The sequence below is a fragment of the Microcaecilia unicolor genome, chromosome 6 (assembly GCF_901765095.1).
Source record: "Microcaecilia unicolor chromosome 6, aMicUni1.1, whole genome shotgun sequence".
NCBI lineage: Eukaryota > Metazoa > Chordata > Amphibia > Gymnophiona > Siphonopidae > Microcaecilia > Microcaecilia unicolor.
The window spans coordinates 288,864,683-289,392,583 of NC_044036.1; the positions used below are offsets into that span (position 1 = coordinate 288,864,683).

The following is a 527,901-nucleotide window of genomic DNA, read 5'->3' on the forward strand; positions in this document are numbered from 1 at the left end:
CACAATCTAGGTGCAAATATTTACACCAGATCTAGGGCTGGTATAAGTGCTTGTGCCTAAGATACAGGCATGTATTTGATCCGTTATGCTTGTATTCTAGAAGCACTTAGACTTACAAAGTGATGTGGAGTGGCATTTTCGATATGACATCTAAGTCTGATTTTGGACATTTTGCACAAAACGTCCAAAATCTGAATAAGAAAGAAGGTCATATATGAAAAAGAAAAACCATTTTTTTTTAAATACTGTTTCAAACAAGGTTTTGTGCTTTGGACATTTTGGTTTTTGGTCCATTTTTGGAAAAAAAATTAAGTGCAAAATGTAGAGATTCATGCCATTGGGATGCAGAAGGAGCCAGCGATTTTAGTAGACTGGTCCCCCAGACATTCCAGGAGAGCAATGGAGAACCTTAGAGGGTACTTCTGTGCACTTCACAAAAATGCTCCCAGGTGCACATCTCACCTTTGTTTCCTTATCTTGTCCCCTGAGCCCTCCAAAACCCACCCAAAACACACTGTCCCCCAAAACAACTGTCCCCCACTGTACACTACAATAGCCCTTATGGGTGAAGGGGACACAAATTGATTGATTGATTAATTGATTGATTGGGATTTATTAGCCACCTTTATGAAGAGATTCACCCAAGGTGGGTACAGTTTATGTGGGTACAGTAGGGTTTTGGTGAGTTTGGGAGGGGTTACAGTTTCCACCACAAGTGTGATGGGTAGAGGGAGATAGAGACCTGGGTCCCCCACTGTGTACTACAACAACCACTACACTACTCCAGGGACCTGCTCTAATAGACCTGCCTTTAACATCTGAGGCTGTCATAGAGGCTGGTAAGTCATATTTGTATTTACATTTTTGGGGGAGGTGGGAGGGGGGTCAGTAACCACTGGGGGTATTTGGGGGTTAACCTTGATTCCCTCCAGTGGTTATCTGATCATTTAGGGCACCTTTAGTGCCTTAATTGTTCTGAAAACAGGTCTAGACCAAAACTTTTTAGTTTTAGTCCTGTTTTGTTCCATTATGGCTATAAAATATCCAAGTGTTAGGAATGCCCTAATCCTACCTCTGACATGCCCCCTTGTGATTTGGACGCACTGCAGACAAATTGCATAGATAAACATCTGCAAAAATAGTTTTGAAAATACCAATTTGGATGTTTTTAGAAGACAAACATTAAAATGGTGCTTTATGACACTTCTTGGATGTTTTTCTCTTTTGAAAATGAGCTTTGTAAATCTAAGTGTTTTGAAAATTAGCCCCACAGTCACCTAACTTTCTATTTAGAATATACTCCAAATAGATGCATTCTTCACACTTAATAATAGGTGCATTTTTATAGAATTACCACATCCTCCTCCAAAGGTCCACTAGGGAGGAAGAGACTAGATTTGAAGGCACACCGGGGAGGAAGAATGAAATTGGAAGTATGTGGGGGTGTTGAGGTAGTTTGGCATTGAAGATTTGCTGGGGAGGGAGACCAGAATAGAACTAGAGGTTCTCTGTAGAGGAATAAGGGTTAAGGAATGGAGTCTGGGGAGGAAATTGGCACCATAGCACATGCAGTGCCTGGGGACATCAAAATCCATCACTGAACCAAGTGTCCAAGAGAGGCTGGACTCTTTAAGCACCAGTATTCACTTGAATCTGTATCCCTCACGGCATAGCTCAGTGCTCAGCATGTGCAGGTGCACAGAGGAAGAGATATTCAGTAGCTAAAGAGAGAGGTAATTGCCTGTACATTGGTAAGAAAATGCTGTGTCAGCTCTCAAAGGCTGCACGGTACTCTCTGTCCCTTACATGGGGGCTCCTGCATCCTTCCTTATTCAGCTCTGCAGAAGTCTGCAGGTGTGCTGCTTTGACCTTATTATTATTATTATTATTATTATTATTATTATTATTATGAGCATCTAACTGGCTGAGGTTGGAAACATGCAATGTGAGCTGACTCCTAGGCAGTTAGTTGTCACTTAGAGAAGGGGCAGGATTCACCAGAGATCTGCCAGGAAACGGGTAAGAAAGCTGCTGACTGGGGAAAAAGTAAACAGCAGGGGGAAAAAAGCTAGAAAGGAAGACTGCTCCAGAAGTGCTAAGGTGTTTCTGCTACTCTAATGATAGCAAACTATTCAATGAGATAACAATGGATCAGCTCTCCGGTTTATTCGTTCTCAATGGATAAGACAGAAAAGCCACTCCAGGCATTACCTTACCCGTCAATAACCTTTTCCGGAGGGAAATTTGAAATTGCAAGATACCATTTTATTTATTTTAGTTTAGAGGGTTTTCAAAGCGTAGAAGCAATCAAATAAGGCATTCCCAGGGCAATAACTCTCCCTCCAGCACCACAGTTCCAGCTAAGCAGGAGGTCTGGAATTTCAACTCATTAACTTTAAACAGTTTGTTCAGCTCATAATAGATATTTAGTGCTCATACCTTACCAGTGTACTATCAATCTGCTATGTATGATATATATTGCAAATAGATGAGAAACAGACAATTAATGCTGCACTTGAGATAGAGGAATAAACAAGGCACACGTGTCTGGGTGTATGGCAGACAGATATTTATTCATTCATTTATATACTGCACACTGTAAGGCTTCCTTAGGAGTCAGATCAACAGCCTCACAGGCTGAGGAGACTTGTAAGCTGAGCCACAGAGGAAGAGCTCCCAGAAATGTGATAATGAGAGAACGAAGGAAATGTCCAAGCTCGGAGAGGCCATTGGACCAACAACAGAGTGGCTTATCTGGTTCAACAGTTTTTGGTGGGTTTGTCCTGAGTCTACTGCTAACCCAGATCCTTGCACTGCTTCAGTGCAAGCTCTTTCCTATTTGCTTCATGCTTGAATCCTTTGTCGTCTGATTCCTGCACCATGGTTGGTTCCTGCTATGCCTGTGATTTACTGTTTCTTGTCTAATTCATAGTCCATGTCTGGTTCCAGATCCTGCCTGGTTTTCCCTTTGTTCACCCTGCTCTAGGTGTAGCCTCTCCATCTGTTCTCTTGCCCAATGTAGATCCTCACACATACCATCCAATGACATCAAGGCAGTTTACATAAACTAAAAGAAAGAAACATTACAATTCCAGAGATATATTAAAGTCTCAAAAATAAATTACAAGTATACATTAAGAATTCAAAAAAATAAACCATATTAGGAAGGAAACATTATAATTTTATAAACAGCAGACACCTAAGGAAGGTTAAATGGTTTCTGCATTGGTTTTAATGTTCAGAGCGCCAATATTTTCCCACCTTCAAGTACACCTCATTAAAAAAAAACATATATTCAGTTCTTTTAAAAATATCTTTGCAAAGAACACTCTTTCCTTATACCAATGGGCAAACAATTCCAAAATCTAGGCACCATAAAGATAAAAGCAGATTGTCTTGTGCTCTCCAATCTTATTTTGGATGGTGTGGGAATTATCATTAAATTCCCATGAGAGGATTGCAGTGCCCTCAGTGGCACATATGGAACCACAAAGGAAGAAAGATAAAATGGTGTGTCTGTGTAATAAATATGTATGGAAAGCAGAATGTGATGATGAGGTGCATGAGTAGACAGAGATACAATAGAGAGTACATGGACAATATACACATAAACCTTAGTTTATGGCCACTTTTGAGAGGATTGAATTAACGCATCCAACAACATTTTGTACACATTCAAGGGAAGGAACAGATAGGTAGATGCGCTGTAGAAATGCACGTATATTAAACATATGTGGGGCAATTCTATAAGCTGATGCCTATAGGTACTGGCCACTTAGGCATGTCAAAGGTATCATTGATTGACAGGCACCTATGTGCAGTAGGCACTATTTTTTAAGGTAGTGCCTAAGTGCCATAGCACTTTCCTGCAAGGAGGGGGGCAAACACATGGGTGGAGCATGGGTGGGCTATGGCGTGTCTCTCATTTATGCTCATAGTTTATAAAATTCTTTTGTTGTCTTCTCAAGGCTCATCTAGTCTCTTCAGCATTTAATAAGCCCTTGTAAGCAGTTTCCCTCTTTTCTTTTCCTCTGGGCTTTGGTCTTAGTGGGCAGTTAGCTACTCTTACCTACCTTTCCCTAGTGCCCCTTTTTTGTCTTGCCTCCTTTTCATTTTTTCTCACCTTTCCACTGACTATTTGGTTTCGCAGTTCCTTTCTATTAGCTTTGTTAACATTGTACACTGCTTTGATGCTTGTCCAGAAAGGTGGTATATTAAGTGCCTCAATAAATATAAACATAAATACAGGCATCACTTGGCACACTTAGGCTTGCCTGCTTATTCCTGCCATTTGGCAAGTTATAAGAAAGAACAACTAAACATGGACGCGGCAATGCCGACATACACTAGTATTCTATAATGGAATCTTGGTGCCAAAATACTGTTATAGAATTGACGCTAAATCCACAGCATTGGGGGACATAAAATGAGGCGCCAATTTCTAGAATTTTCCTGATGAACTTTATGTGCGACTGTTTTCGTCAGAGGTTATATGTGAGGTGTCACATCTCAGGGATTAGACTCAGAATTAAGACAAGGAAATATTTCTTCACAGAGATGTTGGTAGATGTATAGATCAGTGGAAGCAGAAAGGGAAATGGGACTTGATATTCAGCCTTTCTGAGGTTTTTGCAACTACATTCAAAGCGGTTTACATATATTCAGGTACTTATTTTGTACCAGGGGCAATGGAGGGTTAAGTGACTTGCCCACAGTCACAGGGAGCTGCAGTGGGAATCCAACTCAGTTCCCCAGGATCAAAGTCCACTGCACTAACCACTAGGCTACTCCTCCGAAGAGTAACAGAATCTGACTTTCAGTTTCACCCATAACTGATAACCCTCTTTTTCCCACCAAGTTTTGAATTTAGGCAGTGGGGAAAATTGGGGTAACATGGGATCAATTATTTGATGATGATGATGATGGTGATGAAAGGTTATTGGCCTTTGAGGCTTTAATGAACATTTATCAAATTTCAACTCACTACTTTTTTGCTTACTGTCAGCTTGTTCATGTCTTGTCCTCTAGAGTATATTGAGACAGGTTGGTAAGGGACACTACCTTCTTGGAAGTTTTGTGTGAATGCTATGTAGGGACTAAAGGCTTGGATTTCAGTGATTTATAAATATCTTCATGGGAAGGGAACTTGGGAAGAGGTGTTGGGGGTTCATTACAAGAAGGGGAATTGGGCAAAAATTGAGGAGGCCTTGTCAAAGAAAACAGTAGTTTACAGGAAAATAACATTAAAATTCTGTATTGATGGTGTCTTAGTAAAAGCATTCTGACTTAGAAAAAGCATTCCAGACAAATTCAGGGCTAGCATCAATGAGGAGGCAGGGGCACAATGGGCCACATTTGGTGGTCCTGTCCCAAGACTAAACAATATTGGAAAGCTGTTCAATATAAACTTAAATTATGGACTGAGTGGAACACACCTAAAGATCAGGGCATTTTTCTATTCAATAGATTGGCCCCTGGCTTGACATCAACCTAAAATGCTCCTCTTAAACACTGCTTCAGCACTACTAAGTAGTACTGGCCAATGTCGTGTTTAAGAAGGCCTACCCCCCTGATCCAATTTAACTTCCTACTTCCTGCGACACAGCAAAATATGGACCGTACTAGACTTCTATCACTACCCCCTCTTTATTTCCTTGATGTTTTATAATGATATTTGTTACATGCTTACTACTGTACTATGTATTTGTATTATTGAACCAGAGCCTACCTCTACGGTATTGTGTAAGCCACATTGAGCCTGCAACTAAGTGGGATAATGTGGGCTATAAATGTGTTAAATAAATAAAAGGTGGAGGTCGCCCAATAGATTGTTAAACTATGCTCTATGTATGATATGGAGAGCATGACTGCTGAAAGTAAAGTGAATCTTCATAAGTGGACAAAAATTTGAGGTCCTTTAGTTACATCGTGTTCACCTGAAATGGTCATACAACCTTTCTTGTACCTTTGTGCTGAGAGTCACTTTGTTAAGCATTTCTTTTTCTTGCCTTTCTGGTTTGCTATGGTTATCAATTCCCTCAGTCCTGTAAAATGGGGGTCCCTCAGTCCTGTAAAATGGGGGTGGGGGAGATAGGGTGAGACTGTGGATTTAAAATCAAAAAGTGGGGAGTTACCTTGTAGTTTCTGTTGAGGTCTTCTGCATGTTTGTTGTCAAGTTTTGATTTTATATATGCAACAAGATTTTGTTTAGCAACAAAAAGCGGAGAGGAAAATCCTCACGCAAATCAAAGACAATGAAAACAAAAAAGTGAGGACTAATGTTGAGGAAATCCAAAAAACTTTATTAATAATCAGACGACGACCCAACACAGCCGTGTTTCGGCATCAAAGCCTGCATTAGGGGTCAAACTAATCTTTTTCGGTTGTCGTTCAATTATAGACAAACAGAAAATATGGTAATGGGACTTCCTTCAAACTCAAAAATTGAGCGATCAACTATGGAGTGCCTCAACGGCAATGCATAGAAATGACGTCAATTAGTTTGACCCCTGATGCAGGCTTTGATGCCGAAACATGGCCGTGTCGGGTCGTCATCTGATTATTAATAAAGTTTTTTGGATTTCCTCAACAATAGTCCTCACTTTTTTGTTTTCATTGTACAAGATTTTGTTTGCCATAACATTTTTGTGTTCTGCACAAATGTTGGAATTATGTTGTTTTTCTTTCTTGCATTTATGCAAATTGGTCAAATACATGACTTAAAAAAAAGAGTAATAGAAAGCCTAGGATAAGCCAAAGGATTCTTTGCTGGGTGGAAGTGAGAACAAAGGCTGCAATCAGGCAGGCTCTGTAGAACTGGTTCAGGACTGGGCAGACTAGATTTGGTCTGTGGTCCTTTTCTATATTTGTATATGAGTTTTGTTTGAGGTGACCACTGGGTACTTGCACATACTTGGAGGGGCATTTTCGATATGATGTTTAAGTCCAACTTTGGATGTTTTGCTCAAAATGTCCAGAATGCAAATAGCAAATATAGCCATTTTTGAAACAGCAAAACATCTATCTTTTTTTTTTCCGAAAATGGCCTCATGCTGTATAAGGGCCCTCTTCTTTTCTCACACAGTAAGAACATAGGAACATAGAAAATGGCAGAAGATAAAGACCATATGGCCTATCTAGTCTGACCATCCATACATCTACAAATCTCTACTATTCCCTCCTCTCCCTTAAAAATCCTGTGTCCTCACACAAGCTTCTAATACAGCATTGGATGTGTATTCTCTTTAGGATCAAATTTCATATTAATCCTAAATGAGCACACTTCAGTAGTTTTAGTCTAGCATAGTTAACCCCAGAGTAATTTCTACTCAAGAAATATTATGTGAATGAGATGTTGGAGTCAACTGCAGTACTGATTGTGAAAAGCCACAAGAAACTGAAATGATTTCCTACTACTACTACTACTATTTAGCATTTCTATAGCGCTACAAGGCGTACGCAGCGCTGCACAAACATAGAAAAAAGACAGTCCCTGCTCAAAGAGCTTAAAATCTAATAGACAAAAAAATAATAAAGTAAGCAAATCAAATCAATTAATGTGAACGGGAAGGAAGAGAGGAGGGTAGGTGGAGGCGAGTGGTTACATGTGGTTACGAGTCAAAAGCAATGTTAAAGAGGTGGGCTTTCAGTCTAGATTTAAAGGTGGCCAAGGATGGGGCAAGACGTAGGGGCTCAGGAAGTTTATTCCAGGCATAGGGTGCAGCGAGACAGAAGGCGCGAAGTCTGGAGTTGGCAGTAGTGGAGAAGGGAACAGATAAGAAGGATTTATCCATGGAGCGGAGTGCACGGGAAGGGGTGTAGGGAAGGACGAGTGTGGAGAGATACTGGGGAGCAGCAGAGTGAGTACATTTATAGGTTAGTAGAAGAAGTTTGAACAGGGTGCAAAAACGGATAGGGAGCCAGTGAAGTGACTTGAGGAGAGGGGTAGTATGAGTAAAGTGACCCTGGCAGAAGACGAGACGGGCAGCAGAGTTTTGAACCGACCGGAGAGGGGAGAGGTGACTAAGTGGGAGGCCAGCAAGAAGCAGATTGCAGTAGTCTAAACGAGAGGTGACAAGGGTGTGGATGAGGGTTTTGGTAGAGTGCTCGGAAAAAAAGGGGCGGATTTTACGGATGTTGTAAAGAAAGAAACGACAGGTCTTGGCAATCTGCTGGATATGAGCAGAGAAGGAGAGAGAAGAGTCAAAGATGACCCCAAGGTTTCGAGCTGAGGAGACAGGGAGAATGAGAGAGCCATCAACAGAAATAGAAAACGGGGGGAGCGGGGAGGTGGGTTTGGGGGGGAAAATGAGAAGCTCGGTTTTGGTCATATTTAATTTCAGGTGGCGTTGAGACATCCAGTGAGAACAGGATAAGAAGTGAAGCCAAATTAATGGTTTCAGAATTGAATCCATCCATTGCAAGCCAACTTTGAAAACCATTTCGATACATTAACCACAGGAATGGCATTTATTTTGTCTTTCTCATTTAAAATGACAAAGAATGGCACATAGCTCATGCCACAGTCCTACTGTGAGTTCAGCGTCTCTGTGCCCTGTGTGCTGTTGGACGCCACCTCCAGGATCGCTCACCAATGGTCCAACGCCTCGCCCCTAGGGCATGTGGACATTCCTTGGCGGCATGTGCGGGGGTATGGAGCAACCGTCAGGAGACAGTTTGGGCTGACGTCAAGGCCCCCAGTCATACTTAACACCTCCTCAAGGCCTGTCTCCTTGCCTTTGTGTCTAAAGCCTTGCTCCTGAGAGGCTGAAGTCTTGTTCCTGAGATGCTGAGTCTGAGCCTTGTTCCTGAGACACTGAGCCTGAGCCACACTTGCCTTGGTCCTGAGAATGTTTGCCTTCTTCAAAGACGCTCTGTGGCTGCTCCTGAATGACTTCTTCGAGCAAGCACCCTGTCCAAGTGGAGACTTATCAACCACAGTCTACCTTCCCACTGTGGTCCAAGGGCTTACAGCTCCAGATATAACAGTTCAACAGACAACTTTTGCATCTGCAGTCACAGTTAAATGGATAAGTTACCCAGAAAGTAGCTGAACATCTCCACTTCCTATATAACTTTAGGCCCCATCCCTGGATTGCCCCTAGTTTCACCTCAGTGTAAACACATAGGGGTCGATATTCAAAACAGTTAACCTCTCCTGCCTGGTTAAACCCTGCTGAGTTGGCCAGACATTGATATTCAGCACTTAACTAAGTACTGCCACGGAATATCTCCAGTAACCAGTCATTTCCTAACTGGTTAGGTTATGGATGGTCTGGTCACATTAAATGGATAAGTTACCCAGAAAGTAGCTGAACATCTCCACTTCCTATATAACTTTAGGCCCCATCCCTGGATTGCCCCTAGTTTCATCTCAGTGTAAACACATAGGGGTCGATATTCAAAACAGTTAACCTCTCCTGCCTGGTTAAACCCTGCTGAGTTGGCCAGACATTGATATTCAGCACTTAACTAAGTACTGCCACGGAATATCTCCAGTAACCAGTCATTTCCTAACTGGTTAGGTTATGGATGGTCTGGGGCAGAGCCAGCACAACTGGTTAGCAGCGATATTCAATCCATTAACTGAACATAAGAACATAAGCATTGCCATACTGGGACAGACCAAAAATCCATTAAGCCCAGTATCCTGTTTCCAACAGTGTCCAATCCAGGTCACAAGTACATGGCAAGATCCCAAAAGAGTAAAACAGATTTTATGCTGCCTATCCTAGAAAAAAAAAAGTAATGGATTTTCCCAAGTTCATCTTAATAATGGTTTATAGCAGTGGTTCCCAAACCTGGTCCTGGAGACACCCCAGCCAGTCAGGTTTTCAGGTTATCCACAATGAATATTCATGAGAAAGATTTGCATACACTGCCTCCACTGCATGCAAATTTGTCACATGAATATTCACTGTGGATAACCTGACAATCTGACTGGCTGGGGTGCCTCCAGGACCAGGTTTGGGAACTGGCTTACAGACTTTCCTTTTAGGAAATGATGCAAACCTTTTTTAAAACCTCCTACGCAAACTGCTTTTACCAAATTCTCCGGCAACGAATTCCAGAGTTTAATTACATATTGAGTGAAGAAATATTTTCTCTGATTTGTTCAAAATTTACTACTTAGTATCTTCATTGTGTGCCCCCTAGTTCTTGTATGTCTGGCAAGAGTAAACAAGTGATTCATATCTACCATTTCTACTCCACTCAGTATTTTATAGATTCCTATCATATCTCTCCTCAGCCATCTCTTCTGCAAGCAGAAGAGCCCTAGCTTCTTTAGCCTTTCCTCATAGGGAAGCTGCCCCATCTCATTATCATTTATTTCACCCTTCTCTATACCTTTTCTAGTTCTGCTATATCTTTCTTGAGATGCAGTGACCAAAATTGCACACAATAGTCGAGGTGTGGTCGCACCATGGAGCGATACAAAGGCATTGTAATATTCTCAGTTTTGTTCTCCATTCCTTTCCTAATAATTCCTAACATTCTATTTGCTTTCTTAGCCCTCATTGCTCACTGAGCAGAGGGTTTCAACATGTCATCAACAATGACACCTAGATCCCTTTCCTGGACAGTGACTCCTGCTTCCAACAGTGGCCAATCCAGATCACAGATACCTGGTAGAATCCCAAACAGTAGGAAGATTCCATTCTACTGACTTCAAGGATAAGTAGTGACTTTCTATATGTCTACCTTAAGAGCAGTTTATGAACTTTTCCTCCAGAAAACCTGTCCAAACCTTTTCTAAACCCAGATATGCTGCTTTATACCACATCCTCCGGCAATGAGTTCCAAACTTAAGTATTCGTTATGTGAAAAGTGTTTTCTACTATTTGTTTTATGGAGTGTCCCCTTGTCTTTGTACTTTTTCAAAGAATAAACAATTGATTCACTTTTACTGGTTCTAGTCCACTCAGGATTTTGTAGACCTCTATCATATCCCCCATCAGCCATATCTTTTTCAAGCTGAAGAGCCCTATTCTAGTCTCAAGAGGTGGGAATTTACACCAAGTGGATACATATAACCTAATCGTATATGTGACTCTCTGTACAAAAGACTGGATATCACCCCTCTCGCTGCTGTACTGCTGTCTATCAGTGGCATAATTGAAAGAGAAGGATGCCCATCTTCCGATACAAATCGGGAGATGGGCGTCCTTCTCTCAGGGTCGCCCAAATCGGTATAATCGAAAGTCAATTTTGGGCGTCTTCAACTGCTTTCCATTGCGGGGATGACCAAAGTTCACAGGGGCGTGTCAGCAGTGTACCGAAGGTGGGACAGGGGCGTGGTTAAGAGATGGGCATCCTCGGTCGATAATGGAAAAAAGAAGGGTGTTCCTGACGAGCATTTGGCTGACTTTACTTGGTCCAATTTTTTTCACGACCAAGCCTCGAAAAGGTGCCCAAACTGACCAGATGACCACCGGAGGGAATTGGGGATGACCTCCCCTTACTCCCCCAGTGGTCACCAACCCCCTCCCACCCAAAAAAAAATGTAAAAAAAAATTTCCAGCCTCTATGCCAGCCTCAAATGTCATACCCAGCTCCATGACAGCAGTATGCAGGTCCCTGGAGCAGTTTTTAGTGGGTACTGCAGTGCACTTCAGGCAGGCGGATCCAGGCCCCTCCCCCCTACCCATTACACTTGTGGTGGTTGTTGTTGTTATATTTGTACCCCGCGCTATCCCACTCATGACAGGCTCAATGCGGCTTACATGGGGCAATGGAGGCAGTGGCGTAGCCAGACTGCCAATTTTGGGTGGGCCTGAACCCAAAGTGGGTGGGCACAAAATTTTCTCTCTACCCCCCCCCCCCCCCCCCCCCCCCCCCCCCCCAGCAAAATGTAGTCACACTCAGATGCATTTGTCACACAGGGTAAAGTGCTGCTTTTCAGTGCATCAGATTTCAGACAATTTATTTAATAGCCTAATTCTTTTCAGTGAGCTTTCAGAGGCCAAAACCTCCTGCCTCAGGTCAGTATAATGCTGTTACGGTATCCTCTCCTGACCTAAGGAAGGAAGTATTGGTCTCTGAAACTTTATTAACACCATATTACTTTATCCTAAATTAAAAATAAAATTATTTTCTTTACCTTTGTTGTATGGCCATTTACTTTTTCTCATTGTGTTGCTCCCAGTCTCTAGATTCTGCTTTCCTTCGTTTTCGTTTAACTCTTCTGCCAGGGTTTCCTGGCCATTTGTCATTTTTCTCTCCTTTTTCTTTGCTTTCTTCAATATTTTTCTGCCTCTCTCTGTGTCCAGATTTAATTCATTCTTACTATCCATTCTTTAATTTCCTTCATCTACTTATGGCTTTTCATCTTTTTATCACCCTTGTTCTCCCCATGCCCCTTCCTCTTATTCTCCAGTCTTTCACTACTCCCCCTTTCCATGCAGCAGCTCTCCTCTTTCTCTCCCCATCCTCCCATCTGTTGTCCCTCTTTCTCTCCCCATCCTTCTGTTTTCCCTCTTTCTCTGCCATCCTCCCATGTGTTTTCCCTCTTTCTCTCCCCATCCTTCCGTTTTCCCTCTTTCTCTGCCATCCTGCCATCTGTTTTCCCTCTTTCTCTCCCCATCCTCCATTTTCCCTCTTTCTCTGCCATCCTCCCATCTGTTTTCCCTCTTTCTCTCCCCATCCTTCCATTATTCCTCTTTCTCCCCATCCTCCCATCTGTTGTCCCTCTTTCTCTCCCCATCCTTCTGTTTTCCCTCTTTCTCTGCCATCCTCCCATGTGTTTTCCCTCTTTCTCTCCCCATCCTTCCGTTTTCCCTCTTTCTCTGCCATCCTGCCATCTGTTTTCCCTCTTTCTCTCCCCATCCTCCATTTTCCCTCTTTCTCTGCCATCCTCCCATCTGTTTTCCCTCTTTCTCTCCCCATCCTTCCATTTTCCCTCTTTCTCCCCATCCTCCCATCTGTTGTCCCTCTTTCTCTCCCCATCCTTCTGTTTTCCCTCTTTCTCTGCCATCCTCCCATGTGTTTTCCCTCTTTCTCTCCCCATCCTTCCGTTTTCCCTCTTTCTCTGCCATCCTGCCATCTGTTTTCCCTCTTTCTCTCCCCATCCTCCATTTTCCCTCTTTCTCTGCCATCCTCCCATCTGTTTTCCCTCTTTCTCTCCCCATCCTTCCATTTTCCCTCTTTCTCCCCATCCTCCCATCTGTTGTCCCTCTTTCTCTCCCCATCCTTCTGTTTTCCCTCTTTCTCTGCCATCCTCCCATCTGTTTTCCCTCTTTCTCTCCCCATCCTTCCGTTTTCCCTCTCTCTGCCATCTGTTTTCCCTCTTTCTCTCCCTATCCTTCTATTTTCCCTCTTTCTCCCCATCCTGCTATCCATTTTCCCTCTCCCATTCAGGCCCACAAGCCCCAGCTCCCATTGCCGGCCACTGCTGCTTTTCCTGATGAGCAGCAGGGCCGGCGCTACAAAAAGAAGAAGCGCTCAGCTGACTGAGCTGAGCGCCGCCGCCAACGCTAACCCGCCGAGAAAAAATGTTTTTTAAAAAACGCAGCACTGCAGGCAGCCTCGAAGCATTGGCTGCTGGCTCTGCAGGCTCCTCCCGTCTCTTACATCACTGCCCCTGTAGCGAAGCAGGGGCAGTGACGTAAGAGACGGAAGGAGCCTGTAGAGCCAGCAGCCAATGCTTCGAGGCTGCCTGCAGTGCCGCGTTTTTTTTTAAACATTTTTTCTCGGCGGGTTAGAGTTGGCGGCGGCGCTCAGCTCAGTCAGCTGAGCGCTTCTTCTTTTTGTAGCGCCGGCCCTGCTGCTCATCAGGAAAAGCAGCAGTGGCCGGCAATGGGAGCTGGCGCTGGCGCTGGGCGGGCCTGGACTGAAATTGGGTGGGCCTGGGCCCACCCAGGCCCACCCGTAGCTACGCCCCTGAATGGAGGGTTAAGTGACTTGCCCAGAGTCACAAGGAGCTGCCTGTGCCTGAAGTGGGAATCAAACTCAGTTCCTCAGTTCCCCAGGACCAAAGTCCACCACCCTAACCACTAGCCCTCCAAAACCCAGCCGAAACCCACTGTACCCACATGTAGGTGCCCCCTTCACCCCTTAGGGCTATGGTAGTGGTGTACAGTTGTGGGGAGTGGGGTTGGGGGGCTCAGCACCAAAGGTAAGGGAGCTATGCACCTGGGAGCAATTTGTGAAGTCCACTGCAGTGCCCCCTAGGGTGCCCAGTTGGTGTCCTGGCATGTCAGGGGAACCAGTGCACTACGAATGCTGGCTCCTCCCACGACCAAAGGGCTTGCATTTGGTCATTTTTGAGATGGGCGTCCTTGGTTTCCATTATCGGTGAAAACCAAGGTTGCCCATCTCTAAGGTCAACCATCTCAACATTTAGGTTGACCATCTCTTAGGTCGACCTAAATGTTGAGATTTGGGCGTCCCTGACCATATTATCGAAATGAAAGATGGACGCCCATCTTGTTTCGATAATATGGGATGCCCTGCCCCTTCGCTGGGACGTCCTCAGAGATGGGCGCCCTTAGAGATGGGCATCCCAGTTCGAAAATGCCCCTCCAAGTCTTAGTATTGGTGAGTTAAGTTTTTAAAACTTGTTAAGGTAGTAGGGATAATAGACTAATATAAAAAGATTATATAGTATATTGTGTGATTTGTTAAGTGTTTGCTTTTCTGTGGGAAACTACAGACTGATAAGCCTCATTTCTGTAGTTGGAAAACTAATGGAGACCTAATCAGCACATGAGGTGGCAGTGCACACTCTGCTGACCTCAGGTTCTCAGTTTTCCCTTACTGGAGACTAGAACAGTAAGGTTGGGTGTCTCTTAACTTGCAAATCAGAAAATCATTTTGCTAGGAACTGGCCCTTTTTCTACTGCTCTGCGTGGCTTCCCGCATGCCAGCAGTAATGAGCATTTCCAGATACTAAAGGAAATGGTTCAGATGAACAGAAATCTAAGAAAACATCAAGCGCACATCTGAAATGAAGAGTTCTGGAAAGACTACATTTTTATCACTAGTCTCGGCAAGGAAGTGTTTTGTTTTTCTTTCTGATTTTTCCTCTGATTGGGGCTTTTTCAGCTTCTCATTATTTTCCTCTGTGATCATGGAACAGCTGTGCTGCCGGAAGCCATCAGCCATCTGCTGACCTGAAGATCAGTTTTTACTGTCAGGTCACTCTTCTATGGGTCTTTTCAAATAATTTTTAAAGATCATTTACATACACATATTTCAAAGCAAAGATGGTTATATCATTAAAAATACGCATCTGTGACTTTTCAGGACTACTATCCTCTGCTTCTTGTACTTTCACGTTCTGCAAGACTTGTGACATTTTTGCCATGACTTTTCAAAATCAGCAATGACAAAATGAGATCCTGCTCTGTGAGAGAGAGTATGTAAAAGAGGACACCCTGACCACCCTTGGCTAATGAATCCTCTGTACCAACAAAGTGGCAAACCCACTGCAAATGATTCAAATCCAGAATACAGAGCAATAGGAAGTCTGAACTAGCTGGAGCCTTGAAACTTTACTCACATAGAAATAACAGCACAATCAAACACCAATTAGGCAGATAACTGAAAAAGCCAAAATCTACCGCAGTTTGGTGGGCCCATGTGTAAAGGCTTCTTAATCTGAAGTATGCAACACAGTAAATGACAGCTGATGAAGACCTGCATGATCCATCCAGTCTGCCTGGAGGGCTAGCCTCAGAGTCACACAGCTGCCAATTTTCAGTTTCTTATCCACAATTAAGTTATAAATGCGTATGTACAGACCATAGAAGTCTCTGTTTGATGCCATCTTTTTGCTTAACCAAGACTGAATTAAAGCACTAGTCTGATAATGAGCCATTTACAAAGTCTTCAACTGTCCATACTTCCTGTTCTGTCCATGTCTGGCGGTCATCATATCCTTTTTCTTTTTTCCCTCAAACTCCGCCCTAAGTCCTCATCTGTAAATGTCAGACTTGTGAGTTCTTGTACCAAGTAGAGCGCTGTTGAGCCTGGTACTCGGACCAGGTTCTGCTTGGCAGCCGGACAATCCCGGGTTTCACCTGCGCTGACTGCCGTTCCCCAGAGGTTGAGCCCTTAGGTGCGGGCGGCCTGCAGGACTTATGAGACGGAGTGGGAAGTGGGGTGGTGAACGTAATGGCCAGACAGGCAGCAGGCAAGAGAGTGATCCAGGTATAGGCAATGTCAATAGGCGAACAACAGGCAAGAGAGTAATCCAGGCACAGGTAAAGTCAATAGGCAGGTAGCAGGTCAAGAAAGTAATCCAGGTACAGGCAAAGTCAGTAGGAAGGCAGCAGGCAAGAGAGTAATCCAGGCACAGGTAAAGTCAATAGGCAGGTAGCAGGTCAAGAAAGTAATCCAGGTACAGGCAAAGTCAGTAGGAAGGCAGCAGGCAAGAGAGTAATCCAGGTACAGGCAAAGTCAGTAGGCAGGCAGCAGGCAAGAGAGTAATCCAGGCACAGGCAAAGTCAGCAACGAGGGACAAAGTAGAGAAGAAGCACACTTCTGAGCAAGTAATACCTACCAAAGTAGAAGCCGAAGCATGGAGTCCAGGAAGAGCTCAGCTGATAAAGTGCTGGCATCTGACATCAGCAGGGACCAACAGGAAGAAGGAGCAGAGCCATAGGACAAGAGCAGGGGAAGGAGGAACCAGAAGACCAATAGGAGAGAAGCAAGGGAAGCCAGGCAGAGAGAGAGCAGACCCAGGTGCATGGAAGCAAAACAATCAAGGAGCCTGTAAGCCAGAATTGTAAGCTACATAGAGCAGCAGTTACATCTCACTATGCCCTGTTTAAAGTGTGAAGGTCATTTAATTTTGCTTTTGATTCCATGCTCTTCCTGTATAGGGATCCTTTGTGTTTATCCCACACATTTTAAAAATTCAGTTAGGGTTTTTTTTTTCTCCACCACCGCACCTGGGAGGAAATTCCAGGCATCCAGCACCATCTCTGTGAAAAAGTATTTCCTGATGTTACACCTAAGTCTACCACCCTCCAACCTCAATTCATGTCCTCTAGTTCTACTGCTGTCCCATCTTTGAAAAAGATCTGTTTGTATGTTAAAACATTTCATGTATTTAAATGTCTGTATCTTATCTCCCTTATCGTCCTCTACTCTAAGGTGTATATTCTTCTCATACATCTTTTGGTGCAAACCCCATAACCATTTTTGTCACCTTCCTCTGAAGAGCATCAAGTATTTTTATGTCCTTAACAATATATGGGCTCCAGAACTAAACACAGTATTCCAAGAGGGGCCTTACCAATGCCTGTATAATGGCATTAACACCTCCTTTTTTCTGCCGGTTATGCCTCTCTCTATGCAGCTGGCTTTGGCCACTGCCTTATCACATTATTTCACCATTTTGAGATTTTCAGACATTATCACCTCAAGGTTCCTCTCTTAATCTGTGCTTATCAGCCTCTCACCTCCTATCACATACATCTACTTTGGATTACTACGCCCCAAGTGCATCATTCTAAACTTCTGTGCATTAAATTTTAACTGCCAGACCTTAAACCATATTCTAATTGTTATACATAACTTCTCATTTTCTCCAATTCCTCTGGGGTGTCCATTCTGCTGCAAATCTTTGTGTCACCTGCAAAAAGGCAAACTTTTCCTTCTAACCCTTCAGCAATGTCACACACAAATACATTGAATAGAATCAGCCCCAGTACTGATCCCTGAGGTCCCCCACTACTCTTCTTTCCTCTGAGCGGATTACATTTACCACCACTCTCTGTCTGTCTTTCAACCAGTTTCCAATCCAGTTCACTACACTGGGTCCTAACTTCAACCTGCTTCACTTCTTCATGAACCTCTTGTGAGGAATCTTATCAAAGGCTTTGCTGAAATTCAAGTAGACTGCATCTAGTACATGTCCTCTACCCAGTGCTTTGGTCACCCAGTCAAAGAAATCAATCAGATTCATTTGGCAATATTTTTTTTAGATATTATGTTATCTTGGATCGTTTAACCTATTGGATTCTAGAAAGTTCACTATGCTTTCCTTTAGCAGCACCTCCATCAGTTTTCCAACCACCAAAATGAGGTTTACTGGCCTGTAGTTTTGCACTTCTTCTCTGTCACCATTTTTGTGAAGAGCATCTGCTCTTCTCAGATCCTGCAGAACCTCTCTTCTCTCCAAGGATCTATTAAATAAATCATTAAGAGGTCTGCCAGGATCTCTCTGAGCTCCCTCAATATCCTGGTATGCATCCCATGGCTTTGTCCACTTGTAGTTTTTTTTAAGTTGTTCATAAACAGTTTCTTCCATGAATGGTGTGATATTCACTTCAATTCCATATATACTTTGTCAATCAACTGTGGTCTTTCTCCACTATTGGTTTAGCATGTCTGGTTTTAACTTCTCACTCTCCACACTACGGTTCTCAGAATCTTTCATCTTACAATTCCATTTCTACCCTTCCTCCTTTTCCCAACATGTGAAAAAAGTCTTTTCACCTATCTTTCCATCTTTAGCCATTTTTTAAAATTCATTTTAAAATTATTTTCTTACCCCCAAATTCTGTAAATGACACCTTAAGTTATGCACACTAATTTGGCCACATGGCCAAATTGTGCGCACAACTTATTTGATTAACAAGCCAATCAGCACTGACAATTGGTACTTAAACAATTAGCGGCACTAAATGGCTTTAATTAGAATTTACACACACAACTTTCTAGGCATATTCTTTAATATGGTGGATGTAAATTCTAGAATGCACAGCTGAAAAGGGGGCATGGCCATATGAATGGAATAGGTGGGTCGTGGGCATTTCAAAAAATTATGTGCACTATTATAGAATATACCTGATCTGCACTTAAATTAGCTGCAGGCATTTAGGCCTGGTTTTAGGTGCCCTAAATGGGTGCCTAAATTTTAGTTGCAAGAACAGCCGCTAAGCATATTCTATAAACTTTGTCTAACTTTAGATATAGTTTATAGAATCACGCTAAGCGCATGGTTTTTTGGTGCCAATTTTTAAGGCACCATTTATAGAATTTGGCCCTTATTGAATTATACCAATATCAATCCAAGTAAATAAACTTGTACAGAAAAACATGCTGATCTTCGGCCATTTTTAATTCTACCTGTGCTTTTGCTAGCCGTATTTAAATTTTATCTGGTAATCTTTTCTGTGTTCCTCATCTTCAATGCTACTTTAGTTTTTCAGCTGCTTGTTTGGAAAACCATATTTATTTATTTTAAATTTGTATGTACCATCTGTAAGCTATCAAAGCATTGCACATTCAGGTACAGTAGATACTTTTCTGTCCCTGGAGAGCTCATAATCTGTCTGTAGCGATGGAGGGAGAAGTGACTTTGCCCAAAATCACAAACTGCTGCCCTGGTTCATAATCCACTGCTCTTACCATTAAGCTATTAGGGTTTTTTTTTTCTCTTGCTTTTGTTTACTTTTCTTACAAAAGGATCTGTTGCCAGCATGGGCCACTGTCCTTCCACTTCTCTTATGTCTACCCATTCCATCATCTCTTTTTTTTTTCAGGTACTCCCCCATTTTACTATTATGTCAGCATGTTTGAAATCCTGTACTTTGAGTTTTGTGTATCTGCACTCCACTATAGCTCATATCAAATCATACTGTGTGTTGATCACTACTGGGCATGCAGCCAGATGTTAGACACCTTTTATTTACACCTTGTTGTGAGCATTAGATCGCGCATCACCCCTTCTCTCATGGGTTCTGTCGCCATTTATCTGAGCAGACCACTTTGAAAGGCATCCACTATCTCTCTACTTCTTTCTGATACTGCATGCAGATGGGATGTTCCAATCCACATCTAGCAAGTTCAAATCTTTCAGCAATAGCACCTCTCCTTTTATTCTCGATTTTTAGATATCTATGATTAGATCATTGTCCAGCTTCTCCATTTGTGTTGACATCTGTGTGAAAAGAAGTTCCATCTTCTCTTTCAAGGATGAGCCATTTGCTTCCTCCTTTTCCCAACCCCCCCTGCATTTCAGCCACTTTGATATTCTTTTTCATATACAGCACTTCTCCTCCACACCTTCAGCCATTCCTATCCTTCTTAAAAAGATTACAGTCTGATATGGTTGTAGTGTGAGCCATCTATTCGTGGGTAGCACAATGCAGGTTATCTTCAGTTATCTAACAGCCACTGATGAAGGCGGACAAGCCGAAACACGTTGGGCTTAGAGTTACAAGATTGAACTTATGGGCTATTGTCTTTTTTTTATTTGATTATGCTGTTATTTCTATATGAATGAAGTTTCAAGGCTACAGCTTGTTCAGGCCGCCTACTGCTCTGTGTTCTGGTAATGCCTCATCTGCCTGTGATTAATCAACAATCCAAATATGGATTTCAAGCTGCAGCAGTATTGGCAACCTACCTCCAGGTCATGAGGAAATTTTATCCAGCTTTGAGGACCTGAATGTAAGAGGTCCAATCACCCAAAATGGAGCCAAAGCCGTAGAAATCATGACCCTGGTTTCCTAACTCTGAACCTGATATAGCCACATGCCAGCTGTCTTGCAGGGTGCATTGAGACAGGACTGAAATAAAATCTCACTCTGGCAAGGAGATAGGCTGACAGCACTTGGTACTTATAGACATCAAAAGCATTTTCATCCATATTTTACCCTCACCTGCCAGGGGATGATGATAGATGGGCACCTGAAGCTCATATACAGTGCAGGAGTGGTTTGGCCAAAAGCAATATCTCTTTCCAGCTCTTGACATTGAACAGCTCTATTGCAGAATTTTGCAAGATATTATTAAACATTCATGTGCCATCATTTGTGCTTCTGATGGTTGGGTGAGGATGGAAGGGGGTGAGGAGGACAGAGGTTTTGTTTCTCAGTTACGCATTCTGAAATTCCTTGTACAGCTGGAGAACCAATTGGCTTCACATTCTCAAGGGCATGTCATCTTTTGATAATGAATACATTTAAAAGGGGAAAAAAAGCCTGGTCAGGTCTAGTACAAAGAAGTCATACGCCTTCATATTTCAAAGGACATGAAGGTTCATTATTTATTCATAATGTGATGTGTGCTACCGGAACACCCTGTCTGGATTTCATTTTACTGAATGTTTTTGATAAAAATACCCCAAACTGCATTTTCCAGACCAAGGACCCTGATGGATTTTCATCCACCCCCTAGTTTTATAAAGTTCCATACCCACATTTCCGACTAGTGTGTAAATTTGCATGCACAACTTATAGAATAAGGTCATTTGTGCAAGTAACTTAATAGACTAATTAGTTGCTAATTGGCCTTAACCAATTATTAGCTATAATTGGTGTTAATTGGTGCTAATTAGCAGTTACATGTGTAATTGCCCTTAGTCAGTATTCTATCATTTCTGTGCTCAAATTCCAGAGCGTACAACTCCAAGGGGAGGGGGGGGGGGGTGGATCTGAGAGAGGAGTGGGCGGGGCAGGGATATGTCAGGTAGTTATGCGCATGGGTTCAAGAACATTTATTTTATATGCCTAACTGCCTACAGTTAGGTGTCAGCATTTACTTCAGCCATTTGGCTGGCATAGGTTCTCATGCCTAAGATTAGACGTACTCTAGTATTCTATAATGTAAGTTGCCTGCACACCTGCAGTTATAGAATTCTCACTTAGCGCATCCTCCCGGCACCTAACTTTAGGCGATCTACAGAGAATTACTCTCCCAGTGGGCGGTCCTTCTCCACTCTTTCTTTTGGATTATACCTCTAGCACTTTTATCATCTTATATTCAACTTCCTAACTTTCTGCTGCAAGACTAATATAGAAAACGATGAAAGTAATTAAGTGCAGGCTGAGCTCAGAGTCTCTGATGCTCCATGAGTCTCTCCCTTCATGCCCACTTCATATTCTGGAATGCCCTGGGCCTAATTTACATCTTGCTCTGCTTCAGGCTTGTCTGCAGTGGATTTGGCAGTATTAGCAATATTCTCTATTTATCCACCAGGCACATGATTTTTACATGAGTAATGTTTTCCTTACCCCAGCTCAGTCACCACATGGAGCAGCATGCCATGTTCCAAAGCAATTTTAGCAAAACACTTTTTTCTGTATTTTAACTAATACAATCTGCAATTAGAAGAGATGCTGAACTGTATTTCCTTCCAGTGGTAAAAAGAATAACATTCATTTCAATCTAACTGAAACAAAGGAAAGGATACTGCCATGATTCAGGGTATGGCCCTTGCTCCAGTTTCTGCTCTTTCTCCCTGGTAGCACTCAGATGCCCTGCTGAGACTATCACAGCAATATGCATTTCTGTTGCAGTGTTTGGACCCCTGCTGAATCTATCACAGAACTGCAGGCTCCCAGTGCAGCATGCCAACACCCTACCGAGCCTTTCACAGGGCTGTGGTTCCTGCTGAAGTGTTCTGACATCCTACTGACCCTGTCATAGAGTTGTGAGCACCTACTGAGCCTATTGCAGGGCTGTGTCCTCATACTGCAGCTCTCCAGTGTTGCAGAAGCCTTCCAAAATCATATTGAGTTTATCACAGGATCATGTGAGCCTGCTGAGTCTATCATAGGGCTATGTACTGTTGCAGCGCCTTCTCCTAGGACAAACAGGATGAGTCTGCACATGTGTCATTATCCAACTGTCCCATTGGGCCGAGTACTCTCCAGTAGCTCAGAATGACCTTTATTTTCCCAACGTCCCTCTGAGCATCTGTGTCTAGCACCCATCCAGGGCATCTCCATTTCCTACCTGTCTATTCCATCCACTCAGCCATGCAGACAGATTTCCTTCTCTACACAATTTCTTTTCTATCTTGTCTCCTTAAAGTATGTTGACTTTTCTCCTCTCCAGCCCTCCCAGATACCAAGACTACAGCAAGCAGGGGTCTTGGCTCTTTTCTTTCTCCTTCTGTAGTCCAGGATTCTAGTGGACAAGCCACATGGTTTGGGGATTCCAGCAGACTAGCCATATGGATTGGTTAGGATCAGCAGCAGGAATCTGGATCTCCCTCAGCTGTATCCACATTCATGGTGACCTAGTATGCCAGCCTTCCCATGTAGCCTATGCTACTCTGACCTCCGGTCATCTCAGTTGGTTGGTCCTGACTTCAGACTGCCTGTAAGTATGACAGCATGATTTGCTGACATGCTGCATGGGCTACACCCTCTTACCCCTGAGCTTGATCCTGGACAGGTAGAGTACCAATGCATCTCTCAGGGCGTACCTCACAACTGGACTGAAGAATAAACTTGTTATTGTCTACATCTGCAGGTGACTGGTGGCCTCTTCTGTAGTCAGCATGGTGGCCAGGTCTCACCATACCAATGGGACTGCCCTTCGGGAAACCCAGGAACCTCCAACTCTAGGTGCATTCCAATGAACCAGTGCAGATCATGACTGCCTCTGCCTTTGGGTGCATCCTACTGCCAGGCATCTTATGGTGCAGATCAGGACCTCACTCAACAGTTAGGCCACAGGTGGCTGGTCATTGCTGTATTGGACTAGGCATCACCCCAGAGGACACTTGCTGGAGGAATTCTGTATTTGCCAACAAGACTCTCTGGTAGACAGCTATATGGTGCACCTTGTGAACCAGCTACTGTGTGGTTATAGCAGTGGAACCAGAACCTGGGACAACAGAGTTCAAAATTCCCTGTTTCTCTGTGAGACTTTGGACAGGCTACCAGATGGTCACCATCATCCAGTTGCATACTTAGGAGCTTAGTTACAAGCATACCTTTTTGGTCCATATGCTTAGGCTCATCATTCTCTTCCTTAATCTGGTCCCCTCACCTGGAACCAATGTCCCATTGCCAGCCGCTACGCAGAATAGCCACACTCAGCCTCACTGTGGATTCCCCCCAGCCAAATCAAGAGCATGGCTACAAACATCAGCACTAAGACCATCGTCGACCATCAGGTTCTCAACAACACCCACTCCCTAACAGACCACCACAACAAGACATGACACCGGACCCACTATCTCCCCTCCTGCTTCAGGGGGCCTTCTTACAATCAGGTGTAGTGCATCCCATCCCCCCTACAGAGATCAACCACAGCTTTTACTCTCACTACCCAAGAAGAACAAGTGCTACTGACCCATCCTGGACTCAAGCATAACATGGGCATTCACAAAGAGACCTTTAGAATGCATTCCTTGATCATCATCCAGCCGCTCCTCCAGCCACAATGACTTGAATGGCTGCCCTAGACTTTTAGAACGCCATTCTCAGATAATACCTCCATCTTCTGATTCATGCATCAACACTACCATTATCAGGCGCTCCTCAGCTCCACATATGCTCACCAAATATATGTCTTCACCTCAGGACAACCAAGCTTCAGTTTACATTTTTATTTATTTATTTGGATTTTGCTCACACCTTTTCAATAGTAGCTCAAGGTGAGTTACACTCAGGTACACTGGCTATTTCTCTGTCCCAGGAGGACTCACAATCTAAGTTTGTACCTGAGGCAATGGAGGGTTAAGTGACTTGCCCAAGATCACAAGGAGCAGCAGTGGGATTTGAACCAGCCACCTCTGGATTTCAAGCCTGGAGCTCTAACCACTAGGCCACTCCTCCATACTCTTGATTTTCTCATAAACAACAAGAAATCACGCCTCTCTCTGACCCATGAGTTGGCGTTTATTAGAGCTAACATCCAGACTGCTGCAGACAAGACCTTCCCTCAGGTAATTACTATCTAGAAGCATCTGTCTATGCGTTCCATCAACCAAGTTGAACCATTAACTAAAACATCCCTACCAACATTTTCACCTTCAGGGCACTCACCTGGTGGATGGAACCAGGCAACCTTCCTCTCATAGGGGTCAGTGATTCAGATGTTTGGGGAGGCTAAAATGGGGTGAGGCTAGAGTTGGATAGATTGTGGTGCGGTGGGTGGTGACACCTGTGCCAGCAGTAAAGAGACAGTGGACACACTTTTGGACACACTAGGAAAGGACCCCTTCACTGTGTTGTTCTGGTGCATCTGCACCAGCTGCCCCCCTCCCTCTCCAGTGCCTCTGTTATTGATATAATGCATACACTGAACACACTCCAGGGACGTCAAAAAATCAAAATAATGCACCAAAATAGAACATATTAAAAAGAACAATATTTTCAGCATTCAGGAAGTATACGCAGATACTTTCACACTTGACTCCCAGTCAGCCCTAACTCCCCAATCCAGCATCTTCCTCTTGGTCATGTGAATAGCAATGTTCAACAATACTGTAATAGAAATCCTGTGGTTACTGGCAATGTGAAAATCATTTGCCCATTAATGGTTTTTACAGGTTGCCAAATGGCTACCAGGTTTCAGGTCTGCTATCCTTTAATTTGTTTTTGTGTTACCAAACATGTTTGGATTATGTATTAGCTGTACCTAATGGTTAGAGCAGCAGATGAGAATCAGAGAAGCCAGGGTTCAAAATCCAACTGCTGGTCCTTGAGAGTTTGGGCGAGTCACCTAACCCTCCATTGTGTCAGGTACAAACTTTAACTGTAAATCCTCCAGGAAGAAAAATAACTAGTGTACCTGAATGTAACTCACATCCAGCTACTAAACTAAAACTGGACCGAGGTTGGGAATGTTTTTAAAGTTTCTAAATGCTGATTTATGCATATCTAAAACCTGAATAAGCACCTATATCTGGGAATAACCCACTCAGGGAAACCCAGAAAAGAAATACATGCCTATTGTTACAAGCTGCAAAACACTTTCGTAATCAGATATGTTTTCAATGTTTCCAAAAGTCCCGTAAATCTGTCCGTGCATGTAATTCATGCATTCCGTAATGCAGGGGAATAGAGGAGAAAGCCCCAGACCTTCCAGCCTGATTCCTTCCAGTCGCTAATGATTGTAAATGCAGTCTGACTGGACAATCAGACATATATGATTGTAGCACAGTGCCTAAATACTCAGAGAAAGATGCACATGCAATCTTAAACACCAGGAATAACAGTTTATACAATATTCTACATTTCTACTGGTGGCCAGATAAGCTGTTTCAAGGCTGGTGTCACATGATCAGCCCTTACCTTCCTGAGCAACAACCAGGCCCCTGTGTTCTGCACTAACTGTAACACCTTTAGTAAGGATGTAGGGAGCCCCTTGTAAATAATATCACAATAGTCCAAGCATGAGCTGATAAGAGCCTGGAATACAGTCCAAAAGTCAGCCTCTGACAACGATGGCCTTATATGCTGCTCCACCCTCATTTATAAAAGGCTGAATGGACAACTTTATTAATCTGTGTGTGCAGTGTCAGCTGCTGATCCAAGGTAACACCTACCTAGATTGACTGTTAGAACTGAGATAGTCTATTCCTACTCCCCTAGGGGGAACAAAAAGGGGCCATGGGAGACAAATTGCACTTCTGTCTTTCTAGAATTAAATGATAACCATGTACAAATAACCACTGGGCCGATGCCTGAAAACATTCCTCTATAGCAGGAGAATACATTCCACCCCCAGTAGCAAAAGAGGCATATAGTCATAATAACATCTTCATAATGATGATTATTCACACCATGTGATCAAATTACATCACAGAGTAGCTGTAGGTAAATATTAAACAATAATTTGATCTTATGCCACATTGAAAAGCTTACACCAACCCTTACCCACTGTCCATACACTGAAATCAGTCCAGAACAACTGCCTCATTTCCAAGTGACTGTAGGAGTGAAAGCACAAAGCAGAACCCATTACAAACACAATCAAAAGAAAATCATAACAAAACCAGAAGGCTTCCAAGCCCCAAATCAATCTATCACACATAGACATCAAAGAGATCTCTACACCACTCTTCCTGAATCCATGCTGCTGAGAGTCCAAGGGGAGGTCCATGTCCAGTAGATGTTTAAGGACCACCTTCTATATCACCTTCTGCCAAGAAGTGCAGGCTAGATGTGGGGTGTGAACTGGGTTGCACATTATCCCATGAGGAGTTCTTTTAGGAGAGGCCATACATACGCTTCCCTAAGATGGGCAGGCTTCAATCCTGTAGCCAGTGATAATCTCACAATTCTTAATATGATGATCATAGTGGTAGAAATGTTACAGATGGCATCATATGACAGTGAACAAATAGTGAGTTGGTGGAACATACTTCTGCTTCCCCAAGGATAGATAAAAGAGTTTAACATGACTCTGTTACCCACAGAACTCTTAGCGAGCACATGAATGTTTGACTCTCCACCAGGGCTCAGTAGGTTAATAATCTATCACAACAGAACATAATTCTCCCTCACCCAGGGTGACAGGGGTACACTTGATGTGAATAAGGTTAACAAGAGCAAAAAGGAGCCCAAAAACTAATGATATCTTCTTAGGATGCCATGGCAACGGATGTAAGAAATAATTCCATAGACATAAGCTTCTGATAAGGCAGAAATATATCTGCAATAGACCTTTTTTGCAAGAATTGGATGAAATATCTTTTTTCTCCTTTCATTTCTCACAAATGTTAAAGCAAATGATATATGAAGTGTTTATATGTGCAAGCTTTTCCTCTCTCCACATCTCAGCCAATGCACTTCTACAACACCCCTTCTATTCTAGTAGGGGGACCCCCTTCTCCCCCACAGTTCTCTCAATCCACCTCATGCCTATCGTCAGCTCCCCCCTCCCCCCCACTATACTCCAGTTCTGAGACATTCACACCTAGCAGTACACCTCATTCCTGACCTGTTGCATCCTCTGTATTCCAATAAGGATCTTACCCATCTGCTGTGCCAATACATGTCAATCTTGCCCTGTAACACCTTCTGCTATTCCAGTAATGAGACCCTCACACACATAATTCTGTCTAGACACTGTAGGGCTGAGCACCTAATCGGGATGGTGATCTCTGATCAGGTACAACTTAATTTTAAGGAGCACTCTTTCAGATACCTTAGCACCAGGTCACTTTACTTGTATTGACAGAAACAGGGAGCAGAGCACAGCAGCTCTGATCAGTAATCCTAACTGACTCACTAACATTTCCATATATATCAGGGTGAGACAAAAAGTGCTGTGCTGTGCCAGCGATAGATTAGGGGCATGTCTTACTCATTAAGAGGGTGATTTTATAACAGGTTGCCTAGGCAGTAAGTCTTTGTCTTTGTAAAATACCTTCAGAAAACCTATGAAAATTGAAGCTAAAATGCACCCACATACATAAAAGAATAAGTATGTACATAGTTGAAGTGTGTGCATAGGTGAATATTTTATGACCTGTGTGCATGCTTTATGACTCCACCTGCATTCTACCCAAACTTATTATTTTTATTAGCATTTGTATAGCGCTACCAGATGCACGCAGCGCTGAACACCTGATACAAAGAGACAATCCCTGCTCAAAAGAGCTTACAATCTAAATAATACAGACAGACAAGACAGTTACGGGTGAGGGAAGTAATGGGTGAGAAGGAAGGAAGGAAGGGACAAGGGGAGGGCAATTGAGCAGTGGCTAGGAGCTAAAAAGCAGCAATGAAAAGGTGGGTTTTCAGCATAGATTTCAAAACAGGTAGAGATGGAGCTAGATGTATAGGTCCAGGAAGTCTATTCCAGGCATAAGGTGCCGTGAGAGAAAAGGAGCGAGAAGGGGTGCGAAAAGAGCGGAGTTCACCGGGAGGAATGTAGGGAGAAACTTCTCCCCTGAACACCTCTTTACACGGGTCATGTAAATGTACAGAGTTCAGGAGTAGCCTAGTAGTTAGAGCACCAGCCTGATGAACTGAGAATCCCATTTCAAATCCCACTGCAGCTCCTTGGGATCTTGGGCAAGTCTCTTAACCCTCCATTGCCTTAGGTACAGACACGAAGGGCAATTCTATAAGTTAGTGCATTCAGTTACCAGTGCAAAAAAAAAAAAAGATACTTATGGGCCCAATATTCAGACCGCTGGAGTTAGCCAGGCTGGCTCCAGTAGTTCATGCTGAGCCCAGATATTCAATGCCAGGCCATTTCCGGTGACTGGCATTGAATATCTGGGTGGTTTTTTAGCCGGTGGTTTCAACTTAACCGGCCAAGCCGATATTCAGCACTGGCCAGTTATGTTGAAACCGGCCAAAGACTGGCCTGCTATCTTGGTGTCTGAATTTGGTTGCCAAACTTAGTTGGCAATGTGCTAAATATTAGTGGATAGCTGGTTATATTGCATGATAGAACCGGTTATCCACTAAACGCTAACTGGCAATATTCAGCAGGAGATAATCAGCTAGCTCTCACTGAATATTCATGGATTGCCGATTAAGTGCCATTTAACTGGCCAGGAGCTGCTCCTGGCTGGTTAATGGTTTTAAATATTGGGCAGTTACGTGCATAAGTGTACTACATGCTATTCTATAAGACTGCTACAGAGTATAACTGCAAGAGGGGCATGTGCATGTCTCCAACTTATGCATGCAATTTTGACACTATTATAAGTTCTATGCTTTGTATGGTGTGCCAATGACCAGGACTAACTTTAGATGCAAAAACAAAAAAATCTCTCAAAAATACTCAAAAAAGTGTTCAAATTTATTAACACAATTCAAAAACAATTCCAAATATCCAGTCTTCAGACTTCAAAATCCTCAATCCGTGCTTCCTCATAACATGGATTCTTAAAGCACTTGTCATAATCTGCTTTTAGATCGCAGGGAGCACAGAAATACTTGCACTGGCCAAATGGGTGCTGGGCATATTCTATTAACTACACCTAGATTTAGGCATATTCAATAAACCGTGCCTAACTTTAGGTGTAATTTATAGAATATGCCTAGGTGTATTTTTTTCAGCACCAATTTTTGTAGTCATGATATATAGAGTCTATCCCTAAATGTTTTTTTTTACCATATGCACAGAACGAGAAAGTCCATTTCACATAAAGCTCTATGTTTGCTGGTAACAGATCTTCAACTTCTATTTCCTTTTATTATGACTTCTTATTGCCACAAGATTGGAGGAAAAAGACATTAAGATGCAGAAGACTAATCAATACTCAAACGAAGAAAGAAAGTCTTAGGAAGCTCGGAATGAAGACAGGCAAAAGGGTGTGCCTGCAAGCCCTGAGGAGTCTCTGTAAAGCTGGTGTGATGGAATGAGCTAGAAGGGAGGCCTGCCTCACAAGAAACAGAGAGGCACTTTTACAAAGCCGTTGGAGGGCTAACGCGTGAGAAGCTTGCACCAAATTGACACTACCGTCAGGGTAGCACATGCACCAGGTGGTAATTCTGAGTTTGGTGCATGCCAAATCCTGTGGTAGAAAATATTTTTCTATTTTCTACCACGGGGGGCGTTCCTGGCAGTAATCGGCAGTGCAGCCACATTGGCGCATGCTGCATGGTTAACATGCGGGTAGCTCGTAAGTACTTACCTCTAAGTCAATGGCTGGTGGTAAAGGCTCAGGCCATAAATAGGCACGCACTAGTTTTAATTTTTGCACACACCCATTTCCCAACCCTTTAAAAAATGGCCTTTTTCCCAGACACGGTAAAAAGTTGCCCAGTGCATGCCCAAAAGACGCACTCACGCTACCACAGACCACTTTTTACTGCAGCTTTGTAAAAGGACCCCAGTGTCTCAGGGCAATTTCTCCAAATGGGTTAGTTTTGAGCATACCATGACAGGAATGAACCTCACTCCTGTACTGGGAGAACAGACTTACGTCCTTGTCTCTTTTCTCCTTCCTGATTTCTTGTTATTTTAATCTCTCAGAAACTTGAAAACTGCCCAAGGCTGGTCAAATCTCCATTGAATGCTGAATTTCCAAATCTTTGAAATTTAAGGGAGAGAGATACGATTGGCTCTAAAGCCTTGGTCTTCACTCACAGTCCTCAATGGTCAGGTTTTTAGGATATCCTTAATCAATATGCATGAGAGAGAATTGCATGCTCATTACTTGTGTTATATACAAATTTCTCTTATGAATATTCATAGGAGTGAAGGAGTAGCCTAGTGGTTAGTGCAGTGGACTTTGATCCTGGGGAACTGAGTTTGATTCCCACTGCAGCTCCTTGTGACTCTGGGCAAGTCACTTAACCCTCCATTGTCCCAGGTACAAATAAGTACCTGTATATAATATGTAAACCGCTTTGAATGTAGTTGGAAAAACCACAAAAAGGCAGTTTATAAGTCCCATTCCCATTAGGTGTGGTGGAGTAGCTTAATGGTTAGTGTAGTGGCCTGAGAGCTGAGTTTGATTACCACTGCAGTTCCTTGTGACTCTAAAAGGGGCATTTTCGATATGACATCTAAATTCAACTTTGGATGTTTTGCTGAAAACATCCAAAAATCAAGAAGTGAAAATGACTATTTTCAAACCATAAAAATATCTTTTTTTTTCTTTGAAATTGGCCATTTCCTAGTTGCTGTTGTTGTTGTGCTTAGTATGTCAATCTTTTTGGACCATTAAAGAAAAAAATGTCCAAGTGAAAAACGCACATCAAATCATTGGGACATTGGAAGAGCCAGCTTTCCTAGTAGACTGGCCACACAGGCATCCTAGCAGAGCAGTGGGGCACCCTAGGAGGTATTGCATTGGTCTTCGCATAAAAGGTCCCAGGTACACATTTTACCATTACCCTCTTATATTGTATGGTGAGACCTTCAGAACCCATGAAAAACCTACTGTACCCAACTGTACACCACTACATATCCCTTATGGCTGCAGGTGTCAGCTATACAGTATGTGGGTACAGTAGGTTGGGGGGGCTCACACTTTCCACCACAAGTGTAATAGTTAGTGTGAATTATGGACCTGGGTCACCTTCTCTACAGTTCACTGCACCGACCACTAGGCTATTCCAGAAACCTTCTTGCTGCTGTAATAGGACTGGCCAAAACATCTGAAGCTGTCCTAAAGGCTGGTAAGTATTGTTTCATTTACATTGTGAGAAAAACGTCCAAATGCTGATTTATGCTACTTTTTGGACGTTCTTCTCTTTTGAAAGAGCCCCTAAGTCACTTAGCCCTCCATTGCCCCAGGTACAAAATAAGTATTTGCATATAATATGTAAACTGTTCTGATTGTAACTACAGAAAGGTAATATATCAAATCCCATCTCCTTTCATTATAATGTATATTACAATCCGATTTATTACTCAGGAACCTTCATGCTTTACCATAATGTATTTTTCCTTATGTATATACTGTATGCACATGATACATATTTATACCATGAACTGTTCCATGTATGTTATGATTCCATGTATGCTACCATATATGTATGCACCTTAATGCAATGCCACTTGTAATTCCATGACCCGGAAATGGCAACCGCCATTACGGCAAATGTAAGCCACATTGAGTCTGCAAATAGGTGGGGAAATGTGGGATACAAATGTTACAAATAAATAAAAATAAATAAAATTGTGGGGTATCCTAAGAACCTGATCTGTTGGTGGCCCTTAAGAACTGGAAGTGAAGACTGAAGCTCCAAAGCATCCCTTGAAGCGGACTAAACTGAACAAATATTTTTAAGTAACTTGAAGTTAGAATGTTTCTCTTACTGTTGGAACACTTTCTGGATTTTGATGAATGTAAGCTGTGATTGAATTGACTTCTGGGGTAATTCTGTGATATTATTTTTATGTTGTATGACCAGCTAAAAACCTTAGTGTGGCTGTAAGAGAAATCTTTATAAGGTGAAAATCAATTTGCAATGATTCTAACAGCAATAAGACATTCCATGCCCTGTTTACTAGTCTTAGTACAGTAGCTCATGTCACACTAGGCACCTGAGGTTAGACTCGTTCCTTCATGCTATACACCAGAATGAGAGCCCGTCTCTCACAAACAGGATTCCTTGCAGGTTCCATGTCAGTAGGGAGATGCCAACCCAGCCCTGGCTTTACTCTTAGTACACGCTGTTCTTCAGAAATACAAACTGCAAGTTCGTGGGCACAATGGGCAGAAAACCAGGCCTGGCTCAAGATGAAGGGGGAACTCATAAAGAGGCCCTTTTACTAAAGCTTAGCAAGCGCTAATGGACATTAGTGTGAGCTAAGTGCAGTGGTGTGCTGGAGCCGGCTCGCACCGGCTCGCAAGAGCCGGTTGTTAACTTTGCTCGGCTCTTGCGAGCCAGTTGTTGAATTGCGTGAGCCGGCTCTCTTCCTCCCTCCCAATCCGGTCCCTTACGTCAGCGACTTCACGAATTCTTCAGGGTCACTGCAAGCGCTGACTCTCCCATGCTGGTGCTGCAGGTTCGCATTTTTTAAATGGCCACCGAGACTTCCAGAGGCGGCCTTGCGAGACTTCTGTCGAAGTCTTGGAGGCCGCCCTTGTAAGTCTCGGGGGCCATTTTGAATCGCGAACCTGCAGCGCCAGCGGGGGAGAGTCAGCGCTTGCAGCGACCCCGAAAAATTCGTGAAGTCGCTGACGTAAGGGACCGGATCCGGAGGGAGGGAGGAGGGAGGGAGGGAGTTGAATTCGCCGAACTCGGGAGGGGGTGGCAGGGGAGAGAAGGGAGTCGCTGGGCATTTGTGAATGGAGGGGAGGGGAGAGAAGGGTCACTATAGGTGCATGCAGGGCAGGGCAGGGGAGAGGAGGGTCACTGCTGGACATAGGTGGATGGAGGGCAGGGGAGAGGAGGGTCACTGCTGGACATGGGTGCATGCAGGGCAGGGGACAGGAGGATCGCTGGGTATAGTGCATGCAGGGCAGGGCAGGGGACAGGAGGGTCACTGGACATGGGTGGATGGAGGGCAGGGCAGGGGACAGGAGGGTGACTGGACATGGGTGGATGGAGGGCAGGGGAGAGGAGGGTCACTGCTGGACATGGGTGCATGCAGGGCAGAGGACAGGAGGGTGACTGGACATGGGTGGATGGAGGGCAGGAGAGAGGAGGGTCACTGCTGGACATGGGTGCATGCAGGGCAGGGGACAGGAGGATCGCTGGGTATAGGTGCATGCAGGGCAGGGGACAGGAGGGTCACTGGACATGGGTGGATGGAGGGCAGGGGAGAGGAGGGGAGAGAGAAGAAATGCTGGACATGGATGGAGGGGAGAGAAGAGTGAGGAAGGAGATGAGATGAGGGAAAAGGAAGAGAGGAGAAAAACTGCACATGGATGAAGAAAATAGGCAGAAGCTGAGGACAAGAAATAAAGAAGAAAGGAAGAAAGAAATAAATGGAAAGGAAGCCTTGGAAACGGAGTTAAGAGGACAGATAGCAGCAGAATCGGATACTGGGCCAGCATGATCAGAAAAACAGTCACCAGACAACAAAGGTAGAAAAAAAAATCATTTTATTTTCATTATAGTGTTTGGAATATGTTCACTTTGAAAATCAGGTGCTCAACATTAAAAGTTTATATTTATTTACTTATTTATGGCATTTTATCCCACATTAAACATGAATTAGATTGGAACCTGGGATAATTTAATTTATTTTTCCTGGAGAGAGTAATGCATTGCGCCCCCCCCCCCCCCCCGGCTATAGCCAGCTCTGCAATTTTGGGGGGGCGCAGAGGTGGACGGGGGGGGGGGGGGGGCGCAGAGGTGTACCGGGGAGAGAGCCTGTTGTTAAAAATTTACCAGCACACCACTGGCTAAGTGCCATGTGGCCCACAGGTATAAAATAGTATGTGCAGCATTTAGCGTGTGCTAAACTTTAGTAAAAAATTCCCAAAGTTTGTGACATTACCAGTGGCTGGGGGTTGGAGTAAAACAAAACCCACTTTGGGAATATGTAGTGAATTTTTATCTTTCTAAGAAAAGGGCAGAGTGCTAGATGTCGTCATGGTGCAGAACAGATGGGTTATCTCTGCTGACTGTAATAAGGAAACCAAGAAGAAAATTGTAATGCAGGAAATTTTGTGACAACTGAAGAAGTTCCTCCTCTACATCACCTTTCCTTATGGTGCTAATTCCACCTCCTTACTCAATGCCAAATATTTCTCTTAATATACCAAGATTCTCTGAATTGCTTTACATTCACTCCCTTGCTGAAAAGAAATATAGCAGAACTAGTCTTGAAACTAGTTGTACATTTGATGAAACCCTCCCCTGTTTTAAGAAAGTTAATGATCCTTTTCTGGGAGGGAGAGAGCATGTAGCTTGGCATTCTCCGCCCCTTCATTTGAATGAAGAAGAGGATGTGTACAGCACTACCATGACCCTTTGTGGTCCTCTCTGGGGCGAGAGACACTTAACCACCTTGCATTCCCCACTCCCACCTTGTGTGTACCCTGACTGTATAGAATGTCTCAGTACTAGTTTTAGCTTTCTCTCCAGTACTTCTGCATACCATATGGTCTCACTTACATATTCATATAAAGATTCCCTGCCAGAAAACTTCTGCACTGAAATAGCTTAGAGTAAAAATAAAATGTGGGAAATAGTTTGTAATCATCTGTGCAAAGCTTGGTCCATGCTGGCAATAAAGTGTCTTGCCAGAGGTCACACAAGAAATGCCAGACTTTGAGCTGTGATACTAGCAAGCCCCTAACTAACATGGCAATAAGCGCCTAAGTTTCCAGTGGCACTCCCTTTGCCCCTCCTTCTCCTTCTCAGTATTCATCCAGTTTCAAACAAACCCATCAAAGAGTGTGCCACCCTTAAGGATCTCAGATGATTAATGAGATCAGGGTAAGGAAAGAGAGAGGAGATTTAAACTTTCAAACAGATGGTCCAGTCATTTTATTACCTTGCTAGTTGTCTAGCTGCATTTTGACCTACCTGCCACCTTTTCTCAAGACAGATACCTAAGTTGCAGATTCATATTATTTGTAAAGTATATAAGAAGCATTATTACATGGATCTGAATTGTCAGAACGTTGTTGTGAGTGATGCATCTGAGTCAGCAAAAGGAATAGAACACACCCAGCAAGGTGATGGCTTTGTGGGCAGATTGATTCAAATGGTGGCATTTAGTTAGATTTCATGACAGGTACTAACCTTGAGATGAGGAGCTGAAGTGGAGAGTGCAGAATGGGAGACCTAGCTCAGTATACAACTGTGACAGAGATAGGCCCTAGCTTGTGAAGGAGGAGGAAGCTGTACCTGGTGCCAAGGGATCTTTGTTGGTCTTCTGCTGCAGATTTACAGCTTAGGTGGCAGTGTGCATCGATCCACTGACATCATTGGGCAGGGCCAATGTTGGAAGAACTTAAGTGTGCCTGCTCTGTGGTTGAGTGAGAGAAGGAGGACGCTGTACCTGGTGCCAAGGGATCTTTGTTGGACTTGGCTGCTGCTGATTTACAGCTTTGGTGGCAGTGTGTATCAGCCTGTTGATGTCATCAGGTTGGGCAATGCCAGAAGAACTTAATCATGCCTGCTCTGTGGTGCATGGCCATAGGCATGTGGTCCCAAGTGGAGCCAAGTGGAGCCAGGAGACTCTGCCTAATTTAATTGTGAGTAATTTATGTTTGTCATTATGGGGATATGTAAAGGAACATTTAAAAGCAAAGCAGAGACTGGAAAGGTGATGTCAAGACCCATGGATAAGCATGTGGTTTTGAAGGAGAGTCAAACACTGGGAACATCATTTCAAAAATATCCCGAAGTTCAAGGGATAGACCAAATCCGTCAATGCCATCAAGTACTTTTTTGACATCCCCTGTCCCGGCAGTTTTCCAAGTTGGATCTTCTGGATTTTCTTCTCCTCATCATTAACAGTTAAATCTGTTGGTTTGCCCATGGCTGTTGTTTTCCAGGCTTTTGGGAGATTCCTGTGCAATTAGGAAGCCTGCATCAGAGGTTTCATTCTTGAATATATGTTAAGTATTTTGTAGGACGGGAGATATGCTTTGCGGCCAATCTTACAGCAGTGTGAATTCTCCTAGCAAACAGTTGTTAAGATGTAATATTTTGATAATAAAGTATCTAGATTAGTGTCCCATTTGGGGTCACTTGAATCCAGTACTTTGATTCTTCAGGCAGTGGGAACATCCCTTCATAACCATCTGGAAACTCTGGAGAATAGACTGAAGTATTTCAAAGAAGTACCATTGTTATCTGATACTAATAGTATAGTGATTTCTACTTGTGACTATTAGGACTTCTGTTTTGGAGAGAGAGGAAGGTGAGATCTATGATGTTCTGTCAGATCCAAAGAAAAACAGAACAATACTCCAAATTTCTCAACAGAACACAAAACAGTGGAGATTGCAAAACAACAAACTAATCAATGGTGCACATTGAAGATTTTATTAAAAATATTTGTGCATCATTGATTAGTTTGTTTTTTTTGTCATCTCCAGTGTTCTGTCAGATCCTCAATTTTTTAATTTTACTAATTTCCTGGAATCATCACAGGATGACATTGCATCTAGGGCTACATTCTTGGTTACCTTCTCAGGAACAGGATAAAATTAATGCGCTACGGTCTTTCTATAAGAAGAAGGATTCTTGTTTTGTGGATAAAGATTGTAAGTAATTTCTGATGTTGCAAAAAGTACGCAAATTAGAAAATTGTTCCTTAAATTAAAATCACAACCACTTTATATTAAGTGGAAGCTTCTTTTAAACATTTCCCTGCAAGTGTTTAATTAAGGGCCTTTTTTTACCAAACTATGCTAGCGATTCCCATGCAGCAATGCCAACAAAGCCCAATTGCTAGCATGGTTTGCTAACAGAAGCCCTAAGGGTCCTGTTTACAAAGGCATACTAGCATTTTTAGCGTGTGCTAAAAATTAGAATGCATTAATCATGTACACGCCCATAGAAATATTATGGGCATCTACATGTTAGCACATGCTAATGCTTAGTGCACCTCTAGCATGGCTTAGTAAACAGGGCCTCTGAAGAAACAGTGTGTTTTAAGCCTGTAAAATGTAATGGATATTTTCATGCATTGATTATGTTCTGAAGTGTATTTCTTCTATTTAGCCAGCAGATGGTTAATATTTATGCTTAAAGCTGTTACAGAAGACTGACTTCTCTTTCTTTTAGTTGGCACACAGAAAGGAAATGCCTGTAGTGATATAACCAGTTTTTATTTGAAACTTGACTGCTCTGGGCTCTGATTGGCGTGGAGTTTGAAATTACCCAGTAGATGCTGGCTGTTGCTTTAGTTTCAGCCTGGGAGAAGAGAGAGAGAGAGAGAGAGAGATCTCTTTGCTGAAGCTCTGTGAACAGATTTATGTCCTGATCTCCCCAGGTACTTTCTAGGAAGTATGCAAATATTTAATTAGTTTTCTAATTGACCCATTTTTCAGTTACTTGTTAGTTTGCACATTTTTTTGTCCACTGTTCCAAGTTCTGAGAATAAACACATTTGTTTGTTCATTCTGCTTGTCTGGACTGATAAAAAAAACCCCTGGTGGTTTGTGTGTTGGGTCTATGAGTGCTTTAAGGGAATTGTGGGACCACTGGGAGTGTGGATCCAGTAACCTAGAAATCACTGGGGATAACTTGAGAGTAGGAGACTTGCCCAGAGGCAGTTATGACCCAGTTGGTGGGAGGAGGGTGCTAGTGTAGAGCAGAAGCGGCAGGTGCAGTCTGACCAGAGCTGTGCTGGGGATAAATCCTCTAAGTGACCGCGAGATAATTCCAGGCAGGTGGTTAGGTGTTTTGTGACAGGGCCCTAAGTTTGTTAATGTGAATTATGTTTTTGTGACCCAGCACAATTAGAAAGATTGCTTGTTGAAAAAGAAATGTCTTAAGTGATTTCAGTTGATGGCATATTTTTATTTGTTGATGTTGATTAGAGATATTCTAGGTTTGAAAGAGAATATTATTTCTCTTGATTCTTCTCTGTTTTTCCTATTCTGTCTCTTTTTTCTCCCCTTAAATGTCAATGATTTAATTTCCTGATTGTTGGTCTTTTTGTACTGTACCCAATTTGAACATTTCAATAAACAAACAAACAAAAAAGAACCTAGCTTGTGATGCATGGCAAGCGGCCTATTTGAGGAAGATAGTTTATGACTTGAGCTGCAGAATACTAGTCATGGATGGTTCTTCCTGGTAATAAAGCTACAGCCTTTATCACCATCCAAATAACTGCCTCTAGCTTTTCTTTGACAGTAATTCATGCTTGTAATGGCTGTACATTTTATACTGTGACATCTGGGACAGGTTAGTCCCTTCACAGCAGAGCCAGGATTAGAAATTGGCAGTGGGAATTTCTTTTCTGCAAAGTTACTGACCTGGAGCGTTTCTGAACTCAAAAGTGTCCCGAATTAGAAACATACCCTATGTGACACGCCCCTTAGTGCTTCCACTCTGCCCATTGTGTTGCGACCAAGCAGGAGAGGCAATGAAAATCTACCTGCACATAGCTCACTACAGCCCTGTTTGAACTTGTTTCCTTTCTCCCCCTCCCCCTCCCCCCCCCCCCCCCCCCCCCCCCCCCCCCCCGACTGCAGCTGGAATGGAAGGAGGAAGTGATGACTTACTTACCACCAGTGCTGGCTATGCAGGCACAGTGGATGCTTGAACACCCTTAATGTTGAGCAACATTTTTCACTATGGCCAGTGCTGAATTTAACATCCCCAGTTGTTTTGAAAAGTTAATTCCTATGCTACTCCCACCATTTTTTTTAAAGAAAATTACTACTAGGGACAAGGTCTTTCAGTAATGGCACATCCAACTGTGTGGTCTTTCCTATTTAAACCCATATGTTTTTTCCCCAGTCTCATGCTCTCATGCTCCCTAAGATCAAAACGCTGGGTCAGCAGTGTTTCTGGATCCCAGACTGATCCATTCACTACTCAAAAAACATGAGAAGAGTATTTAGCAACACAGGAAAAATCCATTTAGCACTTCAGCGGAGGGCTGGAGTGTGACTTTTGCCAGAAGGGTAGAATACAGTAATTTGCACTTGAGTTGCTTTTATCGAACATTTTGTGCCTTGGTCTCTGTAATATAAGCCAGCAAGGTCATCAGTACAAAGCAGGAGAGGAAGGAACTCTTCCCAGGCTTCCAGAAATAGGCTCTTTGCAAGGAAGCTGATATCTATCTTGGGGAGGGGGGAGTGATTTTTTTTTAACTATTAGAACAAAGAAGTACAGCTGCTTTTCTTGAATGCAACCTCTTCATTTCAAGTCCTGAAGTAACCAGGAATTTACACGTTAGGATCAGGACAGGGAGACTAATTCTAGGCTTACAGCAGTTTGACCGTAGGACTGAGAGCCCAATAGAAACATAGCACTCTATTTTTGGTTATTTAATAACTTTGATTTCTATACTTTCAAGTAAACTAACACAGTAACAATGTCACTTTATCCAGGACATGCATCGGGATTCCTGGCTTACCCACTCATTTTAATACTTCAAGGCTTTGGTTGGTTCCACTATTCTGAAATGATACATATTAGTAATTACAGTGGGGTCGACATTCAGCTGGCTGCGCTCGGCATTTTTCTGACCGCCACCAGCGTTACACCTGGAAATTTAATGCTGGCCCATGTCCAGGCTTTGGCATTGAATTTATGGGTTTGAAGAGTCAACTAAACTGGTGTTTCCCAAGTCAGTCCTGGAGTACCCCTTTGCCAGTCAGGTTTTCAGGATATCTACAACAGTATTTCCCAAGTCCATCCTAGAATACCCCTTCCCAGTCAGGTTTTCAGGATATCCACAATGAATATGCATTAACTTGATTTTCAAACACTGCCTCCATTATATGAAAACTTTTTTTCATGCATATTCATTGTGGATATCCTGAAAACCTGACTGGAAAGGGGTACTCCAGGACCAGACTTGGGAAACACTGATCTACAATGAATACACATGAGATTAATTTGCATACACTGCCTCTTGAGTGAAGATAATTTTGTGCAAAATCACCATAGTTGCACCCAGAGGCAAATAACATGTACAGGGTAACACTTAGCCTAGATTGGGAGGCTGAGTAGACATCTCTTTTGAGACTTTTATAAAGCAGTGTTTCCCAAGACTGGTCCTGGAGGACTCCCTTGCCAGTCAGGTTTTCAGAATATCCACAATGAGTGGAGGAGTGGCCTAGTGGTTAGAGTGGTGGACTTTGGTCCTGAGGAACTGAGTTCAATTCCCACTTCAAGCACGGGCAGCTCCTTGTGACTCTGGGCAAGTCACTTAACCCTCCATTGCCCCATGTAAGCCGCATTGAGCCTGCCATGAGTGGGAAAGCGTGGGGTACAAATGTAACAAAAAAAAAATATGCATGCAAGAGATTTGCATATAATGGAGGCAGTGTATACAAATCAAGTTCATGCATATTCATTGTGGATATCCTGAAAACCTGACTGGCAAGGAGTACTCCAGGATTGGAGTTGGGAAACACTGGGCTAAACTGTAGCCAGTTAAGTGTGATATTCAGCTCTTAACCAGCTATGATGAACCACATAAAGATAGGAGTAACTTTTATGTGGTCTTATTTATGCAGTTACCTTGGCCAGTTCTGCTGAATATCAGCACTTAACCTGCCACGTGCTAACTCCACCCCCAGAATGCCCCAAAATAGCTGGTTTTGAAGTAGGTGCTAACCAGTTTCAACAACACTAACCAGTTAAGTGCCACTGAAAATGACTGGTTAGAAAAAAAGCACTACACCAGAGAACTGTGGCCACAGGAGCGAATTACATTTTGAAATTTCCTTGTATATGTAGAATTGTATATCAAACAAAAATGTTTCAGTTCTTTGATCCCAGTGGCGTTCCTAGCCTGGATGGCACCCGGGGCAGATCGCCGATGCGCCCCCCCCCCCCCCCCCCGGCGAAATGACACCCCCCCCGGTGCACGCCGCTGGGGGGGTGCCATGGCACGTGCCTGTCGGCTCCGAGTTCGCTAACTTCGCTTGTTCGCTGCAGCTCCCTCTACCCCAGAACAGGAAGTAACCTGTTCCAGGGCAGAGGGAGCTGCAGCGAACGAATGAAGTTAGCGAACTCGGAGCAGGCGCGCACTGCAGCACCCCCCAGCGGTGTGCACCCGGGGCAGACCGCCCCCACCGCCCCCCCCTTGGTACGCCACTGTTTGATCCTAAACAGTTAGTAGATTTCTTAGTTTCAAAAGAGGATGTTAATGTAACAGTTGGATTATCAGACGACACTGTTAGATAGGCTAAGAGGCAAGACATTTTTGGTAGCAGCAGCTATTGTATTTTATTTCCTGTAATTCTTGTAATGTTTTCACTTTTTCTTAAGTCTTGGATCAAATTATCCTTACTTTTGGTCGAAAGAATGAAAAGCAAGAAATGATCTGTTTATATATAGATATTGGATTATTATAATTTCCTTCATTTGTGGTACTCTAACGAGTTGTATAATAATAAAATTGAAAATAAAAAATGACTGGTTAGCCCCAAACAAGCAATTTCTGGCCAGTTAAATCACTTTGAATATCGACCCAAGTGGGGGTTTTTTTCTCCATCTGTGGGAGGGCCCTAAGGGGTCAGAACCAGTGGGTATGGCTGGACAGCACAGACATTGGTGCCAGCTTTGTGGGTGCACAGCACCCCCAATATTGACAATTTCCTTTATTGTGTCCAGTGAGGTATCATTTATGCTGTGTTTAGTACCCCCAATCATTTTGATAAGTTGGTGCCCCTGACCTCAGAAGTGCAGGAGGCATTCACTTTGTGCTATCTTCTGCCCCACTGCACTATTTTTCTTCCTAATGGTGTGAGAGACTGAGTAGGAGAAACTTTGAAAGACATGAAGGAGTATTTTGCTCTCTTTCTTGTAGTATGCGATGATCCTAATGGTTAAGTGCACAGGGAGGTATTGGGATTAAGTGTATAGATTGTCCCAGATCAATATCATTAATGAAGCAGTTCTGGAGCCGTGTGCTTTGAAGTCCTCCAGAAGCTTTTGTTTTTCCTGATCCTGTCTCTTCTTCTGCCAGGGCTTTAACAGCATTCTCCGTGTGAGCTCAAAAATTGGCCGAGGCCTCAGGCAATAAAAAGACCCAGGTCTGCAGTTTAACAATGCCTTGGGTGAATCTCTTCATAAAGGCGGTTAATAAATTCCAATAAATAAAGCGTTCCAAGGGTATTTTATCTACAAAATACCTTCCTACAATTTTGTTTATTTAAAGGGACACTGCCAAGACTGATACAATGGGCCTGAAATGTTTATGTTTATTTTTATTTCAGGCTTGATATACAGCCTTTCACCCTGTAATCAAAGCAGTTTACCATCAAAATAAAAAAAAATATAAAGAAAAATAAACAAATGAAAAAGAACTATAATTTAAATGATAGGACAGGTAGAAACAACAAGGAAAGTCAGAGAGATCCGACTGCTAACAAGAAGCTGTTTTTTAAAGCTCCTATGATTTTTTTTTGTTGTTGTTACATTTGTACCCCGCGCTTTCCCACTCATAGCAGGTTCAATGTGGCTTAGGTACTTATTTGTACCTGGGGCAATGGAGGGTTAAGTGACTTGCCAAGAGTCACAAGGAGCTGCTTGTGCCTGTAGTGGGAATTGAACCCAGTTCCCAGGACCAAAGTCCACCACGCTAACCACTAGGCCACTCCATGATGCTTGTTTGACTTTCTCTACTATTTTCTGGGGCATATATTCAAAGGTTCTGGAGTCTACTTGTAACATATTTGTTTGTCTGGGCTGCTAGAATTCCTAAATCACAAATTACATTCAGTTTTAATGGTAAAGCCAGGACTGATTTCTTGGTGGGGCCCAAGGTTAACATGGGTGGGCACTAGGCAGTGCGGATATTGACATAATTTCCACTATGTCTCTTATCACTCTATTCTGCTGCTGCTAAGTGAGCCCAGTTCCAAACTGGAGTGAACACAGTCAACCCCTCGCTATGTTTCTGTTCAGCTTTTCCGCAAGTTGTGAGAAGAAGTGGAAAAAGCAGGCAGAGCACAGCTCATGGAATTCCTTTTTTGTGTGAGTCTCTGATCTGAAGAGGAGAGGGGAAGGGCTGCTTGAATGTAGCGGTTCGCAAACATTCTGTTGGGTTTTGGGAAAAATAATAAAATCAAATATGTGATAATATATCAAAATATAATATTAAATGTCACTTTTAATAGGCTTCAAAGGATGGATTTTACAGTATAACCACAGGGTGACACTGTCCCACAGCAACAAGTATTGCCATGCCTTTCCACCACTAGTTGGCATTAAACATAGCAACCAATAGTAAACTACAGAGTTCTGTTAGTAGTGCTATGAAAGCTGTACAGTTTAGTTACTAGGTTCCAGTAGAATTTATCATGAAGAAAATTAAATTCACATCTGAATCATTAAGAGCCAGCCCAGCAAAAATAAGGTATGGAAACCACCTTTATGAAGAGATTCACCCAAGTTTGGAGGTAATGGTAGGGAAAGTGTGCAAAGCATGCCTTACTAAATTATTGTCAATTCTTTTGTATGCGTGTGCATATTTATTTATTTATTATTACATTTGTACCCTGCGCTTTCCCACTCAAAGCAGGTTCAATGCAGCTTACATAGTAATAGGGATTACAGAATATAGATAAAGAAAATAAAAGTTAAGTATAGCAGAATAACAAAAGAGATAGGTAGGTAGAGAAGGACAGGGGTGAAAGGAGTAGGAGAGGTATGAGCAAGGGTAGGTGAACATTGGAAGAGGGGTGGAGGAGGCGGGAGGGGGATGGGTTACAGGATAAGCATAGGGAATTTTGGTGGGAGAAGTAGTCTAGGTCATTGTCGTTGTCTCCTGGATATGTGTTGGGTAGTAGGGTTCATAGGATTAGTTTGGGTCATTAGGATAGGCTTGCTTGAACAGATGGGTTCTTAGTGATTTCCGGAAGGGTAGATTGTGTGTCTCTGTGTTTGTTTGTATGTATGTGTGTCTGCATGGTTGTGGGAAAGTATGTGTATGCAAGGCCAGCTAAAGGCATGGACTAAGTAAGGCACCGGCTCAGAATGCCAAGCCTCAAGGACTCCAAAAAGCATGCTTCACCTTCTCCTCTGTAACAGCTAAATCTTTTATCTCTGGGTCTGGCAATCCCCCTCTCGTTCAGGCCATTCTCCCCCTCCTTTGGTCTACCTTTAAATGCAGTTCTCCCCTCCCATGCACCAGCAGTGTTTCACCTAACACTACCCACACCAGCTATGACATCTTCTCTCTGCTGTGCCCTGTGGAAAAAGGAGGTTATGTCAAAGTGGGGTGGGTCATGGCAGAGGGAAGACACTGGAGCTGGTGTAGGTAGTGTTGGGCGAAATGCTGCCAGTGATTGGGAGGGGACAACTGCATTTTAAGATAGACTTGGAGAAAGGGTGGCCTGAGAGAGATGGGGGTCACCAAACTCAAAGTTGGCCCAGGGCACCACAGTCCCTTGAGCCGGTTTTATGTGTATGTGTGTTGGCTCTGTGTTTCTCTTGCCAGAAGAGTAGAAAAGAGAGAAGAGGCAGTTTGAAAGGTGCAATTCCTTAATGTCTATGTTTCAGTGTATGTGTTTCTAAGCTCAAGAAGCTGGAACTATGTTCTCCCATAGAAATGAACTGAGCTTTTTCTGGGGACTTAATTCTATAGAATCCCTAGTCCAATCTGGCCAATTTTCAAAACTCAATGTCTCTTTTCACTGGGTTTTCTCCATGCCAAATTTGGTCAAATTCTATTTGAGTTTTGCAGAGTAATTTTGCCCTGAGACAGATAGGCAGACAGATATTCTTGACCTCTTAAGCATATTTCTTTCCCAAATTTGATTGGACTGGAAAGAATTAGAAGGAATGCAGTACCAAGTGACTTGGCTTGAATTCTCTGACATTCTTTTAACTCCGTGCTGCAGGAGCAGAGATGTGTGAGCTGCAGCACAGCTGTCAGTCCAGCTTCCTGCATTTCTTCCAGCTGTGCTGCTGGTCCTGTTCTGCTACCACCATTTGCATCTTTGCTGCTGCGCCATGGTTTTAAATAAATATCTGTGTGTTCTTATTTCTTCACCACTGGCAGCATTCTCTTAATGCCTACAGTAGATAGGACCTGTAATCTTTTGCCACCATACCGTGTGGCAGATGTACACAAAATGATAAGGAATCCTGGTTTATTTTCAACCATGGTAAAACAAGAGTTTATTCCAGCACCCACATTATCAAATATTTTATATGTTACATAATGTATGTTACTTCCTTAGCAAAAATTTAAATAAAAATATAATGTAAGGAATAAGTAAGCAGTCTTTGAACAGATGCTTTCTTTATTTGTAATGTATTAAACCATATTTGTTGATTTAACTGTGAGCTATAAGTAGTACTCCTTTTCTTTACTAAAAATGTAGGATGCAAATCTAAAATGTAATATAATATAATATTTGTGTTGTTGCAAGAAGGAACTGGATAAAACACTAAGGGGCCCTTTTAATAAGCCGCGAAAGCGTCTACGTGCACCCAACGTGTGCCAAAATGGAGTTACCACATGGCTACCATGTATCGCTCCATGGTGCGACCGCACCTCAAGTATTGTGTCCAATTCTGGTCGCCGCATCTCAAAAAAGATATAAAGGAATTAGAGAAGGTGCAGAGAAGGGCGACAAATATGATAAAGGGAATGGAACGACTTCCCTATGAGGAAAGGCTGAGAAGGTTAGGGCTCTTCAGCTTGGAGAAAAGGCAGCTGAGGGGTGATATGATAGAAGCCTACAAGATAATGAGCGGAGTAGAGCGGACAGATGTGAAGCATTTGTTTACACTTTCAAACAACAACAAAACCAGGGGACACAAGATGAAGCTAGAATATGGTAGATTTAAAAGAAATAGGAGAAAGTTTTTCTTTACTCAGCGTGCAGTTAGACTCTGGAACTCGTTGCCGGAGAATGTAGTGACAGAGGCTGGCCTTATGGAATTTAAAGGGGGTTTGGACAGATTCCTGAGGGAAAAGTCCATTGAACATTATTGATTTTTTTTTTTTTTTGGTGGGGGGGGGGGAGGTTACTGGGTTCTTGAAGCCTGGATTGGCTGCTGTCGGAGACAGGATGCTGGGCTTGATGGACCCTTGGTCTTTCCCAGTATGGTGGTGCTTATGTGCTTATGTACCATGTGGCCATTGTAGTAACTTCATTTTTGGTGCACATCTGCTACACGCCCCCGAAAAATATTATTTATTTTCTATAGGTCATTACCACCCGGTTACTGTGTGAGACTTTACCGCTAGGTCAATGGCTGGCGGTAAGGTCTCAGACCCAAAATGGACGCATCACAATTTTCATTTTGCATTTTTTGCAGGTGCGCTGAAAAATGATTCTGTGCATGCCCAAAACATGCGTCTACATTACTGCAGGCCATTTTTCAGCACACCTTAGTAAAAGGACCCCTAAAGGGGCCTGACTCAGGGCATTTCCTGCTCATGGATTTTCATATTATTTTTATGGCAAGCGAGCCATAGGAGCAGATGATCTTTCCATTCTCAATGAATAGATAGGAAAAGGAAAACAGAAGACATGCCCTAGGCCTCAGGTCTTTGTAACTTTGTCCTGAATCTGTACTAAAACAAAATGAAATTGATGCATCTTAGCTGAGAAAGTGAAATCTCTTGCAATTTGATTACAGTATGGGCCTCTAACGCAGAAATCCAGGGACCTGAGTTCAAAACTCCTCTCCTCCTGTGTGACCCTAAGCACTCACTTTATCTCCCTGTAGCTTAGGTCTTATCTGGACTCTACCAAGGCTCACTGTAAGACCTTGGACAAGTCTTTTATCCTCTTGTGCCTCTGGGATCCAGCTGAAAACAAGGCATTTCAGTTAATCTGACATGCTGGCTCAGTAAAGTAAATGATTTCATTATTTAATTCTGTGTGTCCCTGATAAGGCAGAGAGCTGTGCAATCAACTTCCAGATTTATTTAATTTTGCCAAATTCACATAGTTGACTATATCATAATTCCTGTATTAGTGTTTCCTGTTGTCACCTCGATGCAGAAAGCCATGTGGTAGAGCAGTGTGCCAATGATCAAGCATGCAGCTTTTATCTTGAGATTAGCGAGAAACTATGCCATAGCATTGCAGTAAGCTAATGAAATGCAAATTCAGAGTGCACAGAACTTGTGCACTGATCAGGGAAAGCCTGGCAAATATATGCACACAAAGCTTCTGCACTAGGGCAGCTTCACTGTACACATGTACAGGGGCAAAGGCAGACCTCCCATTTTGGGTGGGCCCAAAGTTAACCTGGGTGGGCCCTTCCCACCCCCACCCCTGTACATACATGCAATATAGTTGTTATTTTTAATGACCCGATGTCTGCCCATTTCTCTCTGAACCCCCTCCTCCAGTTCTACCTCAGAGCCATTGCAATTCCTATAGTCAACCTGCGCCGGCCCTGTAGGCTTCTCTCTACCATGTCCCCCACCAAAGAAACAAGAAGTGACATCACTGAGGGCAGGACATGATAGAGAGATGCCTGCAGGGCCAGCACAGGATGCATATAGGAATTGCTGCCAGCAGTAGCTCTGAGGTAGACCAAGAGGGTGGGGGGTTACAGAGAGAGATGGGCAGATGCCAGTCCATGAGTGGAGAAGAGGGAGAGAGAGTAGTGAGGCGCCACCACTGAAGAGTTTTGGGGGCCTCATGGGCTGCTGACTGGGTGGACCTCAGGCAAGAATGGCTGGGCCTGTGCCCACCAAGGCCCACCCTTAGCTACGCCACTGATGTGCAATGAAAACGAAAGTACCAGAACACATCTGCGCATGAATTGGACTGTTGTTCTGCACAGAAATATTAGCTTCACAAAAATGTATTTCACATAAAATGTTTGTGAGGCTAATATTTATGCCCAGAACAACATTTGCACTTTTATTTTCTTTGGACACACGCACGGTCAAGCTGCCATTACCTCTGCCATGGCTGTTATTTCCATTCTCTCTTTTAAAGTTACAGGTATATATGGTCACTTCCAGTAAATCCCCCAAATCTAGCATTAAATTCTCTTGACCAACCCTTCTATGCTGCCATGGACCTGGCAGTAAATTTCTCACATTGTGTATGTGTTAAGATCCTCTGATTATTTCTGCACATTGCAAAGGAATTGCTACTGGCCTCATGACTATTCATTTTAATATACTATGAGCTCAGCGTACCGTGTGAGTTAATTACCACAGTGAACCCCTTTCTGCATTGAGTGGCCAGTAATGTGCACACAGAACGTTCATTAACTGCGTAGTTCTGCCTGTAGTAGATTTCTGCAATGGCCCCTCAGATCTTGAAGTGGTGGGGTGGGACATGATGACAACCTTCACTTCCCCTTCCAAGTTCAACTGCTTGGAGACGTGGAGGGGCATAATTGAACGGGGACGCCCATCTCTAAGGACGTCCCAGCGAAGGGGCAGGGAAACTCGTATTATCGAAACAAGATGGGCGTCCATCTTTCGTTTCGATAATACGGTCGGGGACACCCAAATCTCAACATTTAGGTCAACCTTACAGATGGTCGATGTAAATGTTGAGATGGTCGACCTTAGAGATGGTCGTCCCCGGTTTTCGGCCATAATGGAAACCAAGGATGCCCATCTCAAAAATGACCAAATCCAAGCCCTATGGTTGTGGGAGGAGCCAGCATTCGTAGTGCACTGGTCCCCCTCACATGTCAGGACACCAACCTGGCACCCTAGGGGGCACTGCAGTGGACTTCACAAATTGTTCCCAGGTGCATAGTTCCCTTACCTTGAGTGCTGAGCCCCCTAACCCCCCCCCCCCAAAAAAAAAACCACTCCCCACAACTGTACACCACTACCATAGCCCTTACGGGTGAAGGGGGGCACCTACATGTGGGTACAGTGGGTTTCAGGTGAGTTTTGAAGGGTTCACATTTACCACCACAAGTGTAACAGGTAGGGGGGGATGGGCCTGGGCCCACCTGCCTGAAGTGCACTGCACCCACTAAAAACTGCTCCAGGGACCTGCATACTGCTGTGATGGAGCTGGGTATGACATTTGAGGCTGGCAAAAAATGTTTTTACATTTTTTTTGGGTGGGAGGGGGTTGGTGACCACTGGGGGAGTAAGGGGAGGTTATCCCCGATTCCCTCCAGTAGTCATCTGGTCAGTTCGGGCACCTTTTCGAGGCTTGGTCGTGAAAAAAAATGGGCCAAGTAAAGTTGGACAAATGCTCGTCAGGGACGCCCTTCTTTTTTCCATTATCGGCCGAGGACGCCCATCTCTTAATCACGCCCCAGTCCCGCCTTCGGTACGGTGCCGACACACCCCCATGAACTTTGGTCGTCCCCGCGACGGAAAGCCGTTGAGGGCACCCAAAATCGGCTTTCGATTATGCCAATTCGGGCTACCCTGAGAGAAGGACGCCCATTTCCCGATTTGTGTCGGAAGATGGGCGCCTTTCTCTTTCGAAAATTCCCCTGATAGTGTCTTAGTAGCAAGACTTGTTTCTGTTTTTTGGTGTTTTTATTCAAATTCTCACCTCCCGGGCATCAGGGAAGAAATGACAGCATCACCAGCCACCTGGCTCCTTCTACTGTACTCCAGGACTGAGCAGTCAGGTACCTGCAAAGAGTGTGAGCGCACAATCAATAGCAGAAAAGATAAATCTGCAGCAATTGACTACAGCCTGTGCTGTCACTAAATGACAATGAAAAATGATCCCAGCCTGAATGCACTGCAGTTTTATCTTTAAATCTTTCAAGAGAATCCATGTCAATATCATAGCACTAAATAATCTCTGCAAGGCGACAAGATGGGAGCACATTTTTCACCCCAGAAGACAGATGAAACCTTTTTGGAGACCTTAAACAATGAAGGAGGGAATTAATGTTGCAAATCCCAGCTGCTATTGGCTCCCTGGCAATCTCTTGCCTATTAAACTGCTAACAAGGACAATGAAACATCTGAACTTTGCAGTATTAGGAAAGCGCTCAATGTATCTTTTAAGTGCTATAGTGAACTTTACATTTCAGTTCTATAGCCAGAAGAGAGGCAGTGGTGCTTGATCTGTGCATAGGACCAGGGTGAGTGCTGTAAGGAGGCTACAACTTATAATATTATTGACTATTCAAACTGTGTGAGGATTGCACAGCTGCTCTTTAACCAAGACATCTGATCAGCTCTTTCCATGTTCCCTCATGTGGGGGAGTGGAGGAGTAGTCTAAATAATAGTTGGTACACTGGGCTGAGAACTGGGTTCAATCCCTACTGTGGTTCTATGTGACCCTGGGCAACCTTCCACTGCCCCAGTATGAAACAGATTGTGAGTCCATTAGGGACAGATAAAGTACACGTTGGTACTTATATCACAGAAAGGCAGTATATCAAAAATCTATTAGTCATAAACATGTACTGTAGCATTTCAAGTATATGTCCCATTCAACTTAAGTGGTCTTTAAATGTGAAATTGCAAGTGGTTTTAAATGCTAGCCTAATAAAGCAATAAATATATTTGCATGGTATAAGGATCATCATAGCCAGATGCCCTAGATTTTTCCTGCAGAGTTCCTCTGAAGGCAATATGCATGAGGACAGAGGTCTCTTAGATGAAAAGAAGGCTATAACAATCCTTCTCGAACTAAGAATTACAGAAAAGGACATGTAATACTTCTATTGCTTGGCCAGCAGGGAGCAGGTCTCCCACAATTTCCTCTGTTGTAAGATTTGATCTCTGGTTCTACTGAAGGTTCTAGCTGGAACATTTCAGGGCAAGGAACAAAGAAGAATGAGAAGGAAAAAAAAAAAAAAAAGCAACAGCTGAAGTTGAGCTGCTGGATCTGAGCACTGTTTACATCTGATGAGGTGGACTCTGGTCCTTGAAATTGGTTAGCCTATAAGATGCCACCTGCCTCTGTCAATTTTGAATATAAAAATGCCCCCCCCCCCCAGGAGTAATTTAGAAAAATAGAGAAACAGCAAAGGGGTATGAAGAGAATGATATAGAGAAGGGGGTATGAATGTGTTCATTATATAGAGAGAGAAGCTATAGGGGAGGTAGAAGGTGGACATGATCAGGGAGATAAATGAGGATCTGAAATACAGTAAGAAAGAGACAAGTGTCTAAGTTAAATTTATTTATTTATTTATTTTATTTAGATTTTGCTCACACCTTTTTCAGTAGTAGCTCAAGGTGAATTACATTCAGGTACTCTGGATATTTCTCTGTCCCAGGAGGGCTCACAATCTAAGTTGTGATATCTCAAACCATATGCTTCCTCAGATCAGGCTCATTCTAAGTGTAAACTTAGGGCTCCTTTTACTAAGCGGCAGTAAGCCGGGCTACAGCAGCAGTACAGTACAGCAGTACTTCCCACCCCTAGCATGCCATCATTTCCAGCGATACAAAAATTTATTTTTGTATCACCAGAGTGTACCTTGCGGTAATCAGGCAGTGGTTACCGCCAGGTTAACACGGGAGCCCTTACCACCACCTCAAAATGGTCGCACAGCAAATGCTTTACTTGCTGCATGGCCATTTCCTGCAGGAAGGCAAGACTTTCCCTTTACCAGCTGCGGTAAAAGGGGGCCCTGGCACGCATGTAAAACATGCGCCGATGCAAGCACCAGCCCCCTTTTGCCACAGCTTGGTAAAAGGGGCCCTTAGTAACTCCAAAGGATGAAAAGAACCACTAACCACACAATTGTGAAACTATACACTAACAAGGTCGTGGATATTGCCCAATTCAAATTATCACCAATACATGGATTTTTAATATTTATTCTTAAATTTTTTACTGCTTTGAAACTAATTTAAAAAAAAATTTCAATAAAATAAAAACAAAACAACTAGGGGCCTCTTTTATCAAACAGAGCTAGTGGTCCCCGGTGCGGTAATGCCAACAAAGCCCATTCATTTTGAATAGGCGTCATCGGCATTGTCGTATAGGAACTGCTAGCATGGCTTGATAAGAAGATCCTAAAATTTGAACAATAAAATAAGCAATTTATTTCAATTAAATAAAACAAACAAAACATTCTACTTGTGAACAGATTCAATGCATTGTAATTACATCCTATATAATAATTTGCACCTCCGTCTGGATGCCTGGGTTTGTAACACAGTTCCCATTGGTCCGCCCTGGGGATGACATCACAGGGCGGACCAATGGGAAGTGAGAGAGGAGGGAAGCCAGCACCAGCCACCGGAGGTGAGTACAGAATTGGGCCCCCGAGTTCCATGACCCCCTACCTTCCTCCCTCCCTCCCTCCTTCCACTCCCGTCTGAGTTCCACAGCCCCCCTCTCCTGCGAGTTCCACCACCCTGAGTTCAATGCCCCTGATCTCCCTCCCTCCTTCAACTGCCATCAGAGTTCCACGCCCCGCACCTCCCTCCTTCTCTCTCTGTGGCCTCCGAGTGCAAGCAGGACGTGTGTGGCAGCCCCTCCCCGTCATAAGTGCTAAGTGCCGGCTGTTCTTTAAAACTTTTTACCTCCTGGTCTGCCGGCAACAGTGAAGTGGAGCAGGCATGGCACGGCGCTTCAGACTGCCTTCGCTTTCGCTTCTGTTTCAGCTGTACATTTGGTCCCGCCCTTCCGCAAACAAGAAATGAGGACGGGACCAGAGGCAGAGCTGAAACAGAAGCGAAAGCGAAGGCAGTCTGAAGCGCCGTGCCTGCTCGACTTCACTGTTGCCGGCGGACCACAAGGTAAAATGTTTTACAGAACAGCCGGCACTTACAAATGGGAGGGGCAGCCGCACATGTCCTGCTTCCACTGGGTGGCCACAGACAGAGAGGGAGGGAGGTGCGGGGTTGTGGAACTCGGACAACAGTGGGTGCATGGAACTCAGAAGGCAGGGGACGAGAGAGGGGGGAGGGGGATGAGATAGGCGAGGAGGGGGGAGAGACGGGGGATGGGGACCTGGAACTCGACTGGGAGGGGGGTCCTGGAGCTTGGAGGGGAGGGGCCTGGAAGGGGAGGGCCGGTCCTGGAACTCAAAGGGGAGGGGCCTATAACTCAAAGGGGAGGGGGTCCTGGAACTCGGAGGACAGGGAGGGGTGCCTGGAACTCAGAGGACAGGGAGGGAGGCAGGTTGGGGAGCATGGAACTTGGAGGGAGGGAGGCAGGTTGGGGGGCATGGAACTCGGAGGGAGGCAGGTAGGGGGGCATGGAGCTCAGAGGGGAGGAGGGCTGGGACTTGGAGGAGGGAGAGAGGGAGGTGGGGAGGGGGCTCTGGAACCTTGCTAGCACCCGTTTCATTTCTGTTGGAAACAGGCCTCTTTTACTAGTCACAAATAATTCATTTATCTCATTCATTTAGGACCTCTTTTACTAAATTGCATTAGCTATCCTGGTGCTGAAAATGAGAGGAAACTCATTCAACTCCTATTGTTTGGTTGCTATCTCTCTCTATTTATTTATTTAGATTTTGCTCACACCTTTTTCAGTAGTAGCTCAAGGTGAGTTACATTCAGGTACACTGGATATTTCTCTGTCCCAGGAGAACTCATAATCTAAATTTGTACCTGAGGCAATGGAGGGTTAAGTGGCTTGCCCAAGATCACAAGGGGCAGCAGCAGGATTTGAACTGGCCACCTCTGGATTGCAAGACTGGTGCTCTAACCACTAGGCCACTCCTCCACTCCATAGCAGAGCACTGTATAATCTTAAAAACAATTAGAAAAAGGAAAGAAATTCCATTAATGATAGGAAAGACATGTATTCAAAGCAGAAGAATGCAAGAGAGTAGGAAAAAAAGACAAAGGAGAAGATTTCAGAGGTCCTTACTGTATCCTGGGCTATCTGACAAAGTTTAGCCTCAAAAATCTTGTTTAAAGAGCCAGTTCTTCAAATTAGTGGTAAAAGACAAGTGAAAAGTCACTGTGAAGAGAAAGGTGCTATAGGCTTCCTATGATTTGCCACCCGGAAATTGTTAACGCAGTTTTGTAAAAGAAGCCCTTACCTGAGACTGCAGGCACTGAGAGATGATCAGATCTCATGGAGAAGGAAGATATTTTTTTTTAAGAATGTGAGGGGCACATCAGAAATTAATTTAGGTCTAGGCGTCATGCAATATAGGTGCATTTCTAAAAACTGGAAACCCTGAATGTGTTCATGCTGCTCTTTTATCTCCTAGTGTTGTGGTTTAGAACAGTGTTTCCCCAGCCTAGTCCTGGAGTACCCCTTGCCATTCAGGTTTTCAGGATATGCACAATAAATATGCATGAACTTGATTTGCATACAATCCCTCCATTATATGCAAATCTCTTTCATACATATTCATCGTGGATATCCTAAAAACCTGACTGGCAAAGGGTACTCTAGGGCCGCACTTGGGAAACACTGGTTTAAAGGTTTTGGTTTTCTCCTTTGTAAGCAGTCTTTTCCCTTTGGTTTCTTAAGGCCAGGTACAATGTGCCTCATTGATAGGCAACTTACAGCTAAGAGCAATGCGCAAGCTGCTAACCTCTCTAGAGCTAACTGGGTGCTATTTTAAAAGGCAGCTACAGCCCTCTGATATTTAGTTATTTATTCTCTAAGGGGGGGGGGGCTTATAATGTCTTATAATGTTTTCTTGTTATATCACTATTATGCTTTATCACTATCATGTAACTCCAAATCCTTCTGTAATACCAAATGTCTATTCTCTTCTTATTTCCACTATCCATGATGTATTGTAAGCCACATTGAGCCTGCAAAGAGGTGGGAAAATGTGGCATACAAATGCAACAAATAAATAAATAAATAAAGATTAGCTCGAGTTATCTGCAGCAGGGCCCATAGGAATAAAATGGGCCCAGCTTCAGATAATTTGAGCTAATCTTTAGTAAACGACCCCCTAAATACTTAGTAGGGTTACGGGCTTGAATACCAACTGGCCCCATAACAGAAAGGAAATTATGTTTTTTGTAACACAATTTTCAAAATCAAAAGTAAGTCAATCTATAGAAGCAGTCATTTCTTTCATCACTTTATCTTGTGTTCTGTCCTCAGTTATTGAAAAGTAACCTTAAGAGTAATGAGCTCTTCTGGTTTACAACTAAGTTATATGGATTTAACAGGAATTTGTTCATATGCCTCTTCTTAATTACTTTTATTGCACCATGTAATATGTGAGCCACGTGTTCAGAGGCTGCAGTAGCAAATGATTTAATTAAGTCCTGCAGAGCAGAGCTATAATAGAGAGCAAAAGAGACAGAAAAAAGCAGAGACCAGTGTGTGGCCACAACATCAAGACTTAGAAGCACAAATAAGGAATCTGAACAACACTGAGAGAATTGGAGCACTAGAGCTGCTAATCCTTCAGATCACAGGACCTTACCTGCTCTACTGCCATCCTATCTTCCTCCTTCCTTTCAGATCCAAACAACTCAGATGCACTCTTCACCTCTTATGTCTTGACTTTATTTCATCTCAAGCTCTAGTCTGGTTTTTGCCTACTGCATTCCACAGAAACTGCTCTAGCTAAAGTAGTTAAGATGGAACTTATCTTCCTGCTCATGCTTACTCCCCCTTCCCTCTTTTCCTGTCTTTAGGGATGGCACTCTCATTCTTTCAATCCCTTTGGACCATAACCTCAATGTTATCTTCTATGCCTTTCTCTCCTTCTCTATACATATTAAACCAAAACATTGCTAAATAATTATATAACGTCTTCTTCTTTAACAGGACTAAAATCTAGGGTTGCCAACTTTTTGAAGTAAAAAAAAACAAAACAACCACCACCTGCCCTTCACCATGCTCCTCTCCTGCCCCATCTCTAGCCCTGCTTCAGCCTCACCCCCTCAGTAAATTATTTATTTATTTATTGAGAACATTTATATCCCACATATTCCCACTATGGCAGGCTCTATGTGGCTTACAACATGTTATGAGAAGAACATCATAGTAAATCTAGTTCAAAACAGAGAGTAAGGTACATGAAGGGGAGGGAGGGAAACAACAGGAGAAACGGATGAGGGACGGCAAGAAGTTAAGCAGCAGAGGAGTAAGATCTATCACATAGATAAGTCTTTGCAGTGACAGCAAACATGCAAGCTTTGTTCTTGGCTGACCACATTGAAAAGGGGGAGGTAAAAGTGGTTGCTCTCTTCAGCCTTCATTAAGCTGCAGTCCCCCCCCCCCCACATCCTCCATAGATATATCATTTACACACAGTACCTTACCAATAGATTTTACCCACCACCCCATATGTTTCCATACAAGCAATACCCACAGCTCCCACCACCCCAACCAACAGGGTTGCTAACTCACCCTGGGTCAGACGTGCAGCCTGATCCACTTCTACGTTTTGCCACCCTGTATATCTGATTAAGAAACAGTTACAGTTACAACCCCTTATACACATCTGGGCAGCCCAGGAATAGTTTACCTGTTTGGCTGACCTAGGGTGAGTTGGTAATCCTATATCTCTCCTTTCTACATATTAGAATTCTTTTAGTAGTCCTCAAGCCTGCCACCACAATGGTCACTAATTCAGAATACCACCCCACCAGTAAAATAATTACAAGCCAGCTGTTCTTATTTTCCAGCAACTCTCCTCCTCCTAGACTGCTTGATCTGATTCCAGTTTCATAGGGAGAGAGGGAGGGTCATGAGCCTACTGGCTCTTCTCCTCCTGGGCTTGTTAATTAATTAGCTGGATGTCTCAATTTTTTTCGACCTGGCTAAATTGTCATATCCTGTCCTCTTCATCTCCTCATACATACCTCTTCTGGTTAAACTCGTTAAAAGATAGAAAACAGAGAGTAGGGCTAAATGGTCAGTAATCCCAATGGAGAAGGGTAGATAATGGGGTCTCGCATGGGGTCTGTGAAGGGACCGCTGCTTTTTAACATATTTATAAATGATCTAGATATGGGAATATCTAGTGAGGTAATTACATTTGCTGATGACACAAAGTTATTCAAAGCTGTTAAATCATAAGAGGATTGTGAAAAATTTCAAGAGGACCTTAGGAGACTGAGCGACTGGGCATCCAAATGGCAGATAACATTTAATGTGTGCAAGTGCAAAGTGATGCATGTGGGAAAGAGGAACCCAGACTATAGATACGTAATGCAAGGTTCCCCATTAGGAGTCACCGATCAGGAAAAGGATCTAGGTGTCATTGTTGATGATATGTTGAAGCCCTCTGCTCAGTGTGTAGCAGTGGCTAGGAAAGCAAATAGAATAGATATTATTAGGAAAGGAATTTAGAAAAATGAGGATTCTATAATGCCTTTATATCAGTCCATAGTGCGACCTGACCTCTAATACTTTGTGCAATTCTGGTCACCGCATCTTGAAAAAGATATAGTGGAGTAAGAAAAGGTACAGAGAAGGGCAACAAAAATGATAAAGGGGATAGGACAACTTCCCTATGAGGAAAGGCTAAAGCAACTAGGGCTCTTCAGCTTGGAGAACAGATGGCTAAGGGGAAATATGATAGAGGTCTCTGGTGTATAAAATAATGAGTGGAGTGGAATGAGTAGACAATCACTTATTTACTCTTTCTAAAAATCCTAGGACAAGGGGACATGCAATGAAGCTACAACGTAGTAAATTTTAAAACAAATCAGAGGAAATATTTCATCACACAATGTGTAATTAAACTCTGGTATTTGTTGCCAAAGTTGTAAAAGCAGTTAGCTTAGCAGGGTTTTAAAAAGGTTTGGCTACATAAAAGAAAAGTCCATAAGCCATTATTAACAAGGCCTTGGGGAAAATGCACTGTTTATTTCAAGTGAATCTTTACGATGCATGGTCATTGATCACATTATACCTAATGCCCGTGGAGGGAATATTGACAGATTACTTCTGCAGAAGGAGACCCAATGGATTTATACTCTTGACACGCTGGAACCGCATGGTTTAAATACATACCTCCAGTGGAATTGTTTCTTATGATTGGATTCAGCTGATTGCGACGCAGCCGTCAGTGGGCAGTTCTCTTAGACTTTAAAATCACGTTGGCGCCATCTTTGCTAGTTCTCTGCCGGTGCCGGTTGTTACTAAAGTGGGTCCAGACGCCAAATACTCTATCTTTTATTATGTCTGCAGGTATAACGATGATCTAAACTCTTTTTATATTTTAACAGGTATGTGTGAAGTTGTCCCTTGACAAAGCATGGAAGTGCGAAACAGGCTCCTGTCGGGACTTGGCATATACCGGACTTAAAACGTAAAACTACTACGGAGAACTGAAAACACAGGAAGTTTAAATCACAACAAGATTATAGAACATCTAATATTAAGATAAGTGTTTTCCTGCTGATATATATACCTTTCAAGCTTTATGTACACCGTTAGTGCTTATAAAAATAACAAAAATTTGTTTCACGGTTTTTGATTTGGACTAAGTTTTTGAGGACACTGATTAAGCAATTGTTTGCACTATCGGAGGTTGGAGGTTGTCTATGATTAGAAAATGTCACAAAAGCATATGCTTTGATTTAGCACACTATAATGGTGCTTCAGTGACTGTATGAGACACTTCCTTCTAATCTAATAATGATACATACAGCTGATTAAGCCCCATCCACCCTTTAGTTGTGTATATTTCTAGGATAAGCACCATAAAATGTATTCTACTGTTTTGGGATCTTGTCAGGTACTTGTGACCTGGGTTGGCCACTGTTGGAAACAGGATACTGGGCATGATGGACCTTTGGTTTGTCTCAGTATGGCAAACGCTTATGTTCTCCTTTCCAAGCTTACCTTTCTCTACCTGTGATATATAACTAAACTAAACTAAACTAAAAAGTATTTATATACCGCAATGACCCTGTGGGTTCTAAGTGGTTTACAAATAAGAGACCAGCATATCTGGAGAATTACAATTAATAAAAGCACAATTATTAATGTGAACTATCATACACTCTAGAAATGAATACAGAAACTTTTTAAGTAATCATGTTTTAAGGAACTTTCTAAAATGCATACAATTATCAGAAAGTCTAACAGATGCAAGGAGATCATTCCTTCTGCTCCTATCATATACATATGTCTCATCTCTTTTCCTCAAATTTCTTCTACACCACCCTTCCTTATCTCTTTCCTTATCACTCTCCGTCTCTCTTTATCTGCTCTCCCTGTCATCTCTCTTTCCATATCCTCTTGCTCATCCTGCTGCTCTCAAAAATGCAGCTGCAGCCTGGCAGGAGTAGAGAGGAGGAGGATGTAGATATGAATGGTGGTAGGTGGCAAGACTTGATGCAGTGGCTGGAAGTGTTGGCAAGGCATTTGGACAATTTGCAGGCAGCATTTGTCTGGGCACTTCTGCAGCTTGCAACCCTTCCTTACCCACTTTTGGGTTAGCTAGCTGGACTGGTGGCTGCCTTGGCTCATCTGGTAGTCACATGGTTTTAGTACATAAGTACATAAGTGTTTCCATACTGGGACAGACTTAAGGTTCATCAAGCACAGTATCCTGTTTCCAACAGTGGCCAATCCAGGTCACAAGTACCTGGCAAGATCCCAAAACAGTACACTACATTTTATGCTGCTTATCCCAGAAATAAGTAGTGGATTTTCCCAAGTCCACTAATGGCTTGTGGACTTTTCTTTAAGGAAGCTTGTAGTGCAGCACACACACTGTCAGCACCATATCAGAATGAATGGGTTGCTAACTCAATGATGAATGGCAATTTGGGTGGACCAGTGACCATATATAGGACTATGCTACTGCTCTTGGATCTTCCTGGGGCATGACATAGAAGAAATCCTCCACACATTGCACACACACCTCATGTGTGTACCAAAATTATGTGAGTCCATGACCTGTGATTGGAGTGACTTGTGTATATGGCTTCCACCTAGGCAGGAGGATGGATCACAGCAGCTAAATGCTGTTATTTCCCAGCTGTATTCATTCTATCAACCCCCCCACCCAAAAAAAATAAATAAAAAAGCATTTTGACATTGTTGCTGACCTAGCCATATAAAAAGGACCTAGCAGGAATCCTAATAAAATAATTTCTGAGTATGCAATCGAAAGAGTCCTATAACATGATTCTTAGAGGTCTCCATTGAAAATTCCACTGTGACTTATCTTCTTTCAATATTGCTAAGACCATGTAATCCCTTTTCTCAAGTCACCACATTAGATAATCATCTGTTTCCGCACACAGTTCAAGACTCTCCTACTCTCTTACAAATGCTTTCACTCTGTAGTTCCTCATTTTCTCACTTCTCTCTTCCTATAACCTTCTTCATAAACTCTCTGTTCAAGGGCCAAGTTTTATTAGCTTTCTCCTCCATTTCCATTTTGTTGTACTATCTGCCTAGGACAATTTTATGAAGTAAGCTCATTATGGTCTCTCTATGGCCATATCATATCTAGTGGAGCAAGAACCTACTGGTTAGAGCACAGGACTGGCAACCAGCAAAACTTGTTTAAAATCCCATACTACTGCTTCCATGTGAACTTGAGCAGGTCTTAGCCCTTAGACCCAGGTTCAAACTTAAAAGACTGAAGCACTTAGCGGACAATGAAATTCATAGTGTACCTCCTGAATGTAAAAAGGTGTAAGCTAAATCCTAATAAGTAACACATCTTAACCACGTCTTTGTAAACTCTTGTTTGTCATTACTAGATTGTATGGTTCACAGAGCAGAGACTGCCTGTATTAGTGTATCTGTAGGGCACACTGTACTGTATATCTAACAGTACTTTGTAAAAGATAAGTAGTAGTAATAGTTACAGATGGTACCTAATCATGGAAGTGTTTCCAGATACATTCCCAATTTATTTATTTAACCACACAAAATTGTTTTTAAAAGGAGCATGATTTCTTAGGTCTAGTAACGATCCTTGCTTTGGAAGCTTAACCTTACATGTTGAATACATAAGACCTTTTTCTGCTACTTTAACAAAAAAATAAACCAAAAGTTAACTTGTTCATCTTCTCCAGTGCTTTTTGCAGAAGTAAAGCCATGATTTTTCCTACGCAATGGGAAAGAGATGACTTCTGCCGCCTTTCAAGCAAAAACAAGCAGATTAACTAACCAACAGTAGTACTACATCACAGCAGTGTCTCGAGTTACTACAGCTCCCGGTGACAACCGGGAGGGGTGACGTCATAACCAGGCACCCACCTGGTGATACGTCCCTCTGTCGCGCCCGTTGCCAGGGAGGGGAGGATCGCACTGGGAGGAAGATGGCGGACGTGATGAACGTCGGGGTGAACTTAGAGGCTTTTTCCCAGGCCATTAACGCCATCCAGGCGCTGAGATCCAGTGTTACCCGCGTGTTTGACTGCTTGAAGGATGGGATGAAGAACAAGCGGACGCTGGAGTCCCGGGAGAAGGCCTTCATCGCAGAGTTCCAGGACAACTTGCACTCTGTCAACAGGGACTTGAAGTAAATGGCATCTTGTGTAGATCCTTAATTACTGATTTATTGCAAAGACAAAGTAACGAATAAATCATCTAGTACACACCCTGTAGATAGTCATAATGCTCACATTGGAATAAACGATACCATGCACACATTTATACATACATGTATGGATATGGAAATTTCTGTTATTAGTGCATAGACTGTTTGATTACTGCGAGAAGGACATACAAAGCACACTGTGTCGGTAGGGTTAAAGGATTCTGAAGTAATTTTCCTAGACCGAACTGTGGGTGGGGGATTCACTTCTAACTCCCGATTTTCTCTCCCCCTTCGCTTCTTTTAGATGCTTGAGGGCAAATCATGCGAAAGGACTCGACGAGGGCTAACAGGAATTATAGTGTACATTCTGCAGTTTTGTGTTTCTTGTTTACTTTTCTCATAGTATTGTGAGTTCAGACAATTGTTTTCGTTAGCTTCCAGTTATTCTGGTGAAGGTGTGCGGCCCCAGTTTACAATACAAATTATGCTATAACTTGTTGCTTCCGATTGTTCCCCTCGGCAGAAAATAAACACTTAACGGAAGTCTTGCGTAACACTTGTTTTTGCAGTAAAATGTTAACTTCATATAACTAACAACACTTTCTGAACTGAGCTGTGATGACGTAAATATGAAATGTGAGGTTTAATTCCATCTCCATTTTTTCCATTCATTTAGTTTTATATCCCATATTATCAAAATCGAGTTTGGCTCTATGTGGTTTATAGTGTAACAGAATCAGTGAACGTGGTTTACATTATAATCAGGAACTGCAGTCAACAGGTTTACAGCATCAGGAAGGGCTTACTAAGATGATGAATCGAATAGAGATTACAGAGTAGCAGAGAATCTATTGTGTAACATTTGTAAGAGAGAGGCTACAATCAACAGGTTAACAGCGAAGATTAAGAGCTTTATAGTCAAGAGGCCATGGTGTAAATAGAGCGCATACTGAATGATAGAGTAGCTGTGTGTTGTTATGGAAGGCTCAGTGTTGGTATTCAGGGAGGTGTCATTGTTGAGTCAGTCAAAGAGTGACTAGGGGCCCTTGTCAGGTTGTGTGCTTGGTCGTCGGAGGTTTATTCTGTGTTGGCAAAACATTTTGTGAAGAGGTATGCTTTTAGCATTTTGCAAAATGTAAGGTAATCACTTATTCTAATATTTGTAGGAAGGGTGTTCCAGGCCTGGGTTGTAAGGTAGGAGAACTTTGTGTCATAAAGAGATTGTGTATTACTCCTTTGCAGTTTGAGAAGTGGAGTAAAAGATAGTGTCAGGGCATTTCTGAGTGGGAGGTTGATCAGTGAGTTCATGTAGGTGGGGGTTAGTCCCTGGAGGGTTATGTAGACAAGCGTTAGGATCTTAAAGCTTATTCTGGCCTTTATGGGGAGCCAATGGAGTATTTGCAGTAGGGGAGAGGCTCTTTGATAGGGAGACCTGATGATCAAGCGGGCAGCCGTGTTTTTTTTTTTTTTGGATGGTTTCTATTTTTTTCAGACTCAGATCTTTGCAAACTATGTATTTTTTTTTGTTACATTTGTACCCCGCGCTTTCCCACTCATGGCAGGCTCAATGTGGCTTACATGGGGCAATAGAGGGTTAAGTGACTTGCCCAGAGTCACAAGGAGCTGCCTGTGCCTGAAGTGGGAATCGAACTCAGTTCCTCAGGACCAAAGTCCACCACCCTAACCACTAGGCCATGCATAATTGATATGTATAATTAGACTTTAGAATCAAAAAACTAAATTTAGGGCTGCCCAAATGAAACCCTGACCTTTATTTGGAACTAACAAAAAAACAACAAAAAACAAGCCATATAGTTAGGAATAATCTTAACGCAAAAGATAAATATTGTGCTGTCTTACTTAAATATATGAAATGCGCTCAGAACCAGGTGCTCCTGAAGAGCCACCTAGCATCCCATCATTGCACATCCCAATACCAAAAATGCTGTTCAATGTAGTAAAAATCTTGAATGATGATATATTTAATGTCTCTGTAAAAATATATTCAGTGTACTATATGCGTGAATGAAAGTCCATAAGTCAACTTATCTTTGTCATCAGATGTTCCCACAATGATTTTATTTATTGGTAAAAGTATTGTCTCTTTCAATGTTTAAAACCAAGTGCTCCACTCATAAAAACCAAAAGTGGACAATCCCCAACATGGCCTGTGTTTCACATATTGCTTCTTCAGGGGGTCATAAATACATATCTACAAAGACAAATTTCAATTATTACTAAAAAAACAGTTCTGAAAATGTCAGTATATGAATACTTGTTGCTAATAATTTAAAAACTGACTTCATTCAGATTATTCCTGACTATATGGTTTATTTTTTGTTAATTAGACTTTAGGGTGGATGCTGATAATTTTCTGTTTCATTAACATATATTGCACATAGTTCATTAATATTTTTGATTGAGATATTTTTGTAATGAACAAGGTTCTGTTGAGATGTATCACCTTCGGGTTACCTGTGAGGAGTGAGATCTGGTGTTAACTTCTTTGCAGATTTGCCTGTCAGAATGGCCTTGTCTTCATGCTGAGAAATCAGTTTAGAAATGGGTTTCTTCTATTTTATATTTATAGAAAAATCAATACTGTGCCCTCCAACACAATCAACATTTTATGTTTAAGTGCATGTGGGCTAAAATGAAAGTCTTATAAGAGAAGTCAACATTTAATAGAATTGTTTTATTACAGTCTGCTAGAGCAAATACCTGCCATATTTTAGGGAGTTGTCTCCATTCCCCGAGGAAGCAAAGTATCTTAACACATTTTCTTTCATAGTACCTTAATAAATGACGATCCATCTAGTCTGCCTAGAAATGTGGCTAGAGTTGTACCCACTGCTCTCTGTGGGTTACATTCCCCCCTGCTTTTTTTTGTAAATGTGAAAGCCATTTGTTTTGCTTTGATTACATCCTCTATATAAGTATAAATTGTGCTTATCCCACACCTTTAGCAATATATAAATTCAACTTCTTATCATACTAATTCAAGATGTTTCAGAGTCATGCATCTTTATAACTTTTATCTTAGTATCTTTAAACCAACTCACACTGGTTTCCTCAGAACCTCAGTGATGCTAATCGCTACAATTTCAATTGCAGCGATATATACAACATCTAAATCTTCTCTGGTTCTTTTACACCTAGCCTCCTCTTATAGTTATCAAAATTTTTCCAGGGGTCCGATAATAAAGCAAGACGAAATGTGTTCTGGTTTTGTGAAGTGCTGCCCCATAGGCGTGACATCCTTATTGGTACTAGCATTTTTCATGTGGTGTCTATGTAAATTAAATCTCTTCTTTAGCATCTGACTTGTTTCTCCAATGTAGCAGCTTTCGTTGCATTTTTTACATTAAATGATATATACCACATTGGAAGCTGAGCACGTGAAAGATTCCTTAATGTTGAATATTTTTCCTTTGTGAATGACCGTGGGGGTCCTGTGAAATGTTTTGGCTTAGTTTGCAGCTGGATATATTGCAAGGATGTGTGCCATTCTTTTCTTTTTGAGTCTGTGTTGGGAGCTTACTTCTAATTAGCTTGGTTTTAAGACTGATAAAATCTAAGCAGACCCAGCACATGCCCTCGGTCTAATTCTGGGGTCACCCGGTAAACGAAATCAGATTCATTTAGTAATATCTTCCTTTAGTAAAACCATATTGCCTTGGATCTTGCAGCCCATTGGATTCTAGAAAGTTTAAAATACTGAATGTAACTCACCTTGCGATATAACTGAAAAAACACGTGAGCTAAATCCGAAGTCCCTTATCTTCCCTACTATCCATTTGATCAGCATCATCTCCATTATATTTCCCATTGGTAGGGCTGCCAAGGGGGAGGTGGGAGGGGGGCAAGATTCCCCAGGCCTGGCCTCCAAGGGGTGCCTCACGCCAGCAAGGCTTTTGGAGGCAGGCAGAAGGTTCTGCTGCCTTGGGCTATCTCTTTCCTGCTCCTTTGTGTTGGAACCAGGGTTACTGCATTAACACAGTAACCCTGGTCCTGGCATACAGGAGCAGAAGAGTGACAAACTGAGGGAGGAGCAGATGCAGGAAGGTAAGGGGGTGGGGGCGGCAGCGGCCCGAGTGGAGGGGGGCAGCAGCTCAGTCTCTCGGCAGCCCTGCCCACAGGTCTGTATTTTCCTGCTTCTACTCTTGTACCATTTTTGTAAAGAGGGACCACATAAACCCTACTGAAATCCCATGGAACCTCCTCTGTCTGCCAGGATCTATTTTAGTGGTTCCCAAACCTGTCCTGGGGAGAGGACCCAGCCAGTTGGGTTTTCAGGATAACCACAATGAACATTGAGAGAGATTTGCATGCACTACCTCTACTGTATGCAAATTTATCTCATGCATATTCATGGTGGATATCCTGAACACCCTTCTGTCTGGGTTGGTTCCCCAGAACAGGTTTGGGAAGCACTGTATTAAATTATCCTTTAGAGGACCTGCCAGGACCGCTCAGAGCTCTCTCTCTATCCTGGGATGTATCTCATCCAGCCCCATAGCTTTTTTTTTTAATTTTGAAAGTTTAGGTTGACATTCGTTTTATTGCTTTTCATAGTTGGTTAGGATATAACATGGTAGTTTACAATACAGAAAAAAATTGATTAAAATATAAGAAAGGAAATTACAATCTTGAGGGAAAAAGAACAAATGAAGAGAAAACTAAAAGAAAATGAAATTAAAGTGAAAAGAAAAGTAAAAAAAAAAGTTGTTCCTATACACTTTCTTTGGTGACTGCTGGTGTATCTATTTCATTCCCATACAAACCTTTGTCTATCATCTATGGTCCTCCTCCTCCAATATTTTCTTTCGTGAACAGATGTATTTGTATAGCAGTTCCACTTTTTCCTTAAGCTCTCCATTCATTGATCCTAGCACCTTTGAGTTTTGCCATTCCACCTCTGGCCTGCCTCTTCTGCCCAGTATACCTAAAAAAGAGTCTTGTTACCTCACTTTACATCTTTAGCCATGTTTTCTTGTGCATGTGCTTTTGCCACACACACTTAGGATTTTATTTTGCTTGCTACATTAATTTGGGAGTGCAGCATTAGGACTAATCTTTAAACTGAACCAGGAAAGTCTTTGAAAAAAAAAAAGTACTTCTGTTTGGGGTCATGACTATTCTCTTGTAAATATACTTAGCGCTCCAAAATAGTTACTTTTGGGAGTGCAGCATTAAGACTAATCTTTAAACTGAACCAGGAAAGTCTTTGAGTGGCGGTGTAGCGTAGTGGTTAGTGCAGTGGACTTTGATCCTGTGGAACTGGGTTCGATTCCCACTGCAGCTCCTTGTGACTGTGGGCAACTCACTTAACCCTCCATTGCCCCAGGTACAAAATAAGTACCTGTATATATGTAAACCGCTTTGAATGTAGTTGCAAAGTACCACAGAAAGGCGGTATGTCAAGTCCCATTTCCCTTTGAAAAAAAATGTACTTCTGTTTGGGGTCATGACTATTCTCTTGTAAATGTACTTAGCTCTCCAAAATAGTTACTTTAGAAGTTCCAATCTAAAACACATATATAAATGAAAACATAGAAAATGATGACAGATAAAGACTATCCAGCCTATGTAGTCTGTTCATCCAATTAATTTTCATACAAGTCAGACCCATTTGCAGGCGTGGAGGCGTATTTTCAAAGCACTTAAACTTGCAAAGTTACATGAAGGGGCATTTTCAATATGACATCTAAGTCCAACTTTAGACATTTTGCACAAAATGTCCAAAATCCGAATAGGAAAGAAGGTCATTTTCGAAAAAGCAAAATGTCTGTCTGTTTTTTTTTTTGTGAAAATACCATTTCGAACAAGGTTTTGTGCTTTGCACTTTTTTTTTCACTTGAACATTTTTTTTAAATGGTGAAAAAAAAAGTTGAAAGTCAAGCCATTGGATGTATTAGGGCTCACATTTTTAGTAGACTAGTACCCCAGACATCCCTGGAGGCACCCTAGGGGGCACTGCAGTGGATTTCAAATAAATGCTCCCAGGTACACATATAAAACTGCTACTCCCTTATCTTGTCTGCTAAGCTCCCCCAAAATCCACCGTCCCCAGCTGTATACCACTACAGTAGCTCTTTATGGGAGAAGGGGGCACATATATGTGGGTATAGTGGGTTTCTGGTGAGTTTTGGAGGGCTCACAGTTTTCACCACAAGTGTAACAGGTAGGGGGAGGTATGGGCCTGGGTCTACTGTCTACAGTACACTGCACCCACTACTAACTACTCCTGGGACCTGCATGCTCCTCTAATGGACCCGAATATAGCATCTGAGGCTGGTATGTTTTTAATTACTTTTTTGTGGGCTGGAGGGGTCAGTGACCACTGGGGGAGTCTAACTTCTCCTACCTGAGTACACAGTTGTGGAATGCATTGCCGCGCAGCTTAAAAACTACTTATGAACTAACTAGCTTTCGCAAAGCCCTGAAGACCCACCTATTCAACAAGGCATACCAATAAGAGCGAAAACTAGAAATGTAATACATAGCATCCTTACCTATTACCAACAATGTTCTTGCTTATACCTACTTGTCTGAATTTTGATTCCTTGTCATCAAGCAGATGAAGCCATTACGTATGGGTTGTGTCCATCAACCAGCAGGGGGAGATAGAGAACACTCAACTTTTCACAGTGACTCATGGCCAGCTAGCTCCACTGCCTCTTCAGTATTCTCTATCTCCCTAAGCAGGGTGGCTGCAGCTTCTTCGAGCTCCATCAAAAATCTGCCTGTGGGTGGCTCCTAGCTTGCCAGTTGTTAGCCGGGGTTGTTAGAGGCTATAGCAGCTTCACTTTGAAGGCACATAGGTCAGCCCTTTCCCTGCCTTACCCATTCCCCCGTGGATGTGGACATATTAGCTTGCTTTTCCCTGTCCTTTCCCACTCAGTGGATGCAGGCACATTGGTTCACCTTTCCCTGCCTTTCCCACTTATCTGAGCCTCCGGAGTGATTTTATTTACCTCTTTTTGCCTCTGCTTTCCTCACATCGTTAAAAAAAAAAAGGAAAAGAGGTTTTTCTTGAGATTCTTCTGCAGGACTGGAGCTGTGATACTCGGTCTAGTGAGGTAAGAGTGTTTTCTGACTCCTCCGGGGTGGGCCTGCGATCGGGACGTTTTTGGCGCGAACTGCCATTTTGAATTTTACTGCCGTTTTCAGCGATGGCTGCGGAGACTATAAAGCGCTGTTCTAAATGTGGCAAACGCAAATCAGCAGCGGGGCTCTGTAAATCGTGCTTTACAGACGGTAGAGCCGGCCCGAGCATGGCGAGCGGCGATCTTTCGTGCTCTGAGCTGGCAGCGGACGCCATTTTGGATTTTCCACATGGCGCGGCCTCCGTTGCGACGGAGAGCCCTGAATCCGGGGGGGGGGGGGGGGGGTCCTCTGAGTGAGGCTAATAATAGAGCTGATAGCCCTGGGCAGGATCCGGGCGGTCAGGGAGCGGTTTTCTCCCCTGATTTTGTTTTAATGCTGCATAAGGCATACATGCTTAAAGGAGCTCTTCCACAGGGATCTTCATAACCTCTGCAACCCCCCCCCCCCCCCGGTGGATCCTGGCCTTTTGGAGTTGGCTTTGCCTGTTTCTTATCCTCCTGATAAACGCAGAAGGGCTAATTCCCCTTCTGAGTGTGGCGCACCCCCCTTCCCCCCCCCCCCCCCCTGTGGTCGAGCTATGAGGATTCTGAGGGGTCTGGCAGAACTTCTTGGTCTGAGGAGCCAGAGTCGGGTGCAGAATTGCCACAGGATCTGATCTGTCTGCGATGAGGATTTTCCACCGCGAGGAGCTGCCAGCGCTTATTTCAGATGCCTTACAAGCCCTCTCGATTGAAGATTCTGGGAGTGGCACAGCCTCCTCTGTTAATCCAAGGATGGGTAGTACCAGAAAGCCTGCTCGAGCCTTTCCTTTGCATGGCTCCATCCAAGAGCTTATTTTGGCTCAATGGGCTGACCCCGAGGGACCTTTGAAGGTTGCCAGGGCTATGGGGCAATTATACCCTCTGAGTGAGGAACATTTGGCTCGCTTTGCAATGCCTAAAGTGGATGCCCTGGTCACGGCTGTGACAAAGAGAACTACCCTCCCTGTTGAAGGAGGTGTTGCCCTGAATGATATTCAAGACCGCAGGCTTGATTCAGCTCTGAAGCGGTCCTTTGATTTGGCAGGTCTCACTGTTCGGGCGTCTGCATGCAGTTGTTATGCTGCTAGAGCCTGCCTGGCTTGGTTACAGCAGGCAGTGGAACAACCCGGTGATGGAGCGGAGACCTTATCTGAAGTGGCTCCACGGATGGAGTCGGCCTTGTCCTTTTTGCCTGACGCCCTTTATGATATGGTCAGAGCTTTGGCTAAACAAATGGCTGTAGCAGTGGCGGCTCTCCGCACTCTTTGCCTATGACATTGGGCGGCGGACATGGCCTCTAAGCAAAGGTTGGTGAAGTTGCCCTTTTCAAGGCCTTCTCCTGTTTGGTGAGGAGCTGGAAAACATTGTTAAAGGTCTGGGGGATTCCAAACCTCAGCGCTTGCCCGAAGATAGGCCGAAGCCTTCCTCCTAAGGGTCAGGTGGTCCGCTCCTCTTACAGACCTCGCTGGGTTCACTTCTCGTGCCCGCTTTCAGCAGAGAAACTCCTTTCGCTCGGAGAAACATTCCGCAGCTGCCGGTTCTAGGCCTGGAGTTCAGGGGCGACCCTCTCAATGATGGTGCGCCGGCCCCCTCCTCGTTTCCTGTCATCGGAGGAAGACTTTCCCTCTTTTTCGAGGAGTGGGCCAAAATCTCCGCAGATCAGTGGGTCTTGGACCCGATCAGAGACGGATTCCGAATAGAATTCGATGCCCCGGTGAGAGACGTGTTTGTGGAGTCCCGATGAGGTTCTGCCGCCAAACAGGCGGCGGTAGAGGAGACTTTGCACAGTCTGTGCCAGATAGGGGCTGTGACCCTGGTGCCTCCCGCCGAACAAGGTCTAGGCCGCTACTCCATTTACTTTGTGGTGCCACGAAAAGGCGGGTCTTTTCGCCCGATCCTGGACTTAAAAGAGCTGAACAAGTCCTTAAGAGTGCGGCATTTTCACATGGAAACCCTGCGCTACGTCATTGCGGCGGTACAGCCAGGAGAGTTTCTCACATCTCTGGACCTGAAAGAAGCTTACTTGCACTTACCAATTTGGCCCCCGCACCAGAAGTTTCTGCGGTTTGCGGTGTTGGGAAAACTTTTCCAGTTTCGGGCCTTGCCTTGTGGCCTCGCCACAGCTCCCCGAACCTTCTCCAAGGTAATGGTGGTAGTAGCTGCTTTTCTCAGGCGAGAGGGTATCCGGGTTCGCCCGTACCTAGACGACTGGCTCATCAGAGCAGACTCAGAAAAAGAGAGTCATCTAACTACAGCCAGAGTGGTATCAGTCCTTCAATCTCTGGGCTGGGTCGTCAATATGGCCAAAAGTTACCTGACCCCCTCGCAATCTCTAGAATATTTGGGGCCCAGGTTCGACACAGCCTCGGGCTATGTGTTTCTTCCCGAGCAAAGGCGGTGCAAGCTTCAGAATCAGGTCCTTCTGCTCCTGAGGATGCCCCGCCGCGAGCTTGGGACATTGTCCAGCTGTTGGGATCGATGACGGCCACCTTGGAAGTGGTGCCATGGGCGAGAGCGCACCTGAGACCTCTACAGTATTCTCTACTTCAACGATGGTCTCCAGTATCTCAGGATTATCAGTGCAGACTTTCTTAGCTCCCTGCGGCCCTCCTCAGTATGGAGTGGTGGCTCTCGGACAGCATGTTGCGGCGGGGAATGCCGCTGGTGCTCCCCGATTGGTGCTTAGTGGTGACAGATGCCAGCCTGAAGGGCTGGGGCGCGCATTGCCAGGGGAAGCATGCCCAGGGTCTGTGGACGCTCGACGAGTCGGGGTGGTCTATCAACCGCCTGGAATTGAAAGCGGTGTTTCTGGCTCTTCTGGCCTTTCAAGTAACCCTGGAAGGATTGGCGATCCGAGTGATGTCGGACAACACGACAGCAGTGGCCTACATAAATCGACAAGGCGGCACTCAGTGCAGAGCTCTAGCCGCGCAGGCCGAACAAATTTGCCACTGGGCCGAGCTGCATCTACAGTCCCTGTCAGCAGCTCACATTGCAGGTCAGAGCAACGAGCAAGCCGACTATCTAAGCAGGCACCAGATCGATCCAGCGGAGTGGGAAATAGCAGACGATGTATTCCTGCAGATATGTGCCAAATGGGGCAAGCCAGGGATGGATCTTATGGCGACCAGTTCCAATGCCAAAGCCCCGTGCTTCTTCGGCAGACGGAGGGATCCTCGCTCTGCCAGGTTGGATGCCTTGGCTCAACCCTGGCCCCTGGGCTTGCTGTATGTCTTCCCTCCGTGGCCCTTGATAGGGCGCGTGCTCCTGCGGATTCGGCTGCATCCAGGAGAAGTGGTGCTTATCGCCCCAGATTGGCCCAGGAGGCCTTGGTATGCGGACCTCCGACAGATGCTGTTGGAAGTTCCTTTTCCGTTACCTCTGGTTCCGCACCTGTTGTCACAGGGTCCAGTGGCCATGGAGGACGCCTGCCGTTTTGGTCTTATGGCTTGGCGATTGAGAGGGCGCAATTGAAAGACAAAGGCTACTCAAATAAGGTAATTTCCGCTCTCCTGCAGGCCCGTAAGCGCTCCACTTCCGTGGCTTATGCCAGGATTTGGCGCCAGTTTGAAGTCTGGTGTGTTTCAAGAGCGCTTTCTCCGTTGCAGGCTCCTGTCTCGCCGATTCTGGACTTTTTGCAGGATGGTGTACACAAAGGCTTGGCCTATAATTCCCTGCGGGTGCAAGTGGCAGCATTGGCCTCCCTGCGTGGCAAGGTTGAAGGCGTGTCCTTAGCTGCTCATCCAGATGTGGCACGGTTTCTTAGAGAAGTGCTTCGGCTCCGTCCTCCCGTGCGGGCACTTTGTCCAGCTTGGAACCTGGGGTTAGTATTGAAGGCCCTTCAGGGGGCTCCCTTTGAACCACTTCGGCATGCTTCAGAGAAAGATTTGACACTGATGGCCGTCTTTTTAGTGGCCATTACCTCGGCGAGGCGGGTGTCGGAGCTCCAGGCGCTGTCCTGTAGAGACCCTTTTCTGCAATTCTCAGAGTCAGGGGTCACGGTTCGGACCGTGCCTTCCTTCATGCCTAAGGTGGTTTCAGTGTTTCACCTAAACCAGCCTGTTTTTCTTTCCTCCTTTGTTGAGGAGGAGTTTCCAGATTCATTTGGGCAGTTGCACCTTTTGGATGTGCGCAGGACTCTTGCAGTATCTGCGAATTACAAATTCTTTCAGGACCTCTGATCATCTTTTTGTGCTGTTTGCAGGTCCTCGCAGAGGGTCTTCAGCGTCTAAAGCCACTATTGCCCGTTGGCTCAAAGAAGCTATCTTTTCAGCATATCTGCTGTCTGGCTGGGCTCCGCCTGCAGCCTTTAAGGCACACTCCACAAGAGCGATTTCCTCTTCCTGGGCGGAAACTGGAGCACTATCTCTTCAGGAGATTTGCAGTGCTGCAACATGGGCTTCTAAGCTCTCTTTCGCCCGACATTACAGGCTGGATGTGGCTGCCAGGAGGGATGCGCGTTTTGGAGCACAGGTGCTAGCGCGTGGTGTGGCTTGTTCCCACCCTATTTAGGGATTGTTACATCCCATACGTAATGGCTTCATCTGCTTGATGACAAGGAAGGGAAAATTAGGTTCTTACCTTGGTAATTTTCTTTCCTTTAGTCATAGCAGATGAAGCCATGAGCCCTCCCTGTATGATTGTCTGTATTGCAGTGATTCTGATTTCAGGTGCTGTTCTTGTTTCCTGAAGTTATATTCCTTCCTTGGGGAGTCGGAAAACAGTTTTCAGGATTCTTGTTACAGTTATAGGAGGATGAGTTCATTCCCTCCAGTTCATGTTTTGGGAGGATGAGTTTATTCCCTCCAGGAGGATGCAAGTATTCCCTCCGTTTATACAAAGTGGAGGATGAGTTCATTCCCTCCTTTTTTTGAGTTCATGCCCTTGTTAAGGGGCCATCGTTCGCTGTGAGGAAAGTTCATGTTATTCCCATTGCGGTTTGCCATACTGCTTTGGAAGCTTCAAATACTGAAGAGGCAGTGGAGCTAGCTGGCCATGAGGCACTGTGAAAAGTTGAGTGTTCTCTATCTCCCCCTGCTGGTTGATGGACACAACCCATACGTAATGGCTTCATCTGCTATGACTAAAGGAAAGAAAATTACCAAGGTAAGATCCTAATTTTCCCTTATGCTATTTTCTATGACATCTTCACCTTACCTATTATCAGTAATATTTTTATACTTATATTAACTTGTCTGAATCTCGATCATACTACTTTCCATGTAACACTAACTGTTATCTCCTAATCTACTATCTACTAATAACAACACATTGTAAGCCACATTGAGCCTGCAAAGAGGTGGGAAAATGTGGGATACAAATGCAATAAATAAATAAACAAATCCCTGATTCCCTCCAGTAGTCATCTGGTCATTTAGGGCACCTTTTTGTGTCTTATTCATTATAGCTGAAAAAGTCTTGGGAGTGTCCAGATCCCGCCCTTAACACGCCCCTGACATGCCCCTTTGAGGTTTGGATGCATTGCAGACGAACAGCATAGTTAAATGTCTGAAAAATAGGTTTCGAAAATACCAATTTGGACTTTTTTGTGAGAAAAACATCCAAGTGCTGCGTTATGCCACTTTTTAGACATTTTTCTCTTTTGAAAATGAGCCCTATAGTAACCTATGGAACTTTGTGTAAGTGATTTGAAAATGAGCTCCTCAGTCTCCTAGGCGTGACTCACAAGTGCTGGGTTAGAAATGGTGGATCCAAAAAGAGTCCTCTCACAGTTGGTGTCTTCCTAAACAAGGTCTTTATTTAAATCAATAAAAACAACCCATTGTCTGGAATCATGATTACTCTGAAAACGTGACCTAGACCTAGAGTAAGTATTCCTTGTATTCTTTTTAGGTCTAGACCATGGGTAAATTGATCCCCTCCTATAATCTTCAGTATCTCTATGCAATTTGTTGATCTTACTCCTTTTAATCTCATTTCTAAAAACATCCATCCTTCTATTAACATCTACAATGACTTCCTCAAATTTGGGATCAATACTTTTCAAAGTTTCTAATTTTTCATTGACAATTGGTCTTAAGGTATCGTTCATTTTCTTTGATGTTTCAATAATGAGAATCATTAAATCAAGAGAATACTTGTTCAGAATAGAGCACCACTGATTGAGGGAGTCCTCATCATCCGTGAAAAGGCGAGGCTCCTTCATGATTCTGAGACCCCTAGGGATCTTTTTATTCCTACAATACAAACAGTGGATCCAAAAAGAGTTCTCTCACAGTTGGTGTCTTCCTAAACAAGGTCTTTATTCAAATCTATAAAAACAACCCATTGTCTGGAATCATGATTACTCTGAAAATGTGACCTAGACCTAGAGTAAGTATACCTTGTATGTTTGTCTTTGCTTCTCCTGTGGAGAGATCACCTTCTGTGGGTGTTTGCTTCGTTGGATTTGGAGGTAGACCATGACTTTCAAGCCATGGAATGATGTCCTCAGCTTCAGTGGAGAGAGGCTGCAAAAGCTCATGCAGGACTTTACATGATTAGAGGCAGAAGAGGATTCTACTGAGTCTCTCATCGATATGTGGACTAATATGATTAAGATTAATAAATCCATGATACAAAATGAATTACACTATCCTGCTTATAATCGAAAGAGAAAAACGCCTGTATTGCGACCCAAATCGGGAGATGGGCGTCTTTCTCCCGTGTGCGCCCAAATTGGTATAATTGAAAGCCGATTTTTGGGCGTTTCCAACTGCAATCCGTCGTGGAAACGGGTAAAGTTGACCGGGGGTGTCGGAGGCGTGGTGAAGGCGGAACTGGGGCATGGTTATCGGCCAAGGTGAGATGGGCGTCTTTAGCTGATATTCGAAAAAAAAAAAAAAAAAAAGGCGTTTTTACCGTGATTTTGGGTCACTTTTTGTGGACCCTTTTTTTCACGAACAAGTCCTAAAAAAGTGCCCCAACTGACCAGATGACCACTGGAGGGAATCGGGGATGACCTCCCTGGATTCCTCCAGTGGTCATTAACCCCCTCCCACCAAAAAAACCCCACTTCAAAAACTTTTTTTCCAGCCTGAATGCCAGCCTCAAATGCCGTACCCACCTCCATGACAGCAGAATGTGTTCTATCCTGTGACAGCCTTTCCCTGGTTCTGATGTGGCTCTCGGGTGAGTGTGACACCTTTTCTGTTATGTGCACTGCAGAGTCACATCAGCAATGAATTGTGGTGGGTATAGGATATTGGGCTCCGTGATTCCAGTAGCTTGTGGCAATTGCTCACGATGTTGGTAGTTGGTAGGCTCTACTCCCATGGTGCTTTTCCTCCTGCTTACTGGGTCAGAGTGTGCCCTGTTTTGTTTCCAGTAGTCCATGAGGTAGTGGCCATTTTTGTAAGCCAGTTTTAGATCCCTTTCACGTGTTAGCCACATTACAGAACTTAGTTCTTACCTTGAATGTGGCTGAAAGAGGGCATTGTACAGCATTCTGCCAGCTCTGACCTACTGCTCAGTACCAGGGAGACTCGTTGCCAGTGGGGCACAACCTCAGATCTGCAGTTAACTGTGAGTAAGCGTGCTTATTCCAATAAAGGACGTTTTCGGAGAGATTAGTCTTCAGGTGTCAACTGGTGTGCCAATGTTATATAGCAGCAACAAGTCCTAGAGGCCTGCATGTATGCAGGTCCCTGGAGCACTTTTAGTGGGTACCGCAGTGCACTTCAGCCAGGTGGACCCAGACCCATCCCCCTCTACCTGTAACACTTGTGCTGGTAAATGGGAGGCCTCCAAAATCCACTGTACCCACATGTAGGTGCCCCCTTCACCCCTAAGAGCTATGTTAGTGTTGTACATTTGTGGGTAGTGGGTTTTGGGGGAGGGGGGTTGGGTGCTCAGCACCCGTGGTAAAGGAGCTATGCATGTGGGAGCGTTGTCTGAAGTCAACTGCACTGACCTTTAGGGTGCCCAGTTAGTGTCCTGGCATGTCAGGGGGGCGAATGTACTACGAAGCCTGGCCCCTCCCACGACCAAATGGCTCGGATTAGGACGTTGTTGAGCTGAAAAACGTCCATTTTTTTGAAAATACGGTCTGTCCCGCCTCTTCACGTACCCGTTTTCGGACATAGACGCCCATGGAGATAGGCGTTCGCGTTCGATTATGCCCCTCCACGCCACTTTATTGCAGTATTGTAGGAATAAAAAGATCCCTAGGGGTCTCAGAATCATGAAGGAGCCTCGCCTTTTCACGGATGATGAGGACTTCCTCAATCAGTGGTTCTCTATTCTGAGCAAGTGTTCTCTTGATTTAATGATTCTCATTATTGAAACATCAAAGAGAAGGAACTATACCTTAAGACCAATTGTCAATGAAAAATTAGAAACTTTGAAAAGTATTGATCCCAAATTTGAGGAAGCCATTGTAGATGTTAATAGAAGGATGGATGTTTTTAGAAATGAGATTAAAAGGAGTAAGATCAATAAATTGCATAGAGATACTGAAGATTATAGGAGGGGATCAATTTACCCATGGTCTAGACCTAAAAAGAATACAAGGAATACTTACTCTAGGTCTAGGTCACGTTTTCAGAGAAATCATGATTCCAGACAAATGGGGTTGTTTTTATTGATTTGAATAAAGACCTTGTTTAGGAAGACACCAACTGTGAGAGGACTCTTTTTGGATCCACTGTTTGTATGTTTGTCTTTGCTTCTCCTGTGAAGAGATCACCTTCTGTGGGTGTTTGCTTTGCTGGGTTAGAAATGAACGTGTTGATTTGTACTGTTGCAGCTGTTAGACTGTGTAGCTATGCACTCTCAGCCTGGAAGAGAAGTTAAAAGTAGGTAAAATTTCTGACTTTTTATAACCATGGTTTTCAAGAGTTTTTACCATGTGTCTGTATTGTGTCGTAGACATTGTGCCTTCTGTGTTGTACGTATGAAAGGTGAAACCTAAACTAGGCAACTGTTGGTTTACATATTGTAATTGTAAAGCTAAGTTGTGGTGATGGAAGGAATGACTGGTTAAGTGGCTTTGTTACTGAGTACTGCCTTCAGAATGTTGACCATTGATGGGACATCTAGTCTCTCTAACACGTTTTATTTCTTCTTTTTTTTTTTTTTTAGTGAACTTGAGCGTCTAAGTCATCTGGTTGGAAAACCTTCTGAGAACCATCCACTCCATAACAGTGGATTGTTGAGCCTGGATCCTGTGCAGGACAAAACTCCTCTTTATAGTCAGCTGCTTCAAGCCTACAAATGGTCAAACAAGGTAAGAGGTTTGTTAGCAAAACAGCAACTAATTACACCAAGAGGATTTTCTATATTTTATCTTCTACTACTACTATTTAGCATTTCTATGGCGCTACAAGGCGTACGCAGCGCTGCACAAACATAGAAGAAAGACAGTCCCTGCTCAAAGAGCTTACAATCTAATAGACAAAAAAAAAAAGTAATCAAATCAATTAATGTGTACAGAAAGGAGGAGAGGAGGGTAGGTGGAGGCGAGTGGTTACAAGTGGTTACGAGTCGAAAGCAATGTTAAATAGGTGGGCTTTCAGTCTAGATTTAAAGGTGGCCAAGGATGGGGCAAGACGTAGGGGCTCAGGAAGTTTATTCCAGGCGTAGGGTGCAGCGAGACAGAAGGCGTGAAGTCTGGAGTTGGCAGTAGTGGAGAAGGGAACAGATAAGAAGGATTTATCCATGGAGCGGAGTGCACGGGAAGGGGTGTAGGGAAGGACGAGTGTGGAGAGATACTGGGGAGCAGCAGAGTGAGTACATTTATAGGTTAGTTGAAGAAGTTTGAACAGGATGCGAAAACGGATAGGGAGCCAGTGAAGCGACTTGAGGAGAGGGGTAGTATGAGTAAAGTGACCCTGGCGGAAGACGAGATGGGCAGCAGAGTTTTGAACCGATTGGAGAGGAGAGAGGTGACTAAGTGGGAGGCCAGCAAGAAGCAGATTGCAGTAGTCTAAACGAGAGGTGACAAGGGTGTGGATGAGGGTTTTGGTAGAGTGCTCAGAGAGAAAGGGGCGGATTTTATGGAGGTTGTAAAGAAAGAAACGACAGGTCTTGGCGGTCTGCTGGATATGAGCAAAGAAGGAGAGCGAAGAGTCAAAGATAACCCCAAGGTTTCGAGCTGAGGAGACAGGGAGAATGAGAGAGCCATCAACATAAATAGAAAACGGGGGGAGTGGGGAGGTGGGTTTGGTGGGAAAAATGAGAAGCTCGGTTTTGGTCATGTTTAATTTCAGGTGGCGTTGAGACATCCAGACAGCAATGTCAGACAAGCACGCTGAAACTTTGGTTTGGATGCAAGGTGAGATATCAGGGGTAGAAAGGTAGATTTGGGAGTCATCAGCATAGAGATGGTAGGAAAAGCCATGGGATGAGATTAATGAACCAAGTGAAGAAGTGTAGATAGAAAAGAGGAGGGGACCAAGAACAGAATCCTGAGGTACGCCGACAGGCAGAGGGATAGAAGTAGAAGAGGACTCACCAGAGTGAACACTGAAGGTGTGGAGGGAGAGGTAGGAAGAGAACCAGGAAAGGACAGAGCCCTGGAATCCAAGTGAGGACAGGGTATAGAGGAGTATGCTGTGATTGACAGTGTCAAAAGCAGCGGAAAGATCAAGAAGAATGAGGATGGAATAGAGACCTCTGGATTTAGCCAGTAATAGGTCACTGGAGACTTTAGTAAGCGCAGTTTCGGTTGAGTGGAGAGGGCGAAAACCAGATTGTAGTGGGTCAAGAATAGCATGTGAGGAGAGAAAATCAAGGCAGCGGTGGTGAACAGCACGCTCAAGTAATTTGGAGAGAAAAGGAAGGAGGGAGATGGGTCGGTAATTAGAGGGACAAGTAGGGTTGCGTGGAGGCTTCTTAAGGAGAGGTGTGACCACAGCATGTTTAAAGGCAGTAGGGACAGTTGCAGTGGAAAGTGAGAGGTTGAGAATGTGACAGATAAAAGGAATAAGAGCAGGTGAGATGGCATTAAGAAGGTGGGTGGGAATGGGATCAGAGGAACAGGTGGTACATTTTGAGGAAGAAAGGAGAAGTGTAGTTTCCTCTAACAATTCTTTAAGTGCAAGTAATGGGTGTTTTTTATGTATTAACCTATAATGCTTGTCCTTGCTACCACCTGATTGAAACTAAACTAACTTGGATCCTGTCTTGACTTATATATAAAAAAAAAGGTTAGATTTTTTTGTGTAATGGACTTGGTTGTTGAACAGAAGATGAATTTGTAGTTTTGTTTCTTTGCATATTTAGAAAATTGAAGATTGCATCTAAATCTGTTTTTTTTTTGTGAGTTTTACAACTCTACCATCACTCTTTCTCACATCACCCCTTTTTTTTCCTCTGCTTTACCTCTTTGTTTAGCTGTAGGGCTTATGATCAGATATGCTGTTTCTTCTAAACTTGTCATTTTTCTTCAAGGTTTAGTTATTTTTTTGTCACCTCGCATGAGAATAACAGAGTTTTTGCATGACTCCCTTTTCATAACTAAATCTATGTACCTGTGATTGATGTTTATGTGGGAAAATTGTGTTTTTTTTTTAAACTACAAGTAAACTCTTTATTATATATTATGAACACGGTCAGTTGCCCCAGAATTGTGTTGTTTTTATTAGATTTACATGTTGTAAATGTTCGTAACATGATCTTCTCATTCATGTTATGTCTATTTATGTTGTTCATTAACAGTATTCTTTCCTGATCATTGTCTACTGACTTCTGTGTGAAAGCTCCGAAGATTCTCAGGGCAATGTCTGAAATGGCTTACTTTTGTGCATACTATGACAGCTATCTATGAGCTTTACTCTTAAGCCAGGTTATGTGGCACATGATCTCAGTTTGTGAAATGTATTGCTAAGGCTTGCCATAGTACATGCACTGTGCCAAAGAGAGTTTCTTTCTGGAGTTTCTAAGATGTTACTGTATAGATATCATGATATGCCTGAAAATTCCTTTTAATCAGACCTGTGTCGCCCAATTCAATAAGAAATATTTCTGTCACATTTTTGTGGTCTTCTCCTAATTCACAGAATTACGTAGAACTTGACCCCTCTATAGTCAGTGCCATTCTGGTGTTTTTCTCCTTTACCACTTTGTGCAGTTTTCTTGCATTAGGCTTTTTATTGGTTGGAATTGGAAACGCCCAGGTGAGCAGAACCTCTTCATTCTCCGTAATTTTCTTAAGAGTCATGATCCCAATGCTTTTCCAGTACAGTGATGTTGTGTTTACAAAGTTTCCAATAGATGAGATGTGCTACTTTGTGCCTTTCTGTATAGAAATTTTCTGCCATCAGCACTTTGCAGCCAGATTTGAGATGAATAATTGTTTCAAACTCTTTCTTACAAGTCTACATATGTCTGTTTTACAATTATTTTACTATAGGGCCCTTTTACTGAGCTGCATTAGACACTAACATGCACTTAAGACGAGACGTGCTAACGCGTTCACATTAGTTTTGGAATGTGCATGCGCTATTTTTTTTGAAGGGGCATACGGCGGGGAATGGCTGTTCCTGCGCTATCCAGTTACACAATTAAGGCAGGAGCTCTTATCACTAGTTTAATAGGCTGTGGCAGTGTCAAACGCTCCTGCAGTAATTTTTAAAAATGGCTGCATTCTAATGGTAACATTGGCCCATGGCCATAAATGAAAGAAATAAAAACCAGAAGTTTTTCTCAGCCGTGATAAAAAAGACCTCAGTGCATGGGAAGGACCCGTGTAAGGGCATGCCAAGGCCAATTCTTACTGCAATTTAATAAAAGGACCCCTATATTTGCTGTGAACCACCTCTTGTCTGTAATTCACTGTCCAGACTGCAACTATTAGTCTTTCATTCTTTGGGTTTCAGTCCATCTCTTTATAGGAATCCATGTGTCCAGGTTTGATTAACATTTGGCTTCTGAATTAACATTTTGTATGTCCTCCTGTATTTGTGCATTTGTCTCTTGTTTATTTTTTATTTATTTGTGGCATTTCCTTGTCTGCTGATCTAAATCTTAAGAGTTTTTTTCCTCTTATTGTGCAAATCCTGTATTGGTGCTTTCCTATGTACACCGGTGGTTTCTTACTCATCGCGGCTCATCAGAATGCTTGTCCAAGTTAATGATGGAGATGGACTCTGGATGTTTACTTTCATGTTTAATACTTTTTGTACATGTGAGACACCTGAGACTGTTGATGTATGTAAGTAGGAGGTCTGATGTTAGCTCTATATAACCTTTTTGAATGAGGCTCATTCCTCCAGTGCTAGAAAAGTGCAGTCATGGTATCTGCTGATTCTTATAAATGTAGTGGTTTTGCTGCATTCCTGGTTTGGATTATACAGTGTTAGCTCGCAAGTGGACTGCAGATCTGGGCATTTCTTTGATGGGACCTCAGTTGGAGAAAAACATTTGGACCGCACTTGCATAGATTAAGAATATGTCACTATGGGAGACCAATTATAAAATGTTCTCGAGATTATATATTACACCGAGAAGAGTTCACCACGTTGGTATGGCTGGCTCGTCCTGTTGTCCTAAATGTCTTATGGCCAATGCTTCTTTGGGACATATGTTCTGGCATTGCCCAAAAATCTGCATGTTTTGGAAACAATTATTTGCTCAGATTTCAAGAATGTGGAACTGTACGTGTTTGGTCAATGTTTGTCTCTTGTTTATAAAATTTCAGTTTTGTTCCTTAGCCCCGAAGAGTCTTTGGGGTTTTTTGTAAGAGGGCATTCCTATATGATTTCTATGCTTTTGATGGAACATCAATTTCTTTGCTTTTAATGGAGTATCCATTCGGGAACCTTTTTGGACATCGTTGCCACATGTGGTGTGCAGTCGCTTATTAAACTTACAATTTTCTTTTTTGTTAACTTGATGACAAAGACACTGTCTCAGTTTGATGTTCTGTTATTGTTTGGGGGGAGGGGTGGGAAGATAATTTGATGAAACTTGTTGGTCTTGTATTCATACTTTTTGTACTGTGTGTACTTTTTGCTTGATGACCTGTAAACATATTTAAACATTTAGGTGTACTTTATAGAATTTGCCTAGGCATATTGTTTATGCTGCCAATTTTTTAGGCGTGATATATAGAACCTAGCCTTTTTTGTGTTAGTAGCATGTATCAGCCAGAGTGATATCGTTAAGCTTAATTGTAGAAACCTGATAAATAATCTTGAGGCTGAATTTGAGGGTTTCTTGCTCATGTGTTCTTTTGTCTTTTATTTATTTGGATTTTGTTCCCACTTTTTTTAGTAATAGCTCAAAGTGAGTTACATTGGGGTACACTGGGTATTTCCCTGCCCCGGAAGGCTCACAACCTAACAGTCTTAGCATCCCAGTCTGTGAGTGCTCTGTTCAATGTTCTCTGCTAGCAGATTTCTCTATATAAAACGCACCTCCAACATTCTAATGAAGCCTCACTTTCCCAACGTTCTAAAGTGAGGCGGCTGAGACAACTTTTTGAACATCAGTGTTTGCCCCGCCCACGCGCTGCTGATTGGCTGTGCCTCAGGTGATGCACACAAAGTACGGTTCCACCTCCCAAACACTCACATGGACTTAGAAACCACCAAGCCTTTGAATGGGACCGGTGCTGCAGAGGAGCAGGAGTGGGACAGCGAAGAAAATGCAGCGGCGTTCAGGAAAAAAAAAACCAAACACACACGAGTCCCGCCCCTTCCTGAGGAGGGGGTAGCTACCAGCACGGGGACCAATCGCGAGGAAAGCGCGGACGAAGAACGCCACTAAACAACCACTACATCGCGGACCTTACTCTGCAAGCTGTTCATGCGGTGAGTCTCCAAGCCGGCATTCAGTGCCTACAACAGAGACTTCCAAACACATGCGCCCTCAGCCCCGCCCCCCCTACAGAACGCCACCCACATTCCACACTAAAACCAAACCAACCCCCCCCCCCAAAAAAAAACCCACCCAAACGGAAACCTCCGGCGCCCAACCCCCCCTAAAAAAAACGGATCACAGCCCACCTGAGTGCCCAGCTGAAATCAGTGCCTACAAGGAGACCTCCAGACACATGCGCCCTCAGCCCCGCCCCCCCCTACAGAACACCACCCACATTCCACACTCGAAAAAAACCCATATCTACTCCTACTGCCTGCCTGCAACGGATCCCTCTGGTTTCAACAAAAATACAAGTGCCTACAAATACCACATCAGAGTGCCCTGCTGAATTAAGATTACTGTATCACACTCACACGCAGAGAATCACCCCCTACCAGCCACAAAAAAACCCCACATCTAATATGGACAATCAGCATCACTCACTAACACACATACATACAACCAAACTGCCCACCACCCAAAATGCCACACACTGCCATGGACAGACATCATCTTGCTTTCACACTCATACACATACACTCCCTCCCCCAACCCCTTTAATACAAAAACTGAAACAGTAAAAACCTACATCTCTCTCTTACAAACACCCACAGAATCCCATAATCCCCCCCCCCAAAAAAAACACAAACACTCATACAGAACAACCCTACCCTACCCCACAAACACCCCTCCCCCCCCCAAAAAAATAGCATACACCCATAGACCCCCACAACCCCCCCTCAAAACCACAAACACTCATACAGACTTTACAACTTAAAAAAAAAAAACTTTTCCTTTTAAAAAAAAAATATATCCCTTAATATCAAACAGAAAAAGAAAAAAAAAAAAAAAAAAAACACATGCTAGCGCCCGTTTCATTTGTTTTGGAAACGGGCCTTTTTTACTAGTTTTCTAATAACAGCTGTTGCCCTAGAGAGATTAGCTGAGAGGACCACATCCAATTGAAAAGAATGAATTGCTAGAGAGGAAGGAGAGAGAAGAGCCACTACTTTACACTGAACTGAAGGTATCCTTGCTGCAGTAGCTGCCAGTGTTGTTTTCTTAGGTCTTAAGACCACATTTGACTCTTTAGGGCCTCAGGGTGACTCATACACCCCAGGATTAAATGGGATCAATAGGTCAAGACTTTTAAAAAACTTTTTAACTGTGGAACTTTAATAGAGGTGCCTGAATGACAAGGGGCGAGTGTGGTTGGTACAATATTGCTATTAATGACTACATGGAGTGAAAGTTAAAAATATTTCCAACTTATCCAAAAATAAGAGATGTCCCTGTTGACCTAGGATCAAACATAAACAGAATTGGTGTCATGTTTGTCTGCAGTGTGCTTGATTGTTTCCTGTTTGATGTGAACCCTTAGAATGAATTCTGCTGAGATCTCAGACTTGTTAGGTTACCTTCAATAACTTGGTATTGATCAACAGCAAATATTAGGTTTAAAGGTAATAAAATGTCATTAACTGTTAAATTGAACAATGGAGGAATGCTGTTTAGGTATTTCTTTGTCTTGATTGAAAAATGGAGCAGTCATTCCATAGAATATTACACTTTAATTGTGGGATGTGCTAAAATACTTTTCAGCAGTATTGGCTTCTGTAGGGGGGATTCTTACCACTTCTAGCAAAAACATCTGTTATGAAACTCACACTACAGTTGTAAAAGCTATTCCACAGCAGATGCGGATGTCTGTTGGAATAATGAAATCTCTGAAAAAAAAATGTAAACACATGCCTGACTAGCAAGGCTGCATTTTTACAGGCTAACCGTTGGCTGTTCTCAAGTCTCTCTTCACTTCTGGTTATCATACTGCTGTGATAGGAATGGTCCCTTCACTCCCACCACATAGTATATATAGGTAATCTTGTTAGCAAACAAATGCTGATATACAAATCCCTCAATATATTTTCAAATAATAATTTTTCAATTAATGATTTTTCAATGAAGTTGGTGACCTCAGCGGTGCATCTTCTTTATGTCCTATTACTATACTGTTTGGGTCTCCTGATAGTAAAAAGAATTTATTCCTGCCTTTTGTGGAGAGTACATCTGTGATAGGAATGTCATCTCGGTGTTTGCAGAGTCAGCAGATTGTTTCACTTCGGACACTTTCCAGATCTGGATGCTGGTTTTGTTATATGCGGGCTTTTATCCATGATACAAACCAAGCTTATAATTTTAGCAATACAATTCAATACTGCACAGGATTGAAACTACTGGGTGACTTTTTAGGATGCTTTTTTGGCTAACAAGTTGCATAAGAGCCAGTGCTAATGCTTTTAATTCCTCTCCTAAACACTGTTATCTACATCTATGATTTAACCCCCTTCTGGAAACGCAAATATGGATGGTCAGACAACGATAGGTAAACTTATACATATACAAGCAATATGTGCCTAAGTTTATTGCACATAGAGGAGCCAGTGTTTAGGGAGCCATATTATTGGGTAAAGCACTGCTTAATGTGGAAATGGCTTTAAACATTACATTCATAATTTACCACAGATATCAGTGATGCATGCAAGATCAGATATTTCTTTTTAGAAAGGGCGCAGGATGCGTAGAAGACTCCTAGAGGAGCTGGTGGAGACACAGACAAACAGAATCAAAAAAATTCCTGAGATAAGCACAGAGGGTTCTTAGGAGCAAACACGGAAACAGATAAAATGACGGCAGATAAAGACCATATGGCCCATCCAGTCTGCCCATGCATACGGTCTGCTATCCCTTCTTCTCCCTTAGGGATCCTGCATGCTTGTCTCAGGCTTTCTTGAGTTCAGATATAGTCTTTGTCTCTACCTCCCACTAGAAGGCTGTTCCACACATCCACCACCCTTTCAAAAAAGACATATTTCCTTAGATTACTCTTGAGTCCATCCATGGTCTCAAGGAAGAAAAGGCAGGAAAGACTGGATTGGAGGCCAGGCCTAAATGTGGCCTAGCGAAAGGAAAGGAAACTTAAAAATGGACAAAATAAACTAAAAAGATATGAGAAGGTAAGGGAAAACAAATGCCCAAAAAGGCATAGCAAAAAAAAAAAAATGGTGAAAAAAGGTCAAAAGGCACTAAAAAACGAAGCTCTTCAGACCGGGCGTGAAGAGAAGTCAGAGACGCAGTCCTTTTTTCACCACGGTAAAAAAACTGCAGTAGCTGCGCACGTGCAGTGGATGGGAAGCCATCTGCACAAGTGCGGTGGAGTGTGTCTTTTTATTTATTTATTTTTTGTTACATTTGTACCCTGCGCTTTCCCACTCATGGCAGGCTCAATGCGGCTTACATGGGGCAATGGAGGGTTAAGTGACTTGCCCAGAGTCACAAGGAGCTGCCTGTGCCTGAAGTGGGCATCGAACTCAGTTCCTCAGTTCCCCAGGACCAAAGTCCACCACCCTAACCACTAGGCCACTCCCCAAAAGCTCTTATGGCTTGTCATAAAGCCTAGACTGGGCAACGTGGCGCCGCATTACCCACTTGTGAGAAATAATGCCCTGCTTGTCCTCAGAGAATGGACTTTACCTCCAGGAATTTATCCAAACCTTTTTTAAACCCAGCTATGCTATCTGCTTTTACCACAACCCATTCCAGAGCTTTATTGTGTGTTGAGTGAAAAATATTTTCTCCTATTTGTTCTAAAAGTATTACTGTGTAACTTTATGGTGTGTCCCTTAGCCTTTGTACTTTTTGAAAGAGTAAACAATAGATTGGCTTTTAGCTGTTCCACTTCACTCAGTATTTTGTAGATGTCTTTCATATGTCCCCCTCAGCAATCTCTTATCCAAGCTGAAGAGCCCTAACCTCTTTAGCCTTGTTCCGGCCCCTTAATCATTTTTGTTACTCTTCTTTGAATCTTTTCTAGTCCATTATATCTTTTTTTCAGATGTGGTGACCAGAATTTCACATACAGTTACTACTCTAGGTGAGGTTGCACCATGGAGTGATACAGAGGCATTATAATAAGTTTTATTTTCTATTTCTTTCCTAATAATTCCTAGCATTCCGTTTGGTATTTTTATCTGCCGCCGCCACCACACACTGAGCAGATTTCAACGTATTATCCATGATGACACCTAGATCTTTTTCATGAGTGGTGATTCTTAATGTGGAACCTAGCATTATGTAGCTGTAAGTTGGGTTATTCTTCCCAGTATGCATCACTTTGCACTTGTCCATATTAAATTTCATCTGCTATTTGGATGTCTAGTCTTCCACCTCCCAGGGTCTTCCTGCATTTTCACACAATCCACATGCGTTTGAATAACTTTTGAGTAGTTTTGTGTCATCTGCAAATTTGATCACCTCACTCATCGTTCCATTTTCCAGATCATTTTTAAATATGTTGAAAAGCACTGGTCCCAGTACAGATCTTGTAGTACTCCACTATTCACTTTTCTTAATTCCTTAATGGAGAGAACTAGCCACTTAACCCTACTCTGTTTTCTGTCTTTTAACCAGTTCCTGGACTTCAACAGAATATTGCCTCCTATCCCATGGCTTTTTAGTTTTCTTGGGAGTTTCTCATGAGAGACTTTTGTCAGAAGCTTTATGAAAGTCTAGTTATGTCACGTCAGTGGGCTTACCTAAATGTACAAGCTTATTCATGCCTTCAAAAAATAGGAAATTGGTGAAGCAAGACTTCTCTTGGCCAAATCCGTATTGATTCTGACCCATTAAACCATGTTTTTCTGTGTGTTCAGTAATCTTGTTCTTTATAATAGTTTCTGTCGTTTTGCCCAGCAAGGATATGAGGCTTACTGTTCCATAGTTTCCTGGATCCCTTTGTAAATATTAGTGATATGTTGGCCGCCTTCCATCTTTAGTTTCTATAGATGATTTTAATAACAGTTAAATATAACCAGTAGTATGTCTGCAGGTTCCATTTTTGAGTCTTTTCAGTACCCTGTAGTGTATACCATAGAGACTAGATGATTTGCTGCTCTTTAATTTGTCCATTTGGCTTATTACATCTTCCAGGTTCACCGAAATGTCTTTCAGTTCTTCTGTAGCGTCATCCTTAAGTACCATTTCTGGCACAGGTAGCTTCCTTATATTTTCCTCAGTAAAATCCAAAAAAAAGAATTCACTTAGGGCCTCTTTTCTCAAACTGTGCTAGCAGTCCCCGGTGCAGCAATACCATAAAGCCCATTCGCTTTGAATGGGCTTCATCGGCATTGTTGCATAGGAACTGCTAGCGCAGCTTGATAAGAGTCCCTTTATCGCTGTGCTATGGCTTTGTCCCAGAGGGCTCCTTTTACTCCTTTATGATCTAACTAGCCATTGAGCCCGTTAAAACGGGCTGTTGGGTTGCCGCTGGCCCCTCCCCCCCCGAGTTCGCCGCTGCCGGTACCCCCCCCCCCCCCGTCGCTGCCGCCGCCACCCCTCCACCTGGCCCATCTCTTCGCTATTCAACTTACATCTCCACAGCAGGCAGATCAGCTGAGCTCCCGTCGGCCTTCCTTCTCTGCCTGTGTCCCGCCCTCGTGTGACGTAACGTCGGTGAGGGCGGGACACAGGCAGGGAAGGAAGGCCAACAGCAGCTCAGCTGATCTGCCTGCTCCGGAGATGTAAGTTGAATAGCGAAGATTTGGGCCAGGTGGAGGGGTGGCGGCGGCAGCGACTCCGGGGGGTACCAGTGGCGGCGACCTCGGGGGGGAGGGGGCGCGGTGGCGACCTTGGCGGTTCCCTCCCCTTTGCGCAGTGTCCCCTCTCTGTCCCGCCCCCCGTCATCACGTATTGACGCGGGGGCGGGACAGAGAGGGAAGTCTACTGCGCATTTGCGAGTGAGTACGGTCACTCGCCGTTTATGTTTGATGGTTTATCTGACTCTCTCTCATTCTTTCTGCTTCTAATGTACCTGAAAAAGATTTTTCTATGAGTTTTTGCCTCTAAGCAAACTTCTTCTCAGATTCTTTTTTACTGTTTTTTTTTTACTTGCCAGTTCTTATGCTGCTTCCTGTTTTCTTCATTTGGATCTTTTTTTTTTTTTTGAAAGATGTGCTTTTAGCTCTAATAGCCTCTTTTAACCACGACAGCTGTCATTTGGTCTTCCACACATCTCAACTGGATAGACTGGATGAGCTGGTGGATGTTTATCTGTTATCATTTGCTACAGTGCTATATTGTTACAGAGGAAATGAAAATTTTCACATTTCTTTTCTGCATTATAAATGACCTTTTTGATCATTTCTCTTTTAGGCTAAAATGTTGCCTATGATTTGATTAAAAGTTAACTAAGCATCATTGCCACCCTACTGAAAAGTGTTTATGTGAAAACTGGACTCCCCGCAGTCTTTGTGACCATCTGTTCTCTAAACATTCATTTCTGAGCTGTGTTGCTAGGTGAGCAGTGTATTTTAATATTATTGTGGCTACATCTAGTATTCTTAAGGGATTTCTACGCAACTGGGGTTTCACACATAGGATAGGATGCACTGTTTCTTCATTTATGTGAAAAGATTTCAGTACTTCAGACAAGAACTTGGGAAATATCCGAGGAACAACCTTGTGATGTTGGACTTAAGTTTAGGATTCGTATGTTACCAAAGCCTGGGCATCTGGACTCTTGAGATCACTGTATCATGTGGTTGGTCTTTCCATGCAAGATTCTGGAATGATATGTGCAGAGGTTGAAGTCTTCTGTACAAGGTTCTGCTGCTGCTTTCCAAGAATAGCCTTTTCTTGTCTTTGAAATACTCTTAAAGGTGATTCAGATGATCTCTTCATGCTCATGGTGACATTTAAGTACAATGTTTGCACTCTTTTTGACTGTGGTGAGGAGGACCCAAGCACAAGAGGCAGTTGGAATGAGTGTTAGAATTTTCCATCTTTCTGTTGCATTTTAGGCAAGGTCTAAAGTTCGACTTCAGTGACATACTAATGTCAACTTTATTTTTCTTAAGAAAATAATAAAGAAGAAATTATAGAGAAGCATTGTTTAAAATAAAAATTAAGTAGTATGAGAGAACTTCGTTTTGTATCCATTCGGCTGAATGGAAAAGGCAAAACTGAGGAGATCATTGTGCCAAATAAAATTTTGAGCTGTGAGAAAGCAGTTTGCTCCCTGTGCTGTCGATGACATTACCTAATTGTGTGCCTGACTCAGTCCTGCTTGTCAGTTAAAAATGTGTGTATGTTGCAAGTTTGTGTTACTGCCTTTGCTATATCTGTTAGTTTTTTTTTTTTTTTTAATGGGGCTTTATGTGTCAGTTTACACTGTTGCTGCCTTTGCTGTATTGTTTTTTTTTTTAATGGGGTTTTGAGTGTGTGTGTGAGAGAGATTTGCAATCTGTCCTTTGGTAAAGCTATGTTGGGGGAGGAGGGAGCGGGGATGAAGGCTGCATTACTGTTGTCTGTGCTGTAGCTGCCCTGTGTTGCAGGGAGAAGATTGTGTTGCTGCTGTCTGTGCTATTAGTAGGTTAAATTTTTGCTTTGTTTCTTAAGTAGAGGAGTGTGGTAGCCGTGTTAGTCCACTCTTAAGGTTATCAATAGAAATCAAACAAAATAAAACATCTTATTTGCTTTGTTTCTTAAGTAGAGGAGTGTGGTAGCCGTGTTAGTCCACTCTTAAGGTTATCAATAGAAATCAAACAAAATAAAACATCTTATTTGCTTTGTTTCTGAAAGTTGTTAGGGAAACCAGATTGGGGGAGGGGTAGCTGGTGTTTGGATATGCAGGGCACTCATTCACACAGTCATCTGAAATCTAGGAAATGAAAGCAGAATGATAGCAGTGTAAACCAGCATTCTTTTAAAGCATTTAAACATGTATTAAAATTCAGTTCTCATTAGACTGGCACACCTTAGATGCACTGTCAAAGGAGAAAATATTTTGACCGTTTTTCTACCACTTTGTATCCATAGGAAAAGTGCTTAGTACAGTAAATCCAAAATCACTTTTTTTGTAGTATTTTAAAACTGGGTGTAGTTTACTTGGCAGCTCATGCTTCCTGAACCAGGTTGCTTTTATTTCTGTTTTGAAATGAGGAAGAGTCAATAATTTTTACCTGCTCTTGACTCTTTGCCAGTTGTGGCCCTCTGACTGCAGTCTTGGTACGTAATATTAAATTGTAGATTAAACTTTGAAAGCTGTTTAGTGTGAAGTGTCATAGCATGGGAAAGGGGCACCCCATTTTTTCATGACTCATCTGTTCAAGAATTTGGGGAACACAACATTGTGAGAGGTGACATTTCTCCAGAAGTGCATAAGAATACTGTAGATTTATTTCTGAGAAGAAGGAGGGGACGTGGACAGTTATGAATCATTGGTGTCACACAAATGATAATTTCACCAGCTCAAGTTAATTTTACACGCATATAAACGCAGGTGGCAAATTAGTAACCATTATAGGAAATAGTTTATTAATATTGTGGTTTCCAAACTGATTTTGTTTAGGGCCTCCTTAAATGCTAAGTTGTTGAATGCACCCCAAGAGCTTTGTTCTGCCCCCATAGGGACCAACGAAATAATCATTAATCATCTTGCCAAACTAAGAGCAGCAGCTGGCAGAAGACCTGTTGGAAAGAATATAGCCCTGTCATGATATTTCAAAGCAAGCTTAGTAAGCAGAAGCTGGATCCTTCTGCAGGATAGTGAGAGCAGCACAAGTGATTATTTTTTAGAAAACAAAGAGTTGTCTCCATAAATAAGCCATAGAAATTGTGTCGTCTTTTTCCTGGTTCATTAAAGTATTGAAAATGTATTAGCACTGAGCAGGGAGCAGTACATCATTGCGTGAGTAGATTGCTTGCCCTTGCTTGCACTGATGAATCTTGTAGTTCTGATCGAATTTTTTGTTTTGGCTTTACATTATTATTTTTTATGCCCCTGTCAGGCTTCTTTTCGAAAGAGAAGGGCGCCATCTTTCGATACAAATTGCAAGATGGGCATCCTTCTCACAGGGTCGCCCAAATTGGCATAATCGAAAGCCGATTTTGGGCGTCCTCAACTGCTTTCCGTCGCGGGGATGACCAAAGTTCCCGGGGGCATGTCGGAAGCATAGCGAAGGTAGGACTGGGGTGTGCTTAACACATGGGCGTCCTCGGCCGAGAATGGAAAAAAGAAGGGCGTCCCTGATGAACACTTGGACGACTTTACTTGGTCCTTTTTTTTTTTTACGACCAAGCCACAAAAATGTGCCCTAAATGACCAGATGACCACCGGAGGGAATCGGGGATGACCTCCCCTTATTCCCCCAGTGGTCACTAACCCCTTCCCACCCTAAAACATTTTTTAAAATATTTTTTCCAGCCTCTATGCCAGCCTCAAATATACCCAGCTCCATGACAGCAGTATGCAGGTCCCTGGAGCAGTTTTAGTGGGTACTGCAGTGCACTTCAGGCAGGCGGACCCAGGCCCATCCCCCCTACCTGTTACACTTGTGGTGGTAAATGTGAGCCCTCCAAAACCCACTGTACCCACATCTAAGTGCCCCCCCTTCATCCCTAAGGGCTATGGTAGTGGTGTACGGTTGTGGGGAGGGGGTTGGGGGGGTTGGGGGGCTTAGCACCAAAGGTAAGGGAGCTATGCACCTGGGAGCAATTTGTGGTCCACTGCGGTGCTCGGTTGGTGTCCTGGCATGTGAGGGGGACCAGTGCATTATGAATGCTGGCTCCTCCCACGACCAAATGGCTTGGATTTGGTCGTTTCTGAGATGGGCGTCCTCGGTTTCCATTATTGCCAAAAATTGGGGTCCACCTAAATGTTGAGATTTGGGCATCCCCGACCATATTATTGAAACGAAAGGTGGACGCCCATCTTGTTTCAATATGGGTTTCCCCGCCCCTTCACGGGGATGTCCTGCGAGGACGTCCTCAGGAAAACTTGGGCGTCCCGTTCGATTATGCCCCTCCACGTCAATGTTTTAGTTCAGATATATATCTAGGTGTGTGTTTTCTGTTGTTTAAAAATATTAATACAATATCTGATGGCAGTGAATAGACTTTTTATCCACTTTTCCAGTTGAGCAACCATCCATATAAGACGTTCATTGTCTGAGAGAGAACAGAAGCTCTGAACATAAAGGAACACTTGTGCACGTATTCTGTAGTGGGAAGGAGCTATGTTTTCAGTTTCTTAAATTTTTTTTCCTGGGCATTTATCAATCGTTACAAGAGAACTAAAAAGGGAGAAAATTAGTATAAAAAGAGACATCATTTTTCTGGGTAAGTATTGGTTTTATTTTGGTGGACAAGTCGGAATGTTAAAATTAGAGCTTTACTGAATAGCATATTTTACTTTTGGCCAAATACGAATAATGAAAAATATTTTTTGGCCAAATACTGAATATGAATAATGGACATTGAGTTTTAACATAAATAATAAAAGAAGCAATGTGAAATCAGAGATCGTGTTTATTTCAGTAGGATTTAGCAAAGTAGAGCCCTGGATTATTCGTATTTGAATTTAAATCACTGTTCGGCTGAATACGAATAATGTATTTGGGGCCAAATCAAATATGAATATTAACTTTTATTATATACTGCTCAGAAGTGAATTAAAACTATCAGAGTGATGAGATAAAAATCATCCCCACCCCAATCCTTTAATATCAGCTAACTGTAGGCATTCACAAACTTTTTATGTGAAGGCCACACTAGTTTCAAAATCATTGACAGGGATAGATGAATTTCTCACTTTTTATTTATAGTACCACCTTTCCTAGTGAAGGCTACAAAGCAGTTTAGAACAAAATAGTAGCAAACATGTAATAAGCAGACATCACTAAAACTTGAATAAAACAATACAGTTTCAATCATAGATCATGTCAAATAGCCATGCCTTGCACAGTTTATGGAATTTTAATGTTATCCAATGCTTTTAATTCATATGGAAGTAAATTTATTAAAAGAGAACCTTTACGAGGAAAGGGACTGTTAATGTATTGAAACCAATCTAATTCCATCCGGAATTTGCAATACTTGTTGCTGGGGATGATTGTAGATTCCAACCTTGTACATAATGATGAATACCGGACCATAAATAATTGGTTATTCTGATTTTTTTTTAATCTTATAGATCATAAATAACAAACTCAATCCATTGAAAAACAGTGAGCCAGTGCAAAGATTTAAGTGCTGCTTTAACATACTCAGGCAATTTTGTGTGAATAAAGAGCCATGCTGTGGAATTTTGCACCATTTGAAACCTCTGAATTTTGTTTGGTAAACACCTGTAAAATGAGTTAGAATAATTTAAGCAATTCATAAGCAAAGCTTTAGTTACTGAGGTAGCTCTTCCTCGCCTAAGTAGGGACAGAAATAATGAACATCCCATAAATAGATATAAAGCCCTATTGTTTTACAATATTGTGAATCAGTTTCTGTGTTGTTAGCCCTGAATCTACCCACACCTCCATGAAATGTACTTCTTCAATGGGGATCAGAAATATATATCCTCATTTAACACAGAACTGCTTGTGCAATCTCCTAACTTTTACCTCATCTTGGTTTTATCCCTTTTCAGTTATTCTTGGCCAATCAGTTGTCAATCTTGTGTAAGCAGTGATGCAATTTGCATACAGTAATGCAGTGACCTCCCCCTCCCCCCCCCCCCCCCCAGGATTTCCTTTCTCCGCTGTCTTCTTTTCTTCCCTCTCCTTCCTTCCACCCTTCCTTCACCCAATCCTTCCCCATTCTGGCATCTCCTATAGTCTTTTCACCTTTCCCCTTTGTTACTATTGTCTCCCCTTTTCCTTTCCACTCCCTCAGTATCTCCCCTCTCTGGTTCCCCCTTACCCAGTGTCTCTTTCTTTCCCTCTCACCCCAGCATTTCTCTTCTCTCTCTCTCTCTCTCTCTCTCTCCCTCTCCTTCCTTCCTTCTTCCAAGCAGGACTCAGTTCTTCCCCTCACTCCCTCAGTGTTTGCTGTAGTGGCAGTTGTGGCCTAGGTCCTACTCAGAGGCACCCTGCGTTGGCTTGCTGTCCCATATATTTTTGCAACGTGGCCACGTTTTGCCTCCCAGAGGCTGAGGCTGTGTCAGGGGCTTAACTTTCCACTACAAGAATACTCATTAAAAACAAACGTAAATGAAAAATAAAACTTCTCCAAATGATAAGCAATATATATTAAATTACCATAAATTATTAATAAGTAGTATAATCTTATATTAATACAATAGTTACTTAAAAAGGAAAACAAATTCTGATAAATCTACTTACAAATACAGTCACATAGTAAAATTAGTGTATTAACCACAATTAGTTAATTATCTTCTAAAACATACATACATTTTAAAAATGATTAAACAGATATAAATATACAAAACCTTAAAACTTAAAAGTGAAACATACCTATCAAGGTCCCTAAAGGCACATATACCTGATAGCAGCTGAAAGCAGAAATCTATAGCAGCAAAGTCAATATTCCTTTAAAAAAAAAAAAAAAAAAATCAAAATTCCAATAATGAAAAGCCAGATCAACTAATAATAATAAAAAAAAGCAAAACGTTCTCAAAATAATTTAAAACCACAAGTCAAAGCATAGCAGGAAAAAACATTTAACAACCAGTGACAGCCACAGCTGAAACACATGGACAGTCTCCTCATATTTCAGAAAAAACTATTACACTTGCTCTATACAAGCTTAAATGCAGTGTGGCTGGGGTCAAAGGTCCTCCATTCAAAGAAGCTTTATTTAAAACTCCAAAACCTCAAGTCACTGAAACAGGAGTGCTCCTCAGATCAAATGAAAATGCTGCTGCTTGCTTATAAACATATTACGATAATACCAATTACTTTAAAAATTAAAAATATAGATCAAATTCCTCCTAAATATATAGGGATTGACATGCTTATATAAATATCCATTAGAGTTCATATCTGAGTCAATATCTGTAATTCATATAATAACCTAAAACTATATGACAGTATCTGATTGAGGATTTTTAACATGGTATGTTATGTTTAATAAAAAACAAAACATATTTCAAAAAAACAAATATAATGCATATGCATTTCATTCCCTTTGATAAAAGTGTCTCTTTTAATTTACAAAAAAACAAACAAACTCCCAGAGTAATCTAATTCCATATTTAACCCATTAGGTGTGACTGTATGTAAGAACATAAGAACACTCAGTAGGGGAACTACCGCTCAAAAAATCCAAAATATCAAACAAGAAAAAAGCGGGTTTATATGAATGGGAACCCTGTTCAAAAACAGTGATCAGGAAAAGTGGAAAGGACCTCAGATAAGTGACATACAGCAATAATGCTGAACAAGTTGTGATCTACATGAGCGTCACTACAAATCAATCACTGGTCACTTTCTCACCATCCTCCTATGTGCTCAAATTTTGTAACAAACAAATCAAATATTAAATATCAAAAGCTGCATTGCCCATAATGTTAAACATCACTTAGCTGCAAAGCGGTCGCCATCGGGCTTCCCTGCCCAACGGACCCGTTTCACCACCACAGGGCTTCAGGAGCAAACGGGGGGACCCTCAGCATGACCATACTTTGACAACTGGACAATCTTGCAAACTACCATCCAAAACACTGGCTTTCTGTAAGGAGGCAAAAGAACAGCCATACTGGGTCAGACCAATGGTCCATCTGGCCCAGTATCCTGCTTCCAGCAGTGTCCAATCCAGGTCACATTTACCTGGCAGAAACATAATTAGTAGCACCATTCCACGCTACCAATCCCAGAGCAAGCAGTGATTTCCCCCATGTCCATCTCAGTAACAGACTATGGACTTTTCCTCCCAGAACTTGTCCAAACCTTTTTTAATCGCTGTTACCACATCCTTCGACAATGAGTTCCAGAGCTTAACTATTCTTTGAGTGAAAAAATATTTCCTGCTATTTGTTTGAAAAGTGTTCCCATGCAATTTCATTGAGTGTCCCCTGGTCCTGTTGAATGAGAGAAAAAACAACCCATTCCACTCCACTCAGGGTTTTGTAGACCTCAGTCATATCCCCCCTCAGCTGTCTCTTTTCTAAACTGAAGAGCCCTAACTTCTTTAGCCTTTCCTCATATGGGAGCAGTTCTATGCCCTCTATCATTTTGGTTGCTCTTCTTTGAACCTTTTCTAATTTTGCTATATCTTTTTTGAGATACGGCGACTAGAATTGAACACAATACTCGAGGTGAGGTCGTTCCATGGAGTGATAACAGTGGTATTAAAATATTTTTGGTCTTATTCTGCATCCCTCTCCTAATAATTCCTAGCATCCTGTTTGATTTTTGGCTGTCGCCACACAGTGAGCAGAAGAGTTCAGCGTATTGTCTACAGTGACACCTAGACCTTTTTATTGAGTGCTGACTCATAAAGGTGTACCCTAGCATTAGATAACTCATTTGGATTATTCTTCCCAATGTGCATCAGTTCTTCATAATCCGCATGCGTGTTGACAACTTTGAATATTTTGTGTCACACACAAATTTAATCACCTCACTCTTCGTTCCGATTTCCAGATCATTTATAAATATGTTAAAGAGCACCGGTCCCAGTACAAATCCCTGTGGCATGCCATGATTCACCCTCCTCCATTGAGAAAAATAGCCATTTAACCCTACTCTTTTTTTTTTTTCTGTCCCATAACCAATTCCTAATCCACAACAGAACATTGCCTTCTATCCCATGACTCTTTAATTTTCTCAGGAGTCTCTCATGAGGAACTTCTGAAAATCTAGATACACTACATCAACCGGCTCACCTTTATCCACATGTTTATTCATGCCTTCAAAGAAATGAAACAAATTGGTGAGGCAAGACTTCCCTTGGCTGAACCCGTACTGACTCTGCCCCATTAAGCCATGTTTGTCTACGTGTTCTATAATTTTATTCTTTGTAATAGTTTTCACTATTTTGCCCAGCACTGACGTCGGGCTTACTGGTCTGTAATTTCCTGGATCACCCCTGGAAGCCCTTTAAAAAATCGGCGTCACATTGGCCACCTTCCAATCTTCAGGTACTACGGACGATTTTAACAATAGGTTACATATTACTAACAGCAGATCAGCAATTTCATATTTGAGTTCTTTCAATAACCTGGGGTGTATACCATCTGGTCTAGGTGATTTATCACTCTTTAATGTGCCAATTTGGCTCAGTACATCTTCCAAGTTCACCGAGATTTCTTTCAGTTCCTCTGCATCATCACCCCTGAAAACCATTTCCGGTACAGGCAGATCTCTTACATCTTCTTCTGTAAAGACCGAAACAAAGAATTTATTCAATCTCTCTGCTCTAGCCTTGTCCTTCCTGATCGCTCCTTTTACTACTTCCTGATCTAACGGTCCCACAGATTCCCTCGCAGGCTTCCTGATTCTGATATACCTGAAAAAAGGTGTTACTATGAGTTTTCATCTCTGCAGCAAGTTTCTCTTCATATTCTGTTATAGCCTTCTTTATCAGTGCTTATGTTGCTTCCTATTTTCTTCATTGAGATCCTTTTTCCATTTTTTTGAAGGATGTTTTTTTTGGCTCTAATAGACTCTTTTAACCATGCTGGCTGTCTTGCTCTTTTTTTCTACCTTTCTTAATACATGTAGTCTGGGCTTCCACAATGGTATTTTTAAACAATGTCCACGCCTGATTCAGAGTCCTAACCTTTGTGGCCAAATCGTTCAGCTTCTTTTTAACCATTTTCCTTATTTTGTCATTGTCACCCTTTCAAAAATTAAAAGCTGCTACAGTAGATTTCCTTAGTGACTTCATTCCAGATATCAGCTCAAACTTAATCATGTTATGATCACTGTTTCCCAGCAGATCCAACATTGTTACCTCTTGTACTATGCCTCGCATTCCACTAAAGATTAGATCCAAAATAGCTCCCCCTCTCATTGGTTCTTGAACCAGTTACTCCAAGAAGCAGTCATTTATTACATCTAGAAATTTTACCTCCCTAGCACTCCCTGATGTAAACTTTATCCAGTCAGTATTGGGGTAATTGAAATCACTCATTATTATAATGTTTCCCAATTTGCCAGCTTTCCTAATTTTTGTAAACATATTTTCATCTGTCCATTCTGTCCCGGCGGACGGTAATACAGCCCTACCAGTATATTCCTTTCCTTCACACCTGGAATTTCTATCCATAAAGATTCCACTCTGTTTCATGTAGAATGTTTCTTTTGTTTTACTCAATTCCCTATTTAACGTATAGCGCAACCTCCCACCATTCAATCCACTCTATTATTGCGATATAGTTTGTACCCTTCTATCACAGTGTCCCATTGATTGTCCTCCTTCCACCAGGTCTCTGAAATGCCTATTACATCTGTCTCTTCATTTAGTGCTATATACTCAATTTTCCTATCTTATTTTTAAGGCTTCTAGCATTGTATATTTTTTATTGTCTTTTTTCCTTGCATCTACAGGCTGCTTTGAAGTTAATTGGGATAATTTGCATCCTTTACTCTGTTTTCCCATTGAACACTCCTGGTTTTCTTTCACCATTATTGAAACCTCTCTGTTGGGATTCCCTAAAGATCCTGTTTCAGTAGTATCCTTCAAGGATACTCCACACCGAACCATGCACTCCTCTGTGACTGTCGGCTTCCCCCTCCCCCGTTTTAGTTTAAAAGCTGCTCTATCTTCTTTTTAAGTGTTGGCGCCTGCAGCTTGGTTCCATTCTGGTTAAGGTGGAGCCTATCCTTTTGGAACAGGCTCCCCCTCCCCCAGAATGTTGCCCAGTTTCTAACAAATCTAAATCCCTCATCCATGCACCATTGTCTCAACCACGCATTGAGACTTTGGAGCTCTCTTGGGCCCTCCATATGGAACGGGGAGTATATCTGAAAATGCTACCCTGGAGGTTCTGCATTTTAGCTTTCTACCTAGGAGCCTAAATTTGGCTAGCAGAACCTCTCTCTCACATTTTCTTATGTCGTTCGTACTGACATGTACCAGGACAGCTTACTCCTCCCCAGCCAGGGCCGGTCTTAGCAAGTGCGGGGCCCTGTGCAGACCAATTTGGTGGGGCCCCATCCTAGCCCCGCCCCCACCCTAGCTCCACCCCATTAGTAAGATTATTCCATTTTTAGAAATTTTTTTAAATTTATGAAATTTCAAATAAAGGCAAATGAAGCTAAACTTGTACAAAAAAACTGATTGAAATAATAAGCACAATGCTATCATCATGAAACCTCCCCTCCCCAGAAATTCAGTTCAAGTCAACTACAATTAGTAGTTCCAATTCTCATAACAAAGGAGAAAATAAGGAAAAATATTAAGAAAAGATCCAGCACAGTGCTACAGTGTACAAGGTATGCCAGGAATGCTTTATCTGCCTATGGCTGGAGAGAGGTTGAGTGACTCGATGTGGCCCCGGTCCGGGTCGGAACGGAGGCAAGAGGCAGAGTCGAGGCACACTGAGCGGGGCCCCCTTAGGCGCGGGGCCCTATGCGGCCGCCTTGGTCGCCTCTGCCTAAGACCGGCCCTGTCCCCAGCACTATCTAAAATCCTATCTAGGTGACGTGTGAGGTCTGCTACCTTCGGCACCAGGCAATCCTCACTTTCACCAGTCACCCAGTTATCTACATGCCTAATAATCGAATCATCAATTGCAACAGCCGTCCTAACCTGCCCCTCCTGGGCAGAAGCTCCTGGAGACCTGGCTACAGGATTATCTCCAACTTCACCAGGGTGACGCTCTCATAAGGTTTTATTTATTATTATTATTATTATTTTACTGTGCTTATATCCCACAATTTCCCACCTCTGGCAGGCTCAATGTTGCTTACAACAATTGAATAACAAACAGACAGGGTACAATAAACAGAAAGGGGTAAGCAGGACAGGAAGTTGGAGAAAAATAGATGGGTCATAAAGGACATAAAGGAGTTTGTAGATCACTCTTTCTGTTAGAAAATCACCTTAACTCATATCTTTCCCCAGTCTGTGGATGTTCAAAATATTTTGTCTTCAAATTAACAGAACAAACAGCAATTCCTTAGCATCCCTCCGGACTGGACCAGGATTGAACTGATGTATTTCTTTTCTGTTCTTTCTTTTACAGCCTCTGGGGTGTTACACTCGGGTGCCCCGAGTCCTCAGCAATTATGGCATGAAAAACGCCCCCAAACAACTTTCTTCTCTTTGTCCGTGCTTATTGGCAGTGCTGTAGGTGCTAGGAAATTTTTGAATTTTAGCTCCTTCTAAAAGCAACTAGCAAATCTTTATCTGCAACTTCTGATATGGCTTGTATTATATACCAGTGTTTTCTCAATATCTTCATGATGTCATTTGACATATAGTCATACATCAAGGTACAGACTACCTTATCGAAAGCTTCTCTTGATTTAGAACTTGTGTTTTTCTATCATATTGTTGTGCTTCACCTAACCACTATTAATGTCTTTTGCTGGATACCCCATGTCTCTGAGCCTTCTCTTCATTAACTCACTTTGCCTGTGGATATCTTGTTGAGAACCGATCCTGTTTATCATTAAGAAATGACAGTAGGTTAAATTTTTCTTCAGTGACATGCTAAGGCAACTGTCAAAATGTAAAAGTTTATTTGTGTCTTTGGGCTTTTGATATGAAGTGGTTTCTAATTTCCCATTTGGTCTGCTCTGTTGGTTGGAGGACTCTATGTGTGAGAATCTAAGCTCTATTGTCCGTGCCATACATTTTTGCTGCATGATGGTCCAGGTACAGTTCCTGTTCATGCTCTACTGTCAGTCTTCTGGAAGTGGAGATGCAGGAAAGAATCATATGTTTTTGAAATTAAAGTGAAAATCAGGTTAAAGTGATTTTCATCTTTGGATTAACACTGACTGGACTTTATTGACAGATATTTTTAAGCTGATAATGAAGGATCCCATTTATTAAACCTATCATGTGTGATAGATTCAGGCTCTTAGTATTCTTCTGAGTAGTTATTTGGTTATCACTAATCTTCTAAGTAAATCCCGATACACCCACTATTGATTACTAATTGTGATCTTCTTTTGGGGGAAAAAAGGTCTCAGTGGCTTTAATGGCCCAGTATTAGGCACATTAAAAAGCATCATTGGTCTAAAAATACCCCACATATATATAACACGACGCTCTTTACATTTTTTTCTTTTCAATTGCAAAATTCACTAATAGGCATATTTTCAAAGCATTTAGCCTTCCAAAGTTCCATAGGTTTCTATGGAACTTTGGAAGGCTAAGTGTTTTGAAAATATGCCTCTATGTCAACTGTTCATTTATAATACATTCTATCCATTCAAAGCAAAGATACACTTATCTTTTATAAGGCTCTCTAGGCTCTACAGAGCCATCTGTTTCACCATTTTCAGCTTCATCAGGAGCCAAATCTTTTTTACTGAGGTGCTATCGTCGTCTTTGCCCCATCTTTCTATGCCCTGCTGCTGCTTACAGCTTTGTGATCTTATTGTGAGGCTTGTTAATGTGCCTAATAACGATCCATTAACGCCACTGAGGATCACAGTTAATAATCAGTAGTGGGTGTATTGGGATTTAGTTAAAAGATTAGTGTCGAACACACAAGCTTTAAACTCCTAGGTCCATCATAGCAACGAACTAGTTATTGGGTTATACCAGTGATTCCCAAATCTGTTTTGGGGGAATCCAACCAGTCAGGATTTCAGGATATCAACAATGAATATTCATGAGATTGATTTGCATACACTGCCTCCTTAGGTATTCATATCCATCTAATGCATATTGTGGATATCCTGAAAACTTGACTGGCTAGGGTTCCCACAGGACGGGTTTGGGGACCCCTGGGTTATATAGTTTGGAATTTTAGATTTTGTATTTATTGCTATTCAAAAGTGCCTTTGAATATGCTGGAATAATAACAATCTAATTCACTGGAAAGGACTTAAAGGCTTATGTTAGATAATCAAGCAAGCAATGACAGTAGCATGGAAGCTCAAGGTAAACTAGGTAAACTGGAGAAAAATGTTGAAATAAACATTCTTTATGTCCTTAGCAGCTGAGTTAAAACAAATCGTCCAAGAACACTCTCTCATGGAGCAGTGTATGTTCAGAATGGGATTGAGTATCTGTCTCTACAGGAACTATTTCTTGACGTGAGATGAATGGTATCAAGGAAAAATCTAATTATGATTGACCTCCCTTCTCTGCCTCAGTAACTAGAACAGAAAGTTCTGTGTATTATTAGCATGCAAGAGGTAAAGCGTACTGTAGGGGAAAAGTATCTTGGGTGAAACTTTGCTTCCCTTACCAAAGAGTACGTTCCTTAGCGTCCCTCCGGACCGGTCCAGAATGATTAGCAACCAAACTGTAAAATGATTTTTCTAAGTAAGAAGAAGTACTTCCATGTTCCTTTCCATCATTTTTAGCCTTGTTTCAATAGAACAGGTAGTCAAATGTTTGTGTACTGTGGTTTCTGTTTATATTCCTACCTTGTAGCTTGGAAGTAGCTGCACTGAACATTATTTGGAGGTAGATCCTTGGTGAGTGCTGGGGGAGGGTGTAAGGGAGAGTGTAAACATGGCTATTTCCAAGGAGGTTTAATGACAGGAGACAGCATGAACCTATCTGACTCATCTGGGCTGAAGCCAGTGAGCAGAGCTTGCCACCTTATTGGTTTGTTGAAAACAATAGCAAATGCTATTGAATACAATTTCAAACTTGTGAGGTTTATATCGTTTTATTAAACCTCCTAGGTTTGCATTCTTACTGTTAGGAGGGGATCCGGGGGGGGGGGCGTAGGGGGATGTAAGGGGAGTTGGGGGGGGGGGGGGTTGGGGAGTTTTCGAGGGGTCTGTGAAGGGGGGGGGGAAAGGTTAATGTTATTGTCAGCGCTTCAGATCGGCCAAAGGTAAATGAAAGATACTGTAGGCTCCTTGGGATTCCCCTGGATCTTCTTAGTAAACTTTTAAAAGTTCAGTTTTTTGTTCCATAATTTTTCAGATGTGGACTTTTACATATATTCTCCTTTTAGTTTTTTTTTTTTTTGTGTGGCGCGCCCCCTTTCATATTTGCAGTGCTGTATTGTGGATTTCAATGCTGTGCTACCGGTATATGCCTTTATTTATTTATTTATTTATTTATTTATTTATTTATTTCATCTTCCTAAAACAGTGACAGCAGCAACCCATGGCCCAGGTGCCTCTGTCTATCCCAGGATTAGACTGCAAACGCCCGATGCGGCTCCTGCCCAGTTAAATCGCTTGTGGTGTGGGCTGAATATTGACTGATAAGTTTCTGTCTTCCTCTCTCTCCACGACTCTGCTCATTGTCTTACACACAGAACTCCCTTCCTCCTGGAAGCTTTTCACCTCTCTACGTGCTCTTTGACAGCTTTTTTTATTTATTTAAAAGCTTCCCATATGTAGTTGTTCTGTGTACATCCCTATGCTGCACAAGCTGGCATGTTTCTAAATATACTGAGATAAAATAATGCACAATGATAACATGGATGCAGCAGCAGATAATTTGTTTTAGACATACCAAGATGGTGGCTTCTGGGGGAACAGGCTTCAGCTTTTTGATGTCATGCTGTCTCCTGTTGTTAACCTCCTTTATTATTTCTCATGTTGAACTTTTAATCTTTTCCAACATTTTAAAACCGTGCATTTTCTAAGCTTCTGTTCCATTTTCTGTTTCCTTCTTTCCCTGCTAAATTCCCTTCTTCCTTAGTGTCCCTCCGGACCAGCCCAGAATGTGACTGATGGGTTGTGCATGCCTTCCAGAAGGTGGAGACAGAAAAAAACTGTAACTAGAGAAAGCCAATAAGAGCCCTTGGCAACAAGAGAAAGATCCAGTAATCTCAGTCTCCAGCAGGTGGAAGGTGGTGAGCCCTTCAGTCTCATTCTCTTTATTTTTTCTATTCTGTATTATTTCTATTTGTCTTTATTTAAAAGATTCTTTCTGCTGAGTTGCTTTGTTCTATGTATCTTGTTAAAAAAAAAAAAAAAAAGCCTGTCACAGAGAGGCAGAGGCCCGTGGGTCTCTCAGTGCCTCGAGGGGTGTTATACTCAGGAGACCAAGTCCCTCCCCCCATATCCTCCCTGATATTTTTTGGAGCTGGGCTCCTTTAATTTGCTGGAAAGCTCACTGTCTTTAAAACAAAAAACAGACAAGCAGTTTCCTCAAGCTCTTCAGGGGAAGAGCTTGAGAAGAAGGGAGAGGCAGCTATTTAAAAAAAAAAAAAAGGAAACCCGTGTTTGGCTTTCAGTGGAGCAGCTCCTATATTCTGTTTTCTTTTTGTTTGGTACCTTTGCGTTTTTCGTTGCGGTCTTTGGGGCAGCCGTCAGCGATGTCAGAGAAACTTCGCTGATGCTCCGTCTGTCAGAGGTGGGGCCTAGGCACGAGTGGTGTCTGTAAATTTTGCACCGCAGCAGAGATTTTGCTAGAGCAGGGTGCAGGGACCGTAAAGCCGTCGGCAGGGGGGGGGGGGGGGGGGGGGGGGGGTCTGATGCAGGCACTTCAGTTGCGGTCGGGTCAGCCTCGTTGCCGGTGCCAATTTCGGTGGGAAGCGCCGCCATTTTGTATTCCTCGAGTGCTGCGCCCCTGCCTGCTTCTCAGATGCCCGTGATTTCAGTGGGTGAAGGAGGATTCCCGCCTGAATTATGGTACAGATGTACCAAGCATTTCTGCTGCACAAGGCTGCTCCAGGAGACTCTCCAGGAAAGAGATCTCTGGAGGGTTCTTCTATGGCTGTAAATCGGGTCAGGCAGTCTTTGGAGGCAGAAGAGGATTTTTCTTTTGTCCCTGACCAGGAAATGCCATCTTTAGAAGAGACAGCATGGTTTCCTGAAGACCAGTTTTCTGAGGAGCTGGAGCAGCCGGAAGATGGAGAAGACTCTCTTCCTCTGGGGGAGGATACTTTGATGGTAAGGATTTTTCATAAGGATGACCTCCAGGACCTTATTTTGCAGGTTTATTCTACTCTGCGTTTTGAGGACCAAGATATGCAAGTGGTGGAACCCAGAAAGGTAGATTTGTTGGTAAAGGGTATTCGCAGGACACGTAGACCTTTTCCTATGCATCAAGATATTAGGGATATTATTCAGGGAGTGGAAGGTTCCTGATTCGGCTTTTATACTTGTTAGATCTATGGTCAGGCTGTATCCGGTTCCGGACTCGGAAAAAGAGCTCCTGCGCCCTTCGGTAGTGGATGCGGTGGTGTCAGCGGTCACCAAGCGGAACACGGTTCCCGTGGATGGCAGGACAGCTTTGCGGGATACCCAGGATTGTCATATAGAAACTTTACTGAAGAAGTCCTTTGATGTTTGTGCTCTGACATTACAGGCCGCAATTTGTGGGTCCTTAGTAGCGAGAGCTTGTTTTCGTTGGTCAGAAAGAGTTTTGGACCGTACTTCTGATGATTTTTCAGCTGTGGATGCTGAAGTGGCAAAGCTGGAAATGGATTCGGCTTTTTTAGCAGATGCTCTTTATGACTTGCTTTGCGCTTCTTCTAAGTCTATGGCTTTTGATGTTGCGGCCTGTTGGTCTCTTTGGCTGCGTGGCTAGTTGGCGGATGCTGCTTCTAAGTCCAAGCTTAGTAAATTTCCATTTAAGGGTTCTTTTCTGTTTGGTAAGGAATTGGACAAGCTGGTGCATAGCCTTGGTGAGGCTAAGGTTCCGAGGTTGCCTGAGGATCATCCCAGAAGGTCCGGTCTTGGTAGGGGCCGTGATTTTTGTCGCTATTGGCCGGGCAGAGTATTTCCTGTTGAACATTCTCGTTTTTTTTCAAAGGACACAGTCCTTTCGGGGAGGTCGTAGAGGTGGTCGTGAAGCAGGAAGTTCCTTTTCGGCCTCCTCCCATCCTCAGCAATGAAGGTTTGCGGGCCCAGCCTCTAGTCCAAATAGGTGCTCGGTTGGCACAATTTCAGGGGAGGTGGGCCCAGATTATTTCGGATCAGTGGGTACTAGAGGTTATTCGAGACGGGTACGCATTAGAGTTTGCTTGTCCTTTGTCAGACACCTTTCTACTATCTCCTTGCCATTCTCGCATCAAGATCGGAGCCGTCAGAGATACTCTTCGCAGGCTTCTAGACCTGCGTGCGATTTGTCCAGTTCCTTTGGCAGAGCAGCATCAAAGCCTTTACTCCATTTACTTTCTGGTACCCAAAAAAGAAGGTTCTTACAGGCCAAATTTGGATCTCAAGGCGGTCAATCGAGCTCTCAAGGTGCCCTCGTTTCATGGAGACTTTGCAGTCGGTCATTGTGGTGGTACGCTCCGGGGAGTTTCTGATTTTTCTCTATCTTACAGAAACCTATTTGCATATCCCTATTCGTCCTGCACATCAACGTTTTCAGTTTCGGGCTCTTCCATTCGGGCTTGCGACTGCTCCTCGTACATTCACCATGGTCATGGTCGTAGTAGCCGCAGCTCTCAGAATGCAGGGCATTTTAGTCCATCCTTACTTAGACGATTGGCTGATCAGGGCGAAGTCTTTCCAGGAGAGTGTCCAGGTGACAGCTCGGCTAGTAGAATTCTTAGAATCCCTAGGTTGGGTAGTCAACATGCAGAAGAGCCGTCTTCAGCCTTCTCAGTCGTTGGAGTATCTGGGAGTCCTGTTTGACACGATGCAGGGCCATGTGTTTCTTCCGCCAGCCCGTGTCCGCAAGTTGCAGTCTCAGATTCGTCAGTTCTTGCAGACTTCAAGGCCATCAGCAAGGGATTATCTAGAGCTTCTGGGATGCATGGCGGCAACGATCGAGGTGGTGCCCTGGGCCAGGGCGCACATGAGGACTTTGCAAAGGTCACTCCTGTCGAGATGGTCGTCGCAGACAGACTCTCTTCATCAGAGGTTAGCACTTTCGCTGCAGGTGAAGAGCAGTCTTCGATGGTGGCTCTGGGAGGCCAATCTGGCCAAAGGTATGCCTCTAGATCAGCCCAGCTGGAAAATTGTGAAGACAGATGCCAGTCTCCAGGGCTGGGGAGCTCACTGTCAGGGACAGTATGCTCAAGGCCTGTGGTCATCTAGAAATCTTGCTCAATCAATCTGTTAGAGACCAGAGCAATTCATCTAGCGCTTCAGGTTTTTCTTGATCTGGTGAGAGACGAGGCAGTCAGGGTGATGTCAGACAATGCCACCGCGGTAGCGTATATCAATTAGCAAGGAGGGACGAGAAGCCTACTGTTGGAGTGAGAGGCGTCGCTACTGTTTTAGTGGGCGGAGGTCCATCTGGTGGCGCTATCAGCGTCTCACGTGGCAGGGGTCCTAAATGTACAAGCAGAGTTTCTCAGTCGACACTTGCTGGATCCCGGAGAGTGGTGTTTCGTCAACTGGTCACTCCTTTGGGGGGATCTCAGGATGGACCTGTTTGCCTCCACCGTCAATGCAAAACTTCCTCGGTTCTTCAGTCGTTGCAAGGATCCCAAAGCGCAGGACGTGGACGCGCTTCATCAATCTTGGCATACGGTCTACTGTATGCCTTTCCTCCATGGCCATTGATGGGGCGTCTTCTTCAGAAGGTCGAGACTCACAGGGGGACGTCTGATCTTAGCACTGGATTGGACTCGCAGACCGTGGTACGCCGATCTGTGGCGGCTTCCGGTAGATGTTCCCTTCAGGCTTCCTGTCACACAAAATCTGTTGACGCAGGGACCGGTGGTTCATCCGGATCCGGGTCGATTCTGTCTTACGGCCTGGCTCTTGAGAGGGCTAAGCTGACTAAGAAAGGTTATTCCACTAAGGTCATCGCTACTATGCTTCGCTCGCGTCACCATTCTACCTCTTTGAATTATATTCGAACCTGGAGGGTTTTTGAGGCGTGGTGTGAGGAGTTTGATCTATCTCTTTTTCGTGCTTCTGTGCTGCAAATTTTGGATTTTTTGCAATGTGGTTATGACAAAGGTCTTGCTTTGGCTTCTCTTAAAGTGTAGATTGCTGCTCTGGTGTGTTTTTGTGGCCGGGTCCAAGGGAAGTCTATAGCTAGTCATCCGGATGTGCTACATTTTCTGAGGGGGATTAATCTTCGTCCCCCGTCTCAGTGTTCCTTTCCTCGTTGGGATCAAAATTTAGTGCTTTCTGTTCTTTCTAAGCCTCCCTTCGAGCCTTTGTCGTCTTGTTCTTTGAAAGACAGTGTTTTTGGTGGCCTTTGCTTCGGCTAGGTGAGTTTTGGAGTTGCAGGCGCTGTCGTGTAGAGCTCCGTTTTTGGAGTTCTGTTCCGATCAGGTAGTTTTGCGACCAGTTCCTTCTTTTCTTTCCAAGGTTGTAACTCAGTTTCATGTATCTCATCCGGTAGTATTGCCTGTGTTAGGTTCTTTCTCCAGGTCAGAGGAGCAGCGCCGTTGGATGTCAAACGTGTGTTCAAACAGTATATCAAGGCTACAGATGAGATGCGGCGGTCCGATCGTTTTGTTTATTCTGATCAGTGGTTCATGTAAAGGATTTATGGCTTCTAAGCCTCCTATTTCACGTTGGCTTAAAGAAATGATTGCCTCAGCTTACCATCTTTCCGGGAAGCCAGTTCCAGAACATGTTAATGCTCACTCTACAAGAGGTCAGGCAGCTTCTTGGGCAGAGTGTTGTCTGGTGCCCCCGGAGGACATTTGTATAGCTGCAACGTGGTCGTCTTTGCATTCTTTTTCTAAGCACTATTGCTTGGACGTTCTGAGTCGTCAGCAAGTTGTTTTCGGGGCACACGTTCTGACGGCAGGGCTACTAGGGTCCCTCCCGTAATTTAACTGCTTTGTTACTTCCCATCAGTCACATTCTGGGCCGGTCCGGAGGGACGATAAAGAAGGATAAATTAGACCTTACTTGCTAATTTGCTTTCCTTTAGTTCCTCCGGACCAGCCCAGATCCCTCCCTTCAGGTATTCTCTGTTTTTTTCCAGGGTTAGGAAATATTTCTTTATTAGGAGCCGTGTTGCTGGTTTTGTAGTTGAATTGTTTATTAAAAAAAATTGGGGGATCTTTAAGTATCCTGATATGTTCGGGCATATCTTGGACACGATATGTTTGCAGGCACTCACCCTATGTTGGCAATGTGCCGATAGCTGCTCAGGATTTCGGATGCACAGAACAATTGGTTCTTTGGTTTACTTCTGCTTTGGTACTTTATTACTGGATCTTTCTCTAGTTGGCAAGGACTCTTATTGGCTCTCTAGAGTCAGTTTTGTTTTCTCAGTCTCCACCTGCTGGAAGGCGTGCACAGCCCATCAGTCACATTCTGGGCCGGTCCGGAGGGATTAAAGGAAAGCAAATTAGCAGGAAAGGTCTAATTTATCCCTTGCCAACCTAAAGGTTTTGCCTTTAGTTGGAGGCTTGTTATATATATTCTTCTAGTGACTGAAGTCCTTTGGTGGCACGGTTAGAAACCTAAAAGGTAAAGAACATAAATCCTGTGAATGCCACAGCTTTATTTTACTATGCCTGACCATTTTCTGATCAACTTTCAGCCATGAGGAGTCATATGGGACTGGAGCTCCTATCCCCTTTGACTGCTCTAACAAGCCATTGACATAGCAGATTACTGGTGCAGATAAAAAGCAACTGAGAAACAGTGTTGTATTTGAAGTGGCTATGACAGCAATGACATCTTAGGAGTATGGAACAAGATCATCTGTTTCTTTTCAGTGTTTTAAAATTGTTCAAAAACTGCTGCGAGTCTCATCTGAGTTGCCAGCAAAGTACATGGGTGGGGGTGAGGAGGAGGTTGAAATGATAGGAAAACAAAACGTTTTTCTCTGATGTTGTTTTCAGCTACTAGAATAAAAAAAAGATTTATCTGACAGTAGCAGCATTCTACTCTTGTGAAGGGATTAGAACTTGAAAATCTTACATTTGTGCCTCTGTCTCTTTGAAAATATGGAAAGAGCCATCAAACTACTTAGTGTGCCACTTTTTATTATTTTGCCTATAAAATTTCAACATAAAATTTATCAAGAAGATATTGAAAGAGAATTGTAGATTGCAGTTTATACATTATCAAACATATAAAAGACAAGTGACTGACTCACCCGCAAATGCGCAGTAGAGACTTCCCTCTCTGTCCCGCCCTCGCGTCAAGGCGTAATGACATCAGAGGGCGGAACAGAGAGGGAAATGGACGCTGCCGGCCGGCCTGCCTCTGGAGAGCCTGGAGACGAAGGAAAGGAACATTGCCGGCGCACCAACCTCCACCCTCCCCCCCATCCCCGCCGTCTCCGCTGCTACCTCCCCCCTCCGTATTGGGCCCCCTTCACTGACATGACAGCGCCTCTCACCTCCATGAGGAAGCACTGCAGGCACCAGCAGAGCGATCTGCTGCTGCCTGCAGCGCTTTCACACGGAGGTGAGAGGCGCTCTCATGTTAGTGCAGGGGGCCCGGCACGGAGGGGGGAGGGAGTGGCGGCAAGGAGGGTAGCTGGACATGGGGGGAGGGCAGGGGGGAGAGAGGAGGGTTGCTGGACATGGGGAGAGAGCAGGGCAGAGAGGAGGGTTGCTGGACATGGGGGGAGGACAGGGGAGAGAACAGGGTGGGGGGGGGGAGGCCAAAGGAAAGAGGAGGGTTGCTGGATTTGGGGGGAGGGCAGGGGAGAGAGGAGGGTCGGTGGACGGGTGAGGCCAGGGGAGACAGGAGGGCTGCTGGACATGGGGGGGAGGGCAGGGGAGAGAGCAGGGTTGCTGGACATGGATCGATGGAGGGGAGAGGAGGGCAGGGGAGAGAGGAGGGTTGCTGGACATGGGGGGAGGGCAGGGGAGAGTGCAGGGTTGCTGGACATGGATCAATGGAGGGGAGGGCAGGGGAGAGAGGAGGGTTGCTGGACATAGGGGGAGGGCATGGGAGAGAGCAGGGTTGGTGGACGGGGGGGGGGGAGGCCAAGGGAAAGAGGAGGGTTGCTGGATATGGGGGGAGGGCAGGGGAGAGAGGATGGTTGGTGGACGGGGGGGAGGCCAGGGGATACAGGAGGGCTGCTGGACATGGGGGGGGGAGGGCAGGGGAGAGAGCAGGGTTGCTGGACATGGATCGGGGGAGGGGAGGACAGGGGAGAGAGGAGGTTTGCTGGACATGGAGGTGAGAATTACAAATCTCGCCCGTTTTAACGGGCTTAACGACTAGTCACAGTATAAATAACAAGGAAAACAGAAAAGAATAAAAATAAAGATTGCAATTTGATACTTTTCTAGTATCCCACATTGACACATGGGAATCTGAGTGAAACTGCAGGATCTTCCAATTTAATAGAAGTTAAGTGGAGGAGTAGTGTAATGGCTTGGGCAGTGGGCTAGGAACCAGGAAAGCCAGTGTTCAAATCCTTGGTCAAGTCATTTAACCCTTCATTGCCTCAGGTACAAACTTAGATTAGAGCCCGCTTGGGGCAGGAATATATCTACTGTATTTGAGCTACTACTGAAAAGCCATGAGCTAAAGCCAAATTTTAAACAAAAGGCCATTAGAACTGAAAACCAGGTCAAATGCCCTGGGCCCCTATGTGACAGGAAGACCCAAGCCTGCCTGAAGCTGAAGAAGATATAACCTATAACTAGACTTTGGGCTGCCCTAGGCCCCAGCATGTCTTTCACTGGCCCCGTTGGAATCTGTATCAACAAAAGGTGCCGCTGTGTGGTAACAGAATAAGGCCTAACAGCCAAACTGTGCACTAAGTCACCACTACTTGACTAGCAGAATCTATTCCATTGGTATTGGTTCTAAGTTGTTTTGGATGTAAAAATATATACCTAAAAACAGTAAACTTAATTAGGCATTTAGAAAGATGATGCATTATGAAAAGCTGCTGAAATCTGGTGCAGGAAAAGAAATTCTTTTTAACTTGAGTTACCTAACGGGCATCCGGATCTATCCAAATTAAAAAAAAAAAAAGAAAAGAAAAGACTTGTATGATTAAAAAAAATGCCTATAATACAATTCTGGTTCCAGATTTTGAGTGTGATTAAAACTCCCTAGGGCGAATTCACTACCTCCTCTTATTTCTGCCTGGGGAAAAAATGAGGTGGACAACTTTAGTAGAAGGTGGGATTGCCTCGTGACATGTTAAAAGATTTCAAGATAATGTTTCATGAACATCTTAGGAGAAGCAGTAGCTACTTGAGAAAAATACAGAAATTTTAAATTCAAACACCTTGTCTGATTTTCTCCAATGGGTTTCTATGATCATAGATAGCATCTTTAAGCAAAGCAACTTTTACCAGTCTGCTTGGAAATACTTTTCTCTCAGGCACATTGAGGGTTAGAAGGAAGGTTCTAAGATGGATCCATCTCTGTAGCTCAGATGTAGCTCTACATTGTAAGCTCTTTCAGCAGGGACTGTCTTCTACGTATGGTGTACAGTGCTGCGTATGCCTTGTAGCACTATAGAAATGATAAGTAGATAGATAGATGTGTCCTTATCAACCTACTAGACCAATCCAGATGAGTGGTTATGTCCTCCACTAGCAGATAACCTTACGAGACTGGGAGACTGGGCGGCTAAATGGCAGATGATGTTTAATGTGAGCAAGTGCAAGGTGATGCATGTGGGAAAAAAGAACCCGAATTATAGCTACGTCATGCAAGGTTCCACGTTAGGAGTTACGGACCAAGAAAGGGATCTGGGTGTCGTCGTCGATAACACACTGAAACCTTCTGCTCAGTGTGCTGCTGCGGCTAAGAAAGCGAATAGAATGTTGGGTATTATCAGGAAAGTTATGGAAAACAGGTGTGAGGATGTTATAATGCCGTTGTATCGCTCCATGGTGCGACCGCACCTTGAGTATTGTGTTCAATTCTGGTCGCCGCATCTCAAGAAAGATATAGTAGAATTGGAAAAGGTGCAGCGAAGGGCGACTAAAATGATAGCGGGGATGGGACGACTTCCCTATGAAGAAAGACTAAGGAGGTTAGGGCTATACAGCCTGGAGAAGAGACGGCTGAGGGGAGACATGATAGAGGTATATAAAATAATGAGTGGAGTGGAACAGGTGGACGTGAAGCGTCTGTTCACGCTTTCCAAAAATACTAGGACTAGGGGGCATGCGATGAAACTACAGTGTAATAAATTTAAAACAAATCGGAGAAAATGTTTCTTCACCCAACGTGTAATTAAACTCTGGAATTCGTTGCCGGAGAAAGTGGTAAAGGCGGTTAGCTTAGCAGAGTTTAAAAAGGGTTTGGACGGTTTCCTAAAGGACAAGTCCATAAACCGCTACTAAACGGACTTGGAAAACTCCAAAATTCCAGGAATAACATGTATAGAATGTTTGTACGTTTGGGAAGCTTGCCAGGTGCCCTTGGCCTGGATTGGCCGCTGTCGTGGACAGGATGCTGGGCTCGATGGACCCTTGGTCTTTTCCCAGTATGGCATTACTTATATACTTATATAACCACTTGTCTTGACTAGTCTAGCAGGTCTAAAGGAAGGAAATTATCAGATAAGAAACAAATTTCACTTTACAACAGATTTCAGCGGATAATATGATAGCCAGAACCAGGTCTTCACAACAGCTTTCCCATTTACCCCCTCAGGCGCATCACAAAGCCAATTTTTTTCCTTCTCCCTGTCCTTTTCTAATAGAACATTGGATAACATTGTGCCCTAAGTGACATTTGAAATGTGAGTAACTCATTTGCTTTTCAATAAAGAAGCACCAACAAGGTGTATGTGTGGTGGTGGGGGGGGGGGGGGGGGGGGGAACAGGGGGACTTTAGAACTGCTGTCTATAGCACTCATGGACGCTTATGTACGAAAATGAACATTTTTACTTGAGGGTTTGGTTTTTTTTTTTTAACAAATGCAAATGAGGCTGAATATAAAAAGTGTATACAAAATTTGCTATCATGTTTTTCACATGCACACGGAAATGTAGCTGTTTTTTTACAAAATCAGGCCCATGAACCACTTACATAAGTACATAAGTAATGCCATACTGGGAAAAGACCAAGGGTCCATCGAGCCCAGCATCCTGTCCACGACAGCGGCCAATCCAGGCCAAGGGCACCTGGCAAGCTTCCCAAACGTACTAACATTCTATACATGTTATTCCTGGAATTGTGGATTTTTCCAAGTCCGTTTAGTAGTGGTTTATGGACTTGTCCTTTAGGAAACCGTCCAACCCCTTTTTAAATTCTGCTAAGCTAACTGCCTTCACCACTTTCTCCGGCAACGAATTCCAGAGTTTAATTACATGTTGGGTGAAGAAAAATTTTCTCCGATTTGTTTTAAATTTACTACACTGTAGTTTCATCGCATGCTTCCTAGTCCTAGTATTTTAGGAAAGCGTGAACAGACGCTTCACATCCACCTGTTCCACACCACTCATTATTTTATATACCTCTATCATGTCTCCCCTCAGCCGTCTCTTCTCCAAGCTGAAAAGCCCTAGCCTCCTTAGTCTTTCTTCATAGGGAAGTCGTCCCATCCCCGCTGTCATTTTAGTCGCCCTTCGCTGCACCTTTTCCAATTCTGCTATATCTTTCTTGAGATGTGGTGACCAGAATTGAACACAATACTCAAGGTGCGGTCGCACTATGGAGCGATATAATGGCATTATAACATCCTCACACCTGTTTTCCATACCTTTCCTAATAATACCCAACATTCTATTTGCTTTCCTAGCTGCAGCAGCACACTGAGCAGAAGGTTTCAGTGTATTATCGACGACGACACCCAGATCCCTTTCTTGGTCCGTAACTCCTAATGTGGAACCTTGCATGACGTAGCTATAATTCGGGTTCTTTTTCCCACATGCATCACCTTGCACTTGCTCACATTAAATGTCATCTGCCATTTAGCCGCCCAGTCTCCCAGTCTTGTAAGGTCCTCTTGTAATTTTTCACAATCCTCTCGCTATTTAACGACTTTGTATAACTTTGTGTCATCAGCAAATTTAATTACCTCGCTAGTTACTCCCATCTCTAAATCATTTATAAATATATTAACTTCCTATAGTTTTGCTCTATGTAGGTAGTTTAATGAATTTCTTTACATGATTTTGCTTCACAGCAGGTCATGACATAGGTAGGCAACATGTTCATCATCCCTAATCACTACCATTCCCCCTTCTTCTGAATCCCACATGCATTTGACTGATTAATAGAAACTCGCCCAACAGACTAAATATGAAGAAGAAATTTGTTTGTAATATGTGGATTTTGATGATTACAGCATATGAATACAAAAATTCAAAACAATATAACAAAACAATTCTATTTCCTGTTAACTCACGACTGTAACACAGTTCCAGTCTTTTAATATGAAAGGGGTGTGGCCACACTGAAACATAGCTGTCTTATGGGATACATTTACTCACATGCATCACATTCAGCTATGTTATCAGCTGTCAAAACCTTACCCATTGCTTGACCTCATGTTTCATTGGCACTGCCATTAAAACTATGCTACTCTTATCAACCTCACACTCGACAGGCTTTCATCGGAGTCCAGATTCACATCTCTTACTGACAAATGCAGGTCAGTGCATATCTGGCCATCAAAGATAACAGCAACACATAGATCGGCACCTCACAGACTTTTTCTTTCAATAGTCCTCAGCTAGTGGATTGCCATCTTTTGAGTTATATTGACAGCTACCATTATGTATGACTTTTTATATTTTCTGTTAAAATATTTTTTTGCAAAAGCTTTGTTTTTATAACTTTTTGATGGGGAGGTGCTGTAATGAAATGAATGAGACTATGAGATCATAGAAGTCTCTGTATATTTTGAGCCCTCCCTTCTATTTTAGATGCTCTGTTTAGGTGAATTTAAATTTACATATGTATTTGCGCTGCTATATGTTTTGACTGATAAGTGCACAAAAATGCTTTTGTATCCTGTCTTTTTTTTATTTATTCATATCCAGTTTTTGCATGCAAAGTCAAGTTTGCAAAATTTACCCTAGCTTGATATATCACTGCATTGTAAGCCTCTGAGGAAAGCATAGTCTTTACAGTCCTTGTATTCTGTCTTTGAATGTGTAATGTGAGACAAATAAGATCCAGCAAATGCCCTGGAATACTGAAAGTTTTCCTTCATTTTTCCCACAGTCTAAAGACCTCACTTAGGACTCTTTCAGGATTATGGGAGATTAGCAGCTTCTTCTGTACCCTCTATGAATACATCCTAATAACTATTGATGGCGAGTTCATTCTGCGGGAAACAAAGACCTTTCCTGTTTGCTGAGTTTGCAGTTCTGGTGTGGTGTGTGCATGTTTTTTTCTTGCAAGGAAAATCAATTGAGATGTATCTTTGGTAACGTTTCCAGCACTGTAATGTGGTTTGGAACAGACTACCATTGAAGGTTGCCTTCCTTTACAGAGCCTGATCTTCTATCATATCTAAGGTTGTTTCAGCAGAATTGATTGGTTGACCTGGTAGATTTAAAGGTCAAGCTTAATCACATTTCAGGAAGATTGAGGAAAATGTAAAACTATTGTTAGTTGTGTTTGCACTTTCCTTTCATGCAGATTTTTCAGTCTGATACCTTTTCATTAGCAAGTTGAAGCCAGAAGTAGACATAATCCTGGGTGCCCAAAATTTAGCTCTTGATATCTGCCTCCAGGCTCCAAGTGGAGGAGCCAGCAACTCTGTCACTGTAACTTGAGGCCAGCAAGTAGAAGAGAAGGAGGGAGTGGGGTGGAGGAGGATTGCATAGGAAGGAAGGAAGGAACTGAAGAACAAGGAGAGCAAAGAAATATAACGCAGAAATCACAAAAAAATCAACCAAAATATAAAATAGCAAAGAGAGGAAATAGGGATAAACAACCCCTTTCACCTGGCTCCTAAAAAAGTTTGACTGGTGTTCAAGTTTTCTAAACGGTTTCCTCACCTGGCTGAGGCATTAATGTATATTTTATTTTCAGTGAACACAAATGAAGAATTTATATACCATTTTGGGGTACTGAAGTGTGGTTTCTGTTCAATGTTATTTTTGGTAACTGTGTATTTAGATAAGAAAGGGAAAAGGAATGAGGATGGGATTTGATGTACCACCTTTCTATGGTTAGAATCAAAGCAGTTTACATATTATATACAAGTACTTATTTTGTTCGTGGGGCAGTGGAGGGTTAAGTGAGTGATATTCCAGAGTCACAAGGAGCTATAGTGAGAATTGAACTCAGTTCCCCAGGTTCTCAGCCCACTGCACTTACTGTTAGGCTACTCCTCCACTCCACTGTAGTCCCATAAAAAGAGAGAGAATTTTGAAGCACCTTAGAGAGTCTCAAGTGGATATAGCGCTCCTACAGGAAACTAAACTGACCAGTGAGGAAGCAGCAAAACTAGTATCTGAAGGATGGGGTATGATTTTTTCCTCTGCTGGGTCGAAGAAGCAGGGTTTCGTGACATTGATAAAGAAATCTCTCCCCTTTGTAGTGTGCAATGAGGGCAGATTGGTTTGGGTCACCGGAAGAACTGATGATGTAGAAGTGTTCATCTTAAATATATATGCTCCTACTGGCCACAAGAATAACTTTGACCAGATATTTAAAAGATTGTTGCCCAATTTAGTAGGGACTCTTAGGAGGGAGGGGAACATGTATTGTTGTCTGGAGTCCCTGGATAGGTGTAGGATGGGGACTGACATGGGATCTTCTGACAGTAAGGATTTGAAAGAGGGGGTGCAGAAGTGCGGTTTAGTGTATTTATGGAGATGATATAATCCAGGAGTTACAGACAAAACATGTCACTCAGCACGTTTCAGTCTTACTCTAGGTTGGAATATCTGTTGGGGTTGAAGTGAGTCAGTGGGAGGACCTGCATATCACATCTATCCTTATCTCAGATCATGCTATGGTGACGTGGAGTTTCAGGAAGGGTGCGCAGTTGGAAGGCGAACACTGGTATGCATCTTAGACATACAGGGCTTTCTCCAAAGTATCTGGTCTGATTTTATGCCTGTGGAGATGGTATGGGGGGATGCTGGTAAGGCACTTCTCTGGGGTATACCGATTCGGAGAAGTGCTCAAGAAAAGAAACAGATGGAACTTAAGTGGAAAACTTTGTTGGCAGAAATCGAGTCCTTACAAACTTTGCATAAACAAAAAGGAGGCCTTTCCTTGCTATTGTGACTGAGACAAAAGGAGTGAGAACTGATTCTTCATGATACACAACATATGGAATATTTATTGCAATGTACTAAAGCCACTGTATGGAACAAGGTAATAAAAGGGCAGCTTTTGGCCTAGCAGCTTAAAAAGAAGCATAGCAAACGGTAGGTTAGCCATATAGAATGGGCTATAGGGGTTAAAGTGGTTACTAATTCTGGGATTGCGGCAGAGTTTAGAACTTTTTATGAGAAACTGTGTGCCACTGAATCTGTCTCATCTGAAGCAGAGATTGATGCCTATTTGGCATCTTTGCAGCTCCTGTGCTTACCAGTAGAGGAACAGAACTGGATCCATAGAGAAATCCAGGTGATAGAAGTAACGGCTGCTATTAAAGTCATGGCCACTGAAAAAGCTCTGAAGGAGGATAGATTTCCTCTGGAGCTATATAAAGTCCTGCAATCACAATACGCCCCTTGTGCTTTCTAGGGTCTTTAATGGGGTGCTGCAAGGCCAAGTCCTTCCAGACTCTGTGTTTAAAGCCCAGGTAATAGTTTTGCCTAAGCCTGTGTTCTAGCTATAGACCTACTGTGTTACTAAATGCAGACATAAAAATGTTTCACAAAAAAAAGGAAGACAAAGCAACCTTATGGATAAAAACGCAGCAAAAAAGAGCAGGGATGGATAAATATTTGCCTTCCATACAAGTCCAGATATCACACTTGGAAGGAAGCATCATATGAAGTTTAATGGTGGCATCAACTATGTTCAGGATTCTACAGACAGCAAAGAATGCAAGCGGATTCAACATGTATCCATGTTTGTGCGATACAGCACCTGCATTAGGAGTCGTGCAGTCTACACATGGATACACAAATAGAAGTCAATATCGCAAATTAAACAAAGCAGATATATCTCATTTCCACATTATAATACATAACAATGTGAATAATGTATTTTGCATATAAATCATAATCTACTATAATAAAACTCATCCTCAACGTTCTGAGGACACTGACGTCAGTGAAGCCAAGCTCTGACTTCCTTCAAAAAGGTTCGAAGGTTCATGGTGGTGAAGCCACCAAAATCGCTCCGGGCCCCGCCCTCGAGGGCGGAGCAATGGCAGAACAAAGAAGGGGTTGGCAGGCAGGGAGGCAGGGGTGGGTGGGAAATTGCTCCGGGCCCCGCCCTTGTGTCTAACGTCATGACGTGGGGGGCGGAGCAATGCCAGAACAACGAAGGGGTTGGCCAGGGAGGGAGGAGGGTGTTGGTGACGAAAACCTTGCTAACGCCCGTTTCATTTGCTCTGAAACGGGCTTCTTTTACTAGTTTACTAATATAATAAGAATATATGTAAACTAATAAATAAACCTTTATTGCGAATGTTAAATGAAATATAAACCGTGATCAATAATAAAAAGGAGGAGAGTGTTGATACGTTGCTTTGTTTCATATGTGATATTGATTTCTGTGTATCCTATAGATTGCACGACTCCTGACGCAGGTGCTGCAGTGCCGAAACATGGGTCTCTGTTGAGTCTGCTTTCATTCTTTGTTGTATGTAGAATCCTGACACGGTTGATACTACCATTAAACTTTACATGACGCTTACATCCAAGTGTGACGTCTGGACTTTTTTGAAGGCTATTTTGTGCTATGACCTAAAAATGTTTGCCAAGGTGTTAGCCTACATGGATTAGTTAAAGTAGATCAAACCGCTGTTGTTAGGTGATACTGTGCACCAGGGAATTCATATAATTGGTTTCTTGAAGTGCTCCAAAATTAAAGCTGTAAGTGTGGCGGTGGACGCTGAGTAGGCTTTTTACTGTGTTGAGTGGCCTTTTCTTTTTAAGGTACTAGAGAGGGTTCGATTGGAGGATCCTTTTGGGAAATGAGTTCAAGCTTTATATCTTAAGCCCTGCAGTAAGATTCTCGTTAACAGGGTCCAGTCAGCAGAATTTCATCTCCACTGAGGGGTGCGACAAGTATGTCCCTTTCCCTACTTTTGTTTGCCCTAGTCGTAGAGCCTCTTGACAAAATAATGCTGTTCACCATATAGTAGTGGAAGGGAAACGATCACAAGATTCTGCTTTATGCAGATGATACCTTCTGTTTATGGGCAATCCTAAAGACTCGTTGCCACCCCTATTATAGAAGAGTTAAACACTTTTGTTGTGCATTCTGTTTCAAAATCAATGCTAACAAAACAAGCTCTGTTATTTAGTACTACAGGTGCAGAGTTGGAGTTTCTGTTTCCCTTTCAACTAGCATCTCAGGGATTTAGATATTTGTGGATTTGATTGACGGGACAGGTTGCTGACCTTTATAATCATAATTATGTCCCCCTTTGGGATAATACACAAAGATGTGGATAACTAACGTAAGCTGTCTCTAACGTGGTGGGGAAGAGTAGTTACACTTAAAATGATGATTCTCCCTAAGTTTCTGTTTCTCTTTGTACAGTTGCCCATCTCTCTTCCTAGGCACTTTTTCTCTTGGTGGGAATGTATGGTGGTTTCCTTTTTATGGCAAGGAAAGAGTCAGAATTAGTAGGAAGTGGCTGATGTAGCCTCTGACACAGGAAGGGGGTGGGTCTACCTAATGTGAGACAATATTATAAGGTGGCATTGCTTAAGGCGCTGAAGGATTTTCATGATCAGTCGGACCATGCTCATTGTTTGTTTATTTTATTTAGATTTGTGTTCTCATTGAAAGGGAACTTAGGGCACCACATACTATTTTTGATGTTTCAACCCAAGGAGTTCCGCCACAGGGTGGAGAGGAATCTGAGGGAAGGATAGCTCACCATTTTTTTGGATCCTCTAGAAAGAATGTGGCAACTGTGTAAACAAGGCTTGGGCATCAAGGGCCTATTTAGTCTGTTAAAAGATTACAGTCCCCTGACCACTTCCTGTTTTCATTCCCTAATCCCAAAGTTGGAAAACAAGGGGCTGTCACATTGTGTTGATTATGTTGAGCAAGGCACCCTGCTGTCATTACAACAGCTGCAGGATCATACTTTCAGATGTGAGACTTGTTACTTAGGAGTGATGCCAAATGAAACCTGCACAGAAAACTGATGCAGTTGGAGATGATTTTGTTTTTTTGGGAGGAAGGGGGGTTAGGGGTTAGGACTAAATTGTTATCAAGAATCTATTTAGCTCTGGGAGAGGCCAGGAAACCACTCTTTAAATCGCTTTATAGCATGGGAGGCATGATTGGGAGGTCCTAGAGGGGAGGGGTATTGGAAGAGAGCCCACCTTTATGCACATAAATGTAATTCAGTTATAGTGTATAAGCAGATGCAGTATCAACTAGTGAATATGCTCTATTGGACACCGGTAAAGCAAACATGGGTTTCCTTGGGTGGTAGGCAAGGGGGGGCGGGGCGCATGTTGGAGAAGTTGTGGAGAGATAGGAGTATATGAGCACATGTGGACATGTTCAAAAATGCAGATTTTTTGGGAGGGTGTGTGGGATGAAATTTATAAATGGACTGCAGTGTTCTGGAGGGTTTCAATTATTAGGGGTGTTGGATTGGGATGGGTCACCCACAGGTCTGGCGTGGTTGGTATTGACTTTATTGCTAGCAGCAAAGATGGCTCTTGTGACCTTCTGGAAATCCATATGTGCTGACCTGAGACGTTATGATAAAATTACCAGCAATCCGCAGGATAAGAAGATGTAACATTAACAGATGTGGGTCTCAGTGTCTTTGTAGGCTGTTGCTCTCCTTTCCATCCTCATATTCTAACGAACTTAGTGTGTGTTTTTTCCAGATGATGCTTTCATTATGTACTGTGAACCTTGGCTTAGATTTCAAATATTCTAATGTTTGCTGTAATAGTCAGTCTGCGTATGTTGATATGTTGTAATTTTGATCTATTTTGCTTCACTCTACTAGCGCTGACCCATTTATTACTGGTTGGAAAGGGGGGTGGGGGGAAGGGGAGAAGATCTGGGGGGGGGGGGGAAGGATCTGGTAGGTATGAGTGTATGTTTGTGGTTCTGTTGGTATTTCTGTTGCACTTTGTTCGCTTGGGTTTAAATTTGAAACTGAATAAAAATTTATAGTAAAAAAAAAAAAAAGCTTTATTCTCCTGTGTTCTTTTGCCTCACTTTATCAGTCTGCTTCAGATTTTTTATCTTTTTCAGTATATTTGTATTTTTTTTGTTTCATCTGTTTTATGCCCCTCCCCTTTTTTCCCTTATAAACCTGCACACAGTGTTTAAAGCCCAGGTGGTAGTTTTGCCTAAGCCTGGCAAAAATTTGGCCCTGTGATATCCAGTTGCTGGAAACTTGCGCACAACTGAAACTGAATCACCTGCACTCACGTATTTCTAAAGCCCAGTCATAATGCCTCATTTCAGTGGCGTACCAAGGGGGGGTGGGGGCGGTCCGCCCCGGGTGCACGCCACTGGGGGGGTGCCACGCGCCTGTCGGCTCCGCTCGTTCCGTGCTCCCTCTGCCCCGGAACAGGTTACTTCCTGTTCCGGGGCAGAGGAAGCATGGAACGAGTGACGCCGACAGGCGTGTGGCCCCCCCCCCCCCCAAGCAGGTAAAAATGCACCCGGGGGTGTGTGTGTGTCTGTGTCCTTTCACTGGGGGGGGGGGGTCGCGCTGCACCCGGGGGGGGGGGGGGGCGCGATCTGCCCCGGGTGTCAGCAACCCTAGGAACATCACTGCCTCATTTGCAGGCACATTCCAATGTTTTTTTCTGATAGGGAGGCAGGGGATCCTGTACCAGCCCCATGGCACTTTCCTCTCTTCTGCTTTGTAATTTTCTGTACCTTAACATTCTCCTTGACCCAGCCTCTACTTGAGTCTGAGCATTGCATAGTGGTCCCAGGAATAATTATTCCTAGATCTTTGGCCGTGGTCTCCTGCAAGAAACCAAAGGTTCTACTAACAATTCTAATGGCATTTCAAGACCAATTAGCCAAGGTGACCTTCCACTCGTTGCAGCATTAAGCAGTAACCTTAATGAATTCAAGTTGCTGTGTGGTTTGTTTCATCCTGCTGCAGCTCTCTGTGAAGGAGCTGTCAAGTACTGCTCATCATGTCTGTTCAGAGTGAATTTTCCAAGCAAATCTCCAACTGTTAAGGATACTGTGGCTTTTCAAGAATAAATTAGAATACCATATAATTGTGGCATTTTTTAAAAACTCAGATTTACAGGGTCAAAAATTCAGCAGTAGGGAAGTGAGGACATCTTAAGTTGACATCTTGCTTTGAATCTAACATTTGGAAAAAATATCACACAGAGGTTGAGTAGGGAGAATGAGAAAGGATTTATATTTTTGCTTTCAGTAAGCACAAGTGAGCTATCCTTATGAGGGAGCTGCACTAGCTCATAATTAGGGCTTTTAGGTGTTCATAAAATATAGAAGCAGATGTTTGTTTTCCAGATAATTAGAGGTTGTTTGAGGGTACAAAAAATTGGTCTGGGTGTTTTTTGTGGCACAGGTACTATTGCAGGGTACTTCTGGTTGAAAATTTGTGCAGTTAGGAGGTTGTTAGCACAGGAATGGCACAACTACGGGATCCAAGTCAGACATGATTTTACTGTTTTTGCATTGGAGGTTGCTTTTTTTGTGTGATTTATTCGTTAAAGACTAAAATCAGAAGCCTTCCTATAGTACAAAAGCATAGCTGCACTACTTTAAGCAATGTCTCTCAATCAAAAAATGTTGAAATTTAGAGATCTACCCTTTTTATTGGGCTTTGAATGATTGTTTATACAGTATGGGGGTTATTTTAAAAGCCTTATTCACAGTTGCAATGTGGAAATTCTGGCATTTGGCATTTGCACATGGTTATCCATAATACCTAGAAATTGCAAGAGGATGTGTTGGCACATGCTTTGGGTGTGGCCTGGGTGGGGCAAAATTAATCACACGTATTCCCCATTTCATAAAGAGAGAATGCATGTGTAGGAACTAATATTACCATATAGCGCTGTACAGCTCTGCTCTCTGGCTTGCACAGGCTTTTAAAAAGTGCATATTTTGGCCAGCCCTGTATAGAAGGGTTAAGGGAGGTATCCTTCTTAATCCTCCATTTTATATTCCCCTTCCAAATTGAAAATAAAGATTGTGATCTCTGTACATAGTTAGCAGCATTCGATGTAGTTTGCAGAGTGACTGACATACATCTGTTGCACGATATTAACCAAACCAAAGATGGTTGTTGACTTGAAGTACACTATATTTATGGAGTGCAAGAGGCAAGCAGAGTGTGGATATCAGAACAAAAAATTAGTGTGCGAACACCAACAAAGAAAACTCTGACAAGCAGACAATTTTGTTGAGGATAGCCCTGAAGAAGTGTTCAGTAAAACAGATGGCCTCTGTCAGGTTAAAATAAGTACTTCACACTTTTGTGATTTTGAAATATGCTCTGGTTTGGTTTTCAGTTGAGTGATATTTTTTAAGAACAAATATGTAATAAAAATGGTAAACAATCATGCAAATAAAATTAAGATATGGAGGTTTTTTGGGGACCAATAAAATGACAATTTTGTTAAGCATAAGTAATAGTGCTATGTTGTATATTTAGGGATACCGAGGTTCTTTTTTCCCATTTAGAATTAAAATACATTTTTATTTTGTGAAATGCATTAATTGATTTGTTGACGGACATGTAGATACATGTGAGTTGTTAAGTTGCTGAGTTTCCTCCATTGAATATATATATATATTTTTTTATTTGTCAAATGGATGCTCCTGTACATGCTGGCAAATACATATGCGCTTCTGCAGGTATTTTAGCAAAGTCTGGACACTGGCAGAGCTTTTTCTAAAATATCACTGGAATTGAGCACATCCCAACCAGGATGCCTCAATTCCCATCTTTGTTTTATGTAAAATGGGGCTTCACATATATTCCTATATGAAACTCAAGTATTGAATGTTATCCTTCCACTCCAGATTCACATAAATATTGAATGTTATCCTTCCACTCCAAATTCACATAAATTTGCTACAAATAATGCATACATGCCTTGCCTTGCCTCTACATTGCCATCCTTTAGTTACTTATGGTGCTGTATTTGTATGTGGAATGTATTGTGTTGACATTAGATGCTAGTTTATGATGACTAATAGCCTGCTAGTACCTCCAATGCCATTTTTGAACTATCTTTAGGTCAGCAGTTCTCAATTAGTGTGTCACGGGGCCGACACCAAGCAACAGTTGGAAGGGGAGAGAAATAGCACAAAACCCAGCCAGTCACAAAAGACACAGCCATACCAGTGGCAGCGCCATGCTCTTTGCCTGGGTTTCAGGCAGCAAACCGTGCTTAGCTTCTGGTGATCCTGTGCACCAGAAGTGAAAACCTAGAAAAGGCAGTAACCCGGGGAAGGAGTGTGTCATTGGTATTAGTATAGCTACGTCTCCTGCACCGGGTTGGGTTTTGTGCTGCTGCTTTCCCTTCCCAGCCTCTGAACATTGAAACTGCACCTTTGGGATGAGAGAGAGGGGCAGGGAACAGGGAGATGATGGACCATAAGGGAGGAGGGAAAAGGAGAACAGGTGGGGGATAGGACAGAGACCATAAGGGGGAAAGGGAGAGTGAACAGGGAATTAGTGGACCATAAGGGGGAAGGGGACAGGGAGGTGCTGGACTGCAAAGGTGGAGGAAAAGGGAGAGCAGACAGGGAAATGCTGGACCATAAGGGTGGAGAGAGGGGGAGGGGACAAGGAAATGCTGGACCATGGGGATGGAGGTGAGAGAGTGGGATCAAGTAGCTCTTGGGCTACAGGTGTTGGGAACCAAATAGCTGTTGGGCTACAGGTGTGAGTGGAGAGAAGGGAGACAGACAGACATGCTGGGCTACAAGTGTGGGGGGAGAGAGAGAAGATGCTGGTCTATTAGTATATTGGGAGGGAAAGGGAGAAGAGATGCTGGCCGTGGTGGAATCGTGTGGGAGAGGCTTTGGGGATTGTCAAAGGGATGAGTGAAAGGAGATGGTGAGTACAGAGGATAGAAGTGTTGTAATGGGGAGTGGGTGATAGAAAGGAATTGGAGGCCAGTGAAGGAGTGCGGCAAGAAATTGGAGACCTAAGAACATAAGACTTAGGGGTTGAGAGGAGGAGATGAAAATTTCGATAGTTAAGTGAAATGTAGATGGAGGACTGAAGAGGGTGAAATTTGAGTGGGCAGACAGAAAAGAAAGAGAGGAAATAGGTCAGAGACAGATGTAGTAAGGGAATGGATGAAGATAGGAGAGAAGTGAGGAAAGAACAAATGGACAACTCAAACTGGAAAGAGAGCAAAAGACGGACAGGAAAGCAGAAAAGAGATACTGGGACCAACATGCTTGGAAAAATAAATTGCCCAGACATCAAAGGTACAAAAGTGTTTTATTTTGAATTTGAGTGGAACATGTTAGCTTTGGGGACATTTTTGTATTTTGTTCAGTTCAAAAGGAAACATGTTTTTGTTTTTATTTCTCCCATGTTGGGGTACATGTCTGGTTTGACTTCTTGGGGTTCCCAGTTGAATCTTTGTCTTCATATTTCTATTTTTATTTTGTGATCCCTTGTTCTGTGTTTGCTAAGGGGTTATCTGTGTTTTGCATGTGACTGAGTTGTGGTATTCTGTTAGCATGTAGTTGGTATGGAACTCTGAATCAGTCCCGGTTTATCTGTGTTTTGCATGTGACTGAGTTGTGGTATTCTGTTAGCATGTAGTTTGGTATGGAACTCTGAATCAGTCCCGGTTTATCTGTGTTTTGCATGTGACTGAGTTGTGGTATTCTGTTAGCATGTAGTTGGTATGGAACTCTGAATCAGTCCCACTTGATCTGTGTTACCAGTAGTAGGTGTATTGGTGTTCTAGGGTCCTGTGTAATGTTTGTACTGCTGCCTATTCTGTTTTGAATCATAGGAATTAGTGCTGCCGTTGTATGGTAGGGATTTTATATGTACGTTTGAGTTAGGAATTTTTTCAGGTTTTGTTTTCACAGTATGACTGGTAGTTAAGAGATTTATGTTGCTATTACTCAGATGATATGAGAATGAGAATTTGTCTTTTTTTTGGTATGGTAACTTCCATGGAGAAAATGTGCTAGTCCTGATCTACACCTTTTATTGAGGGAGAGGAGGGAGAGTTTTTTTTTAATGGATGCAGAGCGTGTTCACATTTAATTGATAAGAACTGCCATACTGTGTCAGACAAAAGGTCAATGAGGGTCATGTATGCAGTGTGTCACATCTGTCAGTGTGTCCCAACTGAAAAAAGGTTGAGAATCCACTGCTTTAGGGTGGCAGCATAGCAGCACATGTTTGGTGCCATTCAAAAATGGGAGCAAGAGAGAGTGAAATATATGGCGGCTTGATGATTCTCCAAGACATTTCTAAAATATCTTCAAATTTTATCGGTTCAGGTTTTGTCAGATATGAAACAGTTTTTTAAAAATTCTTGAGGAACATTTTTAACCAGGGATATACTGAAAAAGAATGATTTCCTCATTGATGCTCTCCTTCTGGATAGTTGTTTGATTTTTACAGAGAATAAGCACACACTCTGAGTCTTGGTATAACGGTGTGTGACACACATAAGGTCACTTTGGCAAGGGAACCTGCCTTCTGTCAGCCTGTACAAGGGATTCACACCATGTGTGAGAGAACTGATTTGTCAGTACTCAAAAAGGTTCCTTCTAAATGTAATTTGATGGTTAGTAGCTTCTGTCATATAAATGTAACTAGTTAGTCAAAACACAGATGGAACTGGTCCACTGGCAGACTTTCCTGAATTTCAAAATAGCTTTTCAAAAATCCAGTAGATAGAGCAGTATTTTCCATCTCCCAACTGGTTGCTTTTTCTGTAAAATGGAGCATGAGAAATTTTGTGTTGTCTGGAATAATAATTAAAAAAAATAATAAATTTCATGTTATGTTTTATGAACTGTTAGATTTGATTACCCAAGTATAATATTAATACTTTATTATCATTACATTAGATTCTCTGTGTTAGCATTATTAACTAAGGCACTGAAGCTCTCCCCCTTTAAATTATGCTGCATGTCTCATTTACTTCCTGGAATAGAATGGAGATGGATGTTACACTTTAAAAAAGTGCAATATTTGAAGGGGCTCTTTTGTATTGGTCCTGCTGTCAGTTTGGTTCAGTGAAAGGAACAATTAGCATTCGTTGGTTAATGCACTTTAACTGCTATAGTTGGACTGTGAATTTTCCTATATTTGGGGAAAATCATGGATAACAGTAAATATCTGAAATGGCAGACGGAATTTTTATTGAATCATATCATTTGAAATATTTTAATTTTATTTAAAAGTTTATGTATTGTTCAGGACAACAGCTGACTGGCTGTTCCCTGTAACAAAATGTTACTAAATTACAGGAAAATCCTAGAAAAGATTTTTTTTTTTTTTTAAATCCTCATACACAAGCCATAGATTTTGAATGTTTAAGAGTAGTATTCAGCTCTTGGAAATGACATTTCTTAGTGTTAGTTCCATTGTCCTACCAGCTTGTGGAGGTAGAGAAAACTGAATTTTGACAGTGATCTCATCAGCATAAGAAGGTGCTCCCTAGAACAATTCAGTATTTTTTTCTACCTTGTATAGGTTGTGCTGATGGTGCTCCTATCCCTGACCTAAGGACTGTACCTGGTTGAGCTTGGCTCTGAAGACCCCATTCGCACTTCTTAGTGCCACTACGTGAAGTCTTGGCTCGGTTCTGCGGGGCCTTGCCTGAGGGATGCAGGTCCCCATCCCCTCACCCCTCGCCTGTTCACTCTGGGTGTACTCCCCTCCTCCCCCCCCCCCAAACACATACACACACACTCCCCCTGCAGCTCCCAGGCTTTCCAAAAATGCTTGCTTTGGCAGCACATATACAAAAAAAAAAATCAATTGGCCTGGCTAGCTTTATGCCTTTTGTCAGGGGCTAATGCTAAGGTAAAGAATTAAGGGCCCTGTTTACTAAGCAGTGTTATAGGTGCGTTAACATTTTTCTCCGAGGACAAGCAGGATGCTTGTTCTCACATGTGGGTGACGTCCAACGGCAGCCCCAGGACCGGAGAATCTCCCTAGCAACAAAAGTTTGCTAGCCTCGCACTCCCGTGCGCACTGCACATGCGTGACCGTCTTCCTGCCTGCAGCGCGAGCGTGCTCCTCAGTCTTGTTTTTTTCCGCGGCTCGGGACGCTGCTTTGCTGCTGTTCTCTGCCCCAGAGACCTCCTTGCTGCAGTTCTACAAGTCTTTCGCGAAAGTTTTTTGCTGTATTTCGGCTCTTTGTTCGAGTTTTCTCGTTTTTCCCTCTTTAAAAAAAAAAAAAAAGTTCCTTTATTTTTCAGTAGGACTTTTGCTCCCGCTAAGTTTTCTTTTCTTTTTCGTTAGCGGCCATTTTGGGCCGCCTGCGCGGATCTCTTCCTTTTTGGTGCTACTTTCTCAGGCACCATCGCGTTCGACCTTGCCGACGTGATTTTTCCGCCCATGTCCGCGAAGCCAGCCAGCGGCTTCAAGAGGTGCATGCGGTACAGCCGGACCATTTCGCTCACTGACAGACACACTTCGGGAGCTGATCATCATCCCAACGCCTGTACCCTGTGCCTCCAGTTAAAGAAGAGGACTCAGGCGGTGAGAGTGGCTCGGTGGAACTGTTTGTTCGGAGCCAGGTCCGGTTTTTCGGTATCGGTGGAGCCAGCTGTACTGAGGTCATTGCAGGTATCGATGTCGGTATCGGAGGGTGCATCGACGTCCAGAGCGCAGGTGAGAGCTGTCCAGGAGTCCCATGCTGGTAGCAGTGAACCATCGAGCGGGTCTCCATCTGTCTCGAGGGCTCCTGTTCTGCAGGCCCCCCCGGATCAACCTTCTTCGGACCCAGCCCCAAGGAGACGTGTGGATTCCACGTACTCCTCTTCGGTACCGGAGGGTACCGCTGGCATGCTTCGAGCGAAGGCTAAGAAGCATCGTCATCGGTCACCTTCCCGTCATGGTACCGAGAGCTCAGGGACGCCAAAGGTTTCGGCACCAGAGAAGCGCCGACGCCGGGAGGATTGCTCGCCCTCCATTCAGGAGGTGTCGGTGCGCTCTACTCCGGACAGCCCAGTACCACCTCTGCGCTCCAGGCAGGTTCTGACATCGTCGCCTGTACCTGCTCCCTTGCCATTCTCCACAGCCACTCTGAACCATTCTACCAGAGATCCTGGGAGAGCTGTTGCGACCATCTCCGGTACCCTCGGTGCTTGCGCCGTCGGTACCGTCTGTTTCGGTACTGCCTGCTTGCGCCGTCGGTACCGTTGAGAGAGGCAGCGGTGGGCTCCTCGCCCGTGGTGAGGTCTCCGACGCCAGTACCGCTTGCGGTGCCGGTGTCGGCTGCCACCCAGGTTGACTCCCTGACGACGTCGTTGGGGGAAACTTCATCGCCTGCAGCACGGGAGTCTTCTTCTCGACAACATCACGAAGGACATCGTTCCTCCATGTCGAGGCGGGCCTGGCTTCGGACTGAAGTTCATGAACTCATGTCCGATACCGAGGGGGAGGACTCGTGGGAAGCAGAGGCAGACACCAGGTATTTCTCGGACGAGGAGTCCTGTGGTCTTCCCTCTAATCCTACTCCCTTACCTGAGAGGAAGCTTTCTCCCCTGGAGAGTCTTTCCTTCTCATTTATCCGGGAAATGTCTACGGCTATTCCCTTTCCTGTGGAGACTGTGGATGAGCCCAGGGATGAGATGTTTGAGGTCCTGGACTATCCATCACCTCCTAAGGAATCGTCCACTGTTCCTCTTCATAATGTCCTCAAACAGACATTGATGACGAACTGGGCAAAACCATTAACTACTCGCCACATTTCCCAAGAAGATTGAGTCCCAGTACTGAATCCACGGAGACCCAGAGTTGATGAAGACCCAACTGACTCATGACTCTGGTGTGGTGGATTTGGCCCTTAAGAAGGCCAAGAGTTCTAGGGATTACGCCTCGGCGCCCCCTAGGCTTGAGTCTAGAACTATGGATTGTTTTGGACGGAAGGCCTACCATTCTGCTATGCTTGTGTCCAAAATTCAGTCTTACCAGCTCTACACGAGCATCCACTTGCGGAACAATGTGCGGCAGTTGGCGGACTTGGTTGATAAGCTCCCGTCGGATCAGGCCAAGCCGTTTCAGGAGGTGGTCAGGCAGCTGAAGGCGTGTCGTAAATTCCTGTCCAAGGGTGCTTACGATACTTTTGATGTTGCATCCAGGGTCGCTGCTCAAGGTATAGTGATGCGCAGACTCTCATGGCTGTGTGCCACTGACCTGGACAGTAGAGGCCAGAAGCGTGTGGCGGATGCCCCTTGCCGGGGGGATAACATTTTTGGTGAGAAAGTCGAACAGGTAGTAGAACAGCTCCACCAGCGGGACACTGCTTTCGACAAACTCTCCCACCGGGCGCCTTCAGCATCTACCTTAACTGGTAGACGTTTTTATGGGGGAAGGAGGAATGCTCCATACGCTTTCAATAAGCGTAGGTACAATCCACCTTCCCGACAGTCTGCTCAGGCTAAGCCCCAGCGTGCTCGTTCTCGTCAACAGCGTGCGCCTCAACAGGCCCCTGCAGTTCCCCAGCAAAAGCAAGGGACGGGCTTTTGATTGGCTCCAGTGCAGCATAGCCGAGATCAAAGGGTCTGTGCTGGATGATCTGCCGGTTGGAGGGAGGCTAAAATATTTTCACCAAAGGTGGCCTCTCATAATCTCCGATCAGTGGGTTCTTCAAATAGTCCAGTTAGGATACTCCCTCAATTTGATATCAAAACCGCCAAATTGCCCACCGGGAGCTCAGTTCTTCAGCTCCCACCACCACAAGCAGGTACTTGCAGAGGAACTCTCCGCCCTTCTCAGCGCCAATGCGGTTGAGCCCGTGCCTCCGGGGCAGGAAGGGCAGGGATTCTATTCCAGGTACTTCCTTGTGGAAAAGAAAACAGGGGGAATGTGTCCCATCCTAGACCTAAGGGCCCTGAACAAATATTTGGTCTGAGAAAAGTTTAGGATGCTTTCCCTGGGCACCCTTCTTCCCCATGATTCAGGAAAACGATTGGCTATGCTCTCTGGACTTAAAGGATGCTTACACTCACATTCCGATACTGCCACTACTACTACTACTACTATTTAGCATTTCTATAGCGCTACAAGGCATACGCAGCGCTGCACAAACATAGAAGAAAGACAGTCCCTGCTCAAAGAGTTTACAATCTAATAGACAAAAAATAAATAAAGTAAGCCAATCAAATCAATTAATGTGAACGGGAAGGAAGAGAGGAGGGTAGGTGGCAGTATCCTCGATTCCGTCTGGGAACATGGCATTTTCAGTATTGTGTGCTACCCTTTGGTCTCGCCTCTGCGCCCAGAGTGTTCACAAAATGCCTAGCTGTAGTAGCGGCGTTTCTACACAGACTGGGAGTGCACGTGTTCCCTTATCTCGACGATTGGCTGGTGAAGAACACTTCAGAGGCAGGAGCTCTACAGTCAATGCAGATGACTATTCGACTCCTGGAGCTACTAGGGTTTGTGATAAATTATCCAAAGTCCCACCTTCTTCCAGTACAAAGACTAGAATTCATAGGAGCTCTGCTGGACTCCCGGACGGCTCGTGCTTACCTTCCCGTGCCGAGGGCCGACAATCTCCTGGCTCTCGTCTCTTGGGTACGGGCTTCTCAGCAGATCACAGCTCGGTAGATGTTGCGATTGCTGGGCCACATGGCCTCCACAGTTCTTGTGACTCCCATGACCCATCTTCATATGAGATCAGCTCAATGGACCCTAGCTTCCCAGTGGTACCAAGCAGCGGGGGGTCTAGAAGACGCAATCCGACTGTCCACGAGTTTTCTCAAATCTTCATTGGTGGACAATTCGATCCAATTTGACCCTGGGACGTCCCTTCCAAATTCCTCAGCCACAAAAAGTGCTGACTACGGATGCGTCTCTCCTGGGGTGGGGAGCTCATGTCAATGGGCTTCACACCCAAGGGAGTTGGTCCCTCCAAGAACAACGATTACAAATCAATCTTCTGGAGTTGTGGGCGGTCTGGAATGCTCTAAGGGCTTTCAGGGATCGGCTGTCCCATCAAATTATCCATGTTCAGACAGACAATCAGGTTGCCATGTATTACATCAACAAGCAGGGGGGCACCAGATCTCGCCCCCTGTGTCAGGAGGCCTTCAGCATGTGGCTTTGGGCTCGCCATGTATCTGCCAGGCGTAAACAACAGTCTGGCTGACAGACTGAGCAAGATAATGCAACTTCACGAGTGGTCACTCAATTCCAGAGTGGTGCACCAGATTTTCTAAGCGTGGGGTGCCCCCTTGGTGGATCTCTTTGCTACACGAGTCAACCACAAGGTCCCTCAGTTCTGTTCCAGGCTTCAGGCCCACGGCAGGCTAGCGTTACATGCCTTTCTCCTTCATTTGGGGGGAGGTCCTCCTGTATGCTTATCCTCCCATACCCTTGGTGGAGAAGACTTTACTGAAACTCAAGCAAGATCACGGAACCATGATTCTGATTGTGCCCTTTTGGCCCCGTCAGATCTATTTCCCTCTTCTTCTGGAGTTGTCCTTCGAAGAACTGTGGAGATTGGAGTGTTTTCCAACCCTCATCACTCAGAACGAGGGGGCGCTTCTGCATCCCAACCTCCAGTCTCTGGCTCTCACGGCCTGGATGTTGAGAGCGTAGACTTCGCCTCCTTGGGTCTTTCAGAGGGTGTCTCCTGTATCTTGCTTGCTTCCAGGAAAGATTCCACTAAGAGGAGTTACTTCTTTTTATGGAGGAGGTTTACCGTCTGGTGTGACAGCAAGGCCCTAGATCCTCGCTCTTCTCCTACACCAGTGATGGGCAACCTTTTGAGCTTGGTGTGTCAAAATTCGCCAAAAAACCGAGCATAACTCGGGTGGTGTGTCACTTCGAGAAAAAAACCATAATTTCGCGATATTTATAGTTTAAATAACAAAAATGTATAATTGTAATATAAAACTGTATTTAATAAACCAAAAACTAATTATTTAACTTACCTACTTAGTGACTTCTTTGTTCATCTGTCAGTCGGTTTCTTTTGTTGGTCTTGATATTATTTAACTTGTGTGGGGTGCCATGAACTAAGATAAGTGAGGGGGAGGGGGAATTCTTTAACTAATCTGCCTATTAGTGACTTTTTTGTTGCTGAATTTCATTGGCTAAATCTTCAATTGAAGGTTGGTATTTTGTACACTTCAAGCCCAAGCAAGCGCTACTAACTTCATCTGTCAATCTGTTTCTTTTGTTGGTTTTGATATTATTTAACGCTGAGAATAAGGTTTCACAAAAGTACGTAGAGGGAAAAATTGTGAGTAAAGCCATTGCTATATTTTTCAGGGTGCTAAAAGTGTCTGGTAATCGGATCCAGGCACTCCAAATTTCCTGGTAACTCAGATATTCTCTTAATAATTGCATCTTTATTCTGCATATCGTGAAATAGAACTGGTGCACATCTTAGGAGAGTTTCTTTAATAAATTCTCCCTCACTGAGTGCTTTTCCATGCTGAGCTATGGAGTGAGCAATGCTCAAACTTGCAGATGTTAAATTTGTAGAACCTTTTACAAATTTAAGGATGGACTTAGATTGGCTCTTATAAAAGTGTAGCTGCCTGGAAATGTATTCCTTCCGTTCATCCTCACTTTTTTTCAAGAGCTGGGAATGATTAGTTTCAAAATGTCTATTTATATTCCACGTTCTGCTTACTACCGTTTCAGTACATAGAACGCAAAATGATTTGCCATTTTTTTCTATAATGCCATACATCTCGGTCCATGTCTCTTGAAAGGGTCGGCTACTGCTACTACCACTTCCTTTACTTAACCTTGGTTTTTTATTTTTTGAGTTCTCCATCAGGGGGGCAGAGACAGAAGATAGAATTATAGATAGCCTGTTAGCCCTGCAGGCAATTAAGGGTTAACTAGCCTAACTGACCACCTTATGTAAATTAAGATGGCTGCCGCTATTTCTAATGGCGGGAAACGGCACCCATAGCACATGCCCTCGCCTCTCCCAGCCTCCCCCTCACCTATCTCAGTAATGGTGGTCAATTACAAATCCACGACACCCCAGAACAGTAGATTGGATGATGGTTGCTGGTAATGGTGATCACAGGGCCCTCAGAGATGCGTCCCCCACGGCATTCCGCTGCTCTCTGCTCCGCCGGCCGGACGTGAGGAGCCGGGGCAGAGGGAGCAGCAGGGAGGGAGCCAATAGGAGCGCACACGGCACACCCCCAGCGGGTAAACATGCACCGGGTGATTTCGCCGGGGGGGGGGGGAGGTCGCGCTGCACCGGGGGGGAGGGGGGCGCATCGGCGATCCGCCCCGGGTGTCAGCAAGGAACTCCGCTGTTTCTCTGTATGCGGCCACATGCGGCCGCGTGTCACTGAAAATGGCTACGCGTGTCAGTACTGACACGCATGTCATAGGTTCGCCATCAGGGTCCTACACAGACCCTGCTTGAATACCTTCTACACTTGTCTGAGTCTGGTCTCAAGACCAACTCTTTAAGGGTTCATCTTAGTGCAATTAGTGCCTATCATTACCGTGTAGAGAGTAAGCCGATCTCAGGACAGCCTTTAGTTGTTCACTTCATGATAGGTTTGCTTTTGTCAAAGCCCCCCATCAAACCTTCTACAGTGTCATGGGATCTCAATGTCGTTCTCACCCAGCTGATGAAACCTCCTTTTGAGCCACTGAATTCATGCCATCTGAAGTACTTGACCTGGAAGGTCATTTTCTTGATGGCAGTTACTTCAGCTCGTAGAGTCAGTGAGCTCCAAGCCTTGGTAGCCCATGCTCCATACACCAAATTTCATCATAACAGAGTAGTCCTCCGCACTCACCCTAAGTTCTTGCCAAAGGTGTTGTCAGAGTTCCATCTGAATCAGTCAATTGTCTTGCCAACATTCTTTCCCTGTCCTCATACCCGCCCTGCTGAGCGTCAACTGCACACATTGGACTGCAAGCGAGCATTGGCCTTCTATCTGGAGCGGACAAGCCCCCACAGACAGTCCGCCCAATTGTTTGTTTCTTTTGATCCCAACAAGAGGGGTGTGGCTGTTGGGAAACGCACCTTATCCAATTGGCTAGCAAATTGCATTTCCTTCACTTATGGCCAGGCTGGGCTGACTCTTGAGGGTCATGTCACGGCTCAGTCTGTTAGAGCCATGGCAGCGTCAGTGGCCCACTTGAAGTCAGCTACTATTGAAGAGATTTGCAAGGCTGCGACGTGGTCTTCCGTCCACACATTCACATCTCATTACTGCCTACAGCAGGATACCCGACGCTACAATTGGTTTGGGCAGTCGGTGCTGCAGAATCTGTTTGGGGTTTAGAATCCAACTCCTCCCCCCTAGGCCCATTTTTATTCTGTTCCAGGCTGCACTCTCAGTTAGTTGGTTAAGTTGTTAGGTCAATCTCAGTTATGTCCTCACCGTTGCGAGGCCCAATTGACCAATGTTTATTGTTTTGAGTGAGCCTGGGGGCTAGGGATACCCCACATGTGAGAACAAGCAGCCTGCTTGTCCTCGGAGAAAGCGAAAGCTACATACCTGTAGAAGGTATTCTCCGAGGACAGCAGGCTGATCCCTCTACAGGTATGTAGCTTTCGCTTTAACGCACGTTAACCATGTACATGCCTACAATATCCCTATAGGCACCTACATGGTTAGCACGCACACTAAGTGTAGGTGTGCTAAAATCACTAACGCATCTTAGTAAACAGGGCCCTAAATAAAAAATTTCCCTTTAGGTGGACTAAGAGAGAGCCAGTGATAGCAGACATGGTGGAGCTCCGGGCAGTCAGACAGGCCTGTGTGCGTCTAGCATGTGGTAGAGCATATTGGTAGCACACACTGCCCAGCGAGCAGCTGAGCAGGGATAATGGATTATTTTTGTATGTAAATGTAGACTCATTCAGTCTGTCTGTCTTTTCTCTCAGTGAGCATTTTATTGAGAGTGTGCTGCTGCTGTTCCCATCCCTCCTTCAGCTCAAAATGGATACATTTCTCTCTCACACAAGGCACATTGGCAGTTAGAATGCTTTCTTCTCTCTCAGTTCACTCAGACTGGGAGGACAAATCCCGGCTCAAGTGGTGGGCTTTCTCATTCTTGTCCACCCCCAGGTCCCTCTGCAGGGTGGAGTGGGGGGAGGGAATTCCCGTTTTTTTTAGCTCCAGAGCTTGATCCAGAAGGTTAAGCAGGCCCTGCCTAGGTCCCCTTTTGGCAGTAATCCTAGCCCTTATTCTAACCCTCATCCTCTTGGTGGGGGGCCCCGTTTTGGCATTTCAGCACTGAAGAATGTATCTGGTCGTTCCGGGGATCTGAGTTCTTCAGAGAGAGCAGAGGCAGTTCTTCTTGGGCTCCCAGTCATCCATGGACTCCAGTTTTGAGGACTCTTGTTGAGAGGCTGTGGAGGAGCAATCCTATGAATTCTGACTCTTTTGTAATGAGGCGCTGTCTCGTTTCTTAGATGAGGTCTTGGCTATGCTGGTCTCTTGCAGTGGACCCCTTGGAGCCCTGAAGTATTTTTATACTCCATAAGGCCCTCATCTGCTTGATGATGGCGGAGTGGGAGTCCCTGAATGGTCCCTTTGGGATCAATGGGGCTCTTGTTTGTCTCTGTGCCTTTTGCTGAGGAGGTGAATTGTTGGGTCTCCCCAAAGGTGGATGCCCTGGTTATGGTGGTCACGAAGGTGACCAATGTATCCGACCAAGGGGGCTTGGCCCTTAGGGAGCTCCATGAAAAGTATGTGGGGCAGTAGCTCCACCTGGCCTTTTCAGTGGTGGCCCCAGCATTCAGGCTGCTATTTATGGCAGTTATGTAGCTCCATGCTGTGTGTTGGTTCAAGCAGTTGCCAGTGTCCCTGAAGACTTCTTGCCTGGAGTCTGGACTGACCTTTTTGGGCAGATGTCCTATATAATCTGGTCCATCTGGCTTTCCACTCAGTGGCAGCACTGAGGGCTTCCGTTGGTTTTGGTTTCATCACTGGGTGCGGATGCAGCTTCCAAGAAGCTTTTTAGTCAGCTGCCCTTTAGGGAGTGCTTGCTCTTTGGTGATGACTTAGAGAAGTTGGTGAAGGATATGGGGGAGGCGTGTCTTTCTGTCTCCCTGAGCTGGTGCAAGGGGGCTGGCCACTTTAGGTCTGCTCAGCGCCCTTCAGCCCAGGTGGGGGGGGGGGGGGGCAGAGTAGATCCCTTGAGCAGGGGTCTTTTCAAGACACCAAGTGAGTTGGGCCCTTTGGTTCCTCCGGTGGAACTGCAGCTACTCTACCTGCCCAATGAGGTTGTGGCCCGGTCCCTTGTTGATTCCGGTGGGAGGCAGGCACTCATGTGCAATGAGTGGGTCCTTAGATCAGTAGGTTCTGGAGGTGGTTGAGGGAGGGTACTCCTTGGAGTTTGTACCTTTGTGATCTCTCCCTTTAGTTCGGTTCTGCTCTAGAGCACCAGGCTCTCATAAGAACATAAGAGTAGCCTTACTGAATCAGACCAATGGTCCATCTAGCCCAGTATCCTGTTTCAACAGTGGCCAAGTACCTGGCAGAAACTCAAATCATGGTAACACTCCATGCTACAAATTCCAGGGCAAGCAGTGGCTTCCCCATGTCTGTCTCCATAGCAGACTATGGACTTTTCCTCCAGGAACTTGTCCAAACCTTTTTTTAAACCCAGATATGCTAATCGCTGTTACCACATCTTTCAGCAAAGATTTCCAGAGCTTAACTGTTGAGTGAAAAAAATATTTTCTCCTATTTGTTTTAAAAGTATTTCCATGTAACTTCCTCGAGTGCCCCCTAGTCTTTGTACTTTTGGAACGAGTAAAAAATCAATTTACCTCTACTCATTCTACACCACTCAGGATTTTGTAGACCTCAATTATATCTCCCCTCATCTGTCTCTTTTCCAAGGTGAAGAGCCCTAACCTCTTTAGCCTTTCCTCATATGAGAGGAGTTCCATCCCCTTTATCATTTTGGTTGCTTTTCTTTGAACCTTTTCTAATTCTGCTGTATCTTTTTTTGAGATACGGTGACCAGAACTGAATGCAGTACTTGAGGTGCGGTCACACCATGGAGCGATACAGAGGCATTATAATATTTTCAGTCTTATTCACTATCCATTTCCTAATAATTCCTAGCATCCTGATTGCTTTTTTGGCCACTGCTGCACACTGAGCAGAAGATTTCAGCGTATTATCTACAACGACAGCTAGATCTTTTTCTTGCGTGCTGACCCCCAAGGTGGACCCTAGCATCAGGTACTTATGATTCAGGTTATTCTTCCCAATCTGCATCACCTCGCATTTGTCCACATTAAATTTCATCTGCTATTTGGATGCCCAGTCTTCCAATTTCCTAAGGTCATAAGCACACAACTATGGAACACACTCCCAAAAACTGTAAAAACAATCTGTGATCACCTAAACTTCAGGAAATCACTAAAAACCAACCTTTTCAAAAAGGCGTACCCCACCGACCCAATGTAAACCCCCACACCAGGCAACATAGCAATACCAATGATCATACTGGACAACTTACAATCCTCACTCCCTCCCATCTCATTAGACCACAACATAACCTTGTATTTGTTTCTCAACCGGACTTGGCGAACACCTTTACGGTAATATGTAAGCCACATTGAGCCTGCAAATAGGTGGGAAAATATGGGGTACAAATGTAACAAATAAATAAATATTTCACAATCCGATCATGTTTTAACAACCTCGAGTGTCATGTGCAAACTTAATCATCTCACTCGTCATTCCAATTTACATATCATTTATAAATATGTTGAATAGCACCAGTCCCAGTACTGATCCTTGCGGCATTCCACTGTTCATTCCACTGTTCATTCTCCTCCATCGAGAGAAATAACCATTTAACCCTACCCTCAGTTTTCTGTCCAGTAACCAATTCCTAATCCACACCAGAACTTTGCCTCCTATCCCATGACTTTAATTTTCTTAGGAGTCTCTCATGAGGAACTTTATCAAAAGCTTCCTTAAAATCTAGATACCCTACATCAGCTGGCTCACCTTATTCATGCTTTCAAAGAAATGAAGCAAATTGGTGAGACAAGACTTCCCGTGGTTGAACCCATGTTGACTCTATCCCATTAAACCATGTTTGTCTATGTGTTCCGTAACTTTGTTCTTTATAATAGTTTCCACTATTTTGCCCGGCACTGACGTCAGGCTTACCAGTCTGTAATTTCCCGGATCACCCCTGGAACCCTTTTTAAAAATCAGCGTCACGTTGGCCACCCTCCAATCTTCAGGTACTATGGACGATTTTAACGACAAGTTGCATATTACTAACAGCAGATCAGCAATTTCATTCTTAAGTTCTTTGAGTACCCTTAGATGTATGCCATCCAGTCTAGGTGATTTACTACTATTTGTCAGTTTGGCTCAGTACACTTTCAGGTTCACCGAGATTTCTTTCAGTTCCTCCGCATCCTTGAAAAACATTTCCAGTACAGGCAGTTCTCTTACGTCTTCTTTAGTAAAGACCGAAGCAAAGAATTCATTCAGTTTGTCAGCTATGGCCTTGTCCTCCCTGAGTGCCCCTTTTGCTCCTTCGTGATCTAACGGTCCCATGGATTCCCTCGCAGGCTTTTTGCTTCTGATGTACCTGAAAAAGTTTTTACTGTGAGCTTTTAGCATTTACGGCAAGATTCTCTTCATATTCTCTTATAGCCTTCTTTATTAGTGCTTTGCATATGACTTGCCAGTGCTTAAGTTGTTTCTTATTTTCTTCATTTGGGTCCTTTTTCTATTCTTTGAAGGATAATCTTTTGGCTGTAATATGTGATAAACACAGGTTTGCCCTACCCCAAGGAAGCTGCCAGAGGGTGCTCTTCTACAAGAAACTGGGAAAATGCCATGATAGAGCCTGTAGAGGGAGCTCTAAGGGAATATCTGGGTTATACCCTGAAGGGACAGCTAGAGGGCGCTCATGTCATAGGATCAGCTTTTCCCTATGGAGGCCACCAGGTGGAGCTATCTTAGTGGGGGAGGGAAAGGTAGAGAAGGAGAGTTCTAGACTGAGACCTGACTAGAACCAAGGGGGCAGGGCCTAAAGAGGTGGGGAGTATTATTGATCACCTCATAAATTCCTTTCTCCCAGTGGAGAGAGATGGGAGAGGGAAGCCAGATACCTAATGTTTGCTGCTTGATGGGGAAGCCAGATGCCTAATGTTTACTGCTTGATGGGGTATGCTTGGTGCCTGGGAGAGAAAGTCTCAAGGAAGGAGGGCCAGGAGGAGCCTCTCAAACCCAGGAAGGTACTAAATGCCCTGATGTTATAAGGTTGTTGGAGCTGATAATTGGCTAAGTGTCTTGATGTTATGCAGCTAATAATCCTGGCAGGTTGCTGAAGAGTTCAAGCAGGGTCTGTGATGAAATGCTCTGATGTTACAAAGCTTTTGCAACTGATAATTGGCTAAGTAGTGGGGGCAGTGTCCTAAGAGACTGTGAGCACACATTAAGGACCTCTTGAAGAGGTATCCTGGACTATGTTAAAGGGCCAAGTGCACAATGAATGTTAGGAATTGTGTGACTAAAGCTTAAGCCAAATAAAATTCTTAATTATAAGAAGCATTGGAGTTGCTGTGTGTTTGTCAATGAAACCTGTTAGGAGGAGAACAGAGGGTGATGATCATTGACAAAGAGGGCTGGAACCTGAGAGTGTTGAATGAGTGCCGGACCATGGAGTAAAGCTTTCCACCCACGTGATACTTGGAAGGAAGCTAAGCAGGGTCAGCCCCGGCCAGGTCTGGAAGGGTGACCCAGTTACAAATATCTTCTTTTAATTCACCTTTTAGCCATGCTGTCTATCGATTTCTCTTCTTTCCACCTTTGCAAATATGTGGAATGCATCTGGTCTGGGTTTCCAATATGGTAATTTTGAATAACGTCCACGCCTGATTTAGTGTCCTAACCTTAGCAGCCAATCCTTTTAGTTTCTTTTTAACCATTTTCCTCATTTTATTATAGAAATGTTATCTCCCTGGCACTCCCTGATGTAACATTTTTCCAGTCAATATTGGGGTAATTGAAATAACAATTCACTAATAATTCTCCACTCTATTATTCTGTATTTCACAAAGGGTCATACAGCCTATATCTATCACTCAAAAGTGGAGAAAAAAGAATTCAGACTCACTGAGATTCACATCCACTCGTAAGGCAAAACCTTCATATATGTGGGTGACTCTCCCCCAATCTAGTCATAAAAAAACTCCACTTAACTGTTGAAATTGACCACAAAGCTTTTTGAGATATAGAATACTATCTTTGGAAAGCCAATATTAGCTGTGATGTTATAAATTCAATATTGTCTAAGTTAGTTATTACTTATCTTGAGAACTCTTCTTAAATCTCGACAGGGGTTCCCTGTTTCACCAACTTCAGTTGCCTCAGGGGAATCGCAGTTCTCTCTAGATATCCACTTTCAAGATGATCGCCTCACCATCATAGCATCACAAATTTTCCAAAAAACAAACTTTCCACTCCAAGCATGCATTCAAAATTGCGACGGGGTTCCTCCAAAACGCCTTCCTTTTATCATGACGTGATGACGTCAGTTCCCATACTCAGCCTCACGTCACCTTCACAGAAAAGCCTTCCATTCTAATGATACATTTAAATCAAAGGCACCACCATACGTAACTCAAAAATCCACTTTTGTTCCCGTTGTCTCAATGTACGCTTGATGTTGCCTTTCTTTTTAGTGATTCGCAACTGATCTTCGTAATGCAGATTCTTTCCCCCCCCCCCCCCCCCCATTTCGTTCACTGATTTTCAAAAGCTGATAACAAAATTTGCTAAAGACTCCTGTTTGCCAGACCTGTGCCCAGGTCTTTTTATTAAAGAATTTACCCCTAAGCATTGTTTTATGGGTTGTGATGCTGGTGAGTAAACTTTTATTCATAGGTGTTTTTTCCATTAAAACTGGGCCAGATTGTCCTTTCTTAAAGCTGGGAAACTCTCTCAAATGTCCTAGCTATAGACCCAGTGCTAATATTCTTGTCCTGGCCAAAATACTAGAAACTATAGTTGCTGACCAACTGCAGTGCTGTTTTGACAAATATGATTTACTACATAATGCATAATCTGGGTTTTGTGCTCTATTTAGCACTAAAAAGCTGCTTACTACACTTCTTTACCATCTGTGGCTGATTTTAAAGGTCATCAGGTTATCCTGATGCAGCTGGATCCCTCTGTTGCATATGATTTAGTAGATCATGATCGGTTATTGCTAGGATTAATAATATAAGAATTGATGGCCCTGTATTTAATTGGTTTTCTGAATTTTTGAAAAGTCATATCTTGTAAGTTGAACATGGCAATTCACCATCTGACTTGTGATGATCAGGTTGGCTGGTCCCCAAAACTTTCCTTTTATCCTCTGTTTTATTTAATGTATTTTTAAAAGATCACTTAATAATGAATTATCTGATTTGGGCATTTTTTTTTATGCCAGTCATATTTTAGTATTAATTCCTTTTCTAGACACTTTGGCATCATCCCCATTAGATAAATTCTTTACTGTTGTTGAGAATTGAATTCAATTTCAATCAGTGTTTACACATCCATCTAAGATTAACCTTCTTTGAATTGGGAGATCAGGGCAGAATATTCCATCTGTCTGGCCACTTTTATTGGGGATATGTCTTTCCCTGTTCTGAACTTTGATGGTATTGGATATAGTCCTTGACTTGGTATTAACTATGGAGTCCCAAATAGGTGCTCTTACAAAATAGATCTTTGCTCATTTATGTTTATTTCATCAGCTGAAACCTTACTTATCCAATGATAATTTTGGAGGAAGTCCAAGCTGTTGTTTTACTAATTTTTGATTATTGCTGCTTATCTAGGATTGACTAAGAAACAGGTGATCAGGTATTACAGAACAGCATTGCAAAATAGATTTTTTTTTTTTAGTTCATTAACATTGGCTCGTTATTCATGCTAGGATTATGTTCAGAGTTTTATGTTAAGATTTTGCATGGACTGGTCCTGTGTATACAAGTCAGTTAATGGCTCTTGTGTTTTGCTACAAGATCCACTAGACGAGCAGACACTAGAAATGTAATGCTTCCTTTCCCTAAAGATTTTTGTTGTAATGAAACTGTTGATAAGATAATCATTTACACTGGTCCTCTTTACTGGAATGTGCTGTTGGCTGATATTAAATGTCTTGATTGCTGTATTCAATTCTGGAAAAAAATTCTGCTAGATATTTTTTTAAAAAAATAGTAGGATGACTGATTATTTTTTAGGGATTTTATATTATGTGGCATTTTTCTTTTTGGTAATGATACTGTTTTATGTATAAATAATGTATTATAACTGATGTACTATTATGCATTATTTATTTACTGTTTTTGTTTTTTTTGTAATCCACATTGAACTGAATGGTTACATGGAAAAGTAACCAAAATAAATTGCATTTGTGTTTTATTCAATTAAATATCAGAAGTCTGCCAATAAACAGCAAAGAAACCCACACACTTTATTAATGGTGCCCAATTAAGGTTGTGCCATTTCTCTAATTTGAATCTTTAATGTAAATTATATGTTGACTGTCTGGCTCAGTTTACTAGATGCTAAAGAATTAAGGATCTCTTTTAATAAAGTGTGGTAGAGCTTTGCACTTACTGCACATTAATAGCAATAATTAACACGGAGTAAGTGCAAAGCCTGTGTGGTAAGTGCAGGGGTTGTTTTACATGCCTGGACTGATAGCATGGGCCCTCTGCACTATTGGCCTTGGCTTATAATGTGGCCCCATCCCTGAATCTGCCAAAATGTAGACAGCTGTGGTGGTGCTACCTGACCTTCCCCCCCCCCCCCCCCCCCACGAAATCAATCCCTGCCCACATGTTCCAAAGGCAGCCTTCCACCACACCCCACCCCTGTCCTGCTCGGAGTGCAAATATGGGAGCAATGACCCCCTAGTGATATTATCACAGTACTACCACTAGGGGAGGGTCAGCTTTCCATATAAGGGCCTAGCAGTAGTACCGCAAGACTACTTCTAGCGGTCATCATTGCCATATTTGCACCCGGAAGCAGAAGGATCTATTCTTGTCCTGGCCCACCCCCAGGGGTCACCTCTGGGTAAGTCCCCAGGGTGGTGGGGGGTCTGGGGTGTGGTGGGGAAAGAGTTTCCTTTGGACTCAAGTGAGAAAGGCTTGATTTTTGGGAGGGGCTTGTTGGGAGAGGTCAGAAGTAGGGGGATGTTTGATAAAGGGATCAGCACAGGGGATTGAATTGGCAGTTGGGGGGGGATCAGATTTTGCTGTGATTGGGAAGGGGGGTACTGGGGGTATCTTGTGTATCAGAGGGTGGAGTGTGTCAGTGTTCAGTTTTGGAGGCCGTATCTTGCTAAAGATGTAAAAAGACTGGAAGCGGTGCAAAGAAAAGCTACAAAAATGGTTTGGGATTTGCGTTGCAAACCGTATGAGAAGAGACTTGCCGATCTGAACATGTATACCTTGGAGAACGCAGAAACAGGGGTGACATGATACAGACGTTCAAATATTTGAAAGGTATTAATCCGCAAACGAACCTTTTCCGGAGACTGGAAGCTGGTAGAACTAGAGGACATGAATTGAGGTGGGGGGGGGGGGGCAGACTCAGGACTAATGTGAGGAAGTATTTTTTCACGGAAAAGGGTGGTAGATACGTGGAATGCCCTCCCGCGGGAGGTGGTGGAGATGAAAACAGTAATGGAATTCAAACATGTGTGGGATAAACACAAAGGAATCCTGTGTAGAAGGAATGGATATACTTAATCTTAGCGGAGATTGGGTGGCGATGCCGGTAATTGGAGAGTAAAACCAAAGCTGGGCGGACTTCTACGGTCTGTGCCCTGATAGTGGCTGAATAGATATGGATGGGCTGGAGTGTAAATTTTAAGGGGCTTCGACATTAGCTTAAGAATTTTTAGTACAGGAACTGTGCTGGGCAGACTTTTACGGTCTGTGCCCTGAGAAAGGCAGGAACAAATCAAACTTGGGTATACATTTAAAGTAGCACATACCACGTAAAATGAGTTTATCTTGTTGGGCAGTCTGATGGACCATTCAGGTCTTTATCTGCTGTCATTTACTACGTTACTATGTTATGTTAGCAGCAGCTCAAATTGGATGTCCTTTCTGTCGGGGCCCTGGCCATGCTAGCAAACTGTTGGTGGTGCAGCTGCACTTAATGCTTCCATTTAAGGTAGTGGTAAACGCAGATGCACTATCAGCAGTTGTGACAGCTAGGGTGCAGTACTGACCCATCAGCTAGCTGTGACAGCTGGCCACTCCTCTGACCTGCCATGTTACACCTAACTGTAGATGTCTATCCATGTTAGGCATAAGTACATAAGTACCGCCATACTGGGAAAAGACCAAAGGTCCATCAAGCCCAGCATCCTGTCTCCGACAGCGGCCAATCCAGGCTTCAAAAACCCGGCAAACCCCCCCCCCCCCCCAAAAAAAAAAAAAAAAAATTAATAATGTTCAATGGACTTTTCCCTCAGGAATCTGTCCAAACCCCCTTTAAATTCTGTAAGGCCAGCTGCTGTCACTACATTCTCCGGCAGCTAGCATGATTTTTTTTGTACCACACTGCTGTTTTAATGTATGGTAGTCATTAGCACAGGCCAGCATTAATGTCTGCCATGTGGTAAAACAAGCAGTAAATCCTTACTACAGCTTAGTAAAAGATCCCTTAAGTGACCAAAAGGGCACTAGTGATGCTACCAAACATGCAAGGACTTATATGCCTGGGAGTCATGTTTTTTCAGATGGGTTGGTTTTGAACATACCAAGACAGGAATGAATCTCAATCCTATCCACTTTTATGTTGGAGATGATCTGAATCTCTCAGGTGTCATGCTAATACTCATCTCAGCACTTGAATTGTTCTAAAGAGCCTCCTGGATTTTATAAAGAGTAATATATGCAGGCAATATGCTTAGTTAGATAGAGGGTGACATAAAATGGAGAGCAGTGTGTCCCATCTGATCTTCCCAGTCAGGCTGGTAGTGTTGTAACTGCTGCACTGTGCAGGTTTCTTCCCCTGTGCCTTTGTTTTTAGGATTGTCACTTCTATGATGTGCAGGTTACTTCCCCTATGCCTTTGTTTTTAAGATTGCAATTGCTGCACTATACAGGTTACTTTCCTCATACCTTTATTTCTAAGGTTATAAATGATGACTTGTGTAGGTTACTTTCACCATGATTTTGTAGAAGTACAAAAGTCACTTCACAGCTGTTTTGAGTTGAAGTACTCAGTGTTTGTTTTCTTTCTGTTTTATGGATTCGCTGTGTATATCCCACAGCTTTCTGAGTTTCAGCACCTGTTTTTGATCAAGCCATTGATACCTGATACATTTGGGACAGTTTCTTTCTGCCATGTTTTCTTGGACACTGATTGTGTTTATTGTTATTTTTATTTTTTGTAATTAGAGATCTTAAATGTGCATCAATTATTTGTTAGTGTTAATTTTGGTGGAACTGCTCTTTCTTCCACTTTTTGATGGACTCTCTTTGTAAACTCTTAATTTATATGCAGTTTGTAGGATAAAAGTAGCATATGATTTATCCTGTTTATCTTCTTGAGGTTAGTCCTCTTATCTTTTTTTTTTAATTAATTTCTATGGTCTGTCTCTTGCTACAGTGGTTCTCCATAGCCTATTGCTGCAATAGGGGGCCTTATCTTTATCTGGTTGCTTAAGCTTAAAAGTGGGCACCGTTTTATCCTGGGCAGCATGCAGCTAGCATATATTTTTCTTTTGTTTTCCTTCCTATCACACTTCAATTGTTGTGGTGGCCTTGCTGTGATTTGGTATAGACCTTAAGCAAAATGGAATGGTCACTGTATGAAAATACGCATCAAGACTTGGAGAGAAATTTGTCCCCCCCCCCCCCCTTCAAACTCTGCTAAAGATAGTAAGGAGTCAAAATGCTTGTCCTTAACAAAAACATACCAACAGCAAGAGGGTCTGCACCTGACATAAACAGTGCAGTTATATTACAGTATTTGCGGGCTGTCACTTTGCACAGATAGAATTAAAGAGGCTGATGTATTAAGCTGCAAGAGTTTTGAAGAAAAATCACAGGTTTGAATGCATTATTTATTTTTACCAGGACATTCTTGCAAATAAACCTGATAGAAAACTTATGTGCAGCTTAGTTCATTGGCATCAAAGACTTGAAGACCATCTGTAGTGTCCTCCATTACCTACTTACCGCAACACTGGACCACCCTTAGTAATCTCTAGGTTTACCCTCACTTTCCTATTGGAAGAATGCATTGTTTGTCAACTGCCTTCTTGCATATAGATATTTTATTTGTTTTGATTTGTTGATCTGGAAAGTCAGGTTAAAGTGGGTCAACTTTTCCCTTTACCACTTGTATTAGGAAGCTATTCCATCTATCTTCCATGTTTTTGTCAAGAAAATCTTTTATTTCCGTTACGTTCTATCCTACTATTCCAGGACAAGTGGGTAGTTATGTCCATCGACCAGCAGGTGGAGATAGAAAATCCAGAACTGAGCGCTACTACCTAGCCACGTGCTAGCCGCCCAGTTCCTCAGTATCTTCTATCTCCAGCAGGTGGATGGACATACTTCATTTTTTTCTGTGTTCCAGTTGGTTTCTCCAACCTCCAGTTTCTTGATCTCATGGCCTGGATGTTGAGAGCTTAGAATTTGCCTCCTTGGGTCTTTCAGAGGGTGTCTCCCGAGTCTTGCTTGCTTCCATAAGATTCCATGAAGAGGTGTTACTCTTTCAAATGGAGGAGGTTTGCCATCTGGTGTGACAGCAAGGCCCTAGATCCTCTTTCTTGTCCTACACAGACCCTGCTTGATTACCTTCTACACTTGTCAGAGTCTGGTTTCAAGACCAACTCCGTAAGAGTTCACCTTAGTGCGATTAGTGCTTTTCATCGCCTTGTAGAGGGTAAGCCTACGCTTCATGAGAGGTTTGCTTTTGTCAAAGCCCCCTATCAAACCTCCACCAGTGTCATGGGATCTCAACGTCGTTCTCACTCAGCTGATGAAAGCTCCTTTTGAGTCACTGAATTCCTGCCATCTGAAGTACTTGACCTGGAAGGTCATTTTCTTGGTGGCTGTTACTTCAGCTCGTAGGGTCAGTGAGCTTCAGGCCTTGGTAGTACGTGCACCTTATATCAAATTTCATCACAACAGAGTAGTCCTCTGCACGCACCCTAAGTTCCTGCCAAAGGTGGTGTCGGAGTTCCATTTGAACCAGTCAGTTGTCTTGCCAACATTCTTTCCCTGTCCTCATACCCACCCTGGAGGAAGCAGTTTGCAGACTGCAAGAGAGCATTGGCCTTTTTTGTGGAGCGGACAAAGCCCTTCAGACAGTCCGCCCAGTTGTTTGTTTCTTTCAATCCCAACAGGAAGGGAGTCGCCATTGGAAAACGCACAATGTCCAATTGGCTGGCAGATTGCATTTTCTTCACTTATGCCCAAGCTGGGCTGACTCTAGAGGGCCATGTCATGGCTCATGATGTTAGAGCCATGGCTGCGTCAGTGTCTCACTTAAAGTCAGCCTCCATTGAAGAGATTTGCAAGGCTGCAACGTGGTCATGAATCCACACATTCACATCTCACTACTGCCTTCAGCAGGATACCCGACTCGACAGTTGTTTTGGGCAGTCGGTGCTGCAGAATCTGTTCGGGGTTTAGAATCCAACTCCACCCCCCCTAGATCCATTTTTGTTCTGTTCCAGGCTGCACTCCCAGTTAGTTGTTTATGATTTCAGGTCAATCTATGTTATGTCCTCGCCGTTGCGAGACCCAATTGACCAGTGTTCATTGTTTTGAGTGAGCCTGGTTGCTAGGAATACCCCACATGTGAAAACAAGCAGCCTGCTTGTTCTCAGAGAAAGCGAAGATACTTACCTATAGCAGATATTCTCCAAGGACAGCAGGCTGATTGTTCTCACAAACCCCCCCTCCTCCCCTTTGGAGTTATTTGCTTCTTTTTATGCTTTTTGATTTAACTAAGGGAACGCGCTCACGCGACCGGCGGGAAATCAGTCTGTGGATGCGCACTGCACGTGCGCCAGAAGACTCTGGCAAAACCTTTTTTAATATTTTGCTTGCAAAATGCTGATTCCTGTGCCGACGCGGACGTCGACCCACATGTGAGAACAATCAGCCAGCTGTCCTCGGAGAATACCTGCTACAGGTAAGTATCTTCACTGTGTGTCACACACAAGAAAAATTGTGAACAGCTGTGGTTAGAGTCCTGTACCTAGTTAAAATGGAAATGTTAACCAACAATTTAAGGTTTTTATTATGGTGTGGAGTGAGCCAGTTGGGTGCCTCTAATGTGTTCTACTGATGTTTGTGAAGTTGATGTCATGTTTTTATGTGTGTCATCATGTGATCCACCTAGATTTTGGCAGAATGCAAATAATATAAAAGCCCTGCAGCTTCACCAACTTGATCTTTCTTACATTTTTCTGCTGCTGCTGTGCTCACCCTGAAATCTAAAAGTGCCTCCACCTGTTGCAACTTTATTGGTTACTGGTTTTGAATGCCAGCAGTGCACATATGTTGCTTGGAAACAGAGTTGAAATGGGGGAAAGTGAGCAGTGGGGATAAGTGTTGATAGCTAGAAGCAGATAATGATGCTTCTGTGGACTGTAATGGGGAGTTATGGCCTGTGGTTCTTTAGAAAGCTGAGATTGTGACATAATAATCCAAGCTGAGAACTGCTTCTAAAACGTTTTTCCATCTCCCATGTACATCAGCACGATGCTCTTGAGAAAAAAACCATTGTTAACCCTACCAAAGTTGCAGCTGCAGCTTTTGCTTTCACAGCCACACGACTGTGGCCTCCTTGCGAATATCATTTCTCACGCATTCGCCTCCATATAGTATTACCATCTGCTCGCCACAACATCTAGGCACTCATAGCAGCACTGCTAATCACTTTCTGCTTTTCCATTGGCTCCTTTCTGCAGCATGCCAGAAGCGAGAATAGGATTTTGGTAATATTAGCTGCTGAAATATCCACGTCTCTGAAAAGAATGGGCAGTCAGTACTTTTAGGCTACCTAGTTGTCTTTGGAATTGTAGCATTGACTCTTCTTTCATTCCTGGCCTCAGCTTACTTACTACATCACAGCAGCTTTGAAAGAGCATTCTGTACATGCTAATTCTAAGGCAGCCTTCCTGAAATTCCCTGTGTAAATGGGAACAGAGGAGAAATGTTGCCTTTCTGTTGAGTGAAGAATAGTGAGCTTTGATCCTCCCTTTGCTACTTGAGCAAGTCACATTGTCTCCCATGGCTCAGTTTATGATTTTACATGAATAAAAATTATAATCCTGATCCTTGTTTTAGAACTTACAATTTTAAAATCCATATCCAAAATACTACTTCCAAGGATTATAAGGTGCTTTGGTTTTCTGTTTGGACATCATGTTCCACATAGAACTAAACTGAAATTGTTTGGTTCCCTGCAGTTTGTTTGCTTCTATCATTGTAAGTTTGTTGGCAAGTGGATCATAAATGACATTGCATGTAACAAAGGTGTGACTCCTTTCAAGTGAATCTGTGACAGCTATTGCATTAATGAAACCTGAAGTAAACGTTTGAGTCCGTTTCCACGATTAATATGAGAATAAACGGTGCAGATTTGGTCCTGTTCTTTGTAGCCCAAACTGAAGAGGGTGAGAGAGGTGCAGCTAAATTTCAACCCAAATCTGCTTGTTGATTTTTCTTGAAAGCTTGTGGGAAGAAGGACGTTGGATATCTGCTGGACATATTACCGGTTTGCTAAATATTCATACAGTCCCTTCTCTTCAGTTCTCCCATCCACAAGTATTAACGGTGCAGGGAGGATGACACCAGGTTTTCTCCGAGGAGAAGCAGGCTGCTTGTTCTCACATGTGGGACCGCGTCGGCCCAGGAACTGGCATTTTGCCAGCAAAATAAAAACAAAGTTTTGCTAGAGTCTTCTAGCGCGTGAATCGCACGCACCGCGCATGTGCAGACAACTTCCTACCTGTCGCGTGAGCGTGCTTCCTCAGTTTTTTCTTGTCCACGGCGGAGAGGCAGTGTTTCAACTCTTCTCTTTGTTTTTGGCCCAGGAAACAGAGTCTGACGGCTAGTTCGTTTTAGTTTTCTTTAATTTTTCGTCATTTAAAAAAAAAAAAAAAAAAAACTTCTTCCCGTATTTTTTTTTAATTTAGCCCCTTTTTATAAGTTTTCTTTCTTTTTCGACGCGGCCAAGTTCTTTCCTTTCTTTTGTGCCCCTTTTGCTTTTCAAAGGCACAATCACGTCATTTGATTTCGCTGAAGCTGTTTTTCCTTCCATGTCATCGAGGACACCCAGCGGCTTCAAGCGTTGTATGCGGTGCAACCGGACTATCTCAGGTACCGATACCCATGCCTGGTGTATCCAGTGCCTTGGGCCCGACCATAGCCCAGCCGCTTGTAGTCTGTGTCTTCATATTTATTTGTTTATTTATTTGTTACATTTGTGTCCCACATTTTCCCACCTATTTGTAGTGGCTTATATAGTACCAGAGAGGACTTTGCAGGTTCCGGTGTGAACAAATACAGGGTGATGTTGTGGTAAGATCAAGTTCATGTGGCACAGCCACATTAGGGAATTTGAGAACGCTCCCAAGTGTCTCGAGAAGCCCAATGAGAAGAACTTTTTGGAGCTCAGTTCGGTCCATCGATATCGGCGTCGACATCGACAGGAGCATCGACGTCGGGAAGAAATGTAATGGCTGATGAGAGACCAACTCGCGCTGGGAGCAGTGAGGCATCGAGTGGGTCTCCACTTGCCTCGGGGCCTCCTGTTATGCAGGCCCCCCAGGACCCGGCCCCGAGGAGATGTGAGGATTCTACGTCTTCCTCATTGGTACCGAGGAGTCTCGATGACGGGCATTGAGTGAAGGCGAAGAAGCACAGTCATCGTTCTCTTTCGACACACGGTACTGGGAGCTCCGGGGCGTCGAGAGAGTCGGCACCCGAGAAGCGTCAGCGCCGAGAGGATCGCTCCCCTTCTATACAGGAGGTGCCAATGCGTCGGTCTCCCAGTAGCCTGGTACCTGTTCCCGAGTCTCCACAGATTCTGACACCGTCTGTCCCATCGCATCCAGGCCTTGTTTCCAGAACTTCTGGAAGGGCTGCTATGACAGTCAGCTTCGGTGTCGTGGTTGCTTGCACCTTCTGTACTGTCTGCTGCAGCAGTGTCTGGCCCATCGCCTGCGGTGAGGTTCCTGACCGCAATGTCGCTTGCGGCATCCACATCGGCTGCCACCCAGATCGACTCCCCTTCGACGTCGGTGGAGGGAGCTTCGCCGCAGTCAGACCAGGCATCGGCCTCTCGACATCGCCATAGAGGACATCGTTCCTCGGCGTCGAGGCAGGTTCAGTGTCGAAGCACCTTAACTCAGGTTCTATCCGATAATGAGCAGGAGCGTTCGTGGGAGTCAGAAGAGGATCCCAGGTACTTCTGTTCTGATGAGTCCTTTGGGATTCCCTCTGATCCTTCCCCTCTGCCAGAAAGGAGACTATCTCCATAAGAAAGTCTGTCCTTTTCCTCTTTTGTCCGGGAAATGGCTACGGCTATTCCCTTCCCTGTGGAAGTTGAGGATGAGCCCAGGACTGAGATGCTCGAGGTCCTGGATTATTCTTCTCCACCTAAAGAGGCTGTGACTGTTCCTTTGCATAAGGTACTGAAGGAAGTCCTTATGTGAAACTGGTCAGCCCCTCTGTCTGGTCCCATGGTCCCGAAAAAAGCTGAATCCCAGTATTGCATCCACAGAGACCCTGGGTTGATGAGGTCTCAGTTACTCCGATTGGCTAGCAGATTGCATTTCCTTCACTTATACCCAAGCTGGGCTGTCTTTAGAGGGCTATGTCACGGCTCATAATGTTAGAGCCATGGCTGTGTCAGTATCTCACTTAAAATCAGCCTCCATTGAGGAGATTTGCAAGGCTGCAACGTGGTCATGAGTCCACACATTCACATCTCACTACTGCCTTCAGCAGGATACCCGACTCGACAGTTGTTTTGGGCAGTCAGTGTTGCAGAATCTGTTCGGGTTTTAGAATCCAACTCCACCCCCTTAGACCCATTTTTGTTCTGTTCCAGGCTGCACTCTCAGTTAGTTGTTTATGATTTCAGGTCAATCTATGTTATGTCCTCGCCGTTGCGAGGCCCAATTGACCAGTGTTCATTGTTTTGAGTGAGCCTGGTTGCTAGGGATACCTCACATGTGAGAACAAGCAGCCTGCTTGTCCTCGGAGAAAGCGAAGATACTTACCTATAGCAGGTATTCTCCGAGGACAGCAGGCTGATTGTTCTCACAAACCCGCCCTCCTCCCCTTTGGAGTTTTTCTTATTGTTTGTTGCTTCTATGCTTTTTGAATAAACTGAGGCAGCACGCTCATGCGATGGGTGGGAAGTCGTCCACGTATGTGCGGTGCGTGCTTTTCACGCACTAGAAGACTAGCAAAACTTTGTTTTTATTTTGCTGGCAAAATGCCGGTTCCTCGGCCGACGTGGACGTCGACCCACATGTGAGAACAATCAGCCTGCTGTCCTCGGAGAATACCTGCTACAGTTAAGTATCTTTGCTTTAACTTCCATCATTGGTACTTACCCGTTAAACAGTTTTTGTAATGACCTCGACATTCTCATTGCCATTACCCTCTAGTTTCCTGCCTTTTTTTCCCCTCAATGTACTTTAATTTGTGCATCATTCTGTGCATTTCCACCCTGGTGATACAGGCACACAGTATCAGTTTCTTCTGCTCTTGTGGTATTACTTCACTGATGTGTCTTAACTATACCAAAATGAACAAGCCTTGAACTATGAGATTTTGTACACTTCTCCAAGACACATTTCTTCCCCTTTATGCATAGTGTGGAAACCTGTGGCTTAAGTTAGAAGTATTTTTCTTCGTAGGCACAAAAGAAGCCTCTGTTTCTGTGCACCATTAACTAGTGCCTCTGTAGCTGTGCTGTCCAGAGATGTTCTGTGCTTGCTTGTGATAAGGCCAGCTTTTAATTCCTTGATTTACCTTTAGTTTGATTTGTTGTAGAAATCAGTGTGGGTAGCCACATTAGTTTAATTGAACCTTCTACCACTCCCTCCTGATGGTTACTGCGGATGCTTGGAACAGAAGATAAATGTTTATTATTTTTACTTCATTAATAATGAAGTATATTAGGCAAGTAGGAGACTCTTCTGGCTTGGTGTTTTATGCCTGTACAATGATGAATCTCTTTTTTCCTGCTGTCTAGTGTTGTCAGGATTTGCTTATGCTTAGTGCAGGTAAATAAGAGACTCACAGCCAAAGAAGGGTTCAGATGTCTAAGGCTGACAGAGAGCCATTTAAGAGGTAATTAGGCTGCTGAGAACTGCCTTGGTACTCTCTTACTGTACTGTAAGTTAGCTGATGCATGATATCCTGCAGGCATCCATCACTTGAAAATAGTAGTGCTCTTCAATTAATGTTTTGTTTCTCAAAAGAGAAAATAGAAGTTATTTTTGACATTCTGGGATGTTTATTCTGTATGACCCTTATGGTAATGTTGTCCTCAAACTTGATTTCTCAAGGCTCCCCCCCCCCCCCCCCCCCAAAAAAAAAACAAAAAACTCCAAAGAATGGGAGAAAAGCCTTAGTTGTTCAGGCTTGTCATTTACCCATGTGAAATCCTGTGTTTACCCTGGCAAGCATACTTTGCAAGCCCAACAGCAGATTGAAGCTATTTTACCTCGCCTTTTGCTGCTGCTTCTAGTTTCAGATTCAGACTTTTGGAGGGTGACAGCTGAATAACTGCTCTGGAGGTTTTGTGTGTTTTGTTGCAATACTATCCTTGGTCTCGGGGTTAGAGAGTGATTACAATTAGTGGTCTATAAATATGACACTTTTTACTTTGTAAAATAAAACAGAGTACAAAACTGGTTTCCTTATCTTCCTGCTAGACCAGGCCAGACAAGTGGGTTGTGCAGCCCAACGAGCAGATGGAGGCAGAGAACACTGACTCTCAGTGACATCATCACCAGTATAAGGCTTGGTGCAGTGTAGATTTGGTCAAGGGGCACACTTGCTCAAGGGTGGGCTTCTAGACAAAAAGGGCTGCCTCTTGTTGGCAGACTTCCCCTCTTTCTTCTTCTTTTTTTTTTTTTTTTTGAACTTGTAATTTTTATTGAAATCAGAGCAAGAACATGCAACCAAGTAAGAACATCTTTATCAAAACGGAATATAGCTCTGAAATAATGATACCCTCCCCCCCCACCCCAACTGCCTCTGACTGCCCCTCTTTCTGACATTCTTTTCTCCTTTTTTTAAATCAGAAGGGGGGAAGGCTGGCGAGAAGGGGTGACCCTTAAGTGCGTTGAGCAGACAGATGATGCATCCTTTTAAGGACTAGGACCTATAGACTATAGCTCTGGAACCAGTGCTCATCCTAGCTCAATAAGGGTAAAGGTCCACAGACTGATACCTAACAGCATCTGAAGGGCATTGGAGCTTGACCTTGAGGCCACAAACCAAAGGATCCAGTCTAGAAGAGAAAATGTGCTATACCAGTCCAAGCTGCAACCATCTTCTGAAGGTAGATAATACTGGCACCAATGTTGATGATGTAACTGACAGTGTTCTTTGCCTCCATCTCCTGGTTGGGAAACATAACCTACTCATCAGGAATCAAGGAAAAGAAATTAGCAGGTAAGAAGAAATTTCACAATAAAAGCAACTAGCTTCCTGCTGGTAGGAGTTACCTGGGGGCACACTTCAACACTGCCATCAGCAAAGTCTGTCTGATCAAGGGTAGGTTGGTCAGGCTACATGCGCCAGACATTTTGCACCCTGGAAACTGAGGACTCAGAATTACCTGTTTCTGTGATCTGTGATGGTGATTCTAGAGCTGGTGCCTTGAGCAAGAGCCCACATTGAGACCCTGTCTAGTGGTCTCTTCTGTCCAGGTTGACCTCTAAGTCACAGGAGTAGGATATTCATCCCCCCCCCCCCCCCACACACACACACAGCCTTTGTGGTACAGAGGGAGCTGGGAAGGTGGTGAGCCCCTTCTCACCTTCTCAGTGGAATAGACCTAGAGTCCACTAGTTGGGTGATAGGTATGGCCAATGCCAGTTTAACTGGTTGGAGGAGCACATTGTTGGTGTAGATGCATTGATCTTACTAGGAAGCCTCCTGGTCCAACAACAGCCTGGAAACTAAGGCGTTTTGCCTAGCATTGCTGAGTTTGTACTTGCTGGTGGCAGGGTCAATGATCAGGATTCTGTCAGACAGTGCTATGGTGTTGGCCTATGTCAACAAGCAGGGGAGAACTGAGAGTGTGACAGTGGCATTGGAGGTCACCTTGCTGTATATTGAGTTGGTAACTGTTCACAGGGTGCAGGGTGGAGAATGTTAAGGTGGATTTCCTCAGTCAGAACATTCTGGATCTGGGCAAATGAGAACTGGAGACCTAAGCATTCCAGATGCTGCTGGATCGCTAGGGAATGCTGGTATTCAGTTTGATACATCTACCAGGTACTCACTGTTTCTTAATTAAACACTCCAATTTACAAATAACTTTTATTTCTCTATTTCATAGATATGAACAATTCTACAATCTAACACAAAGTGCCCACAGTATTCCAAAAGACCCCCCCCTCTTTTTTTCACTCACACTCATGCACAACAGGTATTATTATTATTATTATATTACCATACAGTTCCTTAAGAAACCCTAACAACAAATACATATCATCTGATCTCAATTATATTGGGAGAACCACGGGATTCCCCCGTTTAAATGTTCATCACAATGTCCATGACCATATGCCGGATATTCTTAAAGGCACTTATCCCAAGTCCAGATTTGGAAGCTTCATAAACCAACGATGAAGCTTTTTTGTTGGTTATCAAGTTGTAGACCACTGCATGTGGTGAGCATCACGCGGGGTTAGGGCCTGGCTGCTGAAGGCACCATCAGCGCGTACTTGTACTCTGGTTTAAAAAAAATTCCCTTTATAGGTTAATGAGTTATATTCAGTTTGATACAACAACTGGGCACCATCTAATCTTCAGCAGACCCAAATGCCTGGACATTTGGGTCTGTTAAAGATTAAACGGTGCTCAGTTGTTGTATTGTGGGCACACCCAGTGGTCAAATTAGTTGTTGGCCATAGCTATACAGATTGATGGCATTATTCAGGAACACCAAGGCCAGCAGTTTTTCAGCCAAAGGAAAGAGGTCAGTGCACAAGACCTTGCCATGCTGTTACAACTGTAGTCTCAAGAGAGCCCTTTGTATGTTTTACCAACTTGGGCTACTCGTCAGCTGAGTTCTGTGCAGGATAGTCAGTTATTACTTTCTGGTAATCTTGGTGACTCTGGATTGGCATAAGTACATAAGTATTGTATAAAATGTTTTCTACTTTTTTGGGAACTTGCCAAATACCTGGCAAGTTCCCAAAAAAGTACAAAACATTTTGTACTGTTTATCCCAGAAATAGTGGATTTTCCCCAAGTCCATTTAGTAATGGTCTATGAACTTTTCCTTTAGGAAGCTGTCCAAACCTTTTTAAAACTCTCCTAAGTTAACCGCCTTTACCACATTCTCTGACAACGAATTCCAGAGTTTAATTACACTTTGAGTGAAGAAACATTTTCTCCAATTCGTTTTAAATTTACTACTTTGTAGCTTCATTGCATGCCCCCTAGTCCTAGTATTTTTGGAAAGCGTAAACAAGACACTTCTCGTCTACCCGTTCAACTCCACTCATTATTTTATAGACCTCTATCATATCTCCCCTTAGCCGCCTTTTCTCCAAGCTGAAGAGCCCTAGCCGCTTTAGCCTTTCCTCATAGGGAAGTCGTCCCATCCTCTTTATCATTTTCGTCGCCCTTCTCTGCACCTTTTCTAATTCCACTATATCTTTTTTGAGATGCGACGACCAGAATTGAACACAATATTCAAGATGCGGTCGCACCATGGCGCGATACAAAGACATTATAATGTCCTCATTTTTGTTTTCCATTCCTTTCCTAATAATACCTAACATTCTATTTGTTTTCTTAGCCACAGCAGCACACTGAGCAGAAGATTTCAACGTATCATCAACAACGACACCTAGATCTCTTTCTTGGTCAGTGACGCCTAACGTGGAACTTTGCATGACGTAGCTGTAATTCAGGTTCATTTTTCCCCACATGCATCACTTTGCACTTGCTCACATTAAACATCATCTGCCATTTAGACGCCCAGTCTCGTAAGGTCCTCTTGTAATTTTTCACAATCCTCCTGCGATTTAATGACTTTGAATAACTTTGTATCATCAGCAAATTTAATTACCTCATTAGTTACTCCCATCTCTAGGTCATTTATAAATATGTTAAAAAGCAGCGGTCCGAGCACAGACCCCTGGGAAGCCCCATTAACTGCCCTTCTCCATTGAGAATACTGACCATTTAACCCTGCTTTCTATCTTTTAACCTGTTTTTAATCCACAATAGGACAGTACCTCCTATCCCATGACTCTCCAATTTCCTCTGGAGTCTTTCATGAGGTACTTTGTCAAATGCCTTCTGAAAATCCAGATACACAATATCAGTTGGCTCACCTTTATCCACATGTTTGTTCACCCCTTCAAGGAAATGTAATAGATTGATGAGGCAAGATTTACCTTCACTAAATCCATGTTGGCTTTGTCTCATTAATCTATGCTTTTGAATATGCTGTGTAATTTTATTCTTTATAATAATCTCTACCGTTTTGCCCGGCATTGACGTCAGACTCACCGGACTATAATTTTCTGGATCTCCTCTGGAACCCGTTTTAAAAACCGGCATTACATTGGCCACTCTCCAGTCTTCCGGTACCACGCTCGATTTTAAGGATAAATTACATGTGAGCTCGTTTTGCCATGTTTGTAACTGTTGCTTGTTGAACTGTGGTGAGCTCTTGCTTCTATTGTATTATGTTGAAATCCAATAAAAGATATTAAACTAAATTACATCTTACTAACAATAGCTTCGCAAGTTCATTTTTCAATTCTATCGGTACTCTGGGATGAATACCATCCGGTCCAGGAGATTTGCTACTTTTCAGTTTGTAGAACTGCCCCATTACATCCTTCAGGTTTTTAGAGAATTCATTCAGTTTCAGCCGACGGGCTTCGAATACCATTTCTGGCACTGTGATCTCTCCCAAATCTTCCTCCGTGAAGACCGAAGCAAAGAATTCATTTAATCTCTCCGCTATGGCTTTGTCTTCCCTGATTGCCCCTTTTACCCCTCGGTCATCTAGCTGTCCAACTAATTCTTTTGCCAGCTTCCTGCTTTTAATATACCTAAAAAAATTTTTTACTATATGTTTATGCCTCCAACGCAGTGTTGAGATATGCTGATCTAGTGAGGTGGTTGGTGGGGGAGCTACTGCAATTCTCTCAGGGCCCAGGGACCTATTGTCATGGAGGAGTCAGGTCCCTTTTGGCTTTTCACCTGGCCCTTGAAAGTCCATAGGTTGATGTACAAAGATTATTCTGCAGAAGTGGTAGCCACATTATGAGAGCACACAGGTCATCTGTCTGTCTTCCTTGCCTGTGTGTGGGTCTAGCATATGTTTGAGGCCTAGTGTGCAATTCAGGGTGTCTTCGAGTGGACCTTCCAGTGATTCTGGCCTAGAGGCACACTGAATTTTGGGTTTCGATTCAGCACCAAAAAAGTGCCCCCCCTCCCCGAGCCACTCCTCCCCAAGAGAAAACATGTCTCTCCCCAGCTCCTCCTGCTCTCTCTTTCCTCAGGCCTACCATCTAAATGTCCTGGTGGTCTAGTGGCTTCTTCGAGGCAGCAACAACAACTGGTGGCTATGTGTTCAAAATGAATTGGGAATAGCATAAGCAGGAGCAAATCTCCTGCTCATGCCATTCCTTATTCCAAAATGGTGGCTGTGACCTCCCACTGCAGTCTTGGCTGCCATTTTGAACATGGAGCGACCGGGGGCAGGAGTAATGTTGGATGCTCCTGCCCTGAAGAAACCACTAGACCACCTTTAGAAGGTAGGCCTGGGGAGGGTCTAAAGGAAAGGGGAGACTGGTTTTCTCTGGGGTGGGGGGGGGGGGGGTGGGATGGCAGTGGCAGCAGCAGGGCCACGTTTTTTGTTCTGGTTCCAGCTGAAACCAAACTGCAGATTTGCTTTCGTCTGAAGCCTCTATTCTGGCCTTTCTACAAGGAGAGCGCAGTTGGGGTATTTTGCAGAATTCTCTTAAGGTGTAAGTGGCAGTGCTGTTCTGTTTCTCGGTACAGAAAGGTAGAGAGTGCTTCTGCAGTATACCTGTGTATTATACATTTTCTGAGGGATGTCAAGCTGATATTCCCTCCGCACTAGGTAGCGGTGCCACAGTGAAACCTTTCTTTGGTCCTGATTTCCTTTGCTAGACCACTGTTTGAGCCCCTGAAGCATGCTACGCTTAAGGATTTATCCTTGAAAGTTGCATTTTTTTGTGGTCATTTGTTCAACCAGAGGTGTCTCAGATTTGCAGGCTGTTTCCTACAGAAGTCCCTATGTAGCCTTTTCAGAGGACTGTACTTTTTTTTTTTTTTGACAAAGCTGGTCTTGTTGTTCCACTTCACTTTGCCATTTTTTTCCCTGTCTTCTCTAGGAGGGTCCATGGTAGTCACACAGTTTTTCATTTTCTGGATGTTTGTAGAGTCATAATGTGTAATTGAGGATGAGAAATCCTTTTTGCAAGTTGGATCATCATTTTGTTCTACACAGAAGTCTGTGAAAAGGAGAAGCAGCCTTCAAAATTTTCTTTTCTCACTGGATCAAGAAAACTATCGAGAGAGCTTACCTATTGAACCCTAAAAGACTCTGCCTGTCTTGCACGTGCATTCCGCAAGGTCACAAATGATGTCTTGGGAAGAAGCAAGAACTGTTTCCTCAGAGTTTGCAGGGTATTTATGTTTGTTGAGGTCCTTATTGTACTGCCTTTCATGCGGAGGTAAGCAAAGTGATTTACATTCTAAAATGAGAAAGCAAAAGAACTACTATAATTCAAAGGAAAGAAGGAACACGTTAGAAGATACACATAAATAGAGTGGTGAGATGGTTGTCACTACATTTGTTTATCTAACAATCTAACAATAAAGATTGAATGTCCTGGTATAGGAGAGCTGTACCCTTAGGGGAGGGTGTATGTTCCTCCCACCCAGAAAGTGGGTATTGTCTGAACTGGTCTAGCAGGATAAGGAAGGTGAAATTTGGACTTACCTGCAAATTTCTATTCTTTGAGTCTTCCCCAATCATTTCACGTGTGTGTCCTCCCCCCCCCCCCCCCCCCCCCCCCCCCCCCCCCGAAGACTATGACTACTAGGATGTTTACCTTACTGCTTTGATTTTAGGAAATCTAAATTAGTCTCTGGTTATCTAGGCAGAGGTTTTTAACTCTGGTTATGTAGGCAGAAGTGTTGAGCCCCTAAAGGGCTCTAGTTATTAGTTCATTGGATTGTCTATCTGTTTGGAGTATTGTCTTATTGTTTAAAGTTTAGTTTCTGCTTTATGAAAGCATAACGGCAAGTTCCAGGACTGCATCAATCCTTATACTAGTGGTAGTGTCACTAAAAGTCAGTGTTCTCTGCTTCCATCTGCTGGATGGAGAACACAACCCCCATGTTTGCCCCAAATTTCACCTTCATTCCTTCCTTTATTAGTAATTTATACAGTAAAACATATATTTAAAAAAATCACATAACAAAAACAACATACATCAAAACAGATTAAGGAGCATGCTGAAATGCCTCATATCATTATGTCAAAATGCTACTTCAAGCCACAGGATAAGCCAAAAGAAACAAATGAGTATTTAAAAGTTTCTTAAATGGTACTATATTCCTACAAAGAGGTATATATCGAGTGATTCCACGAGAGCAGACCTGTAATTGAAAGGACCGCTGCCCTTGTGTCAGCATAATGTATCTTCCCCAGAGGTACGACCTGTAAACGTTTCATGTCCACAGACTGCAATGAAGGTAATGGTTAGTACACTTTCAAAATCTGCAAAAGGTACCAAGGTGCTGTCTCATAAATGGCTTGATGAATAAGTGTCAGTACATTATATTGGATCCTGCTGGTCACTGGCAACCAATGCAGTTGCTTCAAGAACACAGCAGCCAGACTCATCTTCGGAAAACCAAAATATGAAAGGGCAACACCACTACTAAAGAAACTACACTGGCTTCCACTTAAGGAACGCGTCACCTTCAAGGTATGTACACTAGTCCACAAGATCATTCATGGTGAAGCCCCTGCCTATATGTCCGAGTTGATAGACCTTCCAACTAGAAATGCTAAAAGATCATCCAGAACATACCTCAGCCTCCACTTCCCTAACTGCAAGGGCGTGAAATACAAGACGCTACACGCGTCAACCTTTTCTCACATGAGCACGCAACTTTGGAATACACTGCCGCGCAACTTAAGAACGATTTACGAACAAGCCTCCTTCCGCAAATTACTGAAGACTCAATTTATGGCAAGAGCTAAAACACATAGAGTCCACACTTACTGAACATTAATGCTCCATACATCCACTCCTAACCCTCATCCCCCGTAATTCCACATCACTCATACACTTACTCACAGGAATATGTACACCATATATCTCTGTGTCTTAACACTGCCCTTTGAGCTTCCCATTGTCTCTTTCCAACGTTTCAATGTTGATGTCCCATTGTTATATTCTTAATGATACTTCGATGGTTTCACAAAACTTGTACAATGTAACCTATAACCAAGTTGTAAGAAATGTATTTCCATTATTCATATCTTATTGTAAGCCACACTGAGCCCGCAAAGAGGTGGGAAAATGTGGGATACAAATGCAATAAATAAATATGGGTGTCACATGCATATACCAACTTCCAACTGACCAACTTCCGTAAACTACTAAAGACCCATCTCTTCGATCAGATATACAACAAAGATCATAACATGTGAAACTCCCACATATATCCAGCAATGTTAATAATACCTTCTGTTATATTACTATCATGTATTCCATTACCATGCAACTCAAAATCCTTCTGTAACACCAAATGTCTATTCTCTTCTCATTTCCACTGTCCATGATGTATTGTAAGCCACATTGCGCCTGCAAAGAGGTGAGAAAATGTGGGATACAAATGCAATAAATAAATAAATAAAGTATACTTTGAGGCCCCGGTGATCAATAGTACTGCAGCATTTTGTATCACCTGCAGTGCCTTACAAAGAGAAACTGAAAGCCCCAAGTACAGTGCATTACAACAGTCCTGCTTATAGAGTAGATCTTGAGTTTAGTCCTCTACAGCAGGATCTGCCTCTGATCTGCTGGTGCTGTTTTGATATAAAACAATTGCTTTTAATTATTTTTTCTATTCAAATTTTGTAACTTTTTTTTCTCCTTATTTTATAATGATTTTAGTATTGTAAACCACTTAGATGTTACCCCTACTATGTGGTATAGTAAGATGTGAGTACACTTGAAAGTTACTTCAGGTATTTGTACAAGGAGAACTCAGTCAAAACCGCCCTTCCCTGCCTCCATTTCCCCAGTCTCCCCCCACCTTCCCTCAGTACCATGTACTAGGCAAGATGTAGCTACAAAATGACTTCTCCAGGAAGACTGTCCAGTATTTAAAAAAATAAGTTATATTGAAGCCCGTGGTGAAGATGTGCCATCGTAGTAGATAGGCAGTTTATCTATATCTAGGTATTTCCCTCATAAATCAACTTTTTAAAAATTTGGCACTATACACAAAAGTCTTGAAATTCTACATTTAAAAAACACAGCTAGAATACTCATTCCTGCACTATGCCAAATATATGCTGGGAAAGTGACTGCTGGATGTTAGGTAGCTTTCATCTGGCTTATCTTTCCATTGGCATCCAGATAGCAGCACATTTTAGCACCTCGCCTACAGCATCCACCTCCTGGTAGCAAAGACGCAGCAGCAGTGAAACGTTCAGCACTTCATTATTTCTCCAACCTCACTGCATTTGCAAATTAATTGATGTGTAGGAGGAAAGGCATCTGCTATTATAAAAACCTTTTAACTGTTGCAAACAAAAAATTACAAATAAAATTGAGTAAGTGTTACTATATGGGGGGTTTTGCCATGGTAAAGGGTAGAGGTCTCTACACTCCTGGTTGCTATTTGACTGGTATGTTGAGTAGTTTGGTGTAATCTTGGGCATTCTTCTCTTATGTCACAATCTTTTTTAAATTGCATGCACTTAAAATGGAGAGTGACTCTGAAAGCATATCGTCCAGTAAAGGTTACATGCCGTGCATCTGGATTTATTGAGTGATTCTCAGTCATATGGATTCAGCTGTCAGGTTTTTATGGTGGTCTGCATTACTATCATCTCTAGATAAGTTGTTAATACATTTTAGGGAAAGTTGTAAAATATATACCTTTTGGGAGGTTCTTCAAAAATATAGACCCCAGGTCCAAGATAAGGCTACTGCAATTGAACTACATTCAAAGTGGTTTACATACTATATACAGGTACTTATTTGTACCTGGGGCAATGGAAGGTTAAGTGACTTGCCCAGAGCCACAAGGAGCTGCAGTGGGAATCAAACCTAGTTCCCCAGGATCAAAGTCTGCTGCACTAACCACTAGAAACAGCTACTTGACATGCCTTCATTTCATCAGGTCTATTTGGAAGAATGTAGATCCTCTATTTTTCACAACACAAGCAAGGAAAATCTCCACGTCAGAAAGACCAACAGGAAAAAGTAGAGGCTGAACAAAGGACAAATCCACCACTGGAATTGTTATGGGGAAACACTTTATTGATGCAAATATTAAGGGACCCGACACGGTCCGTGTTTCGGCATATCGCCTACATCAGGGTTCACATGGATAATTCATTCAAAGGAACTTAAATCGGATAAATAAATATAGTAATGGTCAAAACGAAAGTCTGTGATATAGCCAGAGTGATTGGAGGTAAAACGCAAATAAACTGCCACTGACGCAGTCTGTGGGGTCTGCTCGTGTTTTACCTCCGATCAGTCCGGCTGTATCACAGACTTTGTAATTTTGGCCATTGCTATATGCGATGTAAGTTCCTTTGGATGACTAATCCATGTGACCCTTGATGTAGGCGATACGCCGAAAAAGGGACCATTTCGGGTCCCTTAATATTTGCATCAATAAAGTGTTTCTCTATAACATCTCCAGTGGTGGATTTGTCTTTTGTTCAGTCTCTACTTTTTCCTGTTGATCCTCTATTTTTTACTTCAAAGATCCAAAATTATGGAATTCATTGCCCATTGAACTTTGTTTAAAGTTTAAATCTCATTTATTTTTTCAGGCTTTTGGTTCCTTTGATGTATGATATTATTTTACTGTCAAAACATTTGAATTTAATCTGCAGTATGCTTTAGTTTAAGAGTAATGTAGCAAATTATTGTATAGTTTTGAGGAAAGAAATAATTTTTATTGTTACGTTCTATTGTATTTTGTATGTGGTTTGTTCCTCGCTTAGACTTTTATAGATATAGTGGGTTATAAGTAAAGTTTTATTATTATTATTATTAGGCTACTCCTCTACTTGCAGATTTACAGTAATGTGAATGATGAGTGATCATTCAGTGTGACATATATGTAAAATTCTCCGAGTACAAGCAGGACATTGTTTCTCACATATGGGTGACATCCTCTACCAACCTCCTTTCTTGCCCATCTTATCTATCCACATCTAAACGACCACCTCTTTACTTACTATATTACAGCTGCATCCACTCTGTTACTTTGTTAACCTGAATATACTATGTAAGCCGCACTAAACCTGCTAGTGAGTGGGAAAGTGGGGGGTATAAGGATTACAAATAAATAAATAATCATCTGATGGAGCCCGGTGTGGACACTGCCCAGCATAATATCTCTTTAAGAGGCATTTGACAACGTCTCACATCTCATGCACGGGTGCCTTCCCGCCTGTAGAGGAGAGAGGTCGTGTCTGTGATCTCTCTTCAGCGAGTCAAATGTTTTCTTTTTGTAGTGCCTTCCCTTCTGGGTTTTTGCGCTCCTTCCTCGCTTCTTTTTTTTTTAAATTGTCTCTACTTCAGTGTTTACCCTAGTAAGTTTTGTGCGTTTCTGACATTAAACATTTTTTTTTCAGCCCTAAGGCCTTAGGACCAGGATGAGCCAGGTTGCATCAACGTTTTTCACCATTGAGCCCTTTGATTTGGGCCATTTTTCACTACATTTCACCAGTGACACTGAACATATTACAGCATTGTGCTTGGTGCATCAGAATTATTTTGGACACTGACCTCTGTTTGTGCTATATCCACTGCTTGGGACCGAACCACAGGGGTCTTCTTTGTGCCGATCTTTCGATGTTGGCATTGGTGATATCAGGTCCAGTGGCTGTTGATTCTATTCCAGACAACTGTGGGCATCGGCATCGACATTAGCTGCTGAACCAGTGCCACAAAACCAGCTTGCATTGGGCTCAAAATCGTGGAGTTGTGCGCCTTCCACATCCTTGTTGGTACCGCATGTTTTTAAAGACTGGTACATTGGCAAAGAAGCAAAGGCATCACAGAGTGCTGGGAGCTCCAGAGCAACACCATTACTGGTCTCTGAGAGCAGTCGATGCTGAGAGGATAGATAGTCCTCTTTGCTGATGGTACTGAGCTGCCCAATGCCCACTGGCCATGACTTGGGCCCTTCTGTGACAAATCTGCAGGCTTTCTCCGCACTGACTCCCCAGTCTTTAATCATGCCTGCCCTTTATGAGGAGATCTGGGCTGTGCAAGGAGGAGCTTGGGGGCATCTCAGATGCAGAGTGCTTTGGCATCGAGGGTACTTGCACCAGCCACAGCACATCCCTACTTGCTCGAGAGGACTTCATCTGGAAAAAGGTTCCAGACACCAGAGAGTGCTCAGGCATCGAGGGCACTTGTGCCAGCCACAGCACAGTCCCAGGTGCCCGAGGAACCTCAGTCAAGCATCGGGGTCGGTGTACCTCTCTGGTGCAGCCCTCGATGTCGGGGAGAAATTTCTCTGGGATCTGAGGATAGACCTGTACCTCGACGCAGGGTTGTCAGTCTGGCATGAAAGTGCAGGTTTGTACTTCCCATAAGGAGTTCTTTACACATTCTGATTCAGGCCTTTCCTCAGCAGTGGAATGCTATGATATATTATATGGCCCCTCCCTGCCATGAGAAAGTTGTACATGTTCTCTTGAGGGCATATCTTTCACGTACTTTTTGCAGGAGCTGGCGGAGGCCATTCATTTCAATGAACACCGAGTGTCAACCGAGAGCTGCATTGCGCACTGTTTTGGGCTATGAACCTCATAAAATAGACTCTTTGTGCAAAAGCCAGAAAGGTCGCTTTACGATACTGATCCTTAGTGGTTGAGTCATCCCTTGAAGGAGTGCAAAGATTAATGTCTCATACCTCTGCTGTTCTGGGAGAGGTGATCCAAACCATAATCTTCATTGGGAGGCAGCTTTATCGGGGCTTGATGCTTGTCAACTGCATTTGGACATGTCAGCTCTACACTACCATTTTTTGAGGGGCAGAGTGTGCGCATGTTTACAAACTCTTTCCTCGTGAATAAGCTTGCAGGGTTCACAAGCTGAACCAGAAGCAGGGTTGTAGACAATATTTGACCAACAGCAGACTCTGCACTCTGGTGACAAAATGAGCACGTTTTACTTGATTATATGTCTTGGTTCTTGAAGTTCCCTGTTGAGGAATTAATCTTTTAATCACACCATAAAGTCTCTCTTTCAGCCATCTCCAGTTGTCCATCTACTGGGAGGTCTTTGGGCTAGCCTGGAATTAGTAGTTACTACCCTTTCTTCCCATGCTTCCCAGCAGGCCCAGTTCCAATATTCCCTCCTGTGTCAATAATGTCCCCAGGAGGCTCAGTCCCCAGTCGTAGCAGAGAGCGAACTTTTGAATGCCTCCTGGAGAGCATAACTGCCTTCAAAGTAGCACTTTTGGAACACCTGCAGAATGTTGGAATCTAAACATTTTCCAAGAAAGGTGGGCCTTTGAAACCTTTGACTGTTGAGTTATTTAGATAGACCAACTCAGCTATGCTCTGCCTTAGCAAAGGATACCACCAGTTTGCCCACCAAGACCTTCAGACCTCCATGGACTCCTTGCTGGAAGTGTGTATTGTTATTTTTTAAATGTATGTATTGTTTTTATTGATGTATGTTTTTTGTACCCCGCCCCAAGGGCAGGTTAGAAATAATAAATTTCAGTTTCAATTTTTCTACACAAATAAGTATTAGCAGAGCAGCTCTCTGCCTTTCTCCAGACTAATGCAGTAGAATACATCCCACCAGGGCAGGGAGGGGTGGAATTCTATCCCAACTTTTCGTTTGTGACAAGGAACACAGGGTGGAGGGGAGGATTTTCTCCAATCTTGAGCCTCAAGGCCATAAACAAATAACTAATCAAGGGGAACTCCTGGTGATTTCCCTAGGCACACTTCTTCTTATGATTCAGGTGATTTTTCTGCTATGCTCTCTGGATGTTAAGGACACATGCACTCACATTCAAATTCTTCTGAGCCTCAGGAAGTATCTCAGATGTCAGTTGGGATCAAGCACAATTTCAAGCTGGCTAGCAGATTGCATCTCCTTTACTAATACCCAGGCTAGAGGGACATGTCAAGGCTCATAATGTTGGAGCCATGGCTACGTTGGTAGCCCACTTGAGGTCAACCTCTATAAATGAGATTGCAAAGCTGCGATGTGGTCATCTGCCCACACATTCACATCTCATTACTAACTTCAGCAGGATATCTGACCTGTGTACCTGCTACCTGGGTGAGTGGCCAGTCAAGAACACATCGAGGACAGGTGTCTGTTGTGATAAACACAGTGCCAGCCCTTACTTGAGGAGGATGCCAGAGGGCGCTCTCCCACTGAAAACCGGGAAAATGCCCATTCTGGTCACTAGAGGGAGCTCCAGTGATCTAGCTGAGTATTGACTTGCATGGGCCAGTAGAGGGAGCTCCAGGGAGATAGCTGGGGGAGTGAGAAGAGACTTCTAGACCCAGATCTTTCTGGAACCAGAGGGGCGAGGTCTCAAGGGTTGGGGAGGTTTATTGGACACCTCATAAATAGCTTCCTCTCAGTAGAGGAGGGAGTTTTGCCCGAAGGAGAAGAAATGGAGACCTGAAGCAGAACCTAAGAGATGTCCTAGAGGGAGAAAAGCAGGCTGAAAACCCTGGCGTAAGAAGTCCCCAAAGTACGGATGGTAGAACTGTGTGTGAGAAGTATAAGCAGGCTGAAAGTCCTGGGGTGAGAGAAGTCCCTGAAGCATTGATGTTGAAACTGTGAATTGTTTAAGATGAACTAACAGCCGTGGGGTGGAGGATAGGACCTTAAGGTTAATGAGAGTAAAGAAGGTCCTATCCAGGGGTGGTGGCTGTTATACCCTGAGACCCAGGTGTCCCACAGTAAATGTGCTCAGGGAGTGAAGTTGCAGAAAACGAGTAATAGTTGGAAAGAAAGGTTCCCACAAGACTGAAGCATAGTTCTAATAAACTGAATTTACATTTACTCACCTAATTTGCATATTTCTGAAAGCAGAGGAATCCGTGCTATCTTCCAGAGAAGAGTGACCAGGGGGCCCCACCAGAAGAACTGGTAAGGGGTCGGTTACCAGGGGATACAGCGGGGAGGCCGGTCCAGGACCGGAGGTTAATGAAGAGGTCACCTTGAGGGAAAGAGGAGGCCCAAACATAGAGGCCCAAGTCACTGGAGTCCCAAGTCACTGGAGTCCCAGAGAAGTTTAGCTTCAAGGTTGTTCCCTGAAGTAAAGGGTTGGTTTGGCCAGGCAGGAGCCACTAGAAGGCCGCTGCACACCTGAGAGCACCCCTGTGGGCATACAAATGGCACCCCAGATGGGACCTTGTTATGAAATAACCACCTGAAGACAAGGACATCAGAGGATCCCTGCTACCCTTGGCAGTTGAATACCACTGTCTGAAAGCTGAAGCCAAGGGAAGAGCAGAGGGTTGGTTGGACCCAGGCGATAATTGTATCCCCAGGGAAGTGTGCTGGAAGGCCAGCAGACTACAGGCTGGTTCTGGGGGGACCAGAGAACTCAAGGTGAAGCCAAGTGGAAAAGGCGTCAGTCTCCAGAGGAGGTCTCCTGTGTGGGGATAGTGAGAGCAGTCAAGTTCCAGGGGCGAGTCGGTGGAGTTCCACAAGGTCTCCTGTGTGGAGATAGGGGGAGCAGTCGAGTTCCGGAGGCGAGTCGGCGGAGTTCCACGAGGTCTCCTGTGTGGGGATAGTGGGAGCGGTCGAGTTCCGGAGGCGAATCGGAGGAGTTCCAGAGTCCAGAGACCAGACGAGTGGCCAGAGTGTGGAGGTGGTGTCCGGGAGGTTCCTGAAGCCCGTCGAGGGGGCCAACGCTGACAAAAGCGCATTACTCGCCTACCCAGGTAAAGGGTACATAGGGGGGAGGTGAGGGAGGATCCAGTAAGCTGAGAAGAGCAGTTGTTGGAAAAGATAGAAAAGCTTGTTCTTGTGGAAATTCTGGTAAGAGTTTAAGAAGTAGAGAGCAAGTGTAGGACCAGGGAAACAGACAGTCCACACTTGGATTCTTCTCTTGTATTACAGGCTGCATCTCAACAGATGGTTGAGGAGGATGTCGGAACCATGGGAAGGCGGAGGCGGTTCAGACCGGAGAGAGAAGTCTGGAGGCCTGAGGAGCCGGAGCCCAAGTCACCAGCAGAAGGAATGGACATGGCAGAGATGGACACCATGATCCAGGTTCTGGGACTTGGAGGGGGACTGTGTTCAGAGACTGTTGGGACATTGTTTAAGCCTGAAGGGGTGTCTGGGGAGGACAGGACCCCGAGGAGAAGAGAAGTGATGGAGCCTGAGTGTTACCAATGTGGAGAAATGGGCCATGTTGGAGAGTGGTGTCTGGCAGTATGCAGTTCAGAGGATGAACTGGGAGACTTGGAGGAGATAGGGATTCCTACAGTCAATTGGTTGGGGTTAAGGGACATGGCAGGCAAGAGGAAGCCCAAAGGCCATGGGAGTCGGGAGGTGACCCATTCCTTGGGGGCAGACTGCATGGGTAGGCCGGGAACCCAAGGGGAAAGAGGTGTCTGCAGGGAAGAGGGTCAGGAGGAACCCGCTGCAGGGAAAGCACCCAATGTCCCAGGGAGAGGGGAGGCCACAAACCTAAAAAGTGCCAAGAGGGAGGATGGGTGCCTGGACAAGGAAGGAAAGCCCCAGTTGCAGGATAGTGAAAGTCCTGGTAAGAAGGGTAAACCCTCTAGGAAAGGGAAAGGGGGTGTAGGCCCAGGTGAGGACTTCCCAGGTGACAGGATAAAAAGTAGTCCTGATGGTGTAGGGGAAGTCCAGGTACACTGTGAGCAGGGGGATGAGACAGCTGAAGAAAGAGTAGGCTGCCCTTGCTACGGTGAAATACTGGCAGTATTTCCATGTGGTGGGGAACCAGGGAGCGTTGCCCCAAGGGAGAAATACTGGGAGGCCCGGGAAAAGAATGAGAACCCGCTGTTAAAATCCCTTACAGAGAGTGTCTGGCAGATAGAAGGGGAATTACAGGCCCTATGTAAACCAGGGGAACCCTATAGGCACCCAGAGCAATGTCTGAGGGAGGTCCTGGAACTAAACAAAGGACTGATGGTACCTTTAGTGGGCCATATACAGCAGCAGCAGGAGGTGTCCCAGAAGGCGATAGAGAATAGTCTGAGGGAGAATGAACAGAAATGGGTCCTATTCGAGTCAGCGTGTAAGGAAGAGATGGCTGCTTCAAGGCATGCCTTAGAGGCCAAACTGGCAGAGTCCCTTAGGCAGAAGGAAGGCTGTGAGGCACTGCTAGCCAAGGTTAGGGCTGAGTTGTGCACAGAAGTTAGGCTAAGGGAGGAAAGGGAAGCAGAAGTAGCCCATCTTACAGCTACCCTGAAAGAGACCCAAGCCTTAAATGAGACCCGATTAGCTAAGCTGCAGTCCCTACATGAGCAAGAGATAAGGGACCTCACAGACAAATTGCAACAAGACCAGGAGCAGAGGGTATCCCTAATTAAAGCTGAGTTCCAGAATGCTCGCCAGGAGTGGCATAAAGAACGGGAGGCCCTGAAGGATATTATTAAGGAGATGGGTAAACTACAGCAAACAGCTGTAGGAGAGCTGAGGGGGAGTTTAACCCAGGTAAAGGAGTGGCTGAGAGAATTAAAGGGCCAGCAAGAAAGTCAACTGAGGGAAGTACAGCAGGGATATGATAGAGCTGTGGTAGAGTTAACTGTGGCCTTGCAGCAGACCCAAGCTGAGTGGGCTGTAGAGAGACAGCAAGCCAGAGAGACCAGAGAAAGGGCAGAAAGATGCAGGGAGGCCATGGAAGAGAAGTGCAGAGTGCTGACCCTAGCAGTTGATGTTCTCTTCCAGGATGGGCAAGGGAGGTTAAGAGAGCTTCAGGAAGCCCACTCCTGCATTGTAGCCCTACAGGAAAAGCTCAAGGGGAAGGAGCAGCCAGGAGGGGTCAGTAAACTCCTGCCCAGGAGTAAGGGTCAGGATAGGGAGAGTCAGAAGGACTCTGTTAAAACCACAGGGAAAGGTGGTGTAAAGCTCAAGGAGTGTGAGAAACCCCAGAAGGACATGCAGAGGGGGGGGGGGGGGGGGGAGGCTGCCCAGGGGAGGGAAAGGCTCAGGCCCCAGAAGAAAGGGTTAATCCTAGGGCCCAGATACCGTACAGTAGAGGCGGGGGAGGAAAGAGCTCCTAGGCAGGGGACCCTGGCTCAGGAAGGGTGCCAGGGGAAGGCTAGATCACCCAGAGGCTGGGGGGAGTCAGGTGCTAAAAGTGGTTATCCTAGTCCAAAAGGGGGGGATAGGAAACACTTAAAAGTCTCAGGGAAAAGGAGACTTAGAACCTTACACAAAACCCACAGAGGTCAGTCAGGGCCTAGGGGTCGAAGAAGTACAGCCCAGGGTTGTAGAAAGGAAAAGGGTTTGATTAGAAGTTTCCCTGAAGTGCTAAGGGCACTAGGCCTGAGGAAAGTACATCCAAAACCTAGAGTGAAGAAGGAGGTGTACCCATGGGCTAGGAAAGTGGGTGAAGAGATTAGACGCCGAGGCCTAGGAAGGTGTAGAAAGAAAGGATTAGGGATCTTTGAGTTTCTAGGGGTTACAGAGGAAGGTCCCCTAGAGCAAAGCAGAGCCTTTGTGGTAAGGCGAACCACGGGATATAAAGCCTTCCTGAGAATCCCTCCTAAGTGATAGGGGAAAGAAGGAACCTGACCCCGAGATGAGTTAGGGGAGTCAGGAATTGCTGCTCCTCAAAGAAGATATTTGAGGGAGCAGCAATATTTTAAGGGTGGGGGTATGTGATAAACAGTGTCTGCCCTTACTTGAGGAGGACGCCAGAGGGCGCTCTCCCACTGAAAACCGGGAAAATGCCCATTCTGGTCACTAGAGGGAGCTCCAGTGATCTAGCCGAGTATTGACTTGCATGGGCCAGTAGAGGGAGCTCCAGGGAGATAGCTGGGGGAGTGAGAAGAGACTTCTAGACCCAGATCTTTCTGGAACCAGAAGGGCGAGGTCTCAAGGGTTGGGGAGGTTTATTGGACACCTCATAAATAGCTTCCTCTCAGTAGAGGAGGAAGTTTTGCCCGAAGGAGAAGAAATGGAGACCTGAAGCAGAACCTAGGAGATGTCCTAAAGGGAGAAAAGCAGGCTGAAAACCCTGGGGTAAGAAGTCCCCAAAGTACGGATGGTGGAACTATGTGTGAGAAGTATAAGCAGGCTGAAAGTCCTGGGGTGAGAGAAGTCCCTGAAGCATTGATGTTGAAACTGTGAATTGTTTAAGATGAACTAACAGCCGTGGGGTGGAGGATAGGACCGTAAGGTTAATGAGAGTAAAGAAGGTCCTATCCAGGGGTGGTGGCTGTTATACCCTGAGACCCAGGTGTCCCACAGTAAATCTGCTCAGGGAGTGAAGTTGCAGAAAACGAGTAATAGTTGGAAAGAAAGGTTCCCACAAGACTGAAGCATAGTTCTAATAAACTGAATTTACATTTACTCAGCTAATTTGCATATTTCTGAAAGCAGAGGAATCCGTGCTATCTTCCAGAGAAGGGTGACCAGGGGGCCCCACCAGAAGAACTGGTAAGGGGGTCAGTTACCAGGAGATACAGCGGGGAGGCCGGTCCAGGACCAGAGGTTAATGAAGAGGTCACCCTGAGGGAAAGAGGAGGCCCAAACATAGAGGCCCAAGTCACTGGAGTCCCAAGTCACTGGAGTCCCAGAGAAGTTTAGCTTCAAGGTTGTTCCCTGAAGTAAAGGGTTGGTTTGGCCAGGCAGGAGCCACTAGAAGGCTGCTGCACACCTGAGAGCACCCCTGTGGGCTTACACTGTGCACAGAATTATTTGAGTGCTGGAACTCCTGCAGTTTCTCATCAACTACTCCAAGTCCCACTTGTGCATTGCAGCCGTGCTGGATGCAGTGTAAGCTCAGGCCTTCCTTCTTAAGATAGGACAAATGCCTCATCACTAGTGAAACTTAGGTACGCAGTAGCTAGTGAGTTGCAGCTCGGCAAATGCTCAAGTTATTAGGCCACAAGGCCTCCACAGTACACGTTACATCCCTACTCTTCAGAGTCACCCAATGGACTCTAGCTTCCGAGTTGTCGTGAGTTAAGGAAGACCTAGCAGATATCCTTATCTCCCCAGGCTTGTCTCAGGAGCACATTCTGGACTACTTCAATCTTGGAATTACCTTCCAAATTTCCATGAGTGCATACATTCTGGACTTGCGGGCCCATGTATATGGGTATCACACTCGGGGGACTTCATCCATCTGAGTGACGGAGTACCAATTCACCCGCTTGGAATTCTGGATGTTTTGAAATGCTGTGATAGTTTTTAGAGATCAGCTGTCCAACCGAATTATGCTTACTCTACCAGGCAATCAGGTAGCTATGCACCATGTGGCAGGCAGAAAAATCCAGGATCTTACCCCTTGTGCCTGGAAGCAGTTGGAATGTGAGCCAGGGTCACCAGCCACAATATGGTGCTCCGGGTCACATTCCTGGCAGGGAAAAAGCAGGGTGTAGCCCGTCAGCTCCTCTAAAAGTGGGACTTTTCCTTGTTGACACACCACTCACTTCGCCCACGCAGTACCTCAGTTTTGCTGTAGGCTCGAGTCACATGACAGGCTGGCATCAGATGCCTTTCTCCTGCATTGGGGAATGAGACTTCTGTATACATTTTCTCCAATCCCTCTCATAGGGGAGACCTTGATCATCCTTGGACAAAGCTAGTGAACCATTATTCTCATTGCTCTGTGCTAGCCGATGCAGATCTGGTACCCTCTACTTCTTGAGCTTTCCTCCAAAGTGTGGTGGAGATTGGACTGTTTTGCAACCTCATCTCTCAGAATGAGGAGTCTCTTCTACATCTCATCTTCTACTCCCTGGCCCTTAAGGCCTGGATGATGGGAGCATACTTTTTGCCTCTCTGCATCTTCTTGAGGGTGTCTCCATGGTCTTGCTGGCTTCTAGCAAATGTTTCAGCAAGAGGAGTTATATTTTCAAATGGAGGAGGTTTGTCGTATAGTGTGGAGGCAGGGCCCTCCGGCTTGCCCTGCATAAGGACTGCTTGAAAACCTCCAGCACCTCTCTGATTCTGGTTTGAAGACCAATTCTGCAAGTGTTCACCTTAGTGCTAACAGTGCTTATCACTGTCATGGGAGTAGGCCCATCTCTGTACAGCCTTTAGTTGTTCTGTTCATGTGACGATTCCTGTTGACAACCCCCCCCCCCCCCCTCAAACCTCCAGCTGTGACATGGGGCCTCAACATCGTTCTCACCCAGCTGATGAAAGCACCTATTGAGCCACTAGATTGCTGTCATCTGGAGAACCTGACCTGGTACCTCTTGTTTTTTTTGTGGCACTTGCTTCAGCTCATGGAGTCGGTAAGCTTTAGGCCCTAGTTGCTGATCCGCCTTAGATAAAATTTCATCACAACGGGCTAATACTTCGTATGCACCCTAAATTTCTTCCTAGGCTGCTGTTGGATTTTCATCTTAATCAGTTATATATCCTATAACTAGGAGGAGTGGCCTAGTGGTTAGGGTGGTGGACTTTGGTCCTGGGGAACTGAGGAACTGAGTTCGATTCCCACTTCAGGCACAGGCAGCTCCTTGTGACTCTGGGCAAGTCACTTAACCCTCCATTGCCCCAGGTACAAATAAGTACCTGTATACAATATGTAAGCCGCATTGAGCCTGCCATGAGTGGGAAAGCGCGGGGTACAAATGTAACAAAAAAAAAAATCCATATGCCCATTCTGGTGAGAATGCACTCCATGCCATGGTTTCCTTGCGAGTCTTGACTTTTTTTCGTAGAACATACTAGAGCAGTCCACACAACTCTTGTTGTCATGGCTCATATTGTCAGGGCCATGATTGAGTCTCTACCCCTATTGAAGTCAATTCCCACTTCAGGCACAGGCAGCTCCTTGTGACTCTGAGCAAGTCACTTAACCCTCCATTGCCCCATGTAAGCCGCATTGAGCAAAATAAAAAGCACAGGAATCCACATTAACCCCTCATATTCTGTCTCCATCTGCCAATAACCAGTTTTGATACCAATGATTCACCTCTGTATAATTTTACTAAGACTTCCAAAGTCAGGGGAATTAATTCTGCTTTTGCACATTCTCCAAGACAAGTTTATTCTATAAACTTGGCCCTACAACTGAAAAGGCCCGGGTTCTTATTCTGATTTCTACCTAGCTCCTTAAAAGTGGGGACTTGAAGCAACTCTCCTTGACTAGATCTTAACTGACACATTAAAATAAATCATTCTAGTTTATCTTTCAAATAGTGGGGGGACAACCTGATAAATGTAATCAAATCTAAAACTGCACCTTCAATATGATTGGCAACCAGTGTAATGGGTGTAATAATAAATGTAGAACAGGCATTGAGTTTTGGGGTCACTCACCAGTATATTGCACCCATTCTGGAGAGGTATGATGAATGTATAGGTTTGCTGCTGTTATCTAGTTGAGGGGCAGCATTTATAATTTTGTCCTTAATATTCTCTTCAAAAGTAATAGCATATTTCTCAGCAAAATTATTCAGGCCCTATTAAATTATGATTCCATGGACGCTTTTAAGAGCTTGCTACTAGATAAATATGCAAGATCTGCTATCTGAGGAACAAACCAAATACTGATTCACCTTACAAGGAAAATTGTTGTTTTTTTCAAGCACTTATCGTCAGAATTTCTGTAGCTGATAATAAATTGGAAACAATGGGAAGTGACTTTTGTGACATCACACATAGTCAAAAGGTCCCAACTGGTCCTTTTATCACCACAGAAAATGGCCACTGGGAGGGAAACTGAAGCTTGAAAGCTCCTTTACCATGATCATGAAGGTGCTTCAATCCCTAAAGATACTAATGAGAGAGAATCACGGTGTTATTAAAGAAATCAAAATGGAGGAGGCTTCCTTATTGTATGGTTAACTTTTAATTCAAAAGAGAGTGAGTTGGAGGAAGAGATGTGCCATTTAGGTAGTACTGCCACATGTCTACAGATCAAAATTAATTTAATTAAATCATTGTTCCATATCATCAAGCTGATCAATCCATAGACTGGTGGGTTGTGTCCATCTACCAGCAGGTGGAGATGGAGAGCAAACTTTTGCCTCCCTATATGTGGTCATGTGCTGCCGGAAACTCCCCAGTATGTTCTCTATCTCAGCACGCCTCCTTGTCGGGCTGGGGAGCCCACTGCTTGGGAAGGGCGCAGGGGCTCTGGTCTCCTGCAGAGGCAAAGTGGTCTATCAACCTCCTGGAACTCAGAGCCATTCGGTTGGCGCTTTTGGAGTTCATCCCGGTACTGGTGTTGAAGCCTGTACGGGTACTGTCGGACAATGCCACGGCTGTGGCCTATGTCAACCGCCAGGGAGGTACCAAGAGCGCCCCTCTAGCCAAGGAGGCTATGAATCTTTGCCAGTGGGCGGAAGCGAACCTGGAACAGCTTTCAGCGGCCCACATTGCCGGAGTAATGAATGTCAAGGCGGACTTTCTCAGTCGCCATACCTTGGAGCCCGGAGAGTGGCAGCTATCGGCTCAGGCGTTCTTGGACATCACGAAGCGCTGGGGCCAGCCGAGCCTAGATCTAATGGCGTCATCGGCCAATTGCCAAGTGCCGCGCTTCTTCAGCAGAGGACGGGACCCTCGATCCCTGGGAGTAGATGCTCTTCTCCAACAGTGGCCGACACAAGAGCTCCTCTATGTGTTCCCGCCCTGGCCCTTGTTGGGCAGGGTGCTAGACCGGGTGGCAAAGCATCCCGGCAGGGTAATCCTGGTGGGTCCGGATTGGCCCAGACGTCCCTGGTATGCGGACTTGATCAGGCTCTCAGTCGACGATCCTCTGCGGCTGCCAGTGGAGCAGGGCCTGTTACATCAGGGTCCTGTGGTGATGGAGGATCCCTCCCCCTTTGGTCTTACGGCCTGGCTATTGAGCGGCAGCGTCTGAGGAAGAAGGGCTTCTCAGACAAGGTCATCGCCACTATGCTGAGAGCGAGGAAGCGCTCTACTTCTACTGCTTACGCCAGGGTTTGGCGTATCTTTGCAGCGTGGTGTGAAGCAGGCTCACTTTCTCCCTTCACTGCTCCAATTGCTTCAGTGTTGGCGTTCCTGCAAGAAGGTCTGGAGAAAGGCCTGTCGCTCAGTTCCCTTAAAGTCCAGGTAGCGGCTCTGGCTTGCTTCAGGGGCCGCCTGAAGGGTGCTTCCCTGGCTTCACAGCCAGATGTGGTGCGCTTTCTCAAGGGAGTTAATCACCTGCGCCCTCCTCTGCACTCAGTGGTGCCTGCGTGGAATCTCAACCTGGTGCTAAGAGCATTGCAGAAGCCGCCTTTTGAACCCTTGTCGAGGGCATCTCTGAAAGACCTGACGTTGAAAGCAGTCTTTTTGGTGGCTATCACTTCAGCCAGAAGAGTTTCCGAGCTCCAGGCGCTCTCATGTCGAGAGCCTTTTCTGTAGTTCACTGAGGCAGGAGTGACTATTCGCACAGTGCCTTCCTTCCTGCCCAAGATTGTTTCTCGCTTCCATGTGAATCAGCAGCTCTGTCTCCCTTCCTTTCGGAGGGAGGACTACCCAGAGGAGTACTCTGCTCTTAAATATCTGGATGTGAGACGAATCATCATCAGATACTTGGAAGTGACCAATGATTTCCGGAAATCGGATCATCTGTTTGTCCTGTTTGCAGGTCCTCGTAAGGGTCTGCAGGCTGCTAAGCCTACAGTGGCAAGATGGGTCAAGGAAGCCATTGCAGCGGCTTATGTGGCCGCGGGGAAGGTGCCGCCTATCCAGCTGAAGGCTCACTCCACGAGAGCTCAGGCGGCCTCGATGGCAGAGGCCGGATCCGTCTCCTTGGAAGAGATATGCAAGGCGGCAACTTGGGCTTCGGCTCATACATTCTCCAAGCATTACCGTTTGACTGTGGCTGCACGGGCGGAGGCCCGGTTTGGAGCTTCAGTGTTGAGGTCAGGGATTTCTATGTCCCGCCCTGGGTGAGTACTGCTTCGGTACATCCCACCAGTCTATGGATTGATCAGCTTGATGATATGGAAGGTAAAATTATGTATAATCATACCTGATAATTTTCTTTCCATTAATCATAGCTGATCAATCCATAGCCCCTCCCAGATATCTGTACTGTTTTTATTCTGGTTGCATTTCAGGTTCAAGTTTAGTCTTCAGTTACTTCAGAAAGACTTCGCGTTCAAGTTCTTCCTTCACTTGGATTCTTGAAGAGTTGAGACGAGTTTGTGTTACAGTGAGCTGCTGCATTCCTCTCCCCTCCGTTTTACGGGGCTGGATTGAGACCTAAATTCTGCCGGCACTCCCTCCCGCTTCGTGCGGCTGTAGGGCAGCTTTGTACCCCTCCCGCTTCGGCGGTGTTCGGGTCAGTCAGCTCCTCCCGCGGTTGCGGTTGCAGGATAAGCCAGATCCCCCCGCATCGGCGGGTGTGGTGTCCCTCCCCCGCTCCGCGGGGATGAGCTGGACGGATTCCCCTCCCCCACTTGTGTGGGGATGAGCTGGGTTACTTCCCCTCCCCCGTTTCGGCGGTGGTGAGCTGGGCAGAGTGTCCCTTTGTGGGTGTAATTCTCTAAGTGCTGAGTCCTGCGGATGGAGCTTTGATATCGACATACTGAGGAGTTTCCGGCAGCACATGACCACATATAGGGAGGCAAAAGTTTGCTCTCTATCTCCACCTGCTGGTAGATGGACACAACCCACCAGTCTATGGATTGATCAGCTATGATTAATGGAAAGAAAATTATCAGGTATGATTATACATAATTTTACCTTGAAATAGGTCTCTGGGTATGGGAGTAAACAAACCTCATGCGATGCCCCCTTGGTAGTGAAGCAACAGGATGTGGTCAGAGCTGGTGTTGGGACATGACATCTGTGAAGTGTGAGGAAGTGTAACTCTCTCTCTTCTGTTCTCTTTCTCATTCACTCCCAGGGAATGAGGGATGAGTGGTTTTGGATGGAGGTGCAGCTGAGCAACTGTTTTGCTTTCCCCTCTATGCCTGGCCCTTCTGCATTGGACACAGTGAACTGCTTTGCTAGACCTGCATTAATTAGAATTTATGAACACTATGCTCTAAGCGTATTCTGTAATTTAGTGCCTGTAAATTCTAAGTCGAATAGTTGAAAAGGGGGTGTGGGCATGGAATGGATGGGTCATGGGCGTTTCTAAAATCTATGCGCATTGTTATAGAATACACCTGGTCCGTGCCTAATTTAGGCATTGGCATTTACACCAGGTTTTACTTGGCATAACTGCCCGCAACTAAATTTAGTCGTGTTTTCTGGCGCTCAGTGTATTCTATAAACTGCTTGGGAATTTAGACTTATTCTATAAAGTATGCCTAAATTCATTTCAGCGCTGAATTTGTAGGCGTGATATATAGAATCTAGTCCTAAGTGTCCAATGATGTTAATCCCTTCACCTCCCATTGTTTAAAGGCTCACTTGTGTTACCGACTGGAAAATTAATGTTCCCTCTATGGTTTAATGTTTAATAGGCATGATATACCGTCTTTCTCAGTAAAATCCAATGCAGTGTATAGTTCTAATATAAAGAAACAGGAAAAGAACTACAATAACAATAGGAAAGGACAGAGGAAAAGAAGAGAAAAAAAGGCTAGCCCTTCTGCCAGGTTGAGTCCCAGGCCGGCTACCTTGCTACTAGGTGGGGAAACGAGGGAAAACAAATGTGTTTTCAAAGTAGAACGAAACTTTGGTTATGGTTGCTTATATGGGAGCAGTTCCATCTCCTCTAATATTTTGGTCACTCTTCTTTGAACCTTTTCTAATTCTTCTATATCTTTTTTAAGATACGTAAACCAGAATTGAACACTATACTCAAGGTGAGGTCGTACCATGGAGCAATACAGAGGCATTATAATATTTTTGGTCTTATTTTGCATCCCTCTCCTAATAATTCTTGACATCCTGTTTGCTTTTTTAGCCACCACCACACACCGGGGCAGAGGATTTCAACATATTGTCTACAATGACACCTAGGTCTTTTTCTTGAATGTTGACTCCTAAAGTGGACCCTAGCATCGGATAACTATGATTCGGATTATTTTTCCCAATGTGCATCACTTTGTATTTGTCTACATTAAATTTTATCTGCCGTTTAGATGCTCAGTTTTCCAGTTTCCTAAGGTCTTCCTGCAATTTTTCACAATCCGCATGCATTTTGACAACTACGAATAGTTTTGCGTCATCTGCAGATTTAATCACCTCACTCGTTCCCATTTCCAGGTCATTTATAAATATGTTAAATAGCACCGGTACCAGTACAGATCCCTGCGGCACTCCACTGTTCCTCCTCCACTGAGAAAAATGGCCTTTTAACCCTACCCTTTGTTTTGTGTCCAATAACCAATTCTTAATCCACAGAAGGACATTGCCTCCTATCCTTAATTTTCTCATGGGTCTCTCATGTGGTACTTTGTCAAAAGCTTTCTGAAAATCCAGATATACTACATAAATCGGCTCATCTTTATTGACATGCTTATTCACACCTTCATAGAAATGAAGCAAATTGTGAGGCAAGACCTTCCTTGGCTGAATCCATGCTGACTCTGGCCCATTAAATCATGTTTGTCTACATGTTCTGCAATTTTATTCTTTATAATAGTTTCCACTATTGCCTGGCGCTGAAGTCAGGCTTACTGATTCGTAATTTCACAGATCACCCCTGGAATTCTTTTTAAAAATCGGCATCACATTCGCCACCCTTCAGTGTTCAGGTACTATGGACGATTTTAATACTAACAGCAGATCAACAATTTCATGTTTGACTTCTTTCAATAACCTGAGATGCCTTTTGACATTCTTAAAATGATATTTTTATGTTTTAAGAGGTGTACATATGACTGCTAAGTTTGATGTGTTACATTTTATCAATTCAGTTTAGCAGTATGACGTGTAATTTAGTGCTTTACACACTGTTTATTTAAACATGGTATGTTTTATGAAATGTGATATTTTTAGTTGGAGGCTGAATCTTGCTAAGGATATAAAAAGACTTGAAGCGGTTCAGAGAAAAGCAGTGAAAATAGTATGGTATTTATGTTGCAAGACATATGAGGAGAGACTTGATGACCTGAACATATATACCCTGGAGGAAAGGAGAAACGGGTGATAAGATACAAATGTTCAAATATTTGAAAGGTATTAGTCTACAAACAAACCTTTTCCAGAGGTGGGAAGATGGTAGGATATGAATCGAAGTTGTAGGGGTCCGACTTAGGAATGATGTCAGGAGGTACTTTTTCATGGAGAGGGTGGTTGATACCAGGAACGCCCTCCCACAGGAGGTGGTGGAGATGAAAACAGTAACGGAGTTCAAAACTGCATGGGATAAAAACAAAGAAATCCTGTTTAGAAGGAATGGAGCCATAGAAGCTTAGTGGTGATTAGATGACAACACCAGTAATTGGGAAGCAAAGCTACTGCTGGGCAGATTTCTATTGTGGCTGGACAGTTTTGGATGAGCTGGAGTGGGACTTCAGCAACAACTTCAGAAGTTTTAGAACAATGACAGTGCCGGGTAGATTTCTATGGTCTATGTCCTGAAAATGGCAAGGACAAATCAAGATTGGATATACATATAAAGTATCACATCATACCTTATGCTGTGAGTTTATCTTGTTGGGCAGACTGGATGGAGCATCATCTACTGTGTTTCTATGTTATACACGTATACGTCTTTTACAGTGTTTTCACTTATTGCTTCTGTTGTGAAGGGTTCCACAGAACGTCTCATGTTGTACTAGGACTGGTATTTATATGTTTACTAGTATAAAAGGCCCGTTTCGGAAAGGAATGAAATGGGCGCTAGGCAGGTTTTCCTCGTAGTGTGTATGTTTGAGTCAGGGGCGTAGCTATGGGTGGGCCTGGATGGGCCCAGGCCCACCCAGTTTAGCCTCAGGCCCGCCCACCCAGAAGCAGATCCTTATCGTGACTGTCTCCTGCCCCTGCCGCAGCGCTTCATTTAATGTTGTCGGCACCTGCTGTTACAGTTTCCCACCCCCGCGGCGGCGCTTTACACTTTACCTAACAGCAACGCTACAGACGCAGTGCTGACGTCCGAGTCCGACGTTCTGCTCCGGGGCCTTCCACGCTGATGTAACTTCCTGTTATGGAGGCGGGACGCGGAAGGCCCCGGAGCAGGACGTCGGACTCGGACGTCAGCGCTGCATCTGTAGCGTTGTTGTTAGGTAAAGTGTAAAGCGCCGCCGCGGGGGTGGGAAACTGTAACAGCAGCGCCGACAACATTAAATGAAGCGCTGCGGAAGGGGTGGGAGAGGGTGAGGAAGTCAGTGGGGTGCTGCGTGCTGGCCCAGTAAGGGGAGGCAGGGAGGGGAGGGAACAGAAGGGTGCTGGACTTGCCAGGGGCAGAGGGTTGGAGGGAAGGGAGAGAGGTTTTGGGATTTGCAGAGGGGAGGTTGGAAGGAAGGGGATAGGTTTTGGAATTTGCAGAGGGGAGGTTGGAAGGAAAGGGAGAGGTTTTGGAATTTGCAGAGGGGAGGTTGGAAGGAAAGGGAGAGGTTTTGGATTTGCAGAGGGGAGGTTGGAGGGAAGGGAGAGGTTTTGGATATATAAGGGGGGTGGAAGGAAGGGAAGAAGTGCTGGATATGCAGGGGGGGTGGAGGGAAAGGGGAGAAGTGCTGGATATGCAGAGGGTTGAACATGTAGGGGGGCTGGATGAAAGGGAGAGAGATGCTGGACGTGTGTGGGGGGGGGGCTGAAGGAGAGGTGCTGGATATGCAGAGGGAAGGGAGAGAGATGCAGGGAGAAAGAGCCAGATGCATAAGGGGAAGGAAAGAGAGGAAGAGAAGCTGGTTGGGGGGGTGGGATCAGAGAGGAAAGGGACACATTGGTGTGGAGGAGGGAGAAAGGGGACATAGGGAAGTATATAGATACAGAAGGGAGATGATGGGCATTAGGTGGGAGCATGGGGACAGGGACACAAATGTGAGATGCTGTATGGGGATAGCACATGGGCACAGAGGGGTAATGCCTGACCAAAGGTGGGGGGGACGGGGATATGGAATAGAGATAAAATGCTGGACACTGGAGAGGGGGGTATATGGACACGGGGGGGGGGGGAGATACCAGACAAGGGAGAGAATAGGAACGCAGAAGGGATATGCTGGGCATGGGGTGCATAGGTGCACAGAGGAATGATGATGGATGAGGGGATATTTATTTATTTATTTATTTATTGCATTTGTATCCCACATTTTCCCACCTTTTTGCGGGCTCAGTGTGGCTTACAATAAGATATGAATAATGGAAATACATTTGTTACAACTTGGTTATGGATTACATTGTACAGAGTTGTGCGAGACATTCGAATATCATTAGGAATATAACAATGGGACATCAACATAGAAACATTGGAAGGAGACAATGGGAAACTAAAAGGGCAGTGTTATGAACACAGGGGAGATAATGAACAAGGAAATATAGGAAAACAGAGATGGGAGATGGATGATGGACATGAAGAAAGAAGAAATGTCAAATAGGAGACCCTGGCAAGTGAGTTAAGAGAAGACAGAGGGAAGCAGAAACCAGAGACTGGGACCAATATGATTTGAGAAAAAATGACCAGACAACAAAAAGGTATAAAAAAATATTTTATTTTCAATGTTGTGAATATAATATGTTGGATTTGGAATGTACATCTTGCCAAAGTTGATGGTAAACATGGCTGGGGTCCAGGAAAGAAATCTAGGAAAGGACCCCAAAGTCCATTACCAGGCTGCGCCTTCAGCTTCCAGCATGCAGGCTTTCTCTGGCCAAGGAACCAAGCACAATTGCCCTAGTTGCATCCCCTAACACCATCCCTGGCATGTGCCATCTTTATATTTTGCACAGGAGCAAATGCCTTTCTTTCTTGTTTCTCTGGTGTTGTACTACATGCAAGGTCTAGTTTCTTGGGGTTTCCATTTAATTTATATTTCTAGAGTTTGTGGTCACTTATTCTGTATTTGGCATTTGTGTCTTGTGTGTGTGACTGAGGTATTCTGTTAGCATGAAGTTTCCATGTAGCATTCTGTAGTAATTTGGCTTGTTCAGCTTTCCTGATAAATGTATTTGTATTTTAGGGCCCTACTATAATATTTAAGGCACTTCTTTTTCTTAGGTAGGATCTTTGTTTTTGGAAGTTAGTGTTGGCATGGTAGATTTGCTCAAGGTTCTGAGTGACTTTTGTTTTATAGATTTTTTTAAAGGTAATTTATAATATGTCTGTAATTGAGATTACACTAGAAAACAAAATTTCTTTATATGATGAGTTTTATGGAGAATTGTCCTTGCTGTGCTCTGTATCCATTGTTGGTGGAGGGCCAGGAGGTTCTCTGGATGCAGAATGTGTTTGGCTTCAATACCATATATGTGTTGGAGGACCATGGCTCAGTGGGGCTGAATAGTGCAGTCTATTGTACTTCCCTTAGCTCTAAATTGGCCTGCAGCCACTGAAGCCTGCACTGCAACCCTCATTGAAGTTATGGGGAGTGGGGTAGGGACAGAGCATGGGTGCATCAGGTTTGCTGTTTTTTTCTTTTTCAAAAAAGTTGGCAACTCTAGTGCCCACCCATCCAACCTGTTGGCCCACCCAAAAATTGCCTTCTGGCTACACCACTGGTTTGAGTGAGTGTGTGTGTGAGAGTGACTGTGAGAGATAGAGTGACATAGAGATTGAGACGGGGTGCTTGTGTATCTGTGAGTGAGTGTGTGTGTTTCAGAATGACTGTGTGCGAGTGAGTGAGTGAGAGAGACAGAATTTTCTCAGAGATACAGTTTGTTTGACAGGGAGTCTGGTTTTCCCCCTTCTCCCTTCCCTCCCCATCCTACCTTTCCCTTCCGTTGGCCTCCCCCCCTCCTTTTCCTCCCTCCCTCTACTGAGTGAGGGAGTGTGAGCCCCTCCCCTCTCGCAGGGTCCCTACCCCCATCTCTCTGGTGTGAGGACCCCCTCCCCGCCTCCTTTCCCCTCTGTTAAGCGTTTCTGTCTTCCTTCCCTGACTTCCTCCTTCATGCTTGCATTATTGCAAGAGATCGGGCAGGCTTTCCATTCCGAAATACCGAGGGGGGTTCCGGGATCTCCTCCAAGTCCTCTGTCGTCGCCGCTGTGTGTACCGCCCCGCCCTCGACGTCATCGTGTTGTGACGCAAGAGCGGAGCTACATTTCCCTTTCCTTTTTTTTTTTGTTGTTGTTGCCTCGCTGGTACTCCTCCGTCGGGAGTTTAGACCTCCGTTTGTTTCTGTTTTTTGAAGCGTGATTCTTTTATGGCGATTGTCCCGCCCTCGACGTCATGACGTTTAGACGTGCTGGACGTCATGACGTTTGGACGTGAGGGCGGAGCTTACAGAGATGGAGCCTGAGCTTCAGAGGTTACAAACTCTTCACTGAAGCCACAGAGTCAGCTTCAGAACGTTGAGGTTGGTTTTTATTATATAGGATCTACTATTTGTTTCAATGTGGGTTATACTGTTAGTTTTTAATTTTATATATATGGAATTTCTCTATGCTGATAGACACCTGATGCAGGCATTCGCTGAAACATGGGCTGTTTCGGGTCTCTGAATAAACTGCTTCCTCTGAATTCTAACTTCGCCTTGTTGTTCCACCTGTGGCCTAATACACTTTCTCTATGACATTTTGTGTTGTTGCTCCTTTTGATTTGCCTGCTAAGCTTTTATTATGTGACATCCCCTTACCTCTCCTGCCATATCTTCACCAATTACATATAATTCAATGTTATCTAAACTAAATATAACAAAAAAACTCCCCCTCTTAGCAACAATATACTTGATTCCATTCCTTGTAATATTATTGCCATGAAAGACATATCTTAATAGTAAACTCCTAAAAGCTAAAAAAGAAAGTCAAGCATATTCAATATATAGGCAGTTTCATAACAGTAACAACAATATAAGAAAGACTATAATGAATCATGCTAGACTAATAAATTTTAAGAGTCTGGGGCTGGTGGTTTTGAGGCGGGACTAGTGCTGGGCAGACTTATATGGTCTGTGCCGGGGCTGGTGGTTGGGCGGCGGGGATAGTGCTGGGCAGACTTATACGGTCTGTGCCAGAGCCGGTGGTGGGAGGCAGGGATAGTGCTGGGCAGACTTATACGGTCTGTGCCAGAGCTGGTAGTTGGGAGGCGGGGATAGTGCTGGGCAGACTTATAGGGTCTGTGCCAGAGCTGGTGGTTGGGAGGCGGGGTTGGTGGTTGGGAGGCGGGGATAGGGCTGGCCAGACTTATACGGTCTGTGCACTGAAGAGGACAGTACAAATAAAAAAAGTAGCACATATGAATTTATCTTCTTGGGCAGACTGGATGGACCGTGCAGGTCTTTTTCTGCCGTCATCTACTATGTTTACTATGGAAGAGTCCAGGGCAATTACCTTCATAAGGAAAGGGCCTTCTGAGCCACAGACAAGTCTCTCATCAACTCTGCAGGCTATTGTTAGAAAGTGTTATCTTGAATCGAGGAAACAGGACCAGTTCTGCATATGCAAAAAGAAGAAAAGGAAAAGTCCTAATAACAGATCCACATAATGAAAATTGACTATGACGCAGGAGCCTCCAGGACCAATGAAAGCTTCATTATTGTCACCTTTGCCATCTGAAACAGGTGTACGCCACCTTCAGGCATCACTTGAAGCCTGGCAGGATACCGCAAAGTAAATTGCACATTTTGCTCATGTAGATCCCTGCAAAGTGTTGCAAAATTATGGCGACAAGCCGCTATTCCAGCAGAATAATCTTGGAAGAGCAGGACTTTTCGATTCTGGTCAGTTCTTTCTTCCTGCTATTGTACATTAGAAGATCTTTCTAAGCAAAGTTCAGAATGCACTCAATTACTACACGAGGCTTTATCTCTCTGTCGGAAAGCCTTCCTAAATGATACGCTGTTTCTACTCTGAGTGAACCAAGGTGGAAATCTAGCAACAATTTCTGGTCAGCCAAGCTTCCAAGAAACCCAATAACTCCACATCTTTCAGACTTTCAAGAAGGTCCACCAAGCGGATGTTATTCCATTTTGCATGGTTCTCCAAGTCCTCCATCTTTTCCTCACTTGTTGAGAGCTGCTTTCACTTGTACCATATCTGCTGTTACAATGCCCATCTCATCTTCTGTGGAACTGACATGTTGCTCGAGCTCTGTCGGTGGCCGCTTGCTCAACTAACTGCTCAAATCCTGGAGTCCAGAGCTTCAGTTACCGCTTCTATAATTTGCTGGATAACCCATGGGTTCAGTGGTGCAGTGTTCTCCGTCACTTCTGCCATCTTGAGTCCTTGTGGTTCCACACCACGCTACTTATCCTTTTTCCCCAGCTTGTATTTGTATCTGCACCAAATTTAATAATAAAATTGCAAACTCTTTAAAATATAGCCACTCAGTTTCTGGGTGGGGTAATTGGTTTGACCACGTGACCCCTTTGTACTTGCAGTTTCATTGGTTACCTGTGATGTTCCAATATAAATTTAAGTTGATGGTTTTGGCCCACAGAGCATATTATGAAAAGACTAGTAAAAAAGGCCCGTTTCTGGAGCAAATTAAACGGGCGCTAGCAAGGTTTTCCTCCCCAACACCCCCCTTCCTCCCTCCCTACCCACCCGTTTGTCGTTCTGTTGCCACTGACGCCATTGCTCTGCACCTCGTGAACGCACCTTCATCACCTTCTTGTTTCTGAAGCCACCACTGACGCCATTGCTCCGCCCTCGATGTGTGACGCCATTGCTCCGCCCTCGATGTCATCACGTTTGACGCAAGGGCGGGGCCCAGAGACTTGGTGCTTTTGGTGGCTTCACCACCACGAACCCTTCATGAAGGAAGTGACGTCAGTGTCCTCAGAATGTTGAGGGTGAGTTTTATTATATAGGATACTACCTACCCTGACTGAACTGGTGAGTCCATATCTTCTGGAGGGGAGCTTTGAGATCAGAAATTGCTGCACAGTTTGCAGGTGCCCTTGTTATCTAGGGCACATTGGTTGGTCACATGGACGGGAGCTCTCTTTATTTGACCCCAAGTTTGTGGAATTCATTGTCTTTGGCAGTGAGGGCCGAAGGCTCTTTGAAGCGATTTAAGCAAATGCTAAAAGCGTATTATTTTTCTGTAGCATTCGGTGAGGTTTCTCCAGGGAGTCAGCAGTGATTGGAAATTGATGTGGTATATATAAATTGATGTGGTATATACTCAGCTTTCTTTTTTTTTGCTCCTTCCCTCTGGAACTGTCTCCCTAAAAACCTTAGATTAGAAGAGTCCTACATTCAATTTCGTAAATTTTTGAAAACGTATCTGTTTCAGAATACGTTCGAAAATAATCTGTGATAAAAGGCAGAATTAGGTAGAATGAATATGCAGCAAAATAATATAACAGTCTATGTACTTGTTATGAATGGTTGTCCAGTATGTGCTGGTGTTACCTTTTAGAATGGTTGTTTTAGTTTGCTGTGCTTTCCTATCATTTTGATGGAGTTTCTTTATGTTTGTTTTTATTATGATTTTTATATTGCTATGTAAACCGTTCTGTTTTGTGAATACAATTTGAAACAGTATAGTAAATGAATAAACGATAAACGATGTTTGATATTTTTTTTTATTTTGTATTGGGGTGTATTGAGAAAGTGTGCTTTACTATTTCATTTTTAGAGTTCCTTTCTTATTTCCTGTTTTATTTTTGCACACCATTGTCTTATTTTATTAAGCCAAGCGGGGTAGCAAATATAATGAACTGTAACTGTAGTATATCTGTCTATAAAGTAGGGAGATTTCTCTGTGTTTCAAATAAATAGGATGGCCAGATGGTGAATAATGGCGGGGATTCAATTAGGGATGGCCCTGGAGTTTTTTTAAATTACTGTTCTTCTGTCTAACACATTACGTGACCTCCCTTGAGTGCCTAAACTAAGTGGCTACCTTATATTGCATTCTTAATTCTGATAGAAAAAGAGATTCATACCCTTGCATTGAACTTTTTAATCAGATAAGGGAAATTAGCTGCTCTGGAGCAAGGATGGCAACTACATTTAAGTTGGTTATCCCTGCATCTAGGTTTGGCTGGTCTAGTTGGTTAGGTATTGCTCAAAATCAACACTAGCCACCTTCCTTCTACCGGCTTAACCCTGCTCCCAAACTATGTAATCCTCATGAGATATTTGCAACCTTTTTGTTGACTTATTAAATTATCTATATATATATAAAAGGCACCACAAACGTTCTAATGAAGCCTCACTTCCGGTTTGTATGGTGGTGTAGATATCCGGTTTTCCCCATGAGTGTCTGGCCCGCCTTCGAGGGCGGAGCCCTGACACTCATGGGGAAAACAACGAATGTCAACCACATCCACACTACAGGGGCAGGAGTACCTACTCCTCCCCCAGCCTACAAAGCAATCCTCACTGCCCCCCCAAACAAAACACCCCGAAACCAAGCCCCTACCCCCCTTCACCCTATCACACAACCCCCTACCCCCCCCTCGCATCATCACAGAAACCCCTCCCACTGCCACATCAACAAACTCCCTAGGAGCGGCTCCAGAGACGACAGTCCCCCCTACACTCCCTCTCCCAAGTCGCCGCCGCTCCCCCCTCTCCCTCCGACCAGCAACTTTCCCACCAGTCCCGCCCACGCACCCACCCAACAGACCTGCCGTGCCGCTCCGATCTCTGCCCGAAGCAGCAGTACCGGACCAACAAAAAAAACATCAGCTGTTTACACGAAGCAGGCATGGCACCGCTGGCAGCCCATCAGGATTGCCTGTTGGCTCTGCAGCTGCTCCTCTCACCTCTCACGTTGCTCCTACTCCAGGGGCAGTTACGTCGAGGCGCGAGGACCGGCTGCACAGCCAACTGCCAGTCCTGATGGCCTCCTGCATTTCCTCGCCTGCTTCGTAGAAACAGCTGATGCTGTTTTTGTACTGCCGCTACTGCTGCTTTGGCCACACATCAGACCTACTGCCGCCTCTGTGGATGGAGAGAGTTGCTGGCCGCACGGAGAGGGGGGGGAGCAGCGGTGGCAACTTGGTGAGGGGGAGGGGGACAGTGGCTACGCCGACATCGGGGGGGGGGGGGGGGGGGAGAGCGGTGCTAGCGCCCGTTTCATTGCTCTCTGAAACGGGCCTTTCACACTAGTGTTGTATAATATGGCAATAGTATTTTCTAAGATAAGTAGGTTTACTAAATTTCTGGAGAATTCCATAAGAATATATAAACACAGAGAATTATTTCCCTTTGTTATTTCTAGATATTTGTTGCTCAAATTCATGTTATTCATGTTCCAGGACTGCATTAGTTTCTGTTCTTTTTCTTTAACCCTAATGCGACATGACTATTCCTGCAAAATATCGTAATTAGTCCTATTTCCAAACTTAATTAACCCCTGTGTCTATACTAGAGCTACCCTTTCAGTTACGTTAGACTTCTCTGGTCAACCCTTTATCCATTCTGTTCTGTGTTGCTTATAGATTTTGTAAATAGTTTTGAAATGCCAGTTTGTGATATATGGTCCTCTTTAGCATGTGTTTGATTTATGTGCTGTACAGTGAAGAAAGGCAAAGAAAGCAAATTATTCCCAGTGAAAATGTTGCCAGTCATCAGTTTTTAGCTTTAGTTAGAATTCTGCACGTTTATCAATCAAACTGGTAGGGTTGGAGGATTTATTCTTGTATTTAAGATAGCCATTTGAAAGCAAGAGAAAAAAGTCATTGTGCAGTGAAAAATGTTTTAGACTAAAATTGTTAGCACTGTGTTATGCTATTGTTGCAAAGTAACCAGAGAAGATAAAACAGTATACACAAATAGCAAACAAAGAAAAAGCACAACTGGGCCTTCAAGACTGTATTCACTTTGGCGGTTTTACTGTCCAACGGCATTCTACAGGAGCTTCTGCAATTTCTTTTGTGGGGAGTTGTATATTAACTTAAGAATTTGCTTTTATTGAGCTCGCTACTTGTGTATCTCGATATTGAATTTGGACACCTGAGGCAGGCGTTGTTTACATCAAAACATGACCCGTGTCGGGTCTGATCTAAATAAAGGACTCCTGTTGTCTCAGTCTTGAAGGCCCAGTTGTGCGTTTTCTTTGTTTGCTATTTATGCTATTGTTGTACATCTACTAAAAAACAAAAAACATAGGGAACGCAATGTTACACAAAAATCTGACAAGAAACCCATTGTCTTATTTCCTTTTGAAATTGTGTGTACATTTGCTTTTACTTGTCTATATTTTAAATTTTGTATATACAAAATCAACTGAATTGTTTCCTGCAACATGCAGTTAATTCCCCATAGAATATACCAGACAAGAAATGTGTGTGTGCACATCTTATGTTCTTATATCTGTGTCATACTGAGTCAGACTACAGGACCATCAAGCTAAGTGTCCCGTCTCCAACAGTCTGTTTAGGTCACAAGTAACCAGCAGATTGGTTGCACCCAGCAGTGAACAGTAGTTTTCCCAAGAGTATGTAGCCAATACCGGATTATAGACTATTCATCCAGGAACTTGTATAAACCAGGAGATCTCAACCTAGTCCTTGGGACACACCTAACCATTTAGGTTTTCAGGATTTGAGAAATATCCAAGCCGTTTTCCTTCCTAGAAGAGCCATTCTGTCCCCTTTGTTATTTTGGTTGAGTTTCTCTGTACGTTTTGCAGTTGCACTATATCTCTTTTTTTTTTAGAAGAAGCAACCAAAACTGTGCACAGAATTCAAAATGCAGTTGCATTATGTACCAATACAGAAATATTATTTTATTATTTCCATCCCTTTCCAAATAATTCTTAACACAGCAGATCACCCTTATTCTCCACAATGACTCCAAGATAATTTTCCTGAGTGTTGAATCCAGCGTCATGTGCCGATAGTAGTTTTTCCTTTATGCATTGCATTTTACTTGTCCACATTAAATTTCATTTACCATTTTGAAATTCTAAGTACCCTAGTCTGGCAGTGTCCTCCTGCAACTCTTTAAGTCCATTCATGGTTAAATATTTTTGAATGATTGTGTTACCTGCCAGTTTAATCATCTAACTCATTTCCTTTTCCAGAGCATTTGTAAATATGTTTAAAAAAATACTGGTCCCAGTATTTTTTTTTTGTTGACTAGGATTTCATTTATAATTCCAAGAAAGGGATCAAGAAATTATACCATATCCATTTAAAACAAGCTAAGGAAATAAAATAAAACCCCTAAAACTAAGGGGGCCCTTTTACTAAGTTGCGCTAATAAATGGGCTTATGCACCCTAACGCAAGACTTACCCATATTCTACATCCATTTCTAGTGCAGTCATAAATTTAGCCTTTTTTAAATAATTTTATTTTCTGGCCATGCTTGACCACTTTTTAAACATATAAGGTGCTAAGTGTTCCTGTTCCCATGTTAAGTTAGTGTTATTCAGTTAGTTTGTACTTTCTCTCTCATTCTCTGCCCCAACACATTCCCTCCCCCAAAGTTGTTTAAAAATAAATACAGCACAGTTATCACACAAATTGCAAATCTAATGCAAAATGCTTTATCGCATTCTGTATTAGGCCATTTTTTTGTGTTAAATGCATGTTAGCACAATATAATTTAGTAAAAGGGTCCTAAAATAGTAATCAGGCAAGATATATTCAGGATCGCTCTCCTAGCTTCAGCTTCATAGATCTCAGCCATAAACTTAGGTAGATTTATCAAGAAGAAATCTTTCCATTAAAGACAGCGAGGGACACAGTTTGTTTTTGGAAGATTTATTTTGTTTAGGGGGGGGGGGGGGGGTCCAAGTTGTCAAACATTTCCACAAGAGCTATAAGGGTACCTCCCATTACCAAAATCCTGTAGAGAGTGGTGCTAACTGAAAGGATTATTCTATAAGGAGCTACCTAGTTCAATGTGGAGGAAGATGCATAAATGGCCTCTTGTGGAGTACCAGCTAGTAAAAATGTCATGATTTGATGGTGTGCACTTTGCCAGTGGGTGTTCGCTTGGACACAGTGTATGCGCATTCACGTGCATGCTAATGTCTAGTCATGGACATTTACAACTGGCTGTACATAGGTTTTTTTTTGGACATTTGCGCTAGTATTCTATAACAAAAAGTACACATCTACCAGTGCCTGTGGTAGGTGGTCTGTTACAGAATTACCCTCTTACTGTCTATGATATATTTCAAGAAGAAAAATTATAGAAGTGGAAGAGAAAGAATTATAGTAATCATGGTAGTGCTGAGCTCTTCAGAAATTTTTTTTTTTAATCTAGTTATGCTAGCTACCTTGATCATATCTGTTGGCAACAAATTTCACAGCTAGATTGTGCATTTTGTGAAAAAGCAAAAACTTCTTCTTCCAGTTGTTTTCTAGTCTGCTGCCTATTGGCTTATGGATTGTCCCGTAATTCAGATATTATTTTAGGGGCCCTTTTACTAAAATACACTAGAATATAGGTTTAATGTGTGATAATGTGGGATTTTACCATGTGCTAAGCCCAGATTTAACACAGCACTTTTGGGTTTTTTAAAGATATATTTTATTGCTGGTTATGTGCTAATGTCATTAGCATGCAGTATCTGCATAGATTTAACACTGGAACACTTACAGCCTCCTCGTTGGTGGGCGCTAAATGCATCTATGTTAATGCGCACTAACACAGAGTTAAGTATATAACACATTAGCTGTTTAACACTTCTGTGCCCACTCTGTGCCCTTAACATGCCCTCTCCCACAAATATTTTTGAAAAATCATTAGCACGTAGGTTGGCATGCGTAAATAGGTAAAATAACACATTCTTCGAGGACAAGCAGGCTGATATACTCACATATGGGTGATGTCACGTCGGCCCGGAGGATTTTCTAGTAAAATCTAAAAAGTCTCTTCAAACAGCGTTCCGCCACATGAGCGATTGCACCGCACATGCGCGCGCACGTCTTCCCGCTCGCCGCGCAGACACGCTCCTCAGTTCTTTTTTTTCCGCGTCTGAGGAGACACGGAGTTCGGTAGCGCTTCGCGTTTTCTTCAGGCCTTCGGAGTGAAGTCTCTTCCAGTTCGTGTTACCCTTTCGGGTATTGTTTAAAAACAGAAACAAAAACCCTTTATTTTCTAGTTTTTCTTTTCTAAGTTTCCTTTCTTTTTTCATGCGGCCGTTCTTAGGTCGCTCGGTCGGGTATTGTTTTTCCCCTTTTTTTGTGTGTCTCTTTTTTCTGACACAATCGCGTCTTTTGATTTTGCGGAGGCGATTTTTCCCGCAATGACATCGAAGACGCCCAGCGGCTTCAAGCCTTGCGCCCGCTGCAACCAGACCATCTCTGGCACTGATCCGCACTCCTGGTGCCTTCAGTGCCTTGGGCCCGACCATTGTCCGGAAAGTTGTAAGTTGTGCCTGAAAATGAAAAAGCACACTCAACTTTCTCGAGAGGCCCAGAGAGAAAAACTTTTCGGATTCGGGACGTCGGCGTCGACATCGGTACCGTCGACTTTGAGAGCAGTGTTGGCATCGGGAGACCGGGTACCTGCTGCCAAGAGACCGATGCACGCTGGAAGCAGTGATGCATCGAGTGGGTCTCCACCTGCCTCTGCGCCTCCTGCTTTGTAGGCCCCCCGGGACCGACCTTTATCGGACCCGGCCCAGAGGTAGCGTGTAGATTCCACGTCTTCCTCACCGGTAGCGAGGAGTCTCGATGACGGGCGTCGGGTGAAGACCAAGAAGCACCGTCATCGTTCTCCTTCTCGACACAGTAACGCGAGCTGCGGGTCATCGAGGCATTCGGTACCCGAGAAGCGTCGGTGCCGAGAGGATTGCTCTCCCTCTGTTATGGAGGTATCGACGCGCAGGTCGTCTGGCAGCTCGGTACTGGTTCCCCAGCCTCTGCAGATTCTGCCTCCGACGAGCGCACCGGCACCGCAGCCTTCCCCGACAGCTTCTCTGGATGAGATCATCAAGGCTATTTTTCCAGATTTCATGGAAGCGGTGCTGCAACATTTGCGTCCGGCATCGGAGGTACCGGTACCGACAGTGCCGGAGGCTCCTGCGGCACCGTGCATTTTGCCGGTGGTGAGGTCTCCTTCTTCGGTACCGCCTCCTGTATCGGGGTCGGTTGACTCTCCATTGCCTTCGGTGGAGGAAGCTTCACCGGAGTCTCCTGGGGACTCGACTTCTCGACACCGTCATTGAGGTCATCGTACCTCTATGTCGAGACGGGCTCGGATTCGGGCTGCTCTTTCTGAGTTGTTAGCCCCATCCGATGATGGCTCTGATGAAGATGGGGGTCATGGAGTCTTCTCTACTGAGGATTCTCTAGATCTTCCATCTGATTCGACCCCCTCCCCTGAAAGACAGCTTTCCCCTCCGGAGAGCTTGTCTTTTTCATCTTTTGTGCGGGAAATGTCTGAGGCCATTCCCTTCCCTGTGGAGACTGTGGATGAATGAGCCCAGGGCCAAGATGCTCGAGGTCCTGGATTATCCATCTCCACCTAAGTCTTCTACCACAGCTCCTTTTCATGATCCACTCAGGGAAGTGCTGATGAGGAACTGGGAGAAGCCTCTTTCTTGTCCAACTATTCCCAAGAAGGCTGAATCCTGGTATCGGATCCATGGGGAGCCCAGTTTCGTCCGGCCTCAGTTGCCTCATGATTCTGCGGTGGTGGATTCAGCTCTCAGAAGAGCTAAGAGTTCTAGGAACTTTGCCTCTGCGCCCCCGGGGCGAGAACATAGAACCTTGGACTCTTTTGGGAGAAAGGCGTATCAGGCTGGCATGCTCGCTTCCAAAATCCAGTCCTTCCAGCTCTTTACGAGCATTCATTTGTGGAACTCAGTGTGGCAGCTTGAGAGTTTGGTTGATGCACTCCCAGTGGAGCAGGCCGAGCCTTTTCGCCAAGTGGTCAGGCAGCAGAAGGCGTGTCGCAAGTTCCTGTCCGGGGCATTTACGACACTTGTGTTGTGACATCTAGAGTTTCTGCTATGGGTATAGTGATGCGCAGACTCTCATGGCTGCGTGCCTCTAACCTGGAGGAGAGAACTCAGCAGAAAATTGCAGATATTCCTTGCCAGGGGGATCATCTTTTTGGTGAGAAGGTCAAAGAGTTGATTGATCATCTCTTTCAGCGTGATAACGCTGTGGACTCTTTCTCCCGCAGGGCGCCTTCTGCATCCACTTGCTCTTCCAGGAAGTTTTTTAAAGGGAAGCGAAGTGTGCCTTACGCCTCTAGGGGCCGTAAGTACACTCCTGCTTCTCGACAGCCAGTTCAGGCTCTGCCACATGACGCTCGTTCTTGTCAACAGCGTGCGCCCAAGCAGGCTCCTGCAGCTCCCCAGCAAAAACTAGGGATGGGTTTTTGACTGGCTCCAGTTGAGCATAGCCACCATAAATGTGTCCGTGCCGGACGATCTGCCGGTCGGGGGGAGGTTAAATTTTTTTCACCAAAGGTGGCTTCTGATAACCTCCGACCGGTGGGTTCTTCAAATAGTCCGGTTAGGATACTCCCTCAATCTGGAAACCAAACCTCCAAATTGCCCACCGGGAGCTCAGTCTTTCAGCTCCCAACACAAGCAGGTACTTGCAGAGGAACTCTCCGCCCTTCTCAGCGCCAATGCGGTCAAGCCCGTACCACCAGGGCAAGAAGGGCTGGGATTCTATTCCAGGTACTTCCTTTTGGAAAAGAAAACAGGGGGGATGCGTCCCATCCTAGACCTAAGGGGCATGAACAAATATCTGGTTCGAGAAAAGTTCAGGATGCTTTCCCTGGGCACCCTTCTCCCCATGATTCATGAAAACGATTGGCTATGCTCTCTGGACTTAAAGGATGCTTATACCCACATTTTGATACTTCCAGCTTCCAGAAAGTATCTACGGTTTCGGTTGGGAACGCAGCATTTTCAGTACTGTGTGCTGCCCTTTGGCTTGGCGTCTGCGCCCAGAGTATTTACCAAGTTCCTGGCAGTCGTTGCAGCGGCGCTACGCAGGCTGGGAGTGCATGTATTCCCTTATCTCGACGATTGGCTGGTGAAGAGCACCTCCCAGGCAGGAGCTTTACAGTCCATGCGGATGACTATTCAGGTGCTGGAGCTTCTAGGGTTTGTCATCAATTGCCCAAAGTCCCATCTCAACCCAGTTCAAAAATTGGAATTCATTGGGGCTCTGTTGTGTACAAAGACAGCTTGTGCTTACCTTCCCGAGCCAAGAGCGGACAACCTTCTGTCTCTACCCTCCAGGGTTCAAGCGTCTCAGCAGATGTTGAGACTTCTGGGGCACATGGCTTCCATAGTTCATGTAACTCCCATGGCACGTCTTCACATGAGATCGGCTCAGTGGACCCTAGCTTCCCAGTGGTTTCAAGCTGCAGGGAATCTAGAAGATGTGATCCAGCTGTCCATCGACTTTCGGAATTCACTTCAGTGGTGGACAATTCGATCCAATCTGGTTTTGGGACGCCCATTCCAAATTCCTCACCCACAAAAAGTGCTGACGACGGATCCATCCCTCCTCGGGTGGGGAGCGCATGTAGATGGGCTTCACACTCAAGGAGCTTGGTCCCTTCAGGAAACGCGTCTTCAGATCAACCTCCTGGAGTTGCGAGCGATCTGGAACGCTCTAAAGGCTTTCAGAGATCGGTTATCCAACCAAATTATTCTGATTCAAACAGACAATCAGGTTGCAATGTACTACACAAACAAGCAAGGGGGCACCGAATCTCGCCCTTTGTGTCAGGAGGCTGTGCAGATGTGGCTTTGGGCTCGTCAACAAGGCATGTGTCTCCAAGCTGTATATCTGGCCAGCGTAAACAACAGTCTGGCCGACAGATTGAGCAGGATAATGCAACCTCACGAGTGGTTACTCAACATGGCTGTCGCCAGGAAGATCTTCTGAGCGTGGGGCACCCCCTCGGTGGATCTTTTTGCCACTCAATTCAATCACAAGGTCCCTCAGTTCTGTTCCAGACTACAGGCCCACGGCAGGCTAGCGTCGGATGCCTTTCTCCTTCATTGGGGGATAGGCCTTCTGTACGCGTATCCTCCCATACCTTTGGTGGGGAAGACTTTGCTGAAACTCAGGCAAGACCGTGGAACCATGATTCTGAATGTGCCTTTTTGGCCCCGTCAGATCTGGTTCCCTCCTCTTCTGGAGTTGTCCTCTGAAGAACCATGGAGATTGGAGTGTTTTCCAACCCTCATCACTCAGAATGAGGGGGCGCTTCTGCATTCCAACCTCCAGTCTCTGGCTCTCACGGCCTGGATGTTGAGGACGTAGAGTTCGCCTCCTTGGGTCTTTCTGAGGGTGTCTCCCGAGTCTTGCTTGCTTCCAGGAAAGATTCCACTAAAAGATGTTACTCTTTTAAATCAAAGAGGTTTGCCGTCTGGTGTGACAGCAGGGCCCTAGACCCCTTTTCATGTCCTACACAGACCTTGCTTGAATACCTTCTACATTTATCAGAGTCTGGTCTCAAGACCAACTCTGTAAGAGTTCACCTTAGTGCGATTAGTGCTTACCATAAATGTGTAGAAGGTCAGCCTATCTCTGGACAGCCTTTAGTTGTTCACTTCATGAGAAGTTTGCTTTTGTCAAAGCCCCCTGTCAAACCTCCTCCGGTGTCATGGGATCTCAATGTCGTTCTCACCCAGCTGATGAAACCCCCTTTAGAGCCACTGAATTCCTGCCATCTGAAGTACTTGACCTGGAATGTCATTTTCTTGGTGGCTGTTACTTCAGCTCGTGGGGTCAGTGAGCTTCAGGCTCTAGTGGTTCATGCTCCTTACCTTAAATTTCATCATAACAGAGTAGTCCTCTGCATGCACCCTAAGTTCTTGCCAAAGGTGGTGTCGGAGTTCCATGTGAACCAGTCAATTGTCTTGCCAACATTTTTTCCTCGCCCTCATACAAGTCCTGGCGAAAGCAAGCTGCACACTTTGGACTGCAAAAGAGCATTGGCCTTTTACGTGGAGCGGACAAGCCCCCACAGACAGTCCGCCCAGTTGTTTATTTCTTTTAATTCCAACAAGAGGAGAGTTGCTGTCGGGAAACGCACCATATCTAATTGGCTAGCAGATTGCATTTCCTTCACTTATGCCCAAGCTGGGCTGACTTTAGAGGGCCATGTCACGGCTCATAATGTTAGAGCCATGGCTGCGTCAGTGGTTCATCTGAGGTCAGCCACTATTGAAGAGATCTGCAAAGCTGCGACGTGGTCATCAGTCCACACATTCACATCTCACTACTGCCTTCAGCAGGATAGCCGACGCGACAGTCGTTTTGGGCAGTCGGTGCTGCAGAATCGGTTTGGGGTTTAGAATCCAACTCCAACCCTCCTAGGCCCATTTTTATTCTGTTCCAGGCTGCACTCTCAGTTAGAAATTTCTTGTTTCATGTCAATCCTTATTATGCCCTCACCGTTGCGAGGTCCAATTGACCATTGTTTGTTGTGTTGAGTGAGCCTGGGGGCTAGGGATACCCCACATGTGAGTATATCAGCCTGCTTGTTCTCGGAGAAAGCAAAGTTTCTTACCTGAAGCAGGTGTTCTCCGAGGACAGCAGGCTGTATATTCTCACAAACCTTCCCACCTCCCCTTTGGAGTTGCTTTCTTTCATCTTTTGGATTCAACTGAGGAGCGTGTCCGCGCGGTGTGATCGCTTGCGCGGCGGAACGCTGTTTGAAGAGACTTCTTAGATTTTACTAGAAAATCCTCCGGGCCGATGTGACGTCACCCACATGTGAGAATATACAGCCTGCTGTCCTCGGAGAACACCTGCTTCAGGTAAGAAACTTCGCTTTTCTGCACATTACATGCACTAACTGCACGTTAAGGGCTTAACACCCTTTAGTAAAAGGACCCCTTAAAGAGTAGGTATCTGTTCCCTATTGATCTTTTGCACGCTTAATGATCTCTGTTCCAGGTTGAAATCTCTAACCCTTATTTTGGATGCCCTTCTCGGTACCTTTTAAAACTCTTCTGTGTTATTTTTAATGCTGTATGTGTAAAATTTGTAATTGGACAGGTACCTGGATGAAAAATTTAGAGAAAATTATTAGCCAGAGAGACATGGAAAATATAATCCTTAGAGATAAAGGATTATATTTTCCATGTCTCTCTGGCTAATAATTTTCTGTGTGAGGAGCAAGGAATGTATTTACTCTTTGGGATCTGTGTGGAAATGATTTATAGTAGTAGTAGTAGCACTATAGGCGATGTGTCACATTTAACGGTCTACCATGTCCAGCATCACATTCTATTCGTACATTTTTTCCCCCTGTTTTAAACAGGACATTCTATCGTCTCATCTGATGCTTAAAATAATTGTGGCTAAGTATGGTATGGTTGTAGAATATTGTCTGCAACAGAGAAGAAGTCAAGTGATTTTGTCTTGTTAAACTACTAGAGATGTGTGTTGTGGGCTATTTGCAAACCTTCAGGTCTCATTTATTATGTTCGATTATGATTCACAGACGGTTTTTACAACCCTTGCTCTTCCCTACCCTGTCATGTCCCCTCATCAGCTTTTGCTGCTACTTTATCATCTCTATAGTGCTACTAGATGTATGCAGCGCTGTACACTAAACATGTATGAGACAGTCCCTGCTCGACAGAGCTTACAATCTAATGAAGACAGACAAACAGGATAAATAAGGGAATTAAGTATGGTGGTAATGTTAAAACCGACATGGATACTGAACAAGTGAATAGGAGTTAGGAGTTAAAAATAGCCTCAAAAAGGTGTGCTTTTAGCCTACTTTTAATAAGGCCTGAGATGGAACTTGATGTACTGACTCAGGACTCTTATTCCAGGCATATATGGTGCAGCAAGATAAAAGGAACGGAGTCTGGAGTTGGCAGTGGAGGAGCATGGTACACATAAGAGAGACTTACCCAATGAACAGAGTTCACGGGGAGGAGTATAGGGAGAGATAAGAGTAGAGAGATACTGAGGAGCTGCAGAGTGAATGCAATTGTAAATCATTAAGAGGAGTTTGAACTGTATGCAGAAATGGATAGGGAGCCAATGAAGTGACTTGAGGAGAGGGCTAATATGAGCACAATGACACTGGCTGAATATAAGTTGTGCAGCAGAATTTTGAACAGATTGAAGGGGAGAGAGATGGCTTAGTGGGAGACCTGTGAGAAGCAGGTTGCAGTAATCTAAGTGTGAGGTGATAAGAGTGTGGATAAGGGTTTTGGTAGTGTGCTTGGAAAGGAAGGGAAAACTTTTAATAGTCTGTTGGATTTGTGCAGAGAAAGAGAGAGAGAGGAGTCAAAGATGACCCCAAGGTTACGAGCTGATGAGACAAAGAAGATGAGTGTTATCCACAGAAATAGAGAATGGGAGAAGAGGAGTGATGGGTTTAGGGGGGAAGATAAGAAGCCCTGTCTTGGCCATGTTCAGTTTCAGATGGTGGTGAGACATCCAAGCATCAATGTCAGACAGACAGGCAGGCTGAGACTTGGCCTGGATTTCTGCTGAGATCTCTGGTGTGGAGAGGTAGATCTGGGAGTCGTCATCAGCGTAAAGATGATACTGAAAACAATGGGAGAAGATCAGAGCACCAAGGAAGTAAGTATAGATAGAGAAAAGAGGTCACAAAACAGAGCCCTGAGGTACACTGACTGATAGTGGGAAAGCAGTGGAGGAGGATCCACCAGAGCATACACTAAAAGTGCAGTGGGAGAGATAAAGTGAAGAACAGAGCCGCAAAATCCATGCGAGGACAGCATATCTAGGAGTGGGTGGCGATAAACAGCGTCAAAAGCAGCAAATAGATTAGGGATAGAATAGAGACCTTTGGATCTGGCCAGAAACAGGTCATTGGAGACTTTAGCAAGGGCTGTTTCAGTTGAATGTAGAGGGTGAAATCTGGATTGTAGTGGATCAAGAATATCTTCAATTGAAAGAAAGTCAAGACAACAGTGGTGAACAGCATGTTCAGATAGCTTGGATAAGAAAGGGAGGAGGGAGATGGGGTGAGTGAAGGTTTTTTTTTGAGGAGTGGTGTAACTATGGCATGTTTGAAGGCATCAGGAACAGTTGCAGTGGAAAGTGAAAAATTGAGGATATGATAGATAGAAGGGATGACAGTAGGAGAGAGAGGCTGAGTAGGATCCAAGGAACAGGTAGTGAGTTTGGAGGAGAAATGAAAATGAGCAGTTTCCTCTTCAGTGATTTCAGAAAAGGTGACAGGGGTGAAGGAAGGTTGAGAGAATGGAGTGGGAGAAGGAGAGGTGGAAGTGACTTGGTTAAGAACTCAAGATTAATCTTGGAAATTTTGTCATGGAAGTACTCAGCCATAGTCTGGTGGGTTGGATGTGAAGGCACTTTGAGGAGACTCTCCTCCCTACATATTTCACTGGTAAGCTGTAAGAAAGGGTAAAGTTGATAAACTCTAATTTACAATTAGGAGTTTCCTGAGTTTGTGTTTTTGTACAGAAAAAAAAAAACAGTGAGAGTGAGGACTTTGAGGCTGCAGTCTGACACTAATTAATCACTTAGAGCAGAAATATAGAAGCCTTAAAGATAGTAGCATTAAGGAGATAATGAAAGGAACAGATTTCTGAAATATATATATGAAATCTGCTTCTGTTGTCATATCTGAGGAGTCCTTGTCATTTTTGCCCTTCCTGAGCATGTTTTATGATGTTGTTGCTCGTTTATTTGTGTTGACAAATTTTCTCCATAATAAAATCTTTACTGCTAATTGTTTCCTTTTCTAACGAAGTTGCTGTTTGTCCTTGACTTAAAGCAATAAAACCATGCGCTTTTTCAGTAGTACACTTGATGCTGGTGAAGAGGATCAGCTGGATAGCCTGGAAAACTTTAGGTGTTTCCCTTTTTCCAGAATAGTTGTAGCATGAGAATTATCAGTACCAGGTTCTCCCACATAGTTGCCTGCACTAATGCACTTCATTGTGTACTATAGTTTATGCTTCTAGGAGTCAGTTATAAAACCAGCACTGAGATCTGGGGACTCAATAGGAATATGAGAAAAGTCATGCTGAGTCTCAGACTAAGGTCTCTGATGGTGGCTAGTCTGGGTCACAAGTACCTGGTAGATCCCAATAAATAGATCTAGTTGCTCTTAGTTCATTTAGGGACAAGTAAAAGCACTTTTGTCTGGTAATTTTTATGGGCTTTTCTCCAGGAACTTGTCCAAACCTCTCTTGAAGCCTGTGGTGTTAGTCCCCTTGACCAGATCCTCTGGCAATGGATTCCTTTGCTTAATTCACTCTTCACTCGACAGAAACAGCACTCTAAAGTCTGTAATGACCTGTTCCTTGCCAAATCCAGAGGCCATTACTCCATCCTCATCCTCCTCGATCTTTCCGCCGCTTTTGACACTGTCAATCATGACTTACTTCTTGCCACACTGTCCTCATTTGGGTTCCAGGGCTCTGTCCTCTCCTGGTTCTCCTCCTATCTCTCCCACCGCACCTTCAAAGTTCACTCTCATGGATCTTCCTCCACCCCCATCCCCTTATCTGTTGGTGTTCCCCAGGGATCTGTCCTTGGACCCCTTCTCTTCTCAATCTACACCTCTTCCCTGGGCTCCCTGATCTCATCTCATGGTTTCCAGTATCATCTCTATGCTGATGACACCCAACTGAATCTCTCCACTCCAGACATCACCGCGGAGACCCAGGCAAAGGTATCGGCCTGCTTATCCGACATTGCTGCCTGGATGTCCAACTGCCACCTGAAACTGAACATGTCCAAGACCGAGCTTATCGTCTTTCCACCAAAACCCACTTCTCCTCTTCCTTCACTTTCTATCTCAGTTGATAACACCCTCATCCTCCCCGTCTCATCTGCCCGCAACCTCGGAGTCATCTTTGACTCCTCTCTCTCCTTCTCTGTGCATATCCAGCAAATAGCCAAGACCTGTCACTTCTTCCTCTTTAACATCAGCAAAATTCGCCCTCTCCTCTCTGAACACACCACCCGGACTCTCGTCCACGCTCTCATTACCTCTCGCCTGGACTACTGGAACTTACTCCTCACTGGCCTCCCACTTAGCCATCTATACCCCCTTCAATCTGTTCAGAACTCTGCTGCATGTCTCATATTCCACCAGAACCGATATACTCATATCACCCCTCTCCTCAGGTCACTTCACTGGCTTCCGATCAGATACCGCATTCAATTCAAGCTTCTCCTTCTTACCTACAAATGCACTCAAGTCTGCTGCCCCTCACTATCTTTCTACCCTCATCTCCCCTTACGTTCCTGCCCGTAACCTCCGTTCACAGGATAAATCCCTCCTCTCAGTACCCTTCTCCACCACCACCAACTCCAGGCTGCGCTCATTCTGCCTCGCCTCACCCTATGCTTGGAACAACCTTCCTGAGCCCTTATGCCAAGCCCCCTCCCTGCCCGTCTTCAAGTCTTTGCTTAAAGCCCACCTCTTCAATGCTGCGTTCGGCACCTAACCCTTACCGTTCAGTGAATCCAGACTGCCTCAATTTGACTGCCCCTATCGGACCGACCGTTCACTTGTCTATTAGATTGTAAGCTCTTTGAGCAGGGACTGTCTCTCTTTGTTAAATTGTGCAGCGCTGCGTAACCCTAGTAGCGCTCTAGAAATGTTAAGTAGTAGTAGTAGTAGTAATTATGCGTTGTGAGAGGAAAACCCTTGTATGATTTAATTTCAGTGTGCCAGTCATTAGTTTAATACAGCCATTCCCAACACAGTCCTCAGGCACACATAGTCTCATCGGATTTTCAGGATATCTACAATGAATATGCCGGAGATAGATTTGCATGCACTGCCTCCATTGTATGCAAATCTAACTCATGAATATTCATTGTGGATATCCTGAAAACCTGATGGGACTAGGTGTGCCCCGAGGACTGGATTGGGAATGGCTGGTTTAATGGAATGTCCTTTTGTTTTGGTGGTGTTTGAAAGGTTAAACAACTGTTCCACCTTATTTGTGAATTTAGAAACTTTTATCATAGCCTTTCTGTCATTTCTTTTCCAAACTGAAGAACTCTATCCTTTTAGCCTTTATTCATAGGGAAGTCATTCCACCCCCCCTTATCTATTTTGTTACACTTCTCTGAACGTTTTTTAGTCCCTCTATATCTTTTCCCAGAATTTCACATCGTGCTTGAGGTGCAGACTGACACCTCAAGCACCTCTTGTTCTACATCTCTTTCTGATTAATTCTTAACATTCTATTTACAGTTTTTAGCAGCTGCGGCACACTGGCTGAAAATTTCAGTGTGTTATTCACTATCGATTGAGATCTTTTGCTTGGTGACTTCTAACTCAGGTGATCCAACTGATTCTTTTACCAGATTTTTGCACCCTTAATTGGGATTATTTTTCCTTATATATGTCACATCACGCAAAGAGAAAGAACATTAGAGAAAGACATACTTGGCTAACTCCAGGCTGCACTCCTTTTCTCTCGCGGCACCTTATGCCTGGAATAGACTTCTTGGACCTATACATCTAGCTCCATCTCTACCTGTTTTCAAATCTATGCTGAAAACCCACCTTTTCTCTGCTGCTTTTAGCTCCTAGCCACAATTGCTCTCCCCTTGTCCCTTCCTCCCTTCTCACCCATTACTTCCCTCACCTGTAACTGTCTTGTCTGTCTGTATTATTTAGATTGTAAGCTCTTTTGAGCAGGGACTATCTCTTTGTATCAGGTGTTCAGTGGTGCGTCTGGTAGCACTATACAAATGCTAATAATAATAATAGGTGGAGGGTCAGTGCAAAAGAGGAAGACCAGCAAATATGATGGATCGATAAAATAACAGTATGCCAATCTATCAATGATTAGCTGGCTTACTGAAGCGTGAACACAGCTCAGGGCAACTATCCAGAAGGTCACCATGAGTTGACACCAACTTGACGGCAGCACAGATAGATGTATTATTTTGCACTTGTTTGCATTAAATGTCACCTGTCATTTAGATGCCCCATTTCCTGGTCTCACAAGATCCTTCTGAAATTTTTCACAATCCTTTTCTGTTTTAACAATTTTGAATAATTTTGTATCATCAGCATATTTTGATTACTTTACTCATCATTCCTATCTCCAAGTCATGTGTGAATCAGTATATTAACTTGATTGTTTCTTGCTGCTATGAAAGGAAGATTGTGTTGGAGGCAAAAACATACATTAATATCTTTAAGTATTTCAGAAGCTGGTAAAAGAATCAGTTGGATCACTAGATGACTGAGGGGTAAAAGGGGAACTAAGGGAAGACAAGGCCATAGCGGAGAGACTAAATGAATTCTTTGCTTTGGTCTTCACCAAGGAAGATGTAGGGGAGATACGGTATTCAGTGGTGATCAGGCAGAGGAACTGAAGCAAATCTCCATAAACCTGGAAGATGTAATTGCTTAGTTTGGTAAATTAAAGAGTAGGAAATTGCCTCAATGAGATGATCTACATCCCAGATAGGACTAAAAAAATGAACTTGCAGAGCTATTGGTAGTAATATGTAATTTATCTTTAAAATCAAGCATGGTACTGGAAGATTGGAGGGTAGCAAATGCAATGCCAGTTTTAAAAAACAGTTCCAGAGGTGACCCAGGAAATTATAGACTGGTGAGCTTGACGTTGGTGCCGGGCAAAATGGTAGAGACTATTAAAAAGAACAAAATGACTGAATATATACATAGGCATAAATTAATCAAACAAAGCCAACATGGATTTAGTCAAGGGAAATCTTGCCTCACCAACCTTCTTCATTTATTTAAGGGAGTGAATAAACATGTGGATAAAGGTGAGTCATTTGATATTCTGTATCTGGATTTTCAAAAGGCATTTGACAAAGTACCTCATGAAAGACTCTTGAGGAAATTAGAAAGGAACAGGCTAGGAGGTAATGTCTTATTGTGGATTAAGCACTGGTTAAAAGATAGAAAACAGAGTAGGGTTAAATGGTCAGTATTCTTAGTGGAGAAGGTTAGATAGTGGGGTTCTGTAGGAGTCTGTGCTGGGACCACTGCTTTTTATCATATTTATAAATGATCTAGAGATGGGAATAACTAGTGAAGTAATTACATTTGCTGATGATACAAAGTTATTCAAAGTTGTTAAGTTGCAAGAGTAATGTGAAAAATTGTAAGAAGACCTTACGAGACGGGGGGCTGGACATCCAAATGGCAGATGGCATTTTAATGCAAACAAGTGCAGGGTGGTGCATGTTGGAAAGAGGAGCCCAAACTTATAGCTATGTGATGCAATGTTCTACATTAGGAATCACCGCCCAGGAAAAGGATCTGGGTGTCATCGTTGATGATACATTGAACCCTCTGCTCAGTGTGCAGCAGTGGCTAAGAATGCAAATAGAATGATGGGAATTATTAGGAATGGAGAACAAAACTGAGAATATTATAATGCCTTTGTATTGCTCCATGGTATGACCGCACCTTGAATATTGTGTGCAATTTTGTTCATTGTATCTGAAAAAAGATATAGCAGAATTGGAAAAGGTACAGGGATGGGTTGACTTCCCTATGAGGAAAGGCTAAAGGGGCCTAGGGCTCTTCAGCTTGGAGAAGAAATGGCTGAGAGAAGATATGATAGAAGTTTATAAAATACTGAGTGGAGCGGGCTTGTTTACTTTTTCCAAAAATACAAGGAAGGGGGGGGGGGGCATTCAGTGAAGCTACTAAGTAAATTTAGAACAAATTGGAGAAAATATTTCTTCTCTCAATGTGTAATTAAACTCTGGAATTCATTGCCATAGAATGTGATAAAAGCAGTTAGCTTAGCAGGGTTTAAAAATGGTTGGATAATTTCCTTAAAGAAAAGTCCATAAGCCATTATTAAGATGGACTTGGGAAAATCCACTATGTTTTTTTCTAGGATAAACAGCATAAAATCTATTTTACTGTTTTGGTATGCTGGCAGGTACTTGTGACCTGGATTGGCCACTGTTGGAAACAGGACACTGGGCTTTATGGACCTTTGGTCTGTCCCAATATGACAAAGCTTTTGTTCTTATGTTGGTCCCTTCGTCTGGGCCATTTTTCTGTTAACAAAGAACTCTTATCTCTGATATTTTGCCCTTTTTTATGAAATACAAGGTCACTAAGAGGTCAATTCTAGAACAGAACTGGGTATATATGCCAGCCGCTGGCATAAATTCTCACACCTAGTTGCCAGAGATGTGTGCATAACATGGCATTCACCCAAACTTTGCCCATGTGTATGCCCACCTGTAAAATATGTGCTGTGTAAGATATGAGCGTATTTATAGAAAGCTCTTACACTTGTATATGCTGTATTCTAGTCATACAAATCAGTGGCGTAGCTACGTGGGGCCTGAGGGGGCCTGGGACCCGATAGATTTTGGCCCTGGCCCCCCCTGCCGACGATCCCCTTGAACCCCCCCTCCCGCCACCAACCCTCCCCTGACGTCGCCGCACGCCCCTCCGCTGCTGCATCAGATACCTTGTTTGCTGGCAGGGGTCCCCGAACCCCGCCAGCCAAAGAAAGTCTTCTTCATCGCTGGAGTAGCACCTTTGTTCAACGAAGTTCCTGGTGCGATCAGCTGTTTCGCTGCCTTATGTCCTGCACCGTGCATGTAGCCCTGTGCAGGATGTAAGACGTCAAAACAGCTGATCGCACCAGGAATTTCGTTGAACGAAGGCGCTGAAGAAGACTCTCTTCGGCTGGCGGGGTTCGAGGACCCCTGCCAGCAAACAAGGTATCTGATGCGGCGGCAGGGCGGGCGGCGACGGCGGGGGAGGGTTGGTGGCGGGAGGGGATTCAAGGGGGTCGTCGGCAGGCTGGCAGGTGGGTGCAATGTGGCGGCAGCAGCGGCGGCTCGGGTGGGGCGGCGGTGGGGGGGGGCGACTAAACAGTGCCCCCCCCACCTCGGGCTGTGGCCCCCCCCTCCCGGCGAGGTCTGGCTACGCCCCTGATACAAATAATCGATGCATAAATGTTAGTCATTCCTTATAGTCCTGTCCAAAACTCTCGTTCTGTAAGGTCACACTAGATCCTGAAATGGGCAAAACTTTAATTAAAGGGCAGGTTTGCATGGACATATGCACCTCTAAAAATGTCAGCAAAAATACCTCTTTAAACATATAGGTATGTCTCATGTCTAAGTTTTTCTTGGTCTTATGGTATATCACTGGATGCATAAATAAACTCCATCAGACTCTGTCCCAGTGCCCAGTCCCTCACTTTGCACCTTGTTTTAATTACTGCTCTTGGATTTGTAAAGAGTTTTACTGGAATATTATTGCTCTGCCGAAAGAATGGTATTTGTTAGGGCAGTGCAAAAAGCAATATGTATGCAGTGTAAGGAATGTCTCATAAAAATGCAGTTCTGTCCTGGAGAGAGTGTTTAAGCCTCACAGGAAATTTTCTTAACAGCTTTTTTTTTTTTTTTTTGCTTTGGTTAACAGTGCCATTAGTCAAATGGGAATGTTCTTGTTGCATTTGATCACAGAAAAATCGACAATGTAAAACTTTTGTGCTTATTTTCTGTTTAGCTCTTTATTGATCCTTCTTATAGGGACTGTGATATTTGATGCACTTATCACTTGGAGCTTGTATTCAGCACAAATTAGAGACCAAATCATTCAATACAGTATAGTCTGTTAATGGTAAGGAAGGGGGCCAAGTGCACATGACAGCAGCATTAAGGATGAGTAAAAAAAAAAAAAAAATGTATAAGAGCACATAAAACAGAGAAAGTAAAAATGGGTCATCCTATCCTTTATTCTCATTTTGTGAGGCCCTCCTCTGATGAAAAATGTTGCTCACTTGCCTTATTGAAAGACAGAATGATCTAATGAATATGCCAGAGCTGATGGCCCATTCAGCTTGAAGTATGTATAACATTGTGGTGTTCTAGCCAGGGTTTATCATATTGAAATACTGTCCTTTGCAAGTAGGGGATTGTCAATTGAAAAATGTTTGTGGCTTCTTATAGATGAGGTAAAACAGATATTTATAGGTGGACATCAAAAGGTAATAATCGCTAATAATTCAGAAATTCAAAAGTAATGCCTGTTGTAGTAACATGGGTCAGAAATAGGGTTTGAAATTTTGCCACAATAGCACAGCTTGTGTTGATTTGATACCACAGCAGTCACAAAAAAAGTTGTAGGTTCCATGCAAGATGCAGAGAAAGGGAAGCCATAATGAGCACAAAACTTTTTAAAACAAGAGAAATCTGAATAAAAAGATGTCACCTCTGGGTTCATGTTGTTTAGGTTTCTTGTGTTTCAAGGTTTTTGTGCTTCTTATGGCTTGCATTGCTCTGGTCTGTGGGGCTGAATTGGAACCTTATTGGTTTGCTGTCTCCTTGCTTTTTACTGGTAGGGATAGGTTTGTGGCTTGAAGCGGTGTGGTATTTACATGCCTGCCTTGGGTATTCCTGGCATTGGATGTGTCACCTGTAGAACACTGAGCAGAAACAGATGGTTTCACTAGCAAATGCTAGACCATCTGTTCCCATCTCTGGAAGTCGCTGCTCAGTTTTTGGAATGAATAAGTTGATCGAAGCATATACCTAGCCATGGCTTATTGTTTTTATGTAGATTATAGATATCTTTCCAACAAAGTGTTTATACTGATAAAACTTATAGTAAATCATTCCCATTTATACAAATCCTTTCCCTATAAAAACTTTCTTTTCAAGGCTTATTGATCTCATTTGTTCTCTCATCAACAAAGCAATTTCAAATTGTAAGCTTAAAAGAAAACCTTTATATAAAGTTTGAGAGAAACTTAATGGCAAGCTGCAAGACATTTGAACAAGCAAGCACTGCTGGATAAACCAAATATGCAGTGTCCTGAATGGTCCATGCGTCTTTGATTCCCTTGATGACTTTTCTGTGTTTGGTTGCACCTGAGATATATGATGTGGTACATCCTTTTGGTGGGTATCAGGAGGACATATCAAATGTACCTGTAGCTCAAGGGTGAAAATGGAGTATCATTGCATTAGATTTGTAGAAAATCTCTTTAATTTGATATAAAAAGAAAAAGATGGAAGGACATGATACAGCAATCTTGGTGACCTCTGAAGCTTGTGGATTCCCGCTGAGTACTGATGCCTTTGAATGCGGTTTGTTGGCTTATAATATTTCAGATTTTACTTATCACCTGTGGGTTCTCTAATTGGAGTGGAAGCATTCTGCACTGTTAAATATCTATCATGGTTTTTTATTAATTACAAGACCTAAAGCCTAGTTATAGAATAGTCCAAACAATAAATTGGGGTGCTACTGTTTCTTCTGTGTTCACATTGCAAATTTACGTTCTACAAATGATCAAACGTTTGTGGGAATTCTCTCCCAAGAAAACAGTTTCTGGATCAGCCTTGTGATCTGAGCTGTTTTAATTGGTTAAAGTCAGATAATTTCTCTCTGCCCCTCTTTATGCAGGGGAGAGATGAAACTATGGAAATGTTTCATTTCGTTGTTCATCGTTATCTTCAAAAGAAGACCTAAAGCTTTAGTAGAACAAGAGAGTCTCCCTCATTAGCTGGAAAGGAGAAATAGTTTTAATGAGAGAGAACATTGTGCTCTTTTCTTTTTTTGTAAAAAAGTAATATAAATAACAGCACTTAAAGAGCAAAATGGACAAGCTAAAGTTTTTTCACTTAAAGTAAATACACACTCTTTCCTATATAGAACCTGATACTCTGTCCCCCTTTCCCTTCTCCCTCATCTACACTTTTAAAGTAGTACCCATTATCTTTTAGGTTATTTGCTGCCATGCAGGAGTAGTTTCTCATAAATGTAATAGTTTTAGCTTTGTAACTACCAGGCAGTGCAAGTTGCCCCTGGTATAACAGGCATATACATTGTAAACGTGTCTATGTTTAAGCATATGCGTGATTTTATTTTCATGGGAATGCATGTTGAAGCAGTACTATCTAAATAATTATTCAGAATGCAAGGTTCAGTTTTTACCCCCTTTAAAGTTTTGTGGCCTACGCATAGAAAAAGACCATCTAGAAAATGCTGGAAAATTATTTACTGGAGTACTACTTGCATCACAGGAGTTTTTTTTTTTTTTTTTTTTGGGGGGGGGGGGGGCTACAAATAGGTTTGTGAGAAGTATGTGAAAGTTCAGTGGGGGGGGGGGTTGGGTGTGTTAGGCAAGGGGAGGGCAGGTGGGAGAAAATGTTCTTCAAACTCAAAGGTATACTGTAATTGTACAGTATTTGAACCATATATTTTATTGTACTTTTGAAGTGTATAAGTACATAAGTATAGCCATACTGGGTCTGACCAATGGTCCATCTAGCCCAATATCCGGTTTCCAACAGTGGCCAATCCAGGTCACAAGTACCTGGCAGAAACCCAAATAGCACCACTCCATTCTACCAATCCCAGGGTAAGCAATGGCTTTCCCATGTTTATCTCAAAAGCAGACTATTGACTTTTCCTCCAGGAACTTGTCCAAACCTATGTGATGAACAGAGCGGACTGCCAGGAGAACAAAACAGCAGCCTTTCTACAAGATATGTGATCAACCACTATATAGACAGCCCTGCAGACTAAACAAAGCCATTCTTATTGGATCCTGGCTTTAATTGGCAGACGTTTGAGGCTTAACTTAGGGGTAAATATGGTCCAATCCTTACCCCTGCAGAAGCCTCGGTGTTGTGTTCTGCACAAAGTGTAACCAATTCAAACTAACTCCAATGCTGTTTGATAATTTTGTGTGCTCTTCATTGGTTCAATAAAATGACCTTTGTGTAAAAAAAAATAAAAAAAAGCTGGAAAATTGGGAAAATAGTGAAAATTAGTAATTACATTCGGCACTAAGTCTTATTGCTTATTTAGTTTAAACATAATCCTTTCCTATCAGATATGACTTGGAAAAATATCCAAACTACATTTAATTTAATTTATTTCAATTTATAGTCTGTTTTTGTCCAAAGTGGAGTACAAAATAACGTACATACATAAAACATAGTCCACAGCAAAATCAGACCATAGACAACAATAAAAACAAGGCAAAAGACAGTCAAACAGTGATTCTGCAGTTACTGCAATCATAATTAAGTAACCAGCCTCTGACAACAAATGCTATTTTAGCAGTGTTTTAAACACTGTCAAATTCTTTTTCCTAAGAGTAACCAGTAACTTATTCCATTCCATTGGACCAGCAATGGAATAAATCCACCTTCGCTTGAATTCAAGCCCAGAGAGCCAAGAATTTGGCCCCTCCAGCATACAGAAGTCCTCAGATCGGAGAGCTTGTTGTGGTCTATACCAGTGAAGACAATCAGATATTGAAATGACTCCTGGTATAAACTCTGATGAACCAGCACTAGCAGTTTAAATCTGATTTATCTGTCAAGGGTAACCAGTTTAGTTTCTTAAGAAAAGGAGTAATATGATCATATTTAGACAAACCATACAAAAGACGAACTGTAGAGTTTTGCACAACCTGCAATGAATGAATATACATTGCAGGCAATCGAACATACCCAATATTATATTAATGGTACAAGTTACTTCAATTTTATTTACAGCAAGGGAACTAAGGCAAAACTGTTTTAGATAATAGTTACAAATCTGTGTTAATAGCTGTGAATAGCATTCTGCAGAGCAGTGTATATCTGCAGGATTGTTCTAAATAGCCTGCTGCATTCTGGCCACTAGAAGAATGACTATGAACATTTAGGAGAATAGTTTTTAAAAAACTTGCATAATGGAAATAGCTATTTAACACATTAAGAGGCAAATATTGTGTGCTAAGTTGTGCATTATTTTACTGTAACATGTTAGTTTAGGTCAGAGTGGGCTACATAATAATGATATGAAAATGAATGCAAAACTCCTCATTATTATGCAAATCAAATAACGTAGCTTGCATTGAACTCGGCAAGCTGCATTATTCCTGGAAAAATGCCAGCTTTGAGCTGGTGTTATTTTTCCTGTCCTTGAGCCATCTTAAAGGGGGTGATACCTTTTTATAAAACCTCACAGACCGCCCCTCCTTCCCAATCAAGACTCTTCCAAACCTGCCCAAAGGCTACCCTCCAGACCCCTCCCCCCCCCCCCCCCCCCCCCCCTTGTCAGGCCTATCTCAAGAATTCACTGGTGATCTATGGTAATGGAGCCGAAGTGATCCCAAGTCATACCTGTTCCCTTCAGCACTGGATTCAAAAGGGTGCAGGTTAAACCCTAGCAGTAGTCCTATTGTACTACCACTAGGGGGCTTTTTGTCCTTCTGTACTGTTAATCATAATTTATTATCATCCACCAGACCGGTCCAGAATCAGTGGGTTAGCTCATCACCCAGCAGTTGGAGACAGAGAACAAAGACTTGTGATTTACTGCCCTATACAGGGCATGGCACAGCACCTGCTCTTCGGTATTTCCCTGTTTCCAGTAGATGGTGAAGGGTATACCATGCAGCTGACTCTGAATTGTTGTGGTGTAGCTCTTGGGCCTAGTTGGAAATTGGGTATCCGGTTGAACAAGATTAATTTGAAGTGAACTCCATGGTCCAGTGTTGAGCACCACAATTTGGGAATGCCTAGAGGAGTCTAAGTCCCTTTCCTTCTTCATTAACTAGTGGACCCAAGGGCTTGACCCCCCCCCCCCCCCTTCCTCTTGCCTTCCCTTCTGGTGTCAAGTAATATTTAATAAAAATACAAAATAAGAGTTTTCACTAGTGTAGTGAAGGAAATTGATTCTCTCAGGCTGATGATCAAATTTGCTGCACTATTCTGAACATCGCTGAAAAATTACTGCTGGAACAGTGTGGGGAATGAAAGCCCTGATGATGAAAACTAATAGCATGCAAATTTATGTGTGCTATTAATTTTGATCATGGGGGGACTTCTGCGGGAAGATTGGCACAATCCTACTGCAGAAGTTTGACAGTTCTGGGCTGTCAAAAAAAAAAATTTAAACCCCAAACCTGTCAAACAGACCAGGCAGGAGGCCCTGCCACCCCCGCACACACACAAAGGACTGTGCCACTACAGACTAGTGAGTGAACCCAAGAAATATCACGTTCTGTGACTACTGCACTAGAGGATCGCCTAAACAAGCTTCAGTCCACTATTGAAATAAATGAAAAGTTTGACTCTCAAGCACGTTGGATATCAGAAGTAGAGCATAAGGTGTTGGCCTAGGAAGATGAGGCTCAGGCTATGGCAAACCAGATTGCTACGCTGCAGAAGGAGGCAGGAGAACTCCAGGATAGACTCGAGGAGCAGGAGAACCGCAATAGGAGAAACAATTTGTGAGTTATTGGCTTACCTGAGGCAGTAGCAGATAGGGAACTTTATAATTTCTTTGATTCTTGGCTTCTGGAGCTCTTGGGCCTTGTGGGCAGCGGGAATGTTTTCTGCTGCAACCGTGCGCACCGCGTAAGGGTGAAGGGAGAGCGCAATACTAAGCCATGAATGGCCATCGCCCACTTCACTAATTGGACAGCGAAGGAGCAACTGCTGAAAGCATTTTGAGCTAAAGGTACACTGGAATATGAAGGCCATCACTTATTGTTATTTAATGATTATTCTGCGAGGGTTGCTTTGTTGCACAAGGCCATGGCGCCAGCGTGCATGGCACTGCATAGGAAGAGAGTTTGTTTTGCTTTACTTTATCCTGCAAAACTGCGCATCTAGCATGAGGGCAGACTGTTGTATTAACGGATACTTCAGCGGCAAAAGCTTTCCTGAAAACGCTCAACAAGGAGACCTCTCAGGGGACTGAAGATGCTCCGTGACCTGAGTCACTGTGTGGGAGAGCGATATCGATTCATATGGTTCTCTGAAACATATATGGTTGAGTCCCAACGGAAGCACTGTTATAAGCTGTGTCTGCTTTCATTCTATGTTTAAAGGTAGTTTGATGAAGTGGATTTTCAACCTGAAAGGGAATACTGCAAAATTCCCCCAGACTGAAATTTTCCAGAGTTCAGGGGGATACTTGGAAAGACTCATTTTTGGTACTTTGTTGTTGGACCGCAGACTGAACTTATCCACATGTGAGAAGGTCTAGTGACGTTTTTGTTGGAGATCAATCTTTTGTAAAGCTGGCAGGTTGGGGGGGTTGCCTTCCTGTTGGGGTATAGGTAGGAGAAGGATGGGAGTGTATTACCTGGGTGGAGAGGGAATGGGGAGATGGGGCAGGTGGATAGGAGGGGGGTGGAGGAATGCTTGGGGTATACGAGAGGATGTGCGTTTGCGGAGTGCTTGTGGGAGACTGTGTGATATGGTTAGGGTGGAGGGCACTGGGATCATTCTGTTTCTCTTGTAAGTGTTTCACTGAGCCATCTTCCATTGATGAGGAGAAGAGGGGATCCAACAGGCTTAGCTGAGAGGCCTGTGGGATTTTGTTATTACTTATATCTGCTGTTTTCCATATCTTATATGACTGCTATGGTTAATTTGAAGATTTGACTGGAGAGTGTATGCCATCAACATTGAGGGTCACAAAGGACCAAACATCTGTCCTAGCTGAGGATGAAGAGAGGACGGGTGGGAGAGGTGGCATATTCTTATTATACTAACAGGCAACGGGAGTGGCTATACTTTTACATAAACAACTACCCTTTCATATTCACAAAATTGTTTAGGACAGAGAGGGCAGATTTGTGCTTCTGCTTAGGGAATTTTGGGGACGCCACCTTCTCTTATGTGATGTCTTTGGCCCCAATCTTTATCATCACAAATGTTTTTCTGATTTGGTAGCTAATGTGCTGCCATATTCTGAGTACCAGCTTATTATGGGGGGTGATTTGAACACTCTTGCAGATCCGTCTGTTAACTGTAAACTGCCCAAATCTAAATTAAGGGATTTGGATAATAAGGGTATCTTTTTTTTGTCTCTTCAGCTGGGGACTGTAGATATTTGGAGGATCCTTCATCCCTATGATAGGGAATTTACCTTGTACTCATATTCCCATAATGTATACTGTAGATTAGATTATCTTCTTTTGACTCAATCCCTGTTCCCAATAGGTAGAGCTGTGTTCATTGTTGATACCATTTTCTATGACCATTCCGCAGTTTTGGTGTGCCTTTCCTTTGCTACAGAGCCGAAAGATAGGGTCTGGAAATTCTCCCCATCCTTGTTATAATAAGGCTTTTCATGCCTATTTGAGGGGAAAATGACTGGACTATCAACTCCATAATGATACACCTGATGTGGGCCTTGATACTTTCTGGGAAGCATCAAAGGCGGTATTACGAGGTCATACATACCCTGGCCTATACCTCTAGTCAGAAGAGAAAAAGGGAGGTTGATCTATTACGCCTTTCTCAGGAATACCAGCATACCTGCTGGCAGCATGTGCTCAAAATGAATGAAGTCACTAAGCAACATATGCTGTTGAATCGGCGGCAGATTGACATATTACGAGATCAGTGAGTGGAGAGGGACATTTACTTTCAACACTTTAAAACTGTTTAAGTGGGGAAGTAAGGTGGGTAAACTTTTAGCCAATTTGGTGTGGCCCCAGCATACGAAACAGGGTATTACTACTATTAAAGATGGGAAGAGGCAGGCATATATTGAGGGGTCCCAAATCATGGGCTAGTTCATACAGTATTATATAGCTCCTTATATCAGGCAAAGGGCATTAGATGAGGACGCCTGTGATGCCTTCTTTCAGAATATATCATTACCCACTCTTACATATGACCAGTTGAGTGCTTTAAATTCTCCTATCTCGGGACAGGAAATTCGATTCGGTATAGAATCTTTAAAAATGACTAAAGCCCCAGGGCCTGATGGCTCTGGTCCCGAATACTACCGCATCCTGTCTGACCTCTGGGAGCTTTGTTTAATAGGTTAGTTAGTACAAGAGGCAATGGGATTATTTCAGAATTTGGCCCATATTGTTTTATTACCTAAATTGGGTAAAGATCCAGCCCAAGTTGGTTCATACCGACCCATGTTGCTTTTAAACCAAGATGTTAAGCTTTTAACAGCTATACTTGCTCGACGATTGAATGTAGTTATTCCTACTATCATGCATGGGGATCAGGTGGGCTTTGTGTCCAGTCCATGAATCTCATGCGAGCCCTGGTGGCTATTCATAAACATTGGGGGAGGAAGGTTTGGAGGCTATAGCAGGCCTAGATATGAAGAGAGCTTTTGATAGCATATCTTGGCAGTATCTATTTTGGATATTGGAACAATTTGGATTGCGGGTGCCATTTGTCGATTGGGTTTCTGCTCTTTATACACTCCCAAGGACACAGTTGCTTATCAATGGTAAATTGACAGTTTTTCTTTGCAGTGGGGGATGAGACAGGGGTGCCCCCTATCCCCGTTGCTCTTTCTATTGGCTGTTGAATCGTTGGCCAATAAGATTCGTTGTATCGACCACATACGGGGTATACTTATTGGGGGTAGGGAAACGCGTATTAACCTTTTTGCAGATCATATCATGTTATATTTGGCACATGCTCAAAGACACCTGCCAGAGGCATTGGATATAGTTCAAGCCTTTGGAAATATTTCTGGCCTGCGGGTTAATTGTTCTAAATCAGAACTTCTCCCTCTTTCTGGGAGCCTTGGAAATCCGCAGTTTTCAACACTGTCCATTTTCCCTGTAAAAGGCCCTATGCGCTATTTGGGGATCTTTCTTAGCACCAATCTGGCTATATTTTACAAATGTAATGTTTTGAACCCTCTGGACAAAATCAAGCAGCTTTATGGGTGTCTGAAGGACCTACCGATTTCTTTGATGGGCAGGGTGGCCTTAGTGAAAGTATTACTTCCTAAGCTCTTGTATCCTTTACAAGCCATTCCCATTTGGATCCTGCGGAGAGACGAGTGCTTATGCCGTATTTTAATTTGTTTCTTTTATATGATATCAGAAGGGGGTTCGGATAGGATTTCAGAAGCTTGTTCTGGACAAGGAAATGGGAAGTCTGGGCCTTCCGGACCTTTTATTATATAATGTGGCAGCCCTTATGCAATTTATTTTTGAGGGGATTGTGAGAACTTCTTGCTTCTTTCCCCTGGGGTGGATAGAAGATTGGAGTTACCCGTTTTCCTTTATAAATCTCCTGCATATGTCCCCCAGCATGGGATCCTGTTGCTTCTAAATTGGGCTTCCTTAGACCGCTGAAGAGGGCTTGGTGTTGGTGGTGAAGATGCCAACAGCCATGTCCAGATGCCTTTCCTTTTTTGCACTTAATGGGTAATGCTGCGTTCCCGGCTGATCTGGGACCCTTAGTATTTCGAGTGGGGGGGGGGGGGGGGGCGGTCAGACTTGGCCAGTTGCTGAAGGAGGAAGAAGACTCCTTTATCACTTTTGCTCAGGCCAAGGAGCAGTGGAATTTCTCAAACCGCCATATGTTGCCTTATCTTCAGGCGAGGCATTATTGGTCTTCTTTGAAAGCTAAATTTGGTGTTGTTTGAACTTATGGAGACCTGGGCTCCATCTTCCTTCGCATACCTGAAACATTAAACAGATTGTGTACTTGGTATAAAATTCTGAAGATGACTCTTCTGCTTGGTGATATGGAGATTCAGGTACAACATTGGAACAGGGATTTAGGTCTAGAATATACTTGTTTCCAGTTCTGTGCACTATTTTCCACACTGTATGAAATGGTTAAATCGGCGGATCTGCAAGAGACACAATATAAACTCTTCCATAGAGCCTATATTTCTAAGGCAATAGGTGCTACTTTGGACTTGTGGGACACTGCATGCTGTCCTAGATGCCATGCGGGCTTGGATACCCTCGTCCATACCTCTCTCTCTCTCTCTCTCTCTCTCTCTCTCTCTCTCTCTCTCTCTCTCTCTCTCTCTCTCTCTCTCTCTCTCTCTCAAGTACAGCCTTTCACATGCTTAACAAGGTAGTTCAGTGGGAGGTGGAGTGGGATTATGCTACCCTACTTTTAGGAGCTCAAACTTTATTGCTCACACAATAGCTCACCCAGCCTCAATGACGTTTTCGCTACATTTTCTTATTACTGATTAGGAAAACCATTTTACAATTTTGTACTTCTCCTGAAGTGGTTCCTTACGATTGCTGGATTGTGAAAATGAGGGCAGATATGAATCTCAGCTTTTCTCAAAATCATTTAAACTGGATAACAGGTAGTATGCTCTACTCTGGACTCAGTGTCTGGAGTTCTTAGACTTTTAGGGCATTAGGATGTGTGTTTGTGGGGGGGGGGGGGGGAGGTGGGTTCGTTCTGGGGGAGAGTATGCTTGAGATTGTGATAGTGAATGCCTGGTATGATTTTTCGTATTGTTGAAAGGTTTGATTGTGTGGAATGTTTATAGTAGAAAAGTCAATGGGTAGATGTACTCTCTTTGTTATGCTTTTATGGAGCGTGTGGTCGTAATTTGTTGGACACCTTTATATGATTAAGCTGTTTTGTAGGTTACTACGACCATCTCTTTTCTCTATATTGACATTTGAAAACATAATTTAAAAAAAAAAAAGGAAGAAATGTTTTTTCACTTAAAGAACAGTTGAACTGTGGAACTTATCAGTTGATGTTGTAACGGCAGTTAGCATAACTGGGTTTAAAAAAGGTTTTGGACAAGTTCCTTGAGGAAGTCCATAGTCTGTTATTGAGATGGACATTGGGAAGCCACTGCTTGCCCTGGGATTGATAGCATGGAATAGTGCTACTAATTGGGTTTCTGCCAGGTATTTGTGACCTAGATTGGCCACTGCTGGAAGCAGGATACTGGGCTAGATGAACCATTGGTCTGACTCAGTATAGCTATTCTTAGGTTGGTTAAAATGAAATAATTTTTAATACCGTTGTTGTTTGGAGATTTTATTTTTCTAATCATCTCTAGTTCTGCTTCCCTTTTATCTGTGAGCTTAGCTCTGTTTTCAGGACCTCTTGCGCATTTGCTATTTTTTCTCTTCTCCTTTCTTCTTCATTTCCTGCCCTACATCCATCTTTCATATTCAGCTTTCTTCCATTTTCTGCTCCTTCTCAAATCTAGTTTTCCATCTCTTCCCTTCCATCCATGTGTATCCCCCCTCACTTCCTTGTTATCCATGTGTAGCATTTTTTCTTCTCCCTTCCCTTCTATCCATGTGCAGCATTTTCTCCTCTCCCTTCCCTTCCCTTCTATCCATGTGCAGCATTTTCTCCTCTCCTCTTCTCTTCTACATGTTTGTGCCCCTCCCCCCAGACATTTTCCTTCCATCCGTGTGCAGCATTTTCTCCTCTCCTTCTCCCTTCCATCCCATCCATGTGCATTTCCCCTTCTCCCTTCCATCCCATCCATGTGCATTTCCCCTTCTCCCTTCCATCCCATCTATGTGCATTTTCCCCTCTCCCTCCCATCCCATGTATGTGCATTTCCCCTCTCCCTTCACTTCCATCCCATCCATGTGCATTTCCCCCTCTCCCTTCACTTCCATTCAAGTGCATCCCCTCCTCTGTCTTCCATCTATGTTCAGCTTCTCACCCCCTGTTCCCCCCTCTGTGGTTTAGGCATACCTTCCTACCACCCACTGCTCTTCTCCCCACAGGCCTACAGATTTTCAGCATTGGCTGGCAGTTCCAGCAGTGATCATGCTTGGTTGACAACTCTGGCTGTGAAGAACTAAGATTGGTGCTAGGCCGACTTTGTAGATCTGTGTTCTGTATATGGCAATCCAGTTTAGGATGGGCTGGAAAGGGCTTCAACGGTAACTTCAGTAGCTGGAACTGAGGACAGAGTCGGGCGGATTTCTATGGTCTGTGTCCCAGAAACACCAAAGAAAACCACGATCAAGTATATAATATCATTTCTCCGAGGACAAGCAGGCTGCTTGTTCTCACATGTGGGTCGGCGTCCACGGTGGCCCAGGAAACGGCAAATTTTCCCACAGCAAAATTAAAAAAGTTTTGCCAGAGCCTTCTGGTGCGTGAACTGCGGACAACTTCCCACCCATCGCGTGAGTGTTCCCGCTCAGTTTTTCCTTGTCCTTGGTGAGGTGAACAGGTTTTTCCCTGTTCGCTTCGCTGGCCCAGGAAGAGAGTCTTGACAATTCTTTTGATATTTCTTCTTTTCTTTTATTGTTGTTTGTTCTTTTCTTTTCTTTTCTTTTTTTTCTTTTTTTTAAAACAAACTAAAAACCCGGTATTTTTTCGTAGTTTTTCCACTTTCTTTCTTTTCAACGCGGCCGGCTTTTCCCCCTTTTGTGCCTTTTACTTTTTTGGCACGATTGCAGCATTTCACCAAAACCGTTTTTCCTTCCATGTCATCGAAGACACCAAGTGGCTTCAAAAGTTGTACTCAGTGCAACCGGACCATCTCGGGTACCGATACCCACACTTGGTGTATCCAGTGCCTTAGCCCCAACCATAGCCCAGCCACTTGCAGGCTGTGTCTTCGCATGAAGAAACGAACCCAAGCATCTCGAGAAGCCCAACGAGAGAAGCTTTTTGGGGCTCGGTCCGGTCCTTCGACGTTGACTTCGGTACCAAGGTTGGCGGCATCGGCATCGAGGGACGTATCGATGTTGGGTTCGAAGGTAATGGCTGCGGAACGACCAATTTATGCTGACAGCAGTGAGGCATTGAGTGGGCCTCCACCTGTCTCAAGGCTTCCTGTTATGCAGGTCCCCCGGGACCGACCTTCGTCGGACCCGGCCCTAAGGAGATGTGAGGATTCCATGTTTTCCTCATGACGGGCGTCGAGCGAAGGCTAAGAAGCACTATCATCGTTCTCCTTCGACACACGGTGCCGGGAGCTCCGGGGCGTCGAGGGATTCGGCACCTGAGAAGTGTTGGCTCCGAGAGGATCGCTCTCCCTCTATTCAGGAGGTGCCGATGTGTCGGTCTAGCAGCCCGGTACCTGCTCCCGAGCCTCGACAGATTCTGCCACCGGCTCCTTTACCGACCCCGCAGCCTTGTCCGACAGCGGCTCTCGACCAACGCATCAGGGCCCTGCTTCCAGAGCTTCTGGAAGGGTTCCTGCACCAGTCTGCTTCGGTGTCGGGGGTGCTTGCGCCTTCCATACCGTCTGCTGTAGTGGCATCTGGCCCTTCGCCTGTGGTGAGGTCCCCGACCTCGGTGCCGCCTGCCACCCAAGTCGACTCCCCTTCGACGTCAGTGGAGGAAGCTTCACCGGAGTCCAGGTGGGCGTCGACTTCTCGGCACCGCCATTGAGGACGTCGTTCCTTGGCATCGAGGCAAGCTCAGTTTTGGACTGCTCTGAGGGATGTCTTGTCCGATACTGAAGAGGAGGATCCCAGGTACTTTTCTTCTGATGAGTCCTATCGGATTCCCTCTGAACCTTCCCCTCCATCAGAAAGGAGACTTTATCCACCGGAGAGTCTATCCTTTACCTCCTTTGTCCGGGAAATGGCTGCGGCTATTCCTTTCCCTATGGAGGTTGAGGATGAGCCCAGGGCTGAGATGCTCAAGGTCCTGGATTATCCTTCTCCGCCTAGAGAGACTGCAACGGCTCCTTTGCATAATGTACTCAAGGAAGTTCTTATGCGAAACTGGTCATTCCCTCTGTCTAATCCCGTGATCCCGAAAAAAAACTGAATCCCAATATCGGATCCTCGGGGAGCCTGGATTGATGAGGTCTCAGCTACCTCACAATTCCATGGTGGTGGACTCTGCTCTCAAAAGAGCCAAGAGTACTAGGGATTATGCCTTGGCACCCCAGGCAGAGAATCTAGAACCTTGGACTCTTTTGGGAGGAAGGAGTATCAGGCCGCTATGCTCGCTGCCAAAATCCAGACATACCAGCACGAGCATCCACTTGCGGAACTTGGTGAGGCAACTGTCTAGTTTGGTTGATGCACTCTGGAGCAGGCCGAGCCTTTTTCTAGGTGGTCAGGCAGCAGAAGGCATGTTGAAAATTCCTGGCCAGGGGTACGTTTAACACTTTTGATGTAGCTGCACAGGGTATAGTGATGCGCAGACTCTCATGGCTGCGTATCTCTGACCTGGATCATTCGGTCCAGCAGCGGATGGCGGATGTTCCTTGCCGGGAGGATAACCTTTTTGGTGAGAAAGTAGAGGATCTGGTTGACCAGCTCAAGAAGCACAATGATGCTATGGATTCTGTCTCCCGCCGGGCATCTGCTGCCACCTCCTCATCTAGGAGGTTTTTTGGAGGGAAGAAGAGTGCTCCCTATTCCTACTCTAGGCGTAGGTACACTTCTGCTTTTCGGCAGCCTGCCCAGGCTCAGTCCAAGAGCACTCGTTCTCATTAACAGCATTCGCCTAAGGCCACTGCGGCTCCCCAGCAAAAGCAAGGGATGGGCTTTTGACTGGCTCCAGTTCAGCATAGCCTCAGTAAATGTGTCCGTACCAGATGACTTGCAGGTTGGGGGGAGGTTAATGTTTTTTCACCAAAGGTGGCCTCTTATAACCTCCGACCGGTGGGTTCTTCAAATTGTCCATTTAGGATACACCGTCAATCTAGAATCCAAGCCTCCAAATTGCCCACCGGGAGCTCAGTCCTACAGCTCCCAGCACAAGCAGGTACTTGCAGAGAAACTCTTCGCCCTTCTACAAGCCCAAGCGTCTAACCCATTCCACCAGGGAAAGAAGGGCTGGGATTCTATTCCAGGTACTTCCTTGTGCAAAAGAAAACAGGGGGGATGCGTCCCATCCTAGACCTAAGGGCCCTGAACAGATTTCTTGTCCGAGAAAAGTTCAGGATGGTTTCCCTAGGCACCTTTCTTCCCATGATTCAGGAAAACGATTGGCTATGCTCTCTGGACTTAAAGGATGCTTACACACACATTTCGATACTTCCAGCTCACAGGAAGTATCTTCGATTTCGGCTGGGAACACAGCACTTTCAGTACTGTGTACTGCCTTTTGGCCTGGCGTCTGCGCCCAGAGTATTTACCAAATGCCTAGCTGTAGTTGCAGCGTCGCTACACAGACTGGGAGTGCATGTGTTTCCTTATCTCGCCAATTGACTGGTGAAGAGCACCTCGAAGGAGGGTGCTCTGGAGTCCATGCGAATGAGTATTCGGGTGCTAGAGCTACTGAGGTTCGTCATAAATTATCCCAAGTCCCATCTCACCCCAGTCCAAAAATTGGAATTCATTGGAGCCCTGTTGAACACTCAGACAGCTCAAGCTTATCTTCCCGAGACAAGAGCGGACAACCTTCTGTCCCTGATGTCCATGGTTCGAGCGTCTCAGCAGATCATGGCTCGGCAGATGTTGAGACTTCTGGGGCACATGGCCTCCACAGTTCATGTAAATCCCATGGCACGTCTACATATGAGATCAGCTCAATGGACCCTAGCTTTTCAGTGGTTTCAAGCTGTGGAGGATCTGGAGGATGTAATCCAACTGTCCACCGACTTTTGCAGTTCTCTTCAGTGGTAGACGATTCGATTCAATTTGACCATGGGGCGACCATTCCAAGTTCCTCAGCCACGAAAAGTGCTGACGACGGATGCATCTCTCCTGGGTTGGGGAGCTCGTGTAGATGGGCTCCACACTCAGGGAGCCTGGTCCTTTCAGGAAAAGGTCTGCAGATCAACCTCCTGGAATTAAGAGCGATCTGGAACGCTCTAAAGGCTTTCAGAGATCGGCTGTCCAACCAATTGATCTTAATTCAGGCGGACAGTCAGGTTGCCATGTTTTACACCAATAAGCAGGTGTCAGGTTCTCAGGTTCAGAGCCTGCGGGGCCGGGCTCTGGAGCAAATGTGAACCCTTGGGCTGCTGACGAGGAGCGACAGCAGCAGGCAAAACCCACCAACGCTGGGCAAGCACACCGGCACCGGCAGGGACTGCAGGCACCGCCCAGCGAGCCGGAACACATGGACTTGAATCCCCCGGACTGGAGGACACAGGACTGGAACACTGGACTGGAATCCCCCGGACTGGAGGACACCAGACTGGAACACACCGGATCGGAACACCCTGGACTGGAGCACACTGGACTGGTCCGTACAGCTTCACCTGCACTTAGCCACTGCCCCCCAAGGGTTGAGCCCCTGGGTTCGAGTGGCCGGCAGGACTTACCGGATACTGGATGACACAGGGACCAGGACTAGAACAAGTTGGAAACAGCAGTACTCCTCAATCCTAAACTGACATAAGTGCTCCCAAGCCCTAACCAACAGAAGAACTCCAAACAGAAGCCAACGAAAGTGTTCCTAACAATAAACCAACAAAAGGACTTCCTAAGCCCTATACTAACAGAAGTGCTACCAATAGCACCACTAGGAAAAGCAGGGGAGCCACAGGAAAAGAGCAGGGAACCTAAACACATAAACTAGCACAGGTGCTCCTAAGCACCAAGCACAACAGCTCTACAACCCTAAACTAACTACAGTGCTCCTAAGCACCAAACTACCAGCAGAGCTCCTAGCACTGAAAGGGAAGACAGGGGAGCCACAAGGGAAAAAACAGGGAAGCTAAACACAGAAGACAGCAGTGCTTCCAAAGCACTAAACATAACAGAGCTTCCAAAGCCCCAAACCCAGAAGTGCTTCTAAAGCACCAAACCCAGAAGTGCTTCTAAAGCACCAAACACAGAAGTGCTTCCAAAACCCAAAAGGAAAAGCAGGGGAGCAACAAGGGAAAAGCAGGGAAGCTAACACAGATCAAAAGTGCACACTGCACTACCACTAACCTGGACCTAAAGCAAACGACTAAGCAACCGTTGCAAATGCCCTGAAGAGAAGAACACCACTTCCTTATCAAGGCCCTGCCTGATGATGTCACCACTACCAGACATAGGCAGACAGCAACTGAAACACAGAGCAACTGAACCACAGAGAAGCTCAATACACCCAGGTGCAGTATAGCAGAGCAATTAGAGCCACGCTGGAAGCAACCAGCACACAGAGGCAGCTAGCTCAGGTAACACACTCAGCTGCAGTATAGTAAAGCAATTAGAGTCATGCTGCTGGAAGCAGCCAGCACAGAGAGACAGAGCTAGCTCAGAAAGGACAAACAGAAGAAACAGAAGCCAGCTAAGAAGCTGACCACCAGAAATAAGGTACGTTTGAGAGGGGTTCTGACCACAATCATGACAGCAGGAGGGCACCGGATCTCACCCTCTGTGTCAGGAAGCCGTCCATATGTGGCTTTGGGCTTGTCGTCACGGCATGTTTCTCCAAGCCACTTATCTGGCAGGCGTAAACAACAGTCCGGCCGACAGGTTGAGCAGGATTATGCAACCTCACGAGTGGTCACTAAACATGGGTGTAGTCCGCAAGATCTTCCGAGCGTGGGGTACCCCCTCGGTGGATCTTTTTTGCCACTCAGATCAATCACAAGGTCCCTCAGTTCTGTTCCAGACTTCAGGCCCACAATAGACTAGCGTCAGATGCCTTTCTTCTACATTGGGGGACAGGCCTTCTGTATGTGTATCGTCCCATACCTCTAGTAGGGAAAACTTTGCTGAAACTCAAGCAAGACTGCGTGGCCATGAGCCTGATTGCACCCTTCTGGCCGCGTCAGATCTGATTCCTTCTGGAGTTGTCCTCCAAAGAACTGTAGAGATTGGACTGTTTTCCAACCCTCATCACTCAGAATGAGGGGTCGCTTCTACATCTCAACCTCCAGTCTCTGGCTCTCACAGCCTGGATGTTGAGAGCTTAGAATTTGCCTCCTTGGGTCTTTCAGAGGGTGTCTCCCGAGTCTTGCTTGCTTCCAGAAAAGATTCCACGAAAAAGTGTTACTTTTTCAAATGGAGGAGGTTTGCCGTCTGGTGTGACAGCAAGGCCCTAGATCCTCTTTCTTGTCCTACACAGATCCTGCTTGAATACCTTCTACATTTGTCAGAGTCTGGTCTCAAGACCAACTCCGTAAGAGTTCACCTTAGTGTGATTAGTGCTTTTCATCGTCGTGTAGAGGGTAAGCCTATCTCTGGACAGCCTTTAGTTGTTCGCTTCATGAGAGATTTGCTTTTGTCAAAGCCCCTATCAAACCTCCACCAGTGTCATGGGATCTGAACGTCGTTCTTACCTAGCTGATGAAAGCTCCTTTTGAGCCACTGAATTCCTGCCATCTGAAGTACTTGACCTGGAAGGTCGTTTTCTTGGTGGCTGTTACTTCAGCTCTTAGAGTCAGTGAGCTTCAGGCCTTGGTAGTGCATGCACCTTATATCAAGTTCCGTCACAACAGAGTAGTCCTCCGCACTCACCCTACGTTCCTGCCAAAGGTGGTGTCGGAGTTCCATCTGATCCAGTCAATTGTCTTGCCAACATTCTTTCCCCGTCCTCATACCCACCCTGGCAAAAGCAGTTTGCACACTTTGGACTGCAAGAGAGCATTGGCCTTTTACGTGGAGCGGACAAAGTCCTTTAGACAGTCTGCCCAGTTTGTTTCTTTTGATCCCAACAGGAGGGGAGTCGCCATCGGAAAACGCACAATCTCCAATTGGCCAGCAGATTGCATATCCTTCACTTATGCCCAAGCTGGGCTGACTCTGGAGGGCCATGTCACGGCTCACAATGTTAGAGCCATGGCTGCGTCAGTGGCTCACTTAAAGTCAGCCTCCATTGAGGAGATTTGCAAGGCTGCAACGTGGTCATCAGTCCACACATTCACATCTCACTACTGCCTCCAGCAGGATACCCGACACGACAGTCGTTTTGGGCAGTCAGTGCTGCAGAATCTCTTCGGGGGTTTAGAATCCAACTCCACTCCCCTAGACCTCATTTTTGTTTTGTTGCAGGCTGCACTCTCAGTTAGTTGTTTATGGCTTCAGGTCAATCTATGTTATGTCCTCGCTGTTGCGAGGCCCAGTTGACCAATGTTTATTGTTTTGAGTGAGCCTGGTTGCTAGGGATACCCCACATGTGAGAACAAGCAGCCTGCTTGGCCTCGGAGAAAGCGAAGATACATACCTGTAGCAGGTATTCTCCGAGGACAGCAGGCTGATTGTTCTCACAAACCCGCCCACCTTCCCTTTGGAGTTGTTTGTTTATTATTTGCTTTTTGATTAAACTGAGTGGGAACGCATACGTGACGGGCGGGAAGTTGTCCGCACATGCGCGGTGCGCACGATCCGCGCACCAGAAGGCTCTGGCAAAACGTTTTTAATTTAGCTGTGGAAACATTTGCTGTTTCCTCAGCCGCCGTGGACGCCGACCCACATGTGAGAACAATCAGCCTGCTGTCCTAGGAGAATACCTGTCTCTCTTTGTTAAATTGTACAGCGCTGCGTAACCCTAGTAGCGCTCTAGAAATGTTAAGTAGTAGTAGTAGTAGTACCTGCTACAGGTATGTATCTTCGCTGTTCATTGTTGATTTAATCATAAGTTGATGGTGTGTGACTTTTGTGCAGACTGTATGGACTGTTAGGTCCGTCACTTATTATGTTACATCTAGCTCCCTCTGGTTGGCCTGAAGCTTTCCCTATGCCATGTCCTTCCCATGCGGCAACAGGAAGTTGCAACAGAGGGAAGGACCCCGGAGCTGATCAGAAAGAGAGCCTGCTGTGATCACTGCCTGCTGTGCTGGATAACGCTGCAAGTATGGAGGCCTGCAGGAGCAGAGGGAGGTAGGAAAATTCTGCTGGACCCTTAGAAGGCAACAGGGGGAAAGGGAGGTAAGGAGGTGATGCTGGACTGCCATGGGAATTTTGGGGTTTCAGTTGCCACCCCATAACGACGTCTATGCCCGCAGGATCCTCATGGACTCTTCAGCACACCATTTAAAAAACGCTGCGCTCGTATTTTAAATCTGAAGCTGCTAATGAATATGTTTTTATGGCATGGTAAGAAGGTTTGTATTTGTCTCCAGACACTTCAGTGGCGTAGCCACAGGTGGGCCTGGGTGGGCCGGGGCTCAGGCCCACCCAACATTAGCACACGTTTAGCGGTAGCCAGTGGGGATCCCAAGCTCCGCCAGCTGAAGACTTCCCCCTGATGGTAACAAAAACGCTACTGTCCACAATACCGGCACCTGCGCATGCTCAGCTTTTAGCGCATGCCTGCTATAGACTGCCATGGTGGAAAGGAGCGTTTTTTCACCAGCTGAGATAATTTTTTTTGTGGTGGGGGGGGGGGGGGGTGAAGGGAACACTTGGTGCCCACCCATTTCTTGCCTAGGCCCACCTAAAATCTGTTGTCTGGCTATGCCTCTGAGACACTTATGTAATCAAGAAAGGAGGGTAGATGAGTCTTACCAGATTTGGAACTTTGCAATAAAGCATGTCAACTGAGATGTTTGAAGAGATTGGCTCAAGGGTACACCCCTTTTGATTGAGAGGGCGTTTGTCCTCTACAGCCAGTGTTTCTTACATGCAGAAACACTGTTGCTATCTAAGAGACTGACACCAGTGTTATTATTCAACCCTTACATTGCTGCTGGTGTTGGGTCTGTAAGAAGAAAGGCATTAATCCAGAGATTATCCCATGGCTGCCCATCCGAGGAATGCTAATTTTCCAGTTGGGATGTCTACAAAGTTTTTCAGCAGTAGGCACTGTGGGGAGTACATTGGATTGTAGACTTTATCAATAAGGAAGGTATGCTAAATTCATTCCCAAACATATGTGTAAAAGGATTTGCTACAGAGTTAAGGCATTTTACCATTTCTTCAAATAAATAAAGCACTATATTAAAGGGTTAAAATGTGAGGCTTTACAGTTGGAAGCAAAAAACTGTAGAAGTACTGTTGCAGTGTCAAAGGGGAGAGACTTGTATATCGATCTAATACAAGATTTTAGCACAAGATAGAACTCTGCAAGACCACTCATTTCAGGCAGAAAAGTGGATATGAGACTTAGGGATGCATGTTAAAAGTGAGCTGCCAGCCATACTGCAGGTAACAGTTAATGTACAGTTAGAGGAGCAACAATTTCAATTTTCCCCAAGACAGGTAGTGTTAATGAGAATTTCAGATACTGGAAACTGAACCTGCCATAATAGCCCATTTATTTTGGCACTGTATGACAATTCAGAGCTATTGAGACCACTCCGCTATTTAGAACAGATTCTAGACATCACCTTCATAATTAGCCATTCTACTTCTGTTTAATATCCTTTACCTTGGATACTTTGACAGGTGGGGAGAAACGTTTGTTTCAGAAAGCTTTTTTTGTGGGAAGGAAGTGTATATTAATCAACTGGAGGAGCTCGGATCCACTTACTCTTACTCAGTAGCAGAACATTTTACTGTATTTGATTTACCAGTAACACCAGGTTAAGAGATCCAAACCAAGTTGTTGGAGAGTGTTTCAGAAGTTCTCCGAGGACAAGCAGACTATGATAGTCTTACATTTGTGTGACATCATCCAATGAAGCCTGTACTGGAATGCTGTCCAGTTTGTTTACGTAAACGTTTAGAACATGTACTGCACACGCATGTGTCTTCCTGCCTTCTGCTGTTGCATGAGACCTAGCCAGTCATCATTTTCCCATGGAACTAAACAATCGCAATGCCCTAATATTCCCCATCATCTTGCATCAAAAAATTTCTTTGCTACAAACATTTCTTTGCTACAGTTTTTGCTGGCTCTTTGCCTTTATAGTATGTAATTCATCTCACTTTTCATCTTAATCACCTTAGATTTTTTGGGTGTTTGAACTTCCTTTATTTTTTGCAGCTCACTCTAGTCTCTTTAGGCTTCAGGCACCAATTTTTTTTACCATCAAATCATTTGATTTCACTGTAGCTATTTTTCTGGACATGCCCCAGAAAAAAAGCTCCCACTGGCTTTAAAAAGTATTCAGGTGTAACAGGACAGTATCTATTACATATACTCATCATTGGTGCCTACAGTGCCTAAGACCCAATCATGATTACTCTTCTTGCCTCCTGTGTTTACAGTTGTCAAGGAGGGGAATCCGAGGTCAAGAGAAACTGTGCAAATGTATATTTGGTGCAGATAAATCCTGTCCAATTGATATCAGAAGCACCAGTCTCCATGAGTTCTGGAGCTGCATCGGACACTGGGGATGCATCAACTTCGAGAGTGTATTGATGTCATTAACTTTGAGCATCAATAGGAGTCATCATGGCTGGTCATCCTCCTCTCAAAGAAGAGGAAGAATTAGTCCTTGTCCTCTTCGGTGAAGAGGGACAAAAGTGCCAGATGTTGAGTGGAGGGACCAAGGTGCATCGACATTTGTCCCTTTCGAAATATGGCACCAAGAACATTGTGGCACCAAGGTCACCAGTGCCCTAGAAGCACCCCCAGCTTGAAGACAGCTTGTCCTCCTTGATATTGCCTCCAAGGAGCCAAGAACTAGTTTCCGATTCATCACAAGTGTTTCGGGAGACTTGACCATTCTGACTGTGATGCTCTAGACTTTGTTGATGGCAGCCTTCAAGAAGCAGCTCATACAAAAATGGTATCAAGAACCCATGAATGACACTAGAAACATAGAAATGTGATGGCAGATAAAGACCATATGGTCTTTCCAGTCTGTCCATCCACACCTAAGATCTACAGCTCCTTCTTCTTCAGAGATCTTCTGTGCTTGCCCCTTGTTTTCTGTCATTCAGATATACTTAGTCTTTACCACCTCCTGTATCGTGCATCCACCATATTGTCTATAAATAAGTATTCCTTAGATTACTCCTGATTTTAACCCTTTCCAGGTTCATCCTATGACCCCTCTTGTTCCAGAGCTTGCTTTCTATTGAAAGTGGTCAATCTGTGAATTTATATCTTAAAGGTACTTAAATGTCTTTATCAGTCACTTTTAAAATATACACATTTAGATCTTTGAGTCTTTCCCTTTATGTTTATGATGAAGACCACTGGCCATTGAAGGTCAAGTTATTTTTATTTTCCTCTTCAAATGCCTAAATGCAGAGCATGGCAGAGAGGTTATTCTCCTTGTTCTCAGCACCTGTTACTTTGGTTCTGATGGATTGCATCACTTGACCTATTCTCAGGCTTTGGTGATCATTAGTACTGCATGCCTAGTTGGAGAGATGCCGTTGTCAGCTGACTCGGCATCCTCCCTTGGGTTGGAGGATTCCTTAGGCTCTGACTTGCAGCAAATCTCCAGACATCTGCAGATGAAGGGTGTGGCTGAGCTCTGCAATATGCCCCTGCTGGAAGAGCCTTGTGCAGTGGGGGAGCTGGAAGGTAGAAATTAAGCTGTTGGCATGGCAGGAGGTGGAGAAATGCTGCAGGAAGGAGACCCAGCAAACTACTTGAGAAGAATTGAGTAAATCCAGAGGCCCCTCTTTGGATCTATTGGGCAACAAAACGATGGAAGAAGGTGATAAAATTACCCCTTCTCTACTCCAAATTACTTTTCCTTTACAAAAACTAGTGTTTTTCTCCTTGGAATCTATATGGGATGCTATTCAGACCCTGGGAGTATTTCTGTACAATCAAATAAGTGAGATTAAAATAACAATAAATAATCAGGAACAAAGAATTGTAAAACTGGAACAGGAAAATGTTAAGATTAATGAAGATTTGTTTCAATTAAAAGGAAAAGTTGATAATATTCAAAACTTAGCAAAAAACAGCACAAAGGGCCTTTAAAAACAAAAGGGAACACAGTTTTTTCATTAAAAAAATCCTTTAATAGTGAACTTTGATTGAAGAAAGATCCGACAGGGGCCGTGTTTCGGTGCTACTGCACCTGCGTCAGGGGTCACACCAATGACAGAGGAGGCTTCAATAGACTAATTTCAAAAGGCTGATGCTTTCCCAAATTTTGTGTGATATATTCCTCGCGAAGAAAGGTGTAGAATTCACTACCAGCAGCTACGAGATGGATAATTTCAATCAAAGTTCACTATTAAAGGATTTTTTTAATGAAAAAACTGTGTTCCCTTTTGTTTTTAAAGGCCCTTTGTGCAGTTTTTTTGCTTGGTCCTTTTTTTGTACTTGGTTCCCTCTCTTTGTTACAATATTCAAAACTTGCACATATCTATGATAAGGATCTACAAGTTTTAAGATAAAAAGAAAATTTGGAAAATATGGCACATTCTACAAATTTGAGAATTTTGAAACTTCCTCAAGCTCCTTTGGTTACTTTTGTTTAATAGAAATTTAATGGAAATCTTGAATCTTTACCACCAATTGCATACATTTACTATCTCCCTTTGGTGAAGAAACATGGAAGAAAGAGGACAAAAGATAGACGACTACTACTACTACTACTATTTAGCATTTCTATAGCGCTACAAGGCATACGCAACGCTGCACAAACATAGAAGAAAGACAGTCCCTGCTCAAAGAGCTTACAATCTAATAGACAAAAAAAAATAAAGTAATCAAATCAGTTAATGTGTACAGGAAGGAGGAGAGGAGGGTAGGTGGAGGCGAGTGGTTACAAGTGGTTACGAGTCAAAAGCAATGTTAAAGAGGTGGGCTTTCAGTCTAGATTTAAAGGTGGCCAAGGATGGGGCAAGATGTAGGGGCTCAGGAAGTTTATTCCAGGCGTAGGGTGCAGCGAGACAGAAGGCGCGAAGTCTGGAGTTGGCAGTAGTGGAGAAGGGAACAGATAAGAAGGATTTATCCATGGAGCGGAGTGCACGGGAAGGGGTGTAGGGAAGGACGAGTGTGGAGAGATACTGGGGAGCAGCAGAGTGAATACATTTATAGGTTAGTAGAAGAAGTTTGAACAGGATGCGAAAACGGATAGGGAGCCAGTGAAGGGTCTTGAGGAGAGGGGTAGTATGAGTAAAGCGACCCTGGCGGAAGATGAGACGGGCAGCAGAGTTTTGAACCGACTGGACAAAAGATAGACACTTTGGATGTCTCTGTACTTTTGGAAAGACCTGACTTTGAGGAATTAACTGCCAGTACTCTGTTTGTACAGTTATCTTTGGCAGTAGATATGGACTGGCTATGTCATCTATATTTTAGATATCGTGCTGTTCCATTTTTGAATTTTGCAGTTACGATTTAGCCAGATGTCTCCAGAGATACTCAGAAACAGAGGAAAGAAGTCCTTCTTTTTCACCCTACGCCTTTGCAAATGGATGCAGTTTTTTATCTGAAGTTTCCTTGTAAGTGTATGATCAAGTTCAGAGAAAAGAAATATATTTTCTTTGAGCCTTCTCATCTGTCTTCATTTATAACTTCTAATAGGCCGATAGGGACCTCAGTAGAGTGAGCTCCCTTGTTGTTCCATCATGACTGCTAGCTATATTAGTTATCTGGTTTAGGTAATGCTAATAATTTCTTATTTAGTTTTAATATTTTCTTTGTTGTTTTTTCATCCTTGGATCTCTCCCCATATTTATTTCTGTTCAAGTGTTTACTTGATTTATAATTGTAAACTTATTAAAAACAAATCAGGGATGGTCGGCAGTGGGTTGAGATCCTGGGGAACTAGGTTCAAGTTCCTGCAGCTCCATGTGACCCTGGCAACCCGCCATTGCCCTAGGTACAACAGTAGTGCAATGTACTGCCTAGACTGTGGGCCCAATAGAGGCAGACCCAGTACCTGTAAAGTGAAGCTGTAAACCGCTTAGGTCTAAGTGGTATATAAATAAATGAATGAATGAATGTTGCATAATAACTTGGTAACTCAGTGGAGAAAGCCTACTTTAAATTCAAAAGTGAAAATGATTGAAGATTCCAGGTTTACTTTTTTTCCTCAGAGTTGACAGAGTTTGAGAACTTTGGAGTTCTCTGATATCTCAATATCGAAGTGAGCATATTTGACCTTGGAAACTTGAAGGCAGTGCAAGTGTTCAATCGTTGGGTTCATAGCATATTGGAAAGACCAGGAGGGAACTTTAAACTTCTCTGATCATAACCATTGTAGTTGTCTTATACTGCAGCCAGTTTTCATTACGTCATGAGGAGAACGTATCCTTCTTGTGTTTTGTGAGATGATATATTTTTCTTTCTTTTCTTGTAATACTAAAATGTGAGCATCTTTCCCCTTGCTTCTGCTCTTCAGGCCAAGAGGCTAGGGAGATCTTTCTTTCAACCTTTTTGGATGAAAAATGTATTCTGTAGAATATAGTGTGCAGTTCTAAATAATGTAGAAATCAGGTTGGACAGGAGCTGCCTGTCAGTTGTATTAACTTTGACCTTTTCTCCGATTATAAAAATGGTTTAATAAATATTTAATAGACCCTTATAGATTTTGACAGTTGAGTCTATGTTCCTGGAAGCAAAGTAGGCTATACAGATATGTGTATATATAATTATCAAGAGTCATTAAATCACACAGTCATTTTCCAAGGGCTGAGTTTGATTTTGTAGTGAAACATGCACACATTTCAGGAAGGTGCAGGGTTACAGAAATGTTCATTTGAGCATAATCTGTTGAAATAGTGGACAGAATGGTTCCAGATAGGCTAAGTAGCCTTTGTGTCACTCTGCCTAGCCAGCAAAACTTCCCAAGTAGAGTGAGCAGCCACTAAAACAGCTGAGCTTGCACAGATCTTAATAAGATATCATGAAGGAAAGCCAAACAGAGGTAACAATCTCCCAGCCAAAAGGGATGTCTGCCAAGTTTTCTTTCCCTTTAATTCCAGATTGCATTCATTGCAAAATTCTGCAAGTGAAGATCGAAGCCTAAGCTGCTGACATTTTGAAACATTGTCTTTCAAACATGTTCTGTCCCTCTGCTCATATTGATCTTGTATTTAAGAAAATGTGTTATAGAGAAATAAATATGAAGAAAGTTTCTTGATGAGAGAGAATTTTAAGCTGATTTTGGGAGCAATTTCTTGTCTGCTGTTTGACTTGCCTTCAGGAAAATTCTTTCTCTTTGGTTTATTGCCTCAAACACTGGTTCTTGAAGGCCACTAACAAGTCATGCTTTCAGGATAACCCTAATGAATATATATTCTTTTATTCATATACTTTTATTTAAATGCCTTCAATAACTGTGTTTTAAAATTTGTCCCTAATCCTTACTCTCATTCACTCCATCATACACTCCTATCTATCAGGCTATGTCTGTCTGTGGCTCAGTTTTACAATAATATTCTCCAAGGAATTTATTATCCTTGGACTTACCTGAATGTCCACCACATTATTCTGTAGCATCAGTCCATATGTATCTATGTTAATGTACAGAGTCCTCTTTCCATTCTTCAGTCTTGTAAGGCGAAAGTTTTTTTCTTCACATCTTACACTTGATCACATGTCTGTGCCACAACGTTCAAAGCTTGTGATAAAGCTGAGTCACATCAGATTTCAACTACATATAAATACCTCTTATCTGTTCTTCCAATTCTTTTCCTCGAGTCTCCTCTCCTCTATTCACAGCCCTGTCCTCGCGCTGGAGATGTACTTCCAAATGACTGTCACACCCTACACAAATTTGTGTTCGCTATATTGCGTTTTCTGGAGTTATGACTTTAACCTTATTGGAAATTCTTAATCTCTTTGCCAGGCCCTGGAGGAACCTTCGCTGGTTATAGGAGAAAATGGCGTCGGGTACCAGCAGCCCATTCCCTTCCCTCCTGACCAGAAGCTCTGGAGACACATTTTCAGTGTGAGAGGATATTGCATCCCTTGGTTGGCTCGTCCTGGTTACAGTGTTACTTCCAGCTGCACCAGGGTGATGCGGTCCTTTTAAAAGACCTCACTCTTCCAAGGCAGCACAGGGGCTGCCAGCCTGGAGGATGGACTTCATTACAATGTCCCTGTAGTCCTCCTCTATATACCTCTCTGTCTCCCTCAGCTCCACCAAATCTGCCACTCTAGCCTCAAGAGAACAGACTCGTTCTCTGAGAGCTATGTGCTCTTTGCATTGAGCACATACATATAACCTCTTGCTAACTGGGAGATAATCATACATGTGGCACTTCTGTCTGCATCTTAGTATTATAGAGGTGTTTAATTAAAACTTCTTAAGGTACTAAGGATATCAGATGAATAGAAAGGGCCTTAAGATTATATGGTGTAATATGTAATTTATTTAGTGTTTGCTTCTCAGAAACTAATTAAATGTAATTAAAATTCTAATGAAAACTCTCCTCTTGTCTTAATTAGAATAATTGACTATAAACGAATAGTTGAGCTAGGAGTGGTAAGGAGCAGGGGAGGGTGGGTGGGAATAAGGACTAAACTAGGCCCTGTTGTTCTAGAGTCTATCTGTTAATGCTGTGGCAGAAAATTCAAGTTTTAAATTTATGGGGAAAAGGGTATGGAGACTAGCTAATAAAGTTTGCTTCTTATTTTAAATTCTAACTGTGTTTATCAATATCCTACAATTCCTCTTTTAAACCCAATCTTTAAGTTATCATGGACAGAGGAAAATACTTTCACTAGAGAAATGTCCTCTTCTCTTGGAACTTCTCAGAAAAACTCTCAGAAGTTATCCAGGCTAAAGTAAGTTATGTGTACAGACAGTGGCGTTCCTAGCTTGGATTGCACCCGGGGCGGATCGCCGATGCGCCCCCCCCCCCCCCGGGTGCAGCGCGACCCCCCCCCCAGGTGCACGCTGCTGAGGGGGGGTGCTGCGGCGCACGCCTGTGGGCTCCGACTTCGCTCGTTCGCTGCAGCTCCCTCTATCCCGGAACAGGAAGTAACCTGTTCCGGGGCAGAGGGAGCTGCAGCGAACGAGTGAAGTTAGCGAAGTCGGAGCCCACAGGCGTGCGCCGCAGCACCCCCCAGCGGTGTGCATCTGGGATGGACCGCCCCCCCCCCCCCCCTCCTTGGTACGCCACTGTGTACAGAACTACTGAATTCTGGCCATTTTCACACCAGTTCCTTCATCTTTTACACAGTTATTTCAATTGGCTCTACTCTGGACTAGTACATCTTCAGTTATCCACCATGCCGATCACTCATTTACTTTGTGTTTTTTTTCTGTTCGTTAAGATGTTCTCCCCTTGCAAGGATCCATGTCAGTGGAAACACATATTGGTAATGTGCAGACAAAATCATCATTGAAGTGTTTGTGCTGCTTGGCAGTCTCAAACTAGTGCAGTATGGACCTTCAATTTTTATTCTGTGGTACGAAGGCAGACTGGAGCCGGGTGCTGTTGTGCAACTGTTAGCACAAGTTTGTGTCTTTAGGTCAAAATTACAAGGGCACCTCAGTCTGTTTCACTGCAGCGGTTTTGTTACATAACAACAGAATTATAAACTGTATCTATTTTTAGAAAAATAAAGCTTTGGACAAAAAGAGTAACAGAATTCAGGAATAGGCACAAAAGATCCCAGTTTTTGGAAGAAGTACATTTGTTAAAGAAAATAAATTGGACAAGAGTAGGAGGGCCTTATGATTCTTACCTGCTGTTTTAGTGCATTTCACTATAAGGTAATTTTGTTTCCAGTTTTGAAAATTAAAGTTTGATTTTAAAGAGTCCCTACACTTTTCCCCTCATTTTGGTATCTACAGATCAAATTTTATGCTATGAATTGAGTACTACCATCTCTATGCTGATGACTCCCAAATCTACCTTTCTACCCCTGATATCTCACCTTGCATCCAAACCAAAGTTTCAGCGTGCTTGTCTGACACTGCTGTCTGGATGTCTCAACGCCACCTGAAATTAAATATGACCAAAACCGAGCTTCTCATTTCCCCCCCCCAAACCCACCTCCCCGCTCCCCCCATTTTCTATTTCTGTTGATGGCTCTCTCATTCTCCCTGTCTCCTCAGCTCGAAACCTTGGGGTCATCTTTGACTCTTCTCTCTCCTTCTCTGCTCATATCTAGCAGATTGCCAAGACCTGTCGTTTCTTTCTTTACAACATCCGTAAAATCCGCCCCTTTCTTTCCGAGCACTCTACCAAAACCCTCATCCACACCCTTGTCACCTCTCGTTTAGACTACTGCAATCTGCTTCTTGCTGGCCTCCCACTTAGTCACCTCTCCCCTCTCCAGTCGGTTCAAAACTCTGCTGCCCGTCTCATCTTCCGCCAGGGTCGCTTTACTCATACTACCCCTCTCCTCAAGACCCTTCACTGGCTCCCTATCCGTTTTCGCATCCTGTTCAAACTTCTTCTACTAACCTATAAATGTACTCACTCTGCTGCTCCCCAGTATCTCTCCACACTCGTCCTTCCCTACACCCCTTCCCGTGCACTCCGCTCCATGGATAAATCCTTTTTATCTGTTCCCTTCTCCACTACTGCCAACTCCAGACTTTGTGCCTTCTGTCTCGCTGCACCCAACGCCTGGAATAAACTTCCTGAGCCCCTACGTCTTGCCCCATTCTTGGTCACCTTTAAATCTAGACTGAAAGCCCACCTCTTTAACATTGCTTTTGACTCGTAACCACTCGCCTCCACCTACCCTCCTCTCTTCCTTCCCATTCACATTAATTGATTTGATTTGCTTACCTTATTTATTTTTTGTCTATTAGATTGTAAGCTCTTTAGCAGGGACTGTCTTTCTTCTATGTTTGTGCAGTGCTGCGTACGCCTTGTAGCGCTATAGAAATGCTAAATAGTAGTAGTAGTAGAGGTCATGAACATCTTACAGATCTGAGGTCATTACTAAATACATTGCTTTGAAAAATGGCATTTGAAGTAGATGTGATGGGTCGTTTGAGAAGACATGGCATTTACATGAGATCTCTTACTGCACACTGTCCAAACACCTGTTAACTGTCTAAATTATAGCCTTTCAGTGAACAGGTTGTATAAGTACAAGAATGTGCCATAAGAGAAATCTTACTGTACTTCAGAGATCAAAGAAAGGGTCAAGACATTTGTTTTTTGTTTCACAATACAGCTGTGGCATGTGGCAGTAATCATATTTCTGCTAGCATAATATGTGCTGTGGGTCCTACCAAGCATGTACCGTATCTGAAAGGAGGGGAACTGGAGAGAAGATAGATATATTGAACGAGGCAGATACTGCATTTGCTTACTGCTCTTTTTTTTTTCCATCTGTTTTTAGTTGCAGTACCATGCAGGTCTGGCATCTGGACTTTTGAATCAGCAGTCTTTAAAGCGTTCAGCCAATCAGATGGGTGTGTCAGCAAAACGTCGACCCAAAGCCCAACCCACAACCCTGGTTTTACCACCTCAGTAAGTACTGGAATTTAAGTAATCTTTTTTTTCTGGTTCTTTTGGTTACTTTACCTTTAAAGATCAATTTCTCTGATATTAATGCAAGTATGAACATCAAAGTACGTTAATAAACGTTTCTGTTAGTAATTAGAAATGGTATGTTTGTGGTATAATGTGATGTGGCCTGGTAATTTTGTGTAGGTGTTGTGTACACTTTCTGTATTCTTAGCCAGTTGTGTTGGCTATTAGGTTTTGTAGATGTGCTCACTTTTCATGCTTGAGTGTTGATTAGAGAATGAAATTTGAAAAACATAAATAAAAAGTTATGATCAGCCGCTGAATACACCTCAAGTAGTGGAAATCATAATGTGCCTTTATTAAGGCCCTCCTGCAGTAGGTACGATGAACTCGCTCTTCAGTAAATCCTAAGGCCTTTGAGACTCCAGAGCCAAAATGTCAGTTAGAATAGTATCCAATGCGGTTTTTAAACAGAAGAGTCCTCACAGGGTTACCGCATCTTTAAATAGCGATAGCCCAACTCAGCACAGATCTTTGCAGCCCTGCAAGTATGCCTCCGGCTGCTTCCTTTACTGTGCCCTCAATGGCATTATGGCTGATTTGTAGGAAAATAAAAAAAAAACATATTTTTGCTTGGTATCTCTGTAATAAATTTACTTCCTTTTGCTTCTGAAATATTGGAGATCCTGAAGAGGCTATGCAGGAGTCCAGTATACATTATGATGAGACATGCTTAGTAGTTTACAACTAGGCACAACTTATTTTTGAGCATAAATGGACTTCCTTCTGCCATTGCAGGACAGTACTGTGGTTAACCATCTTCTTCCAGGCCAAGTTTTACTAGCCTTCATAGGGTTTTAATGACAATTTAATATCCTTATTTCTATGTGTGGTTAATGTGAACAGGGACGGACCTGGAGCCCAGATAAACTGGGTTAAGGTGAATAAAAATAAGATTTATTAAAGGTGTCAGGTAGGGAGCCCTGCTTGGTTCACAGGTGAGGGGAAAAGTAAACACAAAACTAATCCTTAGATGCAAGAATGTCTTCCCATGGCCTGCTCCTGCAGGGTCACGGTGTGCACTATTGTCCCCAGAGTTATCAGTAAAATCTTTAGCATTTATCATAGGTCAGCCTGCACCCTGCCGGGTAAAAGATACGTCTGCAAGGTTCCAAGTTGAATTTGGCCTACCTAACTGCCATGTTTGCAGTTCACATATACAAGGTAGAGCATATGCAATCAGGTGTCACTGCATCCGTTAACTTAGCTAGGCCCTGAACTTTTATACTTCCTGGACAACGCCCCTCCTGGCTCCGCCCCTACTGTGTCACTTCCCTCCCTGAATGGGACTGTGAGGGAGTATCATTAAGGGGAAGCAGTAGCGTCCTATAGACTCCCTCCCACCACTTTTGTCCTCAACAGTAGGGAAAGCTGCTCCTCCAGCCAGCGATGATTAAAAAAAAAAAAAAAAAAGCAATGCACACTCGTTTCTGCTCCTGATTACAAGCCTTTTTCTCCTAGTTCCAGCTGTGGTTTGGCCTTAGGGACTTAGGCTTCCACAGCACTCCGCCCAAATTGAGTAATTAGAGTAATTAGAGCAACCAAAAAAGAAATCAAAAACTCTTAAATGAACTTGGTAGGTAGGCTGTTATCTTAAGAGGTACCTGGTTCATTGAGCACCATTCTGTCTGAATCCATGGCAGCCAGGTTTATATTCCTCTGCATGTCCATGAACAAGCAGGATGAGTTAGCCACATGTAGGTGATGTCATCCAGCAGTGCTGTGAACAGATAGTTGATCTCCCATAGCTCAGACAGACCTTTTGAAAAGGTCCCTCTGAGCAAGCGTGAGCAGTCCCCCACTCCCAAGATGAGTCACTTTCTGCCTCAGTCTGTTTTATCTTCTTGAAAGCCTGTCCTCTCTGTGCCTAGATATCACCCAGAACCTAGAAACACAGAACGAATATGCTGTGGGACTTCCTACAATGGTTGAAAGATTCTACCTTGATCCTTTGGAAGTTCTGACTCAGCCCTGCACTACTCCCAGTATGACCTCAATGTTGAGCACCTGCTTGACTCCACTCTCTGGTCTCTATGACACCAGTGCTGAAAGGCAGCTCTCAGCAGTAATGAACAGCAACTTCCCATCTCCCTCTGCCTACCCTGGAGAGGCAGCTGGGGTAGTGCTCTTTTCATATGCCCCACCGCTGCACTGACAGCATTTCCAAGCGCCGAGGATTCCATATACCCCCCACCCCCCAACGCTGCTCAAAGACTGCAGGGGACAAGGCACCAAAAACAGCCTTCACAGAAGGCACATACACACCAGAAGGACTTATTCTTCCAGTTCCTCTTCTCTTATCTCCCCATAGGAGCCAATCATACCACCTCAAAAGGCATAGACAAGAAATACCTATACCCCAGACTACTCAGGACCCTAGAGGTTTGCTTGCTTCACAGCAGCAGAATCTGGCTACCACACGGTACCTGATGGATCTCCTCAGTAAGGTTTTGGTGCAGCATATGGTTCCACCCTCTCCCAAGCAGCCTGACCCTCCCAGCACGCCTCTACCAACAGGGCACATCACATCGTGACCTCTACATCTTTGCCAGCACCACAGCAAAGCACATTGGAGTCAATTCTTCAATGCGAGGATGGAGAACTTAGTGACTCTGGGGGCTCATCCTAGGAAGAAAGCACATCAACCTCCCTTGGGAGCACACTACACAACTCACCCAGCATCCCATCTGATGCACCCGTGTCCCTACCCCTTCCTACCTCACCGCCAAATAACCTTATGTACCCCAAATTCCTTCAGAAACTCAACACCCAGATTTTGCACTCTCCCTGCAACACACTAGACCCTCAACAGAAGATGCTAGGCATCCTGAAATATTTGCACATAACTAGAGCCATGGTGGCAGTGCTAGTGCCAGTGCATCAGCTGCTCCTCAACTGCAGGTGTGGCAGACACCCTTGTCTGGAGCTCTGGCATCCAAAAGTCTTGAAGTTAAATACTGGGTCCAACCAGTCCCAATTCTTGACAAGATGCAGCTACCTCACTCATACACTAGCGCACCCCCCAGAAAGGGATCCGAAAACTTTAAATCTCATGGGCAGAAAAGTCTTTCAGGGTGCATCGCTCTGCTCCTGCATTGTAGCACACCAATTTTAACTGGTCCACTATCAGGACTCTTCTATAGAAGGTCAAGGACATAAGTACATACATAAGTAATGCCACACTGGGAAAAGACCAGGGGTCCATCGAGCCCAGCATCCTATCCACGACAGCGGCCAATCCAGGCAAAAGGCACCTGGCAAGCTTCCCAAACGTACAAAATTCTATACATGTTATTCCTGGATTTGTAGATTTTTCCCAAGTCCATTAGTAGCGGTTTATGGACTTGTCCTTTAGGAACCGTCTAACCCCTTTTTAAACTCTGCTAAGCTAACCGCCTTCACCACGTTCTCCGGCAACGAATTCCAGAGTTTAATTACGCGTTGAGTGAAGAAAACCTTTTTCTCCGATTTGTTTTAAATTTATTACACTGTAGTTTCATCGCATTCCCCCTAGTCCTAGTATTTTTGGAAAGCGTGAACAGACGCTCCACATCCACATGTTCCACTCCACTCATTATTTTATATACCTCTATCATGTCTCCCCTCATCCGTCTCTTCTCCAAGCTGAAAAGCCCTAGCCTCCTTAGTCTTTCTTCATAGGGAAGTCGTCCCATCCCCGCTATCATTTTAGTCACCCTTCGCTGCACCTTTTCCAGTTCCACTATATCTTTCTTGAGATGCGGCGACCAGAATTGAACACAATACTCAAGGTGCGGTTGCACCATGGAGCGATATAACGGCATTATAACATCCTCACACCTGTTTTCCATACCTTTCCTAATAATACCCAACATTCTGTTCGCTTTCCGAGCCGCAGCAGCACACTGAGCAGAAGGTTTCTGTGTATTATCAACGACGACACCCAGATCCCTTTCTTGGTCCGTAACTCCTAATGTGGAACCTTGCATGACATAGCTATAATTGGGGTTCTTTTTTCCCACATGCATCACCTTCACTTGCTCACATTAAATGTCATCTAACCACCCAGTCTCCCAGTCTTGTTAAGGTCCTTCTGTAATTTTTCACAATCCTGTCACGAGTTAACGACTTTGAATAACTTTGTGTTATCAGCAAATTTAATTACCACTTTCTCCGGCAACGAATTCCAGAGTTTAATTATAAGTTGGGTGAAGAAACATTTTCTCCGATTTGTTTTAAATTTACTACACTGTAGTTTCATCGCATGCCCCCTAGTCCTAGTATTTTTGGAAAGCGTGAACAGATGCTTCACATCCACCTGTTCCACTCCACTCATTATTTTATATACCTCTATCATGTCTCCCCTCAGCCATCTCTTCTCCAAGCTGAATAGCCCTAGCCTCCTTAATCTTTCTTCATAGGGAAGTCGTCCCATCCCCGCTATCATTTTAGTCGCCCTTCGCTGCACCTTTTCCAATTCTACTATATCTTTCTTGAGATGCGGCGACCAGAATTGAACACAATACTCAAGGTGCGGTCGCACCATGGAGCGATACAACGGCATTATAACATCCTCACACCTGTTTTCCATACCTTTCCTAATAATACCCAACATTCTATTCGCTTTCCTAGTCGCAGCAGCACACTGAGCAGAAGGTTTCAGCGTATTATCGACGACGACACCCAGATCCCTTTCTTGGTCCGTAATTCCTAACGTGGAACCTTGCATGACGTAGCTATAATTCGGGTTCTTTTTTCCCACATGCATCACCTTGCACTTGCTCACATTAAACGTCATCTGCCATTTAGCCGCCCAGTCTCCCAGTCTTGTAAGGTCCTTCTGTAATTTTTCACAATCCTGTCACGAGTTAACGACTTTGAATAACTTTGTGTCATCAGCAAATTTAATTACCTCGCTAGTTACTCCCATCTCTAAATCATTTATAAATATATTAAAAAGCAGCAGTCCTAGCACAGACCCCTGAGGAACCCCACTAACTACCCTTCTCCATTGTGAATACTGCCCATTTAACCCCACTCTCTGTTTCCTATCCTTCAACCAGTTTTTAATCCACAATAGGACTTTTCCTCCTATCCCATGACCCTCCAATTTCCTCTGTAGCCTTTCATGAGGTACCTTGTCAAACGCCTTTTGAAAATTCAGATACACAATATCAACCGGCTCCCCTTTGTCCACATGTTTGTTTACTCCTTCAAAGAATTGTAGTATATTGGTCAGGCAAGATTTCCCCACACAAAAGCCGTGCTGACTCGGTCTCAGTAATCCATGTCTTTGGATGTGCTCTGTAATTTTGTTTTTAATAATACCCTCTACCATTTTCTCCGGCACCGGCGTCAGACTCACCGGTCTATAATTTCCTGTTTGCATGATGCTTAGTACTGGACACTACTGATTTGCCATCTTTTGTCTGATCTTTAGTTGTATTTAAGGGCCACCATTCAGACCCTCTTTAAGGGCAGTCTTGACAGAACTCCTACCTCCTGATGCTAGGGCTCCCTGCATCATAAACCTTACGTCAGCTGTCAGAGGCAATCAGTGCACCAGAGCTGGCAGCCTCATCAGAGATCCTCAACATACCTCTTCCCAGCCACAAAAGACAGTGCCCTGACTTGCTGCCCCAACCTCCCATACCAGGCGGGGGGGGGGGGGGGGGGGATGCAGTTTGCGGGCACTTGGGCTTCAATCATTGCGGACCAGTGGATTGTGATCATCATGACCAGTTATCACATCAGATTTCAGTTCCCCCCCCCCCCCCCCCACACACACACACACAAGCAAGCCACCTGCATTCTCCAAGATTCAAGATCCACCATCCCCATTCCTATTTTAGGAGGTAGACTCCCTATTAGGGATGAAAGTGATAAGAGCGTATCCCTCCCAAGAAGTCAACCAAAGATTTTTTTTCCCGCTGTTTCATCATCCTCAAGAAGACACAAGGATTCTGCTTGACTCTGGACCTGCAAAGCCTCATAAATGCATCTGGAAGGAGAAATTAAAGATGTACTCATTTGGAACAATTCTACCACTCCTCCAGGTTGACCACTGGTTCACATCTCTCAATCAACAAAAAGCATACACCCATATCCCGATTCACTCATCTCATAGGTAGTATCTCAGAGTTTCTATCAGGAACCAGGGCTGCCGAGAAGGGGGGGTGAGGGGGCAAAATTCTCCGGGCCCAGGCCTCCAAGAGGGGCCCAGCACCGATCTCTCTCCCTCTCTCTCTCCTGACAGGAGCAGGAGAGCGAAAACTCCGGTGCCAGGCCATCGGAGGCTGGACTTTGGGCCAGGGCCTCTGGTTTGGCTCACGGGGGTCCCCGCCAGCAGAAGAGGTCTTCCTCCAGCACTTCACTCTGCTGCCTTGCCTGCCAAGTGGCAGCTTTTCCCCTCAGGCCACACATGCTCAGTTTTGAAACCGAGCGTGTGCAACGTGAGAGAGAAAGGGGCAGGCCATGCAGGAGATTGAAAAAGAGCAGTGCTGGAGGAAGACCTCTTCTACTGGCGGGGCCTTGGGATCCCCGCCAGCCAAGGTAGTGCAGTGGGCGACAGCGGCAGTGATCTTGGGGAGGGGGGCTGCAGTGGAGGTGGTGGCTCTGCCCGGGCCCATCTCAGTCTCGGCGGCCCTGTCAGGAACCATTGCCAGCAGTATTGGGTGCTACCCTTTGGCGTCAGTTTAGCCCCAAGGGTTTTCACCAAATGCATTGCAGCTGCAGCAGCTCACCTATGCAAGCAAGTGTCTGTGTCTTTAGGGGAAGTCCTAAAGACTTTAGGGGAAGTCCAGGTGTCCTACCTGGACACCTAGCTGATTGCAGGACCCTCATAGCAAGAAACACAAGCCTCAATTCAGATGACCATTCTGCTGCTACAGAACCTGGGATGCCTCATTAACTACAAGAAATCCCAGTTGTCTCTATCCAAGTCCTTGGAATTCATTGGAGCACATATAACACTTCTGTAGCCAAGGTCTTTACCCACCATGAGAGCAAACTCAGTTACCTCCCTAGCACAATCCATCTCATCCTCAAAGAACTCTATGGCCAGAACCATCCTTCGTTTCCTGGGACTCTTGGCAGTTGCAGTCTGTTCTGCTCGCAAAAGTTGACAAGTGCCCCCTCCAGTGGCACCTGCACAGACACTAAGACCAGTACTGGCAACTGCTGTCATATAGGATCCCCATCAGCACTCTCTATTGTGGAGATCCATCGCATAGTGGCTCAGCCAAGTGAACCTCTGCACTTCGAGGCATTCCAGCAGCCTCCTCCCCATCTGACCTTGACAGGTACATCCAAGAGTGACTGGAGGGTACATGTCCCCCCCCCCCCCCCTTTGAAGCCCATCAACACATCAGTCATCTGGAACTGAAAGCCAAAGGAAATGCTCTGGAAGACGTGGCCGAGAGGCCTACAAAATCTGTATTCTCCATCAAATCCCTCCTATATGTTGTGTACCTATCCAGGAGCTCAGCACATTCATGGACAGCCTGAGCCATCAGCTGGATCCTCACGAGTGGTCTCTTCACCACAACATTACAGAGATTCTCTTCCACCCTTTGCCTCACATGGACCTCTTTACCACTGAGACCCACCCTTCAGGCTCCCTGCTCATCCTGGACCTCATTATCCAGCATGGGGAAGCCATCCTGCCCCTTAGCCCTCACTGCCTGTATGTTGAAAGGCTGACCTTGGCGCCTCTTAACTTTCAGGTCCTCACTGTCAGGCACCACTAGGTTCATGAGAGAAAGAGACCATCAACCTTCAACCCCGAATTAGGCAGCCCCCACCAGCATGGGACTTCAGTTGGTTCTTCTCCAACTTAGTCTCCCACCATTTGAATCAATGGAAGTCCATTGTCCAGTCTGCGTTCCTGAACTGCATCCCAACCCAGAAGAGAAATGGTTATACTCAGTGGACTTCACTCGTGCCCTGCTGAACCCACCTGCTGGGCTTTGCAGCTGGACCCAGAAACCCAGTCAATAAAAGGATACTTGCATACTGGATATAGGACTGCATCACCTTCACCTACAATACAGCAGGACTAAATCCCTTCAGGGATGCAGTCCTTCAGGCTGCCTGTCCCCCCACCCCTTCGCTGGACACATACCAACCTCAGCATCCTGTTCCTTAGGCAAGGACCACGTACCTTTATGTATGCTCGCTATTGTTCGTTTTCTCAGGGGCCCTATGCTACTATTCAAGACATCTAAATGTTCCTTTTTCAGTATTCCTGATTAAGGCCACAGTTATTTCTGCTATTGTTAGTGGTCTAGGGGTGTAATTGGGACAGGAACGATTCCCAGTTACTCCTTCCCATTCCGGTTCTTCTATCAAAATGGCTGGCATGACTGGGGCTTCGCTCCTGCCCTGGCTACACCTCAAGACTACCAGGGATTGTAGAGTAATCCTGGATTGAGGAGCTACTTTTTATATTCTGGTTTTTTTTTGTTTTTTTTTTTGGTACTGTGATTGAAAGTAATGCAGATATCTTGCATGATAGTTTATATGGTAAGTAGAATTCTCAAAATAAATGCTTTGATAAAAAATTTTAGCAGGAATGTAAGTCTGTAAATTTGGGATGATAAGCTCCTTAAGGAATTAGCTACTCTGTGAAGTTATGACATCATCTGTCTCTCCTAATGTGGTGCAGTGTCAGCTACTGTAAAAGCACTATAGCTTTTGTTTTTATTAGCTGTAGTTCATGTGTGTGGAGGCTGTTTTGCTTGGAGGTAAAATACAGTCTTTTATTATTTAAATGAATATATTCTGGCTTGGATACTGTGAGTTTAGCAGAGGAATGCAGACTGCAAGCTCTGACAGTCCCCAATGGCCCTCTCTGGTTCATATTCACACAACCAAATTTTATTTTTCAGTTTTGGCTTTGGCTGAAACCAGGTGATGAGTTTTGGCTGCAGTTTTGGTTTCGACTGGAAGCTTTTAAACAATTTTGGTGGCAGTTTTGTTTTTAGCCTCTGCAGAGGATGTCAAGCCATGCATTCACGCCTGCTTCCCCCTTTCAGTTGAACCTGGTAAAGCTTAAGGACATGGCTTGACAGAGAGCAGGGACAGAAACTAGCTTAAACACATAGCAGGGGCAGAACCTGGCTCAAACACACAACAGGAATGGAACTTAGCAGAAACAGAGCTCAAGAGCCAGGAAGCTTGAGGAACACTGACAGGCAGATGATCAAAAGCCCCATGCTATTCCAAACAGCGCTCTAAAATAGCGCTGGAACAGCGCGGGGCACTATTAGACCTATGATCAGAGATAATGCATGCAAATTTAAGCAGCGCAATTATCTCTGATTATGGGGTAGAAGTGCGTGAGAATTGTGCCTGAGCATGCACAGGTCTGGGCTGGAGACCAATGAAAAGAGAAGGACGTCCATCTTTAAATCGGAAGATGGACGTCCTCAACTGCCCTGTTGCAGGGACAGCCAAATTTCCAGGGGGTGTTGGAGGTATAGCGACGGGGCAGTTGAGGACGTCCAAAATTTGGACGTTTCTGCGATGGGCAGTTAACGATGTCCAAAATTGGATGTTTCTATGAGAAAGACTTGTTTCTCATAGAAACATCCAATTTTGGACGTCCTTAACTGCCCATTGCCGAAACGTCCAATATTTGGACGTCCTCAACTGCCCCGTCACAGAAACGTCCAAATTTTGGACATCCTCAACTGCCCTCGCTGGCAGGTTTGCTGTAGGGGGGAATGGGGGCCTGCCAGCATGCTGGACAGGGCTCACCATTCCTCCCCAATGATCTGCAAACCCAAACGCCAGCTCAGAGCTGGCTTAGGGTTTGTCGCGGCCAGCGACCCAATCTTTGGCGAGCTAAATGCTGATCATTGGGGATGAATGCGTTAAGCGCTGATTAGCATGCATTTGCATGCTACTTGCGCTAAGAGCCCTCGAGCATGTTGTTTCACGCGCTCGAGGGCTCTGATCATAGGGTGGTAGCAAACGCCGGTGCTAGTATGGCGCTAACAGCCTCTAGCGCCGGCGTTTGCTTTTGATCATCTGCCTGTCAGGCAGGAAGTGACTCATCATAGGAGAGGAGGGTTGCTCTCACATATTCAGATGGCCCTTTTCAAAAGGTCTCTCTGATCTCCGTCCATGGTGCCATTGGATGATGTCACCTACATGTGGATGACTTATCCTGCTGTCCATGAAGAACCCCCATTATAGGTAAGTAACCCTGCTGTTTCCTTGTCCTGCTAAAATTCTTCTGTCTCTGTTGCCACAGCAGGTCCTCTACTGCAGGACACACCCCTCTCTTGTAGGATTCTAGGGAATAATTTATAGAACTCCTCCAGGGGAACTGCTCCTCCTCTGGGATTTTGCTGAGTTATTTCTCTGTAACTCCCTTATTTCTGTCTCTAGGGTTGTTGCAGTAAAGTGTGCAGTGCTTGGCAGAGAGCAAGTGCAGAGTGAGCATGGCTTTAACATGCAATTTCATGGGTGCACAGTTGCAGAAATGGTTTTTGTGCAGAAACTAACCCAGTGCAAAGCCTTGAGTTAGACACCAACTCACAGCATATTAAAATCAGTAGTAATGAAGCTATTAGCTATTCTTCTGCTGTAGCATCTATGAGGATTTCATGCCTGATTTTTTTTCTTTTTGCTGCAAGTGTATGGGACATAGTTTTTTTTGTTGTTTTAATGGCCTCCATGAAGAGTATGGATGAAGTGTGCTAAAAGAGCTTGTTCTGCACTTAGGGTAGCTAAAGCTGCGTACAAGTTGTGTGCCAATAGAATTTTTTTTCTGCACAACCTGCACATGTGCTGGAATATATCCTGCATATAAATCAGCAGTTCAAAAAATTTTATATGTAGAATAGCATTCCAGCAGATGCATGTTTTTCTCTTTGAATCCACTACGAAATCCAAAATGGGTGTAAAAACACAAAATATAATAATTGTAAAAAATGTCTCACAGTTCAAAATAACTTAGACAGTAAAGCACCCAGTCCACATTAAAAGGAAGGAAAAGCCTCAAAGAGCTCCAAGTTATCAAACTTTTAGAGCTAAACCAGTCAATTCATGTTTTTCTCCTTAGACATGCACGCATTAGCAGCTTGTAGCACAGAACCATAAATGCATGCATCCATTGTTCTTTCCCCGGTTAGCATATTCTATATGCATATAATTTGTTTACTGCACCTGCAGAAATTTGGCTCTATACTTGCATTAGGAAGCCGTCATTAAGCCATTGGTACCTGGCTGTAATGCAAGCTTACTGCATTGGTCTGTGCTAGCTCCTCAGGCTTGCCTTTCTCCTTCCTCTTAAAGGAATCTCCTATTGACAAGTCTAGGGATCTGTCCACAATTACCACAAATCTAATTCTGTCTTCTGGCAGGGGCAAGGACCGTCTCCCAATCACTTTGTGGTTTACTTCTGCTCCCCTCACTACCACAATAGCGGGCCTACATTTATTCCAAGAGCATTCATTAGTGTGTGTCAGTTAATCTCCATTACTGCACTATTATGGGTCGTGCAAAAGCCTGCAATTCCTCTGGTGGGCTTTATTACCTACCCCTTCATTGGGATAAGTGAAAGTAGTTTTAGCTAGGAAATGTTCATTTTGTTTTGCTAATTTAGCTAATTTCTTGGATTTGAGATCCTGCGTGCTAGATGTTGCTCCGTCTAGCTTGGGGGCATGGGCTAACTTATTGTTGCTTTTCTGTTTTATATATGTATATACAGTATATTTTTTTGCTTGTTTATTTGTTCGTTTCTTTAGAATTGTATTTTTATTGTCAATGGAACCTACTTTGTGCCTGAGAAATACAAAATATCAAGTGGTCTAAATTTTGTTGTGCATGATTTAAAACTTATTTTTAGGGCTGCATATTAATCGTGATTAACATCATGATTAATGCATTAATTATTAATCACAATTTAAAAAATTTATTGTGATCTACAATTAATGGTGTTACGCTGCATTTCCCTCCCTTCTCCCTCCTGCCCTCTGTGCACAGTCCAGCATTTCTCCCTTCTCTTCCTGGCCCTACATGTCACAACTGTCAGGAATGGTGAGCCCTTGGACCAAAGCCGGAGCTTTGGCAGACAAATCACCTGGGCTGGCACAGGCAGGAATCAGAACAGACTGGACTAAGATAAACTAACAGACTCAACAAGGCAGGACAGAGGTAACTAAACACAATAGACAAAACAAGTACCGGATCCAGACGAGGGAAGAAAAAGAAGGTAAAGGGTCAGAACTGGAACCCAGACTGAACAAGGCAAGACTCGGAACTGGATTAAAACTGGGACTGGGATCCAGAAAAGGGCAAGACAAGGACAAGGCAAGAACTGGATCCGGACAGGACTAGACTGAAAGAGACAAAACACAGCACAACTAGACAGGCAAGACAGGGCAGGAGCTTGGCAACAAAATAACAGAAGCAAGACAATACACAAGGCAGGAACAGGATTCAGGATTCTCAAACAGACTTGGCTGGAACAGGATTCAGGATTCTCAAACAGGCTTGGTTGGAACAGGATTCAGGATTCTCAAACAGGCTTGGCTAGAGCAGGATTTAGGATTCTCAAACAGGCTTGACTGGAACAGGATGCTGGAACAGGCTTGGCTTGGCTGGAACCGGATGCTGGAACGGGCGTGGCTTGGCTGGAACCAGATGCTGGAACGGGCGTGGCTTGGCTTGAGTGAACCCGGATGCTGGAACGGACTTGGCTTGGCTTGAGTGGACCCGGATGCTGGAACAGTGGAACCGGATTCTGGAACGGGCTTGGCTTGACTGGAACAGGAGTCTGAAAGGGACTTGGCTTGACAGGGAGCAGGATACTGAAAGGGACATGGCTTGACAGAGAGCAGGGACAGAAACTAGCTCAAACACATAACAGGAACAGAACTTAGCAGAAACAGAGCTCAAGAGCCAGGAAGCAAACATAGCAGGCAGAGTATTAAGCAGACTAAGTGAAGACAAACAAAGAAGCAATGTGCTTACCAGCATCCACAGCTGGAAAGGAAAGGCCAGGCAGATTGAGAGGCAGCAGACACACCTGCATAGCAGTGAGATAACTAGGGACAATGCTGGCTTCTACAGACTTTCAGAATTAACAGACAAGAACTACACACATAGGAAACAGAACAGGGAAAACAGGAACAGAACTTGGCTAAACACAGAGATTGGCTTAAACACAGAGCTTAACTATAGCAAGAGTCAAAAGCAGGGCTAAACTAAAAGCAGAAGCCAAGGGAAGTCAAACAGATACAGACACCAAGGGCAGGGTGTGGCTCTAAAGCCAGGCCTTCAGGATCAAGGTTCAAAAGCAAACTCACAGAAACAAAGCATTGAAACACAAGACTCAGGGAAACACAGAACCAGACCTTCAGGAGCAAGACTCAGGAACAAACCCTAGCAGGGATATTACCTCTACAGTGGCAAATTAAGAGACCCCTTGCAAAGGCAATGTAGGAAAGCTCCCTGGGTCCTTATAAAGGAGTAGGCTGCTGATGGCACAAGTAGGAAATGAAGCAAAAGCAGGGAGACCAAAGCGAGGCTTGGCTAACAGAAAGAACAACAGGAAATGAAGCAGAAGCAGGGAGACCAAAGTGAGGCTTGGCTTACAGGAAGAACAACAACAGGAAATGAAGCAGAAGCAGGGAGACCAAAGTGAGGCTTGGGTTACAGGAAGAACAACAATAGGGAAAAAGGCAGACTGGAGCGGTCACAAAGCTAGATACCGAGAAACAGTAGGTCTGAACATAAGGGCACAGCCACAACCGTGACACCACAAAGCTTCTGCAATTCCCTCCCTCTGCCCCGTCCCCCTGTTACCTTCTCATCCATACCTTAAAATCATCTCCAGTCTTCGCCTCGGCAGTGCCAGTGGCATTCATAGGCTGCCTGAGGCTTGTACTGGGGCTTTCTCTCTGAACCCTCTACCTCTTGTGACGCAACTTCCTGTTTTCTGAAGACCGGGATGGTTCAGAGAGAGAGCTCCGGTGCAGGCCACAGGTAGCCTATGACTGCTGCTGCCTGGGGAAAGACTGGAGGTAATTTTAAGGTACAGGAAGGGGGAGCGGGGGGAGAGAGGGAATTGCGAGAGCTTTGCGGGGCCAGGAAGGGAGAGGGGGGTTGGGGGAAAGAGGGAGAGATGCAGAACAGAGGAAGGAGGGAGGGACGAGAGGGAGATATAATCAGTGATGTAGCCACGAAGGGGGGGGTCGGCCTTGGGGATCTGGGCCCCCTTTTATGGGATGGGCTCAGGCCCTCTCCAAAGCTGCAGTACTTGTTCAGTGGCTGGGGCAGCTGAAGCCGTGCCCGCCGAAGAAATCCACTGCCTCAGTTGCCCCCTTTTCTCTACGTACTGCTTCAGGTGCCTCCATCCGCCAATGCTGGCACTCCCCAAACATGCTCAGTTCATGCATGAACTGAACATTATCGGGGAGTGCTAGTGTCGGCAGCTGGAGGCGCACCACTTATTTCCTCGCCCCTGAAGCAGTACAAGGAAGGAAGGGTGGGTTTGGCAGTGGGTTTCTTTGACTGGTTGGGCTTCAGGATCCTCACCAGTAAAGGTACAATATCTAATGTTGGGGAGGGAGAGGGAATGTGTGCCCCCCCTCCCAGTCCACCCTGTGCACCCGAGTGGACTGCTGACTGCTCCCCTACCTTTAACTGCACTTAAAAAAACTTAATCAAAATGCAGCCCTATTATTCTTACTAAGTGGAATCATGCTGTATTTTGTAAGTGCCAAGTTATAAAAGGATGAGAGGTTTAGGTCATCTTTGGTATGCTTGGGGAGATTTGCCTAATAATATTTATTTATTTATTACATTTGTATCCCATATATGAATTTGTATGTCACAGAAGTAAGATGACAATGTGCTTCTAATGTAGTATTTGGGGAAATATGACCACTCTATAGAAAAGCTTCTAAAGAAGATAAAGGAGAAGGAACAATATTACTATTACTTTTACTAACTAATTTACAGTACAGTAAATAAAAGCAGATGGAGATAAAATGATTTGCCTTGGGTTACATCAAGATCGGTTATAGAAGGGTTCCTGACTCATAATATAGTTCTTTAACCAATGTGCATGCAGACTCAACCCATACAAATAAATCATGTGCTGCAGCACTTCCTACTCTCTCTGAATACTGACACCTCCACACGCAGCTCTGCCAATGCACCTCACCTCTGCCTTGCAGCATCTCTATCTATTCTGCTACCAAACCCTCAGCTCTGCTCATTCACCTCAGTCCTGCCTGTTACAGCACCTATTTCAGTAAGGAGACCACACCCATACCACAGCTATGCTAGTGCACCCCAGTCGTGCCCTGCAGCATTTGTTATCCTATACTGAGATCCCCATACATAGCTCTGAGGATGCACCTCACTTTTGCCCTGCAGCAACACCTCCCACTGCTGTCCCTAGTATTAAGACTCCCATACACAGTTTAGCCAATTCACTTCACTCCTATTCTGCAGTAGCAACCCCTTGCCAATCCAGTACTGAGAGCCCCACACACAGCTGTGCTAATGCACTTCACTCCTGCCTGCAGTAGCAACCTCCTGCCATTCCAGTACTGAGACCCCCCCCCCCATACAAAGCACTGCCAATGCACTTCACTCCTGCCTTGCAGTAGCACCCCTTGCTATATCAGTACTAAGACCGCTTTCTATTATGTAGTATCCCACTATTCTAGAAATCTGTGGGATACTGCTGCAAGGAGGAATGAGATTCATCCACAGCAATGTATGGAGAAATTAGGTCTTGCCTGATCATTTTCTTTCTATTAGTCCTTCCCACTATTCCAGAACCTGTGGGATAGTTGTGTCTATCAACTAGCAGGTGGAGATAGAGAGCTGAAAACTGGGCTGAGACATCTCTCTTGGCATTCAGCCCAGCTCCTCAGTATTTTCTATCTCCAGCAGGTGGATGGACACACTTTTCAGCCTCTGGTTCTTGTGATTTGCTCCTGATCCAGTTGGTTAACTGGTCCCCAGTTGAGCTTTATGGGTGGCTTGAGTGTGAAGAGTCATATCTGGAGGTTTTTGGATCCCCTGTCTCTGGTTATTTCTTCCTTCATCCCTTCCTTGTTTCCTGTGGAGTTCTCCTTTTCCAGTACAGCAACCTTAAAAAAAAAAAAAAAAGGAAAGAGGTTTGTGGAGAGCATGGGAGAGAATAGCAATCCTGTGCCTTTCTTATCTGTGGTAAGACTTGTAGAGATTGTGAGCTTGGGGGTAGCAGCTGGCAGTGGTAAGTCCGTCTAAAATTTGACTCAGAACTGCTTGGAGGTCTACAAGCTCTATTTGGTGCAGGGGAAGGATCCTGACTCATTGCTTGAGACATGTCATGCTGTGCTGGTGACAGTTGGGGTGAATGGTGAATCTTGCAGAGGCAGTTAAATGGTGTTTCCACTGTGGGTCCCGCCAGCTGGCATTGGGGCATTGCAGTGTGTACAAGCCGGGAATCCCGTGGAATGCAGATGAAATGGTCGGCAGTAGCACATCTTTGGATTTGGCACAGCATCCAAATATGCCAGGGTCTTCAGGCTCACAGGCAGGGCCAGTGCACAGTTTCATGCAGGAGAGTGTAGGAATGGACGCCATTTTGTTGGGTCTGATTGGCAGTGAGGAACAGCCTATGGCTGATCATGTGCAGAGCACACCTGCCATTTTACAGCCTCAGGGCCAACAGAGCATTCAGCTGCATCAGGATTGTTTTTTGTGGAGTTTACTTACAGTGGGGGAAATAAGTATTTGATCCCTTGCTGATTTTGTAAGTTTGCCCACTGACAAAGACATGAGCAGCCCATAATTGAAGGGTAGGTTATTGGTAACAGTGAGAGATAGCACATCACAAATTAAATCCGGAAAATCACATTGTGGAAAGTATATGAATTTATTTGCATTCTGCAGAGGGAAATAAGTATTTGATCCCCCACCAACCAGTAAGAGATCTGGCCCCTACAGACCAGGTAGATGCTCCAAATCAACTCGTTACCTGCATGACAGACAGCTGTCGGCAATGGTCACCTGTATGAAAGACACCTGTCCACAGACTCAGTGAATCAGTCAGACTCTAACCTCTACAAAATGGCCAAGAGCAAGGAGCTGTCTAAGGATGTCAGGGACAAGATCATACACCTGCACAAGGCTGGAATGGGCTACAAAACCATCAGTAAGACGCTGGGCGAGAAGGAGACAACTGTTGGTGCCATAGTAAGAAAATGGAAGAAGTACAAAATGACTGTCAATCGACAAAGATCTGGGGCTCCACGCAAAATCTCACCTCGTGGGGTATCCTTGATCATGAGGAAGGTTAGAAAACAGCCTACAACTGCAAGGGGGGAACTTGTCAATGATCTCAAGGCAGCTGGGACCACTGTCACCACGAAAACCATTGGTAACACATTACGACATAACGGATTGCAATCCTGCAGTGCCCGCAAGGTCCCCCTGCTCCGGAAGGCACATGTGACGGCCCGTCTGAAGTTTGCCAGTGAACACCTGGATGATGCCGAGAGTGATTGGGAGAAGGTGCTGTGGTCAGATGAGACAAAAATTGAGCTCTTTGGCATGAACTCAACTCGCCGTGTTTGGAGGAAGAGAAATGCTGCCTATGACCCAAAGAACACCGTCCCCACTGTCAAGCATGGAGGTGGAAATGTTATGTTTTGGGGGTGTTTCTCTGCTAAGGGCACAGGACTACTTCACCGCATCAATGGGAGAATGGATGGGGCCATGTACCGTACAATTCTGAGTGACAACCTCCTTCCCTCCGCCAGGGCCTTAAAAATGGGTCGTGGCTGGGTCTTCCAGCACGACAATGACCCAAAACATACAGCCAAGGCAACAAAGGAGTGGCTCAGGAAGAAGCACATTAGGGTCATGGAGTGGCCTAGCCAGTCACCAGACCTTAATCCCATTGAAAACTTATGGAGGGAGCTGAAGCTGCGAGTTGCCAAGCGACAGCCCAGAACTCTTAATGATTTAGAGATGATCTGCAAAGAGGAGTGGACCAAAATTCCTCCTGACATGTGTGCAAACCTCATCATCAACTACAGAAGACGTCTGACCGCTGTGCTTGCCAACAAGGGTTTTGCCACCAAGTATTAGGTCTTGTTTGCCAGAGGGATTAAATACTTATTTCCCTCTGCAGAATGCAAATAAATTCATATACTTTCCACAATGTGATTTTCCGGATTTAATTTGTGATGTGCTATCTCTCACTGTTACCAATAACCTACCCTTCAATTATGGGCTGCTCATGTCTTTGTCAGTGGGCAAACTTACAAAATCAGCAAGGGATCAAATACTTATTTCCCCCACTGTAGGTCTTATACCATGCCTATTTATTGAAGCAGGGACATTCAGAGTTGCTGCAAGGTGCTTCAGATTCTTGCCCCTGTGGCTCCTAAGAGATCTCATTTAGACCTCCAGGAGTGGGCAGATGAGGCTATCTCTGCTTCTCCCTCCTTGATGTGGCCTTGGCCTATTCAGAGGAGCCATCTCTGAAGGAACAGTTAGAGGAGGGGAGATGATTTGAAAGTACTGAAGTTGTTTCATAAAGAGGAGCTCAGTACTCTTATTTCTGAGGCACTGGTGATGCTTTCCATTGAGGAGCATTCTGCTTCGGCGTCAGGAGTTCCATCTTCGTTGATCATGAGGGGGATTAGAGGTCCTTATAAGACCTTCCCGATGCATCCAGACATTCAAGACCTGATTACAGCAGAATGGGTCTCACCAAATGTGGGGCTGAGAGTGGGAAGATCCGTGGTTCACCTTTACCCATTGGTTCCGGAGGAGAAAGATAAATTGCAGCTTCCCAGGATGGGCTCCCTGGTTGTGATGCCTTAAAAGACCCACAGGATAGGAAGCTAGAAAACTTGCTGAAACAAGCCTTTGATGTGACATTCAAGTGACATTGTGCAGCTTGTTTGTGGCAAGAGCATGCCTGATGTGACATCAGCGTTGGCAACACAAGAGGGGTGTCATAATGCCCAGCTGGAAGAGGGGTTGACTTGCTTGGCAGATGCTATTTATGACATGTTACAGGTTACAGCCTGCAGTATGTCTTTGGCTGTCACTGATGATGCATCCGCTGCCCAAAGTCACAACTAGAGTTGCCAACATGCAAAGTCACATCTAGTTAAATGGACCTTTTGGGACAAGTGGCTATTTGGAGAAGATCTCACTAACTTGGTGAAAGAACTGGGGGAAACTAAGCCACAGTGGTTACCAGAGGATAAGCCAAAAGCCTATGGTCGTCCATCTTCAGGGGGCTCGCAATCTCAAGACAGCAGACTGTACTGGCCTAGTCATCAGCAATATAGTTAGAAGTTCCACTTTCAGGCACACCAATCTTCCTTTCATGCGGACAGAAAGTCTTCTTGGTCAGCTAGAGCACCCAGTGCCTCTCGAGGTTTGTAATCATGCAAGGCTGGTCCTCTCTTCTCTTCCTCCAATGGGAGGACATCTTCAGGAGTTTCGGGAGGAGTGGGCCAAAATCATGTTAGACCAGTGGGTTCTGGATATTCTTACAGAAGTTTTTCAAGTTGGAGTTCTTCCTGGTCGCTCCTCTTATCTTAGAGTTTCCTTGTCGAAAGGGACCCAAGACAGTCGAGGTTCAGGCCACCATAGATTCCTTGTTAGCATTCTGGGCCATTCTTCCAGTTCCCGAGGCTGAACAGGGACAAGGCAGAGACTCCGTCTACTTCATTGGCCTAAAGAGAGAAGGCACCTTTCGTCTGGTCTTGGATTGCATGGAGACACTAAGAGCAGTCATAGCCTTGGTTCAAGAAGAATTTCTCCCTGCCCTCAATCTCAAGGAGGCATACTTGCATTATACTCATATGGTCGCCGTATAAGAAGTTTCTACATTTTACGCTGCTGGGCTGTCGCTTCCCGTTCAGGGCTTTGCCCTTCGGCCTCGCCACGGTTCCAAGAACATTTACCAAAATTGTGGTGGTGGCAGTGGCCTTCTTTTGGTACCAGATAATCAGGTCACCCGGATTGGCCATGGAGGCCGTGGTACATGGACCTGATTCAACTGCAGGACAGGGGTACTCTCCATCTTCCGCAGGTACACGGCCTACTGAAGCAAGGTCTGGTGCTGATGGATGATCCGTGCCTCTTTGGTCTTGCAGCTTGGCTATCGAAAGGGCTCAGTTGAGTTTAAAAGGTTATTCTGATTCAGTTATTGCTACCTTGCTTCAGGCGACATGCTCTACATCCTTAGTGTATGTAAGTGCGTGGAGGACATTCGAGAACTCTTGTTCTGAGCACATACTTTCTCCCTTCTCTTTTCAGATTGCACACATCCTAGCATTTCTTCAGGCAGGTCTTCAGTGGTCTATTATATTTGATATACCTCCAATCACCGTAAGGCAGCTAGGCGGTTAACAAAAGCTCAGAGGAGCAAAGAGGAAGATATGATTGGTACTAAAAGAGGGAAGGGAGAGACATAGGAATTAATAGAAGCAGGGAAGGGAGGAAATGAACAAAACAGAGAAACAAAGTTAGTATGGAAAAACCTGGTTAGAGCCAAGATTTAAAGAGTTTTTTTGAAGTTGAGGTAGGAGGGTTCTGTTTTAATATAGTGGGGGAGTGTGTTTCAGAGTTTGGAACTTATGTATGCCAAGGCAGAGACATGAGTGCTGTCAAGATGGATAACTGAAGGTGGTAGAAGATGAAGGGACTGATGAGAGGAACAAAGAGAGCAGAAGGGAGAATAAGGGATGCATACCTTTGCCAAGCACTACATGGTGGACTTACGGTGCACTCGGAAGCCAGTTTTGGGACTTCAGTCCTCAGGGTGGCGTTACCAGGATCCCACCTACTCTGTAGATTGGTTTTTAACATCCCACAGGTTCTGGTGTATTGGAAAGCTACGTAATGTGGAGGAGAGATTAGGACTTGCCTGCTAAATTTTCTTTCCATTGTTCTAGAAGCCTGCCGGAGGTTTCTGAGATGTTTTGTTAGTGTGAAGTAATGGGTCAGATAACAACCAATACCTTGCATGGTGCTTCCTGCATATCTCTTGTTCTCTTCAAGTTGTCCTTAGATGAGAGAAGATGACACATGTTTGCTCATCTGGTTAGTGTTAGGTTAGCAAGTTGTTTAAGGTTGTTGTGTTTATTCTGAGTTTCCCCTTACTGCTTGTCTATGTAAATACTAAGGAGCTGGACTGGATGCCTAGAGAGGTACATCTGAGCTCAGTTTTCATTTCTCCGTCTCCACCTGCTGATTGATGGACACAACTATCCCATAGGTTTGGGAATGGTGGGAAGGACTAATGGAATGAAATGTATCAGGTAAGACCTAATTTCTCCATGCACAGCACTGTGGATACATCTCATTCCTCCTTGCAGCAAGTACCCCTGCTATCTCAGTACTGAGACCTCCCAACACTCAGCTCCTCCAACGTGGTACAGTTGTGATCCACATCATTCTCTGCTGTTCTGAGCCTTTCCTTAACAACCTATGACAAGCTTGCTGAAATATTTGGTATTTTATATTGTGAACAAATTGTGTCCATGCACCTTCAATTACACAGTACCTGCTAGATCTGACTGCTTTGGAGTCCTCTGTAGTTTTGGTTAAGATTATTATTATTATTTTTTACATCAGATTTTCTAATACTTTGACAAAGTTAAGATAGTCTTTCTTGTAGTAGAGATTTTCTCCAGTTTCTTTAGAATGCTGAGGAAATCAGGTGAAACAAGATTCATTAAAGGAAAAACACCGTCCTGGATATTTTTTATCTTAAGAAGAATATACAACCCTGACTGGTGTCCAAGGTCAAGCAGTGGTATACATCTAGATTTTTCATAAATTTCTTTCCATTGTTGCTCTTTACTACTCTAGTATTGCCTAAAGCTTTCAGAGCAAAGGGAGATAAAAACAGCTCTCTCTTCCAAAGTGTTTCATCCTAATGTTTCAAGTGAAAGTCAGAAGAAACAGCAGCACAGCGGTAAACTGTATTACTTTCCAGAGGCATGCTGTAAAACCAGCCATTGGAGCCAGAAACAGCAGAGATGATGACATGAAGTAAAACGTTCCCCTGAAGGCCATCTGTGCAGTTCACCCTGTTGAGAACATCTGTATTTGAATGGATTGCCTCACATCCAGCTGTTAATGATGTCTAGGAAATTTAACTAAAAATAACTGTTTAAGATCACTAGCATTGGATTGAAGGTAGTAGATGTAAGAATGCAGTTTATTTTCCTGGTGTTTCCTTTGTTGAGAAAAGCACTTAGCAGACTTATGACCTTGGAGTTTTCATCCCTAATTTAGTATTGTATATCCTGCATGTTTTGTTTTGTTTTTTGTAGATGTTGCCTCTCTGGCCCTGTTGATCATCATATGATTTAACCATTTGAAATCTGTATACACTCACATTTAATGTTTTAATTATTATTTAAAATAATTTTCAAGCCTGCACTACCTACAATTCTATGTGGGTTACAATACAACATGCATAATTAAAAATTCAGATAAAAACAAATAACCGCCAAACTTAAACACACAAACACAAATTAAAGGCCATCCAATTACCCTTGCTTTAGTCAAAACATCAAGTTATCAAGTAAAAATAGAATAACTGCTAACAATCAGGTCAAAAAACTGAGAAAAAGCTTGTCTAAATAAGTAGGCTTTTAACTGTTTCTGAAACACATCTGGGTTAGAATTGGACCTTAGTTCCTATGAAGAAAGGCTGAAGCGTCTAGGGCTCTTCAGCTTGGAGAAGAGACGGCTGAGGAGAGATATGATAGAGGTCTATAAAATAATGATTGGAGTAGAACCGGTGGACGTGAACCATTTGTTTACTCCTTCCAAAAATACAAGGACTAGGGGGCATGCAATGAAGCTACAAAGCAGTAAATGTAATACGAATAGGAGAAAATGTTTGTTCACTCAACGTGTAATTAAACTCTGGAATTCGTTGCCAGAGAATGTGGTAAAGGCGGTTAGCTTAGCAGGGTTTAAAAAGGGTCTGGATGGCTTCCTAAAGGAAAAGTCCATAGACTATTATTAAATTGACTTGGGAAAATCCACTCATTTCTGGGATAAGCATCATAAGATGTATTGAGCTTTTCTGGGATCTTGCCAGGTATTTGTGACCTGGATTGGCCACTGTTGGAATCAGGATACTGGGTTTGATCGACCTTTGGTCTGTCCCAGTGTGGCAATACTTATGTACAAAGAATTCCAAAGGTCTGGACAACAGCATAAAAAAAATAGAAGCATGGTATTCCTCAATTTCTAATCCAAAAGCTAGTGTACATTAATCGACACCGGAGAGAGATGCTTGTAATGTAAAAGTCCAGAAATCGGGTGGGCCACTTCATTTTGGGTAAACCCAAATAAACTGCCTTGCAGTGGTCCAGATTTGGTATAACCAGGCTCTGGATTACCATCCTGAAGTTAGGATGCAAAAAAAATCATGTAACTGACAAACTAACCTCAATTTTTAAAAGATCGAACATATTGTAGCTTTTAATTGTAAGGGTAAAAAGCAAGAAGAATCCAGCAAAATATAAGTAGCATAAATCTTTTGAAATAGTAATATCAACTCCATATATTGAAAAGTTCTCAGGAAAGGATGTAAACATCCATGTTTTTTTCTCAAACAAAAACACAGATTTTCAAAGCTGATGTGATAGACAAATCTATGAGAACAAAGAATTGCAAGGCATCCACATACATCCACCCAAGCAAGAAAGCAATTTGCAAACTGGTACCATGTAGATGTTAACATGGCTGACAGTGTGGAGCCTTGTGGAACCCTAGAAGAGATTTCCATCTATGCAGATCAATCGGAGCCACATTGTACTTGAAACTGGTAATGTCTCAAACAAGATTCAAGCCATGCGAAAACACTTCCAGCAGCACCCCAAGGAACTCAGTCTATTTAAGAGAATGCTATGATTAGCTGTGTCAAATACAGCCCTTATATCAAATGTCACCATAAGAAACTGTGCTGTAGTTAAATCCCACTTAATTCACATCAAATACAGATATTGATAAAGTTCTGTGTCATATTTCAGACAGAAACCAAACTGATACTGGTCCAAAGTTCCATTAGTAGCTCAAATTCTTGCATTTGTAACAGTACTATCTTAAAACATTTTCACAAGAAAATGTAATGAAGAAATTGGATGATAATTGTCCGGGCAATCCGGGTCCAAATTAGTATTTTTAAAACTTGGCTATACCATGTTTCTTTTTAAAGAATCAGGAAAAATATCTTCAGTCAAATAATCCATAAACTTATCAATCAAAATACGTTCAGTCAAATAAGTCATAAACTTGTCAATCAGCAATGATACTGGACCAGCAGGATCCTCCTGAAAAGACTTTAACATTGACCCTGAACACAAGTCCATAGAACAGAAACTAGACATATTATTCAGAGATTTAATTACATCTTGGGCATCCCACTACATAAAATCATACCATTTTATTACATCAGAATAGTACAAATGAGTTAACACTGTTGTTTGTACTCTTTTATTATGAAAGGATTACACAAATTATTGACAAGGAATATCCACTGATTGGAAAAAAGTCATAGAAGAAGAAAACTGCAATAAGACCATAGGTTTTGTTCTGTCTGTTGATTATACCCGGTAATCTTTCTCGCATAAAATATGCTTATCCTGTCTTAACCATGCTGAAAATCAAGGCACCTTATAAGATCTGTTCACAGAACATTCCTTTAGTTTGACTGTCTTCTCTAAAGCATTCCAAACAAAACCAGTGAAGAACTAATGTTTCAAGGAGGAAAAAAGATATCATAAAGCTGCAGCAATCAAATGAAAACACTGCACTTTTTAGCGGTTCTTCTGCCCACAGTAAAATAAGTAATCATAGATCAAAAACCTCCTAGAAAACATATTGAGCAAAACATTTTTTTATATATAGCAAAAAGGTTTTTATATATTAAAATTTTTGAATTTGTATATTATGTTGTATTTTTCAACGGCACCGCACAGGCACTATTCAACACTGCCACATTGATTTTTTTGTGCGCTATTGTTAGCACTGGAAGCAATGTGGCAGTGTTGAATATTGCCTGTGAGGTGCCGTTGAAAAATACAACATAATATAAAAATTCAAAAATTGTAATATATAAAAACATTTTTGCTATATATAAAAAATGTTTTGCTCAATATAAGTTTTCTAGGAGGTTTTTGTTCTATGATTACTTATTGTACTGTGGGCAGAAGAACCGCTAAAAAGTGCAGTGTTTTCATTTGATTACCGCAGCTTTATGAGATCTTTTTTCCTTCTTGAAACATTAGTTCTTCACTGGTTTTGTTTGGAGTAGTTTCACTGCCCTTTTCAATGAAGCTGATCTGTGTTTGGTTCATACCTGGTGTATTCTCTAAAATATTACCTAAGGAAACATCCCACTGTTGATCTGCTTCAGGGATGGTTAACAAATGCAAATTCACTAAAGATGGCCACCAAATACATTTAAATTCTACTATATCCTACAACCATATGATATTCAAGGCTGTTGGATTTTCCTTGGGCACCTAACGGCAAGGCAGGAGAAGCTCAGACTCACTAAAAAAAATTATCAGACCATGGAACTGTTTCAATATGATCCCTAATATTCATACAAAGACACTCCTGGTCAGCTACAAAAACTCAATCAGGGGTATGGCAACTCACAAGCTGACATCAGCCTAAACATGACATTAACTGAAGACTAATATAGCATTGCATTTCCTTCAGTTTCTAAACTGCTTTTCTAAATCTAGCTCAAAGCCTATGCCTAGATCCATTAAAGCCAGTATTATTTATACATTATTTTATTTGCTCACACCTTTTTCAGTAGTCATTCAAGGTGAATTTCATTCAGGTACTTCACTATCTCCGGAGGGCTCATAATCTAAGTATGTACCTGAGGCAGTGGAGGTTTAAGAGACTTGCCCATGAATATAAGGAGCAACAGTGGGACGTAAAGCCCAGTGCTCTTAACCACTAGTCTACTCCGCCATTCTACTGGTACTCCTTTGATGCCGATACAGGTCTTTCCTTATTGATCAGGTTTACTAGAAACTACCTTTTGCCCTTCTTTTTCTACATTGTGTCAAGTTGGTGACAGCTAAATGGTATGTTGAAAGGAAGTTGATGGATTTAGCTGTATACCTCATACCACAGCTTCTGCTTTGATGTATAGGAGTTTAAATAACCACCTTTCCTAAAGCTGCTGGGCTCTCCTTTGAATCTACAATATTTAACATTGCTCTGCACACTGGTCAGGGAAGAGAAGTCAAATGTTATGCTCTAAACTTATCTTAATATTTTGGAAGTGTCATCAGAAGTGCTTCATCAAGTTCTGCTTTGCTTGTTGGCAAGTATTAACTATCAATATTCATCTAATCCCAGAAGGATTGTCTGCAATAAGGGAAGAAGCCTTATAACCCTCAGTTTTGCTGTTCTCTGGAACAGGTGTGTTGTGAGCACTCTAATTAAAGATTAAAATACTGTTTGCATTCCAGAATACAGAAATACTTTTTTATACACAGCTGGGAATTGCATTAATAACGAAGAGATCAGTTTCCAATAACTTGCAGTTCCAGAAGCTCCTCTAATATCGGTTCTGCTTGAGGAGAGCTTGGAGCTCTTCTTTGAAAAGCAGCACCAGGGAAAGCTGATTGGAAGGGGGAGGGGCGACCCTGCTGTTTGACATGAACTGACTTAGGGCATCAGCATTTTTGTACAGAATGGTGATTCAGAATAGAGGCATTGGTTAAATCGGGTGGTTCTTATTAACATGAGTAGTTTACATACAGTACTGGGCAGTCTTAACACAGTATGGTTGAGGAAAAAAACAAGCTTTTCATCGAGTTTTTGGCCTGCAAATGCTGTACATATGTAGAGAAAACTCCTCTCACAATGAACAGTATCTCAGAGCAGTAGGCAAAAAAAATAATTAAAATGGCCCTTTATTAAGGGAAAGAAGTCAGAGACTCAACCAATCTGACCACGTTCATGCTAGCAAGAATTTTCTCAGAAACCTATATTGCTCCTGTTCGTCTTGTTTATGTTTTAACACAAACACATGCGCTCTGTCCCACAAGTACAAGCTTCACCAACACACTGCCTCACCACAGAATAGAGACAGCACAGGCTACAGAATTGTGAGTTCTATGTGCTGGATGTGCCTTAGGCCTGCTGTCTGGCAGAACCTCCTCTAGGTGAAAGGCTGCCAGCAATCATGCCTCTTAGCACGGAGAAGGTAACAATAGGCCTCCTGCTAGTGTTGGAACATGGGCAATGAAGCAAGCAGAAAGTACACTCTAGAAATTACATAGATTTGATTATATAATCTCTGCTTTTTTCCCTCTCTGTCCCCCAATTTTGAGAGAGTAAAAGTACATATGTTCTGAATGCACACAATTTTATCTACATATAAAACTTCTGACTATTAACCCCTACATTTAGAATAATGTTCCTAATGATATGAACATTTGCTTACTGGGAGCTGAAATTAGGTCATCACGACTCATTTCACATATGTTACCACATAGGAACTTTTGGGCACTTCCAATATGAGCCAGATTTCAAAAGTGTGGTGTGTCAGATTTATAATGTATTAATGGCTCAGTGAGAAATTTTGAACATTACTACTACTACTTTTTTCTAAAGCAGTACCAACACTATAGCCACACATGAGAAAGAGTGCCCCCCTAATCAAGACAAACCAAGAGATTCTAGAATAACTTATAGAGAAGTGGTCAAGATGTAAAAGCAACCTTAAAAGTTGAGATTTTTAGTCTGGATTTGGAAATGAGAGAGGGAGCATAACACACTGACCTAGGAAATCTCTTCCATAGAAACAGCGCAGCAAGACTGAAAGAGCAGAGGCAGAAGTTAGCAATGGAGTAAATGGGCACAAATCAGAGCAACTTGTGTGGTGTTCAGGAGAAAGTATAGGATGAGAGAGATGAGAAGAGAAGGAATAGCTGCAGAGTGAATGCATTTGTAAGTGCCTTCTCAGAGGTCTTCTAGAGCCTTCCTCTTTGCCTTTTAGTTCACTGTGAGAAGATTTGCCACAATAAATAGGGTCCTAAAAAATAGAATTGGCAAATAACTTTCCTACTGCCGTTAATTATTTCTAGAGTGTTGATAAGTGCACACAAAAGGCAACTCTATAATCTAGATGCCCCCTTGTGCACATAAATATGTATAACACTAGCACATGTGCAAGGACACATTCACCCACAAAAGTACCAGTGCTATTCTGTAACAGCGTGTATAACTTACATAGTGCATAACTGCAAGGGGGCCATACACATGGATGAGGCTCCCGCATATGTGTGGCAGCTTACAGAATACTGTAAGTTACTTGTGTCCCTGCTGCATTTATGCATCCGCAGTTATGCCAGTCTATGATATGTAAATGTAAGGTACTTGAGCATGTAGAGCAGTGCTTTATATATTTAAGTGGACTCTTATAAAATTTCCCAGAAGTATGTGCTTGTCTAAAGTAGGAGAGTGGACCTTTATAAAAGGGAGCCTAGGTGAAACATCCAAAAAGATGGCTGTTTCATGAAGCAGTCCCTGTAATGCAGGGGTGTCCATCCTTGTCTTTCACCAGGTCAAGTTTTTAAGATTTCCCAAATAAATATGCATGAGATCTATCAGCATACAATGGAGGCAGTTCATGTAAATATATCTTATGCATATTCATTTGGGAAATCCTGAAAACCCAACTGGATTGCAGCCCTTGATGAGGACCAAGGTTGGACACCAATGCTGTAACTCATTAATTTACACTTTTCTGAAGAAGATATACACATTTACACAATAAATTACTGCAGATAAAGACCTGCACAGTCCATCCAGTCTGCCCAAGGCAGCCAGAGCCACCCCTGCCACTCTGTGCAGGTTATAGTCATTCATGCTTTAAACTCTGGTTGACAATTTACCATCATGCCAACCACATATAGGCAGTGTGGAAACAGGAATGAAGTCATCTATGGCAGGACGTGGCAGAGGGAAGCCTGTGGAGCTGGGACAAGCAGTGAAAATGAATTGATACTGCCGCCAGCGACAGTTCTAAGGTGGGGAGATCAGAGAATGTGGGAGCTGCCGAGCCGCAGGCAAGGGAGGAGCAGATGTCAGATCTGAGGGTGGAGGAGAGGGATGATTTGGAAGGGCCCACCCTTGTTAACTGTGGACTCACCCAAAATGGCTGGTCTGGCTATGCCACTGGTATTGTGTGAGACTAGTTGAGGGATGGGAGGTAGTTGTGGGGGAGAGTGTGAGAGAACAGTTTAGGAGGTGGTGAGACTGTTGTGGGGGCTAATTTTGAGTTTAGGATAGTGTGAGGGTAACGAGGCAGTTGCAAGAGTAGTTTTGGGAATTGGAGTAATTTGGGGTAGGGAAGACAGACTAAATGTGTATGTGTACTCTCTGCATATACTTATGTATTTATAAAATGTGTGTTCATCACAACTCCACCCCAGCTCTTCCAAAACTCCGCCCATGGGTTCACTTGCATGTGATCTGCGTGAGAGTAGGTGCATTCTCTGTATACCTGTACTGTTAACGAGTTGTACAAGTGTAGAATTTTATAAGAGCTCTCTTGCATATGTGAAACATGCTTTACACACACCTGTTTCTATGTGGTATGTGTCTGTGTTCCCAGTGATGGAGGATAGACGAAGCGGGAGTAGAATTGGCCTTTAGGCCCATGCTTTATGCACATTGGCACATACCTGTACACAGTTACACCTGTTTTGGAGAATTTGTAAATGGTTTGTTTTTACTGAATTTTACCTTAAACATTTTAGCAAGTGCCTCTGTAAGATCCATACTTGGCCCATGTGTAAATGAATCTGATTGCAGATGACTTAGTTTGGGTCTAGGACAACTGATCCAGGTTCTGCTTGCAAAGCCTCTAAAGAAGAAGTTTTCACCAGTGGCATGTTGGAGAAGGCCTCCTATTTATCTGTGACTTTTGTAAAAGTAAGATGGTTTTATAGCAGCAGGATGTGCACAGGTGGCAGCACCTTCCTGTGCAGACCTGCTTAAAAGGGATCATAGCTATTTCCTGCATTGTAGCACAGAGCACCAGCTGCTGGGTCATTGCAAATAGTTTGTTTTTCAAAGCCGTGTGTTTTGAAATCATCAGCATTTTCATTCCTCTGTTCTGAATGTTTAAATCTTTGTCTGAAGATAATCTAGGGACAGTTTCCAATTGGAATTGGAGTAATTTTGTTTACATCTGTGCTCAGTAATCGCACAGCAAAATCAACAAAATGTCAGTCAAAGCTTCACGTGTTATAGACTTTAGGGGAGTAATTTTATATTTGCATGCACAGTAAAAAGTATGTGCCTACTTTTCTCTGTTTGGACGTTGCCTTATCGTCAAGATGAAAGAGCATTCAGAATTACTCTAGGAAAATTAAATGCTCATATTTACAGCTGCTCTTTGGGGCCCTCAGTTTTTCATGACTAATTTGTGTGCACATGCTTGAATTGTAAAATGTATGAATGCAAGTAAAGCCCTTGTCCTAAAGTTGCATCAGCCCCCACGTTACCTCAGAAAGTGTCTGCTTGCTGCAGTTAAGAGTATGCACACACAAGCTGAATGTCCATACTTTTACACGCATTTCAGGCAAGTAATGTTGTAAAAGCCTGTGGGCAAAGCACTGGCTTACTTGAAGAAATTAATTTTAAAATTGCCCTTTAGGTCTCCAGGTTTAAAAGCATTCCAATCCTAAATCACCTTGGGAAGGGGCAGGAGGCAGTGGTGGTGGTAGTGTGATTTGCAGGCCTTCTCCCTTTCATTTTATTTGCATTCTTGTGAGAGCAGAGGAAGAGTACTTGCAGCATCTTGATGGTGTCCTGGAGGTGAATCAGGACAGCAGCTGGAAGGATGATATCCTCATAAGAGAAGTTGATTTCCAGGATTGATTTCTTGTGGTGCACCTGTTCCCTGATGAGTCACTGTACATATGAAGTGTCACTGCCATGGCTCTAAGTCGGGGCCGTACAGAGTAAGACAGTGAGGCCCATCTTGATAGTTTGCCTCTGTGGTATTTTGTGCTGCATGAAGCCTAGCATTGCCATGTTGCAACCAAAGTTCTTTCTTGTGCTTCTGAACTCTCTTTTCAGTCGTTCTTTCAGAGTTTTCAAGGTTGCAATGTAATGCTTTGAGTGATCCTCCAATTGTTTATGAGCTTGTCAACCTTTCTCATGTGAGACTCGTCTGTTGCTGTCACAGGTCTTTCAATTTGTTTTTGATCACATGTATCAGCCTTTCTCAGTCCACAGTCTTTACGTTTTTTGGCCCAGTGATGTACAGTACTTACATCAACACAGTTGTCACCATAAACAACCTGCGGTGAATTTCAGTTGGAGGGACTCCTTCAACAATCAGAAATTCTATCGTGGCATGTTGCTTAAATTGCATCGACGAATGATTGCTACATGCTTCCATAGTACAAGCAATAGCAAAACAAGCCTCTTCACACAGACACTCCTTGCCTACTGAGGTGAAGGAAGAGATTTCAAAGAAGTGAAAACGTAGCATGTTAGTGCTGCCATCTGTTGATTAATTATGAAGGTAGAGGCATTACGTTTCAATTAATCCTTGCATGTATGAAGTTTGCACTGCCATTCCCTATGCTATACTGTTCTGTTGCTGGAGGATATGGTAATGGCGGTTAGCGTATCTGGGTTTAAAAAACAAGTTTGGACAAGTTTGTTGGTAAATTTGATATTCCGCCATCTCAGAAAGGTTGCGGCAGTCTACAAAATAAAAATTCATAACATAAAATAAGAAAGGAACTCCAGAGAAATAGGCTTTGAAGAGTGTTTTAAAACTAGGGAAAGAGTTCAGAGCAGATAGTGGGTGGAGGCCCGAAAGAAAAAAAGCAGTGTGTCTGCTGGATTCATAATGGGCATCTTGGGAGAGAGGGAAGAACAGGTCTATGGGAGTCCAAAGAGTGTAAAGGACTGGAGGGGGTATAAGGAATGACAACAGAAGCCAAGTAAGGAGTACCAGAATGAAGAGCAGTGTGAGTAAGGCAGAGGACCTTAAACCAAGGACAGTATTTAACCAGTAACCAATGCAAGTGTGAAAGAAGTGGAGTGACTGAGTCGCATTTCTGAACTTTACAAAGAAAGTGAACAGAAGTGCTTTGGAGTGTTTGTAGTCGGTGGATCTGATGAAGATGTAATCCTAAGTATATAACATTACAATAATCAATAACCGAAATAACAAACGCATGAACTAGCGTATGGAATGATGAGAATCATGAGATTGAACGAAAGCATCTGAGAGAAAAGAAACCAAGTTGAATGACCTGAGATATGTGTGAATTAAATGAAAGAGAGGCGTTGAGAATCACACCAAGGTAATGAAATGAGTCTACTGCAGGGACAGGAGAACCAAAGAGGGATGGAATCGAAGATGGTTTCTGAAGGAAAAGTCTATGGGTAAAGCAATTGCTGTCCCTTAGATTGGCCGTGGAATCTTGGTACTATTTGGGTTTCTGCCAAGTACTTGTGACCTGGATTGGCCACAGTTGGAAGCTGGATACTGAGCTAGATGGACTATTGGTCTGACCAATATGGCTATTTTTATGTTATGTTCTTACGTGGTGGGGTAGCGTGTATATGTATGTAACGTTTGCACTGCTCATGCTTTTGCTTTACCTGTGACGAAAAGGTGTGTGAGTGAGGGACGTTTGCGCTCCTACAACCTGTGCTGTACTGATTTGTTGTGGTGCAGAGTATGTGCATGTGCTGATGAAGCAGTATATGCAGCCATATAATAATTTTACATCTCCCTACACTTTAGTTCTTAGGATCCTGTGAAAGATGCTGGGGTAGAACAATTTCCACCAGTTAAAATGTATCATCTGGCAATAATGCAAATGTAATATGCCTAGAATTCAGGAAGTTTCTGTAGATTGACAGGATAGAAATGGTCGACCTAAATGTTGAGATGGTCGACCTTAGAGATGGTCGTCCCCGGTTTTCGGCGATAATGGAAACCAAGGACGGCCATCTCAAAAATGACCAAATCCAACTCATTTGGTCGTGGGAGGAGACAGCATTCGTAGTGTACTGGTCCTCCTGACATGCCAGGACACCAACTGGGCACCCTAGAGGGCACTGCAGTGGACTCACTGATGCACTAACTGAACGGAAAAGCCCTTCCCTTACCCCGATCCCTTAGCGATTCGGAAAGGAACGGGCATGCATGAAGGAAATCACATGCAAATGAGCTGCTCACTGTTAGCTCATTTGCACACGATTTTCTTCCTAAGGAGGGGAAGCCAGTGCAGAGCAGCCAAACATTATGCATGGCTGCTCTGCGCATGCCAAAGACGGCTTCATACATGCAGACAAGCTGCGTGTATAATAGCCGTCTACAACCTTAGAAAAATACAAGTCCAGGTGAAAACGTCCAAGTGCTCGTTAGGGACGTCTTTTTTTTTTTTTTTTTTATAGAGTATGGGTGAAGGATATTGATGGCATTTGAGGACGTCCAAAATGTGGATGTTTCTGTGAGAAGGACGTCCATGCCTAGATGTTTCTGTGAGAAGGACGCCCATGCCTTTGCTATGCCTCTGACACCCCCTTTATTTATTTGGCTTTTGGATCACAAGTAGCAGCAGTGGGATTTGAACCGGCCACCTCTGGATTGCAAGACCAGTGCTCTAACTACTAGGCCACTCCTCCACTCCACTCCCTTGAAATTTGGCCATCCCTGTGGGAGGGGGCAGTTCAGGATGCCCAAAACGTTTGAAAGAAGGACGTCCATGCCTTCGCTATGCCTCCGCTGACACACACATACCTCCCCCTCAAGGGATCTGCATACTGCTGCGATGGACCTGAGTATGACATTTCAGACTGGCAAAAAAAGTTTTTAAAGTTTTTTTCGGGGTGGGAGGTGGTTAGTGACCACTGGGGGAGTCAGGGGAGGTCATCCTGATTCCCTCCGGTGGTCATCTGGTCAGTTCAGGCACCTTTTTGAGGCTTGGTCGTAAGAAAAAATGGACCAAGTAAAGTCAGCCAAGTGCTTGTCAGGGACGCCCTTTTTTCCATTATCGGCCGAGGACGCCCATCTGTTAGGCACGCCCCAGTCCCGCCTTCGCTACGCCTCCAACACGCCCCCAGGAACTTTGGTTGTCCCCGCGACGGGAAGCAGTTGGGGACGCCCAAAATCGGCTTTCGATTATGCCGATTTGGGCGACCCTGAGAGAAGGATGCCCATCTCCCAATTTGTGTTGAAAGATGGACACCCTTCTCTTTCGAAAATAAGCTTGATAGTACATAAAATACCTTTAAAGGAGAGCTCTTGGGGGTTTTCCTGTGACTTGCTCCTTAAAGCTGTGTGCTATAGCACATAAGACTTGAGTGTCCTCATATCTGTTGAGATCAGCTGGAGATTTCTTAGAGACTGATACTTTCCACATCTGCTAACCAAAGAGAGTGGCATTGAAAGATGATCTTGGAGACAGTTTCCTGGAGCTCCCTGAACATTCTATTGCTTGGCATTCATGCCAGCCAGCGTAGGCAGATGAAAAAAAGCTCAGAGCTGTTTTCATTCCCCTTATAGGGGGCTGGTGCTGCCTTCAGTTCTTCAGTATTTCTCTAGCTGTAGCAAATGATGCAGACATGTAGTCTGGTGCAGCATCTCTGAGTAGGTTGCTTCTAGTAAGGGTCTAGGCCCAGATTCCCAGTGGAGCATAGACTGAGTCTGAAGGCTGCTGTGGACAACAGTCCTTTGGAACTGATTTCCCTACTCCTCAAGAACAAAGTCAGTTGGAGTCTGAGTTTCCATACCAATGGATACTGTTCTGGTTGGTGCTCAGTAACTTTTCACCATTGCTGGTCTTGACAGCAGGACTACTGACAGTGTTTCAGTTGGTACATTTGGTCTGACTTGGGAGTAGGCAGGCAGGCACTAGATGGGCAGATGTGATCTGTAGAGGTTTAGCACTCAGCAAACAGCAAACCTTGAGCTGTGGCCCGTTCAATGCATGTAGAATGAGACCTGGTCAATGTATTGGTGGGATGAGCCAATTTATTTCCACTTCATGCCAAAAATACATAAATGAAGCATGCTGTTGCTTGGCCTACTCAATCCTTTATGGTATAGCCCCTCAATACATGATTCTATTAATTACCATTCATGATAAAAATTATGCTGCAGGGTCTAAGCATTACTTGATGCTTCAATTCCCTTCCTCTTATAGGGTGGCTTACAAATCTATATTGAAAATGACTTTTACTTATCAAGTAGCTGAATGGTGGGATGTGCTTTCTTCAAGGCTTTTAAGGCTATATTATTCTTGTAATGCATGGAAAATTGTTGCAGACAGAAACAAAGATCTGCCACAGAAATGGCAAATCAAAAGAAAAAAAAAAAGCAGATCAAAAAAGACAAAAAAATAGAACAGGAGGGTAACAGAAGAAGTGGTTTATTACAAGTAACTTGTAATAAACCACTTCTTCTGTTACCCTCCTGTTCTATTTTTTTGTCTTTTTTGATCTGCTTTTTTTCTTTTGATTTGGAAAATTGTTGCAGCCTGAGAAGAATTTAAAAAAATTTCTGGGTGTCTTGCTTCAGCACCTTCAGGATCTTCTTTGAGCATTTTCTAACCCTAATCTCTGTCCTTTCATGGAAGGGAACTATAGGTTGACCTTGGTAATATTTGGCGTGCTAGAGTATTCCCCTGAATGGGGCAAGAGGAGGAGAATAAGATAGGCAATTCAGACAGAGGAAGCTAGGGATAGTGTCTTGGTGGGGAGATTGTTTGAGAGAGAGAGAGAGAAGCTGGTGGCCCTTATTTTCTAAGGTTTGATCTTTAGGTAGCTCTCAAAAGGGTCATGAAAGACAGTGATCATATATGGGGAAGCCCCTGAATACATGCTTCATTTAATCAATCTCCCATCTAGGAATGCCCTACCATCTGCAAGGACCTACCTCAATTTACATTACCCCACCTGCAGGAATGTTAAATACAAGACCCTTTGTGCTTCGTCCTTCCCCTACATCAGTCCAAGATCCTGGAATGTCCTGCCAAAACAGCTCAAAGAGCTTGTCGACCATCAACTGTTCAAGAAGTCCTTAAAAACATTCTTATTCAACAAGGCTTATTCCACTGCCTAATCCAATGTTTAACCTGTGCCATCCCATGTTCCTTCCCCTCCTGTCACACTCTGAATCGTGCCTTCTCTGTATTGTATTGTATTGTATCCTCTTGAATTTGTGTAAGCCACATTGCGCCTGCTTATGTGGGAAAATGTGGGGTAAAAATGCGGCAAAAAAAAAAATAATAATCTGTAGAGGAATCCTTTATTTCTGGGTAGTTGTAGTCCTCTCTGCTCCCAAGTGCTTCCTGCTACATCTGATAGCTGGAGATAGATTCTTCTTAGGCTTTGAGGTGCCTGATTCTAGCCTTAAGTTGGCCAAAACTGAGGGGTTTATATTCCTTCCTGACGGGGAAGGATAATGGTGTAGATCACTTGGGGGGAATTGTCCTTATCTGGTAAAACAGCGATTGGACTCTGAAGCATAACATTCAGGGAACCATGGTTCCAGGTAGCTGTATGCAGTGGCTCCATGACTCAAGTTTTCCTGTGTTGGGTCCAGCATCCCTTGGATGGGGCTACGGTGCACTTTGCAGGAAGGAGCATCTCTACTCAGGACCCAACAGCTCCTGGATGCTATTTACTCCTTTGTTTGCATCCTCCTTATTGCCTGGGTAGGACTAATGACCATGCTTCTCGGGAGCTCCCACACAGTGACAGATATGGCCATCTTGAACTTGTGCAGGTTTATTCTCTACAAGTGGAGTAGTAACCTAATGGTTAGAGCAGTGGGTTAAGAACTAGGGAAGCCTGCTTGGATCCCACTGCAGCTCCTTTGGACCTTGAATAAATCACTTCAAGTATAAACTTAAATTTTGAGCTCTCCAGGGATAGGGAAATACCTACTGCATGTAACTTGCCTTAATCTAGAACTGAAAAAATGTGAGCCAAATCCTAAACCCTCAGAGGTAACAGATTTTTGGAGAAGTCCTAAAACTTTATGGACCAAACTTCAGAGGCTGGCCAGAAGTGCTTATGGGAAGCACCTCCTCAGCTTGGGCTCCTTCTCCCCAATACTGGTCCTGGTTTATCCAAACTCTGAGGCCATGACCAATAATATTCAGGCAGTTCTCTCACTTCCTCAGGAAGTTGGTCCTGGAAAGCTGATTTGACTGGGATTGACCCATCCTTGTTGCAGATTATGTACTGGCTGTTCTCCTTCATGGCAGCACTTGTTGTCTCGCTGGCTGGTTGGATACTGCTCAGGGGGTCTTCCCTTCCCCTTCACTGTAGGCTTTGAGGGGCAATGCTAGATTGATGCAGTGAGCTACAGGTTTCTGGGCTCAAATGAATGATATGAATCTGCCTGTTTTTGAGGTCCCCATATAGAATAGTATACCTGTGCTCATGTAGTTCTCTGCATGGATACAATGGGACAATCCGTATAAAGGCTAACACCAGATATTTCTCAGATTCATATCCTAGATCTCTCATTGGCAGCTTCACGCTCTGTCTTGTGCTAACCATGGACTGTTATCTGTTGGATAAGGGGTAGAAAATTCAGATATCTAACTATTAAGGCTTAGTTAGCACAGGGGACTTTGTTACCAGGATACTGCAGATTTAGCTCAGACCCACATGAAGAGTGACTTACATTAGCCCAGTTCCACAAGGGTACTTTTTCTCTCTCTTTTTAGGTGGCTTTTCACAGTTGTTTCTTATTTTGCACCATAGAGGTGAGCCTGATAGGCTAGAAGGAGAGTTGTAGTCTGGGGCAGCTGAAGTGGTAACAGTGGTCCTGATGGAGAACCATTATGTCCAAGTCTAGCATCCATCTAGCATGCCAACAATTCTGGCCTGTAGTTTTGGAAAAGACAGTCCATGTGGCAGCCGGCAAAACATTATTTGCTGATGGAAAACAGTCTGTGGGAAATTAGCTCTCAGGTGCCCTGAGAAGTGGATCAGATTCAGTCTGGAATGGAGTTCTTCTGCAGAACCTGGCAGTAGCACTCATGAACAACACTTATTGTTCAAAGGAATTTTCTAGTCAACCTCCTTTGGGACTGAAATATACAGCTGTGGCTCTCCTAGGGGTCAGATGGGCACCTCCTTGGATGGACATCATAGCAGCTCGGTGGAATCAATACAAGCAAGTTCTTTAGCCAAAAAAGTAAAGCAGGAGCCAAGAGACTGGCTATCCTGGTATAACTAGGGCTGGCATTCAGTTTTCTGTACATGTTGCTGCAAGGTGCTGAGATATTCCATGGTCCGATTTCTGAAGGGACCCTTTTGGAGTGGGTACATCAGTTTCTCTCTCCCCCCCCCCCCCCCCCGGGTCATGATTCCTTCCTGGAAGAACCCTTCTGTTCTCTTTTACTGCCTTGGCTATTGAGAGGATAAGGCGAAATTGCAATGATACTTGCTTGTCATGTGATACAACCTTTGGTGAAAGGAAAGAGGATTACATAATATACTTATGTTAAGAGTTTGAATCTTCTGAGAGTTCACTTTTTAGGGAGATTTTATTTCTCTTGAAGGATCTATTTCTTAAGTCTTCCTCCTCCATAAGAGATTGGGGTGAACACAGCCTCACAAATTTCAGAGGACAGAAACAGGATCTAGGGCACAGTCACAGAAGCTCCCTTGCAACGCTTCTGGATAAGATACCTTGAGGGCTCAGTCTTCCCTTCCTCTCAAGGCTCATAGCATCTTTTTAGGTCTTGGAGCAGAAAATGTATTGTAGTTTTTTGAGATCTTGCCAGGTACTTGTGACCTGGATTGGCCACAGTTGAAAACAAGATGCTGGGCTTCATGGACCTTCGGTCTGTCCCAGTATGGCAATTCTTATGTACATAAGTACATAAGTAATGCCATACTAGGAAAAGACCAAGGGTCCATCGAGCCCAGCATCCCGTCCACAACAGCGGCCAATCCAGGCCAAGGGCACCTGGCAAGCTTCCCAAATGTATGAACATTCTATATATGTTATTCCTGGAATTGTGGATTTTTCCCAAGTCCATTTAGTAGCGGTTTATGGACTTGTCCTTTAGGAAACCGTCCAACCCCTTTTTAAACTCTGCTAAGCTAACCGCCTTCACCACTTTCTCCGGCAACAAATTCCAGAGTTTAATTATAAGTTGGGTGAAGAAACATTTTCTCCGATTTGTTTTAAATTTACTACACTGTAGTTTCATCGCATGCCCCCTAGTCCTAGTATTTTTGGAAAGCGTGAACAGACGCTTCACATCCACCTGTTCCACTCCACTCATTATTTTATATACCTCTATCATGTCTCCCCTCAGCCGTCTCTTCTCCAAGCTGAATAGCCCTAGCCTCCTTAATCTTTCTTCATAGGGAAGTCGTCCCATCCCCACTATCATTTTAGTCGCCCTTCGCTGCACCTTTTCCAATTCTACTATATCTTTCTTGAGATGCGGCGACCAGAATTGAACACAATACTCAAGGTGCGGTCGCACCATGGAGCGATACAATGGCATTATAACAGCCTCACACCTGTTTTCCATACCTTTCCTAATAATACCCAACATTCTATTCGCTTTCCTAGTCGCAGCAGCACACTGAGCAGAAGGTTTCAGCGTATTATCGACGACGACACCCAGATCCCTTTCTTGGTCCGTAATTCCTAACGTGGAACCTTGCATGACATAGCTATAATTCGGGTTCTTTTTTCCCACATGCATCACCTTGCACTTGCTCACATTAAACGTCATCTGCCATTTAGCCGCCCAGTCTCCCAGTCTTGTAAGGTCCTTCTGTAATTTTTCACAATCCTGTCACGAGTTAACGACTTTGAATAACTTTGTGTCATCAGCAAATTTAATTACCTCGCTAGTTACTCCCATCTCTAAGTCATTTATAAATATATTAAAAAGCAGCGGTCCTAGCACAGACCCCTGAGGAACCCCACTAACTACCCTTCTCCATTGTGAATACTGACCATTTAACCCCAGTCTCTGTTTCCTATCCTTCAACCAATTTTTAATCCACAATAGGACATTTCCTCCTATCCCATGACCCTCCAATTTCCTCTGTAGCCTTTCATGAGGTACCTTGTCAAACGCCTTTTAAAAATCCAGATACACAATATCAACCGGTTCCCCTTTGTCCACATGATTGTTTACTCCTTCAAAGAAGGAGTAAACAAAGAAGGTTAATTTTAAAGGAAAGGGAATCTCTGTACCCAGTACTCTTGCTGTTCTGGAGGTAATGTTTTACTTTTGGTGGAATCAGACTATCTTTCTTATAATGATTAAGAAGTCAGGAGATATTAGGTCAGTGCAGGGGTGGCCATTCTCAATCAGTTGTTGGTCGCCTTTGAAATGTTTGTAGGTGTCAAGTTGCTTCTGAACTTTGGATAGGGCTTAGTCTGTTGATGTGCCATAATAAGGCATAGTAGTCTTTAAAACATTAATTCAGGATACAGTTTAAAATTTTAACTCTTAACACATAGTCTATGCTGATATCCCCTCATACTTAGCCTTGCTCATCACCCTCCATAATACTGACCTGTTTCTGTGTTTGTTGCACAGTTCATTCCTCGCTATTCTTCTGGTTTTGACGGCTAGACTTAATTCTACCAGTCAGTGTGCCTTTTACTGAATTATTCTTCACCTTTGGAATGCTTTCCCACTTGTGTTACATACAGAACCTTCCCTTAAGAAATTCAAGCCTGCACTTAAGACCTTTCTTTTTTTACCCAGGCATTTGGGGATTACAAGGGTTGCAATCCCTCATTAATTTGGCTGGACTTGGCACTTGGTGGTTTTACTTTAATTTTCTCTTAGAACCATTTTCTCTTAGTTTGATTATATTTTCTTTTTTTTTTTGTCCTCGTTTTCCTGGGCTTGGAGAAGGGTGAGATGACCTCCTGTGGTGGACAGGAACTGGACATTGGGGCACCAGATCGGGTAGGAAACTACTGAGCCACCCAAGGTTTCTGTCTGTGCGAGATTTCTGCAGACCTTGGACAGGTTCCAACCCAGATGCTCGCACTCATAGGGTCTCGTGCTTACCGCCGCAGAGAGACCTGAGGAGGCATCGACTGCTGTGGGACCCCGGAGGAACGAGATGACTCACCCGAACAGCGAGGAATCCCAGCATGCTGCCTGCACTCATCTCGAATCTGAATACAGCAACAGGTCTATAAGAGGAGCAGGAACTCTAAAAAGAAGGCCTTAAGTGATTTGCTAAGCTCCCAGTCTCCCACTACCTGACCGATCGAGCCCTGGTGAAGGCACCAGCAACCGTGAAACTGGAGAAGATAGCAATAGCATTCCCCAGCTGTTCTGCTCCTGGTGAAAGACACGGGCTGGGCATATTGCTCCTTGCAAATGGCACAGGTAGCTTTGGAGGCACATCTCCGGAGTCCCAAGACGTGGACATGTAAAGCTGCGCCCGTGTAGCAAGCTAGAGGACAAATGAGCAAGCTGATGATGACTGAATCCCTGGAGAAATCTGGAAAGTTAAAATTCTTTATGACAGTTTCTACCTTCAGCTGCGGACCCCCATGAACTGGATGCTCCTCTATCTTAGTTAAGAACTCAGTAAAGCCTAACCCACACCTCTGCAAGATTGAGTGATACAGCTGGTGAGTCATATGTAGCATACCAACTAGTTCATTATAGTTAAATAAATGTATGCCGACTAGTCATAGCAGTTCAATACACATCAAATGCTTACCAGTGTTACCAAGCCAACTATGGATGGGTTATGGAAACTAATACTACTCTGCTTTAGCCTAAATCTAGCAGTAGGGGAAAATAGGATCATGTGCTTAGGCGACAGACCTGCCTCCTCCATCCATATTTGGAAAGGCTAAAGATTCCCAAGATACATACGAGCAGCTAACCGGGGAATGAACTTCCATAACCTAATTGACTGCATCAAGGTACACCCACAAATACAGGTTACCTCTACGAGAAGGCCATGTAGGAATCTCAAAGGCACACAGAACACAAAAACCCAAACACAACCTGATCCCGGTTAATATCACAGCATAATACAGGTTTTCAAAGTTTCCCTTTGAAATTTTGAATTGTATTTCCCCAGTATCAGAACTTTTCAGTCTATCCAACGGTGTCATAAATTTGGCAGCTCTCAGTGTATTTTTTACTGCTTGCCTGACGCCTTTCTTCCAAGATATAATATCTGAGACATACTCTTGCTTTGCTGTTGCCAGACAGTCTCCTTTACCAAGCCTTTCGTGATCTAAGACTTGAAAGTGATTGTGACATTGGTGAATCAAAAATCTGTTGAATAGGATAATGAGAATTACTTTGGTAAGGAAAAAAGGATTATTAATGATGAGTTCTTCAGTGTGTTGCAGGTTGAAAAATGCCTCTGGGTTTATACAGATAGGAGAAAAAGTAATAGTTTCTTTTAACTGAAGGATCTTGTTCCAATGTCATTGGTTATTTTTCTTGATTGTTAGCAGGTTAACAACTGTGTCTCTTGTGTGATTCATACTCAGATTCTTGATCAGGATATGCATAATACAAGACAGTTTGGCATCATGATAAACTGTTTGCTGTGTGAAAACGCTAATTGTGAATTGTTGATGTTTAGGTGTTGCACATGAATCTAGGCAGATAGGATCACTTCTGATCTGGTGTGACCAAGAGAGAATGTTGTGACAGCAGACCCATCTGCTGTGCGTTTCATGCCAGAGAGCTGTTCAAAAACCCTTGTTCTGTTTTTAAAGAATTATATATCATTGTTGCAAAACTGATTCTGTGTTGTCATGAGATGCAAGGTGAAGCCTTGTCCTCTGACTTCCACCTTGTACAATGAGATTCTTCTTGTCGTGTAGAAGTCGTTTGGTTGGGATTTAGAAAATCAGGCTTGGACTAGTGTCTCAACATTATGGTACTAGGCTGGGATCATTGACGTCTTGAAATAGGAATCTCAGGTGGTTTATCTCTTGCTCATTATTATAGCATGTCATAAGCAGCAAGGTGACAGCACCAGGTGTATTGCTATACTGTAATGAATATATGCAAGGCTCTAATGGGCAGTAGGGATGTATATGTAAAAAATATTGGTTCATTGTTGGGCTATTTTGGCCCAATTTTAATTGTTTTGGTTTGTTTTACGTATGTATTTTAATGCAATTTAAACACATTAGAATGTAACCCACATGAATCCATAGGTTAATGTGTATACAATTGATATAGCGGGCCCTAAATTTTTAAAGGCATAGTAATTAATTAAATGTGCAAAAACAAAAAGAACTGCTGTCACAAATGACTTAAATGTAGAAATAGCGGAAAAAGCCTCAAAAAGCTTCCAGGTCTTGAATTGATCTGTCGAAGCTACATCGGGTCAAAAGACCCTACTTTCATCATAGGCACAAAAAACCATTACATAAAATATTTTAAATTTTCTTATTTAACTTATCAATTATGCTTTACTCATGGTACTATCCATGTTAAAGTGAGCACCACACTTATCTTAATAGCGGGTGCTTCATGGACAGCGTAAATCTCTGAGTTCGCTGAAAACTTCTCTCTTCAAAGCTGGTGCGGGGCAGACGATGGCCAGCGTTTCGCAAGGCTGCTTCAGGGCCTCTATCGCACACTCTGAGGGAGAAATATTAACATTAAGGATAGCACAAAAAACTCAATGATATCATAAATAAACAACCAAACGAATGCACATTCCTAGTGGGCAGTTCTTTGCTCTACCTGAAGTGCCTCTGTGAGGCTTTGGAATAGCTAGTTAGTCCTCCCAGTTCTGTGGCTGACACTTCCTGCTGGTGGCCATCTTGTTTCCTGTCTAGGAAGAGATTAAGTTGTGACTACCTGAGGCCGGGAGAGCTGGAAAAAAACCCCCAACTATATATACTAGGTTTTTTTTCCATCTTTTCCTGCCTCAGTTAGTCACAACTTAATCTCTTCCTTTGTCCCCTGATATTGCAAATCTTCTGCTTCAGATCTTTCACCAGCTTGATTCCAGTCTCCTTGCTTGCTTCTTCCCTTCCTTGAGATTTCCTTTCTCAGGCTCCAGTATTTCCTGCCTAGTTCAGGTAGTTCTCTCTGTCAAAACTTTGCCATCCAACAGACCTGAGGGCTCAACACAAGCAGAAGGTGACTAGTACAGGCAGATATCAGCTTATTCCAGCCTCACTCCCCAAAGCCTATTTGTATAGCTCCCATATCTTTGGCTGACTATGCTGTAATAATGCAAAATTGGATGTGAGAAATATAGAATGGATCTACTCTATGGGATCTTGTTTAGCCAATCTTGGAAGAAGGATGCTGGGTTTGATGGTTCTTCAACCAGACCCATCATAGTACATCTTATGTTCTTAAGAGAATCATTTTATAAATGCAGATACCTGTGCAGTATGTGTATACGTTTCCTTGTGTGGTTACTAGCAGACTTTCAAAATGAAAGTGTGTTCACTCTTCCACCTTGAAACTTACTCCATGGAATTTATGCACATATATTTACAATTACTGCTCAGTATGCAGAAATCTTCTGGGTTAATTTATGTGCATATATACATATTGTATAAAGTCAGCATGTAAATGCTAACCCCTTCCCAACCCTGCCACTGGGAATGCCTCTGCTCGGTCTTAGTAAACTTATGCCTCATATAACAGCTCAACTCAACTCAACTCTTTATCACAATTAGAGAATAGGTGATGAGGTTTTATGATGATTTTTTTGATTCCTAAAATGTCACAATAAAATGAAGTAACTCCACAGCATTGACCAATAGCCCTGAAAAGCCAAAAGCCCAGTGTGTATGTGTGTGTATATATGTGTGTTTGTGTGTGTGTGTGTGTGTGTGTGTGTGAGAGAGAGAGAGTACGTGTGTGAGTGTCTGTTTCTCTGTTCAGAGGTACTTGAGCTATTTACAGGAAAAGCACATAATGCTGAGATTATTGGGAAAGCATGCAACATCAGCAACTCTGTTAGCAGGTGCCTAAATTAACTTCCATTCTTTTCCCATGTATTTGTGCAATCAGATCTTGAAATGTAGGGCAAAAGTCACATTAACTGGCCTAAATATCCTTGCACTTGAAGAAAAAGTATACAAAGGGTATATTACCTCTGCATGCACTTTATTTTTGGTTTAATATGGCAATTATTCTCATGATAATTTTCATTATTTCTGACAGGTCATGCACTGTATGTTAACGGAGCCTTCTAAATGTATTCCAGTCTTGACCCTTCTTTCTTGTTATTTCATGCATCTTTCTGCTGACACTGGAGTTCCATTGCTTTACAGACCGGGTTTAGACTTGCACGTCCCTGATCTTATGAAATGTTTATTGCAGTTCTGCCAGTAGAGCTGTATATTCCCCCTTACTCTTGACTAGGACTGTATCCCGAGACGCTCCCTAAACTAACTATATACGTTTTCAGTGCAGCAGTATGCACAGCACATCCTCTCTTCCTCAAGTAAGAACATGATATCCTTCTGATTTTATCTCGATATCATTTATTTGGATTTAACAAATACCTTTTTATTGGCAACTCAAGGCAAGTTACATTCAAATGCAGTAGGAATTTCCCTATCATAGAGGGCTTATGATCTAAGGGTTAGATTTATTACTATGAGTTAATGCACATTATTTATTTTTAAAAAAAGCCTAGTAATATTGCTCATTCAAGAATACTATTTTTTTTTAAACCTAATACGTTCATTCAAAAATATTTTTCATTTACAATTGATAATATGCATAAAATTCAAATAGCATAAAAACTGAAAAGAATTCCATTCCTTCCCACCATCAACAGATTCTCAATCCCTCCCTTCGACCTGCCTTTCTCAAAGCCCCCCCCCCCCCCAAAAAAAAAAAAAAAAAAAAAACTGAAACCAGCTTAAGGGGACCTGAATGCATTTTGATGTAAAAAAAAATGTTTCAGCAGCTTACAAGGAGCATTCTTAGTAGTATAGACTCAGACATTCACTGTAGATTTCAAGGGTCTACAATGCCCTTCATATTTTGCAAGAATGGACTTGGTTTCATTCTGCAGATTAGCCTCAATGTTTTGAAGGAGTCTGTTATTTAATGTGATTTTATACAGACCTCATTATTGTCAATAGCGTAGCTAGCTATAGGCATCAGCAAAGCAAGGAGATACTTGGAATTTTGAACATCATTTTGGTAGTTGAAGATCAGGAAATGTGCATTTGTTAGCACACATTGATTCATTATTGTGCCTTGATTTTTACTGAATGCAGACTTGATGTAATGTGTCACTCTATGAATTAACAATTAATGTGCATTAAAACTTGCAAAGATGGAGGAAGTGACGTCACCATAAGCGATGGCTGCCTGAGCCGGGAGCTCCAGCTAGCCTTAAGCAATAATTAGCTAAACCATGTCAATAGCAGCTTCAGGCAGTATTTCTTGCCTTGCACTCTTTCATAAAAACATCTACTGTAACCGGAAATGAGTTCCAAGACACCTTCAGTGGATCTCACTGTTTGCATACTCAGGCTCGGCTGCATAAGAGCCCTGGAATGTCGGACTGCCGCCCGCCAGCAACCGCATGCCATGCAGCTCTCCCTGATGTTGTTTGCAACAGGCGAACCTCTGGAGCCTGATGGTGAACAGCTGCGAGAAATTTGAGCATGGTAGCAAAAACTTAAAACAGATCTGAAGGTAGCACACGCTGAGATCACCGCTCTGGGTTCAGACCTCAGCGACAAGATCAGTGCACCGGGGAACCGTGTGGCAGAGATGGAAGGTTGACTAGAAGAACAGGCGGAGGCAGTGAATGCATTGACACTACAAGTGAAAGATACACAATTGGAAACCCAGCAGATGTGGGATTAACTAGAGGATCTGGAGAACTGGAGTTGCCACCGTGGCCTACCATATACACCACTCTATACAGATTGTGAGGCAGTTGTACAGAAGATAAGTCTGTGCGCTGCTTGCAGAGGTACAAGTGAAGATACAGCCCTCCGAGGTACAGATAGAATGAGCACATCGGTCTTTGGGGTCACCCAGAGCTAATCAACATGGAGATTTGATTGCATGTTTTACCGATTTCAAGCTAAAGGAAAAGATCATGCATGCAGCGCGCACAACGAATAATTTTAAATGGGACACTTACCCAATCAAATTTTATCAGGCCTTAGCTATGGCTACATTAAAGCGGAGAGCAGAACTCAAACCTTTCACACAATATCTCCGATCCCAGGGCATTCGCTAGAAGTGGGGCTACCTGTTTGCACTGCATTTCTGTAAGGATAGAAAGCTCCATCAGGTGCACAGGGTTTTGGAAGCTAAGGAGATCTTTCCAGATGATGCTCTCAACATGGCGGAGCCCTTCTACACAGCGGCCAGTGACATTGATGGCATTGCAGCCCTGCTGGCAGAGAGTCACAATGGCAAGGGATGTCTGCAGCGGCAACTCTCTGACACCGCTTTGAAATGCCAAAGCCCACTTGCTAAAAAATCATGAGGAGATACAGAGCGCCAAGATATACATTTCATCTTTGTCCTTTTGATTTTAACAGACAGCAACTTTACTAGGGCTTGTTCCTGAGATGCTCTTATGTCCTCTCAGCACAAGACTGGACTACTTGAGCTTTGGTTGCCACCTTTTTAATTTCAATAATTAACATGTATGATCTGTAAGTTCTATAGTTTTCTCCTACTAGCAGGACGAGATCGCTTCTTCTTTAGACACCCCTGCACCAAATTAGTAGGAGTGTCATATTTTTGGGGGGGAGGTTGGGTGTGTGGGGGCTGGAGGGGGGGGGATGAGATTTCTTTTGTTACCTAATAGGGATTTTGGCTGACTCTCAGGTTTCTTATATAGTAATGAGACCCCTATGCATTTTAAGGTATGGGGTCATTTTAAGGCTGCTATAAGTACTCTCACATTTCTCAGTCTTAATGTTAAGGGGTTAAATTCACCTGTGAAAAGGCAGCCAATGTTCAAAGAAATATGTCTACAAGCAGATATGGCTTTTATACAGGAGAGACATCTGCTTCCTGTGCATGAGCACTTATGTCAGTGTCACCATAGGCGACTTTCCCATATCTATTTTGCTTCAAGCCACACTAACAAAAAGAAGAGGAGGGTCTTGATAGCACTTTCCATGAAGTACCCTTGGCAGGTGAAGCGCATCTCCTGAGATCAGGATGGGCGATATCTACTTCTAGTGTTGCAGGTGGGGGTGGAGGTGCTTACCCTATTGAATGTATATGCTCCCATCAGGGAACTTTTATTGATGAGCTGTCAGCGGTCCTCTCCTGGCATATAGAAGGCACCTTACTGGTTGGAGGTGATTTTAACCTTACTCTGTTCCCAGCCCCGGATAATTCTGCTGCGGGAGTGATGTACTCTCGTTCGGACCGTGTCCAGTTGCACAATTTTATAGGCAAATGGCAATTGCTTGATGTATAGTGACACCTGTACCCCTCTGCACACAGTTACACATACTACTCAGCCATCCACGACTCGCACTAGTGCATAGATCTCTGGTTGGGGAATCCTAATATAATACCGTGTATTCAAGATATACAAATTCAGCCCAAAACTTGGTCCGACCATGCTCCACTGACAATGGTGTTAGAATTAGATGTAGTTCCCCCCCCCCCCCCCCCCCATTCTCACCATGGCATTTTGATGATACACTGTTGACGAATCCTTCCAACATCAATCAGATAGAAAAAGACTTAATGGCTTATGTAGCCACTAATGACAATGGGGAAGTCTCTTCATGGACACTGTGGGAAGGCCTCAAGGCCTTTATCAGACGGAAGGTGATTGTGCTACAGGCTCACGGTGCCAAACAAGGGCTCAGACTCAGAAGTTACATACCGAGCTCTCCAGCTTCACAGTACAGGTGCTGCAGAACTCCCAATCCTCTCAAATAGCAGAACATATTCATCGGGTACAGTTAGAACTGAATGAGCTCCAGTTGGCTGAGATAGCGGAACACCTTCAACAGGTTCTACAAACTTATTTTGAATTTGGCAATAAAGCCTTGTAGCATTTATCATTTAAACTCAAAAAGTGTTCTACCCATAATTGTATTTTTACTATTTTAGATAAAGCTGGGCAGTGCTGCACGAAGGCAGCGGATATTTGGTCATCCTTTCTCAGCTTTTATAAAAAAGTTATACCAGCCTGACATATCCCCTATGATGCTCGAGATCTCTGATTATTTAGATCAGATTTATTTGTTCACGATTTCGCAGTCTCAAAGGGAGGATCTATTTTATCCTATCACTTTAGATGAGGTTACCTGGGCCTTACAGGATTTACCTAGTAGGAAGGCCCCAGGACCTGATGACTTCACAAATAAATTCTACAAATGCTATAGTAAGATCCTTGCACCACTTTTGGTCCGAACCTTCAATAAATTGGAGGTACAGGCAGAATTGCCATATTCATGGCGATTACTACTACTACTTATCATTTCTATAGTGCTACTAGACGTACACAGCACTGTACACTTGAACATGAAGAGAAAGTCCCTGCTCGACAGAGCTTACAATCTAATTAGTAGCCATAGCCATTTTATTGAAGCTACGAAAGGACCCTCAGGCTTGTGGGTCATATCGACTGATATAATTGTTGGGATCAGACTATAAACTGTTTAGTAAAATATTAGCTAGAAGACTTCAATGTGTAATGCCCTGCCTGGTACATGAGGACCAAGCTGGTTTCATCTTGGGATGCCACACATTTGATAACATCAGGAGGGCTCTCCATTTAGTACATGAGGTGAATGCCACGCGACAACTCATGTTGATGCTTTCCTTAGTCGCTGAAAAAGCATTTGACACAGGGTACATTGGCCCTTCATGTTCTCCGTCTTAGATCATATGGGTTTTGCAGGACACTTTGTCTCATGGCTTCAACTCTTGTATGTAAACGTATTAGTTTCTACACAGATCAATGGAGCCCTCTCTGAAACATTTCCTTTGCACTGAGGTACACATCAGAGGTGTGCACTATCACCATTGCTATTTGCACTTTTCACTGAGCCACTGGTTATTCGAGGGGTCCCTATAGGAACTGAAGAATATTATTTTTTTATGTATAGCAGCATTCATATCGCACATTTTCCAAATGTGTTTGGTTCAATGTGGCTTACAATGGAAGGTATCAAAGGTAGAGAATTACATTGTATTATAAGCAGTAGTAATAAAGTTGCATTTAAAATGAACATTGTAATATAAGCAGTGATAATAAAGTTACATTTAAGATGAATATTGGATACAAAGGTACATTAGAGATGAATGTTAGATAAAGGGTTGCATCTGAGATGAAGTTAGAAATGGAGTTACCTTTAGGATTAGAAGTAGGTGATCCTTGTGATCACTTCAACGGCAGAGAAAGGGAAGGTTCCTGTTCAGTTGGATCAGTGTGGTTAGGGGTTAGGTTGTTTGGGATGTTGTGGGTTAGAATTGGGTATTTAGATGTCTTGATCTTGATTAGTGGGAGAAGGATTGGCGTTTATGTCAACGGGTTGGTTGATTCATTTCTGTTGGGTGTAGTTGATTAGCTTTTGTTGTCTGTGGGTAGGAACTTTTTGAACAGGTATGTCTTACTGTGAAATAGGGGCCTCTTTATTTCTTATAAAACTATACATTAACATAAGAATATACAAGATTCAGACCTGTACTAAAGGTCCATCAAGACCAGCATCCTTTCTTAATAGTGACAAGAAACACCCAGCAGATCCCAAAGAATAGCTCCATCACTTGCAGCTCACTCCCAGGATTAAGAGTTTTCCCTTATCTACCTGGCTAATAGGATTATGGATTTTTCATTCAGGAACTTCTCTAACCCCTTTTAAAATCCAGCAATGCAATACCTTGGCCATATTTTCCATCAACAAATTTCACAGTTTGATTACATGCTAAGTGAAAAGAATACTTTCTACAATAAATTTTAAATCTGCTACCTCTTGGCTTGAGGGGTGCCCCTAGCTAAGTATTAGTTAAAGGGTAAACTGTTTTACTATACAACCGAACTCATGATTTTATAAACTTCTATCATATCTGCTCTGTTGTCTTTTCTCCAAGCTAAAGAGCCTTAACCTATTCAGCCGTTTTTCATCAGGGAAATATTCCATCCCCGTTTTCATTTTGGTTGCCTTTCACGCGGCCTTTTCTAATTCTGCTATATCTTTTGTGAGATCAAGTGACCAGAGCTGCACACAATATTCAGGGGGGGGGGGGGGGTCAGTTATCACGTGGTAAAATGTCATTGTTGTACATTAGCAGTGGGTCCTGTGGCAGATAATGTTTGAGAAACATTAGTAAATGACTCCCTACATGTGGTCACACCAGGCTGAGAAAAACATAATGGTCAGTGGAATCATTATTTCCAGACAGAGCAGTTCACATTGCTACCAAGGAAGTGACTTATAAGAGTAGGAGCAAGGGGGAATGCTGTTACATTCTGGTTTCTTCACCTCCCACTGGAAAATAAAATATTTCAAGAGAAGGGGAAAGGAGACAAATTCCCAGGGAAGCTGCACATTTCCCCACTGTTGATCTTCTAAATGTCCCCTCTGTCTTTGTTGAACTGATCTTTTATCAGTTTGAATCTCAGTTGTCAACCACCTTGATAACTTGTCAGGTAGGTTCAGTATTGATAGGGAGAGGAAATGCAAGCGGTGCCTTGTCACTGTGATAGTTACTGAACATTTCCTTACCTCTTGTTTGCTCCCACATTTATCTTTTCAATAATTGTTGCCTTCTCTTAGTTTAACCTTGTGCAGTGGAAGGTTGAACCTCTTTGCACCTATCCATTATTTATGTATTTGACTGTATATTTCTAGTTTGTAGAAAGCATCTGCTTCCAAGTCACCCAGATCTCCAGACAAAGGATCTCTAAATAATCTCTCAGGGCCAGATGCACTAAACTTAACGAGCAATTAACAAGCCATTAACGAGCAAGTACTAAACCCCCGGCATGCACTAAAGGCCATTTTCCGACGACGGTAGCAGCTAACGAAAACGGAATGCAGATGAGCAAATTGTGCAGAAACCCCACAGTCATATCTTGTTTTCTTTACGCTTTTAAATTTTTACACCTTTGGGTGTTCTCTGATACCAAGTAATCCTGCATTATCAATAATACTGATAGGCAATCTTGCACAGTTCTACTTGTTCAGGGGCATCATTCATCAGCAGGAGACTTTTTGGCACATTTCTCTGCTGAGAGCTATACTTCTTTAATGAAATGTAAGAAATGGGGAGGGGGTTAAATCAGAAAATAGGAAGATATGCTTTCTGAAAGGTAAACTGAGCTATGCAAGTTCTCAGAAATATCTTTACCTCTTTAAGTGAACGCAAATTTTTTATTGGATATGCGTACTCTCAGGCCTATTCTCAGAACTTTTGCAGTAAAGCCAACAGCACACACCCCATACCGCCAGAACAGCGTAGAAAACTATCTCTTCATTGCTCAAAGGAAATGATATTCAAATTATATTCACACTGTTAAAGCAAAAGCAAGGGGGAGGAATGTGCTTGGCACATGCACAGAAGTGTGTCACAGTAAGTGTAGCTCTTGGGCGCGTGCACCAGGCAAACCTAACTGTGAAGCACATGTCGGTGCCACTTTTCTGCGCCTTTAAATATAAGCTTTTTAGTTTATTTATTTATTAACTTGGAAGGCTTACATTTAAGCATAGAAAACAGGCACCAATGTGTGCTTTCACTTTTAAATTTGCTTGGACTTATATACATTTCTTTCTCAGTACCCACGCTTACAGGTTTGCACAAGCTTTCTTTCACTTCCAAGAAAAATCAAAAACAGCAGATTTTAAACTGGAAATCAAAAGAAATCCTCTCTTCAAACCCTCCAGCTCCGAGCTGGCGTTATTTTTCCAGCAATACAAGCAGGGTTTGTTGTACGCTGTTCTCTGAGCATTGGGAAGGCATAGCAAATGACATCAACATATGTTTGACTACATTTAAATACAATTTGTGGCCATCTCTGGCATGCACATTAAGTAAAGCCCTCTTCCGCGCAGATTAAAATGCACTCTAGTTCTGCAGTAACTGGCCTTACTGCCAGCAGTAGGTTTTGAGAATAGGCCTATCTGTTTGTTACATAGACCATCCAGGAAACTTTCTCTGTTCTAGCTATTTAGCGAAACCTTTAGGGCTTCATAAATGTATCGGTGGCAAAATTTGAATGGATCATGAAGACACATTTTTGAAGTTGCTGAGCTGAACTTCTCCCTTGTACCATGTTCGAGGCATGGGTTGAAATATTTGCATAAACTATGAAAATCTCCCTGTATCTAGGGTTACCATAATCCTCTTTTAAGATGACATGTAGTCCTTTTGGACTTCTTCAGATATGTCCTTCAGGTTTTTTAATTTTTAGGAAAATATCTTCTTTTTCTTTTATGTGCCTATGAACAACACGTCTACCCAATGAGAAAAAACATCTCTGGTCTGGACACATTGGGGGGTGTTAAAGAGAGAAAAAGGCTTTGTTGATCTGTTTCCCCGCTGGTTGAATCTGTCAAGGAATTTTATCCTTGCAGAACAACTTTAAGCGTATGTCATGCAAAGACTTTCAGACATCTCAGAAGCCAGCCAAAATTGTTGAGGGATATCTGCTCTTCTGATAAGTACGCTTGGGCGCAGACTCAATTAAAACTCAAATCTAGAAGTTGTTGGAAAGTAGATTGTCTACAGCTGTACCGTAAGTCAATCACTATTTGAAGTGTGTTCATTAACTAAAAGCCATTTACAAATTGCTAGGATTAAATATTTCTTTAGCAGAGGTAGGAACCATTTTAATTTTTTGTGTTTACTTTTTTTTGGGTCCACATATATCCACATATATGGTAACCCTACCTGTATCTGTTATACTAGTTTCATATCTGATTATCTTACACTGGTGACTAGGACTAGAAAAGCCTTTTAAATCAGAAATATTATTTGAACTAGTGCTGTAGCTGTAATGCTATTTTTGTCAGGACTGAAAACACCCCCGGTGCCAGGTCATCATGGTGATGTGACTAAAAATTCAGACCTGGCGCCTGAGGTTTGCAGGCCATGATGCTGCCTGATTTTTTTTTTTTTTTATCGTTTGCAGCAGCTTATTTTTCCTCGTCCTCCTCATGGTTCAGTATTTCTCCCTCCCTCCACCCCCCAGTGTGAGTCAGCAGCTCTCCTGACATTCCCCCCCCCCCCCCAAGGGTCCAAACATCTCTTCCGCTTCTTCCCATGCCCTACAGTGCTTCAAAACTCTTTCCTTGCTGCAGCAGCGATCAACAAACACTGTCTGCAGCTGGCCCTGGAACTGTTCCTCTGCATTTCCCATCCCCCACTGATGCAATTTCCTGTTTACACAGGGGCCAGACATGGCAGTGGAAAGGTTCACGAGCCAGCTGCAGACATTGTGTGTTGTTGGAAAGTTGTTGGACTCACAGAGGGAGGGGCCGAGCCAAGAAAGATGCTGGACGGGAAGGAGCAAAAGAAAATCTGGACCTGCGGGGGGAGATGAGCTACCAAGGGGCAACTGGGCAGAGAGGGGGAAATGCCAAGCTACTCAGGGGGACTCAGAGAGAGAGAGAGGAGAGATACTGGACAATAGTGGGGAGAATGAGAGATGTAGGGCTGTGATCTGTGGGAGATGAAGAGAGGGAATGGGAGAGATAGATGCTGTCCTGTGGGGGGATGGAGGGAAAAGGGAGAGTTGCTGGGTGGAGTGGAGAGACAGAGATAGTGGACCAGATGGGAAGACTAGGAAACATACTGGGCAGGGAGGGTAGAGAGAGAGAAAGAGAGAGAGAAGAAGTTGTACACAGGGAGGAATAGGAACACAGAAGGGAGATAGTGGGCATAGAGAGTCAGTGCTGCTCAGAGAGAGGGCAGGGACACAGAGGACCAATGCTTAACTGGGGGTGGGGGGGGATTAGGAACACAGAGGACCAATACTGAACTGGGGGGGGGGGTATGGTCACAGAAGGGAAATGCTGGACATTGGGGGAGCATGAGGTCAGGGAAAAGGGTGATGTTGGACATAGGGGGATAAGGATACAGAGGGGTGATGCTGAACATAGGGGGTGAAAGGGATATAGAATGGAGTTGTTGGGTAGAGTAAGTGAGATGGTGAATGTGGGGGCAGGATAGGGACAGTGATACAGAGGGAAGGTGGATGCTGGATATCAAGAGAGAGGAAATGTCATATGGATAGAAGACCCTACAGACTGAGGAAAGTAGAAACCAAAGATGGGACAAATAAAAATAAAAAACAATTGTGACCACAGACAACAAAGATAGAACAATATTTCCTATTTAGTGATTAGAAAATGTCAGTTTTTAGAATGTACAACTGCCAAAGTTGGTATCAGACATGGCTGAGGTCCATGGCAGAAATTTCGGAGGGGCCCCAAAGCTCTGTACTAGACTGTCGTCTTTGGATTCAGGAAGGCTTGGGGCCCTCTGTCGCTAAGGAGTCACAGACAATTGCCCTGGTTGCACCTTGTTCCCAACACTAGCCCTGACATCTGGTATCTTTATATTTGCTCAGTATAGGGGAAAATTTCTTTCTTCCTGTTTCTCTGGTGACATTCTACATGCAAGGTCTGACGTCTTGGGATTTCAGTTTATTTTCTGTCTACATATTTGTATTTCTAGTTTGAGGTCACTTAATCTGTATTTGGTATTTATGCTCTGTGTGGCCAAGGCTAGGTGTTCTATTAGCATGAAATTCTATGTAGCGATCTGTAGTAATTTGGCTTGTTCAGTTTCCCCAATAGATGTATTGATGTATTAGGGCCCATAGTAATATTTAGGGCATTGCTGTTAGAGGTGACAATGACAATTGGGTGAGAGGGCACAGAGAGATAAACAGGCTTGCTGTGATCATAGGGGGAAAGAGGAGGGATAGATTGACACATGTGTATGTGTGTTGGGGAGGGGGCACAGAGAGAAATGCTCTGGCTGTAGGTGTGTGTGTTTGGGGCAGAAAAAGGTGGCAGTGTGCATTTGGGAAACAGAGAGAGGAGGGGACAGGCTGGCCATGTGCATTGGGGAGGGGTAAAGAGAGGGACAGGGTGGCTGTATGTGTGAGGTGGTGCAGGACATAGAGGGGCATTTTGCATATACATGTGGGGAGAGCGCAGAAAGATGTGGCAGTGTGCATGATGGAGGGGGGGGGGGGAAACAAAAGAGAAACTGAGTGAAAGCTTACGGGAGGAGGTAAGAGAGAGAGAGACTGGGTGAAAGCTGGGGGGCATGAGAGAGAGAGAGACTGGGTGAAGGATGAGGGGTATCAGAGAGAGATAGATTGGGTGAAGACTGGGAGGTGGGTATATGAGAGAGCGAGAGGAGAGACAGAGGCTGGGGGTAGGGTATGAGTGAGAGGGGGGACTGGTGGGGGTACCTAAACCATGATGGTATGCGAAACAGAGGCAATTGACTCTGCTTCACCTGACAGTGCGGAGCTGTCACACAGCTGACAGCGTACTTTGGGAAGGGAGACTGCTGGCTTCTGGGAGTGATTTGCTGAAGTTTCTTTGCCCGCAGACACAGAATAGGAAAAGAGCCTTAGCTACTTAACATAGGCAACCGAGACCCCTCGGGCCAAAGGGTATTCGTGATACTGCATTAAAACAAAAGAGACACATGGTATTTTCTTAACATGGCACAGCTTGGCCGCAGCTTTATTTTAAATACAAACAACATTATAAACATCATAACCTTGGGTATACCCAAGCCAATCACCTTCCGGCTTAGTGCAGGCTGATGCCCGAATGCCGGAAGAGGACGTCCGGGCTCTGTCCAGGGGTTTTAAACCCTTTTTGCGCCCAACCCTTCCCAGCGGGGAGCATCTGCGAGGCGGGAACATACCCACCACGCCTCGCTCACTCCCCCGCTGTCGTTTAGCGCGCATGCCCGTCGGGGCACGGCGCCATGTTAGTGGCGGCCCCGTGCACCCGGGGGGGCACTGCACCTTGCTTTTTGATCTGGAAGGTGAATCCTCCCCTCTCCCCCCCCCCCCCCCCCCCACAAAAAAATTAACTGTGGACAGTGTTGGAGGGGTGTGGGGAAGGAGAAGCAACACAGGTCTCAACTGCTGACTCTTAAGTTTTTGGGCAGGCTCCTAGATTTAATAAAAATTTGTTGAGACCTGCACTAAGCATTCAGCAGTGTTTGAATGAAAACATTCAAATGTGTGGCAATAAGGTGAAAGCTTTCCTTGCATCTACAAACCTTCATTGCTCTCCCCTGCCCATTTCCTGATTCCCCATCACCTTATTTCTGAATACTGAGCCACCCAACCCTACATTACTAATTCCTATGAATAGATAATAAGTTCTCTTTAGCCAAAACTCTTGTGCTGTCTTTGCATTTCCCTGTGAGGCAAGAGCTAGAGCCAGGAACATAGCTGTGACACTTTTGTGAGGAATGAATTGAACTGAATCTCTTGCCCCCATTCCAAGACATAATTGGACGGTAGAGCTGCCCGCTCACAGACTACTTACTGATAAGTGAGCAGTGATGTATTATTTTCTACCCTTTGTCATCTTGCCCAACGGTTCTTTTCATATTACTTAAAGGTAAAGTGCAGCTGATTGAAATCCTGACACAGCATGCTTGGCTGGAGTCTGTCAGTCTGTGCGGAACTCTTCTGGAGTACCCCAATTGTTTTGCTGATTTTCTTCATAGTGTTATAGCCAAGTATGTAAAAACAAAACAAGCAGAGATGAAAATGTGTTGGTAGGAATTGGTTTGTAATAACAAAACTAATTCTATACATCACAAGGACAATCAAAGGGATTTATCCAGGTAAATTACTAAGACTGAATATTGCCCTCCGTTAGGAGGTAAGAGAATGCGCTCAGTATACTTCTAGCCATAGGTAAAGCAGAGTTAGAGGGTGCTAGTGTGCGGGTTTTTGTGCAGAGTTTGTTGGCCCTAAATTTTCAAAGGGAAATTCTGTAGGGACAGTGAATACATGCAAGCTACTATAGGGGAAGGGGTTCAAAATTGTCCTCACCCATCACCATGCATTTTGGAAAAGAATATACCTGGGGAAGGTGGAGGTTTATGTGAATTGCTGGGTATTCAGATAGGCACTGGAAAGCTCTGGGTGTTGCTACTGAAATGGCCTGCATGGACACCAAAAAAAAGAAGTGGTATTGGGTCTGCTCACACAGTCAGGAGGAAGGAGGCAGCTTTATGATGGCCCCAAGAAGGATTTGATAAATGAAGGTACACAGTTTAAATGAGATCCTGGTTGTATAGAATTGTGTTTAACACTAAGCTGTTCCTAACTGTACGTGACTACAATTAGGCCTGCTGTAATTGGGCTTAAACTGGCACCTAAGTTAGGTGCGATTCTGTATTAACATGCATAAAATCTTGGAGCACACCTAAACATGCCCCAAATTGTTATGAACAATAGGATTTAGGCGCATTCTGTTATAGAATCAGATATGCGTGTAAATCCCATTTATTGCCAATTAGCGCTGATAATTGGTTGTTAATTGCCAAGTATTGGCTCTGATGGCCTTGTTCAGTTAAGTTGTGCGCACAATTTGGCCATGTGGCCAAATTAGCACGCACAACTTTAGGCGCCATAAATAGAATTTGGGGGTTATTCGGTATTCTGTACAGTTGGCATATAAATGTGAATGACTTGATAGAATTGTCCTTATATTCCCCAATGAAGGTAGGTTGAAGTCAGTGGTGTGCTGGAGCCAGCTCGCAAGAGCCAGTTGTTAAAATTTTTACCATCTTGCGAGCCACTTGTTGTTCAGGGCGAGCCGGCTCTCCTCCCTCCCTCGAGCTACAGGGTCCCTCCCTCCTTCCCTCGAGCTACAGGCTCCCTCCCAGTGTATGGATTCTTCGGGGCAGGCAGGAAAGATCCCCAGTCTTGCCTGTCCGCTGCCGGCACAGACCCTCCCCCGCTGCCGGATCGCTCTTTAAAAATGGCCACCAAGACTTCTGCTGAAGTCTTTGAGGCTGCCCTTGAAAGTCTCGGCGGCCATTTCGAAGAGCGATGCAGTAGCGCCGCGGGAGAGTCAGCGCCGGCAGCGGGCAGGAAAGACTGGGGATCTTTCCTGCCTGCCCCAAACAATCCACTCAACAACCGACAATCGCTGGGTATGGGTGGCTGGAGGGGGAGCAGGGGAGAGAGGACAGTCACTGGGCATGGGTGGCTGGAGGGGGGGCAGGGGAGAGAGGACAATCACTGGGTATGGGTGGCTGGAGTGGGGGCAGGGGAGAGAGGACAATCACTGGGTATGGGTGGCTGGATGGGGGTCAGGGGAGAGAGGACAATCGCTGGGTATGGGTGGCCGGAGGGGGGGCAGGGGAGAGAAGAGAATCGCTGGGTATGGGTGGCTGGAGGGAAGGGGAGGGCAGGGGGAGAGGAGGGTTGCTGGACATGGGTGGATGGAGGGGAGGGCAGGGGGGAGAGGAGGGTTGCTGGACATGGGTGGATGGAGGAGAGGGAAGGGAGAGAGAAATGCTGGATATGGATGGAGGGGAGGGAAGAGTGAGGAAGGAGATGAGAGGAGGGAAATGGAAGAGAGGAGAAAAACTGCACATGGATGAAGAAAATAGGCAGAAGCTGGATCCACTGGACAGTCAAGTCTGCGGAGGACCCAGCTTTTACTTACGGATGTAGGGCAAGAAATAAAGAAGAAAGGTGGAAAGTAAAGAAATAAATGGAAAGGAAGCCCTGGAAACGGAGTTAAGAGGACAGATAGCAGCAGAATCAGATACTGGGCCAGCATGATCAGAAAAACAAAGTCAACAGACAACAAAGGTAGAAAAAAATCATTTTATTTTCATTGTAGTGTTTGGAATATGTCCACTTTGAGAATCAGGTGCTCAACTTTAAAAGTTTATATTTATTTACTTATTTATGGCATTTTATCCCACATTAAACATGAATTAACCTGGGATCATTTAATTTTTTTTCCCCTGGAGTAATGCATTGCCCCCCCTCAGGCTCTCTCCCCAGCTATAGCCAGCTCTGCAATTTGGGGTGGGTGGGCGCAGAGATGGATGGGAGGGGCACAGAGGTGGACGTGGGGGGGGGGGGGGGCGCAGAGGTGTACCGGGGAGAGAGCCTGTTGTTAAACATTTACCAACCCGCACAGGGCTGTTGTTTTTATTCATTTTTATTCACTTTACAATAAAGAACTTGTTTAAGAAGACACCATCTGAGAGGTTTTTTGGATCCACTGTTGTTTTTGCTTCGTTAAACATTTACCAGCACACCACTGGTTGAAGTGGTGTGAACTCATTGTTCTGTCAATATATACATACATAAAGAGTTGTGTGTGTATAGATTTATATACATATGACAGAAGTCATCAGTTCAGTTCATATCACTTCAGACTACCCTCACTGGGGGATTAAGATGGTAATTTTATAAGAGTGCCTGGTTTAAGAAGGCAAATAGATATAGAGACACATTAGATGTGTACATGTCTTTGTGTAACTGGCAGAAATTATGCCTACCTTGCAGTTGGGGATGCTTATGCCTGCTCTTGAGCAGTTGTTAATGTCCACCAAGATTATTAAAAAATTCCCAATAGATGAGCATATTTTTGTAATCAAAGAGTGTACTGCAAACTCCTCCTACATACGTGCACCATTATATCATGGCATGTACTTTTATGCTGGTTGATATTTTAAAAAGGCCATTTATTACATTACCTTCTCTGTGTTGATCCAGAAGTAGAAAAACAAAATCCCTTATGAACGTCAGCCAATTCTTATAGCTCAGGTATTTAAAAACAAATTCTTTCTGAATCCAATTAGAAGGGAGCACTTATTAATCAGAATGTCTCCACAGCTGAATAACTAATAAAGCCACTGTCAAGACTTGACAAATGGTCCATTTTGAAACCCCTGAGGCAGTGGAGACTGTACTGTGAAACGCTGGCCAATGTCAGGTGGACCTGAGACCTAAGATGGTTTGTTTATTTATTTCAAATTTCTATTCCGCAAAATCCTGCATTCCTTGTCATCAAGCAGATGAAGCCATTACGTATGGGTTATGTCCATCAACCAGCAGGGGAGATAGAGAGCACTCAAACTTTCACAGTGCCCTCTTGGCCAGCTAGCTCCACTGCCTCTTCAGTATTCTCTATCTCCCTTAGCAGGGTGGCTGCAGCTTGTTCGAGCTCCAGAAAAATCTGCCGGGAGGTGGTTCCTGGCTTGCCAGTTGTTAACCGGGGTGTTGGAGGCTATAGCAGCTTCACTTTAAAGGCACATAGGTTAGCCCTTTCCCTGCCTTACCCATACCTCTGTGGATGTGGACATATTGCCTTGCTTTCCCTGTCCTTACCCACCAACAGTGGATGCGGGCATATAGGTTCGCCCTTTCCCTGCCTTTCCCACTCATCTGAGCCTCCGGAGTCCAATACCTCTGCTTTCCTCACAGCTTAAAAAAAAAAAAAAAAAAAAGTCGCGTCACGTTTTTAAACGCAGAGACGCTGGAACAGAGGTTTTTGACCTGATTTTCAGCAGGATCGTAGTTGTACACTAGATCCTTTGAGGTAAGAGTGTTTTCCAACTCCTCCGGGGTGGGCCCGCGATCGGGGCGATTTTGGCGCGAAACCGCCATTTTGGATTTTACCGCCGTTTTTCGGCGATGGCTGCGGACAATGTAAAGCGCTGTTCCACTTGTGGCAAGCGCAAATCAGCAGCAGGGCTCTGTAAATCGTGCTGTATTGGCGTAGGAGCCGGCCCGAGCATGGCGAGCGATGTTTCTTCCCGCTCTGAGCTGGCAGCGGGCGCCATTTTGCTTACACCACATGGCGCGGCCTCCGTGGACATGGAGAGACCTGAGCCGGGTGGGGCACCTCGACATGAGGTTATTTCAGGAGTGGCTAGCACCGGACAGGATTTGGGTGCCCAGGGTGAGATTTTCTCCCCGGATTTTGTGCTTTTGCTGCATAAAGAGCCCTTCCTCAAGGGTCACCTGAGGCTCCTCTGATTGCCCCCCCCCCCCCCCCCCGATGGATTCTGGCCTGGGACTGCCCAGTGAGGCTTTTTTCCCGGATGCTTGGCCTAAAGATAAGCGCAGAAGGGTTAATTCCCCTTCAGATTGTGGTGCACCTTTTTCCCCCCCGTGGTCAGGGTGTGAGGATTCGGAGAACTCTGACAGACGTTCTTAGTCTGAGGAACCAGAGTCAGGTGCGGATTTACCACAGGATCTGGATGATCCCTCCGCGGTGAGGATTTTCCACCGTGATGAGCTGCCAGCGCTTATTTCAGATACCCTGCAGGCCCTCTCAATTGAAGATCCTGACAGTGGCATGGCCTCCTCGGGTAATCCCAGGATGGCTAGTACCAAGAAAGCTGCTCGGGCCTTCCCTTTGCATGACTCCATCCTAGAGCTTGTTTCGGTTCAGTGGGCTGACCCCGAGGGACCTTTGAGAGTTTCCAGGGCTATGGGGCAGTTATACCCTCTGCGTGAGGGACATATGGCTCGTTTTCAAATGCCTACAGTGGATGCCCTTGTCACTGCGGTGACAAAGAGAACTACCCTCCCTGTTGAAGGAGGTGTTGCCCTGAAGGATGTTCAAGACCGTAGGCTGGAAACAGCGTTGAAACGGTCCTTTGAAATTGCAGGTCTCACTGTTCGGGCGTCTGCATGCAGCTGTTATGCTGTGAGAGCCTGCCTAGCTTGGCTGCAACAGGCAGTGGCTCAGCCCGGAGATGGAGCGCACTTCTTGGATGTGGCTCCGCGGATGGAGGTGGCCTTGTCCTTTCTGGCTGATGCCCTTTATGACCTTGTCAGAGCTTCGGCTAAACAAATGGCAGTAGCAGTGGCGGCTCGCTGTCGTCTGTGGCTACGACACTGGGCAGCGGACATGGCCTCTAAGCAAAGGTTGGTGAAGTTGCCTTTTCAAGGACGTCTCCTATTTGGTGAGGAGTTAGAGAAAATTGTGAAAGGCCTGGGTGATCCAAAACCCCAGCGCTTGCCCGAAGATAGGCATAGGCCTTCCTCTAAGGGCCAGGCGGTCCACTCCTCGTACAGACCTCGCTTCCGTGAAGCTAGAAGGTACCGCCCGGGGCGTTCTGCTGGGTTCACTTCACGTGCCCGTGGTCAGCAGAGGAACTCCTTTCGCTCGGACAAGCGTTCCGCAGCCAGTGGCTCAAGACCAGGAGTTCAGGGGCGACCCTCTCAATGATGGTGCGCCGGCCCTCTCCTCGATGCCTGTCATCGGAGGACGGCTTTCCCTCTTTGTCGAGGAGTGGGCCAAGATTTCCTCAGATCAGTGGGTTCTGGACCTGATCAGAGATGGATACAGAATAGAATTCAACGCCCCAGTAAGAGACGTGTTTGTGGAGTCCCGATGCAGTTCTGCTGTCAAACGGGCGGCGGTGGAGGAGACATTACAAGGTCTGATTCAGTTAGGGGCAGTGACCCCGGTGCCTCCCGCCGAGCAAGGCTGCGGCCGATACTCCATCTACTTTGTGGTGCTGCGAAAAGGTGGGTCCTTTCACCCTATTCTGGACTTAAAAGAAGTGAACAAGTCCCTGAGAGTGCGGCATTTCCACATGGAATCCCTGCGCTCCGTCATTGCGGCGGTTCAGCCAGGAGAGTTTCTCACGTCTCTAGACCTGAAAGAAGCTTACTTGCACATACCGATTTGGCCCCCGCACCAGAAGTTTCTGAGGTTTGCGGTGTTGGGAAAACATTTCCAGTTCAGGGCCTTGCCTTTTGGCCTCGCCACAGCTCCCCGAACCTTTTCGAAGGTAATGGTGGTAGTAGCTGCTTTTCTCAGGCGAGAAGGTATCAGGGTTCACCCGTACCTAGACGACTGGCTCATCAGAGCAGACTCTGCAACAGAGAGCTTACAAGCTACAGCCAGAGTGGTCTCAGTACTGCAATCTCTAGGCTGGGTCGTCAATATGGCCAAAAGTCACCTGTCCACTTCACAATCTCTAGAGTTTTTGGGGGCCAGGTTCGACACAGTCTCGGGCTATGTGTTCCTACCCGAGCTAAGGCGGTGCAAGCTTCAGAATCAGGTCCGTCTGCTCCTGAGGATGCCCCGCCCGCGAGCTTGGGACATTGTCCAGCTGCTGGGATCGATGACAGCCACGATGGAAGTGGTACCCTGGGCGAGAGCGCACCTGAGACCTCTACAGTATTCCCTACTCCGGAGATGGTCTCCTATTTCTCAGGATTACCAATGCAGACTTACTTGGCTCCCTGCGGCCCGTCTCAGCATGGAGTGGTGGCTCTCGGACAGCATGCTGCAGCGAGGAATGCCGCTGACGCTCCCCGTTTGGTGCCTAGTGGTAACAGATGCCAGCCTGAAGGGCTGGGGCGCACATTGCAAGGGGAAGCATGCCCAGGGTCTATGGACACCCGAGGAGTCGGAGTGGTCCATCAACCGCCTAGAGTTGAAAGCGGTGTTTCAGGCGCTTCTGGCCTTTCAAGTGACCTTGGAAGGATTGGCTGTCAGAGTGATGTCGGACAACACGACAACGGTGGCCTATATAAATCGACAAGGCGGAACAAGGTGCAGAGCACTAGCCGCGCAGGCCGAACTGATTTGCCACTGGGCCGAGCTGCATCTTCAGTGTCTGTCAGCAGCTCATATTGCAGGTCAGAGCAATGTGCAGGCCGATTATCTGAGCAGGCATCAGATCGATCCAGCAGAATGGAATCTGGCAGCCGAAGTATTCCTGCAGATCTGTGCCAAATGGGGCAAGCCCGTGATGGATCTAATGGCGACAAGTGCCAATACCAAAGTCCCGTGCTTCTTCAGCAGACGGAGAGATCCTCGCTCAGCGGGGTTGGATGCCTTGGCTCAACCCTGGCCTCCGGGTCTACTTTATGTGTTTCCCCCATGGCCCTTGATAGGGCGCCTGCTCTTGCGGATTCGGCTGCACCCAGGAGAAGTGGTCCTCATCGCCCCGGATTGGCCAAGGAGACCTTGGTATGCAGACCTCCGACAGATGCTCCTGGAGGCTCCTCTGCCGTTACCTCTGGTACCGAACCTGTTGACTCAGGGACCGGTGGCCATGGAGGACGCCGGCCGCTTTGGTCTTACGGCATGGCTATTGAGAGGGCACAATTGAGGGATAAAGGTTATTCCAATAAAGTTATTTCCACTCTCCTGCAAGCCCGCAAGCGGTCCACTTCCGTGGCTTATGCCAGGATTTGGTGCCTGTTTGAGTCTTGGTGTGCTTCCAGAGCCATTGCTCCAATGTGGGCTCCTGTCTCGCCGATTCTGGACTTTTTGCAGGAAGGTGTACAAAAAGGCTTGGCCTATAATTCCCTGCGGGTGCAGGTGGCAGCGTTGGCCTCCCTTCGTGGTAAGGTGGAAGGCGTGTCTTTGGCTGCTCACCCAGATGTGGCACGGTTTCTTAGAGGGGTGCTTCGGCTCCGACCTCCAGTGCGAGCACCCTGTCCAGCTTGGAACCTGGGGCTAGTTTTGAAAACCCTGCAGGCATCTCCTTTTGAGCCACTTCGGCGAGCATCAGAGAAAGACTTGACACTGAAGGCCGTTTTTCTGGTGGCCATTACCTCGGCAAGACGGGTGTCAGAGCTCCAGGCGCTGTCCTGTAGAGACCCATTTCTGCAATTTTCAGGGTCCGGAGTCACGGTTCGGACCGTGCCTTCCTTTATGCCTAAGGTGGTTTCAGCCTTTCACTTAAACCAGCCTATTTTCTTGCCCTCTTTTTCAGAGGAAGAGTTTCCAGAATCTTTTGGGCAGCTGCACCTTTTGGATGTGCGCAGGACTCTGCTGCAGTATCTGCGAGTTACTAACTCTTTCAGGACTTCTGATCATCTGTTTGATTTGCTATCCGGTTCTCGCAGAGGGTCTCCAGCGTCTAAAGCCACTATTGCCCGCTGGCTCAAAGAAACTATCTTTTCAGCTTATCTGCTGGCTGGCAGGGTTCCGCCTGTAGCCTTTAAGGCACATTCTACTAGAGCGATTTCTTCCTCTTGGGCTGAAACTGGAGCACTCTCTCTTCAAGAGATATGCAGTGCAGCAACATGGGCTTCTAAGCTCTCCTTTGCCCGACATTACAGGCTGGATGTGGCTGCCAGGAGGGATGCGCGTTTTGGTGCACAAGTGCTAGCGCGTGGTGTGGCTTGTTCCCACCCTATCTAGGGATTGCTTTGTTAAATCCCATACGTAATGGCTTCATCTGCTTGATGACAAGGAAGGGAAAATTAGGTTCTTACCTTGGTAATTTTCTTTCCTTTAGTCATAGCAGATGAAGCCATGAGCCCTCCCTGTATGATTGTCTGTATGCTGTGAATCTGTTTTTCAGGTTCTGTTCTAATTTCCTGAAGTTCCTTCCTTGGGAGAAAGTTGGAAAACAGTCTTCAGGATTCATGTTCAGTTTAAATTTAGGAGGATGTGTTCATTCCCTCCAGCATGTTTTTTTTGGAGGATGTGTTGATTCTCTCCAGGAGGCGCATGTGTTCCCCTCCAGTTCTATAAATAGGAGGATGAGTTCATTCCCTCCAGTGTGTTGGGAGGATGTGTGATTCCCTCCAGGAGGCGCGTGTGTTCCCCTCCACTTATACAATAAGGAGGATGAGTTTATTCCCTCCAGGAGGATGTGCATTCCCTCCTTTATGAGTTCATGCCCTTGTGATGGGCCATCGTTCGCTGTGAGGAAAGCTCTTGTGATTCCCATTGCGGTTTGCCATACTGCTTTGGAAGCTTCAAATACTGAAGAGGCAGTGGAGCTAGCTGGCCAAGAGGGCATTGTGAAAGTTTGAGTGCTCTCTATCTCCCCTGCTGGTTGATGGACATAACCCATACGTAACGGCTTCATCTGCTATGACTAAAGGAAAGAAAATTACCAAGGTAAGAACCTAATTTTCCCTTCTTGAACGATTACAAAGTTACATACACAGTAATAAAATACATCACAAACTTCAGATCAAAAACAAAACAAATCACAAATAACAAAAATTGTTTCCATAGCCATGTACTTGTCCCTCCACCTCAGAAACCCGTGAAACCTCCCACCTCCTCAAACACTTATCAACAGCTAAGTCCTTTCTTTATAGTAATCATCATTTGATATTACAGTTATTATAAATGAGTTAATTAACAAGAATAAAAGACTGATGAATTTTAAGGAGTTTGTTTTTCTTAATGAGTGAATAGTAAGACTCTAAAACAATTGTGGTGCTTGAACAAATTCTGAGGCTTTATCCTCCTATATCTCCTGCCAGTCTAATAAGCATTTTCTATTGGTACAGATTAGGTTTTGGAGGTTGATTATTTTTCAAATTAAGTTATTTAGTCCTCTATTCCTAGTTTTTGGTTAAGCCATTGTTTCCACATTTAGGTGTTTCTAAATATCCTCATTAGCTAGGGATGGGCAGCACAAAAATGTTGTTTTGTGCCATTTTCCATGTCGTTTGCAGCATTGTTCTCTTGGTTTGGTTTACGTGGAGGGGCATAATCGAAAGGGGAGCCCAGGTTTTCCTGAGGACGTCCCAGTGAAGGGGCGGGGAAACTCGTATTATCAAAACAAGATGGGCATCTTTCGTTTTGATAATACGGTCGGGGACGCCCAAATCTCAACATTTAGGTCGACTTTAGAGATAGTTGTCCTTAGAGATGGTCGTCCCCAATTTTCGGTGATAATGGAAACCAAGGAAGCCCATCTCAGAAACAACCAAATCCAAGCCATTTGGTCGTGGGAGGAGCCAGCATTCGTAGTGCACTGGTCCCCCTGACATGCCAGGACTCCAACCGGTGCACCCAAGGGGGCACAGCAGTGGACTTCAGAAATTGCTCCCAGGTGCATAACTCCCTTACCTTGGGTGCTGAGCCCCCCCCCCCCCCCCCCAAAAACCCACTACCGTACAACACTACCATAGCCCTAAGGGGTAAAGGGGCACCTTACGTGTGGGTACAGTGGGTTTCTGGTGGGTTTTGAAGGGCTCACATTTACCATCACAAGTGTAACAGGTAGGGGGGGGATGGGCCTGGGTACGCCTGCCTGAAGTGCACTGCACCCACTAAAACTGCTCCAGGGACCTGCATACTGGTGTCAGGGAGCTGGGTATGACATTTGAGGCTGGCAAAAAATATTTTTAAAGTTTTTTTTAGGGTGGGAGGGGGTTAGTGACCACTGGGGGAGTAAGGGGAGGTCAACCCCAATTCCCTCCGGTGGTCATCTGATCAGTTCAGGCACCTTTTTGAGGCTTGGTCGTAAGAAAAAATGGACCAAGTAAAGTCGGCCAAGTGCCCGTCAAGGATGCCCTTCTTTTTTCCATAATCGGTCGAGGACGCCCATCTGTTAGGCACGCCCCAGTCCCGCCTTCGCTATGTTTCCGACACGCCTCTGTGAACTTTGGTCATCCCCGCGACGGAAAGCAGTTGGGGACGCCCAAAATCAGCTTTCGATTATGCCGATTTGGGCGACCCTGGGAGAAGGATGCCCATCTCCCGATTTGTGTCGAAAAATGGGGTGCCCTTCTCTTTCGAAAAGAAGCCTGTTAGTCTTCACTTTAATTTCAGGGGCAATGTCATTAAGAGTGCAGCCTCTTTACAAAGATGGCATGTTCTTTCAGAAAGAGAACACATTCTTTCTTGATAATGCATGCAAACATAATGATTAGTGTAAGAATGCACCCTCTTTCCACAAGTGTGTGTCCTCTATTATTGGCAAAGAAAATAACACAATTTTTTTCTGCTTGTTTTTGTTTAACGACATGTAATGATATGGGATATATCTTTAGCATATTTTCTTATATAGAACCATCACTGGAGATATATGCACAACTGGATAAGATTGTTTATATGGACCATCAGATTGCAATATGGCAGTTTCTAATTTCAAACAGATCCACAAAGCTTCCAGTTTTCATCGGTTCAATTTTTAACTTTTAACTTTATTTAAAAAATGAGCCTTAGCTTCAAAAAGACAGGCAGCCTCCCTCTCCATGATTATTTTTTGTATATACTGCATCAGGACGGAAGCTCCTAAAAACAAAAAACAAAGTTTAACTATCCAGTTCACAAAAAACAATGATACTAGTCAACGACTGCACAGCACTTAAAAAATCTTTTAGTGGCACTAAAAATACAATGTACCTTATCCAGAAACACAGTTCATACCTTCACAAGTTGCTTGAACCTACACATAAATGCACTCAACCTGCTATGCATTCTTCTAAAGATGGTGTCAGCGTCTTCTGAAGAGAATATATGACACAGCTGATCAGTTCCTGCCAATCAACTTACACTAACGTCCATGCAGTTTCTTCATTCAATCCCCTAGGAGTCACTACGTCTAATGTAAAGATTCAATGTTGTTCCTTAAAGTTGAAAAGTCTCTCTAAATCACCACCCTCTCAACTCTTTGCCATGGTTTCAAAAATTCTCCATTTAATATCCAAAAGTGAATGTTTCTTGTCCATTTAATGAGAAGCTAACGGGGCTGACTCTTGACTCGTATGGATCTGGGATTTATGTTCTGTTAAATTACCTGGATGAGATGTTCTGCCAACATAGCACAAGCCACACGGGCACTGGATCAAATAAACTGCAAACTTGGAATCACAAGATGTATTCTGCTTTGACTCATATTTTTTCCTGTCAAAGGGGGGAAGTCACCAGTTATGGACAATTCACACTACTGGCAGTGTCCGCACACAGTATGGCAACCTTTCTACTCAGTAGATAAAAAGTATCATTTAGTCAATTTAGTCACCCATTCAACAATGTCCTTCGATCTTTGAAAGGCCACACTAGGAGGCTGTAGTGTACATGGAAGCAGCTCTAACACATTCCAATGATGTTTAATCAAATGGGTAACTTTAGTTGATATGGTGGTTTAAGGCAATACAGCTGTCAGCAAATCCTCTGATTCCTTCTGTTGATATTCTAACTACAAATGTCGCTGAGCCTAGTAAGCTCTAAGATGCACTTGCTTAATAATCCCGTCAGGATAACCCCGTTGTAAAAATTGTTGTTTGAGCGCTTTTGCTCTTGTCTTAAAATCCGTCTCAGATGAACATTACCACTTAAGTCGTAGAAATAAACTTTTCCATAGATGGAACGGATGGAAATTATAGAAACTCAGTAGTTGTTATAATCAGTTGGTTTAGCATACAGTGACGTAACATAGTAACATAGTAGATGACGGCAGAAAAACACCTGCACGGTCCATCCAGTCTGCCCAAGAAGATAAATTCATATGTGCTACTTTTTTATTTGTACTGTCCTCTTCAGGGCACAGACCGTATAAGTCTGGCCAGCCCTATCCCCGCCTCCCAACCAATAATACCATCATTGCAAGAAACAGGAGATCCAGAAATGACACTTGGGTGCGATGGTATGTCAAGATAAACTGAAGGTTTGAATCCGACATGTTGATCCAATGACCAAATTCTATCAAATCAGCCTTTGACCCTTTCCATACAAAAAAAGACATCATCTAGAAACCACTGCATATTTCCTGCATTGTTGCCATCCCTATCATTAAATGTCTTGGAATTGCAGATAAATGCATTTAGTGAAGACACTTTTTTTTTTTAGACTAAAACAAATTCATTCAATTAGGTCATTTTTATTTTGAATCATTTTAGTTTATTGGTCCAAGCACTGATTTTTATCTCAGTTTGATTATTGTAATTCACTATATGTAGATACAGCAACCAAACTTTTCTCCAAATTACAGTTCCTGTCCTGCAGAATACCAAGGCCAAATTAAGCTTTGATTGTAGTAATTTTGATAGGACTACTTCCCTAGTGATTAGTTTACATTGGTTTCCTGTTCAAGTTTGTACAGATTGTAAAATTTCATGTTTAGTTCATAAGATCTTAAATGTTTTATGTTCAGTATTCCTTACTCATGCAATATCATACCCAGCAGTTAGACGTTCATCCAATTTTTGGTCTACTTTGGTATTGAGCTTTCCTTCACCTAAGTCAGTTCGTTTTAAGAGAATCTTAACTAATTCATTTATATATAAAGTAAGCAAAATTCTGGAATGAATTACCTTTAGAGATTCGGACTTAGTCATCTTATATAGTGCTTAGAAAGCACTTGAAAACAGATTGATTTTACAAGCACTGTATTTTAATATATAATTGTATAGGTTTTCATTCTCGTATTTTTCACCTTCGTAATTCTCAACAGTTGTCTTGTTTATGTAAACTGCTTTGAATCCAATTTTGGACTAGGCAGGTTAAAAATAATAGAACCTTTGGTTTGGTTTTCTTTTTTGTTCTGTAGTAAGTTAAACATTTAGTTCTCAGCATGTTAGCAATGATGTTCTTTGATAAATCAGAAGCTCTAGCAATGTAGGAGTTAATCAAGAAAAATGTCTTGATTTTGCATTGGCAGTGGCAAAAAGGATGCTGCTCAAGTTCATTCTTGAAATTGGCATCAAAGCTGTGCAGCTGCTGCTGTTTGTCCAATTAGCACTTTTAGTCTTTATACAGGGCATCTGAAGAGAGATGTCTTAACAAAATTACCGAATGCTTTTTCTTTGGTTTTTTGTGCGCCTTATAAGAACCTCATAGCTAGAAGAGCGATGGTCATATCTGATTTCTTTTCTTATAAGCAGACTTAATGAGATGTCCATATTGAATGAGTTTGTAGAATTTATTGAAAGAGTCATGCCTGAGTGATCAGTCCCAAATCAAAATCCCCAAATCCTCCTTTGTTCTACGTTCACATTGCTCTCCAGTAGCACTGTAGGATATTTCCCTGGTGAAATACCCATTAACAGCAGAAATTCGCTTGGAGTATGGGGTAGTGGTTTCCTACTTGTGTTGGAGTGAATGATCAAAATTGGCTTATAACTTGTGCATCACTCTTTGACCTTTTGCCCTAAACCTGGCCCAGTGATTAAAGTGTACCTGGAGTCAGCGGCATACCTACCTTATTTGGCATTCAGGGCAGAGCACACCCTCCCCCCCCAGTCAGGACATACACCACCCCTCCTCCAAGCAAGGGGGTGCGTGGAGCAGGCATGTGGCTGTCGACTTTACTGGACCCCTGCCCCCTCTGACGTCAGCTTCACCACACACCTGCTCACACACTCCCTTGTTGCAGGCACCTGGGGTGGACTGCCCCCACTGCCCCACCATAAAACCTGGATTGTAATGTGTGGCCAGGATGTGCTGACAAAATTTGACTGCTCATTCCTACTTACCCTTCTACAACAGATTCCTCATATTAATTCTCCTCCTTGGTATGAACTCTACTGAGCAGTTATCAAAACCGAAGACATATCTTCAGTGGGTCCTCTTTACAGTCTACAGTTTAAAGAAAAGAACATCAATCAAATTACCATTTCATGAAATTTAAGCAAAATTCTTCCATCCTTGTCAGGGTGGTTTAAAAACAGGGTGACCTAAGGATATCTAACACCCTAAGCAACGTTTTAGCTATGCCTGTTCCTCCTTTCTCCAACCCCCCTCCCCCAGGTGTCCAGCATTTCCCCTATCCTAACCCTCCCTCCAAGTGTCCAGCAACTTCCTTTTCCTCCTCAGGTATCCAGAATATCTCCCTTCCTCTCCCGCCTGCCATATCCAGTATCTGTCTCTCCCCCCTCCCTCCTTCTCAGTGTCCAGCACCTCTCCCTGCTTCCCCCACAAAAGGTTTCCAGCATCTCTTCCACTCCCCCCCTCCCCCGCTGTGTCTGTCTATTTATCTATTTATTATTTATTTGTTAGGTTTTACTGCCTTTTTGAAGAAATTCACTCATGGAGGTGTACAGCAAAAATAAGTCAAACATAGGCAGTGGACAGCTACAGGTACTGGGGGGGGGGGAGGGTTGGGTTGCCATTTTAAATAATTCCAAGTGGGAATAATAAAACAGACATGGGTACTTAACTAGTGAACAGAAGTTAGGAATTAAAAGTAGCCTCAAAAAGGTGTGCTTTTTGCATAGATTTGAAGACTGCTAGAACAGGAGCTTTGACGTACTGATTCAGAAAGGCTATTCCAGGCTTATGGTGCAGCAAGATAAAAGGAGTGGAATCTGGAGTTGGCAGTGGAGGAGAAGGATGCAGAGATTTACCCAATGAATGGAGTTTCCAAGGAGGCGTGTAGAGAGAGGTACTGAGGAGCTGCAGAGTGAATGCATTTGTAAATCAATAAGGGGAGTTTGAATTGTATGCGGAAACAGATAGGGAGCCATTGAAGTGACTTGAGGAGAGGGCTAATATGAGTGTAGCGACACTGGCGGAATATGTCGTGCAGCAGAATTTTGAACAGATTTAAGGGAAGAGAGATGGCTTAGTGGGAGACCTGTGAGAAAGCAAGTTGCAGTAGCTGATAAGAGTATGGGTAATGATTTTGATAGTGTGCTCAGAAAGGAAGGGATGAATTTTGGTGGTGATATAGAAAAAGAAACGACAGGTTTTAGCAGTCTGTTGGATACGTGCAGAGAGGAGTCAAAGATGGACCCATGTTTACAAGCTGATTAAACAGGGAGGATAAGAGTAGTAATAGAAATGCTATTTCTACTACTACTTTATATATTGACCTGCAAAGGAGGAATCAGAGTAAGGGGAGAAAGAAGAGTGTTGTTAAGTAGTGCCATCCTGATAAACAGAGGAATAGGAATGCAGAATTACAGAGAAGCAATGGCAGAGTCTTGGCTTTCTGCTTTTTGGTCCTTTTTTGAATCCTGCTATTATTAGAGGCGGTGAATGTTGAGGTGCTGCATAGCTTATAGTCTGTATACATTTAGGCAAGGAGAAGAAAAAAATATCAGCATGGGGAGATGCCCTCAATGTTTGTTTTCCAGAGTGAGAAATCCTCCATGTCAGCTTGCTGTACCCAGTAACCTAATGCAGATGCTTGGGGGTTTTGAAAAGGCCTTATAGCACATCTCATACTTGATAATGAGGTTCTTACACACTGATGTAGCCTTTTGAACAACATTCCAATATGAACATGCTTTCTAAGGCTTCCAGCAGATTGTGTTTTTTATTGAGTTTATTTAAATTTAGTCACCATTTGCAGACAAAAGGCTATATTCTGAGCTCTATTTAGGATTGGTGAGGCTGGATCCCTGGTTTGTTTGGGTTTTTTTTTTTTTTGCATTATTTATTTTAAGTGATATTTCTTACTGGAAGCCCAATTGCAGACTTGTAAAATTTGCAAGTGCTTTGTTCTCAGTTCAAAAGGTATCCTGCTTCTACTACTACTTCTATAGTGCTACAAAACATACACTTTACAGATACATTAAGGTACAATCCCTGCTTCATGAGCTTACAAGACAACAGACAGGTCTCAAGAGAAAATTTTCTTCTCCGAAGACAAGCAGCTAATATTCTCAAATGTGGGTAATGCGATCCATGTTGCCCAGTCCATAGCTTGTATTAAGCTTTTACAGAGCTCTTTGGAGCGTAAGCCATGCTCCACCACATGTGCGAGTGCCTTCTTGCCCACTGTGCAAGCATGAGACCAACAGTCTTTCCCTCCCACCCCTGCGGTGAGGAAAGGATGCATTTTTCCTTTTCTCCTCACAGCTTCATTTTTTTTAACAGAGCTGCTTTTTGTGCCTATTTTTGGTTTTTCTTTTTTACATTTTCTTTAGTTCTGTGCCCAGGAGGCAGCTGTCCCTCTCACCCTTCTGGAACTCCAGACGATCAGGCTATGATCTGGTAGAACTAGGTGTTGAAGCGTTAATAGTGAACTCAAAAAGCGTGCTTTCAGCCAGGATTTGAATTAGAGGCCGACCGAAACTGAAACCATGGCCAAATTCCACAGCTCAGTGTCAACTGGAACCGAAAACGTGGCCCCAACGCTGCTTTCACCACCGCAACACTGCCCCTCCCTCGAGCCAGCCTCCCGCTCCTCCGAAACTTGCTTCTACTATTTCCAGTTCCAAAATGGTGGCCGCGACCTCCTGCGGCAGTCTCGCCCATCATTATTTACATGGAGCCACCGATGGCAGGAGCAATGTGGTAATCTTTCGCTCCAAAGAAGCCACTAGACCACCAGGGCCTTTAGAAGGTAGGCGGGAGGAGCTGGTGGGCAGCCTGAGAAAAGGAGGAGGAAAGTTAATGAAGTGCTGCAGAGTGAATGTGCTTATAGTCGATTAGAGGATGCCTGAATTGTGTGGGAATGTGATGACCAGAGAGGAGGGTTACATGGCCCTAGTGACGTATTTTGTTGTCATTGCAGTCATTTCTGAAGTACTATGCTAATCCTAGTTTTGCGACCAATTCTGCATGACCTTGGAAATGACACCTCACACCCCTGTATCTCCTTTTGTTATTTTAGTGGAATGTAAAATGGTAGCAAAAATAATCAAGTATCAAACTTAAGACTAGATTCTATATATGGCGCCTGAAAAATCCACACGGGGGAAAAGAAATACACCTAGGCGTATTCTATAAATTACTATAAAGTTTGTCAGTGATTCCTTTCCTCATCTTTTTTTTATTGAACATAGTGAACCGCTTAGATTTTTATTACATAGGTGGTATATTGAACTTGAACTTTTGAATGTGGCTAAGGGGAGATATGATAAAGGTCTATAAAATAATTAGTGGAGTGGAACGGGTAGATGTGAAGTGTCTGTTTTCACTTTCCAAAAATACTAGGACTAGGGTGCATGTGATGAACCTACAATGTAGTAAATTTAAAATGAATTGGAGAAAATGTTTCTTCACTCAACATGTAGTTGGACTCTGGAATTCGTTGCCAGAGAATGTGGTAAAGGCAGTTAGCTTAGCAGAGTTTAAAAAAGGTTTGGACGGCTTCCTAAAGAAAAAGTCCATAGACTATTATTAAATGAACTTGGGGAAAATCCACTATTTCTGGGATAAGCAGTATAGAATATTTTGTACTTTTTGGGGATCTTGCCAGGTATTTGTGACCTGGCTTGGCCACTGTTGGAAACAGGATGCTGGGCTTGATGGACCTTTGGTCTTTCCCAGTATGGCAATACTTATGTAATGCAATTCTCTACACACCAGTGCATAAGACTGCCTTTGGCCATTGAAATAGCCTTCTATTTTTCATTTCCAAAGCAAAGTAGATTTTTGGGCTCAGAACCCTAATAGAGTAAGACGTGACAGGATTGTTTATTATGTGATTTCAGTGCAGTTTACATCATTATATTTCCCTGCATTGAAATTGTATAGTGAGTATGCTGTGGAAGGTTATTAGTTGCATTCTGACGTGGTTCTTTTGCCTCTTTGGAAGTTGCTGTTCACATCGACCCCTTAAGTAATTCCACATGTCTTGTTTCTGAAGTATGTTGAAATAAAGTGTCTCTGACTCCTTTTTGAGTGAAACGTGCATAATATAACTACAAGGAGAAAACCAGCTGAGAATGTGCAGTCTTTGTGTTGTGGAAAATGGAACACACCAGATGGGACACTATTTTCTCTCATAGATGGGAACATCCCACTGACACATACATGGAGAAATCCTGAACGGACTCCGTGGGCAACTTTTGTGTAAATAACTCATCTGTTTCTAGGAGATGTCTTCTTGCTCTACACAGAAGTCTAATTTTATAAGCAAACACCATACACAGAGCACCTGGCAGTGCCTCAGGAGGACTGTATGCATATAGAATAAATTTAAAAATAAAAAAAGAATAATTTTACTCTGAAATCATTTTTAAAAATCTCCCTTTTGGTGTCTTGGCTACTTTTGTACTGTCATGCTTGTAAGGCTCCCCCCCCCCCCCCCCCCCCCCCCCACCACAAAAAAAATCTGACCATATAAGCACCTGGTTACTTGGGGGGGGGGGGGGGTCATCCTGTAAAGCATTTTCCTTATGTAAAATATGCTTTAGATGCAGACAGAGGTTCTTATAAAATTTTACAGCTTAGTATGTATATGTAAATATATGTAATCACACAGGAAACTTCACAGTGTTGCAAAGAATTCAATTCACTCTTCGTTTGGGTTTTTATGTAAATACATGTTCCTTCTTGACACGTGTTCAGTGCATAGGTGCTCCTGGGATCATAGGTAGGCAGTGCTGGGATGAAGTTTAGATGTACACATATATTTTTATAAAACATGCATGCACATGCACACATTTATATCTTTGCGGCAGTGTAAGTTTTGCTAAAGCATTTGTGTGCTACTGGGGTCATTGCAGGAGTCTATAAAGGCACTTGTGTTTTTATATTATTAGTTCCTGTGTGTGTGGCATCATTTGTGGCATGCTTGCCAACATGGCAGCCTCCAAGTAAGCAACTGAAGGGTTTGAACATCATTACTGCTTCCCGTTTGAATCATTTTACAGCTCATGGCAAGTGTAGTGGTTTTTCTCCTTATCAGTATGTTGATATTTACATGGCAGAACCCTAAGCCTTTTCCTTGTAATCACTTCTACATTATCAGTGTTGGGAACTTGCCTCTTATAAGAGGTGACAGAATAGAATTAGCATTAGTTCTACATCCTGTGCCTATAGGGTGGCTCTTGATAGTTCTTATACCACAGTTGCATTCTTTTTATTGTTAGGACAAATTCTGGAGATCCTGGTAAGGGTCTTGAGAGAGCCTAAGCCCCTGAGTTTTCTTGCAGATAGCCCAAGCATTTGGTTTGGGGCTTTTTGTTTTTCTTATGTCACTAGATTTTGCCAGACAGAAGGACACAGGATGAGCTGTTCTGCTTCCTTCAGTGTGCTCGTTTTAAGAGCATCAGATGTCCTTTCAGAGCAATATGCGGGGAAGCATCCAGTGACCTCAAATCTTAGCTGCCTTCTGACATCATAATGTTGCTTTGTGAGTATTCCTCACAAGAACAAAAGGATCACTTCCTACCATTGGGTCTTGCAGATGATCTAGTATAGCTGCAAGTTTGAGGCCTTATTTCCTCTCACAACTTCTTTATGGGTATTTTTCTGTCTCTGGCCGTGCCAAAGTGGCAACTGTACACGCTGCATTATGGATCTTCTATGACTAAGGGTGGACTCAGTCCCTGAGGCTCAGAGGGAGGTCAAGAGTTATTTGTTTTTCTTCATAGTACCCAACAAAAGGCACAATTGTTTTGATTCTAGATCTCAAGAACTGAATAGCGGGTTGCACATTCCAAGCTTCTGAATGAAAATATTGAGGTTGTCTCGGCTGGACAGCTGCTTTCACCAGTTTTTTTTTCTGAGCCTTGATGCTCAAATAGACTTATCTACAGATTCCAGTTCTGCTCTGCATTACAAATACTTCAGATTCCACATACTGGGTCAGCATTGCCAATTGTGACTATAATCTATTAGTCTGGCATTTTCTTCCTGAACCTTCTCCAAGTTCATGCTAGAAGTTGCAGCTGTTTCACCTAGAAGGGATTTAAAGGAATTCATATTTGGTTAACTAGTTGATTTGGACCAGCGCTAATCAAGACACTAAGGGGGAAAATTATCAACATGGCTACCGTTAAAACAAGTTACAACAGCGCATGCTATTTTAGCACTGTGTCCCATTTTATACACTGAAACTCTATGCTAAAATATCATGACATGGTAAAATAATGTGTCTTAACGGCAACCCATGATGATAGCTTTCCCCTTAGGTGATAATTGATTCTTTCTCCAAGGACAAGCAGGCTGCTTGTTCTCACATGTGGGTCGGCATCCACGGCAGCCAGGAACGGAGAGTTATCCAGTAAAAATCCACAAAGCTTTGCGACAGCTTTCAGAGCACGGGACGGACGTACTGCGCATACGCGGCCATCTTCCCGCCCGCGCGTGTCCGTTCCCGCCTCAGTTTTTCTTTTTTCGCAGTGGAGAGTGACTGCATGTCGGTCTCTTTCCCTCAGGCTCAGAGAAAGACTTAGGCGTCCTTAGCGTTGTTCTTTCACGCTTTCTTTTTGTTTCTCGTTGCCTTTTTTGTCGTCTTCTTTTTTACAGTTCAAAAAAAAAACAAAAACCTCTTGTATCTTAGTTTTTTCCCCTTTTAAGTTTACTTTCGTTTCCGTTGCAGCCTTCATGGGCTGCACGTACACGGTACTCCTTTTTGTACCCTCGGTCGGCACAATCGAGCCTTTTGATTTCGCCGCCGTGATTTTTCTGCTGATGTCATCGAAGCCTTCCAGCGTTTTCAAAAAGTGTTCTTGGTGCCAGCGATTGATCTCGGGCACTGACCAGCACTCCAGGTGCATCCAGTGCCTTGGGCCCAACCATTGCCCAGACAATTGCAAGTTGTGTCTGAGTTTGAAAAAACGGACACAGGCATCGAGAAGAGCTCTTCGGGACCGTCTTTTCGGAGCTGTGACTGATTCCCCAGCGTTGATGTCGACAGCGATACCGAGATCGGCGGCGTCGATGTCGGCACCAGGGATGGCATCGACATCGGGAGCGCAGGTAATGGCTGTCCGGATATCACCACTAGCTGGGAGTAGCGAGCCGTCGAGTGGGTCTCCACCTGTCTCGAAGGCTCCTGCTGTGCAGGCCCACTAGGACCGCCTGCTTCGGATCCGACCCTGAGGAGGCGTGTGGATTCCATGTCCTCCTCGTCGGTACTGAGGAGTACCAGTGACGTGCTTCAAGCGAAGGCGAAGAAGCATCGGCACCGGTCTCCTTCGAGACACTGTACCGGGAGCTCTGGGGCATCGAAGGATTTGGCACCCGGAAAGCGTCGACGCCGGGAGGAGAGCTCACCCTCCATACAAGAGGTGTCGGTGCGTCAATCTTCAGACAGCCCAGTACCGCCTCCCAGGCCTCCACAGATTCTGACATCGACTTCTGTACCGGCCCCACAGCCTTCCTCGACAGCGACTCTGGAGGAGAGCATCTGAGCCATTCTTCCAAGCCACCTGGAAGGGCTGCTGTGTCAGTCTGCCTCGGTACCGGGGGTGCTTGCGCCCTCGGTATCGTTGATGGAAGCGGCAGCTGGCTTCGTGCCTGTGGTGAGGTCCCCGACGCGGCATTGGCCTCGGCTGCCACCCAGGTTGACTCCCCGTCAACATCATTGGAGGGAGCTTTATCGCCGCCGGCATGGGAGTCGACTTCTCGGCATCGCCATCGGGGACATGGTTCCTCAGCGTCGAGACGGGCCTGGTTTCGGACTGCAGTTCGAGAACTCTTGTCCGATACCGAGGAGGATGCCTCCTGGGATGAAGGGGAAGATCCCAGATATTTCTCTTCCGAGGAGTCTTGTGGTCTTCCTTCTGATCCCACTCCTTCCCCTGAGAGGACGCTTTCTCCGCCGGAGAGTCTCTCCTTCTCGTCATTTGTCCGGGAAATGTCTGTGGGCATTCTCTTCCCCATGGTAACTGAGAATGAGCCCAGGACTGAGATACTCTAGGTCCTTGACTATCCTTCACCACCTAAGGAATCATCCACTGTCCCTCTGCATAATGTCCTTAAGGAGACATTGCTGAGGAACTGGATGAAACCGTTAACTAATCCCACCATTCCCAAGAAAGCGGAGTCCCAGTATCCAATCCAAGGAGAACCTGAGTTGATAAGTCACAGTTACCTCATGACTCTATGGTTGTGGATTCTGCTCTCAAGAGAGCCAGGAGTACTAGAGATTTCGCCTCGGCGCCCCCAGGGCGAGAAGCTAGGACTCTGGACTCTTTTGGGAGGAAGGCCTATCAGTCCTCTATGCTCGTGTCCAAAATTCAGTCTTACCAGCTCTACACGAGCATCCACATGCGGAACAATGTAAAGCAACTGGCGGACTTGGTAGACAAGCTCCCTCTGGAGCACGCCAGGCCTTTTCAGGAGGTGGTCAGGCAGCTGAAGGCGTGTCATAAATTCCTGTCCAGGGGTGCTTATGACACTTTTGTTGTTGCATCCAGATCCGCCACTCAAGGTATAGTGATGCGCAGACTCTCATGGCTGTGTGCCTCTGACCTGGACAATCTGACCCAGCAGCGGCTTGCGGATGTCCCTTGCAATACATATACATAAGCATGGATTAATGAGACAAAGTTTAGTGAAGGGAAATCTTGCCTCACCAATGTTCTACATTTCTTTGAAGGGGTGAACAAACGTGGATAAAGGTGAGACGGTTGATATTGTGTATCTGGATTTTCAAAAGGCATTTGACAAAGTACCTCATGAAAGACTCCTGAAGAAATTAGTCATGGGATAGAAGGTAATGTCCTATTGTGGATTAAAAACTGGTTAAAAGATAGAAAACAGAGTAGGGTTAAATGTTCAGTATTCTCAGTGGAGAAGGGTAGATAGAGGGGTTCCACAGGGGTCTGTGCTGGGACTGCTGCTTTTTAACATATTTATAAATGATCTAGAGATAGGAATAACTAGAAAGGTAATTAAATTTGCTGATGACACAAAGTTATTTAAAGTTGTTAAATCGCAAGAGGATTGTGAAAAATTGCAATAGGACCTTAACAAACTGGGAGACTGGGCATCCAAATAGCAGATGACCTTTAATTGTGAGCAAGTGCAAAGTGATGCATGTGGGAAAGAGGAACCCAAACTATAGCTACGTCATGCAAGGTTGCACATTAGGAGTCACCGACCAGGAAAAAGATCTAGGTATCATCGTTGATAATACATTGAAACCCTCTACTCAGTGTTTGGTGGTGGCTAAGAAAGAAAATAGAATGTTAGGAATTATTAGGAAAGGAATGGAAAGCAAAAATGAGAATGTTATTTATAATGCCTTTGTATCTCTCCGTGGTGCAACCACACCTCGAATACTGTGTGCAATTCTGGTCACCGCATCTCAAAAAAGGTATGTTGGAATTAGAAAAGATACAGAGAAGTGCAACCAAAAAGATAAAGGGGATGGGACAACTTCCCTATGAGGAAAGGCTAAAGCGACTAGGGCTCTTCAGCTTGGAGAAGAGACGGTTGAGGGGAGATATAATACAGGTCTATAAAATAATGAGTGGAGTGAATTGGAATGAGTGGACATAAATCGCTTGTTTACTCTTTCCAAAACTACTAGAACTAGGAGGCACACAATGAAGTTATTCAGTAGTAAATTTCAAACAAGCCGGAGAAAATATTTCTTCACTCAACATGTAGTTAAACTCAAATTCGTTACTAGAGAATGTGGTAAAAGCAGTTAGCTTAGCAGGGTTTCAAAAAGGTTTGGCTAACTTCCTAAAAGAAAAGTTTATAAGCCATTTTTTAGATGGATTTGGGGAAAATCCACTGCTTATTTCTAGAATAATCAGCATAAAATGTATTTTACTGTCTTGGGATCTTGCCACATGCTTTTAACCTGGATTGGCCACTGTTGAAAACAGGATACTGGGCTTGATGGACCTTCGGTCTGTCCCAGTATGGCAACACTTATGTTCCTTATCATTTTGTTTGCTTTGTCTTTACTTTTCCTAATTTTGCTGTATCTTTTTTAGGATGTGGTTACCATAATTACACACAGTATTCAAGCTCTGTTCGCACCCTGGAGTGACTCAAAGGCATTATAATTAGGGTTGTACTGAATAGTTGTATTCGATTTGGCCCCGAATACATTATTTTTATTGGCCAAATAGTTGATAACGAATAATCCAGGGCTGTACTGTGCAAAATCCTACTGAACTAAACACTTGATTTAATGTTGCTTCTTTTATTATTTGTTATGTTAATCTTCAATGCCCATTATTCATATTTGGCTGGATAGTAAAATACGCTATTTGGTGGAGCTCTAATTATAATAATCTCAGTTTTATTCTCCATTCCTTTCCTAATATTTCCTAACATTCTGTTTGCTTTCCTGGCCCCTGCTTTACACTAAGCATAGGATTTTAACATATCAGTGATGACATCTAGATCCTTTTTCTGATTGGTGACTCCTAATGTGAAACCTTACTTCGTGTAGCTATAGTTTGGTTGCTTTTCCCAATGTGCATCATTTTGCATTTGCCCATATTAAATTTAGTGTGCCATATGGATTCCCAATCCCCCAGTCATCTTCTCTGGATGTCACAGACATGAATCTTTATGGAGTGGTGTTTTCAGTTGTCCAGTGTGCTCCAGGTGGTTAGCAGTGGTGGCTACCAATTTGGGGGTGAAGTCATTAAAGGTCAGTCTCTTCATCTTAAGTTGATAGCTGTTTGGTTCAGTTAGTGTAAGAGGCCTGTTCTTAGTCCAAGGTATTCTGATCCATTGACTATCTTGTACATCTGGATCTTCATACCTTTAGATCTCATCTTCATAGAAGACCGACCAGTAAGAGTGTTTTCTGACATAGTGACTATAGTTTCTTCCATCAACAGATAAGAAACCACAGCAAACTTTTCAGTGCTAGGGAGTCACATCTTTTCTTTGGTGGAGATGCTCTTCTTTTCCTCCATTAGTAGCATCTGTTGCCAATGTACAGTATATTTAAAACACTAACTTGATCTGGAGGAATGGGAGATGTTTCTGCAGCTTTGCACTCATAACAGATTTCGATGGATGGAGTGGGGCTTCGATGATTTCGATGGATGGAGTGGGGCTTCGATGACAACTTCAGAAGTTAGAAAACAAGGCCAGTGCCAGGCAGGCTTCTATGGTCTGTACCCTGAAAATGGCAAGGATAAGTCAAGATCAAGTATATGTATATGTAGTATCACATCATACCTTATGCTATGAGTTTTTCTTTTTGGGGCAAGCTGGTCGGACCATACAGGTCTTTGTCTGCTGTCATCTACTATGTTATGTGTGACCCCCCCCCCCCCCCCCCCCCCCCCAGGTTTCAGCCTTCCTCTCTTGATAGATGGAAAACAGATCTGAAGGTCTGTGTATGTTTCTGCAGACTTGAGGTCATAGAAAGCTCCCTTATGTATTTTTGCCTCTTCTGAGGTTAGGTTGGGTGTTCCAGACAGTTCCATTTCTTTCAGGTCTGGTAGTTCTGTAGCTCTTGTCTAGCTTAGGAGACCTTGGTTTGCCCATACAAATTGTTTCTGGTTTGGTCAACCACTGCAACTTTCCCAAACAAAGGGACCACTGTTGCAGGGTTTGATTGCAATGGAGAATCGTTCCGTTCACTCTTACAGCTTGAATATTAGGCTGCTGCATTTCAGGCACTCTACTTATTCCCAGAAGGTCCTTGCAGCTGCTTTAGGCTAAAAACCACTCTATCTCTTTAGAGTACCTGAGAATGGCAATTCTTGAGCCATGCTGTGCATAGAGTTATTTCTGTCTTGTCTTTTCATCCCTGGGTTTCTTCCGTTTGTACTACAAGAAGGCAGCCTTGAGGATCATTAAAGGTTCAAGTAGAACTTTTCTCATGTTTTCAGGCCTTCTGGTTAGGGCCTCTCTGGCATCTTTTCCAGGTGAGCTGCAATTCTCTAACATATGTCATGTATCCTTCTTTCTGTATTTCTGCCCTGTGTGGACTGAATCTGATTCTCAGGTACAGAGACTTCCACCTTTTCAGGCGTTAATAGAATCCTCAATTCCTTTTACCTAGAGACTGTCTCTTTATGTTGCAGGATTCTGAGTTTAAAGCTTCATTATGCAGATATTTTCTTCTCTTTTTCTCATAAAGTACTGCTTCACTTAGTTCCCTCCTTTACAAAGGTGGTAATTGTTTCCATGAAGATCAAATTCTTGTACTTCTGCATTTTATAGGCAAGAATATAGAGAAGAATTCAATCTTTACATTGTTGAATTTTCATTATGTACTTTCCCACTATTCCAGAACCTGTGGGACAGTTGTGTCCATCAACCAAGAGGTGGAGATAAAGAATTGAACACTAATCTAAGACATAGCAGTCCAGATCCACAGTGTGGATGGATACACTTTTCAGCCTCTGTTTCTGAGTGCTTTGCTCCCTTTCTCATCTGTGGTAAGAGACAGAACTTGGTGGGGGGGAGCAGCCGGCAGTAATAGGCGAAACACAGTCTGTGTTGGGTGATTATTTCTCCAATAAAGTCTTATTAATACCACCTAGTGATCTGCTCTTTTGTTTGCTTCCACGTTGGATTTTGCGGATCATCTGCCTTCTTGTTTTCTTGGACCATCTTACAATACTGCATATACTGTTTAATATGTTGTATTATTTTGGTGCATCGTTTTGACTTTTTGGTACATAATTCTCTGGAGTGTATAAAGTGTGAATATTTCTATTGGTAATGGAGTTACTGGGGGTGGGGGAGGAGGCAATCGATAAAGCTGCACCAGAGCAGCACAGTGGAGGGGTTCTTCCTTGCTGTGTTCAAAAGTGACCCGCAGTCCATTTACTGCTGATGTAGGTGTCATCCCCCCACCCCCAAGAATTTTAACTCAGCCCCACCATCAGTAGCCTCCCCAAATGTCTGAGTCACTGATCACCTAGGAGAAACTAATGGGCAATCCCTAGTCTCCTTTCACCTTTCCCAGATTGTATTCTTCAGCACATTAGCTGATCTGGACTAACTGCTATAGAACCCTTTCCTGAAATTTTCTGAGGTGGATGAAAACACTTTCCAGAAAGGATATTGAGATCTTTGTATTACATCAAACCAGTGTCGTTATTTTTCTTTCTTATTCTTCACATATATTGGGGATGTCTTTCTGTTACAGATTTTTCTTTGCAGGATTTAATGAGCAATTTGCAATTTTTCTGTAGCTAAGAGTCTAATTTATGTGTGATTGAATATATTGTTAAAAAAAAAAAAGAAGAAGACCGTCCTTTGCCTTGTGCTGAATAGTGAATGGTTTCTCTGCCTTCTGGTCTTTTTAACATCAGTAATATTAATGTGGTTAATTTATGGATTGCTTTTTGTCTACCTGGTTCTGTACACTTCAGATCATATGCTTATAAAGTCTGCACCAGACAGTTTGTAGCCTAAGTTTGAACACATGGTAATTCAGTGACTTGCTGGTGCTTAGAATCCATTCCCAACTTCTACAAATAGCATGTAAGTGTCCAATTTTACCAGTTTTGTACTACAACCTTGAAACTTCACTACAGATTCTCCGTGAGAGCGTTAATCTCCATGTACGAACATGCAAAATGCTTCCTAATTCCCAAACGAGAAAACAGCTAGGATAGCTTATAATTTTAATCAATAGAAAATGAAATGCTAGCAGGCAGGTGGTGGGATATGACTGTATTGTGAATGGGGTCTGCGTTAATGTGATTACTGTGCAGTAATCGTGGAACAAGACTTCTGCTTTTGCTGTTTAGGCACAGAGAGAACCCAAGATAGAGAGTGATGTGCACTGGTATCGTTTCTCCTAAAAGAACACAGTCCTCACTTGTGGAATACACCTGCTTGGGGCTACTAACATTCAGAATTTCGAGTTAGAGGTCTGATAGGGGTTTGTACTATCTAAGCTGGATAAGAGTCTGAAAAGTGATACATTTTGTTCTACTTGGGAAGCTCAAAAATCCCCAGGAGCTGATTGTGTCCCTGCATGGGAAGTGAGCAATGCAAGAAGTTATTGTCCTGATCTCGTTCCTTTTTCAAGCAAGGATAAATCTTTCAAGTTATGAGTTGAAGACCAGTTTTCAACCACAGCTATTGGCAGCATGTTCAAAAGGTCCTTGTTCCCCAGTTTAATAATCTACAAGATAAAACAACAAAGCCATTAATTGAACATAGTTCGTTATCCTTACCTTTCTGTTCATCTAAGCACTTACTTAGTCCCATAGTACAGACTCTTGTATACATTCTACAGCAGTGTTTCCTAAGTCCGGTCCTGGACTACCTCTTGCCAGTCAGGTTTTCAGGATATCCACAGTGAATAAACATGAAAGAGATTTGCATATAATGGAGACAGTGTACGCAAATCAAGTTCATGCATATTGATTATGGATATCCTGAAAACCTGACTGGCAAGGGGTACTCCAGGAGTGGACTTGGGAAATACTGCTCTACAGTGTGTATCTTCCACATGGTACAGCTGGGCCATAGGTGTGAGAGGATCTTGTTTACAGATTTTTTACTTAGTTTGACATTTGAGCATTTTTCTAAGGGAAATAAACTGGTTTGTCTAAAATTAGGAGTACTAAGAAATGTTAGGCAAAAATGACTAGTATCTGAAGTTTAAGCAGTTGTTTGTATATGAAGATGGATGTGAATGAACCCTGCAGTAAAACCACTTCTGACAATGATTTTCATCTCAAAGTTATGTAATCCTGTCAGAGGAAGCTCTTCATCCAGGGCACAAGTTTAATTACATTTTCTCTGCTTCTGATTTGTAGTGGCCACTTTTGTCTTCTCCACCAGTAGTTATAGTACTAAGCCTTCCCTGCAGTGACACCAAGGAAGCTGTAGCAGTGGCTTGCCAACACAGCAGTAAAAGGGCTAGCTTGACAATTGTCACCACTTCTCCATTCTTCACTCACAAGTTTGACCTCTCTGTTCTTTCTCTTCCTATCTTCAGACCTTCATTTTGTTTGCCCCATCTGCTGCACTACCTTTCTGCTACAATGTTTTCTCATGGCTTGTCTTGGCTTTTATCTGTGGTGGCCACTGCAAGCAATGTTAGGCACAGAAGCAATAGTTCTTCAGCCTTGCAAGACTCTGAGAGCAGAAGGGATGGGAAATCTTTGGTTCTATGAGCCATCTGCTGAATTTTGTCTCCCAAGGCATAAACCTAATATTCCTGTACAGAAATGTAAGTTTATTTATTTGTACTTGTATCCCACAATTATCCAAAAATTAGTTTTGGTTCAATGTGGCTTACATTTAACAGTTGTTAGAGATTACATTGATTCAATTACATTTACAAGGTAGTACGACTGTGTTTTAAAGTGGTTGGCAAGATAACTGTTAGTGCGTATAGAATAGTCATTGGGTTTCTTGAGAAGATATATCTTAGTTTCTTAAATGAAAAGATGCATTACAGTTAGAGGTTGTGTTGTTGTTCCAGAATGATTAGTGCATATTTTACTCATAGAATTTCCTGAAGAGGTAGGTCTTTTCTGAGCTGGAGGTAGTTTGTGATGCTTCTTTATAACTATGGGAATTGAGTTCCACCATTTTCAGACCAGGTAGCTAAATCCCGCTATGTAGGTGGACTTGTATAGTACGTTTTTATAGTTAGGCAGGTGAAGTAGTAGGTAACCTCTGGTTCCTGGGTTTGCATTTCTTGGTGATTGATCATGTCCAGTATGTAGTCTGGTAACATGCCAAACAGAATTTGGAAAATGATTGTGCTGGTTTTGAATAATAGTCTGGCCTTTATTGGGAGCTAATGTAGCTTTATGAATCGTGGGGTTGCTCTATCATATTTCGACTTTTTGAATATCAGCCTCGCTGCTGTGTTTTGGAAGGTCTGTAATGATCATAGTACGTTGTCTTTGCAGTCTGCAAATGCTCTATTAGTTTAGTCTAGTTGGGACAATATCAGTGTCTGTACTATAAGACGGAATGACTATCTGGGGAAATAGTCTCTGATTCTTCTCAGTTTCCATTTTGTTTTGAACCTTTTTGACGTGATTGCAGCAACTTGGTCTTCAAGGGTCAGATGTTTGTCGAGAATGATTCCTAGTATTTTATTTGTGTTTCGATTGTGTAAGATTGCTGATCTGTTATGAGGTTTTGATAAGTAGTGGGATTGTGCTGGCTGGATAAAACCAGGAGTTTGGTTTTGTCTCTGTTCAGTTTGTTTGCCAGTTGTGGCCCAATTTTCCATGAGGTTGGGTCCTTTTTTGTCCTTACCCAGTATTTCTGTGATTCTGTTGTTGAAAGGTATGTAGATGGTGACATCATCTGTGTATATGAATAGGTTTGTTTATTTTTTTTATTTTTATTTATTTTTATTACATTTGTACCCCGCGCTTTCCCACTCATGGCAGGCTCAATGCGGCTTACATGGGGCAATGGAGGGTTAAGTGACTTGCCCAGAGTCACAAGGAGCTGCCTGTGCCTGAAGTGGGAATTGAACTCAGTTCCTCAGTTCCCCAGGACCAAAGTCCACCACCCTAACCACTAGGCCACTCCTCCACTCCATTTTTAAACCCATTTTTCCAGTTTCTTGCCAAGTGGAGCCATCTGGATATTGAATCATATTGGTGATATTAGGATCCTGCCTTGGTTAGTATCAGGACTACAAAGACTTGGATTATATAAAGCAGCACTGCATCCATCAAAGTGAGGAGATATGATTGAGGTCTTCAAAATCCTGAGTGGTATAGAAACGAGTAGAAGTGAATTGATTATTTACTCTTTCAAAAATTACAAAGACTAGGGGGACACTCAATGAAATTACATGGAAATATTTTTAAAATAAATAGAAATAAATATTTTTTTCACTCAACGAATAGTTAAATTGTGGAACTCGTTGCCAGAGGAAGTGGTAATAACAGTTAGTGTATCTAGTTTTAAAAAAAGGTTTGAACAAGTTCCTGGAGAGGTCCATAGTCTGCTATTGAAATAGACATGGGGAAGTCACTGCTTGCCCTGGGATCGGTAGCATGAAATGTTACTGCTGTTTGGGATTCTGCCAGGTATTTGTGACCTGGATTGAGCACTGTTGGAAGCAGGATACTGGGCTAGGTGGACAATTGGTCTGATCCAGTATGGCTATTCATGTGTTCTTATGAACAGCATTATGTAGCCATTCTGGAAATACAGTTGTAGGGACAGAGGAGCCAGTTGTGTGTACTTTGCAGAATTCAAATGCAAGAAAGAAAAGAAAAAAGATTAAAATAGTGTGCACAGAGAATGAGCTGAACACTCATCTCTATAAGTAGCTGTAGGTATGGGAGGAAGTGCGGGTTTTTAAATCTGATTTTGAAAAATGAGAGAAGGGGACAGTTTGGTCAAATGTTTCTGGTGTAAAATCTATATGATATCTCTATACAATACAATACAAAATATTCTTGTATTTCTCAATAACCAACAAGTTCTATTCAGATCACAAAATTAAGAAATCCAGGCAGTCCCTGAAGAATTACAAAAATCTTCATATTAAAATAGTAATAATATTACAATTAAAAAAAAACACCTTCAAGTGTTTCCGAAACAACATGTAACTAATAATAGATGTAACCTGAGCTGGTAAGGTATTCCAAATATGCACTGCTAAAAATGTGAAACTGGTAGAACATATTGTTTTGAAGTGAATACCTCTTGGGCTCAGATATTGCAATAATAAAGAACTTCTTGATATCTCTGCTCTACCCATATTAGGAAACCCTATCAAATCCAACATATAGAGTGCAGCTTTTCCATATAAAATATTAAAAATCATTATACACAACTTGAACTGAGTAGGAGCCTCTACTGGCAACCAATGTAGCTTTATCAGAAAATAGCCAAGCTGCAGTATTTTGTATTGTTGGTATTTTTTTAAATTAAAAACTTAGTGCATCCTAAATAAATTATATTTCAGTAATCTAGTTGTCCTAAAATCAGGCTTTGTACTACCAACCTGAAGGCTAAAGGATCTAAGACTCCTCTGATTCTCCTCACTTAAGTGTTAGATAGAATAACTCCTAGGATCGTTAGACTAGATTCAGATTTAAATGTTGGATTATTGAATTTCAAAATATTGTCGTTCCAAATATCTGTTTGTCCTATCATCAAAAATTTTATTTTTTCTTTGTTTAATTTTATATGATACGAACAGATCCATGCTTCAAGAAGTTTGATACAATCAGTGATCTGATCTGAAATCATGTCAACTGAGGATAATATCGGTAGAAATACTGTGATGTCATCTGCATAGATAAATGACTGGTAGCCAGCCTGACTTAATCTATATCCCAAAGAATAAACAGAATGGTGACAGGGGAGATCCTTGAGGCACTCCACAGTCAGATTTCCAAAAATCAGATTAAGCTCCACTAAATCTCACACTATATGAGCAATTTACATAGAAGCCTCTAAACCAGCTTAAGACATTTCCTGTGATACCAAGTGAGCTAAGAACTGATAACAGGTTATCATGATTCACCAAGTCAAAGGCACACAACAAATCAAATTGCAATAAAATTGCCCTGAGCTCTTCCTTCTGCCCATAAAGTGCCCACAATTGTACTAAATTGTTTACGAAACCCGTTTTGAGAAGAATGTAGAAACTCAAATTTATCCAGATATGATTACAGTTGGTCAGTGACAATTCCTTCTATAATTTTAGTGAATAATGGTCTTGATGTTGTCGGCCTGTAATTTGTCACATCAAACAGACCAATTGGAGTTAAAATTATATTCCCACCCTTTACAGGAAATTTACCTTGGACAAGTAGAGAAGTGATCCAGTTTGTTAAAATAGGGCTGCATGTTAATTGCAATTAACACCGTAATTAACACCTCAATTATTAGCCACGATTAAAACATTTAGTTGTGATTGATGATTAACTACCCTCCCTCCCCTGTCTGCCCGCACGCATACATGCATGGTTAGTCTGGCGTCTCTCCCTCCTCTTCTGGACTGCTGGCAGCTCTCCCCTCCCCATTTAACTTTTTTTTCCCCAGTAAGTCTTCTCCCTGCAGTGGCAGCCATAGCTGCCTCAGCCTGCACAGACTTTTCCCTCTGACCCATCCCTTCCCCTTGTGACCCAGCTTCCTGAAAAAAAGGTAAGCTGGGAGGGGAGAGGGAGCTGCTGGCAATCTGGGAGAGCAGGGAGAGATGCCGGACTGGCCATGCAGGTGAATGGGGGGTGAAGGGCATTAAGAGAAAACTGTGGGGAGGGGAAGAGGCATGGCGGGGCATATTTGAGAGAGAGTGGGTGAAGGCACAGGGGGGCACATTTGAGAGAGAGAATGGGTGAAGGCACGGGGAGGGGGGCATATAGAGAGAATGGGTGAAGGCATAAGGGGCAGATAGAGAATGGGTGAAGGCATAGGTTGCAGATAGAGAATGGGTGAAGGCATAGGGGGCAGATAGAGAGAGAATGGGTGAAGGCATAGGGGGCAGATAGACAATGGGTGAAGGCACGGGGGGGGGGCAGAGAGAGAATGGGTGAAGACACAAGGGGGTACATATGAGAGAGGGAGAGAATGGGTGAAGGCACAGTGGGCACATATGAGAGAGAGAATGAGCTCAGGCATCCTCCAAAGCTGCAGTATCTGTTCAATGTCTGGTGGGGTAGCTGAAGTCCTGCTAGCTGAAGAAATTCACTGCCTGAGTCACCCCTTCCTCCTTGAACTGCCTCAGGAGCGAGGAAGTCAGCGGGGTGCCTCCAGCCACCAACAGTTTCACTTCCCAAGCATGCTCAGTTCGTGCCAGCATCAGCGGCTGGAGGCACCCCACTGACTCCCTCACTCCTGAGGCAGCACAAGGAGGAAGGGGGTGACTCAGACAGTGGGTTTCTTTGACTGGCGAGGCTCCGGCTTCCTTGACTCAATCACATCAGTTCCAATCTCCTGAGAAAAATTGTTTATCTTTTAATCTTTCAAGAGTAGTTTGTATTTTTATATCATTTCTCCAATGTGTTATAGTTTTTGCCAAATTTTCTTTCCTCCATGCCCTTTCTAATCATCTGCAAAGCTGTTTCTGCTGTACAAGAATTTCGTCAAACCATGGATTTACTTTCCTTTTTATCCTCTTCTTTGTTTTCAGTGGAGCTATTTCATCCAAAATATCAGAGCTAACTATATCCCATTTTTCCAACAAATTCAACGATACATGTTCCATCTCCTGTTGCTTAATTTTACTCCAGAACATTTCTGTGAGAATCTTACTTCAAAATGAATGAATAGTTGGAGGTGGAATCTGTTTAGAGCCCTTCTCCTTCTGTTGAATTACTAAGTCCAACACACAGTGATATGACCAAATAATGTCACTTGATATTCTCATCATGATGTTCAAAGATGAGTGTCTGGAGAAAGCTAATGAATCTAAATGATGACCCTTTTCATGGGAATTGACAGGAATCTTTATCAGGAACATAAAGATTTATAGATTCTAAAAAAAATCAAGCAGATCTCTCAGATGGATCTTCTAAATGAAGATTAATATCTCCTATCAGTAGTAAAAACTCCTCTCTAGCTTCCAACCATTTTCCAGGTGGGCAATAAAATAATATACAACTAACATAATCGATAAAAGAGCTATCTGAAATTTCACATGCTAAAATGTCTAAAGTAGAAGAAGAGACTCACTCTTTTAAATCTGAAAAAAAAATCCTTATATATTAAGGCAATACCCCGTCCCCATTTTCCTTCTGTAGTTTTAAGCCCAGCATCCTGTTTCCAAAAGTGGCCAATCCAGGTCACAGATACCTTGCAAGATCCCAAAAAAGTACAAAACATTTTATACTGCTTACCTCAGAAATAGTGGATTTTCCCCAAGTCCATTTAATAATGGTCTATGGACTTTTCCTTTAGGAAGCCATCCAAACTTTTTTTAAACTCCTCCTCTAAGCTAACAGCCTTTACCACATTCTCTGGCAACGAATTCCAGAGTTTAATTACACGTTGAGTGAAGAAACATTTTCTCCAATTCGTTTTAAATTTACTACATTGTAGCTTCATCGCATGCCCCCTAGTCCTAGTGTTTTTGGAAAGCGTAAACAGATGCTTCACATCTACCCGTTCAACTCCATTCATTATTTTATAGACCTCTATCATATCTCCCCTCAGCAGCCTTTTCTCCAAGCTGAAGAGCCCTAGCCACTTTAGCTTTTCCTCATAGGGAAGTCGTCCCATCCCCTTTACCATTTTCATCACCCTTCTCTGCGCCTTTTTTTAATTCCACTATATCTTTTTTGAGATGCGGCGACCAGAATTGAATATTTGAGGTGCGGACGCACCATGGAGCAATACAAAGGCATTATAACATCCTCATTTTTGTTTTCCATTCCTTTCCTAATAATACCTAACATTTTATTTGCTTTCTTAGCCGCAGCAGCACACTGAGCAGAAGGTTTCAACGTATCATCGATGACGACACCTCCCTTTCTTGGTCCGTGACTCCTAATGTGGAACCTTGCATGATGTAGCTATAATTCGGGTTTCCTCTTTCCCACATGCATCATTTTGCACTTGCTCACATTAAACGTCATCTGCTATTTAGATGGCCAGTCTCCCAGTCTCGTAAGGTCCTCTTGTAATTTTTCACAATCCTCCCGCAATTTAATTACTTTGAATAACTTTGTGTCATCGGCAAATTTAATTACCTCACTAGATACTCCCATCTCTAGGTCATTTATAAATATGTTAAAAAGCAGCAGTCCGAGCACAGACCCCTGGGGAACCCCACTAACTGCCCTTCTCCATTGAGAATACTGACCATGTAACACTACTCTGTTTTCTATCTTTTAACCAGTTTTTAATCCACAATAGAACACTACCTCCTATCCCATGACTCTCCAATTTCCTCTGGAGTCTTTCATGAGGTACTTTGTCAAACGCCTTCTGAAAATCCAGATACACAATATCAACCGGCTCACCTTTATCCACAATTTTTGTTCACCCCTTCAAAGAAATGTAGTAGATTGGTGTGGCAAGATTTCCCTTCACTAAATCCATGTTGACTTTGTCTCATTAATCCTTGCTTTTGAATATGCTCTGTAATTTTGTTCTTAATAATAGTCTCTACCATTTTGCCCAGCACCGACGTCACTCACCGGTCTATAATTTCCCAGATCTCCTCTGGATCCTTTTTAAAAAATCAGCGTTACATTGGCCACCCTCCAGTCTTCCGGTACCACGCTCGATTTTAAAGATAAATTACATATTTCTAACTGTAGCTCCGCAAGCTCATTTTTCAGTTCTATCAGTACTCTGGGATGAATACCATCCGGTCCAGGAGATTTGCTACTCTTCAGTTTGTAGAACTGCCCCATTACATCCTCCAGGTTTACAGAGAATTCATTAAGTTTCTCCGACTCGTCAGCTTCGAATACCATTTCCGGCACCGGTATCCCACCCAAATCTTCCTCAGTGAAGACTAAAGCAAAGAATTCATTTAATCTCTCCGCTGCGGCTTTGTCTTCCCTGATTGCCCCTTTTACTCCTCGATCATCTAGCGGTCCAACTGATTCTTTTGCCGGCTTACTGCTTTTAATATACCTAAAAAAAAATTTACTATGTGTTTTTGCCTCCAACGCAATCTTTTTTTCGAAGTCCCTCTTAGCCTTCCTTATCAGTTCTTTGCATTGGACTTCGCATTTCTTATGCTGTTTATTATTTTCAGTCGGTTCCTTCTTCCATTTTCTGAAAGATTTTCTTTTAGCTCTTATAGCTTCCTTCACCTCACTTTTTAACCACGTTGGCTGTCGTTTGGTCTTCCGTCCTCCTTTTTTAATACGCAGAATATATTTGGCCTGGGCTTTCAGGATGGTGTTTTTGAACAGCATCCACGCTTGATGTAAATTTTTGACCCTCGCAGGTGCTCCTCTAAGTTTTTTTTTCACTGTTCTTCTTATTTTATCATAGTCTCCTTTTTTAAAGTTAAACATCAACGTATTTGATTTCCTATGTACACTTACTTCAAAGCCGATCATATTATAATCACTGTTATCAAGCGGCCCCAGCACCATTACCTCCCGCTCCAGATCATGCGCTCCACTAAGAACTAGGTCTAGAATTTTTCCTTCTCTCGTCAGCTCCTGTACCAGCTGCTCCATAAAGCTGCCCTTGATTTCATCAAGGAATTTTACCTCCCTAGCGTGCCCCGATGTTACATTTATCCAGTCAATATTGGGGTAATTGAAATCACCCATTATTATTGTGTTGCCCAGTTTGTTTGCATCCCTAATTTCCTTTTAGGTAAATGTAAGATTTTATAACCAGGTGGACAAAGATTTCTAATTAAAGGGTCATCTATCATATGTAACCAAGTTTCAGTTATTGATTCTATTTTATCCAGTCTTATTGTACACCGCTTTAGCATTAACATAACAACAAGGAATTGGTGGGAAAGAATCATAAAGTAATGAAGAACAATTAATAATTACCAAATTTCTGGGCCTAGCTTTTTAAGATTGCAAACAACGAGTGTATCTAGAATTAAAAGATCTACTAACCATCTGTATAAAGTTAGCAGAGATTTCAATACAATATATCAAACTGACATAAGAATGTCTGTGTGAACATGAACCGATTTTCTAAAAGTATTGTGTGAAGAAATGGGCCATCCAACTGAAGCCTGATCCAAAATATTCCCATCTCAGCCACCCCACAATATTTTACAGACTATATAAAAACTAAACTAATACATCATGAAATTAAATAAAGAAAATTATCTACCTGAACTGAAATACATTCAAACAAGGAAAGAGTTCTTATGACTATGCCTTCTCCTCTTCCTCCTTGCTTCAGAAGTTGTACACAAAGGGGAGGTTCATCATACCCCTTTGGCAGGACGCCTCAGAAGCTGACATTCTTTTAAGATGAATTCTGCTGACGTCTGAATCCCACTGTTATCAATCTGCACAACAATTCGGAATTGCTGACTTCTCCCACTGATGATGGTCTTTGTGTGCAAAAACAGGAGCAGAGCCTCTACGTACATAACCACAGTCAAGAAAGGAGTAGAGGATGAACAAAATGTCGATCAGCCATGGGGATGATCTCTTCAAATCTTTATTAAAGCACCAGTGCAATGGGACCCAACATGGGCCGTGTTTCGGTGGGTGCAGCCACCTGCCTCAGGGGTCACAAATATAGCTCTAAATCTGATGTCTAGTTGACAAAATATGTCTCTGGTTTACGAATCAGTGTACTGAACCTTACAATGGGCTCAGTGAACCGGTGTCAGAAGAGCAAGCACTGAGAACACCGTAGCAGAGAAGCTAAATAAACCTTTGTGTGCACCAGAGGCGACTGACAGCACTTATATATGTTTTATGTAAGTTATTATGTGATCCATTGTATATAGCTGTAGGTGTTATGTGGAAATGTATGATCGACCTAGCGGCAGTCTGTAATGATTTTCATGGCGGTTGTCTAGATAGTGTCGGGTGTACCACACTAAAAGGTAGCTGCTGTATCTTCCCCTTTCCCATTCATTATCTCTATCATTTCTTCCAGCCTCGATGCTAAACTGCTTATCAGCTCTGTTGCACCACTAGATGTATGCAGTGCTGTACTGATATGCAGCAGAGTTCATCCCAGCTCCCTTTTATTTATATCTGCTCTATCAAACGCAGTGCCAAGCTGTACCAGTTACATAGAAGAAATAAGTTTGCAGTCTAATCTGTTCTGTAGTATCTGGTTTTCTGGTTGTTCTGCCACCTTTATTTGTCCATTCTTAGTACTATTAATATGTTATCAAGTAATCTCTTCAGGTATTATTGCAGCTTTCATTCCTCAGCATCCCAAGGCTTGACATAATCCAGCACTGCGGTATCTGTCCTGGGAGCCAGTTCCACCTGACCTTTTCATTGTGCAGAAATGTCAGGAGTTGACGCTGAGGGATTTTCATGGAGTGTGTATATGAGTATAAATACTTTGGTTAACTGTACCCCAGTAATATAGTAGAGTGGTCATTCTGAAAGTGTAGCAAAAGGGTGGGGATTACATGTGCCATTGTATGGTGACTATTATTCTATTTATTTGTGATGGTGTAAAATTGAAGACACAGATTCTTCCAGCCAGTACATATGAGAGTCATGCGCTGTTGGCCAGTTTGTCCCAGCAGGTCTCGCTGTACCCAAGTGAGGTACATATTGTATCCAGTCAGACTTTCTTGCTAGTGTGGAGGTATCTTGTGATAAGTAATTAGTGCTGCATCTGCAGGCAAGGAGAGGTTAAGAATCTGTCTTATTACAATCTCTAAATCCTGCCAAATACTAAACTGAAGAAAAAGAGAACCAGATATGGGAAAGGGAAGAAAAATCAACAAGAACTGATAAACAGAAAGTCCATCATAAAAATAAATCCTACAACTTGGAGGTTTCTTGACTAATTAAATCTGTGCACATCCACGACAAGCTGCAGTTTGTAAAATTCTTCGGACACGCTGTTCCATCTTTTGTTCACATAGTGCTTCTTTGAAACTTTTGCTGTAAACAACAGAAGCAGATTTGTTTGCCTTCTAATGAAGGCAGAAGCGTACAAGTCAGAGAACGTTTCAGCGTCTGCCTTCATTAGGCAGTGGGTGGATTATCAGTGCTTTATATCTTCCAGTTTTTCCCTATTGTACCAATTTATTTTGATGACTGATTAGTATCTACTGGGTTCTGCATTGTGTTCGCTGAAGGTCCTGTTTGACCGTTTGTGTCCTGTATTTGTTGCTTTCTTTAAACCCTGAGCCTGCAGTGCACGCTCATTTAGTGTGTCAGTGTGTGTATAGATATGTCTCCAAATTAACTCCATCTGTCTGTCGAATGTATACACAGAACACTGAGGTATTTATAGTATGAAGACATATGCATGTGCCCTGCGTAATATTGCAGATCCATGTTTAACAGCATTCTGATTGTAAAGATGAGTGTTTGGCTCTGCAAAACCAGTACAAGCTTTTGTTTCTTCCTTTCTGTGGAAGTACCACTTTGCTGCACACTGGCAGTAACAAGAAAACCTCATGTGGAGCACTGCTACTTTAGAAAAGGTGGTTTGGACAAGTTCTGGAGGACAGGTCCATTACGATTAGCCAGATAAAAATTTGGGGATTGCCTCCCTAAATCTGTTGGGTATTGTCCTGGATTGACCACTACCAGGATATGAGGCTGTCACATATGTTTCTTAACTATGCCACAGAGTATTATACTTGGCAGACTCTATAAACCTCATGATCCTTATGTACCCCATTAGATTGTGGTTCTTTCAGGTTACTGTTTTTGAAGTTTTGCTCTCTGTTTACTAGAACAGTTCTGATAGGACAAATATCATGAAGTATCTTGTACACTTTTTCAACCAGTTGATCAGAAATGACTTCTTTATTGTTTCTGCTAGACCAGTCCATACCATTGGGTTGTGTTCCTTTCCTACCTGCAAATGGAGGTAGAGATACTGAACTCTTTCCAGTGACATCACCAGTATATGGCTGGTGCCTCCTGAAGTTCTCTGGCTCAGCAGATGGTAAGGTGGTAGGGCTGGTGCAGCAGATCTGAGACCTAGCTCACCATACTACTGGCCTTACTCTTGACGTTCAGTCCACAGACCTTACACAGTAGAACACAGAGGTTAGCCTCCACAGACCCAAGCTAGAGCCCCACAGGTTCCATCTTGGTGTGGCGCCAGACTCGGGCCTTTTTGGGTCCTTGCTTGTGGATGGAGGCACAGGTCCCTGTCACCCTTGGGTTCCCTGCAGGCAATCCTGAAAAAAAAAAGTACTTCGTTACCTGGCTAAACTTTATTCCATTGTCATCAGGTGAGTAAAACTTAGTTTAAAAATCCTATAGATACCTTAAAGAGCCTGGGAGAGCGGGGGGGGGGGGATGTTAGGGAGCCAAGAGTTCCAAGATTCAGGTGAGGAAGGTCTCAACATGCCATCCACATGCATAGGCATGCCTGCTGGCCTGCACTGAATGTGGAAGCCACTGGCTGAACGCAGCTGCTGGTTTCCTCTGCCCTATGGCCACCATGGAAACAGGCACAGCAGGAATGGCCATGGTGGAACCCCAGAGTTGGACTGGGTGACTCACAATCCAGTTACAGCCACTGCCATTCCTGCTGTGCCTGTTTCCATGGTGGCCATTTTGCCATCATCCCCTCAGACATTACAGCAGGAGCAGCAGCCACCCCCCCATTGACTCAGGGGGACTACTGGGAGCTGCCTCCCCTGCACCTTGGGGCCTCAGACTGAGAAGGGGACCCAAGTGGACCCCTAGGTGCCCTGGACCTGGATTGGCTCAAACAAGTTGTGACCTTGGTTAAACAGGCAGCATGGGGGGGGGGTATTGTTGTTGGCTCAACATGACTGGGAGCCTAGAGACTGGTTAGGTCAAGCATCTCGGGTATGGGCAGTCTAGGAAGGAAGAGTCCCCTTCCCCACCTGATCTGCAGGAGGAATGGGGAGAATTTTCTGACTCTCTTCCTTGAAGAAACCTGTTTTGGACCTGGAGCCCATTATGACGGAAGAGGATGAGATCTCCCTGGTCATCCATCTGTTTCACCTGAAGGAGCTGCCCCAGCTGGTTGACTTGGCCCATGAGAGGTAGCACTTTGAGTCTCAGGTTTCTCTTCCTGTGATTTCCACTCTCCTCAAAGCCCAGAAGGCCTCCACCTCCTTGGTGTACATTCAGATCTGGTGTGTAGTTGAGAGCTGATGTGGACAGCTCTCCCTATTCCCCCTGGAAAGCACAGATCCCAGATGTTTTGTGGCATCTCCAAAGGGGGTTTGAGCAGGGTTTGGCCCTCAACTCCCTAAAGGTTCAGGTTGCAACCCTTGCCTGCTATTGAGAGATGTTCCTGGGAGTCTCTTTGGCAGTTATTTTGGACATTGTGCATTTCTTTCAGGGGGTTGTTCTTTCTCCCCCCCCCCCCCCCCCCCCCCGAAGTCAAACTGATTCTGCCTTCATGGAATCTGAATCTTTGTCCTTTGGAGCCACTCAAGTTGGTCTTTCTTAAGGGTCTCGCTCTAAAGATCGGCTTCTTGGTAGCTATTGCATCTGCACAGAGGACTTCGGAGTTGTAGCCCTTGTCCTGCCAAGACCCATATCTTTCTTTCTTGGAAGAACGGTTATGCAGTCACTCACCTTTTTACCAAAGGTAATTTTCCTGTTTCTCATGAATCGGGTGGTAACCTTCCCTCCTTTCTGGAGCAGGGATCAGATGCACAATGTAAAAACTCCGCAAGCTGGATGTTAGGAGAGTCTTGCTCTACTACTTGCAGGTAACAATTTTTTTCCATCTGTCTGACTGGTTATTTATTCTCTTCCATGGCTTTGGCAAGGGCCTTGCATCTTTGAAATCATTTATCTCGCTGGATCAAGGTGGCTACTGAGGCTGCATGTATTTACCAAAATAAGCAAGTGCCAAGAGATTTAAGAGCCTAGTCTACTTGGACACAAGGTTGGGGTGATTAAGTCTGAGGATTTCTGCAGGGCAGCCACTTGGTCATTGCTCCACTTATTTGTGAAACATTATTGACTTGATGCACTTAGACAATGGTGAGTCAACCTTTGGTTGGCAGAGTAGTGATAAAGGGCCTTGTCTTCCCCCGCCCATAAGACGTTGCTTGAATTGCCTTTTGTAGTGGTGTACAATTAGATGTAGTCAGTTTTTAAGTGTTCCTGTAGGCTCACACTACAAAATAAAGGTGTTAAGGTGGGATTTGTACCTGGGTCCTTTCATGTGAAGTCCACTGCACCGACTGCTAGGCTGTCCCTCTGTTTTGCTGGGATGTCTGTGTGGCCTGTTTACTAGGGATGGTACCACACAGCCATGTATGGCTTCTTTTTATGCATTTTTCACTGGGACATTTTTTTTAATGGTACCTAAAGAAATACATACTGAGCACACAAACGTCTGTAAATTAGCGATTTTCAAAAGGCAAAAATACCTATTTGGTTTGAAAATTGCTATGATGTTCAGGATGAGAATTCTAGACATTTTCAGCAAAACATCTAGAGTTGAACTTGGACATCATATCGAAAATGCCCCTCCACATAATTAAGAATCCCATTAAAGATTTTGTGGAGCGTACAACATTTCCCTCTTACAGCAGATCCAGTGCACCTTAGAATTTCACAAGGTGCTGAGTCGTGCAGAGGACAGAGGTATTTAGATACTAGTTTTGCTCAGTAGTATGTATTAATATTGCCAGTATTGAGCTCCACATCATCGAACATGTTTTACATTTATGAATGTACAAAATAGTCCTAGTCTTGGTGAGGGTCTCGCAGTGTGAGGTAACACCTCTGGAATCATATTATTCTCAGCACTACATCACATAAGCAAACTGGAACTTCTTTTCCATGGAAAGTATTTATAAAGCAGTTAATGCCAATTTCCATCAAACTTCTAAATACCAATGGCAGGCCCAGACACGAAAGAAAGCGCTATGCGTAGTTAATGGAAAATTCTCTTCTGGGCTGCATTTGGAAATGCTGGTGCCATGCAGTATAGAACTACAATGCATCTTTTATAATGATGCAAAAGAAAAAAAACAACTAAATGATTCACAATATTAAAGCTCAGCATTGCAAAGCTGATTGGTCCCTTGAGCCAATGCATATATCATTTTACAGAAAAAGTGGTAGTTTACTCTGTTGTACTTGATGATAATTTTTACCTCATTGTCCTTGTACACCAGATAATTCACAAGGTCATAACTTCCTTGCCTCAGAAGGTTTACAGTCTTAGTTTAGGAGTGAGTGACGGGATTTTCTGCTCCATACTAGTAGCCGGGTACAGGGAAACTGGATTAGTGAATTCCCTGATAGTAAACAGATTGTCTTACTTGACATTTTCATTTGCTAGGCAGCTTTTTCTAAAATTAATTATTTTTTTATGAATGTATAAAGAGCTGAATTCTGCACTAGATCATAAAAATAAGATGGACGTGATATAAATAAATTAGTTTGTGTTTTATTCTCAGCATACAACCAGTATCTTCTTTTTCCTGTATTTTACATTCAGATTAAGGAAAACCTTGCCTCTTCCGACATAGTGAACTGATGGACAAACTTGCTAGGATATGAGTGTTCCCTATGAAAGAGAGCCACCAAATCAAACAATATTTTCAGGTTATAATAGTAAAAGTATATGTTTTATTCCTTTTGTTAGGTATTTGAAATGTTCCTAAAATTATTTAAAAAATAATATAATCAAAGCTTTAGCAAACTGTTGTTGTTTGGCTATGGAGTTTGTGCAGAGATGTGCCAAAATGATTTTCAGTTTTGAAGATCACAGTTCACGGCTTGATATGAATGTCATATATTGATGTTACCTGCTATTAATATGCGACATTCTTTGAGATCCTTGCCTGACTCAGGGGTTTAGGCGTGAGCTGACAAATGAACCTTCAGATTCGCAATGTTAATGAAGCCTCCTTGCAGATAAATGCACCTCTGACCATGGAAATTCAGAATGTGCAGGCAATTCTGAGCATCTTCCATCAATCGTGAGAGACAAGACTATTGTACAGCTCTTGAGCAGTGTGACACACAGGTAATTTAGCATGAGAGGCGGATAGAGCCACCACATTTTGCTGTTAAACTCTTGCCAGGTAGAATCGAGGGACAGAAGAAGGGCCATTTTCTAGAGTGTACAGTTTCAAAGTACTCACCAGCAGTAGCTCTTCTCTCTTACTGCAAAGCCTTGCTTTTTTGGTTTTTTTGTAAAGAAATTCAAATACGACACAAAACTATCCTAATGAAAATAATAGTTTCTGATTATTATCAGAAAGGATGAAAAGAGTTAAGAGGTGAATCAGGTGCTGCCAAAGTGTAAATTCAGCCACTTATTTCCTGGGATAGTAAACTTCCCATATTAAATTAGAGAGGTGTATCAAAACTTTGTAAGAAAGAAAGAAAGACAAGAAGTGTGCGGAAGAGCACTGGCACCTGCAGGGAATGAGAACTCCTGCACCCTCATTTCTGTGCAGGCCCTGATAACAGGTGAAATGAAAGCAGAAAAGCTGGAACCTAAGGAAGAGGAGACAGGGTTTGCCCAGAATATCAATCTTAGTGAAGACCGGGGCTGGATTTAAGATTTTAGCATCCACAGACAGGACTGAAGGGCGAGGGCACAGATCGTTTTGTGTAGCTTGGAAAACTGGGGGGGGGGGGGGGGGGGGGGGGGGAGTGAAGGAAGGGTCCTGGAGCTGGTTCTAGGATCCTTTTCTAGGATCCTAGGTTACCTTTACATACAAAAAAAAAAAAAAAAGGCTTAAAATACATGCTCTTTTTGGACTTCTCACATAGGCATCCTGTTGTAAAATCAGATCCTATATGTGTATGCATTGATTGCTGCCTTGGACTCACACTACCTCTCTGCTGCCCCTCTTTGTACAGAGTGTATTTCACAAGAGCCTGCACAATTCCTACTTTAATAAACATTGTTAATTGATGTTGGAAGACCCAAAAAGATTTGATTTGTGGCATGTTAAGGCTTGCACAGAAGGCAGCTGCTAGAATATAAAATTATCCTTTTCTTTTTCCCAAGGTTAATAAATAAATCACATTTTCAACCTCAAGATTAAAAAATGTGGCAGTTCTTTTTTTCATAGTAGGTTGACAGAAGACAGTATCTAATGTGTAAATTTGCATTTTGGTTATCTGTTATCCCATCTAAAGACAATATAGCTTGGTATCTTGTTAAATGCATTTTTTATTAGTAAGCCTAATTAAACATGCTTCATGAATCTCTATGTATGGAACTCCTTAGTGCATTCAGTGATCGGACAGTATGTTTAGGGATTTCTTCAAAGGTAAGCACAAAGCATCAGCTTGACAAGGCATATATGCTTGGAAGGAACTTCTTTCTCTCAAGGTCTCCAGTTTTCTGTTACAGCACTAGGAATTAACTGCCTTTGGTTCTTTTTGCTTCGTCTTTACAGACCTTCACCACTTTCCTGTGTCTTCCAGTTTCTAAGTCACGGGTTGTTGGCTCAAGTCTTCGGGACACACCCGGCCAGTCTGGTTTTCAGGATAATCCATATTTGTACGTAAATCAGTCTCATGCATATGGATGCCCTGAAAATCAGGCTGCCTGGCTGTGCCGCAAGGACTTGATTGAAAACCACTGCTCCAAACATTCGACTTTACAGCATACTTAAACTCTTTGCAGTTTGTTTTGTTTCAGTCTTAGTGTCATTCTTTTTATAGACAGAGAGGCAGATGCAGTTACCTTGCATTAGAGCCATGTGCTAAAGCTCAGCAGTTTCGTAATGCAAATGTAACACAAAAAGTTTACTACTACTACCATTTAGCATTTCTATAGCGTTACTCCCAGCTACTGTAAGCAAATAGCATGCAGATGTTTGCAGTACTGTAGAAATGAATAGTCATAGTGGTAAATTATTGCTGCACTATAAAGTTTGCACTTTAAGAAATAAAACAGTGCACACAGCTGTGGTAAGACATAGCCGTTTGTTGCAACTGGGAATAAAATATCTTCCTTTCTATCAGAGTGTACATGGGGGATTTCCTCACGTACTGACAGGAGGAGAGAGTTCCCTGGTAATTTATGGGCCTCTCATCCTCTCCCCCTTCTCTACCAAAAATATCCCAGGGCCCCAATTGGATGCCCCCGTCAGCATCTCTCACCTTCCTGGAACCCCTTTGCAGTGTGGAGGCAGGAGTGAGTAACCATTGCTTCTACCTCCCAACTTTAATCTTGAAACATGGTAGCATTCTATCCTATGCTTTCTAGGATGCATCTATAGGATCAGTCTACCAAATAAGGATGCATGGTGTGGGGTCATACATTGCCATTTTCCAAGCATGAAGGCAGGAATGAGTGGACTTTGCTCCTGCCTCTCAATTTTAAAGGTGCACTGGAGGAGAGGGAGTGAGGCTGTATTGGCAGAGAGGGTCCACTTGGGCCCCAGGGTATTTTTGGTGGGGTCAAGGGAGAGGAGCATGGAGTCCTATGGACCATTAGGGAAATCTCTGGGGTGGGTGTTCAGGGCCAAGGGGCCTCTAGGGCACCACTGAAATCATCAAGAATGAGAGAAAGGGAATCAAGGACCAGTACTGCTGGACCATCAAGAAATCTTTGAACTGGAGGGGATGGGGTGGTCAAGTTTTTTTTTTTTTGTTTTTTTTTTATATGTATATTCAGCTAGTATGATGATTTTATTTTCAACTAGCTGTCCCCGCTGACATTGCTCAGTGATAGGTTAGTATTTTGTAATTGAGAAAAGCAAGGTTTATTTGTGTGTAATAACACTGTATAAGTATGTATTTTTAATGTGAGAAATGAAACATAAAGAATAGGTGTAGATATATATATATTGATGTATTTTTTATTTGTACAAACAGAAAAAGAACACGCATAAGTAGAAAAATTTTAAATATGTTTAATATAATTTATAATAATTTCTCATTTGAGCGCCTTTTGATAGACAATATATTTTTTCAGTTTGGAGCATATATGTATGAAGACTTATTTGAACCAACTCATGAACAGGTGACATATAATTGGCCATGTGAAAAACATGGGTTTTGTAAGTTGACACCTGTGACTTTTTTTTTATTTATGTATTTATTTATTTATTCATTTCAATTAAATATCAAGCAAAGCTTGTACAGAAAAGAAAGTTATTACAATATATGTACATAGGAAAACAAATTTAAGTCAAAAAAAAAAATTAGTAATATCTTACTCAAGTCCACAATTGCGAATTCAAGATTACCAAGTGGAAACTATTATACAAAATATTACAGGAAATAATAAACCTGATCAGACTAGTACTAACAAGGGTCTACATTATTAAGGGTATATTAATCAAAAGATTAACATTGATGTTTTATTAATCTGCCGCTTCAGATCTCCTAGAAACTAAAAATTCAGTAAGTTGCAATGGCTCATAAAATACATATTTCATAGATTGGTACCGAACTATGCCTTTACAAGGATAGCGAAGGAAAAAGGTAGCTCCCAACTGAAGTACCCCTGGTTTACTTAATAAGAACTGTCTTCTACGTTTTTGGGTCTCTCTTGACACATCTGGGAAGATCCTAATTTTTAAACCCAAAAATTCTTTATCTTTATTTTTGAAGAACAGTTTCAGCAGCTGACACCTGTGACTTTTAACGTTTGACCTTGAGCTTTATCGGCAATTCAAAAGCTAGTTGAACTGGAAACTGCAGTCTTTTGAACTGTATCTGATAGATGGATAAGAGGAATTTTAGGTATAAAAATGTGCTGTCCTTTGGCACAACCTGTCAAGACTGTAGCATCAATAATGTGTGGCATTAGAGTTTTAAGAGCTAAACGTGTGTCATTACATAGATTTGGAGCATTTAGATTTCATAGCTGTATGATTGGTGAACCAATTTCTAAGTAACAAGTGTAGTTGATGTGGTGGCATTCCTGGTGGATTCAGAGAATTTAGAAATTCAACCAGATAATTTACAATGTTATTCGTATCTTTACCTCGTGAGCAACAAATACCAGGGGGTTCTGCCTTAAATTTTAGTGCAGAACATGATTTGCAGACAGTGTTCATTTTGCCAATGCTCAATTGAAGAGACTCTTCGTATTCGTTCATTGAATTGTAAGAGAAAGCTGCCCCTTGTAAATTTGACTTTGTTAATAGTCTTCTAGTGGCTTCTCTTTTACGATTACTTTCTAAACATTGAGCATTTTGCTGTCCAGTCTCTTGGGCTCTGATAGCATCTTGTTTGTCTTTGGTACTGAAGTCGTATTTCATTTTCTTCTTTGTTTTCAATACTCCTTATTTGAGCTTGCCTTTCCCTTTGGTGCTCAAGTCACCTTTGATTTTCAACTAATGTTTCATCAGCTCTTAGTTTAAGCCTGCCTTTTTCGCTGATCTGCAAGCCGTATTTCATTTTCCATTGTAGTTTCAACCGCCCTGGATAAAAAATAGACTATTTTGTATCAGGATCCATGACTGGCCCAAACACTATGGTCTGCTTTAAATATATCCAGTTCTGAGGGGTGTGTGAAAATGGCTGAGTGGGGGTGTACTGCTGAGAGTGCATGTGAATGGGTATCTTAGAATGGGTGAGGGTGTGCTACTGAGGAGTTGTACTGTTGAGAGGAGGTGTGAGAATGGGTGAGTGTGATGGAGGTGTGCTACTAAGGGGGTTTTGAGAATGGGTGAATGGGGGTGTACTGGTGAAGAGGGTTTGAGTGGGGGATTTCTGCTGAGAGGTGTGAGAATGGGTGAGTGTGAGTGGGGGTGTTTTGCTCAGGGAGGTGTGAGAATGGGTGAGTGAGTGTTTTACCGAGGTGTGGGAGAATAGGTGAGTGTGAGTGAGGGTGTTTTGCTGAGGGGTGTGAGAACAGATGAGAATGAGTGGGGTGTGCTATTCTGTGTGTGTGAGTGGGGTATAATGCTGAGGGGTGAGTGTGCATGGAAGTGTGCTACCTGGGATGTGTGAGAATGGGTGAGTGTCAGTGGGGGTGTGGTACTGAGGAGTGAGTGGGGGGTGCTGTTCTGGGGTGTATGATTGAGGTTGTGCTGAGAGGTGTGTGAGAATGGGTGAGTGTGAGTGGGGGTGTTTTGCTGAGGGGTGTGAGAACGGGTGAGTGGGGGTGTGCTATTCTGTTGTGTGTGAGTGGAGCTGTACTGCTGAGGGGTGAGTGTGCATGGAGGTGTCCTACTCTGGGATGTGTGAGAACGGGTGTCAGTGGGGGTATGGTACTGAGGGGTGAGATTGGGGGAGTGCAGTTCTGGGGTGTGTGGGGTTGTTTTGCTGAGGGGTGTGTGAGAATGGATGAGTGTAAGTGGGGTGTTTTGATGAGTGCTGTATTAGAATGGGTGAGTGTAAGTGGGGGGGGGGGGGTGAGAATGACTGAGTGTGACTGGGGTGTGTGAGAAAGGGTGACATTGACATGGAGTTTAATACTCCCTTAAATCAGAAAATGTGGAGACTGGATCCCTACCTAGCACTATCTTTTCTTTTCCGATCAATTTGTTTAGGTTGGCTTTCTTGATTAGTTGTTTCTTTCAATCTAGCAAGTGCCTGTCGTTTGGCTTTTACTGTTTTCCTGTCAAAGCACAGCCTTCTTTTCAAGGGCATATTGAAATTCAGTTTACCGCCCTTTTCGAGGAGTGTTCCCCTGGTGGAGTAATGAATTCATGCACACACACACAAACACTTTCCAGTCTGACCCCAATACTTTCTCCGTACCCTGTTCCCACCAGTCTCTGAACCTCCCTTGTACTGAAATTGTTAAGGAAGAGCGTATTATATGACAGAGGGACAACTGCGCAGCTGCTGTCCATGTTCCTCCCCAACAGTCTCTGAGCCCTCATCCTGTCCCAAACAGTTTGTCACTTAGCAACAGCAAGAAAGAACTTTCCGACCTGCAGCCTATTCATTTAATGGAGAGAAGTTCCCTGTGTGCCTCCGTGAACCGAATCGCTTCAAACTGCACGATAACCTCGGCAACAGCGAGTAGAGTCTGCTTGCTGGGTTTGGTGGCCGTAGCTGTTTGGGGGCTGGAGGAGTTCAGACACGGACAAACAAAACAAACACACGCATCTGCTTTACATATATAGATGTTATTTTTGAAGTGTTTGTATGTTGATATTATGAATGTTATTCTGTAAACTTCCAGTATAGTAGATGGTGTGGGTTATAAATAAATAACTGAAGGAAGGAGGGGAATCAAAAGGTCCCAGGCCACAAGTAATCTTTGGGTCACCTGAGATGAAGTGCTGCACATCACCTCAAATTATCTCTTTGTTCTTGTGTAGCATCTTTATGCCAGCCCTGAGCTGGTGTGAAAATGCATCATACTGCACTGAATTCTAGGTGTTTTTTTTTCACTAGGAGCAATTTCTTATTCAGGCATTTTGCATGCATTTACTCTGTCCTTTAGCGCAGTGGTTTTACACAAAATTTTCCCTCACTAGAAAGCTTTGTTTATCAAGGGTAAGTCTAGGGTGAGAAAATGTTGAGTAAACCACTGTACTGAATCATAGCGCAGTTTACTGCATCGGCCCCATTATGGGTTAAATTTAAAGGGCATTTGCTCTAGTAAAACAATGTTTTAAAAAGTGTTTTTCTAATATGCGCATAAGCTTCTGTGCCCTGAATGCACAATAAATTTACTGGAACTGTGCTGAGGTGGGAAGGGGGATAGAATTTACACACATTCCTTATAAAATACAGGTAAATCTACATAAAGTCAGGAAATGCATGTATACTAAATAGCAGCAAAACAACCACAAAGGAGGAAAAAAAGCTCACGAAGCCGTGAGAAGTGAAAAGAAGACAGTGAGGTAAATCCAAGGAGGATAACAAAAGTCTTTATTTGAGATACTAAAAAACGACCTGACATGGCCGTGTTTCAGCCCGAAGGCCTGCCTCAGGGGTCTTGGTGAATCTCTGATGTTGTGGTGTAGTACTCAACAACAGGGAAATTTAATACAAGGATCTGACTGTGAAAATCCTTCTTTTATTTCTGATGTTGTGGTGTAGTACTCAACAACAGGGACATTTCATACAAGGATCTTGACTGTGAACACTTATTTACATTAGCCAACAACACGGCAACTGTTCTTCAGCGTATTTTCAAGACAGAGGATAAAAAAAGGATTTTCAGTCAGATCCTTGTATTAAATTTCCCTGTTGTTGAATACTACACCATAACATCAGAAATTCTCCAAAACCCCTGAGACAGGTCTTCGGGCTGAAACATGGCCATGTCGGGTCGTTTTTTAGTATCTCCAATAAAGACTTCTTTGTTATCCTCTTCTTTTCACTACTAAATAGCAGCTGCAGATGTGTGTGCATATGTTCCATGGTAATTAGAATGTGAATGCATCAGTTTTCAAAATATGTGTAACTTACACATATATGACATCAGGTCTTTATCTGCCGTCATTTACTATGTTACTATGTAAATTAGGCACCCTGTTGTAAAGTTATCCTCAGTGTGGCCATTGTGTCTCAGCAGTTTGTCTTGATCATGCTGCAAGCACAAGATGTGCCTGGCTAATAGTTTTGATGTCTTCCACCAAAACCTGGAAAAAGAAAATATATCTCTTTGTAAGAACTGTTGCCTTAGGCTGTCTAGTCCATTGGGAAAATTACCATGCTCCTTGATTTGGAATGTAAGTCCCACTCAAGGCTGGCACAAATTTCTTAAAAGAACTGCTGTCTGAGAAAAGATCCACTAGTAGTTATGCTGCATCAAGATATGTTGTAGCTGCTTTGACACAACAGTTTCCACATTTTGAAGAGCTTTTGATGCATGTGTCCAAATGTTAGTATATCGCTCCACTCAAGCACTCAACACACAAATGCATAATTCAGTTAGCACAGTTTAGAGCTGTGTTTTTCATTTCAGGGCCCGAGAGTCACTTTACAAAGTGAGGGAAAGTACGCAAGACCAGTAGCGTACCTGGGTAGGGTGGCGCATCGCCCCACCCCCGAAGCGCATCATCCTCACCACCTGGGGGTGCACGGAGCAGTCGCACGGCTGTTGGCTCTGCCTGCTGTTGGCTCTGCCTGTCCCAGAACAGGAAGTAATGTCAGAGCCACGCACCTGCTCCTTGCACCCCCTTGCTGTCTGTACCTGGGGTGGACCGCCCCCACCGCCCTGCCCTTGGTATGCTACTGTGCAAGACTCTGTGAACAGTGAAGAAGTTTTAACACCATGTGGATCAACTTATTGAGAGCTACATCATACTGGAAGAAAATAGAGCAACTGTCCCAGAGGCAGTGCCTGAAGCAAGATTCTGGGAAAGGCCAGGGAGCAGTAACATCCAGGAGAGATGGGCATAACTTGGAAGGACTGGGGACAGGATGATGGTGGCTGATTTTAAGAGAATCTGGTGGGAACCGATACAGATTTGAATAGGGTTGGAGAAGAGGGTTGGGAGAGTGTTTGGAGAATCAAACTTTATTTTTCTTCACACATATATTGCTCTGAGTGTGCCTGTGCAGCTGAACTGGCTACATCATTGGAGAGGAAACCTCCTCCTCTTAGTGAACAGGTAAAAAGGGTGGGGAGATGGGGACCTGCACTCCTCAGGAGAGATCCCTTGGGACTAAGCCAAAGCCTCACCTAGAGGCACTAAGAAGTACGACTGGGGGCTACAGATCTTAGCTCCGAGCTCAACCAAATACGGTCCTGAGATTGATTTTGGAGAAGCCACTAGGTAGAGGAGGAAGCCTGACCAGGGATAGAACACCCAGCACAGCCTACCACCTGCAGGAAGGTAGAGAAAAATACTGGATTGTTCCAGAGAGCACCACAGATTATAACGGGTGATTTACTGGTTGAATTCAGTTTTCTGTACCTCCATCTGCTGGTGTGAAGGGATAGCACCCACTGGTTCAGAACAGAAATTCTCTGATCAAGTAAGATGTAATTTCTTCTTATACACTTTATCAGGCTCCCAGTACTACTACAGCAGCGTCTGCACCAGTGTCCATTGTACCAATGCCAGTTTACCATTCATCAGTTAAATGGTCAACTCTTGCTTAGCAGGAAAGTGTGTCAAGGATCACACCTGAGTCAGCTTGTGATAGAAGCTAGTTCTTTTTTTTTTTTTTTTTTTTAACAAAGGCACTGAGAAGCGGCCATTTCAGGTCCACTCTGAAACTGATACAGCCTTGCCTCCCTCAAGCTTCAGGGTAAAATGTGCTGAGGTGTTCAATGGTACTGTATTCTAATGCTCTTTCCAAGCAATTTCTGTATCAGAGTGCCAGATGAGGCACTGAACATAAGCTCAGGATCAGGATTGTTGCAAAGGTCAGACCACTTGAGCCTATAACATCTTTACTTGTATTAGTCACTGTAGATTGCTTTCAGAAAGGCAGAGTTCTGTGAACCTTTGATCTTCTTTCCTTGTCCTGTCTGTTCTCTTATTTTTTTAGATATGTACAAGTATGTGAACTGCTGTTTCACCAATTTGCTCTGGGGGGTTAGGGGGATATGTCTCAAAGGACCAAGAAAGGACACAGAGGAATGGCGTATTTACAAATACACTTGCCAATATTTTGGGTATTATTATTTTAAAAATAATCGAAGGACTTTAGGTTGTTAAACTGCAGTATTTTTCTTAGCTGGAATGCATTTTTGTTTCTAATATGAGGTACTGTTTTAATGCAGAGACGGTCCTAATTTTTAGAATTTGCATGGGCGGATAAAATGAACAGCATGGATCTTACACGTTGTGTGGGATAAAAGCTATTTAAATCTCGCCTGAGCTGCTAGGCATCACACTAGCACTGGATCAAATCCAGTCAAAGAAGAGAGGTCAGAATGAAACTAGGCACCATCTGTGCAGTGGAAAAATAGAGTTTTGGGCTTCTGGATTAGAGCAGGAGGGCTTATCTTGCTCAGAATCGTTTAAGGGGTTGGGGGTGATAGTTCAGCTTGTAGAACTGGTTTGCATATTTCTTCCTTGTAACTGTGATCATTCTTCTCATACAATAACTGGTTTGAGGAGGGTAATAGTTTTTGCTGACTGCAGAATACCCAGTTTTAAAGTTTAAAACTTTGCAGGTCAGATTCTAGAATAGTTCCCAAACTTGGGGGAAACTCGGATGAGTTCACATCAGTGGACAGGGTCACAAACAGGGCTGAGCCCCACCCTTACCCTGGACCTCCATATATAACCTGTACCCAGCAGAGGCAGAAAGAATGGGACCTGTGAGGCATTTACACGAAATGAACTTCTTTAGCAGCATTCCAGGTGACAGCCACATCCCCAGTGTTCTCTTTTCCTATCAAAATAGCAGCAGCTTTATTATTCTCTGAGATGCTGGAAAAGATTGGCAGTGCCAAAGAGTTTCATGGAAAAACTTGGAGGGAGTCATGTTTGCTTCCAGGCTTTACTGGCATTGCCATTGCTGGATCCCTTTTCAGGCAGATTCTGTCTGGAGTACTGTCATAGGACTGAGTCACAAAGAGTGATACTTAAGAGTTACTTTCTTTTCAATATCACACCTTTTAGCAAAGTGCAAACTGAAACTGCAAATGAAGAAATGTTTAAGGTATTTACTTTTAATTTTCACAAGCTTTCATTTAAGACTGTTACTGAGAAAGTTAATGTTAATTTTGAGCAATGGATTTTGGCTGTTGGATGTATATAATCAATCTGCCCATCAAACAACAGCATTTCATAATTAACTGGTACATCTTCTGTGGGACTCAATCCCCGCAGTAGTCTGCATCAGTCTCCCCCCCCCCCCCTCGTTCCCCTGAACAACATCTATGGTAATCTAGTGGACCCCCCCACCCTTAAAAAAAAATTTCACTGGTGGCCTAGTGGCCCACCCCCTCCCCAGACCCAACCCCCAATTAAAAAAAAATGAAATCTCTGGTGTCTAGTGGCATACTTGACACCTCCCTCTCCCTGATCTCATCCCGCTGTGCCTTTGAAGACAGGCAGGAAAGATGCCCACTCGCTCCTGCCTCCAGCGCCTCCATCTTGGAAAATGGTGGCGGCGCCCAGCCCTGCACCCTGCAGGGCCTACTGCCTTATAAGGGGTGGGCTCAGGAGGGGTGATTTAAGTTTATTTTAATTGGGGTTTGGGTCTGGGGAGGGGGTAGGCTATTAGACCACCAGTGAAATTGTTTAAGGGCGGGTGTCACTAGACTACCAGGGATGTTGTTCAGGGAGATTGGGATGGGGGAGTTTGACAAATTTTTTTTTTTATTCCACACTTTTTGTCAGTGCCTGAGCCAATCGCAGCTCAGGCAATGACAGGAAGGGGGGACATCTCTCAGTGAGCCGTGGATTCAACGTGATAGTTGCATACTCATTGATTTATTGCATTCCGCAGCAGTTTTTTTGTAGGAATCCCGCATGTGCTCTGTATCTCTAACGCTCTGCTTTCTGCATTGGCCCCTCTGTTATGTTTCCTCTCTCCTACCCCACACTGCCAAACCTCCACATCCCTTCTCACCCCACCTAATCCCCCTCCCAGTCCATTTCCAGTCTTTTCCATCCCCTAGTTTATCTCCAGTTCATTCTGCTATCTTCTCCTTGGTATACCTGTCGGTTCCATTCACTACCTCCTACCCTCTTCCCCCAGGACACCTCCATTCCAATTTTTTCATTCTCCCCCCTCTTCTTATTCCAGTCTCCCCACATCTTCAGCAGACTTCCGGTATCTTATCCCATCAGCAGCTCTATTATGAACATTAGAATATTGGTACCTCCAAAGTTTTGGCACACATGGCAGAGGCCTTGTAGGCTTGTACATAAGTCCGGACTTTGAGACATTAGTTATATATTGTGTGTTTCTGTAGGAGCATTCCTTATAAAACCCATATTTAATTATGAGTTCATGAACTGCACAAGATGGTGGGAAGTGTGAAATTTATCTATCAAGAGTATTATGAAGTTTTTTCTTTTTCTTGCACTTTTTTTTAATAGTTTTGCATAAATTCTGTTTCCATCTGTCATCTTTCTTCATATCCCAGTGCCACACAACCACCACCAGCATACCCATACAAATGTATCCACATCTTAGAGCAACAGTAGTGGTTAGAGCACCAGTCTTGACATCCAGAGGTTCCTGGGGGACAGAGAAATACCCAGTGTACCTGAATGTAATTCAGCTTGAGCTGCTACTGAAAAAGGTGTGAACAAAATTCAAATAAATAAAAATAATTATCCAGACTAAGGGGATTATGTTCCTTATTGTTGTTATTGAACTAAAAATAATTATCCAGACTAAGGGGATTATGTTCCTTATTGTTGTTATTGAACTATGTATAGCCGGGAGATACGTGTGAATGTTTCTAATAGGTGTATATTCTTTGTTTGGATGGTTTGCTATGCTTTCCTATCATATATGGATTTCAGAATATGCGTATTTTAATTGTTTTTAATGTTATATTTTATTGTAAACTGTTCTGATTTAATCTGTAATAAGTAATGGTCTAGTAAATAAACAATAAATGATATAGGTGGGATTTTCACAGTGCTTTTTTTGTAGGAAAAAAGATACCGGTACTCATTATGGATACCCTTAGGGGCGTGGTCACTATTGTGTAGCTACACCCACAGTATCCAAGCCCCTTTACCAGCCATGGCACATATAAACAGGCATCATTGAAAATATACCAGTAAAGGAGAAGAAAAATAACGTGTTTTTTTTTTTAATTATAATTTCTGTAAACTGTTACTACTCCAGTATACCCAAAATGAAACAAACCAAATTAGCACACAGACCAGGAATTAGGAGAACAGTCTTGGCAAGTCTGAAACACGATATGTTATCAAAATCTCAGAAACCACAAATAGATCCATATTCAGACACTGACTTGCAGTCACACATGCAGAACAGAGATAGACTCTCTTCAAATTCTTCAAAAATTAACCTGAAATCCTAAGAAGCTAGACTCTGCATGCTGCACAATACCAGAAAAACAGAAACATGATTCCTCCCTATACAGTGCAAAATAAAACAGCAGATGTAAATTCTCAAATTGGACATATTCCAAACACTAAAATGATTTTTTTTCTACCTTTGTTGTCTGGTGACTTTTGTTTTTCTGATCATGTTGGTCCTTGTCTCTGATTCTGCTACTCTGTATCTGTTCTCTTAACTCTGTTTCCAGGGGGGCTTCCTGTCCATTTATTTCTTTACTTTCCTCCTTTCTTCTTCATTTCTTGCCCTACATCCATAAATAAAAGCTGGGTCCTCTGCGGACTTGATTGGAGAAGGTATACAGTCGATCCAGCTTTTGCCTATTTTCTCCATATATGTGCAGTTTTTCTCTTCCCTTTCCGTCATCTCTATCTGTGTGCATCTTCTCATCTCTTCCTTCCCCTCCATCCATGTCCAGTATGTCTCCTGTCTCCCCTGCCCTCCCCTCCATCCATCCATGTCTAGTAATTCTCCTCTCTCCCCTGCTCTCCTCTCCATCCATGTCCCTCAATTCTCTCTCCGCTGCCTTCCCCTCCATCCTTGTCCAGCAATTCTTTCTCCCCTGCCCTCCCCTCCATCCATGTCCACCAATTTTCCTCTCTGTCCTGCCCTCCCCTCCATCCATGTCCACCAATTCTCCTCTCTATCCTGCCCTCCCCTCCATCTATCCATGTCCAGCAGTTCTCCTCTTTCCCCTGCCCTCCGCTCCATCCATCCATGTCCTGCAGTTCTCCTCTCTCCCCACCATCCATCCATGTCCAACAGTTCTCCTCGCTCCCCTTCTCTCCTGCCTATCCATGTCCAGCAGTTCTCCTCTCTCCCCTGCCCTCCCTACATCCATTCATATCCAGCGATTCTCCTTTCTCTCCTGCCTTCCCTTCCCATCCATGCCCAGCGATTCTTCTCTCCCCCTATATCCATGTCCAGCGATTGTCCTTTCTCCTCTCCCCTCCCATCCATGTCCAGCGATTCTCTCCCCCTGTCCTTCCTCCTCCTCCCACTGCCTGCCTGCTTGAGAATCCAGGCCAGCAGTAATCAGCCAATACAAGGCCCGGTACCAGCGCTGAGGAGCCTTCACGCCCAAAACCATGCACTCGGGAAGGCTGTTAGTTCCGCCCTCTCTGACACGTATACATCAGAGGTGTGGTACCAAAAGGACCTGCTACGAGCGGATAGGCTGGAACTAAGGCTCAATCTACTGGTGCTGGGCGTTGCTTGTACTGAGTGATTGCGAGCCCGGACTCTCAAGCAGGCAGCAAGAGGAAACGGGGACAGTGAACAGGAGGTTAAAAAAAAGGTCAGTATGCCATATCTGCACAAAAAAAGCACTGGATTTTCAAAGTAAGCTGACTGGTATTTGATATCTCCCTTCTACTGAGTCTGGTTTAACTGATTGGCTAAATTAGCTGCTCTAAAATTGGGAAGCAACAAACACTTATGGTGCATGAAGAAGCTTTATCAAAATGGCAGGCTTCAATCAAGGTGGCTAAACCAGCTGAGTTTGTCATTTGCATCTATTGAAAATGTCACTAAGTTCTATCCGGTGATCTTAGGCATTTGTGGGCTGTATAAAAATTGGCCCCTAGTCTCTAGGCTAAGTAGATGTGTGGCTATCAGCAGTTGTCTTCTGACTTTTTTGTTGTAATAATTCATTAACAAGATTACAAGGTTTTGTACATTGTTTCTGAGCAGTATATAAGGACTGTTTACTAACTAGAAAAGGTCAGTCACCTATTTTGTGGACAGAACTGAGGCTGAAGCAAACAGCTATTCGGACAGGCTGGCAAATAAAAATGTTTGCTATTCAAATCAGATGCAGAGGCTGAATGGGAGGCCAAAGTAGGGCAAATGGTTAAAAATGAGTATTTAATGAATCTACTTTAGCAGTCTTGTCATGTATGCAGGAACATAAGTCTGGAGACTACAACTTGTAAATGTTTTATGTGAACTATAGTTAACCATGATGGTTCCATTGTGTAGTGAGTTAGGTAATAGGCTGTTATATCTGCTATGGTAGATTGTGGGTGGTCTTAAGAAAACAGTTCTTGAAGGCAGAAAATACATTTCTGTGTATAATTGTATTCTCACCTTTGAATTATATGTAATCAGAGTTTAACTTCTCTAAACCTGATTTGGCACAGGTTGTCTAGGTAGGAAAAGGGATATACAAATCTGGATGTGCACAGTTACCTTTTACCAAAGGGTCATTGAATGCAGAGATTTTTGTAAAATACCTCTAAGGATGTAGGAAATACACATGTAGTTTGTAGCATGTATAGCAGGAACAAACATGTTACAAAGAAATGTGATCAAAAAAAGAGCAGCATCACTTGGGAATGTGAACATGCAAGTGCCAGATTTTATTGTTTTCTGAACTCCTTCCAACCCCAGATACCTTGTTTTTTGTTCCGCTTTTTGTGGTTGCCACCAATTAAGCCGTGCTTGTAAGAGTGGGATTTAATAACTTTTCTCTGAGGACAAGCAGGCTCTAATATTCTCACAAGTGGGTGACGCCAATCTGCATCACCCGGTCCGGCATTTTGTGAAAGTAAAAAGTAGAGCTTTGTGGAGCACGGCTTGCGCTCCGCGCATGTGCGAGTGCTTTCCTGCCTGTCATGCGAACATGGTCTCCTCAATTCTCTCTTTTCTGCATGAGGAGAAGATGCGCCTTTTCAGCCTCTCCTCGCTCGCCCAATTCAAAAGAGCTTTTGGTGCCTTTCGGCTATTTTTTCCTCAATTTTTTCATTGTGGTATTATTTTCTCCCTTTAAGCCCGTGCTTTATTTTCTTAGTTTTGTTTTGCCTGGGTTTAAGTTTCCTTCTTTTTCAATGTTGTAGGGCCATTTTTTTAGGCCTTGACTCCAGTCGGGTTCTTCCCATCTTTTTTTTGTGCCTTGCCCCTTTTTAGGCACCATTGAGTCATTTAATTTGGCAAATGAGGTTTTCCCGTCCATGTCCACTCAGACTCCCAGTGGCTTCAAACGCTGTACCGGGTGCAATCAGACGATCTCGGGAAAGGACACCCATTCTTGGTGTCTGCAGTGTCTTGGGCCCGACCATAACTCTGCTAACTGTGTTTTCTGTCTTCACATGAAGAAGACCCAGGTTTCCCGAGAGGCTCAACAAGAGAAGATTTTTTGAGCCAGGTCCGGTTTCTTGATGTCTGCATCCATAGGAGCCAACTTTTCAAAATGATTGGGGGTGCTGAAATTTTATTCTGTCTGCTGCAGCCTTCACCTGGGCAGTGGCAGCGCCACTCATAGGCTGCCTGCAACCTGTACCAGGACTTCTTCCCTGAACAGTCCCACCCCTCAGTCCCCCTGTACTGTGCAAATATAAAGAGATGCAAATTTCAAAAACTGACAAATTTCAATCACTATACTATAGGTTAACAAATACAAATAAAACAAAAAATGGAAAATATGATATAGAATATACTTAATTGATACCCCAGCACCTAAAACTATGTGCCTCCATTTACACCAACAAAAATGTGACGTAAATCACTGCAAGTAGATTTTGGAATGCCCATGAAATGCCCATTTCCCCATCTGTAACCATGCCCCTTTTGAACTGCGCACTTTAGAATTTAGACACAGTTCATTACAGAATACGCTTAGTGAGTTTGCGTAAATTGTGATTATTGCCAGTTAGTGCTTATTATTTCTTGTTGGGTGCTGTTATCAACTCTGATTAACTTGTTAAGCCAATTAAGTTAAACATATTGTTATGGAATACACTTAGATTTCAGGTCGGAATGCTAGGCGTGCTATATAGAATCCGGCAGATTATATGTAGTTTTTAAGGGGCTGAGTCCAGAATATTTAGCATTGTTTCAGAATTATGCTCCCTCTGTACTGCTTTGTTCCGGTCTAAGGGGTTTCCTTCAAGTTCCTTTGCAGTCACAAACTAAACTAGAAATCACTCGCTGTTTGGCCTTTTCCTACTTAAATTTTGGAATGACCTACCAAATTGCTTATAAACTGAAGAGTCTTTCTCTAGTTTGCGAACAAACTTGAAGACCTGGTTATTCACTCAAGATGTTAACAGATTATTCAGCTAAGTTAGGGATTTAATTGATGATATTTGTTAAGAATTATTTATATTATAAATAAATGATTGTTATTTTATTGTTTTATTTGTAATTTTTATTTGTAATTCATGTGTTTATATATTGTTCTCCACTCAGAGATGATTATATAAGCAGATCATCAAATTGAAAACTAAACTAAAAGTGGATGTCCAGAGGAAGCCAGTGAAGAAGCCCATCTAGATAACTCTGGATACATTTTTCAAAGGCACTTATCCGGTTAGAATGTTCTGCTAACTGGATGTACTGATGAGAGGGATATTCAGTGGTACTAACTAGATACTGCCATTAATTATTTCCTTTGACTGCCTCAGGCAGTGCTGGGGTGGAACTTGGGTAGAGCTAGAGATTATCCAGTTGGCAGTCATATTTAGATCACTAACTAGATAGCTATTGCCGCTAACTGAAAAGCCTTTTTGAGTTGGCGTTGAAACTGCATATTCTGCATGGACAGCTAAGATCCGTGCAGCCACACAGTTGGTGATGTCATTGCATGATGTTGCCATGTTGGAATGATCACCAACAGGACCACCGAGAGGGGGTGCAAAATTCCCCGGACCCGGCCTCCAAGGGGTGCCCGGCGCCGGGGCCTCTCTCTCTCTCTCTCTCTCTGTCTCCTGCTCCTGACAGGCCCCTAGTAATTGGATCCCGACAGGAACAGGAGAGAGAAAATTCCGGTTCTGGGCCCCCCTCTAGCACTGCTCTTTCCTCACTTCTACAGCCATGCAGAGTGGCTGCTTTTCCCCCTCAGGTGCATGCTCAGTTTTGAAACCAAGCATGCACAATGCGAGGAAAAACAGGCGCAGGGCAGGCATGGAGTAAAGAGCAGCACTGGATTCTTCCACTGGCGGGGCCTCGGGATCCCCGCCAGCCCCAGGGTACCTCAGTTGCAGCAGTGGCAATCCTGGGGGAAGTAGCGACGTTCCAGGGGGGCGGTGGTGATGGGGGGGGCAGCAGCCCTGCCTCGGGCCCAGCTAAGTCTCTCAGCGGCCCTGGTTACCAAAGCATAATAGCATTTTTTTTAAAATACAGTATGTGCTACTGAATACAACTGTTAACCACAGTGTGTTGCAAGTGCATTTCAGCCTGCCTCATCCTCCTCATTATGCAGGCTGCAGTACACAACTGAAAGTCCAACAGAGGACAACTATCGTTTGCTGCAACTCTTTGCTAGTACGTCAGTATGTGGCCGCACAGATCCTAGTTGTCCATGGAAAAAGTGAAGTTGCATACCTGTAACTGGTGTTTTCCATGGACAACAGGATCTTATAGCCACACGTGCTCACCTGACCTGTTCCCAACTAAAGTGTGCTCACAATAGATTGTGGTTATTGGTTGTATTCAGTAGTGCGGGGCCACTCGTGATAGTACTGTATTTTATTGTTATTACGCTTTGGTAACCATCCCAACTTGGCACTGTTGTACAATAACATCACCAACAATGTGACTGTAGGATTCTGCTGTCTATAGAGAACACTCAGCACTGGGTAATATCCGTGTATGAATGCTAACCATCCGGTTTCATTTTAGCCACATCAGCAGGTGTTTTTCCTAAATGCTGACTGCTGTGATTAAACATTGGGTGGTCTAAATTTCAGATTTTTAAGATGGTTTTAAACACCAGAGAATTCAGCACTATTGCCCCCTCAAACACTTCTGCCGACTTCAGATCCAATTGTTAGCTAGCACTCTTATATGCCTTGAAGCAACTGTAGATACAGACATCAAGATTTTATGAGATAGGCGTATTTCTTTTGCATGTATACTTTTCAGGCCCACCCAAACTATACCCAGAATACTTTTATTTGAAATTATGTGCACTACAGATATACACGTATAAGTAGCCTTTTATTTTTTAAAAATTGCTACTTAACCACATTGGGCTATTTACATGTTTAAACCCACATGTGCAAAGGCCACATAGACCTCCTAAAATAACCTCTGTCTCTCTCTCTCTTTTTTTTGTGTTAGATATGTTGATGATGTGATCAGTCGAATTGACAGGATGTTCCCGGAAATGACCATTCACTTATCCCGGCCCAATGGAAGCTCTGCCATGCTGCTGGTATGTTTCAACACTGGTCCCAGGGGACTGAGGATGAGGAAATAGCAATTTTGCAAAGTAGTTTATAGCTTATAGTTTGATTTGTAAAAGAGACAAAAATCTACTGGTTAATATGCTATACAGAAACAAATTAAGTGAAGTCAACAGATTAGACGACTAGAATAGGTGGAGTCAGAAACTCATGAGCTCAAATTCCTTTTTCATTACAGATTTCTATGATTCAATTTACCCAGCTTTTATTACATAATTAGAATTTCATTGTTCATTTTTATGCTTTCCTTTTCATTCTGCTAGACCAGTTCAGACCCATGGGTTATGTCACCCTACCTGCAGATAGTGGTAGAGGGGCTGAACTTTCTAATGACATCACTGGTATAAGGAGTGGTGCAGCCAGGAACTTATCAGTATTTCTCTGCCTCTAGCAGGTGGTGCAGGTTGGACTGGTACAGCAGGATTCTTCAGAAGATGCCTGACTCCCAGGGATGCATTCTAGGGCTTGCAATCTCATGGTTGAGCCCTTGGCCAGTCAGTGATTGGTCTATAGACCTTTACCCTGATAGAGCTTGAGAGTCTTTTTTTTTTTCCTCTTCCCTAGCCCAAGCCTTGGACATCCCTCTATTTTGTTCAGCTGATCTGACTAGGATCCCACAAGACCCTTGCCATTGAGGGCAAGTTGTCTTCTCCCCTTCCCGTCCCCTTTGTTCTTCTGTCCACTCAGCTGGGCTTAAGGGGGTGGGAGGAAAAGGTAAGACCCTCCCCCCCCCCCCCCCCCCCCCCCCCATTAAAAACATTTTCTCATGACGTGCTTATTTGGCAAATCAACTTAATACAGAGGCAGTTGCCCACCAGAGCAAACAAATACATTGAAAAAGTTGCTCTTTATTTTCAGTTCCAAAAAGGATTCCCAGCAATTTATTCAAAGTTGGATATCACCCTTTTAAAATAATTTTAAACTATTATCATAGCAATGTTTAACATTCCGTCTCCAAGATAATAAACATTTAGCCATTAACAAAAGTAAATGTTGGACCTGAGGCGAGTCAGTGCCTCCCTCCAGGTCCCACATTTCCACAGGGAGACACTACATTCGGTAATTTCATCAGTCAAGGCAAGGGAGTTCTTGACCTCCCTGGATCTATCTGAGGCTTATTTCCAAGTTGCCATCAGAGATGGGCACAAACACTTCCTGCAGTTCTGTGTGGTGGCCTGTCACTCTCATTTCAAAGTATTTCCCTTTGGGCTCAACACTGCCCTCGGGACCTTTTCCAAGGTCATGGTTGTGGTGGCGGTGTCCCTTTGCAAGGAGAGGATAAAAGGTCACTCTTGGATGATTGGCTCATCCATGCCAACTTGGAGGCAAATTCACAGGCAGCCACATGTAAGGTGATTGGTCTGCTGGAAGATTTCAGTTGCATGGTGAATTACCCCAAAAGCCACCTTGTCTTCTTACAGGCCTTCAAGTATTTGGGGGTACACTTCAACAGCAGACTAGGGTCAGTCTCTCACACTCAGGAGACAAGCTCCTCTGGCCCCAAGTGCCTAGGCCTCTTTGCAGATGCTGGGCTCCATGGTATCTATACTGGAGGTGGCCCCAAGGGTGAGATTTGTACATGAGGCCTCTAGCATTCTTTCTTATCTCGCTGGTCTCCCAGGTCTCGGAGCTCAAAGTCTAGCTTCAGCTGGTGGCAGCTTTCAGGGTTTAGTTGGCATGGTAGGGCTCCTTGTGCCACCTTCTCAAGGGGTTCCTTTTGGACTCACCAGACTGGGTGGTAGTGACGACCAATGCCAGTCTAATGGGCCTAGCGCAGTAGAATTTGGGAAAGAAAGGAAGAATGCCTTGTGGGGGGGGGGGGGAGAAAGGAGGAGGGGGAAAGGAGAAAGAGGGTAGAGAAAGATTGAAAGAGGGCAGGGTGAAGGGAGAGAATGATGGTTGAAAGAAGAGTAAGTGAAAGGAGAGGAGCAGGGATAGAGGAAGGGTGAAAGAGAGAGAGGGAGTGTGCTTGGCTTGGGATGGTTAGGGACAGGACAAATGATTTGCCAATCACAAATCTTTTGCAGCTGTGTGCTAGAATGAAATATTGTAAAGAAATTTGAAAAAAGACCATATATGTTCATTTATCCATCTAGTGGTAAAATAACTTAACTTGACATGCTGGAAGAAAATGGAAATTTCTCAGATGAGTTTGAAAATGAGAAATATCAGATTGGTATTTTCAGAGAACAGACTCCCCCCCCCCCCCCCCCCCCCCCCCCCCCAAAAAAAAAAATCCCTTTGTTTTACTACTGGAGGAGGTAAGAGCCTGGAGACTGCCCCAGTTCAGGAGTTCCTCTACCCCAGCAGCTTGGCTCAGACCATAAAGGACAGACAGGGAACAAATGCTCAACCAGCTGGAAAAACATGACACATCCTCTCATAGCATATATATAAAATAATCAGTTTCCCTTTCACAAAACACATATACCATGTATATGCACTCCCCTACACATACACACAAAACACCTTCCCCTCACACACACCCAACCCCAACAGCCAGGGCCGCCGAGAGACTGGGCCGGGCCCGGGACAAGGCCGCCCCTGCCCCCCCCCCCCCCAGGTCGCTGCCGCTGCTCCCCCCTCCACCCGCTCCCCTCCGTCCGCCACCGGGCCGGGCCCCTGCACTATATCTAGATCCTTCAAGAGGTAGTGTGTCATGATTTAGGCTCTACACCTTTTCTGATGTTTTGGTGCCACCTCAGTAAGGCCAAAACACAATCTCTCCACTGCAAAACACTATACACAAACTTATGCAAAAACACACTCATAACCTTACCAAACCATAACAGCACTAATTCCAAGGACAGGACGAGCTACAACCTTATGCGTGGAAAGGCAGCACTGTAATTACACCGGGCTCTAAAACACCAGTACACTACCTAATGAAAAACAAAACAAAAAGGGCTGCAAATACTACACACTAGCAGAATACTGCACCTTGATCACACGTGAAAAACACATGACAACAGATATGACACAAGGAACTAGAAAGAAAAAAAAATATGAAGGCAAAATACTGAACTGGAAAGTTACCTCAAGAAGTCAGACTCAGCATGCAGCAATACTAGAAAAATTGAAACTTATATGAAAAATATCACAGTTACACATTTCCAAAAGCTGACATATTCCAATTAATAAATTCTGAATAAAATACTTTTTTCTACCTTTGTTGTCTGAGCATTTACTTATTCTATTCGCTTTGGTCCCAGCGTCTTCTGTTTTATGCAGTGTTTTCTTCCCATTTGATATTTTTTCTCTCACCATGCCCACCATCCTCCTGTGTTCTTATGTGTCCTGTCTACCATCTGTAGCCCTGTCCCTATCCTTCCTCTAGTTTCAGCATCTGCCCTGAAAGTGTTCCGATCCAGCCCTTAAATTCAGCAATTCTCCCTCCATCCATATCCAGCATTTCTCCTCTCTCCCTTTCCCTCCATCCGTGTGCATCTCCTTCCTTTGTCTTTCCTTCCCTTCATCCTTGCCCAACATTTCTCCTCTCTTACCTGCCCTCCACTCCATCCATCTATGTCCAGCATTTCTCCTCTCTTCCCTCCCCTCCATCCATGTGCATCTTCTTCCTGACTTCCCTCCCCTCCATCCATCCATGTCCAGCAACTCTCCATTCTCCCCTGGCCTCTCCTCCATCCAACCATATCCAGCAAATTTCCTCTTTCCCCTGCCCCCTCCATTCATCCATCCATGTTCAGCAATTCTCCTCTCTCCCCTGCCCTTCCCTCCTCTCCTGTCCAGCAATTCTCCTCTGTCCCCTGCCCTCCCCTCCTCTCCTGTCCAGTGATCTCTTCTCCCCCCTGCCCTCCTCTCCTGTCCAGCGATCTCTTCTCTCTCCCCCCTGCCCTCCCCTCCTTTCCTCTCCAGCGATCTCTTCTCTCCCCCTGCCCTGCCCTCCTCTCCTGTCCAGCGATCTCTTCTCTCCCCCCTGCCCTGCCCTGCCCTCCCCTCCTGTCCAGCGATCTCTTCTCTCTCCCCCCTGCCCTCCTCTCCATGTCCAGCGATCTCTTCTCTCTCCCCCCTGCCCTCCTCTCCATGTCCAGCGATTTCCTCACCCCTTGCCCTCCCATCCATTGTCCAGCGATTCTCCCTGCCCTCCCTCAACTCCCTGACAGCCCGCCTCACTCGCCGTTCCTTCCTACCCCCCCTCCGCGCGTTTAACCGTTTTACTTTTCTTCATCCATCACCTTTCATAGCAATTTTGTGAATGTTTTGAATTAAATCCCTGTTTATTTCTTCTACTTCTGAAGGCATTTTTTATTTACACCAATATAAATAGTTGTTCCATTCTCTCTTCCCAGATTAACCCACAGTTTTCCCTCCTTACCTCATAAGCCCTGCCATATTATTGTTTACATGTAGCACCATTCCCTGTCTTTCTTCCTACTCGCCCCCCTCTCCGGGCAGCTTTCTCCCTTCTCCAGCCCCCCCCCCCCCCCCCCCCCCGAGCGTTGCATCTTTCACCTTCTGCCTGTCTCTCCCATCGCGTGGTAACTTTTCACTTCCCTGAAGCCTTCTCCGTCTCCCTCCTGTGCAGCACTGAACCGGCGATTCAGAGTCAGCCTTCTGCCAGCGTCGGGGCCTCTCCTCAGGTGCGTCCCGCCTACTCTATTGCAACTTCCTGTTTTCCGCACAGGTGAGATGCACCTGAGGAGAGGCCCCGACGCTAGCAGAAGGCTGACTCTGAATCGTGACGCCGGTGCAGTGCTGCGCAGGAGGGAGACGGAGAAGGCTTCAGGGAAGTGAAAAGCGACCACGCGGACGGGAGGGAGGGAGCAGATTTTCTGAACAACTGTTCAGCTACGCTTGAAGGGACATGTGGCACCGGGCCCCCCTGGAGGCCCAGGCCCAGGGAATTTTGTCCCCCCTGTCCTCCCCTCTCGGCGGCCCTGCCAACAGCTCTTTATCTCACACATATACTCCTTCACCTCCACAAACAACCCCCAAGAGAAATCAGCTCCCTCCAGCACCATCCACACTCACCCCTACACACAAAAACCGCAATGTGTACACACCTCCCTACACACATTTTTGTTATACATGTACCTTGCATGCCTTCAATGCTTTCACATGCCCCCACACATAAACGTCTACACATTGTCACATATTGTGTCCCTTTTGTTATTTTAATGAACTTGTGTAAAAAATAATTGTGCATCTGTTATGCAAAGAAATTAATAATAATGACAGCCACAGAAATAATGTGATTTAAATCATATCTAAGGTAAACAATAGCAGCTATTGTGTAGATACTGTTTTGGCAGTATACACGACATTGAGGATTTTAGCCATGTGGTGTTATGCTGCAGAATACCTTTGTGTTTGCTAGGACAATGGACTCCTGATGAAGACATAGCCCGAAACACGGACTGTGTTGAGTCCATCTTCAAGCAAATGTCAGCTTTATTGTATTGATAGTGTCTTCAAGCAATTGACTATATGTGTGCTTAGTAAAGATTTGTGCTTTTAACCTGGACTATCGCACTGGTCATTTCCACCACCTTTTTTTGATGTGTGTGTTTTTTGCAAGGTTTGAATAGCGGAGCTCTGTTTCTGTTATGCAACATTTGTGAAATAATCATAGCACAAATTACATGTGGCAGTTTTTTCTTCTGAGATGGCAAGCCTAGTACGTACAGTAGGTTGTAAAGGAACGGGATAGGAAAAGGGTGCAACAGTAGGTGGAGCAAAGCATGGGGGGGGGGGGGCAGGACGAGAGGGGCATTGAGGGAAGGTGTCACATATGGGGTAGGAGTGCCTGTTCTGAAATCAGAAAGCACTAACTGCTAGCATGGTTCCACACTTTCAGCTGGAGATCATTTGGCTGTGTTGACCTCCATTTTGTAAAGTTCTAGTGCTCCAGTCATAAATCATAGTTATTAAGCACTAAAATGTTTTTATCTGATAACATAATCTATTTGGAAATTTAATAAAAATGAAACTTCTCAGATGAATTGTCAAAGAAAGTGAGGGATAGAATAGTATGTAGTGTAAGAACCCTTCCAGAGGTCTGAGATGAAAAAATTGCCAAAGCATACTTCTCCCTGGGTGCTTATATGTGCTGTCACTTATAAGAGGACCTTGGCTTGACATCTGATCTAGCAGGGAAAATAATAGGAATGGGAGAAGGGTAATTTTTCCACATTAGATAAGCAAAAGCACTGTTTAATTTCTAAGCAGAAAAACTGCTTCAGCTTCAGTTCCTCATATTTTCACCATTGTATTTGACAAGCAGCACCCAGCTTTTCTGGTTTGATATTAATCTGACATGATGGTAAATTGATTTTGCACCTTATCTTGACTATTAATGTTTCTTAATTGGTGAGCAGAGTATTGCTTCTCCATATCATGCATCTCTTGATAATTTGATTTTGTGTTTCCTTTTTCTTCTTGTAGCAGGTGTTAATTTTTGGTGTAATTAGAGGTCCTGGTGTTGGTTGTATTATAAAGTGGCATGGCTGAAAGGCATTCTAGTCTTTAAAGGAAAAATTTGCATCTATTCTTTTTCTTGGCATGAAACAGTAGCACCAGCTATATAAGAAAAAGAGAATGTTGGATAAATTCCTGTGCTTCTGACATGACCTCTCTTGAGCCCATCTGTGGAAGATCCATGTGTACAGGTTTGATGAGCCTGGCTAGTGTGACCAAAGAGTTAATGAGCATGGAATTGAATGCAGCGTTAATGAACGGGTTTGATCACCTGTGTTTTGGGATCAGTGAGCCTCTCATCACATGATGGAAGTCTGTCATTGGGCAATACTAAAGATTCAGGATTATCAATAAACAGTGCCAAGGTATTAGTTCTTTCTGCCTGAATGAATAGATATGCCAGGCTACTTGATATGCATTTATTTATTTATTTATTTATTTATTTATTTATTTATTTATTTATTTATTTATTTATAACATTTGTATCCCACATTTTCCCACCTATTTGCAGGCTCAATGTGGCTTACATAATTCCGCAAGTGGTGATTACCAGTTCCGGTTAGGAGAAATACATAGTTGGGGCAAAGGGACAGATTAGGTTAGGTTACAAGAGGAAAGTTCGTCCTGTGATAAGAGCTAAAGGTAATAGGTTAAACTTCAATCATGACAAAAAATAGCTTGAACAATTAGGATCATTAAACTGGAAATCAAGATAATTAGCAAAACAGTTGATATAGAGAATACATGTTGTATAATTGCGTTTTGTTAATTTGAATTTGTGAGGAGTTGTTATTGTATGCTTTCTTAAATAAGTTTTCAATAGTTTACGGAAGGTCATGATGTCGTGTGTTATTTTTATGGATTTTGGTAATTCATTCCAAATTTGCATGCACATGTAAGAGAAGCTGGATGCATATGTTAATTTATATTTCAGTCCCTTACAGTATTCAGTATCTGTTCTAATAGAAGGCTGTTTTACTACTACTTTTTGGTGGGGGTGGAGTACTGGTTGTTCCTCTTTTCTTCTAGCTCATTCTTAGTGCTGGAACTCACAATTTCTGAAGGATTGGCCCTCTGTTTTTTTTTTTTAGTAGCACCACCCTCCCACTGGTGTCCTTGAAATTCCCCCAATATAAAGACCGTTTATCCTATGTGGCATCAGGAGGAATGCAACAGCCTCCAAGCTGTAAAGCTCTAGCCCCCAATATAAAGACTGTTTATCCTTTGTGGCATCAGGAGGAGTGCAGTAGCCTCCAAGCTATAGAGCCGTAGCTTCTGATATACATCAAGGTTTCTCAGGAGGTTATGGCTACTCTGATACCCCCAGCTTTGTTGATTGTAGTCTTCATGGAGTAGCTCCTGAAGAGTAATGGATGGAGGTTTATCTTGGTACAAAGTCGGTGCTCGAGGCCCATGCATAGCCTGCAGGAGACACATTGACACTGAAACCTTAAAGGGGCTTGGAATCGATGCAGGTCTCCAGTCCACTGGAAGAGGAAGGTTCCCTGGTGCCTTGACACTCTAGGTCCAGGCTTGACCAAGAGGTCAGCCATTCAAAGTAGGCAGAGAGTCAGACATCTCCCGCTTAGTATTTCTATTATTCTGATTTAGAATGCTCCTGCATATCTGAACAAGAGCGAAGGGTCTTCTCAGAAGAGAAGTCCACTCATCTCCCATCAAATCCCTCCCTACCACACAAAAAACATAGATCTCCCCGAGAGGAGTTCTTGTTCACCAAGTTTATCAGCGAGATAGCTGAAGCCGTCTCATTTCCTTAAGAGTCAGAGAAGGAACTCAGGGCAGAAACATTGAACATCTTCCAGTTCCTTGACATTCCAGTCATAGAATCCTGAAGGAAATGCAGATGAGAATGTGGGAGACACCCACCGCATACCTCCTGTTAATAAGAAGGTTGACTCTCTGTATAGAGTCTGAAAGACTCCTGGATTCGAGAAGCTGCAGCTTCCTCACTATTCAGTGGTGGTTGAATGCATTCTCAAAAAGGCCAAGAGCATGAAGACTCACTCCTCAGTTCCCAGGGGGAGAGAAGTGAAGACCATGGAACCTTTTGGGAAAAAATTAATTCAGAATGTTATGTTTACGTTCTGCGTGGCAGCCTACCAGCTCTTCATGAGCATGTATTTGTGCAACATTTTGCAAAGTGTAACAGAATGTTTTGCTCTTGCTCAGAAGAAGGTCAGTGAATTCCAAAAGCCAGTAGCCAAGGGAAAGGAGTGTGGGAGAATATATGGTTTATGTGACTTTATCATATTTTCAGCATGACATTGAGAGCTTCCGCAGTGGTGATTGGCACCTGCAGAATTGTATGTCTGGGGGCATTAGACCTCAAGTCAGAAAGACGTGCAGGAGAAGCTTGCTGACATGCTGTGCTATCTGTTAGGAGAATTTTGTAGAAGACTGCTACCCTCATCAAGTACTCTTAGGATCCTCATCAGTCTCACTTCTGACTCCACCCCTTCTTCTAGAAGTTTTTATACTGGAGAGCAATGGAATTCCTTCTATTTTCATAGACACAGATATCCTCCTCTGTCTCACTCCTCCCAGGCAACTGAGGGACTTGCTTTCACACAAAACAGCCAAGGGCCAAAAAAGCCCAACAAGCTCCCCAGTCAAAATCAGGGACAAAGTATAACATCAATCCTCATAAAGTTCCCAGACAGCCTTCCGGGAGGAGCGAGGCTGAAGTTTTTGGAAAAAGATGGCACCTTTAACCTTCCCAGACAATTTTCTGAACCCACCAGTCTGAGGTTATATATCTACAATTTTAAAAATTCCTCCGAATTGCCCACTGACAGCATCAAAGTTAAACTCTCAGCATCAGAAATTGCTTACCAAAGATCTTTCTTCCTTCTTATAGGCCAATGCAGTCAAACTGTTCCACCACTGAAAAAAGGAGAGGGATTTTATTTCAAGTACTTCCTGATCACGAAAATAGATTTTTTTTTTGGGGGGGGGGGGGATTTCAATCCATCCTAGACTTTATTTTATTTTATTTATGCAACATTTATTATACTGCCATTTCAAAACATCATGGCAAGAGTAGGACAAGACTCAGCAACAATAGGGATGCAGGGAGAGGGAAGATTACAATATCTAACAGAGGGAAGATTTGGGGAAGAAGATAGAACAGTTCGAGGGGGTGATAAAAGATTAAGAATGTGTATTGTTCAGATAGAAAACAAAAGCTAATTTTCTGCATTGACATGGGATGGTAAGCATTTTGCTGTATGTCCTGTTTTTCTTAGTGATGTTCTTTTAACTAATTATTCCCTCCATATTATGTTTAAGTTCAAATAGTTCTTTATTAAAGTCATTTACAATATACAAAAGGAAAAGGAAAAAACAATAAGCAACTCTGAAAACATTTTGCTTATTACATTATTTCATTGCTGTAACTTATGCTTGGTACTCTGCTGACATTGTGCTATGGTTTATTTAAAGATACCTTTATTCAAATTTTGCAATAAAAGAAACTAGCAATGAAACACAGTAAACAGAACAAGAAATGTCATGAGCAAACGGGCACAAAAACACAAGAGATATCCCCAATCCAAAACCCATCCCCTCCCCCCCCAAAAAACATTCCTGAATGTAACAGATATAGAATTCATAACTAAAAACAGGCAGAGTACCGGGAGCAATTAAACATCCAAATTGTTTAGCACAACAGACCAAACCTGGGCAGTTAATGTATCCACAAAAGGTGACCAGTCTAAGAAATTGCCGCTGCACCTGGTGGCTTTGCGTGTGTGTTGAAGGTCACTCCATCTGTATTAACTCATGCATATAATTCTGCCACTGAGTCAAAGGTAGGAGCTGCAGGAAAAATCCATTGAATCATTTTGCACCACTTAGCTATTAAGGAAGCGTTATGTAGAAAGAGATCCGAAACTCGGGTCCCTTCGTGAATTTCAGTGATGTTATCCAAAAAGCAGATCTGTGGTGTGGCTTGCCAAGAGCTGTGGTACATCCCACTTGGTGCCAAACAATCCGCCAAAAGCAACGGATAGGAACGCAATCCCAAATGCAGTGTTTATATGAAGCATTAGGATGACCACACTTGATGAAGGAGCCATCTGTTTGAAATCCCATTACCCAGGCCCGGGAAGGATGAATATACATCCATAAGAGAATTTGTAATGTAAATCTTGAAGTTGGATGCTGTCTGCCAACCGTGGCATGGATTGCAAGCTGTGGAAAAACTTGTTGATATCTTGATAACCAAAATCCATAATCCAAAGTGCCATTACTTTATGGAGCGGATGTAAGCCCCTGGACTTTAATTAAGCACCATAATGATGGGACAAAAGCCCTTTTGTCACTTCTGGATTAGGCCAAGGGTCATCAAAATCAGAATCTTCAAAAGATGAGGAGCTAGGAAGCATAGTGACAAAGCTGCAGATAGTGATATCAATGATGCAATAGAAGATCATAGGTATGATGACGTTCATAGTAAGTGAGGAGGACAGGACCATGACTACCCTCATTTACCACATGCTGTAGCCTCGTCATGCCTCTTCAGGACCAGTCTGCAAAAGAGGCATCTAGTTGGCCCATCTACTCCAAAAGGGGTGAAATATTACTGTGGTGTGCCTGCACAGAAGATATTTGCAGATCTGCACCATGATCTTGTCCTCCATTTATTACTGTTTGGAACAGGATTCCCAACGTGACAATTGGTTTGGCCAAACAGTCCTTCAGAAGCTCTTTGATTTAGGATTTAGATTCCAATTCCATGCCCCCTATGCCCATTTCTTTCTGTTCCAGACTGCTCTCTCCCAAGAAAAAGACTTTACTTGGTCCATTTTTTCTTATGACCAAGCCTCAAAAAGGTTCACGAACTGACCAATGACCACTGGAGGGAATCGGGGATGACCTCCCGCAGTGCTGTGCTGGTAAATTTTTAACAACAGGCTCTCTCCCCGGTCCACCTCGGCGCCCCCCCCCCCCCCCGTCCACAACTGCGCCCCCCTGTCCACCTCTGCGCCCCCCCCGTCCAACTCTGCGCCCCCCAAAATTGCAGAGCTGGCTATAGCCAGTGGGTGGGGGGGGGGGGGGGGGGCAATGCATTACTCTCTCCAGGAAAAAAAAATTAAATGATCCCAGGTTCCAATCTAATTCATGTTTAATGTGGGATAAAATGCCATAAATAAGTAAATAAATATAAACTTTTAATGTTGAGCACCTGATTCTCAAAGTGAACATATTCCAAACACTATAATGAAAATAAAATGATTTTTTCTACCTTTGTTGTCTGGTGACTGTTTTTCTGATCATGCTGGCCCAGTATCCAATTCTGCTGCTATCTGTCCTCCTAACTCCGTTTCCAGAGCTTCCTTTCCATTTATTTCTTTTACTTTCCTCCCTTCTTCTTCATTTCGGTCCTCAGCTTCTGCCTATTTTCTTCATCCATGTGCAGTATTTCTCCTTTCTTCCTTTTCCCTTATCTTATCTCCTTCCTCACTCTTCCCTCCCCTCCATCTATGTCCAGCATTTAATCTCTCTCCCCTCCTCTCCCCCTGCCCTCCATTCACCCATGGCCAGCGACCCTTCTCTCCCCTGCCCTCCATCCACCCATGGCCAACGACCCTTCTCTCCCCTGCCCTCCATCCACCCATGGCCAGCAGCTCCCTTCTCTCCCCTGCCCTCCATCCACCCATGGCCAGCAGCTCCCTTCTCTCCCCTGCCCTCCATCCACCCATGGCCAGCAGCTCCCTTCTCTCCCCTGCCCTCCATCCACCCATGGCCAGCAGCTCCCTTCTCTCCCCTGCCCTCCATCCACCATGGCCAGCAGCTCCCTTCTCTCCCCTGCCCTCCATCCACCCATGGCCAGCAGCTCCCTTCTCTCCCCTGCCCTCCATCCACCATGGCCAGCAGCTCCCTTCTCTCCCCTGCCCTCCATCCACCCATGGCCAGCAGCTCCCTTCTCTCCCCTGCCCTCCATGCACCCATGGCCAGCAGCTCCCTTCTCTCCCCTGCCACCCCCTCCCGACTTGTTCCGCAAATTCTCCTGCTTTCTCCCTCCCTCCCGATCAGGTCCCTCACCGACCCTACCTTGGCCATCAAATTCTTCGGGGCAGGCAGTGTTGCCTGCCCGCTGCCATCGCTGACTTTCCTCCACCGCCCGATCGCGCTTCAAAATGGCCGCCGAGACTTACAGAAGTCTCGCGAGGCTGCCTCTGGAAGTCTCGGCGGCCATTTTTAAAGCGCAAACAGGCGGCGGAGGAAAGTCAGCGATAGCAGCGGGCAGGCAACACTGCCTGCCCCGAAGAATTCGATAGTCAAGGTAGGATCGGTGAGGGACCGGATCCGGAGGGCGGAGGGAGGGAGAGCCGGCTCGCCCTTTCCAACAACCGGCTCGCAAGTCCGGCCAAAATTTAACAACCGGATCTTGCGAGCCGGAGCGAGCCGGCTCCAGCACACCACTGACCTCCCATGACTTCCCCAGTGGTCACTAACCCCCTCCCACTCTCAAAAAAACAACTTTAAAAACTTTTATTGCCAGCCTGAAATGTCATACTCAGGTCCATTGCAGCATTATGCTGTGTGTGTGTCAGCAGAGGCATAGCGAATACGTGGACGTCATTCTTTCAAACATTTTGGACGTCCTGAACTGCCCCCCAAGGATGGCCAAATTTCAAGGGAGTGGAGTGGAGGAGTGGCCTAGTGGTTAGGGCACTGGTCCTGCAATCCAGAGGTGGCCGGTTCAAATCCCACTGCTGCTATTTGTGATCCAAAATCCAAATTAATAAATATAGGGGGTGTCGGAGGCACAGCAAAGGCATGGATGTCCTTCTCACAGAAATCCACATTTTGGACATCCTCAACTGCCTGTCGCAGGGACAGAGGCATAGCGAAGGACGTCCTTCACGCATACTCTTAAAAAAAAAAAAAAAAAAGTCGTCCCTGACGAGCACTTGAACACTTTCACCTGGACTTCTGTTTTTCTAAGGTTGTAGATGTCAATTTATTTAAGGTTGTAGACAGCTATTATACACGCAGCTTGTCTGCATGTATGAAGCCGTCTTTGGCGTACGCATAACGCTTGGCTGCTCTGCACTAGCTTCCCCACCTTAGGAAGGAAATCGTGTGCAAATGAGCTAACAACGAGCAGCTCATTTGCATGCGATTTCCTTCATGCATGCCCGTTCCTTTCCAAATCGGTAAGGGAAGGGCTTTTTCTGTTCAGTTAGTGCATCAATTAGTCCACTGCAGTGCCCCCTAGGGTGCCCGGTTGGTGTCCTAGCATGTCAGGGGGACCAGTGCACTACGAATGCTGGCTCCTCCCACGACCAAATGAGTTGGATTTGGTCATTTTCGAGATGGGCGTCCTCAGTTTTCCATTATGGCCGAAAACCGGGAACGACCATCTCAACATTTATGTTGACCATCTCTAAGGTCGACCTAAATGTTGAGATTTGGGTGTCCTCGCCCGTATTATCAAAATGAAAGATGGAAGCCCATCTTGTTTCGATAATACGGGTTTCCCTACCCCTTCGCGGGGACGTCCTGCGAGGACGCCCTCAGGAAAACTTGGGCGCCCATTCCATTATGCCCCTCCACATATCTTGCTGTCTTCAGGGAACATGTGCTACAGGTAAGTAACTGAATCTTATTTGGAAGTACAGTATATTGCATGAGCAGACCAGTAGCTTGTTAAAAACTCAACCTTTAATAGGGTGTAAGAGGTGTGCATCCTAAACATTGTATAAGATAAGCAAATTATAAATGAATACACAAAATTAAATATGCAGTGCAACTATTTTTTTTTAATTGCTTCATGTTTTTGCCACTTAGCTGATGGGAGTTAAACAGTGGTGGCCTGGAAGTTCTACTCATTAATTTAATCACCTTCCAGTTGTTATTGATTCATTTTATTTTGTTTTTGTAATTTATGCCTTAAAAAGATTTGGCATCATTCGTACTCTGACTGTTGAGTTAAAAACAAATCTGCCTGCCTGCAGTAGATGGTACAGTGGGGTGCAGCAGCAATATGTCGTTGTTCAAGACCTGCTCAGTCCAAGATAGTCTCTTACCATTGAGCACTGACATCTGTGTGGGGGTGGGGATTGTTTGTGTTGGATTAGTAGGGGATGCTTTGAGCAGAAGTGAAGTGCTTTGGCAAGGCTGTTTGGTACAATGGTCGCAGCACTTGCTCACACTATCCCTATTTACAAATTTATCTAAGTGGCACTCTGATTATAGCAGGGAATATTACTCTGCTGTTTATATCATGAGCAGCATCATTCACCTTCTTACTCCATTTTTGTAGCTTTACTTTCCAATGTATACAGTATGTATTGATTTCCTGTACATTGTACAGACCAATGCAAATGAAAAACAGAAGCCTTCTGGAGGTATATTTAACCTTGTGTTGACTGAAAACTGTTCATTTTGGTATTTTTTCGGAGTACAGTTTAATCCCAATCTACGTTATTGATTTTTCAATTAAATCGCTTAATCTCTGCTGTTGCTTGAAAGGAGGTCAACATTCTGCCCTCATTCTTTAAATGCAATCAACATGAAAAGTTCATTGTGGCTGTTGAGAGAAAGTATTTTTCACAGTATGCTGGGGCACTTGGATCCTCCCATAGCTTGATGTCTGCTCTGTGTGTGGTGGCAGCCAAAAAAGCAATCAGAATGTTAGGAATTATTAGGAAGGGAATAGAAAATAAAACAAAGAGTATCTTGATGCCTCTGTATCGCTCCTTGGTGATGCTACGTCGTGAGTACTGTGTGCGATTCTGGTCACCGCATCTTGAAAAAGGTTTAGTGGAGTTGGAAAAGGTACAAAGAAGAACGACCAAAATAATTAAGTGGATGGAAGTAGTCTCATATGAGGAAAGGATGAAGAAGAGGGCTGAGGGTAGATATGATAGAAGTTAATAAAAATCCTGAATGGAATTGAACAGGAAAATGTGAATCAATTATTTACTCTTTCAAGAAGTACAAAGACTGGAGGACAGGCCATGAAGTTACAAATAGAAAAATATTTTTTTTCACTCAACAGATAGTTAAGCAAGTGGTAAAAGTAGTAGCTGGGTTTAAAAAAACAAAACATTTGGACAGATTCCTGGAGGAGAAGTCCATAAATCATTATTATGGTAGACCTGGGGAAACATAAGAACATAACAGTAGCCGTACTGGGTCAGATCAATGGTCCATCTAGCCCAGTATCCTGTTTTCCAAACAGTAGCCAAGTCAAGTCACTAGTATCTGGCAGAAACCCAGATCGTGGCAACACTCCATACTACAAATCCCAGGTCAAGCAGTTGCTTCCCATGTCTGTCTCAATAGCAGACTATGGACTTTTCCTCCAGGAATTTCTCCAAACCTTTTCTAAACCCAGATACACTACCCGCATCCTCCGGCAAAGAGTTCCAGAGCTTAACTATTCGTTGAGTGAAAAAATATTTCCTCCTATTTGTTTAAAAGTATTTCCATGTAACTTCCTTGAGTGTCCCCTAGTCTTTGTACTTTTGGAACAAGTAAAAAATCGATTTACTTCTACTCATTCTACACCACTCAGGATTTTGCAGACCTCATTCATAACTCCCCTCTTCCGTCTCTTTTCCAAGCTAAAGAGCCATAACCTCTTTAGTCTTTCCTCATACAAGAGGAGTTCCATCCCCTTGGTCGCTATTCTTTGAACCTTTTCTAATTCTGCTATATCTTTTTGAGATACGGCAACCAGAACCGAACGCAATACTCAAAGTGCGGACACACTAGGGAGCAATACAAAGGCATTATAGTACTTTCGGTCTTATTCACCATCCCTCTCCTAATAGTTCCTAGCATCCTGTTTGCTTTTTTGGCTGCCACCACACACTGAGCAGAAGATGTCAGCATATTATCTACAACGACACCTAGATCTTTTTCTTGAGTGCTGACCCCCAAAGTGGACCCTAGCATCAGGTAACTATGATTTGGATTATTTTTTCCAGTGTGCATTACCTTGCATTTGTCCACATTAAATTTCATCTGCCATTTGGATGCCCAGTCTTCCAGTTTGCAAAGATCTTCCTGCAATATTTCACAGTCCGCACATGTTTTAACAACCTTGAATAGTTTTGTATCATCTTCAAATTTGATCACCTAATTCCATATCATGTATAAATATTTTAAATAGCACCAGACCCAGTACAGATCCCTGTAGCACTCCACTGTACACCCTCCTCTATTGAGAGAAATGACCATGTAACCCTATCCTCTGTTTTCTGTCCAATAACCAATTCCTAATTCACACCAGAACCTTGCCTCCTATCCCATAACTCTTCAAATTTTCTCAGCAGTCTCTCATGAAGAACTTTATCAAAAGCTTTCTGAAAATCTAGATACACTACATCAACTAGCTCACCTTTATCCACATGTTTATTCACGCTTTCAAAGAAATGAAGCAAATTGGTGAGGCAAGACTTCCCTCGGCTGAACCCATGCTGACTCTGTCCCATTAAACTATGTTTGTCTATGTGTTCTGTAATTTTATTCTTTATAATAGTTTCAACTATTTTGTCCGGTACCGACATCAGGCTTACCGGTCTATAATTTCCCGGATCATCCCTAGAACCCTTTTTAAAAATTGGCATCACATTGGCCACCCTCAAATCTTCAGGTACTACAGATTATTATTATTTTTTTTTATTTATGCAATTTTTTTATACATCCAAAGCAAAGCTTTGTCAAGAAACATCAATTATTAACAAGAAAAATCAAATAATGGGAATACTCCCAGGGAATAAATTTCTATATTCACATAGTCCTCAATATAGGAGGAGACTGTACACATAAACCTAATAAGAGGTTAGGTAATATATAGGCAACAAATTAAAGAAAAAAAGAAAAAGAAGGCGTCTAGATATTCAACATCAAACAATAGAAGTCTGTAATAGAAACTCTCATTGTGGTTTAGGATTTCTTGCATTTAAAAAAGATCGAAGCTGAACCGGGTCAAAGAAATGATATGTCTCGGTCTCATAGAAGACTACACATTTACAAGGAAAACTTAGCTGAAATTTCGCTCCCAATTGAACAGTCTCTTGTCTTATTATCAAAAATTTCTTTCGTCTTTCTTGTGTGGTCCTTGACACATCCGGAAAGATTTGAATCCTTTCACCCATAAAGGTACTGTAACCATTGAAGTCTGCCTCAAATATAACCTTAGCAAGGATTCTTTATCAGCAAAAAACACAAATGATACCAAAAGTGTAGATCTAAACTCCGCTTCTTCCTGTGATTGCTCTAATAAAGCTGATACATCAAGACTCTCAGGAGTTGAATTTTCTGCGGTGTAGTTCTCACAGGAAGGAAATAAATCTTTTGTACAGGAGGAAGATTATTTTCTGAATATTTAAATACTTCTACCAGAAACTTATGAAACAAATCTCTTGGTGAAGTATATTTAAGAGAGGGAAAATTTAACAGTCTCAAGTTTAAACTCCTATTTCGATTTTCTAGATTCTCAATCTTTCTTTGCATCAAGTCCACATTTTGAAATATTTTAGTCTCTTGCTCTTTTATCTGAGTTATCGAAAGATCACATTGTTGTAAGTTCTTCTTTTGAATAGACAATTCAGTTTGAAGATTTTCAATTTTCAAAGAGTTAGCATTCGAATTAGTAACAAAATTTAAGCATACCTTATGCAAAGATTCTATAGCACACCACAGAGATTCTAATGTAACATTCGGTGGCTTCTCCAAAGACTGCAGAGTCACGGGTGGGATAGGCTGATCAGCAAAGCTTTGCTGAGCCGCAGAAATTTGCTCCATGAGGTTGTCTGTAATTCTGCTTTCTTTGGGAGTACTTTCCAGATTCGGTCCTTCGCGGGAATTCCCCGCTAATGGCAGCGCAGTTTCTCCAGAGGAGTTCTCCCTCCCCAACTCCGCAACCGCTTTCTCTGGCCGAAGGGCGGGTCTTCCTCCGGGTTTGCTTCCTGCCGCTCGAATCTGCGACGGACTACGAGGGCTTAGCGAAAGTTCGCTATCCAGGCCCGGACTCCTCTCGGTCTCAGGCAGCGGAGTGCCCGATGATGATACTGGAGCAGTGAAGGCAGTTATTGGAGGTTGCCTGCGGGTCAGGACAGTGGAGGTTAGGGAGATTCCTCCTCGCACTTTCCCTTTCCGTTTAGGCATACCAGTAGAATAAGAAAAACAATTCAAAGGAAGAAAACTCTCCAGCACCGATTTCAGCGTCCTATCCAGACGCCATCTTGAAACAGTCTCCCCCTTTATCACTACAGATTATTTTAAAGACAAGTTACATATTGCTAACAGCTTTGCATCTGACTTGCCAGTGCTTATGTTGCTTCTTATTTTCTTCATTTGGGTCCTTTTTACATTCTTTGAAGGACAATCTTTTGGCTATAATTGCCTCTTTTACTTCACCTTTTAACAATGCTGGCTGACTTTTTCTCTTCTTTCCACCTTTGCAAATACGTGGAATGCATCTAGACAGGGCTTCCAAGATGGTATTTTTGAATAACGCCCATGCCTGATTTAGTGTCCTAACCTTTGCAGCCGATCCTTTTAGTTTCTTTTTTAACCATTTTCCTCATTTTATTATAGTTGCCCTTTTGAAAATTAAATGCAGCTACAATAGATTTCCTTTGCGGGTTCATCCCAGATAGCTCAGACTTATAAGTACATAAGCACTGCCATGCTGGGAAAAGACCAAAGGTCCATCAAGCCCAGCACTCTGTCTCCGACAGCGGCCAATCCAGGCCCCAAGAACTTAGCAAAAACCCAGAATTTAATAACGATCAATGGACTTTTCCTTCAGGAATCTGTCCAGACCCCCTTTAAACTCAGCAAGGCCAGCTGCCATCACTACCTTCTCCGGCAATGAGTTCCAGAGTCTAACCACACGCTGAGTAAAGAAAAACTTTCTCCAATTTGTTTTAAACCTACCACATTCTAATTTCATCTTGTGTCCCCTAGTTCTATTATTGTTAGAAAGCGTAAACAAACGCTTCACATCTGTCCGCTCTACCCCACTCATTATTTTGTAGACCTCTATCATATCACCCCTCAGCAGCCTTTTCTCCAGGCTAAAGAGTCCTAGCCATCTTAACCTCTCCTCATAAGGTAGTCATCCCATCCCTTTTATCATTTTCGTCACCCTTCTCTGCACCTTCTCCAATTCCTTTATATCTTTTTCGAGATGAGGCGACCAGAACTGAACACAATACTCCAGGTGCGGTCGCACCATGGAGCAATATAATGGCATTATAACATCCTCATGCTTGTTTTCCATCCCTTTTCTAATAATACTCAACATTCTGTTCGCCTTCTTAGCCGCCGCAGCACATTGAGCGGAAGATTTCAACGTTCTATCCACGATGACTCCAAGATCCCTTTCTCGGTCCGTAACTCCTAAAGCGGAACCTTGCATGACATAGCCGTAATTCGGGTTCCTCCTTCCCACGTGCATCACTTTGCACTTGTCAACGTTGAACTTCATCTGCCATTTGGACGCCCAATCCCCCAGTTATGATCACTGTTTCCCAGGGTACCCAACACCACAACCTCTCGCACTATGCCCTGCACGCCACCAAGCACCAGATCCAAAATGACTCCCCCTCTCATCTGTTCCTGGACCAGCTGCTCCAAAAAGCAGTCATTTATTACATCTAGAAATTCTATCTCCCTGGCACTCCCTAGTGTGATATTTATCCAGTCAGTATCGGGGTAATTGAAATCACCCATTATTATAGCATTGCCCAATTTCCAGCTTTCTTAATCTCTGTAAACATTTCTTCATCTGTTTGTTCATTCTGTCCCGGTAGACCGTAGTACAGCCCTACAAGAATACTCCTTCCCTTTACACTTGGAATTTCTATCCATAATGATTCCACGCTGCTATCTGTGTCATGTGGAATGTTTATTTTGTTTGTCTCAATTCCCTCTTTAACATACAGTGCAACCCCCCTTCCCCTCCAATTTGATCCTCTGATACAATTTATACCCTGTTAACACAGTGTCCCATTGATTGTCATTGTTCCACCAAGTCTCTGAGATGCCTATTGTATCTACCTCATCATTTAATGCTATATGTTCTAACTCTCCCATCTTATTTTTTAGGCTTCTAGCATTTGTATACAGGCACTTCAAATTGTGTTTTTTTTCCTTTGATCCACAAGCTGCTTAGAAGTTGAAGGGGATAATGTGCATCCTTTATCCAGCTCTCTCATTAAACACACCTGGTGTGTGGTGTCAGCAGTACGAGCTTGTCAATGGCAGGTAGAGTAACAGCAGTGAAAATGCAAGATCCTGTTGCTGTGCAAGAGGTTTAGAGGAGTTGATCAGGTAGAAGAAGAGGGCTGATGCTGGGAATAAGGCTGGCAGAAATGTTTTATGCTGGGGCTTGGGATGGGGATGAAAGAAGGGGCAGATGCTAAGAGATGGAGCTGGGAGGAGATGGCAGATGCTAAGGGGTTAGGATGAGAGAAAGGGACTGAGGGCTTACATGAGGGCTAGGAATTGGGGAAGGCTATGATGTCAAAGGGTGGCTCATGCTTGCAGATGGTGGAGATTTTAGTAGAGGGCCCATGTTGGGGAAAGGTGGGACAAAGGGGCTATTGCTAATTCAAGGAGAAGAATTTAATGGTGGGCTGGGAGCAAGAAGCTGAAGCAGAGGCTTTAGGCTAACAAGAGGGCAAATGAGAGAAAGGGACTGGACTTGGAAATGTTTCTGATGCTGAGGCTTGGAGGATGGGACTGGGGTGCATGAGGAGGGGAGGTGGATGGGCGATAGCCAGAGACTGAGGCTGTTGGGGATCATGGGTAGGGGGCGTGCAGAAGAGCAATGGCCAGAGGCTGAGGTTTCTGGAGTGATGACCAGAGACAGGCTACTGGTATGTGTGTGGGGGGGAGGAGATAATGGCAAGATGTTGAGTGGGCAGGAGCTTCCCAAGCCATGTGCAGAGGATGAGGTTTCTGGCTTGATGACCAGAGACTGAGGCTACTGGAGTGTGTGTGTGGGGAAGGTGCCATGGCCACCACAAGGGAGACGGATGAGGAGTGATTTTTGTGCCCCTGTCTCCCTTTTACCCTTCAGGATGACCCTGGCTGCTGGGGTGCCCATAAATAAATAATCTAATTTTGTTTTTGTTTTATTTTATTTTTATACTTTCAGAAATAAAATTAAGAATATTCTTGATACAGAAAAGATTGGTAATATAGACATCATGTTACTCAATATATAACAGGAAATATATAATCTATCCGATCTCTAGTCCACAATTAAGGAGGAAAACAAGGTACAATTCTAGGAAATATAAAGTTAAGCAAATTGAAGAGAGACTCAGACTATATTATTAATTATGGAGTAGATGATGATATTACTACTGGTTGCATAATTGGAGTTACAACAGTCTTCGAATCTAAGAAAGAGATCAAATGCATAGGATCATAAAAAACATATTTTACCAAATTTACTTTCAATACACACTTGCAAGGAAAATTCAACCAAAACAAACCACCCATTTGTAAAACCCAAGGGCGGAGCTTAAGAAAAAGTTGACGCCGCTTTTGGGTTACTCTAGCAATATCTGGAAACACTCTAATCTTATAGTTCATAAAGAGTTCTTCCCTATGCCTGAAAAATTGCTTTAATATCCAATCTCGGTCAGGTTGTAACACAAAAGTTACTATTAATGTTGCTGGTTTAGAGCCCAATTCATCCTCTTCAATCAGTTGTGTAAGACATCAAAAGAAATATCAACTTCGTCTGCAATATGTTGATTCATAGTTTTCTTTTTATATGGTGACAAATAGCATATTTTAGAGACTGGTGGATAAGCTTGTTCAGAGAATCTTTAAAATCTCTGTTAGATATTTTATAAAGGTGATAAAAGGAGCAATAGAAGACATTTTAGGAAAGTTTATCAGGTGTAAAGTTTTATCTCTCTGTTGGTTTTCCAGATTTTGTTGAAGGTTATCTGTACTACTGGTGTTAGTTTCAATATTTTTTTCAATTGTTATTACTTTTGTTTCCAACATAGAGATTTTTTCTAAGGGAATCTTAGTATTCTGAATCGCAGATAACAATTTTTGAGAAAGAGAAGTTTCCAACCCCAAAACGCTGACTCCTATCTGTACCTCAGCTTCCTGGATGGAACAAGCCGACGAACCTGTACCGTGACCCAACCCCGCAACAGGAAGCACTCCCTGGACGTCAGTGCAAGGGGCCTCCAAGGCACGTCGCAGGTCCGTCGCCAGCATGAGCGGAGGGCTCTGATCATCAGTGCTGAGCAAGATTTCAGCCTCAAGCTGGGGGAGCGGATCACCTCCCACCGCTCCCTCCAGCAGAGAGGATTCCGGCCCCGAAGAACGTCCGAGGGTCGCAAAACAGTCCATTGGTCCCACCACCAGTACCGCAGATGTTGTGGGGCCCACACACTGCTTACCCCTCCTTTTAGGCATAGGGGAGCAGGAAAATCAATTCCAACAATAAGTAAAGGTAGGAGAGAGAGCCGCTTAACCATGTTCTCTTCACGACACCATCTTGTTCTCCATAATCTAGTTGTTCATAAGTCTATCTCCTAGATTCTAAGAAAATTCTTGAAGCCTGCATTATTATTTTATTATTCACTGTTCTGTCATTTCACATTTGAATTCCAGTTCCTTGTGTCTAAAAGAGAATGAGCTGCTCACATCCAGCCCAACCAGTCCAATAGTTGAGAAAAAATTTCACAGTATAAATAAAGTTAATGAACTTTTTCTGAGGTCAAGCAAGATAACAAGTCTTCACAACACTGATGATGTTCCCGATGAAGCCCGGCAAAGGAGCACTACTCCTGCTTAGAATTTCCAAAAACCTTCAAGTAGGCTCACTGCACATGCACACCCTTTTCTGCCTGCCACTGGTCATAAGCATGGGGAATTTCTAAAAGGCTACCATTGTGCTTCTGGGTCTGTATGTTTCTCTCTCTCGTCCCCTATATTTTTTTCCTAAAATTATATATGCCATACTGGATTAGCTCATCATATGTGTCTTTCATTTAATTTACTATGTCTACCCATTGATGTGTATCCTCCTCCTAACACTATGTAAACCACTTTGATATATCTCTTTCTCTTAATATTATGTGAGCCACATTGAAATGACTTAGTTGTAAACTGTGGGATATAGGTACCAATAAATTGAAATAGAATTGAAATTTATTTAGAGTGTGATATACCGGCTTTCTGAGGCACCAACAAGGTGGTTTACAAAAACAAATTGTAAAACTAAATCATGGTGCGAAGGAAAGAGGAGGCATGGGATGGAGAGTGGAGTATTAAGAACACTAGATAAAGAAAGAGGGATATTGCTGAGTAATCTATGCCATCACTATTCGTCAAATTTTAAATTAGAATAGTAGGCATTAAGGTCCCTCTTAAATCTCTTAAAGTTAGTCTCAATCCACAAATAAGTAGGGAAAGAATACCAGAGAGCAGGAGCCAAGCAGAAAAGAGCTTTCTTTAGCTGTGGAGGAATAGGCTAGTGGTTAGAGCAGTGGACTGAGAACCAGGGGAGCCAGTGTTCAGATTCTGCTGACGCACTTTGTGACTTTAGGCAAGTCACTTCTGCCTTTGTTGCCTCAGACCAAACTTATATCTAGAGTTACTAAGATGATCTACCATGTTAGTGTGTACTAATGTGCATTATTTTACCTCAGGACCCATTTCATACATTGAGACCTAGTTACTAATTACACCTGTTAGCTAACGTGGTAGTGCACATTATTAACTGCAGCTGTTAGATTGTAGGCCCTGTGGAGATAGGGTAATGTCCTTGAATAAAACTCACCTTATGCTACCAATGAAAAGGTATGGACTATATCCAAATGATGATAAATAATAATACGCTGACTCAAGGGTGATGGATAGTGAATGGATGATGAACATGTACAAGTTAATTCTTGGTGTACTATTTGTAATCCCAAATTTCAGGCTTGGATAGTTTGATCATTTCTCTAGCGTTTCTCTGTGTTGTGGAACTGAATAATGTTCCTTCCCTCAGCTATGTTTGTCTGTTGTTATGTCCTTTTCTTATCTTGTTCTTCTTCATGTTTTATTTAATTAATTAATTATGGGGGGGGGGGGTGCTTGTTTTTATTCCCAGTGGATATGATTATGATAATCTTTGAAACTCTAGTTACCTTGTGTTTGTCAATCCTTACTTAAATTGCAGCTATATTTAAAATAGACTCAGGGTCTGTGTTTAGTGTAACTCACTAGCAGGCATCAAAGATATATTTGTACTGATGCACAAAGTTAGAAACACTTCTACAAGAAGATAATGACTTAGGCCAGCGCTTGTCAAACTGTCTGTGGCCATGAGAATGACCCCATTATTGCAGCTACAAAAATGGGACATGTCCTTGGACATCTTGCCTAGGTCATGACTTAGGCACATTGGGGAATAATTCTGTGAAACAGGCACTAATATTTAAATACCAATTACATGTTCCAAAGAATGAGGCATCTGAAAACTTTGTGACTAGGTCATAGGTCTGCTGACTCTCTGTATGTTTCCTGCTATATTTGTTCCCCCCTTTCGAACACTTTTCCTACCTCTGTCTCCAACCGCTACCATCCTTGCGCAAAAAAAGAGCAGTGTGCAGATTTTTGCATAATTCTCATTAATTCTAATTCAAAGCAGGCAATTTGCATTTGAACTTTCAAATCTTCTTCCAGGAATTTTAAGTAGGCGTGATTAGGGAAAACTGGGTCATATTAAGCAAATGGACTAGAGGTCTCTTCACTGCAACATTGTTATTTTAATTGATTATATATGAATTAGCACATTTAGAAAGATTTACAGGTGGATATATAGAGACATTCTGGCTGGATACTGGTGGATATCTACTGTACCTGAGAACTAAAAAATCTAGCCAACATTTTATAGTGCCCGAAGCTGAAGGCTTTGGACATTGTTGTTGCTTGGTGATTTTCTATCACTGATTCAGTCCTGATTATTGTTATTAATCCCTGAATAGAGTGAATGAAAAAAATACCGTCTCCCAGCTCAGTAACCTTTTATTGTAAAACGCTTTGATACTGTGCAAAATAGTGGTATATTAAGCCCTGTAATAAACATAAACAAACATAACCATACTCTGCACTTTTGGTTCCAGGATTCTATTGAAAGTTGGGTGTCATGGAGTGGTGATAGGTCAAAGGGTAAACCTTGATTTTTATAACAAAAGCAAAAATGACCGAGTTAAATATCTGTACTGAAAAATCCTCCCGAGCTCCTGATTATGGGTGTGTATGTGCCTATTTGCTGGTATATAGATGGTTTTATAAAATAAAAGGATTGGAAATTATTTGTACAAATATATTTTCAAGCATATCATTATATTGCAAACACTGTGGTCGCAAAAATTGTGCGCTCTATATATAACAGCTAGTTGGTTTGTTTGCATCCTGTTTGCTTCACTGGTCCCACCCTTCTACTATTCAGCTGCTGTGTGGGTTTGACAATCTCACCCAGTGCCATTCTGCTGAAACAGAAGCACCAAACCTCCCACTGGAAGCCTCAGTTGTAGTCTCTGTGGGCTTCAGGATGGACCAAAACACAGTGGGGGGAGATGTGGTCTGCATGGACTGGAAAAAGCTGGAGTTGTGGTTGTAGGGACAGAACTCAGGCTTTTACACATGTCATATTGTCATTTTTGACCAACCTTTTCGGCTAGTCTGGAAATATAAATTGACAGCTAACCAGGGAAATTTTTTTTTTACAGTGATATGTATATGATATTGTATGTTACTGGCTGAAATTCCAGGTTTGGGCTCAAGCTGTATGTTTGTTGTTTGTGATACTTCTTTTTGTGACTTTAGCCTCATCTGATTATTTTATTCTTTGATTTGTCAATTTGGGTGTGCAATTGGTTCAGGTTTTGCTATATTGACCAGCCTGTGTCATTCCTTCCAAGAAGATCCTATTAAGGAGTTTCAGACCTTTTTTCAGTGTGTCCAACTACACGTAGGGATTGATACTAAGTGCTGTTTAACCAGGCAGGAGGCATGAGTTTAGGGCAGGTATTCAGTTCAGTGCAGACCCGGAAGTTATCCGGGCGCTGCCAGTATGTAGTGCCAGCCCCAGTGCCCTGATAACTATCTGGGCAAGAAGGACTGCAGAAATAACAGTTGTAATTTCTTTCATCGACTAGCTTAGAAATAGCTGCCCAATCCATGTAATATTAATAAACACTTATAAATGCATACTATATGCTCATACAGTTACAGGTAATGCATCCTAAAGAGGTAATTAAAAAATACAGCATTGGAAGTCTGGATAATTAAATCATTCAGACTTTGTTCTTCTCCTGGTAGGTAACCACAACTTTTGTATGTATGAAATCACAGCTCATGGGGATATTTTTTCTTTGTTATTAACAATGAAATTCTGGGTGTGAAAATATCATCTTGCAAGGTTAGTGCAACCATGCAAGGACTGGTAAAGATTGCCTTCACATGTCTTCCTTGTGAAAGTAAAATAAATGCGAATAAACTGATGAAAAAATAAAACTACTTTTGGTGGGTTCAAGTACAGTATATCCAAGGGGCAATCAGCAGAATGTAAATAGAATTATTAAAATAATAAGGAAGGCTTTCATATTGAAATTTTTCATCCCCCTTGACCCAGGTCTAAGAGCTTCATGGTTATTCTTGAGACATAGAAAAACCAAGGTTTTCAACACAGTCTTGGTGCATAGTAGATTTCTACCTGTCTCTCTTGAAAAATGCTTCCTTCAGAATCCAAAGATGTCTCTTGGTGGCTTGCAGTGTGGATCACAGGTCATGGTTCTCCTCTTATGCTTCAGCTGACAACCCTGTTCCACACTCTATTCTGGGAGTCTAGTTGGAATCGGTTATCTTTAGACAATCGTGTTTCTTCATCTGTCAAATCTTGCTTTTTTTTCTACTTCCAAAAATCAGAACTGTCAGACTTTACTTAGGTAAGAAAGCCTTGCTCGTCCTTGTCCACATCTTGATTGTAAACCGCCTTGACTAGTTACTCTCCTCTTGATTCAAATTGCATCAGCTCCCTGTGCTATCTTGTATACAATTTAAGATTCTTCTGCAGACATTAAGGGTCATACTGGAAGGCTCCCCTGATTATCTGGCTTCACTTGTCATCCCATATGTCCCTTCCTGAGCCCTACAGTCACTTAATGACCATTGTCTAGTGCTGCCTTCACCTGTCCTCACTCACTTGGAGTCTACAAGGCATTCTGCATTCTTTTTTATGGCTCCTTTACGTTGGAATAATCTCCCTTTGTACTTAAGATCTGAGTTTTCTGTTCATACTTTTAAATCTAACCTTAAGGCTCATCTGTTTTGTCTAGTTTTTGGAGATGTTGCGTGACGCTTTACTGTCTCTTATCTCGTTTATCTTGTTTTCATGCTTTGTATGTTTGCAATACTGTCCTATTTTATTATTATTATTATTGCATCACATTTCTATACTGCTATGACCACAAGTTCTAAGTAGTTGAAAAAGTCAAGAGACTTGCATAACAAAATTGTAGTTCCTTTTCTTTTGATATTACTGATGATGTTGTGCTGTGTAAACTGCTCTGATGTGTGCGCCAGCAAGAGTGGTATATTAAGCACTAGTAAAACAGGCCCGTTTCAGATGCACGCACACAAACAGATTGCAACTTGATCAGATGATTCGTCCACGCCGCGCAGCTGAGAAGAGGACTTTGGCTGGCGGAGGTTGGGGTCCCCTGCCAGCACAGGTATGCGGCGGGGGAGGGTTGGCGGCAGGAAGGGGGGCTCGAGCGGGTCGCAGCAGGGGGGTCCAGGGGTCAGGAACTCGGAGGGGGGGTCTGGAAATTGGAGGGAGGGATTCTTCTGACGTCGCGTTACCATGGGCTGAGCTATTACGAAGCCTACGAACACTTCAGGGCTTCACGGCTTCACTTACAAGCTACCACGGAGTCAGCTTCAGAACATTGGAGGTGCGAATTATTATATTAGATAAATAAACTAAACTGGTGCCCTGAGTATGGTGCACATCTTGCTTCTCTTCAGAGATTACTAATGTAGTCCAAAATACTGCTGTTAAACCTTTTCATTTTGCAAAACAGTATGATCATGTCACTCTCATTGTTCAAGAAGACTTATTGGCTACCCATAGCTTATAGAATAAGTTTAAAATCCTTATTCTTGTCTTAAAGGCTTTCCATTCAGGCCAGTCTTTGTACCTCTTTCATATCTTGTACTCCCATATGCCTGCTTTGTTGTCAAAACAACAAACTAATAACTGTTCTGCCACCATCTCAGGCTTGCCTTGAATCCACACAGCAATCTGCCTTTTATATACTGGAGCCATTACTGTGGAATATCATTCTAGAATATATTTGCCTCGAGATCTCCTTCAGCAGGTTTTAAGTCGGATTAGGGGCCTGCTTCTTCACTCAAGCTTTTTGGGGCTAAATTGTGGCTGGTTGTAAAATGACGACAGTACTCAAGGGATTACACCTACTCTGAGCTCTCTATTCTCTCTCTGGATGCTCTGCTTCGCTTTTCTCCACCTTTTACTTTTTAAGAATTTAATTTATTATGTAAACTGCTCTTCCATTACATTGCTTCCCACTATTCCAGAACTTGTGGGATAGTTGTGTCCATCAACCTGAAGGTGGAGATAGAGAACTGAAAATTGAGCTGACACATATCTCTGTTGCATCCAGTCCAGCTCCTCAGTATTTTCTATCTACAGCAGATGGTTGGATACACTTTTCAGTCTCTGTATCTGAGTGATTTGCGCCCGGTCCAGTTGATCAACTAGTCCTCAGTTGGGCTTTGTGGGTAGCTTGAGTCTGCAGAGTCCTATCTGGAGGTCTTCAGATCCCTGTCTATGGTGCCCTGCGAATTTACTTTTCCCGAGCTTCACCTCTTCCCTGTTTCCTGTGGAGGTCTTCTTTTCCAGCACAACAACCTTTAAAAAAAAAAAAGGAAAGAGTTTTGCTAGAGAGTTTGGACAGAGTACGAGTCCTGATTTTTTCTCCTCTGAGGCAAGACTTGTGGAGACTGTGAGCTTGGGGGGAGTAGCCAGCAGTGGTAATTCCAACTAAAGTTTGACTCGGAACTGCTTGGAGGGCTGCAAGTTGTAGGAGAGGGATCCTTACTCACCACGTGGTACTGTATTGTGCTGCGCTTGTGCCAGTTGGGGTGAATAGCAACTGCCACGGAGGCAGTAAAGCATTTTCCTGCTGTGGTACCCACCAGCCAGTGTTGGGGTGTTGCAGTAAGTGCACGCCATGATTTGAGGAAAACAGTCGCAGCACGTCTTTGGATTTGGCACAGCATCTGAATATTCCAGGGACTTCGGGCTCTCTAGCAAGGCCAGTGCACAGTTTGATGCAGGAGAGCGCGGGAACAGGAGGCATTTTGTTGGGGCCGACTGGCAGTGAGGGACAGCCTCTGATCACATACGGATCACAGCCACCATTTTACAACCTCAGGGTCCGGCAGAGCATTCAACTGTATCGGGATTTATTTATTTATTTTCTGCAACTTATAGAACACATGGAGGGGCATAATCGAACGGGGCACCCAAGTTTTCCTGAGAGCGCCCTCACAGGATGTCCCCACAAAGGGGTGGGGAAACCCGTATTATCGAAACAAGATGGACGACTATCTTTCGTTTCAATAATACGGTCGGGGATGTCCAAATCTCAACATTTAGGTCAACTTTAGAGATGGTCGACGTAAATGTTGAGATGTTTGACCTTAGAGATGGTCGTCCCCAGTTTTCAGCGATTATGGAAACCAAGGACGCCCATCTCGAAAACGACCAAATCCAACTCATTTGGTCATGGGAGGAGCCAGCATTCGTAGTGCACTGGTCCCTCTGACATGCCAGGACACCAGCCGGGCACCCTAGGGGGCACTGCAGTGGACTCACTGATACACTAACTGAACGGAAAAAGCCCTTCCCTTACCGATCCCTTAGCGATTCGGAAAAGAACGGGCATGCATGAAGGAAATCGCACGCAAATGAGCTGCTCGCTGTTAGCTCATTTGCACACGATTTCCTTCCTAAGGAGGGGAAGCCAGTGCAGAGCAGCCAAGCATTATGCGTGGCTGCTCTGCGCATGCCAAAGACAGCTTCATACACGCAGACAAGCTGCATGTATAATAGCCGTCTACAACCTTAAATAAATTGCCGTCTACAACCTTTAAAAAACACAAGTCCAAGTGAAAACGTCCAAGTGCTTGTCAGGGACATCCAAGTGTTAGACGCCTTCGCTATGCCACTGTCCCTGTGACGGGCAGTTGAGGACGTCCAAAATGTGGATGTTTCTGTGAGAAGGACGTCCATGCTTGTGCTATGCCTCCGACACCCCCTTTATTTATTTATTTATTTGGATTTTGGATCACAAATAGCAGCAGTGGGATTTGAACTGGCCACCTCTGGATTGCAAGACCAAATGCTCTAACCACTAGGCCACTCCACTCCCTTGAAATTTGGCCATCCCTGTTGGGGGGGGGGGCAGTTCAGGACATCCAAAATGTTTGAAAGAAGGACGTCCACGCCTTCGCTATTGCTCCGCTGACACACACACACTCCCCCCCCCCCCCCCCCCCCCCAGGGACCTGCATACTGCTGCGATGGAGCTGAGTATTGAAATTTGAGGCTGGCAAAACAAAGTTTTTAAAGTTGTTTTTTTGAGGGTGGAAGGGGGGGGTTAGTTACCACTGAGGGAGTCAGGGGAGGTCATCCCCGATTCCCTCCGGTGGTCATCTGGTCAGTTCGGGCACCTTTTTGAGGCTTGGTCTTAACAAAAAATGGACCAAGTAAAGTCGGCCAAGTGCTCGTCAGGGACACCCTTCTTTTTTCCATTATCGCTCGAGGATGCCCATCTGTTAGGCACGCCCCAGTCCCGCCTTCGCTATGCCTCCGACACACCCCCGGGTACTTTGGTCATCCCCGCGATGGGAAGCAGTTGGTGACGCCCAAAATCGGCTTTCGATTATGCCGATTTGGGCGACCCTGAGAGAAGGATGCCCATCTCCCGATTTGTGTCGAAAGATGGGCGCCCTTCTCTTTCGAAAATAAGCCTGATGATCTACAATTCTCAGAGGTTTACAATCATACATACACATTAATATGTATAATTATAAAACATTATACATCAGATAGCAATAAAAATCAATAGCAAAAATTAATTCTTATACATCAGTGGTATGATATGATTTGGTTCTTATAACCCGCCAACTCCCAACTAGTGGTTCAAAGCAGGATACAAACTGAAAAAAAGAAAATAGAAAATAAATAATGCAGGATCAACCATAAAATTTCTGAAATAGATAAGTTTGCAAAATCTTAAGTATGTTGCTGATAATCTAAGAGAAACAGATAGAGAGTACCAAAACTTAACTGCTTGGTAAGGAAAAGAAAGTTCTAATGGCAACTTAAATGTAACACCAACAAAGGAAAATAAAGAAGGTGAGTGATTCCTGATATAGACAAAAAAGAAGCAAATGGAAAGGCAAACAAACTTACTAAATAATCAGGACTATAGTCATCAAATATTTTATAGACCAGACAAGCCAGCTTAAAAGATATGCTGGCCTTTACTGGAAGCCATTGCAATTGGACAAGACAAGAAGTTGCATGATAAAAATCATTCTGACTGCGGTGTTCTGCAAGACCTGTAAACAGGACAGCAAAGTAGACAAGGCAAAACAGTACAAGCTGTTGTAATAATCTAAATGGGACAGAATTAGGACTGTATCAGTATTGTAAAATGTTCTACCGACAAAATAAATCAAAGAGATCTCAACAGGTGAAGTTTGAAGAAAACTGATTTTGCTACAGAATTAACTTATGGAATTAAGTACAGAATGGTCTCAAGATAAACTCCTAATACTTTTGAAACTTTTTCTATATCAAAAGACAAGCTGTTATTCAATGTTATTCCGGAAACAATAGCCCCTCAGCTATCAATATTAAAGGCACTTTGAAACAGATAAGTTTTCAGTGCCTTTTTAAACTGATCTAATTAAGGGCTTCTTTTATCAACCCATGCGACAATGTCGATGGAGTCCATTCAAAGTGAATGGGCTTTTTCGGCATTGCCGCACCTGGAACTGCTAGCGCAGCTTGATAAGAGGCCCTTATTCTCAATGACAAAGGCATACTATTCCACAAGGTAGGCCCAACGATATAAAAAATTGATGACCTGTGTTCTTCCAGGCGAATAAGCCAGAAGGAGGGTACATCCAACACGTTTATTTTTATTTATTTATTTATTTATTGCATTTGTATCCCACATTAATGAAGCAGACTGCAATGATCTAGTTGATTTATGCAGATGCTGCAATGATCTCGTTGATTTATGCCGATGAAAAGTAGCTGAAATCACACAAAGCATTAAGGGGTCCTTTTACTAAGCTGCGATAAAAGGGGCCCTATGGTAGCGGCAGCACCCAGATTTGTGGCATGCTGAGTTCCATCTTCATTGATAATGAGTGGGCTTAGAGGTCCTTCTAAGGCCTTCCCAATGCATCCAGACATTGAAGACCTGATTACAGCAGAATGGGTCTCACCAGACGTGGGGCTGAGTGTGGGAAGAGCCATGGCTTGCCTCTACTTGTTGCTTCCGGAGGAAAAAGAGAAATGGCAGCTTACCAAGGTGGACTGTCTTGTTAGGGCAGTGACTAAGATGACTACCTTGCCGTTGGAAGGAGGCATTGCCCTAAATGACTGTCTATTATCATTACAGCTATGAGCTTTGGTTCAAGGCCTGACTTTGGTTCAGGATCTAAATTGAGAAAAAAACTTACAGGCCCATGACTCTAACCTGAACTTCAGTGTGACTGCAGAACTCATGTTCTGTTGTGCAGCAGAATGAGGAACAGGCATAAGTGGAAAAAGAGTAACATCGTTTAGCAACATGGTGGTCACAGATGTGTTATTGAAAAACAGAACAAGATAACTCCTCAGGAAGATGACTAACCAGCTTATAATCGAACGAGAAAAACGCCCAAGTTCCGACCTAAATCGGGAGATGGACGTTTATCTCACAAAAACGAATAAAGCGGTATAATCGAAAGCCGATTTTTGGGCGTTTTCAACTGCACTCCGTCGCGGATGCGGACAAAGTTTATGGGGGCGTGTCAGAGGTGTGGCGAAGGCGGAACTGGGGCGTGGTTATCTGCCGAACAGAGATGGGCGCATTTCACAGATAATGGGACAAAAGTATGCGTTTTTAGCTAGATTTTAGGGCACTTTTCCTGGACCCTGTTTTTTCACGAATAAGGCCCCAAAAAGTGCCCTAAATGACCAGATGACCACTGGAGGGAATCGGGGATGACCTCCCCTGACTCCCCCAGTGGTCACTAACCCCCTCCCACCTCAAAAAATGATGTTTCACAACTTTTTATTTTGACCCTCAAATGTCATACCCACCTCCCTGGCAGCAGTATGTAGGTCCCTGGAGCAGTTGTTAGGGGGTGCAGTGGACTTCAGGCAGGTGGACCCAGGCCCATCCCCCCCTACCTGTTACAATTGTGCTGCTTAATGCTTAGTCGTCCAACCCCCCCCCCCCCCCCCCGAACCCACTGTACCTACATGTAGGTGCCCCCCTTCACTCCTTAGGGCTATAGTAATGGTGTAGACTTGTGGGCAGTGGGTTTTGAGGGGGATTTGGGGGGCTCTACACACAAGGGAAGGGTGCTATGCACCTGGGAGCTCTTTTACCTTTTGTTCTGTTTTTGTAAAAGTGCCCCCTAGGGTGCCTGGTTGGTGTCCTGGCATGTTAGGGGGACCAGTGCACTACGACTCCTGGCCCCTCCCACGAACAAATGCCTTGGATTTATTCGTTTTTGAGCTGGGCGATTTCATTGTCCATTATCGCTGAAAAGCAAAAACGCCCAGCTCACAACTTGGCGAATAAAACATGGACGTCTAATTTTTTCGAAAATACGCTTGGGTCCGCCCCTTCACGGACCCGTTCTCAGAGATAAACGCCCATGGAGATAGGCGTTTCTGTTAGATTATGCCCCTCTTAGTCTTCCAGGAACAGCTAGTCTATTATTAAGCTTTTCCAGTAAATACTAATCAACTCATTACCATAACCAATCAGTGTTAACCATTCTATTAGAATATTCAATAAATGGGATTATTGTCAGATTACCTATGTATGACCTGTTATGTTAATGAGCGTATATAAGTAATTGTACTTCCTACTTCAATGGAGAGAGACAGTCACAGCCAGTACCTTTGTGCAAGCAAGGCTGCCCTCCCATGAGAAACCAATTAATTGGAATAAATCTTATTGCTTTCTCATAAGTAATCTTGAGTCTTTTATATCTGCAAATTGGCTTTAGCTGGTAATTTGTGGTGAGGGCGAAAAGGATCCTGAATAAAACATTAGAGACTCAGACCCAGAAAACACCTATGTGTAGCTGTGGTACTGTACTCCCATAAGCAATTGATTGTACATATATTTGGAAAATAATAAATATCTGATTGGAGTCTCAGATATAGCAGTACTTTTGTATAGTAATGTTCCATACTTCCAGTGAGATATCACTGATCTGCTAATTGTACAAATACTTGATAAGAAATAAGGTATCTAATAAAGAGCAAACTGATGCAGTCTTGGGTGATTTATTTCTTCCTACGTATTGGTGGGTAGACCACCATATTGGGAGGGATAAATTTGACCCTAAAAAAATACATGACCTACAGACTAGGAAGCTAGAAGGCTCACTGAAACAAGCCTTTTAAGTGGCCTTTTTGGGCCTTCAAGCAACAGTGTGCAGCTCATTCATGGCTAGAGCATGCCTGAAGTGACATCAACAGTCTGCAACACAAGATAAGCACCATATCACCCAACTGGAAGCGGGGTTGACCTACTTGGCAGATGCTATTTATGACATATTACGGGTTACGGCCCACAATATGTCTTTGGCTGTCACGGCACATCAGCAACTCTGGTTGCGACATTGGGCAGCGAATGCAACATCAAAGTCATGTCTAGTTAAACTGCCATTTTGGGGCAAGTGGCTATTTGGAGAAGATCTCAGTAACTTAGTGAAAAAACTGGGAGGAATCTAAGCCACAGCGGGTGCTGGAGGATAAGCCCAAAGCCTCTGGCCAGGAGGATCTCGATCTCAATTTCGAGACAGTAGATGGTACAGGCCTGGTCGTCAGCAATATGATCAGAAAGTCCTGCTTTAGGCATGCCAATATTTCTTTTGAGCGGACAGGAAATCCTCCTCTCAGCTAAAGCACTCAGTGCCTCCCAAGCTTCACAGTGATGCAAGACCGTTCCACTCTTCTCTTCCTTCAGTGGAATGACGTCTACTGGAGTTTAGGGAGGTGTAGGCCAAAATTATATCAGAGCAGTAGGTTCTGGATATTCTTAGAGAAGGTTACAAGTTGGAGTTCTTCTGCCTGGTCGCTCCTTTCTTCTTGAAGTCTCCTTGTCGGAAGAGAACTGAGGCAGTCAAGGATCAGGTCAGCGTAGATTCTGTCCTGGCACTCCAAGCCATTGTTCCAGTTCCCTAGGCTAAATAGGGACAAGGCACATATTCCATTTACTTTATTGTCCCAAAGAAGGAAGGCAGTTTTGTCCAGTCGTAGATCTCCGAGGTCTAACCACTGCCTCCAAGTGTCCAGCTTTCACATGGAAACACTAAGAGCAGTCATTACCTCGGTTCAAGCAGGAGAATTTTTCACCGCCCTCGATCTCAAGGAGGCATATTTGCATATACTCATATGGCCACCACATCAGAAGTTTCTACATTTTATGGTGCTGGGCCATCACTTCCAGTTCAAGGCTTTGCTCTTTGGTCTTACCAAGAATGTTTACCGGGATTATGGTGGTGGTGGTGGCGGCGGCGGCGGCCTTCCTTCAGTGACAGGAGCTTATTCAAACATCGTCCTATTTGGGCAGTGTGGTGGCAAGGGACAAAGTTGACCATCTGGAGTCGTTGGGTTTGGTGATCAATTTTGAGAAGAGCAAACTAACTCCATTGCAGGTGCTGGAGTATCTAGGTATCTATGTGACACAGCACAGGAGAGGATCTTCCTCACTGAACATAGGAGTTTGAAGCTTATTCAACAGATTCGTCTTCTCCTCAGTCAGTGCGGGCCCAGGGTTTGAGACTACATCCAGGTTCTTGGGTCAATGATGGTAGCGATGGAAATGGTGTCGTGGGTTAGGACTCTTATATGGCTATTACAGGAGTCTCTTCTCAGCCGCTGGTTTCCGGTGTCAAGAAGTAGGACCTTCATCTTCCTTGGATGCTGGTTGCCAGATGGAGTATGCAGTGGTGGTTGTCACCCAGGAATTTGACCGTCGGAGCTCCCTTTCTCGTAACACAATGGACACCAACAAGTTGGGTTGGGGAGCTGATTGAAACCGTAATACAATGGAAGGTGATGACAATGGACACCAACAAGTCGGGTTGGGGAGCTGATTAGAAGTTCCGTCTTGCACAGGGTACCTGGACGGAACAAGAGTCTCAGGGGTTGATAAATCGCTTGGATCTCAGGGCAGTGTGGAATACATTACTTGACCTCTCCCTTTCCGGCAGATACCCTGGTCTGAGATTTCTCAGACAGTGCAACGGCAGTGGCTTTTATCAACAAGCAAGTTGGGACCCGCAGCTGTACATTAGTGGTGGAGGCATACTTCTTTCTGAGTGGGTGGAGAAAATTCTTTTCTGCTTGTCACTAGATCCTTGAATGTGGAGGTGGACTTTCTCAGCAGGTACTCCTTGGACCCAGGAGACTGGGAACTATACAGCCAGGGGTTTCAGTTGTTAGTGGACTGATGGGGTTCTCCACTTCTGGACTTGATGGTGACAAAGAGGGAATGCCAGAGTGCCCACGTTATATAGCCACTAGAAAGAACTGAGATCAGTACCCTACTGTAGCCCTGGCCGGAGACACATCTACTATATGTCTTCCCTCCTTTGGCCCATGGTAGGCCGCATGTTGAAAAGGTTCACATTACACCAGGGTTGAATAATTCTCGTAGCTCCGGATTGGCTGTGGATCTGATTCAGCTGCTGGATGGGGATTCTCTCTATTTTTCTGCAGGTTCATGGCCTACTGAAGCAAGGTCTGGTGCTCATGGAGGATCCGTACCTACTTGCTTTTATGGCTTGGCATTGAGAGAACTCAGTTAAGACAAAAAGGTTAGTCTGATTCTTTCATTGCTACCCTGCTTCAGGCTCGGAAATGCTCTACATCCATGGCATATGCAAGTTTGTGGAAGACGTTCTAGGGCTGGTGTTCTGAGCGCTGACTTTCTCCCTTTTCTGCTCAGACCATGCACATCATATCGTTTCTCCAGGCAGGCTTTCAGAAAGGATTGGCATTGGGCCCTCTAAAAGTTCAGGTTTTGGCTTTTGCCTATTTTGGGGACTGACTACAGAAGATATCTCTTGCGGCTCACCCAGATATCATTCAGTTCTTGTGGGGAGCGGGTCGCTTGCGGCCTTTCTTTCTTACACTGTGTCCAATGTACAACCTTAATTTGTCCTTTGGGCTCTTCAGAAGCCTCCTTTTGAGTCACTGTGGAAGGCCTCCTTGAAAGATCTTGTGCTAAAGACAGTGTTCTTGGTGACTGTTGCTTCAGCATATAGGGTTTTGGAGCTTTGGGCTCTCTCTGGTTGAGATCTCTTTCTTAGCTTTTAGTAGGTGGAGGTCTCCCTGTGCATGGTTCCTTCCTTTCTTCTGAAAGTGGTATCTTCATTTTGACCAATCTGTGGATCTTCCGTCCTTTCGCAGAGGAGAAAGAGACTCAATATTCTTCCTTGAAACTTCTCGATGTGTGTAGAGTCCTCATTAAATATCTGGAAGTCACAAATGAGTTTTGCAAATTGGACAGACTATTTGAGCCCGATATTGAGCTGCCAGGGACAGCACATTTGCTGTCTGCTGCTATTAAACCAGGATATTCAATGCTGGCCCATGTCTGGCGACAGACATTGAATATCCAGGTTTATTTTGGCCGCTAAAAAGTTAACCGGCTATGCCAGTATTCAGCGCTAAACTTTTTAGCGATCAAAGATAGGTCTGCTATTTAAGTGGCCTTTTTTGACCGCTCAATATAGCCAATTTGACACTGAATATTCATTCCTAACTAGCTACCTGCTAACTGGGATATTCAGCAGGAGATACGCTGTTAGGTGCATAAACCTTATTTAACTGGGCAGGAGCAGTTCCTGGCCAGTTAAATAGTTTGGACTATCGGGGGGGGGGGGGGGTTGCTTTTGATAAGCAGAGGCTTGTCCTCATGGCTTCCAAGCCCACAATTGATAGATGGTTGAAGGAGACTATTGCGTCAGTTTATTTGCTTGCGGGAAAGCAGGCTCCTCAGTCTTTGCAGGCTCATTCTGCGAGACATACAGCAACATCCTGGGAGGAGACTACCTTACTTTCTCTAGCAGATATTTGTAAGGTGGTGACATGGTCAACCCTGCTTGCCTTTGCCAAGTACTACAGAGTGGGGGCTGTGGCATGCTTGGAAGCCAGTTATGGGGCTTTGGTCCTCAGGGCGGTGGTGCCAGGATCCCACCCACTCTAGATTGCTTTTAAACATCCTACAGTTCTGGAATAGTGGGAAGCTATATAATGGAAGGAGAGATTAGGTCTTTCCGTTAGTCCTTCCCACTATTCCAGAGGCCCACCCGAGATTTATGAGATTTTTAGTCTGTGCAAAGTAGTGGGTCAAGTAACGGCTGTCACCTTGCACGGTGCTTCCTGCATATCTCTTGTTCTCTACAAGCTGTCCAGAGATGAGAGATGTCAACGCATGTTTGCTCATCTGGTTAGTGTTAGGTTATCGAGATGTTTAAGGTTGTGTTTCTCCTTACTGCTTGTCTAAGTAAATATCGAGGAGCTAGACTAGATGCCAAGAGAGAGATGTCTCAGCCCAGTTTTCAGTTCTCTATCTCCACCTGCTGGTTGATGGACACATCTATCCCACAGGTTCTGGAATAGTGGGGGGGACTAGTGCAATGAAAATTATCAGGTAAGACCTCATTTCTCCTTATGCTTTCTGTGAAGGGCAGTGTAGCAAGCATCCCAATAGACATAAACCTTTCTAGGGCTATCTCAGAGTGAGGATTACTTTCCACTGCACCCTCTGTCTTTTTCTTTCTTGATATTATCGTTGTTATTGTTATATAAACAAGCATAATCAAATGCAAGTTTCCAAATATCCAAGAAGTATATATTGGCTAATAAAACTATGAGTCTGTAATGAGCACTGCTGCTAGAGAAGCAGATGCACATCAAAGTCTCTGGAGTTTAGATACAATAAATCAGAAGTTAGTGCAATTATGGCATTGATCTCCATCTCCTGACTGAAGGAGCAAGTTAAATCCAGCAGGCGTTTGGTCTGCAGCTGGAAACATTTCAGTAGGCCTAATACAGTTTGAGCACAGAAAACAGACTGGCCAATTGGCAAATATGTCTTGTAACCTTTAGATAATATTATTTGCTAGTTTAGCCGCCTTATTAAGAGCATAAGCCTCATTACCCAAGGAAATGAAAGCCAACTCGTCTTTTAATATGGGAAAATAATTTACAGCACTTAATTTGTGTTGACTCTTTAACGTGTGCCATTGCAATTAATGAAAGGTAAATTCCAGCTGATAAGTAGAAAAATATCCTTGTGAAGAACCTAATTAGCATGTTTGTTTGTTTAGCATCTAATAGCTTAATTGCATCTTATCTTGGTATTTACAAACAGGCATCGTTAAAGAATAATGAGCATTTGAAGAGAAGTAAGTGCCTTTGCTTCAACAGCAGCCAAGGAAGACCATCAGTGGAGGAGGAATTGAATGTTTAGTGGCCAGTCTGCTGTTCAGCACATGCCCCAATGTGTTTTCAAAGAATATTATTATCATCAGCATCACTCTTGGTATAGCATGTACCAGTAGTAAACAGCTTTGTGCAGACATTCAAAGATTAATTTTATAACATGTGTAAGTGCTATTTTATAAAGACAAATAAGCTCTTAGCATATGTGGTAGAGTAGGCATGTTTACTTAACCTGCTCAAGAGCTAGGGTAAATAAAAGCACATACTTCATGTATATGCATGCATAGATTAAGATATTTCATGAGATCTATTTGCATACAATGGAGGCAGTGCATGCAAATTAATCTCATGCATATTCATTGGGAAAATCCTGAAAACCTGACTGGATTGTGGCCCTTGAGGACTGAGGGTGGACAACCCTGGTTTACAGGACATCAGCAGCTGCTACTCCATACCCCAAATCAGGATCGCCCTCAGGCTTCAGAATGCTCTGGTTTCACAAGTTGAGCAAATAGTTTGGTATCTTGGATTTCAATAGAATTCTGGATATTTTGTATTTCATGTATTTCCAGTTGTGGAGGTTGCATGATATTGCAAATTTCTGTTTCTTTGGGCAGGGGTGTTTTTTGCAGCTGTCCACTACCATGCACAGAAGAGCTATGAATGTCATGCGAAGGAGAACTGAAGACAAATGAAAACCAATATAGCAGCATTTTCATTAGAGACAGAGAGCCAGAAAGGGAGCTATATGGCTTTCTTTAAGAAGACCAAACTCACAGCTGTTCCATTTTTAGCTTACAGAACTAGGGGGTGTATTTCTTCCATTCATATTAATTGAATTTTAAAGTGACCTTGTACATGTATTGATTTAAATTAAAATTTTCTACATCAAGGTTGAGTTGGCATATGTCCTACAGGCAAAATATTAAAAAGCAGAGTGCTGTCAAACAGGGTATTGACAGAAGGAATTTAAATTTAATGGGAAAACCTTTGCTTTCCCTGGGAAAAGGCTGTCCTTATTAATCCAGTTTGATAAGCAGATGGATTGGGATAGAGAGTGAGATCTCTTAACATTTGTTAAGATTCAACCCATGCTCCTCAGCTGCCCTCCCTATGCTAGATAAACAATAACTGAAAATCTGTGATCATATGGACATTTGGGACCATGGGCCTATAGGAGAAGGGAGCTCATGGTCTTAACACAGAACTACTGTTCAAAATCTCTGGCTCTTGAATTTGTATTCTAGTTGGGCATTTGATGCAAATCCCTTTAATTTTCTGTGTATTATTTCTAGTGCCATCTTTGCCTCTGGCACACATGACCTTGGGAAAGCTGCTTTATTGCCCCGTTCCTCGGTTTATCTAACTGCCATTGAGGAACATTTTACTGCTGAATGATTTTTCCTTTGCTGTTGGATGTAGCAGAGCATTGGAATATATTGGATTAGATTTGTGTGCGTGAATTGTATTACATAATTCAAATTTTGATATTTAGTCTTAGGATTTCTTATTCTCTGAAGATATTCTGGGTTCTGGATACTTGTTTGCTCCATAGTGGAGACTAGTACTGCTCTAGGCTGTTGTAGCCACATAAGCAGTGTGATCAAGTATGTAACTATTAGTTTAGAAGGTTTATCATTTAGATAGTTAGCTTTAAATGGTATGCATAGAAGAACTGTGTGCAGCTGCCAAGGGTGGAGGGTGAGGCTGGTGCTCTTTAAATCAGCCTGCCACAGTCTTCTAGGTTTCCCTTTCCCCATCTCTGACAATATTAGGGAAGGAAGATTTGGTGATGGTGTGATTTTTGTATGCATCACCCTCAGGCTGCTCTTATCTGATAAAATGGCTTGACCAAGTGACTGATTTTGGCTTTGATGGCAGCAGGATTCAGGCTCAGTGCCCATATTCCCTACAAGCCCCTATCCCTGATATTCCAGGCTATGTTGGAGATTATCTCAGTCTCTCAGATTCACTACTAAAACATTTTCTTCTGTTCCTAGAAGAATTTTATATGTGATCCTCTGAATGTTATGTATATATTTATTTAGTGACAGTTAGTTGCCTTACCTAATGGGCACTTGACAATATACAAATGAATTAAAAGGTCAACAATAGCAAGAAATTAATTAAATTCTAACAATAATATGAATAAGCACTAAGTTTTTCATGTTTAACTTTAGAGTGTTTATTATTGGTCAAACCCACTAAGGTCTGGTCACATAGCATGCACATCGTTTTAGGACCTGTGCTAGATTTTATAGAGAAAATATTCATTTTGTTCCTAATTTAAATAGCTCTCCGTACAGGCACATGGTCCAAAATACCATTATGTATAGACAGCCTTGCATTTATTAAAACCTTTTTTGTTTTACAATGGGTTGAGAAAGAAATGATAGCTGAGCAGACATCTTTGGTCTTTAGCCCAGGCTCATTTGCTTTTCATCATCTTAGCTTATTTCCTTTGTAGCATATTTAAACATCTGTTCCTCCTTGGGCTGCATACAGAGAGAAAGCTGAGGATATCCACTGACTGGGGCAAAGAACTCAAGTCTAACAATAAAGAAGCTTCTTGTTGTGAATGTATATTTATTTATTGATGGAGAAGAGGTCCACAGGATAGGCCTGATTATGAAGTCTAGGATTCTCCCAAGATGGTTGTAACATACACGCTCACAGACATCACACTGCCTCAAATCACTGGACAGTGTATAGAGGAGAAGAATGGATTTCACAAAACATTGTAAGCATTGATTCTGTCAGAATGACAGACCAACCTTCCTGTACCATTACTTTCCAATCTCATATTGAAAGTCAGACTAAATCAAGGAACATCATTAGAATAGTTCCTTAGCTTCTTGTTGACTTCTTCCTGTAAAGGAAGAGACAGTTGGTTATGATATGAGGATTGTTTTAATAGTGTAATGGTCTCATTGCTGAATTTGTTTTATTGTAACTTTCTGTTTCTGATTTTTATACCATCTTTCTCTCCCAAAAGGGGATCCAAAGTGGTTCACAGTTTTTTTTTTTAAGTACAATCAATACATCCCCCATGTGAGGCAGTGGGTGGTACAAGGCAGGGTTTCCTTAAGAACACTCCCTCACCGAGGCCCTGATGCTCAAAAGCTAGCGCAGGCGCCAGAAGCCATTAGCGCTGCACTAGCACCTGTGTTTGCCAACGCACCATGATCAGAGCCCCCTATTGAAGGGATTAATGAGCGTGCCGAGGGTTATGCAAATGTATGCGAAAGAAGTCATCCCGTCCCCAATGCTATTTTCAACTGCTGACCTCACATATGTTATACATATACAAATGCTACTGAAGCACATCAATATGAAGCTAATATGTCACTTTAGAAGTCCAACTACATGCTATTCTTACCCCACAGAAGATTTTGAATAGGTAATTAATATTTCAGTTCTTTCACTGTTATTACTTCTAGCAGGCAGGAACACTGTTGCCTGGGGAAGAGCAAGTTCTGTGCTGTCATCTTCTTCATGGTTGTTGCACAAGATGATGGGAAACCAGCACTTTTTCCTCCTCCCCCTCTAGCGTTCTGGGCATGCGCTCAAGATCTGTGCTTAAGGCACAGCTCTTGAGCACATGTGCCAGGTGCCATCCTCCCACTCAACTCCCTAATGCTCAACACTATGAGCGTGACTAAATTAGCATCTCATTAGTGTTGAGCATTAGGGAGTTCCTTCACTGCACTGATCCGACGGTATTTTTCCAGCGTTGGAGTTTTGAGCATCTGCGCATGAGGCTGCAACTTAAAGGTAGGGAATAGGTTAAGTAGCTTGAGTCAGGAGGGCGGGGCTCAGAGAGAATAGGAAGTTAAAAGCCCTTTGGCAGGACAGAACAGGAGGCCCTGAAGATAGAAGAGAAGTCCTCCACCCTGTGCTTCTAACACAGAAGTGTAAGCTGCAAAAGCTTCACTAAGGTAAACCAAGTTTATCTTGGAATCCTGCTAAGTGTAATTTTGGACTTTAGGGCTGTTAGGCCCTACTGAATACTGAAACACAGAACTTTAACTCATGGACTCCAGGTTAGAGACCAGCTGTTTATGCTGTCTGTTTTGAGAGACAGATTAGTGCATGCTGTGGACTTGCAGGAGCAGGTCATGGGAAGAATTCCTGAGAACAAAAACTTACTTTTTTTTTTTTTTGCTTGCTTGCTTATTTCTCCTTTCCTGTGAAAATAATAGGCTACCCTTTCCCTGTACATCAATAAAGTGCATTGTTTTACTTTTAACTCTATGTGGCTGTAGTTTATTAAGGGCCCAGGCCTGTCCGCTAGCCACGCTGCCACATCTCACTCTTAATAGAGGATTAGATGACATACATAACCACATATTCTATAATATATAAATATATCAACATATAGAAATTCTGTATGATGAACTAAACCCCACCCTAAATCAGGCATGAAGAGAGCACATTAAAACTGCACTCCCACCAAACCCAAAATGAGATCATCATAAAATAAATACATCTAACACAACCCCTACAAATAAATATCCCCATCACTGTCTCAGGTGCTGTGTTGAAATTCAATAAAGTAAATACAATTAGCACAAACCCCACAAATGAACATGTCCTCATCGCCTGTTGCATGTGCTGTGCTGATGCATATACTAAAGTATAATTAAATAAAATGAGTCCTCTTCAGGAGCAAGCAAGGGAAAATGGCTGCCTTTTATTTTTTTTCACCAAAATGTTTCTGCTCCTTAGGGCTTCAGCTTAGTTAGAAGGGGAGCTGTGATCTCATGGCAAAAGTCCTCATTCACTACCTCTATGGATGTTTTTCTTCTATTTTATATCCTTTCCCAACCTACTATAATTCATTTGTTGCAGTTAGAGGCCATAAATCAAGAACCCTGCAGTCATGGGCCCTAAATCTAATCACTAAGATGATAATTTTATATCTCTGCACACAACTAAAAAGTACATACATTCTCATTCTGTACGGGTTTTCAAAGTAGAATATGCATGTGGCAACCAAGATTGGTAACAGATTGGACACTCCAGAGGGAGTGGAATGCATAAGAACCTATCTACAAAAATTAGAAGCTTGGGCTAATGCTCAGCAGTAAAGCTTTAATGTACAAAAAAGAAAAAAAGCTTAGATTGTGAGCCCTCTAGGGACAGAGAAAGTACCTGCATATAATGTGTGTACAGCGCTGCGTATATCTAGTAGCACTATAGAAATGATTAGTAGTAATGTGAAGAAGTGTAGGGTGATGCATTTGGGGTGCAGAAATCCAAAGTAGCTGTTTGTGATAGAAGTTGAGGGGCTGATGTGCGCGGACATGGAAAGAGACCTCGGGGTGATAGTATCTGAGGATCTGAAGGTGGTGAAACAATGTGACAAAGGCAGTGGCCAAGGGCAGAAGGATGCTTTACTGCATAGAGAGGGAAAGGGAAATGGGACTTGATATACCGCCTTTCTGTGGTATTTTGCAACTACATTCAAAGCGGTTTACATATATACAGGTACTTATTTTGTACCTGGGGCAATGGAGGGTTAAGTGACTTTCCCACAGTCACAAGGAGCTGCAGTGGGAATCGAACCCAGTTCCCCAGGATCAAAGTCCGCTGCAGTAACCACTAGGCTACTCCAGCAGAAAAAAAGGAGGCGATAATGCCTCTGTTCAAGTCATCAGTGAGACCACATTTGAAGAACACATTTGTGTTCAGTTTTAGAGGCCATATCTTGCATGACACTGCTCAACATCGGGGGAGGAAGCTCCTTGAGTATGAGGCATGAGCAGACACCTCAGTGCCTGATCCCGAGACCTGGACATACATCCAGCCAGTCAAAAGGGCATTCTCATCAAGGTCTTTTTCCTGAGTCCGACATGGACTGGTTATAGGAGTCTGAGGACGAGCTAGACTACCTCTCAGAGGGAGGGGTTTTATACTCTCAGATCCCTCTCTGCCTGATGAAAGGCAGTCTCTACATGAGCCCATCTCTTTTACTCGTTTTGTAAAAAAAAAATGGTGTAGTCCATTCCTTTTGTTGGAAACAGAGGATGAACCTAGGGCTGAGTTATTTCTGGTCCTAGAGTTTGATTCTCTGCCCAGAGATGCTGTGACAGTTCTGCTGCACAAGATTATCTGGGATGCACAGAGATGAAGAATTGGGAGACCTCTCTCTCTCTGTGGGTGGCACCAAAGAAGGTGGATTCCATGTATCGGTTCCAGAAGGCTCACGGATTCGAGAAGGCCCAGTTGCCACACCATTCCTTGGTGGTCAAATCCGCACTCAAAAGAGCTAGGAGTTCCAGGTCTTATGTCTCAGTGCCCCCAGGCAGAGAGACCTGGACCATAGATTCCTTTGGGAAAAAGGTTTATCAGTCCTTGATGCTAGTCTCTCGCAGCCAGGTTTACCAGCTCGACACAAGCTTTACTTGCAGTCTTTGGTCCACGGTGTACTACACTTTGCAGACACTCTCCCACCGGAGCAGGCTTTTGAGCTTCGCCAGCTAGACAAGAAGCAGAAGGAGTGTTGAAAATATTTGGCTGGGGTGCATACGATACTTTTAACATTTCTTCCAGACTATTCCCTTTAGGTGTAGGGATGTGCAGACTTAAATTGCTGCATGTCTCTGACCTTCAACTGCAGTTCAGGAGAAGTTAGTGGGTGTACCTTGCCAGGGAGACAATCTTTTGGGGGACAAGGTGGAAAAGGTTGCTGACCTCATCCAGTCCCTTTCCTGGCAGCCTTCTTCTGGGTCATCCTCTGCTAGGAGATTTTCTGGCTGGCCTTCAAAAAGCACTTATTACTCTCAAAGTCGTAGGTTTGCTTCTTCTGCCCATCCCCAGCAGCAGCCCCAGACCTAATGCCCTCTTACTATTCTCTGTTTTAAAAGCGTTTCCATTAATTTAGTTACCATAGAAGTTCCCAACCTCTTCTGCTTTTATGGAGGGGGACCTCCGGGACCACTCGCGACTCTAGAGAAGCATTGACAATGTCAGCCAGCAGAGCCGCTAGAACTTCCCTAAGTTCCTTCAGTACCCTCGGATGTATGCCACCTAGCCCCATCACTTTGTTCACCTTTAATTTAGCCAGCTCTTCACAACACAGTCCTCTGAAAATTGTTCCAGGACTATCACCCCTCCATTCCTATTTGTGTTTGTCTTCTGCGGTCCTGCTCTTTGCCCTTTAGTTATGAACACAGAACGGAAATATTTGTTAAGCAAACCTTTTCTTTTTTTCAGCTTCTACATATTCCTCCCCTTCACCTTTGAGTCACAATCAGGCTTATTTTCAAAAGAGAAAAACGTCTAAAAAATGACATGTCTGCATTTGGACGTTTTTCTCACAAAAATGTCCAAATCAGTATTTTCGAAACCTATTTTTAGACATTTTTCTATGAAGTCTGTCAGAAGTATGTCCAAATCTCAAGGGGGGCGTTTCAGGGGCGTGTTCAGTGGGGACTTGGGCGTTCCTTAGATATTTTTTGTCTATAATGGAACAAAACAAAAATGTCCAGGACTAAGACATTTTGAGCTAGACCTGTTTTTATTACGAATAAGGCACAAAAAGGTGCCCTAAATGACCAGGTGACCACTGGAGGGAATCAGGAATTACCTCCTCTTATTCCCCTAGTGGTTACTAACCCTCTCCCACCCCCCCCAAACATATTGTGAAAAACATTACTTACCAGCCTCTGTGCCACCTTCAGATGTTATACTCAGGTCCATCAGAATAGCATGCAGGTCCCTGGAGTAGTCTAGTTGTGGGTGCAGTGCACTGCAGACAGGTGGACCCAGGCTCCTACCTCTCCCTACCTTTTACAATTGTGGAGGAAACTGATAACCCTCCAAAACTCACCAGAAACCCAATGTATCCACATATAGGTGCCCTCTTCACCCATAAGGGCTATGGTAGTGGTGTACAGTTGGGGGTAGTGGGTTTGGTGGGGGGGGGGGGCTGAGCAGACAAAGTAAGGGAGAAATGTTCAGATGTGTACCTGGGAGCATTTTATGAAGTCCACTGTAGTACCCCCTAGGGTGCCCTATTGCTGTCCTGGGATGTCAGGAGGACCAGTCTACTAAAAATGCTGGCTCTTCCTACATCGCAATGGCTTGATTTTTGACGTTTTGCACTTCGACATTTTTGAAAATGGACAAAAAAAAAGTACAAATCACAAAACGTCCGTATTTTCTAAAAAAAAAAGATAGACGTTTTTCTTTTTGCGTAAATGACCATCTTTCCTGTTCAGAATTTGGACGTTTTGTGTAAAACGTCCAAATTCAGATTTAGACGTCATATCGAAAATGCCCCTCCATGCCACTTTTGTACTTCCTCCTACCACTAACATATCTAAAAAAAAAAAAAAAAAAGTCTTGAAGCAAGATGGCGTCTGAATAGGGCGTGCAGAGAACACGCTCCTGACTTTTCTTGTGCTTCTGTGATAGTTTGCTAATGTTATGCAGAAATGATGGGCAAGGTCAAGGGATCTCTTTCCCCTAAAGTACCTGTTCTGCACTCTAGACCGTGATTATCAGGTTCGCTATTTCACAAACTCCAGGCATGGTTGCTGTCGAAATAAGGATGTGCTCCAACTTGGCAAGCGATTAATTGTCAAGTCCTTTGGGTCCTGAACTGCCTCAACTATTGGAGCTACCTTTCAATTGCGGTTGCCTTGCAAATGTTTAATTTCTTTACAAGGTACTGTGTGTTTTATGAAGCTTCACAATTAAGATTTTTTTTGAAGGTAAAGGTGTGTCCGTTTGATAGCTGGAATAGTTACATTGTTAGTTTAGGATCATGATATTTAGTAGTTTGTGAATTAGATATAGTTGAATATTTTGCTATCTTCCTATGGTTGTGTTTTCTTGCCTCCTCCTATTGTGGACTATGAACTTTATTACTGTTTCTATATCCTAATTGGTTTGAAATAATTATTTCCTTTTTGGTTTTTTGTTTCTTGTCAAAGTTTCAATATAAGAATAGCCATACTGGGTCAGACCAATGGTCCATCTAGCCCAGTATCTTATTTCCAACAGTGGCCAGTTCAACATGGCAGAAACCCAGATAGTGGCAACATTCCATGCTACCAATCCCATGGCAAGCAGTAGCTTCCCCATGTTAGTCTCAATAGCAGACTTATAGAATTTTCCTCCAGGAACTTGTCCAAACTTTAAACCAAACTTACCATGCACCAGAAAGTTGGGAACGGAAAAAGCTCAAGCTGCAACCCCATTTCGACTTGCTATGATCTTACTCAACTCCCTAGCTAACCTCCCCCCCCCCCCCCCTTGAAACATGCAAACCACATTAAAATTCCCTAATGTATTGTTCCATGTAAGCCACATTGAACCTACCAATAGGTGGGAAAATGTAGAGTAGAAATGCAATAAATAAATATAGTCTCTCTCTCGATATTGGATGGGTAATTTTGTACCTGCAGAAATGGCATTAAAAAATATCCTCTGCCTATGCTTCCCCAACCAGTCCTCAGGGCACACTCAGCCAGTTGGATTTTCAGAATATACACAATGAATATGCATGAGATAGATTTGCATGCACTGGCTCATTGGTGTGCAGATCTATCTCATGCGTAATCCTTGTGGATATCCTGAAAACCATGACTTGATAGATGTGCTCCCCTGTTGGGGGCCATGAATGCTGGCTCTTCAGCATCAGCATCCTCAGCCCCAACTGGTCCATGGACAGAACACTAGAGCTGGGAATTGAACCTACATTCCTTTGCATGGCGAAACAGAGTATAGCCACTGAGCCATTAGGCTGATCACTGGCAACCATATTTTTTTCATTTTGCCTGATTGTTTCCTATTCCTTCTTTGAGCTTCCACCTTATTAAGATCCAGCCTCTACTTGGGTCCACAGAACCAACAGAATTCACTTGTGATAACTTAGAGTTTCAGACTCTGAACCTTACTCCAGTCAAAGCCAACCATTACAGCAACATTGCTCAGCTGGAGGATACAGATCATGTACCCGAAACCCTTTTCTGTAGGTGCTGCTGTTGAACGGTGGTTTGGGATCCTTCTCTCTGAGGCTGGGAACATCCCTAGCTTAACCCTAGTAATTTATTATAATGCTGGATACTTTTTTAACTAAACAGACATTGATTTTAAATTAAAATGCTGGATGCTTTTTTAACTAAACAAACTTTGATTTAACACTTTTTAAAAAAATGCTTTTTCTAATTAGGCAAGGATAGGCTGTTGCCTTTGGTAAGAGGATTTGGATAATTGTTTGAAAGGTCCTGCCCACTTTTGGCTAATTCCAGTCTCACTGAGGTCATTTCTCATGCTTTACCTTCTTTCTTGAATTGTGTTCTTAACAGGTGACCTTGGGAAAAGTGCTGAAAGTGATTGTGGTAATGCGGAGTCTGTTCATTGATCGCACCATAGTAAAGGGATATAATGAAAACATCTACACGGAAGATGGCAAAGTGAGTTCCCTTAGAGGGGTGTGAGAACATCTCAACTTGAATCTTACTGTTAAAAAGAATTTTCTTTGTTTAATATAGCTATACTGGTGGTATTCTTTGCTTCCACAGAGGAGTCCTGAGTCTCATTCCCAGCTCAGGCTGAGGAATTAGCACTTTACAGTCCTTGAGGGGGAGTAAAGACCCATACACTTCTCTCACTTTATATCAAAAATGTTGTTTTGTATCAACATTCTTAAGACACTTTGTGCAGCTACTTATCTTAACAGCATCTCCAAAAGTGATATATCCAGGCAACCTTCATGTTTCACTTTCTGCATCAAAGTACAAGTTCCGTTAATACACTTCTGGCAGAAGAGCAGAGTGGCTAAGAAAGTTAAAGCTGTATTAAAGGAACCTGATGCAGCAAAGCAAAACATGTCGTGTTGTGAGGTTGCCTGGATATGTCACTTTTGGAGATGAAATTTATACTAATAATTGGGGGTAAAGGAAACAAACTCATATAATCATGTGAAAAATTCTTTTATATAAAGTGTATGCTCAGCAAACTAGTGCCCTTCAACAGTGGACATAGCATAGTTCCTTCAAGACCCTTCTATCTGGAAAAATTGTTTCTCATTAACAGTATATGGAAGAATATATGCATCCATTCTTCAAAAGATCCATGGACTTTCTTCTAGTCTGCCTACTCAAACACAGTCTGAACTTACTGCCAATTTATCTGAAGCAGATGAATGTACAACTCACCTTGTCCACTCATCTTCTGAGATTTTTTACACTTTTTGCAAAATATTGACATCAACCACCACTTCAGATGCCTTGCGTAGCTAGGAGCATCTGGTATACGAGAGGATGTGCACTTTATTTAGTGAAAGAGAGAGATGGTGAATGCCATTAAAACATATTGCTCCACCTTGTAGCATCTTTCTGCCATAGCATCAATGCCTTACATGTTCCTCTAGACATATAAACATAATCAATATAGGAGAACCTTTACATTTTGAAAGAGAAGCTATCTCTCTTGCCTTAGGCAATCACAATAAACACAGCATCAGTCTTGCTCTAGGCGTCTCCAAAAAGAAAGAAGACAAACAGGTTGCTCGAGCTCAGTTAAGGCAGCCTTTCTCTTTTTGACAACTGCTTAGACACTGTCAGATCATATTCAAACCCACACGCTGCCCTGCCTGTCAGGAGTTAGATGCTCTACTTTCTGGAAGAATGGCAGAAAATTAAAACAGATTCCTGAGTATGCAATATTCTCACTCAGTGCTGGTTACTACCTCAGGTTTCAAGCCAATCTGTACCAAATACTGCTTGAAAGGTTTCACTTAGCATTGTAACATAATAGATGATGGCAGATAAAGACCTGTTCGGTACATCTAGTCTGCCCAACAAGATAAACTCATAGCATAATTTATGATGTGATACTTCATACGTATACTTGATTTGTCCTTGCCATTTTCAGGACACAGACCGTAGAAGTCTGCCCAACACTAGCCTTGTTCTCCAACCGCTGAAGTTGTCATCAAAGCCCCATTCCAGCCCATCCAAACCTGTCCAGCCTCATCGGGGCACAGACCGTAGAAGTCTGCCCAGAACTGGTTTTGCTTCCCAATTACTGGTGTTTGCCATCTAATCACCGCTGAGATTGTTTGGTTCCATTCCTTCTATACAGGATTCCTTTGTGTTTATCCTATGCATTTTTGAATTTTGTTACTGTTTTCATCTCCACCACCTCCCAAGGGAGGGCATTCCAAGTATCTACAACCCTACTTCCCTCTCCGTGAAAAAGTACTTCCTGACGACATTCCTGAGTTGGCCCCCCCTGCAACCTCAGTTCATGTCCTCGCAGGCCTATACCCAGCTTCTTACATGTTCCACTACAAGAGAAGAAATCAGGATTCTGCTCCAAGTATTCTGTCATTCTCAAGAAGTACCCCATCTTGGACCTTATAGACCTCAATTTCTTTCTCCACAAGGAGGACATTCTTCTCATTGTCCTTACCTATCTATAAAGGGGACTGGCTGTGTTTACTGGATTTCAAGGATGCGTATACTGGTACCATTGTATCCCAGTTGAATTGATTGGTTTTGCAGAGTGAAACAAATTCCTCCCATTTAGACCGTCCTCTGTTCCCAGGGTCTTTACCAAATGACTTGAGAGCCCGGTTAAAACATATTCCATGCATTAAAAAAAGGTTGAACATAAGCCAAACGATAACTAATGTGGTTTAATGGTGATTCGAAAGAGGTGGCAGTGAAAGCCAAAAGGCATCTTTCAGAAAATGGAAGGCAGATTCTTATGAAAAAAAAATAGGGATGAGCACGCACACAAGCACTGGCAAATTAGATGTTAAATAGTAATAAGGCAGACCAGGAGAGACTTAGAAAAGAAGCTTACAGTAGAAGCTAAAATACTAAAAAGAAAAATATTTACAAGTACATTTGAAGCAGAAAGTCTGTGAGGAAATCAGATTGCTATATGACCAAGGGGTAAAAGGAGTGCTCGGGGAGGATAAGGTAATAGCAGAAAACTGACTGGTTTGTTGACTAGATCTTTTCTAAGGAAGATGTAGTGGTCTTAGTCACACTAGAAACATTCTTTGATGACTATTCAAAGCATCTAAAGTATATCGCTGTTAATCTAGACAATGTGATAGTGAAATTGAGCAACAAATTACCAGGACCAGATAGTATTTACCCCAGGGTCATGAAATAGCTCAAACCTGTTGCTATGATCTTTAACCTGCCACTAAAAATGATCATGATATCTGAGGACTCCTGCCTGCCTGACTAGTAGCCCATCAACCAACCTGCCTGCCTCCCTGCCTGCTAGCTTGTCAGCCCATTGCCTTACCTGCTCGCCAGCCCATCAACTTCTTCTCAGCCCATCTACCAACCTACCTGCCTCAGTCACTACTTATGGCCCCTGTACACATTCTCTTCCTTGCCCTATCCCTTCCTAATCTTTTTCCCCTCCTCCTACCGCTGTCTACCGCTGAAATTCACTACCCACCCTTGTCCTCCCCAGTCCTTCTCACTACTGCAATACCCTATTCACCCCCGTCCCTCACCACCTCTCCTGTCCCCCTCCTCCTTCCTAGCTCTCAACCTTCAACACTTCCTTCCTACCATTAACCCATCCCCATTCCTCCTATGTCCTTCCTGTCTTTGTCGCCTTCGTCGCCCTACCTCCCCCACCCTCCTCCGCACTCTCTTGCTCCTCCTCCTCCTCCTGCTATCCGCGGGAGACATCAATCGCAATCCAGGTCCCCCCCCCCCCCCCACCTGTCCTCGTCCTATCCCTGCAAACGATTCCGGGATGTCTCCAATCTCATCTCTATTCCCCTCCTCCCCCCCTCTTCCCTCCCCTTCTCATGTGCCCTGTGGAATGCCCAATCGGTCTGCAACAAACTTCCCTTCACCCACGATCTCTTCATCTCTCGTTCCCTTCAGCTGCTCGCCCTAACTGAGACCTGGCTCTCCCCTGATGACTCAACCTCCATGGCATAGGGCTGCAATTGAGGCAATCTCTTCTCCCACACTCCCCGCCCAGCTGGCCGCGGTGGAGGCATCGGGCTACTACTCTCGCCCTCCTGTAGTTTCCAACCCCTCCTCCTACCAGAATCTCACTGCTTCTCATCCTTTGAAGCCCACGCCATTTGTCTATTCTACCCGTTGTCACTCAGAGTGGCAGTCATTTACCGCCTCCCTGATAAATCTCTCTCTTCCTTCCTCACTGACTTCGATGCCTGGCTTTCTGTTTTTCTTGATCCCTCATCTCCGTCCCTCATTCTCGGAGACTTTAACATACATGCTGATGACCCTTCCGACTCTCACGCTTCTCAGTTCCTCACTCTAACATCCTCCTTCAACCTCCAGCTGTGCTCCACCACCCCTACCCACAAAAATGGCCATTGTCTTGACCTCGTCCTCTCCTCTTCTGGCTCACCTTCCAATTTCCACGCCTCAGCTCTTCCTCTTTCTGATCATCACCTGATCACCTTCACACTTCTTCACCCCCCCTCAGCCCCGCCCAACATTAACCACTACTTCCAGAAATCTCCAGGCTATTGACCCTCCCACCTTAACCTCTAGTATTTCTGGTCTCCTCCCCTCCATCATGTCCTCCGAGTCTGTCGACAAAGCTGTCTCCGCTTACAATGCCACTCTCTCCTCCGCTCTGGACACCCTCGCACCATCCATCCCCCGTCCCTCAAGGCGTACTAATCCCCAGCCCTGGTTGACCCCTTGCATCTGTCACCTTCGCTCCTGCGCCCGATCTGCTGAACGCCTCTGGAGGAAAACTCGCGCCTATTCAAATTTCCTTCATTACAAATTCATGCGATCCTCCTTCCAGTCCTCCCTATTCCTTGCCAAACAGGGCTACTACATCCAATTGACCAACTCTCTCAGCTCCAACCCTCGTCTCTTTGCCACCCTTAACTCCCTCCTCAAAGTACCCTCCGCTCCCACCCCCCCTCACTCTCTCATCAATCATTGGCTGACTACTTCAGCGACAAAGTGCAAAAGATCAACCTTGAGTTCACTACCAAGCCACCTCCTCCTCTTCACCCTTCAACCCTCCCCCTCAACCAACCAGCCCTGGCCTCTTTCTCCTCCTTTCCTGATTTCACCGAGGAGGAAACCGTCCGCCTTCTTTCCTCCTCAAAATGCACCACTTGTTACTCTGATCCCATCCCCACCAACTTACTTAACACCATCTCTCATATTGTCACCCCCTCCATCTGTCATATCCTCAACCTCTCTCTCTCCACTGCAACCGTCCCTGACACCTTCAAGCACGCCGTGGTCACACCTCTCCTCAAAAAACCATCACTTGACCCTACCTGTCCCTCCAACTACCGCCCCATTTCCCTCCTACCCTTCCTCTCCAAAATACTTGAGCGCGCCTTGATTTTCTCTCCTCTCAGGCCATCCTCGATCCGCTTCAATCTGATTTTCGTCCTCTACACTCGACAGAAACAGCACTCTCTAAAGTCTGTAATGACCTGTTCCTTGCCAAATCCAGAGGCCACTACTCCATCCTCATCCTCCTCGATCTATCCACCGCTTTTGACACTGTCAATCATGATTTACTTCTTGCCACACTGTTCTCATTTGGGTTCCAGGGCTCCGTCCTCTCCTGGTTCTCCTCCTATCTCTCCCACCGCACCTTCAGAGTACATGCTCATGGATCTTCCTCCACCCCCATCCCGCTCTCTGTTGGAGTTCCCCAGGGATCTGTCCTTGGACCCCTTCTTTTTTCAATCTACACCTCTTCCCTGGGTTCTCTGATCTCATCTCATGGTTTCCAGTATCATCTTTATGCTGATGACACCCAGCTGTATCTCTCCACACCAGACATCACTGCGGAGACCCAGGCCAAAGTATCGGCCTGTTTATCCGACATTGCTGCATGGATGTCCAACCGCCACCTGAAACTGAACATGGCCAAGACCGAGCTTATCGTCTTTCCACCAAAACCCACTTCTCCTCTTCCACCGCTCTCGATTTCAGTTGATAACACTCTTATCCTCCCCGTCTCATCCGCCCGCAACCTCGGAGTCATCTTCGACTCCTCCCTCTCCTCTGCGCACATCCAACAGACAGCTAAGACCTGTCGCTTCTTCCTCTTTAACATCAGCAAAATTCGCCCTTTCCTCTCTGAGCACACCACCCGTACTCTCATCCATGCTCTCATTACCTCTCGCCTTGACTACTGCAACCTACTCCTCACTGGCCTCCCACTTAACCATCTATCCCCCTTCAATCAGTTCAGAACTCTGCTGCACGTCTTATATTCCGCCAGAACCGATATACTCATATCACCCCTCTCCTCAGGTCACTTCACTGGCTTCCGATCAGATACCGCATACAGTTCAAGCTTCTCCTTCTCACCTACAAATGCACTCAGTCTGCAGCCCCTCACTTCCTCTCTACCCTCATCTCCCCTTACATTCCCGCCCGAAACCTCCGCTCACAGGACAAATCCCTCCTCTCAGTACCCTTCTCCACCACCGCCAACTCCAGGCTCCGCCCATTCTGCCTCGCCTCACCCTATGCCTGGAATAAACTTCCTGAGCCCTGACGCCAAGCCCCCTCCTTACCCATCTTCAAATCCTTGCTCAAAGCCCACCTCTTCAATGTTGCCTTCGGCACCTAACCTTTATACCTTTCAGGAAATCTAGACTGCCCCAATTTGACTGCCCCTTCTTGATTGACTGTACACTTGTCCTTTAGATTGTAAGCTCTTTGAGCAGGGACTGTCCTTCTATGTTAAACTGTACAGTGCTGCGTAACCCTAGTAGCGCTTTAGAAATGTTAAATAGTAGTAGTAGTAGGACTGGAGGGTGTTCAGTGTAACACCAATGTTTAAAAAGAAAGGTCTGGGAAATTATAAAATGGTGAGGGTAATGTCAGTGCCAAGCAAAACGTTTGAAGGTATACTAAAAATACAGCTTAGTGGGGGTGAGTCAGCATGGGTTCAGCAAGGCAAATTGTGCTTTATCAATATATTAGCTATTTTGAAGGTGTAAACAAAGAGGTAGATAACAGTGAGTCTGAGCAATCCATTCATTTTTCATATTATCAACTTTCTTAGCATTAAGGAGCAACATATTCAATTAAAAGCAAAATTACTAACCTGTAACAGGTGTTCTCTATAGACATTAAGATTAATCAGGTATGTTGTCTTTCCCATCTCCATGAAAGTTGCATTAATCTTTGAGCTGTGAAACTGAGAAATCTGTTGCATGTGGAAAAGGTCACCTATTCTCAGAACTTTACACTAATTCTGGCCTCTGGGAGAGCAGTTTCATCATGACAGTGTGCAAGGATGTCACACAGTTATGTCCCTGATTAATCCTACTATCTAAAGAGAAAATGTGTTACAGATAAGCAACTTTGCTCTTTCTGCATGTAAAGCATGCCTTCCATATGGAAATGCTTTATAAAATTTCCCCCTTAATTATTTCCTAGGACAGGAAAATGTTAGACTAGTTGAAGGTGGCTTCCTAAAGTCTGCAGTTGTGATTGTCACTACTGCCTTGCTGTATTGCTTGTTTGGTGCTAATTTGCACAATAACAAAGAAGAAAATAAGCTAATTTTATGAGTGATATGTTAAATAAACAACTTGACCTGCTTGAACTCTAATTTCATTCAAATATACGTGGTCTGTATGCCATGCCCCTCAGAGTATCAAGAGGCTCTAATGGGACCTGACAGTCTTCAGCTGCTGTTTGTTGCTATTTGCTGTCTTTTACTGAGACACTCATCCCTAGCTCGTACTTATCGGTAACAGGAACCTCTCCCCTGCTCATTAGAATCTAGCATAGTAACAAAACTGCTCACCTTATGAATCAAATTAAAACAAAAGAAGAAAAACAGTCATTAGAGCTGCTAGAATGATGTATATCTTCTCACCCAAAGGCCATGTTATAATGAGAGAAGGTTGCCTTGCAAAATGGGCTGTGCACAGACACCACAGTAGAGTTTCAACACATTCATGTAAAAAAAAAAAATGAGATCCAGAAATCTCTACAAACTAAGAAACCCATACAAGCGCTCCAACATATCAGCAGACCAAGAAGTTCAAATTCCAAAAGACATATACATACAGTTCCAGGCTGAGAGATTTAAACATACATGAGACACCTATATTTGCAGGCTGAGACCCACTCCAGCATTATATTGCCACCCCTTGTAATTAGGTGACTCCAGGTATGACCTTGGTTCCACAGAAGGGCTCTGTTTTCATATGAGTAAGGCCATCCCTTGGATCCCACCCTCTAAAGAAAGGAAGGAAAACAACAGAGTTTCAACTTAATTTATATTCAGAGCTGCTGGGGGGGGGGGGGGAGGCAAAATTCCACGAGCCTGGCCTCCAAGTGGGGACACGGCGCCGGCAAGCTTCCTGCCTCCCTTCTTCTTCCGGGTCTGTCCTCTCCTGCTTCTTCATGCTGCCCAGGACCCGGACTATTTCATTAACACAATATCGTGTTAATGCAATCATCCTGGTCCCGACTCCCATTATGAGCAGGAGAGGACAGACTAAGGAGATTACATGAAACCAGAAGACGGGATGACGTCAAAAAGTTGAAGCCAGTTTGTTTAGTCTGTCTTTTGCCTTCTCCGTGCAACAGTCATCCCACAACAAAGCAAACAACCCTAAGAGCTTCTGCATCCACGCTGTGGTTCTTTATTGCTCGATAGCATTTTTATTTGATCGCACTTATATTTTCAAACATGCCAGCTTGTTCAGCAGACAGGGGCGGCGGAGTGAATGGGGTGCGGCGGTTCGGTTCTTCCCCCGGGTTCCGCTGTGTCTCTTGTTGGTTCTGTTTATATTCCACCAGGCCAAATTCATGAACTACACATAATCTGGCTGCTTTTTTTGGTGTCACCTTCGCTGTGCTTAGAAACAGGTTGTGCAGAAGGCAACAGAGGGCAGTGGTAAAGGGAATTCACTCTGAGGAAAGGGATGTTACTGCAGGGATCTTTTATTGGTCCAGCTCTTTTTAGTGTTTCTGTGAATGGTATTGCAGAATGGCTGTCTGATGAGGCCTGCCTCTTTACAGATGATGCCAAAATCTGCAGTAGGGTAGACATACTTGATGGTGTGGATAACACGAGGAAGGATCTAATGAAGCTTGAAGAACGAAACCACCCAGCTCAAATCCACACAAATCCGATGCATTTGCCGGGCACAAACCGTATTATCGAAAAAAAGATAGGCGCCCATTTTTTTTTTCGAAAATACGGTTTGTCCCGCCCCTTCACGTACCCGTTCTCAGACATAGACGCCCATGGAGATGGGCGTTTGCAGTCGATTATGCCCCTCAAGGTTTCCTAGTAATGGTAAATATTTAGATGATATTGAGAAGGTAGAATCAAATTAGCAGTTGGGTCTCTCTGTCAGGCTGCAAGTTCTGTTATTAACTAAAAACCCTAGCAGAATCACAGTCTTTCAAGTAGCTAGGAGATTGGATGTTGCAGCTTTTTAGATTATTACAGTCCTATGGTTTTCCATTTGAAAGGAGTGAATGACATGAGGAACTCGTATGTTCCTTTGTCCAATATGATGGGATATAAAGGAAGAAGACAAAAAGACTGCTGTGGATAAGGAGAAATCTTACAGGTGGCCTCTCTTATTCATATTAGTGTGGACAGAATAACAGTGCACAATGGTCTTTTTTCCTCTTATTTACTGTATTACAATATAATGTCATTACTTGGCTGGGATGCATATTTTTTGTCAATCTGAACTAAATGAAATATGTGCTTCTGTTAAATACTTATATTAGCAAGGGGGTGCAGGTCTTTGATAGTGATATGACTTTATTAATTACCCCATATCAACATGGCAAAAGCAGCTTTTAGAATCCTACGGTCAGAGAGGGAAAGAAATAGCAGTTTCAAAGGCAAGCTTCAAAGACTGCCAGAAATGTCTCTTGGGTAATTTCTCCTCTCTGCATTCCTTCCACTTCAAAGCTGGATATGTGCTTGTTGGGGGGAGGTGCAAGGAAGGGGTGGGGGCTGAATCCGATATTTCTAATAACTAGTGGCAACAGCCCTATTTGATATTAGATGCATGGAGCATTTTGATTTGCTGTCGCCTTTGAAAATCATTCAGGTGACCTTCAGAAAATGGCCTTCTGTTACTTTGCTTATGCTCAAGAAAGGTGGGGGTGAGAGGATTGGAAAAAAAAAAAAGAAATCTAATTTAATTCACATGCAGAAGATGCCCTGAAATTCTGTTTTCAGCAGGTTTTTTTTTTTTAGTTACAAATGTGTGTCCTGATTGAAAGTGAAAAGTTGAAGAATAATAGACAAGCAGCAATGCATTCCTTACAACTCTACCGTATTTTAAGGGAAGGGTTGTAATGGGAGCAGCAGGGGAATAATTTACAGTGCCTGCATTGGAAGTTGTCGCAATTTTTGATTGCTTTAAATATGTTATTAAATAACATCTCTGCATGATTTTTCTGTTCTTAAGGATTCTTCTAGGTGTACACTTCCCTTAATTGTTGTCCGTACAATTACCCTCTGGGGTGATTTTGATTGATCAGCTTCTGTCTAAATCTCATTTGCCCTTTACACCCCAGTCTGCCCTTTGCTTTTCCCTCATTGATTTGTGTGTGGCAGAAGTGATTCACACTGAAGGACCTAAACTGTATCCCCTAAAGCAGTGGTTCTAAACTCAGCCCTTGGGGCACTCAGCAACTTTGGCTTTCAGAATATTCATAGGGAATATGCATGAGATCAGTATGCATGCACTGACTCCACTATATGGAGAGAAAAGCCAGAGATCTCCCTGGAGTCTGTCATTGCACCAGAACTGAAAATTGACAGATTAGACTCTACTCTTAATTAAGTTTTATATACCGCCTATTGTTCCAAAAGGATTCACATGGTTAACAATACAAGAACTCTCTACAATAGAAAGAAATTACAAAAATTGTCGTCATATAGTATTAACTTCCTCCAAACAGAGTTTATGTTTTCAAAACCTTCCTAAAAGATAGATAGGATGGCAAGTTTTTCATAGTTATAGGCAACATATTCCAAATCCACGTCCCCTGAACAGGAAATGAGCACTCATAAATTGACTTTGATCAAACATTTTTTAACTCCGGAAAATCTAATTTCAGCATCCAGTGAAAACACAAACTTCTTCCAGAGGAAGGAGATTCAAGTATTTCTCCGAGCCCTTCTGATTTCAGACCAAAAATTGCTTTAAAAATCAAGCAAGCTATCTTAAATCTAATATGTTGGTGTATTGGTAGCCAATGAAAATCTCTCAGAAGAGGTGAAACGCTATCAAAACGGCCCAATCCCAAAATCAGTCTTGCTGCAGTATTTTGTAGCAGCTGTAAATGATTACATAATTTACTGGTACCCTTAGAATATAAAGAGTTACAATAATCTAGATTGGGAATCAAAATTGCCTGATGCTCTTCCTCTGTCCTCATATGCTATGTTTCTCTGCATGCTCTTCCTTCCCCTGCAGCAGGATAGTGAAATGAGCCTGTGAAGATTGTCATCACACATTAGTAGGGTAAGAAGCAAAGGACTTCTTTTGGTGATGCAATTCCTCCATCGTTAACGGAGATCAGAAATGACATATTGTCACATGGAGCTTGACAAAATTCCTTTTTTTTTTTAAATGGTGATAGTGAGATTTGTAACTGAATCCAATGTCTGAACCTTGCATGAGCACTTGAGAAGTGACCCTGATGTTAGTGTAGAATAAACAAAAGTCTTAAATATATTATGCACTGCTTACAATGCAGATTATAAGTATTTGTAAAAATATTTTAGAATGTAAATAATTGTATAAAAAATGGAACCAGGAGTATGACTGTATAATATGACTAGAATAATACTGTAAAAAAGTTCAGTAATGCAGGTTTCAGTACCTAAAATCCAAGGAATATTTGGAAATAAAATTAAGAATCCAGGTAATCCGAACTCCAGAGCTTGTTATATTATCTACATCAGGTTTACTATAACAGCTGAAATCTGCTGCCATGATTTTTACTCCAGTCGTGGTGGCTGCACGAATGTCTCAAATTTTTGTATTTATGCACTTTTGATACGTAATCAAAATCCATTTTCTAAACGTCTTTTGAATCTCCCCTACCCTTTTTAAGGGGTGCGCTCCATTGGAACAAGAACACTTGATTTCTCATACCTCAAGGACTTCTGTGTCATGTTTTACTGAATCACTTGATGGCTTGCAGACACAGTGCAGAAATGTCCTTATTGGAGAGACAGAGAGGCTGGAGCTGCTAAATATTCACAATGATCAGCACAATCCAGTACAGATGACTTTAGGAAACCCACACTGACTCTGGGGAGGCAAATCAAGCCAACAAATGCCTGTTGGAATGGCTTTCTTCCCTGAAACTTTAGCAGGAAATCAGCTGACATGCTTGCACTTAAGAGCCAGCTAAGGTGTCCTTCCAGCCTGCTTTGCAGCCCCTTTCTCATATCTCTTTAGAGCATGCAGGTTCTGAGCTTCTGCTTTTAATGCTAATGCATTTTACAGGTCAGAAAATTCTGACTGGGGGCCATCAAATAGAGCCAGCTAGGCCATTTGGCCAGTCAGGTGGTGCTATTGCTTGAATGTGCTGACATGCCTGCTTTCAACTGGAGTCTGTTTTTGCAATGGATTGTCTTATTGTATGGTAGAAGTATTTTTATACTTTTCAATCCAATGAATTATTGGAAAGAAATTATACACAAGGGGTCAAGAATGTTTGTCTGTGGGCAAAATAACTACCCAAAAATTTAATGGAGCAGGGCCAAATTTGGCATGGAGAATAAATTGGCAAAAAGAAACCTTGATTTTGAAAATGGACGAGATGGGTTTCCAGGGAAATAAAGTATCCACAATTTAAAACCTAGTGTAGTTCTATGGGAGATGCAGATCCAGCAGCTGCAGCATGCAACCACTCCTGCAGACCTCCTGCTGACGCACCCTATCCTCTCTGGGCTGACTCTGATTCATGTTTCATTCTCTTTGTCAGTTCTTCTGTGAAACCTAGTGACTGAACCTTTATAATGATTACTATGTACAGTGACACCTGCTGACTGAAACATTTAGATTGCTGCTAGTTGCTATGTATATTGACACTTAGTGGTGGTGAAGCACAGCAATACATTTTTCCATAGTGACAGCTTGTGGTTAAACTATATCCTTTGAAATGTGTTGACAGTGAGATTTAATGTTTAGATATATTATCACCATTGATTTTATGTTATCTTTTAAAACTCTCCATCTCCTCCAGGGCACACAGACCATGGAAAGACACATACACAAACACATACAGAAAACATACATGCACACAGAGTTGTTGGAAAGAATTCCATGAGCCATGGGTCCGCAGGCTTTCCTCATTTGTTTAAACCAGTGGTTCTCAACTGAGTTGTATCAGGACATGCCTAGTCAGTCAGGCTTTTGCAGTTTTTTCTTGTGCATATTCAATGTGGTCATCCTGAAAACCTGACCAGCTGGGTTTGTCATCCCTCCTTTTGGCTGCTTAAAATTGCAATGTGTGCCGTTAACAATAAGGAGAGACCAAAGCCAAGTAGAGTCTGTCTTATCTAGATGAACTGCTTGGACAAACTTTTGGTATATAAAGAGAAAAAATTAATAGTCCTGTAAATATTCATTACTTCACCCATCACAGACTGCTTCCAAGTCGAAATGCTCAGAGAGACAGCACAGTAAATAGATATAGGATCAAATTTTTCAGACATGCCACATGCAGATGCACAAAGCAGCATTTAAAGATCTGAGTGAACCAACATAGTACGAATATAATCAGGAAAAGAATATGAGAAGGTGCTGGGGCCCCAAAAACAATAATGGAATTGGAAAAAGGGTGTTTTATACACCAAAGATCACAAAATGGCAAGAGAATGGAAACTGCACATTGAGAGTTTCAGCTCAAAACAGGAGCCAAATTAACTTTTGCACTTCTAAAAAGACATGAGGTAAATGGCAGAGGATGGCAGTTACAACCCAAACCACCTTATTGAGCAGATTGGTTGGGTCATTTGGATATTTTGCTATCATCATCTGCTATGTTACTCCAAAACATAGGAGCCAACTTTTCTAAATGATTGGTGGTGCTTAACTCGGCACAGATTGCCAAGTCCATATAAAGGACATGAAAGCATGGTGGGTTGTGAACACAACTGGTCAGGCTGTCTTTAAATGAAGAGCTCAGCAGGTGGTGCACACACAGGGAGTACTTGTAGGTGAAAGAAATGCTAGGGATAGCACTGCAAGTCCTACTAGTCTCTCTTCCTCACCAACCTCCATCTCTACAGTTTACCACCCTCTTCCCAACCCATCTACACCACACTCATGCTTTGCATTCCAGTCCACACTGGCCCATATTCTTCCCCTTCCAGCCAGTCTTCAATTGTTTCTCATCCCTACCTAACCTGTGCATCATACACTTTTTTTTTCTCTCAGATATGATAGAGGTCTACAAAATCCTGAAAGGAGTAGAATGGGTAAACACAAGTCAATTGCTCTTTCAAAAAGTACATAGATTAGGAAGTTACATAGTAATACTTTCAAAAGAAATAGGAGAAAATATTTTTTCACCCAGTGCATGAGGACACGCCATGAAGTTACATGGCGGCCCTTTTACAAAGGCGTGCTAGCATTTTTAGCGTGTGCTTATTTTTAGCATGCGCTAAACGTTAATCACCCATATATTTCTATGGGTGTCACTAGTGTTTAGCACACGCTAATGATTAGCATGCCCTAAAATGCCTTTGTAAAAGGACCCCATAGTAATACTTTCAAAAGAAATAGGAGAAAATATTTTTTCACCCAATGCATAGTTAAGTTCTGAAACTCAGTACCACAAGATATTGTACAAGGAGCTAGCATAGCTTGTTTTTAAATAGGATGACAAATTCCTGGTAGTAAAATCCATACATTGTTTTCAAGGGTAGACCTGAGGACAGCCACTGCTTATCCATGGGGTTAGGTAGCGTGGAATCTTGCTACTTTTTGGAATTTTGACCTAGCTTGGCCGCTGTTAGAAGCTGGATACTGGGCTAGATGAACTTTGGTCTGATCTAGTATTGCAATTCTTATGTTCTTATTTAATTTCTAAAAAGGAGACAATGATAAAATTAGCAAAAACTACAAGGAGCAATTGTCAGGGTCAAAAGTTTGCATGAGAATGGACATTATTTTAAAAAATGCCATTTTGGAAGCAGATATAAAATATTCCATCCATTTTTTTTAAATGTTGAAAGAAGACCAAGGGCCCTGTTTACTAAGGTGCGCTAGCGTTTTTAGCTTGTGCTAACCATGTAGATGGGCATCTACACACAGTGCGCACTAAAAATGCTAGTGCGTCTCTAGCGTGGCTTAGTAAACAGGGCCCCAAATAACTGCTAGCATGGTTTAATGATAAAATCAAAGAAGCAATGAAAGCCAAAAGTGCAGAAAATTGAAAATACACCTTAATGAGGAAAATGGAGCATAAGGCAGGCCAAGAGAGACTTTGAAAAAAAGCTTACTATATAGCAGAGCTTCCCAAACTATGTGTAACAAACCAAAATGGGATCGCATAGTCTGCATTTGAGGTTGCAACCTGAGAGAGTTGAAAAACTTTTAAATGCATGATCAGCCCATCCCTCCTAATGAGCACAGGGTATAAATGTCATGAATAAATAAAAAAGTAAATCTGCAGTGCTCAGATCAGCAGATCACAGCAGACCACCACACAAAGATCAGAATAATAAGGCTTTTATTGCCCATAGTATTTCTTTGGTGCAATAAAAGCCTTATTACTCCAATCTTCTGGTGCTGGTCTGCTGTTTTTTCTGCTCATTGTCATTAGGTCTGCATGGGCTCCACAGAATGACAGCAGCATCAGGTGTGGCACTGTAAGAGGACCAGGAACTGTAGTATGGATGGAAAGCAGGCCTCCTAGGATCATATGCTGTTTCTGGCCACAGTAATGTGATTAAGGCCACAGAAAGTTAAATAAGAGTCCTATAGAGGCATTAATTAATACAAAAAAACTTATCAAGTGCATTTATTAATTTATTAAAGACATTATACCCCACATTAGCCTGAAATAGACTTAAGTTCAATGTGGCTTACAAACAATAAAGTGAATAAACACAATAATGTACAGAATATAATACAAATTACAATAATTTCAAGAAGCAAATTAATACATGTGCAGTAAGTAACCAGGGATTTAGACTATCTCAAGGACAAACAAATAATTAAGGATGGATAGGTGAGAGCATAATTAGGCAGGACTAGATGGGAAACAAGATTAAAGAAAAGGGTGTGGGTAAAATTGAAACACAGTTCTTTGTATTCAGAAAGGCTAGACTGAAGAAATGTTTTTTCAGAAGGCTTCTAAAAGTTAGGTAAGCATCTGTAAACTTGATTTAGGAAGAGAATTCCAAATTTTGGTACCTTGATAGGAGAAATTAGCAGAGTGAATTGTTTTATATATCACATTCTTACAGATAAGGAAATGTAAGGCGAGATGTTCTCTAGCTGACAAAACAGCGTTACGGGGGGGGGGGGGGGGGGGGGGGAATTCAGTAAGATTATTCATATATGATGGGGCTTGACCAATCAGGATTTGGTGAATGAAATGCATAATTTGAAAAATATTCTATCTGTTATTGATAACCAGTGTAGCTCATATTAAAAGAGGAATGGCTTTGGAGAAATGAGGAGATCTACATATAAGATAAGCAGCAGTATTTTGAGCTGTTTGTAATTTTTTGAGAAGATAAGTCCAGCATAGATGGAATTGCAGTAGTCGAATTTGGTGAGGACAAGGGATTGAACCAAAGTACGAAAGGCAGATATAGAGAAAAATGGCCTCAATCTCTCTAGATTCCAAAGTGAGTGAAAGACACTTGAAGTTAACTTAGAGATCTTGGTATTCAAGTGTGAGGAAACGATCTATTGTGACTTCCAAGATTTCCATTGATGACTCAAGGGAATAGGTTTTGTTCTTAATGGTAAAGTTACTAAGATTCATAGCATGGTGAGGGTTAGTTATAATTAGAAACTTAGTTTTACCCATGTTAAGTTTTAGTTTGAAATTAGAAGCCTATGATTCCATACGTTTTATCCCTACACTAATCATGTGAGTTATGTCAAATAATTCCTTATAGAATGGGATATAATTGGTGACATCATTGGCATATATGTAGTCGAAAGACCATGTTTTTCTAAAAGATGACCAAGAGGGATCATCATAATGTTAAACAAGATGAGGGAAAGAGGGGGAACCTTGAGGGACCCCACAGCCAGGAGACCAAGAGGGGCATAATTGAACGGGGCACCCAAGTTTTCCTGAGGGCGTCCTCGCAGGACATCCCCACGAAGGGGCGGGGAAACCCGTATTATTGAAACAAGATGGGCGGCCATCTTTCGTTTCGATAATACAGTTGAGGATGCCCAAATTTCAGCATTTAGGTCAAACTTAGAGATGGTCATCCCTAGAGATGGTCGTCCCCAGTTTTCGGCGATAATGGAAACTGATGATGCCCATCTCAAAAATGACCAAATCCAACTCATTTGGTCGTAGGAGGAGCCAGTATTCGTAGTGCACTGGTCCCCCTGGCATGCCAGGACACCAACCGGGCACCCTAGGAGGCACTGCAGTGGTCTCACTGATGCACTAACTGAACGGAAAAAGCCCTTCCCTTACCGATCCCTTAGTGATTCGGAAAGGAATGGGCATGCATGAAGGAAATCGCATGCAGATGAGCTGCTTGCTGTTAGCTCATGTGCACATGATTTCCTTCCTAAGGAGGGGAAGCCAGTGCAGAGCAGCCATGCGTTATGCGTGGCTGCTCTGCGCATGCCAAAGACAGCTTCATACACGCAGACAAGCTGCGTGTATAATAGCCGTCTACAACCTTAAATAAATTGCCATCTACAACCTTAAAAAAAATGCAAGTCCAGGTGAAAACGTCCAAGTGCTCGTCAGGGGCATCTTTTTTTTTTTTTTTTAGTATGGGTGAAGGACGTCCAAATGTTAGGCGCCTTCGCTATGCCTCTGTCCCTGCAATGGGCAGTTGAGGATGTCCAAAATGTGAATGTTTTTGTGAGAAGGACGTCCATGCCTTTACTATGCCTCCGACAATCCCTTTATTTATTTATTTATTTGGATTTTGGATCACAAGTAGCAGCAGTGGGATTTGAGCCGGCCACCTCTGAATTGCAAGACCAGTGCTCTAACCACTAGGCCACTCCTCCACTCCACTCCCTTGAAATTTGGCCGTCCCTGTGGGGGGGGGGGGCAGTTCAGGACGTCCAAAATGTTTGAAAGAAGGACGTCCACACCTCCGCTGACACACACACACCTTCCCCCCAGGGACCTGCATACTGTTGCGATGGACCTGAGTATGATATTTGAGGCTGGCAAAAAAAGTTTTGAAAGTTGTTTTTTTCAGGGTGGGAAGGGGTTAGTCACCACTGGGGGAGTCAGGGGAGGTCATCCTCGATTCCCTCCGGTGGTCATCTGGTCAGTTCAGGCACCTTTTTGAGGCTTGGTCGTAACAAAAAATGGACCAAGTAAGGTCGGCCAAGTGCTCGTCAGGGACATCTTTCTTTTTTCCATTATTGCTCGAGGACACCCATCTGTTAGGCATGCCCCAGTCCCGCCTTCGCTATGCCTCCGACACGCCCCTGGGAACTTTGGTCGACGGGAAGCAGTTGGGGACGGCCAAAATTGACTTTCGATTATGCTGATTTGGGCGACCCTGAGAGAAGGACGCCCATCTCCTGATTTGTGTCGAAAGATGGGCGCCCTTCTCTTTCGAAAATAAGCCTACAAGTGGAAGAAAGTACACCTGATTGTTTGTCTTGATATGACCTAGATCTTAAGCCAGAAAACCATTTCAGGACAACTCCACAGATTCTGTAATAGTCAAGAATATTTAAAAGAATATCATATCCAATATCAAAGGCACTGTATAGATCAAATTGAAGTATCAATATTTTGTTGCCAAACCTTAATTTTCTCCTAAAGTTAGCTAAAAGGATAGTAAGCACAGTTTCTGTACCGTAAGAGGGCCTAAAACCAGATTGTGAACTATGCAAGATGGCATGAAGCTGGAGATACTCTATAAGTTACATACATAGTAACATAGTAAATGACGGCAGATAAAGAACTGTATGGTCCATCGAGTCTGCCCAACAAGATTAACTCATTATACATGGTATGCAATATTTTATATGTGTACCCGAGTTTGACGTAGAATCTGCTCAGAACTGTTCTTATACTAAAATTTCTGAAGTTAATGTCAAAGCCCTTTAAAATTTATACTCCAGCCCATCCATATCTATTCAGTCACGATCAGGGCACAGAAAGTAGAAGTCTGCCCAGCACTGGATTTGCTTCCCAATTACCGGTGTTGCCACCCAATCTCCACTAAGATTCCATGGGATCCATTCCTTCTAAACAGGATTCCTTTGTGTTTATCCCATGCATGTTTGAATTACATTGCCGTTTTTATCTCCACCACCTCCCGTGGGAGGGCATTCCACGTATCCACCACCGTCTCCGTGAAAAACTGCTTCCTGACATTACTCCCGAGTCTGCCCCCTTCATCCTCAATTCATTTCCTCTAGTTCTACCGCCTTCCTGTCTCCGGAAAAAGGTTTGTTTGCGGATTAATACCTTTCAAATATTTGAACATCTGTATCATGTCAACCCTGTTTCTCTTTCCCTCCAAGTTGGTACATGACAAGTCCTTCCATTACTTTAACAAGAAGAAGAATCGAGGCTACAAGTCTATAGCTGGAAACTAAACTTTGGGTATTTTTAGGTATAGGAATCAGAATAATATTGCCATTGTCAGAGGAAAAGAAACCTTGAGACAACATTAAAGTAAGGTTCGAGTGCAAATGATGTAAGAATAAATCAGGAGCTGACTTTAGATAAGTAGGCCACGTATCAAGCGGACAGTGTGAATTTGCGTAATGCGTGATTAACCTGATCAGTAGTGATTGGATGAAAAACGGACCAGATTCTATCTGCTTGAGAATGAGGCAGTAAAGGATCATGTAAATAGAGGAAATAATCTATAGATGAAGGGATATTTTTAAGTTCTAATCTGATTTTTAGATATTTTCTGTTTAAACTAAGGAGCCAAGTGGTCAGCAGTAGATGTGGGATCGGTTGAATTGGTTATTAGTTAAGTGTCCAATAAACTATTAACTAATCAGTAATAGCATTTGAAACAAAAAACCCATGATGAAGTCAGTTGGCTGGCTAGATGACCAAGGGGTAGAAGAAGTGTTCAGAGATTATAAGGTAATAGAAGAAAAGCTAAATTAATTATTTGGCTCAGTCTTTAATGAGAAGAATATTATGATCATACTAGTACAAAAGGCCCGTTTCTGACACAAATGAAATGGGCTCTAGCAAGGTTTTCCTCAGAGTGTGTATGTTTGTGAGAGTGACTCTGGCCCTCATGATCAAAAGCAAACTCTGGCGCTAGAGGCTGTTAATGCCATACTAGCGCCAGAGTTTGCAACCGACCCATGATCAGAGCCCTCGAGCGCATGAAACAGCGCACTCGAGGGCTCTCAGCGCAAGTAGCATGCAATTGCATGCTAAACAGGGCTTCTAGCGCAATTAGCTTGCAAATGCATGCTAATTGGCGCTTAACACATTCATCCCCAATGATCAGCGACCAGCGCGCCAAAGATTGGGTCGCTGGCCGCAGCAACATCAGTGCCAGCTCCGAGCTGGCATTACATTTTGCGGATCATTGGGGAGGAATGGTGAGCCCTGTCCAGCATGCAGTTGCATGCTGGCAGGCCCCCCTTCCCCCCCAAGGCAAACGCGAACGGGGGGCTGGAGGTCCGGTGGACCTCCGGTCCCCCCGACGATCCCCCCCCCCCCATGTTCACGGAGGGCTGGAGATCCGGTGGGTCTCCAGCACCCCCCGAACCCACGCTGCCTCCCAAAAAATGCTATCCTACCCTCCCACCCTCCGACGGGGGGGGGGGGTCTCCAGCCCCCGAAACCCCCAGAAATCGTTGATTGGCTGCCTTCGGCCAAAGGATCTCCCACTGTGATCCATCGACGGGGGGGGGGGGCTGGAGGTTCGGTGGACCTCCAGCCCACCCCAAATCCTCCCCCCAGCGTTGTCCTTAGATTCCCTGGTGGTCCGTGGTGTGCTGTGGTGTCGTGACACTCCCCCTCCCGGACCCCGGACCTTTTGTTGGAGGAGGGACGCAGCCTGCCTGCCTCCCTCCTCTTCCAGTCAGTCGATGCCCAAAATGGCGGCGCCCAGCACTGCCCACTGCATCCTGGGATGCACTGGGCGGGGCTACAGACCACAGCACACCACGGACCACCAGGGAATCTAAGGACAACGCTGGGGGGAGGATTTGGGGTGGGCTGGAGGTTCACCGGACCTCCAGCCCCCACCCCACCCCCGTCGATGGATCACAGTGGGAGATCCTTTGGCCAGAGGTTGCCAATCAACGATTTCTGGGAGTTTCGGGGGCTGGAGACCCACCGATTTCCCCCCCCCCCCCCCCCCCCGTCCGTCCGTGGGTGGGAGGGTAGGACATCGTTTTTCGGGAGGCGGCCACTTAAGGATTGGGTTCGGGTAGGGATGCTGGAGACCCACCGGACCTCCAGCCCCCCCCCCCACCCCCATGATAATCAAAGATAATAGCGCTGCTTAGATTTGCATGCATTATCTTTGATCATCGATGCAGAAAAGCCCTGCACTGTCCCGGCGCTATTTTTAGGGCGCTGTTTGGAACAGCCCAGGGCTTTTGATCATCTGGTCGTCTGTGAGAGAGAGACAGAGTGAGACTGGGTGCGAGTGTGTCTGTGAGAGAGAGAATGAGACTGGGTGCGAGTGTGTCTGTGAGAGAGAGAGTGTGTGTGTGTGAGAATGAGAGTGTTTGCCAGGGGCCCCCCTCCCTCCCTGTTCCAGGGTCGTCCCTTCCCTCCCTCCCTCCGAGTTCCAGAGTCGTCCCCTCCCTCCCTCCGAGTTTCAGGGTCCCTCCCCTCCCTCCGAGTGTTCTTCCCGCTGCGCTATGGGCGCCTGATGAGCCAGCGGCGGGTGCGGCTCCTGATCGCCGCGGCCTGGCTGCTGCCGCCCACCCTGCTCTTTCCCATCACCATCCCCAGCGGCGCCGTGATCCGTGTCTACATCTTGCGGGCCTCGCTGCTCTGTAACCTAGTCGCTGCTGCTGACGGCGCTCATCTTCTTCCACTGCTCGGCCATCGTCACCGTGACCATGACCAATGGGTGCCTTTTTTCGCGGGTTCTGATGTGGACGTCATAATGGGTACGGTGACGTCAGCCTGTGCTACGGAGCCTAGCAGACCAACTCTGAAGAAGTCACGAACACAGGCAGCAAGACCAATAGAACGTTGGAGGTGAGAATTATTATATAGGATTTGCTCACAAGCTTTGTTTTCTTGTGAGCAAACCATTGTAAATCAAGAAGATGTAATAAAGTGAGTTAAAAAAACAACAAATCACCAGGGCTAGATGGTATTCATCCTAGAGTCTTGAAAAAGCTCAACTATAAATTACTAACCTGTTACTAGTAGTATATGTATTATCTAAGATTATGTATCATTTTTATTCTTTGCGACATCACAGGAATGCCTATTACAATTATTTTGTAATCTGCCGTGAACTGTTAAAGAAAAGAGCCGAAAATATCTTGTTGTATTAGTAATGTTAAACCTATCATTTAAAACTGTCATGGGGCCAATATAACACCAAATTTTTTTAAAGGCTTCTGGGTGATCTGGAGAATTATAGACCAGTGAATCTTGATGTCAGTACTGGGCAAAATAGTAGAAGCTATTCTAGAAAAAGAAACCATATGGATAGACAATGTGAATGAGTCATCATGGAGTTTGGAAACCAAGTCTTGCCTAACCAATTATTAGATTTTGTTTTGAAAGTATTTACAGACATATGGATAAAGGTGAGCAGGTTGATAGATAGGCTTTCCTGTGTCAAAAAGTCTGTAACCCTGACACCTGCGCCATTCTGTGCCCCTCCGTTGTCCGCCCATGACTCTCTTTTGCTCCACCCCAATCCCTTGTCATACCTACTGTTGCACCCTACCCCGCCCCACCCCTTTACACACTAGGGGTGCCATCTCGGAAAATAAACTGCCACATGTACACATGCTACATGATCATTTCCCAAACTTTACATCGCAGATATAGATTAGTAATAGAGATATGAATGCAATAACTAAACTGGAAACCTCAAGTACAGCAGTACTAGAGAAATAGAAATAAATGCAAGATATAAAGAGATGAACATTTCTAAAAGCTGACATATTCCAATTTAGTCCATTTTAGTCTCTTTTAACCTTTCCCTACTATCTACTTTTCCTGTATCTTCTATTCTGTCTAATTTGACTGTAACCATATCACCTCTGATTTGGAAATAGCCATTCAGTGCATTGTAAGCCACTTTGAGCCCGCAAACTGTGGGAAAAACATGGAGTATAAATGTGCAAATAAATAAATATAAATTCAAAATAAAATACTTTTTTCCTACCTTTGTTGTCTCAGCATTTTATTTTTACATTTGTTTTGGGCCTAGTGTGTGTCTTCTGCTTTCCTCTGTATTTTTTTCTTTTGCAGGGTCTCCTGTCATAAGTACATAAGTATTACCATACTGGGAAAGACCAAAGGTCCATCAAGCCCAGCATCCTGTTTCCAACAGTGGCCAATCCAGGTCACAAGTACCTGGCAAGATCCCCAAAATGTACAAAACATTTTATACTGCTTATCCCAGAAATAGTGGATTTTCCCCAGTCCATTTAATAACGGTCTATGGACTTTTCCTTTAGGAAGCCGTCCAAACCTTTTTTAAACCCCGCTAAGCTAACCACCTTTACCACATTCTCTGGCAGCGAATTCCAGAGTTTAATTACATGTTGAATGAAGAAATATTTTCTCCGATTTGTTTTAAATTAACTACATAGTAGCTTCATCGCATGCCCACTTGACATTTCTTCTCTCTCTGTACCCTCTGCTTAGCATTCACTTCTCTGCGACCCTCTCCGCCCCCTTCTCCCCCTGTGTCCAGCATTTGCCTCTCTCCTCCCCCCATGTCCCACCTTTTTCCACATCCAGTATTTACCCCTCTTAGCCCTCTCCCATCATTTGCCCCTCTGGAGCCTTCTTTCACCCCTTTTCCAGTATTGTCCCTCTGTGTCCCTGCCTCATTCTTACACCCTTTTCCAGCATTGCCCCTCTATCCCTAATACTCCCTTTGCCCAGCCTCGATTCTTTCTGTCCCTCCTTTTTCTTTTTCCCTTCCTCCTGCACTCCCCTTTCCCAGACCCCAACCTAGGGCCAGGCTAGCTGGCTCTCTTCTGCCTCACCCCCCCCCCCCCCCCCCCCCCCATGATCTGGCATCTCTCCCTCTCTGCTCCCTGTGGTTCCATCAGGTCTTCTCTTCTCCTCCTCCCCCCAAATCTGGTCTCTCCCTCCCAGCCCAAGTTCCTCTGTGCACTGCAGTCTTCCCATTGGTGTCAAAAATTATTTTTTTATTTTATTCTTTACACTCCCCGTCCCCAATGTCCAGCTTGCCTTCAGTGGTGGTGGTGTCCTGTAAGTCAGGTATGGTGGTCAGCAGTGGTAAGGGGGTTCCTCCTTTGGCAGGCCACAGGGTCTTCCCTCTTCCACATCCCTGCCTATATGGAAAAAAGAAGTTGCGTCAAAGGGAGCAGAATGTGGCGGAAGGAAGATTCCATGGCTGCTGGAGGAGGCAGCCTGGCTTAATCATTGCCACCTGGCAGCCAACAAAGCAAGTTAAGATTGGACCATGGGGGGGTGTAATGGGAGGAAGGCAGGGGGAGAGATGCAGCTAGACCTGCCTATGGGGTGGGGAGGAAGAGGGAGGGAGGGTGGGTCTGACATTTGATTTAGAAGCCAGCAATGCTGGCACTAGCTTGCTGGTGTCAGTCTCCACCTGGGCTGCTGTCTGAGCCACAGGGTCCCGGGAGACACAGTGAAAGAAAAAATAAAGCAGCTTTTCAGTTACCAATTTGAAGGGTCTGCCAGCAGCTGGCCTGAGCACTCAAAAACCAGGCTGGCTGAAAACTGGCCAATTGGCAACCCTATTGATAGAGTGTATTTGGATTTTCAGAAGGTATTTGACAAAATTCCTCATGAAAGATTCTCTGGAAATTAAGAAGTCATGGGATAGGAGGCAGTTCCCTATTTTGGGTTGGAAACTAGCTAAACTGCAGGAAACACAGTAGGACTAAATGGCCAATTTTCCAATTGGAAAAGGGTCTGTTGTGAAATGCCCCATGGGACTTGTGCTGTTAAACATTCATAAATTATCTGGAGAAAGGAGCAATGAGTGAGGTGATCAGCTTTGCAAATGACACAACATTATTTAAAGTCATTAAAACAAAAAAGATTATGAAGAATTGCAGTAGTATTTTGTGAGACCAGACTGGGCATAAAAGTGATAGGTGAAATATAATATGGACAAATGCAAAGAGGTGCACATGGGGAAGACTATTCCAGGTACAAAATTCTAGCTTCTGTGTTAATAGTCACCACCCAAGGAAAAGACCTTTGAATCATTATGTTGAAAATTTCAGTGGGAGTGCTGCAGCTACCTAAAAGATTAAATAGAATGTTAAGGATTATTGAGAATCTTTCGAAAAACATAACTAAAAAGATATTTCATTCAATGTGGAAATTAAAAAGAATTAGACCATTTTTTCCAAGGACTGTCTTCCGTAATCTGGTACAATCATTGGTACTCATTCATCTGGACTATTGTAACTCACTCTACGCTGGCTGCCAGCGTAGAGTGAGTTACAATAGACAGCCCAGAACACGGCAGCCAGACTAATATTTGTCAAATCAAAATATGAAAGCGCGAAACCCCTACGTGAAAAACTACACTGGCTCCCACTTAAAGAACGCATCACATTCAAAGTTTGTACCCTAGTCCATAAAATCATACATGTCAGACCTAATAGAACTACCACCCAGGAACGCAAAAAAATCTTCTCGCACATTCCTTAATCTTCATCCCCCAATTGTAAAGGTCTAAAATACAAATCAATACACGCATCTACCTTATCCTATGTGAGTACGCAGCCCTGGAACGCATTGCCACGTAACCTGAAAACGGTCTATGAATTGACCAATTTCCGTAAACTATTGAAGACCTATCTCTTCGACAAAATATATCACAAAGATCAACACATGTAACTGTATAATCTTTAATATATCCAGAAATGTCTCATAATGTCTTTTGCTTTAACACTATCATGTATTTCACCACCATGTAACCCAAAACCCTCTGTAAAACCAAATGTATATTCTCTTCTTATTTCCAGTATCCATGATGAATTGTAAGCCACATTGAGCCTGCAAAGAGGTGGGATAATGTGGGATACAAATGCAATAAATAAAAATTCAAGAAGTGATGGAAAACAAAACTAAGAATGCCTCTGCATAGGTCCATGATTTGACTGTTCCTTGAGTACTGTGCACAGGTCTGGTTGCCATATCTCAGAAAGGATATAGTGGAGCTAGAAAAGGTTCAGAGAAGGGCAATAAAAATGATAAATGGGATGAAACACCTCCCTTTTGAACAAAGGCTACATGGATTAGGGTTTTTCAGCTTGGAGAAAAGACAGCTGAGAGAGGGGATATGATAGATGTTTATAAAATCATGAGTCGGGTAGTATAGTTAAATAAGCAGCTTATGTTTTAACCTTTCAAACCATACAAAAGCAAGAGAACTCTTCATGAAACTATTGACTGGCAGGAAACAAATCATAGGAAGTATTTTTTTCATGCAGTGCTTAATTAACATAAGGAATCAGCTGCTGGAGGACATGGTGAAGGTGTCTAATATAGTGGGGCTCAAAAGAGGTTTGGACAAGTTCCTGTAGAAAGTCCGTAAAATATTAGCCAGGTAGACTTTGGGAAAACCGTGGCTTATCCCATGAAATGAGGCTTTGTTTTGGGTGCCGGAGTTGATGGACCTTGGTCTGGCTTAGTATTTTGCTTGTATTATGTTCTTATGTAACTTTCTGTATTGCCAAAAAGCTATTTATAGCCAGTAAACTAAGCAGATCTTACCTGGAAATCAGAATGCGACCAGCTATAGGTCACCTCAGGATCTTTTTATCACTAGCAATCAGAATTATTGATTTTGTGTTGAACCACTGATCTGATTACTCATTGCAGACCAATATTGTCACTGCTTAGGTACATAATGTATCTGTGTTTAATTTCTTTTCTTCTTTTGGATGCAGCTTGACATATGGTCTAAGTCCAATTACCAGGTCTTCCAGAAGGTAAGTTGATGTAACCAGCAGTGGGAGATGCCCTCACTTTCAAACACTTTACTATTATTGTTAAATTGTCCTTTTGTATTGCAGTGGAGTGTTATTGTATGGAAACTGCTATGGTGCTGTTTGCATAGGGCCATATATCAAATTGGCCAATAAACTAGACACTGGCTGGGGAGGCACAGGGAAAGTCTACAAGCAGATAGCGAATAAACACTTTTTAAATTCCTTATGAAGATGGAGATATTTCTGTGATGGTGAACAGTGCATCACTTGAAGTTTTTAGAGGATATATCTCTTAAATGAACCTCTTACACTAAATAGCAAATGTAAAAGATCTCTTTTGTTTATCGGCTTAGTTATTAACAGAAATTTCTTAGAGACATATCCATTGAATGAATGGCCTCATTAGCAAATACAACTTTCTTTGTGTTCTGTGTGTGTTCATTGGTTTGCAACATATATGAGCTGTATTTTTCCCACAGACTATCCCAATGGGAGAACCACCATCAGCTTGATTTAGAAGGTGCCCAAAACTGCTCAGAGAATAAGACTTGTATTCGGTTAGTTGAAGTCTTATGAAATTTTGAGCAGAACTGATTCAGAAAGAGCAATTTAGCAGGGTACAGACTAGATACAGATCCTGTGGGAGACATCTGTATAAAACATCCTAAAAGTACTGTCAACATCTGGACTTTCAGACAAAGTGGATCCTACTCCAGGTAGAATCATATTATTTATCAAGGCGGGATCTATTATTTTAGCTGGGGAGCTATCTTCCTGATCTCATAGTATGATCCAATGAAATTTGTAGATGCAGGTTCCTTAGCTGTAAACCGTGTAACCTCCCTGCATTCAGATTTTTATAGTAATCTCTCAAAATGAGAAAACATTATATAAATAGTAAATATTATCAAACAAATCTGTTCCTGATTTCAAATCTAAGTGATTTATTCATGGACCAGGTCTCTAAGACTAGCTCTCAAGAACATTAATAGTGACAACTGGTGACATAGACATTTGTATGAGTGCTTTGTCAGAACAGAGAGTCTTTTGATCCTTTGCAACCAAAAGTAAAGACATTTGACCTCTAATATAAAAATGCCAGTGATCAAAGGACAGAACTAGTTGGGCAGATGATAATGTTTTCCTGATTAGAATTAGGGCAGAACAGAGTACAAGAGTCCTTCCTTTACTCTGGAGACAGATAAGAATTAACGGATTAAAGAATTCTCTTTCTCTAGCAGAATCTTTCTTCCACTATGGCAGGCAGTGCAAGTAATACAGCACTGAATTAACCTTAATAATCCTTCATCAATAAAGGTTTGAGTTTATTATTGCTAAGAAAAGAATTTGGGATTTTTGATGAGCATTTTTCCCATCCTTGGTGTTCAGATGTACTTCTTGTTGAAAAGTTTATTGCAGAGAATATCAGGATATATCAGATATTATCTCATGCAAATAGTGCTTATCCAAACCAGTGCAGTAAATATATTCAACAGAAGCATATGTCGAGAAGCAAACAGCAAACATAGGTCTAGTCAATAGCTCCCTTGATGGAGGAGGAGGGAGGTGCTGGCCATTGACTCCTTCCGTGGAAGATTTATACCAAAGAGGTAGTGCTAGCCATTGGCTCCTTCCAGGAAATAGATGTGCACAAAAGATATAGGGCTAATTATCAGTTTCTTCCAAGGAAGAGATGTGCAGAGCAGGCATAAGTCTTAGTCATTGGCGCCATCTAAGAAAGAGGTGTGCAGTTGTGCATTGAATGGATAGGGCTGATCCACTGACTTCTTCAAAGGAAGAGATTGTGGTGGGGGGGGAGGGATGCTGTTAGCATTAGTTCTCTCCAAGGAATTTGCACTAAGTGGCATGGAGAAGTGGCCTAGTGGTTAGAGCAGCTGGCTCAAACTCGGGGAATCCTTAGTACAGATCCTGCTTCTGTCACTGATGCTCCTTTTAACAATGGGCAAGTCACTTCTCTCTCTATTGCCTCAGGTACAAACATGGGGCTAGATTTACTAATATACATTAACACACACTTCATTTTGTTATTGGGGCTTGTTTACTAATAACTTAAATAACTTGTGTTAATTGCATGTTAATGCATACTAATACATTAATGCAGGTTAGTAAATCTAGCCCTTAGATCTTTGGTCTTCACTCCTAGTCCTTGAGGGCTGTCGTCAGGTCTAATGAACATACCCAAGACAGATTTATATATAATGCAGATAGCAGGCATGCAAATCTGTCTCGTGCATATTCATTAGGGATATCCTGAAAACCTGGCCTGTTGGCAGCACATGAGGACTGGGAGTGAAAACAAAGACCTTATACTCAGATACAATAGGTAGTTCCATGACTCCACTGGTCTTACAATATAAGTTGTCTTAAGTTACCACTGAGAAGGTGTGAGCTAAATGCAAATAATGTGTGAACAAGAGGTCTAGTTTATTCCTTCTTACTTTTTAAAGGATTTGATTTTCAGCTATCAAGAGAACCTGCAAACTTTGAGGGCAAGCCGGTATTTCAAATCAGTAATGAGCTCTTTTGATTTTCAGTTTCCTTGCAGTGCCCACTAATTTAATTTTTCAGCATCCAAGCTCACTGTTGTCAAAATTGAGAGTACTGTGTATGGTTAAGATGAGAGGACTCATGATACATATTATCATGTGGTTGTGAAGTCTCTGTGTAAGCACCAAGTACTTTGTGACTTGTTGTAGGCCATAGCAGTGGTGGAATTAGAGCATGTATGAGCTTCATGTTTTAACTATTTTTGCTGGGCCGATCTTTACCAAGAATTTTCAAACAATTGAGCTATATGGATTGGGGGGAAGGAAGGGTAAAATAGGACTAGTCCTGGGTAAACTGAATAACATCTCATGTTAAAGCTTTTTTGGGAAAAATTAATATATGATATTACCATTTTATTTTCAGAATTTAACTTTTCAGTTTTATTTGAATGGATAGGTAGTAGATGAAGTGTATATGGGGGAGAGGGGAAGTGTTGTGGAAAACTGCATCACGCTAAAATGTGGCCGTCACCTATGAAAAGCTGCAATAATGGACTGTCACTGTCCTTCACTTAACACAGATCAGCAAGTTTCTTAACACCTGCCAATGACAAGATCTCAAAGCCATGTAAACTGTGAATGTGTCAAAAAAAAACCTTTGTGGGGCTAGAGCATATTCTTCTGGAGAGCTGCACAGAGCTAAATTTGTCCTGCCTTTAATTTCTGAAGCTTGGCTATGTCAGCAGGCATTCCCTCTCCTCCTTGTTATCCAGGTTATGTGTCTGACTGTATACAAAGAAGGAGGAGAGAAACGGCTCCCTGTGGCACAGTACTGTAAAGTTGTACAGTCATTTATTGAGGTTCCCTGGAGATTTCTTGAACTTTGTCCTGGGGTCAAGATGTTCCTTCACATCTCCAGCAGGGTTAGTTTTCAGAGAAAGGAAACCTGAAAATAAGAAGGGAATATCTCAAAGGGCAACAAAACTCTTCACACAAAGGCTTCCTGGCGATCCATGACATTTAAACTCCAACACTGCAGTGGCTGTTTTAATCCTTAACCCCCCATTTCAAGGAATGGCAAGTCATCTGTGCTGCTATAGAGAAGGAATAGAAAGAGAGTCCAGAAATAGTCACTGTGTCAAGTCTTGGCATACAAGTGAAGAGAAAGGAGCTGATGTGTGTGCTGTGTAGAACAGCAGGTAACTGGACACAGAATAGAAAAATAAGATTGTGATGGAAGGTGGCCTCTCTCTATTTGAGCCTTTCACACAGAGCTGGGGACCGAAGGGGAAAAAAAAGGCAAATAAGTGTGCTTTTGTGTCTGGCCTCTGCTACAGTAATAGCATCCTTATTAAGACTAGATTTAACCCTTCCAGTGCTAGGCCACCAGGACCATGAAAGAGAGAAAAAGGAGAGAAAGAATACTTAACTGATGCATGGTTTATTTCCATGGGTGACCTTTGATCCAAATATTGACACAGCAAGCATTATCAGAGTTTTGGATTTAGCTCATGCCTTTCTGAGAAGTTCAAGGTGAGTTGCATGCGGATATAGTAGGTGTTTTTCTGTCTCCAAAGGGCTTACAGTTTATTTGTACCTGAGGCAGTGGAGGGTTAGGTGACTTTCCAAAGTTCACAAGGAGAGTCAGTGGAATTTGAATCTTGACTTCCTTGGTTTTCAGTTCACTGCTCTACTCCTCTTCTCCAAACACACATTTAAACCAGAGTCTAACACAGTCTTGACGCTATGCCAGTTTTCCAGGCCTAGACCTTCCATTCCTCTATTACAGCTCCATAAATATCATTCCTGCAACTTAATTGTGACAGATTCCACTTATATTGTGTTTTACGTTTATTTGAATGGAAAAGGAGGATATATTACACACTTGCATTAAGAGCTGTGCAGTGAAGCATAAGCTTTCTAATGCAAGAGTAACACTAAAGTTTGCTGCCCAATGCTGTAACGAAATAGGACCAGTGCAAAAAATGTGCACTAACATGGGACAGCTCACTGGGATATGCATACACTGGTCTGCACTAGCAGCAGTTACATCTTGCACACAAATCAGCACCCAGAGTGCATGAGTATATATCTACGCACGTGCTGGACCCACCACTATTCTGTGCATAAGTTTTGCAATACACACAATAACATTTCAGTATGTACACAGAGGTACACACATGCAATTCTGGGTGCCCAGTACAATTTTCTATGCTCAAACCTGTGTGCCGAGTCTACTCTGAACACTGTGGTCTTTGTTCTAGCGCATCTCTCCCTCAGTTCTGCCTTTTTTGTTTTCACCCATGCTCTTTATGACATGCAGGTCTTATATGGTCACAGTAAAGAGACGAAACAGGCATGAAGTCTTCACAAAAGCTGACTGCATTAGACTGAGCTAATATTTTACACCACCTCAGCGTGGCGTTAAAGCCCCAGCGTTGAGCTCAGCATACTTCTCTTGCATATAGTACATTAAATGCCATATTTTCTGGGGGTCTACTTTTATGAATGTATAGCCTCAGATGATTTTATAAATGCCTACATGAGCATGTAAAATTCTGCTTTGTAAATTCAAATCACTTATAAAATTATCCCCCAAATATACAGTAAAGATGGACGCATGAACAGCACTTTCTGCAGTGCACAATGTGTAATATTACAAAGGGACCTAGGAGGAAAATATCACAGGGACATTGAGACTAAGAAATAGAGCCAGATCCTCCACAAGTTCCAAAATATGTTGGGAGCCATGTGAGAGCAACTACAAGGCCATCTCCAAATGTTCACATTTTTCAGAGTGCTTGAGGCCCTGCTACCATCATTCACAGATCATGATCATCAAGCACCCGTTCTCAGTATTCAGCACCACAAGTCAAACCAAATCCTTTAATGTGTGAGAATGTATTCCTGTCAATAATTTGAGGCTGGTGGTACCAAGTGAATGCATGCATGAGGCCATGTATATTGGGTAATTGAGAACACTTTCCAGGATGGCCCAGAAGATCTTTACTTCCTGTGAAGTGGATCATCAGAGCTAGAAAAAGAGCGAAAAGAAGCAGTGAGCTGTCAACCAGCTGCCCATATCTGGAGGTCTTTGTTCAACTGCTCCCGCAGGCTGTTGCATGACATTAGCCTGTTGAAGTGTGCTTGAGGCTGTATATGGCACTGATTACTTCTTATAGTCAGTTTATTTTACATACTAGCCGTTAAGCCCGTTAAAATGGGCGAGATTTCCAGCTACCCTCCTCGCCGCCGCTCCCTCCCCCCTCCTTGCCGGGCATCTGCTGCTGCCTGCAGCGCTTCCACACGGAGGTGAGAGGCGCTGTCAGGTCAGTGCAGGGGGCCCGATACGGAGGGGGGGGGGGCGGGAGCAGCGGCGGGGATGGGGGGGAGGGTGGAGGTTGGTGCGCACGATGTTCGTTTCCAGGCTCCAGCGGCAGCGTCCAACAGTCCGACTCCGTTTCCCTCTCTGTTCCGCCCTCTGACATCATCACATCTTGATGCGAGGGCGGGACAGAGAGGGAAGTCTATACTGCGCATTTGCAGGTGAGTCGGTCACTTGCCATTTATATGTTTGATTTTGCCATCTGTGAACATGCTGATAGTGATATATGTGTAGAGCTGAGAAACATGATCAGAAATGAGGCAGCAGTACATTTATTGCGGGGCTCCATGTTTTCACACAAATGAATCCATTCTGCAGTAGCTATATAAATGTCCAGAGAATATGTTTAACTTTCTACTGATGGCAGGATTAAAATTATTTACCATAAAAGTAAAAGCAGAATTCAGAACTGATCTTGGTTATTGATATTGTCTGCTTGAAAGATCCCATTCATATCTCACCATTTAAATCAGCTTGGGTCAACCAATTTGTATCCATTCTAAGAATCAAACTATCAGTCAAGAAACTTTCTTACTGTGATGTAATGAATGCCTCTTTCATCCATGATAGTATAGAACAGTCTTGATTTTCAGATGGTTTTTTCCCTTCAAAATGTGTAAAAAAAAAAAAAATACTGAGTGGTATTTCTCTATCAACATGCAAGATGAAATTAACCACACTCATGGGTGACATCTAAAGGTGGAGACTCAGACCCTGCTCTCTTGGAGCTCAAATAGACCAACCAAGGTGATATGAGCATTTGAAAGGGAGTTCCCATGTGCATGGTTGCTCTACAGGTCCCCAGTCTTTTTTCATCCAAGTACTGCATGGATGTGCATTTTGCAATCTCCTTTTATTTCCAAACAAAGCCTGTGGCTTTTCTAAGTATTTTCCCCACAGGTGAGAAGCAGTGGCGTACCAAGGTGGGGGCGGTCCGCTCCGGGTGCACGCCGCTGGGGGGTGCCGCGCGCCTGTCGGCTCTCCATTTTCATGCTCCCTTTGCCCCGGAACAGGTTACTTCCTGTTCCGGGGCAGAGGGAGCATGAAAACAAAGAGCCGGCAGGCACGCAGCATCCCCCCCCCCCCCCCCAGCGGCGTGCACCCGGGGGGGGGTTTTCGCCGGGGGATCGGGGGTTCTTTCGCCAGGGAGGGGCGTCGCGCTGTTCCAGGGGGGGCGCTACACCCGGGGAGTGGGGCGCATCGGTGATCCGCCCCAGGTGTCAGCCCCCCTAGGAACGCCACTGGTGAGAAGAATCCCTGGCACTGGAAATGAACAGTATACTCGTGCCAAACCTTCTGTCCTGGAAATGAGGATGATGCAGGTGTGTCATCAGTAGCAAGTTAGTTACAACGAAAGACTCCAGAGACCATATTGGTCCAGGAGACAGATGTCTCTTTTCCAGGCCCTACTATATCAGTTGGTCAGTTAGTTGCTCGTTCTGTTTATAATGATTTCTTCAGTTTGTCAAGGCATTATATAGGGATGTGTTCCTTGTCACTCCAGAGGACCTCACCAGCTTCAAAGAGATTGGATGACCTGCCTGGACCCTGGCCCTTATCCAGCCAGAGGCAGGCAATCCCAGACCTGCACTGGCTCTCTGTTTTCCAGACCACAAGTATAAAAAAGGAAAATCTGAAGGGATAACACCCAGGCCTATGCACCTTCCACAGAGTGTTGGGGATGAAACAATCCAGTGAGGAAGGTGAGATCCTGTCCACTCAGGAGTTTGAGCCAAAGTGTGCAGTGTCCTACATCAGTTGGATGAGTTCAAAGTTTGCATCCATCCCTATGTATACAGATTACTGCAGGATCTACAGCTATGGATTGACAACCCTATCTCCTGCTTCCTGGTTACCATGAAATTGGATATCAGGTACAAAGTTCAGCTGTGCCCAGGATTCAACAAGGTACATCTATCCCACCCACTCTGTAATGGTCAAATCAGCTCTCAAAAAGAAGTGGTTGAGAGACCATTCCAGCACCCTGCCTGGAAGAAATAGTACGGCTCTAGACTCTGTAGGAAAGAAGCCTTCCACTTAGTGCCAGGATCACAATACATAAATTATATATGGTTCAGTACCTCCAAGAATATATGTCCAAACTCCATCTACCTGCAGAGAAATTTCCATCAAAAGACAGGGCTAACTTCTCATGGAGTTTGAATGAAGTTCTGGAGTTCAAAAAAATAACCTCATATGCTCAGCCTATGACTCTGCCTCCAGAATCTCATAGGGGTGTGATTGTGAGTCAGTGGTTTTTGAGTGGACATCCCCTACATGAGGGAGAACCTATTAAATTTGAAAGGCAAAGAAGTGCTTAGTATAATTAAGGATCATTATTAGTTGGTGTTTGCTATGGCTGCTTCATTTTCCAGATGGGGTGCACACTCAAAGGAAGCGATTGGATAGAGAACTTATACCACATAAATCTATTGGAGCTGTGGCCAGTGAGTGGTCCGGGCCTTCATGTCCATTGTCACAGATATGAGAGTCCTTATCCAGTCAAGTGGAAATGTTCTCTCTAAACCAGCAGAGCAGAACCAGCTCATGCACTCTATAAAGATTCACTGAGGAACTGGAAATAGGCCATCTCACACTTAAGCATACAGAATGGATTTTCAGACTGCCTTAGCTGCACATTCAAACCTTATAATGGTCCCCAGTTCAGGGTTGTGGACAGCATCTTCACTCACCTACCCCATGATTGCAGGGGAGAACACCACCAAGTATCTGTTCAGTAGACCTACCTGTGAGTGAAAAGACAAATACTTTTATTGTTGATTGAAGGCTAGGTTTTCTCTGTGTATTCCTCTAATCTGTCCGCTAGCCACATGCTAGACAAAAATAAAATGGGACAAGGGTAGTCTGATTTTTATACCACCTTCGTGGCCTTGTCAAATCTGGTTTCCTTTAGTGGAGTCTGAACCAGTTCCTGTCATGGTGGTGGCTAAGAAAGGGGAGCTGTTTTGCATCCCAACATTTGATATGAGGCATTGATGGCTTGAAGATCAGTAGCTGAAAACTCTGCTCGGCCTGGAAATGAGAGATACCCTCATTGTAGCTAGAAAATCTTTACCTGGAAATACTATGGGTTTATGTGGAAACTGTGGTATAAGAAGAGAGATTGGAGCCTCTTCCATTACACTCCAGAATTACTTCTGTATTATCTCATACTTTTAAAACTTGGGTCTTTGCATTCCATCAGTGAAAGTTTCGCTGAACACAATAATGGGATGCCTTTTAGGGTTGCCTGATATGGCCCTGCATCCACTAGTATCCAAGTTCATTAAGGGCCTCTGGAACAGAAACCTCAGGATATGAAACCTCTAGTCCAATGCAGCGGTAATTTTCTCCCAGGCCACTAACGCAGACCTTTATGCAGTTGCTTCCCTTTCCTCATTTCAACTGGAATGAAATGAGGAGCCCCCTGTTAGCCCCAGCCCAGAACCTTAACACTGGTCCCTTGGGATCTGAATGTGGTCCTTGCTCACTCAACCCATGAAACCGGTATGTAATGAATAGCATCTGCACATCTGAAATTCCTCACCCGTAAGGTCTTGTTCCTTGTTACCATCACCTCAGCACACAGAATAAGCAAGTTATAGACATTGATCTTGGATGACCCCTATCTTCAATTCTGCTGTAATAGGATGACACTCCAAACACATCTGAAATTTTTGCCGAAAAGTGGTTTCAACTTTCAGTAGTGCTCCTCTTCTTCTGTAAGCCATAAAGAGGAAAAGGCCTTACATACATTGGACTGAATATGAGCCCTGGCTTTTGTTCTTCACCTACATTGGAATTTCCTTTGATCCATAGCTATGTCTTAGTAAACTTTTCCAACTAGTTGGTAAATTGCAGTGATATCAAACTATGGGTATACGCCCTTAAGACTTTGCACAAATGAGAACAGTGGTCTTTTCAGTCACCCACCTCTAAGTAGTGCATGTGGAGATTTGACATCCGGCTGTGAATTTGTACCTTCATGTCCAATTACTGTCAGGACATCATGTCCCAAAAGGACAGCAGTCACAGCTAGACTTCTCGAGCCCCCTTTCAACTCTTCCCACTGTTTTTGCGTGGCTCACCCATTTAATTCTCAGAAGTGGTCCTTGGCTATGGGAGTTCCCATGAGGGTGTCTGATTTCAACTTGTTTGTTAATGGAGAAAGCATAGCTGCTTACCTGTAATAGGGGTTCTCCAGGATGGATCTGTCACACAATCCTTCCCTAAGAGTTGACTGAAGCTTTAAATGGGACTAAAAGAAACATGGGAGCAACCACGTACACAGGATTTCCTGTGCCTGCTCAGAAGACCTTTTTTGGTCTGTCTCAGCTCTGAGAGACTTGGGTTTATGTTGGCCACATTGGATGACATCACCCACAAGTGGTGATGATTTATCTTGCCTATCCTTGGAAAAAGCCTCATTAAAGGCAAGCAACTGTGCTGATAGTACTAGTTGAAATAGATGGTACATGGGGATGGTGCAGTTTGGCCCAGGGAGGGAGAGAAAATGGCTAAGGCTGTTTGATGGGCCCTGCTAACCTCAGGCTGCCAAAGGTTATTTAGTACTACCCAGCCATGGTGTCTAGGGAAGAGATATCAAAGATGGAGAGAGAAAAAGAGAGAAAAATGAAAAATATTATGAAGATTTTTTCACCAAAATTGATTATTTAATTTGCCTGTTCTCAGCTAGTTTATGGTGTTAAAAAAAAGTTTCAAATTAATTTGAGTAAAAGAAATGGACACCATACACTATATGAAAAATACTGTGTTCCATAGGAGATATATAATATAGAGCTATATATAATGCCTAGCAATGAATTTCCATATTCCATAGCAGAGTGACCTGTCAGTCTCTTCCCTCTCCCATGCTTTAGAGCCACTTTGATCTCACAATATCTTTTCTCTCTCAGTACATTTCTCTGCATGTATTGCTCTCTTCTGTTTCCCCCTTTTGTTCAGAAAGCATTTTTGGTATCTTCCAGCAGCCCTGGGGTTGCCCTTGATCGTGCAGTGGAAGCTCATTAGCTCTTACCAATACAACAAGGAAAAGTATATATAGTACATACAGATATGGCTAAGTAACCAGTCCATTTAAATTTGTTAAAGACCCTATCCTCCCATCCAACCATCTCAACCTCACCTCCAAGCTTCAGCTTTTCAGCAATTATGGAAAACACCTTTTTTCTTTGTTTATAGGTCAAAAAGAATAAAAACTTCTTTAAGCAGAAGAAAAGCATCATTGCTGAGTATAGAGAGAGCAGGTACAAGAAGGCTGAGCAGAGACAAATGTTTTTATTCAGTCTGACACCTCAGTAATTGTTGAAGAGCTTTGTAACTTGATCAGGTAATAATCTCTGCATATGCAGCAACGGTCTGACATGTATGAGTTAGGGTCACTCTTTTGTACTACAGAATTATTTTGAAATTGCATATACTTGATGAAGCGAAGATATTGGAGTCCCTCTTTTAGTGAACTTTCTGCAAAAGGATTTCCTCTCTCTCCACTGCTTTTAATTATTGTAAGATGACTGCATACAGAAAACTTTGCTCCGGCTTCTTTTCCTCAGTGGCTGAGAACCAGATAAGCCAGGGTCAAATCCTACTGACAATGCTTGTGATTGGGCAGGTCACTTCATTGACTCAGTTACAAACACAAGCATAATACCAAAATTGTACTCCCCGATGCAGTAACAAAATAGTATGCAAATAGGCTAAGCACAAAAAATGTGTGTTAACATAGGAGAGAGACCAGTTTTTTCAGGCTGCAGTTGAATCAGCCAGGTCTGCTCCGTTACATAGTAACATAGTAAATGACGGCAGAAAAAGACCTGCATGGTCCATCCAGTCTGCCCAACAAGATAAACTCATATGTGCTACTTTTTGTGTATACCCTACTTTGATTTGTACCTGTCCTCTTCAGGGCACAGACCGTATAAGTCTGCCCAGCACTATCCCCGCCTCCCGCCACAGGCTCTGCCACCCAATCTCGGCTAAGCTCCTTAGGATCCATTCCTTCTGAACAGGATTCCTTTATGTTTATCCCACGCGTGTTTGAATTCTGTTACCGTTTTCATTTCCACCACCTCCCGCAGGAGGGCATTCCAAGCATCCACTACTCTCTCCGTGAAAAAATACTTCCTGACATTTTTCTTGAGTCTGCCCCCCTTCAATCTCATTTCATGTCCTCTCATTCTACCGCCTTCGCACCTCTGGAGGCCTCCCTCTGGACAAATTGGGCATCCGGAGCCACCAGCGAAGACTGCCTCTCTACTGTGCTGGTAGTGACAACTTTCGCAGGACGGAGTCCCTTTGCGGTGACCACCTGGAGAGAACAGACCTCTGAAGAGGTTTCATATGTGCCCTGGCCCACAGCACAGCTTCTATTGTTGCCGCCATGGAGCCCAAAACCTGCAGATAATCCCGCGCACATGGGAGCACAGAATGCAGAAACTGATGTCGTATGCATGCACAGCCTCTTTTAGGCTGCAAGTGAATTGAGCAACTTTCCTGCATATATTTGTACACATTGGATTACAACACTTGACTAAGTTCATCAATTTCAAATGTGCTGGAACATTTATAATGCTGACCCCTGACACAGGCAAATTGCTGAAACATGGACCGAGTCAGGTCCTCAATAAAATAGTTCCTCCATACCAATTCTTGGAGCCCATTGTGCTTTTTTTCTGCTGTGCTTCGTCCACTGCGCTTTTGATTCCCTCTCGCCTGCTACTGTTAACATAGAGCTCACCAGATGCATGCATACACAGATCTGCGCTAGTGGCAGCTGTATTTTGCGCACAAAAAAAGTGTATCGGCAGCCAGAGTGCCATGCACATGTGCTGAAATGCTTTTCTGTGCATAAAATGTTTTGCAATAACAGTATTCACAGAATAGCATTCAAGCACATATGTAGATGTGTGCACATGCAACTTCATATTTTATATGCTTACAGTAAAGAGAAGAACAGGGCATGAAATCCTCACTAATGCTGACTGCAGAACAAGCTAATCTTTTACATCTCCTCAGACCTGGTGTTAAAGCCCCTGTGCTGATCTTAGCCTTTGATCTTTGCGTACCTCTCTGCATCTGCACTGCCTGTCTCATTGCCATGGGATTTAAATGTAAGATAAGCAAAACCTGTTTTTATATAGGGCACCCACAAAATTGTGTGCTAAAACTGAGCTAGTGAGTCCACACTTTACTACATTGGCACTTTAGATTTTAAGGCCCACAGGGATAGGGAAACATCTAGTGTACCTAAATGTAACTCGCTTTGAAAAAGGTATGAGCTAAATCTAAAACGCTCCTCTCTTGCATGTAAATTCAGTGCAAATTTTCTAGCAAAAAAGGCGCCGGTACTCAAATGCCAGGCCATCCTTCAGGGGTGGGGTGATCACTGAGGGACTCAGTCCACAATAGCCAGGCCCCCTGCAACCAGTCACAGAATCTATGACAAGGCAGAATTGGTGTCTTGAGCCTGAGCTCTTTCATTAAAACTTGTGGTCCATGGGTCAATTTTAGTAGACACTGGGAAAGGTGCCGGTACTCAGTACCCCCTCAAAAAAAAGCCCTGTGTAAATTGCAGTGTTTGAACAGAAACTGTAGGTACAAAGAATATGTTACTTGCTGTCAAGTTGGTGTCGACTCGTAGTGACCCTGTGAATAGTTGTTCTTGAGATGTGTTTGGTCTTCATTCAGGTGGCTAATTGTTATAGTGGGCTCTATAGTTGCTGCAGTTGTATCAATCCATCACATTGTGGGCCTTCCTCTTTTGCATTGACCTTCAACCTTGCTAAGCATGATGTCTTTCTCTAAGAATATATTTCCATTAAAATACTTGTATTGATCAGCACTTATTCTATACTTTTGAAGTTTCCTTGCTGTAACAGAAGTTTTAGTTCACTAATATATATTAGAGAAATAGAATTTCAGGAAATACATAATTGCTCTTTGTGTGAACAGTGTGATGTAAAGATAATGTTACTAATTTCCAGTGAACAAGAGTGTTTCCCTTGTGCCAGGCAAGACTAAATCAGATGTATCTGCTACTATATGCGGGGCAGACTTCAACCCACCAGAACTTCCTAGCTTTAATCAGTCAGTTAATAGAATTTAGATAATAGGGAGGCATCAGGGTGAGGCGCACAGCAGCCGACTATAATATGGTACCATGCTTCCCAGCCTTTTCCCTTCTTTGCAACTCACAGATGTCATGAGAGCTGCAGTCACTGATTCCTGTTGTCACAAGCCCTTGAGTGATGGCTGCCAGCGTTAAGGGCCCGCTGCAGGAAGTGCGGCCTTATTTTGTTACACTGTGGTTGTGTGTATGAGCAGCTAAAGATCAGGTCAAAAGGCTTTATCACAGGATCCATGTCTTTCAGTTCGGCAGTTCAGATTTTCTATAAATGAAGTTGATAATTACCAGGGCTGTTTTCACTTGGGGAGGATACACCATAGCTTGCAAGCACTGAAGAAGATTTCTAAACTATTGTTCTAAATTTTCATGAAGTAATAATAGTTGGGCTCATATCCTATGATCTATTCTAGTCCATCTCTAAGAAGTAAATCAATCCTTTTTTTTTTTTTTTTGGACCCAGGTGACAGATCATGCAACAACGGCTCTGCTGCATTATCAGCTTCCCCAGATGCCAGATGTGGTAGTCCGCTCCTTTATGGTAAGCAGAGTCTTTGCAAGAGATTTTGGCAGCACACTGCCAAATTCTACTGTGTTTAGCAATTTCAACATTGCACAGAGAAAATTTGGTCTGTTCAGTAGTTACATCATTTTATCTATAGTTTACAATGAAATAATTATTTAGATAGAGAAGACCAGTTCTTCAGGGCTACTTAAAAATAAAAAGGTGTTAGATGTAGTCAAGATGTTATTACTATGGTCTTACAAATGACTAAAGGCCTGATTCACTAAGGATTTTCTTTTATTCACTGAATATGAGAAAACAGGTCTTGTAAATCAGGTATCTCAGAATCCTTAAACTTTGCTGTGCTCAGAGACCCCGATGATCAAAGGTAAATGAGGGTGCTAGAGACCACTAGCGCCCGCATGCACCAGCTCAGTATAAACAGAGGTATGAACTGAAAACAAGTGCACCAGGGAATACCACAGAGCTCTGATCGTATGGGTAGAATACTGCTTTAACCTTACACCAGCTTGGAGCTGGTGTTAGGATTAAGGCTCCTTTCTTCCTCCCCCCCTCCCCAGTCCAAGCCATGCAGCCCACTCGGGGAGGTCAGGGGGTCTACTGGATAAGCCCCCCCCCCCCCAGACACCAACACAGGGGCTGGAGGTCTGTTGGACCCCCCGACACCCCCTCTCTAACACAAGGACACAGGAGGCTGGAGGTCCAGTGGATTTCTAGGCCCCTAAGCCCCTTTCCCACACCACAAAAACTCCCTAGTGGCCCAGTGGGCAACCCTACCCCCACCCGCCCTAGTGGCCTAGTGCCTCCCAAACCCCCTCTCATACCTTTAGAAGGTGGGAGTGAGTATCTCCTGGGTCGTCACCTTTTTCTCATATATGGTATTGAAACCCTACCCAGTGCATCCCAGGATGCACCGGGCAGGGCACCACCATTTTGAAGGCAGCGCCCAGGAGGAGGGAGTGCTACTTCCTTCTCCCTTAAAAAGGTACAGGAGGAGAGTTTGGGGGGGCACTAGGCCTCCAGGGCAGATGGAGGTGAGAGGGCGGGTGGGGGTAGGATTGCCCACTGGGTCACCAGGGACATTTTTTGGTGTCGGGGAGGGGTTAGGGGGGCTAGAGGCACTTGTCCGGGGAGGGGTTGGAGGGTGGAAGGTCCACCAGACCTCCAGCCCCTTGCATGCGTTGGGGGGGGGGGGGGACATTCTTTTTGACAGGTCTGGGCTTTTTTTTTTTTTTTTCAGCGTGAACCTGTCAAACAACTTCGATGGGAGGGTTGTGCCTTGGGCACATGCCCAGGCACAGTCCTCCCACAGAAGTCCCCCAATGATCAAAACTAATAGTGTGCAAAACCTTTAATCCCCCGCACTGTTCCAGCGCTAAATTTCCAGTACTGTTCGGAACAGTGCAGAGGATTTGATCATCTGGATCAGTGTTTGCAGTTCAGTCATTTTGCAGTCCATCAGCACATCTGGGGGACCCTTAAAACTTTCAGCTGCCTCCTCAGATCTTTTTCAGCAGGAACCTCTCTTTCTTGAATCCTTTACCTATTAAAAAAAATACAGCCCATAATGGCAGTAAAGCTTGCCATTATGTCCAGATTAGTTTACAGCACTCCTCTTTCTAAGAGCTCGGCCTAAGCTGAAGACTAACAATAACTCAGTTATGACAGGTGGAAGCAGCTCCTCCAAGGAAATGTGAAAAGGCCTAGTACAAGCGCTGCCCAAGCTATGGGCTTGCCTTATTGATCTTCTGAAGCATGTTTGAGAGCAAGAAACCCAGCTTGGGACAAACACTCATTGTTAAATGTCATTTTGTAGGTCCTTTACTTGTCAGATGTGCAATAGCAGAGACATTTTTTTCTCTGTTGTATGTTCTTGCCACCTCTTCTGCCAACAGTTTACCTTCATTTATGTATTTTGTTTGTATTTAATATTTACCCATGTTGTCATTTAAATTCCTCCAGAGCTCTGGTGTCTGCTCCAGCCTAATAAAACCATAGTGCTTTTGTTGTCCTTGCTTTTCCTGTAAAGCTCCACAAATGTTCTGGTTTTCTTGGAAAATAGCAATTGACAGCCTAAGACCTGCTGCTGTTGATAGGTATTCTAATGAAGATGGAAAGATTTGTATCACTAAATACAGCTGACCCATTTGTGAGAAAACAGTTCTCTGCTATTGACTATATTCCATAAGAGTTTCAATGACAAGATTCATGTACATCTCTCTGAGAGTACATCACCTTTTCAGTTCACTGTCTCCTTGAGGTTGGAATTGAGTTATCTTTTTTCTATACTGTCACAAGTCTTTCTGAGGAGCATTTTCACATGTGAACTACAATACTTGTAAAAGAAACTGAGTAGTGTAGTTGACTGTCACTTGGGCAGTAAGCCATGCAGATATTCTGATATTAAATAACTTTAGATTTTTTTAAAGAATGTATAACCTGCTTTGTCGACCATTGGAACAAACAATGGGGAACAAGTAATAACAAATAAAATGACAATAGTAGAAATAAAATCAGTAAATCAAGTCTTGAACAGAGATAAAATTCTCATAAATATATTGTACACCCAACCCATTCGTCCTCCTCCTCCCCCCACCCCCCCACCCCCCCCCCCCCCCCCACCCCCACCAAATTAGCCAAAACAAGATCAGCTTCCTTTACATTCCCACCACTGGAAATAAATACTAGAAAACCCCAACTTGTGACATTCCACAGCACTGGCATCATTTCTGAAAATGACCTGGTCCGTGTTTTTACCAGATAAAAAAAGCTTTCACTACTAGGAGACAAAAATTTTGCAACACACATATAGGTCTGCAGTTAAGGTTATACTTCAAATAAGTGGGATTTTGAGCATTAAAAGTGCAGAATGCTAAACAATATTTTGAATTGAGTGTATCCTTCAACAGGTAACAATGCAATGAGCTCAGAATTGTGGTAGCCCTATCCCATTTCAAATGCATCTCAGAATCCTTCCCACAGAATTCTGGACCAACTTCATTCTGTCTAGAAATGTTTTGGCAACCCCACCTAAATAGTATTGCTGTAATCAAGATGAAAGAGAACCACCAACTGCATCGCTGACCAAACATTTTGATGGGAAAGGGGGAAAGGGAAATGAGACTTGATATACCGCCTTTCTGAGGTTTTTGCAACTACATTCAAAACAGTTTACATATATTCAGGTGCTTATTTTGTACCAGGGGCAATGGAGGGTTAAGTGACTTGCCCAGAGTCACAAGGAGCTGCAGTGGGAATCGAACTCAGTTCCCCAGGATCAAAGTCCACTGCACTAACCACTAGGCTGCTACTCCTGCAAAAAAGGCCAAATCTGCCCCCCTGAGCATTATTCTCTATTGTTCTTTTAACTATCAAAACTACTTGTGGTTGTATAGTAGGTACAGCATCTAAAGCCAGGAGTGTTGCCAGCCCTTCAATTTTGAGGGGGACGGCAATACATTCCCTCCTCCCATAAGAATCCCTTTGCTGAAGGGTATGTTGAAGCTCTGCCAGCCAAAGAAATTCAGGGTCTGAGCTGCTCACCTCTTTCTTGTGCTACTGCTGTAATTGAAAGCCGGTGGCATGTCACCAATGCCAGGACGTCTCCTCTCGAATGCTCAGTTTGCACGAGAACCGAGCATGCTTGGGGAGTCCCGGAGTCGGTAGCTGGAGGCATGCCTCTGGCTTACGATTACAGCAGCAGCACAAGGAAGAGGTGAGCGGCTCAGACCCCAAATTTCTTTGGCTGGCAGGGCTTCAGCATTCCCTGACAGCCAATTAATGGGGTGCTGCAGGTTAGGAAGGGGGCCTGAGCCCAAAGTGGGTGGGCCCAGCCCCCCTCCCCCAGATATGCCACTGTCTAAAACTATCGCCAGACTTTTCACTTCTAGCTGAATGGTAAGCAGTACTCCCTCCTCCCACACACACACACTAAATACAGGCAAACTGCTGGGCAGAAGAGACACACAGACCCATAAATATATTCAAATTAAGTCTATTTCCGTTCATCTAGTTCTGTACGAGCAAAGTTATCCTTCAGATTGCTCAACAAACACAGCCCACATTGTGATTCCAAGGCAACAAAACTTGGATATCATCTCTAAGGGATGTTTTCAGTCCCAAGCTCCTAAGGGCTCCCAGGGGCTCCAGCAAGAAAGATTCTGCAGCAGACTCCACAACTCACAACTCTGTAGTTGCACATAAGTGTTTTGAATATTTTGGGTAAGTAATACCACATTGATAAGTAGCTGAGTTAGCACAAGTTAGAAACTCATGAGCAGTCATGCTAAATGGCATGGAGGAGTAGCCCGATACAGTGCTTCTCAACCCAGCCAGTCAGGTTTTTTTGGATATCCAGAATGAATATGCATGAGAGAGATTATATGCACTGCCTCCTTGATATGCAAAATCTATCTTATGCATATGTATTGTAGCTTGAAAACCTGGGTGTGCTCCGAGGACTGGGTTGAAAAGCATTGGCCTAACAGAGCAGCAGGCTGAAAATCAGGATAACAACCAGGTGAAGAAAAACAGAAAGTATACAGGAATAACCCAAACAGCAGTTTATTAATCAAACAACAGACTGGAGGGGTAAACATACGCCTGAGTTGACCAAGTTTCGTCCTGTAGTTGGCTGCCTCAGAGGCTGAAAATATGAGAAAACTGCAAACACCAGGCTAGATAAACATACTTCTCTCTCCCTCGTGAACACAAATTATGCTGTAGTAAGAAATAGTAAGAATGAGGCACAATGTGCTGCCATGCATATTTATTGTAGATATTTTAAAAGCCTGGGCGTCTTCCAAGGGACTGGGTTGAAAAGCACCGGCCTAATAGAGCAGCAGACTGAAAACCAGAGAAACCAGGGTTTAAATCCTGCTTCTCCCACTGAATCTCTGACATTGGGAAAGTCACTTCACCCTCCATTGCCATCGGTACAACTTAGACTGTAAGTCCACTTAGACAGGGGAAATGACTTGTGTACCTGACTGAACTTGTAACTCACCTTGAACTCAGATTTGGAAAGGCAAGTAATTACATTCTTAAATCCAGGTGAAGCCTACACACTTGTTAGCTGGTTATTATCCATTCATTCAGCTGAATTAGAGGAAAACAATTGATGTTACTGCTGAAACTTTGCTAGTGAGAACTAATTCATCAACTTTTCTAGATTAAAAAAAAACTCAGAGGCTCTTGCCTGCTTAAACCACGCTGAGTGGCCCATCTGCTGATATTCAGTGACAACCAGTTGGTGCCTCTGAATGTCTTAGGGTAGAATCTAGGCATAGCCGGAAGATAAGCAGGCGGTGATATACCATGCTGGTTCCCACATACCTACCGTACAAAAGCAGTCCTAACTTTGTCTAGTTAGATATGTGGGTGCCAGCACTGAATATCAGATTGCACCCACATAACATTCAATGCTGCTGCACAGCTGTGTCCCAGACATGAATATCCAGGTCTAAGTTAGCTGGTAGCAGTGCATTTAAAGAAATACTGACTGCCACCGGTCCTTATTGTGTGTATTGAGTATTGCAGTGGGATGATAATGAGCTTGAAAGAGGTGAATTTATAATCACGTATCAATTTTACCATTAGAATGCCTCTCTTAATATTAACCAGTGATTGAATGACTCTAATAAATTAACATAAGCTCCTAGAGATACCTCAAAGCTAATGATTTCTTTCATTCTGGCTTTCCCAGCAGATACCCTAATATCATAAGAGGCAATTCCAAGAGTGTCTGTGAGACAATGCTACCTTTCTGAATGCCTTTATTTTCCTGTTTCCCATGTTTTCAAATCATGTAAATCATCAAGAGTGGACCAAACTTATTTTCTAAGACTCCATTTCTTTGGTCATGTAGCTTTTTCCTGTTTGCTAGAGTGTAGACATCCATATTCATAAACAGTAAATATAGATATCACAGTGCAGAGGTAGGCTTGAAGAACTGCATTCTATTATTACTCTTATGATGTATTGGATTATTGCATTATTTTGTGTATTAAAAACTATTTGGAGTTAAACTTTTGCTCAAAGAAGATGGTTTGTATGGACAGCATTACATAATATAATATATTCTGTATATTTTTAAACGCTGAAACTCTGGCCTAGTTACAGCTTCTTTTCCAAAGTGAGTAATAGACAGGAGGTTTCCAAAGAAGCTGGAAAATCAGCTGTATTTCTGACCTTGTGGTTTTCCACCTGCTTCTCTTGGTATAAAATCAGCATATGTCTTGCTTGGGCCTCAGCCAAGAGCCATCTTCTGTCCTTGTAATGATTTAGCCTGACAGGAAGGATGAAATTAGGACTGCCAGATCCTGTTTCTTTAATTTCTTTTTTGCGCTTCTCTTTCTAGACCTGGTTAAGAAGTTACATCAGGCTGTTCCAGGCTCCTTGCCAGCGCTGCGGAAAGTTTCTGCAGGATGGCCTCCCCCCTACATGGAGGGATTTCCGTACATTGGAGGCTTTTCATGATACCTGCAGGCAGTAGCAGACTCTGCCAAGGTTTAGTCACTGCTTTACTGTCTCAGACCAAGACACTGGACTTACAGTCTGGAGTGGGCAAATGGTATTAATGACTCTCTCCACCAGAGATTATCTTGGCTTAAAGTCGTCACTATACCAGGGAAAAGCCAAGAACTATTGTACTTAGCTGCCCAGAACCTCTAGGCACCATACTGCTTTCAGATATATTTATACATGGTGCTGTGGGACTTCTGGTGCTTGCAACTGAAAAGGACCAACTGTTATAAATCACGCTGATTCATCAGCCAGTCAGCCCACTCGATTCTCCTACCTTTCTAAACATTGTGTAAAGAGTCTGAGAAGGTAGAAACCTTACCGTAATTTGGGGACGTTGTACTGTGCCTTAATACCAGCCAATACAGTTGATGCTTTGTCAACAGGTATTTAGATCTTAAACTTACCATGATTTACCCAGAAAGTCAATATATAATAGGTGGACGTACAGTATCTGTATTCAGGTAAGCATTTTATCTCAACCCTAGTAAATTGCTGTTTATGCTCATACAAAATAAACAGGTATCTCATCAAAGAATTGAGATAAGTCTCGTAAAATAATGCAGCTCCACAGATTAGAAATAATTTGAACCATCTGTCTCCGTTTTTTTCTCTCAATTAAGGTTGCCACCACTTCCCACATCATTTGGTCAGGTATCTTTGGGTGGAACCCTATGTAGCATCAGATTTTACTCATTAGTATCTATTTTCTTTATGTTACTGTGCTTTTTTATTCAGCTTTCCATAATGATCCAAAGGAAGGGATAATAAAGTTAAAATGGAAGAATCAAAACTGTAGACAAGACTTAATGACATAGAATGATGTGATAAAATACAACCTAGCTGTGTAATGAAAACAAATACAGACCCATAAAACATCAGTAAAATGTCAAAAATAGTAACAATGATAAATATACTAGATAACAAACAATGATAAAACTATAAATCCACCACCAATGCCACTGTGATATTAATATATTTGATCTTTATCTTGGGCTTGGATGAGATATCTTTCTTGCGCATAGGACTTGTATGTGGTGTTCTGACTTGGCAGAGATTTTTTTTACATGACCTTATATAGGCTACTGTCTTCCACCCCCAATTAAGCTGAAAATTTCAGCCAGAATGCAAACTTATGCACCCTCAAAATACTTGTAAATCAGAGCAGGCAAAACACCCCCCCCCCCCCCCTTCCCAGACCACATTTGTGGCTCTTGCCTTTCTGGTATCAGGGGCATCCTACAAGGTAGGTTTAAGCCCAGGCACTGCCTATACAAAAGAATTTCACTCTCATGGAAAGTAATCCTTAGAATAGGCACAATCCCCCATATTCTGTATAGTGCGACTTGCATTGCACGCACAAATCAGGTTGTATTCTGATTAGCACGTGCAACTTAATTATCTTAAGCCAATCAGCACCAATAATTGTCACTAATTGGCATTAATTATAATTTACGTGCAGAACTTTCTAAGTGTATTCTGTAAAGTGGTGCACATAAATTCTAAGATGCAGGTTGGAAGAGGGGACGTGGCCATGATTGTGGAATGGGTAGACTGTGGGCGTGTCTAAAAACTATGCATGCTGTTACAGAATACACCCACTATGTGCCTACCTTAGACATAGGCATTTACACCAAATTTTACTTGGCGTAAATGCCTGCGACTAAATTTAGTTCCATGGATGGGCACTAGGCATATTCGATAAGCCATGCCTAATTTTAGGCTTAGTTTCTAGAATAAGCTTAGGCGTATTTTTTTTCAGCAACGATTTTAAGGAGCCATATATAGAATCTACCCTTTTATACTGTGCATATCTGATGTACTGTTCTTATGCTGGTGATCTTACTGTTTCTGCCTTTTGAAGCTGTTTTGTGAAAGTGTAAACGTTAAGTGTCTCTCATTTCCATCCTGACTGCAAGAAGTTCCAAAGGATCTCCACTGGATCTTAGATATGGAACCAGAGCATAAGTTTGCATTCAACATACTGCTTTTGTTTTGTAAAGTGATGGTCTGCTGTGTATTTATTAATTTAAAGCAAGGTACTTTGGTGTTTCATCTTTTTCAGCTCTTCTGTGTATTGACATTTTCAAGAATTTAGATGATAGGGCCAGAGGAAAAGAGAGGCTGGTGGGGCTTGATGAAAGGCATCCATGGGCTAAAAGTGGCCTGGAGGCCATAGTTTGCCCTTACCTGCCATAAAGTGTGGTGGGTTATAGTTCTATAATTTAATTGATATTGGCATTGGCCAGACATATTTCATACACTGTCAAAGTCCCTGGATGATTTTTTCTTTTTTTACCGTTCTATAAACTTTAATTTTATGGGCTTTGTTTGTGTTTTAAGGCATAATTAACAGTAGCATTGCAGAAAGTACTGCTGTTAGCTTTTTTAAATCTCATATTGTTTTCATGTAGTGGCTGTCAAAGCTTTGGATTAAAAATAAAAGCTGTTTAGCAATATTTTCTTTGCAAGGAATTGATATGTGCTTATTAGAGTCAGAACAGACCGCGTGGCTGCTAAACAAAGACATTTCAAAGGGAAAGGGCCATACAAAGGAGAGGGGGGAGCTGCCACTTAAATAAGTAGAAACAGATGTTTTCTTTTAGTAAAACTAAAACAAATAAACAGACTTTAGATCTGAATGCTGCAACCAGGAGTTTAACTGGCAATAGGACTGTCAATTGTAGCATGATTATTGTTAAAGCTAGCGCTCAGCTACCACATCTACCAGTTCACTTTACATTTAAAGATCCACCTCGCCTTCCTGTCCACCTTTTAATAGCCATCTCTTCCTTCCATAACAGAAAAAGATAAGGATGGAGCATGGGGGCGGAGGAACTCTTTAGGTTAGGAGGAGCCATGCTTGCAGCGCTGGTTAGGTAGATCCACTGGTGCCAGTGATGATGTTCCATGGTGAACATTTCTTGCTTTTGATATTATGGACTTTCTTGCATTCCAATCTTGCTTTTGTTCTTTGCTAGGATATTGCACTGCCTGTGAGATTTGGAATATGTTTCACCGTCATTTTTGTTTTTCATATTAAAACTGAGTAAATCTTCTTATTCTGTGCCTCTTTTTCTGCCATTTCCATATTCATCAGGAAAAAAAAGAGGGAGAGAGAATAATTGTACCCCAGATCAATTTATGTAGAATAGTTTCTGACCTGTAGTCTACAGTGAATGTATTTCAGTATATAGCTGTATAAACAAAGGTAAGTGAGATCTTTTTATTGGACTAATTCAGTAGGGGGGAAGAGGGGTTGGTGGTTGAGAGGCTAGGATGGGGGAGGGCAGACTTATACGGGGTCTGTGCCGGAGCCAGTGATGGGAGGCGGGAAATACTGCTGGACAGACTTATATGGTCTGTGCCCTGAAAAAGACAGGTACAAATCAAGGTAAGGTATACACATATGAGTTTATCGTGGGCAGACTAGATGGACCGTGCAGGTCTTTTTCTGCCGTCGTCTACTATGTTACTATGTCATAGCTGGCTTTTGGAAGCCATGCTTCCTTCATCAGTTCAGTCTGGAATATATGACTGAAATCATTTATTCTGTAAAGGTTTTAGGAGGTTACAGGGGGTTACAGGGCCATACTTTCTGTAGACAGAAGAATTAATGATCTTATTTTTAATATCCATAGCCTCCAGTTTTCTGTGATTCTACCACCCTAAGAGAGGGTGTATAATTAACATCTCACTACAAGCTGGCACAGAAACCACACACCAGTTGACTGGGTGATTAAATTGTCTGATGGCATTGTTCTGAGCTTGCGAAGCAGGCAACAGTATTGGCACTCTCTTGTGGAATTAGGTTTGCACCAGAGGGAAAGAGCCAACCAATCAGCATATCTGAGAGGGAGGGAGTTTAAATAGTTTGTGCTCATCTCAAACGTGAGGACTAGCTGATTTTACTGGTGTTGCTGCTGACATCTATGGACCAGAAAAGAGAATTGCAGCCTTTTTTTTGTTTGTGGTGCTGCTGATTCCCTGTAGCAGAACAGTATTTACATGGCTTTTGTAGCATATTATTTTTGTTCCTATTGTGTTTTATCAATTTTAAAAAAAATGTATTACCCACACTATCTGACATTCTAGGTGGGAGAACAAAATAACATCCATAATAAATAAAACAAACATTCAAAACTTTAAATCACCTTCTGTTAGGCTACTTTTCATCTGCTTTCCTATGACTCAATTTAAAAGCCTGAGTAGGAAAAAAAAGTCTTCAGTTTTTTCTTAAACATGTGGGAAGGAGTTCTGTAATACAATCACACATTTTGGATAGAGGATGGACAGAAGGGACAGAGTGGAGAGTAGTCTAGTGGTTGGAGCAGTGGACTGACAACCAGGGAACCAGAGTGCAAGTCACTTAACCTTCCTTTGCATCAGGTACAAAATTAGATTGTAAGCCTTCTGGAGACAGGGAAATACCCACTATACCTGAATATTAATTTGCCTTGAACTAGTATGGAAAAAGGTATAAACTAAATCTAAATAAATAATTTCACTGGACATAAAACCCACCAAGGCCTATAAAGCTTAAGAACAATGCTAATACAGCTCAGGAATTCACTGTTGAGTGCTTTATCAATCATAACCAAGGCCTTAAAAGGTAGGCAATTTAATGAACATAAATTTGGCAAAATATGTTCAAAATAGGAGGAACTGCTGAGCACATGTGCTGCTGTGTTTTGGACAATCTATAGTTCTGCTAATGATGAAGCAGATATACCCAGATATAACACATTACAGTATCAAGGCTTGTAATGTAGTCCAGAAATCAGCAGCAGCCAAATGTTCTGTACACAAGTTTAAACAAAGCTGATTTTACTACTAATTTAATCTGAGTTTGAAATGATAGATTTGGTTCTATAACAAAATCTGGATCATTCATTAAAAAAAAGGACAGGGTGTCAATATTCTGGGATCTACTCAAAATCATTAAATCACTTGTGTTTGGATTTATCATAAGTTAATTCTCAAACATCCATTGTTTAATAGCACCCAAGCAATGGTTTACAGTCTTCAGGGCGACATCCCAAGAAAATTCTACCAGAACAAAAAATTGGCTATTGTCTGCAGAAAGCCTATACTGCATGCCAAAAGCAGTTGCAGCCAGAAGAGGAGGAACGTGGCATGTTTGGCCCTGCAGCTCCAAGAAGCAGCTGTGGCCAGAAACGGAGGGAGGAGGACTGGTGTGGGCTGAACTTGGGCATGAGCATGATTCAAGCTACGGGGGGGGGGGGGGGGGGTAAGTCTAGGACTAGAGGAGAGCAGAGGAAGATTTTCAGGTTAGTGGCATGGATTATGTCAGTAAAGATAATGCCATTAATTACCTTTCTAAAGTTATTAAAGTGCCTAATTGGCATTGCCCTCCAGCTGCAAAAAGGGCAAAGCCTTCACCACCAACAGGTCTTGCTCAACAGGGACACAAAAGTAAATTTAGAGCAGTCCTCAGAGCCTTGCCCTCCTAAGCATGTATTAGGTTAAAAAAAACTAAAGGGTGGATTCTAGCCCTCCACCCATCCTGGAGGAAAAAATGTCATCCTCCCCATGTAACCTTTGTGGATCCAGCGCAGCAAAGTGGCTACATTGTAGGCCCAGATGCCTGGGAGGTTAAGACCTCCCCTCAATTTAGCCAGAAATAATGTTGTGATATACCATTTAGGAGTTATCATCAAGGTGAGTAATCTGGGTTCGCCTAGAGGTCTGAAGTTGTTGGGTCAAACTAAGCAACTCCCTCTCCCAGGGCCCTCCGAAAGGGGGGGGGCAAAATTTCCCAAGAGGGGGTCCAGGCCTGGGTCCAGTGCCAGCAAGCTGCTTCTTTCTGCCTGCTTCTGGGTCCGTCCTTCCCTGCTGACTCCCGGCACGGACAGGAGCAGGAGAGGGTAGACCGTGGGAGCAGACATGCAGGAAGCGGCTTGCCAGGCGCGGGCCTCCCCCTTGGAGGCAAAGACAGAAGGGTAAAGGGGCAGGCACAATTGGCGGTGGAACTGAGGGGGGGGCTGCTTGCGGCAGTCCAGTTCTGGCCCAGCGGCCCTGCTCTCTCCCGTACCTTTTTCTGATGAGAGATACATGACAAAATATGTCCCTGGAGCATTGCCATCGATGCATACCAGAAACTGATTGGGTTCACATTGGGGCTAGTGTTATCTGCACAGTAATCTAGCCACTTAGCTCTTTAAAAAATCTGGATGTCTGGATCATCATATAAGTGGGGTGCCAATCTCCAAGGCCTATCGGTCTGCTGCCCAGAGGCGTAGCTAGGTAAGGCACTAGGGAAGTGACTGCTTCCCCCAAATTGACTTCTGATGGTGCCAGCACCTATTTTTCAAATGGTATGTTGTGCCTATTAAGTACGCGCCTACATAATCCCCTCTGTGCTCTCCCTGGTGTCACAACCTGGCTACATTTCTGCTGCTGCCAGGTGAATCCCCCACCGCACATGATCGGAAACCGTAGGGGAGTGAATGACAATCCCCTGTATGTTTAAAAAAAAAAGGCATCTGTCTACTAAAAGGTAGTTCAAGTTTGCATAGACATTATGTGCATTAGAATGAAAAGTGTAATCTTTATCATATGGGTGCAAGACCCTCCAGGCATCTAGCAGATCAAGCTGCTGGACGAGAAAATTCACTTCATTGTTGTCATGATTGAATCTTTTCGTGAGAGGTTTACAGTCTAGGGTAGGATCTGCCATTATATTAAATCCTTGCCCAAGATCACCTTATTATCTGGATATCCTGCTAGGTTAGCCACCAAGTAGGAAAAAATTATGTCTGTACCCTTTGGGAGCATATATATTAAATAAAAGAACCTTCAAGCCCCAAAGGGCTCCCAAGACTATGATAAGTTTGCCATCCCTATCTTGAATCTGCTTGTGTAAGTGGAATGGTAATTGTGCAGCAAGATGCCCACTCCCATTTTCCCGCCACTAAAGGCTGAAACATAAGCCTCCCACACCCATTGTCTTCTAAGTTTAAGATGCTCACCACTAGTACGATGTGTGATGTGCAATATGAGCATGTAATTTTTTCAAACAAGTAAGCACCCTGGTGTGTTTTTATTGGAGATTCAGTGCCATCTGCATTTAAAGTAACAGCAGTCAGATCAGCCCCTGCATGTTAGGTCTTTCACAGCAGTGAATGTATTGATTCCTGTCAAGCTCCCAGCTAGGTTCAAAAGAGAAATAAGAACCCCACCACACAATCTCATACACAGACTATTCAGCAAGCACCACTCCTGCACCATATTTAAAGAGACAGCATCCGTAACCCCCCCCCCCCCCACACACACACACACACACACATTCACTAACATAAGCAACCCCACCAAACCACGCAACCCAACAAAGCTTCAGGCATTACTCCTCACCATACAGCCTCTTATATCTATCCCAGAGCTCCCTCAGAAAAACCCAAACAAAATAAAAACATCTCATAAGAACATAAGAGTATCCATACTGGGTCAGACCAGTGGTCTATCTAGCCCAGTAACCTGTTTTCAACAGTGGCCAAGCCAGGTCACAAGTACCTGACAGAAACCCAGATCATTCCAACATTCCATGCTACTAATCCCAGGACAAGCAGTTGCTTCCCCGTGTCTATCTCAATAGCAGACTATGGACTTTTCTCCAGGAATTTCTCCAAACCTTTTTTAAACCCAAATACGCTAACGGCTGTTACTACATCCTCTGGCAAAGAGTTCCAGAGCTTAACTGTTTGTTGAGTGAAAAAATACTTCCTCCTATTTGTTTTAAAAGTATTTCCATGTAACTTTCTTGAGAGTCTCCTAGTCTTTGTACTTTTGGAATGAATAAAAAATCAATTTACTTCTTCTCGTTCTACACCACTCAGGATTTTGTAGACCTTGATCATATCTCCCCTCATCTGTCTCTTTTCCAAACTGAAGAGCCCTAACCTCTTTAGCCTTTCTTCATATGAGAGGCGTAGCATCCCCTTTATCATTTTGGTCGCTCTTCTTTGAACCTTTTCTAATTCCACTATATCTTTTTTTGAGATACGGCGACCAGAACTGAACGCAATACTCAAGGTGAGGTTGCACCATGGAGCAATACAGAGGCATTATAGTATTTTTGGTCTTATTCACCATCCCTTCCCTAATAATTCCTAGCATCCTGTTTGCTTTTTTTGGCCGCCACCGCACACTGAGCAGAAGATTTCAGCATATTATCTACAATGACACCTAGATCTTTTTCTTGGGTGCTGACCCCCAAGGTGGACCCTAGCATACAGTAACTATGATTTGGATGATTCTTTCCAATGCGCATCACCTAACATAGTAGATGATGGCAGAAAAAGGCGTGCACAGTCCATCCAGTCTGCCCAACAAGATAAACTCATATGTGCTACTTTTTGTGTATACCTGATCTTGATTTGTTTCTGCCATTTTCAGGGCACAGACCGTAGAAGTCTGCCCAGCACTAGCCCCGCTTCCCAACCACTAGCCCCGCCTCCCACCACTGGCTCTGCCACCCAATCTCAGCTAAGCTTCTGAGGATCCATTCCTTCTGAACAGGATTCCTTTATGTTTATCCCACGCATTTTTGAATTCCGTTACCGTTTTCATCTCCACCACCTCCCGTGGGAGGGCATTCCAAGTATCCACCACTCTCTCTAATTTCCTAATGTCTTCCTGCAATATTTGCAGTCTGCACGTGTTTTAACAACCTTGAATAGTTTTTTGTCATCTGCAAATGTAATCACCGCACTCGTTGTTCTGATTTCCATATCACTTATAAACATGTTAAATAGCACTGGTCCAGTACTGAACCCTGTGGCACTCCACCCTCCTCCATTGAGAGAAATGACCATTTAACCCTACCTCTGTTTTCTGTCCAATAACCAATTCCTAATCCACACCAGAACCTTGCCTCCTATCCCATGACTCTCTAATTGTCTCAGCAGTCTCTCATGAGGAACTTTATCAAAAGCTTTCTGAAAATCTACATATGCCTCATCTGTGCTGATTCTGCCCCATTAAACCATGTTTGTCTATGTGTTCCATAATCTTATTCTTTATAATAGTTTCCACTGTTTTGCGAGGCACTGACATCAGGCTTACCGGTCTATAGTTTCTCGGATCAACCCAGAACCCTATTTAAAAATCAGTGTCACATCATTGGCCACCCTCCAATCTTCAAGTACTACAGACGATTTTAACGACAGGTTACATATTACTAACAGCAGATCAGCAATTTCATGCTTGAGTTCTTTGAATACCCTTGAATGTATGCCATCTAGTTCAGGTGATTTACTGCTCTTTTAAGTTGTCAATTTGGCTCAGTATATCTTCCAGGTTCACCGAGATTTCTTTCAGTTCCTCCGCATCATCACCCTTGAAAACCATGTCCGTTACAGGCAGATCTCTTACATCTTCTTCAGTAAAGACCGAAGCAAAGAATTCATTCAGTTTCTTTGCTATGTCCTTGTCCTCCATAAGTATGCCCTTTTTGCTCCTTCGTGATCAAATAGTCCCACAGATTCCCTTGCAGACTTTCTGCTTCTGATCAGTAGCGTAGCCAGCGATTAATATTTGGGTGGGCCTGGAGGTGGACTGGGTGGGCACAGACCTCTTTCCTCTCCACTGTCCACCCGCCGCTGCCGCCACCACATTTTGTGTCCACCTGCGACCACCCCGCCCGCGACAGCCCCCTGCACTGACCTGAAGCGCGTTCTCCCTCCAATCCAGCACCGGCGATCATAGCCAGCCTTCTACCACGTGCAGCGCGCGTCTTCGGAGCTTCTCAGGCGCGTCCCGCCTACTCTGCAACTTCCTGCTGGACGTGGTAGAAGGCTGGCTATGATCGCCGGTGCTGGATTGGAGGGAGAACACACTTCAGGTCAGTGCAGGGGGCTGTCGCGGGCGGGGCGGGCCTGTAGCAAAAGTGGGTGGGCCTGGGCCCATCCAGGCCCACCCGTGGCTACGCCCCTGCTTCTGATGTACCTGAAAAAGTTGCTACTGTGAGTTTTAGACTCTGCAGCAATTTCCTCTTCATATTCTCTTTTAGCCTTCTAATGCTTTGTATCTGACTTGCCAGTGCTTATGTTGCTTCTTATTTTCTTCATTTGGGTCATTTTTCCACTCTTTGAAGGACATTCTTTTGGCTGTAATAACCTCTTTCACGTCACCTTTTAACTAAGCTGGCTGTCATTTTTTTTCTTCTTTCCACCTTTGTAAATACGTGGAATGTATCTGGCCGGGGCTTCCAAGATGGTATTTTTGAATAACGTCCATGCCTGATTTAGTGTCCTAGCCTTTGCAGCCGATCTTTTTTAGCTTCTTTTTAACCATTTTCCTCATTTTATTATAGTCGCCCTTTTGAAAATGAAATGCAGCTAAGTAGATTTCCTTTGTGGGTTCATCCCAGATAGTAGCTCAGACTTGATCATGTTATGATCAGTGTGTCCCATGGGACCCAACACCGCCACCTCTCGCACTATGCCCTCACTATGAACCACATCCAAAATAGCTCCCCCTTCTTGTCGGTTCCCTCACAAAATCAATGAAAACAGTCAAAAGCAGAAGTGAGAGGAGAGATTCACATGCAGATCCCCCCCCCCCCAGAAAAGAAGGGGCAGTGCAACTCCAAATCCAAATATAGAAGTCCTCATGCCCCTCCGCACTCGTGCGGTTATACAATGATCTTTCTCCCAGCATTCACTTTATAAGAACAAAGGGGAACCTGGGCTTTATTCCAAAAGTCAATTATCCAGGGAACAGTAGTGCAGAATCCCCCCTCCCCCCCAAAAAAGAAAAAAACATGTTCTCACGAAAGCCAGACTTTACAGTACCCTTGCCCCCAAGCAATCAGGAACAGAACATTAATAAAATCTTCAGGGCAATAACTGGTGGTCACACAATACACAAATAAATTAAACACACCAATGTTTAAGGGCCATTACACTTCCTTTGTCAAAATCATCCAAGAATATTTTCGCTTCATTTGTGGAGTGCAAAGTCACTGTTTTTACCTGTATGCCAGATCCGCAGTTTTGCAGGAAAGACCAAAGCAAATTGCACCCCTCTGCGATGCAGCTGAGAGCAGTGTGGGGCCATAAGTTTTCTTTGAGCTGCCACCCACACCTAGTAGACGTTGAACAATAGTAGTTTGGATCCCTCATAATTCAAAGGGCCGGCTCTCTGGTAAGCCTTCAACAAGGCTTCTTTCTTCTGCCAGTTAAGGTAAAGGACTATTGCCGGCCGAGCTCTAGCCTGCTCGGGTTGCTTGATCCCAATCCTGTGTGCTCACTCACAACCATACATATGTGGTCCACCTGTAGCCCCAACTGTTCTGAAAGCCATTTGCTGAAAGTTTGATACAAATCAGCATACCAAAGAAATCAACGTCCACCCTCTCAGGGAAACCAATAAGATGCAAATTGTTCCTCCGTTGATAAATTTCCTGCTCCTCCAGCTTTTTATTTAGCTTCACAGTCTCCCTATGCAAATTGGTAAGTTGTTGTGCCATGTGCACGCTAGCATCCTCTTGGGCCCATATTCCCTTCTCCATCTTTTCCAACCTCTGACTTGGTATCAAATCATTGAGTTCATCGACTGCTGATTGCAGTTTATTCAAGCTGTCCGCTAGTGCTGCTGATAAGGCGCATGTGATTTCCTGAACCCAGTCTCCCACTGGGATGGTAAAAACTGCCTCTTCCACCACCATCTTAAGCACCGGGGATCGCACCTTATCTTGAGGGACCCACGTCGATCTCAGCGGCATACCTCGGTCCCCATGTTCAAAATAAGGCAGTAAAGCAGTGTAGGTGTGTGGATGCAGTTATTGTCAATGGTCAATGACAAATTTGGGAGAGAGAATGCTGTTAGTAGCTGAAATATAGAAGATCTCCGACGAAGCTCCACACTTTCCCCGTCCACTCGAGCAGGTTGCATCACTGACTCTGAATGTGTGTGTTCTGTCTTTTCTATTTACTGGCATTTCTTTCTAAAGATTTTGTGTGTTAATTTTATTGTTAACTGCTTAGATCCTTGTGTGTTGGGAATGTGCTGTATATCGAGTATTAAAATACAATGAAGAAAATGGTAGAAGGTAAAACTCATGATGAGGTAGACCTGTATTGCAAGTTTTCTGAATATCAAAAGGAGAATCTTAGGAGAAGGACTACAAAGTGAGCCTGACACAGAGGCTTGATTTGAGAATTTCTTGCCTTTTCCAAATCCAAATGCAAGGCAAGTTAATAAGCTGCTGCTCCTCGCCATTCCTTTACCATTTGTATCATCTATGAGAAATAACAGTTGTGATTTTTTTTTCTAGAAATACTGTATTATACAAAAGTCACTCTTTGCATTAGAATTGGTGAGGTCTTCATATCCCTTATGCTGGGGTGCATCCTTTCTAATCCGACAGTTATATGTTTAATCAGCCTCCTCCATCTCACCATCAGCTCTACAAAGAAAGCTCCTTGGTTTTCTTATCCACACTGCCTCTTTTACTGCCATGTCATTTAGCAAATGCTAAAGGTTATTAAATCCATCTTTATTATAGAAAAGCAACTTAATGAATGTTTTTCCCCTTTCAAAGGGGGGAGCTATCGACATGCCTAGAGTACTGTACACATATCCTGTGGTGGTCCCTCCCCCTCCCCTTCTCAGCACTTTAATTTCTCTGTCGATATTGGACAAGTGTAACAGACTGACTTTTTAATTTTCTTCTCCCAGGACTCTGTCGTCCCCTCATGCATTTTTCATCTCAGCATTGTGCTCCTTCCCTGTCTGCCCAGAGAACAATATGGATTGGCTGATTAAGCCGTCAAACCAGGGCAAACTAGTTTAATTTTCTTCCCAAAGCTCTTATTTTTGTCTTTCTGCAAGTCTTACCCTAGTTCAGAAGCTCCCCATGTTAAACTGCATCTTTGGACTCTGTCTCTGTCAGTATTAAAAATGGTTGTTTAACGGTCAGACTTGTGTTGGGAGAACAAGACAACCTGAGTAAGGAAGGGTCTCAGTGGAAGCTCACCCTGTATCTAGGCAAAACTCAGCACCATTCTTAAGAAATGCATGAAACTCTCTAGCAAGACCCTCATTTCACTTCTTAATTCTTCCTTCTCTGCATGCATGCTCCTCGTTTCTTCACCATTCCTTTAACCCAGAATTATATGGCACTTTTAAGTTTTATTAGGTAATTCCGCTTATCCCTGTAATATCCCATATAGAGGACAGAATTATGGAGCTGAAAACATTGCTGCTGATGATTCAACTTCTAACCAAAGGCTAAAATGGAAGCCATTGGGCTTGCATGTGCAGACATTTATTGCTGTCTCCTCCACCCCTTCCAAGTGTCTAAATGTGAATAGACGTTTCTTATTTTATTAAACTTGTTTTACCACTTAGAACGTGACTTTTATACTTTTACAGTGAAAGCGAAAGCCGGACATTCCCCCAGATGTGGTTGTGGGATTGATATCTCGATGCACATCACATTGTGATTTATTTAGTCCATCTAGAAAAGTCAAAGGATGTTACAGCAAGTTCTGGTATATATCCAAGTTCTGGCTCCGGGAAAACCAAGCAGCATTCTGCAAGCAAATTTTCTCAGAACGCTGCTCGGTTTTCCTGGAATCAGAAAGCTCCACCTTGAGTTTTTTGTGCTCCAGTATGGTTTGCAAATGTTTCTCCATACATTGTATAGGACCATTGTACAGAAATGTATGCTACAGGTTCTTTGACCCCTGAAGCAAGCTCACATGCCAAAACACGGACATGTCGGGTCTTTGATGTGCTGATATTATTGACTGTTTTAAAGATCCTACATACTGGCATTTTTGAATCCTCGTTTTGTTTTGGGGTTTTTTTGCCTCACTCCTTTTGTGTTGTAATTCATTGCACTCTCCCATACTCAGACCTTTCAGCCTGCTAAATCTCTAATAGAATCCAACAGCCCTCACCTCCAGTCCAGTTCCCTATCGGTGAGGATAATCCCATCAGACCCTATGGAGATTAGTGATGCAAGGGAAGAATGAGTCTCTTTAAACAGGAGTGCTAAGGCAGTATTATGCTTCGCATTCAGTACTGATCTGATGGGGGGGGGGGGGAGGGAGGGACAGGACTCCAAAATCTGGCTTCATTGCTGCTACATACTGATCTGAGAAAGGAAGTGTAGCCCCTGAAAGCTAGTCAAAGGCTGTATTAAATTTGTCCAGTAGAAGGGTGATACCCTGAATTATTTTTATTGACCTTCATTACCACCACCTCAGCAAAAAGTACCTTGAAAAACTGGATTTGAACATAATAATTAATTTACATGCGAAGGTAGAAATTTTTCAGGAACACTTTCTTCAAAGACTATTTTCACAAAGAATGTTGTTTTTTCATTTATTAGACTGAAGATTGATGCCCTCAGCTGAAGGTGAATGTTTCATTTTCATGCAGTAAGCTTTTTTTTTTTTTGCCATTCTGTTGTATTTGTAGCAAGAGACATGGGTAGGGCTACAGAAGCACAGTTTCTTGTAATGTCACACTGGAAAGGAAGCCAGGCAGGTGAGGAACTGACTGAAGTAACACTTTATTTTATACTTTGTCCTCAGACATGCCATTGGCTGGGGGGGGGGGGGGCTTTCTGTGTATACGTGAATGTCTGAAGAGTAGAAGAGAATCTGGAATAAGGCACAGATTCTACCCCCACACCCCTCTTCCTTCTGGGAGAGGAAAGGAGCTAAGAATGGGCGGCTAAACAAAAGACCTGGATTCCTATCCTCCATCTGATATTAATTGTGACCTCAGGCAAGTCACTTTGGGGTCCTTTTACAAAGATGCGGGAAAATTGACCTTAGTGTGACCTTGTCCTGCGTGCTAAGGTTACTTTCTACAGCAGCAGTAAAATGGCCAATTTCCCATTTTTTTAATTAATGGCCATGCGCTAATGTTGTTAGTGTGTGGCCATTAAAACAAATTAGCACAAGAGCACTTACCAACACCTAGTTTGTAGGCGGTAATGACTCATGTGCTAATCAGCATGAGGTGCGGTAACTGATCAGTGCTAGCACGCCCACTGTCTGCCCCCCCCCCCCCCGACATGCCCCCTCTGCCATAAAAATAATATTTTTTAGCATGCAGTTTGTGTGCACTAATATCAGATTTACTGCAGGACCTCTCGCGGTAAACCCTGTTAAGCTGTGGTAAGCACATGCTAGCACTTACCAGAACTTAGTAAAAGGACCCCTTTCCATTACGCCCCAAAGATCAGCAGGTGGAGATAGAGAACACTAATGAGTTGTGCCTTATAAGATTCTGTGCATAACAACCAAGCCAGTATTCTCTATCTCCAGCAGGCAGGATAGCAGCTTCTGTGCGGTGTGGTTACTTCTGTGTGGCCTCCTGTCCTGCTTGCAGGTTCAGTAGAGTTTGGGGCTGAGAATATCCTGCGCCTCATGTGTGCTCTCCCATTGCCACTTTGTACCTCTCTTTGTCTTCCCTACTCTTTCTCCTACCTCTGTTTTGAAAAAAAAAAAAAAGCCAGCCACTGTGATTTTCTTTGGAAGCACTTGTGCTGTGGGAAGATTGTGGGGCTTCAGTGCCTTGGAGGTCACAAGACTGGCTGTTTCTGTGAGTATATTTTTTATTCACTGTGTCTGAGCCTGTTAAGACTTGTGCACACTGTGAGGGTAAGTTCTTGGCTACCAGTTCCTGCATACTATGTTTCACATCTGTGGACATGCCGCTGTTACCTCATGTTGCTGTCGGTACTCCATCTCTGGGAGTTCAGATGGGCTCCGCGGTGTTGGCGGACTCAGCAACAGCGGCTCCTGTGCCCTGCGATGCTTTAGTGGCCATTTCATCAGTGGGTTCCTTGCCCGCTACAGTGTCCCAGGATCTTGGTTTTATGGGGGTAGAAGCTTCTGCCCTGCCGTTTCTGCTTCTCCCTTTCATGTTACTTCTGAAGAGCAGCTTCCTAAGAAATGAAAACTTTGCTTCACATGATTTGAAGAATGTTCCTCCTCGGGACTCAGAGAAGGTTTTATCTGTGGATTCTGACCGTTCTAATTCTGCTGATGTTCCTGTGACTTGGACCTTTGAGGGGCAGATGGGGGTGGTGATCCTACTGTAGCTAGGTTATTTTTTAGGTCAAAGTTGCCTCTGTTAATCACAAAATCTATGGAGGCTTTAAACATTTCTTCTCTTCAGAGGATTGAGAAGAGAAGAAATGTTTAAAGCCTCGATCCTCTGGTCCTGCTCCCTCTATTATGTCAGGTACTAAGAGGCCTCTTGTATCTTTCCATATGCAAGAGCCTATTACAGCTCAGTGAGATACCCCTGATTCTAACCTCGGGGTGGCTCACGCTATGTCCAAATCATATCCCCTTCTACCATCTGATTTGGAGCAGTTTGCCTAAGGTGGATGCCCTTATCATGGCAGTTACTAAAGGTACCACTATCCTTGTTGAAGGCGGCACTACATTCAAAGATATGCATGACCGCAAGCTTGAGGCTTCCTTGAAGCTTGCCTTTCAAATGGCTGCGTTAAATTCTCAGGCAACAATTTCTTCTTCTTTTGTGGCCAGGACTTCGTTATTATGGATTCAGCAATTGTCCACATTGGATTCGCCTCCAGACTTTCTCCCTTCCCTTGAGGTGGGGTTGTCCTAGTTGTCAGATGCTCTTTATGATATTCTTCTGGACCTCATGTCATCCAGACTCATTGCACAGGTCCATAGTTTCTACAGCCGCTTCAGGGAGAAAGACTCCCTGGGAATGGATGCACTTGTACAGCTATGGCCACCAGATGGCCTCCTTTATGTGTTTTCTACGTGGCCTATCATGGTAAGGACGTTGCACAGGATTGCTCATCATCCTGGGAAGGTAGTTCTTGTAGCTCCGGACTGGCCTAGACATCCTTGGTATGCAGACCTCATCCGTCTTTAACTCGCTCTTCGGTTGACTGTTCCTCCAGAGACAGGCTTGTTGCACCAATGTCCAGTACTTATGGAGGATCCTTTCCATTTTGGTCTTACGGTCTTGCTCTTGAGAGGGCATGATTGAGGAAGAAGGGTAATGCGGTGATGTTATTACTACATTGCTGCAAGCACAGCAGTGATCCACTTCATCTTTTTATGCTAGAGTGTGGAGAACTTTTGAGAGCTGGTCTACACAGAGTGTTTTTTCTCCATTTCATGCTTCCTTGTCTCAAATTTTATCCTTCCTTCAGGAGGGGTTAAAAAAAGGCTTAGCTTCCAATTCACTCAGTGTTCAGATGGCAGCATTGGTGTGCTATCGAGGCAAAATTCAGAATGCCTCATTGGCTTCTCACCCTGATATGCGGTTCCTTAAAGGAGTCGCTCATGAGCCTCTTCGTTTGGCCACTTTTTAAGATCTCACTTTAAAGGCTGTTTTTCTAGTTGCCTTTTCGTCGGCACGGAGAGTTTCAGAGCTTCAAGCTCTCTCTTGCAGGGATCCCTTTCTCCGCTTTTCTGACTCAGGGGTTTTGATATGGACAGTTTCATCTTTTTTTTTGCCAAAGATTGTATCTCCTTTTCATGTCAATCAGACTGTATTTCTTCCTTCTTTTTCCAGGGAGGTCTATTCTGCAGAATACGCTTCCCTGAGGCTGTTGGATGTGAAGCGCATCCTGATGCACTATCTTGCTTCTATCAACGATTTCAGGCATTATGATCATCTTTGTGTCCTCTTTTCAGGACCCCAGAAGGGTTTGCTGGCCTCCAAAGCAACAGTGGTTTGATGGCTTAAAGAGGCTATTTCTTTTGCTTACATTCTGAGGGGTAAATCTGCTCCCATACATGTTAAGGCTCATTCTACCAGGTCTTTGGCGACTTACTTCTTTGGCAATGTCAAGGCGATTTCATTGGCAGAGATAAGAACATTTACCTGTGTAAGTCGGAATCTATGGACCTGCTTTTAGGTGCACCCACCTATGCCATGCCATGCCTAAATGCGGCACTTTAGTGTGTAATGTAGAGTATTCTATAAGTTCTCTGAGGACAAGCAGGCCAGTTGTATTCTCACAGCTAGGTGACATCATCTGACAGAGCCTGGTAAAGACGCTGACTAGAGAGATTATTACAGAACTTTCTAGCAGCATCTCATTGCACAAGCACTGGTGCCTCCCTGCCTGATGCATGGGTCCTTCAGTTTTCATTTTTCCATGGAGCAGGGAGGATGTGTCTTTGTGTTCTCCTCTCAGTGCGAAATTTTCACTATCTATAGTGCCTTTATCTGTTGCAGTTATTTTTTTCTTCTAGTTTTGTTTTGGTTCCTTTTTATTTTTGTAGTGTTTTCGGCTCTTAAAGTTTCCTTTCTTTTCTATGGGCTGATAGGCCTGTTTAAGCTGGAGCATCAACCTCAATTTGAACACTGCCCCTTTTCACTGTTTACAATTGAGGAATGTAATTTGGCCACGATACTTTTCTTGATGTCCAAGATGACCCCTAGTGGCTTCAAAAAGTGCACCCAATGTAATTGGGTGATTTCTATGATATACCCATACAACTGGTTCATTGGGTGCCTTGGGCCTGACCATGAACCCTAACTGTTGTTTTCTCTGTTTGCAAATGCAGTTGAGGACACAGAGGGCACATCAGGTTCAACAGGAGAGACTTTTTGGCTCCTTAAAGGCTGATATATTGTCGCCGGCACTGGAAACATCAACACAAAGGGCACGTTCACATATGATTCTGTGGTTGTGTTAGGATAGTTTTTATTGTATGGCTTCTGAAAGGGCTTTTCATCCCCCTTTGGATTACCTTTCAGAAAAGGCTTCTCATAAGTCAAAAGAACATTAGAGAGACATAATCTCTAGTTATTTTATTAATATGGACTGAATTGTTTTTTCGGTTGTAAACCACTTTAGGTTGAACATTTGTTTGAAAACGGCAGTATGCAAATATAATATGTTTCAGCCAGTGGTGTGCTGGTAAATTTTTGGAGCAGGGAGGATGTGTCTTTGTGTTCTCCTCTCAGTGCGAAATTTTCACTATCTATAGTGCCTTTATCTGTTGCAGTTATTTTTTTCTTCTAGTTTTGTTTTGGTTCCTTTTTATTTTTGTAGTGTTTTCGGCTCTTAAAGTTTCCTTTCTTTTCTATGGGCTGATAGGCCTGTTTAAGCTGGAGCATCAACCTCAATTTGAACACTGCCCCTTTTCACTGTTTACAATTGAGGAATGTAATTTGGCCACGATACTTTTCTTGATGTCCAAGATGACCCCTAGTGGCTTCAAAAAGTGCACCCAATGTAATTGGGTGATTTCTATGATATACCCATACAACTGGTTCATTGGGTGCCTTGGGCCTGACCATGAACCCTAACTGTTGTTTTCTCTGTTTGCAAATGCAGTTGAGGACACAGAGGGCACATCAGGTTCAACAGGAGAGACTTTTTGGCTCCTTAAAGGCTGATATATTGTCGCCGGCACTGGAAACATCAACACAAAGGGCACGTTCACATATGATTCTGTGGTTGTGTTAGGATAGTTTTTATTGTATGGCTTCTGAAAGGGCTTTTCATCCCCCTTTGGATTACCTTTCAGAAAAGGCTTCTCATAAGTCAAAAGAACATTAGAGAGACATAATCTCTAGTTATTTTATTAATATGGACTGAATTGTTTTTTCGGTTGTAAACCACTTTAGGTTGAACATTTGTTTGAAAACGGCAGTATGCAAATATAATATGTTTCAGCCAGTGGTGTGCTGGTAAATTTTTAACAACAGGCTCTCTCCCCAGTCCACCTTGGCACCCCCCCCCCCCCCCCCCGTCCACCTCTGCCCCCCCCCCCAAAATTGCAGAGCTGGCTATAGCCAATGGGGGGGGGGGGCAATGCATTACTCTTTCCAGGAAAAAAAAATTAAATGATCCCAGGTTCCAATCTAATTCATGTTTAATGTGGGATAAAATGCCATAAATAAGTAAATAAATATAAACTTTTAATGTTGAGCACCTGATTCTCAAAGGGAACATATTCCAAACACTATAATGAAAATAAAATGATTTTCTACCTTTGTTGTCTGGTGACTGTTTTTCTGATCATGCTGGCCCAGTATCTGATTCTGCTGCTATCTGTCGTCTTAACTCCGTTTCCAGGACTTCCTTTCCATTTATTTCTTTCCTTTCCTCCTTTCTTCTTCATTTCTGGTCCTCAGCTTCTGCCTATTTTCTTCATCCATGTGCAGTTTTTCTCCTCTCTTCCTTTTCCCTTATCTTATCTCCTTCCTCATTCTTCCCTCCCCTCCATCCATGTCCAGCATTTATTCTCTCTCCCCTACTCTCCCCCTGCCCTCCATCCACCCATGGCCAGCAGTGACCCTCCTCTCCCCTGCCCAGCATGCACCCATACCCAGTGACCCTTCTCTCCCCTGCCCTCCATCCACCCATGGCTAGGGACCCTTCTCTCCCCTGCCCTCCATCCACCCATGGCCAGCGACCCTTCTCTCCCCTGCCCTCCATCCACACATGCCCAGCAGTGACCCTCCTCTCCCCTGCCCTCCATCCACCCATGCCCAGCAGTGACCATCCTCTCCCCAGCCCTCCATCCACCCATGTCCAGCAGTGACCCTCCTCTCCCCTGCCCTGCATGCACCCATGGCCAGCGACCCTTCTCTCCCCTGCCCTGCATGCACCCATGGCCAGCGACCCTTCCCTCCCCTGACCTCCATCCACACATGCCCAGCAGCTCCCTTCTCTCCCCTGCCACTCCTTCCCTACTTGTTTCACAAATTCTCCTGCTTCCTCCCTCCCTCCCTCCCGATCCCTCACTGACCCTACCTTGGCCATCAAATTCTTTGGGGCAGGCAGTGTTGCCTGCCCGCTGCCATCGCTGACTTTCCTCCGCCGCCGCCCGATCGCGCTTCAAAATGGCCGCCGAGACTTACAGAAGTCTCGCGAGGCCGCCTCTGGAAGTCTCGGCAGCCATTTTTAAAGCGCAAACAGGCGGCGGAGAAAAGTCAGCAATAGCAGCGGGCAGGCAACACTGCCTGCCCCAAAGAATTCGATAGTCAAGGTAGGATCTGTGAGGGACCGGATCCGGAGGGTGGAGGGAGGGAGAACCGGCTCGCCCTTTCCAACAACCGGCTCGCAAGTCCGGCCAAAATTTAACAACCGGATCTTGCGAGCCGGCTCCAGCACACCACTGGTTTCAGCCAAACCAAGTAACCTCAAGCCATGCAACTCCCAGTGAGGGGGAGGGAGGGGCTAACACACACTGACAAAGCAAAAGGATGGTGAAGATGTGTTGTTCTAGAAATGTGGAATCACACACCTGTACTTTTTAAAAGAACTTTACATTTAATCCCAACAAAAGTAATACAACCTCAGCTGGCAGTTCTAATTCTTTATTTGGTTTCTGCATCTTAAAATAGATAGTGGCATGTAGAGGCCAACCGAATTTCAGTTTCCGTTATGGTGCAGAAACTAGCCCAAAATCCTTTTTCTGCTTGGTTTCAATTTTGGCCAAAAGGTTATTTTAATTTTTGGCTGAAAATGACCATGTGTTTTTGGTGGAAGTTGAAAATTTGTGCTTTGTCCCATTTGCCTCCCTCTCCCTCTCTCACCCCCCCCCCCCCCCCATCCCTAGGCCCCTCCTGGGCCTATTTTACAATCCCTGGTGGTCTAGGGACCTAGTTGAGGAAGGAGCTCTGCCCATTCTGGCTCTGCTCTCAGTGACTGGGGCTTTGCTCCTGAATGTTCCAAATAAAAGCTTTTGATACAAAATTTTAGTTGGAATTTAAGTCTTAAATTTAGATGATAAGCTCCTTAGGAATTAGCCTCTCTGTGGAGTCATAAGGTCAGCTGTCACTCCGAGTGTGGTGCAAAGTCAACCACTGTAAAAGCTCCATGGCTTTTAGTTTGTTTTCATTAGCTGTGGTCCATGTGTGTGGAGTTTACTTTGCTTTGAGGTAAAATACAGTCTTTCATTATTTAAATTATATTGTAGTTTGGATACTATAGGTTTAGCAAAAGGATGCAGACTGCAAGCTCTGACAATCCCTATCAGCCCTCACTGGTTCATATTCACACAACCAAACTTGAGTTTTTGGTTTCAGTTTCGGCCAAAACCAAGCGGTGATTTCAGTTTCGCCTGAAAGTTTTCAAACAGTTTTGGTATTTGTAAATGTGGGAAGCAGCATGACCAGTGCGCTGAACTTTCAGACCAAAATCCAGAAGCCCTGGGATTTGAGAGAGGAACTGGGCTTTCAATCCACCCTTGTACTGCATTTTTACCATGGAGCCAAGCTGAAGCCACTGGTAAAAGTCTAGTTTCATTTCTGCAAAGGTTTTTCAAGTCTGCCTATTGCATGTATCAAATCCTCTAAAGTCCAAATTCCGATACATTGCCACTGAGACCATGAAACCTGCTTATTGCCAATTTTAAAGTTAGGGTTATTCCAAATAGGGGTGAGAGGCGTAGCAGACCAAGGGATATCCATTAATTTATCAAGGGACACCAGTAATTTAAAGGTTGCATGAATGAGTGGATTAGACACGAGGCCCCTGGGAAGACGCATGCCCAGGAGATGGGAGTGCTGCAACGGGCCAAGAAGGGCTTGCTCAAAGACCAACAAATTGTGCGGGGAAAAAACACAGAAGCGAGCCACTCCATGCCCTGCCGCATAATCAAGGCTTTATGATAAAGCAGGAGATCAGGAAATTTCACACCTCCATGCCTTTTCGGAAGCTTAAGTTTGCTCAGTGAAATTCTGGGCAATCTAAGATTCCACAAGAAGTTGGAGAGCATCCTTTCCAGACGCCTATACAAGGCATGAGGCAATAAAAGAGGGATCATACTCAATGTATATGTGACCTTAGGGACTACCATCATTTTAATGGTATCCAACCGCCCCCACCAAGTGAGGTGCAAAGGGGACCAAGTCACCAGTGCAGGCTTGACCTGGGAGATTACCTTCAAGTTAACTTTAATGGTGTTGGTGAGGTCTCTATCAAAGAAGACACCCAGGTACTTCATAGATGAGGAGATCCATTTACAGGGCAATTTAGGTGAAGTAAAAGGTGTACAGTTGTCGTTTAGAGGCATCATTTCTGTTTTCTCCCAATTAACTTTATAACCTGAAACCTCTGAGAAGCTAGATATGAGAGCAAAAGAGCTTTCAGGGATGACTGAGGGTTGGTGAGATATAACAGGATGTCGTGTACTGGATTGCGACGGTGCTGGGAGGAAGACTTGCAGCGACCTATTTCTGGCAAGCTGTGGGAATTGCTTTGGAAGTCCCTTTTCAGGTGCTCTAACTCTTCTACCACCACGCAGTCTATGTATTTCTTTATGCATAGATCCCTTTGGACGCCGTATAAGTTGCATGTTATTGATTCCTCTAGTCCAGATGTCTGTTGGTCTTGCCACTCCCAAACGGGTACTCTCAGGCATCTTATATTTGATTCTGTGTGCCTTCGCAAGTTCTGGTCAGAAGTCTGGTCACAGCTGGTAGCCATTTTTCCCCTCCCTGGCTCCATTTCTTATCCATTTGTGATTCTTCGGGAGCAGTTCTTTTGGGGGTCGGCTGACTCCTAGTGAAGGGGCTCTTGTTAGTGCCATGGTCTCTTTGGCATTGAAGGTGATCTTCTCCCACTGGAAGTCCTTACACCAGGCCACTTATCAGGAATGGTGGAACTTATTGCTCCAAATGTACAAATTCGAATTACATCTGGTGAAGAAATCTTCTCGCTTCGCTTCCTACAGGGAAAAATGGCTGCCACTGGTATCTTATTTTGCTTTGGTATAGAGATAAGCACTGAGTTTGATGTATTTTGTGGCCTATGCATGCTCTGTGTCTGGATTTGTATCCTCCAGCCCTCCCCCTTCCCTTTTTTTTCCTTTCTTCTTCTTCACCTCCTCTTTCTTCCCCTTTTTCTTAATGTGATTCTAGTTGTGAATAGTTGCTTCTTGAATGTGAACTCCAGTTTTGCCATAATTTGTAAATGTTGCTTGTTGTACTGTGGTGAGCTCCTGCTTCTATTGTATTGTATTGAAATCCAATAAAAGATATTAAACAAACAGTTTTGGTATAGCTTTGGTTTCTGCCGGAAAAAAAAAAAACAGTTTCAGTTGGCCTGTACTGGAACTGGAAAAGTTACAGAGAAGGATGACCAAAATAATGAAGGGGATGGAAGGACTTTCATATGAGGAAAGGTTAAAGAGGCTAGGGTTCTTCAGCTCAAAGAAGAGATGGCTGAGGGGAGATATGATTGAGGACTAGAAAATCCTTAATGGAGTAGTGTGGGTATACAAATACAAAACATTCTTGTATTCTGCAAGTACGTCTCAGTTCAATGCGAATCCCAAATAAGAAGTGAGGCATATCCTGGGAATTACAATATCAATCTGCAATTCAATTCAATTTAGCACAAACTTTAAAAAGAAAAGCCTTTAAAAATCTTCAAAATAGAGCTGAATTGCTTAGTATCTGAACTTGATAAGGGATAGAATTCCACCATTGTGGATTCAAAAGCACACAACCATTACTCCAAAACCTACATTGGCTTCCAGTCAAAGCATGGATATCCTTCAAGGTATGCTCTCTTGACTACAGAAGTTTCTTTGGTCTTACACCAGAATACATGACAAACCTAATAGGAACTACCTATATGCAACACAATCAAGAGCGATAGAATGTATCTCGCCCTTCACTTCCCCAAGTGTGAAGGCATAATATACAAATCTTCGTATTCAGCCAACTTCACATACATCTGTCCCAAGATACCGAACACATTACCAAAAGCCCTCAAATGCAGGAATAACTACTTAACATTCTGAAAACATATGAAAGCCCACTTCTTTAAACAATCCTTCTCTGATGAACACACAAGCCAACTCACAACCAACACATGACGATACCGGATCTCAAACAGACAATCGCCAACTCATAACAACTTTGTAACATGCATAACTAAAGTAACTTGTAAGCCACATTGAATCAATTAACTAATTGGAAAATGTGAGGTACAAATGCAGAAAATAATAAGAAAATCTTACCATGAATCAGTTGTCTACTCTTTCAAAAAGTACAAAAGCTAGGGGACACTCCATGAAGTTAGTTTAGTTTATTCAGTCTTGATATACCACCTTTCATAAAATCAAAACAGTTTACAAACAATAAAATAACAAATTTAAATGAAAGGAAAAGGAATTACAACTCTTGATAGAAAAGGAGAAAGTAAAATCAAGAGCGCATAAAACAAGTAAAATAAAAACAAGTACAATAAAGTTACATAGAAGCATATTTTCAAAGCACTTAGATTTACAAAGTTATGTGCCGGGCATTTTTGATATGATGTCCGTCTGACTTTAGATGTTTTGCACAAAACATCCGTAATCTGAATAGGAAAGAAGGTCATTATTGAAAAAGAAAGTTTCTCTCCCCCACCCCCTCCAAAAAAAATACTGCTTTGAACAAGGTTTTGTGGTCCATTTTTGAAAAGAAAAAAAAAAAAGAATAAGTGCAAAACGTAGAGATTCATGCCATCAGGATGTAGGAAGAGCCAGCATTTTTAATAGACTGGTCCCCCAGACATCCCAGGAGAGCATTAGGGCACCCTATAGGGCACTTCTGTGCTCCCATGTGCGCATCTCACCTTTGCTCCCTTATCTTGTTTCCAGAACCCTCCAAAACCCACCCAAAGCACAGTGTCCCCCACTATACACCACTACAATAGCCCTTATGGGTGAAGGGGGCACTGATCTGTGGGTACAGTAGGGTTTTTGGTTACTTTGGGAGGGGTCACAGTTTCCACCACAAGTGTGACAGAGGGAGATAAGGACCTGGGTTCCGCTCTCCATAGTGCATTGCACCAACCACTGTACTATTCCAGGGACCTGCATGCTGATCTAATAGACCTGACTTTAACATCTGAGGCTGTCATAGAGGCTGGTAAGTCATATTTTTATTCACATTTTGGGTGGGTATGTGGGTGGGAGGGGATCAGTGACCACTGGGGAGGTATTGGGGGGTCACTCCTGATTCCCTTCAGTGGTTATCTGGTCATTTAGGGCACCTTTTTGTGCCTTATTTGTTCTGAAAACAGGTCTAGACCAAAACGTCTTAGTTTTAGTCCTGGACGTTTTTGTTTTGTTCCATTATGGCTGTAAAGCATCTAAGTGCTAGGCACCCCTAATCCTGCCTTTGTAACACTACCTGACATGCCCCCTTGCGATTTGGATGCAGTGCAGATGAATTGCATAGATAAACATAGTAAATGAGGGCAGAAAAAGACCTGTATGGTCCATCCAGTCTGCCCAACAAGATAAACTCATTTACATGGTATGTGATACTTTATATGTATACCCGAGTTTGATCTGTCCTTCCCTTTCTCAGGGCACAGACCGTAGAAATCTGCCCAGCACTGTTCTTGTACTAAGTTCTGAAGCTAATGTCGAAGCCCCTTAAAATTTACACTCCAGCCCATCCCTATCTATTCACTCACAATCAAGGCATAGACCGTAGAAGTCTGCCCAGCTCCCACTTTGTTTCCCAATTACCGGTGTCACCACCCAATCTCTGCTAAGATTTCACGGAACCATTCCTTCTAAACAGGATTCCTTTGTGCTTATCCCACACATTTGAATTCCATTACCGTTTTCATCACCACCTCCTGCGGGAGGGCATTCCACATATCCACCACCCTCTCTGTGAAAAAATACTTCCTGACATTAGTCCAGAGTCTGTCCCCCTTCAACCTCAATTCATGTCCTCTAATTCTACCACCTTCCCGTCTCCGAAAAAGATTCATTTGCGGAACATCTGCAAAATAGGTTTCAAAAATACTGATTTGGAGGTTTTGAGAAGAAAAACATCCAAATGGTGCTTTATTACATTTTGGACATTTTTCTCTTTTGAAAATGAGCCCCATAGTAACACATTTAAAACAAATAGGAGAAAATATTTTTTCACTCAACTTATAAGCTCTGGAACCCATTGCTGGAGAAAGTTGTAAAAGCATTTAATGTAGATGGGTTTACAAAAGGTTTTGACAAATTCCTGGAGGAAAAGTCCATAAACCCGTTATTACATTAGACCGGAGGAATGCCACTTCTTATCCTTGGGATTAAGTAATATGGAATCTTGCCACTTTTGGGGACTCTGTCAGGTACTTGAAACCTGGATTGACCACTGTTGGAATCAGGATACTGGACTAGATGGATCTGTGGTCTAAAGTAGGGTGACTCATGTTGTTTTAAGTTTTAAGAAACCTGCAGTCTGGGCCAATGCAAGAGTATTGGGCTCCCTAGGTGAACCTATAGATTTACATCCCTTCATTTAACTTTCACACCCCTAGCCCATTGGCTTCCCATCCAGAATTTTGATACAGTCATCCTACAACAATTATATAAAACCCATAATTGGATATGCAGATAAAAGTATGTTTTCAGTTTGGCTGTCAGCACAATTGCTGTGCTTTAACTACAGTTGCTTGTTGCTGCTGCCCTAGGCAACTGCCTATCTTTTTTGAATGGTTGTGCTGGCCTTGCCTACAGAAGCTTGTTGGGGAAATGGGGTGACACAGATTTCCTGTAGTATATTTTGAACCCTCTGGCTGAACTGTGTACCTACTTCAAATACTAGGGGATACAATATTAAACACCAGAGTACACTTATCCTGATAATTATTGTAAAGTACTCCAGATTGTTTCTAAAAAAAATTCCCTTTTTTAATTTTTTTATTATCACAACTTGACTGATACATATATTACCTTAAAGCTCACTCAGAAAGTCTGTCACTCCATGTTAATTGCGGCACTCAGAAATCCACATCAAACTTACTAAACAGATTTTAACATTGATCTTTTCAATACACTTCAAATAAATACTTATTATGATATAACATACTGTATCATTATATATATTATTGTAGCCCAGGCTTGTGATAGTTTGCTTTGCATAACTGGAAGAGTCTTCAAAATAAAGCACTGCACAGTGCCATATCATATCAGTCCATTTAAAAATGCTCAGTACTTGTGCTACTTATCAGAATAGTCCTGTCTTTACAATAATTCTCGCAATGTGTGCTTCCTATGATGCTTAAATTGTTAGTATGCAAAGCCGAAGCTCTGGCTTCAACGCCTGAACGCTGCTGTGCTTCGGCTCTGGGGTTCCTTCTGATGTTTCTGTTAACACTGGAGTGTGGCTGAGAGGCTTCCTGGTGAACCTCTGAATTGAGTAAAATGGTTAACTGGTCATCAGTTCCTCAAAGTTTCAGCTTTGCAACCATACTCCCCCCGCCCCCGGAACCCAAAGACTTTGGTTTCCCGGAAGCTGCTCAGAGGGTACTGTGTGTGTGGGAGGAAGTTGGGTGCTACACATTTGGTCAAAATAAACTAATATAACTCCCTGAGTTCTCACTCTTCTTCCCTCCTGTCCCTGGCAGTTTGCCCCAGAGCAAAAGCTAGATTATGTCTTTCTTCATCAATTCTGACACTTTACAGAAGACCAAGATGAAAGGTGTGGAGCCCTTGACTCTCCTTCTGAAAAGTCATTCTTCAGTCAGCTTCTGAGTTGCAATACCAGGAACTGAGAAACTTAGCATGATCAAAGATTCAGCCAGATATGTAGAAGGATGAATGCTGTGTTCTTACTAAAGTATAGGCAAGGGAGCTGGGGAAAGAGGGGAGGGGAACACATGAAGGAATGCTGTGTGGTTAAAAGAGGAGCAAGACCTGTGATCCTGTGAAACTGGTGGAGAATAGAATGGCCCATGAATACATGGTATAGACATAATTAGGTCTTACATAGAGGGGAATCTAGACTTCCATTATAGATTTAATTACCATTCCAAAACAACGTTTAAGGCGAGTTACAATTCATGTGTATAAATTATTTCCCCACCCAAGAGACTTACAATCTAAGTTGCAGCTGGTGGAACTCAAACCTCTCCTGTACCTAAATACAATTCACTTTAAACTACTATTGTCTCTCTGGATTTAGCTCATGCCTTTTCAATGGAGAGAAACCCTCTCCAAACTGTGGTGTCTCCCCATTAAACTAGTGATAGATTGTCACAGCAAGCTCTTCCAATGCAACCTGCCTACCACAGTGCTATTCTAGAGCTGAGCCTCGAGCACACCTCACTCCCTCTTCTTTGACAAACAGTAACGAATTACAGAATATACCCCATAGAAGTGCTAGGTTGTCCTCTCCAAAAAAAAATCAGAAAAGGAGCATTTTTCACAATATTCATAGCAATAAAACTGCAACTTTGAACTGTTCTGAATTGTCAATATGTTTGAACTGTGATTATAAGAGGGGAAACCTCAAGGCACACTGCCTCTGGAACACAGTCTACGGAGCAAGGCCTAAAGGAGAGCAGTAAGAAGTCTCCCTCCCTACTTCTGCAGCAGCAGCCACATCCTCACTCTCCTTCTCCTATGCAGCAGCAGCAGCAGTCACATCCTCACTCTCCGCTTCCTCCCATATTACTGCAGTGGCAACAGCCATATCCTCACTTTCCTCCTCCTCCTCCTCCTCCCATACTACTGCAGCAGTCACATCCTCACTCTCCTCTTCCTCCCATATTACTGCAGTGGCAGCAGCCACGTCCTCACTCTCTTCCTCCCATACTACTGCAGTGGCAACAGCCATATCTTCACTTCCCTCCTCCTCCTCCTCCCATACTACTGCAGCAGTCACATCCTCACTCTCCTCCTCCCATATCTACTGCATCCACTGCTGCCAAAGGCAAAATAGGAGTAATACCAATGTGGCAACAAACAATCAAAACAACTAATGAAAACCTGTTCCAAAACCACAAATTTAAGTTGATCAAAAGTGTGCCACAAAATCAAACAATGTTCCACCAAACAGGCAGCAGCATCTTGGCATTTTAAATGACTTTTGTGCTCCAAGATTCTGGCTTTAGCTGATTGGTGTAATGCATGAGACTAAAAACATTAAAGGAAAGGATAACAGATGATACTAGGAAGTAGAAGTCATGATGGATTATTATGAAGCAGTCTTTGGGAAGAGAAAAGTTTTTAGCCTCTTCCTGAAGCTGAGGTAGCTGTTTTCTGTTCTGATGGGAATAGGTAGAGAGTTCCATATTTTGACTCCAAGTATGAGGAATAGAGACCTGAAAATCTTCTGATTTTGAATTAACTTTTGAAATGGAGATGCTAGCATTAGCTGTTGTTTCAATCTGTTAGACTGGACTAGATATAGCGAAGTGGTCTTAGCAGTTCAGAGGTGAAGCTGTTTTAAGATTTGAAAAACTAAACAAGCAGCTTTGAACCTCAGTTTTTCTGCTATGGGAAGCCAGTGCAGTTTGGTTAGATGAGTTGAAACACTAGTGTATCTATTCAATCTGTATATTAGTCTTGTAGCTAAATTCTGTATGATTTCCAGTTTTTTTCTGATATTGACACTTAATACCAAGAAACAGAACATTACAGTAATCCAAGTGAGGTGTAGGACTAACATTTGGACTAGTAGTGTGAAGGCTTTTTGGTCGAAGAATTATCTCAATGTCTTGCCAACATACACAAAATCACACAGGCACCAGATGGTATACATCACTTGAGTCGACGTACAAGTTGTTGAAGTCTTCAAAATAATAGAATGGCCATTCAAGGTTACAGATGACCCCGAAAATGAAATACAACACCGAGTACAGGGGTAGTGACCTATAGCTCCTATGAAAGTAGAAGATGCAGAGGCACTAGGCAAATGAGAGGGTACAAGTAAATCCTTAAGTTTTTACCTTGTTGAAAAGCAAAAAGAGGAGGTTGTAAAACTAGAATGTGTCCCCACCACATGCCAATATCTCAGGATTATAGATCTAATAAAATGGACACAGGTGATTCTATCAATAGGTTCTGTTATAGCTGATAACAAAAGATGTTCTCTAGCAACCCATTTGACTCTTTTATAGGCTTGCTGTAAAAAAAACTTTCAAATATCACAGTCGCTTGACATGTAAATTCCGCAGTGGTTGACCAGATACACTTCAGCCTCAAAAATTGGCCAACCGGAATGCTCTCCCATAATTTACAAGGATGGCCACTTTGAAAATCAAGCAGGGTATTCCTGTCGGTAGGTTTTCAAAAGATGATATAATAAAAACAAGAGCCTCTTCTGGAAATTTGAAGATCTAAAAATGAAAGTTGGTGAACATCATATTTAAGATTCTCATCACAGCCATTCAGCTAGGTGAAGAAGGCTGCAAGAGTACCTACATCCCCTCCCCAAAGCATGAACACATCTATGAAACATTTCCAAAAAAGAACAGAAGTTTTAAAAGGAGTAGCTGATAGAAACATTTTTCAAAGTTGCTTACATAGAGATTGGCCACATCCTGAGCAACCGTAGCACCCACTGCAGTGCCACTACTGCACCAATCTGAAAGCCTGCATGTCCACCAGATCTTTTAGTTGTTACTATATTTGCAGCCTGCTAGAGAGTCCCTAACTGCTGATTAATTCTACCATCACTGCCTGCCAGACAGATCCAGCTATGTGAGCACTGTGTTTCTGCTAGGACGTCTGGTTACTGGATCAAATAATCTTCCCTAATTATGGTGATTGTTAGCTCTATTATTTGCCTACAGTGTTGTATGACATTTCCTAATATATAAAAAGAAACCAGAGTAGACCATTTTGTTTCAGACCTGCACATGGTTAGGACTAGTTACGTTACCCCAACACCTCCAGCTGATGGACTTAGCCTCATTCTGTCTGGAGTGAGAGTCATTGATAGATAAAGATGAACCTATAATGTATGGTGGCACTCTTATTCACACAGTCACCAGGTAGACAATGATATGGTTTGACAGGGTCAGGGACACCTCAGTTTAATCAAACCTGATGCCAAATATTAAAAAAAATAATTAAAAAAAAAAAAGACTATTGGCTCCTGGAAATGGAATCGATCGATGTGAGATCAATAATGAGGGATTGATGGAAAGGCATGACTCAGCAGGGTCTTCCTGCTGACCAGTGCTCCTGCGCATATTAAAGGCCTAGCCATTTATTCTTGTCTGAAGCGGATGTGCCAGAGGAGGTAAGCTGTTCAAATGCTGTGATAAATTGGTTCATAAGGATTAAGTTGGGAGGAACAGGCAGCACTGCATAGTAGAGTACTCAATCAGAATGAAGCCAGCTACAGTGCATCTCTTCACACCAAACAACTTTTGCATTTCTTTCTTCAAGTGGAGTTTTAGAACTAGTGACAGCACTGGAAACCAAAGATAGCACACACACAATAGGTGCAAGCTTCACACACACCCGGATACAACACACTTCCAGCACAGACAGTAACAGTGCAAGGTACACCTATGCCCACACTCACCCCTCCAGAACAGACTGTAACAGTGCTGACTTTACACACAGGCATACAAGTACAGAATGCACAGTAGCTAAGTACAGTTTGAAGAGAATAACCAAGATATTTTCTTCTTTTCAGAAATGGCTACTGAGTGAGCAAAGCAGATGACATGGCCATCTATCCCATAAAGGTAGTTCCACTTATTTGTCAAAGCATACTAAGGACATTAGACAAGGTAGATTATCAGAGAAGCTATGTAGCCTACTGAGGGTATAATTCATTATTCTTCCAGGGAAAATTAGGATGACAGTCCTCACAACAGGGTGACATCATCAGTAGTAGTCTGCAACAGAGTCTTCTAGAAGTTGTGTGAATTTTTAGCATTCTCTCTGGATAAAATTGAAGGGTCTGTACAATGCTGTCAGTGTGAGACATTCTGCACATGCTCCAACAGTTCTTACAATCTAGCTCCCAGGGTGGGTGGACCATTATCCTGCTATCCTTGAGAACACCTGTCATGGTAAGTAACTTGTGCTTTCTCATAGGACAAACAGGATGATACTCCCTATAATTAGCAATCTATTACATCCTCCTGACCTGTATTAGGTGTTAATTAAGGTACTGTGAGGAAGGTAGAATAGCTGCAAAGGTCACTTTCAAAGTATCTGTTTGAAGCAGTTCCCTTAGAATCCAAACTATATAGAGAGGAAAGGGTGGTAACCACCTTTCTGAGAAGCTTTGAGACAAGAGAACATTTCCCTGGGATAATGAACATTATTTTGCTCTGTGCTTGGTGATTTAAAGAATAGTAATCAATAGAAATAGAACAAAATAAAACATAGAAAAGAAAATAAGATGAAACCTTTTTTATTGTATTAAGTTAGTCCAATAAAAAAGGTATCATCTTATTGTCTTTTCTATGTTCTATTGTATTGTTTTTTGATTAGCCTTTGAAGGGTAGCCCTTTCTACGTCAGATCAGAAATAAGCAAATTTTGATAAGTAACAGTATATATAAGTGAAACATCAAAGTATTTCAGTGACAGTCTGAAGGGATGAGGGAGGGGTGGGCTAGGTGAGAAACAGAGAGGGCTGAGAGGATGAGGGACAGGGAGATATGCAGGTGATCAGAGGGTGACAAAGCAGTGAAATTTCATGGTTTATAATGGGCTAGAAAACCCAGATCGTTGTTAAGTCCTGTCTGGTGGGTGTCAAAATATTTAATCATTTTGACTTCAAAGGTTTTACGTTCCTGTATTGTTTTAAAGTTTCCTTTTACTATTCTCACCATAAAATCATTGGTACAGTGTTCTGGCTTTGTAAAGTGCTATCCCACAGAGGTAACATCCTGGTTGGTACTGGAATTTTTCATATGATGTCTCTGTAAATTAAATCTTTTCTTCAGCATCTGACTTGATTCTCCAATATAGCACCCTTCATCACATTTTTTACACTGGATGACATACACTACATTGGAAGATGAGCATGTGAAGGATTCCTTTATGTTGAATATTTTTCCTTTGTGAATAATTGTGAGGTCTTGTGAAAGGTTTTGGATTATTTGCAGTTGGATATATTGCAAGGATGTGTTCCATTCACTTCTTTATGGGTCTCTGTTGAGAGCCTGCTTCTGATTAGCTTGTGTTTTAAATTGGGTGGCTGTCAGAAGGCCAGCACTGGTGGGGATGGGAATATCTCTTTCACTAATTCATCCTCCTGGAGTAGTGGCTGCAGATCTTTTATGATTTTCTTCAGTTTTTCCAGCTTTGGGTTGTATGTCACTACAAGAGGGGTTCTGTCTGTGGCTTTCTTTTCCTTGTACTGTAGCAGATTTTCCTTGGGTGTTTTCAGGGAGGAGGCAATATTCTTGGAGATTATTTTGGGGCTATAGTCTTTCTGTTTGAAGGATGCAGTCAGGGTTTTGAGGTGCCTATCTCTGTCCCCTGGGTCAGAGCAGATACGGTGGTATCTTGTGGTTTGACTTTGAATAATGGATTTTTTCATATGTGAAGGTTGCAAGCTAGCGTTGTGGAGGTAGCTGCATTTGTCTGTGGGTTTCCTATGTATGGATGTTTGTATATAGCCATTGCTGATTGAAACTGTGGTGTCCAAAAAAATTGACTTTTTCTGGGGAGTAGTTAATTTTGAATCTGAATGTAGGATGGTATGTGTACTGAAAGAACTGTAAAATTGTTTTAGAGTTTCTTCCCCCTCAGTCCAAATCATAAAAATTTCATCAATATACCGGTAGTATTTTAGGGGTTTGGTCTGATTTGTATTCAGAAATGTCTCTTCCAGGTCAGCCATAAAGAGGTTAGCATATTGGGGTGCTGCCATGGTGCCCATCGCACAGTGCCCATGATTTGTAGGTAGATATCATTGTTAAAGCGCAAATAACTGTGAGTTAGAATAAATTTGGTTAATTTTGTAATAGTTTCTGGTGAGTATTGATGGTCCAATGTGGATGTTTTTAGGAGCTTCTCACATGCAGCTATGCCATCCGCAAGGGGAATGTTGCTGTAATTGCTTGATATTTTTCAATTTATTCAGAAAGTCTGTGGTGTCTTGTATGAAGCTATTTGTTTTGTGCACGAGAGGTTTCAGAATCCCCTCTATGAGTCCAGATATTCCCTCCGTGAGTGTGCCAATACCTGATATGATTGGTCTACCAGGGTTTCCAGGTTTGTGGATTTTGGGTAGCATGTACTCAAGGAGTGGCCTAGTGGTTAGAGTGGTGGACTTTGGTCCTGGGGAACTGAGGAACTGAGTTTGATTCCTACTTCAGGCACAGGCAGCTCCTTCTGATTCTGGGCAAGACACTTAACCCTCCATTGCCCCATGTAAGCCGCCTTGAGCCTGCCATGAGTGGGAAAGCGTGGGGTACAAATGTAACAAAAAAAACCAAAACTGTAGGTTTACTGATAGATAAAGACAGTTTGAATTTATAGAAATCATTTTTATTAGCCACAACAAGTGAAAACTTACAAAATCATCCAATAGTTTATTATACAACAGTCAGCTGTAAAGAAGAACAAACTAACAGTATTAGAGAAATACATAGTCCAACCCACCTCCCCAAACCCCTGACAGTTTGAATTAAAAAAAGCAAACATATTAACTAGTTTCTATAGTGTAAAACACTTTTCCCCATAGTTTTAAACTTGAAGTTTCTGCCAGAGATAAAAACTTAAAACTGTCACAGCCTACAGTATTAACATAGCAGGCCTAGTTCAGTCTTCATACCCACACACCCCTAGCAAATCTCATTATTTATAGTCTTAATTTACAGTCAGTTATTCTAATTAGGATAACAAGAGGGGAGTTTTCATGACAGAGTTTTAATTACATTTCATTACTTTCTGAGAAGCAAACACTAAATCACACACTAGACCATATAATCTTAAGGCTCTCTATATTAGTCTAATATCCTTAGTACCTTAACAAGTTTTACTTAACCAACTTATTAATACTAAGATGCAGACAGCAGTCCAGCAACAAGAGGAGTGCTATCCAGTCTTTTGCATTAAGTGTCACATATATGATTATCTCCCAGTTGGCGAGAGGTTATATGTGTGTGCTCGATGCAAAGAGCTCATAATTCTCAGAGAATTAGTCCATTCTCTTGAGGCTAGAATAGCAGACTTGGAGGAGCAGAGGGAGACAGAGAGGTACATAGAGGAGACCTACAGGGATGTTGTAGAGAAGTCCCACCTTCAGTCTGGCAGCCCCTGGTGAAGTAGGAAGTAATCCTGTAGCCAGAACCTGCCCACAAGGGGATGCAATATTCTCTCACACCGAGGAAGGTTCTCTAGGGGCCCCTGCCCAGGAAGGGTGACTGGTGGATGTGAGCTTTGACAAACTTCCTCATGAAGAGATTCCTGAGAAAATTACAAGTCATGGGATAGGAGGCACTGTTCTGTTGTGGTTAGGAATTGGTTATTGGACAGAAAACATAGGGTAGGGTTAAATGGTTATTTTTCCCAATAGAGGAGGGTAAATAGTGGTGTGCCACAAGGATCTGTACTGGGACCGGTGTTATTTAACATATTATTTATAAATGATCTGGAAATCAGAACGACAAGTGAGGTGATTACATTACTGATGACACAAAACTATTCAAAGTTGTTAAAACATATGAGGACTGTGAAAAAATTGCAGGAAGACCTTAGGAAATTAAATCTCATCTGCCATTTGCTTGCCCAGTCTTTCAATGTAGACAGATGCAAAGTGATGCACATTGGGAAGAATAATTTCAACCATAGTTACCTGATGCTAGGGTCCACCTTGGGAGTCAGCACCCAAGAAAGAGGTCTAGGTGTCATTGTAGACAATATGCTGAAATCTTTTGTCTCGTGTTCGGCTGCAGCCAAAAAACAATTAGGATGCTAGGAATGGTAAATAAGACCAAGAGTACTATAATGCCACTGTATCATTCCATGGTGCAATCTCGCCTTGAATATTGTGTTCAATACTGGTCACTGTATCTCAAAAAAGTTATAGCAGAATATGATTGAGGTCTTCAAAATCCTTAATGGCGTAGAACGGATAAAAGTGAATCAATTTATTTATTTTATTTACTCTTATGTTCTTAACCACAGGAGGCAGTTGGGGTTGGGAGGGCTGCAAGTAAATAGCATGAACTGCTGCAGGTATGGATGGAGATGGAGGAGATTAATTATGGGGATAGGTGGGTTTGGAATGGATCTTAGTGGGTATGGGTTAGAGTCCATTGGGAATGGGCAAAACCTCTGTCCCTGTGCAACTTTCTACTTTAGAACTCCTTGCCAGAGGCTGTGGTAATAGCGGTTAGTGTATCTGGTTTTAAAAAAGGCTTGGACAAATTCCTAGAGGAAAGGTCCATAGTCTACTATTGAGACAGACATAGGGAGGCCACTGCTTGCCCTAGGATTGGTAGCATGGAATGTTGCTACTATTTGAGTTTCTGCCAGGTACTTGTGACCTGGATTGGCTAGTGTTGGAAACAGGACACTGGGCTGGCTGGGCCATTGGTCTGACCCCGTATTGCGGTTCTTATGTTCCTGACCAAAAGGCAGAATTAGACTGACAAAACAATACCAGTGGGTGAACAGCAATATTTATGATGAGAGACCTCATTTAAAAAGTGGGGTTTTTTATCTGTGTGTAGAGAGAAGCAACCCGAAATAATAAAAAATGAACTCTAGGGGAATTTAGGTGTATTCTAATCCTCAGAGATCTTGCAGGATAGATGGTCCAAACTTACTGTTGAGTTGGGAGTCAGTGTCCAAAAATAGTGAGATATGAAAGCATAGGCTGAAATCCATGTTGTAGTTTGACGGATTTCCATGAAGGCCTGAGCTATTAATGTAGCCATGAAACTTAGTATAAAGTGGATAAGTCACTAGGATTTACAGCTCACTGACTCTAGAACAAGGTGACTGGTCACCAAAAATACGACCTTCCAGGTCAGATGATATTGCCTAGTTGTGTGGCTCATCATTGTACAGAGAATATGACAGGTAAGCAACTTAGGTTTTCTGGAGACTGATTTACTGAGAAATAGATCCTTTATTCCTGAATGCTGCAAGTAGCTATGGGAAAGAGAACTTATGCTGATTTACAGAGGCCTTGGTATAAACTCTGGTACTGAGGAACCTTGATACTAACATTACCATTTACACAAAGAGCAAAATATGGTAGGCAAACATTAATAAGCAGAGTGTGGAATGGGCAGACTAGTTTACAGCACTGCAGATCGATGTGCAAGGTGACTTTCTAATCTGGAAATGAACCTGCAAGTGCACATATTAATATGCAGAATCTTGGGTGAAAACAAAAAAAGCTGAAGACTGTCTTTGCTTTAGAGGGCTTTGGTAACTCTAAGACATAATGTTAGGAGAAATATAAGAAGAACCCAACAGCAGCACAGCTTTCACAGGCAGACAGTGCCTGTCATCTCTTCTCTGCTGCAGTTTGAAAACATTTTCCTCTCCCCACATAAAGAAGAGAGTCCAACTTGTTCTAACTTTGATTTCTAAGCGACAGCACGCTGAAGGATTGATCAGAGACCAGATAAATAATTCATTGCTTTTCCAGCAGCTGTGAATTTTGAAAAGCAAGTTATGTGCCATCAACGCTGCTGGGACTAGAAGAACAGTTTGAAGAGAAAGTGGTGCCGTTTGTTGAGTGTCTTTCATGGTTCTGTCCTCCTGCACATACACGGCTCAGTCCTTGAGTCTGCAACAGGATCCTGTCCAGGGGAACTGTCTGATTTCCACAGACATTACTGATGCTCCTTGTGCCTTCTGAATTGTCTATCAAAAGTCACAAGAAGCATCAGTAGTGTCTGTGGAAATCAATCACTACACCCTCCACAAGCTTGGGTTATACTTAGAGCTAGATTTACTAATATGTGTCGATGTGTTCATGCATTTATTTATTTACTGATGCGTATCTGGCTCAAAATGAGTTATATTTAGGTACAGTAGGCATTTCCCTGTCTTGAAGGGCTTAGAATCCTAAATTTGTTCCTGAGGTAATGGAGGGTAAGTGACTTGCCCAAGTTCGTAAGAAACCACAGTGGGATTTGAACTGGGCTTCCCCTGGTTCTCAGCCTGCTGCTTTTTAACCATTAGGCCTTTTGTACTAATAACACATAGAACCGGGGGTACTTGGGGGTACTGAGTACCGATAACTTTTCTATTGTCTGCAAAAATTGACCCATGGACCTCAAGTTTTAATGAAAGAGCTCAGGCTCTACACACTAATTCTGCCTTGTCATAGATTCTGTGACTGGTTGCAGGGGGCCTGGCCATTGTGGGGCGGATCCCTCAGTGATCACCGCACTCATGAAGGGTGGCCTAGCATTTGAGTACCGGCACCTTTTTTGCTAGTAAAAATGTACTTCATAGAACTCTCATTAATGCACATTGGTAAATCTAGATCTCGGATTTGAAGCCCTGTGGGGAAATACTGTACTTGAATGTATTTCACTTTCAGGTTTGGAAAGATGAGTAATTTGTTTATTTGGCATATGCAATACTCCCTTTCATGACAGGCACACCAAAGCAGTTTACAGACTACTGTAAGTATTAAGTGAAAAGAACTCAAACTGTATAACAGAAAAGGACAGAAGAAATGAAGATCGGGTTCTAAATCTAGAACAAGGATAGATTAAAAAAAAAAAAAAAGATCCTCAACAGGCAATGTAAAGAAAGGGAAACACAGGCTTATAATCCCATCCTGCTAAACCTTTCGTACACCCAGGTGAAAAGATGAGTCTTCAGTGCTGCCTGGAAATGTTTTATAAGAGGATTCAGTATGTAGAGGCTCTGGCCAGTGCTGTGCAGTGAAAGGCCAGGACCTAATGAAAAAACATGAGACTGGGAGCCCAGACATAGGCGCCGACTCCGTGGGTGCTTGAGCACCCTCAATATTTTAACCCGCCAGAAGTTTTCAGCCAGCCCGACCTGCCCGCCCTCGGCCTCCTCTGTCCACTCCTTCCTTCCTGCCGCCCAGAATTTAAAACCCATCTTTCTTACCTCGGGTCCCGGAGGCAGCAGTGAAAGGTAAGCAGGCTTGGCACTTCAGCCTTACCTTCTCTCTCAGCTCTGGTCCCGCCCTCATTTCCTGTTTCCGCAACAGAAGAGTAGATGTGTGCCCATGTCCGTATGAATATGCAGAAAAAGTTGTATGGGTGGGTGTGAAGGATTTGTGGCTTTAGTTAGGCCCCACAGATATGTTACATTATTGACATGTGTGTTACTATTATACCAATAACTATATAAATGTGGAGCAAGAGATAGAGGCCCAGCAAACCAACTTATTTCTACCACAGGCAATATCTGTTGATTTGTTTGATAGTATTGTTTATTTTATTGTGTATGTTTTGACTTTGTACCCCGCCTAGAATGGTTAGATAGTACATTTAAATAAAGACTGCTTACATTATCTCTTTACATAAGAACATAAGAATAGTCATACTGGGTCAGACCAATGGTCCATCTAGCCCAGTATCCTGTTTCCAACGGTGACCAATCCGGATCACAAGTACCTGGAAGAAACTCAAATAGTAGCAACATTCCAGGCTACCGATCCCAGGGCAAGCAGTTGTCTCTCTCAACCGCTGCTACCACATCCTTTGGCAACGTGTTCCAACTATTCATTGAGTGAAAAAAATATTTCCTCCTACTTGTTTTAAAGTATTTCCATGTAACTTCATTGAGTGTCCTCTAGTCTTTCTACTTTTTGAAAGAGTAAAAAATCAATTCACTTTTATCCATTCTACACCACTAGGGATTTTGAAGACCTCAATCATATCTCCCTTCAGCCATCTCTTTTCAAAGTTGAAGAGCCCGAAATTCTTTAGCCTTTCCTCATATAAGAGGAGTTCCATCCCCTTTATCATCTTGGTCATTGTTCTTTGAACCTTTTTCTAATTCTGATGTATCTTTTTTGAGATACAGCAACCAGAACTGAACTCAGTACTCAGAAGAAGGTTCCACTATGGAACGATAGAGGCATTATAATATTCTTGGTCTTATTTACCATCCCTTTCCTAATAATTCCTAGCATCCAGTGTGCTTTTTTGGCTGCCGCCACACACTGGGCAAAAGATTTCAGCATATTGTCTACAACGACACCTAGATCTTTTTCTTGGGTGCTGATCCCCAAGGTGGACCCCTAGCATCAGGTAACTATGATTTGGGTTATGCTTCCCAATGTACATCATTTTGCATTAGTCCACATTACATTTCATCTGCCATTTGGATGTCCAGTCTTCTAATTTCCTAAGGTCTTCCTGCAATTTTTCACATTCCGCATGTAACAACCTTGAATATTTTGTGCCATCAGCAAATTTAATTGTCTCACTTGTTCCAATTTCCAGATCATTTATAAATATGTTAAATAGCACCGGTCCCAGTACATATCCCTGCTGCACTCCACTATTCACCCTCTGTTTTCTGTCCAATAACCAATTCCTAATCCACAACAAAACATTGGCTCCTATCTCATGACTCTTTAATTCCTGCATTTGGGCACTAGCCTGATCCTGGTTCTTTTTTTTTCCTCATCTTAATCACTATAACTGTTGGGCTTGACCTGGAGATAGCTGAAAAGGGCTCGTTAAGGGTATAGTTCAGAGGGGCCCTCAACAGCAGTAGTGGTGTGTAAGAAAAGTATGGACTCCCCACACCTGTCTACAAAGAGGACCTTGAAACCAATTTAACAGTCTGAAACTCAAGGCACTTAGCCTGGGACAGAAAGACCTGTCTGAGTGGCCTGGCACAGCTCCGCACTGTAGTGTCCAAATGCTGATAGCAAGAGACAGCTCCCACCATGGGGCAGCAGGCTGGATATGGAGAACTCAAAGTCTTTGAGCTGCAAAAACAGGCCAGAAAGAGCAATTGCGGCTTGTCCTTCCCCAGGGGCGGTGAGAACTCTCAGGCTTCAACAGTCTGATTTCGTTCTCATTATACAGTATTTTCTCCCTGATGCATAACCAACATGAAAGCAATCTTGGGGCTGAAAAAAAGCATCTTCTCTTTTTCCTTCTAAGAGCCTGGCCATCTTTTAACCGCTAAAATACAATGCAAAGAAGCTTTTTTGATACTTCTACAAATGAAAAGCCATTGTGAGGGTCATGAAGTTGTCTTGTTCACAGTCTGCGCTCCACTGAACCAGAGACACGTGACATGTTGATTTCTCATCAAACCATGTTTATTTTTTAGGCTCAGAACATTTTTTTTTAATTGTAGCTGAAGGCAAGTAACATTTAAGTACAAGTATTTCCCTGTCCTGGAGGGCTCATAATCTAAGTTTTGTTCCTGAAGTAATTCAGGGTTAAGATCACAAGGAGCCACAGTAGTATTTGAACGCTGGCTTCTCTGCCTGTCAACCCACCGCTCTAACCATTAGGCTACTTCTCCACTCCTGTTCTGTGGTACCACATCTAAATCATCCTTGCTTTCTCTGAAGCCTGTTTCTGTGTTAGGGGTTTTTGCACTCCTGTGCTGAGCTGGAAGTGTTCATAGGTTGAATCTTGAGTGGAGGAGTGGCCTAGTGGTTAGGGTGGTGGACTCTGGTCCTGAGGAACTGAGTTCGATTCCCGGCACAGGCAGCTCCTTGTGACTCTGGGCAGGTCACTTGACCCTCCATTGCCTGCCGCATTGAGCCTGCCATGAGTGGGAAAGCGCGGGGTACAAATATTAAAAAAAAAAAAATCTTCTGGCTATCTAAAAGGCAAATTCATAGATCCCAGAATGACTGAAAGTGAACCTGAGAGCACAGGGTTAGTCTTCTAGAACAGGAACTAGATGTAGGAAACACTCCAAATTCTATGGAAACTGGACCTGTTCCTGGCCATTTTGGTCCAAAAGCCCTGCCCATACATTTTGTGATGCAGAGATGTCTGGGAGCTTCCCTGAAACTCAATGCTATTACAGATAAAGAAGAGGACCCACCATGCCAGCTGGACCTAAATGGAGTTTTCTGTTTCTGCTGCCCACTGCACAACTTCCTTTAAAACCTAATATAGTAGCTTCAAAATTGCTCCGATCTTTGGTAGATTTAAACAGTAGCACATGTGAATGATTTATTCCAAGATGCAAAGTATTGTAATTCCCATGTTTGTTCACTTGATAGAATTAAGAGTCAAACAAGCTGTAGGTGAAATTTGTTTTAATTTAAATATGTTTATTGAAGTCACCAAATGAACAGATCACAGACAGCAAAAACATTAGCAGTCAATGTAAATGAACAGAATACTCTCACAAGATGACAACAGTGAACCATTTTTAAACAATACCCCCCTTCACCAATGTACCTTCCTCTCTCATAATTTACATACCCCAATCCACAACATCCCACACCCCAACCTATCCTCCCCACTGTCTTATGTGCAAGGACGGTGAGCCCTTAGGTCCCGTAAGGCCCCGAGGGACCTTAACGAACAGCCGTGCAACCCCAAGTCTTCACCCGCGGTGACCGCCGTTCACCAAGGGTTGAGCCCCCAGCTGCAGGCGGTCAACGGGACTTCAGGAACCGCGGGGTGCCGAGCTGACCCGGACAGGGACCAGGAGAGCAGAGGGCAGATGGAGAACAAGAACATCCAATAACAGTCAAAGTTCAGGGCAGGCAGCAGACAACGAAGTCAAGATCCGGCAAGAGGTCGAGGCAGGCAGCGAGCAGGGAAAAACCAGGAACAGTCCAGAGGTCAAAACCAGAAGAACACGGAACACAGAGGAATACAGGAACAAAATGGAAACGGGCCTCGGGAACAGAACCTGAAGCAAAGTTCTAACTCAGTTCTCTTCCTAAGTACTGTTCAGCATCAGCCGCCCTGCCCCCGCAGGTATAGCCGACCAACCCGAACCTGGCTATTGATAGAGCCCTTCTGATTGGCTCTGTCTGCCCAATCTAGCACCTCAGAGGCGGAGCTCAGGACCCCCGCACCCGGGAGAGCCAAGGACGCCGGCCAACGCGCCTCGGTACCGCCTCCTCCCACAGTGCACACACCGCCCCCACAGCCAGCGACCGCGAGACCGGCGGCCGCAATCGCCAGCCTCTGGCCTCGGCCCCAGATTGGGCGGCCATCTCCGCGGCGGGCCCCGGCTCCCCGCTGCGACTTCCGGATCGTCGACCCTCGCCGAGGTGGACGCCGGCTCCCGCCCCCCACGGCGGAGGAGCCAGAGGGAGCTGCGGACGCAACACCCACATCTATAAACACACTCTTTAAAGCAGTAGAGTCCTGAGTATTCCTTGTAAACACTACATTTCCAATTTGTTCAAAAAGGCGGAATGCACTCTCATTGATAAACTGGCCAGATCTGAAGTCCACAGTTTGAGAAATCGGTTTTTTTTTTTAGCCGAAATTTGTTTTAATTGAATCTTGAGAGCTCTGTTTCCTTGCAGGGAATAAGTGAAACCTTTCCAAGGATCAGCATTCACATCAATGCCAGGGGCAGCCTGCCAGTGCCTGCAGTCTCTTCCAGGCTTCCTGCAAACCCCATTTCTACAGGCAAAAGACCTATAAATAGATTTCATGGAGTAGGAAAATGTGACCATTGAGTTCTAGAGATGGGCACTATCCTGCCCTGTACTGGTCTCGGTTAGGCATAGCTGAAAAAAATGATGATGTGTGCAAAACCAAGGACTGATCCTTAGTATGACTACTGTCTCCATTTTATAGAGCAGTTTATCACAGACATTTCTCCCCTTCTCCAATGAACGACTTTACCCAGTTTCATTCCTTTGTGGAACACTGTTCTCTTCAAAGCAATCAGATGTTGTTTGTGCTCATCAGGAAATGAGGAGGTCCATCTTGCAGGTAGGACACAGGGGCAGCCACAGAAGCCAACTTTTCAGAGTGATTGGGGATTCCAAAACCTATCTCAAATTACCCCTCCTTCACAAAGTAAAGGCATTTGCTCAGTATTGGGGGTGCTCAAGTACCCACAGAGCTGGCACCTGTGGGGACAGATACAAATTTAAATCCTGAGGTCCATTATTTAATGATCGAGGTTAGGCAATATTACTATAGTAAAATCTTTCTATATGTCCTCAAAACTGAGTGACGAGCTAAGCCTTAAAACAAAGAAACAGCAGTGAAATCCTGAAAAAGTGTATTTATGTGCCACATTTTCCCTGTGGCTATTGTGGTTGGTAGAGGCTGTACAGGCCTAGATGTGTGGGAATCTCCACCTCATGCTAGAGGTACACAGCATTTTTCCTTTTTCTAATTTGCACATTTGTGTCACCTTGAACCAATTTTCAATTAAAGGAAAATTAAAGGATTCCTGTTTCTCCTATATTACCCCTCCTTGAGGGCACAGTGTTTGCTGCTCTGATATCATATTCCTCAGATTGAAATGTTACAAGAAAGCCATTGATTGAGACTATATAGCTGTGAATTTTAGTGGATACTTTATCAAAATTGATTTGCGATTCCCAAATATAATTTCTGCCTTCCCCAACATGTCTAACCCCATACTGTTTTACCATAATCTATTCCCCAGCACACCTTATATCCTAGCCTGCTCAATCTATCCTGTGCTTCCCAGCCTTCCTTTCAGACACTGACCTCCTCTAGTCACTGGTCTGATGGCATTTGAATAAAAGGACTGTGTGAGGAAGGGTTACAGAACTGCTGAGCGCTCTCATGCTTGTAAAACCTCAAATCTGAATAACAATGTATTAGAAACAGGCACACATGCTCCAAGTCCACTGGGGGGAAAAAAGCAATTTAGCTCTGTTATTAAAAGGAGTCAAAGATCCATCAATTCATTAGAATCAAACTCCTTCTCAGGCACTGGGCCCCCTTCCCCCACCCAAAAGGTGCTGGCTAAAAAGCTGCGGTTTTGACAACAAAGCCAGCAGAGATGGAACCCTTCTCATAAATCTGGGGTAGAAATGAACTGCTGCAGATCCTTGGTGAGCCAGATAGGAGCAAAGATCCCCTGCTGTTAAATTATTCCTAGTGCTGCTACTGCAGTCTGCGGCACAGAGACCCATGTTCCAATCCCAGCACTGATATTTTCTATTAAAGAAAATAGGGCTTCTTGATGCCTTGCCGGGTTGGACCAATGGTCTACTGAGCCCAGCGTTCTGTCTCTAATATTGGCTAATCCATGTCACTTGGAAATACTCAGAAGCTCATCTCTTCATCCTTTTGTAACTAGTAAGCATTACTAGTCCTGTCCTCCAGAAATGTATTGGACCATTTTTTTAAACCCAGCTGTTAACTTTGAATAAAGTATTTTGTTATTTTTCAGCCAATGCACAAGTTGTGGTATTTATTGAAGGAAGATGTGCTGCACGGAGTGTCTTCTAGTCGCTTGTACTTCATAACATATTTAAATGAATTGTTCTCTATTTACCTATATCACCCTAGTCACAATTTTATACATTTATTTATTTAATACATTTATAGCCCACCCATCCAAATGTCTGAGTGGAGTACAAAAAACACTAAAAACAAAAACCACAGAACATACAACAGCCTGTGCCCAAAAGATTCCAAAAACCCTCTCACAGGCAAAAAAGCTTTATAAAACAGCACAGTTTTCAACTGCTTCTTAAACGGAGAGACATAAGAAATGTGACACAGCAAATCTCAAAAAGGAATGGGATATATAGTAACATAGTAAATGACGGCAGAAAAAGACCTGCATGGTCCATCCAGTCTGCCCTACAAGATAAACTCATATGTGCTATTTTTTGTGTATACCTTACCTTGATTTGTACCTGTCCTTTTCAGGGCACAGACCGTGTAAGTCTGCCCAGCACTATCCCCGCCTCCCAACCACCAGCCCCGCCTCCCACCACCGGCTCTGGCACAGACCGTATAAGTCTGCCCAGCACTATCCCCGCCACCAGCTCTGCCACCCAATCTCGGCTAAGCTCCTTAGGATCCATTCCTTCTGAACAGGATTCCTTTATGTTTATCCCATGCGTGTTTGAATTCTGTTACTCTTTTCATTTCCACCAATGGAAATCAAACATTGAATGGGGTGAGGAAGAAACAAAGCATCAGTTACAACCCTAACCATAGCACTGGGCAGACTGGATGGAGTGGAGGAGTCACTTAACCCTCCATTGCCCAGGTACAAAAACTTTAGATTGTGAGCCCACTAGGGACAAAGTACTGGACCTATATATAATATATTAAACCACTTTGGCTGTACCACACAGAAGGGCAGTAAGAATCTAATAAACAAATTTTGATCTTTGCTGTTGTCCACTGTGTTACCATGTTCTTTTCCCGTCTGTTATCTCTTCTGTAAGCTGAAAGAGCCTTAACCTGTTTAGCCTCTTTTCATAAGGTCTGCCCCTTTCAACACTTTTGTTGCCATTCTCTGAACCTTCTCTAGTTCAGCTATATCTGCTTTGGCCATCTCTGAGCTTGTAGTACAGGTGATGGGGGAGGGGAAATTATCGTCATCTGGAAGAATACAATATGTTCATGGGAGGACAGGTGTTCTCAGTGTTGGTTTCAATGCTGGGGTTGAATATTGATGACGCAGTGGCCTATCTTGGGTCTCTGGTGCTTGGGGTCCTATATTTACATGTTATATCCCAAAGGCCCTGCATGCACGTTTGTGTTTTTTGGCCTTCTAGCTCCTCCTCTGGAGACTAGTCAGGGTAGCACCCAGGGACCATGGATCCCTCCTCACCTTCCTCCATATGCCACAGAATAGAAAGGGCAGGAAGCTCTCTTTAAAAAGGCCCGCTGAAAAATGTTACTGTGGACTTCCAGCAGAGATCATTTGGACTAGATGAAAGAACCTTATGGGCTTGAACATCCCTCTTATCTGCAGAACACTCCTGCACCCAACAGCGGCACTAAAAATAGTTTGAGAATGCTCCTGCCTTCTGTGGGTTAATGATGAAGGGAATATTGATTTACACGCTTTACAAGAAGCAGTTGGTTTCGTTCCTCTCATGTTTACTGATTTTCCATCTCTTTCAGATGCAGTGCGCTCTTTAATCCCTTTAGGTCATGGCACACTGGTATGGGGCAGGTTACAGGTCAACTCTAATTATATGCTAATGAGCACAGAGCCAATCAATCTCTCTCTCTTAATTAGGTAATCAATGCCCATTGCAGGTGTTTCTCATGGCATGGCAGGGTTTTGCTTTAAGTAGTTGATACATTCAAGGCCTCTCCTTCCCCACAGACACTGATCTCACTTTTGCGTTTGGTGAGGTTCACAGTCTTCGTTTCATCATCTCTTCACTGGTTTCCTTACACTTGGATTGGAGGAGACATGGGGATACTTCATCTCAGTCATTGCTGCCCCATATAAGAGGCTTGGGAATATACCTCCCCAGCCTCAAGCCAGACCTCCAAACGTTTTGAAGCCAGCAGAGCATGGTGCTAGAACCCAGCTTAACACAGCCAGAAGCAATTTAGGGAAGCTCCAGACCTGCTCTGTAGTGATTGGTGTCCCCTCTCCCGCCCTCTCCTTCACACATTCCAGGCAGTGTCCCAGGCTGTGGTTAGTGTCAGGGCTGCTCCAGGTGTCACCTCACTCTCCATCCCGTTCCCCTTGGTCCATTGATGCTGCTAATTTGCCTTGATCACTGCTGGTAGAGGAACTGCAGCATTAAAGCAGGCTACATCAGAGCTTCGACCTTCCCTGTGATGCCGCCTGCCCATGCAGAGCAGGAAGTTGCATCAGAGGAGGGCAGGAGATCTCACAGGGAAGCCAAGGCCCCATGGAGGTTTAATTGACAGGCATATCTCTATCTGGTTAATAAAAGGAGCTCATTGTGAACACTATCCACCCTAACAGGTTGGTTTGTGGCTGCACATAAGGAATTGTGATATTATGATCCCTTGTTTCATATTGTTGACAGTCTGTGTTTTCCGTATGGGTGGTATATTGATGTGTTAGGCTCTGCCCAGTGTAATATTTACAGTGCTGCCTTTTCATGCATAATGTTACTTCACTAATGTAACCATTTCATTTTGGGATTTTCCATGGATGGAAATAGCAGTGTTTAATAATTGATAACATTTTTGAATAGTATACAATGGTTACTATATGCTTTGAGCAACCACTTTATTCTTTGACATATGATGCATATCTAATATCTAAATTTAATAAAAGGCATTAATTGTGACTATTTTATTTATTTCTTTTTTTCTGTGTGTTGTCAGACAATTACTACTACTACTTATCATTTCTATAGCGCTACCCCACCCTTGGCACCACCCCTAACCCCGCCCCCTCTAGCCTCCACAAACAGTTGGGCCACCGACCGCCTATGTTGACAGGAGATGGCGGGAGCGTGCTTGGCCCATTATCTGGCTGGAAGCTAGTAGGCGGAGCTTTCTGCTATATTAAGCCACCCAAAACAATTGCAGAGGCTTATTAGAAATAAGGACTGCCTATGCATAGCTTGGCAAAGACCAATAGTTTGCTTTGGCTTGAGTGTATCAAGATGATGACTACAAGTTCTTTCAAGCATCTTCTCTTTTTCCTTCTAGAGCCTGGCCATCTTTTAACCACTGAAATACAATGCAAAGAAGCTTTTTGATACTTCTACAAGCAAAAAGCCATTGTGAGGGTCATGAAGTTGTCTGGTTCACAGTCTGCACTCCACTGAACCAGAGACACGTGACATGTTGATTTCTCCTTGTCATGTGATGCTGTCTCCTGTCAATTAAACCTCCTTGCAAGGCCTCCACCTCAACCCTACCCACTTTAGCCTCCCCAAACAGCTGAGCCACTAACTGTCTTTGATCTCAGCCTCATGGATTGCAATTGGGCTTTTTCAAACATTTTTCCCAGGAAATCACCAAAGATACTGTTTATAGAAATGTGAATGAGTATAACACAGAGTAGATTGTCGTGATGGGAGTTATCAGATGATAAGTCTTTATTGAGACACCACAGGAACACCTGACATAGGTCTGTGTTTCAGCGGACTAACTACCTGCTTCAGGGGCCACAGGACTGCACAAAGACATATTTAAAGTAAGTTAAAATTTGAAAATACAAAAATGTCAAAAAACAATTTAAAAACATATTAATGAGACATAAAAACCAAAGAACAAAAATGGACTGCATATAAACATGGATTGTATAATGGCTAAAAAAAACATGACTTACATTAGACAAGATATATCAATGTTGTGATGATATATCCTCAAAATTATGTTATACTCTGCCTTTCCTGTAGAGATCATCTCCTGTTGTTGATATAGAAATGTGAAACCATTAATCTCCATTTATTAATTTTCCAAGAAACCGTGTTATAAAATGATGTGGTAGGGTGGAATCCTATTGCATTTATTCATCCCCTACCCACCCTTGACATGTGCCTTTCAACTCAGCCTTCCCTCAAGAACCACCTCCAGCCTACGTCTCCCGTGTCCCTCAGCCTCATCTCTCTTCTTACACTAGGGTCTGGCTTGTAAGTTTATAATTACAGCTTCTCTGTAACTAATAAACCCCACAGCCTAGATAGAAATAGTCTCTCAGTTCACCTCTAACCTGCCTTAGACCCCGTCCATCCCACCACTTTTCTGATGGCTCCTGAGCTACCCAGGTTCCTATCAGGTGAGGGGTCTCAGGGTGCTTCTCTTACTCCTCCTGTCCACTCTGCAGCACATCTTTCCATGGATAATAAAGATATCATTTGAATGCGCATCAGGACACAAAGGTGGGAGCTGAAGAATCTCTCCAAGCAAATAAAATCACCTTCTTTCCCATCATCATGGCTTGCCGAAGGAAGCCCCAAAATCCAGGTGGAGCAGGTAAGGAACTGCCAAAATGATCAAACAAAAATAGAGGTGATAAAACAATAGTCTGTGACCACAGAGCAGACACAGCACCTGAGTCCAAAAAGTCTGGACCCGCTGACGTAGACCCAAAACATATGACGCAAAGAGGCTGACAGGTGGTGACATTTTGGACAGGCTGCTGAGAGGCAAAATGAAGCTTTATAGGCATGGGAAGGAGCAATGTACAAACATAAAGCAAATTTGTATTGAATCTCCCAAAGCCCGACATTACAGAAGTGTTGTTGGGTAGCCAATATATAGTCTTTCAACATATCCACTGTAAGAACCACTTTCAAATCTGTAGACCATGACGCCGCCTAACGCGCATGATCTACACCTTCAGTAATGTCCTGTAAGAAGCGATGGTGATAAGCAAGATGAACTGGATTTTGTGATTCCAGGGTCAAAGCTGAGTTTAGAGTATCTTGAACATACTCAGTCAAGCTTGTCCAACCAAGGCTGCAAACATAATGCTGTAACTCAGTGGTTCCCAAACCTGGTCCCGGAGGCACCCCGGAAAGTCAGGTTTTCAAGATATCCACAATGCATATTCATGAGAGAGATTTGCAAGCAGTGGAGGCAGTGCATACAAATCTCTCTCATGAATATTCATTGTGGATATCCTGAAATCCTGACTGGCTGGTGTGCCTCCAGGATCAGGTTTGGGAACCACTGCTGTAACTGAAGATAAGCAAATCCATCAGACACTAGCAAAGTAAACAGTCTGTAAATCCTCAAAAGGTTTCAAATGTTCATCATCCATCAGTAACTGAAAAAGGTAACAAACCCCTCAGACATGCCATTGTGCAAACACACTAGACTGTGAGCCCAGTGGAAAATCGGGATTCTTCGGCAAAGAAAGAAAAGGAGAAGCTGCCGCTGAGAAAAAATGGGGGTGACATAGCCACGCCAGGTGGCCCTGGTTGTATGAAGAAATAAGTTGCCTTTCAGTGCCTTTGACGTCTTCCCTGGAATAGTATAGAGCTGCCAGCTGAAATGTTCATGGGGGGGGGGGGGGGGGGGGGGGGGTAAAGGAAGTTTCCATTGGTGTCACATACAAAACCACAGTGCTCCTAAATCAATCATTGATATGTCTCATTGAACAGGCCACTGTCAAGTAACGAACATTTAACAAACTCAAACCTCCATGTCCCCAGGGCTTCTGCAATGTTGTGATGGACAACCTGGCATGCCTCCCCCACCAAAACCACTTCTGAAGAATCTTATGTAAAACCGCTCATCACAGACTCGAAGATATAAAGGAAGCATCTGAAAAATATACAAAAGCCGTGGCCAGCATCATATTGAGTGGGAAATGGACCAATGACTCCAGGAAAACGGGAGATATTGAATAAAGTGGTTCTTTGGTATTTTATTTCCCGTTTTCCTGGAGTCATTGGTCCATTTCCCACTCTTTTTTTGTGCTGTTATTTTCACGTGGGAGTTTGTGTTCATCCACTTAGGTGGATTACTCTCTCTCAGCATCATATTGAGCAATCCAATAAGACCCAGCAGGGGTACAGGGAGAGTATGCCAGAACCCAAAGCATTGTTGCAGCTGACACAATAAATGTCTGACATTGCATTGATATAAATGGGTTAAATCTGCCAGGATGTATACACCCAAATATTAAATTTGGTCCTCTGCCCAAGAGGGATATCCCTGAACCAGCTAGCACGGATAGAGGGTATAGTAGGTAACACTTGAGATTTTTGCAAATTGAGGTGAAAACCTGACAACACCATATGTTGGATAATATTGAGTGCCTCAGGAAGAGACTTTTGAGGTTCCCAAAAAACAAGCAACAAATCATCAGCGTAAGCCAACACCTTGACGTTGACTCCGTAAATATGAACACCAATAACCACCTCAGATTTCCTAAGCATGCAAAACAAGGGCTCCAAAGACAAGACAAAAAGAAAAGGGGAAAGAGGACATCCCTGATGCATACTAAGCTAAATAGAAAAAGAAGCTGTACACATACCATTGATCACCAAGGAAGCCTGCAGAGTAGCATACAAAGCTGCCACAGCCGAAGCAAACTAGCCTGAGATACCCACATGAGTTAAGGTGGTAAAAAAGAAAGGCCAATGCACTTGATCGAAAGCACGCTCTGTATCGAGACTAGTCACCAACAACAGCTCCACATTTTGAGACCCATGGAGCAAAGACAACAACAACGTCCAGACATTGACCACAGACTGCCAACGTTTGATAAATCCCACTTGATCCACCCCTATCAGATCAGTCAAACCAATCACCAGTTGAACTGCAAGTATATGAGATAAAAGCTTAACATCCACATTAATAAGATAAAGGGGACAGTAAGATCCCTGCCAGAAACAAGGGGTGTCCGAGTTTAGGTAACAAATTGATCAGGGCAATGCTTGCATGCAAAGGAAAATCATGTGACTCAACCACAGCATTTTAATAATCCAGGGGAGGTCCCACCAACTGAAGTTGCAAAAGTTTATAAAATTCTCCTGTAAACCTGACTGGACCTAGAGCAGAATGTAATTTAAGAGCCTGGATGGACGTTTGCAGGTCTTTAGCACTCAGTGGTCAATTAAGAGAAGCCATGGCATCACACTGATTTAAATTGCTAGTTCCAAGTTTTTACCCTACTCTTCTAATTTTCTTAATGTTATTTTTTATTTGGAACCTGCTCACACCTTTTTCAGTAGTAGCTCAAGGTCAGTTACATTCAGGTATTATGCTGATATTTCAGCCCTCTTTTGGGGTGTGGTTATTCTGCCATTATATTTGTAAATTGCCCATGTCTTATACTTGCTCTGCACTGCCTTGGGTAACATTCTGAAAATGTCCTAAGTCAAGGCCCTAGAATATTTCAGAGTTATCTCACACACAAGCGTTCTTTTAACAGACACTTTTCATAGGTCACATGACCTGCAGACAGCACACTAAGATCTCTTGGTCAGATGTTATCTGGAAAGGTCAAGGCCAGCATTAAAGGTGTCACGCCCTGATAGTTCATCCAGGACTTTTCTGCACTAGTGGAAGTCAGTAATAAGACCAAAGAACCCCACCAGGTGACACTTATACCTTACATAGTTCATTGCTGGGAGAAATGTAACCCTGACTGGCAATAAGATCAAACTTGTGAATAGCCTAAGCAAGTGTGAAAGATTTATGACATTTTTCATCAGACACTAATCTGAAATTCATTACCTGCCCTCTCTCTACTGTTCTGTCCCATTCTGCTGCTTCATCCTCCCCTCTTCTTTCTCTGTTCTGCTTTCCATTTTATAGGTTCATTGAAACATTCATAGTAGCTTAGTGAATGACAGCAGATAAAGACCAGCATGATCCATCTAGTCTGCCCAGAAGGGTCCTTAGAACTGTACTGTTTTGGACATTTGTACTGCAGAATGGTATATATTTTTCTTTGATCAATCTTGTTTTATTTTTCCCAGAGAATTGTTCTGGCTTTTTCATTTGTTGCCCGCTTTGAACTGCAAGGTTTAAGCCATTCCATGCAGGTTACACTTACTTTCTATGCCTTTCTTGAAGTGTAGAAGTCATTTAAACTTTGCTTTGATTTTATTCTCTTGCTATATAGAGATCCTCTATGTTTATCCAATGCCTTTTTGAAATCATCACTGTTTTTGTCCCCTTTCCATGAACTAGTATTTCCCGATATTGCTCGTTTCCCTCTTTGCAACTGCATTTCATATCCTCTAGTTCTACAGCTTCCTCATCTTTGAAAAACATGTATTTGTCCATTAACAAAGATGTATAAATACTTGAAAAATGCCACAGTTCCCTTGTCCTTTCTCACATGGGCATGCCCTCTACCTCCTTCCCCAGTACACATACACATGTCTCCTTGTTAACATCCCATTAAGCCCCCAGAAAAGCAATTCTTCACTGGCTGTTCAGGATTCTTCCTAATTTATCCCCAGAGCCCCTGACTAAGACACAGGATAAAAGGACCATGGCATTGCTCTGGGCTGCAAGGCACAGGATCCAGGAACTACGGCACTGCTCCGGGCTGCATGGCACAGGATGCAAGAACCACTGCACCAATCTGGACTGCATGGGATGTAGGGACTGTGGCACCATTTTGGGCTGTATGACCTATCTAGAAGCAGCAGTCTTGTCAGCACTAGCGTTTTCTTTTCTCATACTCTTTTAAATGCTGTAAAGATCCTACAGGCAGTGTGAAGGTCACACTGAGACATCCCATCTCCTACGGGATAAGAGTGAGCTGTCCACTGGCCCTGACACAGCCATCTATCAGAGAGCAAAGGGCCGTGGCAGACGAGCCCTGGCAATACAGAGAGAATAAAAAAGAGAGCAATCAATACATTATTTAACAGCAAGAATGCAAATTACAAAAAATTAATGAGGTCTCTCTTTCTCTTCTTCCCCTTGACTGTGAGATTACTGACAAATTCTCTGGAAAATATCAAAACAGCCTGAGGGTGGAAGCTGCCAGAGCGATGGTACATTATCTATTATTGATGCAAACCTTGACAAGTTCTCTGTGGAAGGGAAGGGCGGAATCTAATTGTTTTAAAGCTCCAGTGGCTTCCCTGCCCCAGGGGAGGCACTTTTAACAAGTTGACCACAGAGGACTGATCTGAAGAGGAGTGGGACCGCCGCCGTTCACATAAGGAGTGTACAAGGGATGGAGATGGAGAAAGTGTATGTGTGTCTGTGATCAGAGCTGTCAAATGAACTAAGTCAAAGAGAGAGACTTTGGGATGGTCCTGGTTTTTGAATTCACATCCCTAAAATGTCAATTGAACCATCCAGCACCACCTGTTTACAGACTAATTCTCAGGTCACCCAATCATAGAAACTGTTCAGCTTTGTCTGATAAGATTTCCCTCAGTTAAAACTGTGCTGTCCTGAATCCTTTACCCTGAATGATGTAGACCAGGGCCATCGCCCGCACAGCATCAGCAACCTAAGAAATGGGGGGGGGGGGGGGGGGGGGGGGGGGGGAAGCAGAACTTGCTTTGCTTAGCCTTCCCAAGCAAACGTTGTTTCACTACCGCTGACTGTACCTACTTTACTTATTGGCTGTGTTAATGTCTCATCTGTATATCATTAATATTGACTGTTAATGCATACATCAAGAAGGTGAATTAATGGCTAATGTTAACGCGTTTAAATACATCACAGCAAAAGTTCTGTTGACATAGCTATTTTTGGGAGGAGAGGGGGGAGGAGGCTTACAACTTCTGTGACACTTGCAAAACTTCAGCAAGGTGGACTCCTAGGGAGGTTACAGGTGCTTAACTAACAGGTTGTTCTCACTAGCACACAGATGAGGAATTTCCAAAGCATTTCTTGGTGTGGCTAAAAGCTGTGTGTGTGTCTTACTAGTTCTATTGTGAGGAGATTTCCCAGGGTCTCTTTTAAGTCAGAGAAAGAAAACCATGCATCGGTTAAACATCCCCTCTCTCCCGTCCCCATACAGCATCCCCTATTTCCAGACAGCATTAGTAGAAAGAGGTTGCAATGTGAAAATAATCAGGTGATGGGTCAATCAAAGCAGCATCTACACTGACCACTACTCAGCTAAGTCCCAGATTTGATCATTTCCAAACTCCTCTACACAGCAGGCTGGTTTTTAAATCAGATGTTTATGAGAAAGGTGTAAATGGCAAGGAGAATGAGGTTCCCCACCATGACCAGTAGAATAGCTTATGCTGCCCCCTAGAGCTTTTAGTCACATCAGCTCAGCTCTGTCCCGTCTTCCTCACTGGCTCTTCTTGTCTTCCTTTCAAGTTAAGAATAAATAGATGTGAATACACCAAAGAGCTGTATGAAAACTGGTTTATATCCTTTGAAAATGAGCACCTTAGTTTATTAAATTTGTACAATAAGTATATTGCCTTTCAAACAACATCAAAGTGTTTGTGTGGTCTATCCCAGTGTTTCGCAACTTCTTCAAGCCAAGTACCCCCTAAGTCGAACAAATTTCAACCGAGTACCCACAATCTCTGATCAGCAGAGATTTTGAAATGGACATTTTATTACTAAACAGTTAACTAACTTGGCAATATACAGTTCATTGAAAATGGCATATAGACCATGATACAATTTGTATGATCTGTTATATTTCACTCTCATGTACACTGTCTGGCTCCTTGACAGTAGTGTGTTCTTACAAACTGGGAAAAAGTGAACAATGAGACTTATAGATGGGATCTAATTCTAAAAACAGGAGAAAAGAAAGCTCACCACAAAAGTGGAGAACTTGCCCATAGTGACCTTGTTACATTTTCCCATGTAGATTTGAAAATACAGTCTGTTTGCAGTTTTCCTCTGTAAATGTATCTTGGAGAACATCCCTTCCCAATCCACCTAAACGTATGTGCGCAAATTCAAATGCACAAATTTACATCTGCTCCAAAGATGGTGCAAATGTGTGCACGTACTCTACAGGGGTTGTTTTATGAAGCTTTTTCCATTTGTAAAGCCTGTTCTGCACACCGGAAAGGGCTTTTATAAAATCACTAGTAAAAAAGGCCCGTTTCTGACACAAATGAAACGGGCGCTAGCAAGGTTTTCCTCGGAGTGTGTATGTTCGGGAGAGTGTATGTGAGAGTGACTGTGTGAGAGTCAGAGTGAAAGTGTGAGTGTGTGTGTGTGAGAGAGAGTGAGTCTGGGTGTGAGTGTGTTTGTGAGAGAGTGTGTGTGTGAGAATGAGAGTGTGTGCAAGTGTGTATGTGAGACACAGTGTGAGAGAGAGTGTGTGTATGAGACCAAGCGAGTGTGTGAGTGACTGTGTGGCACATAGAGAGTGAATGTGATACAGTGTGAGACAGAGTGTGTGAGAGTGAGAGTCAGAAAGACATTGTATATGAGAGAGAGAGTGTGAGCCCTGCCCTCCCAATCCATGCCCATCCATGCTCCTCTGTCACCTGCCCCCTCCATTCATCCCTATCCAGCAATTTCCCTCTCTCCCTGAGCACTGCCCTGCAATCCATATCCATCCATGCCCATCTGTCCCCTCCATTCATCCCTATCCAGCAATTCCCCTCTTTCCCTGAGCCCTGCCCTCCCAATCCATGCCCATCCATGCTCCTCTGTCCCCTGCCCCCTCCATTCATCCCTTTCCAGCAATTCCCCTCTCTCCCTGAGCCCTGCCCTCCCAATCCATGCCCATCCATGCTCCTCTGTCCCCTGCCCCCTCCATTCATCTCTTTCCAGCAATTCCCCTCTCTTCCTGAGCCCTGCCCTCCCAATCCATGCCCATCCATGCTCTTCTGTCCCCTGCCCCCTCCATTCATCCTTTTCCAGCAATTCCCCTCTCTCCCTTCCATGACCCCCCCTCGCATCCATGCTCCTCTCTCTCCCATGTCCCAGCCTGGCCCGCCCTCTTTCCCCCCCCCCCTTCGCATCCATGCCCCCCCCCTTCGCATCCATGCTGTCGTTTCTCCCCTGCCCTCCCGCGCCCATTGTTCAACTTTACTGCCCACCCTCTTCTCTCCCCCCAACATCCTTTTTATTTTTGTTTTTCTTTTTAAATTTACCTCCGTGGCGGTTCCGGCAGCGCAGCGTCAGGGAAGGAGGTGGCGCTCCCGATGTCTAGCCTTCCCTTCGCTGTGTTCCGCCTTCTTCTGACGTCATCCTTGACGTCAGAAGAAGGCGGAACATTGCGAAGGGAAGGCTAGAGACGTCGGGAGCGCCGCCTCCTTCCCTGACGTTGCGCTGCCGGAGCCGCCACCACGGAGGTAAATCTAATATAATAAAACGCACCGTGCGTGGGTGCGATCCGTTTGTTTTGTTTTTTTTTCCGCCCTCGACGTCATGACGTTTGACGCGAGGACGGGGCAGAGACGGCTGGCTTCACACCATGAATCCATTAACCCTACAGGGAGTGTTTGAGTGACTTCAGAACGTTGTCTTCAGAACGTTCACGGTGCGTTTTATTATATTAGATGTGACTGCATAAATACAGAAGATTTTCAGCTCTCTATTCCCCGTACTCGTAGTCAAAATATGGAACTCTCTACCTATTCCCATCAGAACAGAAAACAGCTACCTCAACTTCAGGAAGAGGCTAAAAACCTTTCTCTTTCCAAAGACTGATTCATAACAATCCATCATGATTTCTACTTCCTTGTATCATCCATTATCCTTTCTTTTAACATTTTTAGTCTCATGCATTACACCAATGGTCTCTAATGTTTCTCATACCTCACACCAACACTATCTGCTTTTGTCTCACCTAGAATGCAAACCGCACTGAACCCTGGAAAGGGGATATTAGCGGAATAGAAGAATTGAATTGAAAAGCCTTATTAATGTACATGCAATATGCATGCATATTTGTAAAATACACAACTCCATTTCTGCTCTGCCCAAACTGTGTCCCTGGGAATCACCTATGTGCACCTTTTCTGCACATGTGGCGTGCAGAAAAGCATTCATGAGCTTCTCGAGTATATACTTTCTGCAAGTGTTTATGGTCAGCCACACAATTTTATGAAAGGCCTTATATGCAGAAAAACCTTTATAAAATTACAGCTGTAATGTTTCTATATTGCACTAGGGGGCAGAAATGCTCTTTCTTTCTGTTTTTTGGATCTGATGAAGAAGGGTTACCTTCGAAAGCTAATCAAAAAATGTACTGTTAGTCCAATAAAAAAGGTATCATCTTAATTTCTTTTCTATGTTTTATTTTCTTTTATTTCTATTGATTACCTTTCTGTTGAAAGTAAGCACAAGGCTTTGTGTGTCTGAAAGTTCAGTCTATTATTTTGAGAAATAAGAACATAAGTGTTGCCATACTGGGACATACCAAAGGTCCATCAAGCCTAGTATCCTGTTTCCAACAGTGGCCAATCCAGGTCACAAGTAGCTGGCAAGATCCCAAAAGACTAAAACAGATTTTACGCTCACAAGAAGTATCCCTAACCACACCAAAAGACATTACACAATGTGATACCCGCGAGCGACCCTTCTCTGGAGTAGCCCCCACACTCTGAAATGCACTCCCTGAAAGGCTCCGCTTAACACAAAACTAACTCAAGCAGGTGAAAGCTTGGCTCTTCAACCAGGCCTTTAAAGGAAGAAGTAACTAACTTGTTAGTCTCACTCACAAACACAAGGAGTGGCACGGGCCGCACATACTGCAGGAGGACGTTTACACACTCTTACCCCAGGGGCGTAGCCAGACCTCGCCGGGGAGGGGGGGCCAGAGCCCGAGGTGGGGGGGCACTGTTTAGCCGCCGATCCCCCCTCCCCCCGCTACTGCTGCCAGTTTTGGACCCCCCCCCCCCGACGACAACGACCCTCTTGAACCCCCCCTTCCGCCACCAACCCTCCCTCGCCATCGCAGCCCGCCCCGCTGCCGCATGAGGTACCTTGTTTGCTGGCGGGGCTCCCCAAACCCCGCCAGCCGAAGAGTCTACTTCAGCGCCGGAGTTAGTAGACTCCGGCGCCTTCATTCAACAAAGTTCGTGTGAAGAAGATCAGCTGGTTTTGACGCCTTATGTCCTGCACCGTGCATGTAGCCCAGTGCAGGACGTAAGGCGTCAAAACCAGCTGATCTTCTTCACACAAACTTCGTTCAATGAAGGCGCTGGAGTCTACTAACTCCGGCGCTGAAGCAGACTCTTCGGCTGGCGGGGTTTGGGGACCCCCGCCAGCAAACAAGGTACCTCATGCGGTGGCGGGGCGACGGCGGGGGAGGGTTGGTGGCGGGAGGGGAGTTCAAGAGGGTCGTGACAGGGGGCCAGGGTCGAATCTACGGGGGGGCCCAGGCCCCACGTAGCTATGCCACTGTCTTACCCTAGCTGAGATTATATTTAATCATCTCTCTGACCTCATGTGCACCTTTCTTTAAATTAGTCACCTTATTTTCTGTCACGTTTTCCAACTCCTCTTACTCTCTTACCTATCTATACGTTAACCATCTCTCTGACCAAATGCTATATTACTTATTGTGGGTTTTTTTTTGTTACATTTGTACCCCGCGCTTTCCCACTCATGGCAGGCTCAATGCGGCTTACATGGGGCAATGGAGGGTTAAGTGACTTGCCCAGAGTCACAAGAAGCTGCCTGTGCCTGAAGTGGGAATCGAACTCAGTTCCTCAGTTCCCCAGGACCAAAGTCCACCACCTTAACCTTGGCATTGTAAGTAGTATACTATGCCATATTTTGTATTGTTATTTGAATGTTTTTTTACTGCTGTAATTGTCTATTGGTCATGTTTGATTTATTCTTATTGTACACTGTCTTGAGTGAATTCCTTCAAAAAGGATAAAATAAATAAATAATCCTACAAATTAGTAAGCAGTGGATTTTTCCAAGTCCATCTTAATAATGGTTTATGAACTTTTCTTTTAGGAAATTAGCTATACCTTTTTTAAACCCTGCTAAGCTAACTGCTTTTATCACATTCTCTGGCAACGAATTCCAGAGTTTAATTACATGCTGAGTGAAGAAATATTTTCTCTGGTTTGTTTTAAATTTGTAGCTTCATTGCATGCCACCAAGTCCTGGTATTTTTGGAAAGACTTAACAAGTGATTCACGTCTACTCAGAATTTTATAGACCTCTATCATATCTCCCCTCAGCTGCCTACTACTACTACTACTACTATTTAGCATTTCTATAGCGCTACAAGGCATACGCAGCGCTGCACAAACATAGAAGAAAGACAGTCCCTGCTCAAAGAGCTTACAATCTAATAGACAAAAAATAAATAAAGTAAGCACATCAAATCAATTAATGTGATCGGGAAGGAAGAGAGGAGGGTAGGTGGAGGCGAGTGGTTACGAGTCAAAAGCAATGTTAAAGAGGTGGGCTTTCAGTCTAGATTTAAAGGTGGCCAAGGATGGGGCCTCTTCTCCAAACTGTACAGCCTTAGCCGCCTTGGCCTTTCCTCATAGGGCAGTATCTCATACCCTTTATCATTTTCGTTGCCCTTCTCTGTACATTTTCTGATTCCACTATATCTTTTTTGAGATATGGTGACCAGAGCTGCACACAATATTTGAGGTGCAGTCACACCATGAAGCAATACAAAGGCATTATAACATTCTCATTTTTGTTTTCCATTCCTTTCCTAATAACTCCTAACATTTCATTTGCTTTCTTAACCGCTACTACACACTGAGCAGAAGATTTCAATGTATCATCAACGATGAAACCTAGATCCTTTTCCTGGACAGTAATTCCTAATGTGAAACCTTGCATCACGTAGCTATAATTTTGGATTCCTCTTTCCCACGTGCATCACTTTGCACTTGCTCACATTAAAGGCCATCTGCCATTTGAATGCCCAGTCTTATAAATAAAAGATAACTTGGTCAGCTTTAGTTTTGATAGGGTAAATAGTGCTAGAGACCAGTGTGGCTTCCATATTACATCAAACTTTCCCACCTTCCTGCCTGTTTCTTCTATGGAGCCCAATTCTACTCCTATTGTGCATTCCATGTCTCCTCCCCCTCAGATGTTTTAAAGTTATGTTTCATATCAGTATGGATCAGTTTATATATATTGATATATGGAAATGCTATATAAAAATGGCACTGAATGGATACTATTTAAGGGCAGTTTCCAAAAGCATTTAAGTAGGAATATCATCTATTTGAAAATTGTTCCACTGAACTTGGCTAAAAATGTGTTAATTGGACCAAAGAGGTGTTACCAGAGCAGAAACACACACATAGGTACAGTTTTAAAATACTATTATTTTCAATTGAAAATTTTACCTAT

The 527,901-nt window shown here is 43.5% G+C and overlaps 1 protein-coding gene and 1 long non-coding RNA gene across 5 annotated transcripts; both read left to right on the forward strand.

The window, feature by feature from the left end:
- The first annotated feature begins 61,748 nt into the window (after positions 1-61,748).
- On the forward strand, positions 61,749-467,098 carry MED27 (mediator complex subunit 27). Of its 4 annotated transcripts, XM_030207783.1 has the most exons (9): positions 61,749-61,977; positions 78,207-78,351; positions 173,475-173,627; positions 245,036-245,166; positions 366,928-367,021; positions 417,621-417,728; positions 444,554-444,595; positions 459,094-459,171; positions 465,515-467,098. In XM_030207783.1, exons 1-9 carry the CDS (start codon positions 61,775-61,777, stop codon positions 465,647-465,649), a joined length of 1,089 nt encoding a protein of 362 aa, XP_030063643.1. In that variant the 5' UTR covers positions 61,749-61,774; the 3' UTR covers positions 465,650-467,098. The 4 variants fall into 4 exon arrangements, with proteins under 4 accessions (XP_030063643.1, XP_030063644.1, XP_030063645.1 ...); XM_030207784.1 differs by lacking the exon at positions 173,475-173,627 and having other exon boundaries at positions 417,621-417,746; XM_030207785.1 differs by lacking the exon at positions 173,475-173,627.
- On the forward strand, positions 206,513-213,177 carry LOC115473113. Its single transcript, XR_003942608.1, has 3 exons — positions 206,513-206,589; positions 207,398-207,401; positions 213,167-213,177. It is a non-coding gene; the product is annotated as an uncharacterized LOC115473113 (long non-coding RNA).
- Positions 467,099-527,901: the final 60,803 nt, after the last annotated feature.

What these genes read in the sequence shown, in the direction of transcription:
- MED27 (XM_030207783.1), top strand. Translation starts at nt 61,775, where the DNA reads ATGGCGGACGTGATGAACGTCGGGGTGAACTTAGAGGCTTTTTCCCAG. An exon ending in ACCCTGGTTTTACCACCTCA is followed by an intron (nt 245,167 to 366,927) that starts GTAAGTACTGGA and finishes TTTTTGTGTTAG; the next exon opens with ATATGTTGATGATGTGATCA. An exon ending in TGGTAGTCCGCTCCTTTATG is followed by an intron (nt 459,172 to 465,514) that starts GTAAGCAGAGTC and finishes TTCTCTTTCTAG; the next exon opens with ACCTGGTTAAGAAGTTACAT.